At 38.4% G+C, this 576,716-nt stretch overlaps 5 protein-coding genes, 3 long non-coding RNA genes, 3 other non-coding genes and 2 pseudogenes across 20 annotated transcripts; 7 read left to right on the forward strand and 6 right to left on the reverse strand.

The window, feature by feature from the left end:
• The first annotated feature begins 44,506 nt into the window (after window positions 1-44,506).
• Window positions 44,507-53,241, forward strand: LOC101787612 (baculoviral IAP repeat-containing protein 1-like; annotated as a pseudogene).
• A 30,353-nt stretch (window positions 53,242-83,594) lies between these two features.
• Window positions 83,595-89,477, reverse strand: LOC111756962 (uncharacterized). Its single transcript, XR_002791351.2, has 3 exons — window positions 89,376-89,477; window positions 85,602-85,766; window positions 83,595-84,451 (listed from the first exon to the last, which is right to left on the reverse strand). It is a non-coding gene; the product is annotated as an uncharacterized LOC111756962 (long non-coding RNA).
• Window positions 89,478-96,511: 7,034 nt separating this feature from the next.
• LOC134478033 (putative POM121-like protein 1) lies at window positions 96,512-100,812 on the forward strand. The gene is made up of 4 exons (XM_063257884.1): window positions 96,512-97,445; window positions 98,712-98,986; window positions 100,067-100,225; window positions 100,702-100,812. The coding sequence occupies exons 1-4, from the start codon at window positions 96,512-96,514 to the stop codon at window positions 100,810-100,812; spliced, it is 1,479 nt and encodes a 492-aa protein (XP_063113954.1).
• An 11,092-nt stretch (window positions 100,813-111,904) lies between these two features.
• On the forward strand, window positions 111,905-114,809 carry LOC134478001 (uncharacterized). Its single transcript, XR_010050339.1, has 4 exons — window positions 111,905-112,084; window positions 112,206-112,269; window positions 113,121-113,233; window positions 114,305-114,809. It is a non-coding gene; the product is annotated as an uncharacterized LOC134478001 (long non-coding RNA).
• A 24,331-nt stretch (window positions 114,810-139,140) lies between these two features.
• LOC106025006 (general transcription factor IIH subunit 2-like) lies at window positions 139,141-156,928 on the forward strand. Its single transcript, XM_063257885.1, is given in 14 exon segments — window positions 139,141-139,196; window positions 140,322-140,399; window positions 142,382-142,433; window positions 142,750-142,804; window positions 144,399-144,504; window positions 145,903-145,993; window positions 146,744-146,831; window positions 147,281-147,388; window positions 148,247-148,310; window positions 149,411-149,514; window positions 150,263-150,322; window positions 150,325-150,364; window positions 153,181-153,220; window positions 155,272-156,928. Coding segments are annotated over 14 exon segments (1,062 nt in total). The 3' UTR covers window positions 155,392-156,928.
• Window positions 156,929-161,371: 4,443 nt separating this feature from the next.
• On the forward strand, window positions 161,372-161,568 carry LOC111754814 (small nucleolar RNA SNORA73 family). Its single transcript, XR_002789484.2, has one exon. It is a non-coding gene; the product is annotated as a small nucleolar RNA SNORA73 family (small nucleolar RNA).
• A 7,226-nt stretch (window positions 161,569-168,794) lies between these two features.
• Window positions 168,795-197,298, forward strand: LOC134478102 (uncharacterized). Of its 2 annotated transcripts, XR_010050496.1 has the most exons (4): window positions 168,795-169,130; window positions 171,600-173,404; window positions 178,546-178,626; window positions 183,037-197,298. It is a non-coding gene; the product is annotated as an uncharacterized LOC134478102 (long non-coding RNA). The 2 variants fall into 2 exon arrangements; XR_010050495.1 differs by having other exon boundaries at window positions 178,546-197,298.
• Ercc8 (ERCC excision repair 8, CSA ubiquitin ligase complex subunit) lies at window positions 190,182-244,242 on the reverse strand. Of its 4 annotated transcripts, none has more exons than XM_003462714.5 (12): window positions 244,088-244,242; window positions 238,488-238,583; window positions 229,992-230,093; window positions 227,754-227,877; window positions 214,628-214,709; window positions 213,550-213,618; window positions 212,248-212,314; window positions 209,251-209,351; window positions 207,725-207,849; window positions 204,100-204,297; window positions 199,090-199,170; window positions 190,182-193,130 (listed from the first exon to the last, which is right to left on the reverse strand). In XM_003462714.5, the coding sequence occupies exons 1-12, from the start codon at window positions 244,162-244,164 to the stop codon at window positions 193,062-193,064; spliced, it is 1,191 nt and encodes a 396-aa protein (XP_003462762.1). In that variant the 5' UTR covers window positions 244,165-244,242; the 3' UTR covers window positions 190,182-193,061. The 4 variants fall into 4 exon arrangements, with proteins under 4 accessions (XP_003462762.1, XP_063114281.1, XP_063114283.1 ...); XM_063258211.1 differs by lacking the exon at window positions 244,088-244,242 and adding an exon at window positions 231,056-231,180; XM_063258213.1 differs by lacking the exon at window positions 204,100-204,297.
• Window positions 244,243-244,331: 89 nt separating this feature from the next.
• On the forward strand, window positions 244,332-444,718 carry Ndufaf2 (NADH:ubiquinone oxidoreductase complex assembly factor 2). Of its 4 annotated transcripts, XM_063258214.1 has the most exons (5): window positions 244,332-244,523; window positions 354,493-354,582; window positions 389,393-389,433; window positions 422,048-422,161; window positions 444,393-444,718. In XM_063258214.1, the coding sequence occupies exons 1-5, from the start codon at window positions 244,397-244,399 to the stop codon at window positions 444,642-444,644; spliced, it is 624 nt and encodes a 207-aa protein (XP_063114284.1). In that variant the 5' UTR covers window positions 244,332-244,396; the 3' UTR covers window positions 444,645-444,718. The 4 variants fall into 4 exon arrangements, with proteins under 4 accessions (XP_063114284.1, XP_063114286.1, XP_063114285.1 ...); XM_063258216.1 differs by lacking the exon at window positions 422,048-422,161; XM_063258215.1 differs by lacking the exon at window positions 354,493-354,582.
• On the reverse strand, window positions 249,803-330,808 carry LOC111754811 (WD repeat domain phosphoinositide-interacting protein 3-like; annotated as a pseudogene).
• On the reverse strand, window positions 411,591-411,722 carry LOC111754815 (small nucleolar RNA SNORA63). Its single transcript, XR_002789485.1, has one exon. It is a non-coding gene; the product is annotated as a small nucleolar RNA SNORA63 (small nucleolar RNA).
• A 5,729-nt stretch (window positions 444,719-450,447) lies between the features above and the next one.
• Window positions 450,448-455,108, reverse strand: Smim15 (small integral membrane protein 15). Of its 3 annotated transcripts, none has more exons than XM_063258219.1 (3): window positions 454,400-455,040; window positions 453,109-453,219; window positions 450,448-452,206 (listed from the first exon to the last, which is right to left on the reverse strand). In XM_063258219.1, exon 3 carries the CDS (start codon window positions 452,182-452,184, stop codon window positions 451,960-451,962), a length of 225 nt encoding a protein of 74 aa, XP_063114289.1. In that variant the 5' UTR covers window positions 452,185-452,206; window positions 453,109-453,219; window positions 454,400-455,040; the 3' UTR covers window positions 450,448-451,959. The 3 variants fall into 3 exon arrangements, with proteins under 3 accessions (XP_063114289.1, XP_005000373.1, XP_063114288.1); XM_005000316.4 differs by lacking the exon at window positions 454,400-455,040 and adding an exon at window positions 454,064-454,381; XM_063258218.1 differs by lacking the exon at window positions 450,448-452,206 and having other exon boundaries at window positions 453,111-453,219; window positions 454,400-455,108.
• A 5,137-nt stretch (window positions 455,109-460,245) lies between these two features.
• Window positions 460,246-460,382, reverse strand: LOC111754816 (small nucleolar RNA SNORA2/SNORA34 family). Its single transcript, XR_002789486.1, has one exon. It is a non-coding gene; the product is annotated as a small nucleolar RNA SNORA2/SNORA34 family (small nucleolar RNA).
• Between the last annotated feature and the right edge of the window lie 116,334 nt (window positions 460,383-576,716).

A 576,716-nucleotide genomic window follows, 5' to 3' on the forward strand; every position in this document is an offset into this window, starting at 1 on the left:
ACAGAGATTCACCAGGCCAACTGAAATGTTACCTTACGATGTATTAACATCAGAGAAATTGCACTATTGTGCTCCCCTTCTACCAACAGATTCAAGGACTTACCTTGGCACAGAGTATGTTGTATTCAGGGGTTGCAAGATGGACAAGTACATACAGGACACATAATTTATAGTATGATTTATAAAGGTCACCCAAAAAGTCAAATGCAAAGAAAATGCAAGAATTCTGTCCAAAACATTAAACACCTGCAAATCCAGCTAAAAGTCTGGATCCCATGGCAATAATCTGCATGAGTCTCAGCTCTTAGAACTAACAATAATGACTCATGCAAATCTATTTCACGGGTCTGCCATGGGAAGGCCCAAAGGTCAGCAGTGGAAGCTAGAAAATCTATGCCAGTGGAGTAAAGGATCTGTACCAGCAGGCTGATGGTTCTGTACTGAAGCTAAGAAACAGTGCTCAAAATAAGGACCACAGGTCCCCTAAGAAGTACCACAGCCATCCTCAGTGACAATTACAGCCTGAGCTTCACCAACAAGAACAGTCCAGTATGTATCAGAAAGCCAGTGTGATAAACTTGTGAAAATTAAACAGCACACATCTTCCCCTCTGGAGGCAGGAAGTGATGTTCACAGTAAGGACCAGAGCTCCCCTAAAGTGAACTGCAGCCATTCTCAGCAACAAGGACCCAAACTCTTCTGATGATAACAACCAAGTTCCTATCCAGGGAGGCAGCATAATAAGCTCCTCCAGGAGAATCAATCACTCCAATCAAAAACACATAGGAGAGCCTATAATGCTACTCTTCCTCTCCAGGTCTCCTTTTTATGCTAGCAACAGTCCTCAGGTAGGCCATGCACACTCAGAACCATGCTAACTCAGTTAATCCAGTGTTTAACTTGATCACCAGCTACCAATCCAGTACAAGGTATAACTTCTGTCTGGAGAGAAATAGACAGACGGGCCTCAGTGCAAGGGGAGTGTCTCACAGACCAACAGGCCCCGGGGCCAGGGAAGAAAATCAAACCTGCACAGCATGGAAAGGAGCCTCTCACTCAGTAACACAGGGATGTTTTCTTCAGTTCAGCTCTTTTTTGTTTTTCCTATTTTGTATTTATTTATTTATTTATGTATTTATTATTTATTTGTGGCTTAGGGCTTCCTGGTACTTTCCTTTCTTTTCTTTCCCAGTATCTTTTTCTCCTCTAAGTTTTTTTCACTTCTTCCTTTTATTTCTTTTTTGCTGTTTATCCCATTTTGTATTTTTTGTATTCTTTCCAGAGACTGTTCTCTATTATTATTTATTTTATTTTACTCATTAATACTACCCCTTTATCATACTGCCTTACTCTTCCTATCACACTAATTTTTGAAATCTTCCTTTTTTCATCTTCTGCTACGTTCACTTTTAATAGAAAAATAGTAATCTGTATGACTCTCTAGATAAATGATTAACATTACAGTATTGGTGGTGTTCAGTAATAGGGTGCTATTGTTAGTAGATGTAGAGTTGTGCCATTTAGTTGATATTTACAGTAGTTTAGTTAGTAGGACAATATGTGTTTTAACTTAGTTTTCTTACTGGAATTATACTTCTCTTTCTTACAGACAAATCTGGTACTTTATTGCTCCTTAGATTTCATAATATTCATCCTGTAATTCATAGTATAATTGATATTGATTTGATTATGGGAGCCAAAGTGTCTTAACTGCAACTGTTTATTGATTAATATAGCCAAAGTGTCATAGCAGTAACTACTAATTAGCTATAAACTTTCTTGGGTTGCCAATACATAGTTTGCTGTGGGATCATAAATAATGTGTCGCGTTCTGGGAGAACTGGGTACTGTGCCAGTTCTCATGGCAGTGAAAGTGGTTAGACTCTGGAAAGAATGCTCGCATCAGGAAAGCAAATAATGACATGTACTGGAGAGGAATGGCCTCCCAGGGTCGGGTGTGGAAGAGTGCAGAGGGACTGTCTATGGGGACCCAGAGAACCCAGTGGGAGGCCTGAAGCCCTGTGCTGTGTACCATGTGAGTGCATATCAGGACTCCCAGGGTGTGTGCAACAGGCCGAAGGGTCAGGCAGGAACCTGAGGAGTTTATGCCAAAAACCAGGAGATAATGTGCAAGATGAAAGCAGAGACAAGACTGGAGCTCCTCCAAAGAAAGTAGAAGCTAGGTTTGGGTTTATTTTCCTTCCCACTTTCTATACTTGTTATTTTTTTCTCCATTGTGGTTGACGTGGATCAGACCTCCAGTAAATGTTGACCATTAAAAATGCTGATTATAGCTATGCAAGCCCTGTTTCCTATCTTAGGAAGAAAACTGTCTTAGTCACTTCCTCAAAGGTGTACATAATAGCCAACACTTAAAAGAGGACAGGTTAATAAAGTTTTCTTTTTAAATTTCCATTTTCTTAGTACGTGTTTTATGTACATCACAATTTCATTTCTCATGGGACATAGGTGCATGTACACACCGCTTCTTAATTCTTTTTTTCTCCCCCTCCTTCCACCCAATCATCATCTCTTGATTCCCTCTCCTTTTGTGAAAAATATATTTCCTAGTGTCTTATTATCTCTCTTTTGGTTTTGCTCTTTCATTAATTGATATTTTATGTTTCTCATAAGGTTAAACCACGTGAAGTATTAGCTTCTTTCACTTAATATGGTTTCAAGATGCATCCATTTTCCTACAAATGAATCAAGTTCATCATTTCTTATGATAGTGTTATTCCATCATGTGTAAATACTGTATTTTCTTTACCCAGTTATGTGATGAATGGAGGAGAAGTTTATCTTGGCTCATACTTTCAGTAGACTCAATCCATGGCGAGTTAGTTTCAAGGCAGAAAGGGCCTGTGGGGAAGAAAGCTCATTCCTGGGCAGCCAGGAAGCAGATTTTCAAGAAAAAGCCAGGTGTGCCTGCTCTTTTCCAAGTCAGTCCCCCAGTGACCCATCACTACACTGACCACACCTGGGATAATAAGAGCACATCCAGCTACTGAGCTCATGCATGAATGGATGAATCCACTGGAGAATACAGCCATTCAGTTCCAGAAATTTGGAGGACATTTTAGATCTAAGCCATAAGTTGTCAGTCTTCCAATGCTCCTCATTATTCCTGATTTGGAAATTTGTTTAATGCTTTCTCTTTTTTTGGTATGTATTAATATGAATGTATAGTGCAGTCATGATGAAGTTATGGCATGTGGTGACAGTGGGCTGACTGTATCACTGAAAATGCTGAAGTGTTCACCATCACTTGTAAATTGAATTTCACTGTCTAACTTACAAATTGATAGGCTCATATTGTAGTGCAATTATAGGATAAAAGAAAAATTGAATGGGAACTCCTACTCTGATTATTTCCTCTCCTGTCCTGAATCTTGTTTTAGCATGTTACCTCCTTTCCTACATTCTTAAATAATTACAAACACCCACTTAGAACTAACATGCTTACTTTATCTGAAAACTTTTTTGAGCTGTTAATCTTCTAGTGCACGCTGTAAATGCCCAAATTTGAGGAAGGATTAACTATGAACGTGCAAAAACACTGACTTTCAACACTGTGTTCAGTTCTTCACACCATACATTTAAAAGAGATGGACAAAAATGCAATGTTCACTTATGGAAGTTTTGATGATGAAAATGCCTTTAAATTTTATTTGTGATTATTTGTTGGGATCATTGAGGAAATATGCTCTACAAAGAGAAGGTTTAGGGGAAGCATAGTATTAGAAAACTTGTATAGGAAAGAATGAGACTGGAAAAGAGTTTGGATCAAAGCATAGATCTTTAGCTTTACAAGTGAAAGCCATTTTCAACCTTTCTGAGTGATACTAGAAAAAGAGGAGGGTGCTGTGGGTTTAGTGCTGTCAGAGAGAATTTCAGGAGATAGATGGCTGGAAGCATTTGATCAGCACTTTGAGAGAACAAGGACTTCAGAAAGAGTGACTGAAGAGAATTCTTGGTTAAGGCTGAAAGAGGACAGGACATCCAGAAGAATGGAAGGTAGTCCACAAGAATGAACAAGAGAACACTTTCGGAGGGAATAGATTAGATAATCTAAAGTCTTGAAAATTGTAAGCTTGAAGTTTATACTTAATTCTAAAAAAATAGCAGACAGTCATTGAAAAATTTTCAACCAAGAAAAGCTTCAGACATGATTAGAGGTATTAGAGAAATGACTGGAGGCCATATGGGAAGTGAGCTAGAGGACACAGGAAGGGAATCATACAGGACCTTGAACAAAAACAAAACTCATAATGAGTGTGTGACTGCACTATGTTATCTGTGTCTAACTGTGGCTAAAAATATTTCATGTAGTAAATATTTCAAGTAATCGAGGAGATTACTTGTTCTTTTTGCGTTAAAAGGTTCATAGAAGCTTTGTAGTAAGAGTAATAATGTTAATAGTAATGATCATTTGTATTTATCAAACACTACATTTTAAGCATGTTTCCTAGCATTTGTCAGGTGTCACTGTATTTGTGGAAGTTTAAGCAAAAATGAAGTAAAAGAATCTATCTAGCATGGTTTGTTAAGATCACTTGGTGTTGAAATCAGTTTTCATCACCACACTTGCTGTGACCACCTTGTGACGCCTGGTAACAATGCAAGTTCTGTTTGGCTGGGTTGCCAAGGAAGTGGGGTCATGTCTTAGGGTTCCATGCCCCAAGCCCACTCACCAGTCTTACCTCCCCCATGGCCCATCTTTCTCTTCATACTAAGTAAATCTGACTACTTATTCATGTTATTATTTTTACCTAAGTATCTAACAATCTTTTTATTTATCAATCATCTGTCTATTACATTCTTTCTTTTGCATTACTGGAGCTTGTACCATGTGTGTCCACAAGAAGCTGCAAGTATATCCTCAGACTATTTTTTTCAGATACACACTAAGCATTTTCCTAAGTCACAGAATTGTCAGGTTGGACTCTGCCTTGAGATCTGCTTGGCTCAGCTGTGCAGAGTGCTGGGGTGACAGTCACACACCATCTTACCTGATTCAGTGTGCTACTCAGAAACAGCACAGCTAAGAAAACTGTTGGCTGTATGAGGTCCTGATTTCACATTGAAATCAACCTGTATGCATTACCATTTTTGCCTGTGGTATACACAGTGCTGAGCAGTCTTTTCCCTTTAAAGGGCCACTTTCTCTGAAGATACTGTGCTGGGGGTTTACACTTAGTTGTGAATTTTAGTATGCTTTTCTTTCTGGCTTGATTATATCCTCATTTTCATTTAATTATGGAGTACCAAGAATTTCTAGAAAATTTTACAGTAATTTTACTGCAGAGATTGAAAGGTTTATTTCAAAGCCTAACTTCTGGGGTTAGATAGTAGATGCATAGCACCTTGTTGCTTTCAGGTACAAAGAAGTGATTACTTGTTCATCCTTTGTTAATGATTTTAGTATCTAAGCATAGTATTCAGTATGGTGACATACTCAGTGTGTTTAAAAATAAGACCTAACTGGAATGTGAACTAACTGAAACCAACCCTCTCTGGTCATTACCATGGTGATTGCCAGTGAGATGCAGAAGCTGATGCTTCACTATTCTGTAGCTTGATGACTATTCTGTAATGGTGGGTAAAGCAGGAATAAGGCTATTGGGACATTGTGTTTCTGTTTAGGTCTGATTTTCAGGATGACAAAGTAGAGTGAGTCAGTATAGCATGTGGTGACTGAGTGTTCGATATTGTTTGTAAAGCCTAGAAACCATCACCTTAATGGTGATAAAGAACACACACAGATAGCATTATAAAATTTCCTGTGGCCACTTGGAGTCCTTTCCTGTCCTCTTCTCTCAATCGTCCCATGTACTTTCTGTCCCATGTGAGTAGTTTCCGTTTTCTAGATGTGAGAATGATATAACCACTCAGTTCTTTGTTCTTATTTAATTGCTTATCCAACCAGTATAACAATGCTGATGAGGACAAAACTGACACAAAGTGGGTGTCTCAGTCCCCCAGTATGGGAAAGCAAGCTGTGCTGGATTACTGAATGTTTATTTTGAAACACCCAGCTGAACTGAGTCAACACGGTTCTTGGTGTACAAGACCCACCTGAGGACTGTTGCCAAGAGTATAAAAGGAGTACTAAAGGGAACAATAGTGTGCTGTTCATTCTCCTGGAGAAGCTTGCCATGCTGGTTTTTCTGATATGAACTCAGCTCTTCACTGTCAGAGGAGCTCTGGTCTCCCCTATTGCTGAGAATTACTGTGGTTCTCTTTGGGCTAGCTCTGGTCCTTAACTTGAGCTTTGTTTCCTGACTTTAGTGAAGATCCCTAGGCCTATGTACTAATCCTTCATCCTGATGCAAAGGACGTTTTTAGCTTCCCTGACTGCCCTTCTGGGCTTTCCTAATGCTGTTTTTTGATACAGACTTGTGTGGGACATTGCTGTGGCCTACGGGCTGCAAATGTATAGCGGGGGTTCATGATCACAGCATCTAGGTCTTCAGGTGGACTCAGACAGACATTGTCATAGGATCCAGGCTCTCATGGTTTTTTGACATTAATAGTGCATTGACTGACCTCTTGCACTCTCAGGAATTAGTTTTTTGGGTGAATTATAAAAGAGCCCTATAAATTTTGTGTCCTGTGTTAAAACACTACATTTGCAAAACCATGACTACAAGAAGACCTGTGCAGGAGGAGCAGAATCTCCCACACATGAAAAACCATTCTGTGATAGAGGAGCAGGGAAATGCCTGAAAGGATTTCAACATGAGGCAGCTCAGGCGAAGACTAATCAATAGACAGAGCTTGGCTGAAGGAAACACCTGGATGAGGAGGAAAAACTAGAACTCATGGATTCGGACAATAAATCCAAGCACGAATTGCACGCCTGCCTCACGATATACAGACATCAGAGAAGACAGGAGTTTTCTCCATCTACCAGCATGAGCAAAGACTTGCCTTGGCCTAGGTTAGAACTGCAGTCTAGGCAACAACAAACAGATGAGCCTCAAATGCAAGGGGAGCACCTCAGAGACCCATAGGCTATAATTCACACATATTTGTGTGAATTACTGATTAGAAAAATCCACATGGTTTGGGAGAAAAGAGTGAAATGGGATGTAGAAGGGATGAAAATACATTATCTCTATGCAGCAATTTGTCACAATGAATACTTGTCATTGTATTGCAAACCAGTACTAATAAAACATTTTTAAAAGTTATTAATTTACAAAACTATGTAGTATAGAGCTTATATGAAGAAAAAGTGACACTCAATTATTTCAGAAGAACAATTATCCCTTCAAATCACTTCAAAGAAGAAACTATAATAAATGGTTAAACTATAGTTTGGGAAACACTATTATCATCTTTTGGAAAAATGAAATGTCTCTTTATTCCCAAATGTTAATGAGTACTTAGCTTCAAAAAGAGCTACATAATCATAATCCAATTATCTACAAAAACAAAACACTTGATTTATGATTCTTACCAGGTGAATTTTTTATGGTTTATTATAATAATTTCTTGAGTAGGGGCTGGGGCTTTAGCTCAGCTCCATAAGCACCTGCCTTGAAAGCAGGCAGTCGTGAGTTCGATCCCCGGTATCGATAAAAAGGAAAAAGACAAAATAGTAATAATAATTTCTTGAGTACTAACTCATTACAATCTTGTGTACATTTAAATACCACCTGAAAAGTTTGAGGCAACAACATCTAGAGAAAAGCAGCTTTACAGTTACATGAAACTAGTGGAGGACACAGGATTTGAATGATAAGAAGTTGAGCTGTTCATGTTGAAAGGAGGGAATAAGGGTGTGTATCTTTAACAGAAGTTTGATCATGGCAATAAAACTAACTTTAAAAGGACACTGAAGAAGATAAGTTCACACCTGAGGCTTACCAGATGAGTTAAAAACACTAAACAAAGATATTGTTAATTCCAATAAGAATAATTTAGTTTTCAACAAATAATTTGATTCATTTATAAAAGTAAACTTCATTAGGTTTTAAAATTTTATAAAAACAACTTAAAATTTACTGTGGTTTTAAAAAATATTGTTTAGTTTTTGTTCTTATAATTCTATGTCCATTAACAACTCAATTCAGTGAACACCTGACTGCTTTTTCAAAACTTGCTGTGTACCCAAGTACACGTCTATGAAGCGCAATTAATTTTTCAGTAACAATTCTGTCACCATGTTTAAAATGGAGAAAATAACACTTAGAGGCATGGCTCATATTATCAAATGATTGGAACTGAGTGGTGACTATCATTAAATTAAGCATTACTAAAAAGACAGGAGGTTATAGGACATTGAGAATGAAAGGGAAGGAAAATGTATTTCTAATCTATATATAAATTTAATATATAAATTCTCACTAACATGTTTATCTTCTTTGTCTCTGCAAATCCTATTAATTTTATCAAAGAATAACAGAGAAGAATTATTGTAAATAATAGGAAACAGATAAAAGTTCCATATTAGAAGTCTGAAACCAGAGTGAGTACATATGAAACACATATAACAAATACGCTCCATAAATATCCATCATATGAGAAATTTAATGAAGGTACAGGACAAGATGAAATGCAAACTCAGCAGGGTTGACTGGCCTGTGAATCAGCTCAACTTGAATGAAAACAATCTTTATGGGATTTAAAAAAATTTTGAGAAAACCACAGATTTAGAACCACAGAGCTGAGAGCAAAAGACAAATGGCAAAAGTCAAGTCCATATAAGTTGGAGATGCCATCAGTGCTCCACAAAGAGTCGCTGTTATCAGTAACATGAACAGTTTGTAAGATGTCACACGCCAAATCAAGCTGCACATTGTGGAGAGTAACAGACTAAGTGTAATTTGAAACAAGCTACATTTAATTAGTCTTAATGTTATCTCTTATCCTCAGTGTTGCTGTTTTTTTTTTATCTATGCCAGTATCACTGCCCAATGGAATCTCTTTCAAGATCATGATTTAGAGCAACACTAGCTCATAATACTACATTTTGATTCCCTTCCTGTGTCCTCTAGCTCACCTCCCATATGGCCTCCAAAGTCATTTCTCTAATACCACTAATCATGTCTGAAGCTGTTCTTGGTTGAAAATTTTTCAATGACTGTCTGCTATTTTTTAGAATTAAGTATAAACTTCAAGCTCATAATTTTCAAGACTTTAGATTATCTAATCTATTCCCTCAGAAAGTGTTCTCTTGTTCATTCCTGTGGACTACCTTCCATTCTTCTGGATGTCCTGTCCTCTTTCAGCCTTAACCAAGAATTCTCTTCAGTCACTCTTTCTGAAGACCTTGTTCTCTCAAGGTGCTGATCAAATGCTTCCAGTCATCTATCTCCTGAAATTCTCTCTGACAGCACTAAACCCACAGCACCCTCCTCTTTTTCTAGTATAGCTCAGAAAGGTTGAAAATGGCTTTCACTTGTAAAGCTAAAGATCTATGCCTTGATCCAAATTGGTTTCAAGTCTCACTCTTTCCTATACAAGTTTTCCAATACAAAGCTTCTCCTAAACCTTCTCATTTTACAGCACATTTCCTCAGTGATTACAATGAATCAGGTAAAATTTAAAAGCATTTTCATCACCAAAACTTCCATAAATAGACGTTGCATTTTTGTCCATCTCTCTTAAATGTGTGGTGTGAAGAATGCAACACAGGACTGTACGTCAGTGTTTTTGCATGTTCAGAGTTCATCCTTCCTCAAATTTGGGCATTTACAGTGTGCACTAAAATATTAACAGCTCAAAACAGCTTTCAGCTAAAGTAAGCATTTTAGTTTTAAGTGGGTGTGTGTAATTACTTAATAAAGTGGGTAAGGAGGTAACATGATAAAACAAGATTCAAGACAGGAGAGGAAATATCAGAGTAAGAGTTTCTATTCTATTATTTTATAACTGCACTAAAACATGACCCTATCAAATTGTAAATTAGATCATAAAATTCAATTTACAAGTGATGGTGAACACCTCAGCATTTTCAGGGATACAATCAGCCCACTGTGTCATGCATGCCATAACATCATCAGGACTGCACTATACATTCATATTAATACATAAAAAAAAGAAAGCACTAAACAAATTTCAAAACCAGGAATAATGAGGGGTGTTGGAAGACTAACAACTTATGGCTTAGATTTAAAATGTCCTCCCAATTTTTGGAGCTGAATGGCTGTATTCCATCAATGGGTTTGTCCATTCATGAGCTCAGTAGCTGGATGTGCTCTTACGATCCCAGGCCTAGTCAGTGTGGTGAGTCACTGGGGGACTGACTTGGAAAAGAGTAGGCACACCTGCTTTTTTTTAAAATCTGCTTTCTGGAGCTGGGGAGTTAGTTCAGTGGCATAAGAGCCTGCTCAGCAAGCACTAGGTCGTGAGTACAATCCTTGATACAAAAAAAAAAAAAAAAAGTCTGCTTCCTGGATGCCAAGGAATGAGCTTTCTGCCTTGAAACTACCTGATCATGGATTGAGTCTACTGAAAGTATGAGCCAAGATAAACTTCTCCTCCATTCATCACATAACTGAATAAAGAAAATATAGTATTTACACATGATGGAATAACACTCTGTCATAAGAAAGGATAAATTTGATTCATTTGTAGGAAAATAGATGCATCTTGAGACCATATTAAATGAAAAAAACTAACACATCACATAGTTTAACCTATGAGAAACATAAAATATCAATTAATTAAAGAGCAAAACCAAAAGAGAGATAATAAGACACTAGGAAATAGATTTTTCACAAAAGGAGAGGGGATCAAAAGATGATGATTGGGTGGAAGGAGGGGGGAGAAAAAAAGAATTAAGAAGTGGTGTGTACATGCACCTATGTCCCATGAGAAATGAAATTGTGATGTACATGAAACACGTACTAAAAAAAAAAATAGCAGGATATAATATAGTAACCCACTTTGACTTTCTCTTATCTCGATTTGAAGCCCTGTATTACTCTCACCATCTTGTTTTTGACTGATGTTCCCCTATTCTGTATTGATGGATAGTATCAGGTTCGAAAGTTTAGGCATCAGCTGAGAAGATAATGAGATTCATTATAACGCCCATTCTCGTTGACTTTTATCTACTTTTAAAGACCTACAATGTCTCCAATGTTTTGGTTTTGTCGGTTTTGTTCTTTACTATTTTGTTCAATTGTATTATAACTAATGATATAGGCAATTCTATTAGAGATAGCGGGAGGCATTATGGTAACCATTGTTGATCACCTTGTATTATGTTTTGATATTATCTATTATGTCCACCCTTTTGACTTGACCGATTCTGTCCTGTTATGTCTCATTTGGTTTTACTCTCTTCCAAAAAAAGCAATAAGAACCGTGGGAGCAATGAAATGCAAAATGTGTAACAATCATTGTACAAAAGAGAGGAAAAGAAAGTGCTCTAAACTATATAACTGCATGTATATTTAAGTGTATAAGATAGAAAATGATATCACAGAGTTTTATTGGATCATTGAACAGAACTGTTTGCAGTATCATTGTTGGAATGTCCACTCTACAAGCTTTAATCTTGTGACTTGAACAATTATTTTTAAGATGGCAATATGCAATCCATTAACTAGTGATTTCCTACTGTTCATTTTTTTCTTCTGTAAATCTGTATAACTTGTAACCTTTCACTTTTTTTTCTCTTCTCCTTAAATAAAAAAAAATGTTGAAAAAAAAAAGAAAATGGAAATTTAAAAAGAAAACAATATAAACGTGTCCTCTTTTAAGTGTTGGCTATGGGTACACCTGAGGAAGTGACTAAGACAGCTTTCTTCCTAAGATAGGAAACAGGGCCTACATAGCTATCATCAACATTGTTAATGGTCAGCACTTACTAGAGGCCTGATTAAGGTCAACCACAATGGAGAAAAAAATAACACGTATAGAAGGTGGGAAGGAAAATAAACCCAAACCTAGCTTCTATTTTCGTTGGAAGAGGTCCTGTCTGTCTTTTCTTTCATTATGCATAACACCTTTTGGCTTTTGCCATAAACTCTTCAGGTTCCTGCCTGACCCTTTGGCCTGTGGCACACACCCTGGGAGTCCTGATATGCACTCACATGGTACACAGCACAGGGCTTCAGGCCTCCCACTGGGTTCTCTGGGTCCCCATAGACAGTCCCTCTGCACTCTTCCACACCCGACCCTGGGAGGCCATTCCTCTCCAGTACATGACATTATTTGCTTTCCTGATGCGAGCATTCTTTCCAGAGTCTAACCACTTTCACTGCCATGAGAAGTGGCACAGTACCCAGTTCTCCCAGAATGTGACACATTATTTATGAACCCATGGCAAACTATGTACTGACAACCCAAGAAAATTTATAGTTAATCAATAGTTACAGCTATGACACTTTGGCTATAATAATCAATTAACAGTTATCGCTATGAAGCTTTGGCTCCAATAATCAAATGAACATCAATTATAGCATGAATTACAGGATGAATATTATGAAATCTAAGGAGCAATAAAGTACCAGATTTGTCTGTAGGAAAGAGAAGTATAATTCCAGTAAGAACACTAAGTTAAAACACACATTGTCCTACTACTAAACTACTGTAAATATCAACTAAATGGCACAACTCTACATCTAATAACAATAGCACCCTATTACTGAACACCACCAGAACGGTAATGTTAATCATTTATCTAGAGAGTCACATAGCTTAATATTTTTCTAGTAAAAGTGAAGGAGGTAGAAAATGAAAAAAAGATTTCAGAAATCAATTCATGTGACAGGAAGAGTAAGACAGTATGATAAGGGGCTAGTATTAATGAGTAAAAATAAAATTAATAGTGATAGAAAACAGTCTCTGGAAAGAATACACAAATACAAAATGGGATAAACAGCAAGAAAGAGATAAAGGAAGAAGTGAACAAACTTGGGAGAGAAAAAAATAAAGGCAAAAGAACCAAAGGGAAAGTGCCAGGAAGCCCTAAGCCACAAATAAATAAATACAAAATAGGAAAAACAAAAAAGAGCTGAACTGAAGAAAACATCCCTGTGTTACTGAGTGAGAGGCTCCTTTCCATGCTGTGCAGGTTTGATTTTCTTACCTGGCCCCGGGGCCTATTGGTCTGTGAGACACTCCCCTTGCACTGAGGCCCATCTGTCTATTTCTCTCCAGACAGCAGTTATACCTTGTACTGGATTGGTAGCTGGTAATCAAGTTAAACACCGGATTAACTGAATTAGCATGGTTCTGAGTGTGCATGGCCCACCTGAGGACTGTTGCTAGCATAAAAACGAGACCTGGCGAGGAAGAGTAGCATTATAGGCTCTCCTATGTGTTCTTGATTGGAGCGACTGATTCTCCTGGAGGAGCTTGTTATGCTGGCTCCCTGGATAGGAACTTGGTTGTTATCATCAGAGGACTTTGGGACCTTGTTGCTGAGAATGGCTGCAGTTCACTTTAGCGGAGCTCTGGTCCTTACTGTGAACATCACTTCCTGGCTCCAGAGCAGAAGATGTGTGCTATTTAATCTCCAGAAGTTTATCACACTGGTTTTCTGATACATACTGGGCTGTTCACATTGGAGGAGCTCAGGGTCTCATAGTCACTGAGGATGGCTGTAGTACTTGTCAGGGGACCCATGGTCCCTGTTTTGAGCATTGTTTCTTAGTTTCAGTACAGAACCATCAGCCTGCTGGTACAGATCCTTTACCCCACTGCCATAGCTTCCACTGCTGACCTTTGGGCCTTCCCAGCACAGACCCATAAAATAGACTTGCATGAGTCATTGTTGTGAGTTCTAGGTTTCTAGCTGAACTCATGCAGGGTATTGCCATGGGATCAGGCCTTCAGCTGAATTTTGTAGATGTTTGGTGTTGTGGACATATTTCTTGCACTATCTGTTTGACTCTTTGGATGATCATTATAAATCACACTATAAATTATGTATCCTGTATGTAATTGTTCTCCTTGCAACCCCTGACTTGGCACAGCATACCTCATGACAAGACAAGGCCTCGCACCTGCTGGGAGACAGGGAACACCATAGTACTCTTTTCTCTGATGTTTGTACACCATAACATTTCAGTCGACGTAGTGAACTTCTGTCCACAGCCATAGGTTCTAGCTTTTCCTTCTCATCCAGGTGTCGTCTTCAGCCAAACTCTGTCTGACTCCCTGCTTAGTCTTTGCTTGTGCTTCCTCATGAAATAATTTTGGGGCAATTCACTGTTACTCCACCACAGAATGGCTCTCCCATGTGGGGAATGTGCTGCTCCTCCTACAAAGGTCTTGTAGTCAGGGTTTGCAAGGGAAGGGATGTAACACAGGACACATAATTTATAGAATTATTTTATAATTCATCCAGAAAAACAAATGCTGAAGAGTGCAAGAGATGGATCCATGAACTACCAACCCAGTGAATCCATGAGGGCCTGGATCCCATGGCAATGAACTATCCCAGCCCAGCTGAAGACCAAGGTCCCATGGCAATGTTCCCCTCATGCCCAGCTGGAGCTTCAAGGCCACAACAACGTCTCATGCAAGTCTGTATCAAAGATCAGCATTAGAAGGCTCAGAGGTCAGAGATGGAAGCTAGAAAGTCTTTCTTAGTGGGATAAAGATCAGTGTCAGTAGGTCTAGGAATCTGCACTGGAGCTGGGAAGCAATGCTCAAGATAAGGACCAGAGATCCCCTGAAAAATCCACTGCCATCCATGGTGACAGCAAGAACTTGAGCACCTCTGACAATGAAAACAGGTGAGTTCATGACAGGAAAGCTGCTCCGGGAGAATAAACAGCACACCATGTTTCGCTCTGATTCTTCTTTTACATTGTTGGCACAATCCTTATGTAAGAAGATTATGTAGACAGGTGGAAAAACATGGGAGAAGAGCTCAGGATCTTGGGTTTTCCATCAGTCTTACACTCTTGCAGCTGGCGCACTCTCAAGGAGGTGCAGGAGGGGCACAGAGCACAAACTCACTCACTTTCAGCCAGGGTATCCTGCAGGATGTCAGCAGTGCAAAAAGTTAAGAAACAAAGAAAGCTGAGGAGGCAAGGGAAGGGGAAGAGAGAGGAGAGAAAATAGTCTTTTTAAAATGACACATTACGGTCATTACAAAAGAGCAAATAGTGTCATAGTTAGTTTTTTCATAATTATTTAATACTAGCTTAGAACATGTTCTGGTTTTGTTAGTCTAATTGCATATACAGAGAAATATATGTAAATTTAAACAACTAGAACTTTCATTTTGAGTAATAAAATCTTTGGACACAAGTGATCATCACTGTAATGTGTCACCCAGCAAATTCCAAGAAAAATTTGTGCTTCACATTTTAACTCTGTAAAATAGTTTTCTTTCTTTTATTTAAAAAAAAACTACTCCACTATTAATGCATCATCATCATAAAACTGACAATTTTAGAGTGGCACTGTTTAACTGAATTTTTTCTTTACTTATTTACTTATTTATTGTCTTTTTGAGACAAGGTCTCACTATGAAGTTCAAGCTGGCCTTCAACTCACTTTGTAGTTCAGACTGGCCTCAAGCTCACAGCAATCCTTCTGCCTCAGCCTGACACTTCTGTAATTTAAGAAATGCCTAGTGTGTATCTGAAAAAATAGTCTGAAGATATACCTGCAGTTCATTGTGGAGACACATGGTACAAGCTCCAGGAATGCAAAAGTAGGAAAGTAAGATGTGGATGATTAATAGATAAAGAGATTCCTAGATACCTAGATAAAAAATAATAACATGAATAAGTAGCTGGATTTATTTAGCATGAAGAGAAAGATGGGTTTGGCAGGGGATGGGGTGACTAGCCAGGAGGCTCAGGTCATGGAACCTATGACATGACCTCACTTCCTTGGCACTCTGGCCAAAAGACCTGGGATCCTTGGTAACCAGCCATCACAATATAGTCAAGGCATTCTCCTGAGCTTACTGGGCCAGAGTCAGTCAACATCGAGCATGCTGAGCAGCTTCCCCACTTCCGAGGCTGCAGCCTAGAGCCCTAGGTAAGGAAAGTCTATGTGACTGAGAAGTTGCTTCACTCCATCCAAATGCTGCAGGCCACCATGTTGAAATGATGCCACCAGTGAAGGACACCTTAGAGAAATTGTTCCCAGTAGTGACCACGATTGATAAAGAAAATTCAACATACACATGTGAAGTCCCCCCTGGGCCAAATACCAACAGCACCACAAAGCAAAAGATCTCAGAGCATATTTCGTTGGGCCCAGAGACTCCCTGCAGCTCTGGACAGTACTCCCCAGAGCCAGCCACAAAAATCCTAGAAAATCAAATAAGTCTAGGAAAGTGCATGAAGGCACAGCCACCATGCCCTGAGAAACACTGAGAAACCTAGTATACATCCACACTGATGAGGTCTCCAATAGAAATCACTTCATAGGGAGCCATCCGGAACCATGGCCAGTGTGCACAGTACAGACAGGCCACACTCACTCCTAAACCCCTTCATGCCACTTTACCCAGAGAGCCTACCCTACTATGTCTTTTTCCTTTTTCCTTTTTATCGGTACTGGGGATCGAACTCACAACTGCCTGCTTGCAAGGCAGGCACTTATGCCGCTGAGCTAAACCTCCAGCCCCGAGCCTACCCTACTATGATCCCTTCCTCTCCAACATCTTCATGATCCACACTTCCATGTGACAAGCCCTGATGACTGGAAGCACTGTCATGACACCATGTTTGTGGACCTCCTTTGTGGGCCTCTGTGATGAAGTTCAAGATGTGTGGTCTTTGGACAATAAACAGCTTTTCACCAAAAAGTAGGGTGAAGAGGAAGGAGAACCATCTACTGTCACCTCAGCTGGAATCAGAAGAAGCCTTTGGGCTGTCTGAGCTGAAGAAGGAGTATGAACATTTCATCTGTGCATCATCTTGTGCATCAGAGAAGCCTAAATTGCCTGTTCTAGAAGATGCATCCATGCTGTGGCCCTCCAGGGGGAGAACCACCAGAAGCTCCTGAAATCCACGCCACGTTAGAACTTAGGACACTGGGACACCAAGCAAACAGCTCTCTACCCTTGTAAGTGGCTGTGGTGTGGCAGGATGAGGCCCCTCCAAGGAGAGTACCACCAGCATCTGCTGAGATTCACACCATGTTGGAACTTAGGATGCTGGGAAACCAAGCAACCAGCTCCCCTCCCTGGTAAGCAGCTGTGGTGTAGCATGCTAAGGCCCCTTCAGGGGGAGAACCACCAGCATCTCCTGAGATCCCCACCATGTTGGAACTTTGGGTGCTGGGAAACCAAACAACCAGCTTCCCTCCCAGGTAAGTGGCTGTGGTGTGGCAGGCTATGGCCCCTTAAGCATCTCCTGAGATCTGAGCCATGTTGCAACGTAGGGTGCTGGGAAACCAAGCAACCAGGTCCCCTCCCAGGTAATTGGCTATGGTGTAGCAGGCTGCGGCCCCTCTAGAGAGAGAACTACCAGCAGCTCCTGAAATCCACACCATGTTGGAACATAGGATGCTGGAAAACCAAGCAAGCAGCTCCGCTCCTTGGGGAGCAGCTGTGATGTGTCAGGCTGCTTCTCCTCCAGGGGAAGAACCACCAGTGTCTCCTGAGATCTGAGCCATATTAGATCTTAGAGCCCTGGGAAACCAAACAAGTAGCTCCCCTCCCTGGTAAGCGGCTGTGTAGTGGCAGGCTACAGCCCTTCCAGGGGAAGAACCACCAGTGTCTCCTGAGATTCACACCATGTTGGAATTTAGGGTGCTGGGGTACCAAGCAATCAGCTCCCATCCTTAGTAAGTGGCTGTGATGTGGCAGGATGAGGGCCCTACAAGGGAAGAACCCTCTCATCTCCTGAGACCCACACCATGTTGGAACTTAAGACACTGGGAAACCGAGCAAGCAGCTCCACTCCATGAACTGCTGTGTTGTGGCAGACTATGGCCCCTCCAGGGAGAGAACCACCAGAGGCTCCTGAATTCCACGCCCTGTTGGAACTTAGAACCCTGGGAACCAAACAACCAGCTTCGCTCCCTGGTAATCAGCTGTGGTGTGGCAGGTTATGGCCCCTCTAGGGGGAGAACCACTTGCATCTCCTGAGATACACACTGAGTTAGAACTTAGAACCCTGGGAACCAAACAACCAGCTTCGCTCCCTGGTAATCAGATGTGGTGTGGCAGGCTGTGGCCTCTCCAGGGGGAGAACCACCAGCGTCTCCTGAGATCTGTACCATGTTGGAACTTAGGGTGCGGGGAAACCAAGCAACCAGCTTGCCTCCCTGCTAAGTAATAGTGAGCCTACTGGTGCATGGGCTGAGTGTCAATCATCCCACTTCCCCTACGCCCCTTCTTCTGCCCCCTGTTAGCAAATGGGAACCAGAAATCTGAGCATCTCCTGGGAGGTTGACAATAGCAAATAAGGAGGATTTTCTTCTACCATCTCTTTGAAGACAAATATTGTTAATGCTGTTTTGCTGTATTCTGATTAATGGTACTGCTCTATTCAATATTCTGTTTTGATAAGTTCTATAATGTTCTGCATTTCATTTTATTTTTATATATGTGATTGAAAGAACAAGTATTGTGAAAATAAAGAGAAATATTGTGATTCCAATTACTGTTATCCCGGTCACTTGCTGTGAAGTTCTGAACCAATTTTACAACACTGTCTCAGTTGGCTTTATTCTGTCTTGGTCTGTTGTATTTTACTACCTTCAAAATAAAAATTAAGAAAAAAAAGAAGAAGATTCATCCAGGCATGCTGACCATGCATCTGCACAGCCTGTTTTGGGGAACTGGCACACCAGGAATACAAGTGCATAGACTGCAAATTCTTAGTGCATAAGAAGTGCCACATGCCTATCAACACTGAATGTGGGTTGCATTCTCAGCCATCAATACCCATGATACCAGTGACTGAACCACCACGGCTCCAGACCCTGCACTGATAGTAAACTCATCGAGTGCTTCAAGTCAACACAATGTGGAACAACTTGGTGAATACGAGGAGATAAAGAACCGGGGAAAGTGGGAAAGCATCACTTAGTTTAGGTCTTCAGGGTTTTAAATTGCTTTGGGTGATAGGGAGAATAAATTAAGCAAAAATATTATTGGTTCAACTACAAAACATTGAACTTTTGCAATGAAGGCTGTGACATAAGAGCACATCTACATATCTACTTTCATCAGGCATAGACAGACAGGCATGTTTTAGAGCAGGCATCAAACCCTCTTGTTCTTGTTGGACTGCACGCTTGCTTTGAGACAGAAGGCAGACTGATTTTTGTTCTGGACTATGTCAATGAAGGAGACCTAATATTTCATATGCAGGAACAAAAACTACTCCTGAACCACATGCCAGGTTCTACCCTGCAGAGATCAGTTTGGCATTCAGCTGTCTTCACCAGCAAGGGATCCTTTACAGAAACCTGAAGTTGGACAATTTGTTACTGGACTCAGATGGGCACATTAAACACATTGACTATTGCATTTGTAAGGTAGGGCTAGTTCCAGCAGATCTGACTGGCACTTTTTGTGGCACTGCTAATTACCTTGCACCAGAAATTATGAGAGGAGATTATGGCTTCAGTGTGGACTGGTGGACTCTTGGAATGTTACTTTTTGTGGCACTGCTAATTACCTTGCACCAGAAATTATGAGAGGAGATTATGGCTTCAGTGTGGACTGGTGGACTCTTGGAATGTTAATGTTCGAGATGATGGTGGGAGAGTCTCCATTTCCTGTTGTGGAGAACTCTGATACTCCAGATAAAAAATCAATCACATATCTCTTGCAACTTATCATGAAAAGCAAAGTCCACAAATGGCATTGTCTGTCTCTGGAAGCCACAAGTGTCCTGCAGAGTTTTCTGGGCAAAGAACCACAGGCACAACTGGGTTGTCATTGTCAAACAGGATTTGTGGATATTCAGGACCATCCATTCTTTCACAGTGTTGACTGGGACATGATGGAGCAAAAGCAGGTGGTGCCTCCCTTTAAACCAAATATTTCTGAGGAATTTCCACTCTCAGTTTACTAATGAGCCTGTCCAGCTCCCTCCAGATGACAAGGACATTGTGAGGAAAAGTGATGCATGTGCATTTGCCGGTTGAGTACATCAATCCTCTTTTGATATATGAAGAAGAAGGGGTCTGATCCTCATTTTCCAACTGTGTATTCTGTTTATGTTGCCATTTAATACACACAAAAGCTTATTAGCAAGCTAGATTCAACGAACAATTTCATAATTGTTTGGAAGCTAATTTTAATGTCTTTTTTGCACTTATATTTAGATGTAGTACTTGATTCTTACAGTCTGTAATACTATAAGTAATAGTAAATATTAGAATAGTAAATATTTTGTTGCTTTTGGTAGAGTTGTTGTTTATGATTTGACTTGAAGAATTTACTCTAATTGCTCATTAATCAAACTTGTAAGCACGTTCCAGTTGTTGAGTGGAGATAGAATGTATATGATGTTCCTTGTTGTTTACGATATGGAAAAATAAGTTGCCTTTTAAGTAGAATGTCTTCACTATGCTTGTCTCTCTCCAAACATTATTTCCTATATTTTTGGCATCCAGTTTGTATAGTCTGCAGGGAAATAAAAAAAAATAACAATTTTGAATACATCTATAGAAAACACATATATCATAGTTCTATCCCATTAGTTACATTTGCTTACTAGAATAATATATGAAATACATGGTAGGATTTGTTTCAGGAGCAGAGTTCTTCAAACTGTTTTTATTAAAATTAGTGGTTAGAATTTTATGAGAGCATCTTATACATGAGTACTTTTTATGCAAAAGACTTTAAAAGTAACCAAAATCCTCTACATATGTTACTATGGTACAAGCTTACTGTGATTTACCTGTAGGTGAGCCACCTAGTTTTAATCTTAGAATGACTTGAAATTTGTAGCATTTAATAAAATATATTTTATTTTTGGGAATATCACTCTCCCAAAGGTTATAGTCATATAATGCTTTCTCTTCTAATCATTAAGCTTGAAAGTAGTGAAAGTATCAAAGGAAAATGTTGAGATACAGCCACATTTTCATTTGCAAGTTACACGTGTTCCCTTTAATGCCTGAAATGCGCTTTAAAACAAAAAGCAGTATTCACAACATCAACCTACGGAGAATTCTGCCTTGCGAGTATTAAGCTTGTGTATTAAGCCTCTTTGACTGTTTCTTGTTCCTATAGAGCATTTTAGAATGTACAGTAATCACACAGGGAGCTTGTTTAAAATGTTTATGACTGATCCCACGCAGAATACTTTTCAGGCTTTGGCCTTCATCTTGACACACGCTTTCTTCAAGTTATTCTTTTGTCCCCTGGTTAAATAGTAGCATATCTATGGCACACAATTTTAAGATGGTACAAGCAGCAATGTACAACCTTATGAATATTTTTGGAACAAGTTTTAGATGAATAGGTTAGATAGTTTCCTTGTTTCCCCGCCCCCAAATCTTAACAGTTTTCTTACAATATACAAACAATGAGCATTTTTCTTTCATAAGGTTTTAACTTTCATTTAACTCTCGTGCTTTTAAATTTTCTAAATAGAAAGATTTATGGTGTATTTCAGACAAAATTGCACTATAAATTTGCTTTTTACTGTGTTCAAGTTTTAGTGGTTAAGAGTCATGCTAGTTCTTTTCATGCTCTAGAGAACTTGTCACAAAAGGAAATAAGGCAGTCTGCAGCCATAATGTGGGCATTTTCTTGTTCTACACAATAATTTACCTTGCAAAAGCCTGTAGTTAGATCATTTTATGTATATTCAACCTGGATTAAATTTCAAATACCTTGTTCAGTGCGGGTATATCTACTCTATAGATTTGTTTTGATTTTTGTCATGTGGAATACTACCTTGGTCATCACAATGCAATGCCTATTTCTGTACCTTCTTTTTCATGTTAAAATACCTTTAAATAAAAGATTTAACACATACACCAAAAAATTAAAACTGTCTTTATCAGCAGTTGACATAATTACCCGCACAGAAAGTTCAAGTCTGCAAAAGGCTGTAGCACTAGTGAGTAAAGTGGGTTACAGGACACATTGTGTGTATTTTAGAAATAAACTACATGGGATGCTGATGGAGGAAGACCTGCTGTGAGGTCAGCCAGAGCAAGTTAGAATCTATTTAAAGGAAGGAAGCAGGGAGGGAGGAAGAGAGAGAAGCAAAGAAGAAGGGAAGGAAAATAGGGAACGCAGGACAAAAGTTGGGCTGTAAATACTACCATCGCTTTGGCTGTTTGTTAGAAAGTGAAACATGCACCTACACGTTGACCCAGCCATTCCTCTTCCAGAGATTTCATCCAGAAAGATGAACATACGTCTCTCTAAGGACGTATACATGGGTGTTGCTCATTTCTTTGTGACAGCCTAAGTTAAGTGCTGGTACTACTTCACATGGCCATCTGCAGTGTCCTAGAGTTTCAGCTGTTCCACATCCTCATCCAGACTTGGGATGATCATTCAGTTTAATTTTAGCCATCTTGGCCATTGCATAGTGTTATCTCATTGTTTTCTTCAGTGTTATTGTTGCTATTAGTAAGGGGTCATTTTTAAGTTATTACTTTCAAATGAATTGCAGCAAAATTGACTGAAAGTATGGTAACAATCCAGATATATCTGAAAAGGTGAATAGAGAAACAAATTATGTTGTATGTATACACTGAAAAATCAGCAATAAAAAGGAAACTCTGGGCCACTCAACCACAGGGATAAAGTCCAAATGTCTATGTTGAGTGAAACTGGGGAGGAGGAGGGTGTGTACTATAAAGTTTCTTTTATATACAATTCCAGGAATTGCAAACTATTAATAGTGTCAAAAATCAGGTTAGTCGTTCCTGGGAATAAGGAACAGAAAACAGTATATTCCTTGCTCTAGTACTTTAAAAACTCATTAGCAAAATTAATGTATGCTATGAAAATGTTACAGAAAAAGGTCATGCAAAACACATTTGAAAAATCACAGTCTACAGATTCTGTATGAAGGAACTTGGTTTTGGAAAGGTCTTGGTGCTTTTCGAGACTACTGGTATAACAATATGGCTAATTTTCAAAGAAGATGCTGAGACAAGAGGAGGACCATTTCTCCTTTAGCCCTCAGCTTCTTAGATGTAAGTGATTTCAAAGGCCAGAATCATCTCTTAACTCCCCAACAACCTGTTCCACTAAATTTATGGCAGGAACCCTGCAGGGGAATAGCAGGTAGAGTCAAGTCTTCCACTGTTTCGGGTCTGTGGGATGCAGTTTCCTGGAAAGGGAAATGTGGAGCCCTGAGGATCAGAAGTGATCAGTGTGCATGGGCCTCCTCCTGACAGATCTGGGGTTTGAGGCTGTGATCCGGAGGTGTCTGTCGCAGCCACACGGCCAGTGAAGAAAGTGAATGCAGAGGTGCTGAAGAAAGGCCTCTCTCAGGACTCCAGTCGGCCTGACCACGAGCAGAGCACAGACCCAGGAAAGGCCCCCTGCATGCCCCTCCCGAGCGCCTCTGGGAATAGATCGCCAAGTCGCCCCCGGCTCAGTCACTTGAACAGCCTGCGACTGGGGAAGGAAGCGTGGACTCGTCCAGCACCGCCGCCTGGGCGAGGACTGTGCCATGTAAACCTCTTCTTTGCTCTTATTAGCAAAGAAAAATTTGTTTCTTTACTCCTTTTTTTTTTCATGCAATATATTACTTTTAAAGTTGTATTATATATTCTCTTAAGACTATTATAGTTAGCACTTCAGAGAACAAGAGATCTAAGTGTATGTGAATGATAAACTTTCAATAAATTTGAAGCATTAACATTTTACATTGCATGTAAGTGGCTCAGTCACTAATGACTTCGATAGGAGCAATATCAGAGGAACGATGAGAATAAAAATAAGATTTTAGTAAGATGAATAATACCAGAGTAAAGAAAGTAGGGATATCTGACAATAATGACTTCTTTAAGAAATTTACATGAATAGGAAGAAAAGACAGTACATTTTGCTTTTTGAAAAACTGATGGATATGACTCATTCTAAATCCCACAAGAAGAACTCAGCTATGCAATAATTATCAACATCTGAGTAACAAAGTAGAACAAATTCAGCTGCTTAAGACACTTAAGAGATTTATACTTTCAAGGGCAACATTGGTGATAAACTGTAGGTCTCTTACTGGGTCTTCTTTCTGGCTCATCAAACCAGACATATGAGGTGGGAGTGTAGACATCTCAAGACTTCATTGTGGGTAGATCCACTGCTGAGCTCACTGAGGTGATTTTAGACAGATTTAGACTGTCTCGGGACCTCCCTCAAATTCTTCTCTGTGGGGCAGAGCATAGCAAGAGAGCTGGCCTTCATCAATGCAAATGAGTACAAGATGAAAAGTAAACTCCTTGTAATCTAATCTCAGAAATGATATTAAATCACTTTCATAATTTTCTACTCATCAAAAGTAATCAGTAGGTCTGGCCTACACTCAAGGAGAGTGAACTAGTTCAGGTCATGAATACCAAGAGTTGGAGACCATTGGAAATGATTTTCTCAGTTTCTTATCAAAACAGAAAAAAAAATTGTCTTTTTTTATTTGTTTCATTGTTTATTTGTTTTTGAGACAGGATCTCACTATGCAGTTCAAACTGGCCTTGAACTCACTTTATAACCTAAGCTGATCTTAAACTCACAATGGTCCTCCTGCCTCAGCCTCTGAGTGCTGGGAAATTATCTTCATAGAGAGTAGTCATTTAACGGTTTTCAACAAGGAAATATGTAACATTCTGTGTACTAACATGTTGCATTATCTTCACATATTGTGTTACTTCTTTTAGAGTGGTAAATGTATCAAAATTTTGAGTGCAATTATAACTGAACAACATTAAATGATTTTTTAAAAATAATCATGTTTAGTGATTTTGAAGGTAGAAAAGAAAAAAAGAGGAGGGAAAAAGAAAAAAACAAGAAACAAAAATAATCACACAGAAGAAAAACAACAAATATATGGAAAGAAAAACAAAATGGCAAAATAACATAGAAAAAAGGGAAAACATACAAAGAAAAAGCAACAGCAATAAAAAACAAAATAAAATATCAAGAAAAACAGGCTAACTTAGTGGACTATTAAGAGGAAAACCCATCAGACAGACACACACAAAAAGTTATGAGATCCCTCTAGTGTCCACAGTTCTGTGGTAGCTCCAAGTCTGATCCCAGAATGTGTACTTAGCTGAGATTGCAAGTGGATTTGTGGTGGGTTTGGATCTGAGCTTTGTCTCTGGATTTGGGGGTTGGGATTAGTTTTCTGTGACTAGATTTCTTCTAGCCATTTAAAAAAGAAAAATGAAAAGAGAGAAGAAAATAGGAAAAAGAAAAGACAAGAAGCCAACACTACCTGCCCGCTTCCATTCTGCATGTCTTTGTGGCCATGAACAAAGCTAATTCACCAAACTTACCACCTGCTGGCTCTTACCGTTACTATTGCTTAAAAGTTTTCCAAGCCCTTAGTCCCTCCTGTCCTTCATGTGCACTATCGCCAGGGTCCTACTGTGTTGCTGGCTTTCTCGCTGGTCTGCCATCAGTTGCAGGAGATGGAACCAGTCTCAGACCTACTTCCTGCCAGTTGCCAGAGCTCCCAGTCAGCGGCCAAGAATTAAGTTTGAAGTGTGTAGAATATCAACAACAGTAGTGCAGATATTTTTATTCCTTTCAACCCTTTCCCCTTCACACTGGTTGAAGTAGTTTGAAAAATGTAAAATCTGAACATACTGCTTTAATGTGACTCCTGATACCACATTACCCTTACAAGCAAGTTTAGGAGCTAGGGTGCAGCTCAGTGGTCCAGCATATGCATACATAGCATAATCAGGGCCTAAGCTCAAATCCTAGGACCAAAAAGAAAGCACAACACTCTTCTTGTGGTCTATAGTTAGACATTATATAAAGTAACCAAGTCTGTCAAGTTATGGTAAGTTTAGCATTTGTCTCAGGATTTTTATGTTATAATGAATTATTATTATTCACAGCAAATCAGGGTAAATTTCATAAACCTTTAATTTTTACTCCCAGCTTCTACCATGCTCTCACTTAATAGTGCATAAGGAGAACCAGTGAACAACATTCTCACCTTAGCATCAATTAAATATAAAAGAAGACTAGCAATTATCTTCTTCTTGAAGTTTCAAGGCTCAACATAACACCTATTCAAAGACAGCTGTGGGGCTATTTGAAGAGAACTATCTAAAAGTTAAATTTTAATCAGTCCAACTGCAAAAAGTACAGTTTCATAATTACTGTGTTAAGTTTGAGTTTTCATGTACATGTCCCAATTTTTCTAAATTAATTTATTCATCTTTCCTATGAAGCATTACGGGTCATATAGGTTTTTAGAAGTTGGCTGAATCTAGAGTGTGTGGTTCATTGGTGATGCAGTGCTGGGATTAAGGGTGCTGGGACTACGGGTGGGTGACTGTTGGGTCAGTCCACTGATTGGATTGGCACTACTCTAATACCAGTAACCCAGATGGAGTGTAAAAGGGGTGGAATGACACTGTTAAGATTCAGGTGTTGATTTTGCTATCATGTGCCACCATGAATGGTTGCCCCTCTACCATGTGGCACCCTGCCTTGGAGCCAGCCAATTCTGACCTGAAACCTCTACAAACTGTAAGCAAAATAAACCTCTCCTCCTTTAACTTTGGTCATTGGGTATTTTGTTTCAGCAATGAGAAAAGTAACTAAGACAAAAATTGGTACCAGGGGAGTGATGTCATTGCTGTGACACTGGCTGGCCATTTGGTTTAAGAGCCTTGGGAATTAATTTGGAAAGGTTTCAAGAGCCTAGCCAAAGAGGCAGCCCCTGTATGCTGTGAACTATGTGGGAGACTCTAGTCAAAGCCTGGAAACTGATAGAAAAGGTGCCAGTTAGGATGAGGCTAATGAGGCGTCTGTCGAGCAGGATTATGTTGGCTGCTGGATCCCAGGTGTATATTTTGCTTTGGCAGGAAGTTGGTCTGCATTTTGTTTGTGTTTAGCGATACTCTCAGGTTGGCAGAAAAATTTCAGTGCAGTCTACTTTTGCGATGGTGGCATGGTTAACTGTTGAGAGCTTTTGGCCAGATCTAAGTTGAAATTTAAGAATGAAGACCCAGAAAGGTTAATTTGAAGCATTTGCCCAGAAGGTGGGGTGGAAAGCAGAGATCTACCTTGTGGATTATAAGGATGAAGCATACTAGAAGGTGGTTCTTTAGAAGTAACAGGACAATGGAAAAATAATGTGAGGCCACTCACCAGAAGAAAAGTGTGTGTTTAAAATGCAGCCGATCCCTTTTCTTAGTTTTCCCTGCTCTGTTGTTAAAAAGTTAATAGGAAGCCAGGATTCTGAGTGCAAATAGATAGATATTTTAACATGACTTTAATATAGTTTTTAGATACATGTTTATAATCAGGTTAGTCAAAATATTGTGGCTTTAATATTTGAATATTTTCTGTAGGTGTGGAAATGAATGCAATAAGAATTGTATATATGTAACTGCTATGTTAATGTAAACCTGCCACTAGAGACTACAGTTTAAGGAAATGGCTCTGATTATCAAGTTAATCAGGATTTAATTCTAGTGTATTAACTCATGGTCAAGATGTGACATCCAGCTAAATGCAATTAGTATGCTTCTGGGTGCGGATCACCCACCTGAGGATTGTTGCCAACAGCATCATGAGGGGAAGATGGGGTGCTCCTGATCGTCTTGGAGAAGCTTGTCATGATGGTTTTCCTGATATGAACTCAGCTGTTATCATCATCAGGTGGGTTCAGTCATTGCTGTCTCTGAGGATGGCTGCTCTTCTTTTCGGGGCAGCTCTGGTCCTTACCTTCACTGTCTCTTCCTGGCTCCAGTACAGATCCCGCAGCCTACTGACACAGATACTTCATCCAGTTGATGCAGACTTTCTAGATTACACCATGACCTTTGGGCACTCCTAATGCAGATCCTAAAAAGAGACTTGCACAAGACATTGTCATGAGCTTGGGCTTCTACCTGGACTCTTGTAGGACATTGCCATAGGAACCAGTTCCTCAGTTCCTCCCCTGAATTCACTGGGTTTCCAGTGCATGGACAACTCTTCCACACTTTTCAGCATTTGACTTTTTGTTATACAATATAATACTTTATACAGCACTACTGTGTTCCCCATGTACCATCAGGAGCAAGGACTCACCTTCGCATGAGTTATAACCACAATCTGGGAAGAACAGCCAGAAGGGCCTGCAATGCAAGGGGAGAACCACAGGCCCTAGAGCCAGGCAGAGAAAATTAAAAGTGCAGCGCATGGAAAGGAGCCCTCATTCAGTAACACAGGGATGTTTGCTTAGACTCAATTCGTTTTTCCTTTTTCCTATTTTGTATTATTATTTATTGTGCCCTTATTTCATGGTTTGGGGTTTTCTTTCCCACTCTCTTCTTTCCGTTGCATTTTATCATTTTCTCTTCTAGTTTTAGCTTGTCCTTCTTTTATCTCATTTTTGCTGGTTTTTTTCTTCTCTTCTGTGTTTACAGAGCATATTTCTTATCATTACAAATTTTCTTTTATTCCTTAATAGCACCCTTTGTCATCCTGTCTTTTCTCTTTCTGATAGCCCATGAATTAATTTTTCAAATCATGCTTTATTTTCATTTTCTACTGTATCTACTTTTACTGGAAATTGTACTGAGCTCTATGAATCTCTAGCTAAATAATTAACTTTACTACTGTGGAATTGTTAGTAGAACTAGAGTTGTTCCTCTGGTTGATGTTTAGTGTAGTTTAGTAATAGGACAGTGTAGTTTAGTAGTAGAACAATGTGTGGTTTAACTTAGTGTTCTTACTGGAATTATAATCACGTCCCTACAGTCAAATCTGGTACTTTAAGGGTCCTTAGATTTCATAATATTCACTCTGCAGTTCATACTACAATTGATGTTGATTTCATTATGATAGCCAAAGTATCACAACTAACTACTAACTGGTTTTCTTGTGTTGCCAATATGTAGTTTGCTGAGGGGTCATAAACGATACTGTGCCACATTCTGGGAGAACTGGGTACTGTGTCAGAATACTGGATCCTCCCATCTCATGTCAGTGGAGGTGGCTGCATTCCAGAAAGAATGGCCACCAGCAGGAAATCAACTAATCACATGAACTGGAGAGGAATGGTCACCTGCGGAGTCAGGCATGGAAGCATGCAGAAGGACTGTCTGAGCCCTTGGGATCCAAAGGAACTCCATGCAGTGTCCAGTTCAAGTCCATATCAGGATCCCAAGGGTCTGTGCCAGAAGGGTGCAGTGTGGGTGCCAGAAACTGAAGTTTATGTGCCAGAAACCAGGAGACAGCGTGCAAAGTGAAAGCAAAGAGAGACAGGAGCTCCTCCAAAGAAAACAGAAGTCAATACTGGGTTTTTTTTTCTTCCTTTCCAATTTCTATGCTTTTTATTTTCTTGTCTTCCCTGGTTGAACTGGATTAACCCTCCAGTAAACACACTACTGACAATGTGACAGTAGGTATATTTCCCATTTCTTAGCTTAGCCAGAAAGCTTAGTCACTTTTTCATTGGTAGATGCAATACCCAACTCTTAAAAGAGGAGTGGTTTGTCTTTTTTTAATTTTTATTTTATTAGGGCATCTTTGCAGTACATCATGATTCCATATATCACAGGGCATTGGTGTACATACGTAGCTCCTCTTCTTTTTTTCTTCCCATTTCCCCATCCTTCATCTTTTGGTCCCCTTTCCTTTTGCAAAGATCTTTCCTTGTTTCTTACTCTCTTTGATTTTGCTCTTTAATTAATTTATATTTTATGTGTCTCATAGACAAGCCATATATTTCAGCTTGTGTGTTTATTTCACTTCACATTATGGTCTCGAGTTTATTCTCTCTTATGATAGAGTAGACCCCAACATGTATAAATATCATATTTTCTTTATTCATCTGGTGAATGGAGGAGAGGTTTATCTTGGTTCATAGTTTCTTTAGGTTTAATCTATGGTCAATCCATTTCAAGACAGAAATGGTGTGGTGGAGGGGCTTGAGGGAAAGAAAGCTCATCTCTTGAGAGCCAGGAGGCAAAAGAAATAGGAAAGAGCCAGGTGTGCATACCCTGCTCCAAGTGAGCCCCCCAGTGACCTCCACTTCTGACCAGGCTTGGGATCATAACAGCACATCCAGCTGCTGAGCTCACGAAGGGAAGAATCCACTGATGGAAACAGCACCCTTGTGATGCAATCACCTTGCAGCGCTAGAACTTTGGGGGATATTTTAGATTGAAGCCATGACAAAAGCTGTTAGTCTTGCAAGGCTCCTTATTATTCATAGTTTGCTGGAAGATTTTCTCATATATTGATTTTTAAATGTATCAAATGCTTTCTTTTTTTTAATCTATTGAGATGACTACATAGTGCAGGGGTGGGGAACCTATGACACGCATGCCCCCAGGGTTGTTTATATCACTGAAAATGCTGAAATGATGCTGTCACTGGAAAACTGAATTACACTGACAAACTTTCCCAAGATAATGGGCTTTAATTTTTAGGACACATATTTTTATAGAAAAATTGAGGAGAAACTACTCCTATTCTGATATTCCCTTTCCTGTCTTGAATCTTATTTTGTCATTTCACCTCCTTTCCTTATTGATTAAATAATTGGACCCACCCACTTAAAACTGACAAGTGTATTTTAACTGAGAGCCTTTTTGAGATATTAACTTGCCAGTGCACACTATGAATGCCCAAATTTGCGGAAGGCTGAACTTTGTACATAACTTGCTAAAAATTGGCTTTCCGTATCATTCGATTATGCACACCACACATTTAAGAGACATGATTGAAAACTCAGTGTCTAGATAGGGAAGTTTTCATGATAAAGATGCTCATAAATTGTATATTCAATTGTTAGTTGACACTATTGTAGAAATTTGCCCTATAAAGAGAAGATTTAGAAAAGCTCAAATATTTGAAAACTTGTATAAAAAACAGTGAAAATTAAACTTAATTTGGATCAAGGCATAGAGTTAGCTGTTTAAAAAACCACTTTCAACCTGTTTGAGCTCTACTAGAAAAAGAGGAGGGTGCTCGGTGTTTCATGCTAACAGGGAGAATTTCAGGAGATAGATGGCTGGAAGCAGTCAGCACCTTGAGAGGTAACAGGACTTCAGAAAGAATGATAGGAGAGTTTTATTGGTTAAGACTGAAGGGATAAATACAAGATATAGGAAGAACAAGGGAAAACTTTCTGAAGGGATAGACAATGTCAGGTAATCAAAAGTCTCGAATATTATGATTTTGAAGTTCATACTTAATTCTATAAAATAGCAGACAGTCACTGAAAACTTTTCAACCAAGAAAAGCTTAAGACACAATCGGAGGTATTAGAGAAATGACTTTGGCCGTGTGGAAGATGACCTAGAGGACACAGAAAGGGAATTAAAGTGCAGTATCACGGGCTAGCATTGCTCTAAGTATCATGATCCTGAATGAGATCTCATTGGACTGAGATACTGGGATTGGAAAGAAAACTAATAACTTTCAAGAAACAAAATAACTATCAATAACTGAATGTAGCATCTTGTGAGTTGCACTTAGTCTGTTACTTTCCATAATGCGCAGCTTCAGTTGGTGTGTGACATCTTAAAAGCTGTTTGTGTCGCTGATAACAGCGACTTCCTGGCGGCATCTCCAGATTACACGGACTTGACCTTTGTAATGTATTCGTTGCTCTCAGCTCTGCGGCTCTAAAAAAACCAGATGAATTGTTTCCACATAGATTGTGCTGATTCACAGGCCAGTCAGCGCTACTGAGTTTGCTTTTTATCTCGTCCTGTTCCATTCAATAGTTGTCTCATATGATAAGTATTTCTTGAGCAGTAGTGTAATAAAACATACTTGTTCTATGTATTTCATATCTATTGGCCCTGGTTTCAGACTCTTTGATACTGAATTTTTACCAATTTTGTAGCATAGCTGTAGCCCTTCCCCTCTGATATTCTTTGATAGAGTTGAGAGGATAAAGAAGGTAAACATGTCTCAATGACTATTCTAATGGTAACTTTATATATTTAATTTACATGCAAATTAGAATCACCTTTTCCTTCCCTTTTATTCTCAACTGCATGTAACCTCCAGTTCATAATGCTCAATTTCATGATCGTTATCCTTTATCAAGTGCCAATCCTTTGACTACAAGAGCCATGTAGCTATGTGTTATTTTGCTCATGTTAAACATGATTTTGTTTCTGTATAATAAAATGTGCTTCATACATGTCTTGTATATACAATAGGTTTTGAAAAAACAGTTATGTGTTCAATGAATTATTTGTGGACCTAATATTGTAAGAATAAAATCTAGAAGAAATATTTTTTATAAAACTATAGGAAATGATTAAGAGGTTGCATAAGATTATAGACTATATCAGGTATACTTTGATAAATTACTCAAATTATTTGTGGAGGTCTAAATTATTCTTGTTAGAACTAAGAATATCTTTGCATAGCATTGTAACTCATATAGTATGGCTCAGGTTTGAACTTACCAATTTACCAAACAGTACAGAACTGTTTTATGACCCTTTATGTAGTACAGTACATAACTGTACTACTGTTTGGTAAATTACTCATTTTTTAGTCATTCAAAACCCACATCCTCCTCTGTCTGTTAGGGATCACATCACATAGTCATTACCCTTACTGGATATTATCACATTAACAGAATTTATTAAAGTATTTTATTATTTTAGCTAATGTTTTATATTTACTGATACCTAGAGAAGCTGAACTTACTTTAAAACATTTTGCTGAAGATAAAATATGTACAGTTTCTGTAAAGGCTATTGTTTCAGGGTTGTTTGAAGGCTAGATTTTAATTTTTCTGATCTTCATTGTAAAATTCCATTTCCTAATTGTATTTTTTTTATTTCCCTGTCACTTACTGAATTTCCTTAGTTTGTATGTGAATGTGTGCATGCACCTAACTTCTTTTTGTATTTTGGCGAAGAGGAAAAATCCCAGTAGCAGTCCATGCTTGCATTCCTGTCTCATACAGTGGAACCACAACTGGATTATATTTTCAACCAGAGAAAGACGGTGTTCACAGCCCTACAACTCAGTGCTTCATACAGGCTTGAACCTCAAATTCAGATTTTCATGTGAGGGAGATATTGGAAGCTGGATCAAAAATGGAAACTACTAGTGAATGTTTGACTGGACTTTTATGTTTCTAATTGTGGCTAAAAATATTTCAGATAGGAACAAAAGGCATTACTTATCCCGTTGTGCTGCATAAGTGCTTTACAGTAGGAATACTAATATTGACAATAATGATAATTTCTATTTATACTATACTGTATTTTAGGCATATTTCCTAGTATTTTTCCGGGTTCACTGCATTTGTGAAAGAATTATAACAAATGTGGAAAAAGAATATATCTAGTGTTGGTTTGTAAAGATAACTTAGTGATAAACTTAATTTCCATCACCACATTTGCAAAGAACCTAGTCAAATTTAAAGGAGCTTTTTTTTTCAGCAATGAGAATTTAATCTAGGGCCTGTTCTTAGCTACATGACCAGGCTTGGTTTGGGTTTGAGGTGGGGTTGGGTTTGATTTGGGTTAAGTTTGGTTTAGTTTAGTTTGGTCTTCCATACCTTGGGTTGGGGACTGGGTCTTGCTGTTATTGCTAGTTGCCCAGGCTGGGTTCAAATGTAATCCTGTTTCTCCAGCTTCTGCTCCCAGTTCTGTGATCACAGGTATGTGCCTCCATGTCCAACTGAAATGTTGTTTTCCTCTTTTTTCTGACTTTTCAAGCAACCAATCAAACTGAGGCATGAGCATCAGAAATTTGAGCCCATCCTGGACAAAGTACTGACTTAGTAAGACAGTGTCTCAGAATAAAAAATGATGTCAAAGGGCTGGTGATTTCCCACTCAAAACCCAGTGGGAAAGCTCTGGGTTCCATCCCAAGTGCTGTAAAAACTTAACAACACAGAACATTATTCAGCTCAGCAATTCATTTTTGCATCTTCTTGAAAGCTTCTAACCATGTTACTTTCTAAGATTTACAAAAATTAATTGAATTATGCTTTTCAGAGTTCACAATCAAATGGGATTTTGTAGAAAAGAAGTATCTTCAGCACTCCATTCCATGTTAGAATGTTTCCCTTTTTTAAAATGACATGGCATTTTGGATATATGATTCTTTTAAAATTTTTTTCTTTTTTTATTTAAAGAAAAAAAAAACAAAACAGAAAAAGGGTAGAAATAATAAATAATTTTTTAAAAAAAGAAATCACTAGTTGATAATTACATATTGTCCTCTTAGAGATAGTTGTTCAAATTACAAAAGTAAAGCATATAAAGTGTACATTCAAACAGTGAGACTGCACACAGTTCTGTTCAACTATCCAACAAAAACTTAGTAATATGGTTATCAATTTTAACCATAGAGGTTTTTCTTTACGTTTACCTCTATTGCTGAATAGTTGACTGATGCTACCATCTTGTGGTTCAAATAAGAATTGCACCTTTTCCCAGAGGTCCAATTAAGCATTACCCCCAGCAGAATATATCAGATAAAATTATTCACAATATTTTCTGCTTATGTAATTCTTGTTAAATAAACACCAGTTCAACCTCCATCTAGAGCCTTGCTCTCCAAATCACATTTCCCTATTCGCTATTTTCTTAAGGAAGCTCTGAATACAGACTTTTTCAAATAATCTGATTAAAAATAAAGTGTCACATATATAAGTAGGGAGAGAATTCTTATGGTGCTAGCGGATGTTACATAAAAAGAATTTTTCTTAGCTCTTTGTGTTAAAAAATGAAATCCAAAGTCTCCAGAAAAGTTTACTGTATAATGGCAACTAATATAGGCTAATTAATAGAACTAAGAATGAAGTGTCCATTTTCCCCAGCTTCACTAACTTTCCCTGACAAAATTCTATATATAGAAAGACAGACAATAGAAAGAAAGAGGTTATTATAATCCAGCTGCATTATACTTCTAAGTAGATGGTTACCATATGTAAAAGTGTATATTGCTTTTGTACAATAGTTTTCGTTTGCATGTGTTTTGGGAGTCTGTTAATTTGTATGTATGATAATTTACTTTATAAGGACATATGAGAAAAAATAAATGAATCTGATTCTGGCAGGAGAAAAAAGGGTCATATGTTATGTAAATGTATCATTTCTCATACAACAAATGTAATCATTATGTACTGCCAATGTGTAGTAATAAGTGTAAAAATGTTTTTAACTCGCACAATTTATAGCGCTCTATGTGATTTTCTTATGTGCATACATTGTAGAATGAGTCCATCTTGCTAATTAACATATCTATGATTTCACAGTTATCTTTTTCATGTGTGTGATGTATACGTATTGATTTTTTTAGACTTTCTTACAAAATGAGGATACAGTATAGCATCCTTCATTTCATGTTTGTATCTCAGTGAAATTATGGTTTATCCTTTTACAAAATGTGAGGGCATCATCAAACTTGTATGGGAATTTTTGTGAACCTTTGCTACTGTAGCCATTCTCTTTTGAATCACCTTAGGGTGATCCTTATGGGCTGATCTACACCTTTATCTCAAGGAGAAATAATTTCTTGTGGTTTTCTCCTTCCTATACTTTATGAAACTCTATCTTTTGCAAATTGCAGTTCCGCTTTGAATATATGTTCAAACTGCATATTCAAGTGCTCTTTGAATCACTTTCTTATGTCATATTGATCAACAGGAGAAATGGAGAGACTGGCATATCAAAGAAAAGAGTTCCTTGAAGACTACATAGGAATTGCAAGACTCATTAAAGGTGAAAATGGGACTGGATGAACACAATGAGTAACATAGTATTTTTCTACATATTAAGACTACTCATATCCTATGTATGCTAGGAATGTTAACTCCACTCAATGAATACGTTATCAGTGAAGAGCTTTTGGATTTGACTACTTCTGCAACTGTCCTACTTCTTACTAGAAGTTTTGATAATGCAGTGACATACTTACTTTCCCTTTCATCTAGAATTTACTATTCTCTAAATATTATGTATTTTTACCTCTACATTGGATTCTAAGTCATTCCTTGTATAGCTAATACTTTGTCTTCTGACGTCAGTAGTGTAGTAAGGATTCAGCAAAATTTATTCATCCTTTTGATTGATACTTGTTTTCTACTTATTTTATGGCAGGCACTGTTCTTGGCATGTGAAATATATAAAAAAAATAGAATACTCAAAACTCCACGTGACCACTGAGCTTACCTTATAGAAAAAGGAGTCAATTGTACAAAAAATGTAATAATCATACATAAAAAATAATTAAATTGCATTGGCTACAGTATGGTAAGTGCTAAAAGAAAATAAAGTACATCAGGATTAAGAGATCAAGAAAGTTATGGATAGGAAATGGATTGAAATTTTAAATGAGATGTTTGGGGTAGTGCTATTGAGAGATAATAATGGAATAAAGACTTTAAGGCAGTCAGGTCGCTATGTGGAAGCGCTTACCATTCATAAAATGGCAGATAGAGTAGCTTTTACTCTGCATGAAACAAGAATCAGTAGAAAATGTTAGGAAGAGGGATGCCATAAATTGATAAATGTGTTCCTTTCATGGAGTCCTTTACTTTATATTGGCATGTACTACAAGGGTTTAAGATTGAAGTAAGAAGATTATTTTTTTAAACCTTTGCTTTTTGCTGTTTTGAGTGTTTATTTTACCATAATTTTAGACATATAGAAAAGGTACAAGAGTAATACAAAGATTCTCACACTATTTCTCTAGATACATTGTTACTGTTTTACCATACTTGATTCCTCTTTTTCAATGAAGAATTTTATTAATTTGCATATATTTATGTTGTATAGTGTTTCGATACATGAGTAAATGCCTAAATCAAGTTAAGGTATATCATCTCACATAATTCTATGTTTTGTACTTCAAATCTCTTAGTGCTTTTGAACCACATTATTCATAACTGGAGTCAAACCATGTAGTACAATGAAACTCTGAAAAGGATACAATGTTTGTATCCTTCAGCTAACATCTCCATGGTCCCTCCATCCCCAAACATACTGCATACTAGCCACTAGTTATCAATATTCTTCTGTGAATTTATGAATTCATCATTTTTATATTCTACAAATGAATGAGATCAAATGGCATTGGCCCTTTTTACCTCACCCAGTTTTTATGCTTCACTTGAAATCCTCTAGATTTTTTAGGTAACAAATGACAGAATTCTCTTCTTTGTTAAGGCTGAATAGTATTGCACTGCATGCACTTTTACTTTTTACTTATTCAATATCTATTAATGAACACTTAATATGATGTTATGTCAATAATGCTGCCATAAATATGAGAGTGGGATATAATAAGTCAGCTCTGTGGTACTACAATGTAACACCTGACACAAGCTACTTAAGAACTACAGAGAGATTTATTTTGGTTTGTGGTTCATTGGACATTGTGTTAGGTATTTTTATCGCTGTGGAAACAAAATACCCAACAGCCATAAGCTGAAGGAGGAAAGGTTCATGTCAGATCACACCTTGTACAAGTTTCAGTCCATAGTCAGCTGATTCTGAGGCCAGATGGCCTGGCAAAGGACCGTGACAGCAGGAGTGGTTCATGGTGTGGCAGGCAGAAGGCAGGGAAGCAGCAAGCAACAGCAGCCTCCTCTGTCTCTTTATGTTCCATCCAAGATACAAGCCTATTTACTGGTGCCACCTATGTAAGATACTACATGTCCTTCAAATAAATAGAATCAGTTTTTATTGGCTTCTCAGAATCTTGAATTCTACAGATTTTCTTGCAGCGATAATAGTTTTAAATGAAATGAAGCTCTCATGTAGTGATCATGAGTAAAAGTTCATTCATATTTCAACTTTAAAGTTTAAAGTAGTACCAATGTTTCATTATTATCTTATTAAGTAGAATCTGTTACTCTCATTGACATTTAATAAATTTGATAGAAAATTGTTTATTGTTTAAAAGATAATAGTAAGTGTATCAACAATAAATACCCAAGGAGTATAAGCTACAATCAGAAAATAAAAATTTTATTAAATTTACTTTTTAAAATTATATTGTAAATTCCACTGATTGAATATGTTATTCTAACTCATTTTTTAAAGATGTTCACTGTATGCCCATTTTATACTGAGTAAAACAAGAGTGACCACAGAAAGCCTTTTTATTTATGTTATATACAAAAAAAGATTGCATTCTCTCATATGACATGGCATCAAGGATACATGAAAATAGTATTTTGCTGTATAATATATTAAAGTTACTGTTAGAATGTTAGGTAAGATGAGATAAAAATAAAGTAACTTACTGTGTTATACTTTGAAATTCAGATTCTGTGTGCATGAGGGTGGAAAGAGAGTGTAAGTGGCCTAAGTGCATTAAAAGCCAACTTCCAGAGTATTGAAGGTGATATTTTGTCCTAAACTAAGGATTCTTTTCTTTTTTTTTTTTTAGTACTGGGAATCAAACTCATGACCTTGCACTTGCCAGGCCGATATTTGGGCCACTGAGCTAAATCCTTAGCTATCCTAAGGTTTCTCTAGTTACTCCTGCTCTTCATTTGCATAGTGATTTTACAGTTCTGAGCATACTTGTGAAAATATTTAATTATCACAGAAGCCTTTTAAAAATGACAAGGCAAGTTTTCTCTTATTATATGTTTGTTCTTTGAAAGAATCTTTTTGGGCTGTTTTCTATTCCGCTTTAAAGAAAATGATGTACAGTGAATTAACTATTTTATTCTCTTATTATTTAGTTACAAAATTGTTTAATTTTTTCATTTAAAAAAAAAAACAAGGCATTGTATTTCAGACAAAAGAAGGACCAGTGCCAAGAAACACATGTAGCCTTCTTTGAGTAGATCCAGAGACCCAGTCAGAGAAGAAAGAATTAAGTACCATTATGAAAAAGCTAACATGAGATCACACACAGACTTTACAGTAAGCCAAAAAAGATTAGCGAAAAAGTTGTGACAACAGGGTTTTGGTGCTGTTGTTAAACTTAAGAATCTTTAGAGACAAAACTGTGTGTGTGTGTGTGTGTGTGTGTGTGTGTGTGTGTGGTGCAGGATTGTCTGTACATTTCTTATGTCTAGATCTGAATTGTTTTTTTCTATTAATATTAGTTGAAAAACCTAATGTGTGTTTATAATTCACTGAAGGACTCATTAATGATTCTTAATAATATTAAGTGGTACTAAAACCTAGTTACTGAGGTGTGCTATTTAGATATACAACAGCAGAGACATGATCCAAACCCTTAAAAATTGTTTTGAAAGTTGATACAAAGATTGTTTGGGAGAAGCCACGTGACTTTAAATAGAAATGTCTATACTTGAATTTTTTATTTCCAAGACCGCACCAAGGGATATCAATATAAATATATCATTTGATTAACTTGCTTGAGTCATTCAGATAATTGATATTCCATGTTTTGCATTATATGCAAAAATACATAGCTGTTTACAAATGTATGAATTATATTCTTCAGTATACACCTGTCAGTATAACACACTACTTTACATGTGTCATAAACTTGACTGCTGGAGTTGTTAAGGTTATAAGGTCCAAGTGCACCATCAATGTCACCTGATAACCTGCTGATAACGAAAAGTTCACATTAATTGATCACTTTATTACTTCACTTATTTATGATGATGTAAATTATGGAAAGTCAATCTTTAAACATCTAAATGTATTACAAGCATGTATTTCTTTCTTCTCTGACTGGGTCTTTGGATCTACTCGAAGAATGCAGAGTAAATTCCTACTGAAAAGGTCGACAATATGCATCAAAAAACTAAATTTCTTAAAATTCATAGACTAGGACTTCACCTTGTTTTAGTGTGAGATGGAGTGGGGTGGGGGCAGCAAGGAAGAGGGCACAAAAAACAATAAAAAGAGAAAAATGAAAATGCAGCTTTTGCCTACGGGAAGGGGAGCAAATAATGGGAAGAGCAGTGAGGGACAGGGAACAAATAAAAGAGTAACAAGTATTATGTACATGTTACCACCTCCCCGTGGTGACTGTACTCATCGCTTACCATAAACACGTATAAAAATATTTTTAAATGTGCCTAAACATTTTATAGCATAGAAAAATTCAAGCAGTGCCCCCTTAAAAAGTTATGTTCATGATTCCAAAGTGAACTGATAGTTTTTACTTAAGAAAGTAATGTCCTACACAGTTACTTCAGAGTTAATTATAGTTGTGCCCAAAAAAATGGAATCAGAGACCAGCTACTACGATAAAAGCTGTGCGACACTGCACTTTGCTTCACATTTAAAGGAAACATTTAAAGGAAAGGAGGGCCTTTTCACTTAAACCACCAAGTACCAGGGTCCTTCTACGTGCCTTCTTTACCCTTTTGTTCAGCTTCACTGGGCACCTAACAGCATGTAAGGCACTGCTAACACAGCTGTGGACAGGAGAGGACTGTCTAGAGTTCACAGTCCGCAGGGAAGACAAGTGGTACACGTAATCACACAAAACGCCAGTTACAGTCAAGATCACTGTGACGATAACTCGCTTTTAATTTCCTTGGATGTAATATTTAAGCTGGAATTGGAAGGAAGAATTTGGGTTGACAATCCAGGGTCATGATAGAAACTAAAAGAAGGAACAGGTCGCTGAAGAAGAATGGAAGATTGGGGAGAGATGAGAGACGGACAGGGCCACACCGCCCAGAGCCTTTCCCAGGACGGTAAAAGAGGGTGCTGAAAAATAAATGATACACTTGGTTTGGAAGAAAAAGGAAAATTTCTTTACTCTAAGCCTTGTCTATTGTATTGGTAGAATCTATCAAACTATTCTATTGAAAGAAATAAAAGTATATGCAATGCTTTTCTTGATGTTCTATGTGTTTCAAACTTAATTCTCAAAGATATACTTTTGCTTCTCACATGTTTTTTCATGGATGTCATGAGAGTAGTAGCTGATTTTTAAAAATAGCACCTGCAGACGTATTCTGGATCTTTCCAGTTCCTCTGCATCTAAACAAGTTCAGTATTTGTTGATTTAACAATGAAAAAATTTGGAAACAGTTTGCAGTTATGACGTTCTGTGCAACTGAAATCTTGAGTTGTAAAGATGAAGCTTGAAAAGTAGAAAAATAGCAAAAATAAATTCTTCCCCGATGTAGCATATAATATAAAAATCACACATAATGGTTAAGCTTTCCTCTATAAATTTATAAGTACTTATAGATTTATAAGGGTTGTAAAACTTTTTAAATGTTAACAATAGAGGCATAATTTTACATCTGAAGTATTACCTTAAATTTTATTGAAAACTTTTATTAAGTTTTTAAAAAGGTACTGAGAGACTGAAACTTTTCATATTTAATAAATTAAACCGAGGACACCTAGTGGACAAACTTTAAGTTACAGGATTGTTTTAAAAATTCCTTTTCTAAACTAGGTAGTGGGGCTGGTCCGAAGGTAGTGAGTTATCTCAATTGATTGTTCACAGTCAGTACAGATTGAACTCCTTGTTCTACTCTTTCCCCCCTTCTCACTACTGCACTTGACTAGTCTTAAAAAAAAATAAACTAGGTAATGAGAATTATTCAACAATTAAGCACATGTAAGATTCTCACCTTTCCCTTACAAGAATATTTATCTCCCCATGTAACTTTTCTTCTAAATTACTTCATCAATTGTTAATTTTGCCTGCTATTGAACTTTCTTTAAATGAAATTACACAATGTACTCATCAGTTAACAAAATGTAAGACATGTGGATGTTGACACGTATATACTAAGAAACTATTTTCTGCTGTTACACAGTATTACAGCATATAACTACATCAGTACTTTTCCATTCTCCTACTGAAACGTACTTAGGTTGTCTCCAGTGTAATCTATTATAGATAATGTTGCAAAGTCTGTTTCTCTACATGTCACTGTGTGGCAACAAACTGATTTTTCCCACTGTCAATACTGTGTATTAAATATTTTTAATGCCACAAAATTTTTGCAGTAAAACCACTGGCTTTCTCATTAGTAAGGGCCATAAAATGTGTTTATCAATTACTGCTTTTCTAAAATAAGTATCTATTACTGAAACCACCGTGATTAATGAATCCATTGGATTATGTCTTTCTATCTTAGATTTCCTCTTCAAATTTCACCATCTTCACTTAAGAATTAGGCAAATGCTTGAGGATGTACAGAAAGAACATTTCAATAATCCTCACCTGTAACAATAGTGAGTAAAGGGCTGACGGGTGTTTCACAGCTGATGGAAAAAACTGAGTTCCAAAGCTGAGTTCCAAAAACTCCTCCTTCAGATCTCTTCCCTACAGGGCATAATCTAGAAGAGCCTGTTATTTTTATTACTTTATTTTCCTTTCATTTTTAAAGGTCTTGCTACGTTGTTTAGGCTGGATCCAAATGATACTACTGTCTCCAGCCTCCCAGGTATCAGGAACTACAGGTGCACAGCACCACACCAATCAAAATCTATCCTTTTCATTTACAATGCGTTGGTTTCATAGTATTTCCCTAAAAGTTAAAATTTTGTCCAAAATACTCTATTTTCTAAATTCCAGATTTCTGTAATTCTGGAAATAAAGCAAAACTTCACAAGTTTAGGTTGATTATGGTAGAGGAATGACTGAATTCAGAGGCACAATGAATTACAGAATATTGAATTACAGAACCCCCTGGTGTGGGTTTCAATCATCTTCCTGGGTTATGGTTCCCAGTGGGAAAGGAAAGAAAGAGCAAACACAACAAAGATCTGGGTTGACCAGTTGCTTTCTAGGTAGAAAAGGCCAGAAGGCAACCAGACTCTTGGTATTTAGTCGCTACGTCTGAGGCAAGGACATTGGGGGAAAGCTGTAGGTGTTTCCTGCAGAAACAGTAATGGTGACTACCAGGAGCTGGGAAGATCAAAACCTTCTTGCAAGGACAAGGACAAGGAGGAGAGTCTTCCCAGGTGCCTTATCCTCTTTAGCAGGCTTTACCTTGCCCTGTGAGCTCCACAGCAGTCAGCCCTAGGGCTTCCAGCTGTGACCAGAAAAGACCAAGGAGATTCTGAGTTACAATCTAGCCCAAAAGAGCAAGATAATGACAACCTTGGTCATCCCTAGACTCAAGTTATAATATGTGCAATAGAAAATTTAAAGGAAAAAAATAAATTTACCATTTGCAATATAGTCTTCTAAAGAAAAACTTCATAAAACTGTTACAGTAGAAATTAATTATTGTTTAATAATTGTTTCTAACTGCAGCAATTCTAAATCCTTCTAGATACCACCACAGCTAAAGTATTGCCTTCCCTTCAAATAACTTGTTTTAAATAGGTTTCTTTCTTTTTTTTTTTTTTTAGACAAGGTCACTTGAATGCAGTCTGGCCTTGAATTCATTAATTACTCATAGCAGTTCCACCTCTCTGAAAAGAGTGTCTAGTTCCACATGAGTTGCACACTGCTCTCTATGAGCTGCCTACGGGTTAGGTATGGACAACAACTAGACTTGGAGGTCATTGTACAGCTCCATGATATTGAAGGTCAACTCTTCCTCATTTTGTAATTCCACAAATCCCGTTAACTCAGAGATGAGTGCTCTCTGTTTTACCCAAAGATGAAAGGCTAATGAGAAAAGGAAAGTTTCATATGTCTTCATATGTTTCATATGTCTTCTAATGGTTTAACTGTTTAAGCAGAGCCAAGATGAAAGCCAAGAAAAGCAGGCTGAGAGTCTGCACCCCTGAGATTACCAAAGTTCCAATTTATCATTAGCTTAATAATTCTTTTCTAGGAGTTCATTAGCAGTGAATAGAGAAAGAACAACATTGCATATGCATGCATACATACATATATAATAAGATAGAAATAGAGAGGAGGTTTTCCATCAACTACTACTAAGTCAGTGTTCTCTGCTTCTGTAGCATACACTAGGTGGTCCAGCACTTTCTCAGTATGTTTGAGGCCCTGAGTTCATCCATTATGGCAAACAAAACAAGACATACTGTAGCAGTCACTTTTCCATCATTAGGACAAAATTCTTGACCCCTACAGTTCAGACAAGGGGAGATTCATTTTCAGTCACAGTTTCAGTGGGTTCCGTGCATGTTCTGCTGGCTCCAAGGCAGAAGTGGCATGTCAGCAGGCATAGTGGGGCACACCTGTAATCCTAGCACTCAGGAACCTGAGGCAGGAGGATCACTGTGAGTTGAAGACCAGCCTGGGCTGCATAGTGAGTTCAAGGCCAGCCTGAACTACAGAGTGAGACCCTGTCTCATAATACAAAAAACAAACACAACAACAAAAGAATACACCTTTTGGGTATGTCACCAAGGAGCTGCCCCCCCAGCCAGGCCCACCTCTGAACATGAGACTGGTGGGAGGCATTTTAGATCCAAACCACAGCATACCAACAACTAATCTTTAAAAAGCGATATGGAGATTTTTAGTGGGTCCTAAGTGGAGGCTGGTTTTTATGACACTGTGAGATGTGCCTCTCTCAGCCCTCATCTTCTATGCCTGTGCATTACATATCCGACATAAAAAGGAGAAAAGGATGACATGGAAGAAGAAAGTGTGGCGCATGTAAACAGCTTAGTGTTTAAAGGAGAAAACACAAGTTTTCTGCATCCCAGGTGTGTGATAATAAGCATATGGCAGAAAACTAAGGACAGAGGGTACTTAACTCACAGTACTTCTTTGATGACCCAGAAAGTCTCCAGGTGCTGAGAAGTATCAGGTCTTTCTAATAGGCAGCAAGCAGAGATGCAGCCCAGACAGTGAAATCTTGGAAAGATGTTTTGACAGGTCCCAGATGCCAACAATAGATGAGGACTATGCTTCAGCCTTTGAGACTCTGGAGCAATGGGAGCGGGACTCGCGCTGAAAGAGGAGAACATTCGGAGTTAGCGGCGGCTCCACCTGCAGCCTCCGCTAGTTCTCTCCGGGTTACTGGCGGTTCTCCCCCAGGCCGCAGGAGCTCCCGCTGCTGCAGCTGCGTGCCGCCCAGCAGGGCGCCGCCAGTCCCGCAGTGCTCCAGGCGCTCACGGCCGCCTTCACCGCCGCCCAGCACGTTGAGCTCCGCGTGGAGGAGAGCAGCGGCTTCCTGGAGAGCATCTGGCCAGCGCTGGAGCCCAGCAGGGCCGCGGTCACCAAGGTCACCCTGCGCATGGACGAGCTGCTGAGCGCCGCGGAGCTGGAGCTGCTGCTCGCCCTGCCCGCACTGGAGTCCCTGGCCATCTCAGGCTCAGCCAAGTTCTCGGGTAGCCTGGCTACCTTCCGGAGCATGCTCCTGCTGGCCATCCTACTTTCTCAGGCTTAGCTTTGGGTGATGTGTGCCTCGAAAGCCATAAGCCCCTAAATACTCTTTGATAGCAGAGATACAAACTTTCACTCATTTGGGGGCTATCAGTATAATTGAATGACAGGCCCCTGAATAATAGAATGGTTTTCAAATAACTCAGATTATTTGAACATGAGCATCTTCTGGTTAATAAAATGAACAAAACATGGATGTCAATATTTAATTGAAAATATTTCATTAAGGACCCTTAGTAAGCAGATATAAATTACTTTTCTAAATTACTTGTTAGTAAATAATGACCTATTTGTAGATGATGCTTGAAAACTTCTCCTGTCCCAGCTGACTAATGAAAAAAGGGTGTGGCTTCCTCAAGAGACAGTGTGTCTCATTTATTGTTTTTTTTTATTTCTCTTTTGTTGTTATTATTTTTGAGAGGGTCATGTAACCCAGGCTGGCCTCGAATTCGCAATGATCCTCTTGCCTCAGCCTCCCAACTGCTTGGGTTACAGGCACGCACCTGTAATTTGATAGTTTTCAATATCAACTTTCCCTATCTTTTGTTTTTTTTTTTTTTTTTTTTGGTATCCAGGATGGAACTCACTACCACATCCTTGCTAGGCAGGCGCTCATGCCGTGAGCTAAATCCCTGGCCCAATATTCCCCTTCTTTCATTAAATTTATTCCTAGGTACCAGTGGGATTTTTAAAAACAATATTGTAAATGATATTTTATTTTAGTTTTATATTTTTTTATTTATCTTTTTGAGACAGAGTCTTGCTATGCAGTTCGGGCTGACCTTGAATTCACTTTGTAGCCAAAGCTGGTCTAGAACTCACAATGATCCTCCTGCCTCAGCCTCCCACTGCTGAGATTACAGGCATGCACCACCACGCCACACAGGATATTTAAATTTTTTTACCTTCTAATTGTTAATTAATTTTGATTTTCAGTAATTGTTTTGAGATGGGGTCTTGCTAAACTGCCTTGGCTAGGCTTGAATTTGGTGATCCTCCTGCCTCAGCCTCCCAGAATGATGGGATTACAGGCATGTACCACCAGGCCTGCCTCACTGTAGCTTTGTTTTGTTTTTGTACCGAGAATCAAACTTACAACCGCATGCTTGCTAGGCAGGTGCTTGTGCCCCTGAGCTATATCCCCAGCCCCTCACCATAGTTTTGATTTGTCTTTCCCTGCTGACTGAATGATGTAGAATATCTTTTCATGTATAAGTTGTTTTGGAGAAATGTCTATTCAAATGTCATTGTTAAGACATCTTTTGCTATTGACACTGTTATGTAGTATTTCTTTATATATTGTGGTTGTTAAACCCTTATCACACCTATGTTTGAAAAGTGTTTTTTCTCATTCTGTTACTCTCTTTCTCCCTCTGACTTCATACCTTCTTACCTTCCTCTGTCTCTTTTTCTTCTGCTTTTGTTTTTGGTACTGCGGTCACTCTATAGTGGCCTCTAAGGTGCAAGGTTTTTTCTTAACTTAATTAATTTATTTATTTAGAGGCAGGGTCTCACTATGCAGTTCAGGTTGGCCTTGAGCTCATTTTGTAGCCCAGGCTGGTCTTGAACTCATAGCAGTCTCCCTGCCTCAGCCTCCTGAGTGCTGCGATTACAGGCATATACCACCAGGCCAGGCCTTTTTTTTTTTTTTTTTTTTTGTCTTTTTGAGACAGGGTCTCACTATGGAGCCCAGGCTGGCCTGGAACTTGCAACAGTCCCCCTGCCTCAGCTTCTTGAGTGCTAGGATTACAGGCATGTGCCACCACACTTGGCAAGTTTTTAATTTTGATATGGTTTAATTTATCATTTTTTCTTTGCTAGTGCTTTTGATGTCATATGCAAGGTCATGAGGATTTGCCCCTGTGTTTTCTTCTAAGAGTTGAATGGTTTTAGCTCTTTTGATCACTGATGCATTTTAAGTTAGATATGAGTTAAGGTAGGAAGTCCAATTTGATTTTTTTTTTGCCATGGAAATCCTGTTGTTCCTACACTGTTGGTGGGGGAGATATCTTACTTATGTTTGTGAGTACAGAGAGTAACACAGGGCTTCCCAGATGGTACATACTTGGTGAGTGCTACAGACAATTCTTTGTATATATCCTTACTAAAATGAATGTTTTCCAGGGCATGTTAGCACACACCTATAATCTCAGCACTCAGGAGGCTGAGGCAGGAGGATCTCTGTGATTTCATAGCCAGTCTGGCTTTTATATAGTGAGTTCAAATCCAGCCTGAACTGTGCAACAAGATCTTGTCTCCAAAAATAAAAAACAAAAAAAAAGAGTTGCATGGTGTCTGGTGGTCTTCACCTGACACTGTGAAAGTAGTTGTCGGGTCAAAATGATAGTTTCAGATTTTCCACTTGGAAATTGTTAGGTCAATCATGGAAAACCATGTTTCTCTGCAGACCAAATCTTCACTAACCTGGACAAGTTCCCATGCCTGAGAGAACTGTCGGTGAATCTGGACAGCAGTCTGGATATTTTTTCTCTCTTTCCTGATGAATTCCCAAACCTCCATCATATGGAGAAATTACTAATCCAAGTTTCAGCTGGGTGTGATGCTTCCAAACTAGGTAAGGATGGCACTTGGATTTATTTGTTTTTGCATTAGTTGGAAAAGTTACATGACCAGTGATTTTTGTTTTTTATTTTTGAGATAGCATCTCTCTATGTGGTACCAAAAAAAAAAAAAAAAAAAAAGAAGAACTTGTGTGGGGTCTGAGGGTTTAGTCTGTCCCCATGGATACTGTGGGCACAGCACTCTCTCCTTACAAAGCAGAGGGCTAGTTGTAAATTTTGAGCTTTTACTATCTGCTAGGAACCATTCTAAGTGCTTCCCAAATCCTAACTTCCTCTCCACCTCAGATCATTGCCACTTCACAGGGATTGAAACACAAAGAAGGTAAGTAATTTACTCAATTCACCCAGCTAAGCAAACCTCAACCTGAGTCTGAGCGCTCAGCCTCTGGGGTCAGCTTCTGTGTGAGTGGCTGCTGCATGTGTCTCCCAGAGCTGTGAAGGGCAGCATGGAAGCTGCTGGCCAGGCTGGAGCTGCCATCGTGGGCAGGTGCCTGCTTGCAAAGTCCTTTGTTTAGCACAACCATTAGCACCTCACTCTCGGAAACCCTAAACACCAGACAGAAGTGGACCCTCAAGTTACAACTGGCTTCACATACAACAACTCGGGTTATGACCAGAATTTTGGTTTTAACTTAACAACCAGTCTTGAGTTAGGGTCCGAAGGCTGGATGCTTGTGCTTCCAGATACAGATTTAACCTTTAAGGCATTCTGGAAGGAACATCACAACATCCTTTCCTGTATGGGCTTTGACTGAGAAATCCTGGTTCAGCATCTTTCTAAGGACTGAAATCCACCTGTGTACAGGACAGAGACTTTGAAGGCTGTGCAGAGGAGCCTGAACCTTTGACTGACAGCCTGTGTTACAACCAGCCCTTGGAATGCTTTGAGTTCCTAAGTCATAGGTCCACTCTGTATCAAGCTTTATGAAATCACATGCAAAACATTTGCTGATGGTGATATATTGGAAGTGGTAATTTTCCTGTATTGGTTGGGGTTTGGGGGGGTTGTTTGTTTGTTTGTGAGATTTTTAGTTTTTTTGAGACAAAGTTTCACTATGGGCTTCAGGATGTCCCAGGCTGGCCTTGAACTCACAGCAATCCTCCTGCCTCAACCTCCTGAGTGCTGTGATTACAGATGTCAGTATTTTTACATCAAGCGAGGCTTTGCTTCAGTGCCATTCCTTGTGTGTTTGTGTAGTGTTTGTATTGTGTACATGCAGTACAGACATAGACATTAAAAGGTGATGGCTGAAGGGGACCCTCCTGAGCCCTTATCTTACAGATAGGAAAACTGATTCCTGGAGAGTCAGTAACCACATTGCCCCACCCCACCCCCGTCAGTGCAGATCCTACCTGAAACCCAAGTGGCCCAAGTCTTGGGTCTCTGTGTCAGGCTGCCTTGTTTGATGTCAGTATTGTTGGAACAGGAAGTCATAAAGAATGAGGCCAATTTGGATAGAAATTTACAGTTTTTTCTAATTTCTGAAAAATCTTTGATACTTTAGTCAAATTGATTCAGAATTCTCCAAACCTTTGTGTTTTCCATCTGAAGTACAATTTTTATCCGGGTTTTCAGTCTCTCATGACCACACTGGCTTCCTGGAAGAAACTCAGTGAAATTAGATTTTCTGGATCCTTTTTTGATGCTGGTATTTGGTAAGAATTATAACTTAATAATTTTGTACTTTTTTTGTGGGTAGTGAGGATTGAACTCTGGACCTCACGCAACCTCTCTGTGGACAAAATCATACTGAGCACAATGAACAAGAGCCAAAAAAAATTTTTTTTGAAACAAGGTCTGGCTATGTAGTTCAGACTGGCCTGGACGCACTGGGTAGCTCAAAGTGTCCTTGAATTCACAGTGATCCTCCAGCCTCAGCCTCCTGAGAGCTGGGATTACAGATATGTGCCAATACACCTCGCTGTTTATAATTTTAAACATTTCTAGCTTCTAGGATTATTTTCTGAGTAAAGATTTGGTTTATCTACTTAGTCAAATTAATTCAGTTTGAATTAGTATATTGTTTCGGGTTCTTTTTGTGTTTTTGAGACAGGGCTTCACTGTGCAATTCAGGCTGGCCTGAAACTCACTGTGTGGCCCAGACTTATCTTGAACTTGAGACCAGCCTCCCTCAGCCACAGCCACAGCTCCTGCCTCAGCCCCTGGAGTGCTGGAATGCCAGGCGTGCCACCTCTCCTGGCCTTAGTACTATATTTTAATTTTGATCATTTAAAAATACTACTTGTACTCATAAGAAATGTAATTGACATAACTAAATTTTTATTTCCTCTTTCGTAGTCATTATTCTGCCAAATTTTATTTTTTTTGAAGATGTTAAACCTGGAACAGCAGCGATTTCCTGATGAGACAGCTGGAAAATTTGGTATGTTTTCAAATCGGTGCTTCCTACTTTTTGTTTGCTTCCTTCCCCTTGTTTCCACGAAGTCCTTTGCCTGCCGCTTGACTTAGCCACAGTGAAGCGGATATGGGCAGGCCTCAAGCAGCGCCCATGGGTGCTGGTTCTGGGGCCCTTGACTGACCGCAGTAGGAGGGCACTCGGGTGCCCGGCGTGAAATCAGTTTAGTATTTGCGTGCTACCTGCGCGCATCTTCCTTTGTGTTTTATGTGGTTTCTGGACTCCTTGCATCACCTACTACAGTATGAATGCGATGCAAGCATTTGTCCTACTGTATCCTTCAGGAGACAGTGACAAGGCACACGGGCTGAGGGCTCATTGGGGATGCAGGCCTGTGCGGGGTCTGGCTCTGCAGTGCAGGCTGCAGCCTGCTGGGCTCCCAGCGCCTCTGCAGGAAGCAGTGGGTCTGCGGTTTCCACACAGTCATCGGGCTTGGTCCTAGGGTCCTCAGAGGGGGGTTTTGTTTTTGTTTTTTTGGTCTTTTTTGCGCCGGGGTCTTGCTATGCAGTTCAGGCTGGCCTTGAGCTCACTTTGTAGCCCAGGCTGGTCTCGAACTCGCAGTGATCCTCCCACCTCAGCCTCCCGAGTGCTGGGATTACAGGCGGGAGCCACCACGCCTAGACTCAGAGTGGGTTCTACAGCGACTTCTGCACACTGTGGACCCGGCTCACAGCCCTGTGCAGTTTGATTAAGTGTCGGTGAAGTCCTCCCTGTCTCCGGGAGTTCCAGAGTGCCAGTAGGCACGAGCCTGCCTCTGCGCGTCGGCCGGGAGGGGGCGCAGGCGGCCGCCGCCTTGGGTGGACAGTGGGGCGGGGGCTGGGCAGCAGCACCGGGAGAGAGCAGCGTGTGCCCCTCTCCACAGCTGGCGCCTTGGGTTCGCTCGCGAACCTGGAAGAGCTGGTCCTTCTGACCGGGGACGAGATTCATCAGGTGGCAAAACGGATCATCCAGCAGTGCCAGCGGCTTCCGTGCCTTCCAGCCCTCTCCTTTTTCAAGATTCTGAAGGATGACAGCTTGGCAGAAATCTGTAAGCTCCCTTAGTGCTCTGGCTGGCAGGAAGCCCGGCGCCTGGCCATCCCGGCTGCACCCAGCACGAGGAAGCCTGCCTTTAGGGGTCACTCAAGCCTGCAAGCCTCATGGGTGCACATGTGCTCACACTCAGGGCGGCCTGCAGCCAGCGCTCCTCACGTCTGTGTCAGACACGCCCACGGCTGAGCCTCTTCCAAGTGCCTTTTTCAGCTGGATATTAATATACTTACAGAAGAACAGAAGTCTTCAGTATGCCACTTAGTGAATTTTACTGAAGTCTTGAATATTTTGTGTGGGCAGGTTAGAATATGGGACGTCGCCAGCCTCCTTCTAGCTTCCAGTGTGACAGTGCCACCCGCTCCTTGCGGGAGATGGCCGAGGTCTTGCTTTCTTCCACTACACATTAGTTTTGCCTATTTAAAAATCCTACATAAAGGAATCCTACACAATATGTACGCTTTTGCATCTTGTTTTTGATCATTATGTTTGTGCTATTACAGAGCTCACTGATTTTTCATTACCAAAAATCATACTGTGACTATATACATGCTATAGCTTGTCCACCCAGTTTATTCTAGTACTTGGCTACTATGAGTAGTGCTTTTAGCTGGGCATGGTGGCATGTGCCTATAATCCCAGCACAGTAAGAGGCGGAGGCAGGAGTGTCAAAGTCTAGGAAACTTAGCAACTTAGTAAGACTCTGTCTCAAAATAAAAGTGAAGAATGAAAGAAAAATTTGGGACGTAGCTCAGTGTGATGCCCTGGGTTGAATTTGTTAATAGTAATAGTATTATACCCTGCAAGATGAATGTTCATGATCTTTGATGTACATATTTATTGTTTCTAGGGTAGGAGTTCCTGAGGAACTCGGATAAACTCTCAGTTTTCCACAGAGTTTACAGCAATTTACACGCTGACTAGCAGTCATTTCATACCCTGGCCCTATTTGGTACTTGTCAGTTCTTCAAATTTTATGACCATAGCTCCTTATAGATTTTCTGTTGGTATGTTCTTGTTGTGTGATAGGTACTGTTTGGCACATACGTTTTGCTAGAAAGTACTTTTATTTAAAGTTGTTAAGGCAGGAGGCATGATCTGAGGAGGCCTGGGCTACATAGTGAGACCTTGTCTCAAAAAAAACCCCACACAGACAAAAAAACTCTAAAGAAAGCTGAGTATGATGGTACACACCTGTAATCCCAGCACTGTTGGCTACATAGTGGGTTCAAGGCCAATCTGAACTACGTAGTGAGACTCTGTCTCAAAATAAATAAATTAATGAATAAATAAATTAAAATAGAACAGTATACTGAGCACCTCCTACTTTATTTATAATAGTGGTAGCAGAAGTTAGGTCAAATAACTTTGTCTACTGTTACTGAAATAAAAGTCCTCAGGATCATGTTTTCATGAATGTTTTGTTTCTATAGTCAACATAGCAATCAGTGGAGGTATCCAGAAACTCGAGGACCTAAATCTTTCAATGAATCACGAGATTACCCAGGATGGGTACAGGAATTTCTTTGAAGCCCTGGATAACCTGCCCAACTTGAGAGAGCTGAATATCTCCAGACACTTCACTGACTGTTTCGCAGTCCAGGCCAGCACGGTCAAGGGCCTTGGCCAGTGTGTGTCCTGCCTGCCCAGCCTGCTCCAGTTACACATACTGGGTTGGCTCCTGGATGCAGAAGATGTTGCATTGCTTGATGCTGTGAAAGAAAGATACCCTCAGTCCATGCGTTTGCAGATTTTCTGGAAATGGAGATTGCCATTCCCTCCAGTCATCCAGACATGAAACCTTCAGGTGGGGTGAGCTGGCGCATCCCTGTAACCCAGCACTCCAGACCTGAGGCAGAGGACTTTCAGTCCAAGGGGACCCTGGCACAGTGATAACTTGTCTCAGGTGAAATAAAGACTGTCTCTCAATAAATTTATTCTGTTCTAAAAAAAATAGCTTCTATGATGAATATGATCATTATATACATCTAAAGTGTACCAATAAACTTAATTTAAAGAGGGAAAGAAAAAAAGACAGTAAAAACTGCTGAATCAACAATTCTAGAAATGTAATTTATCAAACACATTTTAGTAACTACTGCGACAAAAGAGTATGTGATATACATAATGATCAAATTCACCATAGGGTATTTGTACTTGTATGTAATATATTTTGATTCTTGTTTTTTTTCTTGCAAACCCCTCTCCCTTCCCTTCTAGTAAGACTGAACCATAAAACTGCTAGAAGCAAACATAGGAAGAAAGCTCTCTCTCACTGGCTTTGGCAGTGATTTTTTGCATACGATACCAAAAGCACAGGTAACAAAAGCAAATGTGTACAGGTGGAACTGCATCAAATTAAAATGTTTATGCATCATAAAAGAAAATAAAGACAGCCTACACCATGAGAGAAAATATTTCAAACCATCTACCTAAGAAAGGGCTAACATCTGTAATGGTTGGTTGTGTTGACAGGAGAAGTTTAGAAGTTTAACTAAATGGGCTCAGCAATTCTATGCCCTGGGCTGTAGAAGATCTGCCTCAGGGTGACTCATTTACAGCACGGGTTGAGGGGACCCACCCCAGAGCTGCTCATGGCCTGGACAATACAGAGAGCACATGAAGAAGGCAGACTTGCTTCTGTTTCTTTGGAGGAGCTCCAGTCTCAGCCTTCAGAGCACACTGACTCCTGGATCCCAGTGCAGACTTACTCTTCAGCCTCCCATCGCAGACCCAGTGGCCTCCAGATCCTGGCTGGATCCTGCAGTCTCCAGCGTGCAGACACCCTCTGCACACTTCCTCATCCAGTCCTGTGGGTGACCATCATAAGCTTATCTTGTGATTTCCTATCCAATTGTATATCTTGTGTTATGTCTGTTTCTCTAGTAAAATAGATACAATATGCAAAATATGTAAGAAATTCATGCAAGTCAAAAAAATATGAAAGACATACAAAGATGTTCATTATCAGTAATCAGCAGATAAATTCTTCTTTTTATTTATTTTATTTTTTTGTACCAGGAATCAAACTCACTACCTCATGCTTGCCAGGCAGGCACTGTGCCACTGAGCTGTATCCCCAGCCCTACAGCAGGTAAATTCTAATCAAAACTGCATGAAGTATCACCTCACACCTGTTATCAGAAAGTCAACAAACAAAAATAGCATGTATTAGTGAGGGTGCAGAGAAATGGGAATTTTGCCTTTTATACTGTGGGCAAGGAGATAGTTTGGTACAGCCACGATGGGAAACAGCATGGTTTCCTGGCAGAAGCAGTACTGGGCCACAAGGCCCAGGGTCTCCAGAGGGTCTGCCCCACGGCTCAAGCCGCAGGGCCTCACTGTGCCAAGCAGGCCAAGGCTGCAAAAGCTTTTTAATAGGACGAGATCCCAGTATTGATTCTTTGTATTATTTTCTTGATAGCAGGGTTCTGTTTATGAAATCTTTGCCCACACCTATGTCTTCAAGTGTTCAGCCCATGTTTTTTTTTAAAGATTTAGTGTTTCTGTTTTAGTATTTAGAACTTTGCTCCATTTTGATTTCAGTTTAGTGCACGGTGATAGATATGGGTCTAGCTTTAGTCTTTGGCATGTGGAAAGCCAGTTTCTCCAGCACTATGCTACTAAAATAGCTTTCTGTTGTTTCACTGTTCTGGGGACTGACCCAGAGCCTTCTCATGAGCTACATTCTCATGAGCATCATTGTTCTGAGACAGGGTTGCCCAGGCCCCAAGCTCGGTCCCCCAAGCTTTCTTCTTTCCTCCTCCTCCAACTTTTTCTTCTTCTGCTTCTCCTTTTCTTCCTTCTCTTTCTCCTCCTTTTTCTTTTTTCTTTTTGTTTGAGACGGGCTCTCACCATGTAGCCCATTAAGTCTGAGTGATCTGTCTGCTTCAGCCCCCGGGTGCACCCGCCTAGCCTTGCCTCAGTGGTTTTCTAAGCGCCACTGTGACCTGCACACTGCTGTTTCTCTATCATCCTCCCGTCTTGTGGGGCCCAGTGAACAAGGGCTCCCACTGCTCGCACTCCCCCCTCCTCTCAGCTACTCACCTGCACAGGCCACCCAGCCTGTTGTCCTTGCACCTCCCCAAGTAGTGTCCCTTTGTGACCCCTAACAGCTGGGAGAATCCCGGGGCCCCCCTGACAGCTTCTTTTCAGTTAAGGTTATTGGTACAGTTTAGGCATACACAGTGATCCCGCTCACCATGGGGATTTAGCATCTGTCTATAATATACCTTGATTTCTCTTTTTTCCCTTCCCATTTCCCTCCCCTTCCTTTAACTTTGGTTCCCCCTCCTTATTTGCAAAATTGTTTCCATGTTATCCTTCTTTCCTCATTTTTACCTTTTCTTTTCTTTTTTTTTTTTTTTTTTTTTTTTTTTTTTTTTTTTTTTTTTTCTTTTTGCGACAGGATCTTGAGCTATGCAGTTCAGGCTGGCCGTGGGCTCACTTTGTAGCCCAGGCTGGTCTCGAATTTGCAAATGATTCTTCTGTCTCATCCTCCCTAGTGCTGGGATGACAGCCCAGTCCACTTGAGAGGTGCTAACTCCAGTCACCTTAGGGGCTCCACCATCGGGGTCCATCGTCCTCTGCAGCGGGTCCATCCTGACTCTGCGTTCCTCCTGGCTCCTGAGGACCATGGCTCCCGAGGGGAGCAGGGAACTGCTGCTTCCACTCCAGCTCCAGTGCGACCCCTCGCTCCGTCCCTTCAGTTGCTTGGCCAGGACTTTGAAGTCTCTCTTGGCTCTGTCTCCCCGCAGCACAGAGAACCTGGGGCAACCCCCACAGTGCTCCTTGCACAGTACTGCCACAGCGGCGACCTTAAGTCCCAGCCCACCAGCGCCTCCGCTAGGAGCCCCTGCTGCGGGCGGGCCTGGCGCACTGTGCCGCTCTAGATCCCTGCTCTGCAAGCTGCGGTGCTGCACACCGACTCTGTGATGCGATGGGTGTCACAGCACTACACCCTCAAATCTAGCCCCGCTCTGCAGTACTGACAGGCATGGAAGCAATCTGCTCAGGTGTTTAGAGCCACAGCATCTGGGGAATGACCAGGGTAGACATGGTCATTGGGTGGGGCTCCCATTAATTAATCCCAGTTCAGTCACAAGAGCTAGAGACCAAAAGACCCATGCTCACCCCCCTCTCCAGGAACGTGATGTCCTGCTCATTACCACTTCACAGGCAAGGAGACTTGTAGCTTGGCATAAGTGACGCCATCTTGAGCTCTGCATTTAACTAGTGCCCTGTATTTCATGCAAGAAAATGGAAAATTATCTAGAGTACTATCCCAAAGCAAAATGAGCCACACCTACCAGAGAAAAATGAACTTGCTCAACAAAGAAGCAGGATACAGGTGTCAACCAAAAATTAATGTAAGATTCTAGCTAGATTGTTTCCAACACAATGTCTTTTTGTGGTTCTCTGTTTTAAAAGCTTTGTAACTTTCCAGTTCAGGGCCACCTGGTAGGACTCTGAAACAGGGATCTCTACATGAGAGGTGGCTGAGCTCAGCTAATGAAATCCCAAATTTATCAGTTTGGCTGCTTAGATTCCTATATTGTTCACGAACCTACTTCAAGGACCATCATGGCGAGACTGGGACACTCAACCCTGTGCGCCTCCTGCACTGCCAGCTAGAACAAACCTCTTTCCTTTGTAGCTCACCTAGGCTGTTATTTCTTTTTTTTTTTTTTAATTTAAAGAGAAAAAAAGGAAGGACATTAAAAAACCAAAGCAGTAAAAGGGTACAAAGTAATACAGAATTTCAAGAAAAAAAAATATACAGTAAGAAATCACCAGTTAATAGGTTACATATTATCTTCCTAGAAACAGTTGTCCAAATTACAAAATTAAAGCATATAAAGTGGACATTCATACAGTGATATTGGAGACAGTTCTGTTCAATGATCCAACAAAAACTCAGTAATATGGTTTTCCATCCTACACACTCAAACATACCACCTGCGGTTATATCCCTTAGTCCACCTTCCTTTCCTCTCTTTTTTACAGTAACAATTAGACTTTTTGGGTTTTATTACTCCCACAGTTCTTATTACTTTTTTTTGAAGAGAATAAAACCAAATGTGACTAAGCAAAACAGAGTCAGTTAGAACAGAAGGGTGGGCATAGTACATGATGCAAAAATAGAATACCAGGTGATCAAAAGTGCCTTTTGCTATTTTTAAATTGAGTTGCCTATATCATCAGGTATAATAGAATTGATCAAAACAGTATAGAACAAGACCAATAAAACCTACAGTGGAGACCTTACAGGACTTCAAAAAAAGGATAATAGTCAAACCATATTGGGCATCATAGTATATCTTATTAGGCTGTTATTTCTTTGAGTCAGTCTCACTAGTTACCGAGGCTAGGCCTGAACTTGTGATCTTCCTGCTCAGCCTCTAAAATGTGGGAATTTCAGGCATGTGCCCCCCACCCCTCTCTGATGGATATTTTTACTGGCAACAGAAAATGGCTTAGTTTACCCTTCTATTTGCACCTAGAACAACAGCTAGCAAATAGACAAAGTTAAATATGTATTTCCTGGAATTAATGAGCTTCCTGAACCTATACTGCAGTTTGGATATATGAGACATTAAGGAAGGAAAATTCAAAATATCCCAGATGGCAAACTGGTCCTATTTATAATTAAATTTAACCTGCCACATACTTAAAACAATTAAAATGTGAGCACACAGAACATTGGCCAACAGTCATAAAAAAACAAAATGTATAAGAAAACTTAAATCATAAAACATCTCACTTTGCAAAGCTTACTTACTAAGCATTTAATATTCATTTACTTAACAACTATATACTGGACAGCTAACATGGTAGGCACATAGGGGGGCTTAATCAACTTCATTTACCTTAACTGGGCATGCTGGCACACACCTGGAATTCTAGCATTCTTGGATCCTGAGGCAGGAGAAACACAAGTTTGAGCCCAGCCTAGGCAACTTAGGGAGACACTGTCATACACACATACATATGGACTAGGGATGTAGCTCAATGTGAAGTAGCTCAAACAAAAAAAAAAAAAAATACCAACGTATGTGCGGTGATGCACACTTGTAACCCAGCACTCAGGAGGCCGAGACAGGAGGATTATCAAGAGTTTGAAGCTAGCCTGGGCTACATAGTGAGGAGATCTGTCTCAGAGAACAAACAACATTCAAGCAAAAACATCATTTTGCTTAGCAAAAACCTCACTAGAATAGCATTTATCACATTAAGCTCTTTGTAGATAGTGAATTGGACCAGGGAGAATGCTTGGGGCGCCAATTCTTAAACAAAACTCCAGCAATAACCATAGAAGATGGTACAGAACTGAGAGATCATCACAGTGCCCTAAGGGGGAAAAAAAGTGGCTTCAAAATTGTAAAATGCCCACAGACGATCAAAGTGCTAAAATCCACCTCTCCTAACTGGAAGGCCAGTTCAAGATCTTGAGCTGCCAATGCTGCCACAACTGCCCTCCATATACATTGCCTGTCTTGTGCCACCCACAGCCTGCTGGTACACCTGCCTGGACCAAAAAAGTGTTTTCTGCCTTTGGTTGGCTGCTGGCAGCCAGCCCTTCTTTGCCTGTAAATGGAAAGACCCCAGTTCTAGATGCAAAAGTCAACTGACCTGGGGTCAGTGTCCCAGAGGTTCAAAACCCTTTTACCCTCTGTGGAGAAGCCCTCACAGCTGACCTCACTAGTTTCCCAGCACAAACATCCCTGCACTTCTGGTTAATGACACCCGAGCTGTATGTTGGAAAGACACAAAAGCTCTGCTGCAGTATCTTGACAGACACCAGTTACAAGAAACTACACGAATTTCTCAGAGCTGCTGGCTTCTATAGAATCTGGATCCTTGAATTCACAGAGACAATGATGCTTACTCAGCTTGTGAGCCCCTGGGAGAGGCCAGCGGCCTACCTGTGCAAATACTTGGATCAGGCCACTAAGGGCTGCTTCTCTTTGCCTTTGAACCCTAATAGCCACTGTCCTTCTGGTCAAGAAAGCTGACAAGCTCATCTTAGGCTACGGCCTGACTGCCCAGGTGCCACACACTGTACTGAACCTCCTGCATAACTGTGGACCACTCAATCCTGCCATGTATCTGTCCGCCAAGCTGGGCCCACTGGTCCCAGACTGAAAATAAATCCCATGACAGATGCTGAATACATCCTGTTTACAGATAAAAGCAGCTGTTAGAAATGGAGTCCAACAGCCTAGATATGCTGTGGTCAACCTGGACAAAGTTATTTTAGCCAAAGCTCTCCGCTACTGCTTCCTGCTGCTGTTTGAAAACCTGCCACCATCACACTGACACTCCTAAGCCCCATCCAGGGATCTGACTGACTGAAACATCAACCCCAGGCAGAAAATCTTTACCCACCACTCCCAGAAGATCCATCTTAATTGGAGCTTTCCCTCTAAAGTCAAGAACAATGCCAGATGTGGTGGTGCACATCTATAATCCTAGCACTCAGGAGAACTGCCCTGAGTTTGGGGCCGGCCTGAGCTACACAACATGCAAGTGAGTCTCAAAAACAAACAAACAAAAAACCAACCCTCAATAAATGAAATCTTATCAAATTAATAGGCTTCTACATAGAGAACCACTGAGTGAAGATACAACCTACTTCTAAACACAAATTGGTAAGTCCTAAAGAGGCATTACTTCTACCAAAAGAATTAGGTAACAGAACACTAACTGGAATAGTAAAGAGAAAATGATCAGAAATGATCTGAACTTTCTTTTTTCTTTTTTTGTAGTGGTGGGCTATATTTAAACTTGCCATCAATTAACACATAGTCCTTACATAAGAACATCTGCCAAGCAGGGCATGGTGGTGCATGCTGGAAATCCCAGCACTCAGGAGGCTGAGGCAGGAGGATTGCTGCAAGGTCAAGGCCAGTGTGGGCTACAAAGTAAGCTGAAGGCCAGCCTGCATAGCAGAACTGCATAGCAAGAGCAAGACTGTGTATCAAAAACACAAAACAGTGAAAAACTTACAAAGGGAAGAAGACTCCCACGTGGCAGTTTCTAGTTTCTTTCACAATAAAAAGCTGAATCTACTAGTGTTTACCTAAAGCACAGTGTGCCTGGAATAGTCTTAACTCACTTTGTTCTCTGTGTAGATTTTCTGTTTATTCCTTCATATTTGGCTGAATAGCCAAGTAAAAAATTTAATTGAATAAAAATGACATCATTTGGGCTGGGGATTTAGCTCAGTGGCTTAAGTGCCTGCCTGGCAAGCGCAAGGTCATGAGTTTGATCCCCAGTACCCAAAAAAAAAAAAAAAAAAAAAAAAGACGTTAGTCCAATAAGGAAACATGGGTAATTACACTTACAAATTATTTTTAGTGAGGTGCTGAGGATATATTTTTAAATGTGATAAATTATGTTATTTTAAACACACTCTTCCTTTCCTAGAGAAGCCTCAACAGTAGTAATAAAGCTATCTACCATAAGAAACTCATACGTATCAACACAGAAAACAAACAAAATAAAAAAAAATTAAAATCTTCCTAGGACTACAGTTCTGTAAATGAAAAAATAAAACCTGATTTCCAAAAATTTAATTTCCAGCCAGGTATGTTGGTGCATGCCTATAATCTCAGCACCCAGGCGGCTGAGGCAGGGGTTGGTGAGTTTGAGCCAGCCTGGGCTACACAGCAAGAATGTTTCAAAAGTTTTTCAAAGAAACAGAAATATGCACAAAATGGGATCAATATGTATATAAAAATTGTACCAATAAACCTAATAAAAAACCACTCCATAAAGAAATATCCATAAAAAATCATAACATCTACAATCTTTCAACAAATGGTCACGGAAATTTCTCCTAAGACTCTGACAAAATAGAATCAAATTAGTACAAAGCTGAAGATCTGTAATGTTATTCAGAATGGCAAAAACTACTGTACTAAAGAAACAGCAGTCTATTCTATAAACAACTAATCTGATAGAAAAATATTAAAAACAAAACAAAACAAAAAATGACATTCCTGTGGGGATGTGTACTACATGCAAAATGTGATGATGGTGCCATTGCAGGACAGGAAGGGAGCCGGGCAAGGCGCAGACCAGGGCCCGGGCAAGGCCCATGGAGAGGCCCAGCTCACACACGCGGGGCCCTAGTCATCCCGCATCACAAAACACAACACGCTGACTGTAAAATAATATGCAAATCAGGAACTTAATGACTTATACATGGCTGCTTTTAATGGTTTTAAAAAATTAAAAATTTATTATGCATCTTTAAACACATACAAAAAATAGAAAAAACAGTACATTGAATATCCATGTAGACACCAGTTAGATTGGTTAACATCTTGCCATTACCCTTCACACATACACATACTTTGCTAAACAATTTCAATTTATTCAAGGACATGAATGTTTCACTCCTGAGTCCTCTAGGACACAAATTAAGACAACCTTCTATAAATGACAACAACTTTATCACAGCTCATAAAGTAAGGAATAATCGAATACTGAAAATCCAGCCTACAACTGTATCCAGATTCCTACAGCCCCCACCTCAAGGCTTTTACAGATGGCTGAGTCCAATCAAGGACTCCACGCTGGTAGCTGGAATGCTTGGGAGCTGGCATGTAGGTCACCGACAGAATGTGTGCTTAGGTAGAGCGTGCAAGGCCCTAGGTGGATCTCTGGCCCCACAAAAACAAAACAAACAAAAATAAATAAAATAAAGACACCATGTTGCACTGAACTATAATAGCTCTTTATTTTTAATTTAGAACAGTTACCCATATACCTCCTTTATCTTTTCCCAAAAACAGTATTTGCAAGAGGTTAAATCTTCTACACCACTTCAGTTTAGACCTGTCTAGGCCTTTCCTGAGCAGTGCCATTTGACTTGTTGCTCTGTCCTCAGTATTGTCCTGCAAAGGGAAATTCGCTCTTAAGGCTAGAGAATGGTCCAGCTAAAACTTTTTGACAAGAGCACTTCATTTGCAATGCAGCACACTTCAAATTGCATCAGAAATAAGTGTATCTGGTTGTTGCTTGTTGTTCACTGTCATCAGATCCTTTCCGTAAAAATTATGTTCTGGGGCCAGGGATATAGCTCAATGGACAGGGCCTCCCTGGCAAGCTCAAGGTTCTGAGTTCGATTCCCCGTACCAAAAAAAAAGTACATTTTCCCCTTGTCAGCAAATACTTGGTGAGACAATATTCTCTTGTCAAGACAATTCTAGTGAGGATATATATCAACTTTTTACCCAATATTTTGGCAACAAAAAGTCTTTAATAGGTTGTTTTTTTTGTTTTTTTCTGGGGGAAGGGAGGGTCTTGCTGTGCAGTTCAAACTGATCTTGAACTTACTTTGTAGCTATCTTCCTGCCTCAGCCTCCTATGGGCTGGGATTACAGGCAAGCACCACATCACATGGCTTTAAAGGGTTTTAAGTTAATTAAATTTTTTTTTTTAAATTTAGTTTTTAGTATTTCAATGTTTAGCCCAGGGATATAGCTCAGTTGCACAGGGCCTGCCTGGCAAGTACAAGATTATGAGTTTGATCCCTGGTACCACACACACACACACAAAAAAAAAAAAACCCTTGAATTTTAAACACTTGAAAACATTTGTTTTCTATGAACCATAGGTTTGTTTTTGCTTTTTTGGAGACAGGGTCCCAATATACATAGATTGCTCAGATATGAAACAATCTAGACCATTGAAAAATATGTATTATAAATATGCTCAAAGATAAAATAATAAAAGACAGATCTTGAGAATCAAAGCAGAAAGTACAAAGTGTAAAGAAGAACCAAATAGAAGGCCTAGATCTGAGAATCATGTCCTAAGAAATATGTATAATTTTAGAGAAAGGATATGGCCAAAGCTGTATGTGATGGCACATGTGTGTCATCCCAGCACTCTGGAGGTTCAGGCAGGAGGATTGCTGTGAGTTCAAGGCCAGCCTTGGGTACATGTGAGTTCAAGGCCAGTTTAAATTACAGAGCAAAACCCTGTCTCAGAAAAAACAAACAGAAAAGAAAGAATAAGCCAGAAGAAAAGATTAGTGAACTGATGAATAAAAATAACCAAAACGGAGATCCCACCTAACTGCCTAGAAAAATCACATCAGAGCTTCTCAGAGTCACTGAGCTGAAAATACTCTTACACCCCAAATCAGAAAAGGTGATTCCTATAGATCACACCTAACATGTGAATCACTAAGAGCAGGGAGCAGAGCCAGGCAGCAGATCCACATGATTTCTGCCATCCTTTTGGAGAGCAGCCAGTGTGAGAGCACATGTCAGATAGACCCAGTGCAGGACACACAGCGTGGTGGCTGGGCTCCTGGGACAGACTCTTGGTGTACCAGCCCTTCCCTCTATCACTCTTGCTCTAAACGCAGGGATGCTGCATTCCTGCAGCATTCTTGCCAGCTCACAGAGGGCAAGGGAAGCCAGCCCCATGCCAAGAGAGCACATAGCTAGCCTGTGCACGCCACCCAGGGATTCTGCAGATCCCCTCTGGAGAGTGACTGGCCCACCAATCTTGAGGCACCATGCCTGTGAGTAAAATCATCTGCCAGCCCCACAGATGTCCATTCAGCACACACACTGGTTCTGGGTTTTCCAAGGACTCCCACCCTACCTCTACCCCACCAGAGCGCCAACACCCCTGCTGATGCCATGGACCCCCATCAGCCATCGCACCTAAGGTGGGAAGAGGCCCCGAACTGAACCTGGGGACACTGTCCGATTCCATGTGCAAGCTGGAGCAGACATTACTGGCCACTGGGTAGGTCTGGGTTTTGAGTGCAAGGATAACATGGGGAAATTTGGTGTAGCTTCCTGCAATCAGAATGCACCTAAGACAGGAAAGAGCAAGATGAACACTCAGGCTTTTTGCCATGACGATCCCAGGTGGCCTGGGTCCCCTTCAGATTCCGTGACCTCTCCAAGACCAGCTCCCTGCTTATCCTAGGCCAGTTCCACCACCTCTCACCTGGATGACCCCAGAAGCCTCCTCTTAGGTCCCTGTGCATCCTGTCTTGCCCCTTGTGTTCAAAGTCACTTAGCAGCCTGCATTCTCATCTCCTGTCCCACGTCGTCTCTCAGAGCTGCCCTTATTCCCAGGACTCCATGTTCCAGTATCTCATGTAAACCATGTTTTTCTCCCTTCACCCCACCAGCCACACAGACGAACCATACATCACACTGGCCTCCCTCCTGTCTGTGCTGTTGCCATTCTCCTTCCTCTGGCTCTCCCCTCTCTGTCTCGGCCTAGAAAGCAAACTCTGTCAAGAATGTGGATCCAGCATTTAGTTCCTCCAGGGGCCTTCATTGGCCAAACCCCTCATCCTGCCTGGCTCAGGAGCCCCAATGTATGCAAACAACCCCCGTTTGGCGTGTATCACATCACTGACTACCTCCTGACCCCACCACCACAATACCTGACAAGCAGCTTACCTAGTGTATCTGCAAATGTGCAGCTACCCAGTTGCCATGTGCCCAGCACCCAGAAGGCATGGAAGGAACACAAGATGCCTTGCACAGGGGCCAAGGGGACTGCAGTTCACTTGCATAGATTCTCCTATGCAACCTCAGGCAGATCCCACCCTGAACTCTCCCAGCTCTGACTGCACAAGGAGAAAGGGTCAGCCTGGGATTGGTATGCTTGTGTGGCCAGCACCTTCTCAGCACTTGGTAATCTCCCTTTCAGGTGGTCAGGAAGGAGCCCAGGATTCACACATGCTATGCAAATGACCTGATGCACAGATGCTGTGTCCTGATGCATCCCTGGTCCTCCTAGGTTTGACCTAGAAGGTGCAGCTCTACACATTTACAGGCTGTTGGCAAGCTGTTGAAGTTGAAAATGGATCACATGTATAGGGCTGGGGCATGACCATCCCAAGAACAAAGAACACCTGGGGCAAGCCACAGGTTTTGGTTAAATGGGAGACAGAACCAGCATGGGGTCCAGTCTGTGTGAAGGGAAGACCATATAAGGGCATATGTGTGATTTAGTGGTGGAGGAATAGTAGAGGTGTAAAGTATAGTGAGGGAAGGGGCAGGGGTAAGCTAAAGGTGAGAATGTTAAAAATGAGTATCTTGTTTGGTTTTGGGATCATTTTTATATTCAAGTTAACTCCCAGGTCTGTTCCCATAATACAGAATCTGATCCTGGAGGTGTGGTCTGTCAGCCAAGATGATCGCCTGATCATTAAACTAATAGGGTTACAGGAACCTAGTGTGTTGCAGAACAAAGTGTCAAGAAAAGTTGATCCAAGGGTCCTGTTATTTCCAAACATTTCTAGGACTTGGGCCCCTGAACCTAACAGTCTTGCAGTCCCATGTGGAGCACTAAAATATTTTTGGTCAGAGCAGGAGGTTTTTAGTCAATGAGAGCTCCAGCCATGGTGAGGAATGTTCCTTTATCTCCAAGCACTGTTCTCAATAAGAGGGAGGCCATTTTGCATTAATCAAGAGTTTATATTTATAATACTCTTGTGAATTGGAAAATTGTCCCTAGTGGTTTAGAAAGGAAAGGGAAAGGTCCATGAGAAAGTCTGTGAAATTTGTGTAAAGATTAAGAAGGAGGGGAATATGAAGGCTAATCATGATAATTTTAGACAATTGAGAGGGTTATGCAAGAATCTAGCAAGGAACAGAAGGGTTATGGTCATCTTGGTGTCACTAGGGGAGACTGTCCAAAGTGCCTCAGCAAATATGAAGACCAGTGGTAGGAAAACAGCAAGGAGGGTATTGAGTCACAGAACACTGTGATTTAGATTCAAGTGAGCTGAAGATGGGTGGGAGACAGAAGGTGTGATGACCAGTCTAGGGATGGAGGTTTGGGGTTAGCACGGGCAAGGCAACATTAACATGGGAGATATGAATCCAAGATGAGAGATTGGCAGTCTTGACCACTGTTGGAAGACTGGCAAACTTACCCACTCTTGGTGTCATGAGGTTGACCAGGTAAAGTCACATACACTTTGGTTGAAGTCTTGTGGTTTTAGAGGATTTGAGATACACTAAGTCTCCAGGAGTTATAGAACATTCTGGTATTGGTTGCTCTTTTGGTAGAGGGAGACATAGATTGGCATATTGTCATAAAAGATGTCTAAAAAAGGAGAGGATTGGGGTACAATCAGCAAAACGGGGATGGTTCTGTGGGACAGGTAAGTTGTGAAGCAGGAAGAGGCTACCCATACATGAGCTCAAAAGGACTCAGCAAAGTGGACACTGAAGGAAGCGACCATTCTGAAGACCAATTAGGGCTAAGGGAAAAGGTTCAGGTCAAGATAGATGTAGTTCTAGTATGAGTTTTGCAAGTTGTGTCTTTAGAAGACTGTTTGCTTTTTCTGCTTTTCCTGAGGATTGTGGGTGGTATGGTATGTGTAGATTCTGAGTGATGTTTAGTTTCAAGGATAACTGTCAAGTAATCTGAATGAGAAAAGGTGATCTGTTGTCTGATTGGGTAGTTTGAGGTAAGCCAAATACTCTCTTGTATATGAATTTTAGAAACTATGTCTGCAGGCTCTCAGACATTGCGAAGGCTTCTATCCACCCCAAGAAAGTGCAGACAAAGGTAAGAAGATATTTGGACGTCATATGATGAGGCATGTGTGTAAAATCTATCTTCCAGTCTTTGCCTGGAGTGTGTCCATAAAGTTGGTGAATTTGGAAAGAGGGAGGAGGTAAATATCCCCGAGGAGAAGTCTTGGCACAGTGATGGCAATTGTGGGTGGCTTGGCACATGAGGGTTTTTTAAAGAGGGCTGGGTAGTCATCAGAGATAGAAGTTTATATATAGTCTGGGTACCTACACAAAAGCAGTTGTCTGGGCAGGTGATGATGTTTAAGGCCTGCTGGTCTGAAAGGAGAAGTTTTGGTCCTGGGAAAATCCATCCCTGAGTTTTTAGGCTATAGGTAGATTTATGGATTAATTGTAGCTGTGCAGGTGAATATTAAGGTGGTGGCAGGATATTTGGGATAAGGGAGAGAAGATGAGAAGGATATATGGCTATGGTGCATTGAACTTGGCCTGTATGCCAGCAAAGATATTACCCTGAGAAACAGGATCTGAGGATGTTTGGTGTCCCCTGCAGGGAATGACTGATACCTGTTTTGAGAGTTGTGCTGCCTCTAGTAGTTTGAGGATAAGGGATGCATTAGTGATGGGGTTTCCTTGAGTACTGATCAGGCCTCTTTTCTGCCAGATGGCAGCTTGGGAATGAAGAAAGCTGACTGTGTGTTTTGGCTTAAGAAAACTATTGGTTAAAAGGTAGGAGATCATAGGTTTGAGTCCCTGTGGATGTTTGGGGGCTATTGGATATTGGGGAATGCACAGAAAGTTTGAAGGGTCTCTGAGATGAATTAGCACAGGAGTGGCATCAATAACATGTAGCGGCATGGGCTGGTGGTATCCCAAAGTATAGGATTGATAAGGGAGGGGGAAGAAGTTGTGTGGTATTGACAGCACAGGGTGGTTGAGTCAAAAAAGTGAGAGCTCTGAGAAGGGAGGAAATGAAACAGAAGCTGAACTTTTGGAGGACATCTCTGCCTAATAGGGGTGCTGGTTAGTTTGGAATTATAAGTAAATTATGGGTGAAGAAGTGTTTGGAATCAGAGGGGATGGGTCCTCTTTGGAGGGGGTATGCAGGTTTTACCTTAACACCTACATTGGAGATCATAGACTGGGTACAGGAACCAAAAGAAAAAAAAAAGGATGAATACTGTAACCAGCCCCTGTGTCAATAAGGAAGGAGAGTGTCTTACCTAAGATATTCAGTGAAAGCTGGGGTTCTGAGAGATACCTTGATGGGTGCCATGCACCCATCAATCCCCATCAATCCTCTTCAGCGATGAGACTGAGTAGAACAGCTAAGGAAGAGTCCAGTGGTGGTGGTGATGAGATCTCCTGTGAGGGTGGGGAGTTTGGTGATTTATCTACTCTCTGGCAGACAGGGCAGTTGTAGTTCCAGTGACCCTCCTGGTTGCAGAGCAGAGAAAGTCTTGGTGGTGGCCATGGCTTGGGATGGGCTCATGGCCAGCATCCTTCTTTCCTGTGCATGAGCATGGTATAGAAGTTCCTTGGGTGGCACCATTTTGTTTTGATTTATCTTTCCCAGAAGCCTTGAGTGCTGCACCCAAAAGTGGGCATACAATATTAGTCTTCTCCAGATGATCTTGTTGTGGTTGCTCCTATCTATTATTGAAGACACAAAAGGTCAGATTGAGAAGATCTCTTTGCTGGCACTAGGGGGCCGAAATTTGTTTCCTTATAGTTTGAATGTGATGTGTAGGTTGGTAATAAAATGCGGGTTGAGGGTTATTCCCTCAGCAGATTAGGGGTTAAAATTAGTGCATTTGGTTAGAGTAACTGTAAGATAAGAGACAAATTTCACATGGTTTTCCTCAGTGTGTTGAGTGTGGTTTTGAATTATAAAATTATATAAGTTAGTTACTTTGTGAGAAATTTGGTTTAGGCCTACAATAATGCAGATGGTCATATGTTGTGAGCCATGTTCTCCTTGGTAATCCCAATTGGGGTCTACATTTGGTACTGCAGTGTCCCCAGCAGGATGGTTAAGATTAGTTGGTGTCTATAGTCAGCCTCATTTTGGGCCCCTTTCCATAGTTGAGGTGTTTTTTAAGGAGAAAGGGTAGCTGTAAGAAAAATGTAGATAACTTTATAATGTAAATCACAGGAATTAATCCCAAATTGGGGCTCTTTTATGTAGTTGTGGGGATGTGTGGAGAAGGAGCTTCACCTATGCGAGATCTGGCACAGCTTGGACAGAGTAAAAGGGACATGAACAAGGACTAGCCCTTTAGGGGTTTGAGGGGTGGCAGTCGGCCAGAAGACAGTGGTGGTTGGAGAGAAGATGGCTGGAGGTGTGGGAGTGAGATTTGGTGTGCTTTTCCGGAGGAAAAATGGCAATGGAGGAGTAGGGGAGGAGAAAGTGGTGGAGGCAGTGGACTGAAGAGATAGAGTATGTGTGTCTAGGGGAGAAAATGGTGATGGAGGACAGGAGGAGGAGGATGAAGTGGCGAGGCTCACAGAGTGAGAAGGAGACGGGGAGGTGAGGCTGATGGAGAGGTTCAGAGGGCAGAACCTGTGGGTGCAGTGAAAGGCAGGAGGGAAAGCAGAAATGGCATCATCAATGGGATTGTTAGGGTTATCAGGAGGGTTTAGTGGTGTAGGGTGAGTCAGAAGTGCTGGGGCCAACTCTCATGTCTGAATGAGAAGAATGTACCTAAAAGCAACACAGGCTGGCAGGTAAGGTGTCTCCAACCACTTGCTGTTGTGAAAGCAAATGCTGTCTAAGTTGCAGAGAATGCTAAAATTGGAAGTGCAGTGTTCTGGCCCAAAGCTGTTATTGTTCAGTTTATATTGGATCCAAGCTGTCGGGCAATAAGAGACTAGTCATTTTGGATTAGAGTTCTCTCTGAGACCAAGAGTGTTTAAGTTCTTTAAGAGACACCTGAGTAGAGTGTGTTTTTGTGGGTGGGAAGGAGTATTTCCCATAGTGATCAAATTAGAGATGATCTGAAGGCCAAAGCCACTCACAACCCCTAAGGAGTGTTGTCACCCTACTTGGGGGTGTGACAGAGAGAAAGAGGTGCCCCATACACCCCTTTGGTTGTCATCCAGAGGGTGGAGGGGTGTCCTGACATGGGACCCACAATTTTTGAGAGAGAGAGAGAGAGAGTAAAAGGAGAGACTCACCTGTGGGGAGCAGGTTGGATCAGTGTTGGATGGAGGCAGACAATGGCAAAGGCAGAGATGAGAGGAATAAAAAAGTTGGCTCATTGGCTGGGGAGAGCAAACTGGGGGAGCCCCCCGGAGCTGCAGGCCTCAAATCATCTGATCATCACAACCAAATGTTACCCTTTTGCACAGCTGAGAAACATAAATAGAGATAAAGAAACTATCGTCAGTGCAAAAGGACTGGTGGAGATTTAAAGGACCCTCAAAAATTCAGGGAGAGTTTGAGATAGGGATGGACACTACATGAGTGGACATGTCACTATGTTGGGAGAGGACTTGAGGACCTTTGGTACAGGGGTGGAGACTATCTGAGTGGACAGTGCCGTGAGTGGCTTGGAGGACCTTTAGCACATGCACAAAAGGGACACAGAAAGTTTATTGTCTTTGGACCAAAAGATGAACACGGGAGTTAGTGTAAGAGAGACTTGCTGTTGTTTTAGGTGTCAGTGCCGGGTTGGGCTGGCGGCATACTGAGCCTGGCAGACTCTCATATGAGCAGAACCTATCACTGTCTTTACATAAGATGTTACTCCTGGCTGAGTAGGTAATAGGATTTCGGTATAATTTTTGTAACTTCTTATGAGCTTACAATTATTTTAAAATACAATGTTTAAAGATATTCATTACATCTTCATTTTTTAATTTTTGCAGTGCTGGGGATTCACACAGGGTCTGGTACATGCTAGGCAAGTGTTCTCTCAATTAGCTATACACCCCCAGCCATGTCTTTCTGCTTTTTAAAATTCTAAAACATTTAAAATCTTGTGTGTGCCACCATAGTGCAGATAGCGTGCTGACTGTACTAGTGACACAGAAATCATACAACATAATAGAGGATCCAGAAGAGCACACACACATACACACACACACACACACACACACACACACACAGAGAGAGAGAGAGAGAGAGAGAGAGAGAGAGAGAGAGAGACAGAGACAGAGACAGAGACAGAGACAGAGACTGATTTTTAACAACAGTGCAAAGGCAACCCAGTGGAAGAATGCTACTGGCTTCAACATGGGGGACTGGAGTAACTGGACACTGCAGCCTAAAAATGAACCACAGTCTAAAGGATACACCATATACAAAAGTGAAATAACAATACCAGTGCAGAAAGGTCTGTGGTCATCGTTACATCACCTGCAATACCATTTGCAGTAACTGTTTAAAAAGAGTAAGGAGCAACGTAGATGTGTATTGTTCAGGAAAGATGTGGGTAAATTATGGACTATTTATATGTGGTGCAAGTTTCTAACATTCAATATCTTGTTTAGAAATCAGAGTGTGTCTATTCAATAGACATAAAAGATGGTTGCTTAAAATGCAAGTATGCATAATACAAACACATTTAAAAATAAGGGATATAGTAAGGAGCATATACATATTATTGAGGCATAGAATTATATTCTGCAGTAATACCTTACATAGATTTATCAACATATATTCTATGTAATTATTTCATAAGAGATCAGAAATAAGATAGATATCCAACTATAGATAACACATCTCTGTTGATGTAATATACACCTACACAGATACAAATCTATAAAATCTATAAACCTATGCTTACAACTATGTAGATTTGTGTCTAAAAATACAGATAACCTATACATCTTATCTATTATAGGTAGATAATAGGTAAGCTTAGCATAGTATAACTTATAGGTACACAGAAAAGCTATGACTATATATTAGATCTATACAGTACTCTATTGACAGCTACATATAAAACAGTATAAAATGAAAGACACAGTGCTGTAGATGAGGATATGAACTCTAAAGAACATTCCACATCAAGTGTGACTGACCATGCATGCATGAGACCATGACAATATTTTTTAGATTTAATATATCTGCATCTTTTGTACTGTGAACTGCTATGATAAGATAGCCTTACTTCTATAACTTAGAAAACAACCATTTTGGTGAGAAGAAAAATAATTCTTTTAGTCTGAGCTTGAGAGCCAATGTGTTTTCCTGCTGAGTCCCCTGGCAGCTTTCCACCCCCCAGTTATGCTCCCGGAGCAGCTGTCCACAGGCACGGGAGGCACCCCACCCAAGCTCGGCTTCTGCAGCACTGGCTGGAAGACCAAAGTCACTAGGGCCACCAATCCACCCAGGTGAAGGACACAGGGGTCTTCTCTAAAATCCTGCTCTTGGCCTAAACTACTCCCTCCAGAGGGAGTTCTGCCTTCCACAAGCCATAGGATGCATTTTTCCAGCAAAGGTTTCTGTGGTCAAACACATTTGAGAGAATGACTTACATCGGTGATGAACACATGTGGCAGGAGGCTGTTTGTGGCACTGAGAGCTCTGAAAGGTTCTCTTTCCCTGTCCTACACACTTCCTCCATACCCTTGATTTCTTGAGTGTGACCAGGATTTCAGTACAGCCAATGTTCTGGGAGGTTCCACTGAATAAAGAAAGCTAACCTTAAAGATCACCCCAACAACCCCAGCCTTTGGGGCACTGAATTGGTGTTTGAACCGAGCACCTTTGTACTGAGCTGCATCTCCAGGCCTCTTTTAAAGTTTCTCACTGTGAGATTGGGCCTCATTTAGTCACTATGATGCTCAGGCTCGGCTCAGTTGTGCTATCTCCCTGCCTCAGTCTCCCAGAGTGCTGGAATTTCAGGGGTGCAAACAAATAGAAAAGATACTAGTTTAATTAAACAGAACATACTGCTCTGATATCACTGAAGGAAAAGGAGGTACCTCTGAGAGGAGATGGATTGGAGGGATGAGAAAGAACGTAGAGTCAAGCCTAGCCCATGTCATCAAAGTGCCAAGGAGTGGAGCAAAGAAAGTCGGGAAGTGAAGGGGAAGGAGAAAATACAGAGGACCTGTGCTGTGGGCATGTTAACTGAAAATATCTCGTTCTCATTACAGCAAAACCGACTGAGGTGCAGAGATGTGCCCAATGTGATCAGATGGCAGGGCCCACCCCAAGTGTTCTGAGGCTGGAGCCTCAGACTTTCCTGATCTCAACTGCCAGCCCCAATCAGGAGATTATCTTGGTTTGGGATATGTTAGTCTTGGTCCTGTCTGGACCATCTTCAGCTTCCAAGGTGGTCAGCAAGCCCACAATGTGAGACCCAGGTAACTTCCCTGGGACTGTCCCATTCAAGGCACACAAGTCAGCTCGCTGAGGGACCTCAAGGGGACACTGGCCTGTGTGCAAAAGGAGGTGGCAGAGTGGGAGGGTAGGGGAAGCACAGCGGAGCATCTGCTGGAACCAGGAGCAGGAAGGGAGAATTCTTAAGGGAAGCAGTGCTGAAGCTGACAGGAAAGTGTCTCAGTAGGACTCCACTTGGAACTAAAAGGCTAAGCAGGTCTGCACCCCTTGCCACTTGTTAGCTAGGGGAGAGCGAGTGAGGTAACCGCTGGGAGTTTAGGAATCTGTGAAATAGGAGTTCTAACAACATCAACTCGTGAGGATTCAAAGTGCGGGTCAACAGCTCTTGGGTCATCCCAGCACTCGGGAGGCTGAAGCAGGAGGATCACTGCAAGTTTGAGACCCACCTGGGCTACAAAGTAATCTCAAGGCCAGCCTGAACTGCACAGCAAGACCCTGTCTCAAACTAAAAGACAAAACACAAAACAAAAACCCCTGAAAATAGAAATTCCATAAGATTCAACTATTCTTCTAGGTGTCCTCCCTCAAAAAACGTATCATAGCACAGTGATCTGTGCCGGCCTGAGGATTTAGCTCTTGGTTCAAGCACTTGTCTTCTAAGCACAAGGCTGTCAATTAGATCCCCACTGCCAGAATAAATAAATGATGAATTACTTAATGATATGTGCATATACATGTGTACAGCGGCACGTTTTATAATAGCTAATAGCTTCAGTGTGAGTGGCTCATGTTTCTCCTCCTCAAAATGTCCCTAGGAACAGCCTGGCTTCTTTGATCAGCTCTCTGGCCATGGCGCTGGTGCTAATGGAATGTGTCCCAGGATGGGCCCGTCACCTTTTGGCCAACATCAGCGCAGCTCAACAAACCATCGGTTTCAGTGACATCTTGGTCTCCTCAGTCTGACTCAACACCATGGTGGACATGCATTGCAGTGAGTTGGCAACAGACGGGCTGGCGGCCCCTTTAAGCCCCAGCTGGTGCAGGCACGTGTTCCCCTCACCTGTCCTTGTTGGGGTGACTTCACTTTATTGTGGTCCTGAGGGCAGGAGTAAGGCCGATTCAGGGGTGAGCAGTGTGTTGCAGACTTTGTAAGCTATCAGGCCCATTGGAAGTGGTACACAAAGCTGTGGCCCCTGCTTGGCCACCTCCTAGGCCTGGGAGCCCAGGGCACTGCCCTTTCCCTGTCCCTTGTGGTGGCCTGCCACTCTCTCCATGGGTTCTGGCCCCAGGGGCTTCCCATGGGCTTGTCTTATGGAGTGTTGCATTACTTCAGTGCTTATTTCTTGGTGAAATGGCTCTTCATTTTTTCCCAGTTTGTCATTGGGTTTTCTGGCCTCAAGAAATCTCCACTCCAAAATGCCCTTTCCCTTGAGTGCTTCCTCCACTATCTGCTACAGTAATTCAGGTATTTCAGTTTGTCTCAGTGTGGGATGCTTTCCCTGGACTTGTAAGAACCACTGTATGGGTGTGTTGACGGACACCTACGATCCCAGCACTCAGCAGGCTGAGGTAGGAGGATCACTGCACATACAAGACCAGTGTGGGCTACATAGTGAGTTCAAGGGCAGCCTGCACCGCATAGTGAGACCTTGCATTAAAACAGCAACAATTAGGGGCTGGGGGTTTAGCTCAGTGGCATAAGCGCCTGCCTTGCAAGCAGGCAGTCACGAGTTTGATCCCCGGTACTGATAAAAAAAGAAAAACACACACACACAAAAAAAAAAAACCACAGCAACAATTAAAACAACAGCAAAGCCCAAAATGTGTAATTGTCATTGTAAATAAGAGAGGAAAAGAAAGTGCTCTAAAGGATATAACTGTATGTATACTTAAGCATATAAAATAGATAACCATCCTACTGAGTTTTTGTTGGATCATTGAACAGAACTTTTTGCAGTCTCACTGTTTGAGTGTCTACTTTAGATGCTTTAATTTTGTAACTTGAACAACTATTTCTAAGATGGCAATATGTAATCTATTAACTAGTGATTTCCTACTGTTTATTTTTTTGAAATTCTGTATTACTTGTATCCTTTTTTTTTCTTTTTCTCCTTAAATAAAATTTAGAAAAAAACAATAGCAAAGCCCACAATCCAAAAACAGTGCAGCAGTGATTTAACACCCATTCTCTGGGGCTCTGCAGAGAGCTGAATCTTGTTCTCAAGGCAGAGACACACACATTATCGCTGGACTCCACCTATGGTATAGCATCTTTGAAAAAAACAACCCCCAAATCCAACCACAATGTAATGCAACCCTGTAGGAACTTAATTTTCTTTTTTCTTTCAGCTTTTTTTTTTTTTTTTTTTTTTTTTTTTGGTCTGTTTGAGACAATGTCTTGCTATGCAATACAGGCTGTTTTTGAACTTGCTTATCTAGCCCTGGCTGGCCTTGAACTCATGGAGATCCTCCTGCCTTGGCCTCCCAAGTCTGGGATTACAGGTGTGCACCACCACAGCTGGCAACAATGAGTGAGTTTAAAGATCAATCCAAAGCTATGGGAATGTATGCAGCTCGGAGCTCCCTGAGCTCAAGGGGACTGAGATGGAAGGGGAGAACATAAAAACGACTGAGATGTGCTATGTGCTGGTTCTGTCTGTGTGAAGCTCTGCCAGGCTCAGCAAGCAGCCTGGCCAATATGGCCCTGGACAGCGCCTCCCTTCAACACTGACTCCCACATTCTTCTTGCAAACCTGAAAATTGAACTCCCTGCTTTTCTTGCACAAGCCAACATCCCCCAGTCAGCTGTCTCAATGTCTCCCTGCCCACCCCTTCAACTACACCTGTCAAACTAAAGAAAAGCCCAGGGCTTCTCTGTTTGAGCAGAGGGGACGTTGCACTCTCCTGCAGCCCTCCCATACCTGCAATAAAGGCCTTTTCCTGTTTTCCTTTTTTTGCTCTTGTTTTGTGCCGTGAGAGGAAAAATCTATCATTTTTGGTGCCATAACTGAGACTGACAGGCAGGGTGGCTCCTGGGCACAAGTCCCCGTTGGAGCTCCCCATCAATGAGCCCCCTCTCTGCTTTTTCTCTTCCCTGGTTTTCCTCTTTCTCTCATCTCTGCGGCTGCCATTGCTAGCCTGCATCCAACACCAAACCACCTCGTTCTCACAGGGGAGGCACCTTATGCTTTGGGGTGCCTGTATTGTAACTCATGGGCTCATGTCAAGATTACACCCACATCCTTCTGGACCTGCACCCCTTTTTCCCTAAGTGACAACTGGCGGGTGCAGGTATTGGGGTCTACTGAGTATTTCTCTCTCCCACAAGACTGAGAATGGTGATGAGTCTAAGGGATTGTGGCTCAGTTTTTGGAGCCTCCATCCAGCTCACTTCTCATTTGGTCACAATGGGAAATACTTCTTCCCACTCCCCAAAACACACATTTCCTGCCAGACAGCTGGCCACTGTATCCATAATGGCCACCACTGTCCAGAGGGGTTGACATACACTAGCCACCCTCTGCAAACTGGATGACTTCTGCAATCACAGTGGCAACCCCAAGTAGGGGCCTGTTTTGCTCTCAGGGCGTGTCCCTCCCTCCTTCAGCATATGGGGTGGCCCCAGCTCTTTGGCCTGCTCCACACCATCGACCTCTGCCATATCCCCAAGAAACTTCCTGCTTTTCTCTGTTGCCATCTTCTCCGCCCCTCGCCATCGCCTTGTGTCTCCTCCTGCTCTGGCCATTTCCCCACCTGCCCATCACACCCCAACTCACTCCTCCAGCCTCCACTGCCTTCTGACCCCTCCCAGCCTCTGTGTCCCCTCCTGCTTGCCACCACCTGCCAGCTCTGCATGGCTGCTGCTATCTCCACCCCAGCCTGCTTCAAAGTGTCACTCAGCCAAACTCTCCCTCCTGTCTGTGAGGTGACAGGCACTGAGGACTTGGTCCACATTTAAGTCCTTTTTTCTCTCTCTGCCTTTTCCCGTATCTCACAGCACTGAGGTCCTTAGCTACCAACCCGTGTCATTCTGTCAAAGAGCTTGAATTCAGGGTAAACTCCTATGACTTCCTAATAGCTGTCTTTGCTTTGCTACTATCTTTTCTTTCACAGGTATAAAAGTTGTGCTCCTTTTGGTATTTCAAGAGATCTCTGTTAAATGGTTTGCAAAAATGTTCTCACTAGTCTACATTTACCATTGTACAACTTGTAAAAGTTATGAGAAATCAAATTGGCCAAATATATATATTTTTTTATTTAAGAGGAAAAAGAGAAAAACACAAAACAAAACAAAGCAGTGTAAGGTTACACATAATACAGAACTACAAAAAAAAAACATAACAGTAAGAAATCACCTGTTAATAGATTACATATTATCATCTTGGAAATAGTTGCTCAAATCACAGTATCAAAGAATACAAAGTAGACATTCAAACAGAGAGACTACAAACAGCTGTGTTCGATGATCCAAAAACATTAATATAGTCAGCTATTTAACACCCCTAAACACACTTGCTGTTATATCCGTTAGAGCTCTTTTTTTCCCCCCTCTCTTTTTTACAACAAAATTTACACATTTTGGATTTTATTACTCCTTAGTTCTTATTACTTTTTTTTGGGGGGGGGGAGAATAAAGTCAAATATGGCAAAACAAAGCTGTAAGTCAAATCCAAGGCTAGACATAGCACATGATGTAGAACAGAGTACAAGGTTATTAACAATGGTTATCAACGTTGTCTCTTGTTTCCTTAAAAGGAATTGTCTATCTCATTAGATATTATAAAGTTGGACAAAACAGTAGAGAACAAGACCAATAAAACTTAGGCATTGTGAACATTACAGGACTTCCAAAGGAGACAATAGTCAAACCAGAATGGGCATCTTTGTGAATCTTATTGCCTTCAAATTAGTTGCCTATACCCTCAGACTTGCTACTATCGCACAGAATGGAACAGAGTCTAATCAGTCAAAACAAGATCGTGGGAGTATTACAGGACTTCAAAACAAGTTAATAGGAGATCGAAAAGAGTTACTATTATATATCCTAATTTTTTAAATTTTCCCTTAATTAAAATAAACATAAGAAATAGCTAAATAATTTTTTTAAAGAATAGTAGTTACCATAGTGTCTGTCTTTTTCCTAAAAATATTTGGATAAAACTCCATATACTATAGCTTCAGATGGCCAAATATATTTGAGTGCACGCTGATTGTGTTTCTCTGTTAAACTGTGTATGTTCTGGACTGTGTATTTATCTCAGCAGCATAAATGCCTGCCTGGCAAGCACAAGGTCATGAGGTTATGAGTTCCAGTCCTGGTACTAAAAAACAAATACAGAGCAAAAAGATTGTGTATGTCTTTATGTCGTGTACAGATTGTCTATATCTATTTGTTTGTCATATCCATGAACAATTGTTTTTTTTACTTGAGCTCAACAATGTTTTCCTTTCCCGTATTTGGATCACTGGTTAAAAATTTAATATGGGTTATATGTCTAAAACCCTGCTTCCACCTGAGTTGCCAGGTCATCAAAATGATGCTATAATTGGTTATGTAAATTTGATAATACTTTCATTTATGTTTCGTGATGTAACAGTCTCTCACTGTTTAAAAACAGTATGCTAAATGTGGTGTCTGGATTTTGCATAAGTCGCTAAGAAATTGTTAAGATAATTAAAATCCTGTAGGGTGGGGGGCATTATTGGATAGGACTTCAGTGGAGTTGTTGATTCAGAAAGTGGCTACTTGGTAACATTTACCCAGTTCTTGTTCATTGATCAGAGGCTCCAATGACCTCCATAGCCTTATGGGACACATCCCAACTAAAATTCAAAAACACATTATTGTATTATGTTCACATTGGTCATTGTCAAACAAATCATACAATAATTTTTTTATTTAAATATGCTCTGATACAAAGGTTTCACATGAAACAATAGATTGTTAATAACCTTACAGTGTATTAATGTATTCATGCTTCCACATGTACAGGTCTTCCTTCCAAAAATGTAAAACAGAGATTGTTTAACAAAATTGTTTCAGATTAAGACCTCTGCCTGTAACACAAACTTACTACATGCTCATCCCGCTAAAGATAAACCAGTCAGGTGAAAGCTTATGTACTGGGATGATCGACTAAAAGGGGTATCTTAGGTCAAAATGCAAATTCAGATTGACACAGAGTGTCGTAATTGTCATGCTACAATAGTATGTATAGGTTTTATCTCAAATTTTCTGTGAAAACTATGTAACTGTTAACAGTTTCCATGGGCTTGAAGTATTAGGACATCGATGATTGGTAGAAATATTGGATGTTATTTTATGTTCTAAGGTGCTTGATATTCAGATAAGGTAATAATGTTAAACATGCTGCCTTTTTACACTGTAATATTACCAATCCTTACTTCTGGATGTTCAACAATAGATATTTAGAGACCAAAAATTAAAAAAGATGAATGGACTGGGAAGACAACCAATATTTTGGCTCCAGCCATCTGAGGTCACTGAAGACCCAGGATATAAGAGTACCTCTGCAGTGACATTCCTTATTTCCGTGGGTCTTGCGATCAAGGAGATTATGGAACTACAAAAAAGTATGACACAGTATATAGTGTGCCTAAGCAGAGTCAACCAGGAGAAAACTCCCCCAAGCTTTCACAGAAACCAACTTGGTCAAGCAATGGCTCATTGCTTGACCATCCTGATGGCTGACACTGTCAAGAACTGAGAGGCTCCACACATGGTTCCAAGACAAATCCTGAGGAGACTTACCTGACCTTGATAGATAGCAAGAGGTTAGTTTTAATTAACACAGGTCTCAATTTAACTTGGTCTTAAACATCCAGCAAAAAATATAATCAAAGGATATAAAAATGTTTCATAAGTTAAATATAGTAATGGCTCCAAGTTTAAACTCTTCAGGCAGTTTCCAACTATCCCAGTAATTAACAACTGTTATGGGCAATTAAAAATACATTACGATAATATCTGCAAAAAAGTCTAACTGCTGCTATTATAGAAAAGGGAACACTTTCCTCTGAGCTTCTTCCCCTGGCAGGACCTCTCATACTACTTGTTATTTTTTGATTATATCTCCTTGTCTGTTTAAACTTTTCTAAAAATTTCTTCAATCCAGGTTGTGGGTCTTTATAAGAAGATAATTCCTTGTCCTGAGGGGACCCCTGGTACCAGATTCTACCCGGGTCCAACCTGTCATCACAATGACTACTTCAATTCCTATCATGTCACTCCAGTCAGCAGGAAGCAGTTTAAGAGTGGCTGCCTCTAACACCCAAAAGATGGGAATAATGGATTCTGCTCCTGTGGAGCACTGCCAGGCTCAGCATGGTGCCTGCCCAACATGGCACTGGACCATACCTCACTTCGAAACTGACTTCCACGTTCTTCTTCCAAACCCAAAACTTATACTTCCCATTAGTTGTGCACATATCAACAATCCCTCAAACAACTGTCAAAATGTCACTCTGCCCACCCCTTCGAACTCCCCACCTCTCAAACTGAATAAAAGCTCCAGGTTTCTTTGTCTGCCCTGAAGGGATCTTGCACCCCCTGCAGCCCTCCCTTGCCAGCAATAAAGTCCTTTTTGGTTTTTCCTTTCTTTACTCTTGTTTTTCTACCATATTGAGGAAAACTCTATCATGCATATCCACCAACTGTCTCTGATAAATAGAATCATTCTGTACTGTGATCACATACCAATAAAAATAAAACCTAACCAAAACGTAGTCACAAAGCAGGCATAAGAAAGTGTTCAGTGAAACACAAAGTCCCGATCACATCCGAATGGACCATTTCAGGGAGCCTTCGAGGAGAGCACTGGCACTGACTCTGCTTCACAGAATTCCCAATGCAGGCTCCTTGCAGATGACTTTTCACAGGATGAGGATGGTAAATGCTTCTGAAGCAAAAGCAGAAATTCTGTCTTCACTTCCCACAGGTAGAGTCTGCCCCGAGACTGCTATCAGGTCACTCAATGATTCACCATCAGTGCTCAGTCTGTCCATCCTCATCTTCACTGTGTCTGCTTACAAGGCATGGGATGCGCCATCCACACCCACTGCTCCCTGGGTGGCAGAGCGCACACCAGGACCCACTAGGGCCTAGTGCATGCACCTGCCTGTTCCATTCCTAAACCCACACTCAGCTGTGTGCTTGGTGTGCCACCATCTTCCTTGGCCTCGCCCTTCCTCTGCTTGGCGAGTGATCCCATCCCCAGTGCTGGCCGGAAGCCAGGCCAGAGCACAGTGTGTGATGCAACAGGAGGTACCTAGTCCAGGCTGAGGTTTCTTGCTAAAAGATATTTTAATAAAATACTTGGATCTAACATGTAGGGTGCAGCAATTCAATAGTGAAATGAATCGCATAAACAATTAAGAAGAATTTGGGTAATTCAGAATAAATATTCCATTGCACAATCAGATTTTTCAATCCATTGTGAGGGAAACCTGAGGATTACTAGGTCCAGCCCCAGGATGCCTGGGCCCTTGTCAAGGCAAAAATGAGGGAGGCAGAACTGCCACCCCATGGTACCACCAAGGTTCACGGGTCCTTATGACAGTAAGAAGAGCAGGTAAACACACGTGGGCCCAACAGCATGACAGTCACAGTTCACAAAGCCACCCACAAAGTCAAGGTAGCGACAATCCCCTCTTCAAATCCCATGGAAAGCCCCTGAGCCCTTGAGAGAGGGCCATGCTGGTATTTCTTTGCCATCCCTCAAACAGAAGCCAGCTCCCACGGGGCTCGGTAACCTGTCTTTCAGGACACCTCATCCTATGGAAAAGCGCAGTGCAGCCGCCTCAGGGTCACTATTAAGCTACTTCATTCGATTACACTATTTTATCATGGCAAGAAAGCAAGCACAGTTAACATGTGAACATAGTGGCACGGCCTCGTGGTGGTAAAACTTCATATACTAAAACAGCCTGTGAGCCAGGTTGTCAGTCCCTGATACTGATGAGAAGAACTACTGAAGAACAAGACAATCTGAGTGTGGTGAAGCACACCTGTAACTCCAGCACGTGGGAGGTGGAGGCATGAGGATCCCTGTGATTTCTAGGCCAGTTACATTAGGAGACCCCTGCAACAGGAATAGGGAGGGAGTGAGAGAGAGAAAGAGCAAGAGAGAGAGAGAGAGAGAGAGAGAGAGAGAGAGAGCTCTTAAAGCTTGAAATACCACCAGGAGAGGCTGCGCTGTTGGCTTACTTCCTGGAGAGGAGTGTCTTTTGTGGATTGGTTATAAGCCAGACATTAGGTCTCAAGTGTATCCCAGGCTGGATTGATCTTCATGGCTGAAGCAGTCCTGCCCCAGCCTCCCAAGTCACTAGGACTGCCGGCACCTCCCTAGTCTTGGGTGTCTATTTCATGGAGCAAAGCTGACTAAGGTAGATCATGTCATTTGTAGTAAATTCCCATTTCCTTTTCCTGACTCTGAAATGCAGCATTCACTTGCTGGGAGAAAACCCAAGGCCTCTGTGATGTGGGGTTGGGGCTATGGCTGCCTTTTCCAAGCAGATTACATTCTGCTTGTGGAATGCACCTGACTTGATCTAAGGAGCCCCTGCCTTCTGCTGAGTGGCTGCTCCCCCAAGTGGAGTCCTAGAGTGGGCGGCTGAACCCCAAACCCACACAGAAGTAAATGTCATAAAACAGTGACCTGTGAGGTCTGTATTCAGCAACAGTTCAGGCAAAGCCTACGCACTTCCTCTCTCAGAACTGGGTAACAGGTAAGTCAAAGACCACTAAGGTCCCAGATAAACATATACCTGTTTTAGTATATGAAGGTACACTTTTTCAGGTGGTCCACAGGTTGAAATTTACTAATACAGTGTCAAGTGACTGTGGTAGTGCACTGCTGGAATGCCAGTTTTCTAGGGGGCTGAGGCAGGAGGATCAAGTTTCAGCCCAGCCTGAAAAACTCAGCAACTTGATGAGATCCTATCTCAAAATAACAAATTAAAAAAAATAAAGGGCTCAAGAAGAGCTTAGCACAATGGCCCTGGGTTCAATGCCCAGTACCACAACAAACAAACAGTTCCTGTGTGGATTATTGGAACAGAACAGCATTTTCCAAAGTAATAATTTGCATGCAAAAGGTAAGTTACTTTATAACAATTGATATAGACAACAAGAGGTCAGGTGTGGTGGTGCATGCCTGTAACCTTACTACTCAGGAGCCTGAGGCAGGAGGACTTGGAGGAAGTCCTAGGACAGCCTGGGCTACACAATGAGTTCAAGAATGCCCTGCAGGACACAGTGAGACTCTACCTCAAAACAATAACTGACAAAAAGAATAAAACTATGCATACATTATGATTGATCAAAGAAAACAGGGTATAAATATTTCAAAGAAAAGCCTACTATATGAGCTTAGGGAAATCTCTCTTTGTTATTAAAGAACAGATTTCATGAGCTATTATCCAATGAGCGCATCTTTTCAAGTTTCACTTTATTCCAATAAGAATACTGAAAACCTCACACTGTCCATTAATATGATCAATAGCTTCTAATTAATAAAGAGCTGTACTGGACATGGCAGTACATGCTTGTAATCCCAGTTGTTCAGGAGGGTTCCAAGTCTGAAGCCAGCCTTGGTAATTTGGCAAGACCTTGTCTCCAAACAGAACTGAAAATGGGCATGGATGTCACTGTACATCAGCATTGCCAGGGTGTAGCCAGCATCTTGTATGTGTGTGAGCAGAAGTATGTGTGAGGGGAGAAACAGACACAGAGAGAACAGAAGACAGTTACTCATAACCCCACTACGAATTTTACCAGCTGCTGACACTCTGGAGACTTGTCTGCATCCTCACTGACAAATGCAGAAATGCACACAAGTATTACAATCAAATGCTGGGACCTTGTGAATGTCCAAAACTACTCCTACTCCTCAGATATCAGACCAGGTAGCTTTTCTATGACTAAGACATTCCCCTTTTAAGAGTACACAGTCACTTTAGTGTTATTTAAAATGACTGATTCTATGTTAGAGTGTTAACTGAAGCTAAAAAGCAATTACAGATTAGGAGCGTTCCCCAAACATCGCAAATTCATTTCACTTGAAACTTGCTACTTAAATGATATATCAGAGACAAAAATCCAAAAACTGCAAGGTGCAAATCTTTGCTGGTCTTCAGCATGTGGCAATCCTCTTGTTTCAGCCTCCTGAGTGCTGAGATCAAAGGCACACATGGCAACACCGGGTCCAGTGGAATTCTTGTTAGATTGCGGTGAGAGCCTTTTCAAGCTGCAGAACAGTTTCCCTGAGTGCTGGATCTGCTGCCCAGTTGACTTTACACCCCAAAATGATGTTCTATAGTTTAAAACAAAAACAAAAAACAAGTGAAAATATAACAACTTTAAAATATAAGCACTTTAAAATTTTAACAAGATTTTTGTTAAATACTCCCTTCACTAATCTTATCTAATTTTTTAAACATTTACTAGAAAGCTACAGTAGCCCTGTTTTCACAGAAAAGAGTCATACAGAATTTTTTTTTCTGTCCCAAGAATTCAACTCAGGACCTCATGCTACCTGGCAGGTGCTGGGACACTTGCCTGTATTCCCAGTGCGTGATACACTTTTGTCTTTATTTCTCCTTACAAGAGGCTTCAGCAGGGTAAAGGTATGTTTATGATGTTTGCAAATACCTCATCAATTTCCAGGGACAGTTTTTGCTTCTTTCATCCCTAGGCCCAGGGGTGGAACCCATGGCCATCACACTGAGCTGCATCCCCAGCCCTTTGTGTGGACAAACACGGGCCTCCACAGCCAGCTCAGTCAGCCTTGTCTCTCTTTTTCTTTCTGTCTTTCTTCTTTGTTTCTTTCTTTCTTTCTTTCTTTCTTTCTTTCCTTCTTTCTTTCTTTCTTTCTTTCTTTTTCTTTCTTTCTTTCTCTCTTTCTTGCTTTCCATTAATGTCTCAGGGGAAAAATTTTATGGCAACATTTACTAGAGTTTACTTGGACCAGACATCATGCTGATATTTCCCTCTTTGTGATGGGATTGGGATCAACCTCATGTCCTTGAGCACCCACTTGAGCTAAATTCCCAGTGGCAGCAGTCACCTTCTTAGCTGCCACTCTCACCCAGGTCCACTCTGCCCTCAAACCTGGAGGCTAAATCTGTACTCCAACCTGCCTCTGGAGCTGTAGAAAACCTGTCAGTTCTAAATCCTAATGATTAACCACGATGAAAAATGAGCCCCTAAACACTGACTGTCCATGAATATTACATATGTAAGTACAGCAAATATCAGTAGACAATTATGATTTTTGCAATGCTGGGACTGAATTCGGGGCTTCACCAATGCTAGGCAAGTACTCTCCAGTGCGGCTACTGACTCATACCTTGTACTGAATTAGCTTATAACCACAGCCTAACATAAACTGTGGTGAGTTATTCATATCAGTGGTGCTTTTAAAAGGTCTTTATCCCTCCTTTCCTGATTTATACAAATGTTACCTGGACCACATGTTGAGTAACTGTAGCAAGCTCCATCTCTGTCTGTAGGCTTTGTTGCATGGGCTTTATCTTGTCTGAATTTTCCATACTGTCCAGCTCCTTTCTCAGGTTTTTAATGCTCAGTTTGTAGTTTTAGAAGCTTACTTTCTGAAGCATGTTTTAATTCTGTTAGGTTAAAATAAAACAATATATTATATATGAGAATTCTATAAAAAAGATCTTGAAAAAGCAAGCAGCAGAATATTTCCTAATTATTTCAGACAGCAGAAAATTTTGAGTTAATAGGTTGTACATTCTATTTTGACCTGAAAATGACTCCCCAGCCTTTTTGGCAGTGCAGATCAAATCCAGGAGTGCCTTTGCACTTCCCTTCTTCATGCCTACACCATCACTCCGTTTCATTTTTCTGCAGTGCTGAGGGCTTCACCTTGGGCCTTCAAAAGGGCCTACACTCTCAGCACTGTTGTATTTGGAGACAGGGTCTTCCCAAATTGCCTAGGGTGGGTTTGAAGTAGGGATCCTTCTGCCTCAGCTTTCCCGAGGGCTGGGATTACAGGTGTGTGCCACCGCAGCTGGCTCCAGCTTAATTTGTTCATTTTGAGACAGGCTCTGGCTACATTGCTGAGACTGGCCTCAAACTTTTTGATTTTTCACCTCTATCTTATAAACAGCTTGGATTAAAGGCATATGCCACTAATCCCACTTATATTATAATTCCCTCAGTGAAATGATCAGGACATTTATGTGTGATCATGACACCTGTCTGCAAGTGGTGCAAGTGGCATCATGTAAAACAGAACTTGCTCTAAGTTACCAGAAGAACCGGTAGGAGATATACATAAAAACAAGCTCTTGCCTGCTTTATTATAAATGGGGCAGCTAACCTGAATTTTAGTGAAAATACTGACAAACACTTTCAACCATTTTCAATTTTAAAGAATTTTAAAACCCATAAAAAATACAAAACTTCAAAACAAGATAGGAAATTAACAATGCTTATTATATTGCATATTGTGGTCTTCAAAACAGTTGCTGTGATTACCAGATGCAGGACTACTCAAATATAAGCAGTTAATGTTCCTTTCGATGACCTATGAGCATTAGTAGTAGAACTGTCTTAGGTATCTGTGTGTGTACACACATATGTATAGATGTAACTTTTTCCTTGCTTCTTTTCTCCTTTTCCCTGTCCCATTTCTTTCCTCTTCAGCAGTTTCATTCTCTTTCAGAATATGCGTTATACCTTTTGGATCTTATTTACTCTTTCAGTTTCTTACACTAGGGAGACAACATGCTGTTTACCCATATTGGTCTGTTTTATTTACTTGTAAGTATAAACTCTAGTTGCATCATTTACCTATATAAGCCTTGAACTGATCCATCTTTATAGCTGAGGAATACTATCTTGTATTAAAATACCATATCCTAGGGTCAGGTACTTGGCTCAGCAGCAAAACTGCCTGCTTGGCAAACATGAGGTCGTGAGCTTGATCCTCACTATGAAAAAGAAATACAAAATACATTACAACATTTTTATCCTTTTTGCGGTTGATGGACATTTGAGTGGTTTCAAAGATCTATTTCAAATTGTGCTGCTATAACATGGATGAACATATGTCATTGTGGTATGATGTTTTCAATTCTTCTGGGGAAATACCCAAGAAGGGCAACAACTTGGTTGAATGGGACCTCTAGTCCTTTTTTGAAGGAGCCTCCACACTGATTTCCACAGTGCTTGCACCTGTCTACATGCCCTATGAAGGTTGGCAAAGGATGTTTTCCCTCACAACCCCGTCAGTATTGATTATTCAATGATTTTTAAAGATAGCCATTGTTTCTGGGGAAAGGCAGAATCCCAGGACCTGATGTTTTTCAATTCTTTATATGTCCCAGGTACAAGTCCTTTGTCTGAGGAACAGTTGGCTAGTTTCTCCCCAATATGTGTGTTTTCTTTTCATTCTGTTGGTGACTTACTTTGTTGTGAATAAAAAAACTTTGTAATAAGATGAAATCCCAGTTGTTGATCCTTGAAGTACTTCCTATGTAGTTTGTTTTTTTAATGAAATCTTTGTCTTACTGCCATGTCTTCAAGATTTCCACCTAATTTCTCTTCTAGTCAATTTCATATTTCTCTTTTAATATTTAGATCTTTGACCCATTTCTGCTAGGGATTTAGCTCAGAGGCACAAGCACCTGCCTGTGAAGTGCAAGGCCATGAGTTGAATCTCTGGCACCGAAAAAAAAAATCTTTTTTGTACTTTAGCGCACGGTGATAGCCAGGGGTTTGTTTTTAGTTTTAGTATGCAGCATATGGAAAAAAGTTTTTCAGCACCATTTATTAAAGAGGATTTCTTTCACTGAACATCTTGGGCTCCTTTCTCAGTGAGAGTGTGGCTGAGTGTAGGTTGTGTCTGCATCTTTTCTGTTCCAATGATCCTCAAGTCTGTTTGCCAGTACCATGCTAATTTCGTCACTGTGTAGCTTTGTAGTTTAATTTCAAGTCAGGGATTATAATGTCTCTTGCTTTGCTTTGTTGCCCAGGATTTTAGGTCTCTTCTGGTTCCAGATGAATTTTAGGAATGTTTTCTCTAGACCTCTGAGGTACACTAGTGGTATTTTGATCAGGATTGTATTAAACCTATATAACAGTTTTGGGAATATGGACACTTACACAGTGTTGGTCCTTCCTATCCATAAGCAAGGGTATCATTCCATTTTCCAGTATCATCTTTGATCTCCTTTTTCAAAATCCTGTAACTTGTAATGTATAGGTCTTTTACTACCTTTGTTAGAACGGTTCCTGAAAATTTCAGTTTTTTGGATACTATTGTGTAAAGTGTTGTTTCCCTGGTTTCTCTCTCATTGAGTTTGTTATACGTGTACAAGAAGTCTACTGATTTTTGAGCGTTGACTTTGTATCCAGCTACACCTCAGAATTTGTTTACTAAATCTAGAAGTCTTTTGTGGAATTTTGGGGGACTTCTAAGTAGAGTATCTTGTGGTCTCCAAATAATAATTTCACTTTTTCCTTCTTTAGCCTTCTTCCTTTTATTTCTTTCTCTTGTATAATTGCTCTGGCTGTTTCCAGAACTATATGGAACAGGAGTAGTGATAGTGGATATCTTCACCTCATTCCTGACTTTAGGTTGAAAGCTTTCAGTTTTTTTTCCAATTAGTATGAGGTGGGCTGTTGGTCTGTCACAGAAGGCTTTTTATGTGATTGTGGTAAAGACCATCTACCCATTCCAATTTTCTGTAGGATTTTTTTAAATCATGAATGAGTGCTAGACTTTACCAAATGCTCTTTCTGCATCCACTGAGATAAGCATGTGGTGTCTGTCCTGAGTTCTGTGAACGTGCTCTAGTATATTTACTGCTTTGCCTATGCTGAACCATCCCTGCATTCATCCTGGGATGAATCAGAGTTGGTCATGGTGTGCAATTTCCATGATGATTTGCTGCATTCCATTGGCCCAGCTCCTGAGGGCAGCCTAGCCAGCAGACCATGAAGGCTGAGGTGCTGGCAGAGAAGCCCTGACCCCGGGGTCAGCAGGGAGCTAGCCACCTGCCGACATGCCTCGCCCCTGCAAAGCGCAAGGCGCTGCCCTACTGCCCAAGGCCACGGGCTTCATGTCCCATCTTCATACACGGCTATCCAGCAGCATGGGCAGTGTCACTGTGCATCCTGTGTCAAAGTCTCTCTGCCCTAAGCCTTTGCTATGGCTGCACCATCCCTACCGCCCCGCGTGCGGAAAAGCAGTGAAAGCGCTTTACCTGGACAATCCGGTGGCAGACGCCATCTTGCTGCCCATCATGACCCCAGGAAGGGGCAACTTCCCTGGGCCAGCACACAGCTTGGTATGGACAGTGGCTGACAGCTGTGGGCGGGGCTTCCGTGACGTCACAGAGGCAGGGAGCCGCCCGAGGTCACCGCCCACTCAGGGTGGGTCTGAAGGGCCCCGCCCTCTCCAGCCTGGGAACTGGATCTTGTGTTTCCTATTTTGTTTTGCACAGAGGAGTTCTGAGCCTGGCTCCACTGTATTTGGTTGAGCTTACCAGTTGACTAGGGCTAATTAGGTAGTCCCAGTCACCCAAGTATCCAATTTCAGTGTAGTTCAAATTTTAATCTGAAGCCAAATGCATAAAACAAGCTTCTGTGATCGTGGATGGCTGCAAAGTCAGAAAGAATGGCCACTTTGCTTTAGCAGGGGCCTCATGGTGTTCTCTTGCCGATTGGCATTGCTTGATTTCAGCCGATTTGCTCGCTGGTTTCCAAATCTTGTGAGCATCTTAGAAACATATTACTGACCCCCAAATACTGGCTGTCTGATTTAGTACGTATTTCTCTTAACTCGTTGTTCCAGATAACTGCTGCCTCCGCTTCAATTTGGAGAGAATTCAAAAGTTCAGAGATCACAAGGACTACTCTGATTCAGTATGTGTGTCTGTAGAGAACAGCACAAGCTTTCTAAGTTTTCAGAACTTCTCCATGCAGCATGTGTTCTAAAATTAGTCTGATACCATTATTACACAAGCAAAGCACATAAGCAATGTGCACAGAAAAAGTACAAACTTAAGATATTAAAAGACACTTAACCTGCATTACTCTAAGAGAAATGTAAACTATACATTAACACTTTTCACCTGCCAAACTGGCAAACACACAGATTCAGACAACACAGGGGAAACTATCTGTTGTGCTAACTTGGGGGGCTCTGATATATGTGACACTGGGTGATCAGTTCCATGTTAGCAGAATGGAAAAGCAAGGTGTGTTGGCCTTAGAAATACTAGCTCTTTGGGCCGGGCTTTTAGCTCAGAAGTGTAAGCACCCGCCTGACAAGCACATAGGTCCTGAGTTTGACCCCGGTATCAATGGAAAAAAAAAAAAAAAAGAAAGAAAGAATGTCTGGTTGCCAGGGTGCTGCTAAAGACATAAACTTGAGACAACTGGTCATTTTGCAGCCCAGATGTATAAGGAACTGGTGGCAGCCAAAAAGTCAGTGTTTGCAGACTTGCCCAGCTGATAGCTTCTAGACCCCAAAAGGTGAACAATGAGCATTCTTTCAGGTATCACTTTTATTTTAAGGCTATTGTAGGTTCACATCGAGTTGTAAGAAATATAAACTGCCGGATCCTTTTGCATGTGGCATACACTAAGTGGTGACATTTTCAACAACTACAGCATAATACCATAACCAGGATATTGGCACTGGGACAGTCAAAAGACAGAACCCTTCTGTCACTAAAATATTCCTCCTGAAGTCTTTTTAAATGATTGTTTAATTGATGGATTGAGGTACTGGGCGTTGAACTAAGGAGCTTCCTCCCACTGAACCACATCCCCGGCCTTTTTTTATTTTTGAGATTGAGACAGGTTTCCACTAAGTCATGAAGTCCCCCAGGCTGGCCTTGAACTTGTGATTCTCCTGTCATACCCTCCCATCATGTGTGGCTTCACCATTGGCCCAAAAGCACTGGGGTCAAGCAGTCACGGACTGTAACCTCCATAACAGTGAGCCAAAATAAGCCCTTTATATGAGATGTGCTGTGCACCTGTAATCCCAGCACTAAGGAAGCTAAGCCTCGAGGATCACAAGTTCAGGCTCCTCTGGGAAATTTAAATAAAGAGCAAAAGGAGTGGGGGACTTAGTTCAGTGGTAGACGCACCTGGGTGCAATCTTCTTCTGTACACAGGAAAGGAAGAACAAATGGCTGTTTGAACTGTTTATACACTTAACTTCCATCACCACCAGGGGCAGCAGCACCACCTGATTCTCCAGGATGAGAACTAGCACAACTGCTCAGGGTGGGACAGAACATACAGTAAGCTGTCAGGGAGGGGTGGGAGGCTGCGCCCCGTTCATAGCTTGAACTACCTTGAATGATTCATCCCTAGCTGAGCGCCCTTCTCTGCTCCTCCAGGGCAAAGCTTGAAGACTCAAAAATTCTTGGGATGGAGACCGGGTTTTTTTCTACAGCTTAACAGTGATAAGCAAAGGACAGAATAGGAGGAGACACATGTAAAACAATCTTAATGAGAGTTTTGGAGGTCTTACAAGGGCTCCCTGTGAAAGCAGCAGAACAAGAGTTAGAAACTGAACTCAGATTTGGCAGTGATGGCTTGGAAGATGTACTTACACTGAATTTCTATTTCTTTTCTTTCTTGCTTTTTATTGTATTTATTTTTGGTACTGGAGATGGAACTCACAGCCTCATGCTTGCCAGGCAGGCACTCATGCCACTGAGCTAAATCCCTGGCCCTTTCGTTTCTATTTCTATATCAAGAGGAGGGAGAGATACTATATTATGCACCATATTCTTCTGCCTTGCTCACACTCCTTAAGCACTAATGCTGTGCAATGAAAACAATGTTATTGACTGCACTCACCTGCACTGGATGAGACTTGTTATTTTTCCAGAACTGAGCATGTTAATTGTTGGGGCTTTTTTGGTTCAGTAGAGAAACAAAGGCAGAAAAGAAAAAAGGCCTTATCAGTGGGCATGGGAGAGCTGCCAAAGAGTGCAAGATCCCTCTGAGGCAAACAAAGAAGCCATGGCGCTTTGATTAGGTTTGACAGGGGATGGTGTTTGAAGAGGCTGGCAGAAAGACCTACTGACAGCTGATGGGGGAGATGCTGGCACATGCACGAAAAGCAAAAAGGTCAACTGGAGATCAGAAGAACACAGAAATCAATATTAGAGGGACACGCTGTCATGTTAGGGTCCAGCACCAGGTTGGGCAGGCACCACGTGAGGTCTGGCAGGCTCCCACATGAGTGAAACCTATCACTAATTCAAGCGGATTTCATACCAAGAGCGGGGGTGATCTGGGGCTGATGCTGACCTCGCAGGGACACCTCCTCCTGTACTTCCTTGTGGCCCCATCTGCCACCCAGTGTTCTTTCTTCTACTGTTCAGTTTCTTTAAGTCAAGGAATGAAACACCTAAAGGAAATAGCAAGGAAGGCTGCATCAAAAACCACGACTGTTTCCTGGTTTATTACCAATAATACCTCCACTCACAAAATTATAGAACAATAAAGAAAATTACAAACCAGGCGACTTTAGTTTTATAGGAAAGTTAGAACATCTCAATATACTAGGATTATAGTAAAATAGATATACACATCTCTCATGTGCACTTATATGCACACATTTTGTGAGATACTCATTAAATTCCTGTGTTGTGAAATAATTCGAGCTTTCATTTTTTGGAAATCGCCTGATTATAGACTTTGATATTTATTCAGTGAATCAATCCTTCAATTTTATAGCCTTAAATCTTTTGTTGTCAGTCAAAACTGCCTAACACTGCTTTTCATTATGATAGACAATGTGAAATCTGCACTTCTAAAAAATTTCTAAGCACATTATTACAGTTTTGTTGCCTATAGGCACACTGTTGTAAACAGAAGTACAGAATTCATACACCTTCGATACCAAATGCCCAGCAACTCACATTCCCCTCATTCTCAGACCCTGGAAATCACCATTCTACTGCCTGCTTGAAAGGTTGCTATATTTTAAGCATCTCATATAAAGAAAATTGTATAGTATTTGTCCTTCTGTGATTGGTCTACTTCACTAACCTTTCTGGGTTCTTCTCCAAAACAACAGAAAACAGGAGTGAATGGATCTGTGCTCCCATGTTCACAGCAACACTTTCCATAACAAACAAGATGTAGAAGCAATATAAACGTTACTGTTGCAATGGATAAAAACCAGGCCATACGATTCCTACAATCCCAAAGTATTCTGCCACTAAAAAGAAGGGGAACTCTGTCATAGGTAACAATGCAAATACATTTCTTTTCAATTAATTTAGTAGCCATAGAACTTTGTTAGGGAAATATGGGAAGCCCCGGATAACTTCTCTCCCACACAAATTACAACTGCAACCAGACACAGACAGAAAGCGCATACTGTACTTCAAAATGCTGCAAGCATGCAGTACCAGGCAAATGGGGACTGGAATCCAAAGGAGAACAACAGCCCACAATGGGCTGTTCCATGTTGCGTTTCTCCTTCTGTGTCTTCCAGCTTTGTTTAGGGAAAATAAATTCCAGTAATCACTGAACGAATAAATTCTGGACCCCAATCCTTGTTTGTATCCAGAGAAGTGTGGACTTCTGCTTGGGGCTGGGGGTGCATCTGAGGCTTAAAGAGTCATCCCCATCCCACTTTTGTGCGTTTTTTCCCTCACCGGTTGCAAAGTTGTCCAGCAGCCTCAAGAGAGGCAGAAGGACCTAAAGCCCCAACAAATGACCTGTGCCCACAAAGGAACAGGCAGTGACTTCTGCTGTATGAAGAGAATGAGGGAAATTGCCACTATGTTTGTACTCTATTGCTGTTGCTGATGGCCTGAGGGTTGACCTGCCCTGGGGAAGTTCTCTTCTTGTGGCAGGAAAATGTAAATGGCATTTTAAAGAGGAGAGAGCTGCAGAAAGAAATCACTGAAGTCTGTGTAAGAGCCAGCACAAGGTCTAGACTCACAGTGAGCGGCTTGCACAGAATAGTTCCAAAGAAGCAAGGCAAAGGTTTTAGGAAGCGACTGAGCTATCAACCACCAGGCATCCAGTAGACCACCGGGGCTGGGGGTGGGGCACTGTGGCCTGAGCACAACCTGGACCCTGCAAAGCAAATGCAGGATGCAGTCTGACCCTGCTGCCTTGACAGCTTTGCAGAACAACAGAACAAGAGAAACCATTGCTTGCCTGAGGATTTTAATAGGAACCAGAGTCTCCTAAATCAACCAGCAAACTGTCCAGGGCACTATCCAAAACTAAGCAATAGTACATATAGAAAATTGAGACCATCTGACCAATCCTCAAGGGAAAGGGCAATATCCAGCCCTGAAACAACCCACTTAAAGGAAGGATCATGGAAAACACCTACCATGAAAGCAGAAAGCCTGATCAAACTGTAGACACTCTGTTAAGCAAAGGTAAAGCCATTCTGTTCTCAGCCACGGAACTCAGCTAAATCATATGATTTCATCAACTGAAAGTGGTGACAACTTTGCTACACACAACTATGTTCACCACAAGATAGCCATTGTACCACAACCTTCAGCTAAAAGCTTGCAACTGTCCCCTGCAACCTGTGTTTGCCACTCTATAGAAAAGACAAGCTCTATGCAATCACCCCCTCAGACTTTGAGGATGACTCCCCTGGAGATCACTAAATTTCCTTTCTTCTCCTGAGCTCCTGGTTACTGTTGGCTCAGTTTCCCCTACAACACTAGAAACAACCATTCTCAGAGAGAGAGAGAGAGAGAGAGAGAGAGAGAGAGAGACAGACAGACAGACAGAGAGAGACAGAGAGAAAGAGAGAGAGAGAGAAGAGAGAGAGAAAGGCCAATACCCTTGACATGAATGGAATATGACATCACTGGAGTTCATTTAATGGAAATAAATAAGCTTCCATCAGAAAAAGAACAAGAGTCCAAGACTCTGTGGGGCATTAAAATGCCAATCTAAAAGCAAAGAGAAAGAAAAAAGAACAAAACAGTTAAGAGTCTCAGAGACATCTTATCATCCTCATGGGTAAAGGAGGAGTCGAGGAACAAGAGAGATACAGGATAAAGTAGGAGATAGGTCACAATTCATGGAAAACACATCTAAGATGCTGGGAAAAGTCTCACCCAAGACATGCTCAACTCAATACACAAGCATAAAGACAATTCTGCAAAATACTCAGAGAAAATAACAGGCCCAATACAAGGAAATGTCAATTTAAAACTTCCCATGCAAAACACACCAGCCACAAGAGACTGAGAGAACACCTTGCAGGGCCGAAAGAAAAGGTCCCCCCAGGCACTGTGTGCCTGTGATTTAAGTTCTGGGGCCCAAATGAATATAAACAGGAAGGTTAGAGAAGGGGAGAAAAACGCAAGAGAATCTGTTGCTAGAAGGCTTGCTACAGAAACACACGAAGGGATTTTCTTCAGGTTGAGGGTAAAAGGCAGGAACAGGCAGGGTGTAACTTCAGGAATCAAAGAGGAGGAAAGGAATGCTGCCTGTTTGGATACCAGAGGCTGGTTACTCTCCTCTTCAGTTCACACACAGGGCAAGAGCAGGAAGATGCAAAAGCCTGATGCCAAAGCTTTCAAGTGTCCCAGGCGGGGCTCAGGCAGGAACCCTGCTCCCCTAGTCCCTCCTCCTAGGATCAGGACCCACAGGTGACAGCCCCAGGGCTCTGCATCAGGGCCCTCAAGGGACTGCAGCAGCTCATTTCCCCTTAGCTGTCCCCCTCAGCCCGGGGAGGAGGGCGGGAAACCTGCAGCCTGTTTGCAAGCAGTGGCAATCCTCAGGGTCGCGGGCTCCTGTCCCCATCTTGCTGCAGAGAGGCAGAGGGACCGCCCTCCCGGGAAAGTTACAAAATGTTGCAAACGCGCCGCGCGCGCGGCTTTTGACCGTTTGTGCACGCGGGCACGCGGGCCTGAGCACCCGCCTGCGGGGCGGTTTTTGGTCTCGAGCTGCGAAGCCGCGTCCCAGCAACAAAGCATTGCGGTTCAGGCGGCAGAGCAGTTGGCTGCTCCAAGCAGTGCGCTCTGGCAAGGTCTGGGATAGAAGTACCCCCCCGTTCCCCAATAGTTCCGGGGAGCAGTGCGGCGGGGCTAGCTTTGCCCCGCAGCCCTGCTCCCTGCCCGCGGGGGCAGGAACTTGCCCCCAGGGCCCACCTTTGTGGGCCCCTCTCGGCACCTGCCCAGAGCCCTGGGTGGGCGCATCCCGCTTAGCCAGTGTGCCCGCGGATCCAGTCCTGACGTCTGGCATCAGGCATCAGGCATCCCGGGCTTGACCTCAGTGCTCTGGGCAAGAGTGCCCGGAGCACTGTTCCCCTACCTGCAGGCCCTTTTGGCCCTTTTGGCCCTTGAGGCCCTTGAGGCCCTTGCGGCCCTTGGGGCCCATGGGCCAACAGGTAGGCTCTCTTCTGGGGAAGCCAGTGCTTCCCGCAGACGATTTTCAGACACGCCGCAGCAGCAGCCGTAGGTCCTCCCGCAGGGACTGCTCGGGCATTTGGCTCTTGAGGCAGGAGGCTCAGCAGAGGAGGGCCGCCCAGGAGGCTGCGAGGCCCCCGTCCGCCTTCAGGCCCGTGGTAGGCCGGCGAGGCCAGGTGCCTTATGTCCCCAGGCCTGGGCCTCTGAGCACAGACCACCGCAGGCAGAGCGCCAGAGCTCCAGCTGCCCCCTCCCCCCAGCCCTCCTGTGTGAGCTCCACGAAGCGAGATGCCATCAGCAGCTCCTACAGCTCCACCGGGGGGCTGCCGGGACAGCGCAGGAGGGCTGCAGCCCCCTCGCACACCAGGCCGCCCCCGGGCTCCGCCAAAGATCTGAAGGCGGCCAGGCAGGACAGCCTCCAGCAACCGTGTTCGGCCCCCCAAGTTCCCCGTAAGACCAGGAACAAGGTGGTTGCAGACACACCATCCAGACACGAAGAAACCAGGAAGGAACAGATGACACCAGAGGGTGCTGGCCTAGGAAGAAGAAAGATCCCTCTCCTGAGGCCTCGCCAAGGGCCACCCCTCAGGCTGCCACCCCCTCCGGAACTAAGCTATAAGATCACCGCGGAGCACATAGATCAGGAGAAGAAGGCAGCATTCCAACTTCTGAATGCCAGGCTGATGGGTAAGTTGCAGGCCCTAGACATCAGCAGCACCACACAGCCTGTCTGCCCTCCTCCCCTGCCTGGCACAGGTACTGCTCCTGAACCCTTGATCTCTGCGGGGGAGAGTAACCACAGAAAGCAGCAGGACTCCACCCTCACCAGTAGCCCTCAGCCTTCCTGCCCTGCTTCCCAGCCTCTGCCAGGCACTGATCCACCCATGATCCCTGCAGGGAAAGGTAAGAACAGAAAGAGGGCCCTAAGACTAGAAAGGGCCCCTAAGATCTTTGATGCCGCAGAGCCTTCCTGCTCTGCTCCCTTGGCTGCCCCAGGGACAGCTCCTCCACACACCATTCCAACACAGAAGAGAAAGAACAAAAGGGAGAAGGCCCCTGAGGTCTTTGACCCCACATGGCTTTTCTGCTCTGCTCCCCTGGCTGCCCCAGGGACAGCTCGTCCAGACACCATTCCAACAAGGAAGGTTATGACAGGTAAGAAGAAAAGGGAGAAGGCCCCTGAGGTCTTTGACCCCACACAGCTTTTCTGCTCTGCTTCCCTGGCTGCCCCAGGGACAGCTCCTCCAGACACCATTCCAACAGGGAAGAGAAAGAACAAAAGGGAGAAGGCCCCTGAGGTCTTTGACCACACACAGCTTTTCTGCTCTGCTCCCCTGGCTGCCCCAGGGACTGCTCCTCCAGATACCATTCCAACACGGAAGAGTAAGAACCAAAGGGAGAAGGCCCCTGAGGTCTTTGACCCCACACAGCTTTCCTGCTCTGCTCCCCTGGCTGCCCCAGGGACTGCTCCTCCAGACACTATTCCAACACGGAAGAGTAAGAAACAAAGGGAGAAGGCCCCTGAGGTCTTGGACCCCACACAACTTTCCTGCTCTGCTCTCCTGGTTGCCCCAGGGACTGCTCCTCCAGATACCATTCCAACAGGGAAGGGTAAGAACAAAAGGGAGAAGGCCCCTGAGGTCTTTGACCCCACAGAGCCTTCCTGCTCTGCTCCCCTGGCTGCCCCAGGGACTGATGTTCCACACACCAATCCAGTGGGGAAGGTTAAGATCAAAAGGGACAAGTCCCCTGAGGTCTTTGACCTCTCAGGGCTTTTCTGCTGTGCTCCCCTGGCTTCCTCAGAGACTGATCTTCCAGACACCAATCCAGTGGGGAAGGTTAAGAACAAAAGGGACAAGTCCCCTGAGGTCTTTGACCTCTCAGGGCTTTTCTCTCCTGCTCCCCTGGCTGCCCCAGGGACTGCTCCTCCAGACACCATTCCAGCAGGGAAAGGTAAGAACAGAAAGAAGGCCCCCAAAGAGAAGACAAGCAGGGAGCCTTTAGGCTCTGCTCCCCTGGCTGCCCCAGGGACTGCTCCTCCAGACACCATTCCAGCAGGGAAAGGTAAGAACAGAAAGAAGGCCCCCAAAGATAACAAATGCATGGAGCCTTTGGGCTCTGCTCCCATGGCTGCCCCAGGGACTGGACCTCCATCCACTGTGCCTGCAGGGAAGAGTAAGAACAGAAAGGAGAAGCCCTTCCTGGGCTCTGGGAAGACACTGACATCTCCAGCCACAGCTACAGCCTCTGCTGTACACACAGACACTAACAGAGTAGAGCTTCCAATGGACGTCACACCTCCACCTGATCCTTTCCTTTCTGGGCCTCTAGCCCCTGACACCAGTGGCAGCTCCCTCCTCTCTGCACAGCCAACTGTGACACTGCCCCTTGGCAGCACAGCCATAGCCATGGGCTCCGGTCCCCAGTCAGGAACTGACACTGGTGTAGAACCAATGGATACCACACCTCCACCTGATCCTCTTCCCCAGGGTGCACCCACTGGCACCAGTGGGAACTCCTTCCCATCTACACAGATGACTGTGGCACCGCCCAGTGGCAGTACAGCCATAGCCATGGGATCTGGTCCCCAGGTGGTGCCCAGCTTTGGGCCGACCTCTACATATGTGACAGCCCCACACAATTCTCTTCTTCTGGCGCCTCCCAATGGCACCAGTGGGAACTCCTTTCCATCTGCACAGATGACTGTGGCACCGCCCAGTGGCAGTACAGTCATAGCCATGGGCTCTGGTCCCCAGGTGATGCCTAGCTTTGGGCCGTCCTCCATATACATCATACCTCCACACAATGCTCCTCTTCTGGGGCCTCCCACTAACACCGGTGGGAACTCCTTCCCATCTACACAGATGACTGTGGCACCGCCCAGTGGCAGTACAGCTATAGCCATGGGCTCTGGTCCCCAGGTGGTGCCCAGCTTTGGGCCGTCCTCTATATACGTCACACCCCCACACAATGCTCCTCCTCCGGGGCCTCCCACTGGCACCAGTGGGAACTTCTTCCCATCTCCACAGATGACTGTGGCACCGCCCAGTGGCAGTACAGCTATAGCCATGGGCTCTGGTCCCCAGGTGGTGCCCAGCTTTGGGCCGTCCTCTATATACGTCACACCCCCACACAATGCTGCTCCTCCGGGGCCTCCCACTGGCACCAGTGGGAACTCCTTCCCATCTACACAGATTAGTGTGGCACCGCCCAGTGGCAGTACAGCTATAGCCATGGGCTCTGGTCCCCAGGTGGTGCCCAGCTTTGGGCCGTCCTCTATATACGTCACACCCCCACACAATGCTCCTCCTCCGGGGCCTCCCACTGGCACCAGTGGGAACTCCTTCCCATCTACACAGATGACTGTGGCACCGCCCAGTGGCAGTACAGCTATAGCCATGGGCTCTGGGCCCCAGATGGGGCACAGCTTTGGGGCAACACCTATATATATCACACCCCCACACAATTCTCTTATTCCTGGGCCTCCCACTGGCACCAATGTGAACTACTTCCCCTCTGCACAGGTGACTGTGGCACCACCCAGTGGCAGCACAGCCACAGGCACATCCTCTGCTCCCCAGACAGGGATTGACACCGGAGTAGAACCTATGGATACCACACCTCCACCTGATCCTCTTCCCCAGGGGGCTCCTGCTGGCACCAGTGGGAACTCCTTTCCATCTGTACAGATGTCTATGGCACCACCCAGGGGCAGCACAGCCACAGGCACATCCTCTGCTCTGCAGACAGGGACTGACACTGGTGTAGAACCAATGGATACCACACCTCCACCTGATCCTCTTCCCCAGGGTGCACCCACTGGCACCAGTGGGAACTCCTTTTCATCTGCACAGATGACTATGGCACCACCGAGTGGCAGTACAGCCACAGGCACATCCTCTGCTCCCCAGTCAGGGACTGACACTGGTGTAGAGCCTATGGATACCACACCTCCACCTGATCCTCTTTCCCGGGGGGCTCCCGCTGGCACCAGTGGGAACTCCTTCCCATCTGCACAGATGACTGTGGCACCGCCCAGTGGCAGCACAGCCATAGCCATGGGATCTGGTCCCCAAGTGGGGCCCAGCTTTGGGCCGACCTCTGCATATGTGGCAGCCCCACACAATTCTCTTTTTCCGGCGCCTCCCCCTGGCACCAGTGGGATCTCCTTCCCATCTGCACAGCTGAATGTGGCACGGACCAGGGGCAGCAAGAGGGCAGCCTCTTCCTGGCTAGGACAGAGCTTGAGCGTTGGTGCGCCCCCACATAAACGGCGCTCTTAGTGTTCCTCTAGCACCCTGCCCACCCTGGGGGCCTCTGATGGGCAGCAGCACGGAGCAGCCACCTCTACCCATGGTCTCCCTTTCTGGGCCCTGGCAGCTCCAGCTCTAGGCCTGGCCCCACCTCCTGTTTCAGGTCAGCCAGCCTCCTGTAGCCCAGCACAGGCAGCCTTTGGCGATCCTGACTCACAAACACGACCTCAGGCATCTTGGACAGCTCCCAGGCAGCTTCTAATGTCACCCAGGCTCTTTTCCCTTCTGGAACTTCAATCGCAGCTGCCTCTGCCACAGCCACCTACATGCCCAGTGCTCTGACCCAAGTCTGGAACAGCAGATGGCCTTTCTCCAAGGTAAAGCTCAGCCCTTATCCAAGGTAAAGCCTGGCTAGAGCTCAGGCTTAGTGATGGTGACAGCTTCCGGTTCAACAAGGGGCCAAGCCAAGGGAAGCTATGGGTGCACCCAGAACTTATAGCCACAGTTAGGGTACTGAGCATGTCTTCAATGTGAGGAGACAGGGCCTTGGGGAACCCAGGGATGTGAGAAGCAAGGCTGCCTCAAACCACCCACCCAAGCCGGCCTCTAACCTTGGCCTTCCTGCTTCTCAAGGGGGCAAAGTTAGGAGGAAGCTGGCCTTCAAGGCCTCTGCACACAATGCTGCTCAGTGAGCCAACAAATCAATACCACAAAAACTCGTGAGTCCATATCGATATAATTAAAATTATTGAATAAATTGACAAAGTAGGGAAAAGAGATGTAAATATAAACAAGCTATGTACAAATATCTAAGTTTCCTCCAAATGCTAATGCCCAGACAAACCAGCACTGGCTGTCTCCATCCTCACCAGGGAAGGGCAGCTACTAGGATCCAGCCACCTCTGACTATGTGATTCAGCCCAGGGAACACTCCTCACCTCTGAGGCACAAGCCAAGAAAGCACAGTCTAGTGGTACAAGGGAACATGAAGACTTTCCTCTGCAGTGTAGACTTGCCAAGTACAAAGTCATGCCTGGGCTCCTGGGCTCCTGGGCTCCTGGGTTCCTGGGCTCCTAGGCTCCTGGGTTCCTGGGTTCCTGGGCTCCTGGGCTCCTGGGCTCCTGGGCTCCTGGGTTTCTGGGCTCCTGGGCTCCTGGGCTCCTGGGCTCCTACCATCACTGATGCTGACACTGACAGCCCAGGAGCCCAGGAGCCCAGGAGCCCGGGAGCCCGGGAGCCCGGGAGCCCAGGAGCCCGGGAGCCCAGGAGCCCAGGAGCCCAGGAGCCCAGGAGCCCAGGAGCCCAGGAGCCCAGCCTTTCTAGGTGTGTTACTAAGTTTCAGCAGAGTTCTTTTGTTTTTTTCTTGTTCCTTGGCTAGAAACGTCTCCTGTCATTCCACCTGCCTAGAGAAGATACTTCCTGTCAAGTCAAAGCTTTCCAACACTGTGGAACTTCTGGGTACTGCACCCCAGGTTCATCCCCTGTGGTCAGAGTAGCTACTTTGTATGACTTGGGATTTTCACAATATCCTGATCATGACCTCATATATGGGACTTAGGGAATGTTTCATGTAAAATTGGGACAAAAGCCCTGTGTTAGGGCTCCTGAATGGTGCACAGTAGATATCTCTGAGGTCTAACCACTTTAGAGTTTTATTCCAGTTTTTTTTATTGCTCTGCTTGCTGCTTAATATATTTATGACTGAATTTTTGGGATTGAATTCTCCTACTAGAATTGTTCAATGGCGTGTTCTTCAGTATTTTCTGTCCTTTCACTTTCCACTTATTCCTAGTTTAGACTCTAACCTGCACAGTGACAGCATAGAGCTGGATCCTACTTTGTTACCATTCTTCAGTGTCTGACTTGGACTTTCATATTTTATTCCATTGATTTTTGTTTACTGTGACCTTTGTTTCTCACATCTTATGTCTTTATTAGTTTTGTTCATTTCCTCCATTATTGTCCCTGTCTTTGTTTTTTTGTTTGTTTGTTTGTTTTGTTTTGTTTTGTGGTCTATCACTTTGGTTCCCTTCTCAATTCCTTTTCTGTTTAATTTTAGAAATGTGTATTTGGTTTCCCTATTAAGTTTTTTCTAATATAGCAAATGTGTAGGATACTGATGATGTTATACAGAAATGATATCCACTGGCTCAGTTTGCAAGGTTCCAGTCCAGGATTCATTACACTGTTGTTCTTACTGCTTTGGCCCCTGGAAAACAGCACAGCATGGTGGGCCTACGTGGCAGAGAGAAACCACCCCACACATGGAAAGAAGTCAAAATCTCTCACTAGGCCACACCTCTTCAAGGTTTACCCCTCCCCCTGGCACCGCCCTGGGGGTGACCTTTAGCCTTTAGCACGCGGGCCTTTAGCCTGCCAAGTTTAACAGTGAAGGTGAAGGTGCCAGTGAAATCTGAACTCTATTGTAACAAGGTAGTTTAAATTAATACAAAGTAAGGTCTGATGTTTGGCATAGAGAATTTGAATATAAGCGTTCTGTTTTGGTTGCCAGCTAGGAGACAAATGCGATGGCCTGCTTGTGTGGTGTATCTTTGCAACATGTGAGCAAGGAATGGGCATGCACTGGACAGCAGAAGGGCAGGCCCGGCCTGTGGTGGAAGCATCAGTAACTGAGGTGCCCACAGGACACGCAGTGACCTGGCGTGAGCAGAGGCGGGAGCTCAGGCTGAGCACTGTGTTACCTCGTGGTCTTCTTAGCTTGAGAGTTGAGGTTAGTGGCACAGACACTTCAGGACAGCCTCTCCCTTCCCTGTCTCATCCCAGGGGATGGGGCCTAAAAGTACCCTAAGTCTACACAAGGGTAACTGCTAACCCTGGCAGCTAGGCTCTGCAACTCCTGCAAAACATGATTTGGTTGATAAGCCTGCTCTTTCCTCAGGAGGACCAGCGAAAAGATCTTTAAGAATGAAAGCACAGGTGCCGCTCAGGTCCTGGACAGGTTGGAAGCAAAATACAGATACCTTTAAAAGAAGTAATGTGTGTTTTTGATACATAATGATTGCGTCCGTCATGGGTCGATGGTACCTGTGCGGGACACATCTTGATTCTCTTTGCCTCCCTGCTCCTCTCGCCTTCCCCTCCCTGCGTTTATTGGCCCTCTTCTCATTTGCAAAGGTCTCTATTCCTGTTTCCTGTCATGCATCTTTTGTTTTGCTCTTTAATTGATGTATACTTTGGGTTTCTTTCTTCTTCAGGGACGTGTCTATTCCTGTCAGTTGCCCAGATTTAATCTTTGATTTTGGGAGATCTAATTTCTTTCTTGGTTTACATATACCAGATATGGGTCATCTATTGGAAACATAGGTGACAGAATATTTTTGCCATCCTGTAGGCTATCTCAGCACTCTGTTGGTTGTTTGTTTGGGTGTGAAGAAGCTTTTTAATTTGATGTGATCCCATTTGTGAATTCTTGATGTTATTTCTCATGTCATTAGGTTCTGTTCAACAAGTCCTTGCCTACAACCCTGACCTCAAGAGTTGTACATATTTTGTCCTCCAGCATGTTAAGTGATTCTGCTTTAATATTTATGTACCTGATGTGTTTTGATTATAGTTTAGTGCTTAGTGACATACACAAGTCTATGCTCAATGTTCTGCACATGGACAGCCAGTTTTCCTAGAATCATTTGCTAAAGACTCTGTCTTCCTCCAGAATGTTTTTGGCCCCTTTGTCAAACATCGGATGGCTGAAGGTGTCTGGAGTTGTTTTTTATTTTTGTTTGTGTGTGTTTGTTTTTTTGAGACAGGCTCTCACTATGCAGTTCAGCCTGGCCTTGACCTGACTATGTAGGCCAGGCTGGCCTCAAAGTTGTGGGGATCCTCCTGCTTCCTGAGTGCCAAGGCCCTCTGGGGTCATTTCTACATTTTTTATTCTGTTCCAATGATTCACAGATCTGTTCTAATGCCACTACCATGCTCTTTCTATCCATGTAGCTTTGTAATATACCTTGAAATCTGGCATGCTGAGGTCTCTTGCTTTGGTCTTTGTTGCCCAGGATTTTCTATTCTAGGTGTCTTCTGATTCCACATGACTTTGAGGTTTGTTTTCTCTAGTGCTGTGAGGAGTTCTGTTGGTATTTTCATCGAGGTTGCATTAAATGGGTGTATGTACGGCCATTTTGATGACATCACCCCTGCTTACCTAGGAGTGGGATATCTGTCCATTTCCTGGTGTCCCCTTTGATGCCTTTTGTTCAGAGTACTATACTTTTCACTGTAGATATCTTTCATTTCCTTGGTTAGGTCAGTCCTAAGTATTTAGGTTTTCTTTATGTTATTGTGAATACAGGATTGTTTTCCTAATTCATTTCTCAATTGGTTCATTACCGGTCTACAAGAACACTACTGACTTTTTATATTTTCCTGCTATATTTTGACTTTGCTTGGAGACTTTTAGTGGAACTTTTCCTCATTGTTGCTCTCTATTTAGTATGATTCTGGCTGTTGGCTTGTCCTCATGGCTTTTATCGGATTGAGATAATGTCCTATTATAGCTATTTTCTTCAGCGTTTTTAATATGAATGGGTGGATTTTACCAAAGGTTTTTCCGCATCTATTGAGATGATTGTGTGATGTTTTTCCTGATATCTCTTTATGTAGTGTATTACATGTATTGATTTGCATAGGTCAAAACATGCTTCTATCCGTGGGATGCAAACTTGATTAAGGTATGTGATCATTTGGATAATTACACACCATGTTTCCTGGATCTTTCTGAGGAATTTTGTATCTATATTCATTAAAGAGATTGGCCTGTAGTTTTCATTTTGTAGTTGCTGTGTGGAGGTTTATCTTGTTTTGTATCAGAATAATGGCAGCTTCTAGGAATGAATGTTTAAAAATTTTTTAGAAATTTAAAGATGGTAAAATAAAACAGAACAAAGCAGATCAGAAGAAAACAATCTAAGTGGCACAGATTTCAAAGCAAAGCAACAGGACATCACCAGTGGGCTACCATAATGTCTGTAGCTTTCTTCTAAATAGTTTTCTATATTTCACACACAATGAATTCATACAAAATGAAATAGTATAAAACGGATCCCAACATAATAATGAAGGCCTTATAGGCCTTCAAACCAGACAATAGGAAAATCAACAATGGCTGCCATAATGTCTCTTGTTCTCTTCAAAATAGCTGTCATACCGTCATGTATGTTGAAGTTAAATAGTACAAAATGGACTAAAGCCACTCTGAACAAAGAATAAAAGCATTACTGGATTTCATAGCATAACGATCGGGAATCAGCAATGGAAACCATAATGTCTCTTTTTCTTCAATGTAGCTGTTTATTTCATCACACGTAATACAATCGATGCTCATGAACTGTGATGGAGAAGTTCTGGGCATGTATAAGCCTTTACATATACACCTATCTTTCTGCATGAAAGGGAAAAGCAAAACAACAAAATACTAGAAAACAAGAAACAAAAAAGACAACTAAACAATAGCAAAATACCTAAAACAATGACGATATAGTCCTTCAAAACAAGGTGGTAGGAACAGAACTATCTTACATAGTGATCTTCAAAAGAGTTCCTCAGATCACCAGACATAAACAACCAAAATTGATCCAGTCCTATGAATGTTAACTGTTTTGTCCCAAGAACTAATAGAACTTGCAGCACAATCATCTTAGTTATCTTAAGTGGGTTTATACAAATTTATGCATATTGTGTTTTTCTTTCCTTTTTTTTCTCGTTTTCCCTGAGATGATACAGTTTTCCTTTTTGAGCAGGTTCTTAACCTTTCACAGGATTTGTTGAGGATTTTGTACCTTACTGTTTCTCACACTAGGGAGACAAAATAGTATTTATATATGTGATTTTGATTTATTTCACTTATGAGTATGGTCTCCAGTTGCATCCATTTACCGATACAAATCTCAACGTGATTATTCTTTACAGCTGCGTAGGATTCTACTGTAAAAAGGTATCTCATCTTTTTATCTATTGCTCAGTTGATGGGCATTTTGGTTGTTTCCAAGATCTGGCTATTACAAATTGTGCTGCTATGAACATGGGTGCAAATATATCACTGTGATATCATGTTTTCAGTTCTTCTTCAATATGCCCAGAAGTGGAATAGCTGGTTCAAATGGGACTTCCAATCCCAGCTTTTGGAGAAACTTCCAATCTGGCCTCCACAGAGGTGCACCAATCTACACTCCCACCAACAGTGCAGGAGAGTTCCTTTTCCGCACAGCCTCTCCAGGATTTGTTGTTGGTAGTTTTCTTCATCCTTGCCATTTTTTCTGGAGCGAGATGGACTCTCAGTGTGGTTTTAATTTGCATTTCTCTAATGACCAATGATGCTGAGCATTTCTTCATGTCTGTATTTGCCATGTGTATTTCTTCATCTGAGAAGTGTGTATTCATCTCAGATGCCCATTTTTGGATTGGGCCTTTGTATTTTGGGGGTCTCTTATGCTCTAGACAGAAATCCTTTGTCTGAGGGACAGTTGACTAAGATTTTTTTTTAACATTCATGAGTTCTTTTATACTTTGAGATTTCTTTTGACATGCAAAAACCTTTTAATAAGACGAGATCTCAGTTATTGATTCTGGGAAGTACTTCCCATGCTGTTTGATTTTTGTTCATGAATTCTCTTCACTACCTTCAAGATTTCTACCTAGTCTGTCTTTTAGCAGATTTAGTGCTTGTTTTAATATTTAGATCTTTGATCCATTTTGACTGTAGTTTAGTACATGGTGATAGGTAAGGGTCTAGTTTTAGTTTACAGCATACGGAGAGCCAGTTTTTCTAGCATCAGTTATTAATGAGGCTGTCTTTGTTCCACTGAACGTGTTTGGTCCCCTTGTCAAAGGTAAGGTGGCTGATTGTGTTTGTAGTTGTAGATGTATCTTCTAATCTATTCCGTTGATCTTCAGGTCTATTTTTATTGAAGTACCATGCTGACTTTATGATAGCAGCTTTGTAATGTAACTTCAAGTCAGGGACTGTGACCCCTTCTGCCTTGCCTTTGTTACCCATAATTACCTTTGCTATTCTAGGTCTTTTCTGGTTCTACATGAATTTTAAGAATGATTTCTGTAGACCTGTGAGATGTGCTAGTAGCATTTTGAATGGGATTGCATTAAATCTGTATAACAATTTTGGGAGAACGGCCATTTTTACCGTGTTTGTTCTAGGTACCCATGAACAAGGAATGTCTTTCCAGTTTCTCAGATCCTTTTCAATTTCTTTTATCAGGGTATTATACTTTTCCCTGAATAAGTACTTTTCTTCTTTTCTTAGGTTGATTGCTAAGTATTTCATTTGTTTGGATGTTACTGTGAAGGTGTGGCTTCTTTTATTTCTCTCTCAGTGAGTTTATTGTTTGTGTATAGGAATGCTATTGATTTTGCATCTAGCTACATGACCGTATTTAGTTATTATAGCGAGGACTCTTGCAATGGAATTTTGGGGATCTTTATGGAGAGTATCATGTCGTCTGAAAGGAATGATGATTTAACTCCTTCTTTTCCTATCCTTCCTCTTTTTGTTTCTCTCTCTTGTCTAATTGCTCTGGGTAGTATTTTCAGCACTCTATTGAATAGGAGGAGTGATAGTGGACATCGTTGTCTTGTTCCTGATTTTAGAGTAAAAGCTTTCAGGTTTTGGCCATTTAATATGATGGTGGTTGTTGTTTTGTCATAGATGGCTTTTATCATCTGGAGGTAAAGACCATCCATTTTGATTTTTGTGTGGTTCTTATCAGGAATGAGTGTTGGACCTTATCAAAGCGTTTTCTGCATCTATAGAAATGATCAAGTGATTCTTAGTTTTGGGTCTATTACTACAGTGGGTTACATTTATTGATTTGCATATGTTGAACCACCCCTGTGTTCCCTGGATGAGCCCCACTTGGTTGTGGTATATAATCTTCTTGATGATTTGTTGCCTTTTGTTTGCCAGTATTTTATTGAGAATTTTTGCATCTGTGTTCATGAAGGAGATTGGTGTGAAGTTCTCTTTCGTGGATGGGTCTCTGTCTGGTTTTGGTACTAGAGTAATACTTGCTTCCAGGAATGAGTTAGGGAGAATTGCTTGTTTCTGAAGCACCTAGTTCCTGCTAAGCTATCTTGTGGGCAAGGTGATGTGAGGGATGGTGGGGAGGAACTTCAACTGTCTGCAGGGAGTTTATAATCCAAAATGGGAAGGGGAGATCAGGATCACCCTGCCGGGGGAGTCACAGAGAAGTCTGTAGAATAAAAATCTACCAAAAACCCACAAAGGAAGGATCTAGTTCTAGTGGGGTGCTCCATGAAGGAGGGACCCCAGATGTTGATTGATTTGGCAGGAGATGGCCCTGAAGAGGAGCAGTATCTCAAGTGGCTGGAGCAAGGCACAAGGGTCTACAGGGGAGTGGCTGCAGGAGCCAGCACTAGGGGTCCTGGAAGGATCATGCACAGTGAGCTGGGCTCAGGTCTGGTGCAGGAAGAGGGGCATGGCGCAACAAGGCCTCCCCCAAGGTGACCATCTATTCCAGCAGAGTCACAGGTATCAGAAAGCATTCGTGTCAGTCACAGGGGACAGCTGATGTAGGTAGGAGCAGAGTGACAGTGAGGGAGCTGCTTGTTCCAAGTGTAAGTGGTGAGGGCAACGTGAAAGCAAGTAAGAGACCAGATAGGTTGCCGGGGGAAGCAAAAACGCCAGATTCTGGATCATAAAAGGGCAGAGGACAGGAAGCCATCCCAGAGGGCAGTAAGGGAGGACAGGAGGAGGGCACAGTGTGGGCGAGGTGACATCCTTGTTTGTGCTTTGGAGGATGGCTCACCCTCTGGATCAGCTGTTCACCCTCCAGGTCAGCTGCTCCCCAAGAGTCACAGGAGGCATAGATGGGGTTTCCTGGTCATTACCATGACAACTGTACACAGCTGGGATGGCCAAGTTCAGATTGTTTTCTACTAATTCATTCCTGTTGCATTTGATAGAAGGGTAGGATGTGAGAAATTGTTTACTAACCAAAAGAGAGCTAGACCGGCCTGCCCCTGGTTGGAGAGGCATAGCCCCAACAAGGATGTGGTCTGGAGCTCAGGGACATCAGGAGCAAGGTTCTACACTGTGCCTAGGACAGGGCTGATTCTGGGCACGACAGGGTCGAATCAGAGGCGACACAGACCAAATTCTAGGAAGAAGGACCAGACAAGAGGACTGGGGTAGGAGATGCTCTGACCCGCCAGAAGCTCATTGTCCACGTGCAGCCTGAAGGATGTCCCTGACAAGCTCATTCTGATGGTTTTGGGAAGCCTACGCAAGATTTTCTTCAGACTGTGTGGAGGTACCGTGACACACACACGCCCCACACTACCCGACATGATCCTCCCATGCCTGATGCCAGTGACAGTAACCCCCATGCCCACAAAGGAAATCATTCATGTGCATCAGCATCCGATGGCCACACAGGCCATAAGAGATCTCGTCTTGGTCAGAGCTGCAGTTCTCAGTGATCTCAAACCTCTGAGGCTGGAACAGGTTAGACCAGAAGAAATACATTGTGGTGACAGAGCTGAGCCCACCCGACCCAGGCCTGTGGTCAGCTGGGGTGGCAGGGAGGGGACTGCAACAGTCAGGCCCTCTCTCTCAGGTCACATCCCCAGGCAAAGCCCTGGACCCACCATCCAAGTGGCAGAGCATAGCAGATGTGGACACAGGTAAGCACATGGATCCAGATGGGGAGGGGCTGGCTTCTGGGGAGCAGGGTCTGGGATGCCTGGCTTCGGAGGCTGCCAGGGGCTCTGCTCCCTTAGTCTCTGCAGAAAAGAGGCAGAAAACTGCTCCACTGTGGTGTGCCAGGCCCCTGCCATCTCCCACATCCACTGCAAGTACTGAACAAACAGAGGTTAGTGCCTCTAGAGCGCACAGAAGGAAGTTATTGTTTCCATCATAAGAGGAATATACTTTCATGGGATGCACTCTGAAACTGAGTAGAGTGTGAATTATGAAAGAACGCGCCCTCCTATCCGCACTTCCCATGGCTCAGCCACCTGAGTGTCTGCAGTGTTTTCTCCTGGCCTTGTATCCAGCCTTGGTTCTACTGATTCTAGTTCATGGTGCTGGCTGGTACAGGTATGGCAGGATGACATGGTCCCTGGGACAGTCTCCATGCTCCTGACAAGTCTTTGCCAATCCTGATAACTGCTTGTGGTTGAGGAGGGAGGTTGTTCCCTTGGTGCCTCTCAGTTGGTAAGGCAGATCTGGGGCTCTATCTAGACATCCCTGTAGGAGCCAATTTGAGCAGCTCCGTTTGAATGCAGAACAATTGCTTCAGCATTAGTTCAACCGAGTCTTGTTGCCATGCCCTGATATGTACAGAGTTGGCTATGGTATGTCCATCACCCTTCAACTGGCTCTAAGCGAGCAAATAAGGGCAGCCAAGATACTGATAGGTAATCTTTAAGGCCCAGTGACATTTTCCTCACACTGTGTTCCCTGTTAAACAGTTGAACACAGTGGGGTGGCAGAACCAGTCAGCTCCAGCAATGTCCACTGGGTATGAGCCTCTAAATAAAAGTCCCATGACCTCCCAGGGTAAAAAAGTTTACATAGCAGAGACCAAAGCAACGGCCTCCTCAAAGTGTTCAAATGCTACCCTGATTGGGTTATGCAGACTGGTCCTTCTGCATATCATTCTCCTCGCATATTGCAAAGATGCTTTTCTCCCCACCTGGCTAGCCAGCTCAAAGTACTCATGTAAAACAAAATTACTCATGTAGTTCATGCCATCCTCACTGTCAGTCATCCTTGGACCACTGCTTTCTTCATGAGATAATACACTGTGGGAGAGACCTTCCATCAAGGCCTTTGTCTGTGTATCCTCACTTGGATCAGACTTGGGATTCCTTGGCTGCCCATAACTTAGACTAGGGCTTAGTGTCTTTACTCTCACCAAGAGTTGCATTGGAGGTGGTAGATGGGTGTTAACTTGCTGAGATTCTAATTAGGTTTCAGTGGAACTAAAATATATCTTTCTGGATTGTGAGGAGGACTGCAAAAGGAATTACAATATTTGGATTCTAATATATAAAATTTGGATTACAGCATACAGAATTTGGATTATAATGTATAATATTTGGATTGCAATATAGCTCCTCTTTTTCTTCATCCTCATGAGCCCTGTCCAATGCTTGCACCCTACTAAGTGCAGTAATCCAGGAATCAAGGAAGACTGGCAGCTCCATGGCTCCACCACGCCCAGCATGTCCCCTTCTGTGTGGAGGCATGAGAGAACGCAGGTGGAACAGATGGGCGGCTTACAGGACACACAGGTACAGGCTAGAGGAAGGGGCTGCTGGCTCGCACAATCTGCAGGTTTTCCACATGCACGCCAGGAGGGAGCACCCGCTGTGTGAAGCGGTGCAAGCACCCATGCTTCTGTTGTTCCCACAGTGCTAACAGTCAGCCCCAAGGCCCCCAGACAAGCTGCGCTCCAGACACGTGGCACTGACAGATGGTAAGGAGCAAACAGCAGTGTGCATGGGAGGGAAAGAGGACATTTTAAACAAAGTGACCATGGAGGCCCTGGCAGGAAGATGATACTGGGAGACACCCGGGTGGGAGAGGTTCAGTCACCAGAGACAAGGTGCCAGGTGGTATAACTCAGGTAGGAGTAGCCCAGAAGGTCAGGGCCATGGGACTGAGTGTGGTGACAGTAGAAGAATCCAGGAGAGAGAGGGGTCCAAAGGTAGCATGCCAAGAGAGCTTGCAGGGCAATCAGGAATGGGGGCACCGTGGTGCAAGGCATGGGAGGGACCGGCTGTGCCCCAGGCTTCACACATGCTCTGACCGCAGGTGGGGAGGGCCAGGGGAGCAGGGGAGGAAGGTCACCCCAGAGACCAAGGCTGAGTTTCAGCTGGGGATATTGGGGAGGGGTTCCTTTGTTGAAGAGTGGTAGAGGATTCAGAGGTGGCCCTAAGGAGTTGGGTCTGAGAAGACAGAAGATGACAATGGCGTTGACCATACTGGGGGTGGGTAGCCTGGCCAGTGGCAGCTGGGGCTGAGTGTGGTATGTTTGTGCATGGTGCTGTTCAGCCAACCACTGGGGGCTTGTTTCACGGGCCAGAAGAAAGCATCTCAGCCAGGGCGTGAGGGCTGGGATAGGTGATGGTGGGGGCAAAACTGCACTGACAGACGAGAAGGGCCCGGGGACACCCGTGCTACTCAGAGGGATAAGAGGACACCAAAAATTACAAAGGTCGGGCGACCTTGGGGGAACAATCCAGGCCCCAGATGGGTGCTTTCAGGATCTGAAGCTCTGCAGGGCTTGGGAGCAGCTCTCCATCTAATTTTCCTCTCACCTCGCAGGCTCTGTTAGCTGAGGTCTGTGCTCCACCCTCTCTGCTTCACCTGCAAGCTCCTCCAACCCTCAGGACAGACAGCCTCAGAGGTTCAAGGGTATTCAGAGCCGAAGGGGCAAGGTGAGGCTTGATGGAGGGGGATGGCTGTCCTGACTGGTCTGGTGAGATGGGCTGGAGCTGTCCCCAGATGCAGGAGTTCTTTGTAATTCTCTCTCCTGCACTCCTCCACACCCATCTCTGAGGGGGCTGCCTGAGGCTCTGTGTTTTTATTAAACCCCTTCAAAGTCTTGGAAAACAAGACAACAGTGCTCCTCAATCATCAGTGTTTCTACAAATTGTAGCCCCTTCATATCTGGGGTTCAAAACATGTGGATGCAACTCTAACCAGACTGTAAATATTTGGGGAAAAAGTGTGCCTGAACTGACCATGACCACATTTCTTTTCCTTTTTATCCCCCTAAAATGTGGAATAACAACTACTTCCCTAGCACTTGCATTGGTTCAGGCATTATAATAATCTAGTGAGGATTGAAAGTGTATGGGGGCAGCACACAGTGCATCATTTTGTATAAGGGAAGAGAGCATCTGCAGTCAGATAGTTTTGGCAGGATGGATGTGTGTATACTGGAAACAGTCCTCCATGGACATTAATGGAGAAGTACACAGAAACTTTGAAGCAGGGGAGGAGAGGCAGTTCACGAGTAGAGCACTTGCCTACAGTGCTCAAGGCCCTAAATTTGATCCCCAGCCCTGACAAAGTCAAGTGGAAAAAACCCCAAACCAACAGGGCATGTTGGCATACACCTGTGGCACTTAGGGAGGCTGAATAATTAGCTTCCTTACATCTGTGTGTTACGGTTGATACACTGTGTCAGTTTAAGAAGTTTCGAAGAAGGTTACCTAAAAGACTCTGCAGGGAGCCAGCATATTTGTAAATATTCTGAGCCTGTATAAGAGCAGAGCATGGAGAGGGTGTGAGCCCTACACCCAACCTACAGTGGGGGTGATCTGTGTGCAGTATAGGGGAGAAAAAGAGTCTTGTTTCCTGGCTTTTTACTCTGGCTGCTTTAACTGACTGCTGCCTGGAAGCATACCCCTGGTGCCCTGCTCCCCTCCTTGCCCTGGAGTTAGCTGATTCTGGACTGAAACCTCCACAAACAGATAAATAAACCTTTCTTTCCTTCATTTCAGGGTGTTGGGTGTTTTGTCCCAGCAACAAGAAAAAAGTAACCAAGACACTGAGACACAGTACTGACCCCCACACAGTACTGACCCCCACAGATTAAGGAAGGAAATATTTCATTGGGAAGTCAGGTTCTGAGGACTCAGTCCATGACTGGCTGGCTCACAAACAAAACCATCATGGCAAAGGGATGCAACAGAGCAAAGGTGCTCGTTTCAAGGTGACTGGGAAGCAGAGCTGCGGAGAATCACAACAGAAGACAGGGCCGGGGCCACAGACCCCTAGACCAACCCACCAGGATCTACCCAGATATACCCAGAACTGTGTTCCTCCTTCTGGTAACCCCTTCCAGGAGTTCACCAAAGCAACCAAGTTCCCATTCTACCCTCAGTGTCACAGTAGCTGAGGTAGAGGATTGGAAGTTCATGCCTAGCCTTGCAACTTAGTGACTTCCTGAGACCTTTCTCAGAATCAAAAATTTAAAATGGGCTGCAGATGTGGCCCCTTGTGAAATCCTTGGGGGTAATTGGAAAGAAAATAAAGAGCAAAGAAGCAAGATTAAAGAGAGAGGAAAAGATTTCTCAGATACTGAAACAATCTAGACCATTGAAAAATATTTATTATAAATATGCTCAAAGATATAATAATAAAAGAAAGATCTTGAGAATCAAAGAAGAAAGGGCAAAGTGTAAAGAAGAACCAAACAGAAGTCCTAGATCTGAGAATCATGTCCTAAGAAATATGTATCATTTTAGAGAAAGGATATGGCCAAAGCTGTATGTGGTGGCACATGCATGTCATCCCAGCACTCTGGAGGTTCAGGCAGGAGGATTGCTGTGAATTCAAGGCCAGCCTTCAGTACATAGTGAGTTCAAGGCCAGTTTGAATTACAGAGCAAAACCCTGTCTCAAAAAACAAACAGAAAAGAAAGAATAAGCCAGAAGAAAAGATTAGTGAAGCCATGAATAAAAATAACCAAAATGGAGATTCCACCTAACTGCCTAGAAGAGTCACATCAGAGCTGGTCAGAGAAGAGTCACTGAGCTGCAGATACTCTTACATCACAAATCAGAAAAGGCGATCCCTGTAGATCACACCTAACATGTGAATCACTCAAAGCAGGGAGCAGAGCCATGCAGAGGATCCACAGGATTTCTGCTGTCCTTCTGGAGAACAGCCAGTGTGAGAGCACATGTCAAATCGACCCAGTGCAGGACACACAGCGTGATGGCTGGGCTCCTGGGACAGACTCTTGGTGTACCAGCCCTTCCCTCTATCACGTCTCCTCCAAACGCAGGGATGCTGGATTCCTGCAGCATTCTTGCCAGCTCACAGAGGGCAAGGGAAGCCAGCCCCATGCCAAGAGAGCAGATAGCCAGCCTGTGCACCCCACCCAGGGACTCTGCAGATCCCCTCTGGAGAGGGACTGGCCCACCAATCTTGAGGCACCATGCCTGTGAGTAAAATCATCTGCCAGCCCCACAGACGTCCATTCAGCACACACACTGGTTCTGGGTTTTCCAAGGACTCCCATCCTACCTCTACCCCACCAGAGCGCCAGCACCCCTGCCGATGCCACGGACCCCCACCGGCCATTGCACCTTAGGTGGGAAGAGGCCCTATACTGAACCTGGGGACACTGTCTGATTCCATGTGCAAGCTGGAGCAGACATTGCTGGCCACTGGGCTTGTCTGGGTTTTGAGTGCAAGGAAAAAGTGGGGAAATCTGGTGTAGCTTCCTGCAATCAGAATGCACCTAAGACAGGAAAGATGAAGGTGAACACTCAGGCTTTTTGCCATGAGGATCCCAGGTAGCCTGGGTCCCCATGAGATTCCTGGACCTCTCCAAGACCTGCCCCCCTGCTTATCTTAAGCCAGTTCCACCACCTGTTGCCTGGATGACCCCAGAAGCCTCCGCTTAAGTCCCTGTGCATCCTGTCTTGCCCTTGTATTCAAAGTCATTTAGCAGCCTGCATTCTCATCTCCTGTCCTGCGTCATCTCTCAGAGCAGCCCTTATTCCCAGGACTCTGTGTTCCAGTATCTCCTGTGCACCATGTCTTTCTCCCTTCACCCCACCAGCCACACAGACATGCACCACACGTCACACTGGCCTCCCTCCTGTCTGTGCTGTTGCCATCCTCCTTCCTCTGGGTCTCCCCTCTCCGTCTCTGCCTGGAAAGCAAACTCTCTCAAAGAATGTGGATCCAGCAGTTAGTTCCTCCAGGGGCCTTCCTTGGCCAACCCCTTGTCCTGCCTGGCTCAGGAGCCCCGATGTATGCTAAAAACCCCTGGTTGGCATGTATCACATCACTGACTACCTCCCGATCCCGCCACCACAATACCTGACCAGCAGCTTACTTAGTGCATCTGCAGATGTGCAGCTACCCAGTTGCCGTGTGCCCAGCACCCAGAAGGCATGGAAGGAACACGAGATGCTTTGCACTGGGGCCAAGGGGACTGCAGTTCACTTGCATAGATTCTCTTATGCAACCTCAGAATGATCCCACCCTGAACTCTCCCAGCCCTGACTGCATGAGGAGAAAGGCTCAGGCTGGGAATGGTATGGCTGTGTGGCCAGCACTTCACAGCACTTGGTAATCTCCCTTTCAGGTGGTCAGGAAGGAGCCCAGGATTCACACATGCTACGCAAATGACCTGGTGCACAGATGCTGTGTCCTGTTGCATCCCTGGTCCCTCCTAGGTTTGACCTAGCAGGGGCAGCTGTACACATTTACAGGGTGTTGGCAAGCTGTTGAAGTTGGAAATGGATCACATGTGTAGGGCTGTGGCATGGCCATCCCAAGAACAAAGAACCCCTGGGGCAAGCCACAGGTTTTGGTTGAGTGGGAGACAGAACCAGCATTGTGTCCAGTCTGTGTGAAGTGAAGACCATATAAGGGCATATGTGTGATTTAGTGATTGAGGAATAGTGGAGGTGTAAAGTATAGTGAGGGAAGGGGCAGGGGTAAGCTAAAGGTGAGAATGTTAAGAATGGGTGTCTTGTTTGGTTTGGGATCATTTTTATATTCAAGTTAACACCCAGGTCTGTCCCGTACTACAGAGTCTGATCCTCCAGGTGGGTCTGTCAGCCAAGAGGATTGCCTGAGCATTAAACTAATAGGGTTATAGGAATCTAGTGTGTTGCAGAACAAAGTGTCAAGAAAAATTGATCCAAGGGTCCTGTTATTTCCAAACATTTCTAGGACGTGGGCCCTTTCAGTCCCATGTGGAGCACTAAAAAAGTTTGGGGTCAGAGCAGGAGGTTTTTAGTCAGTGAGAAATCCAGCCATGGTGAGATATGTTCCTTTTTCTCATAGCACAGTTCACCATAAGAGGGAGGCCATTTTGCTTAAATCAAGAGTTTATATTTCTCATACTCTTGTGAATTGGAAAATTATCCCTAGTGGTTTGGAAAGAAAAGGGAAGGGTCCATGAGAAAGTCTGTGAAATTTGTATAAAAATTAGGAAGGAGAGGAATATGAAGGCTAATACCTTTGCCATCATGATAATTTTAGACAATTGAGAGTGGTTATGCAAGAATCTAGCAAGGAACAGAAAGGTTATGGTCATCTTGGTGTCGCTAGGGGAGACTGTCCAAAGTGCCTCAGCAAATATGAAGACCAGTGGTAGAAAAACAGCAAGGAGGGTATTGAGTCCCAGAACACTGTGGTTTAGATTCACGTGAGCTGAAGATGGGTGAGGAACAGAAGGTGCGATGACCAGTCTGGGGATGGAGGTTTGGGGTTAGCACTGTCAGGGCAACACTTAACATGGGTGATGTGAATCCAAGATGAGAGATTGGCAGTCTTGAGTACTGTTGGAAGACTGGCAACCTTACCCACTCTTGGTGTCATGAGGTTAACCAGGTAAGGTCCTATACACTTTGGTTGAAGTCTTGTGATTTTAGACGATTTGAGGTATATTAAGTCTCCAGGAGTTATAGAATATTCTGGTTTTGGTTTATCTTTTGGTAGAGGGAGACATAGATTGGCATACTGTCATAAAAGATGTCTAAACATGGAGAGGATTGGGCTACAATCAGCAAAACGGGGAAGGTTCCGTGGGACAGGTAAGTTGTGAAGCAGGAAGAGGATACCCATACATGAGCTCAAAAGGACTCAGGAAAGTGGACATTGAAGGAAGTGGCCACTCTGAAGACAATTAGGCCTAAGGGAAAAGGTTCAGGCCAAGGTAGATGTAGTTCTAGGATGAGTTTTGCGAGGTGTGTCTTTAGAAGACTGTTTGCTTTTTCTGCTTTTCCTGAGGATTGTGGGTGATTTGGTCTGTGTAGATTCCGAGTGATGTGTAGTTTCAAGGATAACTGTCAAGTAATCTGAATGAGGAAAGGTGATCTGTTGTCTGATTGGGTAGTTTGAGGTAAGCCAAATGGCAGATACTCTCTTGTATATCAATTCTAGAAACTATTTCTGCAGTCTGTCAGACATTGGGAAGGCTTCTATTCACCCCAAGAAAGTGCAGGCAAAGGTAAGAAGGTATTTGGAGGTCTTATGATGAGGCATGTGTGTAAAATCTATCTTCCAGTCTTTGTCTGGAGTGTGTCCACAAAGTTGGTGAATTGGGAAAGAAGGAGAAGGTAAATATCCCTGAGGAGGTGTCTTGGCACAGAGACAGCAATTGTGCATGGCTTGGCACATGAGGGTTTTTAAAGAGGGGTGGGTAGTGATCAGAGATGGAAGTTTATATAGAGTGTGGGTACCTACTCGAAAGCAGTTGTATGGGCAGGTGATGATGTTTAAGGCCTACAGGTCTGAAAGGAGAAGTTTTGGTCCTGGGAAAATCCATCCCTGAGTGTTTAGGATATAGGTAGATTTATGGATTAATTGTAGCTGTGCAGGTGAATATTGAGGTGGTGGCAGGGTATTTGGGATAAGGGAGAGAAGATGAGAAGGATGTATAGTTATGGTGCATTCAACTTGGCCTGTGTGCCAGCAAAGATATTACCCTGAGAAACAGGATCTGAGGATGTTTGGTGTCCCCTGCAGGGAATGACTGCTACCTGTTTTGAGAGTTGTGCTGCCTCTAGTAGTTTGAGGATAAAGGGTGCACTTGTGATAGGGATTCCTTGCGTACTGATCAGGCTTGTTTTCTGCCAGATGGCAGCTTGGGAATGAAGAATGCTAACTGTGTGTTTTGGTTTAAGAAAGCCACGGGTTGGGGCTGGGGATTTAGCTCAGAACATAAGCACCTGCCTTGCAAGCAGGAGGTCATGAGTTCAATCCCTGGTACCAGGGAAAGGGAAAAAGGAAAAAGAAATAAAGAAAAAAAAAAGCAAACTTGAAAGCCATGGGTTAATAGGTGTGAGATCATAGGTTTGAGTCCCTGTGGATTTTTGGGGGCTGTTGGATATTGGTGATTGCACAGAAAGTTTGAAGGGTCTCTGAGAGGAATTAGCAAAGGAGTGGCATCAATAGCATGTAGCGGCATGGGCTGGTGGTATCCCAAACTATAGGACTGATAAAGGAGGGGGAAGACAGCTTATGGTACCAACAGCACAGGTTGGTTGAGTCAAAAAAGTGAGAGCTGTGAGAAGGGAGGAAGTGAAACAGAAGCTGAACTTTGGGAGGATATCTCTGCCTAATAGGGGTTGTAGTCAGTTTGGAATTATAAGTAAATTATGGGTGAAGAAAGGTTTGGAATCAGGAGGGGATGGGTCTTGTCTGGAGGGGTTGTGCAGGTTTTCCCTCAACACCTACAGCGGACATCATGGATTGGGTACAGGAACCAAACGAACTCAGGAAGAATACTGTAAACAGCCCCTGTGTGAATAAGGAAGGAGAGTGTCTTACCTAAGATATTCAGTGAAAGTTGGGGTTCTGAGAGATACCTTGATGGACCCATCAATCCCATCAATCCTCTTCAGTGGTGAGACTGAGCAGAACAGCTAAGGAAGAGTCCAGTGGTGGTGGCAGTGAGATCTCCTGTGAGGGTGGGGAGTTTGATGACTTACCTGCTCTCTGGCAGACAGGGCAGTTGTAGTTCCAGTGACCCTCCTGGTTGCAGAGGAGACAAAGTCTTGGTGGTGGCCATGGTTTGGGACAGGCTCATGCCCAGCATCGTTCATTCCTGTGCATGAAGCATGGTGTAGAGGTTGCTCTGGTGGCACCATTTTGTTTGGATTTATCTTTCCCAGAAGCCTTGAGTGCTGCACCCAAAAGTGGGCATAGAATATTAGTCTTCTCAAGATTATCTTGTTGTGGTTGGTCCTATCTATTATTGAAGACATGAAAGGTCAGATTGAGAAGATCTCTTTGTGGGCATTAGGGGGCCAAAATTTGTTTTCTTGTAGTTTGGATGTCACGTGTAGGTTGGTAATAATTTGGGGGTTGAGGATTATTCCCTCAGCAGATTGGGGGTTAAAATTAGTGCATTTGGTTAGAGTAACTGTAAGATAAGAAAGAAATTCCACAGGGTTTCCCTCAGTGTGTTGAGTGTGGTTTTGAATTATAAAATTATATAAGCTAGTTACTTTGTGAGAAATTTGGTTTAGGCCTACAATAATGCAGATGGTCATATGTTGTGAGCCATGTTCTCCTTGCTAATCCCAATTGGGGTCTGCATTTGGTACTGCAGTGTCCCCAGCAGGATGATTAAGATTAGTTTGGTGTCTACACTCAGCCTCAACCTATAGGATAGCATCATTGAAAAAAGCAACCCCCAAATCCAACCACATTGTAAAGAAACCCTGCAGTAAGTTATTTTTTTTTTCTTTCAGGTGTTGTTTTTTGTTTGTTTGTTGTTTGAGACAATGTCTTGCTGTGTAATGCAGGCTGTCCTTGAACTTGCTTATCTAGCCCTGGCTGGCCTTGAACTCATGGAGATCCTCCTGCCTAGGCCTCCCAAGTCTGGGATTACAGGTGTGCACCACCACAGCTGGCAACAATGAGTGAATATAAAAATCAATCCAAAGCTATGGGAATGTAGGCAGCTCGGAGCTCCCTGAGCTCAAGGGGACTGAGATGGAAGGGGAGAACATAAAAATGACTGAGATGTGCTACATGATGGGTTCTGCCTGTGTGAAGCTCTGCCAGGCTCAGCAGGGAGCCTGCCCAATATGGCCCTGGACAGCGCCTCCCTTCAAGACTGACTCCCACATTCTTCTTGCAAACCTGAAAATTGAAATCCCTGCTTCTCTTGCACAAGCCAACATCCCCAAGTCAGCTGCCTCAACCTCTCTCTGCCCACCCCTTCAACTCCACCTGTCAAACTAGAGAAAAGCTCAGGGCTTCTCTGTTTGAGCAGAGGGGACATTGCACTCTACTGCAGCCCTCCCGTACCTGCAATAAAGGCCTTTTCCTGTTTTCCTTTTTTTGCTCTTGTTTTGTGCCGTGAGAGGAAAAATCTATCATTTTTGGTGCCATAACTCAGACTGACAGGCAGGGTGGCTCCTGGGCACAAGTCCCCGTTGGAGCTCCCCATCAATGAGCCCCCTCTCTGCTTTTTTCTTCCCTGGTTTTCCTCTTTCTCTCATCTCTGTGGCTGCCATGGCTAGCCTCCATCCAATACCAAACCAACTCCTTCTCACAGGGGAGGTGCCTCATGCTTTGGGGTGCCTGTCTTGTAACTCATGGGCTCATGTCAGGATTCTTCAGGACCTGCACCCCTTTTTCCCTAAGTGACAACTCGCGGGTGCAGGTGTTGGGGTCTACTGAGTATTTCTCTCTCCCACAAGACTGAGAAGGGTGATGACTCTAAGGGATTGTGGCTCAGGTTTGGAGCCTCCATCCAGCTCACCTCTCATTTGGTCACAATGGGAAATACTTCTTCCCATTCCCCAAAACACACATTTCCTGCCAGACAGCTGGCCACTGTATCCATAATGTCCACCACTGGCCAGAGGGGGCGACAAACACTAGGCCACCCTCTGCAAACTGGATGACTTCTGCAATCACAGTGGCAAGCCCAAGTAGGGGCCTGTTTTGTTCTCAGGGCATGTCCCTCCCTCCTTCAGCATATGGGGTGGCCCCAGCTCTTTGGCCTGCTCCACACCATCGACCTCTGCCATATCCCCAAGAAACTTCCTGCTTTTCTCTGTTACCATCTTCTCCGCCCCTCCCCATCACCTTGTGTCTCCTCCCTGCTCTGGCCATTTCCCCACCTGCCCATCACACCCCAACTCACTCCTCCAGCCTCCACTGCCTTCTGACCCCTCCCAGCCTCTGTGTCCCCTCCTGCTTGCCACCACCTGCCAGCTCTGCATGGCTGCTGCTATCTCCACCCCAGCCTGCTTCAAAGTGTCACTCAGCCAACCTCTCCCTCCTGTCTGTGAGGTGACAGGCACTGAGGACTTGGTCCATGTTTACGTCCTTTTTTCTCTCTCTGCCTTTTCCCGTATCTCACAGCACTGAGGGCCTTAGCTACCAACCCGTGTCATTCTGTCAAAGAGCTTCATTTCAGGGTAAACTCCTATGACTTCCTAATAGCTGTCTTTGCTTTACTACTATCTTTTCTTTCACAGGTATAAAAAGTTGTGCTCCTTTTGGTTGTTATTTCAAGAGATCTCTGTTAAATGGCTTGCAAAAAGGTTCTCCCTAGTCTACATTTACCATTGTATAACTTATAAAAGTTATGAGAAATCAAATTGGCCAAATATATTTGGGTGCACGCTGATTGTGTTTGTATGTTAAACTGTGTATGTTCTGGACTGTGGATTTATAGCTGCTTAAGTGCCTGCCTGTCAAGCACAAGGACATGAGGTTATGAGTTCCACCCCTGGTACTAAAAAACAAATACCAAAACAAAAAAAATTGTGTATGTTTCTATGTCTTGTACAGATTGTCTATATTTGTCATATCCTTGAAAAATTGTTTTTTAAGCTCAACAATTTTTTCTTTTCCCATATTTGGATCAATGGTTCAAAATTTAATATGGGTTATATGTCTAAAACCCTGCTTCCACCTGAGTTGCCAGGTCATCAAAATGATGCTATAATTGGTTATGTAAATTTGATAATACTGTCATTTATGTTTTGTGATGCAACAGTATCTCATTGTTTAAAAACAGTATGCTAAATGTGGTGTATGGATTTTTCATAAGTCGCTAAGAAATTATTAAGACAATTAAAATCCTGTACGGTGAGAGGCATTATCGGATAGGACTGCTGTGGAGTCGATGACTCAGAAAGTGGCTACTTGGCAACATTTTACCAGTTCTTGTTCATTGATCAGAGGCTCCAATGACCTCCACAGGCTTACGGGATATATCCCAACTAAAATACAAAAACACATTATTGTATTATGTTCACATCGGTCATTGTCAAAAGAATTCATACAATAATTTTTTTGATTTAAATATGCTCTGATACAAAGGTTTCACATGAAATGATAGACTGTTATTAACCTTACGGTGTATTAATGTATTCATGCTTCCACATGTACAGGTCTTCCTTCCAAAAATGTAAAACAGAAATTGTTTAACAAAATTGTTTCAGATTCAGACCTCTGCCTGTAACACAAACTTACTACATGCACATCCCGCTAAAGATAAACCAGTCAGGTAAAGCTTATGTACTAGATAGGGATGATCGACTAAAAGGGGTATCTTAGGTCAAAATGCAAATTCAGATTGACACAAAGTGTCATAATTGTCATGCTATAGCATGACATATATTATGTATAGGTTTTATTTCAAATTTTCTGTGAAAACTATGTAACTGTTAATATTTTCCATGGGTTTAAGTATTAGGACATCGATGATTGATAGAAATATTGGTTGCTATTTTATGTTCTAAGCTGCTTGATATTCAGATAAGGTAATAATGCTAAACATGCTGCCTTGTTACACTATAATATTACCAATCCTTACTTCTGGATGTTCAACAATAGATATTTGCAGACCAAAAATTAAAAAGATGAGTGGGCTGGGAAACAACCAATATTTTGGTTGCGGCCCTCTGAGGTCACTGAAGACCCAGAATATAAGAGAACCTCTGCAGTGACATTCCTTATCTCCATGGGTCTTGTGTTCAAGAATATGGGACTACAAAAAAGTATGACACAGTATATAGTGTGCCTAAGGAGAGTCAACCAGGAGAAAATTCTCCCAAGCTTTCACAGAAACCAACTTGGTCAAGCAATGGCTCATTGCTTGACCATCCTGATGGCTGACACTGTCAAGAACTGAGAGGCTCCACACATGGTTCCAAGACAAATCCTGAGGAGACTTACCTGACCTTGATAGATAGCAAGAGGTTAGTTTTAATTAATACAGGTCTCAATTTACCTTGGTCCTAAACATCCAGCAAAAAATATAATCAAAGGATATAAAAATGTGTATAAGTTAAATATAAAAAGGGCTCCAAGTTTAACCTCTTCAGTCAGTTTCCAAGTATTCCAGTAATTAACAACTGTTATGGGCAATTAAAAATACATTACGATAATATCTGCAAAAAAGTCTGACTGCTGCTCTTATAGAAAAGGGAACACTTTCCTCCTAGCTTCTTCCCCTGGCAGGACCTCTCATACTACTTGTTATTTTTTGATTATAGCTCCTTGGTCTGTTTAAACTTTTCTCAAGATTTCTTCAATCCAGGTTGTGGGCCTTTATAATAAGGTAATTCCTTGTCCTGAGGGGACCCCTGGTACCACATTCTACCCGGGTCCAACCTGTCATCACAATGACTGCTTCAATTCCCATCAGGTCACCCCAGTCATCAGGAAGCAGTTTAAGAGTTGCTGCCTCTAACACCCAAAAGATGGGAATAATGGATTCTGCTCCTGTGGAGCACTGCCAGGCTCAGCATGGTGCCTGCCAACATGGCACTGGACCGTACCTCACTTCAAAACTGACTTCCACATTCTTCTTGCAAACCCAAAAAGTGAATTTCCCACTTGCTGTGCACACATCAACAATCCCTCAAACAACTGTCAAAATGTCACTCTGCCCACCCCATCAAACTCCACCCCTCTCAAACTGAATAAAAGCTCCAGGTTTCTTTGTCTGCCCTGAAGGGATCTTGCACCCCACTGCAGCCCTCCCATGCCAGCAATAAAGGCCTTTTTGTTTTTTCCTTTCTTTACTCTTGTTTTTCAACCACATTGATGAAAAATCTGTCATGCATATCCACCAACTGTCTCTGATGAATATAAGCATTACATACTGTGATCACATACCAATAAAAATAAAAACTAATCAAAACACAGTCACACAGGAGGCATAAGAAAGTGTTCAGTGAAACACAAAGTCCCGATCACATCCGAATGGACCATTTCTGGGAGCCTGCCAGAAGAGCGCTGGCACTGACTCTGCTTCACAGAATTCCCAATGCAGGCTCCTTGCAGATGACTTTTCACAGGATGAAGATGGTAAATGCTTCTGAAGCCAAAACAGAAATTCTGTCTTCACTTTCCACAGGTAGAGTCTGCCCAGAGACCGTTATCAGGTCACTCAGTGATTCACCATTAGTGCTCAGTCTGTCAGTCCTCATCTTCACTGTGTCTGCTTACAAGGCATGGGATGCGCCATCCATACCCACTGCTCCCTGGGTGGCAGAGAGCACACCAGGACCGACTAGGCCCTAGTACACGCACCCGCCTGTTCCATTCCTACACTCACACTCGGCCTGTGTCACGGTGTGCCACCATCTTCCTTGGCCTCGCCCTTCCTCTGCTTGGCGAGTGATCCCATCCCCAGTGCTGGCTGGAAGCAATGCCAGAGCACAGTGTGTGATGCAACAGGAGGTACCTAGTCCAGGCTGAGGTTTCTTGATAAAAAACATTTTAATAAAATACTTGGATCTAACATGTAGGGTGTAGTAATTCAGTAGTGAAATGAATTCCATAAGAAGAATTTGGGTAATTCAGAATAAACATTCTACAGCACGATTAGATTTTTCAATCCATTCTGAGGGAAAACCTGAGGATTACTAGGGCCAGCCCCAGGATGCCTGGGCCCTTGTCAAGGCCAAAATGAGGGAGGCAGAACTGCCACCCCATGGTACCACCAAGGTTCACGGGTCCTTATGACAGTAAGAGGAGCAGATAAACACACGTTGGCCCAATGGCATGACAGTCAGAGTTCACAAAGCCACCCTGACTCAAGGTAGTGACAATTCCCTCTTCAAATCCCATGCAAAGCCCCTGAGCCCTTGAGAGAGGGCCATGCTGGTATTTCTTTGCCATCCCTCAAACAGGAGCCAGCTCTCATGGGGTTCGGTAACCTGTCTTTCACAACAACTCATCCTATGGAAAAGCACAGTGCAGCCACCTTAGGGTCACTATTAAGCTACTTCATTCGATTACACTATTTTATCATAGCAAGAAAGCAAGCACAGTTAACATGTGAACATAGTGGCACGGCCTTGTGGTGGTAAAACTTCATATACTAAAACAGCCTGTGAGCCAGGTTGTCAGTCCCTGATACTGATGAGAAGAACTACTGAAGAACAAGACGATCTGAGTGTGGTGAAGCACACCTGTAACTCCAGCACTTGGGAGGCGGAGGCATGAGGATCCCTGTCAGTTCTAGGCCAGTTACATAAGGAGACCCCCTGCAACAGGATTAGGGAGGGAGACAGAGAGAGAGAGAGAGAGAGAGAGAGACAGAGAGAGACAGAGCTCTTAAAGCTTGAAATAACACCCGGAGAGGCTGTGCTGTTGGCTTACTTCCTGGAGAGGAGTGTCTTTTGTGGATATGGTTATAAGCCAGACATTAGGTCTCAAGTATATCCCAGGCTGGATTTGATCTTGATAGCTGAAGCACTTCTTCCCCAGCCTCCCAAGTCACTAGGACTGCTGGCACCTCCCTATTCTTGGGTGTCTATTTCATGGAGCAAAGATGACTAAGGCAGATCATGTCCTTTTTAGTAAATTCCCATTTCCTTTTCCTGACTCTGAAATGCAGCATTCGCTTGCTGGGAGAAAAACCCAAGACCTCTGTGATGTGGGGTTGGGGCTATGGCTGCCTTTCCCAAGCAGATGATTACATTCTGCTTGTGGAATGCACTTGACTTGATCTAAGGAGCCCCTGCCTTCTGCAGAGTGGCTGCTCCCTCAAATGGAGTCCTAGAGTGGGCGGCTGAACCCCAAACCCACACAGAGGTAAATGTCATAAAACAGTGAGCTGTGACTTCCGTATTCAGCAACAGTTCAGGCAAAGCCTACCCACTTCCTCCCTCAGAGCTGGGTAAAAGGTAAGTCAAAGACCACGAAGGTCCCAGATAAACATATACCTGTTTTAGTATATGAAGATACACTTTTTCAGGTGGTCCACAGGTTGAAATTTACTAATACAGTGTCAAGTGACTGTGGTAGTGCACTGCTAGAATGCCAGCTTTCTAGGGGGCTGAGGCAGGAGGATCAAGTTTCAGACCAGCCTGGGCAACTCAGCACCTTGATGAGATCCTATCTCAAAATAACAAATTAAAAAAACAAATATAGGGCTCAAGAGAGCTTAGCACAATAGCCCTGGGTTCAATGCCCAGTACTAAAACAAACAGTTCCTGTGTGGATTACTGGAATGGAAAAGCATTTTCCAAAATAATAATTTGCACGCAAAAAGGAAATTACTTTATAACAATTGATATAGATAACAACAGATCAGGTGTGGTGGTGCATCCCTGTAACCTACTACTCAGGAGGCTGAGGCAGGAGGACTGCAGGAAGTTCTAGGACAGCCTGGGCTACTAGTGAGTTCAAGAATGCCCTGAAGGACACAGTGAGACTCTACCTCAAAACAATAACTGACAAAAAGAATAAATCTATACATACATTATGACTGATCAAAGAAAACAAGGTATAAATATTTCAAAGAAAAGCCTACTATATGAGCTTAGGGAAATCTCTCTTTGTTATTAAAGAACAGATTTCATGAGCTATTATCCAATGAGCGCATCTTTTCAAGTTTCACTTTATTCCAATAAGAATACTGAAAACATCATACTGTCCATTAATATGATCAATAGCTCCTAATTAATAAAGAGCTGTACTGGACATGGAAGTACATGCTTTAATCCCAGTTGTTCAGGAGGGTTCCAAGTCTGAAGCCAGCCTTGGTAACTTGGCAAGTGTTTGTGTCCAAACAGAACTGAAAATGGGCATGGATGTCACTGTACATCAGCATTGCCAGGGTGTAGCCAGCATCTTGTATGTGTGTGAGCAGAAGTATGTGTGAGGGGAGAAACAGACACAGAGAGAACAGAAGACAGTTACTCATAACCCCACTACGAATTATACCAGCTGCTGACACAATGGAGACCTCTCTGCATCCTGACTGACAAATGCAGAAATGCACACAAGTATTACAATCAAATGCTGGGACCTTGTGAATGTCCAAAACTGCGTCACCTGCTCCTCAGATATCAGGCCAGGTGTCTTTTCTATGACTAAGACATTCCCCTTTTAAGAGTACACAGTCACTTTAGTGTTATTTAAAATGACTGATTCTATGTTAGAGTGTTAACTGAAGCTAAAAAGCAATTACAGATTAAGAGAGTTCCCCAAACATCGCAAATTCATTTCACTTGAAACTTGCTATTTAAATGACATATCAGAGACAAAAATCCAAAAACTGCAAGGTGCAAATCTTTGCTGGTCTTCAGCATGTGGCAATCCTCTTGTTTCAGCCTCCTGAGTCCTGAGATCAAAGGCACACATGGCAACACCGGGTCCAGTGGAATTCTTGTTAGATTGCGGTGAGAGCCTTTTCAAGCTGCAGAACAGTTTCCCTGAGTGCTGGATCTGCTGCGCAATTGACTTTACACCCCAAAATGATGTTCTATAGTTTAAAATAAAAACAAAAAGCAACTCAAAATATAACAACTTTAAAATATAAGCACTTTAAAATTTTAACAAGATTTTTGTTAAATAATCCCTTCACTAACCTTATCTAATGTTTTAAACATTTACTAGGAAAGTACAGTATCTCTGTATTCACAGAAAAGAGTAATACACAATTTTTTTTCTGTCCCAAGAATTCAACTCAGGACCTCATGCTAGCCAGGCAGGTGCTGTGACACTTGCCTGTAGTCCCAGCGCATGATACACTGTTGCCTTCATTTCTACTTACAAGAGGCTTCAGCAGGGTAAAGGTATGTTTATGATGTTTGCAAATATCTCATCAATTTCCACAGACAGTTTTTGCTTCTTTCATCCCTAGGCCCAGGGGTTGAACCCATGGCCATCACACTGAGCTGCATCCCCAGCCCTTTGTGTGGACAAACACGGGCCTCCACAGGCAGATCAGTCAGCCTTGTCTCTCTTTTTCTTTCTGTGTTTCTTCTTTCTTTCTTTCCTTCTTTCTTTCTTTCTTTCTTTCTTGCCATTAATGTCTCAGGGGAAAAATTTTATGGCAACATTTACTAGAGTTTACTTGGACCAGTCATCATGCTGATATTTCTCTCTTTGTGATGGGGTTGGGGTCAACCCCATGTCCTTGAGCACCCACTTGAGCTAAATTCCCAGTGGTAGCAGTCACCTTCTTAGCTGCCACTCTCACCCAAGTCCACTCCGCCCTCAAACTTGGAGGCTAAAGCTGTACTCCAACCTGCCTCCAGAGCTGTAGAAAACATGCCAGTTCTAAATCCTAATGATTAACCACAATGAAAAATGGACCCCTGAATGCTGACTGTACGTGAATATTACATATGTAAGTACAGCAAATATCAGTAGACAATTATGATTTTTGCAATGCTGGGACTGAATTCGGGGCTTCACCAATGCTAGGCAAGTGCTCTCAAGTGCGGCTACATACTCAGTCCTTGTACTGAATTAGCTTACGACCACAGCCTGACATAAACCGTGGTAAGGTATTCATATCAGCGGTGTTTTTAAAAGGTCTTTATCCCTCCTTTCCTGATTTATACAAATGTTACCTATAACACATGTTGAGTAAATGTAGCAAGCACCATCTCTGTCTGTAGGCTTTGTTGCATGGGCTTTATCTTGTCTGAATTTTCCATACTGTCCAGCTCCTTTCTCGGGCTTTTTATTCTCGGTTTGTAGTTTGACAAGCTGACTTTCTGCAGCATCTTTTAATTCTGTTAGGTTAAAATTTAACAATATATTATATATGAGAATTCTATAAAAAAGATCTTGAAAAAGCAAGCAGCAGAATATTTCCTAATTATTTCAGACAGCAGAAAAATCTGAGTTAATAGCAGCTAGGTTGTACATTCTATTTTGACCTGAAAATGACTCCCCAGCCTTTTTGGCAGTGCAGATCAAATCCAGGAGTGCCTTTGCACTTCCCTTCTTCATGCCTACACCATCACTCCGTTTCATTTTTCTGCAGTGCTGGGGACTTCACCTTGGGCCTTCAAAGGGGGCTACACTCTTAGCACTGTTGTATTTGGAGACAGGGTCTTCCCAAATTGCCTAGGGTGGGTTTGAAGTAGGGATCCTTCTGCCTCAGCTTTCCCGAGCGCTGGGATTACAGGTGTGTGCCACCGCAGCTGGCTCCAGCTTAATTTGTTCATTTTGAGACAGGCTCTGGCTACATTGCTGAGACTGGCCTCAAACTTTTTGATTTTCCACCTCTACCTCCTAAACAGCTTGGATTAAGGCATATGCCACTAATCCCACTTATAATATTTTAATTCCTCAGTGAAATGATCAGGACATTTATGTGTGATCTTGACAGCTGTCTACAAGTGCTGCAAGTGGCATCATATAAAACAGAACTTGCTGTAAGTTACCAGAAGAACCGGTAGGAGATATACATAAAAACAAGCTCCTGCTTATGGCGCTCAGCTAAATCCCCAGCCCCTCCTGAACCTCAATTTTCTGTTATTTGTAAGAAATAGTATTTTACTGTGAAGGTAAGTGTGATAAATGCAATGATCTCATTGTGAAGGGAATGTATGAACAGTCCTTGTCCAAACATAGTATGTCCAGTTGGTCTTCCCCCCCCCCCCGGTACTGGGGACCGAATTCAGGACCGCTTGCTTGCAAGGCAGGTGCTTATCCCGCTGAGCTAAATCCCCAGCCCAGTTAGTCTTGCAAAGTGTGAAATTAATAAGCTCTACTGTTTTGTTTTTGAGACCAATATTGCTATATAGTCCAAAGTGGAGTGGAACGTACCATATATTCCAGGATGGCCTCAAAATTGGGGTGCCACAGCCTTCTTGCCACAGGGATTACAGGCATGTATCATCACACCCAATTGAAACTAACAGTTTTTAACAAATTGTGTTTTTAAAGCGGGGATTTTGCCTGCCTTACAAGTGGTTAGGTCATGAGTTTGATCCCTGGTACCAAAAACAAAAACATACTGTGTTTTTAAAAGTCTATGTTTAGCTGACTGTGTTGGTACCCTACACTACATAGCAGCACCCAGTCTCCAAAAAAAGTGTATGTTTAGCCAAGTGTGTAGTGCATCCCAGTAATCCCAGTACTTGGGAGGCTGAGGCAAAGAATTGCAAATTCAAGCCTAGTTCAGGCAATTCAGCAAGACCCTGTCTCAAAAAACATGGGTTGGAGATGTGGCTCAGTGCAGAGGATCTGGGTGTAATCCCCAGTACCACTAAAGGGAGGGAGGGGGGAGTATGTATATTCCTATCCCATAGCTTAGTCTTTGCTGGGTGCAGCTTTAAATCCTCTTAATGCCATATAGGTAAAACACTAGGCTGGGCATGTGACTATTCCTAGGTGGTGAACAAATGCCTCTAGGGATAGAACAAATAGAATTTACAAGTGAAGATCATGAACTGAGTGGTATATGTGCTTCTACTCCCAACTCTGAAAGCCTGAAGCAGGAGGATCCCAAATTCTATCCTAGTTTGAGCAATTTATTTTATGATCCCCAGACTAAAACTTTAAAAAAAAAAAAATAAAAGGCTGGGTATGTAGCTCAGTGTAACAGCTCTGAGTTCAGTCTCCAGTACCACAAAGTAAATAACATTTAAAAATTTTTTAAACTGCTGTAGCAAACTGTGGATCTGAGTTATTTTCTAGCACTCCAGGAGGCAAAGGCAGAAGAACTGTGTAAGTCTGAGGCCAGCCGGGGCTATAAGAATGAGTTCAAGGCCAGCCTAAACTACACAGTGAGACCTTGTCTCAAAGGAAAAAAAAAATTCTGTTTTTCCTGGTCTTTCAGGTCATATCCATTGTATATTTACTTAGATTGCACTGGCTGAGCTGCTGATGAATTTCCACATTCTGGATTATGTCCTTATGGTTAATACATTGTGTCAATTTGAGCAGTTTAGAAGTGTGAGAGACTCAGCAGGGAGGCAGGGTCCTTACTTTGTAAATATCCTCATCCTGAGCAAAGGAGGGCAGGGAGATGTCCTGAGCGCTACACCAGCCCTGGGTGTGGGCCTGGCCTGTGTACCATATAAACCAGGAGAAAAGGCTTGTTTTCTTCCTTTTTGTTCTGGCTGCTGCCTTGAAGTGTTGCCCCAGTGCCATGGCACCCTGCCTTGGACCCCGCTGAGTATGGACTGAAACCTCCAAAAACTAAGAAATAAACTTTTTTTTCCCCCTTCACATTGGGCATTAGGTATTCTGGTCTGAACAACAAGATAAAAAGTAACCAAGACACTAGCCATGGGCAAAGAATAGATTCATTCTTTATTGTAGTTCCTTAGTTTTACAAGTGGAGAAAAGCATTTGGCTAAATTGGATAGTTCCTTTATTCTACCACTTTGGATATGATTAGAATATTAGCTGTAATTACTCCGGGAGATTACCATGGATTTACACATGCTTTGCTCTCCTCTACTAACCCTTCCTTTATGCAGGTTACAGTTGGGAAAATTCTTAATGTGTCAGTCTTTCACAAAGATGCTTCATATTTGTTGGGAGAATCTTCTGACCTTTTCATGGTTTTTGATAAAAAAAAAAAAAAAAAGTCTTCCCAGAGTGGTGGCTAACAAACAGGGTTTGGAGTTACAGTTCTTTGTTGCATGGTCACGCCCCCTTCCTTGGACTAGGATGGCTGATTACAGGGCAAGGAAGAAAGGAAAAGGGGAAAGAATGAGAGTGGAGTGGGTAGGTAAGAGAAAAAGAGAAAGGAAAAGTGTAAGTTGCGTGTCCTGGACAAGGGTGAACGGTATGAGGGAGGCCAGGCTACAAGGCTCCGGGCACAAAGAAACAAGCAGCAGTGCTAGTATCTCTCCATTTCCCTCTTGCAGCCACCAAGCCCTGTGGAGGTGGAGCCCTCTGCTTTACAGATGGCCTCCCTGGTTTAGGCTGTGACTGCTTGAAGCCCACAGATGGCATCAGAGCCTGATCTAATGTACTTGTGTTTTTACGGTGTTAGGCCTTTTATTTTTTATTTGAAGTCAGAATCTCAGTTGCCTCAGATGAGTTTGATGTTGCAGGCCTGCCTCGGCCTCCTAAAGTGTGGAGATTATAAGCATGTGCTGAGCCACACCCTGATTTTAAATCCAGCTCTTTTATTTACAGTACAGTGTAGGAAACCTTTTGGCAACTTTTTTTTTTGGGGGGGGGGGGAACATTTTTGATTGAGGCCTGATGCAAATGGGGAAGATTTTGGTACCAACAAAACAAAATAAGCAATGGGTAGATATGCCGATGGGGAAGAAAGAAGTCCCAGTTTATGAAGCTCCTTTCTACTATCCCTCCTGGTCCTAAGGTCCTTTGCAGAGCCTCTGGAACTTCCCTGCCTCTCCACTTCCCAAGCCTGGAAATGTTAGTAACTCCACCGTGTTAGGCATATCAGCTTGCCCAAAGTAAACTGATGTGATGCCCCCACCAACCTCAAAGGTGCACTACACCCTTAAAGCTGCGCAGCTAAAACCTCTGGTTCTTCTTTCATAATACACAGCCACCCTATTCACAAGATTTAGAGTAAAACCACCTCACCATCTGCACTGCTTTCAGCTGCCACATGCTCGTCTTGGAGTCCCCCTATCCACACCGAGGTGCTTCTGCCTCAGGGCCTTTGCACTCCCAGCCCCTCTGTCTCCACAGCTCTTTCCCCAGGTAGGAGTGTGGTGAACATTTTACTTCACTGGACTATGGCTTGCCTGCTGTCCTGAAGACTTCCTCCAACCACCTTTATTTTGAACTGCAACCCTTTCCTTCTCCAATCTTAATTTCTCTCAGCAGCACCATCCTTACAGAGCATAGTGGGCACAGTGCGCTCTTCTGGATCACTGTCCCTAACGCGCAATTCCAAGTCCAAAGTGTTTTTCTGGTTAGATTTCATTGCTGTTTCCTCAGTGGCTCCAGAGGTTTCAAGCGCAAAGTCGGAGCTTAATAAATCCTGTGAGCTGAACAGGCGCAGTCAGCCTCTTTCGTTGAAATCTTTTAGAAATCAAATCAGTCTCCTCCAACCGGCCCCAGCGGAGCGCGCTACCACTGCACGGCCGACTCAGCTGGCCCCGCCGCTCCCCTGCCTGCACCCTGCTCTGGCAGCTGCTGTCCGCAGCAGCCGGAACGTTTCTGCCAGGCTGCAGCGCTCTGCGGAAGAGCTTCAGCGGCGCGCTTCTAGGCGGGCGGCGCTTCCGGCGGAGAGTCGTTCCCGTCGGGCCGGTGAGTCCGCTGGTGCAGCTGGGGTGTGCCCTGGCCCGGCGGCGGGAGGTTGGGCGAGACGCCTGGGAGGCTGTCGGGCGGAGGACCGGCCGACTTGGCCTGGCTGGCCCAGTAGGGAAGGACTGTGGCAGGGAGCGCGGAAGGTGGCGAAGGACGCGCAGGGCCGCGAACGCGGACGTGGTTCCGCCTGGGTCCAGCGCGAGGACTGGAATGGTGGTCGGGGTGCGAGCCCTCTTCTGGGCTGGCTCTGTGGCAGCGGTTGAGTTGCCCAACCCGGAGCCCTGAGTTCGCACTTGGCGGGCAGGCCCAGGGCTCACTTGCCTGTTTTATCAGCAAATGCCTCCATGAGGGCGGTGCTGGTTGCAGCTCAGGTTTCGATCTCGTCCAACAAAATAACTGAACACTATGTGTCCTTTTTTTTTGTTTTTGTTTTTGATGTGCAGGATAAATACTGAAAATAGAACAGTGTTTAGTCACTGTATATTATGTTACCATGTGCGGAATAGCACAGATGTTAAAATTATTGTCATTTGTAGTTTTTCAGGTTGTTACAGCAGATCACCAAATTTCCTGAAAGAAATTAATTTCTTACAAAGACAGTGTGTGGTTTGTTAGTTCAGTGGAAAATGTTCGGAATTTTAGCTAATAACATCTGGTTATAAGGTGTCACAAAAAATGATACCTTAGCAGTAGTCTCCAACTTATCAGTGGATTTTAATTACACAAGTGCATTTATAGGTCGCCTCTTTAAAGTATTTTCTATAAAAGCATGATAGAAATGGAGGGTAAAATATCGGTTATGATCCTTATCTATATATACAGAGTCTGCTAAAAGTACGTGTACACATGTAAGGAAGAGAAAAACTTGTAAGTTAGCTGTGGTGGCGCACACATCTTAATCCCAGCGTTCTGGAGGCTGAAGCAGGAGGATCATTGCAAGTTCCAGACCAACCTGGGCTACAAAGGGAGCTGGAGACTAGCCTGAACTGCATAGTGAGACCTTGTCTCAAAAAGACAAAGGCAAAACAACAACAAAAAGAACCCTTGGTGAGGTTCAAGCTAGCCTTGGAAACACTTTACAAAGTCTTTACAAAGTGCTACAGCCCAGGCTGGTCTCAGATTTGCAACCATCCGCCTACTTTAAGCTTTCCAAGTGCTGGGATTACAGAAGTGTGCTAGGGCGCCCAGCTCTAAGAGGCAGATTCTTTAAAAAAAAAAAAAAAAAGTGTTCCAAAAGCTGCACCTGGTGCCAACTAACTATGGTGCTTTGGAGGCTGAGGCAGGAAAACTATTTGATGGCAGGAGTTTGAGACCAGACTGGGAAACATAGCAGGTCCTTTTATGAAAAATAAAGCAAAACAAAACAAATAAAATAAGGCCACAAAAAAAAAAAAAACCCTCTTGGTTGAATATTTTATTAATAGTTAATTTATTGAGGCATCATAAGATTAATACGTTACCTTTGGTCTCTACAGTTGGAACAAGTACTCAAAGTGGTGCTTATTAGTTTCCTAACATTTGTTAGTACATTGAACTGCTGCTGCATGGGTCACCTTGGTCGCTAAGACTGCTGCCCATGCATTTTCAATTTCTTCTCTAAGGGCCCGCAGTGTAGTGGGTTAGTGTAGCATTGTAGTGTCCTGCGATACAGGACATCCTTTAGGGTCCTCCACAGATAAAGTATTAAAATACTGATACAAATTTTTCTAAAATTTGTGTACCTTTTTTTGGCAGATTTTCTCTGTATATATTTATTTCAAGGCTAATCATTACCGAGCAGGTAGAGGAAGATCTTAATTGATATACAATTACCTTAGGTAGGCAGACAGGGGCACTTAGAGAAAATCTTTTATTCTTGGTGAATTGATAAGTCTTCCTGGGTAATTAGGGAAGATTCTGGAGGAGCAGGGATAACACCCTTATATGTAAGAGTCATAGTCATTGAGACACAGAGGCAAAGAAGGATGAGACCAGGTGGGGTTCTATTGACTCAATTTAGGATCAGCCACTCCTCCAGCTCAGGGCTGGAGACAGCGATCAACATAGGTCAGTCCCAAAAGCCAAGTGTAGTAGTGCACCCCTGGAGTCCAAGCACTGGGGGGACTGAGGCAGGAGGATTGCCACAAGTTTGAGGCCAGCCTGGAGTGTATAGTGAATTCAAGGCCAGCCTGAACTATGTAGTGAGACTGTCTCAACACACATGCAAACATTGGTCGGTCACAGTATTTTCCTTAACAACTCCATATTTTTGGCAAATTTCTGTAAACTTATCCTTGAATTCTGAAACCACACTTAGTCCTTGATCAACTTCCTGTTGACATTCTTGAAATGAAAATCTAGTCAGTATAAACTGTGTCAAACGTACTAAATACATTTGTCATACTGAACAGTTTCAGTACATTTTCCATTTACAATTGTATGGAATTTAAAGGGTAAGGAAGATTTTGCCAAGGGATAGGTGTTTTCTTCTGTTTTTTCCTCTTAGTCAAAGGCCCCTAGGCTGCAATACAACTCTGGAATCTAACCTCATATACATATAGTGAAATTACAGTGGTCAGGCACTCCTCCTTATTGCCATGTTATCTAGCAAGTAAAGACCTAAGAAGGTAGAGTAGCCTGTGGAAAACAGTTCGTCCTGACTAAAAAGCTGTCTTTATCCATGCCAGGGACAGGGTATATGACTCTCATCTTGGGTTGGGCCAGGAGACACCCCTGGGGAGGGTGGAGGTTGGGTGTGGTAGAGATGTATATTATTTGGTTCATGGGCTTTTTCTACCACCAATTTTGGTATTTTTGTTTTTTGGTTTCTTGGTTTGGTTTGTTTTTTTATGTAGTTCAGACTGACTTTGGACTCTCTAAATAGCCCAGATTGGCCTCAAATTTGTGGTGATCTTCCTGCCTCAGCCCCTGGGATTACAGGTATACATCACCACACCTGGCTATTTATTTTTATTCTTTTGACTTATGATATTTAAGCATTTAGCCATTTATAAATGATGTTTCATTCTTTAAACCTTGATAATAAAATTCACACCTACAGTCAGGTGAGGTGGCACACACCTGTAATCCCAGCACTTGGGAGGCCAAGGCAGAAGGATCAGCATGAATTTAAGGCCAGCCTGGGCTACATAATGGGACCCTGCCTCAAAACAAAAAATTCCAGCCTACACAAAGGTGGAGAGAGAACATAAGAATCATCAGATACTTACCAATTGTGGTAACTGTCACTTGTGGATAACATTTCAGCTACACCTGTATGACTCCCATAATTCTGTATTCTTGTTTTGTGATGTCCATAAAGTATTTTTTGTTCTTTAATATTGTAAAAAGGTGTTTATTTGTATCGGAATCATGTTTGTTCATAAATATTCATATTTGTGTATTTTCACTAACAACAATTTGTTTTTTCTCTTTTTTTGGTGCTAGGGATCAAATTCATGACTTTGCGGGGTGTGGTAGCACACTCCCTCCGGTAATCCCAGCACTCAGGAGACTGAGGGAGGTGAATTGTTAAAAGTTCAAGACCAGCCTGGACTACAAAGTGAGCCCAAACAGCCTGAACCAAGTAGCGAGACCCTGTCTCCAAAAAAGACAGGACAGAAAAACAAAACAAAAAACTCATGACCTCGTACTTGCCCAAGCATGGGCTGTGCCAGTGAGCTGTATCTCTGGCCCTAACAAAATGATTGAGTAAACTACAAAGAATAAGATGTACTTACATTTGGGGCTGGGGATTTAGCTCAGTGGCATATGCGCCTGCCTTGCAAGTGTGTGATCGTGAGTTCGATTCCTGGTACCAATAAAAAAGAAAAAGACAAAAAAAAAAAAAAAGATGTGCTTACATTCTTATTTTTCTTCTTCTGGTTCTAGGGGTTAAATCCAGGGCCTTTTGCATGTTAGGCAAGTGCTTTTGAGCTATAGCCACAGCTGTTCTTTTGAATTTTATTTTGAGACAGTTTTGCTTAATTGCCCACCCTGGCTTTGAGCTTGAAAGCCTTCTACCTCATCCTCCAGAGTAGTTTGTGATACAGTATGCACTGCCATACCCATCAGTGGTTTTTTTGGTTGGTTGGTTGGTTGGTTTTGGTATTGGGGGTTGAACTCATGACCTTGCCCCTGCCAGGCAGGCACTTATGCCACTGAGCTGTATCCCCAGCCCATTTTTGGTTTTTGAGACATGCTCTGTCTTTGTAGTTCAGGCTGGCCTTGAACTCACTGCAGTCCTCCTGCCTCAGACTCCTGAGTGCTGGGTTTCCAGGTGTGTGCCACCATGGCTGCCCCCAACCCCCATTTAACTTTTAAATAAGTGGAAGCATTTTGTACAGACATGTTTAGAACATTCATAGTCTTATGGCTTTTAGAGTGCTGAATAATACATACTTTTTAAAATATGGATGAAGAACCAGAAAGAACTAAGCGATGGGAAGGAGGCTATGAGAGAACTTGGTAAGTAAGGCATTAAGCCCTCTTTTTTCTTTTAGATATTATCTCTTTTTAAAAAATTGCCCACTTCCAGTGTGTAGTTCAGTGACTGTTTTTAGAAAATTTACTCTCATAAGCCAGAAAATTTCCTATCATAAGCCATTGTCTTTTTGAGACAGGGTTTCACTATGCAGTTCAGGCTGACCTTGAGCTCCCTTTGGAGCCCAGGCTGATCGGGAACTCACAGTCCTGCCTCAGCCTCCTGAGACCTGGGATTACAGGCATGTGGCACCATAAATCAGTCTTTTTTTCCTCCTATAAACCAGTTTTAAGAACACTTTAACTACTCCAATGACCACTTATTTAATGGCTACTTACATTTAATTCCATTTTCACTGCTTGTAGACACCCACTAATTTATGTTGTTTATTATAGATTTTCCCTTTCTATTTCCCATAATCATATAATATGTGGTGCGTTGGGCTGGGGATTTGGCTCAGCAGCCTAAGTGTCTGTCTGACAAGCGCTAGGTTGTGAGTTCGATCCCTGGTACCAAAAAAAACTGGTGTGTTGTATCTGGCATTCACTTAATATACTACTTCAAGGCTCTTCTATGTTGTAGAGTATGTCAGTGCTTTGTTTCTTTTTTTCCCTTTTCTTTGAGATGGGATCTTACTGTGTGGTCAGGCTGATCTTGAGCTCACAGTCTTTCTGCCGCAGTAGCTCTTCAGTAGCTGAATTGGTTCCCTGCGAGATGACGGGGATGAGTACTGGGGATTATACCTGGGGATCTTTACCATTGAGCTATATTCACTGCACTTTTCATTTTTTTATTTTGAGTTAATGTGTAGGTTGCTCAGGCTGGCCTTGAACTTCTGATCCTCCTGCATCAGCCTCCCAAGTAGCTCGGATTATAAGCATGTGCCACCACACCAAGCTTGTTTTTTTTTTTTTTAATACTTTTTTTTTCTTTATATTGTTAGGACACATTTTTGTTTTATCAGTTCAGCAGCTGATGGACATTTAGGTTGTTTACAGTTTTCACAATTACATAGAATCATACTGTGAACACACATGTACAAATATCTATCCACCTCTTTATTTCTTGGGTTATTTTTAGCTTATATTTTAAACCGTTATTACTTACAGGGAAATTCTTAAAGAAGATGAATCTGGCTCAGTTAAAGCTATCATAGAAGACATTCTTTTCAAGGCAAAGAGAAAAAGGTCAGTAAATTCTTCCTAAGTTTGTCATGAAAGGAAATTGTGTCCCTGAACCTTTTTGCCCACCTGTAACTATCTTAGAACTTCATTTCCTTTTGTGTTTCAGAGAAAATGGCTCGTCCTTGTCTGAGTAGGCAGAAAGAACTGGTACTATCATACCTTACCTCAGTAGGGAAATGGGTTTCAGGAATTATATGCAATCTCTATAATTATGTGTATCCCAAAAGTTAATAATTGACTTCACTAAAAAAATGCATATTATTTAGCAAGTTGTATTGACTTTTTGGGTAGCATATGATATTCCATTAAAATGCTTGTATAATTTTAACAGTATTTGAACACCGTGGACAAGTTCGACTTGGAATGGTATGTTATCTTTTTTCTTTTACTGGTACAGAACTAGTTTGGATTACAGAAACATTCTGGCTCTACAGAATGAACAATAATAAAGCAACAAACTTTTTAAAAGAATATATTAAAAGCTATGTTCAGAACATGTGAATATTGAATGTGGTTTTACTTCTTGGTGAAAGATGTAACCGGAGATTATTCCCTTTCTTTTTGGTAGATGCGCCACCTTTATGTGGTGATAGACGGATCTTGGACAATGGAGGACCAAGATTTAAAGCCTAATAGACTGACATGTACATTAAAGGTACAGAAAGATCACTTAAAAGTCATTTACATGTGTCCCAAATGCAGGAGGGACAGTGGGCTCTGGAAAAAAGTGCAGGAAAACTTTTTTCTAGTTGATCTAAGTGACAGCTAAGAGATACGCTACGAGGAAATAGTACAAGGATATAATAAGCCTCACCTGCTAACTATGTAAGTCTGATTTCCGCCTTGCTGTCCCAAGTCAGGGTCTTGTTTTGTCACTTGTCCCTTTCCTTCACTGAATCTTCATTCTCCGTTCACTTCCTTGAATCTGTCTTCTCGGCTTACAGACATATCCATAGTCGTCCTAACTCATGAAGCCCAGTCCTCCATCTTCCTGTTCTCCCTTCCCTGTCCTCAGTGGGTCTTTCCTTCTTTCAATTATTTTTGTTTTGTTTTTCTCTTTGAGTTGGGACCTTGGCTGGCATTGAACTTCTGGCCACATAAGAGGGCCCCCTGCCTCAAATTTTTGTTTTTGTTTTTTTGTTCTTTATTGTACTGAGAATCAAATTTAGGACCTCATATTTACCAGGCAGCTGCTGTACCACACTAAGCTAAATCCCCAGCCCTTTTTCTTTCTTCTTCTACTTTTTTTTTGTTCTGTTTTTTTTTTTTTTTTTTTTTTGGTACTGGGAATTGGACTCATGACCTTGCACTTGCCACACACAGCTGCTGTGCTGCTGAGCTGTATCCCCAGCCCCTGCCTCAATTTGCTAAGCCGTTGGAATTGGAAGGTGTTTGCCATTGTGCTTACTTCTGATTCATTCAAGTTGGGCATGGTGGGAAATGCCTATAATCCCAGCTGGAGGCTGAAGCAGGAGGTACAAGTTTGAGCCCAGCCTGGACCACTCAGTGATTTAGCAAGTCCCTGTCTCAAAATAAATAAAAAGGGTATGGGATGTAGCTTGGTACCAAGGTCTTGGATTCAGTCTTCAATACCATAAAGCAAAATCAAATCTAAAAAAATCTGGGTCATTATTGTTTTATCACCTGCTATTTCAAATATAGTTTTTACTATTTAATATTTTTGCAACTAAACATTTTCTTGAAAATCTGTAAGTTTAAATATCTTATGGGAGTTTGAAGGAATGAAGCCTTCCTGTATGCTTTTTGGGTGAAATAACTTAATAATGACATTTGGCCTGGGATTGTAGCTTAATGGTAGGTACTTCCCTAGCTTGTGCAGAGCCCTGGGTCCCATCCTTAGCAGCCCAAAAAGAAAAAGAAAAAAGAATATCACAAGGGATCCTTGATAAACAGGTTATTAAAGCATAGTTGTATGTATGGTTTTTTGCCCTTGTGTAATATTTCTTTTTGTTCTCTTTAAACAGTTGTTGGGAGTACTTTGTAGAAGAGTATTTTGATCAAAATCCTATCAGTCAGGTATGTAGATAAATGATAGAATTCAGAATTGCATAACTATTTTGCTGCCAAATATACTGTAATTTGTTAAAAAATAGGATATACATTGTATCATTTGCTAAGTGATCTAGATTATATATTCTTTTTAGGTACATTTAGCAAAAAGCATAAAAGTTTAACAGTAGGTAAACTCAGCTAAATTTATTTGTTTAAAATACGAGGAAAAGTTTCTCGTGTGTTGCTTATTTCTTTTGTAGGCATACTAATTTATTTTACATAAATTTTATCAAGAGGAAGTAATTTGTCATATTAAATTAATGATCTTTTTTGTTTTGAGATTGGAATAATTGTAACTAAGAGTAAAAGAGCTGAGAAACTGACTGAACTCTCAGGTATGCGTTATATTACCTTTCCAGGACACAGGCACTTTGTCTTAATCACCCAGACATGTAACCCTGTTCTTAAGGGTGTTTCGTAAGTGAAATGAAGCCTTCCTGTATGCTTTTTAGGTGAAATAACTTAATAATGCCTGTTTTCCATTAAACTCTTGGAATTTAAGATTAACTGTTTTAAACTGAGTTCTGTACATGGTGAATAGTATTACTGTGAATGTGAATCTGTTTCTTTAAGATATGTACAGTCTTTAATATTTTCTGAAAATATTAAAATAATCTTATTGAAACCATTCATAAAATCCACTTAATCTTCAACTTGAGTTTTCAAAAAGTTAAACATTGAATTTAAAGAGCACATATATAAAACGGAATTGCAGCTTTTTTTTTTTTTTTTTTTTTTTGGACTGGGGATTGAACTCAGAACCTTGCAGGCAGGCACCTTGCCACTGACCTAAATCCCTGGCCTGAGTTATAGCTATTGTTAACTGAGTCCACTTTTCTATTCGCACAACATGAATTTTACCTCACATAACTGAATTTTACCTCATAAAAGATAATAATGGCTATTTTAATTTTCTTACCTATATATCCTGCTGCAAACTGACATCATTTAATTCCATTTTACTTTTTGTAAAATAGCTCTACCTTAAATCGATTTCTCCATCTTTGCAATGCATAAGTGAAGTGACACGCTGTGTTTATGAATAATTTTTCACTATGACTGTAAGGAATAAGAGGTTTATTTATATGGATTGATCCAAGAAACTCAGTTGCAAGAAAATATAACAGTTTCGGTTGGAAGTGTGGCTCTGGAAGGCCCCAGTTTGGGTTGGTCTCTAGCACTAGAGGTGGGGCCATAACTAGCTTTCAGCAGCTCACAATGACCTACCTCTATGCCCTCTGTGTTCGGTGCTGACACATGGGGTAGTTGTTTCTAAGCATCAGGCCTTGTCTGGCTTCAGCCTTTGGTCAGTTTCCTGTGAGATGAAAAGGTCTCTGATAGCAGCCTTATGCCTGCATGGCCCTTGTCCAGCTACACCCAGGTGCAGAGGGACTTTGGTTTTACCATCTGCCTACCCATGAGCCACCAGCACCACAGGATAGTGAGGATTTTGGGGATGTATTCCTGCACCCCGAGCAGAATGGAGGCAGGATGGCTGCTGGCTCAGCACAGTATGGGCCAAACAGGATAATTACATGATCGTGGCAGGAGCTGCCCCCTCCTGCCTTGACTTTTCCACTCCAAATGTAGAGGTCATATGTATGAAGATTAAAAATCCTCTGGAGCCAGATACGGTGGGCATGTCTATAATCATAGCTGCTTGGGAGGCTTAGGCAGGAGGATCTTGAGATCAAGACCAGCTTGGATTGCACAGAAAGGTCAAGACTGCATAGTGAGACAGTGAGACCTCAACACAAAATTGGCACTTTTTTTTTTTTTTAAATTAAGCATAGAAAAATTTATTGGGAAAATGGGTGGGGGGAATAGAAACAAGCGAGGTCCCAAATGGGTTGCCCAACATGTTCATATTGTATGTATGGTATTTTTTAATGGCATTTTATAAAAGCAAATTGCTCCATTTAATTTAAGGAAACCCAAGGACACACATAACATCTTTGAAGAAAGCTATTGATATGACCTGTCATGGAGAACCATCTCTTTATACTTCCTTAAGCATGGCCATGCAGACTCTAAAGTTAGTATTTTACATTTCTTACTGAAAGTTGGTTTAGAAGTTTTTAATAAATTAATTGAAATGAGAATATGTTAATTGAAGTTTCCATAAAGCCAGTTATAATAAAGTGGGTAAGTAGAGAACTAGCTGTGTGTGGCAGTGCGCATGTATACTTCCAGCACCCTGAGAGGCTGAGGCAGGAGGATTGCAAATTTGAGCCCAGGCTGGGCAGCTTAGCAAAGATCCTGTCTCACAGAAAGAGAGTCGGAGGTGGCGCTGAGGATATAGCTCAGTGTGAAGGGCCTGGGTTTATTTCTCAGGAGAGAGCTGCCAAAGGTTTAGGGATCACAAGTGGCATTTAGTGTAATATAATGAGTTGATTGTATCTTCACTGACATTTTTTAACCTGTTTGATAGTATATCTATAAATTAATAGTACACAGTTCCTGCAAGTCCAGCTGTGTGGGTTGTAGCAAACCCCAAAGAAAACTTTTACTTTTGAGATAGATAAGTACATAACAAAAATCATAAAAGCAAGCTCTTCAGTGTTATCTACAAATATTAAGTGGGGAGGATAATAATGAAACGTATAAATAACTGGTAAACTTGTTCCAAAAATGACAGAAATCCCTTTCTAGCATAGAAAGAGCTCACACAGCTTCACCCCTCATTGGGTCATCATTTAATTGTTACTGTTGTTAAACCACATGTACATACCTTAAAGCTGACCCTACTGTATAGTCCTGTTTCTCACTGTACACGTTCGACTTCATATGAAAGAAGCCTGTTGAACTATAAGCTTCGTAATGTCGGGGCTCAGTCAGTATCATTTATCATTCTTTCCCTAGAATTTGAGAGAACTTTCTGTGTATTTCCATGAATAAGTATGTAAAAAATACATAGCTCTTTTTTTTTCTGTTTTTTTGTACTGGGGATCAAATTTACGACCTTGTACTTGCAAGGCAGGTGCTTATGCCATGGAGCTAAATCCTCAGCCCCTCTTTCAGTCTTTTTGAGACAGGGTCTCTCTGTGCAGTTCAGGCTAGCCTTGGGCTCACTTTGTAGCCCAGACTGGCCCCGAATTCACAGCAGTCCTCCTGCCTCAGCCTTCCAAGTGCTGAGATGACAGGTGTGCACCAACACACCTGGCTTTATAGCTCATTTTTTGAAAAATGAACATAAGGAGCACTTGCCTGTCATGCACGAGTCCTGAACTCTGTCTTCAGCACTGAAAAAGAGAAAAAAAAAATGTACATTGAAGTATTTAAAACATTCTCAATTCATTTCCCAGCAATGTTGAGACAAATGAGATATTCTATGGTCTGAATGTATAAACCTTGTATATTGTTCCTTATAGATACATTTTTGTGGGTATAATTTGCTATAACTTAATGAGAGTATATTTTATCTCTTCTTTAGACACATGCCTGGACACACAAGTAGAGAAGTCCTCATCATCTTTAGCAGTCTTACAACTTGTGATCCATCGAATATATATGATCTGATTAAGGTAGGACCGGTGCATCAAAAGTGATGGGGGCTGGGGATTTAGCTCAGCGGCATAAGCACCTGCCTTGAAAACAGGCAGTCATGAGTTCGATCCCCATATCGATAAAAAGGAAAAAGACAAAAAAAAAAAGAGTGAAGCTATAGCAGAGTCTGTGGCACATACCTCTAATCCCAGCATTCTGGGAGGCTGAGGCAGGAGGATTGCAAGTCAAGCTCAGCCTGGGCAACCTACTGATTTAGTGAGACACTGTCTCACAATTTTTTTGGCAGCATGGTGGCACAAGCCCGTAATCCCAGCACTCTGGAGGCTGAGACAGGAGGATTACCTTGAGTTTAAGGCTAGCCTGGGCTACATAGTGAGGTTAAACCCAACCTAAACTGTACAATGGGACTCTTGTCTCAAAAAAAAAAAAAAGGAAAGGGAAAGTGAAAGGGGATGAAAAAAGGAATTAAAATGTCTTATGTACAAGTACACTACCTAAAAATACAAACATTTTGCACTGTATTCATGTACTGATAAAATGATTTTTAAAATGCTATAAAAAATAAAACTTTTAAAAGGGCGCTGGGAATGTGGCTCAGTGGAGAGACCCTAGATTGAATCCCTGGGGCCCCCAAAAAACAAAAAAACCCAAAGTTAAAACACTAAAGAGAATTCTGTACTGTGTCCAGAGCATTATTTTTTCAAGTATATTAATTCTTAATTAAATACTTTTCTTCTTAATTCTTCTTTTTCTTGGATTTGATAAAGATCCTGAAAGCAGCTAAAATCAGAGTGTCCGTCGTTGGGCTGTGGGCAGAGGTTCGGGTTTGCGCTGCACTTGCTCGGGAAACTGGAGGTGTGTGTCTAGTGTGTTCACTCTATTCATAATCATCATGTAAGGATTCACTGACTAAGCTAGGCTGTCGTAAGCCACTGAATCTAAATTATTTCATATCCATAGTCTAGCATATGAAGCCATCTTAAATATATTTTGCATTGAGAAATCACCTCAAAGGGGAAGGAAATTTCAGTAATGTTTGTGTTTAGAGAAAGCATAACTGTTGAAAGGCTAGAAATTTTACTGTGTATAATACTTTCTAAAGATTTCATAATATGGCTTTTAATCAAATTGTAATTACTGTTCTTAGAGATACCAATTTAGAAATAAAGTTCTTAAAAATGACAATTTAACTAAAATCTTAATTTTGAAGATGTACATTTGTAGATGTTAAAGCTTTTACAGGACTATATAGAAATTTTAATGTGTTCTTACATGTGTAAAGCTGTTTGTTTGTTTCTTGTTAGGCATGTACCATGTGATTTTAGATGAAAGCCACTACAAAGAATTGCTAATGCATCATGTTAGTCCTCCTCCTGCCAGCTCAAGTTCTGAATGCTCCCTTATTTGTATGGGTATGTGTTTATTTTGTTATTTTAAAAATACATATTTTTATTCATATGAGGCTTTCTGTTTTCATTTACTTAAGTTACTTTAAAATTTGAGTTGGATTTTTTGGGGGCCATGTTTTATGTCACACACTGACTTAGGTAATGCCAACACTCTGGAAGCCTAAGGCAGGGGAATCGCACATTGGAGCCCAGCCTGAGGCAGCTTAATGACTTAGCAAGACCCTGTCACAAAATTTATAAAAAGGGATGAGGTTGTAGCTTAGTGTGAAGGCCCTGGGTTCATTTCCTATTACAACACACACCCAAAAAGACAGTGTTGTTATTAAATTAGAAGATATAGATATGCTGCATGTGGTGGTACACACCTATAATCCCAGCACTTGGGGCTGAGGCAAGAGGATCACTACAAGTTCATGACCTGCCCTCTCTACAAAGCAAGAGACCTCGCCTTGGAAAAAACAAAGCAAAAAGAAAGCCCCCAAAAAGAAAATATAGGCGACTGGGGGTTTAGCTCAGTGGCACAACTGCCTGCCTGGCAGGTATGAAGTTGTGAGTTCGATCTCCAGTACCAAAAAGAAAAGAAAATATAGGTAAGAACTTCAGAATCTGAGGTCATGTGTAGACCTATTTTTCCCTCATTCCTCTATTTTTTCTTTACAGTAGCGGGGTTTACAGTTAGTCTCAGATAGGATAATAAGCATACACATATATCTCCTAAGAGATGGAAAAACAACTGTTTGTTTGAAAACAGCCTTTGTACAACTTTGTTGGCTCTCTGGTAGAAACATTTTTAGGTTCCTACCCCTAGAATTGTGCTTTTTGCTTGGTAAGAGAAATTAATACTTTATCTTTTCTGTGAAGAATTTCCTCAGCACACCATTGCTGCTTTGTCTGATCAAGATGCAAAACCTTCTTTCAGCATGGCATAAGTAAAGACCAGTAATATTTTAGCACTTACAATTCATTGCTGTAAGTTATAAATTAAAAGATGGGCTTGAAATGTGGCTTGTAATTAAAAATTACCTTTTGACCTGGGTGTGATGGTACACATGTGTAAATGTAGCACTCTAGAGGCTGAGGCAGGAAGATCACTGTGAATTCAAGGCCAGCCTGAATTACAGTGAGACCCTGTCTCAAAAAAAAAAAAATTTTTTTTTTAGATAGCCATAAAAAGGAATGACTATATACAGTATATTTCTGCAGTAAGATCTTCAGGAAATGTCAGTAGAAGGAAGAGAGAAGGTGTGTAATTTGATGCCGTCTATCTAAAAAGAAGGAAGTGATGTGAGATGATTCAGTTGTGCTCAGAATAAAAACAATAGTAATGGATATAGGGAGTGAAAACTAAAGAGTGTGTTGGTGTTTAAGGAAAGGCAAAGTGATAGAACCTGGACTTATACTAAGTATGCCTTGTTTGAACTTCCGCACTTAATATTTTATATAATTAAAAAACAAAAAGAAAGTGATTTTTTCCAAGTCACAGGCAAGACTTCTGCCTCCTTCCATTAAAGGTATAAAAAGGACTACATTTACTGTTCTAGAGGAAATATGTCACACAGCCACGTGTGGTGGCACATGCCCGTAATCCTAGTGGGGAGGCTGAGGTAGGAAGATCAAAGAGTTCAAGGCCAGGCTGGGCAAGACCCTGTCTCAATAAACATTTTTTAAAAAAGAGGAAGAGGGAGGTATGTTGTCAGTTAAATGACACACATATTTTCAAATAAAATTTAAAATTTTTGAAATCCAGAGTTTAAAGTCAAGGAAACGTATTTTCTTTTTCTTTCTTTTTTTTGTCTTTTTTGAGATAGGGTCTCACTATGCAGTTCAGGCTGGTCTTGGGCTCACTTTGTAAACCAGGCTGGTCTCAAACGTGCAACAATTGCCTGCCTCAGCCTCCCAAGTGCTGGGATTACAGGAGTGCAACATATTTTCTTCAGTTTTTAATTTTTAATTTTTTTTTTTTTTTTTTTTTTACTTTTTACATCTTTATATACATCATCTTTCAAGTAATTTTTTTCCCCGCAGGCACCTGGATAGCAGTTCTGAACCGGGACTTACATTAGGAGGCTATTTCTGCCCACAGTGTCAGGCAAAGTACTGTGAGCTTCCTGTTGAATGTAAAATATGTGGTAAGAACCTGTTATTCATTGTTTAGTAAATTAATTTCAAATAATTTATTATCTATCATATTGGTAAAAATAAATGTTAAAAAATGTAAATGTTGAATTCCACCTAGGTTTCTGGGTATTTATGTGTCTGTGTATGTATTTATGTGTGTGTGTATGTGTGTGTGTGTGGTACTGAGGCTTGATCCCAGTACCCACTCTCTGCTCTGAGCTGCATCCCCAGCCCTTTTTATACTCGTGAGACAACGTCTCACTAAGTTGCCCAGGCTGGGCTCAAACTTGCAAAGTTTTTGGCTGAGCCTCCTGCAGTGTCGAATTACAGGTGTGTGTCATCAGGCCTGGTGTGGCTTTACTTTTTGCAAAGAGAAATAGGTTACTTTTTAAATTGAATGTCCAGTACTACATTTCCAAGAATAAACATAATGTATAAAGTCTAATTCATTTAGAAGTAAGCAAATAGGCCCAGAGAGGTAATATGTGAGGTGACAGAGCTTACTCACCCCTGGACACGCCTGTGGTCCAAGGAAACTGAGAACCGAGCAGCAACAGATGCCGCTCACTCTCCAGGGAAGGAGTTCAGCAGTGGAAGGGCTGGCAAGCCTGCAGCATGGCCTGGCTTCAGCCTCCAGTGCTGCAAAAAACAAAACTCCACTAAAAACACTTGCAAGTGCTTAGGCTGGGTTACAGATTTGGCTTCTTAGCTGTTGTCTCTATGAGGTGTGGATTAAATATGCTTCTGTTTGTATGTTAGGTCTTTCTTTGGTCTCAGCTCCCCACTTGGCGCGGTCGTATCATCATTTATTTCCCTTGGATGCTTTCAAGAAATTCCCCTAGAAGAATATAAAGGGGAAAGGTATGAGTTTTGATTTATTTATATCTCTTCATAATGGCGAGCTAATGTTTGAGTAGATTGTCACTGCCTTTTGAAAAATAGTTATTAACTTGAGTATGATTATTTCTGATATAGAAAATGAGACACAGCTGGGCATAGTGGTGCATACCTGTAACACAGCTGTAGAGACTGCTGAGGCAGGTGGATTGCAAGTTCAAGGAAAGCCTGACCAACTTAGATCCTGTCTCAAAATTTAACAAAAGGGAAAAAAGGCCTGGGGATGTGATTTGCGGTAGAATACCGGTGGGTTCAATCAGGGAGGATCCTTGTTTTTGAATGAAATAACTCATTATTGAACACATCTGTGTCTCCAGAACTTGTTGATTTCCTTGCTTTCACCTCTTCGTAGTGAGAGTGATGTACTGAAGCCAGGTATGATAGTTCATGCCATAATCCTAGCAATTAGGAGACTGAGGCACAAGGATCTTGGGTTCCATCCAGGCCAGTCTGGGTTAAATAGAAAGTCCTGACCCAAAAAACAAGAACGGAAAAATCATTTGGAAATCGTTTCATATAAGCACACTTAGAGGATTATTTTTCGAAATTGTGTATGTAGATATTACCATGTTTTATATAATCAGTTCTTTTTTTTTAAATTGGTACCAGGGACCACATGCTTGCAAGGCAGGAGCTTGTGCCACTGAGCTAAATCCCCAGCCCCAATCAGTTGGTATTATCAAATAATGTTAATAACTTTAACTTTGTATATGTATAAATGCCTGATAGATTCTTAGAGGTAGAATTGTTGAATCAAAAGTTATGTGAATTTTAAGGCAGCCATGGTGGTAAAAACCCGTATAATCCCAGCACTTGGAAGGCTGATGCAGGAGGATCACCATGAGTTAGAGGCCAACCTGGGCTACCTAGTAAGCTCCAGAGCAGCCTGGTCTACATAATGAGACCCTGCCTCAAAAAGGAAAAACAACAAGTGATTTAATAGATGCTGTAAAGATATCCTTTAAGGAGGTTTCATTTGTTGTTTGCTTAAACTTGAACAGTATTAGGATTATGAAATTTTTTTATATTGGCCAACTTTTAAAAAATCTTACTGTTTTAACTTGCATTTATTTATTTACTTATGATTGAGGTAGACAGATTTAAAGATAGAGCTGAAGAAATATTCCAGGAAGTAGAATACTTGGCATAAAATGAAGAACCCAATAAAGGTAAAAAACCAAAAAAATCCAAACTGGTAGATTTTTCAAGAATGTCCAGTATAGGAATATGTGAGAAAGAAAGAAAAGAGAAAATATAGAATAGGAGATCATCAAATAAATAGTTTAAGGAAGTTTTCTACTTCCTTAAACTATTGTACAAACTATTCCTTCTACTATTGAAGAATAGTATTTTCTTGGTCAAAAAGGACTGTCAAGTGGTTAATTTATTGAAAAAAAACCAGACCCACACTAAAGTACATAGCTGTATAATTTCCAAATACGTAGTGAAATACGAACCCTAAACATTTCCAGAGGAGAAAAATTAGGTCATGTCAAGGATCTGGGATTAAAATTGCTCAGCTTCTCATCAACAATATTGAATGCTAACAGAGAATTTCAGTGTTCAGACAGAAATATTATATATATATACATATATAATCAGAGTGAAAATATTACAGTTCAGCCAGGTGTGGTGGTGCATGCCTGTAATGCAGCAGGAGAACTGCTGTGAGTTCAAGGCCAGCCTGAGCTAGAGTGAGACCCTGTCTCAAAAAAAAAAAAGACTTACAGAGATGGATGAGCATGACATTAGTTTACATGTATGCACTGTTAGTCCAAGAAGTCTGAAGGAATTAAGTTCTCATCTTCCATGGCTGGAGGCTCAGAGCCAGTATTCACAGAGCAGGAGTTAGCACTTATATAAGCATAAGTAAATATCACAGTTACAAGTTTAGTTTAGTTTCGTTTCGTTTTTTTTAATTCCATGTTTGTGGATTTTTGAGACAGGGTATCACTCTATAACTCAGGCTGACCTTAAACTCACTGGCCCAAACTCACGGCAGTCCTCCGGCCTCAGTGTTGGGATTATAGGCATGCACCACCCCACTTGGCACAAGGTTAAAAGTTTTGAAAGTACCTCTGGGGAGCTGGGAATGAAATGGGAAGGAGCCAGGGAATTGCTGTTTTCAGTAATAAACAGAGAACTTTGTTTTTTTGAGAGTTCTGGGGTAGAATCAAGCCAGGGCCTCATATAATCGGCTTGCACTGCACTGCACCCCGAGTCCCAGGTCTTTATACTGCTCCTTGAAAGTGAGACTGCCAGCCTTGGGGGTGCACACCTGTAATCCCAGCACTCAGGAGACTGAGGAAGGAAGGTTGCCGCAAGTTTAAGGCCACCCTGAACTACCTTTAAGGAGGAGACACCCTATCTCAAAAACCAGCCAGAAAACAAACAAAAATTTGAAAAGAAAGAAAATAAAACCATTAGGCCCCCATTCTGTGTAAGAAGTTAACGTGTCTTCTCTTCATCTAGGATTGTATCTACTAGGTATAGGAGAGTTGAAAAATAGTTATTTTCTGTAGGGCTTAATTCTCTTCTAGAACCCCAATTAGAAAATATATGCATATTTAACCTTAATGAAAACAAAAACTACATTTTGGGCTGTCTTGAGCTGGCCAACATACTGTAGAATTTTAAGAAACTGTTGGCATTCTTAACTCTTTCTGCCAAAGTTTGGTATAGAAGTAATTAGTAAGGGATTCTAGTTACTCCAACTTGGTTACATCATTTTAACTAGTGAATTCTTTTTTAAAAAATGATTCTCAAACTTTCTTTTTCAGATTTTGTTATGGATGTCAGGGGCAACTGAAGGACCAACATGTGAGTCTTGACTTTCTAATAATAAGCTATGCATAAGAAAATAATACTATAATAAGTTTTCTGGAGGTTGTTGAAGACCAGGCTTATATCAGCTTATTTTCTATAAATAGTTATATACTAATTAGTAGACATAAAATGGGGGAAAAATAATCTAAATAGTAGTTTTGTAATTCTGCATTCTGATTTTGGTATGAAGACACTTAGTGCTTTGTCTTCTGTTTTTAAGCTAACTGCTTTTGTTTATTTAAAGTGTTGTGTTTTGCTTTTGTTACCAGGGGTAGAACCAGGGCCTAACCCACGCTAGGCAAGCACTCTACTACTGAGCTACAGCCCTGGCCCCATTGTGACTCCTTTGGAAGTTATCATTTAAGGTGGCCACAAATAAAAATTGTTAGTATTTGGAAGCATTTTTAAAATTTTTTAATACAGAGCCAGGCTAGTGGTGCCTGCCTGTAGTCCCAGCCAGTCAGGGGCATGACTGAGTTCACTGGGCCTGAGCCACACAGCGAGGCTCCATGTCAAGCAACCATGGCAGAGTTTAAAAAGAAGTTTTTGAAAGTAGTCAGTGCGATTATATAAAGTCATATAAATGCGAATGTCATGTCTATTTTTAATATTTAGTGACATTTCCATATTTAAAAATACAAAGTCTATCAAGTGTTAATTAGCAGTATTACTTGTTTGAGGCTAGCAGTGTAGCTCCGTGGTAAAGCTCATGCCCAGTATGTATTTTAAGATCCTGGGTTCAGTCACCAGCACCCCACAAAACAAAACAAAAATTGCTTGTTTATTCCACTTGAATGTTTCATAAAATAATTTTATTAAATTTTACTTTCCTTGAGACGAGGGGTATAGCTCAGTGGTAGAGAGCCTACTTAATGTGTATGATCCAAGGTTCAATCTCTAGAACATTTCTCTTTGACATCTGTAGTTTATCCTCACTAAAATCACTTTTTCAATTGTTTTACAGTTTTTTTGTTTTTTTGTACTGGGAATGAAACTCATGCTTGCCAGGCAGGTACTGTGTTGCCTAGCCATATCCCTAGCCCTTGTTTTATAGTTTCTAAGAACATAATCTAGCTGAGTGTGGTGGCTCATTCCTATAATATTAGCACTTAGAAGGCTGAGGCAGGAGGATCACCCAGAGTCAAAGGCCAGCCTGAACTACATAGTGAGATCTTCTCTAAAACAAAGCAAAACAAAACATCATCTTTACTTGTGTGTTAAGATATAGTGAGTTTTATCTCTAGTCAGAGGTATCCGTATATGCAATGCTGATAGAATTGTGAGCTTTTATTCTCTATGTGTAAGTTGACCTACTGCCTAATGGCTTAGTTGAAAGAGGAATATAATTTTTGCAGTTGTGAGGTTGTTCTCTTAAAAATAACTAAACCCAGGGCTGGAGATATAGCTCAGCAGGGCAGCACCTGCCTAGCAAGTTTGAGACCTTGAGTTCAATTCCTGGTGCCAAAAAAAAAGCCTCTTAAGAACTAAACCCATGTTAAATTTTTGTGCTTCTGTTTTTACTCGGATCTGTCTGATGACCACCTGTAAACATTCATACCTAGCACTGATTTGTGCTCACATGACTCCTCTATGTTGTTACTTAAATGAAGTAGCTGAGAATATGTTATAATAAATTGACTTTGGGGGGCTGGGGATTTAGCTCAGCGGCATAAGAACCGCTGATATAAGTTTCTGATATAAGAAACTTTTTTGTGGCTGGGTGTGTTGGTACACATCTGCAAGCAGGCGGTCGTGAGTTCAATCCCCGGTACTGATAAAAAATAAATAAATAAATAAATAAATAAATAGACTTTGAGGACTCAAATCAGTCATTTCTCCATTTCTAAGGATAGTTGGGGGGGCATAAATCACATCAGATTTAAAAATATATATGCAAGGTGGGTAGGGAAGCTTGCTTGCAATATAAATAGCAAAGCAACATAAATGTCTTCTAGCTGTGATCACTTAACTGTTTATTTTTTATTTTTTTCACTTAACTTTTAGACACTATCTTGGTTGATTCCTTTTTCTTCTTTCTGTTGCAGGTCTATGTTTGCACTGTGTGCCAGAATGTATTTTGTGTGGACTGTGATGTTTTTGTTCATGACTCTCTCCACTGTTGTCCTGGCTGCATTCATAAGATTCCAATTCCTTCAGGTATTTGATTCCAGTATGAGTACACATAATGTGTCAAAAAGAAATTTGTGTTGGGCACACCCATTATCCCAGCACTCAGGAGGTTGAGGCAGCAGGATCCTTGAGTTTGAGGCCAGCCAGGGTTACATAGCAAGTTCAAGGCCACCATGAACTACATAACAAGACTCTGTCTCAAAAAAAAGAAAAGATTTGAAACTATAAGGTGATTCTTTAGAAAAAGCTCCAATTAAAACATGAAGAACAGTTTAAGAGAAAAATCTGATATAAGAAACTTTTTTGTGGCCTGGGTGTGTTGGTACACACCTGGATTCCCAGCACTTGGGAAGCTGAGGCAGGAAGATAGCTGTGAGTTTGAGGCCACCCTGAGCTGCATAGTGAACTCAAGGACAGCCTGAACTACACAGCAAGAAAAAAAAAAAAAACTTTTTTTCACAAGACTATTAAGTCTTTGTTTCTTGTCACAAAAGGCCTAGAATTCATTAGTATTTTATTCAACGAATTTTGTATTATTTAGAGTCATGTGTTCAAAGTCCTTGTGCATTAGTATGTGCAAATTATAATTGAAGTACATTAAATGTTTGTGATTTATTTTAATTCATTAATTTAGTGTAAGAAGACATTAAGAACACATTGTAAGAGGTGGGAGTTAAGCTCAGAGGTGTAGGTTTCTGCTCGGCAAGGGTAAGATGGTGAGTTTCATTCCTGGTACCAAAACAACTAAACAAACAAAAAACACATTGTAAGATGGAAGTTATATAATAATTATGAAATGTTAACACATACGAAATAATGCACTGCTGCATCCTCCAGAGTGTTCTGTTTGGACTTAAAATATTTGGAGTTCAATTATAAAATCTGAAGTAAGTTCTCTGGCTGTGACCAACAGGAGGCTTTTAGGTTTAACACACCAACTCACAAGCCCACACCACCCTTGGCACCAGTTCACAAGAAAGAGATGAAAGAGAACCACAGCCTGGAGCAGGGCCACATCGCATACCCGCCATGGGGTCTGGACACAGCTTTGCAGGCAGGGGTCTCTTAACTGCGAGGCTGGCATCTTCCCTCTATGAAGTCACAGGGCTTCCATGCTTAAACAACAGTGGAATTCCAATGCCGTGGGAAAAGGTTTTGGCCTCTTTTATGCACTACACTGATTGCTTTTAAAATACCATACAGAATGCAGGATGTTGGATGCCACCATTTTGGTTGGTTGTTACCTGAGTCTTGCTTGTGTAGTTCAGGCAAATGAAACCAAAGTTGAGATATCTTCCTCTTTGAACCTCACTGAGTGTTTAATTATTGTCTTCCATTATTCTGCGCTGGGTCACTAGGGAAATTTAGCTGAGAAGATCTGTTTTTTTGTTTTTGTTTTGGCACCGGAGCTCGAACCTCATGATCAGGCATTTGCAAAGCAGATGCCTATGCCGCTGAGCTAAATCCCTAGCTCCCAAAATCTGTTTTTAGGTCCAGTGCAGCTGTGTTGTTGGTAGAACTCTTCAAGATGTGCCCTGTTGAGAGTGAATAAAGCTTCCATTCTGTAACAAAGGTGTGTACTGTGTATTTTATATCTGTAGACTTTAATCACCCTAGGTAGAATTTTACCATGAAGTTTATGATCTTATAAATAAGAATTCTTAGTGAAGGACATTATCAGTAATGATGATGTAATTCCATGCTAGAGATTTTATTTTTTAAAATTATTATTTTAAAAATTGGGGCTGGGGATTTAGTTCAGCAGCATAAATGCCTGCCTGGCAAGTGTAAGATTGTGAGTTTAATCCCCAGGGGTTGGGGAAATCAAACTCAGGACCTTGTGCTTGCCAGGCAGGTGTGTTGCTACTGAGCTATATCCCTGGCTCTAGAGATTTTATTTAATAAACCTTGGCTGAGGCCTAGAAATTCATATTCTCTGTAAACACACACACACGCTGGTACGCAAGGTAACAAAAGTAATAGATGTTGCAGTTAGTATTCATATGGTAAAGGCAATTTTGAATGTAAAGGATATTTTAAAACTTAGATTTCTAATCCTATTCAAGGATGGTGTTAGGAAGTGCAAGCTGTTCCCATAATTAAAAAAAAAATACAAACTCAGCTAAGCCTTGACATCCCCCACGCCAGCTAAAACTTGTAGATAAATGTAACTCAACCAGACAGTGCATCTTGTTGAACGAGCTTGCTTTCAAATTCTTAAGGACAGACTAACTCAGTTATAGGCAATGAATGATTCTTCCTGTTCCCCACAATCCTGATCCCCAAATTATACAATAGTAACCGCAATTAGCTTACATAAAATAAGCCTGCCTGAGAGCATATGACTCAGTTTATGTAACCAATTATAAAAGATCCTGTTACCTGTCTTCAGACCTCCTACTGAAAACATACGTAAGTGACTGTTAGCTTCAAGTTAGGGCTGCTGTTGAAGATTCCATTCGGCCTGCTAGTGTAATAAAGCCCTATGTCTTCCAAAGTTCCTCTGGTGCTATGACTTCTGTCTGGTCTGGACCTGAACCTCGTAGCAGTATTTTCTGAGCTGAGACCCAGTGGTTTTTTGTTTGTTTGGTTGGTTTTTTTTTTTTTTTTTTTGAGACAAGATCTCACTGTGTAATTCAAACTTGCTTTGAACTCACTCTATAGCCTAGGCTGGCCTTGAACTCACAGCAATTCTTTTCCCTCAATCTCTGCATAGGTGTGCAGTACCATGCCTGGGGGCCCACTGGTTCCCTATGTGGAAACAAATTATAGTTACAGGTAACCTGGTACCTGCCATCTTCTCTCTTCTTTGACAAAAGAGGTAGCAATGATGTGCGTGCGATACCTTTAACACTGTCCAAGTGTTCTACTTCTTTCTCCCTGATGGCTTAGAGGCAAGACCTTGGGTCACCTCTTAAAGTTTCTGGAACTGTCCTAGAGACTCATCCTACAGATTTAACTTTCCCCAAGTATCATTTTCTTTCTTGATGAAGTTAGGGTAAATATTTTAATTATACTAAGGAGAAGCTTTGCTTTCCACAAGACAGAGGAAAATCTTGGATTGTTGAAGATTCCAGTAATGGGAGTTAGGATTGTAGCTTAGTGGTAAAGCGCTTGTCTAACAAGTGCGAGACCCTGTGTCCAGTCGCCAGCACTGGAAAATAATTGCAGAAATAGAAATGATGATTAAGGCAGTTCTGACCTTTAGTTTCCTTATTGAGATTCTTAGCATATTATCATATATTTTAAGTGCTTTCAAATAGGTAGTTTGTTACCTTACATTCTGTGTGTGTGTGTGTGTGTGTGTGTGCGTGTGTGACTAGGGACTGAACCCAGGGCATTTGCACTGAGCTATCATCCCAACGCTTTTTTATTTACTGTTTGAGTCAGGGTCTCACCAACTTGCTTATACTGGACTTGAACTTGCAATCCTTTCACCTCCTCAGCCTCCTGGAGTGCTCGGATTACAGGTGTGCATTATCACACTCAGTCTCGTGTTCTTTATTCAGACTCACAACCCTACCTCCTTCCATCACCCATGAATCATTGCTTGCAGTTTGCCCATGGGCTTGGTCATGCAGTCCTTGGGTGCCTGCTCAGGAAGCCAGATCTGCTCAGTGCTGTGGTATTCCGTCCAGCTCTAGATGGTGAAAGGGACAACTCAGATTAGACTAGTGTGCTAACTTCCTTTTCCAGTCTAGCCCAGTGCAAAGTAAGCGCCAGTAGAGTAGAAAGTAGGCAACATCTCAGGACAAAAAGGCAGCTAGAGGAATCTGAGGAAACATTGAAAGTTGTGCCTAGTGGATGCACGTGGGAGGCTGAGGCAGAAGGATCACTGCAAATTCAAGGCCAATTTGGGCTACATTGTGAGTTCAAGGCCAGCCAGCACTATATAAAAAGAACCTGGGTCAAAAAACAGTTTGGTTGACCAAAGGGGGAAGAAAAAAGACTAAAATTACTAATATCTGTAATGAAAAAGAAGACATTACTAAGAACCTTACAACTTACATAGTCACCCCAAAAAGAAACTTCTTACTTATTAACAGTCACTCCCCATTTATTCCATTTCATGGTATCTCCTACAGTTGTCTTTAGTTTGGTATGTTTTATGAGTTACAGCTCAAAAAAACTTTAAGAAACAAAACCTTAACATGTGGAAACAGGTTAGCAGGTCTCCTGCTGCCCAGAAGGGAAGTGGGAAGCGCGTGGGGACATGGTGAGATTTCTCAGTGCTTTGTAACACCCTCATCTCTGGCCATGGGTGACTTCCTCTCCTGCCTCCATTACGGTCAGCAAGTTCATAGCGTTAAGTGATTTCAGGCGTGTTGACATACAGCGGTGTAAGCAGTCTTGGGAAGGCAGTTGGTGAAACCCTAAGGGCTTCAGGAAATGCAGGAGTTAAAGAAAAGGGAAGAGGTGCAAGTCTCCAGAACGAGAGAGAGGCTGCCGCATTTCTGGGAAGTGCTGTGCTGACGCCCAGTGCCTCTCTGGCCTCCAGATTGTTAGTACTCATTTGATTCTGTTCTGGGAAAGGGATGACAGGGTGGGCTGAGGACTCTCCTGGGATGTTTACTCAGTTTCCCCTAACTGATTGCTGTCTGAGTCACACCTCAGGCCAGGACCCTGGAAGCAGTGCAGCCCTTCTCCACGAAGGTCTTAATCACTCAGCAAACCTGACACAGCAGCTATGTGTCTGCCTTGATCCTAGGCATCAGAGAAATGGACTCTGGGAAGGAGATACAGGGTCTAACTTTGTGGACATGGAAGCTTCTAGTCTGAAAAGGAGTGGCCTTACAAAGAGGTCCATGTGAGCAGGGCCTGGTGGCACCTACCTGTAATCCCAGCACTCCTAAGGCTGAAGCAGATGGATTGCAAGGATTGCAAGTTTGAACCCAGCCTGGGCAGTACAACAAGACTGTCTCAAAATAAAATTTAAAGAAGTGCTGGGGCCTTGGGTTCAGTCCCCAGCACTGGAAAAAACAAAAGTGCTAGCAGTATGTCAGGGTTAAAGGAGTGGGCAGGGGATCTATCAGATGAGCTTGGTTGCAACTCACGTATCTGAGATCAAGCAAAGAGCAGAAATCAATGGGGCGGGGGGAAGCTGACAGACAGGTAACCTCTAGAAAGCAGTTGCCCCATCTGAAGGAGGCTGCTTCTGGCATGTCGAGGGTTGGGATAGAAGGAGTTTTCACTTTATATCCTTTAGTACTTTTTCAGTTTTGGGGGAGGTGCTGGGACTCTAGGACCTTGTGTTTCACAGGCAGGTGCTTATGCCGCTGGGCTATATCCCCAGCTACTTTTTCAATTTTATTCATAATGTCTTACCTAGTCTGAAAAACAAAAAATAAGGGTCATAAAATAAAGTAACCATTATTCAACCCCAATTTTACTCTTTCCTTCAGGGAATATAGGCCCTTTGAGGCCATATATTTTGATACTTAAAGAGAAAACTTTAAAATTTGCATACTACAAAAATGAAGCATGATTCTTTGGAGGAAAAGGAGGGATTTTTTAAGTATCTCTGTAATCAGCTATTGTAAATATGTTGCTTGGACCAGTAGCATCAGACTCATCTAGCAGTGCATTAAAAATGCAAACTTAAGCTGAGCACAAGGGCACTTGCCTACAGTCCCAGCACTTGGGAGGCTGAGGCAGGAGGATCTCAGTGAGTTTGAGGCCAGCCTGATCTACATAGCAAGGTCTTGTCTTAAGAAACAAAAACAAAAAAAGAAATGCAAACTCTTGAGCCCACAGGAACCTGCTGAATTGAACTCTGGTGTGAGCTTGGCAATCTTCTTCAATAAATCCCCTCTGTCCCCTAAACTCTTGCCTCACCTTGACTTGTGAACCGCATGTAAAAAGTACAGCTGGGTTATGAACAGCTGGCTGCACAATGGAAAGTGTGTTAAATGAACACTGTTCATTTGTAGATTGTAGATATTGACAGAGAAGTTGTGAAAACCAGTGAAACCTAGAAGCCTTACTGCAGCAATTTGATACACTAGCAAAAAGATGTGGATACTCTGGAAGGTAACTCTCCCCTGGCTCTGTCCAGGTGGCACAGGGAAGCATAGCGCTTTGCCCTGTGATGTACAATTCCTTTCCACAAGGCTGGGGAAGAACTGGGCCTTGTGTCTGCGCCAGCATATTCCTACAGCTTCTCAGAGTCCTTTGGGCAATGACTGAGCGGATAAATCATGCAGGAAACAATGTCTAGTCAAGACTTTAAATATGAACTACAAACTTCAAGAATATAGTTTTGTGGCCAGGGATTTAGCTCAGCGGCTCAAGTGCTTGTGTCATGAGTTCGATCCTGGTTTAAAAAAAAGAAAAAATCTTGTGGGTTTTTTTTTTTTTTCCTTTCAATAAAATTAAATTTTAAAAAAAGTTTGAAGAAAGGGGGAGGAAACGATCTGGGGACCTGGGGTTTGCCTTGCTTTAAAATTTGTCCTCTTAAATTATAAAGAATAGAGCAGAAATTAACACACTGAAGACTACAAAAAAATACAAAGAATGAAAGACCTGCTTCTTTGAAAGACTGAATAAAATTGACAAACCCTTAGTCAACCATATCAAAAAAAAGAAAAGACTCAAACCCACACCATTAGGAATGAAAAAGATGAAATCACAACAGACCCAGATTTTTCTGTAGAAATCTAGAACATTATCTATACCTACTTTGAAAACTTATATTTAATAAAATGGGAAGTATAGAAGAAATGGACATATTCCTACATACATATAAATTACCAAAGCTGAATCAAGAAGCTATAAAAGTAAGTAACCCAATATCAATAAATGAAATCAAAGATATAAGTAAAAAACTATCAACAAAGAAAATCCCAGACCCTAATGGATTCACTGCTAAGTTCTACAAGAAATTTAGTGAAGACCTAACACCACTACTTCTCAAACTTTTTAATGAAATTGAAAGTGAAGCAATCCTAAATTTATTCTGGAAGCATGCATTACCCTAACACCAAAACTGGAGAAGGACCCAACTAACAAAGAGAATTATAGGGCAATCTCCCTAATGAACCCTGATGCAAAAATCCACAGTTAGATACTGACAGACAGACTGCAGCAAATTATCAAAAAGATTGTACATCATGATCAAGTAAGATTCATCCCAGGGATGCAAGGATGGTTCAACGTACATAAATCCATAAATACAATACATCATATTAACAGAGCTAAGGACAAAAATCATATGATCATCTCAATAGATTCAGAAAAAGCTTTTGACAAAGTCCAGCACCCATTCATGATAAACATCTTACAGAAAATTGGAATAGATGATCTTTAACTCAACCTTATAAAAGCCATCTATGACAAACCAACAGCCAGTATCATACTAAATGGACAAAAACTAAAAGATTTTTCTCTAGAATCAGGAAGAAGACAAAGATTCCACTGTCTCCTCTCTTATTCAACATAGTATTGGAAACTTTCACTGGAGCAATTAGACAAGAGGAGGAAATATAAAAGGAATAAAGATAGGAAAGGAAACATAAATTATCATTTGCAGATGACATGATATTCCACCAAAAGACTTATATTTATTAAGCAAATTCAATAACATAGCTGGATATGAAGTGAACTAAATATCTGTAGCCTTCCTGTACATGAATATCTAACTCACTGAGAGAGGAACCAGGGAAATAATACCATTTACAACAGTATCCAAAAAAGTGAAATACCTAGGAGTCAATCTAACGAGGATGTAAAACTATATTGAAAACTATAGCACTCTTGAAAAAGGAGATTGAAGAGGATATCCCATGCTCTTGATAGGAAGAGCCAATATAGTGAAAATGGCCATACTTCCAAAACTCTTATACAGATTCAGTGCAGTCCCAATCAAAATTCCAATAGCATAGCTCACAGAATTAGAGAAAGCAATCCAAAAGGTCATTTGGAACCAGAAGACACCTGGAATAGCAAAGGCAATCCTGAGAAACAAAGACAACACAGGAAGCATCACAATCCCTGACTTGAATTTATACTATGAAGCTACTGAGATAAAAACAGTGTGGTACTGGCCAAAAAACAAACAAAAAAATCATAGACCCAAAGATCAATAGAATACATTAGAACATGCAGAAACAACTCCAGATATACTAAAATTACCTTATTTTTAACAAGGTGCCAACCACACTCACTGGAAGAAAGATAGCTTTTTTAATAAATGGTGCTGGAAAAACTGCCTCTACACATGCCGAAGGTTAAAACTGGCCCATATCTTTCACCATCTACCAAGGTAAATTCAAAATGGACCAAAGATCTTAATATTAAAACATAAACATTAAATCTTTTGGAATAGAGAATAGATAAAACTCTGAACACATTGGTGTAGGCAAAGATTTGATGAACAAAACGTCTATTGGATAGGAATTATCACAAAAAATCAACCACTGGGATCTCACCCTTTGAAAAACTCTTGCACAGCAAGAGAAACCACAAAGAGTGAAGAGATAACCCACTATGGGGGAGAAAATGTTTGCCAGCTGTACCTCAGACATAGGAATACTATTGAGAACATATAAAGAATACAAAGAAATTAGTCCTCTCAGATTTAAAGGCCCAATCCAAAAATAGGCATCTGAGATGAATATCCATTTCTCAGATGAAGAAATACAAACAGCGAATAAGTATGTGAAGAAATGTTCAACAGCACTGACCATTCAAGAGTTGAAAATTAAAGCAACACAAATTCCATCTCATGCCAGAAAGAATGGCTAATATTAAGAAATCAAGCAATAACAAATGCTGGAGGGGCTGTGGGGAAAAAGGAACCCTTCTCCACTGTCGGTGGAAGTGTAGACTGGTGCAGCCACTGTGGAAATCAGTGTGGAGATTCCTCAGAAAACTAGGTTTAGATAAGGTTTTGTATGACCCAGCTATTTATCTTCTGGGCATCTTCCCAAATGAATTAAAAACATCATACCACAGTGATATATGTGCACCCATGTTTATAGCAGCACAATTTGTAATAGCTAGATCTTGGAACAACCCAAATGCCCACCAGCTGAGAAATGGATAAAAAACATGTGATATTTTATACAATGGAGTACTACTCAGCCATAAAAAGGATAAACTGGAGACTTTATAGGTATATGGCTGCAACTTGAGACCATACTCATTAGTGAAATAATAAGATACACATAGTATTGTCTCATTAGTGTGAGAAGCTGAAAGAAAAAACATGTGCATATGTATATGTTATACAAAAACAGTTCGTATAGTTACACTACAAATTTCTCTGAGTACACTAAAGAGAAAGATTTGTGCTGGTAATGTTTGGACAACTAAACACAAATGTGCTCTGGGTAAATAATTTGGGAATAACAATGTGCAATGTATGTACCATTACTACCCTCTGATTGACATGTTTTGAATTTTTGTTTTAGTTTTTTCTTCTTTTTCTCCTTGAAATAAAACGGATTTGGGGAAAAAAAAACCCTTAAAAACATTGTCCTCTTTCCTGGTTTGATGGTGTACACCTGTAATCCTAGCTGTTGGAAGGCTGAGACAGGAGGATTGCCACAAGTTAGAGACCACCCTGGACTACGTAGTGGACTCTGTCTTAAAAAGAAAAAAATCCCCTTTGCAGCACACTGTAACAACCAAATATGCAGACTCTGGTTAGGCTGCCTGGTAAATCTTGAGCCATGTACCTGAGTTACTTCACCTGGAAGATGAAGATAACACACTTGTTTAGACTGTCAGCGGTGTTAAACCAATATTCTTTGATTCAGGGTACCAATGCACACACTAGTTCTCCAGGTCTGCTAAAGCAGAATATTTAGTTTGAGAGTGGGAGTGGGGGATATTTTCTTAAGAATGTTTTGATCTCACGGTAACACCTGTATGTCACATATTCCGATGACAAGACAGACCCAGGCAACTGTCTCATGCATGGATTTTCTTTCTTTCTTTCTTTCTTTCTTTTTTATTGGCACCAGGGATCGAACTCACGACTGCCTGCTTACAAGGCAGGCGCTTATGCCACTGAGCTAAATCGCCAGCCACCCATGCATGGATTTTCAATTCACCTCTTATTTTTCTTTTTTTTTTTATTTAAAAAATAGAAAAGTCAAAAAAGAAAAACAAAATGCAAAAGGCATAAACAACAGCAAACTCAAAACAATAACAATATAGGTTTCAAAACAGAATGAAAGAAATTTAACTGGTTGTTATGTTGCATATTGTTCTCTTTTTTTCTCACAGAAAGAAAATAAAATAGAAAAACAGAAAAGAAGGGTAGGACAATGCTAAATTAAAACAATTATCATCTAGAATCACTACTATATACATTACTCATTGTCATCTTAAAAAACAGTCGCCAAAGTCACAAAATCAAAGCATAAACAGTGGCTAGACACTCAACATTGACAGTGCAAATCGTTCTGTTCAATGTTCCAGCAGAAATTCAATAATATGGTCATCTATCTTACCCAATGTACATTCCATTGTATGCTTTAGAGCACTTCCCTTCCCTTTCACTTTCACAGTATCTATTATACTTTTTGGATCCCCTTATTCTGTCAGTTTTTATTATTGTTTACACTAGAGAGACAATGTGATAGAGTAAATAGAAAAAATAGAATTTTTTGTTTCTTGGCTATCTCTTTGAATTTGTTTCATGAATTCTGCTTGTTTTCTACATTGTTCATTCAAAGTTTCAATCAGTTTCCCATGCTCCTGTATTTTTTTTCCTATTTATTCCCTAGCTATGTTGAGCAAATCCTTTACTAAGGCTGTTATTTCTGTCCTTACATAAGACATTACTTTTAATTTGATTTCCCCTATAGCCTCAGGGATTTGTTTCTTTACTTTGTTTGCTATCTTTCCAGAGATTTCTGGTGTATGACTTTTAAAGTCCTCCATTTCGCTGTCACCTGTTCTTGCACCTGATGGACTAGATGTTTGAGATTGCATTTTGGTTTTTCATTTTGTCATTTTCACCTTCTGGGCCAATATCTGGTTATTTAATCCCAATGGTCACAACTGTTGGCTGTGTATGTCCCAGGGTCTTACCGTGTGGTTGATATGTGCCCGATTGTTGGGTACATCGTGACCGGAACCTACCAGGGTCCTCTGTCTGAACAAGGGGTCACCAAGTCTTCTGTCAAACCAGCACTGCCAGTCCACTGCAGTTCAAGGGTCTGGGAGGGAGAGTGGGAACCAAATGTTCACAGCAGTGCTTGGTCTCAGAGATGGGGAGGGTAGCTGAGGGCAGCTGGTTGAGCCAGGGTGGGTGCGGGCGCCCTCTGGGTCAGCACACTGGAGGAGTATGCTGGGTCGCAGGCGTACTCAGTGGCTCAGTGGCCTGAGCCAGGGCAGGGCTCGGCGGTCTTCCTCCACAAAGCAGAGGCAGGGAGGCACTGAGGTGCGCAGGCACGCCTAATGGCCCGAGCAGGGACAGAGCTTGGGGCTCTTCCTCCGTGCATGGGCTTCCTCCCTCACCTCTTGTTTTCTGCTCTTCTTGCCATTGCTGCCTCCATACCTGGCAACCCAAGTTAGGCCACTGCAGGGCTCATGCAGGGTGTCCAGCCTCGCCCAGGCCTCTAGGTATTCATGCTGCAGTACAGGGCGCCTGCTAGATGTTCTGCAGTTTAATTCAATACTGCATTGCCTAGAGGGTCACAGCTCTGACAAGTTAAGGGCACAGCCTTTCCATGCCAAAGGACTGTCCCAAGTGAGCTTTCAGTTGCTATCTTTATCTTTCCAGATAACCTGAGATCATTTTCTGAGGTGCTTCTCTGACACCTAGTCTTCTTGAGGCTAAATCTTGGCTTCCTGATTTATTCTTTCTAAACTGAAAGGCCAACATTCACATCACATTTATGTAGTTCCTAATTTGGTGTTTTCCCTGATGCTGGGATCAAACCCAGGAGGCAAGTACTCTACCAGTAAGCTACTCCCCCTCATTTGACTCTTTTTTCTTTCTTTCTTTCTTTCTTTCTTTTTTTTTTTTTTTTTTTTTTTTTTTTTGGTGGTACTGGGGATTGAACTCAAGACCTTGCGCTTGCTAGGCAGGCGCTTATGCCACTGAGCTAAATCCCCAGCCCCTCCCTCGTTAGACTCTTAAACAATTATTATAACCAATTTGCTATTTTATTTTAGTTTTTCAGACAGGGTTTCACTGTTCAGTTCAGGCACTTTGTAGCCCAGACTGCCTTCAAACACACAGTCATCCTCCTGCCCCTGAGTGCTGGGATTACAGGCTTGTGCCATAATGCTCAGCCCCAGTCTGCTTTTAAATTTTCCACTTCTTAAACATGAATGGAAAATCAAGGATTTCTACACACTTGAAGAAGTCTGGTAATGGGAAAAATAAACATCAAGGTAAATTATACCAATCATGGAAGAAATAGATAATTCAGCAAACAAAGCAGCTAGTATCCATATGAAACATTCAAGAAGTTTGCATTGGATAAGAAATTTAGATGTGAAAAAATGGAACAGAAGATGAGAACTGTGGGAAATTGGTGAAATTTTAAAATATTAAAATATTGGAAAATAAAAGAGGAAATCCAGTAATTAGGGCAAAACCACTAAGAATATGTGTGAGGAAAAAAAGAACATAAGTGACTGACTAAATTCCCACCTAACAAGTGAGAATAATCCCCCAAAAAGACAGAAATTGGCAAAGAAATGATAGAAGATAACTTGAGAGACTGAGGCAGGAGGATCTCTATAAATTTTACCCCCCCCCCCACATGATGACTTCAAGGGTAGCCTAAACTACATAATAAGACCCTGATTCAAATAAAACAAAACAAAAACCCTATACCTAGACACAATATTTGGGAATTTTATAACCTCACAGTTAAAAAGAAAATCCTAAAAGATACCAGAGTAGAAACTTGTCACCATCAAAGAAAAAGACACTAACAACATAACAACCAGTCTTTACCAACTTCAGAACAAATAGAGTTCACCAAAAAAAAAATGTGTGTACATGAGGCTGGGGATTTAGCTCCGCGGCATAAGCACCTGCCTTGTAAGTGTGCAGTCGTGAGTTTGATCCCTGGTACTGATAGAAATGAAAAAGACAAAAAAAAAAAATGTGTGTACACTTTAGGAAAAGAAAAACTCATATAATTTTTTATACCAGGAATCAAACTCATGACCTTACTCTTGCCAGGCAGGAATTGTGCCACTGAGCTGTATCCCAAGCCCAAAACTTATATAAATATTTTAATACTAAATGTATTCAGACATCATGAGATTAGTACGTTACCTTTTTACCTTTGGCCTCTACAGTTACAAAAGGCGCTCTCAGTGGAGTCGACCACCTTCCTGACATTTATTACTACAGCAAACCCGTGTGTGGGTCACCTTAGCCACTGAGATTGCTGCACACACATTTTTGATTTCTCCTCTCAGGGCCGGCGGTGCAGTGGGTTTTCTGTGATGCGTGGCATCCTCTAGCGTCTCTCACATGAGGGTGACCCCATCTGTGGAGGAAACAGTGTGCCATTTTCTTGTCCTGGAGTGGGTATACATTTGTTTGGTGGACTCTACTTTTGGTGCAAGACTTGGTCGGTTTCGTGCTTCCTGTAGAGTCCAGACTGACCCTGCTTCCTCAAGACCGTACCAGTAAGCTCTCCAATGTGCCATTTGTTTTCACTTTCAGTTCCTCCCCTAAAACTCTGCTCCCGTTACCGGAGAAGCACAGGGCATCTTCCCTTGAGATGCACCCTCTCATTCCTTCTTCAGCCAGCGCTCTCCCTCCGGGAACCAGGACCTGGGGACCGTCCAATTGGTGAGTAGAAATGCTTCTTCCACATCTCCACTGGCTCTTCCCATTCCTGCTCTTTTTTTTATTCTTTAAAGGGGCAGCCATCTTTAATGTTGCTAGCACAGAGAAGGGCAGGTTAACTATTGCAGGCTCTGTTCACTGGCAGAAAGGCAAGCACACACAATGTAGTGTTCCCAGGTGGACGCCCGGCAGAGGAGCCACGTACATTTTCACAAAGGGTCGTGTGACACAAATATACAAATATTCTGACACTTAGTATTCTTTTTAATATTAAAGGTAAAAAAATAAAATTTCAAAACAAGAGAAGAGGGTAACAATGGTTAATACATTGCACATTGGTGTCTTTAAATCAGATAGTGATCCTGCTGCAGTTCATAACCCGCACAGAAATGCAGTCCAGGTTTCCAACACTTGATCCTTAAATGTTTGCAAGGCCCTGTCAAGGGTCTGCAGGAGCGAGACATTTCCACAGGAAACACGTGCTCGGAATGCACTTTAGCGCTGTTCACAACCCTGAGTGTAAACAAACCCGGTGTGGACAGGTAGGGAGATGAAATGTAACACAGCCACAGAACGGAGCAGGGTTTGACCATGAAAAGGAACGCTACCCTAGTACCTAATAGGTGCGACCCCAGGCTGACCCTTAACGTTAAACGAATGTGCCTAGACATCAATTGTTTAGGAAAAACAGCTTAAACATTACTGTTTAAGAGAAAAATGATAATTTCAAGACACAATAATAGGAGATTAAAAATGGTAAACATATTGTACGTTGTTGTCTTCAAAGCACTTGCTCAGATTACAAAGCCTTTTTTTTTTTTTCTCGTACCAGGAATCAAACTCAGCACCTTGTGCTTGCCAGGCAGGCGCTGTGCCATTGAGCTACATCCCCAGCCCTCAAAGACCACATGTTGTGTGATTAATATGAAATGTTGGCAATAAGTATATTTCTTGTTATTATTGAATTTTTCTTTCCTTTTTTTTTTTTTTTTTTTTGAGGTAGGGTCTCTCATGTCGGTCAGGCTTGTTTTGAACTCATTCGTTATGTAGACCACACTGGCCTTGAACTTGCAGTGATCCTTCTGCCTCAGCCCCTTCACTGCTGGGATTGCAAGTGTGTGCCTTCGCATCTGGCTCAAAATAAATATATAGAGAGTAGATTAGTCCTGGAATAGGGCTGGGTGGGTGTAGGAAACATAGGAAGCTACTGCTAATGAATACAGCATTTCTTTGGGGAGTGATAAGTTTAAAATTGATTGTGGTGATGACTGCACAAGTCTACGACTATGTTCAGCTCTATTAAGTAATAAATTTTAAATGGGTGATTTATGGTATGTTGATTATATCTCAATAAAGTTGTGATTTAAAAAGTAGGGAGTGACTCAAAGTGGGACATTCTAAGAGCAAACTTTATGTAAGTGTTGTGTCATCTTTCATTGACACATTGTTAGAATGAATACGATAATCTGAATTAACACATCCCTTGCCCAACCCTTTAAGAAAAGATTTCATGCAGAAAATCTGGTCTTCATCTGATTTTAATGAGTGATGTAAGATGGGAATCCTTTTTTTTTTTTTTTTTTTTTTGGCCTTTTTTGAGACAGGTTCTCACTATATAGTTAAGGCTGGCCTTGAACTCATGGCCTGGAACTCGAAGCAACTCTCCTGCCTCAGCCTTCTGAGTGTGGGAATTACAGGCATGTGCTAGCACACTCAGCTGAGAACCTTTAGAATTATCTAAGCCTACCCAACTATGTATTCAGTAGGTAACAGTACAAGATATTTAGGAAACAGCCAAGAGATTCAGCCCTAATTAAGGATATAGTAGATGCAGATGTTCTAGTATGATGAACTGTTTATTAAAAAATATGGTAGAAGCTGGGGGTGATAGTGAACATCTGTGATCCCAGCACTCTGGGAGGCTGAGGCAGGAGGATCACAGGTTCAAGGCTGGCCACTTAGCAAGACCCTATCTCAAAAGTAAAAAGATTTAAAAGCCTGGGATGTAGCTCAATGAAAAGCCCTGTGTTCAACCCCCAGTTCAACCAAAAAACTCCAGGAGTCCAAAAAGGATGTGACTGCCTCAGTCATTATTCTTTGGGAAATAAAGACTAAGAACAAAGACTCTGTTCTAAGCCTATTGAACTTTGTTGATGAAGAGAAAAATGGCAACAACCTAAGTGTCCTACCATGAAGCCATTCAAAAGTACAAAAAGCTATGTATTTATCAATATAATGATGTTTTATAATTTTTGATTAGGTAAGTAGTTTATAAAATGAAATGCATAGCATCTTATAGCCATAATTATGGGGCCTGTTGAGCTTGGGCACAGAGCACTACTGCTTGGAAAGTGGACACTGAGAACAATGTCGTTTTAAAAATGAGTAATTTCATCAAACCGTTGCTGTGGAGCACAAGCTTTCCCTGCGCTTGTGCCTCCTTGACAGGGACGCTAACTCCTCCTGTTTCAGAAAATGAGCACCCTGGACAAGGCTGAGGAGAGGATCTCCAGTTTGACTAGGCCTGGCCCCGGAAATGTGGGCGCTCCTGGGCGTGGACGCCGTGGCCTTCCTGAAGCTGCAGGAGGAGGAACACAGAGAGCGGGCGGAGGAGCAAGGGCTGCAACCCCGGACGCGCAGCGAGGCCGCCGGCCGAGGACCTTCGCCACCTGCCACTGTACAGCTCCTGGACGCCGCGGGACATGGCAGCAGCGGGCTTTTACTGCACCGGGTGAAGTCCAAGTCCGGGTTCAGTGCTTCTGCTGCAGCTTGATCCTCTCCGGCTGCGGCTGCGGGAAGGTCCCCGTGGAGCATCGCAGGGAGTTCCGCCTGGGCTGCCTGTGCCTGCTGGGCCGGGACGTGGGCAACATGGGCAAGTAAGACGTGCGCGGGTGAAGACCCCAGGCGAGGAGCCGAGCGGTGGCCGAGCAGGTACCGCGAGCAGGAGGCCAGGCTCGCGTCCTTGAGGACTGGCCCTTCTGCGTCCACGCAGTGTCCCCGCGGGGCCTCGCAGCTTCCGGCTTCGTCTTTATAAGTAAACTGAATTCATCTCCTACAGGGCTTCTCCCCAAGTTTTAACTTAAGGTTCCATGCTTTGGTTGCTGTTGAGCTGCTTTGTGAATCCTTCATTGCTTGTTTAATGTGTTGTATTAGACAAAAATCCATCTTGTTAAAATTCTGCTTCAAGCAGAGTGTGGTGGTACAGGCCTGTAATCCGGCACTTGCAAGGCTGAAACAGGAGGATTGCCCAGAGTTTTAAGCCAGTCTGGGCTACACAGTGAGTTAAAAGCCAGCCTGAACTACATAGCGTGACCCTGACTCAATAAATAAATTAAAACAAGCAACCTCCCCCCCCCATTCCACTTCAGTAATTTTTCTTGATGTTTTGTGCACCTTGTGTTAATTCGTCAAAGCTATATAAAACCAGAAGACGATTTTTCCATATATAAGGGCCTTAGGTGACACAGACTGTGTTCTTTAGGCCCTGATGCTGTTCAATCCCAGTCTCCTCACGAATGAGGAGCTCTTCACTGTTCTCACACAAGCTTTCTTTGATTTTTAAAATTCTTACAGTTTTTGAAGTTTTTTTAAATCAATTTCTTTCTCTCTGTCTCTCTCTCTCTCTCTCTCTCTCTCTCTCTCTCTCTCTCTCTCTCTCTCGGTACAGGGGATCGAACACAATGTCACACTTGCCAGGCAGGTGCATGTGCCGCTGAGCTCCGTCCCGGCGCCTGTGTGTTTATGTCTTGGCCTCACCATGGATGGTGACAGGAGACCGAGGCTTCCTAAGAGCAACTATGGCTTACTGAGCGGCTGCTTCATGCGAGGCGCGGATTAACTCCAATTCTTTGTCAACCCATTTGCCCCTTTTTTTCCCAAGTGACAGTTGTTTTCACCAAGACTCAGAGACCTTTGAGTTTTTGTTTTCACCAAGAATCAAAAAAAGGGTCTGCATTTTATAGAATCAGCGTGGAGAAACCAACAGTGAGGGTTAACTGTGGAGCTCAGTGGACTGGATGTGCACTGGCCGGGGCTCGCGGGGCGCAGCAGGGCTGACCAGGTGGCCGAGCGCTCCTGGAGGAACAGCACGTGGGGCAGCTGGGCCTGAGGAGAGTGTCACCTCCGGGAGCCCCTCAGGGCCACTGCTGGCCCCTGAGCCGCTGTCCTGTGTCCACAGGTCACAGGGACACCGTGCAGTGCTTCTCCTGTGGCGGATGCTTAGGAAACTGGGAAGAAGGAGACGACCCCTGGCAGGAACATGCCAGGTGGTTTCCCAAGTAAGTGCTTGCGTGTTTTTCTGCTAACACTGGTCAGGTCTGCTGTTGTATTGTGCTTTTTTCCTTTGTTTGTGTCATTTTGCTTTGTTGGTTTTATCTGGCAGTGCTGGGGACTGAACCCCGGGGATGCTCTACCACTGAGCCTTTCATTGTATATTTTAATTTTGAGATAGGGCCTTACTAAGTTGCTGAGGCCAGGATCAAACTTGGAGTCCTCTAGCTTCAGCCTCCTCAGTAGCTGTGATTACAGGTGTGTAGAAACACACCCCTCTACGTTTTTTAGTTTTTATAGAGACAAAGACAAAGAACCTTACTGAGTATCCACTTCAGGTTGAATTACTCCCTCTCCAAAATCGGACCACCCCACAATTATCCAGATAGAAGAGGCCTAGTTATACCATGAGAAGGTTGAAGTTTGTGACCCTAAACAGTTTTTGAACATTGTTTATTATGCCAAATACCAAGGTATGTTTTGCCAGGTAGAAGTTTCCATGATTCACCTTAATTAGGAAGATACTTTGCATAGGCCTAATGAACAGTGACTGAAAAGGAAGTTAGAAAGTAAGTGAAATGTGTAAGACACTACAGCTCGGCTGGACACGGTAGCACGTGTTAGGAAGCTGAGGCAGGAGGACTGCCAAAACTTTGAAGTCTGAGGCCAGTCTGGACTACATAGTGAGGTCAAGATCAGCCTGCACTATGTAGCAAGACCTGGTCTTAAGGAAAGAAAAAGAAAGAAGAGAGAGAGAGAGAGAGAGAGAGAGAGAGAGAGAGAGAGAGAGAGAAAGAGAGAGAAGAAAGAAAAAAAGACAGGAGGTTAAGAAAACACAAGACACCTAGAAAAGAGCTGGGACCTGGCTTCTCTGCCCCCACGAGGGGGCCAAAAGTGCAAAGTCTCAGTGTTTTGCTGAGAACACTGAAAGTGACACATTCTCAGAGCTGTGCTGTAGTTAACAGGGAGGAAACCAAGGCGGATACCTACTGATATGTCACTGAGCTAGAAGACACCTTGTTTCCACGGTCTGCCTCTGGCATTCCAGGTTCCTGGGACTGGCTTCGCTCTAGTCCCAAGGAGTTCCCCGACCTCCAGCTCAGCCACTCAGTACAGAATTCATGCTCATGATTCCAAAGCACGCAGCACCTTCCATCAGTTCTCTGTACTAAGAGTGGCTGCTCCACTGTTCATCCCCAAAGTCTGTCCCCTCTGCAAGGTCTCTGCCTGAAGGGAGCAGGGAGGGCATGGCATGCCTTCCTAAGTACCCTGCTGGTCCTTGTCAGACCAGGTGCACCCTGAGATACCACAAGCCCTCTGGTGGAGAAATCATGGAGGTAGCAGACACACCAGAACAGGTCTGGACTGGAAAGTGCAGCTCCTACTTTAACAGACATTTTTTTTTTTTTTTTTTTTTTTGTACTGGGAATTGAACTCAGGATCTTGTGCCACTGAGCTCTATCCCTGACCCTAACAAACATACTTGATTGGCCTACAAATCTTAATGGCTCACAATCTCCAGCCTTTGGAGAATGAGCACTCTGCCCTTGCTGCACGCGCTGGCTACTCTTTTTGTGCGTGGCAGGCTTTCTCCAGGCCCCTTTCCCGAGTGTTCATCCTCTCCCCACACAGTCTGTGTCTGACATCTTTAGGGTCCTGAATGCTCCAGGACCTCATAATTTTTGGCCAGACACAAAGTGGGGCTTTGCCCCAGCTGTTCAGAACTGCCAGCGTCCAAGTGTGGGAGGAAGATGATGGGTTCCAATTTGGGGTCTTGCAGAACCAAACACTGGCTTCCCTCCAAGAAATACAGTCCCACAAGGGGCTCAGTCCTGTGTCCAGGGAATAAATGCCGCAATGGTGTGGTAAGAGCAAGTGATTCTGCATGAAGTTGCTGATATGTGTTGCATTTGCTTATTATGTTTTTATTTCCCTGAGCTCCAGATCTGTTTTTTCTGATTTATTCATTAAATAATCCCAGGGTGGGGATATAGCTCAGTGGCATAAGCACCTGCCTGTCAAATGGAAGGTCCTGAGTTTGATTCCTGGTACACCAGAAAACAAAACAAAACAAAACAAAATAAAACAAAAAAACCCAACACAATACAGATTGCCAAAGAAATGCTAGGAACTCTCTTGGGCTCATGAGTTTTGTTAGAGTGAAGGATAGACAAAAATCTCTTCCCCATGGAGCGTCTCTTCTAGGTGCTGGCTGTAAATCTCTCCATTGCCTGGGTGGCAGGCAGGGAAAGAGTGTTTATTAAAACATACAGTATGGGACGCATTGGGTGACCATGCTGATGACACCATCCTGGACCAACAGCCTTACACAGCCCACTGTCCAATAAAGGCCTGGTGGTTGTGACCAGCATGTCATTCAGTGAAGGCACGGGCCCCAAATACTAATCAGCTCTCCTTCTGTGCAGGGATGGAGGATGAGGTACAGTGCTTTTCCTGTGGAGGATGCATGAAAAACTGGCAGGAAGGGGATGGCCCCTTGGCAGATCATACCAAATACTTCCCCAGGTGAACACGGTGGCTGTCTAGGGCCCGTGACTTCATGCGTCCGCAGTTTTGCTGTCACCCTGTTTTAGCTGTGAACCAAGTCTTACCCACTCCTGGGCTTCACTGTGCTGTGCTGTGAAGGGACCAAGGATGTTCCTGGACCCCATCTTATCCAGCTGCCTCTCATCATAGCTCTGTCTGGGTTTCAGTTAGATGGTTATTTTTCCTTTCATGTTAATGCTATTGTAACCACACCAGTGCTGTGAAGAGTTGAAGCTTGTAGTAAATGGTTACATGTCTTCCTGTCCATCTTTTATTTTGTAGGAAATACACTTCTTTATTAACTACTTTAAAGTGCACAGTTCATTGGTGTTCACATTCGCAATGTTGTGCCTTATCCATTTAAGTCCAAACATTTTCATCACTCCAAAACAATTAGCCAGCTACTTCTTACCCTTCCACACCTGTCCGGGCCTACCTAGCCTGTAGCAGACACTAATCTGCTTCATGTCTCTGGACTGTCCCATACTGGATATTTCACATGAATGCAAGCATACAATATGATATTATATGTCTGGCTTCTTTCACTTAGTATTTTGTTTTGAGGCTTATCTCTGTCATAGCATATATCAGCATTTCATTCTTTTTGGTTGAATAATATTCCATATGAATACACTATATTTTGTTTCTCCACTCATTCATGGACATTTGGTTATTTCTTCCTTTTGGATATTGTGAATAGTGCTGATTACAAGTATCTGCTTAGGTACTTGTATTCAATGCTTTTGAGTATACAGTAGTGGAATTGCTTGGTTATAATGTTAATTCTGAGTTTAATGTTTTATGAAACTTTTCCACCATTTCAAGTTTTCACTAGAAAAGTATGAAGGTTCTAAATTCTTTATATCCTCATCAACAACTATTTCCTCTTCTTAGGTCTTTTTGCACTTAGCACTAATCATCTTCAAATTCTCCCAGATGTTTCAATGTCCTCTCAAATAAATCAACCTTTTTTTTAAAAACAGTCTCATAATGCCATTCACGTCGGCCTTGAACTCACTGTGTAGCCCAGGCTGGCCTCCAATTCACAGTGATTCTCCTGCCTCAGCCCTGGAGTGCTGGGTTACAGGTGTGCGCCACCACCCCTGGCCAGTCAAACTAGTGACTAGCCCACCATTGTCATCTTCTTGAGGAGTCTTGAGCACTGCATGATGACCAGCCAGGCCCTTGTCATCCCTCCGGGTAGAGCCAGGTTTTTGTGTGACGTCCTCTTCCTTCTAACTGAAGCGCTTCCTTGAACATTACCGGTGGCACACTTCCTGTATGCTTCTGCTGGCAACTCACTTCATTGCTTTTGGGGGGATTGAACCCAGGGCTTTCGCACTGACCTACACCCCCAGCTCTTTTCATGTTTTACTTTGACACAAGGTCTTGCTAGGTCACCCTGGCTGGGCTTGCATTTGTGTTTCTCCTGCCTCAGCCACCCAGATTGCTGGAATTAGAGGTGTGCACCAACACACTTGCCTCTTTACTGGCTTTTATTTTTAGGAAAAGGTTTTTATTGTACTTTCTCTCATAGTCCTTTTACTTGATGGGACTTCACAGGGCTGACCGTGGACAGAAACATGAGGGGTCCTACTTTTTGCTTTCTGTACCTAAGGCTCTATTCCGGTATGCCTCTCCAGGGCCTGACTTTTCACGTGGCCGTTTTTAGATGTGGGAAATAGATTTCTCCAACAAAGCAAAGAAAACAGAAGGGAAGTGTACTCGTGCTTCAGCCCCTGCTCTGTGATTCTCCGGGTCGTTCCCTGTCACCATCCCTGCTCACCTCTGTACTCACCGTCTGCGTGAACAGTGACTTCTGGATCCTCATGCAGACCACACCCCTGAGTTTAGAGGGAACTTGTGTCCTGATTTTGTGGTGTCTGGCAAATAGTTTCAGGGAGTATGTTTGTAGCCATTCTTTGGTTTTGATATTGATGGAATTGTCAAAAATTAACTCTTAGTTTGAGCATAGCTTAGACTTACAGAAAAAGTACAATACTTTCTGTATATGACCTTGCCTAGTTTCCTCCAGGGCCAATATTATACTACCATGGTACATTTCTCTAAATTGACAGTTACTAGCTGGGTGTGGTGGCACATGCCTGTAATCCCAGCACTCGGGAGGCTGAGGCAGGAGGATCACTGTGAGTTCGTGGCCACCCTGGGCTACATAAATGAGTTGAAGGCCAACTACATAGTGAGACTCTGTCTTTTAAAGAAAAAAAAATCTATATTACTAATAATTAAATTCCTGACCTTGTGTTGTGCCAGTTTTTCCACTAATGTGCTGTTTTGTTCCAGGGTGCACAGATGGAGTCTTCTCTATTTTTGCTTCTTTAGTTCATTATGGCAGGCTTCCTGGATGAGAGTTACACACGCACTCCTTCATCAGCCCTGGGCAGCATCACCCCACATCACAGCCCCACACACTCCTGTTGCTCAGAGCCACATCTAAACACCCTGTGTGACAGTGACACTGACAGAATCACTGAAAATGCTGGCTTTAGACCTCCTGGTTGTCATGAAAACTCTAATAGTGTTGTATAGTGCAGGTGTTTAATTGCACACATTTTTATACTTTTTTAACTTCCATGTTTAGTTGTCCATCTCTCCAAAATATGAAGTCCTCTGCAGAAGTGATTCGCGACCTCAAGGGCTGTGGTGAACTCCTGAGATACTGGTATGTGACTGGGTGATTGAAAACTGCTTTGAACAGGAATCACTCGGTGTAAGTAAGTAAACACATAAATTCTCCAGATATCTACCAAGCACCTTCTGTGTACAAAGTGCAGCTGGCGTTACCATGAAGTATGGGGAAGATGTGATTCCTGGCTTCCTAAATGAGTGCTTGGGAATTTGGCATTGAGGCCTGAACATTTAGAATTGAACAGCATCAGGCTACATGGATCCCATCTTTGATGTTTATTTAGAGGCCAGTAAAGCTAAACTTCCTCTTTGGCCTTTTTCAGGGCTGGGAAGATGTATCTTTAATAAATTATGAATGATTTAGGGATGAGAGTGTGCAGTATATGTACTATTGTTGTCCCCTGATTGATGTTTTGAAATTTTGTTGTAGTTTTCCTCCTCTTTTCTTTCCTCTTCCTCCTCCTTCTTCTTCCTCTTCTCTTTCTTTTTATTCTCAAGCAAAATGGATTTAAAAAAATTAAAAAATAGTAAAAGGAAATGATCAGATACTAGACTGACCCCTTTAAACTGAGAAATCCTAACAGTTCTCTGAGATTTCAGCCACTATCAATTTGATAAACATATGCACGCCACCCTATTTTAAGGCTGTGTGGTAGATATGTTTGTCATCCAAAACAAGAGAACAAACACCATTCTCTTCACTTGGTGCATCTTTTATATTTGTGAATTTTAGAAATCCATTGGAGTTAGGTATGGCAGCAGACATGTAATTTCAGCTATTTAGGAGCTGAGTTGAGAGGATCAAGGGTTTGACAACACACTGGGCAATTGAGCAAGGCCCTGTTTCAAAGTGAGAGAAAAGGATAGGGCTGTATGCTGCCAATAATACATCCTTTAAGATTCCAAGCACCAACAAAATGAAGAAGGTAGAAGGAAAAGAAAACTGAAAATACCTTTTGAAGTATTAATGATTCAAAATGGCATGATTTTGTTTCTTGCAAAGAAAGATGCAACGTAGTATAGAAAGTTACTACTATTATCCATGTACAAACACAACTGTTATTTTATTTAATTGGTACATGTTTTCAGTTTATGCAGGTTACTATCATCTTAGGGAGTGTTTACTTTTACATACTACATCACATATATATAGAGAGAGGGGGGAGGAGAGAGAGACAGAGACACAGAGAGACACAGAGAGATACAGACAGAGAGACAGAGATGGGGTGGGGAGATACAGATACAGGAGGAATTGTTTTTAATCATCACAAAGTTTTTCACTGCTCCATTATTTCAAAATCTGGAATTTCACATCTAACAATTACAATAAATCCTCTTACATTTTAAATATTAAGCCATTTTGAAATGTTTATAAGTATGGAATTTTCCATGTGAGACAAAGTATGCATGACCCCAATTCTCCAATCTAAAAATCAACGAATAGCTTTCCCAAGTCAGTGCAAGATTAGCACCAAAGCCAAGAAATTCTTGGTCTGTGACCAAGGATTTAGACCTGCCTAAGAGAACCAAAGCAAAACTGGACTAAGAGGTCCACAAAAGATTACTAACGACACTCAGAGATCAATATCACCCTAGTTAGGTGGAAAAAAATCTTTTTGTTATACCTTGCTGGGTTTTCATAAAGTTGTAAGCCTCAATGTGTTAGTCACTGTTCTCCTGTTGCTGGTTAAAAAAAAAAAAAAGCTGACACTCAAAATTAAGGAAGCAAAGATTTATTTACCTCACAGTTTGTAGAAGTTTCAATCCATAATCAGCTAGCTCCAAGGCTGGGTAGAATGGCCCAGAGGCAACACTTCATGGCAGCAGAAACAGCAAAAGCAACAACAGAAATGAAAGAACACCTAGAGAAGGGTCTTTCTATCCCTTATATTGTATATAGGCCACTCCCACTTGGGTATGGCACTTGCTGCTTCTTATGATGTCCTCAGGTCATCTTTTCTATTGTCCTATTTCTTCTCAGCAGTAGAGATCTCCTCAGCTCTACCTTTGCAGTCCACAAATTTACTGATGCTTCCTTTGTGGCCAAACTCACAACACTTTAAATCATCATGCTGGGCTCTTTGCTTTTGATTCACAACGTAAATCTGGCTTAAAGCCCCTAATAATAGTCATGCCATCACCTCAACATTTGACTTCCTTGAAATTTCTTCTGCTAGATTAATTGGTATGCCTCCCTTAATCTTAATCTCAGGTAAAATCTTTGGACATGAGCAAAATGCAGACAAACTTTCTGCCAAATCATAATATAGTGTGGACTCCAGCACCCAATGCAGTCCTTCGAAGCAGAAACATCTGAAGCCTGATCCTTACTAGTTTTCTGGTCTTCTGAACTTCGACCAGACTCTTCCATAAAGAATAGCCTGACGCATTCCAGCTCTGCTCTTTCAGGCAAGATCTTTGAACCTTTCCATACTCTCCCCAAAAGCCATTCCGAAAGGGTGTTGAACCACATGGTCAGTAACAGTCACAACAACAGCCCCACATCTTTGATACCAAATTCTGTCTTGCTTTTCTCTCATTGCTGAGACAAAAAATGCCCAATGCAAAACATAAGGAAGGCAAAATTTATTTAGTTTATGGAGGCTTCAGTCCATAGTAAGCTGGCTCCCAGGCAGGTTGGCATAGCACAAAGGCATCCTTTCATGGCAGCAGAAAACAGCAAAAGCAACAAGAGCAAAAGGGGAGGAATACCTAGAGAAGACTCTTTCTGTCTATTATATTGTATGTAAGCCGATCTGCTGAGTATACAATTTATAATCCTAACATTGGACCATGAATCATTCACAAAGTCTAATAGCCTGCCCCCATAACCATATGGGGCTCTGGGGGGACATCCAGACACAAACCATAACAGTAAACATAAAGTCCTCCTGACCCTGCTAGGTCACAAAATTTAAAAATGTAAAGAAAACAAGTTTTTAAGTGATATGCTATATTAAAATATTTACAGATGAAATCCTCTGTCATCTGTGACAATCACCATTACTTCCCAGATTAACACAGTACATTCTGCATAATATCTAGTAGCTGGTAGGAGCGGGTCTCACTTTGTCTTACTGACAAAAAAACCCCCTGAGACTCATAGGCTATACATAACTTATTGAAGATTCCCTAGTTAGTCAAGGGCAGTAAAGGACCTTAAATGTAGCTCTTCTCCTTCCACACTGCCACGCCCTCTGTCTCCCCCAAGGTTAGTTACCATAACCTCAGATGTGCGGTGCTCCCTCTCTCTCCTTGCCTCTCTTCAGAGCACATCTTCACTGCCATATTTACCATGCTTTCCAGGACGCTCCTCTTAATCTTAACCACCTTACAGTGCTTATCATTCCTATCTTTGATCTAGGATTTTTCAGCTTTTCAATCAAGACATTCCTAATAAAAAGTAAAAAGTTAAACTGCGGTATTGCTTAGCAGCACAGTACCTGCCTGGCAAGCTCAAGGTCCTGAGTTAAATTTCTGGTACCAAAAAAAAGGAAAATTGGAAGAGGAATTCTGAAGTAGTACATGTTATGAAATTTTCTACTTCTGGGGAATGTTAACAATCACTGTCATCTAAGTCTATCTGGCTCTGAATGAAGACACTGATTATCTATATTGTTGGGTTTCTGCATTTGAGACAGGAAATAGAAAGATTTGGATTACAAGGGATCTGTTCTTCCAAATAGCTCTATTTTTAAAATTACACAAATCTGCTGGGCTCCCATGTTCAAACAGAGTTCAGTGAGCAAAACATATGTTTACTTTGAAAATCAGATTTAAACAGCACTATTTAAGCAACTAATAGATGAATATTTAAATGCTGAATTTATGAGGATTACTGTGAATCTTTACAGAAGTATGACCTTTAAAAAAATGTAAGGGGCTGAGGATATAGCTCAGAGGCATAGCACCTGCCTTGCAAGCGTGAGGGTGTGAATGCAATTCCCAGAACCAAAAAAAGAAAAAAGAAAGAAAGAAAGAAAGCAAAAAAGAAAGAAAAAATGTATATATTCACTTTATTGTAAGTTGAAAAATTCAGGAAAAAAAGATAACATCTAATTAATCACTTTCTTTCCCTACCAGGATAAAGATGATTTATGGGATGTTAGAAAAAGGTTACTAGCAATTATCAGCAGTGAAACTATGGGGACCTACCTTAGTGAAATAAAATTGGTCTTTAGCAATCTCCTGAGCAGGATGTCAACTTTGAAAGAGGCTGTCTTTGCAGAAATCATTGTAAACTGGAACATAATTTAACTGTTAGATATCAAGAGGTAGCATTTCTTTTCCTTAATTTGGTGGACATGAGATTATGATTGATGGAAAAGAAACAATCTAAAAGAGTGAAGATGGTGATGAGTATGTGTAACTCAAGAATATATGTTAACACCAAAATACTAATCATAACAAGAAAACATAGATTCTCATCTTTTCTTCCACCTAGGAATCATGGAAGGTTGCATCCCGAGTCTAAACTTCTTTACTGAAAAGTGAGATATTAGTTTCAATGATATCTGAGGTCCATGTAAGTTCTAAAACTGCTCTGATACCTATTTAAATAAAAGTTACCTCTGTTGTACATTTAAAACATTCTTAAACACACATTGGTTGTGGCTTTAGAAATATAGACTATCATAGATAAGTAAAATACTGAGAGTACAGCTGAATAATACAAGATGTGCTTAGCATTATACAAGGCCCTGGGTTTCAATTCCAGTACCCAAACAGAACAACAAACCAAAAAGCAAAACAATACACAGACACTTGAAACAAACAAACAAACAAGCCTAACCCTACCTCACAGAAATAACTGCTAACCTCCAGAGAAGAAATACATATAATGCTTTGTAATCTGCTTTCTTTTAGCATATTTTAAATTTCTTGCTATAGCACTAAATGTTTTTCTAAAACACTAATTTTTCAGTGGGCAAGGCAAGAAGGCAGGCATCGTAGAACCACTCTGGGCTGTTCCAGAAAAACACTCTGCTCTTTCTAATATCCCTCTGCAAGCTGAGGTTCTCCCAGTCAAGAATCACCATGAACAAAACTGGTTGGCAGTAACCCTAATTTCCCTTAAGAGCATTAAGACAAAAGCAAACCAAACAGCACTATCCTTGCAAAAGCACTTTTAAATGGTTACAAAGTTTGAATGCTCCATTACTTATTAACCAGTTTCCTTCACTGCATATTAGGCTATTTTCACTATATAAATATTCTATTGAACATCTGTGTAGTTCTATGTATGTATGTATCGGTAAGGCAACCACTGGCCTTTCCTCCATGGTAACTGGTAATGAGGGAGCTTGAAGTAACAACATTTCTCTTTCTGTTTCAATTAAATGGGAATTTGACACAAACAGAAAGAAAGATGAGCCTTGCTTAAGAAATTTGCTTCCTCCCCAGCATCTTTGATCTAGTTATCATAAAAACATATACTCCTCAATGTAAAATGACTGAAGGTCAAGGTCATTTTACACAAAATTTAGGGCTCTTCTAATGGTTTCTTTTGTAAAATAAAACAGAAAGGACCTTATAATCTGTAAATACAAAATAAAGTTAACTTTTTAGTAACATAATATTTAAAATGCTAAAAACTTCATAGGAAAAACCGGCAGAGCAAGAAACTTCTACTAAAAGTAAACACGTGAGTGAATCATATTAAAAATAGATGCTGTCACAAACTTTTCAGATTCTTCATCCTTGTAGGTACACTGCCAGCTTTGCCAAAATAAAAGATGACATTCTATACGCAAAATACAAAAGGATTAAATGATTCTAAGAATTTTGGGGGGAGTATCTCCCTGATATGGAGAAAACAGGTCAGGAATGCACTCCACCTACTATGGTGATGCTGAAAAAAACCCAGAGGAAAAGTCAAAGTTCAGAGAAGGTCACTGTTCCTGGACTCAGAGCTCCTCCTCAGGCCCACTAAGGCTTTCTGTGTACACAGAAAACAGAGGCAGAAAAACCACAACAACCCACAAGAGCCCAGTAGAAGGAAGCTGCTTAGTTTGTCTGGCCAGGTTGACAAGAATAACTCTTCTCTGAAAGATGACCAGTGAAGAGTGAACATTTTATATTCAAAGATGTTATAAATCTTAATTAATAAAACAGTACAGCATTAGCATGAGAAGAGGCAAATGAAGAGAAGAGAATACAGAAATATACCAATACACTTGAGAATTTTAAAAGGCATTTTAGTATTTAATATTTATGTTTTCTCACACTTTAACATTTCTGCAACCCGGGCGCACTGTACAAATAGATGGGATTTCAGACATGACCAGGGTATTTGACTTGAATCCATATAATGGGAAGATGAAAAAGTCCTAGAGATAAATGGTGGTAAAGACTGTACTACAATGTAAATGTACTTAATGCCACCAGATTTTGTGTTTAAAAAGGTTTCAAACAGTTTTAAGTGGGTACATTTTACATTATGTACATTTTACCACAATTTAAAAATCCAAGTTTGCGAAAGAAAAATTGGGACTCTCTCTAGCATTATAAAATAAAGCCAGTTTATTCACATAAGTAAATAAGCAAGACATATGATACATGCTAAAAGTGGCACCTTAATTGAACAAGCAATGAGTTATTGGTAATTATTCAGTCAACAATGTAGCACAATAACGAAAGATAAACTCGAGACTTTGATAGGTAAATGACTGGAACTAGAGACCACACTCATAAGCAAAATAAATCAGACCTGCATGTGAAAACATCGTATTGTCTCCCTAGTGAAAGAAGCTGAAAGAGTGAATAAGATCCACAATGCACAATAGATATTGTGAAAGGGAAAGAAGCTGCTCTAAAGAAAAAAAAAAAAACTGGGATGGGGGAAAGGAGAAAAAAGGAAGTGTGAAATATATATACGTGTGAGATATGAGATAGCTGAGATGATTGTACTATTGATACTAATAGTTCATGCAAAGGAACAGATAGTGCTTATATTGTTTGATCAGTTTTGCATGCCTGTATCTGCAATCTGAGCAACTATTTTGGAAATAACAATATGCAGCATAATAACTATTGTTAATTTCCTACCATCTTGTTTTGAAATCCTGTATCGTTTTTGTTGTTGTTGCTTTATTACTCCCTTTAAAGGAAAATGTAGCACAACTAGAAAGAGACCTGAAAAAAAATGTTGAGTGCAAATATTGCAAACCAAGGTGAACTCCAGATAGATCAACAATTTCAATTTAAAAAATAGGGAAATTAATAGGTGATAACATGCTAAAACACTTTTAAAATCTTGGTATGGGAAAAGCTCTTCCAACTATGACTCAAAATTTAGAAGAGAAAAGACGAGGTTAACCATAAGAACATCAAGAAGAAATGCAGAAAGTGTTGCTGGGACAGAGAGCAGAGCACTGGGGAGAACAAAAGGAAAAAGCAATCCATGGTGGCTCCGAGAAGACACCAGAGGCCAGCAGAGCCAAAATAAGGCGAGGGCCAGGTTAGGGAGATGGGAAGAGCCTTCCCAGCTCCGCTCCGGGGTAAAGGTGCTATCCTCTAGGGGTTCTGACTTTGGAAAATCAGAAGTCAGACAGTCTTAGTCCCCATTGTTGGGGAAGAAAAAAAATCTTGAGCTAAGAATCCAAGAGACTACTAAGCAAAGTTTGATCTCATTATGAATCTGTGGGCTTCCTGGTATCCACACGCCATCTACTTGGACCTGGGTTCCCTCCCACCCCACTCTGGCCATTTAAGCAGAAGCAAAATCTCAAAGAGCTGTGTGGCTAGGCAAAAATTTTGGTGTTTGATTCATTGTTTCCTAATGACTTACTAAGATCAGAAATTTTATATTAAAGTGTGAGTAAAATGAAGGAAGAATTTGTTTAAAATAGGATTTCTCCATCTTCATGGTACTGAAATTTTGAGCCTGGTAATTTTTATTTGTGCAGATCTGTCCTGAGTACTGCATGCTGTCTGGAACCAAACTTAACTTCTATTTACTAGATGCCAGGAATTCATCCACACACATTGAGACAAACAAAATTGTTTCCCCAAATTGTAGAACCCCTGAATGACAAAATTGTCCCAAATTGTGGACCATTGTTTAAAGAAAACTAGCAATATGTATTCATCCAAATAGAAGTAGTTTGCCTCAAAGGATTCACTTTAGCAACTGAATACTTATTCAGTAATGCTGTTGTTCAAAACAAATTTGCAGCCTTTTATTTTATAAATTACTTTCAGAGGTTTTTTTTAGAATTTCATTTAAATGACTTTATGGGAGGAAAACCTTTGTCAATTGTTTACAAAAGGTAAGTTCATGTAAACTAGTTAAACCTCTTTGGAAGCTAAAAATTTCATTTCACACAGTTATTCCTGTTAGGCATCTTTCTAAACAAGTTAAAGATATTTTATTACAGATATCCATGCATATCAGTTCATAATAGATATTTCCAACATCATGAAACCTACTCTGTCTCTGCTACATTAATTTGTATCATATTATATTTTACAAATATTTTTTAACCACTGGTGTAAGGTCTGAAGAAGTATGTCCTAAGTTGTTAATGATTTGTATGTGGAAAGCACTTGAAGATAACAGTCAAAACTGGTGTAAGGTAAGATAAATGAGGGGAGAAAGAAGAAATCTGGAGAAGAGTGGCAGTGCCTCCCAAGCAAAATTCAGACCTACAACACCTTACACGGGTTTTGGGAAGTGACTCCCACTTGGCCTGACTGTAGCTTCATCCAACCATCATGACGACATCTAGTGGGGGCGGAGGTTGATGAGTGCTATACATGACCCCACAAAGGCTGAAACAGAGATTTCACGTTCAGGTGCGGGTACATGACACAGAAATGGTGCACCTTGGTGACTAGGGTAATAGTGAGAGCCCTGACAGAAATAATCTTTTGCATGGACTTGGGGAGAGAGCAGGCCAAGTCCAAAGGAATAGCCTAATGTGCAGTGAGATGTTATACTAAAACTGATGGATGTGAGGAGCACTAAATCTAAAGCCAGAGAAATAAAGGTGAGTGAGGAAGCAAAATCCCCTAAAATCTATGTGTAAAAAAAAAAAAAAAAGAGTGAGGCTAGGGATGGTGCTCAAGCAAAGCGTGTGTTTAGTATACACACATCCTTGTTCTGGATCACCAGAGCTTCACCGACTGGAAAGGCACACAGAAGGAAAAAGGGACCAAAGGCCAAGAGCCTGGTCTATGATGCTTGAAACAGCGCAGCACTTCAGGAAAACAAGGACCAAGAAAATAACTCGGGGTGAGAGAGCTTAGCACGGAAAACAACAGCTTCTGCCCAAGAGCCAGAGCCCAGAGCAGAAACCCCTACTGGAATCTAGGTGTGGGTCCTCTGTGCCTCAGTTTCCTCATCGGCAAAATGACAATATCATCTATCTCACAGGATTGTGGAAGATTGCCATCATTAACACAAACATTTTAGATTAGTGCCTACCCAGCACACAAGCACTTGACAAATGTCTGCCATGAAAGAGCGCTGGATTTTACTTCTCAGTAACTTTGGGGAGATCAGGTTTCTTTGGAGTAGCAACAAGAATTAAGGCAATCAATGAGAGATGTAATCAAAGGCTTCCTTCTGCCTCTGGGACTAGACGCTGCTCTGCAAACCTAAGCCACTGTGCTCCAGTCCAAGAGCAGCACCCCAAGTTCACCCTGACCGCGAGAACCAAAAGCACACGGGGCAGGAGGCTGGCAAAAAGGGGCTCTGCTCATGGTGCACCGAGATGCTGGGGAGGCCCTTACTGAGCCCTGCCGCGACCTCAGCAGTCAAGGCCTCCCTTTCCTACACCACCAGGCGGCACCTCCGCCCTTCAAGCCTGGGCCCCATGCCTCGATCCATCCACAGTGCTTGGCTTGGATCTCTGGTGTAGCAGGGACGCAGCAGGGCAGGGTGTGGGCCCCGAACTTCCTCAGAGGGGCTGGTCCTGATGGACCCCGCAGGTGGTTCCTGAGCTGGAGCCCTAGGCTTACCTTCCTGCCCCCTCTGAAGAAGAAATGAAGGAGGAGGGAGCCTAGGGCACGTTTTGGAGATAGGAGTTGCAGTGGTACCATGGCTAGGAAAAGGCCCCAGCAAGAGGAGCCATTTGAGTGGCGATTTTAAAGAGATGAGGTGGGGAGCCCTTGTCTCTCCAGGTAATCACTGCCGACATGGCCCAGGAGTCAGTAGAAACCAGCCTGGCTAACATGTTACAATTCATAAAATAGCAGAAAGGTAAGAGTGACTGGATGGAGTGAGTAGGGATATTGTAAGAGTGAAGGAGGCCAAAATCTTAAGAAGCAGTTTAAAACTGACACCATCTGGCTGACATCTGAAAGTAAGATTCAGGCAACACTTTTTGAGCAGAGTATGGGGTGATGAGAGGAAGAGCTGGAGCACGAAAATCCTAGGACACTGTTTCACAATCCAGATAAGAGATAAAGGTGGCTTGGACAGGTTAGTAGGGAAGGTGTGACTTGCCACTTAATAAGAGGAAGACTGTGAGGGGAAAAGTTGGGACAGGAGTAGCAGGAATGGTTTGGGAAACTCTGGATTTGAGATTCCTATTAGAAATCCAAGGCGGGTCGGCAGTTTGTTCTTTCATCATCTGGAATTAAAGAAAGAGACCTGAGTGTACACATCATATTTAAAAGATGTGAGCGTCTAAGGGCACCAAGAGTGAGAAAAGAGACGAGGTCTGAAAATTGGTCCTGGGAGACTTTGGGTCATAAATTGTCAGGGGAGTGAGGAACAGTCAGTCAGGGAAGGATGTGTTTTGGAAGGGAGGTGTGCTGGGTAGGTATTGACACGATAATGCTTTATATCTTCACTTTGTATCACACTAGCTTATGGTCACGTATTTGTTTTCATGTGCATAGGTGTGTAAGTTGGTTGCATTGAGCTGTCCTAAGCTATGCTCTGAGTAGCTCTGCTGTGTGTTGTAGGTTGGGGTTGGATCTTCAATGTGTTTTTCCTGGAGCTCGGATAGTTTAGAGAACATTTTTTTTTTTTAATCACTGAGATGCAAAAGTCAATTCAAAACCCACTGAAGGCTTCACATCTGGTTGGCAAATAGTTCATGGGCTCATGTATGTCACATAGCCATATGCAAAGTACTATGGAGACATTCATTCCACACTGAGGAAAATGAATATTTACTGTACAGACTCAACACAGCAAAAGGAAAAAAATTTAAAAGGTATAGGAGGTGATTACTAGTTCAAAAGCTGAGAATTAGAAAGTCGCCACTGATTTAACAAGGTGGAACTCCTAAGTAGCTCCTCAGCTTTGGTTTGCACACTTTTGGAGAAATGAAAAGGATGGAAGAGAAATTAAAGAACAATTTCATAGACAGATGTTTCAAGAACTTTTTTTTTTCTGGTTCCAGGAATCGAAGTTAGGACCCTGTGCTTGCCGGGCAGGTGCTCTGCCAGTGAACTATATCCCTGGCCTTTTTTCAACAACTTTTGTGATGGGCTGGGGATACAGCTCAGCAGTGTAACTACCTGCCTGGCAAGTGCAAGGTCCTGAATTTGATTTCCAGTACTCAGAAAAGAGTAGTTTAAAAAAGAACTTTTTGTAGTATAAAGGAGCAAATAAATGAAGCAATGACAAAAAGAGCAAATAAAGTTGTTTTAGTCAGGATTGTGAGCAGAACAATTAGAATCAGAACATGGAATTTATAATATTATTAGATGATGGTCACCCAGAGTTAACCCAAGAAAATGTAGGAAATATATCCACAACACTAAAGACACAGAATATTTAGCCAAGGGCCTAAATTTCACAGCAATGTCCCACATGAGTCCAGATGAAGACCCAGAGCTCATGACAATGCCTATTAGTCCAACTGGAGGTCTAGAGCCTACAAGAAGGACTCACATCAGTCTCTTTTACGGATCCATGCTGAGAAGGCCCAAAGGTCAGTCGTCGAAGCCAGTAAGTCCATGACAAAGGGTGAAGGAACTGTGCAGGTAGGTTGAGGTTCTGTGTTGTAACTGAGAAGTCACGCTTATAATAAAGACCAGGGCTGTCCTAAAAAGCACCACAGCCATCCTCAGCAACATGGAGGCCCCCAGCTCCTCTAATGACAAGCACAGTCGAGTGCATGCCAGGAAGCCAGTGTGATGAGTTTCTCCTGGAGATTAAATGGCACATGTCCTTCCCTCCGGAAGCAGGAAGCGGTGCTCCATGTAAGGTCCAGAGCTCCTCCAAATTGAACCACAGCCACTCTCACCAGCAAGGTCCCAAGCTTCTCCTATGACAGTGGTCGAACTCAGACTGGGGAAGCTGATGAGCTCCTCCAGGAGAACCAAAGGCTCAAACAGCAACAAGAAGAACCCACAAGGCCTCCATGCCTCCACGCCTCCCGTCTCCTTCTCCACATCTCTATTTATGCTGGCAACCTTCCTTAGATGAAACATCTACATTCAACACCATGGTGATTTAATTCTGCTGGCATTAAGTTAACCACCAATTTTTAATCTATACAAAAGTCTAGAGTTTTTTCTAAAGATATGACATTTATGCTAGGTTTATTATATGTTGGAAAAACTATTGGAGAACGAAAAGGTTATGGCACTGGAAGAAAGACAACTGCAGCGATGCCCTGGAATAGGCTGGCAGGGGCTGGAAAGAGTGCATAGGGAGAGACTGTGGCTTAGATCTGCACATGCACATTCACATAGAGGTGAGTGGAGAGAAGAGTACAGGCATGGATGGGGATAATTGGGAGTTTTTGTTAGTACATTGTCTTCACTGAGGTTCCTGGAAACTGACTTGAGACAATTATGTTGGTGAAGTGAACTCTGGAGATCAACAAAGGCTCCAAGGGAATCTGGATAAAACAACGACATGGTCTACTCAAATATTAATATTGTATTAAATAATATAATTAAAAATAAGTGAATAAAGTTTTTTCATTTATAGTATTTTATTGTATAACTAAACCATGCATCTATACTGCTCATAATGAATAAAATGGCATTATTTCAATTTTTTTGAAACAATAAATATAAGAATAAATATTTTCTTGCATCCATGTAGAGAAAAATTTTTAGGGTTTGTTCTTAGAAATGGAGTTGCTAGTCATGAGATGTATTGTTCTGTTTCAAGGGCGTGTTTTGTGCCTCCCGTGTCTGACCCTTCGTCCTGTTTTTGAGGTGTTCTCATGAGTAAGACAGTCAGTGACCCAGCTCACCTCCCACGAGAAGAAGCTGCACATGCAGAACACCTCCTTTGCCAGCCCTTTGGGCCACTGGAGAACACAGCCACAGTCACAGACACTTGGCCAAGCAGATACAACCCTCATTGTCCCCACACAGGATTCTGAAGCTGAAACCAGGACACAAAGGAGCTGTGTCTGCCAGTGAGGGAGGTGGCTCCTCAGTCTGGTTTGTCAGCAGAAACTCTTGGCTCCTATTTTTACAGGGCTGCTGCCCAGCCTTTGTGGAGACTCTGGAATCTTCTTCATACTGTTAAAGCTCCTTTCCAGTTTGAATGACCCAGAGTTAGTTTGCACGGCTTGTGGCTGACTACCTTGACTGAGCTCAGTCTGCTATAACAAAACACCACATCGGGTGGCTTAAAAAACAGATAATTTTTTCTTACAGCTCTGGAGGCTAGAAGTCCAAGATCAGGGTGCCTATGTGGTAGGTTATAGTTAGGGTCTTCTTCTCAATGTGTGTTCTCATGGCTTTTCCTTCCCCTTCCTATGAGTGTGCATATGGTGGGGTGGGAGTGGGGTGTCCTTATGTTTGGAGACACAGATTCATACACGAATTTGAGGTCATTAACATTCAGACCACAGCACTATCTTACTTTCCTCAACAATAACAATTTACACCTCTACCACAATCTACATACAATAGTTATTTCTCTAAGTCCTTGCTGTTTTCAGACTATACGTGTATGTTCATTTTATTGTTTTATTATTACAAAAGTGATTGAAAAATGGGCCTTTCTTTGCTCATTTTCACCACAAAATGTTTAAATAAAAACAAACTTATTATGTTAAATGTCTTTGCCATCATGACAGGATAAGTGAATTAAGAGAAAGTATTTTGAGGGGAATTAATAGCAATGTTACTATAATAAATGTTTTCCATGGAAACATTCACCATATTCTTTGATCATCTCTTGCTGATCAACTGTTTACTACAATGTTTTGGCAAATAAAAACATTTTGGTGTGTCTTCCTGTACTTCACACTGGATCTGACACAGACTTTTGTAGCTATTGAGGTGTCACGTTTGAATTACTTTTTAACATCATTTGCTTATTTTTACAGTTGCTTTTCTTACTGATTTATGCTAATTGAGTAAATGACATGAGATTTTAGGAGTTCATAGAAATATTAACCTCATTTTAATACATTAGTAAAAAATATCACCCATATTTAATTTTTAGGAATAAAATGAACAGTTACAAAACCCTCCACATAAATAGCGCTGTTTAAAAAGTTTCATCCTGAGAGAAACAAAGGTCCTCAGGGCTGACAGTCATCCTTCCTCGTCACTGCTGCTCCAGGCATCTTCAAAGGCTGGATTTAACTGGGACTTGGTTTTAGTCTAAAAAGAAAAAAAAAAAAAAAAAAAAAAGGAAGTTCTTATTTTTCTGCTTTACAACTTCAGGCTCATAATATATTTATGAAATATGCCAGATGAACAACAATTTGAATATTGTAAGTAACACCCCCAATATATATGTAAGGCAATGTAACTTCATTTGAAATAGCTATATCAGACTGTATCCAAGTAACTTGTGTTTGCTTTAAAGTGTTCAGCTCACAAATGCATACATGTGATGCTGCTGTTGCTCAGGGTGTTACTATAACATTCTAGAATTAGCTGGAGAAGGTAGAACGTTGACATCCATGGAGTTAAGACTGGCTCCACGTCTAGAGTCTCACTGGGCACCTTTAACCATTTAACTTAATGCTGGAAACTTTTCATTGCTGGGTCAATTGAACTTGTATAACTAAACAAATACTGATACGTGAGAAATAAGTGCTCATTAAGCTGAGTAACGCCATTTCTAATGCAACAAAGTAAAGGGATTGATTATTAAAGCATGAACTTTTTGCTTATTATTATGTAGTTGGCAAAGTACTCCAGAAACACATGCAAAACATATCAGAAATGGTAACAAGATTATAATCGGCACATAGGTTTCCCTGGGAAATTTCTCTGAAGGACAATACGTATGAGACAGTGTTTATTTATACATGTCTTTTTTTGTCTTTTTCCTTTTTATTGGTAACAGGAATTGAACTCAGACTGCCTGCTTGCAAGGCAGGTGCTTATGCCACTGAGCTAAATCCCCAGCCCCTGAGATAGTGTTTATTTAAAACAAGAAATATCACAGTATACAATATTACAACATTATAGAAGTTATGAGCAATTCCTCTATAGCAGATTAATTAACTATGAATTATCAAATCAATTCACTTGTTTGGGAAACCTGAATGGCTACCCTCTTATTCTCTGCCCAGGACTAAACAGTTTTAAACATGGTGGCACTATTTGAAAGTATCTGGGCATATGAGTAAAGTTTGCTTCCTAGTTTGCAGCTTATGCATTCACCAATTTATTCAGATCCAAATTCCAATAATTTATCAGTACCAAAACTATTCTTAAATTATCTTCGATGCATTTCCTTTTATAACTTACAGAAATATCTTATGTTAAGGGGAACCCCTACTTTAGTGTATCTGAGCATGTTCATTTTCCTGTTGATGAACATGAAGACTCAGAATCTTCTAATTCAAACAATGAAAACAGTAGAAAAAGCCAGTATGCCCAGTAAATTTCCTGAGTATCAACTAGGAAAGATAGAAAACAAAATATTAATGTAGTTATTCTTTAGGGATGTTAAATAGAGTACATTACTGAGCCTAATGCTGGCTGACATCATTTAGGTGTACAACCAGAATTCCATTGTATCTGCTCCCAAATGTCTAGATATGCTCAAACCCCAGGTAGCCACCTACTCAATACTAGCAGTAGTCTTCTTTTATGTAAGAATAGTATACTCAAGTTGGTTCACTTATTTTTTTCATCTGAATATATTCTGAATTTCCTTTCTTTTTGGATAAACAACTTAACTACTAAGTTAGGTTATTCAGTGAGAATTTCCTCAGCAATGTATTGTACAGGGCATTAGGGGACTCTTCTTCCCCACTGTCTTTAGAGACTTTTAATGTTCATACACAAATTACTATGGGACACACCCTGAAAAGTTTAACCACCTCCTACTACTTTGGATTTCTCTCTGTCTCTTCCTTGCAGAAAGCCAATCTGCACTTGAACGTACTCATGTCTACCTCACTAGGTCGCTTGTTCTATGGACAGAGAGTTGAGTACTATGGGGGATGAAGAAGCAGGAGTTTAGAGGGGACCTAGTCTAGGTCCAAATGGAGGAGGGAAACCAAAATGAAACCTGTCAGGATAATCTTGGTAACTTCCAAATTTCTGATTGCTCATTTTTGGAAAGTTTCACAGGTTTCTGTGTCAGCAGGTGATTATACATCTACCAAGTGCCAAGAAAAACAGGCGTATATTGCATGACTATCAAACTAAAGTACTATTCCTGATGAGAAGTCATATTTAAACTGCACCCGCCCTGTAAATCTCAGGCAGGAAAAAAGGGATGAAATACAGATAAGCTGAACTTGATGATGACCACTTAGAAAGTGGAAGGGAGGAAAGGCAGAAGTCTCAGGATATTATAAAACAGCCTGAAAATGAAATAATGAAACATATGCTCTATGGCCATAAAACTTACTCCTACTATCTAACATTGTTCACTTTCTCTAGACACGATTAAATCCCTCCTCCTCCACTTTGGATACCGGGAGAAACATCTCGAACATCTCTAAGGGAGCATATCTCAGTTGATGGGGAAACTGAATTTAAAGTGAAACCTACAAACAACTTAGTTTTAACAGTTCTGATACACTGAAAATACCATAAACCTGTCCCAGGATAGTATCAGCAGAGCTGGGTAATAAATGGTAGAACCAGGATTCAAACCCAGGTTTACATACATGTATGTGTGTGTTTTGTTTTGTACTGTGTAATGTTGCTTCCCTGGGAAACTACAGTAGTCATTTACTCGACAGTTGAAACCATTTTCGAATAGGAGTAAAACTGTAAATATACACGTAAAAGAATAGGTACTTGTATAGACAGAATTCATTATTGGGATTTCTATCATGATAATCCGCATATTTTGCTTACATTTATAAGGATCTTTCAAACTATAGTTCTAAGAAAAATAGATTTAGCATGTAGTACTTCATATTAATATGAGTATGATTTCTTTGTTAAATTACATGAATAGTAAATTTTAAAAGAAAAGGCTATCGCTCTAAGACTTAAATATCAAGCTGAACTTTTTTTGTATATCTCTATTTTACTTTCTATTTCTTTTGCTTAATTTCTCCTATAAAAGTTCTTTCAGATGGAGAGTTCAAACTATCAATATGATTACATAACAAAGAAATAAACCATCAAAGTCACAAATTATTTTTATGAAAGGTAATGTAGTTTTCTCCTAATATTCTTTTCTATAAATAAGTCACAGATTTACTTTACAAAAAATCTTACTATTTTCAGTTAGTAAATAATTGTTATACTTCTTAACATGGCCCATAGTGCTATGACTTTGATTTAATATATACAGTAATTCTCAAAAAGCAGAATATGTAATCAAGAAATAAAGTAAAATAAATAGCTAAGCTAAACTATTTGACAATATTAAACTTTATACTGAAGAATACTTAGTCATCAAAAGCAGTTGTATGCTAAAACTAATGAAGCCATAATGAACCAAATTATACATGTGAAGAAACCTGGATATACTCATACTGCATTTGGCCAACTGCCTGAAAATGTTTTTTTTTTCTCTTTCATGTGAATTTGGGTCAAAAGAAAATAATTCACAGGCTTTTGACTGTAATGACCTATAATAGTTGCAAGTTAAAGTATGAAATATATTTTGTTAAACAGCTGCTGGATACTATCAATAGCTACTGCTAGATACCACTATCAGAGCAATTTTGTTTCATGTGTTTTTTGACAGTGCTATTCATAAAGGAACTAAATATGCGAAAAATGTTTTACAACAACAACTTGCTTTATCAATAACTTCCTTCCACCTCCATTTAAGATGCTTTGTTTAAAAAAAAAAAAAAAAGATGCTGCCCCGCCACGCTGGGACTTATGCAGCTGCACAAGAAGACAACTTGCCTGCCCTCTCGGTAAACACCCCGGGCGCCAGCAGGGAGGAGAACCAGTCAGCTGTTCCCGTGAGCCTACTGGCGCGATGGCTGAGAATCAAACATCTCTCCCCACCATCAGCAATGGGGACAGAATTCTGAGCATCTCTTGGGAGGATGCCCATATGCAATACAGCAAATATGGGGGATTTCCTTCTATGTTCTGTTTGAAGGCAAAGGTTATTTTCACTGTTATGTTTTATAATGATTGTTTGATCTATTCAGTATTCTCCTTTAATTGGTTTTACAATGGTCTGTTATTGATTTGATTTCACTATACCTAATTGACTGGACAAGTATTGTGAAGATAATGAGATATACTATAGTATCCATTACTACTATCCCAGTATCCTGCTTTGAAGTTCTGTACGAATGTCACTACATTGTCTTGATTGGCTTTGTTCTGTCTTGTTCTGTGATATTTTTATTACATTCAAAATAAAATTTTTTAAAAAAGATGCTTTGTTTTTAGTGACTTGGGTTAAGATTATCTTAAGGTGTTTTTAACTACATTATTTATACTTCCAACTTGAAAGTTGTATATAAACATGGCTTTAGAATTACTATGCTTTTTACACCTTAGAAATTTAAATGAATGGGGATTATTAATAGTGCTTAGTAGAATAATCCTGGGTAGGAGAGATATCATCTTCAGATAACCTGTTACTACTGCTTGGCATACTTTTTTTAGAATAGGCTAATATCTAATGCCAGAGATCATGTCTCATTCAACTTCCATTTCTGACTGCTCTTAATTCACACTGTCATATTTATACTAATTTATGCTCTCAGATACTTTAGTTTGCTAAAAGAAGTATAAATTGGTAAAATTTGGTGATGTGAATAAAAAATATTAAAAATGTCATACATGGTAGATAACTGGAGATAATTCCACTTTTAGAAATCTATCCAAAAAATCAGAAATATGAACAATTTGTGAACAGATATTTACATGTTTAAAACAATGAACAGAAATAAACTAATATTTCAGTTATAATACAGAAATAACAGTACTATATTATTAAAAATGTTTGTAAATAGTTATCTATGACTGGAAGAAGGCTAACTGTGCCATCAATAAGAAAAGTAAGGTATCAATTTGTATGTCCAACCATGATATTAACTATGATAAATAAATAAAATTTCTTATGATTTAAAATGTAATGCTGTCATTCTCTTAAATGGTTTTACATTGTTTTGATATACTTAATGCTACAGTATATGAAGTTGTTGTACTCAAAGACTTCAAGGAAAGAGTCAATATGGTAACTACTTTTAGGTCGGAATTATCTGGTGGTGAAACACTATTCTGCTTAAATGGTTATGTTTTGATCTGCGCTGTTTCACTGTTATGCCCTCTTTTATCTCAATCTCCACCCCATTATTTACTTTTTTATTTTTATCCTTTTAATTAAAGGAAAAAAATAGCAGGATATATTATAGTAACCCACTTTGACTTTCCATTATCTCGATTTAAAGCCCTGTATTACTCTCACCATCTTGTTTTTGACTGATGTCCCCCTATTCTGTTTTGCTGGATAGTATCAGGTTCGAAAGTTTAGGCATCAGCTGTGAAGATAATGAGATTCATTATAACACCCACTCTCGTTGACTTTTATCTACTTTTGAAGACCTACAATGTCTCCAATGTTTTGGTTTTGTCGGTTTTATTCTTTACTGTTTTGTTCAATTGTATTATAACTAATGATATAGGCAATTCTATTAGAGATAGCGGGAGGCATTATGGTAACCATAGATGATCACCTTGTATTATGTTTTTATATTATCTATTATGTCCACCCTTTTGACTTGACCGATTCTGTCCTGTTATGTCTCATTTGGTTTTACTCTCTTCCAAAAAAGCAATAAGAACCGTGGGAGCAATGAAACCCAAAATGTGTAATAGTCACTGTACAAAAGAGAGGAAAAGAAAGTGCTCTAAACTATATAACTGCATGTATATTTAAGTGTATAAGATAGAAAATGATATCACAGAGTTTTATTGGATCATTGAACAGAACTGTTTGCAGTATTATTGTTGGAATGTCCACTCTACAAGCTTTAATTTTGTGACTTGAACAATTATTTTTAAGATGGCAATATGTAATCCATTAACTAGTGATTTCCTACTGTTCATTTTTTTCTTCTGTAAATCTGTATAACTTGTACCCTCTCACTTTTTTTTTTCTTTTCTCCTTAAATAAAAAAAAAAAAAAAGTCATTGTACCACTTATACAAGTAATATTTACCTCATCTTCCTCAGGAAGTGGTTCATATAAAGATGGTACCCAGGCAAGAATATTGCAGTCTCTGCTTCCACTGTAAAGTTCCTATAGTGCAAAAAGCAGAGGTGAGATTGTGGATCACACTAAAGTTGGTACCAATCTCAAATGAGCTATATTAATACTTAAATTGATTCTTAGGTTAGATTAATGAGATTTACTCTATTTCTATTACCTAAAAAAAAACTAAGTTGAAAGTTTTTTCTTTTCTCTCTTCAAAGGTATAGTAAAAACTTTCTTTCTAATGGCATGAAAATTTCAGAATAGCATTCAACAACTTAGCAGTTTTACCAGTCATAGTACTCATATAGTTCAAGTGCACAAGAGAGGAAGGGTGGAATACAGAGTTTGCATTTCTATCAGTAATACAGCTTTACAGACAAACTCAAATAAAAAGCCGCATGTTTCTTCTAAAACAGCTAAAACTTGACAAAAAGTTTTATTTAGCATGCTGCTGCCTAATTTTCATCTGTTCAACACAAGATTGTGGAGACCTGCATCCTGCTGGTTGAGCTTCCTTTATAAATGAAGGCGTGGGCTGAGACACAGTGTGCCACTGTCTTTCACAGACATGCTGTTTGCTCATGGCTGACCAATACTCATTCCCATTTTCAAAAAAACTGAAGAAACAAAGTTTTACTGAAAACATTCTTATGAGGTGAAGAAACAGATACTCTCACATGCACAGGGTATAAGTTGGTAAAACTTTTTTCAAGAATAGAATCTTAGTATATAGCCAAATTTTTCTATGCACTTCTCAAAATTTATGATAAAATCATACACAAAATTCAAATTTTATATTCTGACAAAGTTTTTCATAAGAAAAGGTAATAACTGTCAAAAACCAGAAGTGATTATTACTAAATTACCATTGTACTTATATTATGAAGTATTATATAGTCATTAAAACTGTTTTCCCCCTCATGGTACTGGGGCTGGAACTCATAACCTTGCACTTGCCAGGCAGGCACTGTGCAGCTAAATTATATCCCAAGCTAAAACTGTTTCTGAAGAACACTTAATGATTTTTGAAATACTCAGAATATTGGAGAAAAGAACAGGTTAGAAACAAAATACTCAAAATGTTAAAAGGGAAAACAACACATGAAACAGTAGGTCAATAATTAAAGGAAGGCTAAAAGGAGACAAAGAGATAAAAGGGCAACCACATGTTAGGTGGCCAGGCGTGATGTGCATGGCTGTAATCCGAGATGGAAGTTTTAGGGAGGAAGATGGAAAGTTTGAGGACAGCCTTGGAAACTCAGTGAGACTATGTCTCATTATACAAAGTGAATGACAAAGACTGGGATGTACTCAGTGCAAAAGCCCTGATAGCACACACATATACACACACTCACGCACTCAAAGTTAGAAGGGCTAGATGACTAAGTGCCTTTTTTCTTCTCAAAAATACAATTGTCTATTTCTTCACAAGTATTTTTTAACTAGGCATTTCTTGCCTATTTTAGAAAGCAATTATTTATTTTTATTATTGTATACCTTGGAAACCACTTGACATACACTATAATCAGCATTTTTTTTTTTTTTTTTTTTTTTTTTTACTACAGTAAAGGTTTGGGTAAAGAAAAAAGATTAGGAGGTTTTTGTAGGACAGAAGTATAAAATTAAATTAGATATTTATCAAATTTCCAAAACAAAACAAAAATCTAGAATATGTGCTTACCCTAATTGTGCATAATGCAAAGACATGTTCAGGGGTTTAGTGTCCTCAGGCAATTGTGAAGGTAAGATACATATGCAGGGTAATGTGATCAGTAAGCTTACAGGATTATTCAGAAGTACTGACACACTGAGTAGACACAGCAGATATTCCATAGACGTTCAAGGAAAGAGCTGGCAAGAGGCAGCACTTAAGTTAGAATGGTTAACAAAGAACACCTAAAGGGATCTGAATTGGAACTCAAAGCTTTGGGACTAGATGTAGGGGTTCATATGGGAAACTGGACTTTAAAAACACCTCAAAATTTAAGTTACATTAAAAAAATTTTTTTTTGTTCTCATGAACAATAAAAAAGTTGTCAACATGAGTTCCTACTGCCCTTGATTAGGGCACTATATGTTACTTGTGAAAAAGGACACTTTCACATATAAAATAAAATCAAGTTGGATGTGGTGCAGCACTGCTATCATCCCAGCACCTGGGGGGCTCAGGCAGGAGGACTGTGAGTTAAGAGGCCAGCCTGGGCTACACAGCGAGTCAGCCTTGAGACCCTGTCTCAAAAAACCAGATTCCTGCTGATATATTAGTTTCTTTCCTTTTCTTCCTTACTTCCTTTCTTTCTATTTTTTCTTTCTTTCCTCCCTTCTTTCTTTTCTTTCTTTTCTTTCTTCTTTCCTTCCTTCCTTTCTTTTTCTTTCTTTCTTTCTCTTCCTTCCTTCCTTCCTTCCTTCCTTCCTTCCTTCCTTCCTTCCTTCCTTTCTTTTTCTTTCTTTCTTTCTCTTCCTTCCTTCCTTCCTTCCTTCCTTCCTTCCTTCCTTCCTTTCTTTCTTTCTTTTCTCTGCAGTGCTGGGAACTGAACATTTATACATTTAAGCAAGGAGCAAGCACCCTACCATACTCAGGCCCTTTTAATTTTTTTCCTGAGATTTTATTCACTAAATTGCCCAGGCTGATCAAGAACTTACAATTCTCCAGCCTCAGCCTCTGCAGCAGCTGGAATTAACAGGTATATACCACAACACTAAGCCAGTACTATCTAATTCTTAAACCTTTTTAAGATTTATCCAGTTGTCTCATAATGTTCTTGATAGCAAATGGGTCTGTTTAAAAATCACACATAATATTATAGTTGCCATGACTCGTGATTTCATTTGGGAACAGTTCTTTGTCTCTTTGGGGCTTTCCTATCCTTGAACATTTCAAAAATACTCACTAGTTATTTAGTGGAAGGTCCTTCGAATTTGGCTTATCTCATGTTTCTTCATGATTACAACTGGATGCTGTATGTTTGCAAGCAATATGATAGAAGTGGTATCTCATTACTGGGATAGCATAAAGTTACTTTAATCTTTGTCCTTATTTTATAGGGCCATTCTCTGAGGATATGCAAATCCAGGATCATATTCCTCAACAAATTTTAATACATTTATTTATACAAGCTTAGTTCATAGCTTGTATTTTAGTCAACAGGTTATAACCTACTACTATCATTATTTTCATATTAGATTTTAATATATATGATGGAGTTACAATAACTATATTATCAGATTGTAAATTTTGTATAATATGTAACTTGCAACGATAGTCTATTATTAAATGAATGAAAAAGTACTATACTCTTAAGATTTAGAGTTATTTTCAGAATCACAAAATGTGAAATGGAATAAGAATTAGGAACTTTCTGATGTAGCACACTGATTAAACTATGAGTTCACAGCACAAATAGAAATGGTATTTCACAGGAGGCAAGCTGCCCCAGGTCTCTTGCTGACCCATCTATTCCAAACAGAGAGGAATCGGTATCTTGCCACACTTTCAGTCCATTTTAAGCACATTTGAAAGGAAGCCCTGACTTAGTGGAGAGCAATAATTTTAGTCAGAATATCTTGGTTAAAATTTTGGCTGTATCTCTAAGTGAGGGATAATATTCTAAGAATGTCTTTGAATATAGAATCATGTTTTTTCAATAACCAATGAGTCATGTGTCCTCTCCGGTGCTTTCATATTTTTACCCAGAAACAACTAGCACATCAAGACACGGACTAATTAGAAGAGATACTCGTCACGGAGTTGGAACTGGGTCCTGGCGGTTCCCTTTTAGGTGGGATCTAAGAATTTTAGGCCAGAGGCTGGGGCTGGAGGTGCCTTGGGGGACACTTGTGCAACAGTACTTAGTATTCAGTAGAATATGTAAATATTTTGTAGCTAGTATACACTAGCATGACAATATTATTAAAATATTTATGTAAATATCAGGCCTATACATCTTATAGCAGTGTCTGGGACAAATTAGGTGAGTAATATTAATGAATGAATGGACAGGCATTTCCTCAAGTGATAAAGTCCCTAGTAAAGCTCTAATAACCCATAATTTTCATTCTATCAGTGTTTAACTTTCATGAACTTTTTTTCCTTTACCTATAAAATAGAAAAAATAATAACTATCTTGCTAAGACTCATTTAAAGGAGTAGATGAGGTAATATGTGCAAACATTCTTTCAAACAAACCTGTTTCAAAACCAAAACACAGAGAGAGGGAAGGGAAATGAGATTGAAGTGGCAGGGGTGGGTTGTGAAGTCCTGTGTACATGTGCCAAGTACCTACGAGGAATGTGATTATCATGTACTACAAACATGTATAAAATAATATACACTTACATATATACAGGTATACACACAAATACACATAGCCGCATAGCAGAAGGGAAGGGGTTAAGAATTGTCATAGATATAATTCCCCATGATGAATATAACCATTATATACTATAAACATGTACCAATAAAAAATAAGAAGTTATTACAAAAATATTCATTCCATTGGTAATACGAGATGGTTCAGAATAGTAAAGAAACAACAGCCATAGCAACTTGTGAGTTGCATTAATTCAGTGTCATACTTTTGTCAGCCACTGGCAGAAAAAAGGGAAAAAATTTCAGATACACATACACATAGAGCAAGATACACTACATTGAGAATAAAAACTGATACTTGATTTTTTTTTTACTCAAAAGACTGCAATAAATATTTCATTTCATCAGTGATTTTCAATGGCTAAATGGAGCCCATACACAAAAGACAGAAAATTTATTTCACAAAAGACAGAAAATTATCTTGAGACATGCATACATCCTATGCTATCTAAAATCAAGGCTTTAGCATTGTTTATTAAATAAACTCCAGTGAAATGTGCATTAAAAATATAACTCTTCAGAATGAAATCGTAACTTACTCTTTTACAACCAATCTGGCAAGCTAGCTACCTAACCACTTTAACTCCCTTAAGTATCATTCTTACCTGGAAATCAGACTGAAAAACACAGCAGTCAACACTTCTATAATGTCCCTTAAGCATAGTTATCTGTTCTCCTGAGTAAACTGTATAAACAGCAATGGTGCTACCATATGGCACAAAAACAAATTCTGAACTGCAGCCACAGGAAACAGTGAATTTCAATCCTTTTTTACTGTTGTTACAAACTTTTCCATAATTTACCTATGGGATAAAACCATAGTTACTCATTTCTTAAATCTAAATGAAAAAGACCAAGACTGAAAGAAATCATTCAAATATTACTCTTCTATAGAAAGGGCATTAAATTTAAATGAAATGTTCAATATTTGAACAGAAACAAGGTCCAAAGATAGGAATATACATTTCACAGAGAAAATACAAACAGTGGACAAAACACAAGAACAGATGTTCATATGTCAATCTTAAATAAAAATGTAAATTAAAGCAATCTTAATAAGTTTAGACTGTTTGGCAAAAAAAAAAAAAATGTCCTTTAGAGGTGCTGGGAATTGAAGCTACGTTAAGTGTTCTATCATTGAACTACATTCTCAGTTCCTGGTTTGACAAAGTTTTAGGAGACATAAGACATTAAATACAGGCACAAGTGAGGCAACAATGTGTGTAGTATTATATTTTAGTCCTTTCTCCTAAAAAGGGTAAACAGTTTATTATATAACAAAATGCAGGTATTCTCTTGGGGGACTGAGTATATTGTAAAAAACCTCTTACTCTTTGAATTAAAAATTTAATTGTTATAAAAACAAAAATTTTCAATCTTAACCATTTTTAGGAGTACAGTTCAGTAGCATTAGGTTCATTATACTGTTGAGTAATCATTACCACTGTCTATCTTTAGAACTGTTTTAATCTTGCAAAACTATGCATTGAACAACACAGGTATTATTATCCCTTGATGGAGTAATTGTTCATGAAGCTAATCTTCAGGATAGAACTGAACAGCATAAAGTCATATGCCCAGAGGAATTATCTAAAATGGGAAACAACTGAGAATGGATCTGAATTCCTAACATTAACTTTTTTGTTTTGCAGAAATCATGTTATGAAAACTGTGGAGGAAGTAAGGATAAAGGCTAAGTAATAAAAAAGCACAGAACATTGAGTGTGTACTATAATTTCAAATTTATGTAAACAATTATGTAATATTAAACATTAAAATTCGGCTCTTGTACATAACAAGGGTAGTCTACAAGCTCAGTGATGAGCATTGCCAGAGCAGTTAGACAAGCAGACTTTCAAGCCCCATCCCAATATTACTGAAGAATAACTTTTGTTTTTAAAAAATTCCCGGCAACCTGTATGTGGAGACTGAGAAGTTTAGAATTAAAGAAATGGACATGTTTACTTCTTGCTCATAATTAAAACCAGTAATTAATCAATATTAATGGATAATATTCCCAACTTAGAAATGACATCACAAAACATCTAAAAATTGCCCCAAATCCTCAGTTACTACAGGAGAACTGAAATTTGGTAGTACTACAATGTTTATAATTCTGACAATTCTAAGAAAACTTAAAAGATAGCATGCATCCTTTTAGAGAAACCCTTTCCAGGCACTTCCCCAGCCTTCACTCTAAGGAAGTGCCTTTTATAGGTAGTTTTTAGACTACCAGTCATCTTTGCATGATTGACTTTTAGTTGATTTAGCTGGTTGAAAAATGTATTCTCCATTGTAAATACACTATTACAGATATGGACTCATTGCCAAAAATCCCTAGGGTATTTTCCCTTTAAGGTATGCTTTCCCTTTAAGAAAAAAAAATCCTGTTAACAATTTACTATTTATATTATTTATATTTATCATTAAGCCTTGAAACATGCCAGGCTGCTTTTTCACTCAGCGTAAAGTGGTTTTCCGTGTGACCCAGAGGAAAGCTTAAGCCCTTACACAGAGCTGCACAGGGCCTCTGGCTCAGCAGCCTGCTCTTTCCGTGCCTTTCATCCTGTCACTCTCTACATCCCAACGCAAGGGCCTCCCACTGCTACTTGGGCGTCCCATGCATGGTACCACTTCGGGGTACTTTCCCCTTCCTCTATGGAGATGCCCCACCAATAATTGATGGGTCATTCCCTCATTTTTTTTTTTTAGGACAATGTCACTTTCTCAGCGAGGCTTACCCTAAGCATCCCATGAAATACCGCAGCTCCAACTTCCCAGTGTTTTCTATGCTTTTGTTGCTTTGCTTATCTTCACAGTGCTCATCCTATCTGACATAATGTATCCATCTACCCATCTGCGGATTAATTGATGTTTTTCATCCTCTCCTTAGAAGAGAGGATTGCTGAGGATAAGCTTTTTCTGTGTTTTGTCCAGGGCTATGGGCCTGGAAAATAAGTAAGTGCTCAATATATATTTACTTTAAAAAATGAGGGGGATGGACAATAGGACCCCTCAGGGACCTCATACAATAAAATGAATGAAATACTCTTAAGTTGTCAACCACAGTGCCTGAGTGTGTAATCTGAGATATAATGGAGAGTGGTCTCAAAATGATGAGAATGGGGTGGGGCTGAGGGCACAGCTCAGTGGTGGAGCATTTGTTTAAGAGGTGTGAGTCCACGGATTGCATCCCTAACAGAGAAAAGAGTATGCAGGCTTATAAAACTCTGTAATAACAAGAACATAAACAATATCCTGTTAGTATTAATAATCAAGATGAGATCCAGGATATTTTAAAGAGTTATTAATGAGAAAGGATGAATAGACGAGGGAATATGATCAATAGTAATACCTACATACATGCTTTAAGGAGGTCTGGGTAGAATCAGTGCTATGGTAAACATGGAAACTAGAGTCAAACTCTGTTGCTTTCTAGTTCTGTAAATGTAGGCAAGCTACATAAGCATTTTATGTCTCATTTTCCTCCTGTGTAAAATGAGAATTATAACAGAAACTACCATCATAGTATTGATGTGATGATTATGTAAGACAATACATGCTCTAGCACATATATTACATGCTAATTATTATCAGTATTGTATCTGCACGTAAACTGTCAATAAATAGTAGCTGCTATCATCAAATCATAATCTTTTGTTAGCTTATTCAGAAAGTTACTGAACCACAGGTATACCTGGGAGCACTAGAAGTGACTAGAAATTATCTGTCACTGGGGGAATCTAGCACTTTAGGCTTTGAGGTGTAACTCAGTGATACAGTTTTTGCTTAGAATGTTTGAGGTCCTAGGTTCATTCCCCAGCATTCCAAATAAATAAAAACAAAAGCTAGCACTTTCAAGACATATTTACTCCAGTATTCAATAAAGTGCTATATTTTGCTAGTATAATTGGTTTTGTTTATGTCATTTATACTATAGAATTAAACTCTTTGTAACTTATTTATAACAGTAGTTCTTAATATTTTGTTCTTTCCCCAAATACCTGAGCTTTATGTAATACTACCATTAGGATCGTGCCACAGTAAAGTGATTCATTATTAAGGGTAAAGAATGTGGAAGGGGTGGCTTGTTCAGACATAGTGAGAAAACAGGTATTTTCAAGAAAATAGCTATGATTTAAAAGCAATAAATGGAGTTAAATCATACACAAACGTATTACAGATCCATTTTTTATTGTATACCCAAAAAAGTACTTAAAAATCTCTTACTAGTGTATTTTCCCCATTGGAACTATTCCAGAGTCTCATCCGATTATCTGTACCAATAGTTAGGAGGTGAAGCCCATCACTTGTAAAACATAAACCGTTCACTTTCCCATTATGAGCAGTGCTTGCTGCAAAGAAAAATACAGTTTAGTTTATCTTTTCCTATATTCAGCAATTATTTAATACTTAATGATATCTTAATTTAAATATATTAAAGGGAACTTGGTAAGTTATGTAAAGCTATAAATTGGTTTTATTTTAAATTAACCAAACTTTCAGATTATTTGAATTTGAGAAATTATATAAATAAGAATCATAAAAATAAAGGAAAACCAACTGGAAAAATTCTTGTCAAATAAATTTTCCAGCAAATACGCTGTACTGTCAAATGCAAGTAAGTGCATAATACTAACACTATAAATTAAACACCTTTCATCTCTTTTACATTACTTTCATTTCTATATAAGCCATTAAAACCAATAGTATTATTTTAATAATTTTAGCAGAAAAAGGATAACAGTTTCAGCCTCCATCAAAATTTATATCCCTTTCAAAATGAGCTTGAAAAAGCACAATTTCTAATAGCCTGATTAATTTAAAAAGAATATAAAAAATGATCATGTTTTATGTAGCTAATCCTAATATATTTCTAGTCCACAATTAAGCCTAAGTGAAATTTTCTACTCAGGAATTAAATTCTATTATAAAATGCAATTCAGGCATAATGTTACAGGGATTGCAGACGACACATGAATTGCCATTTTTATGTTGGCACACTGGCTATATTATTAACAAATTCTGCAATTTATTGGGGCTTCCAAAATGGCCTTGAATTTGGATGGTTGACCTCATTGGGAGAAAAAAAAAATCAGTAAGCCGGTTAATCCGGAAAAGTTTCTATTTGAAAATGTGGAGGCAGAAGAAAACTGTCATACTTGCTTTTTTTTAAAGTACGTTTGCAACATATAATGATTACGTTCATTATACATAACGTATCATACACTTTCTACATCGCCTTCACCCTCCCTTTCTCCTTCTTCCATCTGCTACTTGTATCTTGGAGAAACACATCAGAATTTAACTTAAGCACCCTTTCTAGGGATACATGGTGTATGCTTGTTATGGTTCAAATCTAAAACATTCTCCACAAGTCTCATGTTCAGAGGTGGAATGTGGCTGGAAAGGGCACATCACTGGGGTGTGACTTGAGAGGGCATGTTCTCATCTAGGGGTTCTTTCCTTGTCACTGTGCTTCCTGGCTTCTATGTGGTGAACAGCTTTCTGCCATGTCATTTCTGCACTGTAGCTGCCTAGTTATGAACTGGAGCCACTGAAAATGTGAGCAAAATAAACTTCTCCTGCTTTTAGTGGTGCGGGTCAATTATTTTGTCTCAGTTACTAAAACATGTCTTCAAAGGTTCCTAATGTTTATAATTTGTCAGTATATATGTATTGTTTAGCTTCAATTAAAAAACCTCAACATAAAAATATTATCATTGTCATTGTTAGGATTTATATAATCTAATCACCTGATTCAGCAGCTTGTGACTTTTCTCCATTATGTTGATCAAGAGTAATCAAACATCCTGATGCTCTCCTCACATCCCATAATTTTACTCTACTGTCAGCACTGAGAGGAAATAAATGTTACAGTGACCATATGTCGCTTAGAGTAGCAACTGTTCCCCACACCCACTCTACCAGCATTGCAGCTCAGAGTTTACATTTCATTAGCACCAATGTAGTTTTACAGTGAGGTTGTTGTTCTTTTGCCTTTTCAGCAAATATTCAACACTCAAAAATCACATAAAAATGTAAAAAAACAGCAGAGATAGATAACCCTCTCTTTTTAAGATCATAAGGACAAACTTGTATTACTCTTTATGTTGTTTTTATTTAGATTAGCATCTATCCCACCAAGGTTCTAGCAAGTTTGTTATTTTATCATTTCTATTGTTATTTCTCAAATGCTGCCTACACAGTCAGTTAACTAATTTCACATTAAGAATATTTTTGGTTGGGTATATACCTCAGTGGCAAAGTACCTACTTATTATACACAAGGCCCAGAGATCAGTCATCAGCACTGCCAAATTAAAACAAAAATATTTGGCATGACCTTGGTATTTTAACTTTTTATATAAAAATCCAAGAAAGGTACAATATATTTGGAACACAATATATTTTAATTTTGTTCCTTGTGCTCAAGCCATTGTCTGCCAGTTAAATGAGAACTATATTTGATGTTTCTTAGAAATTATACAATGATGTCAATTTTCTTTTAAGTAAAAAGAAATATATCCATGATCACACATCAATTTCTAAGCCACTCCTAAAGAAAGAAATATCCGGAGATTCTATGTGCTCCTAATCAATTCAAGTCATAGCACCATGTCTTTACAAAGACATGTACAATATTCACTCATCGGGTTTTTCATGCTAATATAACAAGACAGCATTATATTACTTTCTCTTTACACACACAGAGCTTATACATTGCTGTAATTGTGGTTCTTTTCACAGATCATGATCAAAGCCAGCAAATGGGAATAGTCAGCAGAAAGCTAGTATGTCCGTATGTCCCATTCTTAGTTTTCTTTGTTCTTGGCTAAGGAAAGGCTACAATGAGAGGAGTGAGAACTTAAGTCTCTTCTGAAACAGCTTAGATTTGCACATATCCAACTATTAGTACTGTTTACTGAGTTTAAGTTGGTCCTGATTCAAATTCCTTTAAGAATTTCAAAAACTGACTCTCAGCTCCCCTCTGATCTGGGGAAAAATAGTGAAGCACAAACTAGAATACAAACCCACCCAAGCATGGTCCCACAATGAGCACCTTGCTCCTCAGCTTCATATCTCTCTGGTCAACCTTCATGTTGCTATATGCTGGACCTTGATGTCAGAAATCATGAATTTCAACATCACAGTCTGAAAACTATTGACAGAAGCATTTGGGCAAATAACCTGTGAAGAGGACTGGCACCTTAAAAATAGTCTAGAGCTTTATTAAAACGCTTGTATCACAATAAGGGTTGAGATGCAGCTCAGTGGTAGAGTGCATTGTAAACATGTATGAGGCCCTGGATTCAGTCTCCAGCACACACACACACACACACACACACACACACACACACACACACACACAATTATACCATAATCTTGGGTTATCACTTCCTATTTCTAGTTTTACATTTTTTTTATTCTGACAAGCATAATGTGTCTTACGGAGTCTTTGATTCCTCCTATAGGCCTTTTTGTGATTTCTTTCTTTCCTTATAATCATGACTTCAATAATTTTCAGGTATAGGTATATACTTTCCCTTCTATATTGAAAATTGTTATATCTATGTAATCTAATATTTTGCTTTCTGTAGCACAACAGAGTTCAGGTTTACATATTAAATTGAGCACAAATACTCAACAATCCTAGGTGTTCCTAGCCAGTTCCCACTCTTACTCAAACTTGTTAATCCAGGTATTTACTAGCTTCCCTCAAAATTGCATCTTCACTTTCACAGACAGTATTGAGTCACAGACAGTATTAAAAAACAATTGAGGTCATTCAGATTGCATTTCTTGAACTTCTCTGTCAAACCAAAAACCTTACCAGTATCCAACCCCAGCCTTTTCTCCTTCTGTTTACTCTTGCGGTGCCACCCTGTGTCATCCCCAGTGTCAACCTTGTGTCTAGACCTAAATCCTCTCCCTTACTGCCTACTTAGTGGATGCTGCATCCGTCATTCCTTCTTCTTCTTCTTCTCATCTTCACCTATTTTTCTCTTCTGCTACTTTCCTCTCTTGAAATAAGTTATGTAATATGCTTCTCCCCAACAAACAGTCCCTCAAAATTTTGATACTTCTTTTTCTATATTACAACTACCAAAAATGTATTTTTTCAGGATGCCCTCTAATCATTGATTTCCCCTGAATAAACTGGTAGGTTCCCAAAGTTAGAATACCTCTGTGGACCTAGTACAAAGGTTGGCACAGGGTAGGCAGCCAGTAGATATCAATAAATTGAAATCAGTAATGGACAACTGATGGATATTTTCAATCGGACTCAAAATAACTCTGGGTTAAAGAAAATGAATAGAAAATAACTTTTTGAAAATTACCACAGTGGTGTACTATTATATTCAAAAAAAGAAATGACAAAATGATTTACTAGTAGTCCTAGTTGATTTGTATAGTCTCATGTTTTCCAGTGATCTAAAGGTGAAAACCTTTAAGATAGGTAGTTAGGTAGTTGGGATTTTTTTTTTTTTTTTTTTTTGAAGAAGAGATCGAACTCACAACCTCACACTTGGCAGGCAGGCACTTATGCCACTGAGCTAAATCCCTGACCCTGGGATTTTAATGTAAAGGAAGATTTCTTCGGGTGAAATGAATGAAAATCTAACACCATTTCTTTTTTTAGCAACTAATTAATCATTAAATATGATAAAATATGTACTATGTAATATAATCTCTTTAATTAGTTAGTTACTAGTTAGTGTTAACTTAAAAACCAAATAAGCTACATTTTACCTTGCAGTTGCCAAGATATAGTCATATCGTGGTGACCAGGAAACTGCCAATATTTCCTGTCTGTGACCTGCAAATACAACTGCGTGAAAATTCTCAATAAAACACTTTAAAAAAGGGGGGGGGGCAAAGTTCTAAAAACAACTGCTAATTCTGAATAAAGTGATTATATATGTTCATCATTATTTCATGTTTATAATACTTCATGTTCAAATGCCAATGTGAATTCTGTCAGGATATTTTTAACACAATATAAGAGGATTGGTTTTGATTGGAAAGGTCAAGGGAGTGCTTTTTGAAAAAATTTAGATATTAGTCTGGGTAAGCCAATCCATGTAACTCAAGTTTATTTATTTCTGTAATACAGACCCATTGGAATAATACATAAACAGTTTAAAGAAATTTAAATATTATCCAATTTCTCGTAAGGTTATAACAGAAAAGAATTATTGATTGCAGCATTTGTGTAATTTCTTTTTCTAAAAAGCACAGTGGCAATTTCATAGGAGAAATGATTTCAGTATCTTAATTCAGCTTTACCTAACTGAACTATTCAAATCAGGAATGTTCACCTGTGTAGGTTATATCAATAGAAATTCATAACAATATTAAAAGTAGTACCTTTCTCATTAAATTTTCTTGATAACTTATATTTCATAGAGATGAATGATAATGTATAGTCCTGAATTATATGCAACCTTTTTATTGTTCAGAATTAAATTATTTAATATAAGAGGTAGCAAAAACAACTCAAATTAACATATGTTTTCCAAACTATCTCAACAGTTTTTCTAAAATATTTATACCAAGCAAAAATTCACTTGAATATTAAAAATATCAGAACAATATTAGACAGTGTTCATGGGACAAATGTACTGGCATAAGTTTCTGTAGTAAGTTATTCCTTTAAATTTTGAGATAATACACGGTTCTGAGTTTGATCTTCTATTTTTCGTTTCCTTTGAGGTTCCCCTACAGCCACTGTTCATACAAATGTCTCCTCACTGATCCAATTTTGTAAGAATAATATACAGAAGAATCTTCCTTTCCATGTTGATTTTTCTTCTTGGCAACAGCAACTGAACTCACAACCTCATGCTTGCAAGACAGGCACCATGCCACTGAGCTATATGCCCACCCACCCCCCACTCCCTCCCCCCCCCTCCCGTCCCTGTTGATTTTTAACAACTTGTATAAAATATATCAGTCATGTCTCTTACAAAGAATTCATTGTTAGTAATGATTTTTTCTATTGACTAGTTTATTCAAAGTAACAGTTCTTTTAAATTAAAAAAAAAAAAATACCCTGCAGAATATGAGAACACGATCCAGACTTTAAATCACACAGTTGTACCTTGGGTCCTCTGGTACCGACTATAAAAACAAACAGAAAAAGATTGAATATAATTTTACAATAAGTCCTCAGCAAAAGGAAACAATACATCACCTAGAAATCATAACATTTCATAGCATGCATTCAGAAATAGAAAAGTATATGACAAAAATATACTTCAAATAATTTTTAATGCTTATAATTAGAAAAATTATTTTAATTCTAACTGCACTTCAGTAGTAAGAGACCTCTACTGCTACATTATTTTTTATTTAAACTAGTTAGAGATTTGCAAGATGTTACAAAGCCAGTAGAGAGAGGCCTTACACCTCTCCCCTAGGATTCCCTCATGATCATGTCAGGTAACGGAACTAGGATATCAAAACCAGAGAATTTATATGGGAAGTTAAATGTCCTATATATCTATGTCATTTTACCACATCAAATCATTTAATTTTAATACTTTAGTTTTCCAAGTTAATGATATATTTCCAGTTTTAAGTTCAGTAATAAATTCAGAAAAACATTGGACAAGACTGAATGGACTTCAAAGACAAGTTAGTGACTTAATTCTTAACAGATAAAGCAGCTGCCTGATATTGAGGGGTGAAGAAATTCACACACAGTCACAAAAACAATGCAATCACAGTGACCAGACACTTGATAGTAGAAATATACTGTTTTTTCCTCCTATGAAAATATTTTTGTTGCAAATAATTTTATGTAAGTGGCTGTTTCATTTCAATCATAGTCTTAGAAATAACTTCCTTGTTTTACTGCATCAAATAGGAAAAGTTGCCAAATTTTGTTATGAGAAAAGTATGGAAATTTAGTGATTTAAAAGTAAATCTGTTCCTTAGGGAACAGAAGTTTTTTTCATCTTTTAATTTTAACCATTAGCATAACACCTAACTTGCAAACATCTATTAAGCTGAATGTTAATAATGAATGATATTTATATTTAAAAAATTCTGATCATCTCAGGTAAATAGATATGAAAAAAGAGAAAGCTTTTGATATGTTAAAAGATGTAGGAATACACGTACAAACCTGCTACCAAACAGTGCTTGGTGGCAACTGGAGACATGTGATGACTATAAACAGTTTCCTCAAAATTAAATACATCTGCAGTCTGAGAATCAAAAACATTTAAAGTGTTAAGTTCTAATGAAAAAAGCAAAGCAATAAAGTTTTTTCCCACATTTTTAGCAATTTCATAATCGAATGCTAGCAGTTTATTTGACTTAAACATAATACATCCTAGAAATTAAGAAAAGACAACTACCTGGCTCACTTGTCTTCGCTCTACTTCACACTAAGGAATTTCAGCACCAACATGGGTGATGTAGCCAGCAATCTGCCTGCTGCTCGGTTCCCCACAGCCTCAGCTACAGTGCGTAGGACAGTGTGTCCTCACCTAGAACTGTTCCTAGCTTTGAAATCAAGCATTTCAGTTATCTATGACAACCACAGTCTTACCACTTTGACTTCTCTCCCTAATTACTCTCAAGGCAATGGAATAAGCCACAAAACCCCCATCAGTTCCTTCTGTCCACATCTCCTCTCCAGCCTGAGTTCCAACTTCAACAGGCCAGTATCTTTCTTTACTATCATCTTTCCATTTGTCAAGGAAGACTTTGACCCTGAATGACTCTACAAATGTCTGCCTTTTCTGCAGCTGTTTCCAGGTTGATCTACATAGCGGTGGCAAACATTTTGCATAAAGGGTAAAACAGTATAAATGTTAGGTGTTGAGGACCAAATATTTATTTTTGGTGTTGGCCATCAAGGAAACGATAGACAACTAGTGAACACATTTGTGTTCCAATAAGTTTATTTTTAAAAAAAGATATTATTAAGGCTTGTCCACATGAAATACTTGCCCAAAGCCTTTTCTATGCAGATGGAGCAAATCTTACAGTTTGCCGACTGGTGTTACTATAAAAGACCATTCATCTCAGCTGGGCTTTCAGGAATGATTACTAGTCCTACTTTCTGCTCATTTAGAAGTATAGTATTCTCTGCGGTTTCCTGCAGCTATTTCAAATTTTCTCCATTCTCCACAAATATCCTTATTCAGGTATGTGATATGCTATTTTAGTTCAAAGAAAAATTACGGGCGACTCATTAGAATTCTTATTGTTAGAAACAAAACCACAAAAACTTTGGCTTCTACTATGTGTTATTCCCCTTCACTCCTGTTACAGGCAGAAAAAAATGATCCCTCCCCATTTCAAAAGTTAATCCCCTTCTACACTGTCAGAAATCTCAGATTAACTTTTGGGTAGCCGTAACGTTTCTCTTGCCTCAGTTCCAAGTTCACATCTCTTTCATCTTAACAGCACCCACATCCTCAAGATAAACGAATCAGAAGAACTTTCACTCTACACTTGCCTTCATCTTTTCTTCTGTTCAAATTCACATTTTGGCTATTTTTAGTCCTAATATACCATGTGATTGAAAACAATTTTACCTTACGTATTGACACATCTCATTATTGCGATAATCTCATCATTTTATCTATCATAATTTGCCAGTAACATGCAACACAGCTGGCTACTTCATTGCTCTTAATTTCTTTAACTGGTTTCAAATACTCATAAGCTCTCCATTTTCTTCTTATCTTTGGCTCCTCCTTATCATGGTTTTTTTTTTTTTTTTTTGAGGGGGGGTTGTTTGTTTTGCTTTTGTGGGTTTTATTTTTTTCTTTTTTGTCCTCTTTAACTTGGTATTCCTCAAGATTTTGTTGTATAAACTTTTCAGTTACCTCCTGCATGCTAGTGTTTCTAGTATACTGTCACAAAGGAGAAAAATAGGGATAACTACATGGGGAAGCTTTCAATATTTTACCTCCAGAAATAATATGTTCTTTATTGAATTAAGGAGTTCTTTATTTTCTATACACTTATTAAGAATTTTTTTAAAAACTTTTTATACTTTCATTAGTATCACTATTTAGCCTATGACTCTCAAGACAGCTAGTTAACTACACTATTTTTTAAAAACTCTACACAGCTATTGTTGAATATTTATGCTAATTTTAGTAGAGGTAAAATTATACTTAGTAGATATTTAGTGTAGGTCAATAGTAGATTTATATTTGGTTTGTTCTAATGTTCATATTGTAATTATCATGTCTTTTCTATAGGTAAGGGTGGTACATTACTATCTTTAAAGTTTTTCAATATTCAGTCTTTAATTGGTACTATAATTGGTTCTGATTTTATTACTATAGTCAAGGTGTCACAGCTATAGCTATTAACTGGGTGTCTTGGGGTGCCAATATCTGGACTACCTTGTAGTGATTAAAAATATGGTGGCCCATTCCTGGTACTAGAAGAGATACACTGCAACTTCCCATCCCAGGTAAATGGAGGTAGCTGGATCCTGGTAGAGAGACAAAGGCCTATTAGCCACACCCAGAAAACAACACTGAAATCAAGAAAGAAATAAGACAGTTTCTAGAACTAAATGACAATTTATGTACAACATACCAGAACTTATGTAACACAATGAAAATAGTCCAAACAATTGCAGAAGTCTCTGTACTAGAGACAATGCTTTCCATTACAACAACCCGAAAAGCTCAAAACAAAATGAGAAAAAAAAAAAAATAGAAACATAAGAAGACAAAGCAATAAAATGCCTCTTAAAAATCCCAAAGTCCCCAAAGCTGATCAATGGGGCACTAAAGAGATGAAGCAAAAAGTCACACACCTAAATTATTTGAATTGATACCAGGACAGAGTACAGAACAAATTACAAAGGTATTTGGCAAGTTCAGAGAAGATACAGTAAGTACCCATCTTATGAATGAGAGAACCTTCATAAGTTGGATTCATTTGTAAGTTCAACAAAGTGAGTCTGACACTTTGGACACAAATATACAATGTGAAGCATTAAGAAAATCAAACACACACATACAAATGCTGAAAATAAACTATTTTTCTTTTACATTAAGAGCACAGCAGCACAACTGTGACAATGTCTGATACACATGAGCTACTTCTGCAATTTTTTGGCATTTATGAATGCTTGTAATGTGAGGTCTGTGCATGTCTATGAATGTTCACAACTAGAATGTGCCTAAGTCAAGGACTTACTGTATAAGTAGATATTGAGCCAAATAAACAAAATGATCAAAGAGTCTACAAAAGACACAAATAAAAAGCTAGCAGAGCTAAACTGAACATGAATGACCAACATTGAAAAGAATTAGATTCCATTAAAAGGTCCAAGCAGAAATTGAAGCAATCACAGAAGTGACAAATGTGAGGATGGAGTGTCAGAACTAAAGTTCAGGGTTTTTATTTCTGACTAATTAATAAGAGGCACATTAAAATCAACAAGAGGTCATCAAAAATGGATCCAATAGCTCATATATGATGCAAAAAGACTAAGATTAACTGAAATTACTAAAAAATCAGAAGATAGCACAAACAACATAAAAACTTGTTTTGAAATAAGAGCAGAAAACTACAAATTAGAGGGAAAAATTTACAATACAGAAAAAGTAAGGCATATAGAATCCCATCTGCCAACAACAGAAAGAAACCTCTCTAACACATATTACAGTGCAAATTCCAGAAGTCCAATACAAAAACAAAACTTTAAAAGCATTTAGAGAGTAGCAAAAATCTCATATGTAGTGCTAACAACTTTAGAAGTAAGTAGATTTCTCAACATAAACCTTAAAAGTCAGGTGAGCTTGGAGTAAAGTGTATGAAGCCCTAAAAGGAAACAATTTCCAACTTGGGCTGATATAGCCTGCATAGGAATCTTTCAAAATTGATGGAAAAATAAGCTAAAGGCATGATAAAGAGCATCTATAGAAATTCATAACCAGTAAACCAGCATTTCAAAAAATTCTGACGGGCATCTAACGACGAAAAAGGTCTAGTACAATAAATATACCAGACAGAGTAAGTAGCTAAGTAGATGGGAAAGAAAGGGAATCAGAAACAGGGTAGTAAGGCAATGATGGCAACAAGTCAATACCTATCAAGGTGAATGGCCTCAATTCCCCAATTAACAAACACAAACTGGCAGCATGGGTATATATTATTTCTTGGAGATAAAATCCAAAAATATGCTGCATTAAAAAAAAAACAACCACATTTAACCCAAAAATAAACTCAAACTAAAAGTCAAAGAGTGGAACCCAAGAGAAACCCAAGAGAAAGCAAGCATAGCTACATATATTCAAGTCAAAACTAAACAAAAAAGGCAAAGGTCACTACATATTAGTGAAGGGAACAATCCAACAGGAAGAGATAACAATTAACATACATACACCAAACAATGGCTTCCCAATTTTATAAAACAAGTACTACTAGACATGAAAGGCCAGGGTAAACAAATACAACTATAGTATGGGAATTTAAATAGATAGATAAAAAATTGACAAAGAAATATCAGAGTTAAACAAAACCACCAAATAAATGGACTTAATAAATATCTACAGAGCATTCTACCCAACAAGAATAGAATATACATTATTTTCAGCAGTATATGTATCTTCTCCAAAATACACCACATAGTAGAAAATAAAATATGCTTAAATAAATGTAAAAGAATTGAAATTACTCCACACATATTACCAGATCATACTGCAATGAAATTAGAAATCAATACAAATAGAAAACACAGAAATTATGGAAACTACACAATCATTTAAATAAATTCTCTTAAATAAACAATTGCTTACAGAGAAGACAGCTTTTAGAACTAAATGACAATTCATGTACAACACACATAAATTATGGGACACAATGAAGCATTCCTAACAGCAAAGTTTATAGCTATGAATGCCCACATACAAAAACAGAGAAAGCACATATCAACAATGTAATGATGTACCTCAAGGTCCTAAAAAAAAAGAACAATCTAAATGAAAAGCTACTACAAGGAAGTTATAAGGATCAGAGCAAAAATCAATAAAAGTGAAATTAAAATACTTACAAAGAATTAATGAATTGAAGATTTGGTTCTTTGAAAGAATAAAAACAACAGAAAAACCCTTAAAAATCTAACAAAAAAAAAGGAGAAAAAAGACCCAAATCAATGTAATCACAAATGAAAAAGTCAAGTTTGCCAAAATAAAAAGAACATTAACAACTGTTTAATAAACATGTACACCAATAAATTAGAGAATACAGAAGAAATGGATAGATTCATAGATACACATGAATTACCAAATCTGAGAAGATTTAAAAACAATGAACAATCCAGTAATAGGCAATGAAATTAGAATAACAATGAAGAAATCTACCAGATCTAGATATATTCACTGCTGAATTCTAGAAAAACATCAAGGAAGATCCAACACTGATGGGGCATAAAGCTCTTTAGTGAAACTGAAAGGGAAGGAGTACTCACAAAGTCATTGCTAGAAGCCAGCATTATCCTGATTCCAAAATCAAAAATGCAACTTAAAAAGAAACAAGAACTATACCGAACTCTTAAATGAATATTGATACAAAAAGCCTCAATAAGACAGACAGACATAATGCTCTGCATCATCAAAAATATCATATAAAGATCATGATCATGTAGGTACCCTCACCTATATTCTAATAAGATAGAAATCTCAGAAGAAAGGGACAGATTCCTAGCTACCTATCAATTACCAAAGTTGAATCAAGAAGATAAAAAAATTCTAAATAACCAATATCAGTCAAACAGATGAAGAAGTAGTTTAAAAAACTACCAACAAAGAGAAGCCCAGGTCCTGATGGATTCATTGCTGAATTCTACAAGAACTTTAGAGATGATACAATGCCACTACCCCTCAAACTCTTTAATGAAACTGAAAGGTGAGCAATACTTCCAAACATATTCCTGGAAGTAAGCATTATCCTGATATCTAAAACAATAAAGGATCAAACCCAAAAAGAGAACTATGCGCCAGTTTCCTTAATGAACATAAATGCAAAAACCCTCAATAAGATCCTGGCAAACAGAATGCAGCAAGTCATCAAGAAGATTATACAGCACAACCAAATAGGATTTATCCCAGGAATATAGGGATGGTTTAACACATGCAAATCCATAAGTGTAATAAATCACATAAACACAACCAAGGACAAAATCCATATGATCCTCTCAAAAGATGCAGAAAATGCATTTGACAAGTTCAATAGGCCTAGATAATAAAAACCCCACAGAAAATGGGATTAAAACATCATCTCAATATGATAAAAGCCATCTATGATAAATCAACAGCCAGCATTATATTAAATAGCCAAAAACTGAAAGCTTTCACTGTAAAATTAGGAACAAGAACATTCCTGTTAAACACAGTTGTGAAAACATTCGCCAGAACAATTAAACAAGAAAAAGAAATAAAAGGAATAACAATAGGAAAGACAAAAAAATTGCCACTATTGGCTAGTGATATGATACTCTACATAGAAGGCCCCTAAACTATCACCAAAAGACCCTAGAATTAATACCAAATTCAGCAGTGTAGTAGGACAGAAACCCAATACTTAAAAATCAGTGACATTCCTCTACACAAATAAATGCACTGAAAGAGCAATTAGGGAAACTATCTTTCATAACAGCATCAATATAAATGAATTACCTAGGAATCATTGGTTTTTGGTTTTTTGTTTGTTTGTTTTGTTTCATTTTGGGGGGTGGTTTTTTTCCTTTTTTTTTTTTTTGTACCAAGGATTGAACACACCACCTTGCGCTTGCCAGGCAGGTGCTTATGCCACTGAGCTAAATTCCCAGCCCCAGGAACCATTCTTATCTTAGACAAAAATGCCAAACTCTTTCACTGAAAAAAGATAGTCTTTTCAATATATTGGAGCTGGGAAAAGTGATTTTCACAAATGCTGAAAATTGAACCTAGACCCGTATTTCTCACCAAGCACTAAACTAAAATTGAAGTGGATCAAAGACATAAATATAAAAACAGAAACACTTAACTTGCTGGAAAACAAAATAGGCAAAATTCTTGAGGTATAGGCAAAGACTTTATAAACTCACAGAATGGGAAAAAATTTTTTTACCAGCTACTCCTCAGATAAAGGCCTAACATCTAGAATAAAAAAGGAACTAAAAAACATCAACTTAAAGATCCCCCCAATTTAAAGATCCAATTCCAAAATAGGTATCTTTTTTTTTTTGTCTTTTTCGTTTTTATCGGTACCAGGGACCAAACTCATGACTGTCTGCTTGCAAGGCAGGCGCTTATGCTGCTGAGCTAAATCTCCAGCCTCTAAAATAGGTATCTTAAATGAACATTCTTCAGATGAAGAAGTACAAACAGAAAATATATCTATATTTTCATATATATGTGAAAAAATGCTCAACATCATTGAGAAATGCAAATTAAAATAACACTGAGATTCCAAAATTCACTCCAAAATAATCAACTATCAAGAAACCAACCAATAACAAATGATGGCAAGGCTGTGGGGAAACAGCAACCCTTCTCTGTTGCCTATGGGAGTGTAAACTGGTACAAACACAGTGGAAGTCATATGAAGATTCCTCAAAAAACTAAAACTGGAGTTTCCACCTGACCTTGCAGTTCCCCAAAGAGTGAAAAGCAGCGTACCACACTAATATATGCATATCCATGTTTGTAGCAGCACAATTTATTATAGCTAAACCTTGGAAACAGCACATATGCCTATTAAATGATAAACAGATAAAATGTGATATTGGCATACAATGGAATACTACTCTGCAATAAAGCATAAATCTGAGTCATTTGTAGGAAAATGAATACTTTTTGAGACTATAATCTCAAGTGAAGTTAAGCAGACACTCAAATTTAAATATTATATTGTTTCTCTTGTGTGAGGAACTCGAAGGTTAAATCAGGAGCATAATGGAGGAAAGTCATTGGGAAGTAGAAAGAACATGTAATGGGAAGAGGGAAGAGGAAGTGGGGAGAAGGAACGGAAGAAGGGAAAAAGGAAAAAAGAATAAAAGGGAAAATGGAAACAAAGCTTTTGTACATGGAAAGGGAAGAAGGGTTGAAGAGAGGAACAGTAAGGAAAAGAAGAATTAACATATGTAATGTACAGGTACAAATTCCCTACAATGCATGTGACTAATATGTACAACAAATAATGTACTAATATAAAGATTAAAAAGCAAAAGAAATAAGGTGGTATGTATAGGAAAGAAGTCAAATCATTATTATTTCCAATTGTCATGATCGTCAATACAGAAGATTCCCCAAAAATCTATCAAAAGATTCATAGAATTAATAACTGAATTTAGTAATGACTCAGGATACAAAATCAATAGTGTTTCTATATACTAATAAAGAATTCACTGAAGAAAAAATAATGGGAAAAAACCCATTTACAATAGCACCAAGAAAAATTAAGTACTTACGACCTCAGTAAAAAAGCTCCACAGTGAAAACTAAAGCATGCTAAAAAAGGAAACTAGAACACATTAGAAAGTGAAAAAATATCCCTTGTCTCTAAATAGTTAGAAGCAATATAGTCAAAGCTCCAAAACTGATACACAGATTTAACACAATCACGATTAAAATGTCAACAACATTCTTCACAGAACTAGAAAAAATAATTCTAAAGTTCATATGAAAGCAGATGAGATGGAGAAGAGCAAAAGCAATCTGGGGCAACAAAGGCAAACATGGAAGCATGACAATCGTCATATTACAGCAATACAAACAGCATGATATTGGCACAAAACGAGTCACGGGGACCAACGGGAGAGAACAGGATGAACAACCCCAAGCACATTCAGCTATTTGATTTTTGACAATGGGGCCAAAAACATACGAGAGGAAGGACAGCCTCGTGAATACATGGTGTTAGGGAAACTGGCCGTCCACATGCATAAGACTGAGTCTACACTCTTATCACATAGTAAGCAAAAATCAAAAAGGATCAAAGAACTGAAGGTTGAAACAAAAACAACCTCCTGGCAGATAAACTAGGCAAAAGTCTTGAAGTCATAAGAACAGAACCCCTGCTGTACAGGAAATAGGACTGAGAATCAATAAATAGGATTGTGTCAATTTCAAAAGCTTCTCTACAGCAAGAGAAACAACCAACAGAGTAAAAACACAACCCACAGAATGGGAAAGGAATTTTGCCAAGTATTCCTCAGGCAGAAGACTAGTATCTATGGTAGATAAAGAACTAAAAAAAAAAAAAAAAAAAAAAAAAATAGAATCACCAAAATCAAAGACCCAAATAAAAATGGGCACCTGAACTGAATACATGGATGAAGTACATATGGATAATAAATACATTTTAAAAAAGCTGAACACTGCTGACCATTAGAAAAATGCAAATTAAAACAACACCAAGAGTTCATCTAACCTCAGAAAGAATTGCCATTGTCAAAAAATAAAATAGTAACGAGTTCTGGCAAAGTTGTGGGAAAAAATGGACTTTTTTTTTTTTTCTTTTTTTTTGGGGGTATCAGGGCTTGAACTCATAACCTTGTACTTTTCGGGCAAACGCCTGAGCCACTGAGCTAAATCCTCAGCATGAACTCTTCTATATAGCTGGTTGGAATGTAAACTAGTACAACATGAAAATCAAGGTGGAGTTCCCTCAAACAAAACAAAACTACAAATCCTATTTGGTTCAGCTATTCTCCTTCTAGGTATCTTCCTGAAAGTGTTAAAAATATCATATTACAGTGATAATATGCATATCCATATAGTAGCACAACATGTGATGGCTAAATTTTGGAAGCAGCCCATACCATAGGCCCACCAACAGATAAACGGTAAAGAAAATGTGGTATTTACACAGAATGAAGTACTACTCTGCCACAATGAAAGATAAACTTGAGTGATTTGAAGGAAACTGATGAACCTTGAGACCATAATGCTTAACATAATAAATCAGATACACAAATTTAAATGGATTCTCTTATATAAGAAACAAGTTAAAAATAAAGAGCAAAATAAAAGACAAGAGAAAGTAGGGAGATAGATCTTGCTCAAATAGAAGGGGGATCAAGAGATGGAGGGAGAGGGAGGGAGGGGAGATAAAGGGATGAAGAAACAAATTAAGATGTGTTATGTACATGTAACAACGTGTACACATAACAATTTCACACCATGGATGCAAACATGATGTACTGTAAACATGTACTGGTAAAAAATACTTAAAAAATAAAGGAGTCTCAACAAAACAAAAAACAAGAAATTATTAATGGGTACTGACTTTCATTAAAAAGTTTTACATGTTTAGATGACCTATTACTCCTTCATTGTAGTAATATGATGAGTTGTGTTAACTGGCTGCTTAGATGTAAAAGCAACCTTATCTCCTAAAGTACCACTTAATTGTGATGCTGTTCCTATGTTACTAGATTCTGCTTATACGTAGTTTGTTTAGGATTTTAGCATCTCTAAGTCATAACAGCTTATAATCTTCCCTATATTCTTGAAAGTGTTGCACTCAAGGATATGCTGTCGTCAAAAAATGAGTGCAAGTGTTTTTTTTTCTCTTCTCTTGAAGTGTTTTGTACAGTATTGGCATTATCTATTTTTTAAATCTTTAGAATAATTTACTGATGATATCTTGGTTTGGAGATGTCAGTCTGTCTCCATCAGCAGTTTTTGATCAGAAATTCTATTAATGTTATCTCTCCCTATTGAGGAGTCAATCTATCTTTGGCAGGTAGGAGAGGGGCAGATCTTTTCAATTTGGGACTGAGCTGATATAAAGTTTATTTGGTACTTTTGCATAGGTCTGTCATAATTTTCTACTGCTGAGATAAGGACTTACTAAGAGCTCAGGAACTTGCAACAACGTATGTTTATTATAGACTGCTCTGTAGCCTCATTCATTCAGATTTCACTGGACTATAACCAAGGTGCTGACAAGGCTGCATTCTTTTCTGCACATTCCAGGAAAGAATCATTTCCTTGGCCTTTTCTAACTTGTAGAGGCTACCTATAATCTTTGGTTGGTGGTCTCTTCATTCATATTAATAACCCACATTTTACATTTCTGTCTATTCTTCCACATTCGCTAACCCTCCTCCTCTGCCTCCACTCTTTAGGACACTTGTCCTTAGACTCAGTCCACCAGGATAAATCAGGATCTCCATTCCTTGAGGTCAGATATTAACAAACTTAATTCCTCTCTAACGTGTAACCTAATATAATCAGAGTTCTGGGGATCAGGCCACAAGCATCTTGGGGTGGGTACTTCATTCTCCTACGGCAGTATTTATCTTCTCTTTGTACCAATTTTCAGGACACCCTCCCTCAGGTACCCTAACTAAGCACCTGGATTTTTATAGAGCCTCTTCTACTTAGCAAGTACTGTGTTTTGACTTGTCTCTCTAGTACCCTGTGACTGGGGAAATGGCTGTCCTTGAGCTGATTTCTGCTTTCTTAGTCAGTGATCTTTTGTAGCTTGAGTGGAAAATGCCTAACGGGGAAAACCACTTCTCAGTGTCAGGCTACTTCTCTGCATTTCTTTCTGTGCTCTTACTATTTCCTGACCCTCTCGAAAGCCTCACACTCTGGTTTGTCTCTCAGTCTTATGAAATTGATTAAAGTCTCACTTGCTTCTTTGGCAAATGGCAAAGAGGAAAGCATGTTTGGAAAGGTGAATTCAATTCTATGAGGTTTTCTTTTCTTTGGGGTCTGGCCTGTCAGGACCGAGCTTTCTGGGAGCTTTCCGAGTGGTTAGCTTTTCTAGTTTTTTTCTCAATGGGAATGCTGGTTCAATTGCAAGATTATAGTTAGAAACAGAAGTTTGTGATACTGATTTATTCTTAAAAATATATGCCCATTTGCAGTAATGAACAGTGAAGATAAATAATTAATTATACAAATAAACCTAAAATGATCTTTGGTATATTCTTTTTAGTATAGTAATGTCAAAAATGAGAATATCTTTTTAGGTGGAGTTATTATATTAGTTATTAATATATAGTTACTTAAATGATTAGTTATATTTAAAGTATTTAGCATTTCCATACAACATTGAATTTAGTAGCATAGAAAACAGTCATTTCCTTGGGCAAGAAACACTCTAGCAAACAGATGATAGTCAAGTATAAAAATAATGTAAAAGAATAATGGGTTGAATGTAGAAAACTGTGCCACAAAGTTAAAAGGTTGATTAAAATGAACTCTAGATGCTACAATCCCTGATTATATGATAGACCTAGAATGACCTTCATGGCATCATGTAGTCTGACACTTTAATTGTACACCTGAAGAGACCTTTGCTGATTAACTACTGACTTTATGTAGAGTTACATATCAAAGGAGCAGTAGAGTGGAACTAGAACTACAGTGTCCTGAATCTGGGATGGATGTACTTGTAAAAACAATGTGGACTTAGGAGGAGGGGAAAGGTGGGTAACGGCACCCGTCGGAGGCAATACAGCATAATCAAGATGTGACAAATGACGGATGATGGAATAGAGGGTAAAATCATGGAGAATTTAGAACTGAGGCTGAATGTGGACAGTGGGAATCAGGAAAGGGTATGGGTAGAGACAGGATAAATCCACTTTGTAGTAAGATTCATTCTAGGGAGAACTTACTGTGAAAACAGGAGGGAGGAAATCAAAATAAGGCAGGGAAACCAGTTAGAATTTTTCAGTAGCCTACATGCAAAAGAAAAGAGAGGTACGAGAGACTTTGAAGGAAGATTTGTCAAGCCTTCACAACTAAGTGGATGAGAAAAACATTCAGTTTGAAACAAGTCATGTTTGAAGGAATCACACTATTTTTAACAAGGAGATTCTGGAAACAGAGAAACATGAGAACAGAGCTCAGGGAAAACATTAGCACTAGGAAGTTCAGTTTAGCAACATATTATAGAAACTATTACACAATGTCTCTCTTTACTTTTTTTTTTAACTTTTTAGATCAATTGTAAGTCCAATGTTTTTCCTTAAATTGCCAGCCCAAAAATGTTTTTAATAATATAATACTTAGCGCTAGGCAGTGTTCTAGGTACTTTACATATTTCAGCTCCTTAACCCACAGCTCTTTAGGGAGATCCACTATTGTTGCACCATTTAGAGCTGAGAAAACTGAGATAAACAAGGAGGTTTGGACATTAGCAACAGGCTAGCTCTCATCAACTACTATGCCATCTCCCTATTCTGATAAATAATCACATGAAAGTGGTTTAGAATTACATTCTTCATTCTGCAAAGCAAACTAGAAAGGTGTTAATGTACGTACCTGCAAAGTATTGGTATCCCATACTTTCAGCGTTTTATCAAATGAACTTGATGTAAACATGCCTGTGTCGTGAGGATACCATTGAACAGTCTCCACACTGTATTTGTGAACATCAGGATGGCTTCTAAAAAAACAGTAATCAAAACTTAGCAATATTTGATTTCTAGGAGTTTCAAAACTGGTGTTATATTATGAACAAGTAGTAGTCAAAGTGTGATACAATTTGTATACCTAGGTCACGTTCTTGTGTCCTAGCTATTCATAAGACAGAGAAAATGTCCAGGCATCTCCAGATTCAAGCTTCTAGCATCATATGGTGGCAGGGCTACCTCCTAAGGCTTACAAAGTAGGCATCTCGCATTTATGTATTGTGTAGAGCTTGACAGCATCAGCCAGCTACACTTGACTTAGTCTATCATGGATATAGCACAGCTTTATATTTATTGCATTCCTCTTTATTTGCTTTTCTTAAGTATCATTTTTTTAGCACTACCATTATTAAAACTGTTGAAAGTCTCACTCACTTCCATGGTCCCCCACACAATATCACTTGTTTATAAGATGCTGATTGTGTAACAGAAGAATACACTTGGTGGATGTCCATAAGATTTACTGGTTCTGGGTAACTCATCACCCAGAGAAGCATGATCTGCTGATGACTACACTGTAATACCAGCTACATCAACTCAACAATGATTGTGCCGTCCTAAAGGATATAGTATATGTTCTTAACCAGTAATCAATATTAGACATGCTATTATATCATAATTTAAACAAACTGGCCATTTGTATGATACTTAAGAGACTATGAGAAAAATGTGACAACTGCTTGGATATTTAAAATCAGTCATTTTTGTGTATGTGAGATAGTGGTGCTGTGGTTATGCCGATAAATAACCTTTTTGCTTTAGAAATACAAACAAATAATTATAGATGAAATAATATGCTACACAGGATTTATTTCCAAAGAATTCTGAGTAAACAGGCACAGAGAAAAGATTGCTCAAGCCTATAGTTGATGAAGTTGTGTAATGGTTATCTAGTTCTTTTTGTGGGGGAGGGGGGTATATAGTTGTTATACTACTGGCTGCTTTAAAATTAATAGGATACTATAAATCTACATAGACAGAACCATCATGGGTTCTGATGTTTAAGGGTGAAGGTCTGTATCCCAATAGAGGGTAAAGAACCCTGAACACTTGTGGAGCTAACTCAAGGAATGAGAATGTGAAGGGAAGTCTTACATGCCAGCTCTAGCCTTAAGACTATGCTACAGAAATACACTACCTACTAGTATACCTTTTCTTCTTCTGTTGTGTATATATACTTACATATTTTCACAAAATAAAAAAAATGAGAAGTAAAATTATCTAAAAGAAACTTAACCTGAAACTCAAAGGGATTAACAATTTCTTCATATCTGTATTTCCAAAGAGAGCAGCCATAGCCATGAAACTCCATGTAGCTCTCTTTGAGTAGACCCATCTCCTGAAGGGAGGACTCTAGTGCTCTAGGAGCAGCTTGAATTTAGAGGGGTTGTTGATATTTATGTTTATGAAATTTCTTTTCTTGAATGCTTTCCTTAGCACCTATTCACTGTTCTTACAAAGTTCTGCTCAATGGCTGACCACAGTAAAGGGAGGAGACAGAATTAACTACCATTATAAAAAGCTACCATAAGGTCACACACTGGTAAGCCATGAAAAAATAGCAAGAGAAACTGAGACAACAGCTTTTTTTAAAATTTAGTTTTTTAAAAATTAAACATTTTTGAGGAAGCAGAGATACAACTGTGGGGGGGGGCATAAGGGTTTGCATATATATTTATTATATCTAACTCCAAATTGTTTTTATCCATAATAGTATCACTTGAAAAACCTAGTATGTGTTATAATTTGCCGAAAGACTCATAAATGAACCTTATACTAAGTGGAACTAAAAACTAATTAGTTATTGAGGTATGCTCTTGGATATAGAACAAAAAAGATATAGTTAAAAAACTTAAAGCTTCTTTTGAAAATTGATAAAAAAGATTTTTGTAGGGAAGTCAAATGACATTTAAGAAGGCTACACTTGAATTTCAGTTATTACCAAGAAAGCACCAACAGGGACAGATATAAATACATCATTTGAATAACTTGCTTCAGCCACTCAGATTATTGCTATTTTCATGTTTTGCATTATATGCAAAAATACTCACTGTTTACAAATTTATGAATTATATTTTTCAATACACACCTGCCAATGGAACACACAGCTTTACATGTGTAATAAGGTTGTCTACTGGAGTTCTCAAGGTCATAAAGTCCAATCGCACCATCTGAACCACCTGATAACATGCTGATAATAAAAAAGTTCACATAAGTTGATCATTTCATTACTTCATTTATTTATGATGATCTATATTATGAAAAGTTGCCGTTTAAACACTGAATTGAATTATGGAGTTATTTTTCATGAAGGAGGACCACAATAAACATTAATAAGCTAAAATTTCTTAACAATTATTAGAGTTAGATTTCATCCTTGTTTTCAACATGAGATGAAGTGGAGGAGGGAAAAAGGAGTAAAAAAAGAGTTGAAAAAGAAAAATTAAAATAGAGGTTTTGCAATTGGAAAGGGGACAAAGTAATGGAAGGAACAGGGAGAAATGCAAACAGTAGGGGACAAAAAAAATTAAGATATGTATGTGTTCTATACATGTTACCAACTCCCCATGAGAAATGTAATCATTTATGCAAACATGTACTAGTAAAAACTTTTTTAAAAAGTAAGCCTAAAAATTTTATAATAGAAAAACTCAGTGATCTTTTAGGTTTATCTTCATATTTCCAAAAAGAACAGATGGTACAAAGGACAAATGATAGTTCTTATCTAAGAAAGTAAGATGTTATAAAGCTGTTTTAAATGTTAATTATAATTGTGCTAATTGAAAATGCAATCAGAGAGACCAGCCACTACTGATAATAGCCCTGTGACATTGGGTACCTTATGGCCCATGTCTAAACATTTCAAGGTTTGCTGGAAAGGAGGGCCTTTTCACCTAAATCACAAAGCTGATATGATAATAAAAGTGCTAAGTTCCTTCCAAGTATCTTCCTTCTTTCTCTTATGAATGTATTGATTCCATTTGTTCAGCTTCACCTGAGTATCTAACAACATGTAAAGTACTGTGTTAATATGCCTATGGACAAGAGAGGCTCTGTTCCTGTCTAAAGCTTACAGCATATAGGAAAACCAAATAGTATATATAATCACACAAACTGTTAGTTATAATTGAGATCCCTGTGACAATAACTTACATTTATTCTAGTTTTGGGATTCAAGGTGAATTTCCTTGATTGTAATATTTAAATTGGAATTTGAAGGAAGAATTGGAGTTAACAATCCAGGTTCATTGTAGAAACCAAAAGAAGCAACACGTTGCCTAAGAAGTATAGAAGAGTGGGGAGAGATAAGAGGTCAACAGGGGCCAGAAAGCTCAAATTGTTACCTAAGAGCATAGAACAGGGTGCTAAAAAACAAATGAAATGGATTTTGGGGGAAAAAAAGGAAACATTTCCTTGCTCTGAAAGTTGCCTATTATATTGGTAGACCCCATCATTTTGTATTTAAAAGCTTAGCAAAACAATTTCAAACTTAAAAGTAACATATAAGCATATACATGAAACAAAAACCTTTCACATTGGTTAAACTTAGTTTGCACAATAGTATCTTGGGACTTCACATACTTCAATGAGCTTTTTTTTTAAAAAATCTGAATGTGTCACTTAAGACTTTGTTTCATTTATTCATTTATTTATTTATTTTTGTATTGTGTTTTAGTTCATTTTTCATGAAATAGTCTGAAATCATCTTTGAATTTGAAGTTGTTGCCTCTTTCACTAACTCCCTAAAGGTTCTAATATTTCATTTAGAAAATAACAATAGGTGGTGCAGGATATGGTAAGGTTAGTGAAAATTCTACAAAATGAAGAGCACTCTTGATTTTTCTTTTACTTTTCAAATGTTCAAGTAGTTTGGCAAAAAAATCTTTCCTTGTTTCCAGTTTTTATCTCCTTAGAGTAACTTTCTTTGGAAGTTTTTTGTTTGTTTTGTTTTGTTTTGTGATGATATAACTGTTTTCAAGCAAGTTTGCAGTTTTATACTTCTTTTGGATTGGATTTATATATTGTAATAATAATTTTGTTCTACTGTTAAACAAATTATAAATTTAGGAGTACCATCAAAAGATTTTTCATAAAGGTCCAAAAATGGGATCTTTCCACATAATAACTCATTGTCATGACTTTTATAGTAACCACTTTTTTTCTGTACAGTTCATTATTCATTACTCAAGAGCATACCCGAGAATATTAGGTATTACTCAAAAATATACTCATGGATACTAGCCATCATTCAAATGTATAGTCATGAATACTTGACTTGTTTTAAAATTTTTCAATTTTTAAATCTTTAGCAGCCCCTTATATCCATCTTTCATTCACTCTTTCTCCTCCTACATGGCCCCCATCCTTTTTTACAATTTATTTGTTGTAGAAACAAGATCATGTGTGCTGCAATTGCCAGGTAGACTCTAATACCTGAATTCATGGTCTGTCATTTAAAATGTAATGTGATTTACACAGCCAAATGAATAGCTATACCCACACATTTATATATTTATATAAAGTACTGCTATTTGCTAATATTAATGCCTAACATCAATGCTTATGTTGCTGTCCTAGTGATTCTGGTTGTCTGACTGCATTTTTGGTAGAATGCTATTAAAAAACAATAATTCCTGTGTTCTTATATGTTATAAGTAATTTCTTTGTTTTATGCTTGAAAATTGATTTAACTAGATATAAAATCCTTGAGCATCTTAGATTAAAAAAATTTCAAAGTTAAAGTCTGGTGATAAGATGACTTTCCCTTTTATATACAGTGTCAGACCCCATTTAAAAGTAAAAAGGTTTTCTCTTTTTAATACTTGTTTGTCTCTGTTTCTTTGATTTTCTTTTCTGCTAACTCCGATTAGATATACATGGGATTTCCTTGCCCATATTTGATATGTATAGATATCAACCTTATAAATGCATTTCTTTCTAATTTTTAAAATTATTCTCTTTCCATCTTCTATTTCTTTCTTTCTTTTTGTTTCTTTGAGACTGTGTCTCACTGAGCAGCTTAGCTCAAGCTGGCCTTCTGCAATCTTCTTGATTTATTTAACCTCCTGAATGCTGGGATCACAGGCATAGCCACCAAGCTTTCTCCAAATTCTAAAGCATTCCCTCTGTGTTTATTTGTTTGTGTTCTTTATGCTTTAATACTCAGTGCTGAAATACTTTTGCATTTCTAATGTACTCTTGAATTTGTCTGCCTCATTTCTGAGTTTTTCTAAGTCCAACATATAATTCTGTCATACATTATACATTTTAAAATAACTTTTGGTTAGTTTTGAAGTATTAGCTTTTCATCTGTTTGGCAGACCTAACTCTGTAGCGCTGTCTCTCATGGGATTCTTTTCTCTTTGCTCTTTATTTTTGTATGGATTTTGATCTTAATTCTACTCTTTTGCACATTTTTAATAAAATTAATTTTCCTAATTTTTACAATGGGGAGTTTTGGTTTAGAATAATGTTTAAACTTCCTATCTTTAGAACACCTCTTCTTTAAAGCCCTGTTTATTTTTGGTAGGATGTCCAAAATATCAGAGTTCACTTTCAGAGATTTCCTGCTGTTTACCTTTTTTTGGGGGCGGGGATCATCTTCTCCTTTTGTTTCTATTAATTATTCCTGTGCTGCTCAAGCTCAACTTGCATTCTATTCCAAGAAGCTTCTCCTCAGTGTAAGGTTGTGACCTGGCAGGAGCTCTGACTCATTCACTGTTTGGAGAGATTACCTGACCCATGGTTCCCATGTGCACGCCTTGAACTTGTCTGTGACTCTGGTCTTCCCTGCTTTCCCAATTTACTTGCTGTAATCACACTGGATCACTAAGCATTTCAACCAAAATGCTGGTTATTTTGGATTTATCAGATATGTCAGATGCCCCACTGCTTTTTAGTGAACTCAAACTCTGGAATAAATGCAGATGCTATACAGACCTTATAGTTAGCAAAGGTTTGTTTCCACTTATTCATGTTTGGAGTTTGTGGTGATGCTTCATTGAACTGGTTGTATTGTAAGTATTATATACTGTTTCTTTTTTATTTTGCCATTTTAATACACTATGCTGACACTGATATCTTTTGGGGCTCTCATCAATAAACACATTGATCAAAAGATTTTCACTTGATTTTCAATAAAAATAAACATAGAGCAGTGCTAATTTAATACGTCTCTCCCTGAAACAGACGTATGGATTTCTTCATAGAAAACATCTTGCTAAAAACAAGCAAGCAAGCAAACAAACAAAAACTCTAAAAAACAAGCATAGCTCCATTAAAGCAAGCGACTGTGATGCTATAAGTGTACACTCTGGTTAAGCTCCTTATCTTGTTCTGAATCAGTATCCAACAGTTCATAAACTACCAGCATATGCTGATTTACGGACATGCTTAAGAAATATTTAAAACCAATTTATGAAACAATTAGTTAATATAAAAGTAGTTCCTGGAGCTGTGGAGGTAGCTCAGCAGGAGAACATTTATCTAGCATGTATTAAGACTGTAGGTTAGAGCCTTGGCAGGGCAAAAAGGGAAGAGATAAAGAGAGGAGAAGGAAGGGGTGGGAAGGGAAGGAGAGGAGAAAAAAGAGGGAAGGGGAGCGGTGAAGGGAGGGGAGAGAAGAAAAAGTAATGTCTTAGAGACGATTCATTATGGGGAGCAGAAAAAGTCAAATACTGTCATGCTTAGTATTTAAAAAATATTCAACAATAATGACATACACAGAGAAATCCATGTAAGTTTCAACAACTAGAACCTTCATTTTGAGTGATAAAATGTTTGAACACAGGAGACAGTTACCATGATGTGTACCCCCAAAAATTCCAAAAATATTTCTGCTTCACAATTTAACTTAGTAAAATAGTTTTCTTTCTTAAAGTAGGACATTATAAACATCATTTTGAAATTCATGATTAATTTTAAAGTTGAACTGGTTAACTAAATTTAAATGGCATTTATAATGTCAGAACTTTTGCACTTATTAGAATGGATTCCAAAAGTTTGCCTTTGATTCTATTAAGTAGATTGAAAAAAAAATCAAAGCATTATTGAAATGAACCCATTATTGAATGCTATTTGAAGTACTGTGAGGTATTGATGGCACTAATATTACTGAACTGTGAGGTTACTATTTTGCCAGCAGAGTGACCATGGATAAGACTTCATAGGTTTTCTTTTTGTTTTTGTGAACTGTTTTTTATTTTTATTTTTTTTTTTTTTTGGTGGTACTGGGCATGGAGCCCAGAGCCTCTCAAATGCTAAAGCAAGTGTTCTATCCCCAGTGCTTTTAAAATTTTTATTTTAAGATGGTCTTGCTAATTTGCCCAAGTTGGAACCAAACTCAAAATGAGATTGTAGGCATGTGCCACTACACCCTGATGGCTTTATGTTTTTATATAGACAAGAAAAATGGGTATTAAGATTAATTAATTTAGAAGAATTTAGGAGATTTAAATGGAAACAACACAGTGATTATGAAAATATACTTTCTGGAGTTGAATCTATTAAAATACAACTTTTAGATAGTTTTCTTCCAACAATCACTTAACTTGGGGAATATCTTTCTCCTCCCTCCTCTTTCTTACCCTTTCTCCTTCCTCGTCCTCCTCCCTGCCTCCCTCTTTTCTGAGATGAGGTATTGTGAGACTGGGCTCGAGGTAAAGACTCTCTACCCTCAGCCTCCCTATTAGCTATGATTACAGAGAGGCACTGCTCGGATCAGCAACAGGTTTCTATTCTGGTTTTACAAAAATTTTTGATTTGTTAGTAGGTATGTAATACATAATGTTCACATTCCTTGTGGGGAGCTGGTATGCATACGCAGCACATGACAATTCATTTCTGGGTCTTCTTTCCCATGCTTTCCTCTGTCCTCCAAACATTTCTTGATCCTCTTTCTTTTTGGATTAATTTCACTGCATAATATTTTCAGTGATGTCATTTCAGGGCTCATGGTAGATGGCAAATACTAACAGATGTTTTATGTGAGTTGGACATACATTTATTTTCTTAAGGGAAGGAAAGTCAGTATTTAATTATGTACTTAAAATATACTTTCATATTTATTTCTTTAAAATGCAAAATACAAGGCTTAGCAAACAATAAAATAGCTGTAGGTTTTTACCATTTACTCAAAGAGAAAACCACTGTAACAAGTTTTCAGACTTTTCTATGTTCTATAAGAACATATCTAAACCTATTCCTCAAACATACTTCATACAGATATAATCTGTAAATTTCCACATTTCCCACTGACTCACCAATTACAACTGATCACTGGGCCAAAGAGCTGGTCAGAATGAAGTACCAAATACCTTTCCCACTAGAACATAAGGCCAAAAGGAGTCAAGTATCCCTAGATGCTCATGTCTGTGTATATTTTTTTTTTATTTAAAGAGAAAAAAAAAAAAAACAGTAAAAGGGTACAAGTAATACAGAATTTCAAAAAAAAATAAACAGTAAGAAATCACTAGTTAATAGATTATATATTGTCATCTTAGAAATAGTTGTTCAAATTACAAAATTAAAGCATACTAAAGTGGACATTCAAACAGTGAGACTGCAAACAGTTCTGTTCAATGATCCAACAAAAACTTAGTAATATCATTTTCTATCTTACACTCTTAAATATACATGCAGTTATATCCTTTAGAGCACTTTCTTTTCCTCTCTCTTTTACAATAACAATTACACATTTTGGGTTTTACTACTCCCACAGTTCTTAATACTTTTTTTTGAAGAGAATAAAACCAAATGTGACAAAACAAAACAGAGTTAGTTAGAACAGAAGGATGGACATAGTACATGATGTAAAAACAGAATGCCAGGTGATCAACAATGGTTACCATAATGCCTCTTGCTATCTGAAAAAGAGTTGCCTATATCATCAGGTATAATAGAATTGAACAAAACAGTACAGGACAAAACCAATAAAACCTAAACATTGGAGACCTTACAGGACTTCAAAAGAAGATAATAGTCAAACCAGAATGGGCATCATACTGAATCTTATTGCCTTCAAAGTAGTTGCCTATACCCTCAAATTTGATACTATCAAACAAAACAGAATAGAGTAAAATCAGTCAAAACAAGATGGTGAGAGCAATACAGGGGTTCAAATCAGGTTCACAGGAAAACAAAAAAGTTAGTATAATATATTCCACTATTTTTTAATTTATTTTCCCCTTAATTAAAAAAATAATAAAACATAAATTAATTTTTAAAAAAAAGGAAAAAAGGGGGAGATTGAGATACAAGAGAACATAACAAAACAACACAGGTCAGAACAGAACAATTTAAGAAACATAGTGTTTCACCACCAGATAACCTGACATAATAGTATTTACCATAGTGTCTCTTTCCTTGAAATATCTGAGTATAACTTCACATACTATAGCATCAAACATATCAAGACAGTGTGAAACCATTCAAGAGAATGAAAGTATTACAGGATATTTAGAACCAGCTAATAGAAAATGAACAACGGTTTCTATATTACCTCTTTGTCTACAAAAAATTTTGTTTATACTATCACATATATTAAAATCCAATAAGATACTACATGATAAAACCAATGGAGACAGAAGGACAACAGCTTGATGGGACTTCAAAACAAGATGATATTAAATCAGCACTAGCTATTATGATGTCTTGTTTTCTTCAAAATAGCTGTTCATACTATCACATGTTTGTGTATATTTTATAAGTAAGAACCCCACAGCTGTTCTTGAGTAGGTGTTTTTTCTTTTTCAGGAAAAAGAAGTAAGGAAAAAGAAAAAAATAAAAAAACCATACTGCCTGTGTTTTTTTAAATATAACTGCACGCTAAGTGAGAATTTTATTTACTGATTTTCCTTATGACTGCTATTTGAGACTATGGTAGAAGGTAGGATTAAAAAATGAAAGTTATTCTGATTTAATGGATAATAGCATATTACAAAATAAAAATCCTGAAACAAATACTAAGTATAACTTGACAGATAGTCTTAGTTACTTTTATACAATGTGCAACTATACAGCAGAGTGTTCAATGTTCCTTTTTGGTACTAGCATTTGAGCCTAGGCCTGGATTAGGCTAAACACGTCCATGGAGCTATGCCCCGGGGCCCTAAACCTTCTTGTATGGGTAATGTGGTGTCCGGAGCCGGAGCAAGGCAATCTATTCAGATTCACATGATTCAAACTATCCAGCCAGTGTGGAGTCAAAAAGATTGAAAGGAATAAAAGTATATGCAATAGTGATTTTCTTATTAATGTGCTTCAAACTGAATTCTCAAAAATATCCTTTTGCTTATTTGTTTTCTCCCTGGACACCATGTAAGTAGTAGCTGTTTTTTAAAATAGCACTTAAAGACATATCCCAGCCTTACAACTCCTCTGCATCTAAACAAACTCAGTATTTTTTAATTTAGCAGTGAATATATTTGGCAACAGTTTGCAGTTTTGACATTCTGTGTAATTGAAATCATGAGTTGAAAAATGTTATAATTCAGACTTTTTATGAAACTTCTACACGACTAATCTGAGAAAAGATTGTAGTACATTTCACAAGGAAAAAGTGGTAATACAAGTTGGAAAAACTTACTATCTCCCTTCAACAGGTTCAATGTCAAGTGTGTTAACTCCACTGTCATGGATTCTTTCAACATCTCTGTCTTTGTTTAACTCCAGTCCCAAGACCCTTTAAAAATTAAGAGAGAAAATAAAGATAAAATTTGGCAGTAAGAAAATAATTTAGAATAAATAAATTCTTCACCGAGATACCATATAGTGTGAAAATTACAGGTAATACTTAAAATTTCCAGTACACATTTACAAGTATTTATAGATTTGGCAGGGTAGTAAAATTTTTAAAATATTAACAGTTCTGTGCATAATTTCTCACCTGAAATATTATCTTGAATTTCATTTAAAATATTTGTTAAGTTTTTAAAAGGTTTTTAGAGACCAAAACTTCACAAAGTTTAATTCTAATAAATTAAACTGAGGACGCCTAGTGGACAAAGCTTAAATTACAAGATTTTTAAAAATTTCCTTTTTGTAAGTAGGTAGAATTAGAATTGTTTAATACATATTCAAATAAAGTTATGTCATCTCTTTATAGAGCTTGGATTCCAACAAGGTGGGAACAAAGCCCATTGCCTCTTGTCTGTCTTTTCACTTCTGAGCTGAAGTTGAGGCAAAAAAATGGTAACCAGAACATGGTAACCAGAGCCTAAAGCTTCTGAAAAGACAACGAATAAAGGCAGTTCTAGAGGATCTGGAAATACCAAGGAAAGCATAGAGATGAAGGAGCTCAGGACACTGATGCCAGAAAAATGTCTATAAACTTTTGGACTCCTTCCTGAGTAGAGTATTTGTGTATTTAATCCTGAATATCATACAAAAAATTTGAAAAAACAATTCGCCACTATCACTCAGGTCACAGTCTGAGTGGCTCACACCTGGACAGATCTGAAAAGGCCTTGGAAACTAGAATCAAATTGAATATACATATCCATCCTGAACCATTTTGTCAAGGACCTGTTAGAATGAAAATGTTGCCATTCTTCCTGAAACAAGACCTAGAGTTGCATAACGGAGTAATCAAACTGTGCAGAATGTAATCCAAAAGTACTCTACGTATGAAAAAAACAATGAAAATTTATTTGAACTTGCTCAGGAAAGGACAAGTAATAGAAGCCAAAGCTGATTTGACACAGCATTTGATATTACCTGCAAAGACTTCAAGGTAGCATTATAAAATGCATAAGTGACGTGGTCACATTTGAAACAAATGTTAAAATAGAAACTATCAGCAAGGAAACAGAAGACAGAAATAATAGCCAATTGGAAATTTCAAAACTTTTCAACATAAAAGTATTTTAATTTAATGGACTGACTGTAGATTGGAGCTGACAGAGGAACTTCAAGGTAGAGTTAATGGACTTACACAGTCCTGACACCAAAGGGGGAAACACTGGGGGAGGGCAGAGCAGAGCTTCAGAGACAAGAGGGATAATTAGCAAAAAACTAACATTTATGACCCTGGTGTCCCAGAAGGAGAGGGGAAAAATATGGTAGCAACAAATAACTGGAAAAATATTAGGTAAAAACTCCTCAAGCTGTGAAAGATATAAAATCACAAACTGAAAAAGTGGAACTACTCCTGACTTGGATAAACTCAAATAAATCCAAACTGCTGAAAACTAAAACAATATTTAAAGATGTTAGAGGAAAAGATCAAATTATCTACAGAGAAAACAGTATTTGAATAACTGCAGATTCCTTTTTGTAAAAATAGAGCCATCAGATCAACTCTAAAAGAAATGATAAGCAGCGCTCTTTAGACAGAAGGGAAATGATGTAAGAAGGAAACTTGGGACACCAAGAATGAAGAGAAAACAGCAGAAATAGTGACTATCTGGGTAAATGTGGTAGACTTTTTCCTCTTAAAATATATTTGATGATTGAAACCAAAAATAACAACATTGCCAATAATGTAAGTAAAATAATGTATATATATATGTGACAACAAAATGTAGGTGGTAAAGAGTGACAGAGTTTCTACGTATCAAATTAGGCAGTAAAATAATGATTCTAAGCAGAATATGAAAAGTTAAGTTTCTATTTTGTGATTCTTAGAGCCCATACTAAATCTATGTAAAAATACACATACATAAAGAGATATAGTGAAAATCACAAAGTCAATTAAAATGAAGTATTAAATAATGTTCAAATAACCCAGAAGAAAGCAGAAAAGGGGGGAAAACACATGGAACAAATTACTGACAGTCATTCCTAATTTTGGTAGTATAAAATACTTTTGGAAAATTTAGTTCTTAAATGAAACAGACATTTAGTGTTTGAGTATTCCAGGTATAAACCAATGAGAAATAAAAACATATATCTATACAAAAATGGTATATTAAATTTTTGTAACAGCTTTAAATGTAATAGCCAAAAATTTATATCCACATAATGGAATGCTCCTCACCAATGAAAAACAATTGATAGACAGAAGCTAGTACAACTTCAAAATAATTATGCTTGGCAAAGAGGTCAGACAAAAGTGATTACATTTACATACTATTGTGAATATGTAAAGTAACCTAAATTAGAATCTGTGGGGATATAATTTGGACATAAATTTTTTTTCCAAATACTCCAGGTGATATCAATATTCTGACAAAGTTTTATATTGTTGTAACTCTTTTATATTGTTATAACTCATCTTTTATAATAATCACCTCAGCTATGTCATTAAAAAGGAATTTTGTTTAAAGCCATTTGTTTTTATTAAGTATTTCATAAGTACTCTCATTTTTGTAAAGACAGAAATTCTTTGTATTCATATTTTATTAACTCACATGAAAATGAAATAAGAATAAGTGCAACTGGCATTAGTGGGCTTCTGGATAAATTCTGACTTTCTATAAACTACAAAACAATTCGTGGAAGAAATTTTCATCAGATCACTACAGCATTTGTTTATCAAAAAAATCAAGTCATATAGAAGTTTTATGGAGAAGTACTAAGAAGTACTTGGTTATGAACTCATTTAGTGATTTGGTTAGGATAGCTGTCATTGTTTCAAATTTTATTTCTTTTAATAAAGGAAGATATTTCTTTTAATAAAGGAAGAGATTTAGGTCACAGTATTTTACAAAGACTTATACTCAGTATAAAGATCTTTTAGAGTTAGAAGACTGGATTTTTAAGATGTTCAATGGCTCACTAATTTCAATTCCTACTGAAATTACAAGATTTGCTTTTTAAAAAAAATTAAAGTTCTTTTCACTAAAATTAAAGCAATTCACAAGTTCACTCATTTTTCACCACCTACTTTGCTGATCATAATGTATGAATTGCAGAACTACTTGTTGTGAACAAACCACATTACTGGAGGAGAGAGGCAAATTTTGATACATACAAAATTGACTCCTTGCAGTTAATGAAATAAAATTCTCTGGATGTATGCATATGTGGTAACTAATAGATGACTAAATTAAACAAAAATTCCTCTCATCTCTGCAATAACTGGGATTAGGAAGGGGAGATCAGTAGCAGGTGTAATGCCAATCATGTTTAAAAACTATACTGATTTAAAAAAATTTAACGTCAAGTTAGGTAAGATTACACTTAATATTTTGGAATCCTATTTCACTATCCTAAGAAAAAGTACACTATAAATATAACATTTTAGACACAAAATGTTACATAATTGCTTGTTGAAAACCATTAAACGATTATTATCTATTAAGACAATATATTGTTTTTTTCAGTTGTGGTAAAGAGCTGAGAAAATGGCTTCCAATGGTCACCAACTCCTGGTATTCATGATCTGAATTAGTTCTCTCTCCGTAAATGTGACTCATTTCTGATGAGTCGAATATGACAAAAGTAATGAGATGTCATTTCTGAGATTAGAGGACAACGCTTGTGGCTTCAATCTTGTACTCTTGTACTTTGATGAAAGCCAGCTGTTTTCCATTGCTCTGCCCTATGGAAAAGTCTATGGGGCAAGAAATTGAAAGAGGCATCCAGACAACACCTAGAGTATAAGTAAATCTGTCTATAGACACTTCAGTGACCTCAGAAGTGGATCTACCCCCAGTCAAGTCTTGAGATGACTACAATCCCATTCAATATCTTGATGGGAGCTTCATAAGGACTGAGCCAGAAAGAGGATCCAGTTAGGAGACACACAGATTATTGCCATGTCAGTCTGTGAAGCTATAAATCACTGAACTGTTTTACACTACTGAGTTTCTGCTACTTTGTTACAGAGAAAGTGAAAAGAACTACATTGCTGATACTTACTTTGGGATATCAGTTTGTCAATATGCAAAATGTACTGTTGCTTTTCTATCAATTTAAATTTCTTAAATAAGTCATTAATATTAGAACTGCCAACTGCCTTTACTGTTATTTTTCATCTTACTAAAATCTTTATTTTCATCATTCCTCTGATACTGCTCTTACCAAAGTCATTAGGGATTACTGTGCCATTTACTTCTAATTCCTACTTAATTCTTCAGATTACTGTGCCATTTACTTCTAATTCCTACTTAATTCTTCAGATTTGCTAAAAATGTGTCATTTACATAACACTTAGATCTCTTGTTCTCTGAAGTGCTAACAATAATAATCTTAAGAGAATATATAAAATACATTAATAATAATATATTGCATGAAAATAAATCAGAGTAAAAGAAGAACAGAAAAGAAATTAGAGTAAAGAGACAGGCAACTACTGAGAACAAAGAAGAGGGTCACAGGGCACACACCAAGACACATTTGATAGCTCCCTTCGCAATCACTGGCTTCTCTCAGCACCCAGGACATCTCATCTTCCTGGTTTTCCTGCTACCTCTCGGCTTACTCATGTCTGTCATCTGGAGATTCTTTTTCTGCCTAGCACTCCTCTCCCACCGCTGGAGGTCCAATCCAGGGCTTTGCCCATGGAAGGCAAACACACTACCTCTTACCTTGCTCCTTCTGCTTAATTTTAAGTGTTCAAGTTTCTCATTGAACTACTTCTCTTACTCTTAGTAATACTGTGTGGATGATCTTATCTCCTCTTCATAAGTTCGTGTCTCTTACAGTGAAAAAAATTTCCCGAGCGTAGAATTCACATATGCAACAAAGGTCTTTTCTCTACTTTCTAAATGACTATCTTCACAGGTACCTCAGAATCAGTTCAATCAAAATGAACAATAAGAATTCCTTGCTCTTTGGAAATTCTCATTTCAAAATACGTTCCCGCAATTGAACTTCCTACAGAAAGCACTTATGTAGGAATTACAATTGTTTCCTCTTTTTTTGCATTATTCACATATCTAGTCAATTTCCGCGGCAGTTGTTTCTATTTCTTAGACATTTTTCAAAACTCTACATTCCCTTTATCCCATCTGCCTCTTCTGAACTTCAGGCTTCATCAACTTTCTCCTGGACAATTCCAAATTATCTACTTTGGTACCCACACCTGTTATCAGATTCAGTCCATTCTCTAAGAAAAAGACAAAATCCAGAAGTTGTAACCCGATTCTCATCATTCTTTTAACCCAAGTACACGTAGCTTTTACTCATTCAGCTTCGATTTTAACTTAATCCTTCCCAATGGCCCCACGCCCCAACTCTGTCCTCTAGCAAGTGGTCTAGATTTTAATAAACTTGCAAGTGGAAAAGGCAAAATTTCTGTACCTTCGCGTGGCCTCCGCTCTCCGGAGGCGAAGAGGGTCCTCCAAACCCGCTTGTCGCGCGGACAAAAAGCCCAGCATCTTGCGTCCTTAGACCAGCTTGAGCACTGGACGGTGCCATGACAGTTTCGGTGGCGAGTTGTAACAACAGAGTCTTCTATTGGCCAAGCCTAATTCCAAGTGACCAATAGGAAGGGCCCTGATTTAGAAGGCTGGAGGACATAGGCGGGTTTTGGCCCCATGGGCGGAATCTAAATTCTCCTTAGACTGCTTGGGCTCCCAGGCTACTCGCGCTGGGAACGGAGAGGTCCGCATGGGTTTACCTCAGGGTTTATTTCGCACCCTGTGGAGGATGCTGTCAAAGGAGGTGAAAGAACATGTGGGAACGGACCACTTCGGAAACAAATACTACTATGTCCCGCAGTACACAAACTGGAGAGGTGAGATGACAGCGAGGGCAACAGTGGCTGAATGAGTGGAGGAGGAAAGTGAGCGCCTCTCGCCGCCGACTCGCAGCGCCACCGCTACGGTGTCCCGCGGAAGGCGAACCCGAGCTCGCGCGCTCTCCCTGTCCGCTCGCTCCGGAGCCCGAGTTCAGGCCGCCTTCCCGGGTCCCTTCTGGGGGCGCGCGTCCTCTCCCTACTCGGAGCGCGCGGGCGGCGGCGCAGGACGAGTGCACGCTGCCTTCCCCAGTCGCAGGCCGGTTACTGGTCTTTAGTCGACCGAGCCGGGGGCGACTTGGCGAGCTCTTCCCAGAAGCGCTCGGGAGGGGCGTGCTGGCGGCTTTTCCTGTGCCTGTGCTCTGCTTGAGATCAGGTCCAAGTAGTGTCGTGGGAGGGGCGTTTCTTTAGCGCCTCCGCGTCAGTCTCTCCTCGTTTACCTTCCTTCACTGGCCTAGTGGCTGGGGCGCTCTGACTTCGCGCGTCAGGAAGAGGCCCCTGCACACTGAATACTTCTGGTCTTCAGGGCTCCGCGTTTCCTTTCCCAGGAAACTGCATCCCACAGACTAGAAACATTGGAGGACATGGCTCTGGTCCTGGTGTTCCCCTGCAGGGTTCCTGCCAATTAGTGGAACAGGTTGTTGGGGAGTTAAGAGGTGGTTCTGGCCTTTGCAATCACCCGGGTAGTTGCCTGCATAACCTCTTCTGTGGCTCCATCACAGCGATGCAAGTCCCAGGCTTTGTTTGAATATAGAAAGTAGTTGGGTAAGAATTTCAATTCTTACACTAAAGAAGCTGAGAGCTAACGGACAAATTGTCCTCCTCATGTCTCAGCATCTTGCTTGAAAGTTAGAGATACTGTCATACCGGTAATCTCGAGAAGCTTTGAGATCGTTCCAAAACCATGTTCCATCCATTTCCTGCATACAGAATCCATCGTCTGTGATTCTTTGAATGTGTTTGGTCTTTTTTGTCACATATATTAATATCTTCCACTTGTTTCTCTAATGAACTTTCAAGGTATTAGAGCAGGGAATATACTGCTTTCTGCTTTCGATCCCCAGGCAACCACAAATCTGATTTATGACACTTGTGACAGTTTGCATTTCCTGGTATTGTATATAAACGAAGGAAGGAATATAGGCCCCTCCCCTGACCTCATACCACATAGTCATTTTGAGATTCATGCATGGGTTAGAATGGACCAAAATTTCTTCCTTTTTATTGCTGATGTTCTAGTGCATAGCTGAAATATAATTTGTTGCTGCATCCGTCTGATATCCGGATTGTTTCCACATTTTAAGTCAATTTTACTAAATTTTTGAAAATAAAAATTACTCACTAATAATAAAAATAACACTGAAGAAAACAATGGAGTAACACTATGTGGTGCCCAAGATGGCTAAAATTAGAGATGAGTGACCATTCTAACTGTGTGTTCTGAGACCAAAACTCTCAGACATTGTTGATGGGAATGTAAAACAGTGCCTATACTTCCTTGGGCTGTGTGCAAAGAAACGATCAACATCCATATACAAGTCCTTATGGAGACTTACTTTGATCTCTTGGTCAAATATCTAGAAATGGAATGGCGGGGTAAACTTGTAGGTGCATGTTTCACTTTTTAAGAAACTACCCAAGTAATGGTACTATTTACATCCCACCCCTTTTTCTTCCCTTCCTATTTTCTTTTCTTTCTTTTCCTTCCCTGCTTTCTTCCTTCGGATGAGCTCTCACTAAGCTGCCTAAGCTGATCACACATGGGATCCTCTTGCCTCAGCCTCCTATATAAGTGATTTCTAAAACACTCAGGTTGTATTCTGTAACGCACTTTACTCACTAGTGCTGTGGCCTTTTGTAGACTTGGACCTTCTGTGTAGGAAATTGTGTCAAGTACTGATAAAGACAGTTTTGATTTTTTTGGTGTATGTATTAACTTTTATTTGAAATTTTTTAAATATGAAAATGGAAAAGAAAGTACAGAAATAGCAATTACATTGTGATGAACAAGTCAGTATCTCACATGACAAAATCAAAACAAATCTATAGAGTAAATGTACCAGCACTGAACAATGTATTTGAAATTTAATCCAGGCTGCATATACATGAAATTATCTGACTATCGTTGTTTGCAAAGTAAATTATTGCTTAGAACACAAAAATGCCAGCCATTTTAGCTGTAAACTGCCATGTTGCCTTTTCTGAGAACTTCTCTGTAGTGTGAAAAGAACTGTCATGACACTTAAGAACTCTAAAAATACAGCACAGTTCAAAACATACTGCAATTTTGCATAAACTACACACAGTAAATCTGACTACTTAAAAAGCGTATGAAAAAGCATATGAAAGAATAATGCTCATCTTTGTATCACTGTGAGAAAACTGATGTTGTTGTTGTTTTTAGGAGGGCAAGAAGGATATCTAACATTCGTTCCTTTAAAAATTGTTCAAAAAATTCTCCTAAGGTTGTACATTGCTGCTTATACCATCTTAAAATTGTATACTATGGATGTTTGCTATTATTTTTACTGGAGGGCAAAAAAAATAACTTGAAGTATTTCTCAAAATGAGGGTCAAAGGTCCAAAAGAATTTTTGTGTAAGATCAGTAATAAACATTTTAAACAAGTTCCTTGTGTGATTATTGTATATTCTGAGTGCCTGTCTAAGAAAAAGGAACAGTTAAAAGCAAGATCACAAACACATTTTTGGCAAGGCAGAATTCTCTATAGTTTATGTTGTGAATGCTGCTCTGTGTTTCAAAACAAATTCCAGGCATTAACATGAATGTGTATACTTTGAAAATGAATGTGTGACTGTATCTAAAGATTTTCCTGTGATATTTTCATTACTTTCAAACTTACCTGTTGGAAGAAAAGGCAGTATATGACTATAACCTTTGGGAAAGTTATATTTCTAATGAAATGAGGTCTCCAAAAAGATAATAATATATAAATGCCTACAAATTTTAAATCACTCTAAGTTTAAAATCAGATAGCTTACCTACAATTAAATTATACTAAGATTGTACCATAGTAATTTATGATCACTAAGGATGATGGTCACTTTTAAAGTCCTTTGCATAAAAGAAGGGTACTATAACAATGTCTATAAAATGCTAACCACTCATTTTATAAAAATAATGTAAAGAGCTCAGTCCCTGAAATGAATCCTATATGTATTTCAAGGGTAGTTCTAGTAAAGAAAGTTAACTAAGGGGATAGAACTATGATACATGTTTTTTCTGCAGATTTGTTCAAAATTGTTATTGGATTTCTCCAAAGACTACAGAAACTAGGTGCCAAACATATAAGTAATATGGTTTGGAGCGAAACAAACATAATTAATGCATTATACTTAAAAGGCAAATTATTTTTTCCTATCTAAAATACCAAGAAAAATAATATACATTCTCTCTCCACTCAGTAAATGGAATGCATTTACAAGTTTGGGTAATAAGTAATTGCATCATATTATTTAAGTCAAATCACAACTCTATCAACAGCAGCAATAAACTATTCTCTATTATAGACTATAAGAATCAAGTACTACATCTAAATATAAGTACAAGACATAAAAATTAGCTTCCAAATAATTATGAAATGGTTCATTGAATCTAGATTGCTAACAACCTTTTGTGGGCATTAAATGGCAACATAAGCAGAACACATAGTTAGAAAATAAGGATCAGATCCATTCTTCATACATCGAAAGAGGATTGTTGTACTCAAAACTCATGTATCATGAGCAAATGCTCATGTATCATTCTTCCTCACAATGTCAATGTCATCCGGAGTGAGCTGGACAGGCTCATTAGTAAACTGGAGTCAAAAGTGTCCTAACCAAATTCTCCAGAAATATTTGGTTAAAGGGAAGTACCACCTGCTTTTGCTCCATCATGCCCCAGTCAACATTGTGAAAGAGTAGATGGTCCTGAATATCCACAAATCCTGTTTAAGGATAACCAGTCGTGCCCGTGGGTCCTTGTCCTGAAAACTCTGCAGGACACTTATGGCTTCTACAGACAGATGGTATATGGACTTTGCTTTCCATGATAAGTTGCAAGAGATAAGCCATTGACTTTTCATCTGGAGTATCAGAGTTCTCCACAACAGGAAATGGAGACTCTCCCACCGTCATCTCGAACATTAACACTCCAAGAGTCCACCAGTCCACACTGAAACCATAATAATCTCGTCTTATAATTTCTAGCACAAATTAATTAGCAGTGCCACAGAATGTGCCAGTCACATCTGCTGGACCTAGCCCTTACACATGCAGAAATTAATAAGTTTAATGTGCCCATCTGAGTCCAGTAACAAATTGTCCAATTTCAGGTTTCTGTAAAGGATCCCTTGCTGGTGAAGATAGCTGAATACCAAACTGATCTCTGCAGAGTAGAACCTGGCATGTGGTTCAGGAGTAGTTTTTGTTGTTGCATAAGAAATATTAGGTCTTCTTCATTGACTTAGTCCAGAACAAAAATCAGTCTGCCTTCTGTCTCAAAGCAAGTGTGTAGTCCAACAAGAACAAGATGCTTCGATACCTGCTCTAAAAAACATGCTTGTCTGTCTGTGCCTGATGGAATTAGATGCATAGATGGGCTCTTTTTTCACAGCTTTCATCGCAAAAATTTGATCTGTGTTTTGTAGTTGAACCAATAACACTTTTCTATAACTTCCTCTCCTGATCACTCAGAGCAAATTAAAGTCCTGAAGATACAAACTAGATGATGCTTTCCCCCTTTCCCTGGTTCTTTACCTTATCATCTTCAGCAAAGTGTTCCACCCTGGTGACTTGAAGGACGAGATGTGTTTGCTGTCAGTGCAGGGTCCGGAGCCCTGAGTGGTTCAGTCACTGGCATCATGGGTTCTGATGGCAGAGAATGCAGCCCACATTCAATAGTGAAAAGTGTATGGCACTTCTTATGCACCAAGAGTTTACAGTTGATGCACTTGTATGGTCTAGCATGCTAGTTCCCCCACATGGTCTGTGCAGATGGCCCAGTCAGCACAGCTGCTGAAACCATTGGCTTGAAACCTATGGCTGTCAGCACAATAAAACTTTCTACAAAGGCCTGTGGCACTGTGGGGGATGGATGCATCTTTAGGACAAGGCACTTTAGGCTGTTCTGATACACAAGGACATGGATTAAGAGTTTGTACTCTTTCAGCCCAGACAGCCCAAGCTGATTCCAGCTGAGGTGACAGTGAAAGGTTCTCTTTCCTCCTTGCCCCACTTTGTGGCAAAAAAACTGTATATTATCCAAAGACCGCACATCTCAAACTTCACTGCCCACAAAGAGGCTTGAAGTCCAGAACGTAGTGTCATGACAGCTCTTCCAAGCATCAGGGCTTGTCTCATGGGAGATGTGCGCCATGGAGATGCTGGAGAGAAAGGGACTGTAGTAGGGTTGGCTGCCCAGGAAAACTGGCACGAAGGGCTTGGGGAGCAAGTATGGCATGACTGCCTGCATTGAGCACACTGGTTGTGGTTCAGCAAGCTCCCTGTGAAGTGATTTCCATCGGCAACTGTGTCAGGGTGGATGTACGCTAGGTTTCTTCAGTGTTTCTTGGGGCCTGGTGGCTGTGACTTCATGTTTTTGTCCTGGACTTCTTTGGTTTTCTGGGATTTTTGTGTTGGTCTCCAGGGAGACCTGTCTAGAATTACTGGGAGTTTGTAGGCCTGGTGAAATCTGCTCTGGGATCTTTCACTTTGTAGTACTGTTGGTAATTGGCCATGGGGAAGCTTCACATGTGTATGTTGGATTTTCTTCATCAGTCGTGGTCACTCCTGGCGACACCTTCTCTAGGATATCTTTGATGGTCAAGTCCTCCTGCATGGTAGCCTGTGGCATCTGGATGGAGTAAAGGGACGCACTAGTCTTTAACATAGACTTTCCTTCCCTGGGACCCTTGGCTGCGACCTCAGGAGGTGGAGAGGCAGCTCAGCATGCTTACTGTTGACTACCTCTGGTCAAGTGAGCTTAGGAGACTGCTGTGATTACATTATAATGCCTGGTTACCTGGGATCCAAGGTCTTTTTGGCTGGGTTGCCAAATAAATGAGGTTATATCTTAGGTTCTGTGACTGGAATCTCCCCTCCACTTTTTTACACTTAGGAGCTGAGAATTTTAGAAGGCTTTTGTTTTTCCTTGCTTGAGTCCATACTCATGACCATTTAGTATTTAGACCTTGTAGAAAATTTCGGAACAATTTTCCTTAAGAGAGTTGAATAATTTTTTTTAGAGTATAACTTCTGGAATAATGGCAGTAGATTCATAGCAGATGGTAGGTTTGAGATGCACATAGTGGTTATTCATTCTTAGTTAATGAAAAACAATACCAAAGTATAGTATTCACTGTAGTGACGTACTTTGGTTGTCCGAAAATAATACCTAATTGGAATGACTTAATTGGAACTAGCCCTAGTTGATCCTTACTATGGTATTGCCCAGTGCCATGCAAAAGATTATACCTCACAATTCTCTACCTTGATTGCTATTTTATAATGGCAGGTAAAGCAGGAGTAGGTAAATTATGACTTATTTTTTCTGGTTGAGTCTGGTTTTCAGGGGAAAACATGGTAGAGTGAGGCAGAGCAGCATGCAGTGAGTGTGTGAAAGATATTGTTTGTAAAACCTAGAAACCATTACCCCAATGGTGATAATGAATGCATACCTATAGCATTTGAAACTTTCCTTCTGGTCACTTGGAGTCACTTCCTGTCCTATCCGTATCAGCCCTTGTGCTTTGTGTCTCCCATGGGTAGTTTGCATTTTCTAGATGCTTAGACGCTATTACCATTCAGCAGATAGTTGTTTTTGTTTTTGTTTTGTGAAGAACTTGTCAGTATTACCATGTTGAGGAGAGAGAACTTGCATAAAGTAATGCCACACACTTCCCACCACCACTATGAGAGAGCAGGCTTGTGGTAGATTTATTAATGTTCTACTGTAAACACATAGTTGAAGAGGGCTGGTTGTAGAGGGTTCACCTGAGGACTCTTCCCAACAGCATAAAATATGAACTGGAGGGGAAGATGATATGCCATTGGTTCTCCTAGAGAAGCTTGTCCCACTGTTTTTCCTGATTACCTTGAGTGTTGCTTCCTGGCTCCAGTGCCGATCCCTAGGCCTGCTGACACTGATCCTTCATCCCACTGGCAGAGACTTGCTAGCTTCCACCACTGACCTTTAAACCATTATAGTGCAGATCCTTGATAGAGACTGACATTGTCGTGGCCTCTAGTCCTCCAGTGAGCCTCATGGAGAACATTACCACGGGCTCTAGGTGTTCAGGTAGACTCATGCAGAGCATTGCCTTGGGATCTAGGCCCTCAGCTGCATTGTTTGCATCTCTAGTGCGTGAATAGGAATCTTGCACATTTGACTTTTTGGGTATTATGTAATAATCATATAAATTATGTGTTTACTATTAAAATCTATACCCTCATAAACTCTGAGTATAAAAAGGTCTTTGCAGGAAGATAGTACCTCCCCACCTCATCCCTGTCATGAGAGAGCCATTTTGTGATGAACTGCCCCTTAAGGATTTCTAAATGAGGCAACACAGGCAGAAACAGAGTCTGACTAAAGACAACTCCTGGATTAGAAGTAAAAACTAGAACCTGTGGATGGGGACAGTAACTCCAACTGGCCAACTGAATTCCCACCTTGCAGTGTTCAAACAGAGAAAAGAGGAGTAATGATGTTCCCTGTGTACCAGCGGGAGCCAGGACTTGCCTTGGCGTGAATTAGAACCACAGTCTGGGAAGGAACAGAGAGATGGGGAGTGCAAGGGGAGCCAGTGCAAGGGGAGCCCCTCAGAGGCTTATAGGCCTTAGAGCCAGGCATAAAAAACCACAAGTGCAGAGCATGGAGAGGAGCCCCTCTTCGATAACACACGGATGTGTTCTTCAACTCAGTTCTTTTTTCCTATTGTGTATTATTTTTATTTTTCCTTGTTTGAGGTTTTTCTCCCACTTTTACTTCTTCTCATTTGCATTTTATCTTTTTCTCTTTTTTTTCATATTTTTCCTAGAGTCTGTTTTGTCATTAAATTTGTTGTACTCCTTAATAGGACCTCTGTCTTGCCTCTCCTCATATTCCATCAATTAATTTTTCAAATCTTCCTTTTTTAAAATTTTCTACTAACTCCACTTGTAGTAGAAAAACTACTAAGCTCTATGAATCTCTAGATAGATAAACTTTATGCTATTGCTGTTGAATAATCTTCTAGGAATGGTTGATCCTAGCATTTAATTGATACTTTTTGTTACATGTAGTTAATATTTACTGTGGATCAGTAGTAGGACACTGGTTTAACTTAGTATTCATACTGTAATTATACATCTCTGTCCTACAAACAAAGCTGGTACTTCATTGGTCCTTACATTTCCCAATATTTACTGTGTATTTCATGGCATAATTGATGTTGATTTGATTATTATAGCCAAAGTATATCTGTTACTATTAATTGGTTTTCTGGTAGTATCAATGTGTAGTTTGCTGAGGAATCATAAATGATACAGTGTCCCATTCTGGGAGATATGGGTAGTGTGTTAAAATGCTGGACTCTCCCATCTCATGTCAGTGGAGGTGGTTGCACCCCAGAAAGAATGGTCACCATCAGGAAATCAAATAATCCCATGAACTAGAGAGAAATAGCCACCCGCCGAGTCTGGCGAGGGAGAGTATGGAAGAGCTGTCTTTGTACTGGGGATCTGAAGGATCCAATGGGAGACCTGGGTCTCTGCACTGTTCCATGTGAGCCCATATCAGGATTCCAAGGGCCTGCACCAGAAGGTGAAGTGTAGGTGCTGGAAACTGAAGAATCTGGACCAGAAACCAGGAGACGATGTGCAAGGTGAAAGCAAATACAGACAGGGGCTTCTCCAAAGAAAACTGAAGGTAGTTTTTGGGGTTTTTTTTTCCTTTCCAAATTCTGTGCCTTTTATTTTCTTGTCTTTCCTGGTTAACCTGAATCAGACCTCCAGTAAATAATTGAGTACTGAAAATGGTGATAATAGTTATATTTTTCTCTATTGCCCAATTTAGGAAGAAATCTGTCTTGGTTACTTTCTCATAAGAGGGCACAATACCCAACACTTAAAAAGATTATTTTGTTTTTGTTTTTTATTTTCTTAGTACATATTTGCAGTGCATCATGCTTACATTTATCAAGGGGCATTGATACATGTACATCTGAATTCTTTGTTTCTTCTCCCATCCTTCCCACCAACCTCCATCTTTGTCCCCTTCCCTTATATAACAGATCTATTTCCTTGTTTCTTATTATCCCTTTTTAATTTTGCTCCTTAATTAATTTATATTTTAGGTTTCTCATAAAAATATATGATATTTCAGCTTGTGTGTTTATTTCACTTAACATTATGGTCTCAAAGTGCATCCATTTTCCTACAAATGACTAAAAAGTATCCTTTCTTGTGATAAAGTAGCGTGTAAATATTATATTTTCTTTAGCCGTTCATCTGGTGAGTGGAGGAGAGGTTTATCTTGGCTCACAGTTTCAGTAGATTCAGTCCATGCTCAGTTAGTTTCACGGCAGAAGTAATGTGCTTGAAAGAGCTGCAGGGTGGGTGCCGGGTGGTGGAAGCTCACTCCTTGGGAGCCAGGAAGCAGAATGAAAAGCCAAGAGCCAAGCGCGGTGCCCTCTTCAAGTCAGGCCAAGTGGCCGGCCCCTTTGGCAGGCCTTGGATCCTAAGCGCACATCCAGCTGCTGAGGTCATGAAGGGATGAATCTGCTGACGGGTACAGTGCCCCTGTGATGCAGTCACCTTCCAGCTCCGGAACTTTGCGGGATGTTTTAGACTGAAGCCATAACAAAAGCCTTTAGTCTTTCAGTGCTCCTTATTATTTCTAGTTTGTTAAAAGCTTTTTTCACAGATTGATTTTTAAATTTGTCAAATGCTTTCTTTCTTGTGTTTTGAGACTATTAAGTGACTGTAAAGTGCAGTTGTGTTGAGTCTTTGGCATGCCTGCCACAGTGGGTAGTGTGAATTGTTGAAAACGCTAATGTTTGCCATCACTGGTAAAGTGAATTATATTGACTAATAGGCTTTAAAATCAATAGGCTTTATTTTTTAGTGCAGTTATGGATTTATAGAAATACTGCCTAGAAACTACTCCTACTCTGATATTTCCTCTCATCTCTTGAATCTTATTTCATTATTTCACCCCCTTTCCCACAATCATTTAAGAGTTACATGCACCCAGTTAAAACTAACAAGCCTATTTTAACTGAAATCCTTTTTGAGCTGTTAATTTGCCAGTGCACACTGTGAGGAAGTATGAATTCCTAATTTAGAAAAACACTGGCTTAGAATATTACACTTTTAAGAGAGATGGATGAAAACTCAGTGTCCAAATAAGGAAGTTTTAATGATGAAAATGCCTATAAGTTTGATCTAGTTATTAGTTGGGAACATTGTGGAAATGTGCCCTGTGAAGAGAAGTTTTAGGAGCAATAAAGTACTGGAAATCATTGTATAGAAAAGAGTGAGACTTACCTAATTTGGATCAAAGGACAGATCTTTAGCTGTTAGAAAAAGCCATTTTCAGCTTGTTCATGCTATACTAGAAAAAGAGGGGAGTGCTCTGTGTTTAATGTTAACTGGGAAAATTTCGGGAAATAGATGGCTGGAATCATTTGGTCACCACCTTGATAGATAATGAGGACTTCCGAAAGAGTAATAGAAGAGTTTTCTTGGTTAAGGCTAAAAGGGGATAGGAAATACAAGAGATTGGAAGGTAGTCCCCACAAGGAAGAACAAGAGAAAACTTTCTGAGGGAACCGAAAGATCAGATTGTCTAATATTTGAATAATACATGCTTAAAGTTCTGTAAAATAGTAGGTACCCATTGAAAACCCTTCAAAGAAAGAGCAGCTTGGGACATGATCAGAGATATTAGAGAAATGACCTTGGAGGCCATGTGGAAGATGACCTAGTGAGACAGGAAGGGAATTAAAATGCAGTATTTCTGAGCCAGCATTGCTGTATTTATGATGATCTTGAAAGAGATTCAGTTGGACTGTGATACTGGGATTTGAAAGAAAAATAATAACATTAAGGAAAAGATAACATAAAAAATTGAATGTAGCTTGTTGTGAATTTCATTTAATGTGTTACTTTTCATATAATGTGCAGCTTCAGTTGGTGTGTGACATCTTACAAGCTGTTCGTGTCAGTGACAGCCACAACTTCCTGTGGAAGCACTGGCAGCATCTCCAAGTTACACGGACTTGACATCTACCATTTGTCCTTTGCTCTCAGCTCTGCGGCTCTAACCTTAGGGTTTTCTCAGGACTGTTTTTTAAGCCTGTGTGTATCATGTCTATGTAGATTGTGCTGATTCATAGGTCACTGAGTACTGCTGAGTTTGCTTTTCATCTTGTTCTATTCCATTCATTAATTTTCTCATGAGATGGATATTTCTGGAGCAGTAGTGTAATCAAGCATATTTGTTTTATGTATTTCAGATCTATTGTCTCTGGTTTCAGAGTTTTGATATGGAACTTTTGTTTATTGTGTAACATAATTGTGGCCCTTCCCCTTTGATATTCTTTGATAAAGTCAATAGGATTTTCAGAGATAAAGGAAGTAAACATGTCTCAATGACTATTTTAATTGAAAGTTTGTATATTTAATTTATTTATAGATTAGAAACATACTTTCCTTCCATTTCATTCTCAACTGAGTTTAAACTCCAGTATTTTCAGTAAAGCTTAATCTCATGATAGTCAGCATTCAGAGTGCCAATTATTTGATCATAAGAGCTATACAGTTAGGCGTTATTTTCCTCATTTTAAACATGGCAGTTTTTTCTGAAAAATTAAAAATGCTTTATGCACATGTATTTAGGTATATGACTGGTTTTTAAAAAGCAGTTGGGTGTTCAGTGAATTATAAGAATGAAATCTAAATGATTTTTTTAAAAACCACAGGAAATGATTAAGTATTTCAGAACATATCAGGTGTGCTTTGATAAATGACTCAAATTTTCATTAAGGACTAAGTTGTTATTTGAATTCAGAATAGCTTTGCATTGTGCTATAACTCATCTGGTGTGGCTCAGGCTTGAACTTACTTCAGTTATCATCCTTCTAAATTTTTTAAAATTTTAAGTGTAATTTTTTAGGGGACTGAGATAAGGACCTTGCACTTATCAGGCAGGCACTCTGCCACTGAGGTATATCAGTGGCCCAGTCCTTCTAAGTCTAGTTTTATTACCTGCATCAGACTTCTGTTTGCTTTCAGGATGAACAGCTTATTTTCTAATCATTCAAACCCATGTCCTCCACTGTGTGTTGTAAGGCTAAAGATGCATTGCTATAGATGGTGTTACCTTATATTTTGCATTTGGTATTTAAATGTACATAAAATTATAATGAATTAGTACTCCAGAAATAGTTATAATGAATCAGAAATAATTCACTTGGTTAGAATAATAAATCAAGTGTTTTGTTTTTGTAGATAATTGGAAGACCATGATGTAGCGTTTTTTGAAGCTAAGCACCCCTTAACATTGGGCCATACTGGAGACATTTCACTCTTCCAGCAGATGGCAGCATTGTTTCCAAAATTATAGGCTGCCCATTTATATTTTTTCTTTGAACTGATTTGAAGGAGCAATTGTTTTTCTAAAATAATTCGCTACCAGTTTTTCTCCATATAAGGTCTGTACTCCTGTTTTGTAAAGTACTGACTTTTAAAAGAATTTTTAAATAGTACATCTTTGAATTACAATGACAAGTGTTCACTGTGGCAAATTGGTACATGTATATATCACCACTTGATCCTTTTTACTTCCCACCCCGCTTTCCTTCCTTCCAAATGATGTGAATTTTCCTAAACAGTAATGCACACTGATACGTATCAATTATACTTTGAAAAATTGACCAGAAATTGAAAAACATGCATATAATGTTTAAATGTAATATCTTATGCTGAGTTTGTTGGAGATCATATAGTGTAGTCATTATCTTGGATACCATTATCACACTGATAGACTATCTTAAAGTACTTTATTGTTTTGTGTAAAACATTTTATATTCAGTGACATCTATGAGAAGTGACATCTATGAATTTACTGAAGATTTTATCTTCATTGAAGATAGAATGATATGTAAAGTTTCTATAAAGGTTATTGTTTTGGGTTGTCTGAAGGTTGGACTTGTAATTCTTTCATCTTCACTGTAAAATTTCATTTCTTAGTTGTGCTTTGTTTTCTCTTTTTTTACTGAATTTCCTTAGTTTGTGGGTGAATGTACTTCCCTGTGTTTTGGTGAGGAGGGAGAAAAAACCCAGAATCCCTAGAAGTCCATGTTTGCATTCCTGTCTCATACAGTGGAACCACAACTGGATCATATTTTCAACCAGAGAAAGACGGTATTCACAGCCATACACCTCAGTGCTTCATACAGGTTTTAAAATGCATTAAAGGAATTTAGTCTCAAATTCAGATTTTCCTGTGAGGAAAATGTGGGATCTTTGAGCAGAAATGGAAACTAATGAACATTTGGCTGGAATGTGTTATCTGTTTCTAAGTATGGTGAAAACTGTTTCATGTGGAAGCAAAGGGGTACTTGTCCCTTTTTGGTTTAAAGGTTCATAACTGCCCTATAGTAAGAACAGTAATATTAATAGTAATGATAATCTGTATTTATTAAATAGTGTATTTGAGGCATATTTCCTAGTATTTGTCAGGATTCACTGTAGTTGTGGAAGAATTATAACAAATTTAGGAAAAATAATGTATCTAATGTTGGTTTGTCAAGGTCATTTAGTGACAAACACAATTTATATCACCACAATTTGCTTAGAGCCCAGTCAGGGGGAAAGGAACTTTTTCTCAGCATCAGGATTTGAACCTAGGGCCAGTGGTAAGCCATACAACCAGCCCTCTTTTGTTTTGTTTTATTTGATTTTGGTTTGTGACTGAGTCTTTTTGCATTGCTAAGTTGCCCAGGCTACGCTCAAATGTGATCTGCCCCCTTTAGTCTCCCATTTCTGCATTACAGATGTGTGCTTCCATGCCTCACTAAAATATTATTTTCCTTTTACATCTCACAAAGTTGAGCCCGACCTGGACAACTTTGTGACTTAGGGAGAACCTAACTTCTCAAATACAAAATAATGTCAAAGGACTGGTGATACAGTACAGTGCAAAGGTTCTGGGTTCATTCCCCAGTGCAGGGGAAAAAAATCCATGCCAGAGCAATATAAAACTCTACTCAGCTCAGCAGTTGATTTTTGATTCTTTTTGAAAGCTATCTGAACATGCTACTTTCTAAGAGTTATAAAAATTAATTGACACAGTTGCTTTTCAGAGTTCACAGTTGAATGGGATTTTGGAGGGAAACAGTATCTTCAGAACACTGTTCCATATGCCAGTATTAGATTGTTAGGATAAGTTTCTACTTTTCTAAAATAACATGAGATTATGTATGTTTTTTTTTTTTTTTAATTTTGAATTTTTTTTACTTTAAGGAGGCTGTTCTTTGTTTTTACCTCTATTGCTGTCCTGTTGACGGGTGTCTCCATCTTGTGGTCCGAATGAGGAATTGCACCTTTTCCCGACCATCCAATTAGATGGCACCACAGGCAGAATATAGTACATAAAATTATTTACAGTGATTTCTGTTTATGTAATTCTTGTTAAATACACATTGGTTCAACCTACATTCAGGACTTTTCTCTGAAAATAATTTCTGTCTTCTTGCTTCTGCCTTACCCCTCTGTCTCTCTTTCTCTTCGTCTCTATCTCTCTGTTCCTGTCTCTGTCTCTTTCCCTCTTCACTATCTGCTTGTCAAGGAACCTCTGAAAAGGAACTTTTTCAAATGACGTGATTAAGAATAAAGTGTCACGTGTATATAGAGAGAGTTACTGTGGTGCTGATTGATGTTACGTGGAGGGAAGTTTCTTTGGCCCTTGTGTTCAAAAATGAAATCCAAAATCTCCAGAAAAGTTTACTGTTTAATTTCAAGTATATAAGTTAATTATTAGAATTAGGGATGCATTAAATATTCATTTTCCCTAGGTTCATTACGTTTCATTGACAAAATTGTATACACTGAAGTACAGAAAATAGGAAGAGAGAAAAGTTATTGTAATCCAGTATTGACAATGGATCTAAAAGTGTACCTTGATTTTATATAATTTTTTGTCTTATTTTTTGGGGGGACCTGTTAATCTTTATGTATAATAACTTTATAAGAACTTATAAATAAAGGAATCTGATGCTGGAAAAAAAGGGATGGGACAGGAAAGGGGTACAAAAGGGGATGTGTTCTGTACATGTACCAGTTCCACCACAATGAATGTGATCATTATGTACAGAAAATATATAGTAAAAATGATTTTGAATTGTACATACTTATAGGGCTGAATATGGTTTTATTTGTGTACATTGTAGAATAAATATTTTATGCTAATTAACATGTCTATAACTTGACCTGTTTTCTGTGTGTATAATAAATAACAGATTTTTTATCTAGATGTTCTTAGAAAATTCTGACACTTCAGTATAACATCTTCATTTCACATTCATGTCTTTCAGTGAGATTAAGAATTGTCCTTTTTCAAAATGTGAGGGTGTCATCAAATTTTTATGAGAATTTTCAGAAATCTTTGATTGATACTCTGTTCATTATCTTGTGAATCACCTTTCATGTTTTGATCCTTATTGTAGTCAGGGGTTGTGAGGAGAACAATTAGAATCAGAACATGGAGTTTATAATATTATTTTTATGATGGTCACCCAGAGTTAATACAAGAAAATGCAGGAAATCTATCCACAACACCAAAGACATAGAATATTTAGCCAAGGGCCTGAATCCCACAGCAATGTCCTGCATGAGTCCAGATGAAGACCCAGAGCTCATGACAGTGCCTCCCACAAGTCCAACTGGAGGTCCAGAGCTCACAAGAAGGACTCAGGCCAGTCTCTTTATGGATCCATGCTGGGAAGGCCCAAGGGTCAGCGGTAGAAGCTAGAAAGTCTATGCCAGCAGGGTGAAGGAGCTGTGCTGGTGGGATGAGGGTTCTATGTTGTAGCCAAGAAGTCACACTCACACCAAAGACCAAGGCTGTCCTGAAAAGTGCCACAGCCATCCTCAGCGACACAGAGGCCCTGGACTCCTCCGACGATAAGCACAGTCGAGTACATGCCAGAAAGCCAGCGTGAAGAGTTCATCCTGGAGACCAAGCAGCACACATCCTCCCTCCTCTCTGGAGCCAGGAAGCAATGCTCACAGTATGGACCAGAGCTTCTCCAGGAGAACCAACAGCTCAAACAGCAACAGATAGGAAAACCCACAACGCCTCAATGCCTCAATGCCTCAATGCACAGCTTCTCCTCCATGTCTCTATTTATGCTGGCAACTTTCCTCAGGTGGGACATCTATGCTCAGCACCATGCTGATGTAATCCAGCTGGTGTTAAGTTGACCACCAGTTTTTAATCCATGTCAATTCTTATTGGCTGATCTTGATCTTCATTAAGGAGAAATTAATATTTCTTTGTGATTCTCTATTTCTTTCCTATACTTTATGAAACTTTATCTTTTTTTTTTTTTTTTTTTTTCTTTTTCTCGGTACCAGGGATCGAACTCACGACCGCCTGCTTGCAAGGCAGGTGTTTATGCCGCTGAGCTAAATCCCCAGGCCCCCCCCTCCTTTTTTTTTCTTTCAAAACTTTATCTTTTGAATAAGCGTTTTCAACTGCACTTTGAATCGCTTTCTTTTGCCATGTTTATCAACAATAGAAATGGAGAGATTGCATATCAGCAGGAAGTTTCTTAAAGTGTAGGTAGGGACTGTGACATTGTGTAGATTCAAAGGTGGACTGGACTAACATTGTGAGTATCACTGTATTTTTCTTTATGTTAAGACTATTGATATCCTACATATTCTAGGAACATTAATTCCACTGTTAATGAATACATTGTCACAAAAGAGGTTTTAGATTTAGCTACCTCTGCAACTTGTCTTCCTCTTCCTAGAAGGATTTTTGATAATATAATCGACCCACTTATTTTATCTTTCATCTAGAATTTATTATTACCTAAGTGTTGCATGGTGTACTTTACTTCTACACTGGATTATAAATGATTGATTGTATGGCTAAGTCTCTATCTCTTGGTGTCAGGAGTATGCCAGGTATTTAGCAAAATCTGTTCATTCTTTTGAATAATACTTGTTTTCCACCTATTTTATGCCAGACACTGTTCTAGGCATATGAAATACATCAAAAAATAGATACTAAAATATCATGCCACCTCTGAGCTTACCTTATACTAAAAGGAGTCATATAGTACCAACCGTACATGAAAAATAAGTAAATTGCTTTTGTTATAGTGTGGTAAGTGCTGGCAGAAAATAAATTCGATCAGAGTCAAGGGTTCAGGGATGTTGGCGATAAGAAATGAGTTAAAATTTTAAATGAGATGGTTAGGGTAGCTTTATTGAGAGGTAATAATTGAGTTAAAACTTGAAGAAAATCAGCGAGATATGTGGAACATGAGCTTTCCTCCAGAAAATGGCAATAAAGCATCTTTTACTCTGAATAAAATGGAGCTGTTAGAAGACGTTGGAAAAACGAATGGTATAATTTGAGTAATGGTTTCATTGAATGGATTCCTTTAGTTTATTGGCATAAACTACATGGATTTGAAATTGAAGTAAGATGATCATTTAGGATGATTTGCTTTTGATGTTTTTATTTTAATATAATTCTGGACTTATAGAAAAGTTACAAACAATTACAAAGAATTCTCATATCCTTTCTCTAGATGTATTGTTCTACCATGAATGTAGAACTGTTCTACCATGAACCAATTCTACCATGTTCTACCATGAACCAATTTTGAATTTTATTGAAAACTTTTTCTTCATCTATTGAGATAATCATATGGTTTTTGTCCTTTATTCTGTTGGTGTGATTTACTGTATTTAATGATCGATACCTATTATACTACTTTGTATCTCTGGGAGAAATCTCTCTGATCTTGGTGTATATTGATATCCTGTTGAATTCTGCTTGCTAATATTTTGATGAGAAATTTTGCATCTGTTTCTTAAGGAATATTAGTCATATTTCTTTATTTGTTGTGTTCTTATTTGATTTGATATCAGGGTGATACTGGCTTTGTGCAATTAGTTTAGAAGGGTTCCCTTCCTTCCAATTATTTGAATAGTTTGAGATTTGGTGGTCATTGCTCTGTAAAGATATGGCAAAATTAAGTAATGAAGTTGTGCAGTCCTGGGCTTTTCTTTTTTGAGAGACTTTTTACTGATTCAGTCTCTGCTTGTTATTAGTCTTTTCAGTCTCTCTGTGTCCTCATGGTCAATTTGGTAAGTCATATGTATCCAAAATTTTATCAGTTTCTTCTAGATTTTCCAAGTTGTTAACAGAGTTGTTTATAATAGTCCATAATGATCCTAGTATCAATGTGTCCTTTTTCTCCTCTGCTTTTATGTATTTGGAATTTTCTCTCTCTTTTTTTTTCTCTTTAGCTGAAGTTATCGATTTTTTTTAACTTTTAAAAAGACTAAGGCTTTGATCTTTGCATTTTTTAAAATCTTTTTTTCTTTTATTTTTACCTACTTTTGTTGATTCATTCTTTTTTGTAATTTGGGGTTTGGTTTGTTCTTGCCTGTCTGGTTCCCTGTGTTGTACTTTTAGGTTTTTTGATTGAAATCTTTTATATATATACTTAATATATATAATACATATAAATAAATACGTATGTGTGCTTTTTGCTAAACTTTTCCTTCTTAGTGCTGCTTTTGTTATATCCCATAGTTTGAGATGTGTTTCCATTTTCATTTGCTTTGAGAAATTTTACGTTTCCTTTTTTGATTTCTTCATTGAACCATCAGTTTTTCAAGAATATGTTAATTTCTACTCAATGTGTTAAAATTTGTTTTGTGATCTGTCTTGGAGACTGTTTCATATCTGATAGGGAGAACGTGTTCTGTAGTTTTTGAAATAGTCTATAAAGGTCTGTAGTTTCCTTTGCTCTTGGTTAGTTTTCTTTCCTCATGCATGGTTTAACTCCAGTATTTTGCTATTGACTTTTTTTTTTAATTTTATTTTAAAAGTAGTAAAATACAACAGAACAAGACAGAATGAAGCCAACTAAGATCGTACAGTGAAATTGGTACAGAACGTCACAGCAGGTTACTGGGATAACAGTAATATGTATCATAGTATACTTCGTTATCTTTACAATAGTTGTTCTTTCAATCACGTATATCAAAATAAAATGAAACATAGAACATTATAGAACTTATCAAAACAGAATATTGAATAGAGCAATCCCATTAATCAGAATAGAGCAAAACAGTAATAAAAATATTTGCCTTCAAAGAGATGGTAGAAGGAAGTCCCCCTTATTTGCTATGGTCAACCTCCCAGGAGATGCTCAGATTTCTGGTTCCCATTTGCTAATGGGGGGGACAGGGGAAAGGGGGAGGGGAAGTGGAATGTTTGATTCTAGAGGGTGCACCAGTAGGTTCACTATTGCTTAGCAGGAGGCAGGCTGGTTGCTTGGTTTCCCAGCTTTATAAGTTCCTACACGGCGAGGATCTCAGGAGCTGCTGCTGGTTTTACCCCTTGAAGGGCCGCAGTCTCTTGCTGTTGACTTTTGCTGGATGCTCTGTCCACTGATGAAAAAGGGAGGTTGAAAGCTCCTCACCAATTATTGTATCATTATCTCTTTCTCTTTCTAGATCTACTAATATTTTACTTCATATAACTGGGTACTCAACAGAGAGTATATATATTTATAATTTTTATATTTTCTTGTTCAATTATTCCCTTTATTGTTATTAGTAACATTTTTGTTTCTTTTTTTTAAACAGGTTTTGATTTAAAATCAACTCCTGTTTCTTCTTGCCTCCCTCTTGTCTTCTTTTTTTTTTCCTTCATTCTTTCTTTTTCAAATTTGGGATTCAAGCCAGGACCTTTGCCCTGATCTACATCCTCAACCCTGATTTATTGCCAAGGCTGAGGTCAGTTCTTCCTCATCCTCCCAGAGTGCTGGGATTGTGGGGTCGTGCCACCACAGCCCGTTGAAGTGGCAACTACCTCCCATTCGTTCCTCTTCATTGTCTTCCTCTTCCTCCTCCTCTCTCTCTCTCTCTCACTCCCCCTTGTTTTCTTCCTTCTCTTGTTCTTCTGTAGATAAAACTATTCATGAAACATACATCCTATTGTTTGCTGTATTTTAAAATTGCCCACAGTACTGAAGATTTGTTGTTGCATATTTACTTCTATATTTGTGCCTTTTTAAATACCCTTAGTTGCTGTTTCCTTATTTTACTATTTCATTTGTCAGTTTTTAGTAGTACTCTTTTTCTTTCATTTATTGGTTTAAAAATAGCCAATGAGCTTACCCACTTTCCTCTTTCCATTTTATTTCTAATGTAGTTACATTTTTGCTTAGTTTTTTACAGTGTATATAACGTGACACGTTTGGATTTTCTTTGTTTTCCACTTGTTCTCAATTAAGATTTTTAATTAGATTTATTAAATGTTTATTATTGATTTTTTTTGTTGAAGTTTCCCATTATGCACTTGTTGGTCAAAATTTTTTCCAGTAGATTTTCCTGGGTGTGCATATAGGCTGGTATTTTGTTTTGTTTTGTTTTTTCTCTTTTCTTGCATAGCTTGTCCTTATTTTTCACCATTAGTGCCTTTTCTCTTCAAGTAGGGATCCAAGTATACGACTTCCTGAGCTGATGCATGTCTATACACTTGAATCCTGATGGCTGTTGTATATACAATTCTGTTAGACTTATTTTCTCCTTTAGTTTTTTTTAAAAGATGCTTATTATTGTTTTGCTTTGTATACCATCATGCTTTTTTTCTCATTAAGTTATATATTTTTTTTCTTGGAGACCTTGCACACTATTTTTTGAAGTCTTAATTTTAGTGGAGTATGTCTTAGAAATGATCATCCTGATCACATTGAGATACTTATAAGTAAATGGACGCAACTTAAGACCATACTCATAAGTGAAATAAATCAAACTCACATGTATAAATACCATATAGTCTCCCTAGTGTAAGAAATGGTAAGAATACATAAGATTTTATAGTAATCATGATTCCCCATTACATTGCTTTGAAGCCTTATAATGTTTTCATTCACTAGTTGGAATGGTTTTATTCTGGTTTGTTTGATTTTATTATGTGTGATGGTATGAACAGCTATTTTGAAGAAAACAAGACATTATGGCAGCCATTGCTGATTTAATATCATCTTGCTTTGAAGTCCTACCATGCTTTTGTACTTCTGTTTCCATTGGTTCTAACATGTTGTATCTTATTGGATATTAATATATGTGTGATAGTATAAACACATTTTCTATGGAAAATGAGGTAATATAATAGCCAATGTTCATTTTCTGTTATTTGGTTCTGAATGCTGTAATACTTTTATTCTGTTGAATGGTTTTATGCTATTTTGTTGTTTTTGATACTATTGTATGTGAAGATATGCTCAACTATTTCAAAGAAAGAGACATTATGGTAGCTACTGTTAATATCTGGTTGTCTTGTTGGAAGTGCTGTGTTGCTTACATTGTTCTGTTCTGATCTGCTTTGTTCTGTCCTCTTTTGTCTTAATCTCTTTAAAATTAAATAATAATAATAATAAAGAAATGATCATTCTAAATCATTTCCTCCACAAATATGGTTGTAAAACTTCCCAATATGTAGATACATATCTTCTTTATTTCCAGACAATTTTCTTGGACTATAGCTTTGAATATTAGTTCTATTGATTCATATATGTTCTTTTTTTTTTTTTTTTTTTGTGGTACCAGGGATAATTCACAACCTTGCACTTGCCTGGCAGGTGCTTATGCCACTGAGCTAAATCCCCAGCCCCTCATATTTGTTCTTATATACATATATTGTTTCTTCTTTTCATGTTTTTTATTTCTTTGTGACCCTTTCTTAAATGTATGCCTCTTCAGTTTTTAATTTTTTTTTTTTTTTTGCTTGTTTGGTTGGTTTTGGTTTTTGAAACAAGGTCTCAGTAGATAATTTGAGCTGTTCTTAAACTTACTATATAACCCAAGCTGGCTTTGAACTTGTGGTGATCCACCTGCCTTAGCCTCCTGAGGTCTGGGATTGCAGGTATATGTCACCATGCCTGGCTCAAGTGTCTCTTAAATAGATTTGTTTTGAAATCTGCTACGCCTCCAGTTCCTAATAATTTTATATTCATTTGTAAGATAATTTTCTTGCTTTTTTCCCTGAATTCAGACAACTTTTTTTTGTTGGTTTGTTTTTGTTTCTTTTTTTTTTTTTTTTACTTTTTGATTCAAGGTGGATTTTCTTTTTTTCCTTCTTCTTTTTTTTTTTTTTTTTTTTTTTTGTACTGCGAATTGAACTCATGACTTTGTGCTTGCCAGGCAGGCATTGTGCTACTGAGCTATATTCCTGGCCAAAGGAGATTCTCATATCACAAAACACTTGAGAATAATTAACTCACTTTAGAATATTTTGTTGTGGTTTTCTTCTATTGCATTTCTTTTTGGAGAACGGTTCATCAGATAAGGTGCAATTTCTTTCTAATTTTTATTTTTAAAATAGTGTTTTCTTGATATAGTCTGCTTTGACTTACTCATGTTTTGGGGTGGTTTGTATCTTTTCTACTTTGAGTTTGTACATTTCTGTTAGTATATTGAGGTATGGTTTCTGAAATTGTAGCCTTTTTTCATGTGATAGGTGCTGGGACTGTGTGTTGGCTGATTTCTCTTTTCCTGTATAATTTCCTTTTCCCTCATATAGTGCCTTTTCTGTTCGTCATCGCTTGCACTATGGGTATCCTTTCATTTATGCCTTTCACCCACTAGAACTCATGGCTCTGAAGTCTGTCATCTCGAATCATACATGCTTTTAAGTGCCTTCCTTTCATCAAGTGCTTCAGTTTGCCAGCATCCCTAAAGAGTGGATTTTTCCCCCAGTGGTGAATTCAGATCAGCCTTTAGCCTTATGCCACCCTGCTTCTTTTTTCTGGGAAGTTTTTTCAGTTTTTCTTGAAATGTTTGGGGTTTTTTTTGTAAAGGATTTTTGCATGAACACAAGCTTACTGGGATTCTTGTCCATTTTTCTATTTGCAGATAATTTGAAAGCTGTTTTCTAGTAATGTTGAGGAGATGGGTTTTATTAGTTTTTCTTGCATGTGCATATGTGCAACTTGTTTTTTGGATGATGTATTTTTGGAAGATTCCAATTTATATGGATACCATTATCTAGGTTTGCTGTTTTTGTTTTGAAGTTGGAGCTAAGTAAAGAAGACTTAGTGATGATTCTAAGGGCTTTTTTAAAAAACCTAAGCAATTGCAAGGATAAAACTATATTAGTTAAAATAAAGAAGGAAAAGAAATATTAGGTGAAATCAAAATTTCAGTCTTAGGTTATATTAGAAACACCTATGAATCATCTACATAGTGAAATACTTAAGAATTAACCTAACCAAGGAAGCAAAAGATTTCTAGAGTAAAAACTACTATTCTGAAAAAAGTGATCAAATAGGATTTCAGAAAATGGAAAGATATTCCTTTTTCCTGGATAGGCAGAGCCAATATAGTTAAAAGCTACTTCTAAAGCTACTTTGCAGCAATGCCAGTCAAAATACCAGTGGCATTCCTCAAGAACTAGAGAAAATATCCATACAGAAAGTTTACGTGGAACCAAAAGAGACCTATAATAGCAAAAAACAAACAAAAAAAAGTTCTGGACAATAAGGGCGAGGCAGGAAGCATCACAATTCCAGACTTCAAATTATACTACAAAAGTACAATGATAAAAAGAGCACAATGTTGGGGGAATAAAAAGAAAACCAACCCAGATTTGTGGGTCAGCAAAACAGAAGAGACAATGCAAAAATAAATCTAGGGACACTAACATATCTTATCTTTGATAGGGTCTGAATACTTTCACTGGAGTAAAGATGGCCTTTTTAACAAATGGTGCTGGGAAAACTGGCTATCCATATGCTAAAGATTTAACCTAAAACCATATCTATCACCATGTACTAAAATAAAATAAGAATGCACCAAAAACCTAAATATTAAAACAGAAATAATTGATGGGGGACAAAACAAGTGAAACTCTTGAAGACATAGGCATAGGTCAAGACTTTCAGTACAAAACACCAGATGCACAAGAAATAATCCAACAACAAATAGGATTATATCAAATTTAAAAGCTTGTATACAGAAAAAAAGACACTAAGAGATATAAAGGAGAACTCAATTTAATAAGAAATGGTCATCTGAAATGAATAGAGACTTCTCAGATGCAGAAGTACAAATGGCTAATACATATAAGAAAAAATGTTCATCAACGTTGGCCATTCAAGAAATGCAAATTAAAACAATTCTTCTAAGCTCATGTTCATATATTCTTAGCATTTACAGTAGTGCTTAACATAGTAGATGTTTAATTAGCATGTTAAATTGGAAGAATGTTTCTGCTGTCTTCTCTGCAGCATAGAAATAAAGAATGTATTAAATGTATAAAAGCCCTTGAGATGGTTTCGCTTTCAGCTTAAAGAAAGATTTCATCAGTTTACCCATAATATCTCACTTGCTTTTTCTCCTTAAGATTTTTTCAGAGCTTTCCATTTATGCATTCAAAATGAACCTACATTTAGTGACTGCACCCAGCAATTTTTTTTCAAATAGTCAGATATGTTGATATATGTCTGTGTGGTATTTAGGGAAACAGATGATATAAAAGAAGTGAAGAATCTATCAAAATTAAGACCAGGTCTTATCATTTTCATTCATTTTCTTAATAAATAGTTACTGATATCTTTATTTGCCAGGTATATAGTAGAAGTATATGTGTACGTCTGTATTTTAATAAATAAATTTTGTATTTTAGGAATGCCATTTTCACAAATTATTTTTCTTTATATACTGACATCTAATTTGTTTGCTATGTAGCTTGAGGCAATGTTGTTTATTGTGTAAAAGCATAAAATAAATTTAACAATATAATAATACAGGCATTCTAAAAATTGAAAATACTCTCACAAACATTGGAGATTAATATAAGGTATAATTGAAGATCAAAAGTAATATAATGAGCCAGTGACAAGCTGTTAAATGTAAAAGTAGGTTATTTAAATTTTATGTATATTTTTAGATAACCATCTTTTATCAAAGCTAAAACACATGCAAAATACTTCACATCTATGGTAAAACTATGCAGATGCAAAAAATATACTTTATTGAACAGAATTTCTCATGTAATTTTATTAATGACATGAATTATGGAATAAAAGAATACAAATAATGTTTGGGACATATCATTAGTAGGAGTTCATTTTACATGTATTCCCTGAAGTTCTCTTTGGATGACTCAGCCATCTGGACCAGGGACAAGTAGTTGCTGATCAGGTGAGCACACTCATCTCCAAATCCATTTTTAATGTACTGCTTGTTTTTCATTTATAACTCTCACACAGATATTCACCTCTCTCCCAAATCTTAGATTCACCTACTTTAATTTTTCTACATAAGGACATTGATTTTGCATTTGTAGTTTTATAAGGAAAAACAGACTTTAAATCTAGGATAATTTATATGAAAAATTATTTATTACCTGGATGTTTTTACTCTGACCCAGAAGCCAGTTCACCACATAGCTATAATGGCATTTGAATCATTGTGCTTGTAACTGACATCTGTGTAACAACAATTAACTGTGTATGTCCGAGTAGCTAGTAGAAAGAGTTTTGAATGTTCCCACACAAAGCTGTGCACATAGTTGAGGGGATGGATGTTCTGTTTGGTTTTTACGTGATGTCTTTATGTGAGAGACACAGGAAAGAGAACAGAGAAAGAAAGAGGTCTTTATTGTGGTCACAGGAGGGCTGCCGAAGAGATGCAAACACCGTGTGAAGAGAACAAAGGAAAACCGAAGGCTTTATTTGGAATTGACAGGGGTGAATTTAAAGGGCGGGCAGAATGATGTATTGACAGCTGATTGGGGAGCGTTGGTGCTCGCTCACAAAGCGGCAGGTTCAATTTTTCCGGCTTTGTGAGAAGAACGTTGCTGAAGGTGCTACCCAGCGCTATGTTGACTAACACGTGGGAAAAACCTGTAATATATTAATCACCTCGCTCTGATTACACATTATGTTATATGCGTTGAAGTGTCACACCATAGCTCCATAATATGCACAATTATTGTTGTCAATTGGAAATTTTTTAAATACTTAAAAAGAAATCATAGCTTGAAGAAGAAAATTCAGTTATTTAAATTTTAAACACTGTAAGTCTGTGTATATAACTTTGAGACACTGATATTTCTTCTCAGATGTGCATTACCTTTTTGAAGGAGTACTTTAATTCATTATCGATGAAACAACTGAGCTCTAGAATGATTGTGACTGACTCAAAGTTCCCAAAAATTAAGGATGTAGTAGTTTAAAAAAAATTGAAACTCAAAAGCTTAAAGTGATTTTGTAGTTTTTATTAGTGAATGCCATAAAATACTTATTTTCCCTTGACAGAAATTGAAACTTTCTTTAATGCCATTACTTTTTCTGTGCACACAACTTTTCCTTTACCACACATCTGCAATACTTACAATTTTTATTTTGAAAATAGTCTTTATCAAGTCAAAGCTCTTTATGGCTATTTCAAAAAACAGTAAAAACAGCAAGCTTTATTTATTTTGTCTTTATCAGTCAGCGTTTCACGGTGAAGTTCAGGCTGGCCTTGAACTCACAACAGTCTTCCTGTCTTGGCTCCCCTTGTAACAGAATTAAAGCCATGCATCACCATCCCGGCTTGTGCAATATTCTTATAGCTATTTATAGTTTTGTTGAAATTTTTTCCTTAGGATATTCAAATAAGAAAAATAACTGAAACAATTAGAAATACTATAAAAACAATTAAGTTAGAAAAAGGGAAAATGGTGCCAAGACAGAATCTAGTCACCCATGTAATGATTATCTAGTTCAATTTAGGTATGATGAAAAACAAAGGAACAAACAAAAAGCAAATTAGGTACAATAAAGAGCCTGCTACCATTAGAATTAAAATTTTTAATTTAGTTCTACTTACTTAACGTATCTTTGATTCATAAACTGTGGAAAATAAAATTAAGATGTTAATTTTTTTCTGTTTTGTAGTACTAAAGGTCAGAACCAAAGTTTCACCTGTTTGTTTTGTTTTGGTTTATTTTGAGACAGGGTCTCACCATGTAACCTAGGCTGCCTTGAACTCACCATGATCCTCCTGCCTCAGCCTCCAGAGTACTAGTATTACAGCTGTGCCATGCCTGACAAGATTTCACCTTTCCTACCACTGAGCTACACTCACAGCCTTGACATTAGTTTTAATTAGAAACTAAAGGAATTAAGTACAACTATTTACAATCAATACAGTTTTAATTTTTAAAATTATTTTAACTACCCCTTTCTCATACCCCATTAACACATAAAATCTTTGCAAGATCTCCTTTTCTATTTTTATTTTAGATTTCTTTTTAGTCTTTATTTTTATGTTTATGTAGAAATAAAACTATTAAAGTATATATAAAACCTACTTGCAAATGAGATAGTATTTTGGAGAAAGTCTTATCCTAAATTTTGGTTCTCTGGCTGCCTCTCTTATGTCCTATTAAATCTCTGGTGACCAGGTAGTTAATTGGCCTTTCAGCTAGCAAGTAGCACCAAACTGTGTCTTCTTTTTGGAGAACAAAATACAGTTTAAAAAAAATTAGACTCTAGGAGTTTCCAAACAGGAGTCTGGATTGGATTTGAAAAATTTCATTTTTTATTTTATTCAGTTTTTACTTTTTTTCTCAATTTTTACTTTTATTAGTTCATGTTGCAGTCTATAGATTCCATTGATTCCATTCCTCTTGGGCAGTTGGTCCACGTGCATAACACATGCCTGCCTCACCCACTTCCCTACATTGACCCTCCTACTCAAGGCTTCTCCAATCTCTTTTTCAGCTAAGAAAAGAAAATGTGCCAAGGATTATATCTTCCAAAACAGGGTAGTGGAATAAATCAAATTTCCTTTCATATGATCCTCCTCACTTCTTTCTTTAGTTTTTTTGTTTGTTTGTTTCTATAATTTTTATTATTCTATGTTTGTTGTACATAATATTTATGTGGAATTGGTATATCTATATAATACCTGTCTTACTATCACTTGATAATTTTTTTAATCACTCTGATCTCATAAATCTTCTTACATGGAATTATTAGATCCTGGGACACTCTGGGGTAGAATTTGTACATCAAAATATTCTCCTGGTGCCTAGTGATGAGGTTTAGAGTAGTGTTTGAAATAGACAGTTTCTAATCAGAGAACAGTTCCTCTGTTTTAAGTATTGTACTTCTCTGGCTGAAATGGGAAAAGGACACTTTCATATCTCATGAGTAAAGTTCAAGCAGTATCTAATTCTAATGGCATCTTTGGCAGCAAATAGGCTACTCTCTCCCTCCTAAAAGTATAAATGGTGAATATTTCCATATTATACCACAACTATAAAACTTAAGACCTTCTGCCTCCCTCTTTGTGTTACTATGAATTGTAAATAAGGCCATTAATGGTGTTCAGTGTTGAGAACAGGAACTTTATGGGCTTGGTAGAGCATGCTTAACTGAGTTATGATTTTAGTTAGTAGACGATTAATGAGAATAGACTTAAAACGGTAAAATAGTAATTTCCTATACTTATAAATTTGTAATACAAGGATAGAAATAAATATAGAGATACATGGGTTGTCGAACAGCTCTGAACTTAACTTACCACTACTAGGGCAGTAATGTTTGGAAAAAAAAAAATCTGCTTGGTGTTGGTACCTTTGCTCCATGGTCAAACCAAAAATCTGACTTGCAAAAAGCTTGTACGTGCTGAGAGTGAGTCACGCTGCACGAGAAGTGATACTTCATCTCAGCACTGTTCTCACCCAGACTGCACAGTGTTGTGTGTCGTGTTACACCATTGTGTTTGCTTTTTGGTGCTTTATTTGTGTAAGATGTCATAACCAGCAGTAAGGCTGAGAGCAAACCTGTGAGAACCATGATGGAGTTAATGAAAGGAATCATTGTGAAATTTGTTGAAGTTCTGTAAAAATGAATTTATAAGTGTTATTTTGGGACCTCAAAACCAATTATTTTGTTTTCTGTTTTTTCTTATGGGAAAATACATTTAGTTCTTGAAAATTTGGGTGTTCAAACACAAATTTGGAATGAATTAAGTTTGACAACCTAGGTATCACTGTAATTCCTATTTGCTCTTATCATTTTTCTACCTTAAAATTACCTAAACATACTATTCTTAGAGGTAATTTCAGAAAATATCCTTGGAACAACCTAAAGTAGTATTATACCCCTTCATTTCTTTTGTCTATTTCCATGTACTAGTTCTTAAATTCTTATTTCCAGTGAACATGAGTGTCATTTGTACCAAACATGCACACAACTTACAATAAAAACTTGGAAACAAAGACCTAAAAAGATGAGAGCTTCTGTTATATGGACTGAATATTAGTGGATGTGAGTCTACTAGTAATGATTACTAGGGCCTGTAGTGATGTGATAAATTGGCTTGACAAATTGGCTGAAGTTGATGGGATATTGTTTAAAATGGATTGGATCTTCTGAAAATAGAAATGTGTGCTGTGCCTTTTTTCTCATCACGTTTCACATATAACATCACCCTCCTCCTACCAAAGATAGAAAAGAAAGTTTAGTGGTGCTGTCTTGTTGTGTAAAGAAGAATGTGCCACATAGATATGTGAGAATCTAAGAGATTTACATTTTCATAACAGCTCCAGAAGAAGGTTCTTAAAATCAGTGCCAGCTCAAAGTATCATCCTTACTGAAGGTTTAGCTCAGCTTACAGTTACTGTTGCTATTGAGAAAGCATATCACCAGTCTAGTGGAAGAATTTAGATCAAACTAATGACCTCAGTAGTAGTATTTTTTATCCAAGTTTTTAAGACATGCTATAAAAAATACACAGTTTAAATAAATAATCATAGACTATGGGATAGAGCTGATTAATTCAGAAATCTTTGGCCAATTGATTTCAGCAAGGTTGCCAACATTATTCTGTGGGAGAAGGAATCATCTCTTTAGCAAATGGTGCTGAGACAATTAGACATCCAGTTGCAAAAGAGGAAAGCTGCAAAACTTCACATATTTAAAAATGAGCTGAAAATTGTTCATCCACCTAAATATAGGAGTTAAAATTATAAAACACCCAGAACTAAACATAAGGATAACTTTGTAACTTTGGATTTGGAAATGCATTCTTAGATATGATACCCAAAGCACAAGCAATAAAAGAAAAATAGATAAATTGGACTAGAATAAAATTTAAAACTTTCGTTCATAAAAAGACATTGTCAAGAAAATGAAAAGACTCCACAGAATGGGAGAGAAATATTTGCAAATTACATGAGAAATGTGTAGAAACCAAAATATATAAAGAGCTTCTGTAACCTAATAATGAAGACTAACAACCAAATTTTAAAATGGCCAGCAGACTTGAATAGACATTTCTTTTATAAATTACAAGTGCATGAAAAGCTACTCAAAATCATTAGTTACTAGAGAAGTGTAAATCAAAACGACAGTAAGGTATCCGTTATGATTTTACCAAGTGTTGGCAAGGGTTTGGTTGTTCCTCAAAAAGTTAAAAGGAATTACCATATGAATTAGCAATCCCCTGGTTAGATGTATACCTAAAAGAAATGAGTACTCAAGCAAATGCCTATATAAATGTCCTTGCCACAGTAGCCAAAGATAGAAAAAACCCAACTCTCCATTGACGGGTCATACATACATGTGTACACACACACACACACACACACACACACACACACACACACATACACACACACACACAAGAATATTACTCAGAAACTAAAAGGAATTAGGTACTGATTTATGTCTGCACAAAGTGGATGGACCTGTGAACACAGGCCATTGAAAGGAGCCAAACATAAGCGGTCACATTTTATATGTCTCTATTTATTAAAAAATATCCGGGCTTCATAATCCACTGGGACAGAGAGTGTATTGCTCCGGAGAGGCAGGAAAGCACAGAAACTGGCTACTTAATGGTTACGGAGTTTTCTTTTCAGATAATGAAAGTATTTTGGAACAAAATAGAGGAAGTGATTATAAACATTGTGAATGTACTAAATACCAGGGAATTACATACTATGAAGTAGTAAACATGTTACATGAATTTCACCTTAAATTTTCAAAAAGAATAATTTATTATAGGATAATAGTATATAGGGATAATGCTATCAACATTAATGTCTTCAAATGTATTTTTTAAAATGTTGGTAAGTTTGAGTCTAGTATTGTTTTGTAGAACTATTTAGAAAGAGTTCTTAAAAATTGAATGTCATATTGTATTTTGCTTTACTACATAGCTGGCTTTTGTTTTCTTTTTTCTCTTTTATAAATTAGAAAAGCTAACAGTGTTTAGAGTTCCAGATAGAAGTTTCTTTTTTGTTTAGAACTCATATAATATCTTTTGGCAAGCAGAATAAATGTTTTGTTTAGAACTCATATAATGTTTTTTAGCAAGCAGAATAAATGTTAGAAGACAATATGATAGAGAAAAATTAAAAGTTATAGTTGATGGCTAAGGAGTACAATAAAATATGAATAGTGTGGAAGGATCAATGTAACAAAGCATGTAATTGTTTAGTATTAAAAATGTACCAATCATCTGTACTCCCTCAAAATAAAAAGAGTAAGAGAAAGAGAAATCTTTTTTCTCTGTGTCCTTTTCAATGGGAAATGAATAGATTTCATGTTCAATCATTTGGCACACGTGGTTTCATTAATAGCTCTTAAGCTTTTTGTTTTCCACTTGAGACATTGCTCTTAGAAAGAAAGGTAAATCCAGTTGCTTCTCTGACTTACTAGACTTGAATTTATAGAGTTTGAGTTTGTACTGTTCATTTAGATATAATCTTTCAATACTAAGATATGTTATTCATGTTAAGTGCTTTATTCATAAACTAGCTTATTTCATGTTTAATGTTAATAAGTGTCATGTTATGTTTAATACAAAAAACATAGAAATATCAAAATAAAAATCTTAAGTATCTGTCTCTAACAAAAAGAAGTAAGAGTTGAATTTAACCTGAAGTGAAAAACACACTATTTCCTTCCAGTTAACATTTTCTGCCCTTCTGCTCTCATTAAGGAGGCCTTGGACCCCTACATACTCTTTTGCCTTATCAAGTACAAATTGTCACCTGACTCCTTCTTGGATCATCCATCAGCCTTCTTTGTTAGTCCCCTGACCAGTGACCACTAGAAATGAAGCACCTGGAATACATAGCATGTTTTGTGAAATATTAATAAGATGTCCACTCATATTAATGTATGGTGTATTTCAGGATGACAGTGGGGGATACCATTAAAGAATTGGGTAACAGAAATCATGGAGCTGAAGTTTAAATAAGAGAGTGAGCTTTGAGATGAGTCAGAGGGGCAAAATATGATTTCTGGTCCATTTCCTATTCTTATTCTTCTCTGGATCATTACCATATCATACCATGGCCTTTTTCTAGCAACCGACTCTCTTTGGGCATCCAGCCACCACATGATACTATTCCTGAAGGTTCTATTCTTATTCTCCTTCCTTGGCAGAAACACCCCAGGGAGAGAGCCAACTTGAATTCACCATTCCCAATTACCTTCTAACTGTTTCTCCCATCTCACATCCCCCGCTAATCCCCTCAAGGCTTTTTTGTGTCTAATAAGTCCAGATGGACCCAACCTCCTTATGCATTTACTTTTAGGTTGTATTTGCTTTTCTGTCTCTTCAGTGAGCTTTTCCTATTTCACATTTGCCTGTGTGTAAAAATGATTGGAAGAATGCAGAGAATAACTTCCCTGTGTAACTTTTATTTCTAAAGGGAATATCCTTGTGAAGGCTGTGTACTAACACATATAGACTTGTAACTCGTTGCACTCATGTGCTATCCTTTCTTCATTAATATTTTGTAGGGTTACACTGAACATATTTTCCTTACTGTGCTGTTCTAATAGTTTTGTAAGACATAATTCAGTTGGTACTCAAGGTTGTGTATGCTTTGTAAGGATAGTTTTGTTGGAAGTTGTATATGAGAAAATATTTTATCACTTCACATATTTAGTAAAAGCTTATTGCAGTGTGATGAATGACAAAATAAAAAGAAATCAAATATTATTTAACTACCACATCTTTTTATATTAGAGACATTTTTCCACTTGTGTCTCTTTTATGTACTAACCTCAGGAATTGGCAACTCAGGCATCATTTACATCCACTGGTCAGGCCTTCTTATAAAGTTCTCCATTGTATAACACAGGAGTATTGTTGGCCCAGCACTGAACAAGATTATGCTTTAAAAACAACATAAAAGACAAACATTGCTTGCTTTATCTGGCCTCTAAAATTAGTGTCTTAATACTTCTTTTTCAGCTGGACTAATTAAAGCCTTGGAAGAGACTGGGAAAGACTGATAGGATGAGAGAGTGAGCATGGAGGTGGTACCACTGCCTGTGTGGGTCAGCTCAGCATATGCAGGAGCGGCAGAGAAGGCATGCGAAAGCCAGGACAGCGCTGTCAGAACGTGCAGGTGGACCACAGAGTCACAAGTGGTTCATCTCAACTCTATTTCCTGAGTTTATAACCCTCAAGGCCTTTGTTAACTTTAAATCACCAAGCAGTGATTTTTTAGTTATCTATTCTTTTTGTAGTTATCTGTTCTGTGAGCCATCTCTAATAGTTACGTAAGATAAGGAGTGTGGTTTTAGTTTAATAGATCATTCACTTATCTGTCAGATCGAGTAGGGAGGGTAGTCAGTCATAACTCCTTTAGGGTCTTAAGCGGTCATATATTTTCATATTCATTCTGATTTAAGATTATGAAAATCCTGAAAATGTGGTTTTATATTTCGAAATATACCACATTTAAATCAATGGATAAGTTCAAGGGCATTGGAATTGGTATAATTTATAGTTCCCTTTTCCTCTCAGCATGAATAACTTCAAATTCAGTGAAGTGTTGCTTTGGTTTTTCTTATCCGAATGGTATACTTATGTGATTCACTTCAGTAGTTGCCTATTTTCCCTTTCAGAAATGTCTGTTCTCTCACCAGGAGACTAAAACATTGTGCAGATGTACAGTTGGATACAATGATGCCAATATAATATATGCACTGTTCAATAATTTATTTTGTATCTGCAGTGATGCATCTGTTTCCTTCTTGTGAGAGGGGGTTTGAACTTCATTTCAATGTCATTTTAGGTACTGGTCCAATTCTTCCATCCAGTTAACCAAAAATGAAAATTTCCATCTGTTCAATTGCCATTCAGAGGAATGTTTTATCTCTGAAGCACATTATGACAACTAAAATTGACAGCATAATCTGTCTGAGTTTTCTTCTCTTTTATTTCCTCTCTAGATTTTCTTGAGGTTTAACAAGAAAGGGTTCTTTTTTTAATAGCTGCTTAAGATTAGAGGACTCCCCCCTCTCCTTCTCTAGCAACTGTAGATCAATAGACCATGAATGGCTGTCCACTGTTCACTGCTTTATTTTATATTTTTTCTTCCATTACTAACTCTACAGGACATGTACTTGTTAGCATGGTATTAACAAAACAATGCAAACATAGCATTCTCTTTCTATAAGAGTAAATGTCTGCCAGTGCTATTTGGCATTCCATTGAATGCCCAGATTCTCTCCAGTTGGAAGGTACAGTTACAGAATGATTTTTATTGATCAGTATGTACTTTTAAAAACTGGCTAAGGAGGATTTTGGAATATACTGCCTCTAAAGTTTTTTCTTTTTTAACTGAAAAAAGAGACCTATGAATATTATCTCATAAGTTTTTTACTGAAATGGCACAAAATTTCTTTTTTATACTATTAATGTTCCAATTTAAATTTACCAGTTATTGAGCTATGTAAAAATTTTAGGTGCAGTGAAAAACACATGGTCCTATACACCAAATGAAGTATTATAGCATTGGAGTAGAATGATCAGAATAAAGCAACTAATTTTTGTGACAGTCTCCTATAAACAGTATAAGCAATACAAATAGTAGGATAAAATCAGATATGTTGAATCCTAGGAAACAGTTAACCCTGGGTAACAGTGTGTCTTTCAAATGTCTACAATTTAAATAAGCATCTTTGATATCTGTATACTTTCTTTTGTTCTCAAAGAGATTATATAATAGTTTATACCAGAACAATGACCACCACTTACTTTTCTACTCTTTAAAATAGTTGTGCCTTCATAGGCCGTTGAAGTATATTTGGCTGTTTGTACCTATGTTACTTATCCTACGTGGCTGTGCATGCTGTTTTTTTGTCCTTATTTTTTATTTTCTGTTTTCCAGTGCTATTGACTTATAGATGTCCCTTTTATCTTCCTGTGTTTCAGTGGTATTACCTTCCTTACTGGACCGAATGCATTTGAAGACAGATTTAATGTCATAGTCTATTTTGTATCCCCAGCACCCATCGTAGTAACAAGTACTCGTACAAGAAAATAAATAGTGCCTGAGAAGAACATAGGATCTGAGTATTCGAAATCCTTAGTCGTGAAGAGAGACATAGAAGCTGTTTCAGATCAAAGATTCAAATAAGAAGTTAAAATTATTTTTGAGATAGTAACTTTCCATAGCCCTGAATCCAAAATAGTCTTTAGGTCACCATTATTCTAGACACTGAAATACTAAATTCTATATGGTTATTAAGTATACTTTCATTTCAGTAAGAAATGCACATGTGTTCTTTTAACTAGAAAGCTATATTTAAAACATTCTTCAGAGACGTGTATAGAGAATATGCTAAAGTATGAGTAATACATCAGATTAATTAATATTGTAGTAGAAACTCGAGTTCCTGTTCACATTGGGGAAGGCATTTGACTCACCAGAGCTTCCAAAATTGCTACCAATATGATCTCTGGTTTTGAAACAATACAGTAAATTTGAAAAAGCTGATAATCCATAATATTTAAGAAATTGATATTCACATCGTAAGCCTTGATAATTGGCATTAGTAAGAGCAGTCTTGTAGGAAGATAAGGAGCAAATGTGTATAGTAAGCAAAGGTATTCATACATATCCTTAGTTAATAGAACCTAAAATTTGTATGAAACTTTACAGCTTTCAGAATAGCCCATTCACACCTTATTCCCTGATGTTCAAAACACTTAAGTCTTAAAAGTTGTTTGAATCCAGTGAGCTTCCATTTGACTGCCCATAAATTAATGGTAATTCCACCTGTCTTTTTTTGAAAAGGGGATCGAACTCACGACCTTGCATTTAGGCAGGCACTTATGCCACTGAGCTAAATTCCCATCCCCAATTCCACCTGTCTTGAAGCACTGTGCGTAGTAAATGAGCATGTGAAGTGCTTGGTATGTAGTAAATGATTCGTAAATTGTAGTCAATAAGTCTTACCCATTTCACTCGTTATTTTCATCCGCCATTTGAGGTATATGTTGACTGCTTAATTAGCTAGTATATGACAGGATCAGGATGTTAACATTAGTCCTTTTCCTCCAAAGCTCATGTACATTTTTTCTGCATTTGTCTCATCCTTATAAAGATTATATATTAAACTGTATGAAAATAATCTTCAATGGGGCTTTGAAAGATGAGTTATGTTTCTAGGGTTCAAAGCTTTTATGAACTGCCTTTCTTGTCTCTCATTGCTTCTCCTGTTTGATTATTTATCTCCTTAAGTATGTCTTCTATTGCATTTCTTCACTCTTGCTGTTCGTGCCATTGTATATCACCATTCCTAGGAGCATTCACAACTTTTACTGTCATCTTTACTACTTACTAATCTGTGTCTGTTATCACTATGGTTTGCAGTGATTCCTTATGTTTTGTTCAAAACCTCTATCATTGTTTTCAGATGGGTTTTAGGTATTGTGAGTTAAAAGTATTCAGAAGCCAAATAAGTTTGGGGTACAATTTGTTCAATAGAATTAAATAGGTTATCTAGCAAAATACTTTTTAGAACTTTTAATTTGTTCACATGTGCTGGGAATCTCCAGAAGGGAAATCTGGGGAATATTGGGCAGAATAAAGAAAGTAATGTCTCCAAAATTAATTTAACCATGGAACTTTGATTTGTTTTCTCTCCCTAGAGAGTCACAGATTGATAGCAGTGATAAACAGAAAATTCTAAACCTGTTATATCATAATTGGTTAGTGTCCTTAATTTTCAAAATTTCTAGGCCCCAGCCCACTCCTACTACAAAAGAATCTTGGAGAAGATTAATGGCTCTTAATTGTTCTTTTCCCATCTCTTAAGTGATTAGGCTAACTTAAACTCTGTTCTCACCTATTTTCTAATGCACATTTTCAGCCTGTAGAATTCACCGTTATGGATGCCTACAGTGTTGATTGCACTTGAAGCATCAGAACCGTCACACACACACACACACACACACACACACACACACACACACACACACTTTTTTTTCCCACATGCTTATAGACAAGAGCTGGTATTTAAAAATGTAAGCCTCTGCTTCTCTTCTAGTGTTCTGTATCTTGATAAATGATGTCCTACATATAATTAGAACCTGAGAATCGGACTTGAGCTTTCTGTCTTCCTGCTCCCTTCTATCACTGGAATGAGTATGTATTCTCAGTTGTTTCTGAATCTCTCCATCACTTTAAATGAGTGGTGGCAAACCCATGGCACACATGCCTCAGCAGACAATTTGTATCACTGAATGCTCTAAAAGGTTCACCACCACTGCTTTATATCCTCAGTATCTCTATCTCTTTTCTCCTGACCTATAACTGCATTTTACTTGAGTTTTTTTTTTTTTCCCAGCCCTCTTCTCCTTCATATTGTGGTCTTAGTGAGATTTCTAAATTTCAAATGAGATTATATGTCTGTGTTGCTTTAATTTAGTAACTTCATATCATCCTTAGGATTAAATTCAAGCTGATAAATTTCAGAAGTATGACACAGAATTGGGTCCCTGCCTACCTGGTCAATATTATGTTATTCCCAGAATTCCTGTGTTCTTTAGCCTTCACCCCACCTGACTCACTCTCTTGCGCTCTCTCTCTCTCTCTCTCTCTAATATATAAATATATATTCCCCCCACCATGGATGTATTTCTATCTTTAGTGGCTTTCCTCTTTTCTTCTCCTATCTACTTCAATCCAAGAGCTAACTGTTCATCTTTTACCTCCATTTAAACATACCCTCCTCAGAGAGGCATTTTTCACTTTTTAGATCTGCCTAGATCCTGTGCTGTGTGTCCTCAAAGACATTTTTTTTTTTTATGGTTACCTGATGAAGCTTGAGTGTTATTACATATCTTATTGTGGTATTTGCTTTACATTGTTGGCTTGCCAGGGTTTCTTTTTCTAATGGGACTTTCTTTCCATTAGGTATCCATCCCTACTTTCTCAGTAATAACAAGCGCCTATATTTACCTGACACATTGCCACGTAGCGAATGACTGCTTTACTTTTCTCTAACTACTAAGTTTGGCCTTATGCAATGAGATATAAGTTGATTGTGACTTCTGAAATATACATTAAAGGGAAAGGGCCTTCTCTTCTTTGCTCTTTCCACTGAATGTGAGTCTGCTGGCGGCCTTTGAATAGTCATCCTGTGTCATGAGATGGTGCTTTAAGGGCAATAGAACAGCCAGAGAGAAAGAATCTCAATCTCTTATAAGTATCCACTGCCTTTAAATTCAGGACTGTTTACTTCCATAACTATTTCTATAAGAAAAAAATAAGCAACTATCTTGTTTAAGCTAGAGTTACTTATATACCTTATTATGTATTGTTACTTTCTAATAAAAGCTGCTCTTCATGTGAGCCTTCCTGTGTTTGGATAATTTTGTACCTTGTGAGTTTTAGTAGAAGGTAGAGCCCTCCTCTTAGAGTTGTCAAAAAACTAAAAAGTCTCTTAAATAAAAATCATAAATTAAAATTGTTCAAATGTAATTAAAATAATTCCTCAAAACAGAAAACACAAACCCAAATGTACTCTGTAATTTAGTTCTATTCAATATGTAATAATAATTCAATATTATTACTACTTGTGTCTATATGCCTTGCTGCTAAACACAATTTTGGAAATTATGAGCAGTGCTAATAAAACATCATCTACAAGGAGAAGAAAATATGTGTGTATATATTTAATATTTATTCAATATTCATGAAATAAGTATTAACTAAAAATACAAATTCTTTTATTTTCCTCAAATACCTTGTTTATTATCTCTTGATAACAACTATAAGCAAAAAAGCAGTCACAAGCAGGGTTAGCTTTTGGGACACTGGCTTGATTCTGAAGAATACATTTTTACTACAAATTTCTATTAACTCTGTGAAAGTATGTCATATCTCTTGGTATAATTTTTTAAAACTTTGCCCAAATGACTAAAACAATATATACTTATCTGACTTAACTGTTTAACTGCTTAAAATGTTACCAAATGTTATAATAGCTCAATCTTGGAAGCAGCCCATGGGTCCATTAACAGATGAATGGGTAAAGAAAATGTGGTATTCATACATGACAGAATATTACTCTACATGTGAGAAAATGAATGCATCTTGAGGCCATAGTGTTAAGTGAAATAAGTCAGACACAAAAATTTAAATATCACATGGTTTCTCTTATGAGAAACCCAAAATATAAGTAAAGAGTAGGAAAGAGGGAGATAGATCTTTTGCAACTGGGGAGGGGACCCAGAGATGGAGGAAGGAGAAGGAAATGGGATTAAAAAAAGAACTGAGATATGTTATATACATGTACCAACTTCCGATGAAGAATATAATCATTATGTACTACAAATGCACTAATAAAAGTAAAAATTTTAAAAAGTTACTAAATATTATATCTAGCTTTTCTTTTAAACATTTCTTTGCCTTCTGTAGTACTCAAAAATCTTTCCACATTAGTGCACAAAAACTTTAACACGTCAGAAATCAGTCAGGTCTGTGAATTTCCCAGCTTCTATGTAAAGATCAGTTTAAACAGATGGTTGCACCCATCTGTAATCCTAGCACTCAGGAGGCTGAAGCAGGAGGATCACTTGAGTTAAGGACTTGAGCCCAGGCGGGCTGCACAAGTATGTTTGAGGCCAGCCTGCACTACATAGTAAGACCCTGTCTCCAAACAAACATGTCTGAAAGGAAAAGGTTTAAAAAATAATACTAATTATGGATTATATTTTAATAATTATATTTATGAGTTATAGATTTTTAAAAATTTATGGAGGTAAAATAATTTGCCTTGTGATAGAAAAACTTTTTATTTAAAACTACAAAAAGACCAAGAGACATCAGAAATAGGGACTGAGATGTTATATATATGATTAAGCTGAAGAAGTACAAGACTGAAATGACATAACTATTTAAAGATTTTCTCTTGGATGATGGCTGTGATTGGATGCAGGTTGAAATTATAATGGATTTCTGGTAGGTTCATAAAACTGATACTGAATAACGATGTTAGGAGAACCGTAGGACAACTGTCAGGAGGGAATATGAAGCTTTGTTTTTGACTAACTTTGCATTCTAATCTGTTTTGATGTGATGTATTTCTTAAAGTGAAGATTAACTCTGGGCAAGTACCATGGTTTTTCTGGCTATCATAGTATGAATCACTAGAACAGTCATCCTCCAAACCCTGAGAATCCAGGATACAATGCTACTTTGATTTTAATCATATGAATGTCACCAACATAATTTTTTTAAAAATTTTATATAAAAGGAAAAAGAGAAAAAACAAAACCAAACAAAGCGGTGTAAGGGTACAAGTAATACAGACCTACAAAAAAAAAAAAAACAGTAAGAAATCACCAGTTAATAGATTACACATTATCATCTTATAGATAGTTGCTCAAGTCACAGTATACAAAGTGGACATTCAAACAGTGAGACTGTAAACAGTTCAATGATCCAACCAAAGACATTAATATGGTCATCTATTTAACACCCCTAAACACACTTGCAGTTGTATCCTTTAGAGCACATTTTTTCCCTCTCTTTTTTACAACACAATTTCCACATTTTGGGTTTTATTACTCCTTAGTTCTTATTACTTTTTTTTTTGAAGAGAATAAAGTCAAATATAGCAAAACAAAGCTGTCAGTCAAAACCAAGGATAGACATAGCACATGATGTAAAACAGAGTACAAGGTTATCAACGATGGTTACCATAATGCCTCTTGCTTCCTTAAAAAGGATTGTCTATCTCATTAGGTATTATAAAGTTGAACAAAACAGTAGAGAACAAGACCAATAAAACCTAAAACTTGTAAACATTACAGGACTTCCAAAGAAGATATTAGTCAAACCAGAATGGGCATCATAGTGAATCTTATTGCCTTCAAAGTAGATGCCTATACTCTTAAACTTGATACTATCATACAGAATGGAACAGAGTCTAATAAGTCAAAACAAGATAGTGGGAGTATCACAGGACTTGAAATCAAGTTAATAGGAAATCAAAAAAGTTACTATAATATATCCTGCTATTTTTTTTAATTTTTCCCCTTAATTAACAAATCATAAAAGGGGCTGGGGATTTAGCTCAGCGGCATAAGTGCCTGCCTTGCAAGCAGGCAGTCGTGAGTTTGATCACTGGTACCGATAACGAAAAAGACAAAAAAGAAAATGAAAAAAAAATCATAAAAAATAACTAATTTTTTTAATGAATAAGGGAGAGATTGAGATAAAAGAGGACATAACAACATAACAACACAGGTCAAAGCATGACAGTTTCAGCAACCTAGTGCTTCACCACCAAATAACCCGATTTAATAGTAGTTACCATAGTGTCTTTTTCCTTGAAATATTTGAATATAACTTCATATACTATAGCTTCAAATATATCAAGTCAGTGTAAAACCATTCAAGTGGATGAAAGCATTGTAGGGTATCACCCAACATAATTGAGGCATATAGTTTTAGGTATGAGTCTGGCTTATGAATCTTTATTACACTAAGGCAGTTTGTGATTAGGGGCCAGTGCTCTGTTGGAAAGGTAGAATGGCATTGGCTTTTGGTGGTATATTTTTTTTTAAAGAATTGTTAGGTGTGTTGTTTATATGTAGCCTACACCTCTCACTACACCCTTGATAAACATGGGCCATCGGTATTCTAAGGGGCCTTGTCACTCTTGGTCAGATTAGGACTATTCCAAAGAAAGTACTCACTGTCTTTTCTCTGTTTTATAACTCAGCATTTACCTCAGATCATTTATACTTTTTATCTACTTTTAAATCATGCTTTTTAAATTAACTTTTTAAATTCCTTCTTTAATGACAAGAATCTGTATGAAACAGCTGACAACAGATAGTGGGGTCCATAAAAATTGATTATATCCTAGTAACATTATTTTGGAATAGCATATATTCATACTAACATATGTTGTGAACAGTGTATATTGGAGCAAACAAACAGGTCAAACTTGGAGAGCTGAGCATAAGAGTCCTCTGTTTGAATGTGTAAGTTAAACACAATATCTTTGTAGAAACTTTTAACTAAAAGTGTATCAAATCGGTTAATAATATGAGTTTTCTTTGGGCCTTCTGCTAACTTGTTGTGAATTGACTTTTGCTAAGTCAAATAACTGGAGTTTTTTTAAAGACTAAAATAGGTATGTGATTTTATGTGAAATTAAAAAAAAAAAAAACGATAGTAAGTATAGGTTTCTCAGTAGTATACACTGGAGCCAGCATGTCACTTGGTAAGAGTCAATTGTTAAATTTTCATGAATTTTGTACAATAGCATAAACAGACATTATTAAAAATTGAATCATATAAACCTAAAATTAGAATTTCCATTTGTTTGTTCTATATGAATTAAATATTATACAAAACAAGATTCTAAGTATTTAAAATTCATTACTTCCTAATTAATTTACTACATCTTACTATTATCTGTGCTCTTAAATCTTAATGTCTTCTACAGTCTCCATATTAGAAATTCTCTCAGTGAACTGATCAAAATAATGGAAACCATAAATGATGACAACAGAACTGAATTGTATCCCAGAGATTCTGGTTCCACAGCTTTATTTACTTCCTAAGACCCTACATTTTCTAAATTTCCCTTAGTTGTACCAATCATCAGCAATGCTTATGAATCACTGTGTAATATGATTTCTAATGCCATTTTGAGTACCTGGAGACATTTTCTCAGAATGAATTAAAATATAAAAGAAAGTTTAGTAAATTCTGTACTGTTTCATCTCTCAGGTTTGAAATTATTATATATGTTTTGAGTGCTATTAGATTACCATGAGCCGTTACTGTGATGAACTTTTAAATTCATCATTAAGAACATTTTGCTCAAATAAAATATGTGCACAAAAAAATGTTAAGCCTTTCTTTCTTGTACTGACTGTCATTTTTAGGTTTACTATTTGTATGGGTAAATATTTGCAGGAAAAGCTTGATTTCTTTGTCTCTAAATTAAAGGTATTATAATAGATAACGTTTAACATAGAAAACATGACTGATAAATACCTCCGTATGTGGTGCTGGGAATTAAACCCAGGATCTTGTGTGTGTGATACAAAGCACATGCTCTACCACTGAGGTCCACCTTCAGCTGCGATTCACGTTTAGTGTGGCTTCTGAGTATTTTATCTCACTAAGAAAACTGGAATGATTGTAACTTCTTTCTTTCACTTGTTTCTTTATCCATAGAATGGACATAATAACAATACCTGTTCTCATGGTGTTATTGTGGAGATTAGGTAAGAAAATATGTTAATGTTACCCATATGGCAAGTGCTATGTAATTGTTAACTACTATTCTGTCTTTTCCTGTTTCTTCTCCATCTCGTTACCCTCCCTTATTTCTCTATTGTCTTTTTTTATTCTTTATTTTCTGTCCCTTTCTTTGCCATGGAAAGTTTATATTAAGCTATAACCATGTTCTTTCTTCACAAGTAGAACATTAATGTTTTTAACAATTCTGAATATAACTAGGTGTAATAGTAGACACGCCTATAATTCTAGCACTCTGGGAACCTGGGATCACAAGTTGGAACCCAGCCTAGTTTAAGGTAAGATGCTACCTCAAAATAAAAAGTAAGAAAAGGGCTGAAGGTTTAGGTCAGTGCAAAGGGCCTGGTTTCAGCTTCCGGTGTGCCACACACACACACACACACACACACACACACAAGTACACTTCACACTTCAGCAAGTGTCCACGCCCCAATCATAAAAGTTTAAGGTCTCTGAGAAAGACTGTGTCCAACAAGACAGATTAAAACACCTTAAAAACTTTGCTGACATAAAACATTGTTTTCTTTTTAACAACCAGCTGAGCCTTCAAGATTGTAAGGAAACTATCAGGTCTTTCCCCTTCTCACCCCTCCTCCTCACTTTTCTTCTCCTAGGCTTTGCTCTCCCCTCCTTTGTTGTACAGTGCTGAGAATTAAAACCCAGGTCCTCACACATGCTTGGGACACGCTCTGCTACTGAGCTACATACAAGGCCTGATTTTTTTGCCAAGTAGGTGTCACGTATATTATTTCTTTTCCTGTACTGCCTCTTCCAAATTTGGCATCAGGTTATGCTAGCCTCTTCAAAGAACTGTGACATTGTCTGTCTTTTTTTATTCTTTGCAAAAAAGGCAGGAGTTAGTTGTTCCTGTATGTCCTAAAATTTTATTGGTAGACTTTCTTGACTTAGTAGTACTTTTTACAGAAAGAGTTTTGACTACAAATGCAATTTCTTTAATAATTGCTGGTTTGATTTAGATTTTCCCATTCTTCTTTGACCCTTCATAATTTATGTAGCTTAGAAAATTATACAACTTAAGTTTTCAAGTTTGTTTGCGCCAAAAGTATTTGTAGTATTATTTCATACTTTAAAATTCCTCACATCATTTATTTATACCTTTTAAAACTTTGCCAATTGATAATAAACTTTTCTAGTCCAATAAATGTTATTTTCAAAGAACCAGCTTATGGCTTCAATGTTTATTTTCTATTTCATTAAATATCTTTCTCCTTGTATTATTTCATACACTCTACATTCCTTCTTTCTCCATCAAGTCCCACTGCTATCATTTTTCTAGTTTCTTGAATTAAATTTTAGATCACTAGCTTTCATCCTTTTTGTTTTCCAAGATAACACTTTCCTATAAATAATTTAGGTCCATCCCTTAATCTTTGATGCATTGTATTTGCTTGTCTGATAAGTTTTATTATCTTGTAATTTCTCTTATAATGAGCTCTTGTTTTACTCATAATTTATTTTGACTGTAAAATTGATTTGGTTTTGTTTTTTATGTTTCCACATACAGTAGAAAATTTGATTTGGTGCTATTACTAATCTCTCATTTGTAACTTTCTGGCATAGTATTAGTTTCTTACTACTCTTGTAACAAATGACTATAATTTTAGTAGTTTAAAACAGAACAGGTTTACTATCTTACAGTTTTGGAGGACAAAATTTCAAAATCAGCCGGTCTAACAGTGTTGAGAAAGCAGCATTCTTGAGGTTCTAGAGAGACTGTTTCTAGCTTCTAAAGACCTCCTTCATTCCTTGTCTCCTGTACCTCTTTGTCTGTCCTCAGCTGTGACTTTTAGAACTTGTCTGTCTTCTCTCTCTCTAACCCCTCTACCTGTCTTAGGATTCCTGTGATTGGGTTCACCCAAGGACTCTATTTCATTCTTTGAGTGTTGATGTTCTTGACTTAGTCACATCTTTAAAGTTTGTTTATATATACATAAAATAGCTAGGATGATGATACTACTAATTCTATTACTTCTTGAAGACTAGATCAGTTTTGCATGTCTATATCTGGTAATCTAAGCAACTCTTTTGAAGATAACAAAATTCAATGTTATAGCCATTGTTAAGTTCCTATCATATTGCTTTGAAAGCCTCTAATGCTATTGTTTTAGGGTTTTTGTTGTTCTTGTAGTTCTTGTGTGTGTGTCTCTTATTTTTTGTTTTTCCTTTCTGTGGTTTTTTTTTTCTCTTTAAAATAAAAAGAATTTCATTTTGCTATACAAGGTGACATTCAAAGGTTTCAAGGATTAGTATAGGGACAAATTTAAGAGGGTATGAGGCTGTCTATTATGCCACTATGATTAAAGTTTGTTCATGTGACGTGAGGTTTGGTATTTGCTGAGACTGACTTTGTAGCCTACTGTATGGTTTTTACTAGGATTCCATAAGTAGTGAAAAGAAATCTAGTTGCACGTGTGTAATTCTCTGTAATATCATGTTTACAAAATCAAACTTGTTATTTACTCAGCTCTTGCAAGTCTGTACTGATTTTTTTGTTTCTTTAGTAGATTGAGAATAGTACCTTATGATTTCCCAATTTGATTTAATATTAGTTTAATTTCTACTTGTAATTCTGTCAATTTTTGTTTTGTATATTTTGAGGCTATGCTATTAGGTATGTTTATCTTCAAGATTGTTTTATTTTCTAGTAAAATTTTCCATGTTTTCTCATTAAAGTAGTAGCCTTTCCAAAAATCTATTAAGTGTATTATTAAAAATCTGTATTACTCAGGGTTCTCTGGAGAAACAGAATCAACAGTAAGACTAAGGTTTATTCTAAGGAGTTGGCCTATATATTTGTGAGGCCAAAATCTAGAGTAGAATGATAGGCTAGAGAAATAGGATCAACAGGGCTTTCAAAGGCTCTCTGCTTTTGGAATTCATTTTTATTCAAGACAGGTCTGCCTTTCTTTGACAATGACCTTCATATGACTGGAAGAGTACCACCTACAGTACCAGGGTACTCTGCCTTACTCAAAGTTCACTAATACCAGTCTCATGGGTTTTTTTTGTTTTTGTTTTTGTTTTTGTTTTTTAAACATCTTTACAGAAACATCCAGAGTATTATTTGATATGTGGGCATTGTTGCCTATAAATTGACACATAAACTTAGTAAGTTCCAAGTTTTACTAATCTTATCTTTTCTCATAATTTATGCTTTCATTCCACTTTCCTTTTTCTGTTCAATTTTCTTAAACAGATCTTTTCAGTGATTATTACTAATTTCTCTTCCCTTTAATCCTTTAAAAAATTTTAATAATTTTTCATTGTGGATTTTCTCTCTCCTTTAAAAATCATTCTAAATAGTCTTGTTGTTTTAGTTACATTCATATTGGAGATGTTTTTGACGTACCGTGAAATTATATTGTCATAAACTAAATTGAAAGTGTCATAAGTTGAAAATATACTTAATTAACCAAAGCTACTGAACCTCATAGCTTAGTTAGTTTACCTTAAATGTGCATAGGACAGTTACATTAGCCTACAATTGGGAAAAATCATCTAGCACAAAGCTTGTTTTACAATAAAGTGTTAAATATCTCATATGATTTATTGAATACAATACTGAAAGTCAAATGCTGAATAGTGGCGTGGGTACATTTTACGTTATCACAAAGTTGAAAACTTGTAGTCAAACAATCATAGATCACAATTAGTTTAATATTTGACAGTTAATTTGGCTAATTGTTATAGTGGTTAAAACTTTTTTTCTGGTGGTTTCTTTAAGATATAGACAGAGAGATGTAAATATAGGTCTATCTGTGTATCCATCTGTCACGAACTCATCTTTACTAAAGATTATTTTGTCCTTTGGAAATCCAGTGTAAGATTTGAATGTCTCTATGGGACTTTTTATTTTTGTGAGTTTGGATTTTAAAATATTTCAGTAATCCAGCTAGGGTTTTTTGTCATTTTTAAAAATATATATTTATACCATGCAGTTGTATAAATTTGAAATCCTTACATCAATACACTTCTCGGAATTTTTTTATTTCTTGTTAGTGACTTTTCCCTTTCTCCTTCATTAAAGCTCTCGAACTAGTGACTACTTTGTTCCTTCTCACAGTTCATGCTTCTTCTGGTTAGATTTTATGGATATCACAGTTCTTTGGTAGTGTGAGCTTTATGCACATGCTCCATGCTTCCTCTTTCTCACACTAGCTGAAGATAAATTGTCTCTTTTGGCAAGCTATTCAAAAAAGCTGCAATTCCAAGCTATTTAGGCTTCAGAGCTACAGTTTGATCTGAAAGCCGGTGGATTGTCCCAGACCAAGCTTAGGTCTCTCTGCCTTTGATGTATATTTTCCATGCTTGAGGAATTTTTTTTCTTTTGAGATTTCCAACAGCATATTACTCTTTAAAATGTCTTATTCAGCATTTCTGTGTACTTGTCCAGGAGGGATACCTCTGCATGTCAGCTTGGACTGTCATAGTTTAAGAATTTTCAGTATATTTAACATTAATGAAATCTGACAGACTCTTAATGCCATAATATTTCAAGCATTATTAATTTATTCTCTATATTAACAGTTTTGTGTGTACGTGTGGGAATTGAACTCAGGACTTTGTGCTTGCTAGGCAGGTGCTTGCGCCACTGAGTTATATCCCCAGGCATTAGTTTTTTTTGTTTGGTTTAGTTTGTTTTGATTTAACAAACCTTTTTCTTCTCATAGTAGGTTTTATTTAATAAACTTTTGGAGGGGGGATGCTACATGCCTCTGGTACATAATAAGCATTGAAGAAATTTTTAAAGTGAAAACAAATGAAATGTTTAATGTATCCCAGAGTGTTCCAGGTAATTTTTAATTAATTATTCATCTTAGGACTCATGTTAGACCTGTAGACCTTGCCATCATCATCATCATCATCATTATCATCATATTTAATTTGCGCATTATCCCCGGATTATTATCACTATTTTGGTGATGAGCTACCTGAGATGTAAAGAAGCTAACTTGCCTAGAATCATGTATAGTAGCTGCACATGGCAGAACTGGATTTGACCCAAGTCTGGCTCCTGAGGTCTATATTCTTAACCATTATACTACAGCTTTTATGTCCTTTTGAGAGTTAGCATTCATGATTTTTATATTCCTGCTTTAAATCCTTGCCCACTGCCTTCAGGATAATGTTTGAATAAATATTTTATTATTTAAAAAAATAAATGTTTAAATAAATATTTAATGACTAGAGCCTACCTATTCTATGACACTGCATATCAGCCCTGTTCTCTATCTCCAGTCACTAATAGTTTTCTACAAGCGTTATGTTATTTCATGCTTCTTTGTGTTTAATTGTATTCCCTCCTGCCTGGAATGCTTTTTCCTCTACTTCTTCCCTGGTTAACTCCTACATGACCTTAGAAACTGTCTACTGAAAGCTTCCGTGACTGCTCCTCAACAGAAGTTTCCCTGTCTTTTGTACTCTCTTAAAAATATTTTATCAGTTTGTACCATTTATTTCACTATATTTTAACTAACAGTTTTTGGAGGATAGTCTTTTACCTGCCTTTTCTGAGATCAAGTGCTGTGTTCTGCCCATTTCTGTGTCCTCTTGGCCTGGTGAACATTACCTGACACACAGTAGGTGTTCCTGTAAGTGTTTGTTAAATGAATGAATAATTGTCATTTCTTTACTTGTACTATAGATGATCCATAAATTTTGCTTTCTGTAGTGTCTTATTGAAAATTTAAATAGGGCTATGAATCATTTTGTTAGTAACTTTAATGAAAGACATTTATAAAAGCAATTGCTGTTTGGGAGTACAGGTTACTTAATGAGCTTCTTAGGACATCTTTTTTAAGACACATTTTTGCTCATTTCATTGTAAAACAATATTGCTTCTGTAATAGTGTGTTATTTAAAAGCAATTCTATTTAGCTATTCTGTTGAAAATGACTCTGGTGAAATATTAACTCAACCGTAAGTATACATTAAGAAAAATACATACTCTAGCTGTTTTAATTATTCGTTTTAATATTTTTCTCTTGGCAATATTAAATTAAAATGTGTTTCACTAAAGTTACAAGTCATTATTTTGTGACTTCATATATGTTCCATCTGAACAAAATATATAGTAGATATTATTTTATCAGATTAGTTGCATTATTTGCTACCAAATACAGTAGTGTACTAAAGATGACCACATAGAGTAAGTACATCCCTTAGGAAAACATTTCTGTTTAAAACATATATCAGTGGTTTTTTATAGTCTTATTTTTATACTGGTATAGAAAATGTAATTATCTGAATTGAGAAGGAAATGTTTAGTGCCATGACTTTTTTAAAAAATTAACTCTTTAAATGGTGGAAAAGAATAAGAAGAGAAAATTAGTTGTTTCAGCCAAGCAGACAGCGTATCTGGGCTAGCATTATTTTGCTACAGCTGAAATTCAAACATGAGGAAATTGCAGAAATTTACAATTCAATGTGTGTTTCATCAGGGAGAAATCCACAGATTGTTTTGACACTCAGTTAGAAATTCAGCATGAAGATGGACGTCTCATGAAATTTGCAGCTGCTGATTGAATTTATATTTCCATAAAGGCCATCAACAGTAGCAGCCTGCAGGGGAAGAGGGAGGAGAAATGACAAAAATCGTGAGGCTGGCATTTTTCCTTAGTGTTATAGTCGCAAATTACTGGTAATAAGGCTTTACACTGACCAGGATTAAAGAGAAATATGGACAGCCAGAAGCGAAGGACTTCTCAATTTAATTGATTTTAACTAAATATATCCACATTTGATATCTAAATATGTGTTTAGTCATCTATAGAAAAATCTAATATGCACTTAAAATCAGTTTATCTATCTTTAGTATTTAAATGAGAAAAATAAGATAGTTCTTAAAGTTATGGAAGGTTCTATTATGTAAAGCATTTTCTTAATACCTTTTTAAGATAGTAAATTAGTATTGCAGGAAAAAATATAAGCTTGTATTTATATGGGATTGAAATAATCATTTCATGTTCTTGCAAGTAACCTTATAACTTACTTTTATAAGGATACCAATTCGTTATTTTAAAATATTAAAAAAATTAATGGATATTCAACCAACAGAGAAAACAAGTTGCCTTTTCATGGAAACTATTCCCTTCTCATTTTAAAGTGTTTCTTTAAAGCAAAATAGGCAAAAATTATTCCTGTTGTTTGATGCATTTCTTATAGAGATTTTATATTATACCCAGCTTTAAAATATTCATGGATTATAGAAAACTAAAAGACTTGGAGGTGTGTTCATTGTTCCTGCAAAGCTCTTTGTTTCTGTAGACACTGTGTGTTTCAGCTCTAACAGCATGCCCTCAGATAGCGTTATGTGAAAATTATAACTTAGACAACTATAAATAAAAATATTACTCATACTGAAAAAATTCATATTTAATGTAACATTATATGGTCTAAATAGATTACCTAGAAAATACATTTGTTCTTACTGGTTTTTATTTTTTAGCATACTAAATTACAAGTTCAAGAGCATAGAACCTGATTGCAGTGGTTTTGTTATATGTAGTTATATTTGAGAATATCTAATTTATGTAAAAAGTATCCTAATTTTAAAAAGCAGTATTTATTAAATATAAACGTGGGCTTTCGATGTTGAGTAAGCATTTTCAGGTTAAATGACATGAGTGTGCCTATTCTGCTGAGTGTCTGAATGCTTATTTTTTCAGTATCACTTTCTATTGTTTTATACTTTATGTGTTGATACCAAAATCTTCTAGTTAAATGTATTTTAATTTCATGTATATTAGTTTACAAACCAAAGCAAAATTATTTTGAGAGATGTATCACTGTGTTCAACGGATAAAATGTGCAAGTGTTTGGAAAGAGTGTCCTCTCATTTATTTGAGTTTGTTCTTGGTGGCATTCCTCACGCATATATATTTTGTGTTATTTATTCAATTTACACTTTCTTTTTTGCTTCTCCTTCCTTGCCTATCCATTTGAAGCTTTACTAAGTGCAATATCCTAAAAAATAATAAGTTTAACTAATTTAACTTACTGCTTATTAGAACTCACCATTTTCTCTAAGTCATTGCCAATTCTATCATTCAGTCATTTCAGTATCTTAATGTGCAATGTTAACTTGTTATTTTGCCCATGTGTACTTTTAGTTTTTATACATGATATATAGTTCATCATTATTTATTGATTCTTATCTGTGTATTAGAGACTATTTTAGAATCTAGGAAGTTGTTGAGAGACAGACAATAAATAAATGAACTATAGTACAATGTCAAGCAGAAATATGAAAAACTGTAAAGCAAGGTACGGGGCTAGCATATGAGTGAATGGGGGTGTGGTAACCACATAGGAAGTTCTAGAGGATTTCTCTCAGGATGTGACATTTGATTGTTTTTTGTTTGTTTGTTTGTTTTTTGTCTTTTTTTTTTCTTTATATCGGTACCAGGGATCGAACTCACGACTGCCTGCTTGCAAGGCAGGCGCTTATGCCGCTGAGCTAAATCCCCAGCCCCCAGGATGTGACATTTGAAAAGAACCTGAGTGAGTGAAATGAGAGAGTGATCATACTATATAATTCTAAATGTTTTCCTTTTACTTTGTAGCATGAATACTCTCCTTGCCCCAGTTTTGTTGTGCTGTGTGTGTTTCCTACTTCTGTCCATCCTCTTGTCACACTGTAATCTGAAGTTATGCTTCTGCAGCTCCCATAGCTTTTCTGTGCTCATGCTGCTTGTATATTCATCATCAAATATACACAAATAAGATTTTTTTTTTGTATTGGGGATTAAACTCACAACTTGGACTTTCCAGGTAGGCACTGTGCCACTGAACTATATTCCTGAGCCACAGATAAGATTTTTTGAAGGGAATTTTTTTATAGTAATTATTTCTTTCCTGTCACTTGTATTTTTCTTAATCATAGGTAAATCATGAGTACCACTTAGGTCAAAAGATATAGAAATAAAATATTCTTTTAATAGCTGTACGTATTTCTATAACATGATATATTACAGTTTATTTAACCTTTGGTTACTATATTGATGAACATTTGTTTGCAGGATTTTAACTACTAAAAATACTCCAAATATGTCCTATACAAATACATACATTCCTACTTATGCTTTTGCTTTTTAGACTTAATTCCCAGGAGTGAAGTTGCTATGTCAAATAAAACATACAATTTTATTTAATTATTTATTTATTTATTTTTGGTACTGGGAATCGAACTCATAACCTTGTGCTTGCAGGCAGGCACTTATGCCACTGAGCTAAATCCCCAGCCCCTGCAGTTTTATTAATAAATATTACCAAAATACTTTCCAAAAAGGCCTTAGCAATTCCTATTCTCACCAGCAATGTACATGAGTGTCCTTTTCCAATGTACATGAGTGTCCTTTACCAGCAATAGGTAACTTTTGTGTGTGTGTATGTGTGTATAACGAGGAAAATATTGACTTTTATTTATATCTTTTTAAAATATAGAGGTGTTTTATTTAACAAAGTGATTTTCAGGATATTCATAAAATGTTCTTTATAAGTTTGTACTACATTGAATTCAAATATATATGCATATATGTATATAATGTATACAGTATACATATTGTACACAAGACACAAGATTTAAAGATTATGTTCTGTGAGTAGGGAGTGCTTAAAATATAGATAATTGGACTTCAATACATATGAGTTCTGTATGTATGGATTCAACCAAAGATGAAAATATTTTTAGAAGATGAGCTGTGTGAAACAAGTACATACTTTGTATCTTTATCATTGTTCCCAAGATAATATAGTTTATCAACTGTTTATATGGTTTTTTGTAAGCTTTTTTTCCTCCTTTTGGTTTTTTTGAGACAGGGTCTCCCTATTTAGTTCAGGCTGGTCTTGAACTCACTATTAGCCCAAGCTGGCCTCAAACTCACAGGAATCCTCCTGCTTCTATCTCCTGAGTGCTAGTGTTACACTCCCATCTGTGTTTTGTGTGTTATCTGAATGTTTTCAACTCATCTGTCATCTCTTCCTGACGCTCAGTGTGTGAGTACTGTAAGATTGCACTCTGCAGCCCTAGGGAATTCTGTGCAGTTATTAAACTGTATAGATAACTTTTCAGCAATTCCACCACGCTGTCTTTTAATTACATGTTTAAATATATGTCTTTATCCACTCTGATGCCCAATACCTAAATAACACAAAGCCTGCAACACAGTAGGGAAATGTTTGAGGAAATGCTCCAAAATCTATTATCATCTGACAGAGAATGTTGGTAGTGCGAGCGTCTATGCAGGAGTGGGAATAAAACAATAGATGAGAAATTTCTGTATTTTTTTCAACTTGACTATGAACCTGTGACTGTTTTAAAAAGATACTCTTTTAAAGTAAAACAAAACAAATAACAAATATGCAAGATTGTCAGGAAATGTTGAACTGTCTGTGGCATTGACTTCTCTTTGTCAATGCAAATAAGCAAGCATTCACTATATTTTAAAGTTCATGACTGAAAAGTCAGATATAGTCTTTTTTTTTTTTTTTGACACTATTTCCCTTTACAGTTTAAGAAAGCATTCATCTTAACTTGTGCATTACTATGACCAGGACATGGTTATTTTACTTGTCAGATTGTTTCCAGCTACAATGCATTTTTGTTCCTAGCTTTAAAATCGAATGCACATTCAAGGATGAGCTCTGAAATTTTTTCAACTATTACTGTTGACACTTAAAGTACTCTCCTTTGCAAGTGTCTTCACCCCAGTATGTGATATGCACCGGTGAACAGAGGGCAGCCTAGGTTATGAGCTGTTTGTCATCTGCCAAGCTGTTTGTTGCATCCAGATAAAAGTACATTTCTGTTTTTAGATTTCAAGTATAAACAGAGTACATCACTGTTTTTAACCAGTCTCTTCATTTTAGTATCTTTATCTTGAAATGTTCCTTTGCCGTTAGGTAGGCCAGTCTTTTCACAATCATCCATTTCAAAAGGTTATATTTATAGCTAGAACTGGTATATTTTGGCTTCTCCCTGTCTTTATTTTTTAGGAGAATTTCAAACTATCGTGATCAAGCAGGAAACTGGGGTGACCATGGAAGTAATATGTGTTAGCATCGGGACTCTAGAGAAAAGTGAAAACGTGATCCTGATTAAGCCCTAGTTAACAGAGGTCATGTCATTAAATGGCGATTCTCAAAGATTATTCAGTCTTCATGAGATCAAAGAGCCAGCTAGTAGCTCAAAGTATGAATGTTTTTGGAGTTACATTCAGTAATGTGGTTTAAAAAAATTTTAGGGAATATGTCATAATGTTTTTGACAGATAGCTAGGGAGAACATATTGGTTAATCCCAGGCACTTCTAACACATGGTTTTGCGAGTATAGGCAGAATGGATACGACAAGGAGAAAGCCTTACCACCTCTTCTGATGAAGCCCAGATGTGGCATCTGATAGAGCAGCCAATTCTGGTTTGCTGTCCTACTTCCGTTTCTCCCTTTGCTAGTTTACTTGTCCATACCATGTTAATGTGATCAGAGTGTAAACTACTATTCTGCTCTTTTTTAGAGGGTCATTGTCTGGTTTAGGAACCGAGACTGAGTAAAACTCTTTCAAGTATTACTATCAACAACACACCTTAGCTTTTGGAACCATTTTACTTTTTGAGATATAAGCTACTTAATTTAGATGCTTTATGTGTAAAATCATTGATTTTGTTTTCTGGTTATTATTTCTATTTTTCTGTCTCAGCTGTCTTCTTAGCATTTTAAAAATTCAAATATTTTAATCCATTTTATTAAAAGTGTAATAATCCTAAATTTACAGGGGAGAGATATTACATGATATCTGAATAATTTAATAATTATTTATTTCTGTTTTCCTCTTCCCTTTTTTATTACTAATAATCATATAAAATCTTATATTTTAAGATTGCTCTTCATTCCTCAGATAACTGATGGAATCTCTTACAAAAAAGGCTAATTCATTTACATAATATATTCTTTTTTATTTTAAACAGAATATTAATAGTCCCAGAACGTACTTCTACGAACATTGGTTTGTTCCATAGTTACCATTATTCTTTGCTTTAGGTGTACTATCTCTCTGTCTCCTTAAACATCTGTTGTTTATGGCTTAATTCTGATGAGCAGGGAGAAAATGATTGGTAAAGTAGAAACCAGAGAGGTCAGTATATAACTTCAGAGTTTATTATAGCCCAGGAAGACAAAGGAGATGATTTCTAACCTAGACGTCAAAGAAGAGCCTTCAGGAAGCTCTTCAGAAAGATAGTGAAGTCTTTTTAACATAACAAGAAATGAGAAGATCAAAGAAAAGAAAGAAAAAGTTAGAAATGTAGGTTTTAATGTTCCTGATGAAGAAGAAATAGAAAATTGCCTAAAGGAAGTATTCTAGTTTTTTTAAAAGACAAGGACACAGAAAAAATCTAGTTAAGTGTTGCCACAGAAATACTTTAGCAAGATAGGGGGCCTAATAAGCTCCTACATAATCATTGAAAACACCATCTATTTTTGATACACTATAAATATAGATTAATTATGTAAGTATTTAAAAACAACACTTAGCAAAACAGATGTTCAACCAGGAAAGCAACACAAAGTCAAGGACAATTGCTCAGATCAGTAAAACATGATACCAGAAAGATTAAATCTTAGAAAGACAAGATTTAAAACACTTTCAAAAGACACAAAATGGCCAGAGGACTTTTATGTGTGAATTTATGTATGTATATACATTTGGATTTTTAATTTTTATCTTTAGTTTTGTGTATTTGGATTTCATGTGTGCAGATAACAAATATATTCTCCTTTGACAATATTCCACTATCTAATCCACAAAGAGCTAAAACATTAGGAAACATTAACATTTCGACACAACTGTTTGCAGTCTCACTGTTTGAATGTCCACTTCGTATGCTTAATTTTGTAACTTCATCAACTATTTCTAAGATGACAATATGTAATTTATTAGCTAGTGATTTCTTACTGTTTATTTTTTTTAAACTCTGTATTACTTGTACCCATTTACTGTTTTGTTTTGGGGTTTTTTTTCTCTTTAAATAAAAAAATTTTTTAAAAAAGTTTAACTTCTTTAGGTGATAGTGTGTTTTTAATGACAGAGCACAAGATAACTTTTTGTCTTTGTTTTCCTCTTGTTTTTTGAGGAAAAGCACATTTAAACTGAATAGAAAGCAAATATAGGAAGAGAGGACTAAAACATAAAGAAAATTCCTAGTGCATCTAAATCTGGTCCCAAGTCCTGGAAATACTGCCTTGTACATCCTGTTTGTTCAGCCACCTTCTCTCCCTCTGTCTCACTACACCTAGAGGAGCAAGGTGGGTTCCTCTGCCTGGGCTCTCAGTCTTGATACAGAACTTCACAGGACATCCTCACTTCATTGCATGGGCGTTGTTTTCTTTGGCTTACTGCTAAGCAAGTAAAAACAATACTTTTAGGATTTTTTTTTTCTCATTTGTCTGTCAATAATAAATTAAGCAAATATATAATTTTCATTCATTGTTTAATACATAGCATCTGGTTAGTCTTTATCTTGAAATAAAATTTTTCATGAGAAATCCATAATATTTAAATAAAATCAAACTCCTTTTAACCCTTTAAAATTGAACATTGTTGTACATTGAGTTTTCATGGACTTGGAATTAAGTAACAAAAAAACCATAAAACTCAGCGTTTTATCACAAACATTTGTTTTTTTAAGCAGAAACTTCCCTTTCACCTTATACTATGTTAATATCACTTAGAAAAAAGCTGACAAGGGAAGACAAGAGTTGGGATCAGTTGAGATAGTGCTAAGAGCAGACCTGAAAGAGACATCACATCCATCTGTGTTTCATTGGCCAGGACCTAACAATTGACCCCTACCTTCTGCCTCTATGATGAGCATTTTCTCTGCAGTAGACCATTAAGTTATGTGAATGTTTATTTCAAGCTATGGGCAAGGAAATTTTCTATGCACAAGACTAAATACAAAGATGAATAAGGCATGATTTGTTCCCTCAACTGGTTCGTAATCAGCAGTCACTGTATGTGTTTAGGTTTTTATTTATTTATTTATTTATTTATTTTTAGTACAGAGGATTGAACTCATGATCTCATACTTGCCAGGCAGGTGCTGTGTCACTGAGCTATATCCCCAGCTCCACATGTATTTAGTTTTGATTCTCAAAACAATTCTATTGCCTAGTCTTAGTATTATGAGACTAATAACTATCTTTTAAAGTAACCAAGTGATTTACATTAACGTCTGTGTCAGTTTGGAATTCAACCAAAAAACAGATGGCCCATTCGAGTTCTGTAATTTGAGGGTAGTTTAATAAAAGAACTATTCAAAGGTATATGCATGGTCTAGGAGGAAAACTACAGGTTGTAGGAAACTCTAAGTACTAAAGGGCAACACCAGGATGTCTTTTTCATTGCCAAGACTGAAAGGATGGGAAGAAGTGATTTTTGTGACCTTGAGCCAAGAGAAACAGCCAGCCCACTTAGGAAGGAAGCCAGCAAAATAAATTTTCTGACTTCATTTTTCCTCCTTTCCTCCAGTTGATGTTCCCTATTAACTGAATTTCACTGGAAGCCAGAGAGCAAGGGAATCTGTTGATATGATCCATGAAGTTGAGCTTTTTGGGACAGGAGGCATAGAAGTAGAGACTCAATCAAACAGAATACTATAATAATTTTCCCCCATCTATTTGGTACATATCTTCAAAGGCCTGTTATTTGCAAATTGTAGAAATATTAGGCATTTAGGAAGGTACACTTCTTTCTTCAGAGATTTTGTTTTCTAATAAGGGAGAAGAGACCACCAACCAAAACTAAATTAACAAATAAATCTCCAGTAAATCTGTATACAGGCAGAGATTCAGCGCCACACGAAGCATTGGGTGAGGTATAAGGGGTTGCTGTTCAGAAAAGGAAATGGTTAGTGTGCACTTGAACTGTTAGGAAAGATTTTGTGAAGAAAATAGGATTTGACCTTGGAAATTGACAGGTTTTTGTAGAAAGGAAAGAAGACAACGTTATGCACACATAGCTTGCTCAGAATACAGTGAGTTAGGGTTTAGTTAAAGGTGGAAATTCACAGAGAGAAGTTTAGAAATAATTTGAAAAATGGACTTTAGAGAGTCCTAAAAAGCAAACTCGAGTTTGTGCTTTTACAAAATGTCATGGTAAAAGGGGTCTGTAATGAAATAAATTCGTGAAACATACTTTCTCATCCTTGGATTTAAGTAATGTGTATTTGGCTTACTAAAAACTCTGAAAAACCTTGCTGTAAAGAAACTACTTTTTCTGTTAGCCACTTGGTAACAGAATCTACCCTGTTTTCCCTAACCCTTGTTTAAAACTTAAACATGTTAAGATCTTGTAAAACTCTGGTATTCTTTAAAATGTGTTTTGAGAAATGCTTCTATCGATAATAGGAAGCCTTTGAATGGATTTGAAGGAGTTATAATATGATCAAAGTGGTATTTTAAGGAGGTTATTTTGGCAAGATTGATTGAAATGCAGATGGTCATTTGGGAGGCGATTGTTATAGTAGTTCAGGCATATAGTGTAGTTTGAAGTGAAGAGTCTTAGTAGAGCTATAAAAATGTAGACTTGTGAAGGCATTAGGAAAGAATGCCATAATGCTTTGGCGATTGATTGAATATGGGCAATAACATGAAAGGAAAGGAGAACAGAAATATACACAGGTAGAGGTCAGTGATGATACCAACTGACTTTCAAGCCCAAATTTTGCAGATCTGTGTGAGTTTGTTGAAGTGCAGTATAAAATACATGTCAATCATCAAGAATAAGAGATTTGTTTTGGTACCAGGAGTCAAACTCAGGACCTTGCATTTGCCAGACAGATGCTTATGCCATTGAACTATATCCCAAGAGTAAGAGATTTTCAGAAAAACATTTGAGAAGATTGAACAAGTGTACATAAAAAGCAATGTAATACAAAGTCTGAAAATGGTTTTAAAAGAGTGTGTCCTGGAAATATTTCCACATCATTGTCCAGGTGTCAAAATCGACTGTGATTCAGAGACTAGAAGAACAGTGTACTGACCAAACAAGGTTGATCCCCCATTGATATATACACAGCCAACCCCAACTGCGCATTTACCTGTCGTGCCTTTAAGCACAAGCCTTTTACTATCTACCCCCTACCTGAAGAACTTCAGCACAGGCCAATTTGGCATAAAACCAATTGTATCTTTTTTATTTTGGGTATTTTTTAAAGTAATATACTAAAAACGTTGTTAATATGTATAGCACTTTTTTAACACCAAAATTAATTTAGGAATCAACTAATTGCTTATTGTTTAGAGCCATATAGTAAAAGAAACTGGATTTAAATAGACTTGAATGTTCTGTAAATCTTTTTAGTATTATTTGTTATTGAATCACAATTATTCAAAAAGGGTAGAAGCTCTGTAATGTCATTAAGTTCGTATTAATTGATACTCTTTGCAGATGTAACTTTTTCATTTCATATTATATGCTTATGGCCATTTGCTCATTTCTTTTCCTTGTATAAATCCTTTTTTTTAAATCTTGTGTTTTTATTTATAGAAGACAAAGTATAATGTGATGCTTCCTTATTATTTGCTAAATTCCTTATTAAAATGCTAAATCTATTTTAATGTAGTTTTGAGATAAATTTTCTGAAAATATTCAGTGCTTATATTTTCAGTTTTGAATTTATTCATATTGTGACAGTAATTGGTAGAAAACTGTTTCTCACAGCTGACAGCCGCCCCCCCCACCCAAGGCTTAGGACAAAGTTAGCACATGCCAGAGTGCTGAGGACCCATTAGGTATTTAGGGAAGTGGCATTTGTCCTTGCATTATTTAGACTGCTATTGAAAAAAGAAATAGGAAGAGGCCATATTTGTACTAAGCATATTATAGAATTTATGTTCTAAAGACTCATGTATTTTAAAAAGGCATAATATCTCAGACATTTTATAAAGAGCAAAAACCAGATAGCAGTTATTTTCAAAAGCAGCAGGAAATCATTACATTTTTTTAATCCAAAAACTCAAGTGAACATTTTTACCTTCTAGAAAATAGTTACTAAGGCCAAATTTCAAATTGATTCTTAATAATTTTATCATTTTTTATCACAGAAATACTACTTAATAAATGGTATGACAATATGGCCTCTGTTTTACCAGTTAGTTTAAATCATTTGCTGTCTAACTAATTTGGGGGCCACCCATGTCTAAGAATCCCCCAGGTTATGAGATAGCCAATTTTTGTTTTAATGATTGTGGCTATACAGTATTTTTGTTCTTTCTAGAATGAATAATCATAATTAATGAAAACTACAGCATTTCATTGATGTCTCATCAAAGAGAAAGTCATTTTTTCATAATTCTCATGAGATTTTTTTGGACAAGCAGAAATAAAACATTATTTGTTTTGTTATATTTAATAGTCCAATGGGCTGAACTTTAAAGGGGCACTGATACGGATTAACTCTTGGGAACTCTGAGGATATTCTACTAAATTATCTCTGGCCCTTGTTGAAGATGTGTAAAACCCCTAGATACATACTTGATGAAGTTTTTAGAAGTTGCTAAATTGTGGAACTTGCTTAGTTGTAGAACATTTAATTTATACATTCTGACAAGTATTTTTTGCTTTTCCTTCTCGTACATGTTCAGTGTAGTGGGCTCAGTAGTATCCCTCAAATTCATGTCTGCCTGAAACCTTAAGAGATGATCTTATTTGACTTCAGAGGTGCCTTTGCAGACACAGTTAAGATCATAATGGATTAGGAAACAATTTAAATGTGCATCAACAGAAATATCGTTTGCAAGAAAATGGAACATAATGTTAGTGAAATAAGTCAAACACAGAAAATTAAGTATTACATCATTTCTCTTATATGTGAAACCCAGAATACAAATTATAGAGTAAAATAAAAGAGAAGTTATAGGAAACAAGGAGGCTACCCTTTTAGACAAAGGGAAGAGGTGAGGGGAAGAGTAGGAAGGGGGAGAAAGAGATAAAAATGATCAAGAAATGATACATGTGCCAGGTCCCCCAAACAAAGTAACTACTATTTATTGCAAACATATACCAATTTAAAAAAAAAAAAAAAAAAAAAGAGGAGAGGTCACACAGAGACGTATAGAAGGCCACGTGAAAAGGAAGCAGAGATTGGTGTGATAACAGCTACAAGCCAAGGAATACCAACAAAAGTTGGAAAGCCACCAGAAAAGGGAAAATGGATTCTTGCCTAGCACCTTTGAAGAGAGCATGACCCTGCTTGCTTCTTCATTTTGGAGTTCTGTTCACAATAATAAAAAGTATTTTTGTTATGTTAAGACCACCTGATTATTAGTCCTTTGTTATGGTAACTTTAGTCAGTATTCCTTAACATTCTCCCTAAACTGTTATTTTCCTGGTATTTTTACATATTTGTCCCATTCATGAAACTGCAAAGTCCCTGAAGGCAGAACCAAGCCATACTTGTTCTGTATAGTGAGCACATAATTCAGTATCCTCTTATTACTATATAACTGTAGGCATTCTTATTTTTTAAGAATTACAGATGTTTTCCTTATTAACAAATATGCCAATGTTTATTAAATCTGCATACTTGAAGACTGGAGTTTAAATAACTATAGGATATTCTATATGGAAAAAGTTGTAGTTAATTACCAAGTATGCCAGATAATTACTAGGCATGAATTTCTATAGTTAGTGAAGGTATGTTGTTGTTCTCACTTTTAGATCTCATTTTTATGAAAGAAAAGATCCAAAGTGGAATTTAAAATAAATGAAATTCCTAAAGTTCTTTCAATCTGAATTTCCAGAGAATACTGAATTTATCCCAATTCTGTTATAATTTTATAGAGCAAAACTAAAAATAACTGCTAAGCTATCAAAATTCTCTCCAAAGCATAGATCATTTATAAAGATTAACATTTTAGTAAAAATTTCAAATTGTGTAATTAAAAGTTCAGTAAAAAAGACTAAAAATGTAATTTAAAGCACATGGTATTTTATAAGTACCTGATATTCAAAAGTAACATCTAAATAGATGTATAAAAATTATTTTTAATCTTAAAGAATTAGCTTTGTAAATGATTGTCTATATTTCTAAGAATAAAAGTTATTAAATAATGTTTTGTTTCCTTATAAACACTTTGAATTTATTAGTATTATTTTTGTTTCTTTTTAATTTGAAGTAAGTTTTTAAAATGTTATTTTGAGTATTTCTTGTCCTTCACTTGAAATAATATCAGTGGAGACATTAATTACTTTTTGAGATGACTGTTGTTTTCATTTGTGTCACATTTTTTTCATGAATTTTAATATGTAAAGATTTCCAGTATTTGTATTAAATTCTTACTCTTTTTAGAAAGACTATGTAAGAGATATTGTTTTCCTTCATATAGGAAATAGGCCAGTACTGGAATAAAACAATGACAAATTTGAGACTTGGTGGACTTAACATTTGCAATTTCTTAGTTACAGAATATAATAAATTATGAATTATAGGCAGAATTGTAATTAATTATGAATTATAAGAAGAATTTAGTTCATCCAACTGAGTGTGTAAACATCACTTATAATTTATATATGTATATAGACAGATACTCAAATCATTTTCTAATAAGTGAAAAAAAGTCATTGTTTTGAGTTGTTAGTTATTATTCTTTCCAAGCATTTATTCACCATGTTTTCTAGAGGAAGGTGAAGATTTGAAGAGTCTCATGATAATTATTTTCTTTCTATTTTCCAATAATACTCTCACATGCTATGAATCAAAATAAAAATCCCTATGGTAGCCCTGGGCAAACCAGGTATGCATCTTGAAGCCTGACAAGTTCTCTGACATATGTGAGTGAATGATATGGGTAAGATTACCTGATAAATTCAATTAAAAATCCATGTGTGACCAAGTAGATTTGTCACTAATCTGTTGGAGTCTTCTTTAGAAATATATTTCTACTTTTGGATTTATAGCTGTTATTCTAAGTGATAAAGGTAGCACATTAATTTTGATAGCACTGTTTCAGTCATACAATATTATTTAACATTTGTTTAAATCTTTTGATCCTTTATAACCTAATAATTTCATAATTTTAATTTCATTGTTTTCTAAACCCAAGTGCTCATTATTAGACCAGCTACATATGTCATGCTACATATACATATATATATATATGCAAGCTATAAAAAATAAGGCTGTTCTTTGTGTATTAATATGAAAAATATCTTTTATACATATGATGTAAGAAGGTAAAACAACAGAACAGTTTTCAGAAACAAGATGAGAGGAAGAATAAAAGAGAACATTATATGTGTGTGATAAAAATAGAGTATTGTTGTCTTTTTGTCAAAATCAGTAGACTTGTCAACCTAGACTCCATACTACTGTGACTCATTAATCCTAATAGTTGTGCCTCAGTTTCCCTGTTATTTTATCAATTCATCTACTTATGGAACTAGCCATAAGAACATATGTCATCTTTTGCACTACAATCTCTTTTACTATTTCATAGCAGATATCCTTTGCTGCATGCAGGCTCAGCTTTTCACCAATAGTAAAGGGCTTCTTAGCTTTAGCAATCCAGGTAGCCAGTAAGAATGAATGATGCTGTTGATGCACACACATTTAGTGAAGTAGTATCAATTATTGTTTCTGTCTTTTGTGTTTACTCTTTTTCTTTTGAAATTCAGGGCACTTCATCTCCATGTGGTGAAGCAGTATGGAAGGCTCCATGGCTTCATTGGGTAGCTCACCATCACATATTATTCAAAGAAGGCTTAGAGAATGTGAGTCATCTTTTGCAATGAACTCACAATTTCAGTAGGACTCTTGGTATTTTCTTTTACGTGCAGCTTGCTTTTTGTTCCCAGGCTTACAGTATTCTGCTGTCTCATCAATGGGTCTTTTCTTCTTTTCAACAAAGCTCTTCAGTGGCATTTGTTTTTTACTCATTTTGGCTAGGGTTAGCTTGTGGACTTAAGAGCTATGCCTGAGACAAGTGTGGAGTGACAGAAAGACCTGCAGGTGAAAGTGATAAGTAAAACAATAGGCAGACCACTTTCAGACTAAAATAAGTTTTGAATTTTGACTTAGAACCTGCCACCAGATACAACTGTACAAATGAAATATATCAACTTGGGGGCTGGGGATTTAGCTCCCTGGTACCGGTAAAAAGGAAAAAGACAAAAAAAAAAAAAAAAAAAGAAATATATCAATTCAGTTGCCACTATAAAGCCTATAACCAGATGCAGCTTGTCATTTGTCTTTCATTGACAAAGTTGTGATATGAGCCTGCAAATAATTGATTTATTATGCTTGTGTGCATTCAAACCTTGCTTCTAATGTTAATCTCTTATTTACAGCACATCCACTACCACCACCCTCACTGTCTCAGCTTCATTTCAGGTCATCAGGCATTCGATTCTTATAAAGCGATCCTTCACATGCCCAGTTCATGGTAGTTTTACATGTCTATGAAAATCTACTGCCACCACTGATGTGACAGGAGGTAGAGCTTAGGTGCTAATGTAAGCAGTGGGGAGTGACTGTAAATGCAGAAGTAGCTTTGCTTGCTTACCCACATCTTACCACCTGCTGTGCCCGCTAGTTCCTAACAAGGACCAAGGACCTCTACTGGCCCATGACCCAGTAGTTGTAGAACTCTGTTAAAAACAGTCCCTTGTCTGTTCCTCTCTAAAAGTCTTCTCCTACTCTGCAGTTCAGCCACCATAAACTAAACACCTTGGTTCCACCACTCCTTTTTGCTATGTCTCTCCCTTGCAGGCAGCTGATCATAGACCAAAACCATTAGTAAGTAAACTCTCTTCTCCTTTAAGATGTGAGTGTTAGGTATTGTATCTCAATGACAAGAGATTGACTGATACAGTAAGGATGAATTAAGCAGGGAACTTACGAGTCTTAGTGCAGTGAAGCCTACTCTGGTACTGTAATGGGGAGATCGTGTCATTATAAATTTTTCCAAATAAATAGAATGTAAAACCTTAAAAGTTAACCCCCAGTATGAACTAAACTATAAACTCTGGGTGCTAACGATGTATCATTATAAATCTCCACTTTGTGAAGGCATGTTGATAAAAGGGAGAGGGAATGTATATGCTATGTATCTACTCAATATTGCTGTTAACCTAAAGCTTCTCTAATAAACTACCCAAAGATTACATTTGCATATTAATATGAATTAGCTATGAAAATATGTAATACAACTTATATATAGGTCATCACACTAGATATCATTGACGTTAACACAAATATAAAAACGTGCAATGTTTACATCACAAATACAATCTTCATTTCACAGAAGGATTCTGTATCCTATATCTTTGAAGCATAGTGTGATTCTGTTCCCCTCCAAAGTCTCTTAAGCAATACATTAACTTTGTGGTTCTTCCAACTCTCCTCTTGATATAATTTCTAACTGTTATATTGTTTTGGTTAATTTCCTCTGGTTGTACTCCACTGTATTATACAGTATGCTTGAAAAAAATAACCTAGGATCCAACATGAAACTGAGTGCTCTAGCTTGGTGTAGCTAAATATAGTGACTATTTTTACAATTATGTTAGCTTTTGGGATAACTTTGTCCAACTACTGATAATTAATGGCTGTTGAACTGGTGCTCTGTCACTGATAAACAGGATATATTCTAAATAGATCTCTGCTATTTAAGATAGAAGCATAACAATCATGCAGTTTTATTCTACAAGATTTTATTTTTTTTTCTCTAAGACTGTCTTTCTGTAGTAGCATCTGTCTGTTATTGAGAACTTGTTAAAATAGGTTTCTTATATAAACCTCTTCCTGTCTGAAACAGAACCTTCTAACAATCACCACCAGTTACCCAACTCTATCTTACCAATATTTGTTGTTTAGTTTAACTCTGGATTACTGCAGTATGAAGCTTCTACCTCTGCCTCTAAAGCAGAGGAATTAGGCTATAAAATTTACACACTCCTTATTATGGAAAAGTAGTTGGGTAGACTTATATTAAAAGAGATCGACTCTTTAGGAAATATCACTCCACTGAGAACAGAAGCTTGGACATAATTATGTATCATGTAGTGTGCCTATTTGACCTTTCACGATGCAGTCTGCTTTGTAGTGATTAGGGTCCTTTCCTAGATTGCAACCACTTGCTGTTAAAAAGGCAGACACCTTATTGAAACTTTTTTCCTTGGCTTTAATAGTCGACATCTGCATCTTCTTACAATTATGATTTTAGAGACAGATTTTCTTTTATTTCCAGTTATTTCTTCAGATAAAAGAAATGGCATGAACAGTACAAAAAAAAAAAAAAAACCCTAAAAACAGCTCTTTTAACTGAAATGAGGGGTTTACTGGAAGAAAGAGAGGATTTCCCTGAAACCTTACCGTCTATTCTCCTAAGTCCTTACTAAGCAGCCCTTAAAATATTGTCATGGAATCTTTGTCGGTTTAATTTCACTGTTATTATTCTGTCAAGAAAAATCAAATTTAGAAGTTTGGTTATCTTTATCTTTAATAATAATAAAAGGACTATTGTAGAATTTTTTGCTTCACAGGATAGTAATTCACCAAAAGTTTGGATATTTTTTAAAAATGAACTTATTTACCTTATCAAGCTATTTACTTTTATAATGAAACATGAATTTTTTGATCATTTAATATCATTTTGTGTACCCCCCATTCTGATGTGTTTTCTGTGGAAATGATTATCTTTGTGACCTGAATTTTGGTGAGAAATTGAATGTGGCTGTACCAGAAGCTATTTATGAAAAGGAGATTGATTGCCTTACCTATGGGCTCTTCTTTTAGATATGCATTTTAACCTAAATGAGCAATATTTTTCCCAAAGTAGAAGTGTGAAATAATTGTTACTTTGGATACCTGCATTTTAGTTTTAGATTTTAACCTTTTTTATTAATTAGAAAAATATACAAAAATAGAACTGTTTTAAATAGCAAAAATCTTCCTCTGTCCTTTTGCAGCCCTCTGAAATAACCTTTTTGCAATCTGTACTATATTAACTAGGATAGGGGGCAATGATATATCAGCAGTTTCTTGTTTGGAGTACAGGTAGGGTTATCTTGGCTCAGAAACCCAGGCTGATGAAGAGATTCCCTTGTAGTTAATCTAGAGAATTAGATACTGTATTAGTGAACGAGAGCTCTGAAGAATCTTTTCACCAGCAATTAAACATTTTGGGGTAGGAATGTCTTGGTTACTTTTCTCTCTTTACTGAGACAAAATGCCTGTCACCCAAAATTAAGGAAGGAAAGGTTTATTAAACTGTTTGTGTAGATTTCGGTCCATAATCAGCTGGCTCCAAAACAGGGTGGCATGACATGGGGACAACAGTTCAAAGCAGAGGCCAGAGCAAATAAAGGGTAGAGAACAGGCCTCTTCTCCTTCCTTATATTGTAAAGCACGCATGCGTCATTGACCGGAGATCTGTCTTCACTGGATAAGAAATGGAGAGAAGGCTTTATATGGATAAGCAATCGAAACTTTAGAGCTCATTTGGAGGTTCTAGCAGGGTAGCGCAGGTACTAATATATCCTTGACCAAGGAACAGACCTCCTCTATGGGGCTTGGTCTTCCTCTTCCACGGAGCGTGCTGCTTTGGAAAGGATGCACATGGATCATTGAGGGAGGAAAGGAACACGTAAGCCAGCCAGATCAGCCGCATCAATCCTGCAATCAATGGGGTGACAGATGTCGTAGCCAGATGGCCCTCACATCCAGCAATAGAAATTTTGGCACAGTATTATTACTTATTTTTCTTTATACGATTGGATATAGTTTTATCTATGTTAAGCGTATTTACCTAATTTATATTTAATTAATGAAGCTATACATTTTAGAGTAAGTTATTCCTTTGACTTTCAGTTAAACATAATTTTTTGTATTTCTTGTTTGGTGTTTTCATTTTATTTATCTGCATCTGGAAATTTTATTTTTAGTTTCCTGAAACAAAGCATATAACTTTGTTTAAGATTTCTGAGTTTCCCGTCCTGTATAGAAGACCTTTCTCAGTATAAGATTTTTTTTTCTAAAAATCCACTCATTTTATTTCATGTCTCAAATATTAAACTTGTAATAAGACAGTCAATTCAAGAATGTAAAAACTTATGCTAGCCCCATAGACTGTTTTGTAGATACTTTTGACCCTTTACTACTATGTTTAAAAATATTTTTAGCTGAGAAGTTAAAATACATATATCTACAGGGTACAATATGATGTTTTGGTAAATGAACACTGAAATTGCTACATCAAGCTGATTAACATATGTATAAGTTCATCTTATTTTTGGTGTCAAGGACACTTAAAATCTGCTCTTAGCAATTTTCAGACATAGAATATGTTACTGACTGCACTATAATATGTAATAGGTATTCTGTGTATAGCTTCTTGTACTTAGCACTGTGACTCCTCATTCATCCAAATTATTGCAAATGACAAGATTTCATCATTTTTATGACTGAATACTATTGTGTACATATACCACATTTTCTTTATTCATCATTGAACGTGGGAGTGCAGGTTTTTTTTCACCGTTCCAATTTCATTTCTACTGACTATATACCCATTAGTGGCATTACTGGATTTTCTGGGTTTTTTATTTGTTTTTTGTTTTTTTTTTTTCAAAAACCTCAATACTATTTTCCATAATGATTATACAAATATATTTTCTCTTAACAGCACACTGGGGTTTTCTTTTTTATACCTCCTTACCATCACATTTTGCCTGTTTATTTTTGTGAGTTTTTTTCTTTTTTTGAGGTACCACAGATTAAACCCAGGATCTAAAACATGCTAAACAAGTGCTCTACCACTGAGCTACATCCCCAGCCTTCTGTCATTTTAATGTTACCTATTCTAATAGGTATAAGATGCCAAATAGATCATTTTTCCATATAACTTTTGCTGTATTTCTTCTGTGAAATGCTTAAGTCTTGTCTTATTGCATTTTTTACTGCAATAACAAAACACCTGAGACCAAAAAATTTATATAAAAAAATAGAGGTTTATTTACTTCATGAGGTTGAAGTCCGGAAAATCAAAAAGCACAGTGCTGGCTTTGGGTTTAAGGTCTTCTTGCTTCATCATAAGATAAAAAGTATCTCATGATGAGACAGAGCAAGTGTACTTGCTTATTCGTATTGATTTTTTATTACTACATGTCTGTTTGCAGGACATAATGTTTACATTCCTTTTGTGGGGTTGGTACCTGTACATAATATACCCAGTTCCTTTTTGTCCCCTCTCCCTCCCTTCCCTGCCCCCTCTGTCCATCTCTTAAAAGATCTGTTTCCATTTCCTACTATCCTTCATTTTGCTCTTCATATTGTTAGTTTCTTGCGTAAAGAAACTCTATGATATTTAAGTTTGTATGACTGATTTATTTCACTTAATGTTATGGTCTCAAGTTGCATCTATTTTTCTACAAATGACTCAAGTTTATTCTTCTTTAGAACAGAGCAATACTCCATTGCTTATAAATACCAAATTTCTTTGTTCATTCATCTGATGATGGACATATAAACAATTTCAAAGATTTAGCTGTTATTAGTTATAATACTATAAACATGAAGATTCGTATATCACTGTAATATGACATCTTTAATTCTTTTAGGAAGATTGCTAGAAAGGAAATAGCTGGATTGAGTGGGATTTCTGTTTTTAGTTTTTTGAGACATTTCTATACTGATCTCCATAGTGGTTATACTACTTGATATTCCCACCAACAATGTAGAAGCATTCCTTTTTCCCAATAGCCTCGCCAGCATTTGTTTTTATCTGATTTCTTGATATACCATTGTTCCTGGAGTAAGATGGAATCTCAGTGTTGTTTTAAATTTGCATATCTCAAGTAAGCAGTGATGTTCAACACTTTTTCATATACTTATTGCCCATTTGTATTTCTTTGGACAAGTTTCTGTTCATTTCAGCTGCTTATTTTTTGATTGGGTCTTTTATTTGAGAGAGATCTAATTTTTTTTTAGTTCTTTACATATTCAGGATATTAGTTCTTCATTTGAAGAATGGCTAGCAAAACTGTTTTCCCATTCTATAAGTTGTCTTTTCACTCTGTTGATTGTTTCTTTTGCTGTATAAAAGCTTTTAAAATTCGATATGATCCCATTTGTTGAGTCTTGGTACACTATTATTTCTTATGCAGTTGGGGTTCTGTTTAGAAAATCTATGTCTTTGTCTTCAAGAGTTTTATATATTTTTTTTTCTTTAAGCAAGTTAAATGTTTCTGTTTTAACATTCACTTCTTCAATCTGTTTTGATTTTAGCTTTGTAACATGGAGAGATGAGTCTACATTGAATCTTCTGCATGTGAATAGCCAGTTTCCCTAGTACAGTACAGCACAGTACATTTATTGATGAAGTTATCTTTCCTTCAGTGTATGATTTTGGCCCCTTTATCAGAGGTCAAATATGCTTGCATTTGCTTTTGCATCCTGTTCTACTGATCTTTGTGTCTGGTTTTATGCCATACTGTGTTTTTTTTTTTTAATTACTATAGCTTTGTAATGTAACTTACATGTCCAGGATGGTAATACCTCCTACTTTGTTCTTGTTACGCAGGATTGCTTTTGCTATTGTAGGTTTCTTCTGCTTCCATATGAATTTTATGATTGTTTTATCCAGTTCTGTGAAGAATGCTGTTGGAATTTTGATTGGGATTGCATCTGAATATCAGTTTTGGAAGTGTGACCATTTAAACAATATTGATTCTGCCTCTCCAGAAACAGGAGATATCTGTCTATTTTCTGGTGTCCTCTTTGATTGCCTTTTTCAAGGGGTGTAGTTTCATTGTTTGCTTAGTTATGTTAATTCCTAAGTATTTAATTTTTCTTGATGCTATTTTGAGTGGTATTATTTTCCTAATGTCTTAGTAATTTGTTATTGGTTCACAGGAATATTGTTGATTTTTGTGTGTTGAATTTTTATCCTGTTATACAACTGAATTTAATTAATTCTTTTGGTAGACTTTATTTTGTATCTTTATTGAAGATTGATTGATTGACTGATTTGTGGTACTGAGGATTGAATCCAGGGCCTCATGCATGTTAGGCCAGCATATTACCAGTGGTCATCTATGTAGAGAACGTGTCCTGCAAATAATAATTTGACTTCTTTCCTTACTATGTATACTCCTTTAATCTGTTTCTCTTGCCTGATTGCTCTTGCTAATGTTTTGAGTATTATATGGAACAAGAATGGTGATAGTGAACATTTTTCTGTTCCTGATTCTAGAGGAAACTTTCAGCTTCTCCCCCATTTTAATATGATGTTACGAGTAGGTTTGTTATAAGTAACTTTTATCAGAATTAGATAAAGTCCTTTTATGCCTACTGCAGAAGAATTAAAGTTGTTAAAACACTCATACTAAATAGTGTAGAGATTTAGTGCAATCCCTATTAATGTCCTGTTAGCATTTTTATAGAAATTTTAAAAATACACTTGGGTATGGTATTAAACCCCTGTAATCTCAGCTCTTGGGAGGCTGAGGCTATCCTGGACTACACAGTCAGTGCAAGGACAGCCTTGACTCTGTCTCAGAAAAGAAAGAAAGAAAGAAAGAAAGAAAGAAAGAAAGAAAGAAAGAAGAAATAAAAAACAAAACCAAACTTACACTAAAAAGTAATGAAAAATTCACATAGGACCACAAAAAACTGAGTAGCCATAGCAGTCTTTAGCAAAAAGACATCATGCTACATGATTTTAAAGTTAACTTCAAAGTTATAATAATCAAAGCAGCAAGGTTGTGGCTTTTAAAAAGAGACATATGTAACATTCAACTGAAAATGAATTAAAGATTTAAATATAAATCCTGAAACTATAAAACTGGAAGGAAATAGGGAAACATTAGTGGTTTTGGCAATGATTTTTTTGGGTATTACACTAAAAGCACAAGTGACATAAACACTATAGAAAAATGGGATTTCATCAAACTAAAAAGCTTCTGTATATTAAAAGAAACAATAGAGTAAAAAGATAGCCTATACTATCAAAGCAAATGTTTTCAAGTTATGTTAGTTAACTGCACTAGTATAACAAAATACCTGGCATAAATATGTCACATATAGGTGGGAAAGTTTATTTTAGTTCACAATTTCAGAGATTTCAGTTCATGGTCAGTTGGCTGTGTTACACTTGTGCTTGTGGTAGGGAACATGAGATAAAACAAAGCAGTTCACTTCGTAGTGGCCGGGAAGCAAAAGGTAGGGGCCAGGATGCCAAAATCCTCATCAAAGGTATTCCTGCGGTGACTTAACTTCCTTCCACTAGGTCCACCTCTTTATATTTCTTGTAGTGCATGTTAGTAATACAGATTGGGGAGGCTTGTTTGGGGGAATTAATACATGCACTTTACATCTTGATCTTTTTTAATGCCATTACCTCTTCCCTCCCTTTCTTATCCTTCATCCAGTCCTCTTCTCCATCTCTAAAAGTCTACTTCTAGTTTCTTATCATTATCCTTTAGATGATTTATTTATTCATCCATCCATTTATTTATTGGTTTCTCATATAAAATAAAATCTATGATACCTAATTCAATCTGGCTTATTTAATTTACCAGGGTGGTTTCTAGTTCATCCATGTTTCTGTAAGTAACATGATTTCATTCTCATTTGTGACTGAGTAATATTCCATTATGTAGTTATGCCATATTTTCTTTATTCATTCATCTATTGACGGCCATTTAAGCTGTTTCTAATTATGCCACTATAAACATATGTATCTATATATCAATATAATTTTATTTCTTTTAATTATTTTGGGAATATACCCAGCAGTAGTGTAACTGGATATAGTGATATTTTTAGTTTTAGTTTTTTGAGGAATCTTCACATTGATTTCTAGTTATATTCCTACCAGATATATACTAAGGTTCCTTTCCCCACATCCTTGCCTGCTTTCAGGTTTTTGTTTCTGTTTTTTATTTGGTTTTGTTTTTTGTATTTTTGATGCTAACCATTCTGACTAGAATGAGATGGAATCTCAATTTGGTTTTAATTTGAATTTCCCTAATGGCTAAATATGTTGAATATTTTTTCATATACTTGTTGAAGTCTCCACTTCTTAAAGGTTCTACCACGTCCCGTAGTGACTTGGACTATGCACCAAGCCTTTAATATATGGGCCTTTGGGGAAACATTTTTATCCTAACTCATTATAATAGCACTCATATGTCTGATAAGGGGTCAGTATTCTAAATTCTATATGAAAGAAACCAATATTGTCATATAAAACTGGGCATATATCTTGATTATTTTTTTCTGAGACAAAATACTCAATGCCCAAAATTAAAGTAAAAAGGTTTTTTAGCTCACAGTTCGTGATTTCATTCCCTAATCAGCTGGCTCCAAAGTGAGGTGGCATGGCAGAGGCAACATTTCAAGGCAGCAGAAGACAGCAAAAGTAGCAAGAGTGAGAAGAGGGGAGAGCAAGGCCTTTTTACTCCTGTATGTTATATGCAGGCTGTTTGTCCTGGGTTGGGTCCTTTACACCCACACTATCTCCTTCCTCTTGCACAGGCTCAGGATGTTTACAGAGTGAGGTCCTTGGCCCCCTGCTAAGTCACTTAAACTTCTAAATTTCCCAAGTTGACACAACCATTATAGCAGAGGACCTGCTATCATTTGAATGTATCCCCTCAAAAGCTCTTACTTTGAAGAGTCAATCCCCAAATTCATGTGATAGTATTTCAGAGTGTGATCTTTGGGAAATGATTAGGATTAGATGACACTGTGAAGTTTGGGAGTTCCCTCATAGTATTAGTAGCCTTATAAGAAAAGAAAGAGTTTTATGGTTTACAGGTAAAATGTCTTTGAAAAATCTCGTGTGTCCAGAGATGGACCTTTTGATGGATGATTGGGTCATGGATGTATTATACACATTGCTGGATTCACCCATTGTTGAGTTCAGTACTTTCATGTTCTGTGAAGATACAGGACCTAGTTAGAAAAAGCTATGTCACTCTAGAAGTGACCTGGAAGGGTGTATTTTGCCCCTACCTTCTGCCTTCTGACTCTACTTTCTGGCTGCTATGGTTCAAGTGTATTCTCTTTGCCATGCCCTTTCACATGCTGTTTTGTTTTATTTTGTTTACCTTAGAGCCAGTCAGTCATGGACTTCATCTACTGGACACTGTGAGCACATAAACCTCTCTACATTTAGATTGCAGGTGTTAGATATCTTTTCCTAGAAATGGGAAAGGGACTACAAGAAGAGACCCAAGCTACCATGTTTTTTTCTTTTTATATGATTCCCACTTCCATGTTATGATACAGCAAGAAAGCTTTCACCAGATGCAGGCATCATGCTCTTGAACTCTGTAGTCTCCTAAAGCATATGATTTTTTCCTTTACTCTGTTTGTACAATGTGTTAAATTTACTGATTTCATACGTTGAACCACTCTTGTACCCTAGAGATAAATCTTACTTGATTATGGTAAATGTTGTTTTTTGGGTGTTTTGTTTTGTTTTGTTTTGTTTGTTGTTTTTTGTCTTTTTGTCCTTTTGTCTGTTTTCCTTTTTATCGGTACCGGGGATCAAACTCACGACTGCCTGCTTGCAAGGCAGGTGCTTATGCCGCTGAGTTAAATCCCCAGCCCCGTAAATGTTGTTTTTAATATGTTGTTTAATGTAAGCTAAAACCAATCTCTATTCTTTATAAATGACCCAGTTTCCAATATTCTCCTAGGGCAACAGAAAATAGCTAAGACACACGACCTTTATTATGTTTCAGTTCCTTTTTTCTCTAATTTGTGCATTTTTTTTTTTCATGAAAGTATGTTAAACTTTACTGGATACCTTCCCTTTACTCGTTGTGATGATCATCTGATTTTTGTCCTTTACTCTGTTTGTACAATGTGTTAAATTTACTGATCTCATATGTTGAACCACTCTTGTATACCCTAGAGATAAATCATACTTGATCATAGTAAATGATGTTTTTAATATGTTGTTTGTTTTGCAAGTGTTTTTAAAGAATTTTTGAATCAATATTTATCAAGGATGTTGACCTATAATTTTCTGTTCTTCTAGTGTGTTTGTCTGTTTTTGGTACCAGGTAATGCTTGCATTGTAAAATGAGCTTGAAAGTTTTCTTTGCTCTTAATTTTTTTGAAAGAGTTTTAGAAAGATGAGTGTTAGATCTTCAAATGTTTGATAAAATTTGTCCATGAGTCCATGAGCTCTTGGGATTTTCTTTGACAAGGTATTTCTTATTAGCAAAATTCAGTCTTCTTACACGTTATAGACTGTTTATATTTTCTATTTCTTTGCGATTTCATCTTGGTAGGTTGTATGTATCTCTTACAGTTATGTTTAACCATAGTCTCTATTATCCATTTTGCTATATACTTTCTTATACATCATAACATCTCTTCTGAGGAGGTTAGATAGTGACAGCATATATGAGAAAAAGTTAATAATTTGGATGAGTGTTTCAGGAAGGAACCAAAATTTATCAAATTCATGATGACATTGGAACTGAGTATTTCATAAAATTGTAATGAAGTAAATGTAGTTCTAGCATTCCTGGGAACTTACCCATCCATACTAATGCAATGCTTTGTGGATCAAAGGTAAGCCATGTAATAGTCTTCTCTATTTTGTGCTTTAATTGGATCCCAGATAAGGAAGGAATACCAACTTGCCCCCCACTCCCATTCTTGGGATGGTAATAGTGCTGCCTCAAATGCTCAGTCCTAGTTCATGTCTGTACACACACACACACACGCACGCACGCACGCACAAACGCATGCACGCACATTAATTTCTCCTTTGACCTCTCTCTACCAACTTTTCTGGATTTGTTTATTGTGAAGTCATTAGAACTTTCCATGCAGAAGTATGCCTGCTAGACAGGACACTAAAATAACTGGACTTAACAACACCAGGGCTTGCTCTTGTCCTCTACTCCTTTCAACAATAGAAAGACTAGGTCTTAAACATAATCTTACACAATAAAGTCAATCCTTGACTTCTGACCCTGCTATTCTCCCAGGGAGATCATTAAAACAGTTAATACTATATAGCTAATCTGTATCATGCTCACTGAGTCGGCACCACTCACAATAATTTACCACAGTAGAAGTGTCTTATGATCATATTTTGCCTTATTCCTATTTTATAAATTTCTAGGAAACTGGGTTACAGGAAGGTTAAGTAATACTTTCAGATGATCATTGTCCAGAGTCCTGCTCTTAACCAATTTCCTATATAGTTAAAAATAAAAAGCTCAGACTCAGGATTTAGCTCAGTGACATAAGCGCCTGCCTGGCAAGCATGAGGTCATGAGTTTGATCCCTGGTACCAAAAAAAAAAAAAAAAAATTCATTTAGCATTTGTTTTTCATCTTCCTAATGTCAAGGCACTCCAAGATTATCTTAGATATTTGTAGACACTTTCAAAACATTTGAGATAAGTTGACCTGAATGATTTTTTTTAAACCAGCCCCTGATTGTTTGTTCTGAGTGCACACTGGTCCCTAGACTGTAGTGTTGGAAAAACTATTTTCTCATCTCTGATGTTTCATGTTGTTTAAACTGCAAAAAGAATCTTCTTTGTAAGATAGGATTACAACCTGCCACAGAGCCCACAAGGAAAAGGAATTAATTCAACCATTTCTAGGATGGTATCATACCTTAAGGGTTTCTTACTGAGAGATTAAGATCAATAAAAGTAAAACGGAGTGTTGTGTTTTGACCTCTGTGACTATAGTTAGCTTAAGCATCCATCTCTGTAAGGGTAGATACTGTCCTATGGTGAAAGAAAAGTCTTCTTAAACATTTGCCAATAACTTACTTTATAGACCTTTGATAGTGATAGTCATGGCTGATGGAATGAAAAACAAAGAAAATTTACCTGCAAACCAATTATAAAACATGAAATGAAAAACACCAAAATGAAAGTGTTTCTTTCACACTTTCTCTTTCAAAACTGCCTTATTACTGTTGAATGAATGTATTTCTGTTCCGTAGCACGTATTTAAGTGTGTCTCTGAATGAGATCCAGGAACTAATATTTTGTCAAGTTCTAAATTGTGCCGGAACTGAATTTAAAAATTCATTTCCTTGGCTGTTTCTTCTCTTTATAATTTGGCGAGTTTTGAAATTATATTTAGATTGCTTAATGTTTGCTTGTTTATATGTCTTAAACCAAGAAAAAACATGCAATCATATCATTTCTTGCCAAACAACTTTGCACTGAAATTATTTTTATATTCCAGGATTAGTGTTTACTCAGATTAAACTTTTTCTAAAGGATCTTGAGTAAAAAATGTGGCTGCTCTTAAATCAGGATATTTAGAACTATTTTAAAGCATTTTTAGTTTAACATGAAATGAACAATAAGACAAGCATCCTATTAATAAGATTCTTGTTGAATACATGAATTTGCCTATAGATATGGATCATGAAAATGTTTAAAGATTTGCAGTGAGAAATTATTATTGTCAGAAGCTACATCCTATTTCATCAAGACATTACACCTGGTCTAATGATCATAGGAGTTTCTCTTGTAAGATTTATTGAGTTTTTTTTTTTATTTTTTAGACATGTTAGGGAAGAACTGTCTTGCTTCTCTATCACTGAGATGTTATATATCTACTGATAGAGGCAATCAGGGTAAATTGTCATCTTTGAGACCATAGGACTTGCAGAGTTCTGAGTAATTTGAGAGAGGTGTGGTGGCAGAAGACTATAATATAAGGGAGTCCACTTTTTCAAGGTTTGTGCTTGTGTCTCAAATGGTTTTGACACAAATGTGCAAAGTAAAACTATCTATTTTCATCATCTTTCTGTTGGAACCAAAGTTCATTTTTAAAAATCAACATATATTAGTATCTAAAATTAAGTATTTAGATTTATTCAGAATTTTGTATTCTTGTAATGTATTGGGAGAATTTTAATTTGGCAATTTAAAAATCAAATACATGTATGAACGATAGCCTCTAATTGTATAGTACCTGAGTCAACATATTCATGTAACCTTTTATTAAAAATGTCATAAATGCTCACATGAGGATATAGTAATTTTAGCCTCGTCTTACTTAGTACAAAGAGTTACCTTATTAAGGAAAATTTAAAAGAATTATTTTCAGATTGAGGTGGTTTTTAGATCATATAATTTAAAAATCTCATCACATATGAAAAAACTGTTTAAAGAATAAAACCTCAATTTTATCCTCCATCAAAGCTAGAACTGCAATTAATAAGAAGTTCTCTTTAAAATCAAATCTATATTAAAATTCCAGTTTCCTTTCAACTAATTGTAAGACATGGTCCCAAGTTTACCCAAGTCTCAGTGTTCTTATCTATAAAATAAAAATAATACTACTTAAAAGTAAGAATTAAAAGGAATAAATTAAGGAAAGGACCTGCTAACCATGTCTCAAAGCCTGTATTCAGCTCTTTCCAGGTCTCAAACCTTTTATCCAGTTGACCTCAAATTTAACTATTATATTTTTAAAATTTCTCACTTGAGTATTACAGTATTACAGTCTTGTTCTCTAATCCTGTCTATTCCCATCCATTGTTGACATTACCACCCAATATACCATTGAGTCTCTTACTCTCTTGCTTTATTAAATTTGTCAGTGATTTTCTGTTGTCTCAAGGGAATAGTCTGTAGTTGGGCATAGTTGGGCCTTCTAGGATGAGCCCACTATCTCTTTAGTCCCACGACCAGTAGAAAACCTACTCTCATATGCCCTACACTTAGGACCATTGTGAATGCTTTCAGATCTCAAAGCAAGTTTTGCTTTGAGGACAGGAATAGGTTCAATAACAACTATGAATTAACTGCTTAAAATCAGACATAGTTATTTCAGCTTGATTCTCTTTAGAAACAGCTAAGAAGTGTTACAATGGATATGCACAAAATGAACCTTCCAAGAACGGACTTGACTCTCTGAGATTCACTTTGTCGGTACAGATTCCTGGAGTGCAGTTAATTATGTAGACCTCATAAACTGAGGAATTTGCTACATCAGAGGAATCTAGAAAGCTTGTTGTGTTTTAAACAACAAAATTAGTCACTTTTATTTAAAAGAAACAGTACAAGTAACTGCAAAATTAAATTTCATGATTCAATACATATAAAAGCCCTACAAAATGTTAAATACATATACATACATCCTTATATACATACATACATACATATATACATACATCCTTAACACCAAAACTCACATATGAAGTTAGTCAGTTACGTGACAGTAAGGAAATGGCTGGAGCCAGAGCTTGCTGTGTGATGTACACTGTAAATGTTTGCAGCCTGAAATCAAAACCATGAAATTAAGATTCTTCAAGGGAATTTAAGAAAATTAAGTATGGGATTGGGGATTTGGCTCAGCAGCTTAAGTGCTTGCTTGGTAAGTGCAAGGTTATAAGTTTGATGCCAGGTACAAAAAAAAAAATTAAATATGTACTTCAAGGAGCCGTGACAATGTGAAGCCCATAACCTGTTTTAGTTATGAAATTTTAAAAAATAATATGTTCCTTTTATTCCCAAAATGTTGGCATGCAGATACTCTGACAGTGAGTAAGGTTAAGTTTTGTGACAAGGAGTGTAAGGTGGATAAAACAGCTGTATTTATTTTTTAGGAGTATTTCTATCAATTATTTAACTTTATAAATTTTATTATTTTATAAAATATTTACTTAGGAACATTTCCAAGTTTTTTTTTACAAAATCTAAAAAGAAATAACAATTCCTATATGAACTGAGATGAAAATAAAATTCTACAACAAAAATAATCTTTACTTTAGTTATGACTCCTACTTCACATGTAAAAACAGCATGTTGCATACATAAGTATCATTTACAGTTATAGCACATATGTTTTGTTTTCCTGTATTTTTTTTGTAGGATGTACATGGCATCTCACTAGCCTTTCTGTTTTGTTAGGAGGTTCTTGTGCTGTTTGACTTGTCTGTTCATCGGTCTGCTCCACAATTCTTTTGTGAGATTTTGGGCAGATACATATTGTTTTTCCTCTGTTGTAACTGTAGATTATCTGTTCCAGTCCCAATTCTGTAAGAAAATCTCTCCATGATATATTGCACTTGTTATTTTCTTTGTAAACTGACACTTTATACCTGGCATGCTTGAGATTGAATAAAACACAGCCATTAGCCAACACTTTTTTTGAGAGACATCATACTTGCTACATAATTTGTCCAACATCTCTACCTTTCATTTTGTTATAAAAGGTAATAATTTCTGGGCTTAACGGTGTTCAGGATTCACTACCAATCTTATCATTGTAGTATAATACTGACATTATCAATACTACTTTTTTTCTTTACCATGTACAAGGCCAATATTATATCTTTATGAAATTCAAAGATTATACTATGCATTTCTCTACTGTGAACTTGGAACATTTTGGGGATAATCTCCACTTTGTTCTTGAGAATAGTTCTTGTGCTGGTCAACTGGTATTCTTTTAGCAAATATAACATCTGTGGGTAACTAGTGAACCAATTGTCAAATGTGACATTTTGGTAACTATTTGAAATAGTTGCAGCAAGTCTGTTCTTAGTGTCATACACTTTATTATTGCATGAATAAAGACCTGATGATTGAGTTCCAGAATAAATTTCTAAATTCAAGTGGTAAACATCTTCTCATCTATTAGGGCATATATTTTATACCATATTTAGAAGATTTATTTGACATATATTCTAAAAGCTACAATGACCAAAAAATGATGCAAGTTGTTTGTAAATTGTCATGTTTTCAGATAGTGCATAAATTGCTTGACAGTTCAAAACAAAGCTTTCAAAAAATGAGTGAACAGCAGCTAAATTGTTGGATTTTTTGTTTCTTAGCAGGTGTTTTTCTCATAAAAATGTAGGTGATTTTGAAGGAAACAAAATCTCTTGAGTATCATTGTTCTAAAATTTCAGTGCTATGTTCATCACTTCATAAATCCTTTAGGTTCTAATGATTTGAATGAAAAAGTCCTGCTTTTGGTTCATATAGTAAGATGTCACAATGTACATATTCCTGAATATTACTATTGGCACATGTGAAACATTTTACTTGTGTTTCATTATTAGTGTATTTCAGAGCATTTTGTAGCATATAATCCATTACAAACAATTTGCAATGTTGAATTGCAGTGCCAGTATGCTATCTAGTAGGTTTAACCCATGGCAAGAACCTAACGTTTTCTGACCTCATTTGAACATTGGATCATTCATATATATATATATATATATATATATATATATATATTCATTTTGTAGCATTTCAACTGAGCAAACATTTATTTACATTATTGGGGTTTTTTTCATCTGAATCAAGGTCTTCATTCTCTACTTCTCTGTCATATCTTGCTTCATCTTTCTGTTGCAACTTCTTTGACTTATATAATTCATATCATCATCTGTAGTCATCAACTGATGAATCACTCCCAAAGTTGTAAAATCAGATTTTCTTTTTATTTATTTACTTATTTATTTGATACCGAGGATCAAACTCACAACCATGCACCTACAAGGCAGGTGCTTATGCTGCTGAGCTAAATTCCCAGTCCCTGTAAAATCAGATTTTCATGTGATATTGTACTGAGTTGGGCTAATTCTATAAGAAAATCTAAACATGAATAAAATGAATTACAAATGCATAAAAATGTAACATGTAGCATAAGATGGGTAAAACTCACACACTGATACTTTGTCACATGTGCATACACCTTGCTGTTCATTGACTACGTGAGCAAAGACAAAGATGCTTCCTATATTCCCCCTGCACAGTTATTGTGATGCACAGCCAGCTAAAATAATGCAAAAGTAAGTTTTTTCATTATGAAACTATGATCTTGTTGTGGTTTGTGTCTAGGTGGCCCCCCCAAACCTCATGCAATCATGGAGGTGGCTAAATTTAGCCTTTGTGATTGGTTCATTGTCTAGCACTGGGATTAGTGGCGTGACTGCAGCATCCACCCAGGGTTGGAGCCAGCGTATAATATAAGGGTGGGGAAAAAGAGTGTTTTTTGCCTCTCTTTTACCCTGTTTGCTTTTTCTGTTTGTGGCCGCTATGAACAGTTGCCCCTCAGCTATGACAACCTGCTTTGGAACCAGGTAAGTAGCTTCCAAAATTGTAAGATAAATAAACCTGTCCTTCCCTAGTTTTGGGCATCAGATATTTTGTCTCAGCAATAAGAGAAAAGTAACCAAGACAAGATTTCAATGTATTTCACCCTACCTTACTCAATACTTATAAATGTTGGAGAAATGGTGAAAAGAGAATGGACCAGTAGCTAAGACATTTTCTCCTATACCACAGAGGGCCCAGAAGACACTCCTTGTGCAACTCTGTGGAGAAGTCCTTTAAAGTAAGTGACAATGTCTTCTTTAACCGATTTTTAAAGTCTGCACATTACATTTTGCCATACATATAATGGGCAAACAGCCTTAACCCAAATCCAACTGGGAGCCCCAGCCGTTCCTATCTCCTGGAGCTTGAGGATGGGGATATCTGCTTACTGAGGCTTTCACTATTTGCCTCATCTTAATGGCTCCCATAGAGTCAGGAACATAAGATGTCTCCATGGTGAAGGCTGCTGGTACTTTTAGCCTGAAGAATCAGCCTGGGATATGTGATGCCAAGATATACCTGCACAGTCCCGCCTGCACAGCTCAGGAAAAACAATGGGATCTACCATAGAAACAAACTTCACTGTGTGCATTCTTTTTCCAGCACAGTCTCAAGATTTCTGAGGCACTTTTGTTTGTGTGAGGTTGCTGTAGAGCCCCTAAGGTTAATGTCACAGTTGAACTAAAGGCAGTGGCCAGTAGGTAGGCACGAGCTGCCTGAGTCACTAAGTGCCTGTGGTGTCTTGATGATTATTTTCTTTAACATAGAGCCCAGGAGGCTTTCTCAGGGAGACAGACAGCCACTGATGGCTTCAAGGTCAAAGTTTTGAGTAGTCCCTCAGTCCCTTTCTCCCCTAAGGCCCCCCCCCCCAGTCACTGGCATCAGCCCCAGAAGTCTGTGGGGCACTGAGAGATAGGCACCCATGACACTCACAACCTGAGGTCCCAGGTTGACTTTAGGCATCTTCAGGAACTGTGTGTACATGTCCTGGATGTACTCTACCTTGGAGTTGAACAAAACTTGTAGAAGCTGCTGTCAGCATAGGTCTGGGTGACTGCATTTAATTCTGTCCCAAAGACACAAATGCAAGAGTGCCCAAGGGGACTTGAAACTTGGAGAAACTCCATTTGGAACAGAAGTGTTTTAGAAAGAAACTCTGACACCAAACTATACCGCTTATTAGATCCATGGTTGTAAAAATGTGCACTGTGCCATGATCACTGTAAAAACAGAAGAGGAAATTGTGGATTAAAGATAAATTGTATAACCATTGTTGATCACCTTGTATTATGCTTTTACATTATCTATTATGTCCACCCTTTTGATTTGATTGACTCTGTTCTGTTATGTCACATTTGGTTCTACTCCCTTCCAAAAAAGTAATAAGAACTGTGGGAGCAACAAAACCCAAAATGGGTAATTGTCATTGTACAAAAGAGAGGAAAAGAAAGTGCTCTAAACGATATAACTGCATGTATATATAAGTGTATAAGATAGATAATGATATCACTGAGTTTTGTTGGATCATTGAACAGAACTGTTTGCAGTCTCACTGTTGGAATGTCCACTTTACAAGCTTTAATTTTGTGACTTGAACAATTATTTCTAAGATGACAATATGTAATCCATTAACTAGTGATTTCCTACTGTTTATTTTTTTCTGTAAATCTGTATAACTTGTACCCTTTCTCTGCTTTTTTTTTTCTTTCTCCTTAAATAAAATTAAAAAAAAAAAAGATAAATTGTAAGGGGCTGGGGATTTAGCTCAGCGGCATAAGTGCCTGTCTTGCAAGCAGGCAGTCGTGAGTTTGATCCCCGGTACCAATAAAAAGGAAAAAGAAAAAAAAAAAAAGATAAATTGTAACACCCAGCTGAATTGAATCAGCAAAGTGCTGGGTGTGGAAGGGCCACTTGAGGATTGTTGCCAACAGTATAAAATGAGAACTGAGGGGAAGATGGTGTGCTGTTGATTCTCCTGGAGAAGCTCGTCACCCTGGCTTACTATGTGAATTTGGCAGTTATCATTGGAGGAACTTGGGACCTCATTGTCACTGAGGATGGCTGTGTCTCTTTTTCGGGGAGCTCTGGTTCTTATCTTGAGCATTGCTTCCTTGCTCCAGTGCAGATTCCTGAGCTTGCTGGCATGGATCCTTCACCCTGCTGGCACGGATTTTTCACCCTGCTGCCACAGACTTTCTAGCTTTCACCACTGACCTTTGGCCTCTCCTGTGCAGATCCTTGATACAGACTTGCATGAGACATTGTCTTGGGCTCTAGGCTTCCACTTGTACTTGGGGAAGACATTGCGAAAGTCTCTAGGTCTTCAGCTGGACCCATGTAGAACATTACTGTGTGATCCAGGCCCTCAATTGTGTATTTTAAGTCTCTAGTGTGTGGACAGATTGCCTGCACTCTTTTGCATTTGACTCTTTCGGTAAATATTATAAAGTAATCCTATAAATTATGTCCTGTATTAAAGCTATTCCTTGTAAACCCTGACTACAAAGGAAGCATGCTGATTGAAGTTGATACAGTAGATATTAGCTGTTTGAGAGCCTCTTTGTAGCAATTATGCCTTGAGGAAGTACCAAATTCTTATAAGGGTTTCCTTTTCAGAGGTAGTTGTAATTCTTGTTCCTTGCAGATTGAAGTGATGCAGCTCAGGAAACCATCCTGAGCAATGTCCACAAGTGGCTTCTAGATACTGGTCAGGACCTACCTACACATGGCCTGTGTGAGTCCCCAGGAAGACAAGGAGGAATGTGTACTTCTGGGTCATAGACACAAAGGCCTTTAGGTTTATGACAAGTTTCAAAGATGAGCAGCTGGTGGAAAATGTGTGTGAATGTGAACACCTTAATCATGAGTCCAAAACAATCACTATTTCTATCATGTTGTAACTTGACTGCCTAGACCTCCATAGAGAACCCTGCCTTTGTAATAGTCTTCTTCAGCTCTTCCAAATCATCACTTTATTAGGAGGACATTTGAGCTTTTTCCCACCTCCAATGAAATCTGAATATTTACAATGAAATAATATTTCTATACAGCCAACTCCTCTTTCCCAAAATTCTTGTTTCTTTTTCTTTGAGTGGATCAGTCTCATAGATTCAAAATCTGTTTTCCAACCAACATGCAAAGCATCTGTGGTCCTGGGTGAAGTTCATGTACAGCAACCCATTATACAGATTACAAGGCAAAAAGTTCCTGGTGCCTCCTGGTATCCAGTGTTTCCCAAGTCGGTACACCTTTTGAAGGGCGAGGGGACTAGAAAGGGTGTGGGGGAACAGAACTCCCATAGGTACTTATTGCCTTTTGTGTTTAATTTTAATCATTGCTGGTGCTAATAAGATATATCAGCTCGCATGAGCTCATGGCACCTTGTTACCCTGAAATGCTTTTCTTGCAGCCAGTTGTATGAAGTTTCGCTGCATTGTTTCTAGCCATAATCATCCATAACTCTTCATGCTTTTAGCATTTGTCCTCCTCAGCTGCTGAGGACAAATTCAGATAACATAAAATTAACTATTTTAAAAGTACCATATGGTGGCATTCAGTACATTTATGCTGTTGTGCAGCTATCATCTTTAGCTACACAAAATTTTATGAGGACATTTTTTAACCTAATGCATGATGTTTTTGAATAAATGACTAGAATATGTAAGAGCTTTAAGAAACAGCTTGAGCCTTATGAGGTGGTGCATGGTTGTAATTCCAGCTACTTAGAAAGCTAAAGCAGGAGGATTGCAAAGCTAGTCTGGAAAATGTAGAGACATTTGTTTCAAAATAAAGAGATGGGAATTTTGCTTAGTGTTGGAGCATTTGCCTAGCATGTACAAAATCACAGATTCAATACCCAGCTCTAGTACCCGCAAAGCCAATCTCATTAAGACTTACTTATGCTAGAGTATGCACCATGCCTTGTTAATAATTAGATGAGGTCCAAAGTGAGAACATAAAAGGTATTTGGTTTACTAAAGAATGAATTTTTAAAAACCTAAAATTTTTTTTAAAAATCATTAAAATGATCAAATTGGGAATACTTACTGTTCAGAGGAATTGGGTTCATTTATTTAAAAGGTCCTATCCTATGAATTAGCTGATTTTCTAGTGACACAGAGAGGATCACATATGATGCAAAGTAGCTTATATTCAAGTCCCCCAAAATATTGTCACCATCTTTCTCATGTAAAATCTGTCATCTTAATTTTCCATTTTCTGAAATGATCCGTCCAATCACCATTATTCTTCTCCTTTTTCTATCTTATTCTTTATTTGGTAGGTGTCTCTTACAGAAAGTTTCCCTTTTCTCTTTACCTCACAATTCTGGGTTGCTTATTTTTTCCTGTCTGGTGCCAAAAGCATACAGAGCTTTCTCTCTTGTACTTACCTATCTATATTCTAGTCACCTGTTCTTAACCATCTGGCCCCTGAGACCACCAGTATGTCCCAGAACAATTATAGCCCAAGTGACAAATGTATTACTATCATGTTGAAATTGTATATACCATACATCTTGGTATGCTTCCAAGAATGTGAGGCCATTAGGCAGTCACATATGAGTCAGAGTGAAAAAATATTGGAATCATTCAATCAGAATATAAGCAATTTAGCCTTCTTTCTCTTTTCCCCCATATTAGTACAGTGTTTGACTTAACCACTCAATGCGTATACAAACACCAAAATGAGTAATTTAGATTTTTACTATCTGAAAATTTTTACTATACACATTACAGAATTTTGAGTCTTAGAGGAGGGTGATAGAATTGTGGTGCAATAAAACTGTTACTAGATTTAGCTTGTATGAAGCCCTGCGTTGAGTCCCCAACATCAAAATGAAATAAAATAAAAAATGTGTGTCTTCCAGAAGGGACATGAGGTTGAGAATTCAAAGATAGAGGCATAAAATGACAATGAAAGGAGAAAGTAAAATAAGGGTGGGAAAAATTAGAGTCGAATATAAAGTTCTGGTCAACTCTAATTCCTGCACATTTTCTAAGATCAGGCCCAAATACAGTGCTGAGCTTAGTTGCAGGCAGCTCAAAAAGGGAAAACCTTTAGACTGAGCTATGGATTAATCATCTAAAGAGCTGTGTGAAGGACTATAACTGGTTTTTATTTTCCAGAAATAAAAGTAGCCTAATTTTGCTTTTATTCTAAGAAAAATACTTTCTAAAAAAACAATCTACCTTAAACAAATTACAAAAATTCAATATAAATACCCCATTACAGATAACTGTGACCACATCCCTAATCTTCTATGTAGTTAGTCTAGAAAAGGAAACAGTTGGTCACACAAGTATACTAGCTAATTTATATTTCATGCAGTCTAAGAACTTGTTACTTTTCCTACATCCTCATCTATACCGTGTCAGTGTTACTAATTCTTCATAGACCTATTTAAAAAAAAGGATAATTATTTTTTACTATCTTTAGTACTGATATCCGATGTGACATTCTCCCATGGTTTGTAATGTCTTTGATTAGATCTGATAAGGGCTTTTTCTACACTGTTTCCTCCCACCCCCCAATACTAGAGATTAAACCCCAGGACATCATATATAATTAAACAGGTGCTCTGTACCTTAACTACAGCCTCAGCCTTCTGTTTTGTACCAGAGTCTTGCTAAATTGCCTAGGTTAGCCTTGAACAACTTGTAATACTTCTGCTTCAGCTTCCCAAGTAGCTGTGGATTACAGATATGTACCACCATGCCTCCCTAGACTTTTCTTATAGTATCCCTGAATTATGAGTAATAGTATCCTACTAGGTTTTTAATTCAATATAAACAGATTTTCTGGGGGCCAATATAATATAGTCTGATAACCAGCTTCTTATATCTAAGACTATATTTGTGGCAGAGACCACTAGATTCCTACCAAGACTTACTCTTTTTTTTTTTTCTGGACACAATTAGACTACATTTACCAGCTTCATTTGAAATTGTGTGACTGTATGTCTTAAGATTTCTCCAGTACATTGTTAAGTAGGAGTGATCTGAGTCGCTTCCTGGCCAAGCCCATAAAAATCTTCATAATGTGCTTCTCAGTAATCCTCCCTCCCTCCAGCTGAATGAAATAGCAATGCTCAGGAAAACCCTGTTTAATAAGCCTTCATCCTGGTTCTTGGGTCCTTGACTGTGTGGATAGAGTTGCATGGGATATCTAACATTCACCCAGATCTGTTCACATAAGAATTACTATATTCATTATTGTTTAAGCTACTTAGTTTTTAGAGTCTATTTGTTACTATAGTTTAGCCGAACCTAAATAATATATTTTGTAGCAAATATAACTGAACAAAAATTAAGTTATACTCAAATGCTCAGTATCATCAGGATATATTCTCTGCCCATGACATCGTTCTAAAATGGTTTTATTCGTAGTTAGCTTTTCTCCATATCACAGGATACTGATCACAGCAGTTCGAGGTCTATGTAGTTTTGGTTTTTGTGGTAAAAGGATTGGAATACTCTGGCAAACTTTGTTTACATTCTTATGTCTAGGTGGAGTGATAGTTACCCCCTAAACCCCATGAACAAAGCAAGATTACATGTAATGGAACAGTGAGTCTCTAAAGAAAGAGTTTCTGAACAATAAATAATAAATATCAGAGTACAGTGTGGTTAAGTGAAAACCTAAAAATTAATGTAGGTATGAAACATGGGTGCCCTGGATGAAGGTATGGTATAAATATAAAATAAAAGGAATAAATTGGAGGAACGTTGGGAGAAAATATGTCTTGTTTGAAAGTTTATGTTGTTGGGGGGAGAAAAACAATAGGAAAACAGTCAAATGAACTTTTTTTAAATTAAAAAAAAATCAAGTTGTGGTAAATAACATAAAATTTGCCATGTGAACCAAATAATTTCAAGAATGCTATAGTAGTAAGTATATTTACATTTTTTTAAAATGGTGTCTTTTTCAGTTAGGAAATAGTAAAATAATAGTACTGTCAAAAGATTGGAGAGATTTGAAAGAGAAGGCAGTTGAAGCCTAGTAAGAGCACGTGTCTTAACCACTGATTACACAAGCCAGACCATAAATTTCTTTTCAGCCTATGAAATAGTTCTGAGCAGGTGACATGTGAGGCAGTAAGAGCTAACAGCGGGAAAGCTTTACAGCTAGGTATTCAATACCAGCATTTGTCACAGACAAATCTGATTAGACTATGTAATCAGTGTCACCAAATTGGGTCTGTCTAGTTAGATGAGAATACTTACGGTTATGGGATATTTGGGAATGTGACATTTTTCTCCTACCTATAAGAATCAGACTGACACCAGGATTTCAAAAGCAGTTTCTACCTCTTATCAATTGATTGTTATCAGCAACAAAAATGACTTTGTATTGACCAGTTGGCTTGACATATCTTAAATATTTCCCTTGCTTCAATGCAAAATAGTCACAGATGGAAACTTAAAAGGCCTTACCATAAAGACAGAACAACTTGAACGCCTGGTTGCTAACAGCAACATAACAATAAAATACGGGAACTCTGTGTTACAAAAGTGTAAAGACATCTAGGGAGAGCACTGATTTAAACAAGTTCATACTGGAGTGCCTCGAGTGGGTACAGTTACAGAAATAATCCCAGAAGTGTTCATCATAAAGATAAATGTTGAAATAATGGAAACTGATCCCTATCGTATCTTTGGTAAAACTTTTAAGGAATCGCTGCAAAATGGCAGGAAGCTCAAACTACTGTCAACAAATATTTGAGTGTTCTGCTCTTTGTATTTTAAGATCCGAATTCCACGGGACAAATTAAATGTGCAACTCTGTAGCAAGACAAAATGTTTGCAATATTTCTGTGTTTTAGTATTATTTCTTTTTACCTTGGATACTAGGCCCAAAGACCCACTGTTTTTATATGTTTTAATAGTATAGCAAGTTTCTAATCTACAAATTAGTTGCATTCCAAAAGTTGCATATAGGCAACTTATTTAAATTCAACACATTTTACCATACAAATTACGTTATGTTGTAGTTCAGAATAATTCACAAAGCCCATTTAGTGTATAATTTATTTGAATAGCACATTCACAAAATGTATTGATTAACAATGAAAGTAGAAATGCAATAACTGTCTCCATTTTTAAAAGAAGAAAAATATATATGAGAAAAAAATTTTTCAACTGGGATTGATTCAGTTAAAATCAAAAGCAGAAGCAAGAGAGATTTCAAATTATGCATTATTTTTTTCTGACAGCTAAACGAGCAGATGCTCAGATTTTGATTTTTCTAGTTCTTTTGCTAGCTAACACACACTGCTCTTGCCCCAGAACAGAAAGTTGTTCTATAGTGCAAAGCGGGAAGATGTGGAAAGTATACACAAAATGATTTTAAAATGAATTTGAAAAAAAAAGCAGAAAAAGAAAGGAAGCACTACTAACCTGATTACTTAGAGATTTTTTTTGTAGCAAAGAGAGGGATTATATCAACATACTTCTTTAATGTCCATATGAAAATTAAAAACACACTTTTCCTTGCCCCTAAAATGTTCACTGAGTGTCATCTCCCTCAATTATAAAAATGAAGATTGTTGTGGGAATTAAAGAAAATAAAAACAGCACCTGTTATAACAATATACATAATTATTGCTCAAATGTAATCCTGCTCATCCCTTAAATGTATCACATAAACATTAATAATCCACATTCACATAAAATTATGATATGTTGCTAAATTAGACTGAATTGCATATCTGAAGCTGAAAGCTTACGAAGAAGTAGCAAAGGTAGGAAAAATTATTAAGCTTAATTATTAATTAAAAATAAAGAATTTTTAATTTTTGAAATGTATACAGCTTTATGGGGTACATTATGGTAATTCAATACATATATATGATGTGTTTTAATCAAGTCAAGATTTTCCAGTTTTTGTGTTTGGGAAATTTTGTGCATTTCCAGTCATAATAAAGAATGTTTATCTTTTGTGAGTAATAATTCTGTTTTGCATTGCCAGTACCCCTTTCCATAGAAGCAGTTGCCACTTTCAGTATGCACTTTAAGAGATTCCCCATTGTTGTAATCAGGGTTTCCAAGGGAAACAATGTAATACAGAACGCATAATTTATAAAATTATTTTATAATAGTCATCCAAAGAGTCGAACACAAAAAAAGTGCAGAAAATCTGTCCAAACAGTAAAGACCCCAAAGAATCCAGCTGAGGGCCTGGATCCCATGGCAATGTCTCTCACGAGTCCAGCTAAAGATAGAGGCCATGACAATGTCTTCCCCGAGTCCTACTGGAGGCCTAGAACCCATGACAATGACTCATGTAAATCTGTACCAATTACTTAGGAATTTATGACAGATTGCTTGATGAAGGATGGTACAGTGAAAGAAGCAAATATATGATCGTCTGTCAATCACAATATCTTGATTTTTGTTTAGGGAGCCAATATATGTTTGTGTATAGAATTTCAAATCTCAAAAATACAAAATGTCAACTCAATCAGTTATTCTCACAAGGTTGAAAGTCCTAAGAATGTGAGGAGGTGTCTTTATAGAAAGGAAGGAGATAACATTTGGGTGATACTCTGGACCAGAGAAGCCTGGCTTCAATGTTTTTTGTTTTGTTTTGTTTTGTTTTGGTCTTTTTCCTTTTTATCGGTACTGGGGATCGAACTCACAACTGCCTGCTTCCAAGGCAGGCACTTATGCCACTGAGCTAAATCCCCAGGGCCATGGCTTCAATGTTTTACTAAGTTGAAACTCTATTGAAGATATTTTAAGGAAATGAGTTTGAAAATTATTAGTATCTCAGCCTCTTACTCACTGAACCCAATTTTTGTGCTCAAAGAGTTGGCTCTCAAATACTACTATACTTCCTGTTACGCTAATAACTGTCACATTTCATTAAATGATTATGTGATTTTTCTGTATCAGAATGAATCTGTTTATTAATGATAAATAGTGCCTGGTGGTTAACTAAATTAAGTAAATTAATGAAGAGTATTCATAACTTCATGGGTTAATAAATAAATACAATTTTTTAAAAATTAAGACTAATGTACCACTAAACATGCTGTATTTTCATAAGCTGTCCATTTTTTAAAATGCTCAGATAGTGTTGTGATTCAGTAACAGTAGCTCAGAGAACAGTCCTTAACTCTTATGGTCTGTGATAAATGACCAAGATTTGATTTCTATGAAAGCTTTTGGTCTAGAAATCTATTTCTGTGGGTCTAGAAATAAATCAGCTGCCATATCTGCACATTTCAAATCCAAACTAAAGTTTGGGCTAGGCCTAAGCTTTACAGGTATCATAACTTTATAATTCCCTGGAAATTCTAATAATATTTGCTAGTTTATTAAATCTTTCATTTTTATCTCTACAGCATAAAATGTTCAACTTAGACTTTCAAAATGAAAATCTAATATTTAATTATACTGATTTATACCTCACTATGAATGTTTGCTAATTGTGAGAAGAAAAATACTCCCCTTCCTATTGGGAATGTACTAGATTGTAATTTGTATGCTTAAGTTAAGCAAGTATCATTATATAAAATGAAGATTTTCAATCATAGTGATAAATGTCCTCTTATTTTAAGATAGTCTTTTTAAAAACTAGGGTTTCTATATGTCTTAATATCTACTTAACTGGCCTAAGAAATTCATCCTCCTTCCTTTCTTTCATTTTTAATGTGAATTTAAGATGTTTTAACATACACTATAATTCATATGCATTCATTGCAGGATGACTAAGTTAATTTCTTGTGATATTTTGGTAAGTGTTCAAATTTTTCAATTATAAATATACTTTACACATTGGAGATGACTTACCTTAAGAAAGAAGTATATAGTAAGTGAATAATGTATTTTCAGAAATTGATGCCTGCACCTCAATAAAAAACCTGAAGTGGCTGCTTCTTTAGTTCTTTAAGTAAACACTTTATTATACCTATTAAATTGTCATGAATTCATGGTTTAGATTTTTCTTGATGGTTTTCTCCAGGGGAAGGAGGTAGTATACTTATAGTTCTACTTTTTCAGGGGATCAAATATTCCTTGCACTTTGGAAAATAAATATCAAATATTTTTCTTTACTTTGAAAAACATACTGTCTTCAATGTTTGATTTCCACAGTGATAAGAGAAAACTAAATGAAGTAAAATAATCATCACTTCTAGGACATCCATGCTTGACTTGTGAATATAATTAGAAAATGTTTAATTTTTTTTGTAAATCTTCCTGTATAACTACAATAGATTATACATTTATTGGTTGAGTAATAGATTTTTTGGAGTTTAAATTCTTGTTTGAGTGTAGTATTATCATGAAACTTTTTGTTTGTCTTTTTGTTTCTTTGAGACAGTCTTGCTATGTAGTTCAGGCTGGCCTTAAACTCATTATGTAGCCTAGGCTGGCCTCAGACTCATAGCAAGCCTGCTGCTTCAGCTCTCCAGTACTGGGATTACAGCTGTGCCACTACATCTGGCTATTTTGGAGCATTTTTATTAATAGTAAATAAGAAAATTTGTATGTGTAAAGTACAAACAAATTTACAATAGGTTCATCTTTTTTTCTTAAACGGTAATATTCTTCATACAAGGTTTTAGGCCTAAATTTTATAAATTTAATTTAATGGCTTTTTAAAAATTAATGGTCAGGTTTAAAGAACACCAGTATGCTATTAACTCACCACAAAACATTTGCACTGATACAATAAATGGGTACCTTGAATTCTTTGTTTTGTTTTGTTTAGTTTTTGCTGTCTTTCTGGGTATAGTTTAAGACTTTTGGGCTTTGGAATCTTGAAAGGCTAACCCATATTATATAACTTTCAGAATAACTGAACATTTTGATACAATATCTGATTTTCTACCATGAAACATGCTGGGATTCCTTCTGAGAAACCTATAACTATAGGGAATCTAGGAATAACTATAGGGAATAAGATTTTATGTAATCTTTTGAATTAGTTGACAGTTATAAAGATTAAGCTTATCTATAAGGCTTCTTTAATTATTCTTTTAAAAAAACTTTTATCTGTTAAGATGATCTTCCACAAATATATAAATATATGTAGAATAAGACAAATTATAGAATCATCACATTTTTCAAGCAGGAGTGCCCCATTTAATTATCATGGAAAAATAATAGTTTATGACAGTTATTAATAAAGTTTTTAATTGGATATCTATAATAATACCAACTTTGCAAATGCTTATTTTAAAACCTTAAATGGAAAGAGCTTATAGTTGAAGTTGGAGAAACACTTCAACTCAAATGCCAGCTTTAATACTGCTTCACTTAGCTGTGTATATTTGGGTAAGTTAATCATTCTGGGCCTCTTTTTGCTCACCTGTAAAAGAGTTTTTTATTGATGAGAGATAAACTAAACATTGCCTGGTACATAGCAGTTTCTTAATAAATAGATGCTGCATCTGAGTTTTATCAAATTATGCTTTAAATCATATGTAAAAATGATTTTCAGTGTAACAGTTCCTATTTTAGTACTCATAATTGATGTTCATTTTACTTACAATGCTTCAGTATAACCAAGTTTGAAAACGCACATCTAATATATGTGGTTGTGCTTCTGGCTTTCAATCACTCTCACTTTCTTATGTTATGCACTAATACTTCCCAGCCCCCTTTCCAATGCAGAATTCAGTCTTTTGTACTTAGAATTATCACCTCTCCACACTGCTTGCTGCCAGTGTGATAAAAGGCAAAGTCACTCAGTTAAGAGTCTTATTTTGGCCCCTTACCTTCTTCATCACCATCCCTCTAAGCCTGAAGTCCCTGTCAAACATCAAAAGCCTGAAATTTGCTTATTTACATGGGTACAGCTATCTCAGATCTATGTAACCTCTCTCAGCGCCACCTCTTTTTCCTGCCCAAAGTCACCTCCAGCTTCCCACTCATCTCACACTGCTGCACAAATGGGAAATACTGGGCTGGGAGTAGGTATGTGGTTAAAAATCCTTACCAGGGGTCACATATGCTTCTGGATCACAGCCAAAACAGGCTTCTGCCTTTGATTTGATACTGGCTGGAAGAAAATCTCTCTCCCACTGTTTTAGATATCTTCTGATTTCTGAAACACTGGAATCTAAAGATTAAGGACTACCCAAATATCTGTCCTAGCTTGTGTATAGTTAGTAGTCCTGGGCAAGTGACGCCTATGTCAGCTGTCTCATTCTTTAGGAGTATTGATGTCTCCTCATACACCTGTCAGTGATCTAACTAACTCATTTACAGTGTTGCTAAGACCCTAGGAAGATAGTATTTGTAGGTAGCATAATCTGTAATAATCCTTTTGTCTTGTTCAACTTTTTAATACTTATTTTTTAAAATGTTTTCACACTGGAGATGAACCCAAGGCCTTTCTGCTCAGCTACGTCCACAGTAATACATTTATTTATTTTGTTTGCTTATTCAATTTTGAGGCAAGATCTTGCTAAACTTCCCAGACTGAGCTCCAGCTCACCATCCGCTTGGGTCAACCTACCAGAGTGCTGAAATTATAGCCACACCCTGCTGTAAGTTTTATCTTATTGTTGTTGTGAGGTGTTGAGCCTAGGGTCTTATCTAACTTCTAAATGTGTAAGAACACCTTATATGTAGAGGAAAGGGAAATTATTTATAAATAATACCCCTTTATTAATAAATCACTCTCCACCCTTGCTGAGGAGCAAACCCAGAGCTTTGCACTAAGTATATGTTAGGCAAACACTGGACCACTGAGATACATTCCTATCCCCATTCATAATTGTTGTCAGAACCTATCTTTACTACAATGGTTACAAAATTTTAATTTTTTCAAGCCTGGGACCTGTGCTATATTTGCCATTCAACATTGTGGTAAGCAAGAGTTCTTTTCTCCTCTAACTTTCGTATCCATTTATTATTTAGCACTATGACTTTTGAATTTCTGATTTTTTTTATTTTTTAGTAGTACATATATGTCTTAGCATTTTATTTTCAAAGTCACTTTAAATTCATCATGGCTGTTGAGTTTTTTATGGAATATTTATTGATATTTATCATATTAAAACTCAAAATGAGAACTTTAAAGTATTTATTAATTTTAAAAGAACATTAATAAATTGGATACATATAAATGTAAAAAATATTTAGTTATCCCACAGTATCCATGGAAAATTTGTCTTGAGACCTTTTTCAGACACCAAAATTTGTAAATCCTCAAGTCCCTTATATAAAATGGCATTTTATTTGCATGCTACGTGCAGCATACAACATAGTTTGAACTATCTAAATTACTTACAATACCTAATAGAATGTAAATATTATGTTATCAATTGTTATACTGTGTTATTTAGGTAATAATGACAAGAAAAAATCTCCACATGTTCAATACGGTTGCAGTTTTTTTGAATATTTTGCTTTAAAAAATGAAAACCTAAGAATTTTGTATTGAATATTCGGTTCTGTCTGTGGTTATAGAACCTACAGGTACAGGAAGGGCCAAGTGTATATTTGATCAGAGATAACTTTATTTTATAAAATAAAAAAGAGAAAAGTTTACCATCACTTTATCTTATAAAATGTATGTAATGTCTGGCTTAAAAAGCTGGACTTTTGTAATTGTTTTTCTGATCACCACTTGTCAAAGAGGGTGTCTTTCCTCCAGCGCATATTTTGCCACTTTGTGAAAGAGCAGATGCCTGAATGTGCCTGTAGGTGTTTCTGCATTTTCTGTGATTTTTTTCCACTAGTGTGTGTGTGTGTGTGTGTGTGTGTGTGTGTGTGTGTCCCCATCCATATGTGTTTACTAGTACCATGCTGTTTTTATCACTGTAGTTTGTGATATAACTTGAAATTCAAGACTGAAATGCTTCCTGTTTTGTTCTTATTTGCAGGATTACTTTTGCTATTTTAGGTCTTCTCTGGTTTCATATAAATTTTAGGGGTTTTTTTTTCTAGTTTGATAAGGAATCCTGCTGGCACTTTGATTGGGATTGCATTATGTGTACCAGTTTTGGCAGTCTGGCCATGTTGACAAAACTGGTTTTGCCTATCCAGATACATGGAGTATCGTCCATTTTCTACTGTCTTCTATCTCCTTTTTCACAGTACTGTAGTTTTCATTTGTAGAGATTGCTATGATTTATATCTGGATGCCCCCAAGGATCTCATGTGTTTATATATGTAAAGCTTTTGGAAGATGGTTGGATTACGGAAGTTTATTGCTGATTCTGCATTAGGTGGTAGGATCTGATTGGAAATACCATGTCACTGGGAGTGTGTCCTGAAAGTTTATCTCCACCTTCTCTGTCTCTGTCTCTGTCTCTCTCTGTCTCTGTCTCTCTGTCTCTCTGTCTCTCTCTCTCTCTCTCTCTCTCTCTCTGTCTCTCTGTCTCTCTCTCTCTCTCTCTCTGTCTCTCTCTCTCTCTCTCTCTGTCTCTCTCTCTCTCTGTCTCTCGGCTTCCTGTCCACCATGTGTTGAACAGATCTCCACCACTCTGCCCTTGTGCCATGCCATCCTACCTTAGAGCTAGCTGACTGTGGACTAAAATGTGAGCCAAAATAAACCTCTTCTTCCTTAAGTTGTGAATATTGGGTATTTTGTCCCAGCAAACAGCAAAGTGACTAAGACAGAGAAGTATTTCATTTCCTTGGTTAGTTTAATCTTATTTTAGTTTTTCTTGAGGCTATTGTGAATGGTGCTATTTTCCCCCTCAATGAATTCATTATTAGTATACAAGAATGTTATTGATTTTGTGTGCTGATTTTTGTTTCTGCTACATTGATGAATTTGTTTATAATTCCTAGGATTTGGTGGAATTCTTTGGATCTTCTATGTAAAGGATCATGCTGTTTATGAATAAATATAGCTTTGCTTCTTTCCTTTTTTTTTTTTTTTTTTTTTTTTTTTTGTCTTTTTCGCTTTTATCGGTACCGGGGATCGAATGCACAACTGCCTGCTTGCAAGGCAGGCGCTTATGCCGCTGAGCTAAATCCCCAGCCCCCGCTTCTTTCCTTTTTATACATACATCTTTTATTTCTTTCTCTTGCCTAAGTACTCTGACTAAAGTTTTGAGCACTATAATGAACAAGAGTGGTGATACTGGATAACCTTATCTTGTTCCTGATTCTTTTATTAAAAGCTTTAATTTTTGCCCTGTTTAATGGGTTGTTGACAGTAGATTTGTCATAAGTGGGTCTTATCGGATTGAGATGAAGACCTTCTGCACCTATTTTCTTCAGAATTTTATCATGAGTGGATGTTGGATTTTATCAAAAGCTTTTTCTTTGTCCATTGAGATGATCTGAGATTTTTGTCCTCGCTTCTTTTATGTAATGTGTTACATTTATTAACCTGCGAATGTTGAACCATGCTTGCATCCCTGGGATGGAGCCTGCTTGTTCATGATGTATGATGTTTTTGATGATTTGTTGCATTCTGTTTGCCAATATCCTGCTGAGTTTTTTTTTTTTTTTTTTTTTTTTTGTCTATGTTCATCAAAGAGTTTGACCTGCAATTCCCTTTTTTGTTGGCTTCTTATCTAATTTTGGAGTCAAGTTAATGCTAGTATCCTAAAATGAATTTGAAAGTACTCCTGCCCTTTCAATTTTATTATGGTTTCAGAAGTACTGACATTATAAAATTCAGTGGTAAATCCATCAGGCCTTTATTAACTGATAGTGTTGTTTTTGTTTTTGTTTGTGTGTTTTGGGGGGTAACTACTTCAATCTCATTGCCTGTTATTATATTAGTCAGGATTTTTATGTCTTGATTCATCTTTTGGTAATTCATATGTGTCTAGGAATCTGTCCATGTATTCTAGATTCTTCAGTTTCTTAGCGTACAGTTTTTCATAGTAGTCAATGATGATCTCTAGATTTCAGCAATATGTGTTCTGATTTTACCTTTTCATTTCTAAACACATTGATATAGATCTTTTCTTTCCTTCTTTTGGCAAGTTTGGCCAAGGATTTATTTTGTGTATTCTTTTATAGAATAAACTCTTCAATTCATTTGTATTGTGTCTTTACTCTCAATGTCATTAATTTCTACAGTAATCTTTATAATTTATATCCTTTTTTTGTTATCATTTCTTTTATTTCGTGAAACTGCCCATATTGCAGGTTTTCATTAATGAAATATGGAAGCGAACAGATTCTTTTTTCAACAACATTCTAGTATAAACTTGCTCAATTTAGTATTTTATTGCTAATAAACCTTACAGATGCACAGCTTGTAAAATAAACCCCTTAAATGCTGAATGTGTAGTGCATGCTCCAAGGTATAAGAAGTAACTAAAAATGAACATATAAAAGTACATCTGGACTAACACAGTAGTGAGTATTGGCACACATTTATTATAACACGGGAAAAAATAATAAAAAGAGATACAATTCAGTCTTGAAAAGGTTAGAAATGCTAATATATTATTGTTTCTAACTATCTGTACCACATTATAATGCTTGGAAACCAGATCATAAGTCTGGCATAGAAAATTACACAAATTTATTCAGTATTCACAACTGCTTTTAAAATCACAGTAAATTAACTTAGTTAATAATGGAATAGCATTTTGTTTCTGAAAGGAATGCCTCCCTCCATGGATTTTCTCATTAATTTGACTAGTTAAGTTAGTTGTCAAAAATGGCATTGGAATTTTCTGTGAGCCTACAGATGAGTATTACTAAAAACAAAGAGACAAGAATTTAACAGTTATGATAGCAAATGAGTCTGTGCAGTAAGAGTGACAAATATTTCACTAGTAAATTCTACATGAGGATGCCTTTAGTTGCCACAGATTAAAGTTAGCAGCAAGTTAAATACTGTTCTAGTGTTCAACTAAAATCATTCATACTACAAAGAAGATTCCATTTAGCATCTTTAGCTTACCTTCCCAATTTATGTAATAAATGCAGCAAAATTAGTGAAAATGTGTTGGGTCATAAGTTCAGCTTCCATGCTTATGTTGAGAAACTGTATAGAATTGTAAGAGAATACTTATAAAACAGAATTTTAAAAATTCAAAGATACAATAAATGATCATTCTCCATTCCAGAGAATCTTTGTAAGAGTAAATGGCCAACATGTCTAATAATGCTATCATCAGGGGAGGGGCATACTCTGTTCCTAACCATACTATAAAAGCAGGGCAAGACTCTCAGAAGTTATACACTGAAATATAAAATGATTCACAAATTCATAAAAAAATTTTCCAAGGCCACTGACAAAATAATACTAATGAGCAATAAGCTATAATATCATTTCACTTTTTGATCTGTGGTATAAGAATGGCATAAAATAGATGAGGAAAATGTGGTACATTCCTGAAAATTCAAAATAAAACAGGAAAAGTGTTTACATTCTAATGTTTCAATTATCCTATTAAAAGAAATAAAATTTAAGAAAATAAGATGTAAACATTTAAAAAGACTAAAGTTTATTTTAATAAAGCCATGAACTTGAAAATTTATTTTGACCTCAAAGCTGAGTAAGGAATAATTTGTTCTTTAAAAAGCATCTCATTTGTTATTGGTTAATTTAGTATGATTTCCTAAGTACCAAATTAAGAAATGTAGGAAATGTGTGACCCACCTAAAAAACAAAACAAAAACACAAAACCAAGCAGTACTAAAAAGATATTTACACTAAACAAAAAGCAGTGTGTAATGACTACTTCCATGAGTTAGTAGAGATAATAAATACTTCCTGATATTAGGTGTAGTTATGGAAGGTTTATTGCACTTCTAGGACTTTGAACTACATCATTAGGTTATTTAAGTTCATTCTGCTTTTCTAATGTGGACACTCACAGCAATAAGCTTCCCACTTAGGAGTCCTTTTAATGTGTGACAGGTTCTGGTATGTTGTACTCTTGTTTATTTTTTCTGTGACCTATTTTATTTATTTATTCATTTCTGTGAACCCAAATATACAAGCGTATGTTACTTATTATCTAGGTGTTTGTAAAATTTCTGAAGATTGTTTTGCAATTAATTTATAGTTTCAGTGTGCTATGATTTGATAGTATTATTGGGATAATTTTAATTATTTTGTATTTAAGCAGGGTTTATGGGCTAACATGTGGTCTATTTCAGAGAAAATTTTGTGTGAAGTTGAAAAGAATTCATTTTCTGTTGTTTAGGAGTAGAAAGAAGACCATAGATGTCTACTAAATGCATTTTTTGAAGGTGTGTTTGAGCTCTGGTATTTCTTTGTTGAGTTTTTGTTTGGTTGATTTATTTGTGAAATTGGAATATTAAGGTTCCCCAATATAATTGTGCTGATGTTTATCTGATTTTTTTATGCCTAGATGTGTTTGTTTTATGAAATTGGTATTTAATGCACTGGTAGAGGATGCATAAGCATTTAAAGTTGCTATCTCTTCATGTTGATTTGCTCCTTTAACTAATATGCAGTGACCTTCTTTGATTCTTCTGATCAGTTTTGGCTTAACATTCAGCTAGTCAGAAAACAGGACAGCTACTCCTGTTTTCTTACTTTTTTTTTTTTTTTTTTTTTTTTTGGTACCAGGGATTGAACTCATGCCCTGGCACAGGCACTTGTACTGCTGAGGTATACCCCCAGCCCTTTCAAACTTTATTGCATGGAATGTTGTTTTCCATTCTTACCTTTCTCTCTTTCTTTCTTTCTTTCTTTCTTTCTTTCTTTCTTTCTTTCTTTCTTTCTTTCTAGACAGGATCTCCCTGTGTAATTCTGACTGGTCTTGGACAATGTAGCCCAGGTTAGCCTTGAACATGGGGCAATCCTCCCACCTAAGGGATTCTAGGCATGTGCCACCATGTTCAGATGGCTATGAGTCATATTTCTCATTCCAGTGTGTGTGTTACTGATTCCTTTATTTTTTCCATTTATTTCTCACTCTGCTTTCTGTTTTGTTCCATCCAGCCAAGTCATCATTTGCCCCACGAACTCTGTCTGGGATATTTTTGATAGTTTTTTGTAGTGCTAGTTTGGTGGTTATAATTTTCTTAAGGTGTTCTTTGTCATAGAAATCGCTTTTTCACCATCAATTTGGAAAGACAGCTTTGCTGGATATATTAGTCTATGTTAAAATTTTTTTTCTAAGTTAATAGTGCCTCACTCCAAGTTCTGTTGGCCTTTAGGTTTGTGTGTTGAGAAGCTTGCTATAATTCAAATTGCTTACCTTTATAAGTCATTTGTTGTTTTTGTTTAAGAGCTTTAAGATTCTGTTCTTCTGTTGGTCTCTTGGAAGTTTGCCTATGATGTATCATAGAGAAGTTCTTTCTGGTCATGGCTATTTGTGTTCTATATGACTTGCTTGCCTGCATATAAATTCTTTCCACTTACTTGAAAAGGTTTCTGCTATTATTTTTGTATATGTATATGCTATTGTTTTTGTATTTATATACTTTTCTCTACTCCTGATTAATCTTATGTTGGTTTTCTTTGTGTCATATTGTAGCTGTTGAGTCTGTTTCCTCTTTCTTGTTTTTAAGGTATCTCTGAGTCATGTGCTTCAGATCAGTCCTTGCCATTGTTTTGCAAGAAAATCTGTATTGGTTATCAGAATGTCAACATATCCAACTGTATGTCAATCATAAACATAAACACTTGTTTTAACAATTTCGCCATTCTGTCAGTGCCCCTCAGAGTCTGTACTATATACTGCTACTAACAGACTGATACAGAAGGAGAAGAAAGAAGAAAAGGAAGAGGACTAAGATGTCAATAAGAAGAGAGTAAGAGAAGGAAAAATATCAATAAATGGAATATTGACACTAGATAAGGCTCTGAATTATTTTTATAGCTTGAGTAATGAAACAGTGTTAAGGGATTTTGAGAGAGATTTTGTTGGAGCAGGAGGAGGGAAAATTGAGGAAAGTTGTATATCAGAAGCTGTTCATTTGTTGGTAGTTTATATTTGGATCGTCTATGCACAATTTTGATGAGCGTTACCCTAACATCCCCACGAAAGATACTGCTTAATTTCAAACACTGGTTAATTCTTACTCTTTGTTACATGAAAATAGACACTTCATATGCCAAATGAAAGGAAGAAGAAAAGGAAGGGAAAGTAAGAGAATGAGAAAGGAAGAGAGAAGAAAAAAGAAACAAGGATAAAGAAAGGGAAGGAAAAAATGAATACAGAGCTCTGTGATTTGCTTAATTGCCTGCCTATGAGCAAGGTGACCGGGTGTGCAGGGCTGTGCAAGTGGCTAACTAAGCTTTTGTCTCTGTCCTGCAGCCTACCACTGGAGTTACATCAGAGAGGGAGAGAATGGTATACTTTGCACAACACCTGATTCTCTGCAGGGCAACTCTTAAGGTTGCCTCTGTGTTTTCCCTCCAGGAACCTGCTGCTTATTGCATCCCTAAATGGCCTCTAACCCAGGAACTGCTGTCTGTCGCTCAGCTCCCAATCCTTTTTTTTTTTCTCATCCCTTTTCCCAAAGCATCACTCTAATACATGAACTTGGTAAAGCCCCAGGGCTCCCTTCTTTTAGCAGTTCTGGCAGGGAATGTTGCGTTTTTGGTTTGGGTTTTTAGTTTTGATTTTTGTGGATGCCTGCCAGCAGCCATGGAAAACATACAGGATGTTTCATAAGCACAAGACTCCCAGTGTATGGGGAAAAAATATCCAAGTAATTCTTTCTGAGTAGGTCTGGCCTCTTCTTTCCCCAGTCTTGCCACTCCCAGAGACTGCTCGCTTATGAGACCTGCATGCTGCAGTTTACTCATTACTCAAATTCTCATCCGTAACTGAAGTGGCACAGTTGTTTTCAAGTTCCCAAAGGCCTGCCAGTATCCTCTCATTCACTACTCCCTGGCTTTTACTTTCTCTGATGCTATAGTTTGCAAAAACAGTGTCTCCCTTGCTGTGTTTCTCTGCCTGGTGGAGAGGCTAGGCTGATAGGGAGCTTAGTCCATTGGCCTGGCTGCCTCTGAAATGCCTGTTCTCTCCCTCAGGGAGTGCAGTCCTGTACTCAGGTGGATGTGTGCCATACGTGGTGTGCCAGCGCTGCTGCAATACAGGAATCCTCTGGCTTCCTTTTTAAACTCACTAATGCTGGGTTTTGGTCCAGTGAGTTTCTCCTGATTACTGTGCTGAATCTGTCTTTCTCTATTATGCCTGCCTCAGTGTGCCTGCTTTTCTCCATGTACTTGTCAAAGTCTCCATCCCTCACTGCCACGATCTCCAAGATGTGTACTTTTTAAAAGTATCTTTCATGTCACAGATTTTTATGAGCAAATGTTTACTCAGCGATTATCAAGAAATTAAGCTAATTCATGAATTAGTCTTCCAGTTTTTCCATTTATACACAAAAATAGACATTACTTTTGATTTTTATGGTTCTTAGTAGTGCTTCTAAGATAATTTATAGACCTAAGAATGGAAATGTTCATTTCCACTTCACAAATATGCCTGTGTCCTTTAGAGTTGTACTACTAGGAACTATAGACCTCTTAGTCTTCTTTTCATGTGCTAAACTTTATTAAGGTATACTTAAAAGTTTACAGATCACACATGTACTTTCAAAATTCTATGTACCACAATTATGTGTTTTAGGTGATTTTCTTTTTTTTTCTTTTTTTTTAATTTTAAAGAAGGTAAAATTAAACACAACAAAACAGAATAAAACAGAACATAAGAAAGCAATATAAGAGACATAAATTTCAAAGCAAGGCAACCAGAGGTCTTTACTATCTGTCATATTGTCTCTTGTTTTCTTCCAAATAGTTGTCCATATTTTTGCATACAGTGAATTCACACAAAACAACATAGTATAAAACTGATCTGAACAGGATGATGAAGGAGGTCAACAATGGCTGTCATGATGTCTCTCATTCTCTTCAGAGTAATTGCCCATACCTTCATGTATGTTGAAATTAAACAAAATAGACTAAAATCACTCTGAACAAAGAATAATAGTATTGCTGGATTTCACATCATGATGCTACGGAATCACCACTGGGTACTGTAGTGTCTCTTTTTGTTCAAAGTAGTTATTCATTTCATCGTGCATTATATAATCAGTTCTCATAAACTGTTTATAAGTTCTATGCATGAATGAGTCTCTCTACCTGTACATCTATACGTTCTGTATTAGCAGGAAAAACAAAACAAAGCAAAACAAAACAACAAATTCCTAGAAAAACCTGAAATGGGAAAGTCGTATAAAACTGCAATATAAGGTGATCTACAGTGGTTACTATGATGTCTCTTGTTATCTTCAATAGAATTATCTATATCATCAGGCATAGTACATAACAATATTAATAAAAATGAAACATTGGAGACATTATAAGACTTCAGAAGCAGAGTGGGTATCCTAGTGAATCTTGTCGTCTTCAGTGTCGTTGCCTATAGTCTCAGATTTGATACTATCAATCATAACAGATTCAAATAAAATCAGTCAATACAAAACAGCAGTCTAACAAACCAGATTCAAATAAGATCAGTCATAATAAGACAGTGTAAGTTATACAGGGCTTCAGATTAAGTTAATAGGAAATTAGGGATGATTACTGTACTATTTTCGGGACAGCTATTTTTGGGATAGCTGTCTATGCCCTCAAATCTAGTACAAGTAGACAAACTGGAACAGAATATAATCCATCTAAACAGAGCAGTGAGAGTAATATAGATTTTAAATCGTGATACACTATTAACAATATCCTCTGCATTCCTTTTTTTAGACAGTTCCTCTCTTTTTCACTCCCACAGGGTGCACTGCACATTTTGGGTCCCACCAACTCCCTCAGTTTTAGATTGTAGGGGGCAACCTGCTATTTACCTAAGTGGGTCCAAACCTTCTCACTCATGGACCTCATCTCAAGTTGTATTCCTTTACCTACGAAAGCCTCAAGGTTTTCCTTCATTATAACTGAATAGTTCTCTACTGCACAAAAGTATTATGTCTTTCCATCCTATCTGCAGGTGCTGGTCAGGTTGCCCCTATTTCTCTGAGCCTCTCATAGATCATTGTTTTCTCATATTCTATTTTTGGTCCATAAACCCTCTTTCAGATTAATTATATTTTCTGTACAGACTATCTTGATGGACTCTACCTCCTGATCTACTCTGCCTGTGTTTCTTTTTGTTAGTGTATCAAGGCCATCTATGTTACAGATTATAGCCAACTTTCTCTGCCTCATTTCTGCTATGCTATTTTTTTCCCCCATTGGTTGTCTATTTTTCTCCTTCATTACATTGTCTGCCCTATTCATTGAGGCCTCTCGGCTGCTGTTTCTGAAATCCTGGTATTTTTTTCTCTCTCTCTCTCTCTAAAATGTCCTTCAGTATTTTTTGTAGAGTTGGATTGGTGGTCCCAAATTCCCCCAGTTCCTCTTTGTCATGGAAGCATGTTATTTTTCCATTAATTTTGAGTTTTTCAGGGTACATCAATCTGGGCTGGAGGTTATTTTCTTTCAGGGCTTGGAATACTTCACTCCAAGCTCCTCTTGATTTGATGGTTTGTGTCGAGAGGTCTGCCATGATTTTGATGGGGTTTCCTTTATAGGTGATTGTTTCTTTTCTCCGACAGCTTTTAATATTCTGTTCTTGTTATGAATTTCTGGGATCCTGATTATTATATGTCTTGGTGTAGCTCTGTTTTGGTTGTAATGGTTGGAGTTCTGTATGCCTCATACATCTGAATATCATTTCCTTTTCCTATGCTTGGGAAGTTTTCCATAATTATTTCTGTGAATAGCCTTTGTATTTCCTTTGTGTTTATCCTTCTTCACTCACATTTTTTATTCTTAAGTTATAGATCCTCTTGTCGTCTTCTAGCCTTTGTATTGTTACTGCCTGTTTCCTTGTTATTTTTAAGAGCTCCTTCCATTCACAATCAGACATTTCAAACCTATCTTCAAGTTTTGTTAATCTATCTCTAGTTTCTGTCAGACAATTTTTCCAGCTTTTGATGGAGTTTTTAATTTCCTGGTGACCTCTTTGAATTTCTTTCATGTATTCTAGATTTTTTTTTAACATTCTTCATCAAAGGTTTCCCTCCTTTTTCTATGCTCCTCCATTCTTACATCTGTATCTTCTTGAGAGATGCTTAGCATGCCCGTTTCCTTGTTGGTTATGGTTCTTCTGAAGCACACTGGCTAGGGATTTCTACCCTCTCTAGTTTGCTGTTGGTCACTGAGGTGCAAGCAGGGGGAGGGGCGTATGCTGGCCCCTCCCCTTCGAGCCAGTCAACCAGCTGGGGCCTTCACCACAGTAGAGTGTGCCCCACATAGGGAATCGGTTTGGGGCAGCTTATTGGGTCATGGCCAGGGGCATGACCCAGGCCAAGAAGATCCCACCAATCTGTTCTGGGTAGGGAGCAACCAACTGAAATCACACCATTGCTAGTTCATGCCCATTCTGCCCAATTGTATCATGTCACCCAGTTGGCCGTCCTTTCCCATGGAAGGGTCTTATTCTAAGCACTAACCTCAGGGTAATGCAGGTTTCTATTGGGCTTACGGACCCCCAACTTCAGCATGATCACAGCTCCAGGAGCGAGTGTACCTTGATCACGAGTTTGGACAGTTCCAATGAGAGTGCTGTGGCCATGAATCTGAGCTGCTTTGATGGTGGCACCGAGACTTTTCATTTGACCAGCTCTTTTCCCTTTAGTTTCTTCATGGGTCAAGAGGGTCCATCTCCCTCTGTCTGGTCCTCTCCAGAAGTTTTATTCTGAGTTGTTTCAGGGAGCCTCTGTATTTTGCTGCTTACTGACCTGCCATCATTGGCTCCACATTTTCTTTCTTTAACCATTATTATTAAAAGGACATCCTGCATCTCTTTATCTAGATAAGGACTATTATATATGAAGACAGGTATTTTGACTCAAATATTTCGGAATTGATGTTATAAACATACTTAATAATAACTGTTATGATATATCTTGTTTATGAATGTAAACAGCATTCTGATGAAAAGCTGTGTATGTGCACTGAGCCCCTGCTATGAGATAAATGTCATATTTGGCATAATATAAGGTTGGCCTAGAAGTGGTAAGAGAAAGGACGAATAGGCCCAGGTTTCTCTCTCTGAGTAATTTAATTGCTGTTAAGTAATGCTGCTCCCTTTATCATTGTTCATCAATGTCTTCTATCTGAGCTCAATCTCCCTCACGTACACAAGTATTTATGATAGTCATTGAGAAGTAGAAAACCTACCTAGGGAGCTCAAAGATTAAATGACAGGCAAATATTTTGAAGCCACTATTTTGAGAAAAATGCTTTAAAAGAATGAATGAAGACTTGTGGAACTAGAAGTAAATAGTTTTATGTCTTCTATAAACTGTAAATGGTCAGTAATCCACTTTTTATTTTTGAGAAATTTATACTACTCTTCAGTACCTTTCTGTTCATGTGTGCTACCATAGTAATCCAGATGCTGATCTCTCTCACCTGAAGTACCAAACTTGAGGCACATCAGTTCTTGTCCCTGTTCCTTCAAATTCCTTTCAGAAGCAACAGCTCAGATGGACTGCAGAATCAACCCGTGCCTTGACTTGCTTGTAATTTCCAGTGTACAGTAGGGATCAAGTAGCATCAAGGTCTCATGGTCTGTCACATACTCAGAAAGGACTATAAATATTGATTCCCTTGAGCAGTCATAGCAGCTGTTGGCACCTTTAATAGATATATGAGTTTGAAGGAGTCAAACACTATTGGTTTGTTTGTCATTTGTGCCCTCCAGCATTAGTTAATTCCTCTTTTTCTTTACATAGAATCTAAATTTATCCTACCAAAATTAATTTTACATACTATGGTGGTAGACATTTTGTGTAGCCAAGGATTTAGCTCAGCAGCATGAGCACTTGCCTCGTGAGTACGAGGTTGTGAGTTCAATCCCCAGTACCAAAAAAAAAAAGGTAATGTACTATGTTATGAGGCAATTTTCCATAGTTCTAAATGGAATATATTGTTTTTCCTAATTAATTATTTTTCTGTTATGAAAGGATTGCATTATCAAAGAAAAGAAAGTATTGCTTATAATAACTACCATCTCATAGGTTCATTTAGAAATGCATTAACCACTTTTCTCTTACAGGACAAATTATTCGAGATAAAAGGATAATAGAAGCAGCAAAGAAAAATGAAATCAGCTATGAAGTAGGTGATATCCCAATAGAATGGGAAGGTAAGTTTCTGCTTTTACTAGAATGTCCTAGGAGACATACTGTTTCATGATACACAAAATTAGCGAACATATATAATGACATACTTCTCTTTGCAGAACACAGTGCAAATCCATCAATCTTTCTTAACATTTAATTTTGCAGAAATTTGTAAAGGTGACAAATTTTATTAAGGGAGCTCATATGCCTTGTATCTAGTTGCCTCATGCAGTCATAGCTTTTCAGAGGTGCCTCGATCTAGAAGGTGTATTTCTGGGATCAAGGATGTGATCCTGGAATTGATTCATAATGGGATGCTAAGGGTGCCTGCCCTGGGTGTGAGTGCCGTCTGCTCTAAGGGCAGGTATACTGGATGAAATGAAAGGGACAGAAAGAAATCATCTATGGTCACTGCCTGCTGCTTGCTGCCTTACTGCTCTTGCTGGCTTTTGCTTGCCATGAGCTGTGTCTCCTCTGCTCTGCCCCTCTGCCACGCCAGCCTGCCTTGGAGCCAGCAGGCGGAGCCTAAATACACTTTCCTTCCTTTAACTTTGAGTGTTGGGTATTTTGTCTCAGGCACAGCAAAGGTAACTAGGAACACACATCCAGCAAAAAGAACTACAAAGCATTTGGCAGACTTCGGAACTACAGTGAGCAAGTAAATCTGTTAGGATGCAAAATGGAAGGAGGCCCCGTTCTCCTGGACTACTCCTGCACTTACACAGCTCCAGGGTGTGAATCCTGTCTCTGGCACTCACTACTGCCAACGCATAGTTGAGAAGCTGACATGCCTTTCAGTCTTTCCTTTTTATAAATTTTGGAGAATACTTGCTGTACTTACCATTTAAAATATTTGTTCAACTCACAATGAGCCTTAGTTGACTTCCTGTTTAGACAAGGATGGATAGTTAATCCCTATCTTAAAATTTTGAAATTAAGATAAAATATCTGGGGGTTGGAGATTTAGCTCAGCAGCATAAGCACCTGCCTTGCAAGCAGGCGGTCGTGAGTTCAATCCCCGGTACCGATAAAAAACTAAAAAGACAAAAAAAAAAAAAAAAAAAAGATAAAATATCTGTCCCCTTTTTTGGCTGGAACAGTAACATGTATACTTGATAGTTGCTGAGTAACCATCTTCAACCCGCCATCAAAAAAAATTTTTTTTTCAGAAAAAGCTGATCTACAGCAAAGGAAAATTAAACCAGCTTACAAATTGGAATACATAAAGAGACAGAATATTTTCTAGATTCCAAGTGCATTCCAGTTCCCAATTCAATTTTTTTCTGAATGAAATTCAGTTGCAAGTCTGAGTTCTAAGTGACACCTCACATCTTGTTATGAATATCTCTTTTTTGTTTATCCTTTCTTAGCATAGTGCCTAGCAAGCACATAGCAAGGTACATAATAAGTTTTCAATAAAATTATTGAACAAGTGAAATCTAGCTTAAGTTTGCCCTTGTTATTTGCATCTAAAAGAACCTTAACACAAATACTAACACCTATTTTAAATATCACTGAATACTTACCAAGTGTTTACCTGAATGCCAGGTATTATACCATTGCTTTACAGTCATTATTGTGTTTAATCGTTGCAATAATCCTTTATGGTAGTCACCATAATCATACACATTTAGTAGATAGAGCATCTAAGGTTCAGAAACATCAGATAAGTTACCTGGGTAATTCAACTACATATATATAGATCCCTTGCTTCTTGGTGAGCATAAGATGCTACATTAAATGCAAGAGCTATGGGCATTATGTTAACATATGCATAAGCATGTGAGTGAAAATATCTTTTCCATTTCTTCTTGTTAGCTATGAAAATACTAGCACTAAGGAAAAAGCTTAAATATCATATATAATAGAGATTGTCTTTTCTAAGAAAAGCAAAATATAAATTGGCAACTCTTGGAAGGAATAATTGAGCTTTCTTATTTTAACAGGCTTTCCAGTGTCATAAGCTACAATTGCAATTTCCAAATAATCCTTGAGCCTTCTTATAATGAGCCTATTTTGTCATTTTTCCAATAATAATATAGAATTAAAAGTGTTTATAGAAATAAATTAAGTTATAAATAAACAAATAGGTAATAACTCATTTTCTGGCATTTGAAACATTCAGAGAATTAGAATGAAGTTTTAATGCTTCTTATGAATCTGTCCTGATCTAGTAATTCAGCATAACTATCTCAAGGGGCATATTAACCAAACACTGAATGAAAAAAAAAATTTAACAGTAGTACACATCAATTAAGTATACAAATAAGAACTTTATGAAAAAATAGCATTAAACACTAACTCTATAAACAGAGAAGCAAAGAGAAAATTTTAAAGTAAATGATGTCAACACCATATGAACCTAAAATATTTTCTGGCTCAGGTAAATACATATTGTCATTTATTAACAGCAGAACATAGGTAGCCACAAGACTCATATTCTCTTACACTGAGGATTAAGCAACATGCTTTTTCATGCATTTATTGAGCAAGTGTCTGTTGAGGACCTCTACATTCATAAATTCACATTCTGGGTTGGAGAATGGGTGACAGAAAGAGAAACTAGATAAACAACTAAACTATATACTAGTATGTTAATGGCTGCAGAAAATAAGACCAAGAAAGTATTCATAATATTCAAGAGGATTCTGCAGTTTTAAATAGTGTTCAGAAAAGGCCTTGCTGAAAAGGTGATTTTTGAATAAAGACAAAAGAAGGAGCTGGCTGTGCAGATAACTAGCAGAGGAGCATTTCTGGAGCAGGTATGAGAGCCTTGAAACAGAAACTGTGCTAAAGCTTAGGTAGTCATGGAACAGCAAGGAAATTAATGTGACAGGGATAGAGCTAGAGAGAAAATAGGAATACATTTAGAAAGTTTACAGGACACCCAATCTTTTGCTTTGGGTGGTTTTGGAAAGAACTAGGCCCATGCTGAGTTTTATTTAATGGCATCACTACGGCTGCTATCTTGCAAAGAGACTCAGGGTGACATAGTCAAAATGTAGAAACAATAGGTTTTTGTAAAACTTTAGGCAGGAGATAATTGTGACATGAACCAGTAGGAACACCGGGAATGGAAAGATGGAGTTGCATTCTGGATCTATTGTAAAAGTAGAGCCGACTGGATTTACTGACCTACTGAATGTAGAGTGTGAGAGAATGCAAGAAGTCATTACGGACTTTTAAACTTTTTGGCCTCAATTGGGAAAAAACAAAGTTGCCAATAACTGTAAACAATTAAGACTATGAAAGTAGCAAATTACAGGGGGAAATGATATCAGACTGGGAAAGATAAGTTTGAGGTGCTTATTCAGCATTGAAATAAAGAAGTTAAATTGTTCATGAGCAAAGAATTTAATGGAAATGTCTGAGTTGGAAATAAAATATGGGAGTTGCAAGAAGTAAATGGTATATAAACCCATGAGATTGCTTGAAATGACAAAAAGAATGGATGTAAGTAGAAAATAAGTAAAGGCTGACCTCTATATTCCTGTAGGGTTTAGAACCAGTGTAGATAAAAGAGAAACCATGAAAAAAGTTGGAGAAAAAAAGAAACGTGTTCCAATATTGAAAGCTAATTCTCAAGGAGAAAGGTGATCAACAGTGTCATTTGAGAACTGAAAATTACAGTATTTATTTTACAAACAGAGATCATTTGTAATCCTAATAAAAATAATCCTATAGAATGATGAAAACAAAAGCTTAATTTAAAAAAAAAAGTAGTATCTTAGTTCATTTTTTTCATTGTTGAGGCAAAATACCCAACACTCAGAGTTAGGGAAGAAAGGTTTATTTGGTTCATAAATCATGCAGATTTCAGTTCATAGGTGGCATCCCAGAGGAGAAACAGTCCATGGAAAACCAGGGCAGGCAGAAGCCAGCAAATAACAAGTGACAGCTCTCTTTCTGTTACTTATATTTTATACAGGCTACCTTCCCTTAGGGTAGTCAGTGCTCACACGCTGCATCAGGCATTGCATCCTTCTATCAAACATCATGCACTCTCCAAAACCCACCACCAAAAACCAGCCACCTTCAAAAACCACTAGCTATGACTGCATGTGGCTTTGGGGAAACATCCCGATACAAGCCATTATAGATAGCAAAACCAAATTTGGAGAGGAAGACTATAGACCAGTTGTGGTGAAGCTATGTCATACATGCCACTGCAGGCTGTTTGTTATCATTAAAAACTCTAAAAGGCTCGCCATCACTGATGTGGATAATATTTATGAAGGTATCTACAAAGAGGAGAGTATGAGGCAATGCCTAGAGATGAAAGTGGAGTCAAGAAAGGAACTTTATTTTGTTTAATTTAAAGACAGAAGTAAAAGAATTTTATAACAGCTATTGGAAAGGGCGAAACCAAAAGCAAATATTTATAACACAGGGGAAAAAAGTTCTTGAGAAGTGAAGTGAAACAGGATCTAGTACACAGGTGGAAGACCTAGTCATCAAAAGAAACAATGGAAAACTCATCAACAGTGTTATCAGAAAAACCCTGTACATGGGCATAGACACAGGTAGATTTAGTTGTCAGAATGCCTATAATCGTCCTTCTGGTTTTTTTTCTAATGAAGCAAAGTGATTTCAGAGTGATTTTAGAACTTCTTAAATATAAACAGTGGCTAGAAACAAAATTTTGAACCCACATTATCTGTAGGCTGAACTTCTGGCTTTGTGCATACTAAGGCAAGTTCCATGCCAGAAAACTCCAGTTGGGTTTTTTTTGTTTTTTTTGTTTTTTTTGTTTTTTTTTTTTACCATTCTGTTATACTGCCAACTTTCCTAATAACTTGGCTAGTTCCTACTAATCCTTAAAGTTTTGGAGTACACATTGGTTCTTTTTTTGAAATCTTTTCTGACCCTACCCGTAAGCGTTAGATGAGGTATTCCTTTAGTTTTTTTCCTCCTACTTACTTTGCATCTCCCCTAGTCATACACAGTGTAGAGGATCCCTGTTTACTTTCTTCCCTCCTCTTCCTGGGCTTGAAAATTCTTTAAGATAAGGCATCATTATATTTTTAACACTTAATAAAATAAGTACAAGTTCAATCATTTATCTGTTAAATGAATCCATCTGAAATTTAAAATACTGTATATATGGGGGTGATATTGTGAGGACTTTGCAAACTTGCCAAAAAGAGTATATATTAAGAAAAAAGATATGGAACTGTGAACTGGGTCAGTTGTTTCAAAAATATAGAAAACGCTTGAATTTATTTGTGTAATATAGTATAGCACTAGCTACCGGATAATCTTATAAAGTTTCATTGAAATCATTAAATTTAATCCACAATATAATACATATATAGTTCTCATATAGAATCTCTCAAAAATTGTATGAATACTTTTTCTTTATTAAATTCAATATTTATTATAATTTTTAAAACACAGAGCTTTATAAGCTATGAGTCGTCATCACCTTTAACAAAATTTTCAGCAAGAGAGCTACTGAAGATTGTAGCATCAAAAATTTTAAAATGAGACTGAGATTTATGCTATCAATACCACTCCACATTTTTCTGGAAGTTCTGCTCAGTAAAATAAAATAAGAGGTTAAAATACTGAAAAGAGAGGGAAAAAACAGTTGCTGTTTGACTATGAATATTGAAATAACAAAATCAAATGAATTAGTAAATGATAATAAAATCATTCAAGATATATGCATATAAAGTCAATATGTAAAAAATGATTTTATTTAACCTTAGTTTTTATGAGAATGTTTATTTTATTCAAAATAGACCTCATAGCAAAATAAAGACCTTAACATAGGCAAAAATTGGAAATCCTATAAAATAAAATAGAAACTGACAACAGAAACATACTTGGAATACAATACCTCTCTCTCTCTCTCTCTCTCCCTCTCCCTCTCCCTCTCCCTCTCCCTCCCTTCCTCCCTTTCTGTCTCCTATTTTTCATATAAGGGAAACCATATCATATTCAGACTTATATGTCTGATTTATTTCACTTAACATTATGGTCTAACAGTGCCTTCATTTTTCTATAAATGCCTCAAGATTATTTATTTATTTTTGTTTTAAAAAGAACAAAACAAAACAGAACAGAACAAAGCAAATCAAAACAGAACAATACAAGACTTCAAAACAAGACAACAGGAAACCATAATGTCGTGTTTTCTTCAAAATGTTTATCCATACCTTCACATACAATAAAATCAAACAAAACAAAATAGTATAAAATAAATCAAAACAAAAGAATGAAAGCATTACAGGATTTCAAAACAAGACAAAGGAAATCATCAATGGCTACCATAGTGTCTCTTGTTTTCTTCAAAAGAAACCATACCTTCACACATAATGAAATCAAATATAGTAAACAGACTAAGACCAGTGAAAACAAAAGAATGAAAGTATCACAAGACTTTGAAACCAGAAAACAGGAAATGAACAATGGTTACTGTAATGTCTCCTTTTTTCCAAAACAGTCAACAATACTATCACATATAATAAAACACAACAGAATAAAACTAATCAAAACAAAAGAATAAAACATTATAGGACTTCAAGATGATAAGAAATCAGCAATGGCTACCATAATGTCTCATTTTCTTCAAAATAGCTATTCATACACACATAATAAAATCAAACAAAATAAAACAGGTTAAAACTAATTAAAAGAATGAAAGTATTATAGGACTTTAAAACAAGATAATAGGCAACCAACCATGATTCCCATATGCATCCCATTGTGTTCAAAATAGCTGCCCATACCATCAGATGCAGTAAAATCTAATAAGTTAAAACAAAACAAAACCTAACAAAATTGTGAAAACAATTCAAGTGTTCAAGACAAGACAATAAGAAATTAACAGTGATTACCACTTTTCTCCTTCTCACTGTTTTCCTCCCTATCACTTTTATAATATCTATTGTGCTTTTCAGATCCCACTAACTCCTTCTGTTTTTTATGCTAAGGTTTACCTGTATGAGTTCAAACCACTTTGCTTGAATCCACTTACCATTTTGCTCATGCAACCTCCAGTTGTATCCATTTACATACAAGAGCCACAATATTGTCCTACTCTAGCTGGGTAGCTTTCCAGTGTATGGAAATCTTTCCAGTGTATGAAAATCTTTCTTATCCACTCTTCAGCTGACAGGCAAGTTAGCCTTGCTTTTTTCCCATCTCCTGTCACATGAAACAATTGTTTTCTCTCCTTTGATTTTGAGTGTGTGAATTTCCTTTTGAGTTAAATGTGTTCCTTGTATACAGTATATTGAAGGATCTTGTTCTTGATCCATTCTCCCTGTGTTTCTTTTTATTTGCTGAATTGAGGCCGTCTACGTTAAACATTACAACCGGCATACACTGGTTCGTCTGTGCCATGCTGTCATCCTGCTGTTGGCCCTGGACTTTTCCCCTTCACTCAGTTGCCTGTCCTGTATGGCGATTCTCCTCTGGTTCTATTCCTGGAATCATGATCATCTTTCTCTCTCTCTAGAATATCCTTCAGCACTCTCCATGAGGTTGGTTTGGTGATCATTAATTCCTTCAGTTATTCTTTATCATGGAAGTGTCTTATTTTTCCACCAATTTTGAAAGATAGTTTTTCAGGATGCATCAATCTGGGTTGGAAGTTGTTTTCTTTCAGAATTTTAAAGAAACTTCAAACTTTTCTTGACTTGATGGTTTGTATTGATAAGTCTGCTGGGTTCTGATTGGTTTTCCTTTATAGGTGGTCTATTTCTTTTCTCTAACAGCTTTTAATATTCTGGATGTCTGGGATCTTGATTATTATATGTCGGTATAGGTTTACTTTGGTTATAACTACCTATAGTTCTATATGCCTCACTTCATGTGTATGCCAGATCCTTTTCCAATGTTTGGGAAGTTTTCTGCTATTACTTCTGTCAGTAGCCTTTTTATTTCATTTGCATTGACCCCTGCTCCTTCACTGATACCTGTCACTCTTAAATTATGTTTTGTTGCATCATCTTGCAGGCATTGAATTGTTATTTCCTGATTCCATGTTATTTTTAAGAGATTTTTCCTTTTATGATCACTAGCTTCAATCCTGTCTTCAGTGTCTGAAAGTCTGTCTTCAGTCTTTTTCAAGCATTTTTCAATCGACTTTTTAATTTCCTGGATATCTCTTTGCATCTGTTTCATGCCTTGTAATTCCTTTCCATATTGGTCATTCAAGGTTTCCATCATTTTGCTGTTTCTTTTTTATCTATGACTTCTTCGTATATGCTGAGCAATTCTTTCACTATGTTTGTGATTTCTTCTTTTACCTGAGACATTATTTCTGATTTGATTACTTTTACAATCTCATGGAGTTGTTTCTTTACTTCAGTTGCTATCCTCTAGGAGATTTCAGGTGTGTGACTTTCATTTTCTTCCATGCCTGTATCTCCCAGACTTGTTCTGTGTGGGCTGGAGGTCTGAGATTGCCTTTTGCTTCTTAGTCTTGACATTTTCCTGGGTTCCTCCCAAAGCTGGTTGTGGGGTCCCAGGTACTTCCCATGTTGGCTACTCCTCTGTACTGTGAGGGAATGGGACAGGCACCTGGGTTCCTGTGGCCCCAGGTTTACATGGAGGAGGGCATGGAATGGACTTCTCCAGACCTGTGCAGTTACACTGGGTGTTGCCAGTGGTGTGCGGTTGTTACTCTCACCTGTGTGTCTATACCGGGACTCCCACAATGGTGGCAGGCACACAGGGATGTGTTTGTCTGTTTCTTGTAGTGAGTGATGGTTGCCTGAAGGAAGCAAGGGCCTCAAATGGTGGCCTACAGGCATGGGGCTTACACGGCTGTGTGTCCCTGCTCCCACTGGCTGCCTGCAGGAAGCAAGCTCTCTAATGGCTGCAGCCAGCAGGCGGACACCTATTTATTGTTTTATTTGGGGGGATAGAGTCTCATTGTATAATAATACAGGTTTGCCTCAAACTCACTTTGGTAGCCCAGGCTGGCCTTAAATTCTCAGCAATCCTCCCTCCTCAGACTCCCAAGGCTGGGATTATAGGTGTGCATCACCATACCTAACAGGTTTACCTTTTTTTATATATATAATGGTTTATTACTCCATTGTACATAAATACCACATTTTCTTTATCCATTCATCTGTTTTGGGCATATACAATGTTCTCAAGCTTTAGCGGTTATAAATTATGCTACTACAAACATGGAAACATATATGTCATTATGATATTATGTTTTTAACTCTTTCAATAAACAAAAGGGAAGTATCTGGATCAAATGGGAATGTATTTTTAAGCTTTTGAGGAATCTCCCTACTGATTTCTATAATAGTTATATGAGTTTACTCTCACCAACAATGTAACCTTCTTCAGTGTTCTTTTCTCCAGATAGCTTTTCTAGCAATTTGTTATTTGTTGATTTCTGGTAGTAACTATTTCTTGTGGGATGAGATGAAATCTTACTATTGTTTTCATTTGCATTTCTTGAGTGGCCAGTGATATTGGACATTATTTCATGTACTTATTGACTCTTCTGAGAAGAGTCTATTCATTTCAGATGACCATTTTTGATTCAGTTTTTAATTTGGGGTGAGAGCTACTTTTTTAATCCATTATATATTTTAGATGTTAATCCTTTGAGGAATAGCTAGCAAAATTTTTTTCCCATTCTATAGGTTGTCTCTTCACTTTGTTGGTGATTTTCCTGGGTGCACGAAAAGCTTTTTTAATTTAATGTGATTCCATATAAGTTTTTGCACAATGAGGATTTTATTTAGAAAGTCTTAGTTTACACCTATTTTAAGAGTTTTATGTATTTGGTCTTCCAGTAGATTCTTTCTGCTCTAATGTTTAGATCTTTGACCCATTTTTTATTTTAATTTATTATATCATGAGAGATATGGGTCCAAGTTCAACCACTGGCATGTATATAGCCAGTTTTTCCAGCACTATTTGTTAAAAAGGCTACCTTCCCTTAAGATAAGAGATTTGACCCCTTTGTAAAATAATCACATAACTGAGTTTCCCTGGAGTTGTTTCTGTGTCTTCTGTTCCATTGAGCCAAAAGTCTGCTTTTCTTTGCCAATACCATGCTGTTTTTAGGACTGTAGCTTTGTATTATAACTTGAGGTCCAAGATTGTGATACCCCCTGCCTTGCCATTGTTTCTCAGAATTGATTTTGATATTCTAGATCTCTTCTGGTTCCATATGAATTTTAGGATTATTTTCTCCAGTTCTGTAAGAAATTCTGATGGCATAGTCATTGGGATTGCATTAAGTCTATATAACAGTTTTGCAAGTATGGCCATTTTAATTACATTTGTTTTGCCTGTCCTGAAACAGAGGGTATCAATCTATTTTCTGGTATCCCTTCTGATCTGCCTTTTCAGAGTCTTCAGTTTTCAGTCTACAGTTATCAGCGTAGAGGTCTTTCACTTTCGTGGTTAGTTTAATTCCTATGTATAGTCAAACCTTGAGTTGGAAATAACTTGGTCTACGAGTATTCCACAAGAAAACATTTCAAAGAAATTTTAAATTGATAAATGATCAATGTCTTGTAGTACAAGTAGTACCTCATACCAAATATCACATGAGCACAATTAATCTCTCTCTCTCCCTCTCCCTCTCTCTCTCTCTCTCTCTCTCTCTCTGCTTCCCTTCTTTCCTTCCCTTCCTTCCCCACTTCTCTCTCCCTCTGCTTTGATATACAACTTGATGTACAAGTGCTTTTAGATTACAAAAACAAATTATTCTCACAAACCAAAGTTTTACTATAATTTGTTTTTTTTTTTGATGCTATTGTTAAAGATATTTTCCCTCTCAGTGAGTCTATGGTTGCTCTACAGGAACATTATTGATTTTGAGTGTTGACTTTATATCCTGCTACACTACTGACTTTGGTTATTAATTCTAGGAGTCTCTCAGTTGATTTTTGAATGTTTTCTATATGGAGGATCATGTCATCTGCAAATAATGTATTTTACACCCTTTGTATTTTTTCCTTCAATTGCTATACCTTGTGTTTTAAGACCTATATTGAATAAAAGTGGTGATAGTATAAATCCTAGTCTTGCAAACGTTTGTGTCTACAGTCATCTTAAGCCTCTGCTCAAGCATGATGCACTTTGCAGCTCAACCATGTAGCTGTTATCACACCACAGGAGATCTTCCAAGCTCATTTAACTGACTGCTGCTTGACTTCAGGTCCCCTTTGACTAAGGACCTCAGTTTCTTGATAACTATATCTTTTTAAGTCTTGATATCAGTGACTATTAGTTTTCCAACATTGTTTTCATGATTCTAGGTGGCGTTTGTTAAATCCATATGAATTTGAGGATCAGTTTGTTATTTTCTATGAAATCCCTCTTAGAATTTTAATTGTTTTGTAAATAATTGATATTTTAATAATAAGAATCTTTAGATTCCTGAGTATTATGTATCTCTTTATTTTCTAGACTTTTAATTCTCTCAGCAAAGTTACTAGTTTTTGTTGTACATATATTACACATCTTTTGTTATATTTATACTTTATAGTCTGTTTATATTTTGTTATATATATATCCCTAAATACTTTATATTCTCATTGCTATTATAATTAATATTTGCTTTTCAATTTCACTTTTCTGATTGTTGTTTTGTATAAATGTACAGTACATTTGTGGTTATTGGTCTTATAGTTTATGGTTTTGCTTCATTCACTCATAATTTTTTGTTAGTTTAATCAGATTTTTTACACAGAACATTATATTTCCTGTGAATAAAGAAATTTTTGTTTCTTTCCAACTGGATGCCATTTTCCCTTTTTCTTTTTACACTAGCCAAAACCTCCAGCACACTATTAAAAAAGAGAAAGGCCTGAAAATTCTTTTTGACCATAATGAGAAAGGATTCAATCTTTAACCATTAAATATTATGTATTCTGCATGATTTTCTCATAGATGCTTTCCATCATGTTAAGGAACTTCCTTCTTGTATACTAAGTTTATTCCTACAATTTAGATATACATAATGATCACATTCATCATAGGGAACACAATGTACCTGTACATGATATGTTTCTGTTCCTCTTTTTTTTCCCTCCCATTCCCTTCCCCTTGTTTACAAAGCTTTTTTTTTCATTTTATCCTTTTTTTTATTTTTTTCTTTTCATTGATTTCCCCCCAATTTCTTTCCTTTCAAATAACTTCTTCCTATTTCACCATATCTATTATATATTTTTGTTCTTATTTATACTTTTAGTTTCTTACACCAGAGAAACAACTTGATATTTACACATGTGTGTCTGATTTATTTCACTTAATGGTATAGTCTCAAGGTGCATCCATTTACCCAGAAATCTCTTCAGTTTATCCTTCTCGATGGCTGAGTAGTACTCCATTGTACCAAAAAAAAACACAACAACAACAAGAACTCACACACATCTTTTTTATCTATTCTTCAGTGGATGAGCAATTGGGTTGTTTCCAAGCTATTACAAACAGTGCTGATATAAACATGGGTGTGCACATATCACTGTGGTATGATGTTTTTAATTCTTCTTAGAAAACACCCAAAAGGGGAATGGTTGCATCAAATGGAATCTCTAGTTTTACTTTCTTGAGGCATCTCCACACTTATTCCCACTACTGGTTACACCAGTCTTATTCCCACCAGCAGTAAAAACAGTTGCTTTTTACTCCACAACCTCGCCAGCATTTGTTATTGGTTGATTTCTTTTTTTTTTTTTTTTTTTTTTTATTCAAGAGGAAAAAGAGAAAAACACAAAACAAAACAAAGCAGTGTAAGGTTACACATAATACAGAACTACAAAAAAAAAAATAACAGTAAGAAATCACCTGTTAATAGATTACATAATATCATCTTGGAAATAGTTGCTCAAATCACAGTATCAAAGAATACAAAGTAGACATTCAAACGGAGAGACTGCAAACAGCTGTGTTCAATGATCCAAAAACATTAATATGGTCAGCTATTTAACATCCCTAAACACACTTGTTGTTATATCCGTTAGAGCTCTTTTTTTTTTCCCCTCCCTCTCTTTTTTATAACAAAATTTACACATTTTGGATTTTATTACTCCTTAGTTCTTATTACTTTTTTGGGGGGGAGAGAATAAAGTCAAATATGGCAAAACAAAGCTGTAAGTCAAAACCAAGGATAGACATAGCACATGATGTAGAACAGAGTACAAGGTCATCAACAATGGTTATCAACATTGTCTCTTGTTTCCTTAAAAGGAATTGTCCATCTCATTAGATATTACAAAGCCGGACAAAACAGTGGAGAACAAGACCAACAAAACCTAGGCATTGTGAACATTACAGGACTTCCAAAGGAGACAATAGTCAAACCAGAATGGGCATCTTTGTGAATCTTATTGCCTTCAAATTAGTTGCCTATACCTTCAAACTTGCTACTATCGCACAGAATGGAACAGAGTCTAATCAGTCAAAACAAGATCTTGGGAGTATTACAGGACTTCAAAACAAGTTAATAGGAGATCAAAAAGAGTTACTACTATATATCCTAATTTTTTAAGTTTTTCCCTTAATTAAAATAAACATAAGAAATAGCTAATTAATTTTTTTAAAGAATAGTAGTTACCATAGTGTCTGTCTTTTTCCTTAAAATATTTGGATAAAACTTCATATACTATAGCTTCAAATATTTCCATATCAAAAAGCCCAGAGTAAAGCCTTTCTAATTAATAAGTGAAAATTTTATAAGGCTTCAAGGCCACATAATGGGGAATCATGATTATCACATATTTTTATATATTTGAATCATTACTTACATTAGGGAAACTATTCGGTATTCATACATGCGAGATTGATTTATTTCGCTTATGAGTATGGTCTCAAGCTGCGCCCATTTATTGATAAATATCTCAATGCGATCCTTCTTTATAGCTGAATAATACTCCATTGTATAGAAATACCACAACTTTTTTATCCATTCCTCAGTTGATGGACACTTGGGTTGTTTCCAAGATCTGGCGATTACAAATTGTGCTGCTATAAACATAGGTGCACATATATCCCTGTGGTATGATGCTTTCAGTTCTTCTGGGAATATGCCTAGAAGTGGAATAGCTGGAATAAATGGGATTTCCAATCCCAACTTTTTGAGAAACCTCCAGACAGACCTCCACAAAGGCTGTACCAGTCTACACTCCCACCAACAGTGCAGGAGAGTTCCTTTTTCCCCACAGCCTCTCCAGCATTTGTTGTTGTTGGTTTACTTGATCCTGGCCATTCTTTCAGGAGTGAGATGGTATCTCAGTGTGGTTTTAATTTGCATTTCTCTAATGACCAATGATGATGAGCATTTTTTCATGTATTTATTTGCCATTTGCATTTCTTCATCTGAGAATTGCATATTCATCTCAGATGCCCATTTTTGGATTGGATCTTTGAATTTTGAAGGTCTGAGTTTTTTTAATTCTTTATATGTTTTAGACAAGAGTCCCTTGTCTGAGAGAGAGTTCACTAAAATCTTTTCCCAGTTTGTGGGTTTTCTTTTCACTATGCTGGAGATTTCTTTTGACATGCAAAAACTTTTTAATAAGAAGTGGTCCCAATTATTGATTCTGGGAAGTATTTCCCGTGCAGTTTGAGTCCTATTCATGAATTCTCTACCTACTCCTATGTCTCCTAGGTTTCTACCCAATTTGTCTTCCAATAGATTTAGCGTTTCTGTTTTAATATTCAGATCTTTGACCCATTTAGATTTTAATTTAGTACATGGTGATAGACATTGGTTGATTTCTTGATGATGGCCATTTTTTCTAGAATGAGATGGAACCTTAAAGTTGTTTTAATTTCCATCTCTTAAATGATTGTGATATTGAAAATTTCTTCATATATTAGTTTTCTGTTTATACTTCTTCCGAAAAGTGTCTCTTCATTTCAGATGCCCATCTTTTTGGTTTTAGTCTTTAAATTTGGGGGAATCTGATTTTTTCAATTCTTTATATGTTCTAGATGTCACTCCTTTATCAGAGCAACACCTGGCTGAGATTTTTTCCCACTCGATGGGTTGTCTTTTCATACTGTTGGTGATTTCTTTTACAGAGCAAAAGCTTTTTAATAAGATGAGATTCCAGTTGTTTTTTATTTCTTTGTAGTATTTCCTGTGCTACTGGGGTTTTATTCACAAAATCTTTGCCTACAGCCATGTCTTCAAGAGTTCTAGCCATTCTGTCTTTTAGCAGGTTTAGCGTTTTTGTTTTAATATTTAGATGTTTGATTCATTTTGAAGGTTTTTTTGTTTGTTTGTTTTGTTTTTTAGTGCATGGTGATAACAAAGATCTAGTTCTAGTACTCAGTATGTAGAAAGCTAGCTTTTCCTATACCATTTATTAAAGCAATTACCTTTCTTCCAGTGAAGGTGTTTGGCCCCTTTATCAAAGATAAGGTAGCTGAGTGTGTTTGAAGTTTTTTCTGCATCTTCTAATCTGTTCCACTGATCCTTAAGTCTGTTTTTTTTTTCCAGTGCCATTCTGTTTTGTCACAGTATCTCTAGTATAATTTCAAGTCAATGAATGTGATACCACCTGCCTTGCCTTTGTTGACCCAAATTGTTTTTGGTATTCTAAGTGTCTGCTGGTTCCAAATGAACTTTATCTAGTTCTATGAAGTATATTAATGGTATTTTCTTTAGAATTGCATTAAATCTATATAACAATTTTGGGAGCATGGGCGTTTTTGCTAGGTGTTACTTCTTCCTACCTAATAGCAAGGAATATCTTTATATTTTCTGATATCCCCTTCAATCTCCTTTTTCAGAGTTCTGTAGTTTTCAAAGTACAGATTTTTTTTTCTTCCTTGTTATATTGCTTTCTAAGAATGTCTTTTCTTTCTTTCTTTCTTTCTTTTTTTTTTTTGGAGGGGGCGCTACTGTGAAAGGCATGGTTTCCTTAGTTTGTCTCTCAATGGATTTGTTATTCATATATAGGCATCCTATTGGTTTTTGAGTGTCAACTTTGTATCCAGCTACACTACTGAATTTAGTTATTAAATCTAGAAGCCTTTTGGTGGAGCTTTTGAGGTCTTCTATGTAGAATATCATGTCATCCCCATATAATGATAATTCAACTTCTTCCTTTTGTATCCTTACTCCTATTTTTTTCTCATCGCATTCCTTTGGCTAATGTTTTGAAAACTACAATGAATAGGAGTAATCACAGTGAATTCATATTCTTGTCTTGTTCCTTATTTTATAGTGAAAGCGTTCAGTTAGTAATATATTGGTTGTTGATTTGATCTGATGGCTTTTATTAGACTGAGGTACAGATGAGGTACAGACTGTCTATTCCAAACTTCTGTAGGGTTTTTATCATTAATGGGTGTTGAACTCTGTCAGATACTTTTGTATGCATCTATTGAGATGATCATAAGGTTTTTGCCCTTGACCCTGTTAATGTAGTGCACTACATTTATTGATTTGCATATATTGAACTATTCCTCCATCTCTGGCATGGGTCTTTCTTGGTCATGGTATATAATCTTCTTGATGATTTGCTGCATTCTGTTTGCCAGTATCTTATTGAAGATTTTTATGTCAATGTTCATTAGGAAATTGGCCTGCAGTTCTCTTTTTTGCTTGAGTCCTTCTCTGGTTTTGGTATAAAGGTAATATTTACTTCCAGGAATGATTTTGGGAATATTGCTTCCCTTTCAATTTTGTTAAAGAGTTTGATGAGTAATAGGATTAGATCTTCTCTAAATTTTTGTAGACTTTGTCAGTGAATCCATCAGGACCTGAGCTTTTCTTTGTTGATTGTTTTTAATTATATTTCGAATTCATTAACTAATACTGGGTTATTTGGAATTTTTGTATCTTCTTGATTTAGTTTTGCTAATTTGTATGCTAATTTTTGTATGCTGTAATTTGTATGCTAGTTTTACTAATATGTATCTAAGAATCTGTCCATTTTTTCTGTGTTTTCCATCTTATTAAAGATTCTGCAAGTAGGTATTGATTATCTTCTGGCTTTCCAAAGGATCCATTGTGATTTCAGCCTTTTTATTCCTGATTGCATGAATTTGAGTCTTTATTTTCCTTTTCTTGATAACATGGGCTAAGGATTTGTCAACTTTATTTATTCCTTCAGAGAACCAACTTTACTGATTCATTTTTATATTGTTTGTTAGTCTCAGTTGCATTAGTTTCTACTCTAATCTTCATAATTTCCTCCCTCGTTCTAGCTTTGAGTTTCACTTGCTTGTCTTTTTCCCAAAATTTGAGGTTCAAAATTAGGTTATTTATTTCACCTCATTCTGTTTTCTTGATGTGAGAATTCACTGCTATGAATTTCCCTCTTAAGACTGCTTTCATTGTGTTAGACAGGTTCCAGTATATTGTATCTGCATTTTCATTTAACTGTAAATATTGTTTAATTTCTTCTTTAATTTCCTCTCTGACCCATTGGTTGTTCAGGAGGGTGCTATTTAATTTCTATGTGGTTATTGAATGTTTGTGGTTTCTTTTGCCATTAATTTCCAATTTCATTACAATCTAGTCAGATAATATGCATGGGATAATTTCAATTCTTTTATATTTGCTTAAGCATGTTCTTTGGGCTAGTTGGAGAATGTTCATATGCTATTGAGAAACATGTATATTCTGATATGGAATGGAGCATTCTATAGACATCTAGTAAGTTCATTTTTCACAGGTTTGGTCAGTTCTGATATTTCTATGTTAATTTTTTAGTTTAATTGACCTATCTATTTGTGACAATGGATTATTAGGGTCCCCAATTATAATTGTTAGTGCTTATTTGATTTTTTATGATCATTAATTGTTTCATATAGTTAAACGTACCTGTATTTGGTGCATATGTATTTATGATTGTTATCTTTTCTTGGAGTGTTCCCTTAACAACTACATAGTGACTTCTTTATCTCTTTTGATCAGTCTTGGCTTGAAGTTCACATTGTCTGCAAATAGAATAGCTGCTCCTGCTTTTTTGGATTCCTGTGGCATGGAATATTGTTTTCTGTCCTTTGAAATTCAGTCTGTGATTCTTTTTTTAAGTTATATGTATTTCTTGAGTGCAGCATGTTGTTAGACCTTATTTCTTGACCTATTCTTTTGATTGGTGAATTGAGACTATTTACATTGATGGCTATAACTGATACATATTGGTTTGTCCTTGTGATGTTACTTTCCTGCTTGTGATTCCCTATCTTTCCCCTATGTGTAATTGCTTGCCCTGCTGATGGCTTCTTTGCCTTAGTACTATTGTACTCTTTATATCTCTCAAATATCTTTCAAAATCCCTTGTAGAACTAGTTTGGTTGTCATGAACTTCTTTAGTTGTTCTTTCTATTTTATGTCTTATGTTTTCTATTTTATGTCTCTGTTAATTCTGAAAGATAATTTGGAGAATACATCAATCTGGGTTGGATATTCTTTTCCTTCAGGACTTCAAACACTGTTACAAGCTCTACTTGATTTAAGAGTTTGTGTTGAGAAATCTATAGTGATTCTGATTGACTTTCCCTTATAGTTTACTTGTTTCTTCTCTCTAAAGCTTTTAATATTCTGTTCTTGTACTGAATTTCTGGAAGCTTATTATATGCCTTGTAGATTTATTTTTGGTCATAACTAATTGGAGTTATGTATGCCTCACTTATCTGTGTGTATGTCAAATTCTTATTCCATATTTGGGAAGTTTTCTTCTATTACTTTTGTGAACATGTTTTTTATGTCACTTATGCTGACTCTTGCTTTTTTCATCAACACTAAACTATCTTATGTTGCCTTCTTTGCATTATCTTGCAGCTGTTTGCTTTTTGTGGTCCCTTCCTATTTTTAATCTTTCTTTTTGTGATCTCTAACTAGATTCATGTCTTTGTGGTCTGATACTCACTTTTTTCATATGGTTTTTCAAGCTTTCAGTAAAATTTTAAATTTCCTGGTTGTTTAAATCTATTTCATGGATTTCAATTCTTTCCTGTGTTGGGGACTCATGGTTTCCATCATTTTTCTGTGCTCCTCTCTCTTATTTTTTTTCATCTATGTCTACTCTAGATTTGCTGAACAAGTTTTTCATATGTTTAACATCTGTTTTTTAACCTGTGAAGTTATTTCTGTTCTGCTTTCTTGTGCACTTGAGGTGTTTACATTTTTTATTTCTACTGCTGTTATTCCAAAAGACTCAAGTGGATGAATTCCGATTTCCTTTATCTCATTGGGCCCTGAACTTGTCTTATGTGGACTGGAAGCCAGATTGTATTATGCTTCTGTGTTGTGTCATTTGTTATTTTTTAAATTTTTAATTTGTTTTCTGTGTTGTTGTTTGCATTTTTCTTTTTTTAGGTAGCTTTATCTTTGGTATCAAGGATTTTCTAGGAAATGTCTATTCCTCTGAGGTTTCTTCTAGGTGTAGCTAGCTGTTGATCTTGTTGTCTGTTCCAAGATCTTATCTTCCCACTTTATTAAGAATGAGTAATTGCTATCTATGTGGCTTAGCACCCCGTCATTTTGTACTCAGTTATAGGGATGATCATGACCCCAGATTATCATGGTGTTGTCATAAAAGAGTAAACGACTGATTTTATATACATATATGTGTGTGTGTGTGTATCTATATATATACACATACATATATATGTATTCACATCCTAGCTAAAGTAGTACAATTAACATTAACAATATCATCAATCAGAGCCTAGAAACTGACAACTTGTCATACCTGCTAATTTAGTATCTCTAACCTTAGGAGAGTTCTGTAATTATATAGTAACATCCAACATAAATCAGGAACTTGTACTCAGTGAGTTTCCCCTTGGTAGAGGATTTTATCCTGTTGGAAAGGCTACTTAGAAGGAATATGAGACAAACTGATCAATCAATAACTGAAGAGGAAATCCAATTTCTATTCAACATATTAAAGGAAAATAACATTGTTAATTTCAGTTGGTATACAAAACAATTGACAAAATTCAATACATTTATAACTAAAAACTATTTAAGAGGAAAAAGAAGTTCCTCAACCTGATTATGAATATAAACCAAGAAAACAGTTAAACTCACAGATAATAATGAAAAAGAAAATGCTTGTCCCTTATGAATGAGAACTAGGGGAAAATATCCTGTATTACTTTTCTATTTCTATTTCTTATCATTTTGAAAAATTCTAGACAATATTATAGACAATAGAAATGAGATAAATACCAAGAAAACTGTATTCACAGATGACATGATAACATATAGTATACACTGTCTCCAGTGTACAAAAGTAATGATTGAATGACAAAATGAATAACAAAACTTAGTAAGTGGTACATTTTCAAAGTATTAAGGCAATCAATATGCTAAAAGCAGTTGAGTATCTACATTTTAATGCAAAATATTGCTAACTGTAGCTTTAAATTATAGAATTAAAATACACTTCAAATGTGAAGTATTCAGTAAATACACAAAACTGTATCTAAGATCTAAACACTGAAAAATAAAACACATTGCTGAAAAAAATTAAAGTTAAATGAGAGACATAATTTTTACTTATTTAACAAATATTTGAAGTTTTATTTCTCATCAGATTGATTTGTAGATTTATTCTATTCCTAATCAAAGTATTCTAGGTTTTTAAAAATATTTTGTTCTAAACTGATTTACATCTATGTGCAAAGAACCTAGAATACCTGTAACTTAAAAAAAAAAATTTGAAGGATTTCCCTTAATATAAACCTATTCTATTTATACAGTTTGCTACTGAGAAAGATTAGAATTTAAAAATAGACAAAAGATTTGAATAGATACTTTACCAATATAAAGTACCTTAAATTTTCATAAATTTCAGTTATCTGACAACCTAGAAATTTAGGTAGGTATTTACCCAAAACATAAAGGTACAAGTCCACCCAGATATTTGTACTCAAATCTCTCATAACAGTTTTATTCATAATAACCCCAAACTGAAAACTACCTAAATAATCATCTAATTAGTGAATGAATAAGCAAATGTCATATTTTGATAAATTGGGAACTGCTGATAAGCTTATAGTATATATTTTTCACTTTTGTTTGTCAATATTACCACAAAATTAGCATTTTAAAACAACACATCTCATAATGTCTATGGGTTAGGAGGCAAGGCACAGATTAGATGGGTTCTCTAAATAGGCTCTTGTAAGACTGTGAGCAAAGCATTAGCTAGGTTGAGTTTTCATAAGGAGGTAAAGATTCACCTTCTCGCTTAGGTGGGTGTTGACAGCATTCAGTTCCTTGCAGTTGTACAGCTGAGACCTTCAGTTGCTAACCAGATGTTGTTCCAAGACAACCTAAATCCTAAAGGTTACCACAGTCTCTTCTTGCCATATAGAGTTTCTCGACTGCTTTCTTATAATCAGTAAGGGAGCAAAATTCTGTAGCAAGATGGGTTATGTACTCTTTTTCCTAATAAAACCATGTAACCCCAAATATGTGATCACTTGTGCTCACAAATGTTAGTACTAAATCAAGGTCCTGCCCTCACTTCCTAGGAAGAGGCATGCATATCAGTAGGCAGGAGGTGTGGAGACTACCTTAAGAGATTCTTCAATGAAACATGGATGACTTTCAGGGACATTCTGCTGAGGGAAATATGACAGATGTTTAAAAGATGCATACTGCCAAAGATTCCATTATAGAAATCAGGAAGAAAACAAAGCTGAGCTACAATGACAGAAGTATAACCCTTATTCCCTGGGAGCTTGCACAGGGAGAGGTGGGTGTTTTTATGTAAACAGACAACAGGGAGCTTTGCAGGGGGATTAATGAAAATGTTCTCTGTACTGATAATGATGCTGGTCACAGGCAGAATATATTTGTCAGCCTTTGTAAAATTGTATATTTAAACTACCTCACTGTTTTGTATATAACAGATATTTCAATAAATTTGATAAAGAAAAGAAAAATGCTAACAACTATAAGCATCATAAAATGTGTAACTTAATGTGCCAATCTAGTAACATCCATAAGATACACTTGAAGGTCAGTGACCAGCTGGGCATGGTGGTGCATGCCTGTAATCCTAGCACTCTGGGAGACTGTGGCAGAAGGATAGCAAATTCGAGCCAACTTTGAGCAACTTAGTGACTTAGTTAAATCCTGATTTAAATTATAGAAAAGGACTAGGAATATAGCTTAATGAAGAGACCCTGAATCCAATCCTTGGGACCAAAATGAAAATAAATAAATAAATAAAAATAGACAATTTTCAGAAAATGCCTTATCTCATAATATATTCTTGGAAGAATTTTTCCCAGTTGAAAAATGTAGAATTTTTTTTTTTATTTAAGAGGAAAAAGAGAAAAACACAAAACAAACCAAAGTGGTGTAAGGGTACACATAATACAGAACTACAAAAAAAAAACCAAAAAACAAACAAACAAACAAAAAAACATAACAGTAAGAAATCACCTGTTAGTAGATTACATATTATCATCTTGAAAATAGTTCCTCAAATCACAGTATCAAAGAATACAAGGTGGACATTCAAACAGGGAGACTGCAAACAGCTGTGTTCAATGATCCAAAAACATTGATATAGTCAGCTATTTAACACCCCTAAACACACTTGCTGTTATATTCGTTAGAGCTCTTTTTCTTTTTTTTTTCCCTCTCTTTTTTACAACAAAATTTACACATTTTGGATTTTATTACTCCTTAGTGCTTATTACTTTTTTTTTGGGGGGGGGGAAGAATACAGTCAAATATGGCAAAACAAAGCTGTCAGTCAATACCAAGGATAGACATAGCACATGGTGTAGAACAGAGTACAAGTTTATCAACAATGGTTATCAACGTTGTCCCTTGTTTCCTTAAAAAGAATTGTCTATCTCATTAGATATTATAAAGTTGGACAAAACAGTAGAGAACAAGACCAATAAAACTTAGGCATTGTAAACATTACAGGACTTCCAAAGAAGACAATAGTCAAACCAGAATGGGTATCTTAGTAAATCTTACTGTCTTCAAAGTAGTTGCCTATGTCTTCAAACTTGATACTATCATATAGAATGGAACAGAGTCTAATCAGTCAAAACAAGATCATGGGAGTACTACAGGACTTCAAAACAAGTTAATAGGAAATCAAAAAGAGTTACTATTTATATATCCTAATTTTTTGAATTTTTTCTTTAATTAAGACAAACATAAGAAATGACTAAATAATTTTTTAAAACAATAAGGGGGAGATTGAGATAAAACAGGACATAACAATATAACAATAGAGGTCACAGCATGACCGTTTCAACAACCTAGTACTTCACCACCATATAACCCGACTTAATAGTAATTACCATAGTGTCTTTTTCCTTGAAATATTTGGATAAAACTTCATATACTCTAGCTTCAAATATTTTCATATCAAGAAGCCCAGAATAAAGCCTTTCTAATTAATGAGTAAAAACTTTATAAGGCTTCAAGGCCACCTAATGGGGAATCATGATTACTACATATTTTTATATATTTGAATCATTACTTACATTAGGGAAACTATTCGGTATTCACACATGCGAGATTGATTTATTTCACTTATGAGTATGGTCTCAAGCTGCGCCCATTTATTGATAAATATCTCAATGTGATCCTTTTTTATAGCTGAATAATACTCCATTGTATAGAAATACCACAACTTTTTTATCCATTCCTCAGTTGATGGACACTTGGGTTGTTTCCAAGATCTGGCGATTACAAATTGTGCTGCTATAAACATAGGTGCACATATATCACTGTGGTATGATGCTTTCAGTTCTTCTGGGAATATGCCTAGAAGTGGAATAGCTGGAATAAATGGGATTTCCAGTCCCAACTTTTTGAGAAATCAACAGACAGATCTCCACAAAGGCTGTACCAGTCTACACTCCCACCAGCAGTGCAGGAGAGTTCCTTTTTCCCCACAGCCTCTCCAGCATTTGTTGTCGGTTTTCTTGATCCTGGCCATTCTTTCAGGAGTGAGATGGTATCTCAGTGTGGTTTTAATTTGCATTTCTCTAATGACCAATGATGATGAGCATTTTTTCATGTATTTGTTTGCCATTTGCATTTCTTCATCTGAGAATTGCGTATTCATCTCAGATGCCCATTTTTGGATTGGATCTTTGAATTTTGGAGGTCTGAGTTTCTTTAATTCTTTATATGTTTTAGACAAGAGGCCCTTGTCTGAGAGAGAGTTCACTAAAATCTTTTCCCAGTTTGTGGGTTTTCTTTTCACTATGCTGGAGATTTCTTTTGACATGCAGAAACTTTTTAATAAGAAGTGGTCCCAGTTATTGATTCTGGGAAGTATTTCCCATGCGGTTTGAGTCCTGTTCATGAATTCTTTACCTACTCTTATGTCTCCAAGGTTTCTACCTAATTTGTCTTCCAATAGATTTAGTGTTTCTGTTTTAATATTCAGATCTTTGACCCATTTAGATTTTAATTTAGTACATGGTGATAGACATGGGTCTAGCTTTAGTTTTCGGCAAATGGAGAGCCAGTTTTTCCAGCACCATTTATTAAAGAGACTGTCGTTCTTCCAGTGAACCTGCTTGGCTCCTTTATCAAAGATAAGGTGGTTGAGTGTGTTCGTAGTTGTGGTTGTATCTTCTAATCTATTCCACTGATCTTCGGCTCTGTTTTGATTCCAATACCATGTTGATTTTACTACTGTTGCTTTGTAGTATAACTTCAAGTCAGGGATTGTGATGCCTCCTGCTTTGTCTTTGCTGCTTAGAATTGCCTTTGCGATTCTAGGTCTCTTCTGGTTCCAGATGAAATTTAGGAGTGATTTCTCTAGATCTATAAGGTATGTTGATGGTATTTCTATTGGGATTGCATTGAATCTGTATAACAGTTTTGGGAGAATGGCCATTTTCACAATGTTTGTTCTTCCTATCCATGAGCAAGGGATGTCTTTCCATTTTCTGAGATCATCTTCAATTTCCTTTTTCAGTGTATTATAATTTTCACTGTATAAGTCTTTCACTTCTTTCGTAAGAGTAATTCCTAAATATTTCATTTTTTTGCTTGCTAATGTGAATAGTCCAGTTTCTCTTATTTCCCTCTCTGTAATTTTGTTGTTCGTGTATAGGAATGCTATTGATTTCTGAGTATTGATTTTGTATCCAGCCACATTACTGAATTTATTTATTGTATCTAAGAGTATTTCAATGGAGTTTAGGGGGTCTTCTATGTAGAGTATCATGTCATCTGCAAACAATGATAATTTAACTTCTTCTTTTCCTATCTTTACCCCTTTTATTTCTCTTTCTTGCCTAATTGCTCTGGCTAGTACTTCCAGTACTATATTAAATAGGAGTGGTGATAAAGGACATCCTTGTCTTGTGCCCGATTTTAAAGTAAAGGCTTTCAATTTTTGGCCATTTAGTATGATGCTGGCTGTTGGTTTGTCATAAATGGCCTTTATTATATTGAGGTAAAGACCATTTATTCCAATTTTCTGTAAAGTTCCTATCATGAATAAGTGTTGGACCTTATCAAAGGCTTTTTCTGCATCTATAGAAATGATCATGTGATTCTTATTTTTGGCTTTATTGATATGGTGGATTACATTTATTGATTTGTGTATGTTGAACCATCCTTGCATTCCTGGGATGAATCCCACTTGGTCATGGTGTATAATCTTCTTGATGATTTGCTGGATCCTATTTGCCAATATTTTATTGAGGATTTTTGCATCTGTGTTCATTAGGGAGATCGGTCTATAGTTCTCTTTTATAGTTGGGTCTTTCTCAGGTTTTGGTACTAGAGTAATATTTGCTTCCAGGAATGACTTAGGAAGGATTGCTTCCCTTTCAATTTCATTGAATAGTTTGAGGAGTGTCGGCATTAGGTCTTCTTTATATTTCTTGTAGAATTCTGCAGTGAATCCATCTGGGCCTGGGCTCTTCTTGGTGGGTAAGGACTTAATTACATTTTCAATTTCATTAGCAGAGATTGGGTTATTCAACAGTTTTATATCCTCTTGATCTAGCTTTGGTACTTCATATGCTTCTAAGAATCTGTCTATTTCTTCTGTGTTATCAAACTTTTGAGAGTAGAGGTTTTCGAAATAGGTGTTGATGATCCTCTGTATTTCTATTGGGTCTGTAGTGATTTCTCCTTTTTCATTTCTTATTGCATGAATTTGAGCTTTTTCTTCCCTTTTTTAAATAAGGTTGGCTAGGGGCTTAACGATTTTATTTATTCTTTCAAAGAACCAACTCTTTGATTCGTTGATTCTTTGGATTGTTTTCTTAGTCTCTATTGCATTGATTTCTGCTCTGATTTTTGTAATTTCCTCTCTTCTTTTGGCTTTGGGCTTGACTTGCTCTTCTTTTTCTAGCTGTTTGAGGTGTAGCATCAAGTTATTTATTTGTATTCGTTCTGTTTTCCTGATGTGGGAACTCAGTGCAATAAATTTTCCTCTCAGAACGGCTTTCATTGCATCCCACAGATTCCGGTAAGTTGTATCTGCATTTTCATTTTCTTTTAGGTATTGTTTAATTTCTTCTTTAATTTCTTCTGTGACCCACTGATTACTCAAGAGTGTGTTATTTAGTTTCCATGTGTTTGCAGAATTTTTGCAGTATCTTTTGTCATTAATTTCTAATTTCAGAGCGCTATGATCCGATAATATGCAAGGGATGATTTCAACTCTTTTGCATTTGCTTAAATATGTTCTGTGAGCTAATATATGGTCTATTTTAGAAAATGATCCATGTACTGCTGAGAAGAATGTGTATTCTGATGTTGTTGGGTGGAACATTCTGTATATGTCTATCAAACCCATTTGTTCACAGGTGTGATTCAGTTCTGTTATTTCTTTGCTTATTTTCTGTCTGGTTGATCTGTCCCTTGGTGTCAGTGGTGTATTAAGGTCTCCTGTTACAATTGTGTTACTGATAATTTGAGTTTTCATTTCTGTTAATAATTGTTTTATATAACTGGGTGCTCTGGAGTTTGGTGCATATATATTTAAGATAGTTATCTCTTCCTCTTGGAGTTTTCCCCTTACGAGTATGTAGTGACTTTCTTTGTCCTTTATGGTCATTGTTGGTTTAAAGTTCACGTTGTCTGCAAACAGAATGGCTACTCCTGCCTTTTTTTTGATTCCTGCTGCATGAAGAATTGTTTTCCATCCTTTGACTTTCAGTCTGTGAGTATCCTTCTGGGTTAGATGGGTTTCCTGTAAACAGCATATGGTTGGATTTTGTTTCTTGATCCATTCTGCTAGTCTGTTTCTTTTGATTGGTGCATTGAGACCATTTACATTAATTGTTATTACTGTTAAATGCTGGTTAATTGTAGGAATGTTATCTCTCTGCTGTTGCATCTTTATCTTTCTGTTCTGTTTAATTATTTGCTTTGCTTAGTGGTTTTTTCCTTTGTGTATCTAAACTGTCTTTCAATATTTTTTGCAGGGTTGGTTTGGTGTTCATGAAGTTCTTCAGCTGTTCTTTGTCATGGAAGTATCGTATTGCACCATCTATTTTGAATGATAGTTTTGCAGGATATATCAGTCTTGGTTGGAAATCATTTTGCTTTAGGATCTGGAATACTTCACTCCATGCTCTTCTTGACTTTATCGTTTGTGCTGCGAAGTCTGCTGTGATTCTGATAGGTTTTCCTTTATAAGTGATCTGTCTTTTCTCTCTGACAGCTTTTAATAATCTATTCTTGTGTTGGATTTCTGGGATGGTGATTATTATATGTCTGGGTGTAGTTTTATTTTGGTTATGACTGTTTGGAGTTCTATATGCTTCACTGATCCTGATGTCAGTTTCTGATCTCATGCTTGGGAAATTTTCAGCTATTACTTCTCTAAATATCCTCCTGACATCCTTCATGTTGTCTCCCTCTCTTTTATTAATCCCTATCATTCTTATGTTATTCTTTGCATCGTCTTGCAGTTGTTGAATTGTTGTTTCCTGATTCCTTGTTATTTTCAAAAGATCTTTCCTTTCCTGTTCACTAGCTGCAATCCTGTCTTCAAGGTCTGAAATTCTATCTTCACTTTCATTAAGGCGGTTTTTACAACTTTCAGTGGAGTTTTTTATTTCCTGTATATCTCTGTGCATCTGCATTATGTATTCTGTTTGTTTCTTATATTGCTCGTCTAGGGATTCTATCTTTTTGTTTAGTTCCTCCAATTTTTTATCTGTGTTTTCTTTAGATATATTTAGAATCTCTTTCATTTCTTTTATCATTTCTTCTTTTATCTGGGAGATTATTTCGAGTTTGAATTTCTTTAAAGCTTCCTGGAGTTGCTTGTCAATTTCAGTGGCTATTGTGTCCGATATATGAGGTGGATGGGATATATTTTCTTCTATATACATCGCTCCTAGGGTTTCTTGAGATGGGCTGGAGGTTTGAGGTTGTAATTTGGTCTTTCGTTTTGTCATTTTCCTCTATTTCTGTGTTTCAAGTGTTATTTGAAAGCTTCCTTAGGATCTGTTGAAAATCCCCTTCTATGTTTGGAGCTACTGAGACTCTGGCACCGCACTACCCCAAGCCATTGGGCCTACAGAACCAGTGGCCCTCCTCTGCCTGCTCAGAACTCCGCAGTTCCAGACAAGCTGGGCCTCAGGGACACTGTGCGCCCACCTGCCCCTTGGAAGCTCCACAGTTCTTCAATCGCAGCTGGGTTAGGGTACTCACCACAGGCCGCAGTGCCTCAGGAACCTGTGGACCCTCCCTGGTTGCAGAGATATCCACAGTCCTCCAGACACATGGAGAGGCCGATGCAGGCACCCCAAATCTGCCCAACTCCTCTTCTGCAGACCTATGGCCAGGCGCGGCAGCTAAACAGGCTGGGCTAGGCTGATAGTGTGGGCCCGCCCACCCGTCGGTAGCTCAGCAATTCTCCAAGTGTAACTGGAATGGGGAGGCTGATGTGGAAGCCTCAAACCCACCTCTCCCCTTCACTGCACCTGGAAGCCTGGGGGAACTCCAGCAGTCTGGGCGGAGATATCCAGAGTCCTCCAGACACGCAGAGAGGCTGGTGAGGGCACCCCAGATCTGCCCAGCTCCTCCTCTGCAGACCTATGGCCAGGTGCGGCAGCTAAACAGGCTGGGCTAGGCTGATAGTGTGGGCCAGCCCACCTATCGGGAGCTCAGCAGTTCTCCAAGTGAAGCCGGAATGGGGAGGCTGATTTGGAAGCCTCAAACCCACCTCTCCCCTTCACTGCACCTGGAAGCCTGGGGGAACTCCAGCAGTCTGGGTGGAGATATCCAGAGTCCTCCAGACACGCAGAGAGGCCGGTGAGGGCACCCCAGATCTGCCCAGCTCCTCCTCTGCAGACCTATGGCCAGGCGCGGCAGCTAAACAGATAGAATTTTTATATTTATTATTCTTTATGAAGTTTTAAAACTCAAAGCTGGCCAAGATCATTTTTTAAAAGATGAGGCTTTATTATAGTCTCATCCTTAAGTAAATGACATGTATCTCTAATGTAATATCTCTATTGATAAATTTCCCATACTTTTGGCTCTGAATGGTCACCTGCTAAATCTGGTGATGAATATCTTATTTAAGCACAGCCTATTGGCAAGGTTCCTAAGTGTACAGGGTATTTTTAGTATTTATGAATATTTGAAGAATATATGCTTCAAGAAGTGTTTTACTGCCTGCTTCTTCCTGTCTCTCATAGTGATTAATGAGTGATTAATTTGCATGCTCACTTTACATTCATTATAGATTGTTAAATTCCAATAGAAGTAGTAAAGTTCAATGAAAACCTCATGCATACTGATGAGAACGAAAATAAGTATTGGTGAAAAATATTAGGATCTTAAGGCATGAACTGTCCCGTTATCTTGCTAAATTCTCTTCAACTAATGATTATATTACATTATAATATGAACTGGTATAGAATCCACTTTGATGTAATTAGTAATGGTACAATCAGTATGTAGTTTATTAGTGGATAGAGGTTCTCTTTTAGATTGTTTTGAGGTTTAAAAGGTAATGATTTAACAGTAAAGCCTTATTTTATTCCTTCTTCTGCCTAATCTTTACCAGCCTTCAGCAGGACATTTCTTGTGTTGCTTGTAGAGGTTGGAAAAGTGGATCTGATTACATAAATGAGTGATTACTTCAAAGATTGCCCGTTGTAACATTTAATAGTTATGTAAGAGACAGTAGTCACGTCAGCTATCATTTCAAGATATTTTAAATGTGTGCATATTGCAAAATCATAAACACATTTTTTTCAGCAATTGCATTTATATAGCTATATAAAACAAAGATCTTTTCTATGATCCCTTAAAATGAAGCTAAAGGAAGACCTTATATCTTTCCTTAGGAAATAGCACCCTTTGGCAGGTATTTGATACATTCAGTGTTTGAGCTCTCTCACATTCCTGCATTTATGAAAGAACTTTATAAACTTAAAATCAGTAAACTTTAGAAAACATATATCAGTTTCCCCACCATTTTTATACACTTGGATTTTTTTTAATGATTTGGTTCAGCTAAAGCATTTTTCTTTTTCTAACATTCCGAGAGAACTGTAAATGCCATGTTACAGACTTACATGTAAGATAAATTGTTATGTTGCAGTGCTTTTTTCATGATGATAGTGTGCATTATGTCACTGCACTTTTTCATCAGATCTTATGCCCACTGCTATGTTTATGGACTAGAGTACTCAATAATCATTAGTAAAAAGTATGTAAGTTCCTTTTCTTGTTGCTGAGACAAAATACTCAAAACCCAAAGTGAAAGTAGTGAAAGTTTACTTGGCCCACAGTTTGTAGAGGTTGGGTACAACTTCTCTAGTTGGCTGGCTCCAAGGCATGGCTCCAGGCATAGCAGAGAGACATTGCAGAGGCAAAATAATTCATGGCAAACAGATAACCACAAGGCAGCAAGCGACAAACAGCAATCCTCTTTCTGTCCCTTATATTTTATCAAGCCTACCCAATCTTAGGGTAAGTAGTACTCACACCCAGGGTCGAATGCCTTTAGTCTTACCCAGAACTATGCCAAACCAGTCAGTGGACTGATTTGCTAATCATACACTCTGATTCTAGCATTGCACACTCCAGATCTAGCATCCTCCAAAAAGCCCATCTATGACTGCACAATGCTTTGGGGGACATCTGAACACAAAGCATAATGGCATATTAATTCATAATGACTTTTAGACAATATGAAATTTTTTTGCATAAAGATATATGACTCTTGGTAATGGATATCTTAGCACAAGGGTTAACAAACTTTTCTGCATGTGTGCTTGTGTGTGTGTGTGTGTGTGTGTGTGTGTGTGTGTGTGTGTGTCTGTGCACACACTAGGGTCTAAACTCAGGGACTTGCACCTGCTAGCAAACACTCCAGCACTGAGTCACATTCTTAGCCCAAACGTTTTCTTATAAGAATCAGATGGTAGTAAGCAGTTTAGACTTTGTAGGTCACTTCCACTGTTACAACTACTTGACACTGCTTTTGGAGCACATAGCAGCCATAGACACAAATGAATGTGACTGTGTTTCAATGAAACCTTATTTAAAGACACTGAAACTATGGATTCTGTGCAGTTTTCATGTATTGTGAAAATTGTGCTTTAGATTTCTTTTTTCAGTTATTTAAATATATAAAAACAAGCGGTGGACTGAATTTGGTTTGCAAGCTAAATTTTGCTGAGTCCCGCAATAGATGTTGATTGTTCTAAATTAACTTCCTACTCTAAATTAAAACTGAAGATTTATTGCTTAAAACCTCTTAGAAATATGACTCATAGTGAATTATTTTAATAAATAAAGTAATTTCTTCTTTCCTAGAAAAAAATCCACAAGTATAATAAAGTACCTTATTTTAACTATACAGAAGCAATTGAAAGAATTTAAAAATCACTTATTTCTTTGACTACATAAGGAATTTTGGTATTGATATGCTAAATTTTCTAATAAAGGTCAGAATTTTACTACAATGAATATTTTTAATAGCAGAAGTATTTGGATGTTAGAAAAATAAATGTCCCATGTATATATTCTGCCCTTGACAACCTCCCAGTTTAACAAGGAATATAAAATTAATACAAATTTTGGGAGAAATGGGCCAAATAAGACTGAAAAGTAGTGAAAAAGAGAATGCGGGAAAGAGTAACAGGGACAGAAGTTCAGAAACAGAATGGAAAGCATTGAAACAATATTAGAGATACACATATATGGAATCAGTGCAAGAGAACAGAGGGGTATGATCAGAGGCCTGCAGTAAAATGTCGCTGTTTCCACACCCACAACAACTTAGTGCTGGGCTTTTCACAAGGATAGGTCCCACTGCCCCTAGTATTTGGATGATAAAAGGCAGGCTAGGGGAAGCTGGGAAGTTGGCAGATCAATAAGCAGCAAAGTAAAGAACCTCTCTAAGGGAAACAACTCAGATGCTGGAACATAGCATCCTAAAGAAGACCAGATGGAAAGAGATGGATCCTCTCGACCCAGGAAGAAACTAAAGTGAAAAAAAGAAAAGAAAAACATGGACGGAAGGCTGTAGCCAGACACACTCTCACCAGAGCCGGTCTCACTGTGTACAATGCCCCTGGAATCCAAAGACACACGGTCATGGTGAAGTCGGGGGTTGGCGAGCCCAGTGGTAGGAGGATGTGATCACAGAGAGGAGCAGTGGACCGGTGATCTGTACCAGCTCGCAGGGAGTATGGGGAACTCAGTCCTCCCAGGAGAGTGAGTGATTATCCGGGCGACATTTTGGAGTCAGGCAGGATAAGCCTGGAAGCAGAACTACAGCGACTTCACTCAGCCACTCCTAGTGCAGACAGATTGGTGAGAATTGCTTGGACTGAGTCCCACCCCTGTACACCATCCAATAGCCAAGGATGAGATTTCCCTGAAGCTATCCGTAACCTGCCAGTCCACCACTAAAGGGATAAAGACTCCCAGTGGTTGGCAAGTTCAGAAGGAAGGGACCAGTATGCCCTGCTCCTGCTTGTACTTCAGAGGTTACCAGCAGTCTGGCGATGGCAGCAATCCTTAGCCAGCACACTTCAGAGTAATCTTAACCATACAGGAAGTGCTGGGGACCCCCATATCCACTTGTCTGGAAGAAGCCAGAAACATGACAAGAGGAAGAAACAAAAGGAAGTCTCCAGCCTCTAGCCCAAATAGTACTCACACCCAGGGTAAGTAGTAGGCCCAGGAGAAGTAAACACTGAAGAGATGGGGGGGTTGTACACCTGCAGTTTCTGGAGAAGCAGCATCTGACATAAAGAAATATCTTCATGACATTATAAAAGAACTCAAAACAGAAATACTAATACAAGTAAAGGAAGATATAAGAAAAATAATAAAAGAAATGCTAAGCACCTCTTAAGAAGACAGAAATCAAAGAATGGAGGAGCATAGAAAAAGGAGGGAAACCTTTGATGAAGAATGTTTAAAAAAATCTAGAATACATGAAAGAGATTCAAAGAGATTACCAGGAAATTAAAAACTCCATTGAAACCTGGCAAAAATGCTTGAAAGAAACTAAAGATAGACTATCAAACCTTGAAGACAGGTTTGCAACAGGCGAGTAAAGCTGATCTGAAGAAAAGGTGGCTGGTAAATGGTTAGAGCTCAGACTTCTACAACTACTTCAACCAGATTTTGGTTCCCAGTCTGCTACTAAATTATATGCATAGGCAAGTTACTTAATCTGTCTGAGCCTTAGTTTCCCAATCTGTAAAGTGGAGTCTATAATTCTTATTTTGTGACGTAAAATTAAGGTCTCGCCAATTCCTTTCCTGGTTTTGTGTTCTTTGCATTCTTCTAAATGACTGCTCAGTAGAGCATGGATGGTTTTTACAGCCAGAGATGGGGTCAGATCTACTCAAATCCCACCATTACAATTTATTGTATAAACTTGGAGAAGTTATGTAATTCCCCAATAAAATAAGCATACTTCAAATTTTGTAAAGAAAATTTAGTCAAATACAATAATAAAACTGTGATTTTTATGCCCTCTAAAGACCATGTTATCTACAGTGTTCTTTATTATATTCTGATATGTCAAGCAGATATTACTGATCTTTGCTTGAGTCTTTTATGTTTATTTTGTGCCAGGCTAGATAAGTGTGTGTGTGTGTGTGTGTGTGTGTGTGTGTGTGTGGTTTAGTGTACTGTAATACCATTAGAATTCTCATTTTTCAGATTAGAAATCTCATGCTTAAAAAATTAAATAACTTGCCCTAGGTGACAGAGTTAGTAAGTGATGTGTTTGGAATTTGAACCCAGAAAATATGGCTCTAGAACGTGTTCTCCTAAGCACTGTGTTCTACTGTTTCTTCCATGTAGTTCTGACACCTCCCCGCTCCCTTCTCTTTTCTCTGAAGCATCTAGCACAGTGCCCAGTACAACAGACACTAATACATGTGCTGCTCTCTATCTCAGCACCTACCTCCCAACTGTTAGACTAAAACTTGATGATGCTTCAGCCATAGGAGGTAGCTGCTTGCTGGAAAAGAGAAATACTATAATAAAAACTTTTCTGTGTCCCTTCTTGCTAAATTGAATAATAAGTAATTCAAGTTTCCAAAATAATACAATTTTTTATTACCTTGAAGTTTACTATAGTGTGATTTGGCTTTATACAATAAATACACTAAATTGAATCAAATGATTGTGAGTTGTGATTTTAAAGATATGAAACTGCTTCCTGCTTGTCTTTCCTCCACTGCTGTATTTTTTCATATCACAAATCACCACATGATAGGGTAAGTTTCTGTGCTGATCTTCTGAGCCCCTTCAGCAGAGGAAGGACCTTGAGCTGTTCAATCCCTTCTGCATCTCCAGTGTGCAAAATAATATGTTGTAGTAGGTGCTCAAAAATATTTTATGCATAAATGAATAAAATGTTTTCATAAACTTCAGAGAACTGACACTTAAATATTATTTATTTTTCTTTCCAGCTTGGATTAGAAGAAAAAGAAATACTCCACCTACTATGGAGGTATGAATACACAAAGAAAGCATTCAAGTAACCTATGTTTATAATACTGTACTTCTCACTTGAGAGTTTGTATTCCAATTTGTATATAAAGCCTCAAGGAGGCTTTCGTTCATCTACACAAAGTGTTAATTTTAGTTCATAGGAAATAATTGTAAGTATTTAGTAATAATCTATTGCTATAGTATACTAATATATTGATAAAATACTGTAAGATAAAGTAAGTCATGATTTTGTGGAATATAACAAAATTTCTATAAATTATTAAGTAAAATAGTAAAAAGTTTAAAAGTATATTTTTTAGAAAATCTGGACTTAACATCACTTTCGGCTTTTAGCCAGGATTTCTTTTTACTGTTACCAACATTTTGGTTCAAAAGTTTGAGAAACACTGAATCTCAGTCTTATCCAAACATGTCCTTAGATTGCTCTTAGTTTTATATATTTAACTCTAGAAAATATGTAAAGAAACTAAAATGCACAATTAGCAAGAAACATGTAGTGGTCAGTATTTAATAGTTAAGTTTAATTTTCATTTAAAGCTTTAAAAATGTTGCTTTGGTGATAGAATAAAATGATATGTGATTGTTTCATAATTTTTAGTTTAAAGCAATATCATAAAGAGTTCTAAAGTTATTTGGTAGGAAATGAATGTGTTTCATAAAATGAGTTCCCTAGTTTACTAGTATACTGCGTTTGTACTTTCTACTTACAGACATTCCTGTCTTTCTGTCATCTGGGACTCCCCTCCCCTGTCTCTTCACAATGCTAAACCCTGGTGACGACATAAATGGTTCCTAGCACTCAGCCTCCCTGTTGAGAGTGATGCCCACGATTTTTACTTTTTCCTTTCCTCTTACACTAATTTCAGAAGTATTCATTTGGGCAAAGTCTGAGTGAAAACATCTTTAGTCCCATTTCTAGCTTTGTAAGTTGCTTCTACATTTGCGTCCTTTTCTGAGACCCTTCTTTTCATCATCCATAATCTTTAGAATAATTTTTTAAATGCAATCTGAGAATCAGAAATAGCTGTTAAGAGTTTACAGCAGTCTTGTGGATGGAGGAGACCTTCTAATTCCCCTTTCTCTTGGCCATAATAAAAGTTACTGTTCTCAGAGGGAGAGGTACTTTCCCCTATCCCAGAATTTTGAAACCTTCTTCCATCAGGCCTCAGGCACTACTCCTGAAAATTTTAGGTAATTCTTGTACCTCAAAGAAGCGCCAATCAGAGCAAAGGGACCAAGTCATTCCTCATCCCTGACACTCAATTCTTATCATCCTTGATTGTCCAAAAGGAGACATCTCATGTTGCCTTTTTTTTTGTACAACTATTAATCACAGTGGTTTTTTTTTCTTCTCTCTGCTCTCCCTAGTCCACACACACACATACATATGCTCGCTCACACACTTCGCTTTCCTCCTGATTCTTTATTAGAAATCAGCAATTTGTATTTCTTTGTTAGCAAATTACCATTCATCACTGATGTTTTCTTAGAAACTTTTCTTGGTATTGTTATAGTTTATATCTAGACGTGTCCCCAAGGCCTCATATACTAATAGATGGGGATTTAGAGAAATGACTGGGTTCTGGGGACGATGTTAGGAGGTGAAGCCTGCTGGGAAGAGGTTGGTCACTGTGGAGGTGGCCTGGGATGGTCTATAGACCCTCGGTTCTTCCCTGATCCTTTCTACTTCCTGCCTGCCATGCCATCGATTGTTTTTCCTCTACTATGCCATGCTGCCTTGGAACCAACCAACTATAGACTGAAACCATTTGAAATCTATGAACCCAAAATAAATCGCTCTTCCTTTAACTTGTGATTGTCTCCTCTTTAACTTGCATTTTGTGCCAGCAATGGGAAAGTAATTAAGACAGTTCTCAACTGTAGTCTCCTGTGGCTGAAAGATAGTGACTCCTTTCTTCGGAGTGAGTTGTGCTTACTTGCCAACTCTCCACTGAATGTAGACTCAACTTCTTTTTTTCCCCACGCGGTACCAAAATATTCTCCTAGAATATTTTGTGAGCCTAGAAAATTGGAGGAGCTTTGTAATTAAATGTATTTATTTATATCTGGTCAACATCTTTATCTTTGATAATACCCAGGCCACTCTCACACACTGATGGTAGAGATTAGAACCTGGCTAACAAGTCTTCTCCCTTCAGGGTCTTCCCGAATCTCAGCTGCTCAGTTCTTCATCCGAACTAGCATCCCTGCCTCAAGTGAACTGCTACTTCTATTAAAACACCACCTTACTTCTTACCATCACCAACACTGTTCTACTGCTGTCACTGTTAAATTCTCCAGTCTCCGATTCTAGATACACCATATTAAAAAAGAACAAACCATTTCAAAAATGTATACAAATAACAGAAAAATAAAATGAAACATTTAATGAATTATTATGAGGCAAGTTCTTCTCAGTTGCTGGCCCCATAGCTATTCTTTTGTTTTACTCTTTCATACCTTTTCTCTAACCTATAATGTGTCAATCTTGTAGATTAGCATTCAGCGAAGAATCTTATTTCTGAATTCCTGAGGCTCATTTCAATGTTGTCTCCAAGTAAGTGACATTGAGTTCTCTGTGCTCGGTATTATTAGGCTTGTTTTAGAAGTTACATAATTGAAATGTCTTGAGACTGACAGTCTGAATATATAATCTTACTTTTCTACTGACTTAAATTGCAAGGATGGAATGTAGGTTCTTCTCGAAAAATAGATCCCCTATTTCCACCTCAAACCTTAGCATATTATTTTTAGGAACATAGTAGAAACTGATTTTTAAAAATTGCAGCATAGGATATAACATCACTATATGTAACAATGAGCTATAACATCATTTCTTTTAAAATGAATGAATTAGAGTTTTGTATACCAACATGGATAAATTTCAGAAACATGATATTGAGCAAAAAGAGAAAATTCCAAAAGATTTCATATAGTGCATCATTTCTATAAAATTTGAAAGCAGGATAAGAATAGTGGGCATTCAGGTAAAGATGGAAGATAGAACACATGAGTTCACTTTCTCGAGTCTAATGAAAATAACAATGTATTTTTAAAGACGGAAATCTGTAAAGTCAAAGGAAATTGAGGCAAAGCCCAACCATGTTTGAAAGATGGACAAATGGTAAGAACCTTAGCAAAAGTGAGTACAATGAATCTTAGTCTGTAATAGAGAAGTCCAAAAGTAACCCAATTTGAAACAGAGCCCCAAAATGTTCACTAACTGGTAGTCCAGGACACTTTGAAGGAGTTGAGCTGATGTTATAAACCATGACCTGGTTGAAAATTTTTTTAAGAGCAGTTAGATATCAATGAATAAATATGAAATAATGGATTGGAAAATCAACATCTTTTTTAACTGCCAAAGTTATAATTGATTCCAGGGAAAAAATCATTGATATGTACTCAAACCATTAGTTTCATGTTCTTTTGGGTAACAAACTAGGTATCCAGGTGTCCAGGTATCTCCTTATGGATTACTTATTAGTTACAAAATTAGTTACAAAGGGGGAAAAGAAAAAGAAAATCTAGCGCCATCACCTGAACCAGATGATCAAAAGTTTTACTAAGTATAACAAACCTTTATATGTGCCTCTTTGTTTGAGGAACTGAGAATTTTATACAGTATTCTTCCAAAAAATGCAAATCCTTATAGAATCGTGAGAAAACAACCAGAAAATCTAATTTGTAAGACTTTTTCATAAAATACAAGACTAGTTATGTCAGTATCATGAACAACTAAGACTAATAAGCATGATAACTAAATGTAATATGTGATTCCAAAATGGGGCAAAAAACTTTGGTATAAGAGACATCTTGAGATTTGAAGAAAAATAATGTATTAAATGATGAAATTTAAAGAAAATAGTATATTAAATGAAAGCCTTCTGTCAGTGTTAAATCTGATTTAAAAAAAGAAAAAGACGCTGTTAAATTTCCTTTGTGATAGTGTACAACCAGGCAATTTCTTCTCTATCCAGTTGAAAACTGGATGTTTATACTTGGGAAAGAGAAAACAGTTCAGACTTTTCCAGACAAATTTAAGGGAAGAAGTACCATTTGAAAAATAGAGGGATTAAATGAACACATGCATACTGAAAATAAGACCTCCAGATTTATTTTATCCCTACTAGGATCCAGGAACAAAGAAAAATAGTCCTTTATGCTCCAGGCAGGATATGAGATGATATTTCTCTAGGGATTCTGACCAGCCAAAAAGAGGGACATAAAGTCCCAATTAGATTACTGTTCAGTGAAACTGAGTTGACAAGTCTCATCTGTGGCACCAGAGCTGCCAGATTTATCTAGCAATATCCAAGATTGGAGGAGAGTATAAAAACAGAGAGCTACATGCACAAACAAGCAAAGGCAGCTCAGATAAAACTACTTAAAGACTTAAGATAACTGCTATTTTCAGAGAATAAGAGAAGATGTTGCAATCATGAAACAAGAACATAAGACTACATAAGAGAAGAAAATTCAACAAATAAAAAGCTTTTGGAAAACGACATATAATAGAAATGAAATATTTACCTGAAGTGTTAGGCTTTGTACTGAAGCAATTTCTTATAAAGTAGTGCAAAAAATAGATGAAAAACAGGAAAGAAAATTAGAGGACCAGCAACACTGGAAGCTAAATACTCAATTCCTTCAATATTTGGATGAGTAGTAAGTGCCAGCCTAGAATTCTATACACATTGGTATCCTCCAAATTTGAATGTGGAATAAACTCTTTTAGACAAACAAATTCCTGTAGATTTATCCCCTAAAAACTTTTAGGAAGTTACTAAAGCAAAGAAAAAGGGAGGAGTAAGATCAAGAAAAAATTACAGCGTAGGCTAAGTGTACTAGAATATGAAAGTAACCAGATCCATGTAAGGAGGATCCATGAACAGTTTTTTTTCCAAAATTATGAGATAGTACTCTAATACATCAGAATATATCAAGTGGACTTGTTAAGTAAGCACATGGAAAACAAAATTCATTCATTAACTCAAAAAAAAAAATAAAACTTGGATAGGAGATTTAAAATAACCCTAGTGTACTACATGACTCCCTTGTTTATAGTATTTACTCATAAAATAATGTGCATTTTGAATATTGACCTTTTTGAGAGTATTAGTAGATAAGAAAAATGTGATAAAGCCCTCATTTCCAGTAGTTAAAAGTTAATATATAATTCTTAGAACTGAAAAATGAAGGAGCAGAATAAGAATATAATAAATATTATAGAATATTTAAAGCAGAGCCTACTTGTAACTGATGTACGGTGTTTGGCTCTTGGTTTGGCCTATGACCATAAACATAAGGAAGGGTTGGGGATGTAGTTGAATGGTAGAGTGCTTGCCTAGCATGCGTGAAGTCCTGAGTTTGAGCCACAGCACTGCAAAGTAGACAACGAAACATCATGTAAAAGAATGGATGGATGCTACTTTTTTGACATGTTTTTGTACCTTGGGTGTGTGAATCTGTGTGTGTCTGTGTGTGTTTTGACAGGTGCTAACCATGTGCCCAAGCTAGCCTTGATCTCACAGTGCTCCTTCTCCCTCAACCCCCTGAATGCTGACATTACAGCCATGTGCCACCATGTCTGGCTTCAACATATCTTTTTGAATGATGGGGCCCTAAAAACTGTATGAATATATAACTTTGGTTGGAATTTTTAAGAATTTTTAAATGCATAAACAATACTGTAGGTGAAGGGAGCAAAATTTTCTCATAGAATCCCTGATAGCGAATATTTTAGGCTTTGTGAGCCAAACGGTCTGTGCAGCAGCTAGTCAACTTTGCTATTGTTGCATGAAAGCAGTTATAGGCAGTATATAAATGAATGTAGCTGCATCCAATAAACTTTATTTATGAAAACAGTGAGCAGACACATCCTGGTTTGCCAATCCTGCCCCTGATCAGTGGTTTTCAAATAGGGCGCCTATATCACTGGCTATACAAAGACTTCCTATGGAATAGACACGTATAAATGGCTTTTTAAGATTAATTTTCACTTTCTTTCTTTCCATATTCACCCTTCCCAAAAAAGAAAAAAAAAGATCTGCCTGAGAACTCTTTCTGGTCTGCCAGGTTTTCATTTCTGACTTCCTTCAAAATCATCTCTCTCTCACCTTTCAAAAGAAAACCTTACCCCTTATCTATCCTGAATGTTACACTGGCCCCTTGCCTTAGAGTTTTAAAATCTCCAGGTCACCAAAGAGGTGATTTGAAAGTGAATCTCACCTGAGTGAGAGTCCCTAGAGAGCAAAGCAGAGGCAGCTTCAATAAAAATGATTGGAGGGGCAGCACGTGATTTCATCCAGGCCACCGATTCATGGCAAGAATCCATGAATTAGAGCAGTGGCAGCGAACCTATGGCAAGGGTGCCACGGCGACTGCTTGTTACCACTGAAAGCTCTTAAAGGCTCCCCATCAGTGATCTAGAGCTTCTTTGTCTGCCTAGGTAGCTAGCTCTCCATTTATTATCTGAAAATTAAAATTCACAAGTGAGAAAGTTGCATAATAATGCATTTATTTGAATTTTAAAACTAAGACTTTTCTGACAGAATAAGTCAGATTTGGCTGATTGAGTTTGACAGTGAGAACTAGCTCTGCCAATTACATTTATAGGGGATTTTTTTTTTTTTTGGTTTTTCTTTTTTTTTTCTTACCTTTCTTTTGTGTGTGTGTGTGTGTGTGTGTGTGTGTGTGTGTGTGTGTGTGTGAAATGAATAAGCTCAACTACAGCTCCAAGGCTTTGACCAAAAAAAAAAAAAAAATAAAAGCATGCATTCAATATACAATAAGCTAGAAATGCATCTTTACCATTATTTGTGTCAGCTGAAATGTACAAAGTGGTACAGTTTTTCAAAAGTCTTATGAAATAAGAGTACAACAATTAAGCAACTGACTGCTACGACTTTTTATGGAGTAAAAGTATTAAAAATGCATGAAAATACAATTTAAACATTTCGGGCAGTTGTTAATCTCCGAGGAAAGAGAATGGTGAAGGAGTTTAAGTTGGATGGTGAGATAGTTGGAATTAACTGAAAAAAGAGATATGTGAAATCAGTGTGACTTAGTTTGGGGGATTCCTTTTAAAAGCCTTAATCCTTAAATGGATTTATTATTCATTCAGTTACTTACCATGAAGCACCTTGTATGTATTTAACAACATGATTTCTTTGTAGACTTCTTTTGCATATACCACCTTTTCCTAGACATATTTGACATAAGGCTATTAAATTATATTTAGTTTCTGGTTTGTTTTTTTTCCCCTTTGCAAAACTGAGATAATCTTATACTTTCAAGTCACAAAGAAAATACATTTGTATATTATCCTCAGAAATCAGATTTTATTTCCTGTTTACACAAGTTCATCCTATGTGCTATGATCATCATTGTGGGATCTTTGACTTCCAAGGATAGTAAGATTATATCCTAAACTTGCTCAATATCCCATTGTTTATTTAGCTATAGGCATTTCCACCTCCCCAAATGGAAGGAAAAAAAATAGTTGAAAGAGTTTATCACTTGCTCAAAGGAAGGTCCCTGCTGGTCAGCTTAATGCCTGTCGTTTGACCTCCCTCATGCTTAACTCATATGCACATGTCTTGGCTCAGGCAGACTGTTTCCAACCAGAAGCAGCTGGTGATCCACAGCACACACCTGCAGTTTAACTGAGAGCCTTTCACCACTGTCTGCCTCAGCCACTGCCATGGTGTCCCTTGATTTTCTTCCTTTGTTTTATTAAATTACTCCAAATCCTATAGCTCTTAATTTTAACAAGTTAATTTACTCATGCATATTTTAGTACATAGGTGTACTTGCACTTCTATGTTTTGTTTTCACTTAACTTTCAAGAAATAAATAAAAAGTGCTTGACTCATAAAATTTAGAAGAGTGGTTTTTTGTGTATCTTCTTCAGTCTTGAAGATAATGAAGCTCTAGCTCTGTGAAAATTGTGAGAATATAAAATTTATCATGCTTCTTTAGAAAAAATTTGGTAAGAAATGAAATTGAATCCTTTTACTATTTTGAGTATATTCTTGAGTGTATCCTCAAAATATATTCTTATTTTGCCTAATATAGGTATTTTTATCAATTGTATAATTATTGTTTATGCTAGTTTATTAAAAATTGTTTCAGTTTCAGCAAAACTGGTTTTGGATGGGTCTTACTAAGAAATAGTATGTCAAACTCCAAAGATCACACCTTTCTTAGTCTAGTAGAGTAGCTTCTTACATACATGTACACAAAGCTAAGATCTGCTTGAGCTTCGTTTATTTCTAGCACATTTTCTCCTCAATTTGACCTTTATATGACTTTTAAGGTCCAGAATATAAATTTTTAAAAGGTTGTATATAAATGAGATGTTATTATTTATTATTTTTAGAATTCTTCCTGTTTAGGTTAAGATGAATCAAAACTTTTAGGTGCTTATTTAAAAATATAATGAATTAATTCTGAATACTTCAGTTAACCTACTGAGTCACATCATCTCTTGCTAATGACAAGTCTTATTAGGGTTTTAAAACTAGACTCAGAGTAAAAATAGTTAAGATACTTAATATAGGATTAGGGTTTTTAATCCAAGCTTTTCTCTTTTCCTCTTCATGATGGAGAAGTAATGATTTTATAGAATCTGAATTATTAAAAAATTACTATATTCACTTTGCATGTGACTTAATTTTTAATGGGGGGAAATAATGGTGTTTTAAAAAAATCTTATTGGTTGGTATTGATGACATACCCTGTAGGACACCATGCCACAGTTGATTGTCTCAGATTTTATTATATCTTTAGATTATATCCAGATATGTCTGTTTGTTTTTTGTTGTTATTGCTGTTGTTGATGTTTGGTTGATTAGTTTGGTTTTTTTAAGATAGGTTCACTCTACAATCCAGGTTGGCATTGAACTCACTATGTAAACAAGCTTCAAAACTCCTCTCGCCTCAGCCTCCCAAGTGCTAGGATTACAAGTCTGTGCCAGCACAAAAAGTTTAGGCATGCCTGATTTTATTCTCAAACATGTATTATGATGGTAATAAAATGCTATATCCATTTGCTAAGTAAGTAGTTCCTACAGTGATAAGAAAACTAGGCATTTTATATATTCTGATATACATATGTTCATTATTGTGTTGGTTACTTTTTTCTTTTTCTTGGGACAAAATACCCAACACCCAAAATTAAGGAAGGAAAGGTCTGTTTAGCTCACAGTTTGTGAAGGTTTCAGTCCATAATCAGCTAGCTCCAAGGCAGGGGGCATGGCAGCAAGTACAAAAGCAAAAAGAGCAAAAATGGGAAGGTCATGCCTCCTTCCTCTCTTATATTGTATGACAGTATCCACCCCTGGGTGAGTGCAGCCTTACGATACCATCCCAGCACTTGACAACACAGCAATCACAAATGCTAGATTCAGCCACCTTTGAAAGGCCCACCCTCCCCCTATAACTGCATGAAATTTGGGGGGAACATTTAAACAAACCATAACATTCCTCCCCTGCCCCCCAAAGACATATGTGCATCTTTTATGTAAAAGACCTTTAGTCCATCTCCAAGAGTTGCCAAGTACTAACTGTTTCAACATTGCTGAAAAGTCCAAATCCTAAGTCTCCTCTGAGATCTAAGGTGAATTCTTAGCAGTAATCCTCTGTACAAATGAAAACAAAGTTCAACACTTCCAACTTTCAATGGCACAACATAAACATTACCATTCCAAAGGGTACAACCAGGAGGATACAAAGGAATGGGAAAAGGAAGTCCAAAATCCAGCAGAGCAAACTTACACATTCAGAATATGAATCTAGAATTTCACATTCAGCATCTGAAGCAATGTGATTGTAAACTCCAAAAGGCCTGAATGACTACATGGCACTTCTGGTAGTTGTAGCTCCCACGGCTTCTCTCTTGGGCTGGCTTTGCTCCATCCTTACAGGTTTCCTTAGACAATCCATGCCCCAGGCTTTTCCAAACTTCTAGGCTCTCTATAATACTCTTGGCTTAATGCTCACAGCTCCACACACTGCCCTCTTGGGCACAGTGCCTGGCCTTGTAGGCCTTCTGAAATTGGGGCAAAAGTCCAATTAACCTCAGAACTGTTGCATTCTGTATGCACCGAAAACCAGCACCACATGGGTAATGTTGCCAGCTCTAGCAGTAGCCAGACTTTCCTCTCTACTGGCCGTAGGCAAGTGCATAGATTGCTAAGTACTCTGAACCTGATTGCAAGGAACAAATTCTCCATACAGCACTATTCTGGTACCTGGTGTTTCCACTGCCATTTTGGAATTTCTTGTGGCCTCTGCTGCCATTCTGGAACATGGTACTCTGTGACTTTCTCCTCAAAGCAAAGTCTTTTACTTTTGCAGTTTTGAGGCTGCAAAGGGTGGACACATGCTGCTTCCTGTGATAACCCCAGGCCATCTTTCCTATTCTTCTGTTCCTTCTCAGCAATCGAGATCTCAACTCTTAACTTTATAGTCCACAGCTTTACTGGAGCTTCCTTTCTAGCCAAATTTACAATGTTTTTGTTTGGTTTTGTTTTTTTAATTTAAAGAGAAAAAACAGCAAAACAAAAAAGGGTAGAAATAATACAGAATTTCAAAAAAATTAATGCTAAGAAATCACTAGTTGATAAATCAAAATTACATTAAATCAAAATTAAATCATCCTGCTGGAGTCTTTGCCCTTGATTCACAACATAAATCTGGTTAAAAGACCTACCAATAACCATACCACCACTTCAACATTCAACTGCCTTGAAATTTCTTCTGCTAGATCAATTAATCTGTTACCTTTAATCTCAGTCTCAGGCAAAATCTTTGGACAGGAGCAAAGTGCAGACAAACTTATGCCAAGCCATAACACACATTGACTGGAGTCCAAAAACTAATGCAGTCCTTCCCAGCAGAAACCCTCCACGCCTGGTCTTTCATGCTTGTCTGGTCTTCTGACCTCTGATCAGCATCTCCCATACAGAACAGCCTAAAGTATTCCAGGCCTACTCTTTCAGGTGAGATCTCTGAACCTTTCCATACTCTTCCCACAAGCCATTTCCAAAGGCTCTGGAACCACCTGCTCAGGTATATTGACAGCAACAACCCCACTCCACTAATAACAAATTCTGTCTTAGTTACTTTTCTCTTGATACTGAGACAAAAATGCACAACCCCCCAAATTAGGGAAGGAGACATTTATTTAGCTTACAGTTTTTGGAGGTTTCAGTCCATACACAGCTGGATCCAAGACAGGGTGTCATGGCTGAGGGTCAGTGGTTCATGGCAGTTGTGGCAGATGCCAGGAACAATCAGAGCAAAAGGAAGGAGCAAGCCTCTTTCTTCTCCTTATATTGTATGCTAGCTACCCACCTCTGGATGGATGCAACATTCATACTACCAATCCCAGAGCTAGACAGCAAACCAATCACAAATGCTAGAATCAGCCACCTTCAAAAGGCCCACTGCCCATGACTGCATGAGGCTTTGTGGGGGATATCCAGATACCAACCATAACAATTATGTTCATATTTTCATACACACTTACTTTTCTAATAGTACACTCAAGTATTTCTGTGATGCATTTCTTTACCAGCATTACAAAATATAAGTAAATAAATGTGTTATCAAGGACAGAGTTTTTAATCAATGTGATATGCTAGTGGGTTGTGAAATCAAAATAGTGGATTATAGGTGTTTTATCTCTTTCTAATGAAGTTTTAAGAAACCACATAACAGAAAATGTCTTCCTACAAAAACTTACTGAGAACATGGCACAGTGGCATTTGCCCACAATCCCAAGTACTTGGAATGCTGAGGCAGGAGAATCACAAACTCAAGACCAGCCTAGACAACTTAGGGAGACTTCACCTCAAAAAAAAGAAAAAATTCAGCTGGGGTTGGAGTTCATTGCTCCCTGGGCTTACTCCCTAGTACCACAGAAAAAAATAATATTATTCTAAGATTATTAATTATTATATGTATATATTGCACATATGTTTGTGTATCAGCTTATATAAAATGTACTTACTCAATTCAACCAGATCATGGTACCCAAATGCTGCAAAGATATTTTAAAGATGCGATTAACATTTAAATCAGTGAGCAGGTTACCCTGTACTGTATGAGTGGGCCTCATCTAATCAGTGAGAAGCTTCAAGGGAAGAGCACTGATAATACATGAGGAAGGCAGAATTCTAACTGCAGACTGCTTACAGATTCAACCTGCAACGTCAACTCTTCCCTCTGCCTCGTCCACTCTTTTATCTGGAAAAACCCTGAAAAGCTCACAGTTGGAACGTTTGAAAAATCACTCACCTACTGAACTGATAAAAAGTGCTTGGAGTACTACTCTGCCATAAAGAAGGATAAGATGACTTGAGTCAATTGGAGGAAAATGAGTACACTTTGAGACTGTAATGCTAAGTTAAGTAAATCAGACACAAGATTAAAATGGTTTAAATCAGACACAAGATCAGATGGTTTCTTTTCTGTGTGAAACCTGAAATGTAAACGAAGAGCAAAATACAATACAGGAAATAGGGAGATAAATCTTTTGCAAATGGGAAGAAGACCAAAAGGTGAAGGGCGAGTTGAAGGAGAAAAAGAGAAGAGATGAAGAAAGAATTAAGACGTGTTATGCACGTGTGCTAACTTCCCACATGGAATGTAATAATTATGTATTTTAAACAGGTACTAATAAAAAATATTTTTTAAAAATGCTTACCCAAGCTGGGCGTGCTATCACACAGTTTAATCCCAACTGCTCGGGAGGCTGAGACAGAGGATCATAATTTCAAGGCCAGCTTAGTTAACTTAGCAAAAGCTTGTCTTAAAACAAAAAGGGCTGGGGGTGTAGTGCATGGTAGGAAATTTGTTTAGCATATGTGAGGCCCTGGGTTTAAACTCCAGAACCAAAAAACAGAACAAACTTTTTTAAAAATAGTGCTTATTCAGTGCCTGCTTCAAAATAAGCACTTAAAAAGTCATATCTGCTATTGTTTTACTAGTTATTAAAATCTACAAGAATCCTGACTTGATACAAAGTACAGATATAATTCTGAGCTCCACATTCAAAAATGATATTAAAATATCATTTTTAGAAGGTTTATACATTCATGATGGGGCTATAACTTGTATGTTTCAGTGCCAGGTCACCAATGGTACATGTGTGACTGTCCTATCAGGTGGCATGACACAAACCTGTCAGGTCGTGCACGTCGCCCAATGGAACAGTCATGCATGCACCACCAGTTGTTGAAGCCAGTGGGGACATGTTAATCTACATTTGACAATAACTCTGTAGTACTTTGAATGTTTGCTTTGCAGAAGATGTGTAGTGTCTTTCTGTTTTTGTCTTCCATTTTGTATGCCCTAAGGCCTTCCTGTTTTCTCATCATGATAGAACCATCTACTTTAACTTGAACTTCAAAAATGTAATATATTTGAATTTTTTTAAATATAGTTATTTTTTTTGTAGTTGAAGATGATTTTAAATCTTCCTCCCAGTGGAAAAAGAAACACTTGTGGAAGAGCCCCGTGCAGGATGCTTCTTGTACCTTACATCCTCCCCTTCTAGCTTTACACAGCTTTGTGGTACAGCCAGCTGCTCGTGAGTGTAATCCCACCCCAGCTCCACTGAGCATGCTTTATCCTGTGACACCACAGCAGGGCATGTGAGAGGGTTAACAGACAGGTAACCCTTGACAGCAATGGTTAGCCGCTAATAGGAGAAAGCTCCCTCTCTGTCCGTTGGGCATACAGGTCAAGCACATTCAGACAAGCATGTTCAACATGGCTGTTCAAAAGATCCCAGTGCCCACAGCACTGGGATCAGTGATCAGCTACAGGGAACACCTTTATTTTGACTTTCTTTCCATATTTTATTCTCTCCAATATCATATTCACACGTTTATAAATATTAAACACATAAATATGTTATTAACCTGGAAACAGACTACACCCACTTGCTAATTAGATTCACATATATATCTTCATTTTGTGAGAACTTGTGCTAATTTCATGAGAACTTGTTTGAAATAAGGTCTCTGGGATCACTTATTTAACATCAGCTGTATAAAAACCAGAATTGGTCTTAGTATACAAGAGCTCAAGATGTAAACAGTTAGTACTAGATAATTAAACTCAGTGAGCCAACTTATTTTGCAATCTGAGTATACCTTGGCTCTGTTGTACAAAACAACATGTTCCTTTGTAGCACTGCTGAAATTGTTTGTGTGTCAGATATGCTTGGAAATTTTGCAGCCAAAATTGTCTTAGTAGAATGAAAATATAGGCTGTCATTCATTATTTGACCAGGTACTTCAGAGACCATGAAGTTAATTCTTCAGGAACAAGAATGGCTTAGCCTACAAGTGTACATGCAGTTTACTGCTTGCAGGAGCAGAGGTTTTCTTTCCCAGTAACTGTAATACCACAGCCTAGCCACGCTGACATGTAAAAGTCCATCACAGATGATAATTAACCTTTGCTTATATTTCTTGTTTTAAAGGCAGTTGGATTTTGAATGCTCAGGAATTTTGAGTCTTCAAATCCTATTCAGAAAAGTAAGAGTATGACCGAGGTAAAAGAATTTCTACTTGAAAAACTATGATTAATTTTAGTACCATGCTAGACTTTGGGTCATAAGTTGAGTCATTCTTTTATTCAGATTTTCTTTTCATCATTAGCATATTTTAAAATTTGGTAACAACAATTAGCACATTAATTGTTGTTTTATTTGTACCTCTAATTTGTAATAAGTTATATTTATTCAGTGTTATAATACCAGGGTCAAACCCAAGACCTTATGCATACTAAGCATGTGCTCTACCACCAAGCTACATACCCCTAGCCCCTAATTATTTCTGAATTTAATGAGATGAATATAACTACTGATATGAGAAAATTTTGCTGGACTTTACATTCCTATTGGGAGATGAAAGACTTGTAAATTGTCATATATTGTAAAATCTAAGTACATTATCTCTTATTGATAAATGTTGCTAGCTATTTAACCCCTAGAGACCTTAGTTCAAACAAGTTCTTACAAAATTAGCAATGAAGGTATAAATGTGATCTAATTAGCAAGTGGGTTTAGCCACTTACAGGTTAACGTCATGTTTACATGTTTAACCTTTATAAACACATTATGTGAGAATGAATTTTAAAAGGAAGAAAATTATCTGCCTATGCTCTTGATTTTTATTTTTTAAGCTATTTTTAAAGTAAGGGAGTCTGTGTATTTATTAAAAACATAAAAGAGGACATAAATACAGTACAAATTAATAGTGATCCTTGGCTGTTGAGTTGATTTTATTTTCTCTTTATGGTGCTATATATTTTATGAATTTGCTATATAAAGGCTATACTTTTCTATTTTACCCAAAAAAATTAAGCTTGAGAAAATTAAGAGTGCTACCTCAGCGGTGCCCTTCTTCTAGTAAGGGTTCTAACAGATTGTGCAAAGGACCTAGTGAGGGAGAGATAACTAGGGTGTCCACCTCATTGCAGCTCAACCAGTATTGATAAGGTGCTGCAGTGTTCTTTGAGCAGATAATTGGCACTTTTCCTGTTATGTAAATTAATTTTTCCTCTTTCTTTTTCTTGGTTGAGCTTGCTTTAGCTTCATGGTATTATTACTTTATCCTTTACATTACTTATTTTTTATGGCTTCACTTTTGAATGGTTATTTCCAACTTCTAAAGATTTCTACTTAAAATTATGAAAAAAATTATTTTGAACATACTTACGACAGAAGCAGTTATATCATTGTTGAGCTTATTAGTCCCTCATCTTAAAAGTTCTTGTCATAATATACTAGTATTTCCAATCATGATCATTATTAGTAGAGTAACCACTAGCCACATGTTGCTATTCTGACTTGAATTAATGAAAATTAAATAAAATTAAATTTAAGTCGCCCTACCACATTTGAAATGCTCTGCAGCCACACACTGCACAGCACAAACGAGACTGTCGCCGCTAATCCGTGTTTTCTTAGACAGTACCCTTCAGTTTTGTGGGACTTTTCACTTTAAACTTCCTCACGTTGTTTCTCTATATCTATTTCTCTTTCCCTTTCACACCCTATTAGGATTTTTAAACAGAAAATTTTTGTACATAGAGTCACATATTTCATACTTGTTCACAGTACTAGATGAGATGACAGTAGGTAGACTTTTTTTAAGAGAAAAAAATAACATTTCAAAACAAGATGAGATGGTAACAGTTAATACATTACATTTTGTTATCTTTAGTTACTCAGAGTATAAGACATTAGCATTTAATTGTCCAAAAATATTAGCACAAACCCCTCTTTTCAATGAACTAAGATAAATTGGTAGTATAACTATATATAGTAGTATAACTATTAGTAATATATACATATATATATATATTTTTTTTTTTTTACTTTGCCCTTCCTTCTCCATTCCCCCATCCCAGTTTCTCTTATGAAACTTCTTCCCAGTTTACAATATCTATTCTACATTTTGCGTCGTATTACTCTTTCAGCTTCTCACACTAGGGAAATAATATAATGTTTTCACATGTACATCTGGTTTATCTTCCTTATGAGTATGGTCTTGAGTTCCATCCATTTACCTAGAAATGTCTCCGATTTATCCTTCTCCGTGGCTGAGTAGTACTCCATTGTATAAAAATACCACATCTTTTTTATCCATTCCTCAGTTGATGGTCATTTGGGTTGTTTCCAAGATCTAGCTATTGAAAATTGTGCTGCTATAAACATGAGTGTACAAGTTTCTCTGTGTTTTTAATGTTTTTAATTCTAGGAAGATACCCAGAAGGGAAATAGCTGGGTCAGTTGGGACCTCCAACCCTAGTTTTTTGAGGAATCTCCACATTGATTTCCATAGTGATTGCACCGATCTGTATTCCCATCAACAGTGGAGAAGGGTTCCTTTTTCCCCATCCCCCCTCCAGCATTTGTTATCAGTTGATTTCTTGATCACCCACTCTTTCCAGGGTGAGGTGGAATCTCACTGTTATTTTAATTCATTTCTCTCTATATGACCAGTGATGCTGAACATTTTTTTCATATATTTATTTGCTGTTTGTATTTCTTCATCTGAGCAGAATGTGTTCATCTCAGATGCCTATTTTTGGATTGGATCTTTAAATTTGAGAGGTCTGACTTTTTTTGAGTTGTTTATATGTTCTCAGTAGTAATCCTTTATCTGAGGAATGATTACAGGCTTTTGTTGACATGTGTTTTGAATGATGATTTTCTCCTAACTCCTACACCCCTGCTGATGCTTTTAAATTTTCATCACTGAATATTGTCAACTTTCTTCTTATGCTTATTGCTCTATATATGACCAATACAAGTATACATTTGGAGAGTAGACTAATTTTTCATTATCTAAAATCCTCACATGGTAAGTTGGGAGTCTAAACTTCATTATTTATTATTATGATTATTATTATAGTGAAGAAAATGTGGAATTATGGGCCTGGTAGCATCTATAGGAGAATACAGTAGCTGCCTCTGGAATAAAAAGTAGGTAGTTGGGCATATGTGAGGGGAAATGCTACTTTTTCAACTCTAAATCTTTCTACATCATTTAAAGTTGAGGCCATATGCCTGTATTTTTTATTTTAAGAGTAATAATTTTTTTTTAGTTTTTATTAGAGTCAAAATGCATGTCAGTAATATGGACTTAGTATTTAATTAGAAAATTACTTAAATAGAATATAATCTATGTTTTAAAATGTCTCTATTGATGAAGTAAAATGTTTACTTAAAGAATTAGAGACCTTCAGATAAAGTGCTTAGATTCATTCCCCAGTATGGAACATAAGTTTAGCTTGGTATTAACTATGATGCTCATATTTTCAATATTAGAGATGACTGTTTTCATTTGTTATGAATCAAACATTTTGATTTTAATTCCCACGGTAATCTTAGATAACTTTTAAAGCATGACCACCATATTGTAAAATAATAACATAGCTCAATATATTCTATATTAAGTGTATCCTCAATCCTTTGTATCCAATCATATCATTATCTGAGTAAATTGATTTTACTAAAAGACAGTGCATTAGTACCAAAGGAAAGATCCATTTTTAATGGATGATATTATATAGAAGAACTTTTTGCTTCAAATAAATGCCATAAGTTATATATTTATTTATTTTTCATTAAAATTATGCATTTGTGCACTTATACATTTAAGAATGACATTTAGGTTAAAAACATACTGTTTTTCATCTTTAATATATGAAGTTCTTGATATACATTAATAAAATTAAATATTTTCTGACTTGCACAATTGGACATAAGGTAAAATGTTAGAAAGAAGTTTTTATGATATGATATGATCTTATTTTCTTTCAAACTTTTTATAGCTTTTTTTTAATCATCTGTTTTGACAGTCTCTCTTTAAGACAAGGAAAAAAGTGTATTTTAGTGAGGACTAATAATCCTAAAACTCAGTACTTGTTGCTCCCATAAAATTAGTCTAATTGTATTATTGATGATCACTAAATTACATGGAAGTTTATCTTAAAGACATTTCATAGGACTGGGGATTTGGCTTAGCGGTATAGCACTTGCCTGACAAGCATGAGGTCATGAGTTTGATCCTTGGTACCAAAAATCAAAACAAACAAAAAAAAACTGAAAGACATTTCATTTGTTTGTGTTTGTTGAAAATAACTTCACTAATAAGATTTTCTGCAGAATGATTTCTATATTTTTGTATCTGAGTGGCTGTTTTTTCTGATAAATTTATACTACATATAAATTCAATAAAATTTAAAAGCCAGGACATGTTACCATGCTAGAGTAATACTTAGTAATAAAATTTATCTATAAAAATAAGTAAAATTCATTCATGTAGTGCAAAATAATTACAAGCAATAGTTCAGCGATGTGTTCAGTGAATACATTTCATCCATTCACCTAAGAAAGCATCAAATTGTCTCTTAATTTAAGAAACAAGCTGGGCATGATGCCACTTGAGTCCAAAATTTCAAGCTGGCCTAGGCAACATAGTGAGACTCCCCCCCCCGTCCTTAAAAAACCGAAAGCAAAATATTTACAAGTAACTGATAATAAAATGTAAATATTGAACCCAACTTCTGTTCATTCTAATCATGTTAAGCTCATGTTATGATCTTTGCATTTTATGTTCAGGTATTCTTGAAAAAAAATTCCAGATAGCTTTCTTAATGTCTTCTACCTTTATAAAACCCCTTATTATATAAAGGAGACATTATAAGAATTATTTTCAAAAATATCCATCTATCATATGTTTGAAATGAGCTCTTTGACCCAGCAAGTAGCAAACCATAATATCTTGGCCTTCAGCTTGTATTCCTAAGACTTTCAAGGAACTGGCCAGTGTTGTTGCTAAAGATTATACTTAAATACCTGAAGCAAATGTCACTTTCTTTGAAATAAGTGATTAATCAACATCACAGAAGATTCCAAAGGGAATTATTTCAAGTTCCTAAATTTTGGGGTGCTCTGACATCACAAAATTCCTCCTTTTATATTAAGTTTGTGTATTCATTTTCAAAACGAAATTAACAATAGATTTTGAAAGCATCCAAATTCTTGAAATACAGATCTTAGATATATCTTATATCATGAAAGTAGCATTACAAGTTCTTGAACCAGAAGAATTTTTTTAAAAATCATATATAACTTACCAGACTCAGTTGCCCTCTGGTAGTGTTCATTCATGCCTGGTGTGAGAGTTTTCTCTTGGTTTTCACTTTTTTTTTTTCCTGAATGAGATTTATTTCTTCTCGCTAAATAACTTTTTTAAACAAGGGCTATTTCAACTGCCTTTATTATTCAGTAACTTACTAGAAAGAATACTGATCAAGAGAAAACAAGTAGACCCTAGGAAGGAAGGAAGGAACTAAAATTTGTTCAACAAATAACTGCTGAGTAGCAGCTTTATACTAGAGGTTAATGAACAGAGCTAATACCAGGATGGCCTGGGAAACATAGTTGTCCTCATGGGGTTTTATACTGTAGTGAGAGAAACAGACAAGAAATACTTACTGAAAATGGATCATTAAAAATGAAGCACTCTGCAGGAAAAAGCAAAAATCTAAGAAACTAATAGGCACAACCTTCCGTCTGTGTGTGTGTGTGTGTGTGTGTGTGTGTGTGTGTGTTTGAGACAGGGTCTCACCATGCAATTCAGGCTGGCCTTGAGCTCACTTTTTAGCCCTGGCTGATCTCAAACTCTCAATGATCTTCCTGCCTCAGCCTCCTGAGTGCTGGGATTACAGATATGTGCCACACCCGGCACAGTCTTCTTTATTAGGGGTAAAGTGTAGGAGAGCTGATTTGTGGAGGTGATATCCAGATAGAGAAGCGAAGGATGAAAAGGAGCACCCAAGATGAAAGGTGAGCGATGTGACACCAAAGCCAATAATATCGTGATGAAAAGATTGGCAAATCTGATCACACAAGAAATTTCCATTTTTGTGTAGTTAAAATCAAACTCCTAGACAAAATTAATAAGTAAGCCAAAGATGAGTGTGGAAGAATTTTAAATTACTGGACAAACAGGGATTTATTTTTTTCTATTGACAAAGTTTCAGAGAAACAGGTATTATAAGTCACCATATAGTAAAAGTACATAAGTACAGATGAAAGTGTTATTAACTCTTTACTAGGTAATAATTTTCCCAATATGAGAAACTTTTGATGTAGCAGCTCTCATTTATAGACGACACCTGTAGATGAATGATAAATTCATAAAAATTTTATACAGGGTATTATAAAATATGAAGCATTCTAAATGTCCATCTATAGGGGATTGGTGAATAAAATTTATTCCTCTGTAATGGATTATTAGTTACTTGCTAGTCGTTAAGAAGGGTAATGTGTATCCATATATTGACACAAAAAGATTATAAAAAATATTAAGTGAACATAACCATCATACACAATGAATACTGTTTTATAAACTTTTTCAGTTAGTATTTACAAATATATTTGTAAATGAGATACATTATGTTTATATTATGTATATGTCAATGTATGTATAGGGAAAAAACTACTATACAGTCCAGACTTTTTAGTGGATATAAAAGACAAGAATGTTTTAAATTTCAATATTTGTTTTACATGTTTTTATTAGTACATATATGTAATATATAATGATTAAATTCATTGTGGGGATTTGGTAGGTATTAATTCTTTTTTATCCCATTCCACTTCCCTTCTTCCACCGTCCTCCTTCTCTTGATCCCCTTCCTGTTTACAAAAGTTCCAGCTCACTGTTTCCTGTTATGTATCTTTTATTTCCTTCTTTACTTTATGTTGGGCTTCTGATGTGATGTTTATGCTTGTATGTGTAACAGATTTCACTTAACATTATGGTCTCAAGGTACATCCATTTGTCTGCAAATGACTCGAATTTATCCTTCTTTTTGGCAGATTGGTACTTCAATGTGTATATGTATCACATTTTCTTTTTTTAAATATGATCTAATTTGTATGTCTTTAATGGCCAAGGGTTTAGCTCAGTGGCATAAATGCCTGCTTGGCAAACGTGAAATTGTGAGTTCAATCCCCAGTACCAAAAGACAAAAAAAAAAATTAATTCTTAATTTGTATGTCTTTAAACATAAAAGATTGAGTATCTTTACAAGTATATTTCCACTTAATTTTTAATTAATTTCATTGGTACATCTTTGACATACATCTTGGGGAATTTTACATATTATATCTTAATTCTTTTTTTCCCCATCCCTGTCCCTTCCATTCAATCCTTCACTTCTCCCTTTATAAAAATTTGATTCTATGTTTTCTTTCCATTCTTTGTTTCTTATCCTTACTGCCTCTATTATCCCTCTGACTTCCTTTGTTCCTTTTCCCATTTAATCATTTTCTTCACACTCCCAGTGTCTGTCATCCATTTTGGTCCTTACTTACCCTTTGTGTTTCTCATACAAGGGAAACAATGTTACATTTAAACATGTGTCTGATTTATTTCATTTTTTAAATGTCTTACATGTATCCTTCTTTATGACATAGTAGTATTCTTTGCTGTAAAACCCACATCTTCTTTGTTCATCTGTCCATTGATGGGCATCTAGGCTGTTTCCAAGATTTAGCTATTACAACCTGTGCTTCTTTTTTTCTTTTCTTTTTTTTTTTTTTTTTTCACCATGTATGAGACCAAGTGTCCCTGGCTGCTATACAGGCATGGCAGACAGGTATAGTTAAGAAACAACTTTATTTTGAGCAGGGGTAACGACAGCATAGCACTTTACAGCCATGTTGTAGTCTGAATCCTGCTTACAACCTGTGCTCCTATAAAATTGAGTGCGCATATAACACTGTGGTATGATTATTTTTAACTCTTTCAGGAAACTACCTCGGAGGTATTTTGATGGCTGATTCATGCTTCAATGTATGTATGCAGCTCATTTTCTTTATCATTCATCTGTTGGAGGACATAAAGACTGTTTCCAAGATTTAGCTGTTATGAAATGTGCTGCTGTAAATACGGGTTTGTTTCACCATGATATGGTGTCTTTACCTCTTTGAGGAAGATATCTACAAAATGAAATGGAATTTATTTTTTAGTTTATTGAGAAATATCCATACTGATTTCCATAGTGATTATATTAGTTTACATTTCCACCAAAATTATAAAAGTGTTCCTTTATCCCCTGCAGCCTTGCTGGCATTTGCTACTGATTTTTTTATAACACTCATTCTTTCTGGAATAAGATGAAATCTAAGTGTTGTTTTAATTTGGTTTTTGTTTGTTTGGGGGTTTTTTGTTTGTTTATTTTTTTGTGGTACCAGAGATTGAACTCACGACCTTGTGCTTGCCAGGCAGATGCTTATGCCACTGAGCTAAATCCCCAGCCCATAGTTTGTGTCCTCTAACAGCCAGAGGTGCTGAGGATTTTTTCTTGCATTTGTTCACCATTCTTACTTCTTCAATTGCTTGACAGGTTTTTCCTCATGTAAGAGCTCCTTTAGGTGCTAGACAAGAGCCCTTTGTGGTCTTTTCCCAGACCCACAAGTCAAACCTCTGGCTTTTCATACATGCAAAAAGGCTCCTCCTATCAGCTTCAATAAGTCATTCCACCTCCTCTTTATCTCTGCCCCTGGTAAGTTCCAACCAAAGAGTCCAGATTTTTCCTGAAGCTTCTGAAAGGTGCTGTGTCTCTTCAGCAGCTCTCCCAGCCCCTCAAAAAAGGCCTGTTTTCCTTCCTGTTATCTCTCTTCTCTCTTACCCCGTGGGAAAGCAAATATTGCTTATTTACTGATTTGGTCTCTTATTTTGGAGACTAACTTTTTTTAGTTCTTAATATGCATTCTAGAAATTAGCCATCTGTTCAATAAGTATCTAGCAAAAATGCTTTCCCTTTTTTAAATTCTCTCTTCCGCAGTGGGTTGTTTCATTTGCTGTGCAGATACTTTTAAGTTTGATTTAATCTCATTTATTGATTCTTGATATGATTTCTTGTGCAACTGATGTTTGTTTCATAAATTGCTTGCCTATGGTTATGCCGTGAACAGTTTTACCTATTTTATCTTCAAGTAGTGTGTCTGCTTTAATATTTAGGTCTTGGATCCATTTTGATTTTAGTTTAATACATGATAAGAGGTGTGGCTCTATATTGAATCTTCTGCCAGTGGATTGCCAATTTTCCCAACATCATTTACTAAAGAATTTATCTTCCCTCCATGTATTTCACCCTTTGTCAAAGATCAACTAGTTTAACATGCCTCAAATTTTTCTGCATCTTCTATTCTTTTCACTGGTCTCCATGTCTGTTTCTGTGACAGTACCATGCTATTTTTATCACTGTAGCTTTGTAATGTAAAGTGAAATCTTTGTTATGTTTCCTGCTTTGCTCTTGATACATAGGATTACTTTTGGTCTCTTCTGAATCTCTTCTAGTTCCATGTAAATTTTAGGATTGATTTTTCTAGTTCAAGTAGGAATGCTGTTGGTATTCTGATTATAAATGTATTAAAATGTATATCAGTTTTGGGCCACTTGACAGTATTGCTTCTGCCTATATAGATACATGAGATATCTTTTCATTTTATGATATCCTTTTCAATCTTTTTCAGAATAGTATAGTTTTCCTTGTAGGTGTATTTCACTTCCTTGGTTAGGTTAATTCCTAAGCATTAAAATTTTCTTGACATTATTGTGAATGGTATTGTTTCCCTGATTCTCTCTGTATGATTTATACATTAGGTTAACCTGAGAAGTCTAAAAACTTAACTAATTCAGCAGCTCTACATTCTGGGGTGTAGAGGACAAACCATTACCATTCTAGGACATTGTTCATTGTGTCAATTTGAGAAGGTCATAAATTTAACCAAGTGATGAGGGGCCAGGGTCTCTAGTTTGTAATATCCTCAGCCTGTGCAAGAAGAGGGCACACAGATGGTATGAGTGCTGTACCCAGGCCAGGGGAGTAGCATGCATACAATAAAAGACACATGAGGGGTTTTGCACCTGCCATGAACTGTGGCCCTACCATGCCATCCTGCCTGGGAGCCAACTGAGTATGGACTGAAACTTCCAAAAGCTCACACAGCTGAGGCTTACCGAGCTACCCAAAAGCCTGCCTCCGCTTCAGCTCATGGGAGATGCACTCGCACTGAGGACAGGAGTCGGTGAACCAAACAGAGAGCTGAGCTGGTGGGGAACCTGCATCGACCTGTGGTGGGAATAAAACCCTTCCATAGAAAAAGGGGCTCCAACATATGACATTCTAGGACCAGGCAGATTAGCGAGAACAAGGAGCTGCAGTGACTTCAGTAACTGCTCCCATCTCAAGCGGGATTGGTGAGGAACACTTGACTTGGGTCACACCCTGGACTGAGACCCAATAGACTAGCCCAAACCAAGTCCCTACACCTGGCAGCACACCCTAATGCAGTGAAGCCCTCAGCAGATTGACTGACCCAGAGGGGAGGGCCCAGCATAGGCTGCCCCAGTCTGTACCTCTGTAGTACACTGCAGTGGGTGGGAGCACCTAGTCAATGCACTTCAGATGAACTGTAACCAACAAAGAAAGAAACTGGGGCTTCCTATATACACCTGTATGGAAGGAACAAAAAATATGAGAAGAAGCAACAAGAAATGGTCCCTAGCCACCAACCCGGAGAACATTGATCCAGGAAAGGTAAATGCAAAGGAGATTGAGGATGGAAAACATGCAATATCAGACATGGCACCAGTGGACACAAAGCAATATCTTCGGGACCTCATAGATAAGTTCAAAAGTGAAGTATTTAACCAAGTAAAGCAAGATACAAATAGAATAATAAAAGAAATGCTAAGCACCTCTCAAGAAAAAACAGATGGAAGAATGGAGGAACATTAAAAAGGGGGGGGGATTGTTTGATAAAGAAAATAGAAAAAACATAGAATACATGAAGCAGGTTCAAAGAGATTACCAGGAAATTAAAAACTCAATTGAAAGCTGGCAAAACTGCTTGAAAGAAACACTAAGGATAGATTATCTGAACTGGAGGACAGGTTTGCAATGTGGAATCATGAAAGGAAAAATTTCTTAAAAATAACAAGGAAACAAGCAGTAACAATACAAAGGCTAGAAGATGACAAGAGGATCTATAATTTGAGAATAAAGAATGTGAATGAAGAGGCTGGGGATTTAGCTTAGCGGCATAAGCTCCTGCCTTGCAAGCAGGCAGTCATTAGTTCGATCCCCGGTACCGATAAAAAAAAGAAAAAGAATGTGAATGAAAAAGCAGGGGTACAAACAAAGGAACTACAAAGGCTATTCACAGAAATAATTAAGGAAAACTTTGTAAACATAGGAAAAGGAAAAGATATTCAGATGTATGAGGCATATAGAACTCCAGCCACCTACAACCAAAATAGAACTCCACCCAGAAATCCAGTATAAGAACAGAATATTAAAAGCTGTCAGAGACAAGAAACAGATTACTTACAAGGGAAAGCCCATCAGAACTACGGCAGACTTCTCAGCACAAACCATCAAAATGAGGAGAACATGGAGCGAAGTATTCCAAGCCCTGAAAAAAAATAACCTCCAGCCCAGATTGATGTACCCTGAAAATTTATCCCTGGAAATTAATGAAGAAACAAGATGCTTCCAAGATAAAGAGGAACTGGAGGAATTCACAACCACCAATCCAACTCTACAGAGAATACTACAGTACATTCTAAAGAGAGAGAATCAGGATTTCAGGAACAGTGGCAGAGAGGCCCCAATGAATGGAACAAAAGCAAAATGAAGAAGACAGACAGCTAATGATGGAAAAAGAGCACAACAGAAATGAGGCAGAGAAGATTGGATATAATTTCTAATATAGATGGCCTAGATACACTAAATTAAGGGAAAAAACAGAGAGTCGCAGGCAGAGTGGATCAAGAGGTGGGGTCCACCAAGATGCTCTTTATAGGAAATATAATTAACCTGAAGAAGGGTATATGGACCAAAATCAAATATGAGAAAACAGAACGCTATGTGATAGGGAACCAGAGAGTAATAGGGCCAACTAGATCAGTATTTATGGATAGGTTGCAAAGATTGTCTTTAATAGGTAAAGAAATACAGCTAGAGATCAAGCCCAGGAGTGAGAAAGTTCAGAAATGCTTAGGTAAATAGCAGGTAAATAGCAGGAACCTGCTATTTACCCCCCCCCCCAATATAAAACCAAGCGTGTTGAAGAGACCCAAAAATGCACAGTACACCCTGGGGGAGTGACAGGGGAGGAATAGTCTTTAAAAAGACAGCAGTAGATTTTGCTAATAGTGTATCAGGAATTAAAACCCATATTACTTGCACCACTCTGCTTAGATAGAACTTATTCCATCCCAGTTTGTATACAAACACTAGATCTGAGGACACAGACAGTTATCCCAAAAATATCAGACTATCACATAGTAATCATCTTTAATTTCCTGTTAACTTAATCTGGATCCCTGTATAACTTATACTGTTATATCATGACTGATCTTAGTTAAATATGATTTTTTTGATTGCTGTTATTGACAGATTTTATTCAAAACTGTTAAGATTGATAGTATCAAGTCAGAGAATATAGACAACTATACTGAAAATGACAATGATTCGATACCCATTCTGGTTTGATTACTACATATTTTTATAGTTCTACACTATCTACAAAGTTATATTTCTATTAATACTGTTATGTACTGATATATTCAATTATACTATATCTGATAATATAGCCAATTCGATTGATGATAACAAGATACAACACAGTAACCATGGTAGAACTCCTTGTACAGCAGTTTTATATGTCTTTTTAGTTTTATGTGTCTATAGGAATATGTTTCATTCTGTCCTGCTTGTTCTGTTTCTCCCTCTAATATAGAAAGGATAGAAATACATGTTAAGACTGATTCTTGCATAAAACCTATAAACAATTTACAAGAACTGATCTTATGATACATGATGACATGAACAAACACTTTAAAGGAAAAAAAGGCACTACAATACTCAAGGCTGGTTCCGGAGTGTCATGCTGTGAAATCCAGCAATATTATTATTCTTTGTTCAGAGTTATTTTAGTCTGCTTTGGCTTGTTTAATCTCAACATAAATGAAGATATGGATATATGTGTGTATGTTTAAATGTATAGGGTTGATGACCATATTACTAAGTTTTTATTAGATAGTTGAACAGAACTATTTGCAGTCTCCCTGTTTGAATTCCCATTTATATGTTCCACTTTTGTATCTTGAACAATTATTTGTAAGAGGAAAATATGTAAACGTCAACTAGTGATTTACTACTGTTCATTTTTTCCTTTGAAAGTATGTACTATTTCTACCTGTTTTCTGTTTTGTTTTGTCTTTCTTTAAATAAAAAGTTTTTTTAAAAAGATACATGGGGAGAAACTGATTGCTGGTTCTTCAGAGGAGCTCAAGTCTTCACCTTCAGCTTGGATGTCATCTCCTGGCATAGACTGTTTGGCTTCTGCCTGGGACTCTTTAACCTTCATCTTAGACTCTTCAGCCTTCATTGTAGACTCTTAAGTTTTACATCATAGAATTCAGGGTTCTGTCACAGACTGATCTGCCTCCTGATATAGACTTGCATGGTACAGTATAGTAAACTCCAGCCATGGCCTGGACCCTCAACCTCCAGCATGCAAACACCCTCTGCAAACTCCGTTATCTGACTGTGGCTGACCATTGTAGGCCAATCTTGTATTTTCTTATGCATTTGTAGTCTTATGTTACATCTGTTTCTCTAGTAAACTCTCCCTGATACACTCTAATTATTGAAACATTATTCATTTTTGTGTGTGTATATTGAGTTCAATTCTGTTGTACTACTGAATGCGAGTATTCATTCTAGAAATCTATTGATGTAATTGTTTAGGTCTTCTATGTAGAGCATCATGTCATCACTAAATACTATCAATTTGACTTCTTTCTTCCCATGCATATCCCTTTTGTTTCTTTCTCTTGCCTGATTGATTGCTCTCACTAAAGTTTTGGGTATTATACTAAACAGGAGTGGTGATAGTAGACATCCTTGTCTTGTTCATGATTTTAGAGGGAAATCTTTCCATTTTTTCCCACTTAATATGATGTTGGCAGTAGATTTTGTCATAAATGGCTTTGATCAGAGGGCAATAAAAGATACTATCTTTAAGGATTTTTATCGGGAAAGGATGTTGAATTTTGTTGAGCTTTTTCTACATTTTTTGAGATGATCGTTTGTTTTTTGTCCTTGCTTCTGTCTATGTGATTTATTCCATTTATTGATTTGTGTATATTGAATCATCCTTGCATCCCTGGGGTGAAGCCTACTTGGTCATAATGTGTGATCTTTTTGATGATCCTTTGCTTTCTATTTGCCAATATCTTGTTGAGGATTTTTGTGTCTATATTCACTAAAAAGATTGGTCTTCTTCTAAACCCTTAAGGGGAAGCCTTCCTGAAGCAACAGCTTTTGCATTCTGCATGTACCTAAAACCTGTGCCATGTAAATGATACCAAGGTCTGCCACCAGCTGGAGCAGTAGCCAGGCTTCATTGTCTCTGGGTTATATGGGTGGAGTGCCTGGATTACTGATTGCTGTGACTCCAATCCTAAAGAAAAAGTTCCCTAGGCCACCATCATTCTAGAACATAGTGCCCTGGGGCTTGTTTCCCAAAGAGAAGTCTTTCACCTATGTAATTTTGAGCCTTGAAAGGCAGTTTTGAGCCTACTATTTCTTGTAATACCCTTAGGCCATCTTTTGTATTATCCTGTTCCAAAGTACTTGGTTTGGTTTGGTTTGGTTTGGTTTGGTTTGGTTTGGTTTGGTTTGGTTTGAGATAGAGTCTCACTGTGTAGTTCAGGCTGGCCTTGAACTTATTTATGTAACCAAGATTGACCTCAAACTCTCAGTGATCCTTCTGCCTCAACCTCCCAAGTGCTGAGACTACAGGCATGTGCCACCATATCCATCATTTAATACTTGACTTTTTTAATGCTAATCTTTTCAGCAGCCAAGTTCTCTGTTCCATCTTTGCAAGCTATGACTTTACCAGAGCTTTCTTTCTGGTGAAACTCAAAACATTTTAAATCATTTTGCTAGATCCTTTGCTCTCGAGACTCCAAGTAGATATGGCTAAAAGCATACAACAGTAGTCATGCCACTGCTTCAGCACTAGATGGCTTTGAAATTTCTTCCACCAGATGAATTAGTCCAGTGCCCATAGTCTAGTTCTCAAGACATAAGCAAAATGCAGACACATTTTCTGCTGAAGTGTAATATACATGGCCAGGAGTCCAACAGCCAATAGATTCCTTTCCAGTTTAAACCTCCTGAGGCCTAGTCATTACTAACTACATTTCTATCAGCTTTCTGGTCTTCTGATTTCCAACCAGAATGTTCCACCAGACATGGCTCAGAGCATTCTAGGGCTGTTTCTCCAGCTAATATTTCCAAACCTTTCCAAACTCCTCCCACAGATCAGTTCCAGAGGCTTCTCAACCACATAATCAGGTAATGTCCCAGCAGCATCCCCAGGTGTCTGGTACTGAAACCTGTTCTAGTTATTTTCTTGTTGCTGGGACAAAACACTTGACACCCATAAGTTAAAAGAGTAGTGAGCTAATCTAAGGCAGGATGACATGGCAGAGGAGAATCAGTTCATGGCGTGGCATGGCAAAAATCAGCAAGTGCCCAAGACAGAATATCTATGTCTCTGTCCCTGTCTCTGTCTCTGTATCACTAGGCCATGCCCACAGTGCCCCACCTCCTCTCATCAGGTTTCACTTCCAAGCATCACACCCAGGGATAAACCCATCAGCAGACTAATTCAGTATCACACACCCATGATCCAGTATCACACACTCTCAAACCCATCATGTCCCAAAAGCCCCATCTATGAATGCACGAGGCTTTGGGGGTTATCTAGATACAAGCCATAACATGGGTATTTACAACTTTAAACTTCCCTAATAGGATTGCTTTCATCGTGCCCCTTGGGTTCTGGTGTGTTGTACTGGTATTATCATTTGATTCTAGGAACTGTCTAATTTCTCCCTTTATTTCTTCTGTAACCCACTGACTATTGAAGAATGGATTGATTTCTATATGTTTCATAATTTCTTCATTTTATTTTGCCACTTATTTCTAGTTTCATTGCACTGTCATCTGATAAATATACATGGGATAATTTCACTTCTTTCCCTTTATTCATGCATACTTTATAGGCAAGCTTGTAGTCTGTTTTTCAAAAAGTTGCATGTGCTGCTGAAAAGAATTTATATTCTGTTGTTCTTGAGTGGAACACTCCATAGATATATATTGAGCCCATTTTTTCAAAGGTGTAATTCAACTCTGATATTTCTTTGTTAATTTTTTTGTCTGGTTGATCTACTTGTGATAATGTGGTACTGAGTTCCCCTGTGATAATTGTATTGATTGATATAATAGTTACTTCTGGTTGCTTTTGGATTCCAATGCATGGAATATTGTATCCCATCTTTAAACTTTTTAGTCTGTGAATTTCTTTTTGGAATAAATGTGTTTCTTATATAAGGCATGTTACTTGGTTTTTTAAAAATCCAATCTGCTAATCTATGTCTTTTGATTGAGGAGTTAAGACTATCTCCATTGAGATTTATTATTGAAAGCTATTTACTTATTCCTGTCATTGCATTGCATTAATTTTTTTTGTCAGAGATTTCATAGATGTCATTGTTTTTTTTATTTAAGGAGAAAAAGGAAAAAAACAAAAAGGGTGCAAGTAATACAAAATTGAAAAAATAAACAGTAAGAAATCACTAGTTAATAGATTACATATTCTCATCTTAGAAATAGTTGTTCAAGTTACAAACTTGAAGCATATAAAGTGGACCTTCAAACAGTGAGAGTGCAAACAGTTTTGTTCAGTGATCCAAAAAACACTCAGTAATATGGTTATCTATCTTATACACTTAAACATATATGCAGTTACAAGCTTTAGAGCACTTTCTTTTCTTTTCTTTTGTACAATGACAGTTACATATTTTGGGTTTTATTACTCCCACAGTTCTTATTACTTTTTTTGAAGAGAGTAAAACCAAATGTGACATATCAGAGTCAGTCAAATCAAAAGGATGGACATAATAGATAATGGGATGTAGGTGGCTGGAGTCCTGTATGCCTCATATATTTGAGTATCTTTACCATTTGCTAAATTAGGGAAATTCTCTTGGATTATTTCTGTGAATAGCTTTTGTAGTCGATTTGTTTGTGTCCCCACTTCTTCTCTTACGTTCTTAATTCTTAAGTTATAGATCCTCTTATCATCTTCTAGTTTTTTGTATTGTTGCTGTTTGTTTTTTTGTTATTTTTAAGAAGTTTTTCATTTCATGCTCCCATATTACAAATCTGCCCTCCAGTTCAGATAATCTGTCCTTAGTTTCTTTCAAGCTGTTATGCCAGTTTAGTTTCCTGGTAATCTCTTTGAACCTGCTTTACGTATTCTATGTTTTCTCTATCTTCTCCATCAAACAATTCTCCCCTTTTTTTCTGTTCTTCCATTCCACCATCTGTTTTTTCTTGGGCGGTACTTAGCATTTCTCTAACTATTCTGCTTATGTCTTGTTTCAGGTCATTAATGACTTTATTCCTGAACTCGTCTATGAGGCTCTGGAGATAGCGCTTTTGTCTATTGGTGCCGTGTCTGCTATTGCATGTTTCTCAAGATTGGGGGCCGAGGACCCCTTCTTGTTGCTCCCTCTTCCCATATTCTTTGTTCCTTATATTTAAGCATTTATAGGAGGCCCAGCTTCCTTCCCTGTCAGCCACAGTCTGTTTGAATTGTGCTGGCTAGGTGTTCCCACCCAACACAGCGCACCAGGGAGACCCAGACCTGGGAAGTCTATGCCAGGCCCGCCCCTCCAGGTCAACCTCCCGAAGGCTTCACTGCTAGGGTGCACCTCCAGGCACTGGGACCTGAGTTGGGCTAGCCTATTGGGTCTCAGCTAGCAGCACTCCCCACCAATCCCGCTTGAGAGGGGGATATGTGACTAAAGTCACTGTAGCATCTCATTCTGGGAAGTCTGCCCGGTCCGAGTATGTCCTCCGCTGAAGCCTCCTTCTCTATGGGAGGGTCTCAATTTGCCCACTCACCACAGGTTGTTGCGGCACCTGGCCAGTCCCGGCTCCCAACTCCTTCCAACGCTCCCCACTCTCCGAGCTTTCACGCCTCTCTCCCTGCTGTGCTGACCAGGACACAACAGTGGCTGCAGGTAATTCAAATCACAGTTTCCAGTAGCACGGGGTCCGGCTTCCGTGCTGAGACCTTATCTGTTCCTGCTGTATCACCGGGATTGTGTTTCCAGTTGGTTTCTCTTAATTTAGTTCGTTCCTGGGTTGGCAAAGAATATCCTCCCTTACCTAGGACTTCCTGCCCAGCACCATTCCTGGATTTCAAGTGCAGTTTCTCAGAGAGCCTCCGAGGGTGCTGCTATCTATCCGCCATGTTCTTCCAAACTCCCGCATTGCATTACTTTTGCTGGTTCCCTTTCTTCCCCTTCTGCTTAATTGCTCACCCATCTCAGTCTGTTTATTTCATTAGAGTTTTTGGCATTGTTGGCTTCATTGTCTCTTTGGAGGATATACTTGTGAACTTTTTCAAACATTTGATGTTCATGAATTTCTTAAGGGTTGTTTCTTATGGAAAGACTATTTCTCCATCAGCTTCAGATAGTTTTATACTATATGTCTGAATTTGAAGTTATTTTTTTTTAGAGGTCATAAACACTTCAATCTAAACTCTCCTGGCCTTTAAGGTATGTGTTAGGAAGTCTTCTGTAATTCTCATGGGTTTACCTAAATGATTTGTTATTTTTCTCTAACAGCTTTTAAGATTTTGTCCTTGTGTTGATCTTCTGGATTTTGACTATGATGTGTCAGGAAGAAGTCCTCTGATGTTGGTAATTTTGGTTTTTATATGCCTTCCTTACTTTTTAAGTCCCCATATTCAGAAAATTTTCTATTGTTATTTCTGTAAACAAGTTTTTATGCCATTTGTGTCACTTTCAAGTTTTCACTACTTACAGTTAATTTTAGAGTAATCTTCTTTGCATCATCTAGCAGCTCTTAAATCTATTTTTCATATTCTTTCTTAAGATTTCTCTGAGTATATGGTCACTTGTATTAACCCTGTCTCTGGTTCTGACTCTGTCCTCACGTTGATCACCTTTGTTTCCCACTGTTCTTCTAGAAGATTTCATTTACTAATTTCTGTTTGGTACCTTTTCATGGACTCTTATTGTTTGCTCATTAGTCATTCATGTTTCGTGTCATTTTAACTCAGCTAGTTTTTATTAGTGTTTTCTGTATTATCATTGATCATTTTGTTTATTATGCCCATTGTTAATGTTTATATCATTTTTGAGCTCACTGAGTATCTTATTGATCTGTTTATTTATTTGTTTGCCCCACCTCCTCTTTAAGCATTCAGTATAATTCAGTTGTTTGGCTTTTGACTTCCTCTTCATTGATGCTGCATGGATCAGTTTTGGGGGAGTTGGAAGTTTTTGGAGACATTTTATTGCCTCGTCTTCTCTTGTTCCTATTTTGCTAGCAACTTTTTTGCTAGTGTGGAGCCCTCTTTGTTAATGTCTGCTTTTGAGTGATACTCTCTGGATATGCCTAACTATAGGCCTTTGTCTCTCTCCCAAGATCCAACCACCATTGTTAATTTGGGAGAGTGTAGGGTACAGTGTACTGAGCCCACTGCTCAGTTCTCTGGAAGTGGACTGCAGTTTTGATGACACAAAGGCAAACCACATATTGACATATAGTAAATCTCATTAATAGCCACAACTATGTCACCATAGCAGTCAGTAACAATAATAGAGTCAAAGACAGACTGAACATTGACATACTGTAAGAATCAATAGAATTCAGGTGTGGTGGCACACAACTATAATCCCAGCACTGAGGAGCTGAGACTGGAGGACCATTGCCCGTTTGAGGAAATCTTGGATCATGTAGAGTTCAAGGGTGGCCTGAACTACATAGCAAGAAAAAAAAAAATAGAAGCTACCAGTGTACCTTGCTTAACCCCATAGGAAGAATTACAGTTATTAACATACAGTAAATATCTTTAAATGCTATAATAATGCCACCATTTAATGATAGAAAAGATTTCAATGATAGCATAGTTAGCTAAATTTTCAGTTGTTTCTTTTTGTTTTGTTTTTTGGTTTTTTTGTTTTTTAGTTTTTTTGTACTGGGACTCAAACTCACAAACTCGTATTTGCCAGAAAGCCACTAAGCTGTAGCCCCAGGCCCAATTTTCAAAGATTAGTAAAGCTTTACTAGTAACACCAGTAAAGATGGAGTGGACATGGAATGGGAGAATGAACTTAGAAAAATATAGAAAAATAGGAGAGAAAAGTGATATAAAGGATCCTATTAAGGAATACAAGAAAACTAATAGAATTAGAAAAAATTAACAGAAAAGAACAAACATGAAAAGGAATTCATAGAGTAAAATAAAGTTGAAAAAGAAAAAACTCACCCCCCACCAAAAAAAAAAAAAAATGAAGAAAGAAAAAATGAGTCCAAAAAAATCCTCTGTTTTTGAATCAGTATTTTTTCCATAGTCAGCAGCATTAAAATCCATTAGATGGGGAGAGGGTGGGTGAGTCACTGCTAAGTCCTATTTTGTTTCCAGGCTTCTGTTTTTGTGTGTGAATGCTGGATCCTGCCTGCCTTTCCTCTTGGGTATGTCAGTCAGCGATTTCCACCCTAGACCTGAAGTCACTGTGCACATCCAGCGTTTATGTTTATCTGTGCACAACAAGTCATATTTTTCTCTGCCTAGCTTTATGGCCTGCAGTTTATGAGGCACACCCCCTGCTCCAGAAGTCCCTCTGCCTGTACATTCCCAGCTGTGGCAGCCATGCAGATCAAGTTGTATCCCTGCCCACACTGGTAGATGGGGACACCAAACAGACTACAGAATTCTGTCCTAGATACAGGCCACAGGGCGGGGACTTATGCCAGTACGTTCAGCCCTTTCAGGATTGTGCTGCATTTCTCCAGCTTTCCTATCAGTGCCTTCCCAGTTATTAAAGGTTAACTTTTTTTTTCCTTCTCCAAATTGTTATGCAGGTGTCTTGATTCTAGGTCCTATATTCTAGCCACTGTGTTTTGTTACCAGTCTCTACTCTGGTATTTTTCTGGCTTCTGTGTTTGTTTTAAAATATATTACTTTTAAAGGGGAAAAAGATTTTCATTTTGAAAAAAAATTCTAAATTTTCAGAAAGGTTATTTACCTTTTTGCAAATATTGCAAAACTATTTCAGTTTTCCTGTTTTTAGCTGACAAAAAGGGTAGGCTAATTAATAAGGAAGGCTAGAGAAACAGCAGTCAACAGGTCACCTGACTTATGTTCACTTGCTGTGTTATTCATTTGCCCTTTTTATAATTTGTCTTCTTCTACTAAAAATTTAAACTATATGATATAATGGCTATAGTTTGACCCTAGCTGCCCCTGCAGGATCTAAACAATGCTTGCCTCAGTGCAGATTCTCAGCACTACTGAAAGATTGGTCTCCTGGTAAATTTCTTCTTTGCTTTGTTTTCCCTTTTCCTTTGTTCTTATTTTCTGGTGATGAATTTGATGCTGTCTCCTTACCCCATGAAAAGTTTCATCTGACCTCTTTTGTTCATCTTCTCTCCATCACTGAGATATTAAAAAAAATCCCTGACTTTTTTTTTCTCCTGGTAGGCTTTAATGGAAGCCTGGCTTCTGAGCTACCCCTGATAGTCATCTGAATTTATACTTGATTGTCTGGGCTTTAGAACTCACTCTGTAATCCTAATTAATATTCTAGCCTATTCAATCTTCTTAAGAGGAAAGATGTTCCATGATTTCTCCATTTACCTTTCCTTCTTTCCACAATTTCATTTCAGTAAGTTTCATCAGCTGCTATTCTTCAGGGGATTTCCCTCCTCTCCCATGTAGTTACTACAAGTAGCCCCAGCTGCCTATCTGACAGTGCTGGTCACACTGTCTAAAGCGACACTGTTATTGGTGCTGTAGGTGTTCATCTGACTGCTGCACTGCTGACAGGTCACTTTCCTCCACCCTCTACCACTGTCTCACCCTTTGGTCTAACCTGTCATCTTACTCTTGCCGTCTCCAGCTCCAAGGCAATGCTTGCCCTCTCTTGGAGAGAAAGACATTAGACACCTGCGTTACATTTTCAGTGACTGAGAGTTACTCTCACCTACCTGCCTTTCAACAGTACCCCTGCTACTTTTGGAAAACACCACCAGGAGTCCCTTTGAAATTTCAGCAGCCTGTTTTCAAATTTTAATCAATCATAGGTTCTCTCAATCACATTTTTATTTCTTATTGCAGATGTGGTACACTGTGGGTAAACTGCTTAATGTGTACTAGGCAGACAATGTAACCATCAATAAAATACTTTCCCTGAAAAGATGTTTTGGGTCCAGAACTGTAGGTCTATTATTAAACTTTCTTAATCTCTCCCTCAAGAAATCTCTATTTAAAGGAGTGTACGTTTTAAGCTAAATACTGATGGATAAATGAAGGATGCAAAAAGAAAAAAGAGAAAAAAGAATAGTTTTCTCTTAATTTTCAAAAGTATTTCAATTGAGTCATTCTATCACATTGATTTTTTAAAAACTAGTATAAATTCTCAAGAACATAAATAAATATATACCTATCTTTTCTCAATTTTTAAGACCTTAATGCATTTTCAACATTATGACACCTTTAAGTAATTTAAAATCAGAATTTATTTTATTAATGATAGAGAATATTACTTATCCTTGATTAGTAGCTATTTAGATTTTGACTTGTAATACAAGTCCAACATTCAAAGTTAATCTGCTCAGGAGTGAGTAAAATTAAACTGCAGAGCCCATTTCATTCATTGAACACATATATATTGTACACGTGTAGTGTCCTAAGCACTGTTTCAGGCACTGAGTGTAGGGCTTAGACAGGAAGAGGACGGAAAGGGTTGGTAGAAACCCATTTCTTTATGACCTGCAAAAAACATTCACATTTTCTATCTGACTCAGCAATTTAACTTTCTAGAAGTCTTCTCAAAATTATCATGCAAACATATGCAGTTGGTATTTGACAATAAAGCCAAACCACAGCCACACGGTGGGATCCCAGGAGGTTAAAAAGGAATTCCAAAGATATGCTGTGACACTGTAGAATGAAACAGTAAGAAGAAAAACCGTGGATAATACCTTTTGTATACGGATGGAGACAGAAACTGTTGCTTTCTTATTTTGTAAAAGAAACAATGAGAAAATAAAATTAATTAAAATAGTAGGAGGGAGAACACTAGATGGAATAATAAGGATGGAAGCTAGACTTCTTGATCATCCCTAGAGTTTGACTTTGGAACAAAGTAAATGTGTGGATAGTTTAACCAAAGAAACTCTCATTAAGTTGTTGATCTTCTCTTAAGATAAAGGTCATGTAGCCATGTAAACAACTGGAGGCAAAGCCTCTCCGGCAGAGGGCAGAAAGAGGCCAGGTGAAGTGCAGGGTATCCGAAGATCAGAAAAGCCAGTCAGACTAGAGCGTGATAAGCAAAGGGGAAGGTGACATGGAACGAGATCAGAGAAGAAGGCAGCAATTCAGTCAGCTGTGACCTTGTCTAGATTGGCTTTTTGAGGAGCAGATTTAGGATGGAATTGTGGCAGAAGACATTCACTAGGAACCCTGGTGAGAGGAAGAAGAAAGAAACAGCAGTGGATCAAGGACAACATCAAACTATGATGCTGCTCCATCAAAGCTTCAGCAGACTCAGTGGGGAGCTCTCAGTCAAGTGCTGCCCATCAGGGTCCTTTTACATCTGGTTGAAGTGACCAGTCCTTTATGCCCTGCCTGTCTCACTCAGCCTCTGGGTGTGGGCTGCCCAGGGGAGCTGTTACCAAGGCAGCTCTACAGCTCGAGCACAAGCTAAAATTCTTGGCGACTTCAAACTGTCTGGTCGTAGTATTCCCCACTTTCCTCAGCCTTTCTCCCTTCTTTCTTACCTGCCATTCCTTCTCTCCATCTCTTTCCTCTTGCTCCTGTACCTTCTTTTCTCCTCCCCAAGTGATGTGCATTTGGTATGTTAAAGAGACTGCTTTACAGGTATGATAATTAACTTTTCGGGCTGCTAGTTAGTTAGCTGGAAGGCCCTTGTCTGTGTTAGTGAAGTGGAACTTGTCTTAGCTCGTGAAGAAAGGCACCAGCTGAAGCACAGTAAAGCTGCTAGGAGTCAAAGAAAAACCAGAACCGGGTAACCATGCTGGTTCAGCTGTATTCTGAGCCATGTATGTGGCTTGCTGAAAACTATACAAGAGAATGATGAGTAGTACAAAATACAGTGGAGGTAGAAACCAGTTTGAGGTTGAAGTGAATTGTGTAAACTTAAGCTAGGATTATGAGTCTCTGTGGTCTTTGGTCATATTTAATAAAAATGTATATTAGACATCTGAGTCTAATCCATTCAATAAGATTTTGTTTTGTTTTGTTTTTGGTTTGTCTTTTTGGTTTTTTGAGACAGGATCTTGTTATACAGTTTAGGCTGGCCTCGAACTCAGTGATCCTCCTGCTTCAGCCTCCTGAGTGCTGGGATTACAGTGGTATGCCATCACGCCCAACAGTAGTTTTATTTTTGATTCTGAAATTTAGGGATTAGTCAGACCTGAAAGTATGAATCTGAGATTCTTCAGCATATGGAGACAGTACTTAAACTTTAGAATAGAAACAATTACTCAGAGGGAGCGCATAGAAAAAAAAAATAACAAGGCCTAAAATTGAATCCAGAAGCACTTCTTGGGTACTCAAATGTTGAGAGATTTGGCCTAGAAGAACGAGTTAACAGTTTGATACAAATACTTGGATGTTTTACAGGGACCAGATTTGGTACGTTTAGAAGGAACTCCTGTTTTGCTGTTTCTGTCATCACTCAGTAGAAATGGAGTTTGTCCTAATCTCCGTTACCTCCACTCACTTGGTGACCAGGACCTTTCTTCTTTTGAAAATCTTAACATTTCTTCGTCTTTTCCTTTCCGCCTCTCTATCATTGCTCTGGTTCCTGCCCTAATGACTTCTCACTTGCATTTCTATAGTGCCATCCTGACTGGTGTCTCTATTCTAGTCTTGCCTCCTTCCAATCCAGTTTTTACATTTGCCACATTAAAAATAAGATGCAAGGGGCTGGGGATTTAGCTCAACAGCATAAGCACTTGCAAGCAGGCGGTCGTGAGTTCGATCCCCGGTACGGACAAAAATGAAAAAGCAAAAAAAAAAAAAAAAAAATAAGATGCAAACATGTCAAGTATCCTGTTGATGATTGCCAGATTAAGCAAATAGAGATACAGTGCCCCCCATTAAATTTTAATTTTAGAAATTATTCATTTTGAGTGTATATCTTATGTAATATTTAGGACATAAATACTATTTATGAAATAGTATTTATCTGAAATTCAAATTTAACTGAATATCTTATGTTTTTATCGAGAAGTGCTGATGTTACTTCAATGTCCATAATGTTTCACCATTGCTTTTGGAATAAAATCTGAATACTCTAAAAGTTTGTACATTCTGACTCCTGCCTGCTACATGAGCCACTCATAGTGTACTGAATTTATTGTGCTGCCCTGGTCCTCCAGCTCTCTGTATTCACCCTTACATCTTCTTTCATGCCCTCTATTTTCTTATTCTCTGCTTAATTCCTGTAGATTATGTAAGAATCAAGCATCATGTACTTTTAGGAAGTCATCTCTAAGCCCTCCCACTCTCTGGATAATAATCAGAATTCTGGCTTTTCTTCCATATTTTCATAACACCTTTTGCTTAATATTATCACAGGTCTTATCCTATTATAGTAATTACTTTTTATCCCTCATATGTAAATTGTGACTCCATTGAGCACAATGGAAAAGTTATGTCTTATGCTCTATCTCTAGCACATAGGGGCTTTCAATCAATATATGTGTGCACCAGTGAATGAGTGAATAAGAAAACAGAAAGGACTCGTGCGCTGGCTACATGACAGTCACTTTCCCTATCTTGACTCCTTGCTAAGTCTACATTACAGCAAGTTATCTCCTTTGCTTACTTTCCTCTTTTCCCTCAAGAAATCTCCCTAAAAACAGAAACAGTGAAATGTGGGTGGTCAGTATATATTTATTGAATGAATGAAAGAATAAAATGTATGAATAAGTGAGGGTGACAACCCTGTTGTCCCTGCATCAGGTCCTGAGGATGCCACTTCCAACTATTCCCAAACCTTCTTCCTTCTTTTTTTTTTTTTTTATTTTTTTTTTATTTTTTTTTTCATTTTTTTGTGAATATTTATTAAGATCCATGGCTTTTATTGCTCTAGCTTGTATCTCAGGCAAGAAAGGCAATAGAATAGGTGCTGTGCACACGGTCTCTGCCCGAGCCTGGGCCTCCTGCCTTGGCTGCCCCCCCCATCGGTGCCCCCGAGGCCCATCACAGATGCAGCCTGCTCTGCCCAGCACTGCCAGGCATAGGTCCCATGGGGTTGGGGGAGATGGAGCTCTGTCTAGGGTGTGATGGTTTTATTGAGATATAATTCACATCTCATAAAATTCAGCCATTTGGAAGGTACCATCCAGTGCTTTCCAGCATGTTCACCGAGCTGGGAAGCACCAGCACTATCTAATCCGAGATCTGTTTCCTCCTCTTGGCAGGAAGCGGAGTGCTATTCCCTGCATGGTCCTTTGGCTTCGCTTCCCCACAGAGCACTGTTTTCGGGCTCATTCACATCACGGAACTGAATAACATTTCCGTCTTCTGCGTTGCCAAGTGATATCCTGCAGTACGTGGGCAACACGTTCTCTTTATTCATTTGTTGATGGACATTGATGTCTTTCCTTTTGTCTCTTCCGAATAATGTTCCCCTTCAGGTTTTTAATGTGAAAGCATGTTTCTGGTTGTCCTGGATACCCAAGATCGCAACAGGCTGGGTTCTGTCAGCGTAGAACATTTCACACCCGTCCCGCTCTGCCCCATCAGGTCTGTGGTTCTAATCTCTCCACATCCTTGCTGGTGCTTTTCTGTTACCTGGCTTTGTGATGACAGCCATCCTCGAGGGTTTACTAATCCTGGAGGATTTTCTTTTTTTTTTTTTTTTTAATTTTATTTAAGGAGAAAAGAAAAAAAAAGCAGGGAAAGGGTACAAGTTATACAGATTTATAGAAAAAAAATGAACAGTAGGAAATCACTAGTTAATGGATTACATATTGTCATCTTAGAAATAATTGTTCAAGTCACAAAATTAAAGCTTGTAAAGTGGACATTCCATCAATGATACTGCAAACAGTTCTGTTCATTGATCCAATAAAACTCTGTGATATCATTTTCTATTTTATACACTTAAATATACATGCAGTTATATAGTTTGGAGCACTTTCTTTTCCTCTCTTTTGTACCATGACTATTACACATTTTGGGTTTCATTGCTCCCACGGTTCTTATTACTTTTTTGGAAGAGAGTAAAACCAAATGTGACATAACAGAACAGAATTGGTCAAGTCAAAAGGGTGGACATAATAGATAATGTAAAAACATAATACAAGGTGATCAACAATGGTTACTATAATGCCTCCCGCTATCTCTAATAGAATTGCCTATATCGTTAGTTATAATACAATTGAACAAAACAGTAAAGAATAAAACCGACAAAACCAAAACATTGGAGACATTGTAGGTCTTCAAAAGTAGATAAAAGTCAACAAAAATGGGCGTCATAATGAATCTCATTATCTTCACAGCTGATGCTTAAACTTTCGAACCTGATACTATCCAGCAAAACAGAATAGGGGAACATCAGTTAAAAACCAGATGGTGAGAGTAATGCAGGGCTTTAAATCAAGGTAATGAAAAGTCAAAGTGGGTTACTATAATATATCCTGCTATTTTTTTCCTTTAATTAAAAGGATAAAGATAAAAAAGTAAATAATGGAGTGGAGATTGAGATAAAAGAGGGCATAACAACGAAACAGCGCAGATCAAAACATAACCATTTAAGCAGAATAGTGTTTCACCACCAGATAATCCTAACCTAAAAGTAGTTACCATATTGTCTCTTTCTTTGAAATCCTTGAGTACAACTTCGTATACTGTAGCATTAAGTATATCAAAACAATGTAAAACCATTCAAGAGAATGACAGCATTACAGAGTATTTAGAATCGACTAACAGAAAATGAATAATGGTTTCTGTATAATCTCCTTGTCTTTACAAGGTTTTTGCTTATACTATCGTACATAATAAAATCCAGTAAGATACCACCTATTTAGACCATTGGAGACAGAGGACAAAAGCTAGATGAGACTTCAAAACAAGATGATACTAAATCAGTATTACCTATTAAGATGTCATTTTCTCCAAAATAGCTGTTCCTATCATCCAATCTTCTCTGCCTCATTTCTGTTGAGCTCTTTTTCTGTCAGTAGCTGTCAGTTTGTCTTCTTCATTTTGTTCTCTGCTCCATTCGTTGTGGCCTCTCTGCCATTATTTCTGGATTCTTTATATTTTTCTTTTTTTAGAATATCCTGCAATACTCTCTGTAGAGTTGAATTGGTGGTTGCAAATTCCCCCAGTTCCTCTTTATCCTGGAAGCACCTTGTTTTTCCATCAATTTCCAGGGACAGTTGTGCAGGATATCTCAATCTTGGCTGGAGATTATTATCTTTCAAAGCTTGAATTATTTCCCCCCATGCTCTTCGTGATTTGATGGTTTGTGCCGAGAAATCTGCTGTAATTCTGATGGGTGTTCCCTTGTAAGTGGTCTGTTTCTTGTCTCTTACAGCTTTTAATATTCTGTTCTTGTATTGAATTTCTGGAATTTTTATTATTATATGCCTGGGTGTTGCTCTGTTTGGGTTGTAGGTAGCTGGGGTCCTGTATGCCTCATACATCTGAGTATCTTTACCTTTTGCTAAATTAGGAAAATTCTCCTGGATTATTTCTGTGAGTAGGTTTTGTAGTTCACTTGTTTGTGTCCCTACTTCTTCTTTTATGTTCTTAATCCTTAAGTTATGGATCCTCTTATCATCTTCTTGTCTTTGTATTATTGCTGTTTGTTTCTTTGTTATTTTTAAGAAGTTTTTCATTTCATTCTCCCATATTACAAGTCTGCCCTCCAGTTCAGATAGTCTGTCCTTAGTTTCTTTCAAGCTGTTATGCCAGTCTTCTATAGACTTCTTAGTATCTTGGTAGTCCCTTTGAACCTGCTTCACGTATTCTATGCTTTCTCTGTTTTCTCCATCAAACAATTCTCCCCTTTTTTTCTGTTCTTCCATTCCACCGCCTGTTTTTTCTTGGGTGGTACTTAGCATTTCTCTAACTATTCTGCATACTTCTAGCTTCAGGTCGTTGATAACTTCATTCCTGAATTGGTCTATGAGGCTCTCTATATGGTGCCTTATGTATATTGGTGCGGTGTCTGCTATTGCCTGTTTCTCAGAATTGGGGGCCAAGGAGCCTTTCTTGTTGCTGCCTCTTCCCATGCTGCCTCTTCTTCTCTGTTCCTTATATATGCAAGCTTATATAAGAGGCCCAGCTTCTCTCCCAGTCAGCCACAGCCTGATCGAATTGCGCCAGTTAGGTGTTTCCGCTCACCGCTGCGCACCAGGGAGTTACGGACCAGGCAGCCTACGCGTCTCCCCTCCCGGCCACCGTCAGGCTCTGGGATCTGGGTTGGGACAGCCTACCAGGTCCGCCGGCAGCGTCACGCAGGCCAGGCACTTTTCACCAATCTCGCCCGAGAGGGGGATGTGTGGCTGGAGTCGCCACCGCGCCCTGCTCCCGCAGGACTGCTCGGACCCAGAAAGTCCTCCGCTGGAGTCAAACTGTGGTAGAGTGTCAGCTTCTCTCACTCACCTCACCACAAGTCAGTGCACGCTTCCCTGCCGTTCGCAGATTGCCGTTCTCAGAGCTTCTGCGCGTCTCTCTCCTTGCCGAGCCACTGTAGAGGCAGCCAGCCGCCGCGCGGCGGGAAACCCAAATGGCGGCTTCCAATGGCACAGGGTCCAGCCTCCACACCGAGGCTTTTCTGTTCCTGTTTTAGCACCAGGAATGCATTCCAAGTTGGTTTCTCTCAGCCCAGTTCGTTCCTGAGTCAGCGGAGCATATCTCCACCTGCTTATGTCTCCTTAGTCCGCACCATTCCTGGCTTCTGAGCCGAGTCTTTCAGAGAGCCTCCGGTAGTTGCTGTTATCTGTCCGCCATGGAGAGAACTCTCTTCTCCCAGGGTTAGTTGGCATGTAACAGCTCAATAATTGTTAGCAATCATTCTTTCTACCAAGGTTCTTGGCACTGTCATTTCTTTCCTTCTCTCAGAGAAAAAGCCCCAGTATTTTTTTCTCTCAAACATTATGTTCTTTCCCTTTCTCGTGTAAGGGAGCAAGGTTTTCTTTGTCTCCCACCAGGATAGTTCAATTAAATAAGACTAAAGTTAAGTGACTTTAATTATTTTTATTAATGTTTAACTGCTAAATTCTTTTTCAATTAAATAATTGTGTCTTATGCTCGGAGGTCCTTTTTTCATATATGTGAAAGAACATTTATTTTATTAAAGGAAATACCACCTGCAAAACTAATGACTTGAGCTCTGTGATTAGTTCATTTTAGTGACATTTAGAGATTTAATAATTAATCTGGCTCAAGTTCAAGGGGAAAAAAAAAACTCAATGCCAGGCTCCAGCCCCCAAAGAATATAAACAAACCTTACAATTGTCTTCTTAAATAACAAGAACTACTGAGATCAATTTCTTGCAATTAGAAATGTTTTGAAAAAGATGCAGGCAGAAAGTTCAAGAAGTATGTCAAAACAACAAAACTCAGTGTACATTTTCATTATTGTAATTGATCAAAGGATGTTTGCAATAGATTTCAATGAGAATAAATTAAATGTGACATTGATTTGGCAGAGGCGCACTAGTGATTGGCAAGAACACATAGCAGGAGCAGCGTCTGCTAAAGCATAACTCGCTTGGCTGTGGTTTCATCCTAATGGATTTCTTAGCAACCCCGTGCTAACATACGAACCTAAGTGCTGTCAATTATTTACCCTTTGGGTTCCTACTCCCATCTGGGCCAGGTTAAATCCATTTTTGATTACTAATCTAGCCGGCCTTCCCCTGAGTTTGCACACAAAATACCCTTTGGGGATCTATGCAATTCCCTCCTTTTTTCTATTTTTGATACTGCAAAAGGGTGATTTAATAACTTACTATTTCATCCTGACAGTTCCACTTTTAGAGCTATAAAATGCAATTTAATTTAAAAAATTGACAATATTTTCAAGTTTAGATATTACTGTAGCAATTGCTAGGTCTGAATTGTTTCTCAACATGTTTTAAAATTGTCTGTAAGGAAAGAAAAATATTCCAGAAGAGTGGGTATAGCTTAGTGCCAGTATGGATCTTGCATGCATAAGGCCCTGAGTTTAATCTCCCAAAAAGCAGAATTGAACTGAATTGAATTCAACTTAGAAAAAAGAAATTGAGGGTAAGGGAGGGTACCAGGGATTGAACTCACAACCTTGTGCTTGCCAGGCAGGCGCTTACACCACTCAGCTAAATGCTTGGCCCCTTACTTAGAACATTTTAAAACATCACATTTCCATTATAATTTAATGTTGAAGTTTAGGAGCCATTAGGTTTATTCTGGTACAAAGATAGGTCACATCTTTCTGGATATCTAGGATATGGGGTTTAGAAGCATACTTCATGCCAAATTTCATTTCTATTTATTAAATCCTTTTGTGGTCTTAAAAAACTTAATTGACTCAAAGACAAATACTCATACTTTAAAATGTTTTATATTCATGAAAATAATCATTCAATAGAATGTATAAATTATGGAAATAAATTAATGAAAGTGTGGAACTCTAATTTATCATACATAAAAAATTTGTCTGGTAAGAGGTAAGACTGTATGAATTTGAGAAAATGTATTTAGAAATTTAAATATTTCAGAAAATCAATCTGTTTCTCTAAGACCATAGTTTCGTTGTATCTTTATCATATATGGGTTTTAAAATCATATAACTAGCTCCTATATATAAAAGATATTTTAAATTATAACATTTTATAAATTCAGGTTCCCTTTCCTATGTAATATAATTTGAATTTTATAAAATGAACCACACTTTTGTTCCCATAGAAGGTCCAGTGACATTAGCCTAAGACTAACTCCTTAGTTTTACTTGCTCTTTAATGTAGTAAACTTTTTAACAATGAAGCACTATTGAACTCATTTTAAATCATATTTACATTTCTGGCATGTGTTTTTATTATTTATTACAGAAATTTTAAAACAAAAATAAAGAAGTATGTGTTTTGAACTTAAATTTAAATATAGTTATTGATGATATACTTAAAACTTTCAAGTACTTGAAGCTAAATGAAGACTTGATAAGTACTGAACTACAGAGAACCCAAGTATCAAAGAAGAATCAAAATATGATGTGTGTGTGTGTGTATATATATATATATATATATATTAAGTCTGCATATCTTTGAATTTTTCTCTAAATTCTTAGCACCTTCAAAGCAAACTTTATAATTCCCTAATATAGGGCTGACCATTATTAGCTGTACTCCATTTCTATGTCTATCAATATAAAAATTATATAGTTGAGTATATAGCTCAGTGATAGTGAGCATGTGCTTAACTTGTATGCAACTTTGGGTTCAGTCCCCAACATTGAAAGGTAATAATAATTTTTAAGTGTATTACCATAGAATTTTACATTTGAGATGAATATCATATCGTTATTGTCATAGGTATGTGTATATTCAGCATTACTGAAACATTCCTTGATAGGATAATTCTCAATTGGCTAGGTTGAGTTTTTGTTCATTTGTTTGTTTTTGTTGTTGAAACAGAGGTAGGTACTTCAGGCTGGCCTTGAACTTACTGTGTAGCCCACACTGGCCTCCAACCACATAATGATCTTTCTGCCTCAACCTCCCAAGTGCTGGGATTACAGGTATGCACCACCACACCTGGCATTTGAGTCTTTTTAAAATAAAAATTTGATTAGCAAATTGAGACCTTGAATAACATCATGAAAACAGTTACTCAGTTTTATTCAGACATCCCTCACACACAAACACACAAAATATTAATGACATTTACATAAATTAGTAATAGTGGATAATTTGTAATTCTCACAATTTTTATTTTGCTTGTTTCATATGTGTACATATAATAATGAATATTCCCAAATTTATGTATACGTAGACCTACATCTTAGTATTCAATTCTACTTAATAATAGTTCATTCCCACAACCTTTGTTCAAATATAGCCTGAAAGACACAGAACAACTTGGATACTTGAGGTAGAAAGCTCTTAGGACAACCTTTCTCAGCCTTTGTCTTTTCCCAGAACTCATGAAGTAATCTGAACTTTCATCCAGGCATGATAATTTTGTCAGAGAGCAAGTCCGCTCTCTCCCTGTACTCAGATTTTGGAGTGCAGTTTCTAGACCCAGGTTTGTATTGTTTTGGTATCCTTTCTCCCAGTGCGTTATTACAGAGACCTATGATTCTGTTCTACCATTTGTTTTACTTCCTTTTTGTAGTCCAAATACCCATTTCTGTTGTCTCATATCTCCTAAACCCCTTACTGCATATGAGAGTGGAATTTATTACCACACAGAAAATTCAGATGTACTAGAAATTCAAAGAACTATATGATAGGAATGGGATAGCTGTGATAAGTATAATACGCCTAATGTGTGTGAGTGAGCTGAAGATCAGCATATTAGATTACACATTTAAGTTTTTTGTCATACATAGAAGCTTGCAACAGTAGTACATTGACCAAAAGAACTCTTACACAAAAGTCTTAGCAAAGTAATGGCATTGGGAAAGAGATGAAGTACAATCATTGAGGGCTTTAGTTCATGTCGATGAACAATGAATAGTACACGTATTAGTCACCTTTTTGTTGCTGGCAAAATGTATCTGACATCCACAACTTAAAGGAGGAAAGGTTCACAATTCCAGAGAATTGTGGTATGTTGGTTCCATTGCTGTGGACATGAGAACATCATGGTGGAAAGGCATGGTGGAGGAAAACTGTTCACCTAATGGCAGTGAGGAAGCAGAGAAAGACAAAGAAAAAGATTAAAAAAAAAAATACACCCTGGAAAGGCACACACCCCTAATGACCTACTTCCTTCAAGTAGGCCCTAGCTCCTAAGATTCCATTACCTCCCACAATGCCATCAGATTATGATCCACTGATGAATTTAGAGACCTCATTATTCAATCACCTCTCAAAAGGCCATTAGCAGTCAAGCCTTTAATACAAGGAGACTTGTAGGGGGACATTTTATATCTTATCCATAACAGCACACAATAAATAGCCAGTAACTCATCTGTGTTACAAAAGTAGTGAGTTTGTTAAAATCAATCAGAGCTTCCCCTTTCAAAAAAAAACCTCCCTTTTCAGCCCTTCATAGTGATTATTAATGTTATAATTTTGACATAGAAAAATGTATAAATTCTAACATGTCATACATCCTGATGAATCTGTCTGGTTCCCAGTATCAAGGCTCTGTAAATAACTCAGAGCTAAATGGATTGGCTCCAACCAAACACCTGTACTGCCTATTGAAATGAGAAGTATCATAAAACCCTAGTCATTCATGACACTTAGAGAACGTTTTGACATAAAAGGTTTTGATCAGATCATGCTTTTTCCCTTGTCAGTATGGTTTCTTTCTCTTCTACCCTGAGATACTTCACTCCAGGGGACTCTTATGTGACGTTTCTAAAATGAAGATTACCTATGTTACTTTATGTCAACTTCAGAAGGACAAGAAAGGCCACTGTTCACATACTATTTGAAATCCCTAGTCAGGGGAGACAGGACAACAATGGTGTGAGTCTACATAGGGACGGTTTGGTGAAAAGAACCTCTTTTTAGATGGGAGTAGGGACAGAATGAGGCGGAGTGCTATTCATCTGTCTGTAGAAATAACTGTCCTCTTGCCTTTCAAGCTGTATTTCTCGTGAAATGGGTTTGCAGAGCTCAAGAACTCCTCTGGGGAAGAGTACAGTCATGATAAGCTTCCAAATCCATGGCAGTAGTTCACAAGTGTGGTGATGGCCCATATAGGTCCGGGGAGCTTGGAATGATGGACAGAGTTCTAGGGCATCCATTATATAGCAGAGTATCCAAAGATCTGGGGTGATCAAGCTTTGTTTTGATTATTTTCAGTGCTGTCTTTCTACTGAGTAAACTCAAATTTCCACCTGTATAATCTTTCATGAACTGAAGTACTTCTTTTTTTTTTTTTTCCTCTTTTTTTTTTTTTTTTTTTTTTTTTTTGTCTTTTTCCTTTTTATCGGTACCTGGGATCGAACTCACGACTGCCTGCTTACAAGGCAGGCACTTATGCCACTGAGCTAAATCCCCAGCCCCTAACTGAAGTACTTCTTTAACATTTCTTGTAGCAGAGGTTTGCTTATAACAAATTCAGCTTTTGTTTCTCTGAAAGTTTTCTTTATTATGCCATAACTTTTGAAAGGTGTTTTCACTGAATATGTGGTTGTAAATTGGCAGGTTTCTCCTCTTTAAGCACTTTAAAGTGATGCCATTGTCTTATAGTTTACATTATTTCTAATGAAAACTCAGTGCCATTTCTTATCTTTGACTCTTACATAAATGTGCAGAGTTTTTCTATGGTTATCTTAACATTTTCTCTCTATCAATAGTTCTTTATCAGTTTGATTTTGATGTAATTTGGTTTTATGATTATCCTGATTAGTTTCCATTGAGCTTATGAGATATATAGATTCATATTTTTAACTGTTTGGCTATTTTTTAGTCATCATTTATTCTTGTTTTGTTTTTTTTGTCTTTTTGAGACAAAAACAGTTCCGTTCAGGCTGGCCGTGAGCTCACTTTTTAGTCCAGGCTGCTCTTGAACTTGCAAGGGTCCTCCTGCCTCAGCCTCCCAAGTGCTGGGGTTACAGGCATGAGCCACCACCATGCCTGGCTCGTTATTTATTCTTTTGTGATTCCAGTTACATGTATATTAGACTACTATATATTGTGCCACAGCTCACTGGGACTCTTTTTAAGCTTAAAAAAAACCCAGTTCTTGCTTCAGTTTGTATGCTTTCCATTGCCTTGTTTCAGACTCATTATTCTTTTCTTCTGAGTGTCTAATCTGCTGTTAAGCACACCATTAAATTTTTTTAACTTTCGCTCTGAAATTCCATTTGGTTCTTTTGAATTTCATTTATTTCTTCCGCATGGTCATTTTTCCTTTAGATCTTTGCACATTTTATAATAGCTCTGTTAAAGTTCCTATCTGTTAATTCACTCATTTCTGAGTATTTATATTGATTGAGTTTTGATCTAGAGGATCACTAATTGACAGGTGAATCTACTCAAACTTAGAAACTTACTTTTTAACTGATAGGGCAGATCTAAAATAGTCCAGTCCACTAGAAGTTTCTAGAGTGATAGAAAGTGCTGTTTCTGTGTCTTACAAGTGCTGTTTCTGTGCCCTTAGTCATGTTTGGCTATTAAATACTTCAAATTTGGCTAATGCAATACAGGAACTGCATGTTTCAATTTCATTTTAAATAAGTTAAATAATATCTAGCTTGTGACTGCAATATGGGAACAACGTAGGCCTACAGTGACCTCTCTTACCCAGTTTAACCCTTCTCTTGCAGAATGACCTGAGGTCTGTATAGTGAATGTCTCTGATATTCAGTGAGGTCTCCAGCTGATTAGAATTTGAATGTCTCAGCCCAATGCAAACTCCAGAGCTGTTCAGCTTATAGCTCGCCAGGATTCTTTAGCCAGTTGTCCCTCTTGGTCTTGTGAAATCTTACCCAACACACATACAGCTTGATGTTTAGCTAGAATACTCAAGCAGAGTGTATACAGATTTCTAGAACTCTTTCTGGGTACATTCTGGCATTTCCACCCAACATATTCCATGTTTCTCAACCTGTCTAAACAACCATCTCTATCACTGAGACCCCACCCTCCGCTTGGTTTCCCCTGCGCTGTGCAGCAGCCCATGATGTATCTCACACACAGAGCTGGGGTGGCCTAGCGCCTATCCTATTTATTTCCTTTCCTCTCAGAGGTCACATTCCTGCCCCATCTATTGAAAAGTTTAATATGTTTTGCCCCATTTTCTAGCTATTTTATGAAAAAAGTACTAGTTTGGTACTGGTTATTCCATCCTGGCGTGAAACCAGTAGGTTATATTTTACAGACACATCTACCCATTTCAAAGCAGGATGAGTTTGGTACGCTTATCTTAATGGAATGGAATAATGCATTGCTACTTTGAAATATACCTATAGCTTCTTCTTTTGTACTTATACTTACAGAAGACCATCAAGAAGACATATGTTACTTCCAATTTACACTTCTGTAAACTGAGACACAAAGAGGTTAAGTAATATTCCCTGGGTCACACAGCTTGTGAATGGCAAAACTGGGATTTATAAGTTATTCACCTGGCTTCACTCTCCATGTTCTTAACAACATTGAGAAGGTTTCAGAGGATCTAACAATCTTAAGGGAATACATATGAGTAATTGAAGTGTTTATATTTTCGCAGTCACAAATTTTAAAAGATTCATATTTTAAGCCAGTGGTAATGTTTAGCTTACATTAGAAGATTAAAAAATCTGTAATATGTATTAATCTTCCAACCTAGGGAACAAAAAGAAGACACTTCATTTGGTACCACAGTTTTATAAAAGCATAATCATCTTGGACTACATAATCAACAATCTTAAGAAATGTAATACTACTAATGAATTAACTTTATTTCCCTTTTCATATAAAGAAACTAAGACTGAAAACATGAAGTGGCTTCTTTGATGACACACACCTAGAAAAAAGATGGATTTGATATTGTAACACTGCCTAAGAATTATCCATCGGGATGATGATTACAATGTTAGGTTTTACATAAAGAAGTGAAATATTAGAAATGGTAGGGGTAGTTGTTAATAAATCATGGTACAAGTGATAAAATAACATAGAACCATCTTTTTAAAGCTAAAGAAAAATAGTATGTAAGATAGTAAGTGTGTGTTTTCAGTATATAAACTGTGAAGAAACACTATCCTTTTGGTTTGTCCCTACACAAACACTGGAACATATTGTTAATTGATGGTCATATCAAGACAAAAAAATCATTGCTTTTAGTAATTTCCACACTAAAATACTTTAGGACATAGTTTGTCTTTAAGTCTGCAATTCTTACTTTAATTTCAAGTGTTTACAAAACTAGATGTGTGTTGTGTATAATTTCCCTGTTGTTAGCAGGGGTCTGGCTGGTAACAATTAGTTAAAAATATAAATAAAATGATTCTTCTAGGAAAAATTACAGTCTCTATGTTGCTCAACTCAGCAATTTTTAATCCATCATTATGTCAAAATAATTAACTTATTCAGACTGGCTTTTAATTTGCCTAAATAGTTGTTATAAGGGAATGACTTGAAAGAGTAATGTTGAGTAAAAATTATGTGAAGGCAAAAGAACATATCACTGCTTTTTTTTTCCTTTCTTTTTTTTTGTAGTAAACGCAGGGCCTTGCGTGTAACAAGCAGTGCTCCATCACTAAGCTATATACCCCAGTTCTCTATTTCCTGTCACTCCTAAGGCATAAATGTATACTAACTGTATGACCACAAGAGCAGAGGCAAAGTAAATTAGGCAAGCATTGGTACAACTTTGGGTCATGTGACTGATACTAGTTTAAAAAGCAAGCAAGCTCTTTATCAACTTGAGAGTAGCTTTTTGCTACTTCAGACCAGGTAATAGGACAAATTTAACCCGGTGCTGAACCTTAACATTCTTCTCCAAAGATTATGTTCTCATAAAGACCCAGAAACTTGAAGACCATAGAAATACAAAAAACTGGTTTTGTTTACTTCCATTATTTCCATTATTATAATGAAGGATTTCCTTTGTATAAAATAGCTTCCTGTAAGAATTCTATAGAGTGTATGGGAAAGGCAAAGTCTGATTTCTCTACTTTCACCCTCACCTGTAGCTGCTGCCCCAGACATATAACTTCTGAGGTTATTAAGTAAATTACCCAGGGAGAGTTGCTCTGTGTTGTAAAAATTCCAAGAAAAGACATATTTAGGGGGAAATTTCAGTAGATAGGCCACACTTCACATTTAAAACTCAATGTCTGTAACACTATAACCAAAAGAACTTTTCTCCTTTTAACTTCAAATCATTATTTTATGTTATCTTAAATATCAGTACTTACCTTCCTAAGAGACTACACTGTTTGAAATCCACTTTAGAAACAAAAGTTGCATCACCCATTTAGATAGCGAGGTGTTGCCATTTAAGGATCATTTTTTTGACAGCTGAAGCTTAAAAATTATGTGACAAATTGCTTTTCTCAACATTTTAGGATATTAGTTACATTAACATGTTAATTTTCTCAGTCTTTAAGAAAAATCAGGAAATATAGATAAGCAAAAACACACTAAAATGTTTCATTCATTTAAAAATAATCATTAATACAGAACCATTAATAAAGAACATAATTACTATATTTTGATTTTAAGATGCATATCTTTTCAAACATTACTAAAATCAAGAATATGCATGAAGTTTACAGCTTTTTTTAGTGATCTATATGATGATTCTTAAATGTGATCATCTTATATTCATTGAAATCAGTAATAAAAGATTTATTATAATTTTTGGTTTAGCTCTTTCTAGACAGAATAGCTAATCTGAGGAATAGAAGTTGCTTTTAATGAGTTGAGGAAGCATTTCCAACAGCAGTTTCTCTCTGGAACTAGTGTGTAGGGTGTGCTGAACTCGCACTGGAGAGAATAGCCTGATAGTCAGGCTTTAGTTCCTATGAGAACTAAAGAGGGGTGGCAGGCATACCTTTCTAAAATGATTCCAATGTCTCTTTCTTTGCAGTAGAAAAGCAGTCTCGGATGATGGCTTTTAAGGCAGAAAATAGCTGTTAAGCTTAAAAAATCTTTGATGGAGTGACTTAGGCTCTTGTGCTCATGTTAAATAGTTTGTTTTACTTTTTAGGTGGCAAATATTTCTATTCTGTGGTCCTTCAGGCTTTTCTATTTTGTAACATAAAATAGGCATTTTTACAGTAATATAACTTTTTCAAACTTACATACATGTCTATACATTTAAATGCAAAACAAGTAACAAGTATATACTGTGTGTGTGCATGTGCGCATGCGTATTTTGAAATAGGATCTCCTTAAGCAGTTCAGGCTGTCCTTGAACTCATGGTCCTCCTCCTGTCTCAGCCTCCTGAGTGCTGGGATTACATGTGTGCACCACCACGCCCGGCCCTGCCATTTTATTTTTATTGGCTTATTTTCAAAACTTTTAGATTTTTCAATTAGAAATTTAATAATTTTTCCATGTATATCTATTTGCAGGAAATACTAAAGAATGAAGAGTACAGACAACAAATGAAGATAAAAAGCAAAGATTTTTATGAAAAAGAAAAGCTCCTTAGTCAAGAGACCAATGAGGAACTCTTGCCTCCACCAGTTCAGACTCAAATTAAAGGGCACGCCTCTGCTCCATACTTTGGAAAAGAAGAACCCTCCGCAACACCTACCAGCACTGGGAAGACCTTCCAGCCAGGGTCCTGGGTGCCACAAGATGGCAAGAGCCACAATCAGTGAATTGCATTATGGTAAAAACCATTTCATTTGTATAGATAAGACTTTTAACAAATAAAAAGGTGTTTAAAAATGAATTATAGTTATCAAACTTGTAATAGCCCTGTATTGCGTTAAGCTTTAGAGCTCATTTTACTTTGCATAAGAAACATAAGGTTATGAACTACAAAATTCTATATGCATCAGGGCTGGGGATTTAGCTCAGTGGCATAAGCACCTGCCTGGCAAACGCTAGTCTGTGAGTTCAACCTCTGGTACCAAAAAAAAAAAAAAAAAAAAAAAATTATATATGTGTTGACTTAAATTCTACACTTGATTCAGTAGTCACCACTCTGCATATGAATTTGTCTAAAATTGATTTTCCCTCCTTAGTTTACTACTCTGAGAAATGTCATCTAGTTGTGAATGCTTAGTACATGTAGGATAATTAGGATCCTTTAGGAACCACCCATAGATCGAATAAGGGCAATGAGCTTTCCCAAATGGCATATATAAAATAAATAAACAAATAAGACTTTTATTTCCGGAGAACTAGCCATAAAATCCCAGAGAACCAACCAACATATAAATTTGGGCCAGACATGGTGGCATACGCCGATAATCCCAGCACCTAAGAGGCTGAGGCAGATGCAAATTCAAGGCCAGCCTGAACTCCATACCAAGACTGTTTAAAAAAAAAAAAAAGCTTCGATAAGACATGCAAAAAAACTTCACTAATAAAAGTAACTATAAACACTTTGAGGATAATATAGGACAATGTCTAATCGGGTAAAACTATGACTGAAGTTTGAAGAGAGAAATTAAGATTTAGGAGACAATCCGTCTGAAAATCTTAAAGGATGGTAAAGAGAAAAGGAGTAACTGGAGAGTTCCATCAGAATGGAAGTTACTTTGAAGTAGAAAACAATTCTCAAAGAAGAATACAATTCCACCAATAGGCAAGACGCAGGGGTTTGAATACTGTTATAGTCAGAGGTTGTACACAGAGAACAACTAGAATTAGGACATGGAGTTTATTTATTTAAATTTTTTTTTTTTTTGGTCTTTTTCCTTTTACCGGTGCCAGGGACGAATTCACAACTGCCTGCTTGCAAAGCAGGCGCTTATGTCGCTGAGCTAAATCCCCAGCCCCTGTTTATAATATTTTTATAATGGTCAGTGGGAGTTAACACAGGAAAGTGCAAGAAATCTATCCGCAACACCAAAGACATAGATTATTTAGTCAAGAGCCTAAACCCCACAGCAGTGTCCCACATGAGTCCAGATAAAAACCCAGAGCTCAGGAAAATGCTTCCACGAGTCCAACTGGAAATCCAGAGCCCACAAGAAGGACTCACGGATCTTTTACGGATCCGTGCCGGGAAGACCCAAGGGTCAGCGGCGGAAGCCAGAAAGTCTATGCCAGCAGGATAAAGGAGCTGTGCTAGTGGGATGAGGGTTCTATGCTGGAGCCGAGAAGTCACACTCACAACAAAGACCAGGGCTATCCTGAAAGGCACCACAGCTGTCCTCAGCGACACGGAGGGCCCGAGCTCCTCCAATGACAAGCACAGTCAGGTACTTGCCAGGAAGCAGCGTGACAAGTTCATCTTGGAGACCAACAGCACATGTCTTCCCCTCCGGAGCCAGGAAGCAATGCTCGATGTGAGGACCAAAGGTTCTCCAGAAGAACCAACAGCTCAACAGCAACTTGTAGGAGACCCCACAATGCCTCCTTAATGCCTCAACCCTCAACATCTCCCTTCTTCTCCACCTATTTATCCTGGCAACTTTGCTCAGGTGGAGCATCTTCACTCAATGCCATGCTGATATAATCCAGCTGGTGTTAAGTTGACCACCAGTTCTTAATCCATAACAAATACTGAAGAAAACTTCGGACAGATGTCATTGGTTACATACAAAAGTTCTTGTAAAGTGTCTTAATTTTCTGGAAAACACAAGTAAGCTTTTGATGTTACTTTAATATAAAATGTTTGGCATATAATGGTGGTTGACACACAATAGGCATTCAGTATTCCCTAAGTGAGTAAATATTTACCAAATTTTTATGCTCCAATTAAAATGAAATCCTTGCATAAGTATTAACAATGGGTTCTTAAAACATTTGGGTTATAAAAAAAAACATTTGGGTTAGAATTTTTACTTAATATCAGGTAAAAATTATAATTGCATAAGAAATAACTACAGAAAAATAATTGTTTTATATAGCACTTATACTAAAACTAGTAATTGAATGATAAAGTCACAATGATATACTTACTGAATAACAAAAAGGCCCCTAAGTGATAATTCAAGTATTCCAGCAGCCCTGTTAATATCAGGTTAAAAATCTTGTATTGCTACCTCGTTTCAAGGTAATACTGCATTTTACCATAGGGGCAAAAAAGGAACTAGTCACTAAGTAATATAAAAGGAGGTATAATTTGTAGTATAATTGAATTGTGAATTGAGAGTAAGATGTTCTGAAATCCTGAACTGCAAGGAAAATTTGTGAATGTTTTAATACATTGGTGTTTCTACTGCCAAATTCCTATTAGCCTATTAATTACATTCTCACATCTTTCACAAATGTTTGCTATGTAGTTTGCTTTTAAGCATTAGCATAAGGCAAAATTTAATTTTAATTTTTAGTTTTCATTTTAAAATACCTGTTTTATATAAGCAGCAAAAGAAATTCAGCTCACAGTCTTTGTGAGAAATGCTAACAGTAGAATGATGTTATCGGCTCACCATTCAGTAGAGCATGTACTATTTTGAGAGGTGGGAATGAGGTTTGTAATAATCCATCTACTCTTTCCTCCAGACCAGTGCACGTAGTATGACTGATGATGCTGTGACATGGTATTGGAACAGACTTAAATGTCCTGCATAAAAAATTAACTAAAATCTTGGTCTAATTAAGATTTGCCTTTCTAAACAACTTTGTAAAACAGCTTTGAGGTCAGGTACATGCTAAGTAGAATTAAAATATTAAATGTTAGCTTTTCCAACATATGTACTTCATCTGAAAAATAGCTGTCTGCACATTCAAGTTTTCTTATTATGAAGTTAGTTGCCTTTTCAAGACAGATTTCAAACATGTTTAAATTTTTTAGTCTAAAAGTAAAAATATTCATGTTAACTTAATTAAAGAATATCAATGGCTAAGAATGTAGCCCAGTGATAAGCACTGCCCAGCCTACGCAAAAAGCCCCGGCTTCAATCCCCAGCATACAAAGAAAAAGGAGGGGGAAGGAAGAGGGAAGAAAATAAAAACATGCATGTCAAATACTTTCTAGAGCTAAATCCATCTTGGAGTTCTCTGACCGTCATTTATGCATAAAGCATAGTTTTGATTTTTACAATAGCTTGACCACTACACAAACTCTAATGTAATGTAATGTAAAAAATGTTGCTGGCTCCTGGGTTTAATTTAGCCGACTAGCTAGGCTGCAGACATCTGAAGTTAAAAACCAACAAAAATGGAATCATTCTTTCATTCCAACTTTTACTAAAAGATTGTCATTTATGTCTTGATGTAATTAACCCTGAATCAATACAACTACATTAATTTTTTAAAAGTACTATCTCAGTAACTAATATGAATTTATTTAGACCAGGCTTTTTCAAACTGTTTATGTTCTTTGTGTGTGTGGGGGGGGGGGGAGGGACAAAGGAGTCTATGGTAGTCAATTAGTTAAGACTGAGAAATCATGCAGGAAAGAAACATATCCTAGTTCTACTTGTATTTCCAAAAATTTTGGTATCTGAGCATGGAATCTTTTATGTTTGAAGAATGTAGAACTTGTCCTTAAATATTTATTTCACATATAAAGTTGGAGCAATCCTATAATTCAATGCAAACATAAAAGCAACCATTCCTAAATAGGACCAATTTCCTGAGTTAGAACTAGTTAAGATGTAAAGAGCCCCTTGCCACTTTCCTTTACTTCATGTGTAAGGAAGGAAGAGTCGAGGCACTTATTTCAACACTGCGTTTCCAGCTCATAGCTTCCTATTTCCAGTTAGCTTGTGATTGTAAAGAAACTTAAGTTAAAAAAATGCCTTTATAGCATGCCCAGTAGTGTTAATACCATGATGAAGTTTAATACATGGACACTACGGGTCAAAATGTGACACATGTATCTCTCTTCTGGAAATTGTTACAGGGAGCTTAGGATAGCTGTTTCTTTTCTGAATCCAAAATCAGTCATAAAAATGTAACTAGTTTTCAAAATTTAAGATATAACATACATAAGTAGGTAGGCAATTTTTTGATAAAGTATTCTGGATAATAAAAGGGTCTCTTTCAGCAATAGTATTATACAGGGTTACAGTGAGAGATGATGGATTTTTGAAGAATTCCAAACCTCACAGCATTCTATACTTTATATACTCCCACACATACACACAACATAAACATTAGAAAACTTGTGTTATCTCACATGAATAAGCTCAAAAAATGTTGAGAAAAGCTGGATAATAGCTTATGTCAAGCAAATACAAAATTGGCATGTTATGATTGTTACCACAAATACCCTTTTATCATAACCAATTTTTATTGGTTCTGCTTTAGTAACTAAATTATAACTTGTGATTCAATTTATCCTAAAATATAAGCAAACATGTAAATTTTTCCATGAATAGCTTAATCATAACACCCACACGTATTTTACATCGTAATCTGGGTTTTTTTGTTTTTGTGGTACCAGGGATCGAACTCACAACGGCACACTAACCAGACAAGTACTTGAGCCACAGCTACATTCCTGGCCAATAATCCTATTTTTCTTAAAATGGGACCTACAGACCTATGGGGGCTGGTAATTCTACATAAGCAAGTTTTACTTTATAGTTGAATAGTACTCCATGAATATAAAACTACATCTTTTTTATCCATTCCTCAGTTGATGGGCATTTGGGTTGTTTCCAAGATTTGGCTATTACAAATTGTGCTGCTGTAAACATAAGTGCACATATATCACTGTGGTATGTTTTTAATTCTTCTGGGAAAATGCCCAGAAGTGGAACAGCTGGGTAAACTCAACCTCTAAACCTATCTTTTTGAGGATCCTCCACACTGATTTCCACAGTGGTTGCACCAGTCTACACTACCACCAACAGTGGAGAAGAGTTCCTCCCCCCACCCTCAACCTCTCCAGCATTTGTTATTGGCTGATTTCTTGATCTTGGTCATTCTTTCGGAAGTGAGATGGAATCTGTGTTGTTTTAATTTGCATTTTTCTAAATAATCAATAATGCTGAACATTTTTTCACATATTTATTTGCCATTTGTATTTCTTTATCTAAGAAGTATTCATCTTAGATGCCCATTTTTGGATTGGGTCTTTGAATTTTGGGGGTCTGATTTTTTTAATTCTTTATATGTTCTAGATAGGAGTCCTCTGTCTGAGGAACAGTTGGCTATTTCCCAATTCATGGGTTTTCTTTTCACTCTGCTGGAGATTTCTTCTGACATGCAAAAACTTGGCAAGTTTTAATTTAAACAATAATACAAAAGCATATTCTACATCACCTGAATAACCAACTCGCAACTAAAAGTTCAATTATTTGAGTCTAGAGTTGCAATGTTAACCACACTGGCATCAGGTAGGAACTCAAAACCTAAAAATAGCAGAAAGTATTGTTCAAACTGATCTGTAAACATTCCCAGGAGTCCTTAAGTTCACAAGTTTAAGAAACACTTTCCCAGACTTCTAGAATCAAGTTTAGCTATAACTGAAATTCATCTTTTTTCATAACCTTTTGAAAAGTCTAATTTACACAACGTATCTATTTTCCCCTCAAAAAGACAAAAACTCAGACCTCTTCTAAAAAGTATCAAATTTATTTGTTTCATTCTTAGAGCTGTTGGATAATCACTGTAACTTAAAATTCATCATGAGAGGTGCAGAAAACAAACTATTAAATGCTATAGTAAATAAAATTACTAGATCATGCATTTAGAAAAGCTATGTTTAATAGTCAAAAGTTCTAGTTATACTATTTAGTCAAAAGATTTTATAGTTTGGACCTAACTAGAGCACATCCTTATTTTGAAATAATTTACCCTACAATTACTATTATCTCCAACCAAATGTTCCTAATTTTAAGCCTTTACCATTTATGAAGTATGACTTAAGTGTTAGCTCTTTAAAAGCTCCTTAAAAAAATAGTTAATCTTCATCTGAACCTATTTGACCAATAATACATCATTATAAGTAAAACAAAGAATGGAATAAAAAGTGTTACCTATATAATGAGCAAATTATCTGATAAAACATTTTAACTATTTCACAGTTTTAGCACAAGAAAAAACTGCTTCCAAGGTATTACAGTATTTGGCATTTTTACTGCAAGGTTTAAATCATAGCATTACTCAACAACTCATCTCTAAGAAAGTGGCAGTGTTTGTAAGTACAAAAATTATTACATCCAGTAGGTGATACTGTACATAATCAAAATAAGACAGTTTTTTTAAAAAATTAGGTTTTAAAAAATGCAGAATGTCTTAATAATTACCAGTTTTCTCAAAGGCTAAAATCAGAAAAATACAGAATAGATGTATTTGTTGATTAGTATTACTTTGCTTTGGAAAAGCCAGAAGTAATTCAAAAAAATAAGCAATGATTTTAAAAAATGTGATTAATATACTGTCTCTTTTAAGCCTAAGCAAACTTTCACTTCAAAAACAAGTTTGACTTTAACATTTTAAAAAGTACAGGATTGTTTTAAACCACTATTTGAATAGAGTTCATAATGTAAAGCCATTAGTTTCCACAGGATATTTATATTGCAGAACATAGGTAAAAAAATGGCAAATGATTAAATCAACAATAAAAAATTTATACAAGTTGAATATTCCTTTTCTGAAATGCCTGGAACTAGAAATGTTTTAGTTGTTTTCAGATTTTGGAATATTTGCATATACACGGTGCAACATCTTGAAGAAATTCATGTTCCTATAATCTGGAAGAAAGTGTATTATGTTACATTTGTATTTTGACTGAGACCCATCAGAGGTTAGCTATGGAATTTTCCACTTGTGGCATCACATCTGTGCATACAAGTTTTGGATTTTAGAGTATCCTGGGATAGGCATCAGTGATATGTTCAAACAGTATAATCATTACAAATCTGTAATAATTACAATGGTCACCAACAAACATCTATGCCCAAGCCTAAAAGTCACTACAGTATTCAGGTCAGATTCCAGAATAATTCTTCTATATGGATAGTAATAACTTCCATGAAATCCAAAGAAACCTTATAGGGTCTTTCCAAAGCTGCAAAATTTCCCAAATGACCTTTTTTCTGCTGGCAGGGCCTGTTCATCTGTTCAGTCTTTTTTCAGTCGTTTAGCTTTTGCAATATTTTCTTGACGTTTTTGTTTCTTCTTTTGCTCCTTCTCCCGGGCTTCAATCATCTTGGCCAATTTCCAGGACAAGATGGCGCTTGCTAGGAACAGTGGAGTCAGGGCCAAAATGACTGTTGTGAGGAAACCATATGGGTCCTTTGCAGCCCATTCCACAACATATTCAGCCCAAGCCTTTACATCAAACATCTCTGTAGCAGTCTTACGAAAACTGGGTTGGGAAAGGGAAAAAAAAAAAAAATTATATGGATAATCAAATTATGAAAAAGTTTTGTCATATACCAGTTAACTCAGGATTACATTATCACTCAGTGGCTTTTAATTAATTAGTACTATTTTAATAAAGGCTAGTATCTCCATTAAGGAAAAAAATAATTCAACTAAGACAACAGAATAGTGACTTAAAAGATGTTAATTTACAGAAGATAAAAGTAAAATCCATTTAGATTCTATCATAAGGATTATGCAGGTTTTCTACAGACAAGACCTCAAAGAACCTTGGGTTTCACACAATCCTGTTGTGTCATTTGTTGCTTTATCCTATTACTGAATACTAATTAACAAAAGTAAAAGATTCAAGTTTCAAAAAGATAAGCTACAGATCATGAGAAATGCTCTCAGAGAAGTGGGAGAGAATACTAATTAACAAAAGTAAAAATCAGATTTCAAGTTTCAAAAGGATAAGCTACAGATCATGAGAAATGCTCTCAGAGAAGCGGGAGAAGATACGTGGCCTATTTCCAGTAATGAAAGTGTGGGGAAGTGACCTATGAGGATGTCTGTCTTTACACACCAGAGGTATAAATAAAAAGTAATGTTACTGTATGCCCTTTAAGTTTTGAGGACCATATTGAAATGTAATTTTAATAAACAAAAAGAATCAGCCATTACAAGTACCATGAATTTTGCTCTTTGAGCTACAAGAAGGCCATCTTGAAAATAAGAATCTTGTAGACTTCAGTGACATTTCCTTTTGGCCAAAAGGCTTCCTTACCTTTCATGTTTGTGCCAACCTCCATTCAAAAGATTAAGAATTCTTGGGTAAGGAGTGCATGTCGATACAACCCCTTAAAATTTCAGCTGGGGTTTAAAAACAAACAAACAAACATCTACCTTATGCTTGACCAGCAATCTCTTTGTCCTGGGAGCCAGTCAACTTCAGATGACCCCTGGTTGTCAGTCGTCCTCTTTGGTTTTAATGGACTCTCTTGAGAAGATTAAATTCTATGTAGTGAATGAGTGGAAAAGGATAAAAAGATAATTCACAACTTTGAGGATAACAAATTCTAAATAGGAAATTTCTAAATTCTGTATGTGGAATCTATAAATGACATGGAAAATTGCCTGTCAATTATAAGCTTCTAATTCCTATTTCCTTCTAATTTGAGTTTACTCCAGTTGCAAGTGCCCTGTAAGAAAATATTAATTATTGAAAGGTATTTTACTAAATTACCTATTTCAATAATAAATTTTTGAGATTCACTGACATAAAAAAGACGTGGTGACTCAACCCATAAATTCCTAGAGCATGTAATTTTCTATACTAAAAAAAGCTGGCATTCATTCATGTATTTATTGGATTAGGTACGTCTTTGTAAAATCAAATACTTTATGAAGGTTTGTCCATTTAAAAATTCCTATCCTTGTTAGGAAAATCAGAAGGGATAACCAAAACAAATCATAAATTATCTACAATCTCATCACCGCAAGAAAACTATCACTGGTTTTTAACTCCATTTTTTCAGGTCCTTCACATTTTAAAAAAAAAAGCTCAGCTTTCAACTGAAGGCAGACACATCTAAATGTCTAAGACGCTAAACAACTTAGGCTGGGACTGCAGAACGCTTCCGTGTTCTGGAACCTGGTAACGCTGAGATTGATCCCTCTTCTCCTGCTCAGTATGAACTAATGCAATTTTTAGAAACAAGCAAAACAACTGTACAAAAAAAAAAAAAAAAAGCGGGAGCGAAGGACCTGGTTTATTCCAAAGTTTCAACCACTGCTACAAAGAATTACAGTCTACACTCCCCACGTCCGTTTTGAACCCAGACTCCCTTGCCTCCCATACTTTAGCGAATAAATACTGCTCTTTCGCCCCAAAATGTCGCCAGCCCTCCGAGAAGGCTAAAGCAGCCGGAGATAGCACTGGACGGGCAACTGCTTGGTCCTTGATCTTCCCTACTTTCTACATTCCCATCCCACCCCACGCCACATCCCTTGCCCAAACAGAGCAACCAGCGCAGAAGCCACATTCGCCCTTGCTCCTCGGGCCCGCAAGCTCAGCCCTGGCCGCCACGAGCGGGGCAGAACTCCCAGAGTAGTGACGGCCCACCACAGCTGCGCCTCACGCCCGGCAGCCCCCCGACATCGCGCCCACGGGCTCCCACTCCCAGTCCTAACTCACCGCCACGCCGGAAGCAGGAAGCCGGAAGTCGCAGTCCTCTCGCCCCGCCTACAAGCCGGCCAGCTGCGACCCCGGCGTGAGGAAGTCGCGGGGCCAGTTTCCGGCTGCGCTGCTGCCGGGTGGGTCCCGGCACCTCGGCCCCGGGGGAACAGGGCAGTGGGGCGGGCGGCGCAGAGGCTTCCGGGGAGCGGCAGGTGACCGCGCGGAGCGGGCGGCTGCGCGGGCTCTGGGCTGGAGTCCGCGGCCCGCGCCTCCTTTGCGGACTGAGGGGTGGCGAGGGGGCTGGGGCGGCTGAAGCTGCTCGGAGCTCCGTCCTCGCCCGGAGTGAGGGGAGCTGCACCCCCTGCCCCGCTGGCTGAAGCCGGGCGTCGGCGGAGGTCTGGCGGGCTTTGGGCAGGGTAATGGCCCCACAGTGTTCCACCCGAAGTGAGGGTGAGGGTGGCAGAAGGACTCCTGAGCATTCTGGCAAGCTCACCCTGGTTCCCACCCCACCTCATTTGTCTCCGGTAATTGGATCATAGTTAAATCCTGCGTGGAAGGGCGAGACAACGGCTGAACCGGATGGATCCACTGAACCTAGTTACTAAGGGAAAATTATGCCGTTCTGTGGGGAAGGTTTTTTTTGTTGTTTATTTTTAATTTAAGAACCTAATTCATTTCACAAAAGAATGATCGATACTTGTCCAAAGTAAACTTGATAAATAATTAAACTGGCAGGCAATGGAGTTCCCACAGAGGTACTTGTTCTTTCAGTACACAAAGGGACGCAAAAGTCAACAAACAGGGTGAGTGAATAGTGTTTTATAGTCTGTAAGAACTGAAAGATTAGTTCTAGTTTGGTTGGTGCTCAAATTTTGTGATTGCTTACACTGAACTGCTTGCTCTGTTTGACAGCCTCTGACACATGTTGCAAAACTTCTTCACTGTTGTGTGCCAAATAAAGCTGGTTTTTAATTCTGAAAGACTGTAGAGTGTTCTCTTTGTGGAGCAAGCTGCAACATGTATGGCTAGGTATAACAACTGTAACTATTATTTACAAAGGAACAGTCTTTGGCAGGTATCAAACTATCATTGGACATATGTTAATGTTTGTTGTATTACCAACAGTTGTTTTCTTACCCATTCTTGTTTGAAGATCCAGGTGATGGTTTAGCCCTACCCAGTATCCATAATAGCCGGAAAGGCAGAACCAGTCACTAGACCGCGTCGCTGAAAATTTTACTTGGTAGAGTAAACTGATTTCTTAAAACTTGCCCAAACTAGAGCCTGGGATTTTGCTCAGCGGGATAAGCGCCTGCCTTACAAGTGTGTGGTCGTGAGTTTGATCCCTGGTACCTAAAATAAAATAAAAATGAAGGAAATTAAAAAAAAAAAAAAAACCTGCCCAAACTGACTCCAGGATTGGGTCAGAATCTTATTATTTTTATGTCCTTCCCTTCAGAGGCCAGTGTGTAGACTTTTTCTTTGACTCTTGAATAGACTTGCTCCCTCCTAATAGGTAGTTTCTCTGCAGTATCTCTGATTAAAGGCATAAAGGAAGAATACTTACCTAGCTCATTGGCTAGAATCTAATAGACCATGTCTTAATGGTCTAATTCTACTGATCTTTTCAGGGTAGGTGGCAAGCTCAGGAGTAGTTTACCAGTTGTCATGGCCTAGCTCCCTATTGCAGTTTAGACTGCCTTAACGGTGTTAAGATCGGTTGTGGAACTGCGGACCCCATTCTACACTGAGGAGCCTGAGCTTGTGAGTCTCAATACTAATCACTGTATACAGCACTGATAATATTAGGAGCCTGTTCCCTCTTCTCTATGTAAAAAGGAGGCTAGGTGACATCTCTGTTGTCCTTTCATCATTAAAAATCTGTAAAGTAGACTAATTGAACCGTTTTTCTGACTGAAACTTCATAAGCAGCAGTATAGTAAGGTTCGTTTAGTAGGAACATCATTGGCAGATTTCTTAAAGTCTTAGTTATTCGAGGATTGGGGATTTAACTCAGCGGTGTAAGCGCCTGCCTGGCAGGCCTGAGATTGTGAGTTTGATCCCTGATACTAAAAAAAAAAAAAAAGTTACTTATTCAAAAAGATCCTTAACCTAGTTTTTATTCTCTCAAATGTCTTTCAGAATACCATTTTTAAATAACAAGTTATGCTTTATTTTTAAATGTTATGCAAATTTGATCAAATTAATTAAATCTTACACTATTAAATGAGTTCTGCCTTTGCAGAAGAGTAACCTGAGTATCGGCAACCACTTTGAAGGCAATAAGATTCACTATGAAGCCCATTATGGTTTGACTATTACCTTCTTTTGAAGTCCTGTAAGGTCTCCAATGTTTAGGTTTTATTGGTTTTGTTCTATACTGTTTTGTTCAATTATGTTATACCTGATGATACAGGCAACTCTTTTTAAGATAGCAAGAGGCATAATGGGGGGCTGGGGATTTAGCTCAGCGGCATAAGCGCCTGCCTTGCAAGCAGGCAGTCATGAGTTCGATCCCTGGTACCGAAAAAAGACCAGAAAAAAAAAAAAAAAGAGGCATAATGATAACCACTGTTGATCACCTGATACTCTGTTTTTACATCAAGTACTATGTCCTTCCTTCTGCTCTGACTCCGTTTTGTCACATTCTCTTTAAAAAAAAAAAAGTAATAAGAACTGTGGGAGTAATAAAATTCAAAATGTGTAATTGTTATTGTAAAAAAGGGGAAAAGAAAGTGATCTAAAGGATATAACTGCATGTATATTTAAGTGTGTAAGATAAAAAACCATATGACTAAGTTTTTTGAATCACTGAACAGAACTGTTTGCAATCTCACTGTTTGAATGTCCACTTTATATGCTTTAATCTTGCATTTTGAGCAACTCTAAGATGACAGTATGTAATCTATTAACTAGTGTTTTCTTACTGTATATTTTTTTCTTGAAATTCTGTATTACTTGTACCCTTTTACTGTTTTGTTTTCTCTTAAAAAAAAAGTATAGTTTATCACACTGCCAGTCTGATTAGCACACATGTACTGAATTGCAATTATGTTTTATAAATGGAGCCTTATAAATTCTGAGTTTTTTGCACTTGAGGTAAAGCCTGGCAATTTTTTTTTCTTTTTGTATTGGGTATCGAACTCACCACCTCATGCTTGTTGGGCAAGTACTGTGCTGCTGAGCTATTATCCCTGGCCCCAAGTCTGGCAACCTTGAACCATTTGTTTTAAAATTCTCTTTCATTGGTAGATACAGATACAGATAGATTCTTCTTGAATCCATATCAGAGTTGTGTATAAGTGAAATCTGAATAAATTACTATTATAATAATTATTACTTTAGATTGAAAGATCTTTCACCTGTACATCTGTCTCTTTCCCTGCAGTAACTCGCGTATTTGACTTATTTTGATGAAATTGGTTTCTTGCCTTAGTTTTAGTTCATGAATTTTTTCTCCCATTCAAACACAATAGAAGAACATTTATTAGTAAGCATATTTATATAACTTTAAGAAGTAATCAGGTTTTAATGATATTTGAAAAGCCATATAAAGAATTTTATAAATGCAATTTATTGAGTCCTTACTATGTACAACTTACTGTACTGGGTGCTTCTCATTTATTATCATTAACCCTGATGCTATACAACCTTACAGAATTACATTCTTAGACCCATTTTACAGATAAGGAACTAGAGACTTAAAAAGTACATCAAGATTCTAAAGAAATTTCACTAAAAACCCTGCTTTTAATGTTCAAAGACCTGGCAAACATCAATTTTGTAAAATGAAAATACTTTTTTGACTCATATATAGTTACCTCAGTACAAATCCCTCTGTACTTCAAAATTGCCTATTGCCCAGGTGGTGGCAGTATGCCTCAAAGAGCTAGTCTGCCGGGAGGGTTTCCCAGCCATGCTAACTGTTTTGTGTCTCTGTCCCACATATGTGACCTATCCACTTCTCCACTGGCCCTTTTCCTATTACAGTGGTGCATCCTGTTATTCTTGTCTTCTGAGAGGGTCACACTGCCTTCAGCCAGTTTCACTGTGAAGTGTTTACCAGACTCTTCTAGAAAACTCAGTCCTATCCAATAAGAAAATGATTTTTTATTTATTATTTGTAACCATTATTAAATTTTATTTGTTAGAAACACCTAAACTCTTTCAGGATGTACTAGGAAATACTTGTCTGAATTAGAAGGTGTACTTTATATTTCTATGTATTAATGGATACATTAAATTTATAATTAAGGGAGTAATGAAAAGCTTTTAAAAGAATTTCAAAATGAAAAGAGGACTTAGTAGGAAATAGTACAAAGTTATATAATTCAGAAGAACTGTATATCAGAATAACTGTATATAGCAGAATAACTTGTTAAACCTTTGGTCAAAAATCGGTTGGGCTGGGGATTTAGCTCAGCAGCATAAGCACCTGCCCTGCAAGTAGGGGGTCGTGAGTTCGATCCCCGGTACCAGAAAAAAAAAAGAAAAAAAATTGTTTGGCATATTCTTTTCATGTCTTTGTAAGGCTGCTGCCTTTCTAAAGGTTTCAGATTAAGTGCTGGTCTTCTCACTAGACTTCCCAACCCTATCACTATTTTTCCCTCAGCAATTACTTGTTTACTGGCTTATTGTCTTTTTTTCCACTAGAATTTAAGATTGGTTATCTCAATAAGTGGAACATTGTTTTAGATAATTCACCTCAAGATAGCACACTGTTCATTACCAATGAAACTGTTCTTGTTTGAAAAGTCATGAAATAACTTAGATCCTGGATATTTGCAAAACTCATATTAAAGTACAAACTCTTGTAAGATATTTTGAAAGGGCTCAGAAATATCCCAGAGGAAAAAAGTCCGAAATTCAATTAGATGTTAGGTGAAATCTTTAAATAGGTTATCTTGTTAATGAAAGAAGTCTAGTTACTTTCCAAGTATGTAAAATTACTTAGAGGAAAATAGTGATTCACCAGCCTCATTGATAAGATAAAAGGAATTAGTCCTAGACTGTAGGTGCTAAGATTTAAGATAAGATAAGAGCAAGCAGGACTAAAGATCTAAATAGAGATCTTTGAAAATGGGATAGGACTGTATGTGTAGATTAGATGTGCATGAAGGTATTTTCTAGCCTTTGATTCCCAGTGCAGATTGCAGGGGAACTACTTGAATTAGAAAGCAGGTGCCTTTTGGTAATGAGTCCTTGTTGCCCAAGTCTCTTTCTATATATTTTAATGCAAATTCCATGGGGTTTTTTTAAGCTCAATTATTACATAATTTCATAATATTGCAAGTTGGGCGTCTGCTTTTTTCAACACTGAAACTATTTACAGTGCTTCATCTCCAGAATGCACTGTTCTGTACTGTATTATTTTCCCTTTTTTGTCTGTTTTTTTTTTATTTTAAAGGGGTTAAAATTAAACACAACAAAACAGAACAAAATAGGACATAAGAAAGCAATGTAAGAGATACAAATTTCAAAGCTAGACGACCTGAGATCTTCACTGTCTGTCTATATTGCCTCATATTTTCTTCCATATAGTTGTCCATGTCTTCACATACAGAGAATTCATACAAAACAACACAGTGTAAAACTGATCCGAACAGAATGAGGAAGGCATTACCAGACAACAGGGAAGACACCAATGGCTGTTGTAGAGTCTCTCATTCGCTTCAAAATAGTTGTCCATACTTTCATGTATATTGAAGTTCAACAAAACAGGCAGGAGGAAAGGGTTGTCTGGTTTCTCAGTGCTCCAGGTTCCAGCATGGCTCAAGTCCCATTAAGCACTAGTGGCTCCCGCCCTGGGCCGCCAGAGCCTTCCATACTCACAGCCACTCATGGTGGAGGCAGAGGCTGCTTTAAGCTGTTTCTTTCTAGTGAATTGACCATTCCACTGCCCAAGTTCTGAAATGGCCAACAGACCATAGAAAGACATCTCTTTAGGCTACTGCTTGAAACCAACAGTGTCAGGAAGCTGCCAGCCTTGATTCAGGGCCAGCTTATTTTCCATAATAGTTTTTTTTTTTAAGTAGGGCTGCAACAAACAGATTCCCTTTGGGTAGAGGGTACCCTTTTGGGTAAATAAAATGGTCTGATTCTCTGAAGCTGTGGATTGCTGTCCTGTGAAAGTCATAATAGATGCTAAAACTATATTTATTTGATATTACCAAGTCATCATCTTCTGTGTCATCCAATGCCGTCTACACAGATTCTCATGTAAGACGTTTTAGAATGTGATACTACTGAAAATTTGACTACTGCTTTTATCTTTGATTGACTGTCAAGAAGCTCAGGAGCCAAATTGGAAATGCTTGTGTAGTATCCATTCTCACCTGCATAATTTTTTAATGAGGCTCAAACCCAGATTTCACATATGCTATGCTGAGCTATACCCTATACCCTGAATTTATTTTTAAATATATTTTTCCTAGAACAGATAGCCTATATTATTATTGTGTTTTGTCCATGTAGGAAGACACTTAAGTCCTTTGTGAAATAAGGTATAGGCTTGCCTATAGAATTAGAAATGTAGAATTTTACAGAATCTCTTGATATCTAAAAGTTATTATTGACTAGTAAAGTTCCTCCACTGATCCTAATTTTTATTTTAAAATCTCTTAACCATCCAGAACCATTGGTTCTCATTCAAAACTAGGGAATATACTATCATTTGGAACAACATCCGATTGTCTGATTCTAAAATCTAATTTGTTTTCTAATATCCCACAAAATATAATGTGGATATTTGTAATCTAGTTCAAAAAGTGAACAAAAATTTGCTAGTGCCAGGCTATAAATATAGTTCCCTAAACCATCACTTACAGACATATCCTTATCCCTGATTCTTTTTGCTGAATTCACAATTTGTGTCTTTAGGTTTCGTGACTTAGGAAGTGAAACAATCTGAAATTCAAAATCTCTATTCTGTTTCACATATGTCCTTAAGAAGAATAGCCAGAGTAGTAAGTATGATGAGCTTTTGGAGGCTGAGAGTTTGAGTTCCCTTAAATTTTTGTCTTGATCAGCTAATTTTCCAGCTATAACAAGTAGGTGATAGTTGCTTTCAGACAAAAAGATGTTCTTTTTTTTTTTTTTTTCTTTTATCGGTACCGGGGATCAAACTCACGACTACCTGCCTACAAGGCAGGCGCTTAAGCCGCGGAGCTAAATCCCCAGCCCTGACCAATGTTCTCTTGATTTTTCTCATCTCTGTTTTAATACTCTTTTATTACAGTTGTCAATTTGTACTTTTGTGTGTGTGTGTGTGTGTGTGTGTGTGTGTGTGTTTTCCTTTTTATCGGTACCGGGGATCGAACTCACAACTGCCTGCTTGCAAGGCAGGCGCTTATGCCGCTGAGCTAAATCTCCAGCCCCGTCAATTTGTACTTTTAATGAACATAAATGTACAAGAATATGGTTTAATCTTATCCCTGGTTTGTATTTGATCTCAAGTGGACGGAAGAAATCATTTAATATTTCTATGCCTGAATTGTTATATTATAAAATAATATTAATGCCTTTTTTCTTGTAATACTAATCAATTAATGAAAAAATATGTTCCTTTTATTAACAACAAGGTGGTAATCTGTAGAATTTATAAGTTGATTGTTGGGAGCTTACACAGAATTAATGTCTCAGTAGTAGTCTCAGCTTCCTCATTCAGCCTGTAAATGCATATTTAATATATAAGCTTAGTAGCAAGAGTGCCTTTGCATAAAAATGAGGGAAAAATACTAGTAAAAAATAGCAATAATTAAGTGAACTTTTATTTCCTTATACCACCATAAAACTGTATAAAATGTAATGAAAAATGAGTTTGTCTGAACACTTTTTTCTTTCAAATTTTTATACCATAATATGAATGCTTTGTCAACATTTCTGACCATCTTACCATATATGCAGTCCAGGAATCACTTTTTGTTGCATCTGTCTTCAAATCTGCTAAACCATTTCATATCATAGGAAGCTACATATGGGTCTATAAATTATTCATGTGTGTATATAATCCATATAGAATATATTCATATATATTAATGTGTGATGTGCCTCTTCTTTTGCCACTTTATTTTCTTTAGACTGAATTGAAGACTTCTTAGAGGAACTTAATGTCTGTTGCTAGCCTGGCCTCCCCTGTATGTACATCAGCAAGATAAAGGACATTTTATTTCAGATCTCCATAGTTCTAAGAACTGGCTTCTATGGATTCTGGAACCAAACGGATATGACTCCCTCTCTGCTGCTTTTAGACTGATGAGGCTACTGTGAGAATACACTCAGAGCTCCCTCTCCCAATACTGGACCTTTAATTGACCAGTGACCCCAGCTACTGTACTCTGAAATGTCACTATATTTATACCATGACTGATTGTTTTATAGCTCAATAACTAAACATGACAGAGATAGATACCATGCAGGCCTGTTTCTGGAAGACTTGGGATATTCCTCTGATAGCCAACTTCAGGCTCAGAAATCCCTCCATCACTTTCCCAGGCCTTCTTATCTGCATGCCAGTGTAGGACACTGCACACAGCTTTTTTCCCCATCTTACACTTGGGGTCAGATTTGCATTGTTATGTGATAATGGCCTAGTCTTTCCTGGCTGCATCCCTATGTCTCATAAAAAATTGTATATTTAATCCCATACCCCTAGGGTGATAAAATTGGGTCAGGTCAGTCCATTGCCTGACAGATCAAGGAAATGCCTCACTGTTGGTAAATGGGGCACTCATTGTTTCAGGCATAAAGTGCATCTTAATTTCACCAGTGCTAACCTGAGACAATGTCCTAGTGAAAGGACATGGTTGATATGATGATATAGATACAGTATCTGAAGACTGTGAGAATAATTTTTGTGAAGACCAGGAGTTGACTGTTGCCATTAACTTGCTACAAAATGAAAGCGAAAAACAGGGTTAAGCATTTAATTGTTAAGTATGAGAGATTCTGTGATAACTTTTTAAGGTCTTTATCATTTGTAGTGGAATGACAGATCCAACTGAACTGTGGCCTATAAGGCAATTGTTAAATGGTACACAAGGGACATTTGGATATTGAATATTTAACCTAAATATGTCTGTTAATGTGAGAGTGGAGAAATCTAGGATCCTGAATGTGGAGTAGGATCATCTGGATGGATACACTGTGACTCACTTGGACTCTCTGGCCTAATTAACATGTCTGCTGTGCTGGTAGTCAGAAGAAGCCTCTTGCCACAGGCAATGGTCCTTTCTCCCTTCTCTCTAAACACCGTATTTCCTTTGCTCTCTGCCAAGCCAATAACTAGGACTAAATCCCAGCATGGCCCAATTGAGACATGCTGACATGTACTGGCAGGAACCACAGGAGTGCTCCTGAGACTGAATTTTAAGGGTGCTTAGGTCTGTGGATTAAAATCATTCCTAGTGGAGAGAGCCAAATGGAACACTGAAATACCTCTCACTCCTGCCAAGATACTACATCAAACACAAAATTGTATCTTAGAAGAGAGACAGAAATTAGTCCCACCATTTAAGACCTGAAAGATGAAGGAAGAAGAGTTCCAGGCCTATCTCCTTAATTTGCCAAACTGGTTCACAAAGAAATGGAACCAGGAGAATGACTGTAGACTCCTGCTGACTTACCCAAGTAATAATGCTTATCTCAGCCTTTGTGCTGAACTCATGCTAGAGCAGACTAAAGCCTCAGATAAAAAGTGTGCAATCACTGATGTGGCAAATATATTTTATTCTATTTGAAAAGTGGATCAGAGACAGTCTACCGTCAAATATACCGTCAAAATTTGACACAGGGCTACATAAATCCCAACCTTCAATCAGAATTTGATGAAATCTGAATCTCAATATATCTTACAGCACCATACATCATACTGACTGGGCAGAATAAGCAAAAGATGGCTACTATGTTGATAGTAAGAAGCAAGTACCTCAGATGAAATCAGATAAACAGTGAAGATTCAGACTCTCCATGAAAGTTTTTAGAGGTCCATTCCTCAGGGAAATGTCAAGTATTGGGTAGATCCCTTTTGTTTCTGAAGGCAGTGCATTCTACAACTAAGTGTAATGCTCCAGCTAGCATACAAGTGACATAGAAAGCTGCCAGCTTTGGGGCCCAGATTAGAAAAGAGCTCTGCGACAGTTCCAGGCTTCAGTGCAAGCAGCACTGATTTTTGAACCATATGACTCCACGAACTCCAGAGTACCTGTGGTGGGGAGGGATGTGCAGAATTCATGGCAAGGTCCATGGAAGAGTCACAACATAGGCCTCTGCAATTCTGCAGCTAGATGATGCCATCTACAGCAAGGAATTGCGCCTCACTTGAGACAGCTGTTGGCACATGCTTGAGGCAGAACGCTTGGCCATGGGACATGTGAACCTGCTCCTTTTCCCAGTTCCCAAGTGAGTGATTTTCTAAGTCCATTATTCCAGCAATAATTATTGACATTCTTCTAAAAGAAAGCATTTTCCTTTCTCATTTGTTGCTACACTTATAACAGAAGAGACTCACGGATTTTTTTTTTTTTTTTTTGTACTGAGAATTGAACTCACGACCTCGTGTTTGCCAAGCAGGCACTAATGTTACTGAATTAAACCCCCAAACCTTACTCATGGATTCTTAGAAAACAATTACAATGTGTTATGATTATTCATTTTGATATTCTAATTGGCCTAGATTTCAACAATGGGAGCCCCAGAATGTCTGTTTCCTTTTGTTCTTATAACTCTTTAAGCCCTACCTTAGTTTTTGGTACAAGAAATTAGATCCTCATCTTATGGTTTCTCTGACCCAGCCCTAGAATCAACCACTTCTCCGAGGAGCACTTTTTCCTTTCTGTGAAGAATGGTGTTCAGAAACCACGACCTGACTGCCAGGGTTGCTCATTGCTACTAGTGTATCATCGCCATGTAATCCCTTTCAGCAGAAGATGCACACACAAATACCTACACTTCAATCTATTAAGAACTGACATTTGTACTGCTATCAGTTGTGCTCTAATGTAACTTTCTAGTCTTCTCTTTGCCCTACTTGTACCTCCCTCAAGAGAAAGCAACCTGGCTGCCCTTAGCTTCAGTATATATATTCATTTGCTCAAGGCTAAAACGTACAGTAATGTTATAAATGCCAACACATGTCGATGTCGCTCCCGGCCGGCAGGAAGGACACACGACAAAGTCTGGGAGTGGACAACCTTTTCTTTTATTTTCCTTCTCCGTACAGCCTGCCCTGGGATCGCTCCCAGCCGAAGCCTCCTTTGGTCCGCTCCCCGCGGCTCCTTCTGGGCTTCTACTTCTGGGCTTCTTCTTCCCCCCCAGGGGTGGCACCAGTATATATACGGATACAGTGTCCAATCATGTTAAAGTAAGCAAGACAAGCTGATTGGCTAACATCATCAGTTGCCAGGCAGACTATATTGTTGAGCGGGTTGTTTACGCGGTAAGCAGGAAACTAACGTGCTCGATGGGAGGGGTAATCTACCTCAGGCTTTACTCTTTACTACAGGCCTCACGTCCGCCAAGTGAGGCGACCGGGCTCGGGGCTGCGGCTCCCAACATCTCCCCCTTTTTTATTTTTTATGAATGTGCGCATCGTAGCCCTTCCTGGACTGGGTGCAGAGGCTTATGCCCTATGCGTAGGCCCACCGTAGGTCCTTGGCTTAGACCCTGGTCGGCCGTCCCATGGTCTGCCAAGGCCCTGAGGCCCTCGTCCTTTTTTTTAGGGCCAGGCACAAACTGGACGGAACCTGGATGCACACAAGCTTGCACTCATTTTCTCTCCATAAAGAAATCCCCTCGGAGAGAAATTTAGACCTGGGCAGCGTCTAACAGTCCAGCGGCTTACGTGCAGGATGGGGTAGGGCCTGGCTTAGGTTGAGTCGCACCGGGGGAGTACGCTCTTACCCGTCATTGACTCTCCTACCCAGCTATGTCATAATTTTTTTAGAGGAGGAGTGTGGGAAGCTCACCGTCTCTAGACTCGGTCGTAGGCTAGGCGAGCGAGCCATGCATATGCCTGAGGATCTTCTTGTCCATTTCGGGCTACCGCTATTTCTATTCATCTTGTTGGTTGGTCTGTGATGGATCTCCGGTAGGGCAGGTCTGATCTTCAGTCGAGGGCTTTGTCGCCCGTGTCAGTCTCTCCGGTACCCACAGTGGTTCTCGTCCCGATTCCTGTGGGAAAACACAAACCGCGCCTCGGTTCCAGCTGACCACTGGATCCGGGCCCATCCATTGTCCTGTCAGGACATCTTTCCACTTCACCCACCCTTTATGGTTGGGGGAAGGGTTGCAGTGCTCCACGGCTGGGGAGCAATTATCATTATTTAAATTTAAAAAATTGTGTGTGAATAGTGCCATGGATAATCGTGCCTTTGGGGCCAGGCCTTGGCCTACTCCCCCTTTTTGTTTTTGTAAAATTTTTTTGAGGCTTCTATGAGCCCTCTCAATGATTTCTTGACCTTGGGGATTGTATGGGATACCATGTTTTAATTGAACCTCTATCATTTTGCAGAACTCATTGAAGGCTTTGCCTATATAGGCTGGTCCATTATCAGTTTTTAATATTTTTGGTTTGCCCCATGCGGCCCAAGCCGCCAGGCAATGATTGATCACATTAGACACTTTTTTACCTGTTTCTGCTGTTGCGAATATGACGTGAGAACAGGTGTCTGTGGAAACATGAACATATTTAAGAGTCCCAAACTCCTGTATATGTGTGATGTCCATCTGCCAAACATCACCAGGGATCAAACCTCGAGGGTTTACTCCCATCGGTATGGCAGGTTTGTATGTGGCACAGGAGTCACATAGTCGCACGATATCTCGTGCATCTGCTCTGGAAACATGGAAATGGTTTGCTAGTGTCCTGGCATTGACATGAAACTTATCATGGAAGGCACGGGCTCGCTCGATTGGTGTTAGTAAGGTAAAAATCCATAACGGGCGAGTGGCAGTATCAGCAGCTGCATTCCCCTGTGCCATGGGCCCCGGCAGGGATGTATGTGCTCTTATGTGGGTGGTGAAGACCTTATGGTGTCTGTTCTGAAGCAATGTCTGGATAGACAGGAACAGCCCAGCCACTGTGGAAGTGGATCTAATTAAACCGGCAGTCTCAAGCACTTGCATAGCATTGACCACATACCTAGAATCGGAGACAATATTAATGGCTTCTGAGAACCGTTCAAGAATCATTTTAACGATCTGCAGTTCCACCACCTGAGGCTGATCAGATTCAAATTGTATGGTAACCGGGGGCTTGCCTAGGATCACATAGGCGCCTATCCCCGTCTTGGAGCCATCTGTGTATATTGTAGTTGCTGGGACTAATGGCTCAGAGGCAGTAACCTTTGGAAAAATTATAGGGTGCTGAGTGACAAATGACAAGATAGGGTCTTTAGGGTATTGATTGTTTATATCCCCATGGAAAACACATCTCAGAATGGCCCACGTATCTATGCAGGCAGCCAGGGTCTTGATCTGGCTGGCGGTATAGGGTACTCGGATGGCTTGTGGTCCTGAGCCAAAATGTTGGACAGCTCTATCATGCGCTTCAAGGGCCAATGAAGCGACTGCCTCCGGGTAATGCTCTATGACTTTTGCAGGTGAGACCTTAGGGTGTATCCACAGTAATGGTCCTTTCTGCCAAATCACCGCTGTGGGCTGTAGACTAGTCTGTAACAAACAGATATCAAAGGGTCGCCCTGGTTCAATTCTGTGTAAGGTAGCCCCACCTAAGGCTTTTTCCACTCTCTGTAAGGCAGCTCTTGCCTCAGGAGTGAGCCTCCTGTGGGAGGCTATATCTGGGTCTCCCTTCAGAAGGTCGAACGGGTTTGAGATCTGAATTTGGTATATGTAAATATGGCCTAATCCAATTAATGTCTCCCAATAGCTTTTGCATGTCATTTAGGGTCTTAACGCCATCCGTCCTAATGGTGACCTTCTGTGGAGAGACTAGCATAGGGGAGATTTTCGCGCCTAAGTAGGTCACCATTTCTCCTCCCTGAATCTTGTCGGGGGCAACATGCAGATTAGCTTGTCTCAGGGCCTCGACCAACTGGCCGAGCATATTATTTAGCATGTCTGGGTCCCTGCCGCTGAGTAAAAGGTCGTCCATGTAATGCACACATCTTATCTTGGGAAAGGATTTCCGTAGGGGGGCCAGTAGGGAATCAAGGTAAATCTGACACATAGTGGGACTGTTGGCCATACCTTGGGGCAGCGTTATCCACTCGTATCTGAGATCAGGGCTTTCTTGGTTAATGGTGGGTAAAGTAAAGGCGAACCTATGAGTGTCCTCTGGATGCAGGGGGATTGAGAAGAAACAGTCTCTAAGATCTATAACATAAACTGGCCAGGACTGAGGGATGGCTGAGAGAGCTGGCAGTCCCCTCTGGACCGCCCCCAGGGACTGCATCTGCGCGTTGACCGCCCTTAGATCATGGAGCAGCCTCCACTTGCCAGACTTTTTCTTAATTATAAAAATGGGGGTGTTCCATGGGGAGGTTGACGGCTTAATGTGTCCTAATCTAAGTTGTGTACTGACTATTTCTGACAAGGCTAATAGCTTCTCCTTAGGCAGGGGCCACTGAGGTACCCAAACCGGATCATTTGACCTCCAGGTGATTTTGATCGAAGTGGGTAGGAGAGCTTCTTCAGCGGCCCCTAAGAAAAACCCAGCCCTTGCCTACCTTTTTTGTTCTCTACTGGTATTGGGGATGTCCGACCCTGTAGGGCATTGCCCAAGCCTTTGCCGGGGGTATATCCCTGGTTCCTGAGTATATCCTTAGCCTGGGGGGAGCAGTTTGACATAAGCGTGACATCCATCTGAGTGAGGATGTCCCTTCCCCATAGAGACACTGGCAACTGCAACACAAATGGTTGGAAATGGCCCTGATGACCCTCCTCATCACACCAGAGCAGGGTTGAAGCACTAACCTGAGGAGCTGACACCATCCCCAGGCCCTGCAGTGTGTTATCTGCAGTGTTGGTGGGCCAGTTGGAGGGCCAATCCTTTCTAGAGATAATGGAACGGTCAGCTCCTGTGTCTAGGAGCCCTGTTATATTCTTGCCATTGACCTTAAGTGAGAGCATGGGCCTTTTATCAAGTATTATATGGAGTCCCTCGAAGACTTCCCCTGAGGAACCGAAACCTTGACTTTCTCTAATTTTCTGCTTTGAGGGGAATCTCTTGTGGAGACTGGGGAGCAGCAAGAGCTGCGCTATCTTGTCTCCTTTATTGATTACCATAGTACCCACAAGAGATTGAACCATAATTTTAATGTGTCCTGTGTAGTCTGAGTCTATGACCCCCGGGACTACTATGAGACCCCGAAGGGCCGTGGAGGATCTCCCGATCACCAGACCCACGGAATTTTCGGGTAACGGTCCCTTAAAGGTGGTTTCAACCACTTGAACACCCATATCAGGCACTAATATAAGTCTGGAGGCGACACTGAGGTCCACACCTGCTGACCCAGGGGTGGCCCTTGTTGAAGGCTGCCATCCTGAGCTGTCCTGTCTCTGGGGCGGGGGCCCGCCTGTGAAGGGGGCCCCCTCTGGCCGTTTTTTGGCCCTCTAGCATCTCGTCCACAAATACGGTTGCCCTGAGCATCAAAGACCGACCTACACTCCTCAGCTTTGTGTGATCCCCTCTTGCATCGCCCACAAACATATGGTTCTTCATTCCTAGGGCGAGGCCTAGCATCTGCATTGTTTGGGCAATGACGTTTAATGTGTCCTGGCTCCCCGCAGGCAAAACACCCTTTAGCCTTACATTCCCCTTCTAACCCGCGAGGTCCCCTCTGCTGTACAGCCGCGGCCAGGAGAGCAGCCACTCCCGAGTTGGAGAGCGGCCCCCCTATCTCTCTACATATCCTAATCCAGGCGTTGAGGTCCTTGTTCTTATGAGGAGCTATCGCTGCCTTGCACTCCTTTGTACATTGCTCAAAAATCAGCTGCCTTACCAGCGGTCGAGCCACTCCCGGATCAGAAAATATCTTATCGGCAGCATCTTGCATTCGGGCCACAAAGTCAACAAATGGCTCTGTGGTACCCTGAATTATTTTTGAAAGACACAAGGAGGCTGTTCCGGCACCACTTACCTGCTTCCAGGCGCGGAGCCCTATGGCATTGATTTGTTCATAGACAGCGCCGGGGAACTGAGTCTGATCATCAGCGTGCCGACCTTCTCCCATAAGCATTTCCTTGTTCCACCCCCGGTTTCCCCGACTGGCGTTTCTCTCAGCCTGCTCTGCAGAGAACTCTGCGTACCAGGCTCGCCAATCCAGGTAACTACCCGAGGGCAGACACGCCTTTGCCAGCTGAATCCAGTCCGCGGGGGTGAGGGGCCCAGAAGACAGGTTCTCCAGCATGGCAATGGTGTAAGGCGCAGTCGGCCCAAAGGTTGTAACTGCATTTTTAAGTTCTCTAATCTGCTTTATCTCAAAAGGCTCCCATGCATTACGTCCCTGGCCCATAGCTACTTGTACAGGAAATATCCCGTAGGGGCCACTATCTATCCCAGGTGGTGGATGTACCTCATGAGACAAACGTCCCCCCTGCCATAGCCGCCTGTAAAAATACCGACCCGCCGGCGGCGGAGCATAAGACGGCGGCCATGATTGGGCGGAAAATGGGGGCCCGTGCATCACTTCCTGTTCTGGCGAAGGGGAAGGGAGCTCCCGGGCGGCCGCCTCGTGGCGAGGGATCGCCTCCCTCTCGCGCCGGGGAGCGCTCAGGAGCTCTCTACTCCTCCGCAGACCAAGTTGAGCGGAGCGCAATTCGCGGCGCAACGCTGGGAAAGAACCCTGCGACTCCTTATCGAGCGACTTAGGCTCCTGACAGCTGGTCTCTTTGGCCTCCTTGCCATTCAACTTTCCCTCGTCCTCGGAGTCAGACGACTCCGAGGCTAGAGCCCCGTCCTTCTCCTTAGCATCTTTGTTCCCCTTGATGGGCCCCTCTCGGGAGCTCCCTGACTGGGCCTGCTCAAATACCCTGCGTACTTTTGTAAGCTCTTGAGAGCTTTCTTCACAACCACCCTCGCTCTTAGTGTTGCTACCTAGCATGTTTCCCATCTTTTAATATGTTACTCACCGCGTGAGGCCCAAGGAATCCGCCACTTACGCGTGAGCCTGAGGGGAGTCTAAAAGCCCTGTAGGTGCGCGCCACCCAGAGCCCAGGCTTATCCCCAACTCACCTGTCTCGCAGCTCTGTACTGGAGCGTTGTCCGCTGTCACGTCTCGGGGGTGATCAGTCCCCGTGCGGGCCTCCAAATGTCGATGTCGCTCCCGGCCGGCAGGAAGGACACACGACAAAGTCTGGCAGTGGACAACCTTTTCTTTTATTTTCCTTCTCCGTACAGCCTGCCCTGGGATCGCTCCCAGCCGAAGCCTCCTTTGGTCCGCTCCCCGCGGCTCCTTCTGGGCTTCTACTTCTGGGCTTCTTCTTCCCCCCCAGGGGTGGCACCAGTATATATACGGATACAGTGTCCAATCATGTTAAAGTAAGCAAGACAAGCTGATTGGCTAACATCATCAGTTGCCAGGCAGACTATATTGTTGAGCGGGTTGTTTACGCGGTAAGCAGGAAACTAACGTGCTCGATGGGAGGGGTAATCTACCTCAGGCTTTACTCTTTACTACAGGCCTCACGTCCGCCAAGTGAGGCGACCGGGCTCGGGGCTGCGGCTCCCAACAAACACATTTAACTGTAAAAGGAAAACCTTAAAGATTTTTAGGTGACTCATCTGTTTCTGGTCATCTTTCAGTTTAGCAGCTAAAATGCCATATGTTAAAGTTAATAAATTCATACTTAACCCCCAAATAACCATGGGTAGGTAGTCCATGAACAGTGGAGCCCAGGGGCTCAAAAAGGACCACAGAGTTCAGCATTCTCATGTCTATGTTAACTAGCAATGTCTGACATAGAATTGTTTATATTGGGTAACAGTAGTGGATCATAGTTGTTTTTTTCTTTCATGTCTTAGTGATTATAATCATGTCATTAAGAACTGGCACCTGAGCTGAAGGAAAGGGCATTGCTGTTTAATCTTTTTAAAAACAAACTAATAAATTGTTTATAAGTCATTTCTACTCATGCATAAAGTACCTAAAACACTAGTCTCAGTTACATCTTCTTATAATCTTATATTATGGTTTGGTTTGGTTTTTTGGTATCAGGGATCAAACTCACGACCGTGCACTTGCATAGCAGGCGCTTATGCCACTGAGCTAAATCCCCAGCCCCATAACCTTATATTACAAACAAATTCTTTTAAAAGTCCTATCAGGTTTTACAGCTACAAATATTTTTGAAAAAAAATTAGGAAATGATCCAAGGAAAAGGGTAATTAAAAATAGTACTCATGAATCTAGGAGGCTGGGCTGTTTCCTCTGCACCAAAAATGAATTGATTTTTAGATGACATTTTGTATTTGGAATAGAAGTTCAGAGTTTTGGATTTTATGTAATGTGCTGTCAAAATCAGGCTTCCAAAGTTCAAGTCATTTCAGCATCTCTTTATTAGGGTTTCTTTTCCCCTTTAATACTTTGTGTAGTTTTGCTAAATACTAAGCAATTTTAACTTGCCATCCGAGTAGTAAATGGTAAGCAATCCAATTAATCCTGGTGGCTTAAATTTTGGTTGTTAATATCGATATTCAGCATTGTCCAATACATTAGCCTTCATTTGTAATGAGGTAAATTTATAACTGATCATTTTTTCAGCTTAATAACAAGCAATATGTTAGCCTTCCTATTTGCTTGATATTTTATCATTAGATTTACTATTACCTGCTCTTTAAACAAATTTTGTACCAAGTCAAAGTGGGCTACTTTCTATCTGTAACTAAGAAAATGTTAGAGAAATTAAAGACAATCACTTTTAATCTTTGAAAAGCACATTGATTTAACTCGTAAGGCCATGTGAAGGCTACAAGCTGACCTGCCTTGATACTATGTGATCTAAACCTCCTTAATTCAATGCATCTATAGTTATAAGACAAGAACATTAACTTACTATCAGTAATAACAGTACACTTTCAGTTCATCTCTATCAGAGCTCATTGCATCAGCTTTATAAGGAAAACATGGATGTGCCTATTCCTGATGCTAAGACAGTCCAGTAGTTTTTGAGCCTACTTATCGTTAAATATCTGCTGCTGATGGTAGGCTGCTTCCATCATGGTTCCCAATGATACCTTCTTCCTGGTGTTTGTGCCTTTGTGCTACCCTCACCACAAGTGTGGACTAGTCCTAATAACGTGTTTTTGATGAAAGGAATGTGGCAAAAGTGATAGGCTCCCATTTCCAAGATTAAATTACAGAAAAATTCTACATGCAATCTTGCTCAGGCTTGTTTACCTTTCATCTTATGAAATGCTCACTTTTTTAGAAGCCAGTGGCCAGACTATGAGCCGACTTCATGAAAGAAATTATTTGAAGGGCTGAGGATTTAGCTCAGTGGTGTAAGCGCCTCCCTGGCAAGCGCGAGGTTGTGAGTTTGATCCCCAGTACCAAAAAAAAAAAAAAAAAAAAAAAAAAAGAAAAGAAAAAAGAAATTATTTGAGAAAGGCTTTAGGCCAGTAGACAGTGAACTGAATTCTGCCACAAACCACAGGAGTGAGCTAAGTTGGTCTAACATAAAGTTCTGCAGGTAATTACAGTGGATACTGTAGATGAAGAATCTTACATTTAGCCTGAGGTCCTTAGTGCTACATATAGGTTGTATAGCAGTGAACAGGATAAGAGCTTGCCGTATGCTCACACTTGAGAGAAGACCAACGTGTTTTGTTTTTGTGTTTTTAATGTGCTAAATGCTCAAATACAAGGTGATATGAGCACAAAAGAGGAACTCTTTCCCCAAGGCAACCTGATAAAAATCAATGCTAGGCCATGTCTTAAACTAAATATAAAAGCTAGTCAACCACTATACCTATAATCACAGCTACTTGGGAGGCTAAATTCATTTTTAGACAATGTAGTTTGGTCTTAAAGAATTTATAAAGGGATGGGGATGTAGTTTAGCAATACAGCACTTGGATAACATGAGTTCAATCCCAAGTACTGGGGGGGGAATAACATGAAACAAACATTCCAAGTGAAGGAATAACAAGTTCTGGTACATAGTTGTTAGAGAATAAGAAAGAGGTCAGATATCCTTACTTGAGCAGTAGGACAGGGAAAACCTCCACAGGTTAGGGGGAGTGTTAACAGAACACAAAATTAGGCACATGGGCCAAGTAGGTGATGACTGCAGAAGTCTAGGCTGACAGATGAGGACGCGATTTAGAGTGGTGGCAGGGGGGTGAGGTTGATGCACTGTTCAGGACTCACAAGGATAGAACAAGAAGAAACTGCTGCTGCCTCTCAGCCGCTGGCTTGGTGATTACATACTTAGAAGCCTATAACTGGCAGCAAGTGGGAGGGAAGCAGAAGACAGACAACATGTTGATTCCAACTTAAGTTGATAGCCTCAGAATAAACAACTAGTTGTCATTGGCACTCCCAGTGAAAACCAGATTGCCATGTTACTTGCCAAAAAGTACATCTTTGCAGATGCTTTCATGTAGTATTTGGAAATAATTAAAAATATGGCTTTTGATTTGTATATTTTGATGATGCATAGATGGCTTTCAGTAGGACAAGAAGATCTTGAGAGCTGTATTGACTTTTTGAATATTCACAGTTTCATAAAATCAAAGAAACCTTTAAAGTTTAACCACATGATGCTTTTTGCTATTTTTGTCTACTGGCTGCACACAGTTCACTCACACCACACTCTCCCTTAGGCACCTTTGCCCCATTTAGTCTAACGATTGGTAGAATTTTGAATTGACATCAGATTACACTGTCATGAAGTGGGAAGGGGCTTTGGTGATGACATCCACCTATCTTCGTTATGACCTGGTGGTTTTAATTTCAAATGAACAGTACATTCAGGACAGTATGAAGGTTGTTTAAGAGACATTAAGTCCATGTGCTAAAGTTGCATGTTTATAATTGTGAGTCCCTGACGTGGAAATGTATGCATCCCTGTTTCATTCTGCTCACCTGTTGTGGATGAGGCTTTTCTTTTTTAAGAGGCAAAGACATGTAGAATTCCTGTTATTTGCTTTTGAGAAAATAACACTTTTGGCCTTTTAATCTGTATAACTCCTTTAATCTGGATAACTCATATACCGCACAAGAGAAGGAGACGGCAAAAACGAACAACTGGATCTCACCGTGAAAAGAAGGATTACAAGATCTCAACATGAAGCCTTGAGGCAAGTGTAAAAAAATGCTGATGTGCATATTACTTGTATCTTTTAGGTAAATCAAACCTGTAATTCAACTTTGGCTACCTGTAAGTCATTTTCATGACTGCCAACAAGAACATAAATGAAACCCCACAGATTTACTCATGCATAGCACCAAACTCTGTTCCTCCTTCAGCGACTGTCTGGTCCCACCTGATGAGGCAGGAAGCTACACTAGGTATACAAACCCAGATTACTTAAACCTAGGCGGGTAGTCAGTATTCTCTAATTCCTCTGTCGGGGTTAAGGTAACATGGCTTTGAAAATGAAGATCCACACATTAATAATTCTTGCTATGAAGAAACCTTGTGAAATTAAGCCTCTTCCTCCCTTTATTACTGCTTTTATTGTCCTTTTGATGATGATAAATAATTCAGTTATCTTGTAGTTTTGCTTTTGGATCTTGGTTTACCTCCATGGATTTACACTTATAGAAATATTGCATGACAAATAATCCCTCCTTAGATTTCCTACAATGGCATGTAATTGATGTAAGATGTGTGCTAAACTTGATATGAGCCAAATTTGTAAAAAAAAAATAGAAACAGTGTAAGCCTGTTGTCCCAGACTTGTATATGTATTAGAATCGACTAAGCCTCTAAAATGCCAAATCCCAGACCCTCCATCAGACAGATTAAATCACTATTTCTGGGGCTGGATAACAAGTATCAGGAGTGTCATAACTCCCAGGTGATCCCAGCATGTCACTTGTGTGCAGACTACTGATCTAGAAGGCTGTTGCTTCTCGATTGCCAGCCCTGTCCTTGGTGGGATGTTTCCAGCTGTCCAACTTCTCCATCATCTTTCATTCCCTGATTAGCAGGGTGGGTATGAGCCTAAGCAGGATCACAGAATGAGAAGGAAATAACACCTCAAAGACTGGAGATGGATATAAAAGAGATGGCTACAAAGTTTTATTTTTTATACTTTTTCGATAGCAAAAAGTTTGATATTTAAGAGTTTTCTACTGCAATTTTAGACACCAAGAGCTTCTTACACAGTTTTGTGAAGCTGTGATCTAGCAGAATGGCATATTTTTTTCATGCTTCAGTGATTGCTGCAGAATTCCCCGTTTGAGTTATTCAAGTCCAACTTTAAAATATATATTGCAGGATGGGGGTCACGTGTGAAATAATTACCCATTTGCCTTTCTAAAACACTGTTTGACAAAAGATAAGTCTTTAAATTTTTATTTTCTGTGTGTATACAGTATATTACTTTTTAATATATCACCACTGGCTGCCCATATACTGAAGGAAGTGTAATTTCAAATATAGTAATAATTGTTTATTCATAGGTGGGGAATTTACATAGTTTATCAGAACTTTATCAGTATTCAAATATGCAAATATCCATAAAATTTTTAAGTTAATAATGTAGCCCAATAAAGTAATGATTCTGTGATACGTATCTTGAGAGAAATAAAAGAAATAAAATTGTAGTGGAAGCTGCTGGATGGTTGTAATTATCTGAATTGTTGTGATCTTGACTTTAATGAATTAATGACTAGCTTCTTATCATAAGGATTTCACTAATTTTGAACCGTATTTGACTTAGAAGGCACTTAATTTCTGCCCTGGTGTTCAGTTAAAATCATTGATACTGATATGTGTAATATCTACATTAGTTTTGTGTCTTGGTTCTTTCTTTGTGGTCACTATCACTGAGGAGTAGAAAAAGAACATACACAGCGTAACGTAATCCCTCATAGTATTCATCAGGGAAGGCCTACAGGGAAAAGGTTTAGTTGAAAAAAATGCTTGGTTGATTTTCATGTCTATGACTGGACTGATTTTACTCAGATTTTATTCTATAAATAATAGTTGGAGACTGAGGAGTCATATTAGCTTTTCTTCACTATAATGAACTTCCTGACACAGGATGCTTGAAGAGGCTTATTTAGCTCATAGTTGTGGACACTGAATGTCCAGAGGGCACAGTGCAGGTCCATGCCATGGCTGCACTGCCTCATGACAACGTGGGCGGAGTGATGGCGAGAATGCTGGGGGAAAACAGCAGTGCATCTTGAACTAGAGAAGAGAGGGTGGGAAAGGCTCCTTTTTATAACAACTACCTGGAACTCAAGAGTTCCAAGAACTACCCTCTGTAACCTGCCACCAGGTCCCAACCTCTTCAAGTTTCTACCATCTTCTCTTAGCTCTGCCCTGGGGACCAAGGTTCCTTTAGGTGGACTCAAAGTATATTCAAACCATAGCAGAATAGAAACAAATAAGAATTTACATCTATCTTACTGAAAATCTAACTTTTCAATTAGTGTGTGTCTGTGATAGATGCTAAATACATTCTTAACAGGGAATTTGTATATAAGCATCTTGATCCTTTTTGCTTCCCAGGGTTTTTTTCTAAGATGTAGTTACTAACTAAAATCATTTTTTCCTATGAAGATTTTGTGCAAGTCATTATCAAGGAGACTAACAACAGCTGTGGTGTGTTGCAAGCACACCAGACATAGGACAGCCTGGGTTTGCCAGTCACTGACAGTCATAAGATGGTATTATTTTTACTCCATTTTTGGGTTAAGTACACTTTTTTAAACATAGGAAGTTTACATTTTTGTTTTGGACTACATTTGTTTGTGCTCCATATAAAACGTTAACATTTTATTTCAGTTTTTACTTTTATTGTAAGACAGAGAAGCCATACAATACAGAAACCTAACAGTAATTATTCCCAACATAATTTGAGTTTGAAATGAGCATTGGAATTTATATCTGGATGCAGGAAATAGTTTTGAAAACCAATTCAGTAACACTTCAACTTATGACAGTGGTGTTGAGAAACAGGTTATCAATTATGGTTTTTATTATTGCCATATCCCATCTCATAGTTTCTAGTTATATTTGGGGAAATATATTTTGACATGTAGTATTTTTGAGCCAAGTAATAGAATAAATAACAGTTTATCTATTTTTTTTATCTTACACCCTTACAGAATTTATTCTTATTCACCTTACTAAAACATAACACACAACAAATTAGAACTGAGGCTTAAGTAAGGCACTGGCCTAAAAAGAGATGCCCATTTTTATTCAGTGTTTAACTGTGCCAGAAAAAGAAGAGAAAATACTTTGTTTCTAAGGCTTTGGTTCTGGGTATTAGATTAACTAGACTGAGTGTTGACCACATATAACTTAAATAATATTGTTGCTTATTTCACCAAGCTTTGGTCAAGGTATGCTTAAAGTAACTGCATTGTCAGTAAGACTTTTGGATAATCAAGGGTGAACTGTACTTACCTGTACAATGTTTGCATCAAAGCATTATCTGGTAGTATAAATTTTGAAAGACAAACTTAACTTTCTAAGAGCATAGATCAGGTGCAGGTATTTTTAAATGTTAAGTCAGTTTTAACTTGACCAGCAGCTGTAGAATAACAGTGATCACAGAAGAACCAATAAAGTTGCTGTGCAGATCTTGTGTGCTTCTTTAGAAAGAGGCAGACAGTTGGTCCACTCAGTCTCTCATGTCAGAGTTTGATATCGTCAAGCTGATAACCAAGATTTACATTGGTTGAGATCATTGCCAAAAGAAGCTTTAAGGATATTGTATTGCCAGTAATTAGCTATTGTTATAAGTTTCATCCAGGACAGATAGAAGGGAGATAATTTGATGAGATGATAATCCAGTACTCAATTTAATTCAGAAACATGAAGAAAAAATAGCTCCAGTAAGGCTTAACTCAGGGAAAGTTGTAAGTGGATGCGGCTGAGTTAGTTCAGGTGTGCTTGTTTGTTTTTTGTTTCAAAGAAGCAGGTTTTCTAAAATTAAAATCAACATTATGAAAGCAAGAAATTTAGAAGCAGGCCATTAGGTATAAGATCAAAGCAGAGGGCCGGGAATTTAGCTCAGCGTTAAACGTTTAAGCACTTACTTGGTAAGCGCAAGGTCGTGAGTTCAATCCCTGGTACCAAAAACAAAACAAAAACCAGAAAAAATCAAAGCAGAACTGCTACTAAGTGGCAGCTGTAAGGACACAAGATACTGGCTTGTCTCAAAGTACTGTTTCTGCATTATTATATCAGCAAGAGAAAAGCAATAGACCAAAAAGAGAATATATGGTTCCACCACCAGCCAAAACACCATGTCTTTGAGACTCAAATAAAATGCACCACACAGAATAGTCCTTTTGATGCACTCATAAGCCTTTGTCTCTTTAGCTTTTAAATACATTTCAGCAATTAATATATGCCCAAGGAGGAGAACAAGAGAAGCCTAATATAGAATCATCATTCTTTATTTCTCTTGGAAACCAATTTGACTTGTACATGTGCATACTATACACATATGTGTGGGCATATGTTATACATGTAAGTATATAGATGTGAAATATTTAATGTAGTAACGTTAGTTTTTAAAGGTGGTTTACTGTGAAGTATAACACACAATTAAGTGATAACATGGTATATGCAGTCCACAATGGTTGCAGCAAGCATCCCTTATAACTGCACTCATGCTAAGAAGAGGAAGAGAAGATGGAGGAGGAAGAAAAAGAGGGGAAAGGAGAGGAACCAGAAGAGTTTGACCAGTGTGTCGAGTCCTGAGGATCTCTTCCCAACTACGATCTTCATACGTGTCTCCTATTACCTGAATAACCTCTAATTTTTTAAAGTAATCTTTGTTTTTCTTTACTGTTTTACCGCTTGAGTGTGCATGTGTATGTAGCTTACATAGTACATCCATATAGTTTACTATTCTGTGCCTTGAGCCTTTAGTTAAATGGAACCTATATTTTATGTCTCACTACGTAGTTCAGGCTGCCCTTGAACTCACTACGTTAGTACCTCCAGGCTGTTGCATTTATGTTGGGCATTGTTAATAACATTAAAGATATAACAGAGGTCAATTATACTGTCCTTTTCTAGATGAAAATTTAGTGAGCCAGTACCCTAATGACGAGAACAACAGTTCTTTTGGAAGTTCTAAAATGACAGGTGCTGTCATGGAGATAGCCATTTCCATCCATGTAAATAAAAGGGTATCCAAAATTTACCTTTGCCTAAATTTCATGAGTATAAGTATGTATCCTCAAGAGTATAAAATACATTTTTAGTCTAAACCACTTCTACTGTTAGTTATAGAATTTTACAATTAATAGAAAGAAAAGTCCTTAGAGGACAGGGACATCTCTTACATTGCTTTTCAGTACTTCATGTGAACATGGTAATGTTTGGCAGATGATAAGTCCCAACTAAATGCTTTCTTTTGATATTTTGAAGGAAACTTATTTTTACAAAGGCGTATAATTTCTGAGATATGCAGAACTTTTATTCCTTTGTTTTAAAGTAGTATCAGGGGTGATTTAGTTTAAGTTAAAATTTGCTCTGTTTGGTTTTTTTTTGTTTGTTTGTTTGTTTGTTTGTTTTTTTATCGGTACCGGGGATCGAACTCATGACCGCCTGCTTGCAAGGCAGGTGCTTATGCCATTGAGCTAAATCCCTAGCCCCAAATTTGCTCTGTTTGGAAAGCCGCTTTCCTGAAAGGTAGAAGTTAATAGTTTAGATGATGTATATTGATAAGTCTCTCTTTTCTCCTCAATTTTTTTTTTTTTTTTTACTGTATCATACCTCTCTTCACATCCTGGGAAAAGGTAACACTAGTGTGTTTATGAGGCCTACTTACATGATAATTTAACCGTTTCATTTCCCTTTTGAACATGGAAGACAGAGGCAAAGTTTATCATTTCTCACAGAGCTGTGTGTACTTCACAGCGTATGAATTTTAAGGAGTGGCTGACTTGTTAGGTAAAGCCAGATCATGTAAATTGATGTCAGTTTCTTCCTGTTTTTATGGGCTTTGTTCTAAGCTTCCCAGGAAGAATCAAGATAATGTTTGTCATACTTTTCTGGGTTAGATGTCTTGTTCCTGTTTACATGAAATGACTATGGGCCTCATGCAGTTAACTTGAGTACTTTACAACTCATCTAAGAACTCTTTCAAGTGTTGAAGAAAAGGCACTTTAATTAAAGAATTATTTATACAGGAGCAGGCTGGGAGACAACACTACTCTTGTGAATCCATCCTATTAGCCACACAATTTATTTGTGCTTTTCTTATAAGAAATATGTTTGAATTCTTTTTTGCAGTGCAAAGATTCTTATGGTTTATCTTCCTTAAAGATGGTAACTTTCAAAAGGTGCTCTTAAGTGTATTACCACCTTATTTAAACTATGCACTTCCCAGCTGTGCAGTGTTTGTACAAAGCCTAGGTCCCTAATGCCCTGTGGCCAACGAAAGAGAATGCACTTCTAGATTTCCCTTTTATTTTGTTTTCTGTAGTAGCTTTATGACCCTGTGCCCAGCTTCTTTATAGACTCGCCTCTCATAGGACACAATTCTATTTGATATGTTTTCCATGCTTAGGGAAAGACACACTGTTATCCAACACGAGAAGAAATCTCCTTTCTGCCACATAACTTTCTCTTGTTATATGGAGAGAACTCTCTAAATGTGTTTCACAGTTTGGTCTCTTTTTTGGCTGATGTATTGCATGGTTTTAGAATATTTTCCTGACAATTTTTTTAAAAATCTAGAATAAACACTGTCGATTTCTTTTATGATCTTAGAAGACATTAAAATCAAAGAATTAAAAAAAATACCTTTAAAAAGTTGCCAGTGTCCATGGTGGAAAGAGAAGTTACTCAGGCAGAAGAGTCTCATCATCATAAAAGTGATGTTTAAGGAAAATCACACTGACATCAGACGAGAGCCAGGGACATTTGCACTTCATGATGCTTTGCCATTCTGCCCTTGCCATGCTATTTTCCAGGCTCTAACACATACTATAAATATGTAAGCAGAAATAAATGAGTAAGTCAAAATAAACTGCTTTGAGAACCAAGTATAGAATAGTTTGCCCTGACAAGCCTGTAATGATTGAAACTCACATGAAAGAAAAAATCTTGCATGTGGTTTTTTCCTTGAGTTACAAGTCTTTCTATGATATTATGCATCTTGAGGTTCCACGAAGGGCCTTATATTTTTTAAAGGGATGGAGCAGAATCTCAACTGGATTTTGTCAAAGGCCTTTTCTGCATGTTTGTAAGATGTTGTTAAGATTTTTCTCTTTTCATTTGTTAGCATGGTGGATTCCATTATTCAATTTTCTGATGCTAAGCCAACTCTGCATTTCTGAGATAAATGCTGCTTGATTCTGATATGGTATGTATTTAAAATACTTGATTTGATAAGGTGAATTTCTGTTTACAATGTTGCACCTATGATCATGAGCAATATTGGCTCTTGTTTTCTCTTTGTTTCAATATATTTGTTTGATTTTTGGTGTCATCTTAATATTGACTTCAGAGAATGATTTGGGAAGTATTTCCTCTTCTATTTTTTCCAGAGTTGAATAGAGTTGTTATTAATTTTTGCTAAATTTACCCTGAAGCCATCTGGCTAGGAATATACTTTCTGGGACAGTTACATACTGTGTCCATTTTTTGAATGATACATAGTTCATATCAAACCCTCAATTCCAATCTAATACCAAAACAGGGATTTCGGTTTTTATCCTTTTTGTATTTAAAACGCTGAAAATGAGAGCCCCATCTCCCATTATCTTTTGTGCATTTCTACATTTGATGAGTTTCCCTTAGGTAACTATGTGCCTTTGCCACTACTGTCCCCTTGCCTGCTTAAATGCTCTCTTAGTCCTGCCTGGCTCTGTTGCAACTACTCCCTCCTGCCTTGTGCCTCACCTGTGCCAGCCTGCACCATTGCAAGGATGCCTTCGCCCCCTTTCTCTTCTCATCCATTTGTAAAACTGTTTCTGCCAACTTAGTATGTTTGACTCAATGTGTACTCCATGTTATCCATTGGCAACTAGTAAATATTTAATCAATAAGATTTTTAAAATGTTACATGTGCTATATTGACACCCTAAAAATACTGTTATCAGAATTGTCTGAGGTTACATTCTGCCTGTGCTATCGAGTAACTAGTGTCCAGCCATGGACAAAGTAAAATAACTTCTTTAAACCTCTATTTCCTCACATTTTAAGTGGGATGATAATTAAAATGGTGACAATACAATAATGAATGTAGATGAGACAGGATACTTACTGTGTACTGGGTGCTGTCCTAAGAACTTGACCGATACTACTTGACTGTTTTTTATTATCTTCAAAATGATCTTTTTGGGGCTGGGGATTTAGCTCAGTGGCGTAAGCGCCTGCTTTGCAAGCAGGCAGTCCTGAGTTTGATCCCTGGTACCGATAAAAACGAAAAAGACAAAAAAAAAAAAAAAGATCTTTTTGAGGTCATGCTATTATAACTTCGTCTTACAGAAGAAAAAGCTGTCATTTGAGTTAGCTGGTATTTTTTTTCTGGTTTTTGTTTGTTTGTTTGTTTGTTGTTGTTGTTGTTGTTGTTGTCTTTTTGAGACAGGGTCTCTCTATGCAGTTCAGGTTGGCTTAGAACTCACTTTGTAGTCCAGGCAGGCCTTGAACTTGCAGTAATTCTTTTGCTTCAGCCCCAAATGCTGGAATTACAGGCGTGCACCACCAGGCGCAACTCAAGATGGCTTTTCTTATTCGTTTTACAGATAAGGAAACAAGCACAAAGAGATAGTTCATCTGAGGTCAGAGCTAATAACTGGTGGGACTGCAATCCAGACACTTGCCTGCAGAAAGCAACATGTAATATGAAAATTCCCAGTACAGTGCTTGCTATGTAGAGGACTCCAGTAAATTATAACCAATGACTCTGAATCACTGTTGTCAGGTCTGTGACCTAAGAAGGTTCACAGCACTTCCCTGTCAAACTGGGGAGGACGATGCATCATTAGCTTGAACACAAACTGACTATAATTTTTCTTACTGGATGGAGTACAAAGTCTTGTCTACTTCAGGCTGGTGAAGGAGACACTTTTATGTAGAAATAGACAAAGACCCCGAAACAGATTATGTACTTTTATATATGAAATTAAAAGAAATTTCTAGTTAATTAAAAAAGCGATACCATGGAGATAAAATAATAATAATAACTACTTTGTTCATTGGGACTGAAGAAAGTAGCCCAGTGTTTGCGAGAACAATGGGAGTCTGAGATGTGTCTGTCATTCCTGTTCAGCATTTCAAAATAGCCAAAAGTCCACAGAACCATTAGTGCCGGGGCGAGTCAGTGAACTTGGCACATACCAGTTGTTCAATACTTGCTTATGAATTGATCTGACAGTCTTTGAAAGAGCTTAATTTGAATTGCAGTTGGAAGCACAAATGTAAAGCAAAATGGAGAAGAGGAGAGACAATAACAGCTTAAAACTGTGGATGCTGGAAGCCATGTGGATATTGACAGCAGACTAGAGAGAGCAGAATTCAGCATGGGCAGTGAAGGAAACTGAATGGAAACTCAGTTTACATCACAGAATCCCCAAGACCCAGGTATCTCTGGGAAGTGAGGGTGAAGATGAGGTTAAGGTTAGTGAAGCAATTATTCTTGTATCCCTTTTCCACTCTGCACAGCAACTACCCTGACACTCTCAGCTCCCAGACTGCTGGCTGTCAAACCAATGTACTCCTGGCAGAAAAATAGAAATCTTCTTTGGGGGAGAAGGAAATAGTAAGATGCCAACATTAGGAACTCCCAAGGGCCAGAACTAAGATCTTGACATTGGAAATGCCCAAGGGATGGGCCAAGCCTGATTGCCCTAGAATGGAGGACACAGCAGTCTACATGCACACATGCAGTTTCCAGTCTGCATTATAGTAGACAACTGTTGAATTGAATGAAACAACCAGGTATTCGTCAGAAGAACACAGAAAGTCTCTGATATGACTGAGACCCAAGCACACTGGAGGAAACAGATGCTTCAGGGAGATGCCACCCACCATTAGTATGTTCAAAATTCTTATGTTTCTTAACAGAAAAACATGGTGCTACGACAGTAACTATGAAGGAGACTTAGGTAAAGTGGAAGACAGATACAGAAGATAAAATTTAGCAGACAACTGAAAAACCAATGTATAAGAAAAATTAGAAGACCAACCTAAAAGATTTAATACCTAAATAATAAGTATTCCAGAAGGCAAAAAGACAGAGAAAATAATGAGGAATAAACTATAAAGTCATTAAAGGAGATGTTTCCAAAGTAAAAGATATTTTTGTCTAGCACGGTGGTCTACGATAGACCTATGTGGTATCATAAAAGGACATTTGAAAGCAGCAGGACAAAGAGATGAACCTGTGATATCCAGAGAGGTAGGGAAATGAGTTTTGTGAAAGCATCAAGAATAAGACTAGCTGGGACTGGGGTTTTAGGTCAGCAGCGTTAAGTGCCTGTTTGGCAAATGTGAGGTCATGAGTTTGATCCCCAGTATACACACATGCACACACACACACGCACACACACGCACACACACAAAGAATAAGATTAGCAACAAATTTCTTAATAAAGTAACCATAGAAGCTCTATGACAACTCAACAGTGCTTTTAAATTCCTGAAGAGAAATCACTTTGGATTTCAATTCCATATCCATCCAAAGCTATGAGGACAGAATACAAAACTCTATCTTCCTTGCACCTTTCTCCAGAAGCTAGAGGAAGATACACTCTGCTGGAACAAGAAAATAAAGCAAGAAAGAAGAAGATCTAGTGTTACAGTTTGTGTCTAGATGTCCCCCCAAAGCCTCATGTGGTCATAGTTTTTTCAAAGGTGGCTGAACTAGAATGTGTGATTGATTCCTAGTGCAATTCTGGAATTCAGGGTGGGTGATTGCTACCACACTAATCCCACTAGACTGGATCTTATATAATGGACTGAAAAAGGCTTGTCTTTTTTTTTTATTTTCTCTCTCATTGCTTTGGCCGTTCTCCACCACTATGTATTGTTGTCCCTCTGTGTGTACCAGCCTGCCTTTGAGCCAGCTGATGATGGACTGAAACATCTATAAACTGTGAGCTAAATAAAACTTTTCCCCCTTAACTTTGGGTATTGGATATTTGTCTCAACAATGAGAGAAAAGTAGCTAAGGTACTAGGATCCAACACACAGAAAGTCAAGAGAAATCTCCAGTAAGTGTGGAAAAAAGACTTTCAGATGATAGCGATGCCTAGAGACAATGGACAGGAGAGTACAAGTCAGTGGCTCCAGATGAATTTCTTCAGGGAAATGAAATTGATCAAACAACTATTTTGACTGTCTCAAGGGGAAATTTTGACTTCTTGGGAAGGATTTGGATTAATAAACAATGAATCCACTAAAAAGTAATCAAATTGATAAGATCATTGACACCAGAGAAATCTAAAAAGTTGAGCATGGCTTATTAATATTAAGAACTTGTATTTGTCAAAAACATTTTAAAGCATTAAAGCATTTTAAAACATTAAAAAGACAAATTACAAACTTGAAGGAGATTTTGAGAATACACAAATGACAGATATATCAATATATGATGAACTCTAGTCTTTAATAAAAAGACTACAAATGACTCAATTAAAAAATAGGTAAGAGACATGAAGAGGTATTTCACAGAAGAGAGTATAGGTCAGTGGCAAAGTATTTGATGGGGTTTAACTCACAGCACCTTCTCCCACCAAAAAAAAAGAAACAGAAAATGAGATGTTTCACAGAGGAGGAAATTGCACATACCAATAAGCATGAAAAGAGATTTTCCAACTGCAAGAGAGAAGAACAAGAAGTTAACAAGAAGCTAAGATCTCCTGCAAATTGCTACCTTGTGCAGGCTGACTGGGGGAGAGCCAGACACCAGCCTCTCCCTGCACGTGAGGAGAGAGACAAGGAGAGCCAACCTCCTCTCCCTACCCTGCCCCCCGGCTAATCTGGAGAAACACAGGCTGTGATGATAGCTAATGAGGTAAAATACAACTTAATGCTTCTAGTATTTAGTATTTCATTGACTATGCAGATCTAAAGCCAGTAGTCTGATCCTCTATTCAGAGCACAACAATACATAATGTAGCATATATGGGGGAATCTCCTTCTGAAGGTGATGGCCATTGTTGAGTCCCTATTATATTGTTTTGAAATCTTGTTCTCATTGTTTTATTTGGCTGGGCTTCATTCGGTTTTATCTTGATTGATTTTGCTGTATCTGATGGCATGCACAGCTATTTTGAAGGATAATAAGGTATCGTAGATATCATAGGATAATAAATCCTATGATAATCATTTTGGATTTACTATTATCTTGTTTTGAAGTCCTGTGTTGCATTCATTGTTTTGTTTTTATTGGTTCTATTCTGTTTCTGTTTTGTTTGATTTTACTATGTCTGAATGTATGGGCAGCTATTTTGAAGACATCAAGAGGCATTATGGTAACCATTGTTGATTTCCTATTATCTTGTTTTGAAATTCTTATACTATCTTATTTTGATTAGCTTTATTCTGTCTTATTTTGCTTGATTTTATTCTCTCTAAAGTAAAATTTAAAAAATAAAAAAGATATTTTCCTAGTTCATTTTCTGTTGACATAACAAAATACCTGAGGCTATGCATTTGATAAGAAAAAAGGTTTACTTAGCTAAATTTTGGAGGCTAAACGTCCAAGGTAAAGAAGTCCTATCTGTTCAGCCTCTGGTGAGGTCCTCATGTGTAGATGGCGTTACAGTGAGAAATAGAGCATGCTGAGACAGGAAACCAGTGAGATGCAGAAATCAGGCTCACTCTTTTTTTGTTTTGTTTTGTTTTGTTGTTACTGCTGTTGTTGTTGTTATGTGGTGCTTGAGACTGAACCTAGGGTCTTGCACATTCTTAACAAGTGTTCCACTGATGAGTTATACTCCTGTCCTAAGCTTGCCCTTTATAATAACACATTCTTCCTATGGGAGCTAAGCATGGTCTCATGAGAACTGCATTCCTTCCAAGGTATCAGTGATCTAATCATCTACTACGACTCATCTTTCAAGTATTCCATCACTTCTTAATATCATCACACAGAGGACCATGCTTCCACAATGTGAACCACTGGAGGATAAGTCAAGGCATAATGCATATGCTCAACTCTCTGATGATCAGGAAAATGCAAATCAAGACCGCAATGATGTAGCCATTTCACTGGTAAAAGTTTTAAAGACTAATAAAATCAAATATTGGATAGAATGTAGGTTCATAAAATCTCATATGTTCCTAAAAGGATTTTACATTTTAAGTGTTTTGTTGTTATGTTGCACAGAAGAAAAATAGACTTTATAATGCTACAATCCTGTTTTATGTAAAAATAGAAAGTTTCAAATATGGATAATGAGAAACATAGAAGAGGATTTTGAACAAATCTGTTCAGGAAAAAAAATCCAAAGGTTGGCCATCAATGGACAGTGGATAAATAAACTGGAATCATTTGTAGCAGTCAAAAGTACGCATAGATGAATCTTAGCAATTTTATCATAATAGATAAAAGTAAATTGAAAATACTATATAGCATGAAAATACTATATAGCAATACTTTATTTAAAACTTTAAAAAATTTTTGAAATCCTTTCACTTTATTATGTATTCCTTTACTTTGCTTACTGTAGTTATCCTAGAGATTATAGCTTGCATCCTTGAAGTATAAAGTCTAACGCAAGTTAAACAGTTTTGTTTGGCTTTATGACTGTTTTCTTTTTTTCTTTCTTTCTATTTTTTCTTTTTCCTAAGACAAGTGCCTCAAAACTCTAGCCCATAGACTGGAGCTCCTGGGCTCCATTGGTCCTCCTGCCTCAGATTCTCAAGTGGCTGAGATTATAGGCAAACACCACTGTGACCAGCTGTAAACAAATATTTTTATCTATGATCACAACTCAGTTCCCCTTGTCACTCCTCTTACTTATTTACTATTGTTGTCATATATTTTAATTTTCTCCTATTTTAATTCTATAAAACATTATTTCCTTTGTTGTCTGAAATTGTTGACTTCTTTTACCTATGTATCCAGCTCCTCTCTCTCTCTCTCTGTCTCTCTCTCTCTCTCTCTGTTTCTGTCTCTCTCTCTCTCTCTCTCTCTCTCTCTGTCTCTCTGTCTCTGTTTCTGTCTCTCTCTCTCTCTCTGTCTCTCTCTCTCTCTCTCTCTGTCTCTCTCTCTCTCTCTCTCTCTCTCTCTCTCTCTGTCTCTGTCTCTCTGAGTTCCTTTCTGTATTTGTGAATTTCCATCTGGAATAATTTTCCTTCCACTTGTTGAACATCCTTTAGCTCAGTCATTGTTTTAAGATTAATATTCAAGCTTTTTAACGTATTATTTAGCATTGTCTTTGCTGGGACTAGAATTCTGGATTGAAATTTATTGTATTTTTGCACTTTGAAATACTGGGTTTGTTTTTGTTTTTGTTTTGTTTGTTTTTTGTCTCACAGATTGTGTTGCTGTCATTTTACTGGATGTTCCTTTGAATGCATTTTGCCTTTTTTCTGTTTTTCTGTCTTTCCCTTTCATAGTTCACACTTTAATACTTATACTACAACTAGTTTAGTAGTTATACTATAACGTACGTGTATAGGTCTACATGAGTGTGTGTATGAGTGAGTGTGTGTGTGCATGCATTTATCCCATTTGTAATGCATCTTACTTTATAGTGCATAGTTCTACAATTTTGAAAAAAGATTAAACTTTTATTTGGGAATCATGAACTGAAAAGACAGCCAAGGTATTGTTTGGATTGAAGAGAAAATTCCATAAAACTAATTGAAAATTTATCCTTACATAAGCCAAATTATTGTCCAAATGATGTAAAACTGTTAAACACTTAAGAAAAACAATGAGGATTTTTGCAAAATTGCAAAAACAAATCTTGTTCTATACTTCTGATAGAAAATACCCTTTCTGTTCAAGCTGAACGAGTAGTTTTCTAGGCTACAGTTTTGGCACTGTGTTCGTTAGCCACCAGAAGTATGTTTTATCATGTACTTGTGTATCAACCTTTCTGTCCATGTCCTGTGTGAGGATGGGACATGGTTCAGGTGCTGTCCATTTCAACCACTGATCTTTCATGCAGTGAAGCAAAAATGTATACAACTGTAAAATCTGAGTTTTCAGAGACCAGTTAAACTTTATATTTTTTAGAGGTTTTTTGTTTGTTTGTGTGATGCTGGGGGTTGAACCTAAGACCTTTGCAATGAACTATATCCCCAGTACCCCCTCCCTATACCCACAGGGTCTCCCTAAATTGCTAATTTTCCCAGGCTGGGCTCAGACTTTTTGATCTACCTGCCTCAGGCTCCTAGAGTGGTGGGATTATACTTTAGTTCTGCCAACTCTAAAATAGGAAGAATCACTCTGGTTTACCTATTATAGTATCTTCAAAAAGCAATGATTATCAAAGATAGCCACTTAAAAATTTTTAAAAGCCAGGCATGGTAGGCATGCCTGTAATCCCAGCACTCTGGGAGGCTGAGGCAGAAGGACTGCAAATTCAAGCCCAGCCTGGACAATTTAGCAAGCTAGCAAGATCCTGTCTCAAAATTTTAAAAAGGCTAATGATGTAGCTCAGTGTAAAGGCCCTGGTTTCATCTCCTGTACAGCACACACACACACACACACACACACACACACACACACACACACACAAATTTAAAAAGACTGTTTTGTAGTTAGATAGTACAATAAGCCCAAACAAAGAGTGAAATTGGGTTTCATGTCAAAGTAGGAACAAGGTTGTCACAGCTTTTCAGAGTACCTGCAGAGAAAGTATCATTTAGCTAAAAGAATGAGCCATATATAAATAAGTACAGACATGTTTTAAAATATTATGATACTTACTAAGTACTTGTTATCTACTAGATCCTTGTAAAATACCAAAATATATGTATATTTTTGTATTAACATACCCACAAAACCCTAGTTCAGGAGTTAGGTATAGTCAGTGAACCAACTAAATCTGCTTCTGTCACAGTAAATAAAATAGAACATAGTTTGTTAGTGCCATAAGCAAATGATTTGACAGGCCCTGTAGCATTTTTGTTTATATGTTTTGAGTGACCACATTTTGAGTTACAGGGATTACAGATCTCATGGTCATAAAAAGTTATAACACACCCACCCCATTAGATACCACATTTATATCTAGCTTATTCAATTCTCTGAAACAATTAGGTCACTAGTCAGTGTTGTACTTAAAAATTTTGCAACTTAAGCTTATGATTTGGGAAGCTTACATTTATTTAATAAGTACACTCATAGAATTTTAATTTTTCTGAGTCTTTGGTAAAAAAAATAATGGCATTGTTGAAAGAAATATATATATAAGGGATGATAAAAATATAGTGGATGACTAAAAACAAAACTTATTACAGTAAAAGACATTGCCAAAAACAATTAGTGTGTTCAAAGCAAGGTAGAGTATCTTGAGGGGAATTAATGGCAATGTGTCTTTTACTATAATAATTTTTAAATTAAAAATTCACTGTATTTTTGTCATACCCATTGATCAAATTTTTGAAGCAATTTGTGTCAAATAATGTGTCCTCACGTATATTATTCACTGCATCTGGCATTGTGCAACTTCTGGCTCTTCCCCAAAGTCAAAATGACTATGAAAAGTTAACATTTTAAATCAGTTCAGGACATGGAGGCAGCCAGGATAGTGCAACTAAAGGTACTCATGTAAGAGAGTCTGCAGAATTGCCTCAGAAAGTAACAAGAATTATAGTGTGTTCAAAACGAGAAGGAGTACCCTCAGGGCAATATGGCAATATGCTTTTTATAGTGATATACTTTTAAAATTTAAAATTCACCATATTTTTAGATCACACCATGTGTATTCTAAGATGTACTATTTCTGTCTCTAAAAAAAGCATGTGTGCATTTGCAGCAAGATTTTGTTTGTTCAGTATTTACTTATTTATTTTGGGTGCTGGGGATTGCATTCAGGGCCTCGCTCACACAAAGCATGTCATCTACCACTGAGCAACATGTGCAGCCTCAACAGGTTTTTGATGTGCAGTGACAACACTGAGTCAATTTCTGTGAACCACATTCAGTGTTCCCCCTTGGGCCACACTCCCTTGAGGACTCGTCCTTCACCTGGCCTTCACTACCACCCGGTTTTTGTTCTGAAAGCCTAGCTCCCTAGCTTCTCTTCTTCATCATCATCCCTCCAGTTCCATCAAATTGGTAGCAGTGAGTTTTTAGAAATAAACAATGCCCGCATGTAAGTCACCTACCTCCAAAATGGGACAGAAATTAGCCATTGTTCCACCAAGGTAAGTAAATAGGCACTTAGCAGTCTTAGTAGTCACGGTACAGTGTGTTCGTATCCTTAGTTTCCAGCATCATTTCACTCCAGCTCTTTCCTCAAACTGCTGTGCCTTGCACTGCTCTCCCTCAACTCTGACCTGACCATAGAATTCATTGTAAACATGGAAGCAACCATATATTGATTCCATTATTTTCTGGCCATCTAAATAATCAAACCTACCCACGTCCATACCTGTTTGCATCCTGCCTTCCCTTCAGTTCTACATAGGAAAGGTCCCTGTTCTGGTCAAAAGCCAACCTTATACTCTGGTTCAAGTTGTGACCCCTCCCACTCTTCTTGTGCTCCGCATGTTGCATGAATTTCTCCCTTTCTGCTGGACACTCATCATTCCCATAGTTTACGACCCCTTGGCCTTACAAAGCCTTTCCTTGACCACACATACCATTTTGCTATTAGCTTTTCTTCTCCCCAGTCCCTGGAAAATGTGGTATATTTTTAAAAGGAGATTAAACAAGGGTCAAGGGTGCATGGAATTTGAATCCTTGTAAGACCATTCAGTTTTCTGCCTCCATGCTCTGATCTTCTGTTCTCTGCAGCCTCTGACTGAGCTTCTGTCATCACTCCACTGAAACTGCTCTTGTCACGGTCCCCAGTAATCCCATGTAACCAGGTCCTGTGGGCCTGGACCTTCTTTCCAACATTCAACATAATTGTGTCCTCTTTTCTTGAAACGCTTCTTCCCTCAAAAGAAGAGCCTGACCCCAAGAACTGTGTGCAGATGATTTATTTGGAGAAAGCTTTCAGGGAACCAAAGCATGCCATCACAGAGAAGGACAGAAAGTGAACACATGGCTCTATTATGGAGTTGGCCACAGCCACAGGTGACTGGGGCAACCTGTGCTTCATTCATGATACCTTGAAGAGTCTTGTCAAATGCGCCTTAGAAACTATCTCCCCTGGGGGATAAAGCATGTACCTAATGATCTCTTCCTGGTTTGTGCAGAAGTGTCAGTAGATTCCTGAACACTGCAGCTGCATGAGTCAGAGAGGACTGAGGGCAGGCAGTGGGAGGTACCTGGTTTCTCCCTGGGTTTCATCCAGGGTCCAGCTGCACTTTATTGCAGCTACTGGGACCTGGTATTGGAGCTGTGGCTGGGATAAAATTTGGGGCTGAGATGAATTTTAAAGGGCTTAGAAGCTTCCTGTTACACTTGTGAAGCTCCCAGAGGTCCTTTTTGCTGACTGATCTGCTTTCCAGTGATTGTCTTAGAACCACTGCTCTTTTTAAAATACAGTCAGTCTGGTAGGAGACCTCATTAACCCCATTGGATGTAAATATCAACTATGTAACTCCCAAATCTAGCCTCTACCCTTTTATAGAGCTCCAGCTTTGCATGTCTAATGGTCTGCTTAACAAATGTCCAGCTAAAGTCTAAGACATATTTCAAGCTGGATAGAGCCAAAATAGGACTCCTTATTCCCTGACCATCATATCTGCCAGCTATCACCCAAAACTTTCTCTACCCCCAGTACTTAGGAAGGACCATCATCCATCCGTTATCTACACAAATTTGTAATCAGCCTTTATTGTTCTTTTGCCATCTTTTACATGATGCAAGCCCATGGATGTGTCCTACAAGCCACGTCCTCCTGTTCTCCCCAGCTCCGTTACCACTGCCCAGCCCAAGCTAGCAGTTTTCACTTAACACTGTGATACTTTCTTGTTTTCTTGTCCTCTTGCCTCCACTTTTCCTACAAAGCATCCGGGGTTATTAAATGAGGGGTTAGCATCACTTGGACTCTTTTGGTTTCTAAACTCCTTACTCATCTAACCAAGCTCAATCTGATGCCCCACTAGGCCTGTCCAGTGACAACTCCCTGACCCTTCACCTTGCCAAACTTAGAGATAACAGCTGCCTAGAATGTCTTTTCCATATTCGTGTGTGTGTGCGTACTTTTTTTTTTTTTTTTTTTGTAGGAATAATCAAGCTTGGGACCCTATGCTTTCCAGGCAGGCACTGTAGTCCTAGCCTTTCCCCGTATTTTTGCAAGGCCACCTTCTTATAATTAAAATCTGAACTAGAGTGTTCTACTTGAAGAGTACTTCACTGAACAAACAAATGAAAATAGTCACCCAGACTCTATCATGCCATCTATATTATTTCTTAACACTTATCACTGCCTGACACTTTTCTTGTTTACTGATTCCATTCAACCAAAATTTAAACTCCATGAAAGTAAAAAATGTGCTTTTTTTTAGTCAGGTTGTTGCTGGTACCTAGTTGGTCTCCATAAATATATTGAATAAAATGTGGAAAATTTTAAAAATGTTAAACAAACATGGAGATTTATTCCTATCATTCCTATTAAAAAGAGGTACAAAAAAGAAAATTGAAATTAAAGTTTTGAAATATATCCAATAATTTATTGTTCTTGTATAATCAAATACCCCCAAGGGCAAGTAAATGATATAATACAGATAAAATACTGAGCACAGTGCCTGATGCGTGATTAATGCTCAGTATATGCTAATTGTTGTTGCCAGCATTATCATCATCTGCATACCCAATCCTTTCTCTGCATTTACTAAAGTACAGTAGTATAGCTATGCTTCTGTCAACTACTTATTTTATTTCCTTTCATGGCCTTTCCTTATCCTCAATGTATTGGTATTCCAGATTCATCCAAATCTCAGTCTCTAGTGTACTCTCATCTCATAGGTTATGAAATTATTGTAAAGCAGATACCCTTGTAATCATCATCAGGTCAAGATATAACCCTAAAACTCCATCATGTGCTCCTTCCACCTCACTGTACCCCCAGAATTAAGTACTCCTAATGCCTTTATGATGTTGTCACCCAAGTGTGCATCCTTAGACTCTATAATTTAGTTTTGCTCAATTTTTCAATGTCTTTCAATTTGCTCCATCATTAACCTAGACAAATTTGCAGTGTTCCCAGAAGTCTAGATTTTCCTTTGTGGCTTAGTTCAGTGTGTTCCTTCATCTTCTGCATTTCCAGACATGTGATGAAATCCAGGTTACCTTCCTTCAGTAAGATGGGAGGTGATTGGTTCATCTGTCTTCTATGATATCATCATTGCCTAGATGTATTAATTCATGGGGTTGAAAAACGCTGAAATGCTGAAATATTTTAGTCGTTTCTTTTTATTTATTAGTTGGAATAATTTTCAAAAGAGACCCTTTTTTCACCTATGACTTGATAACTCAGTAGTACAGTTTATGTGGGTAAGGCAAAATTAATCCTTGATTTTTCTTTATTAGTTTTCCAGATGATGAATTGGTCCCTGTCATCTTCTGCAGTATATAATTTTTTAAAAATTATTATTATAGACAGGTAACTTGGCACATATTTGGTAAGTTTTTGACTCGTTGCAATTCTTTTCTTTATTGAGACTTAAAATGTTTCATTTGGTCAGTGGAAGTCTTTTTATTTGCCTCCTAAATCTTTTAAACATGATCTTAGCAACTTTTGTTAGTATACTTACCCTCTGATATGACAACATGTTCCTAGTTTATCTTAACTATTGCTTGCCCCAGACTTGGAGTCAACCATTTCTCCTAGAAAATTTAGCTTCCCTTGGTGGGGAATGATATTCCAAGGCCACAATCTGAGGAATTGTTTTGTTATCGTTGGTTGGTGTGTGTGTGTGTGTGTGTGTGTGTGTGTGTGTGTGCGTGTAAGCAGAAAAAAGACATATTTATTCAAAGATAAAATATTTCTTGAATTCATACTGCTACATTCAATTCAGATGCATGACTATAGGGCTTTCACTTAGCTTCTTCTGTATTCTATCCATATCTCTTTTTTTCTATACCATGAATCTTGGTTCTCAGTGATACGTGAGGAAGCCACACTGGGTGGCACATACCTCTATTCCTAGCACTTGGGAAGCTGAGGAAGGAGACTCACAAGTCCAAGTCCCACCTGACCAACTTAGTGAGGGAGGCCCTGTCTCAAAGTAAAGGGCTGAGGATATAATGGTGTGAAGCCTCTGGGTTTAATCCTCAGTGTCATGAAAGAAAAGACGAAAGATGCAAAGAGTGACAGTATCCCATAATAAATCATTTGTTTTATCTCAGTTGCACAGGCAGTAGTCTCAGAATAACAATTCTGATACTACCACCAGCAATTACTATTACTAAAAGTTCAAATTTGTTTTGGTTTTTGCATTTGCTTTCCCTATTTGTATTCCCCCATTTTATGCTGTACCAGATGGACATTGTCACGGCATATAATTCTTACTTTTGAATCATTAGTCTCAGTTCTACAAGTAATTATATATTTAATTGTCAACTACTAATCTTATGGAAATGTCTCTCAGTTAATTTGTTGTGCGAAGCTTTTTCTCTAGAAGGTTCCTGAAGAAATACTCATAGAAATGATGTTTCTCAGGCCTGGGATTTTGCTCAGTGGCATAAGTGCCTGCCTTGCAATCAGGCAGTCGTGAGTTCGATCCCCAGTACCGATAAAAAGGAAAAAGACAAAAAAAAAAAAAAAAAAAAGAAATGATGTTCCTCAGTTCTGGGTAAAGAGTTGTTTTATTAGATGCAGTTTTTTTCCAGTGCTAGGGATTAAACACAAAGATTACTTGTGCTAGACACGCACTCTACCACTGAGCTACATCTTGTCCTATATTTTCCTTTCTTGAGTTCCTTAAATATGTTACTCTATTTTCCCTTACCATAAAGCAGTGCTCTCAAAATGTCTGATGCAATCTTTTTGGTGTTGTTAAATTTTTTTTTCTTTAAAGACTATTGTTTTAGGGGGCTGGAGGTTTAGCTCAGCGGCATAAGCACCTGCCTTGCAAGCAGGCAATCGTGAGTTCAATCCCTGGTACCGATAAAAAGGAAAAAGACAAAAAAAAAAAACCTATTGTTTTAAATGTAGTTTCAAATAATTCTTTATTTTAGGAAATTCTTTCCTAAATTATAGTTTGTAAAGTTTTCTTTCTTTGTTTTTGTTTTACTTCTTCAAGAACTTTTATTAGCCAGATCTTGAATTGTCTTTGCTTATTTTCAATATTGTCTCAAATACATTTTTCTTTTTTATGTCAAAGCATTTTAAAATCATTTTTATTAGTAAATATTTGCTGTGTGTAATGATCACATTCATTGTAGGGACTTGTGCCTGTACATATTAATACTCTTCCCCATTCCCCTCCCCTCCCTTCTACCCTTGTTCCACTCCCCATTTACAAAAGCTTTCTTTTCAGTTTTCTTTTCCATTCTTATTTAAATCTCTTTCCTTTCCCCCATTCCCTTCCTTCTTTCCCTTCCTGTTTAGACCTGTTTTTCCAACTTCCTGATAATGATCCTCTATTTTGCTACTTATCTACTCTTTGTATTTTTCACGTAGGAGAAGCAATACAGTATTCAAAGTAGTGTGTCTAATTTATTTCACTTAACATTATGATCTTGAGGTGCCCCGTTTACCTAAAAATGACTCAAGTTTATCCTTCTTGGCAGTGCAGTATTCTATCATATATAAGCACCACAGTTTCCTTATCCGTTCATCTTTTGATGGGCATTGGACTATTTCCAAATTTAGCTATTATAAACTATTCTTTTATAATCATAAGCATGTGTTTATCAAAGTGGTATGATGCTTTTAACTCTTTCAAAAAGATACCTCAGGGGAATAACTGGGTCAAATGGAACCTCTAGTTTTAATGTTTTGAGGAATTTCTATACTGATTTCCATAGTAGTTGTACCAATTTATACTTTCACTAACAATGGAGAAGGTTCCCCAGCCCCCAACCTCACTAGCACTTGTTATTGGTTGATTTCTTGATGACAGCCATTCTTTCTGGAGTGAGATGGAATCTGTGTTGTTTTAATTTGCATTTATTGAATGACCAGTGATGTTGAACATTCTGTGAAATTAACTTTATTGGTACATTTTATATATACATAATGATATCATTCATCAGAGTGAATTTGTACCTGTACATGATGTATATTGATTCTTATTTTCTCCATTCACCTCCTTTTATTTACAAAAGTTTCATTTCCATTTTTTCTATTTTCTTTTTTTCCTCCTTTTCTTTTTCTTCTTTTCTCCCTCCCATGCCTTGTCCACTCGCACTTCCCATTTGAGTACTTTCTCCCTATTTTACAAGATCATTATATATTTTGGTCCTTGTTTATACTTTTAGTTTCTCATACTAGAGAAACCAAGCAATTTTCAAACATATGTGCTCAATTTATTTTACTTAAGAGTATGATCTCAAGGTGCTTTCATTTACATAGAAATGTTTCAGATTTATCCTTCTTTTTGGCAGACTAGTGATCCATTGTATTAAAAAAGACACATCTTCTTTATCCATTCATTGGTTGATGAGCATTTGGGCTGTATCCAACATTTAACTATTACGGACTGTGCTTCTGTAAACATGGGTGTGAATATATTGCTGTGGCCTGATGCTTTTAATTCTGTTCAGAAGATAACTAGAAAGAGAATAGCTGTGTCAAATGGAACTTCTAGTTTTATTTTTTTGAGGAATCTCCACACTGATTTCCACAGTGGTTGCACCAGTTCCATCACCAGGGCAGAAGGATTCCTTTTTTCCCACAGCCCCACCCTCATTTGTTATTGATTGATTTCTTGGTAACCATTGTTTTTTTTTTTTTTTTCTTTTTTTTGGAGTGAAATGGAATCTCAGTGTTTTTAATTTGCATTTCTTGAATGACCAGTGGTGCTGAAATTGTTTTCATGTATTTATTTGCTGTTTCTATGTCTTTCTTCTCAGAAATGCCTATTCATTTCAGATGCCCATTTTTGGATTGAGTCTTTAAATTTAGGAGATGGGTTTGAGTTTGGTTTTTTCTTAACTTTTTTTTTTTTTTTTTTTTGTACCAGGGATTAAACTCATGACCTCATGCTTGCCAGACAGGCACTTACACTGCTGAGCTAAACTCCAGGCCCCAGTTTTTTTTTTTTTTAACTTTTTTTTTGTGTGTGTGTGAGAGAGTTCTTTATATATTATATATATTAGTCCTTTGTCTGAAGAACACCTGGCAAAATTATTTTCCCCACTGTATTGGTTCACTCTTCACTCTGTTGGTGATAGGAACCCATTTGTTGATTCTTTGTGATATTTCCTGTGCAATCAGAGTTTTGTTCATAAAGTCCTTGCCTATACCTGTGTCTTCAAGAATCTTACCTATTCTCTTTTCCAGCAGAGTTAGTGTTTCTGTTTTAATAATTTAGATTTCTGATACATTTTGACTTATTTTAGTGCATGGTAATAGGCATGGAAATAGTTTTAGTCTTTGGCATGTGGAGAGCCAATTTTGCCAGCACCATTTATCACAGACTATCATTCTTCTGGTGACCGTGTTTGGCTCCTTTGTCAAAGATAAGGTGTCTGAGTATTTTTGGAGTTGTTTTTGAATTTTCTAGTCTGTTCCATTGATACTTGGGTCTATGTTTTTGTTTTTGTTTTTGTTTTTGTTTTGTTTTTTTACCACTAACATGCTGGGCTTTCTATTTGTTTTTTAATCATAGTAGCCTTTATTTCTGGAATATTTTCCTTTCATTACTAATTCTTTCTTGAATTCTATCATCTCCTTTTTCTAATTTTGATTTATATTGTTCTGTTTAATTTTATTAACCTCTCTTAACATCTTTTAGATCATTCTGAAACAGTAAGCCAAGGCTTTCTCATTCCCTGATGATATTATTCTGTTCCTTCTTATGTCCTTTTTTAAAGCAATAAGCTGGTATTGTGTCTGACTTCAGTACTTTTTTGTTGCTTATTTAGATGTGAAATTAATTTTCCTTCACTTTTAGAAGGAGGCTTGACTTGCACAACATGTCTCACTTCCCTGGGCCCACTCTCATTTTCATATAATGTTAACATAATAGTTCTTCTTTCTTGATTTTTCTTTTTTTTCTCTCTCCCACTTTTATCTGGACCATCTCCTTCGGTGGTTTCTAGTATCCACATGTTTCAAATTTGATTTGCTGTTGCTCATTTTGCCTTAGCTTAGGGCCCTTACCCAGAAAGGAGTCCTGGTAGATTACTTTAAAAGATCACAAAATTTAACCTCTGTAGATTGTACTGTGTATCTGACATTTACCCACTATGAAAGTAGATAAAATCCTACCAGGCCCAGCTGCTGGCTTCCAATCGGGCTGCTCTGCATTCAGTGAATTCCCATAGACAATTTTGTGGTCCATTTCCTGTTCTCCCGTCAGGTAGATGTTTATTACTTCCCTTAGCATCATCCTACACAGAAACTTATTCTACGCAGATCTTGTAGTTGTTGATGGATCACCTCTACTCACTTGTTTCTGCAATTCATAGTGATACCTCATCGCCAAGTTTGTTAGTAAATGTAGTGCATGACTTTTGAGTTTGACTATCTATCTACCCTATCCATTTTTATGCAGGGATTTGGTTTTTATTACCATTTCATCCTTGCACAATATTCTCAACAAACTAGATGCTTCAGATAATAAATAGACCAGAAAATCTTTATTTGTATCAATTCTCTGTTAAAATGATGAAACTACTATGTCTATACCAATATGATCAAATTTTACTTTTATGAGAGTAAAACAAAATATTTGCTTTCTGCTAGACCAAACTTCGGTGTCTCTTTTCTTAGAGTCCTATCAAAAATAGCTTCACAGAAAAAAAAATAGCTTCACAGAATGGAGTAGTATATTATTTCTAGCTCCAGACTTTTTGAGTGATTAGTTCAAAATATTAAAAAGGTGGTTGAGATCTTTTTAAATTGTTGCATTTCTTTCAAAACCAAGCGAGACTCCCGTTTCAATTTATGTTTATTAGCCTGTTAAAGGGAGTGCAGCAATGCACAGAGCAATGCCTGTATTTTTGGTCTTGACTATGCCAACTTAATTAGAATTCCCTGTATCTAAAAAGTGCTTGATTTTCCTTACTTAAAGGTATTTTAGTGTGATGTATGTATAATACCAAATAAAGAATATTTAACATTTTTCATATATATATATGGTTCTAATTAGTGCATCACTATTATAACTGAAGTTCAGTTTCTGACTTTATGTTCGTGTTAATGAATAGACATATTTAGCTTCTGATTAAGTAAAAATAGCTCCCCACATTGATCGCTGAATGGACCAGGGATTTAGAGACATTACCTAAACCTTTTCCTAGCACTGTTCTTAATTTTCCATGTGATTTAATTCATGACTGCTTGACGCATTGCATTACAACAATACTCATCCTAGTTCTGGATGGGTCATGTTTTTTAAAGCTAGCTGAAGGTTCCTTTACCAGCCCATTCTGTCAAGACTGTAATAGATTATGCCTCCAATATTTTTATTGTTAAAGGAATAATATACAGTAGAATTTATTTTCACTTGGACTTCCAAAATATGATAGAATCCTATATTTCAAATATTGGATCAAATTAAAAGGTATCTTTTAAAAGCTCATTATAAGACGATTATTGGTAGGTAGATAAGTAGACATTTAGGTATATGATAAAGCAAGCACAGTACAGTGTTAATCATAGAATCTAAATAATGGGTATTGAGTTGTTTGCTGGAAAATTTCTTAAATCTTGTTCTGCTTGAAAATGGCTATAATAAAATACTAGACAAAATACCACTGTGAGTTTTAAATCTCTATGAAAGAGAAATGAAAATCACCTTAGATTTCATTCTAGAAGTTTCTTATTTAAAATAAAAAACTTTGTAATCTACAGAAGAATTAAGTTTGAAAGTTTCATCATGTGTAGCTAAGCATATTTTAATAACTTTCATGAAATGAGAGTTTCTCAAAAACAGGTTGTATCTGTTCTTCTTTACGGAAGTTCTCTATCTGAAATAGTTTCAGGAAGAAGGTTTCCTTGATATAGGCTTAAAATAAAAGCCAAATTAAAAAAAAAAACAAAAGTCTGGCTGGCTGAGCAGAGTGCCAGAAGATGCTGGCATACACAATACTTCCTGCCCATGCAGCCTTGCACTCTTCAGGCCCATGGGTTTCATCTGGCACAGGAGGGACACACTGGCTGGGGGCATTTGTAGAAGAGGATTTTAAAAGGATAATGTCAGTTTGACCATTTGTCCCTAAAAATGGGCTCAGTCCCTGAATATTAGAGAAATAAAGGCCAGAAAGCAGATCTCCAGAAATTTTGGCCCAAGCATGTTGCAAAGCCAGTGTGTCCAACTGTCCAGAAAATGAAAGGAGCCGAGCTTCCAACTGCACAGAACTGAGGTCATCAAGTGTGGCATCTCGAAGACTGACAGTTTGAGGAGCATCCAAAAAGCAGCATCCTTGGCATGAGCACGACTGTTTTATAGAATAGGAGCCTTCAGCAGACACAGTGGTGGATTCATTTGATCAAATTCCAGGGCAATGGCAAGGACATCAGAATAGAAGAGGAAAAGTGGTGGATTCTCCATGAGGCTGCCTGATGGATGGGTAACAGGTTCATATAAGATCCCTTTAGTGGCTTATAGAAACAAACTAGGGAATCTTTAAGTAAGCGTATTGTTTACAGATGCAAAGAGCAGAGCGTAAAATGGAAATTCCTACTCAAGTGATTGATTTGAGGTCTGTTCTGAGGAGAAGGTTATGAGGGAAGCAAGAGAGGAGATGCATGAAAGCCAGCCAAGAATGAAGTCTCAGCAGGAACTTAGCTTCTGTTGGATCCCGCACAGAATGTTCTAGAGGGTGAACTATATCACAGAATTGGTCCTACATCACAGCAAGAAGGTTGATCGTCTGTACTCCATGTGTCAGTCAGTTTTCCCTAAGCATGGGTGGCCACAATAGCATCCTAATAAAAGAGCCTTCTCAGTGCAATTCTTTGGAGAAAAAGGAAGCTATGCCTTATTAAAATCCAAGCCATAGTGGTGAGTGTATGGCCTATAAAAGGGATCTGGGCAGAGCACCAACAGACATGAACCACTGCTGTATTTCTGTTTGATGAGTGGAAGTTCAGAGCTATTGTAATTTAAATATAAATGCACATGTGGCCTTCATCTCCTCGTCACAGGCTTGTGAGACCAGATATATCCACCAAATGTTTATCTTACATTAGCTTAAAGCATTTCAATTAATCAAAATGTTCCTGAGATAAGGGCCAAAAATGGGTTCTTTTGGGAACTATGCTTGATTTACATAACACTGATATACCTGATATCTATAACATTTGTAAGTTCCATGTTTATTATTAGAAAAAAATGTACAAACACTTTACAATATCAAGAGGTAACGATGTTATAAAAAGAAAAAACAGGATTCAATTCAGAGTTAGCTCCCAAGGAAATCAGTTCTGTGTCTACCTTTTCTGTGGACACCCAAGTCTTCTAACCTTTCAGGTCCTCAGTTCTATGAAGCACAATTGACATTTGCCACAATCTTATTACCATTCTGTTTATTATGTCTGTGGGATATTAAGGAGCTATTGAAAGTCCTCAAACAGAGGCAAATTTCTTCAGATTAAAAAGTATATTTGGGTGGGCTGGGGATATGGCTCAGAGACACAGCACCTGCCTGGAAAGCATGAGGTCATGAGTTCAATCCCTGGTACCAAAAAGAAAAGGTGCATTTGGGAGAGATGAACCCAATAGCTCTGTGCCTGAAAGGACGAGAAGCCAAGAGACAAACTAGAATACTGGCACAATAGCTCACGCTTAAAGAGGTAGGGCCTTCCTTGTCTCCCTCCCACTCAGAAAGATTAGACTCCCTTAGGAGACACCTTTCAACTGCATGCTCAATGTTTATCTATTAAACTTTACTCTTCACAAGGACAGGAATCATTCTGACCTCATTCATCGTTGCATACCCAGAGTAGACACAGTGTCCTGCACATCTTTGCTGAATAAATGAAGGATTTGAATAAAATGGAATAACATAATTGACACCAGTAGATATTGTTTGAAAACAATTGACAAATCTTGGTATCTGAAGAAGAGAATGAGCCACAGGTAACTTTAAAATATTGAGCTAAGTTGGATAATAATTAAGAAGTTGGAAGAGTAAGTACTCTATTGTTGCAAAACAAATGACCATCACATGTTAAACAGCACATGCTTTCTGTAGGTCAGGAGGCCAGGGACAGCCAAGCTACATCTGCTACTCAGTCTCCTTCAGCCTGCAAGGAAGACTCATTCACGGCTGATCCTCTCCTCTGGAGTTGGGGTCTTCTATGCCCATCGAGATTTTTGGCAGAGCTCAGTTTGATTATAGGACTGAAACCCTCAGCTCCTAGAGGGATATCTTTTCCATACAACAGATCATTTGCTTCTTCAAGATCAATAGGAGAGTATCTTTCTTGCTTTAAGCCTCTTCTGTTAGGAAAGGCCTGTACCCAGTTTAAAAAGACTTCTCTAAGTAGGTCAGACCCACCCAGGTGAGTCTCCTTTTGATTAACTCATAGTCGAATGCTAAGGTACCTTAATTATATCTGCTAAATGTCTTTGCTTTTGCTGCGTTTTGTTGGTTAGAGGTAAGTCATAGGTTCTGTTCATACTTGAGGAAGAGAATTACTCAAAACAGTAGACACCAGTGGGAGACAATACAGGGTGCCACTTTAGGATTCTGCATACCTCAGTAAGCCAGCTAGTTTTTGTAACATTCAAGTGTTAGTGAAGATAATAAGCTAAGTCAGGTGAAAAGTCACAGTTGGACTTGTGGTTTTGACAGATTTTGTTAGGAGAGAGGAACCCAGAGAGGAACACAAAGGGCAAAAGACATTCATGGTTTGGGGGAGATATTTAGTATTAGGAAAGTCAAAGGGCCTATGAAAGTAGAAAGAGATCAGCAGAATGTAAGACAGAATCTAATAATGCACATCATATAAGCAGGAAAGAATTTTAAGCACAGGGAGTTAACAGTCAGATGTGATAGCACTCAGGTGGGTGTTGGCAAGGCCCACTCAGTTGACTAGGCAGTGGTTTTCAGCAACGCTATTTGGTAGAGTGGTGATGTCATAGTGGAAGACACTGGAAATGAGTGGGGCAGGGAGGTTAAGAAGTGGTGAGAGGCCTCCAAAAGCCCCAGTTAGTCAGGGGGAGGGCCAGCTAGGTGCCTCACTGCTTCTCCAAGACACTGCTCCCCCCATTTTCTTTTTTTTTAATCTTAAAGAGGATAAAACTAAACATAACAAACAGAACAAAGTAGATCTGAAAAAAGCAATGTAAGTGACCCATATTTCAAAGCAAGTCAATAGGATATCTACCATGGCTATTGTGATATCTTTCGTTTTCTTCCAAATAGTTGTCTATGTCTTCACACACAATGAATTCATACAAAACAAAATAGTATTAAACTGACCAGAACACAGTGATGAAGGCATTATAGGCCTTCAAAACCAGACAATAGGAAAATAAAAAATGGCTGCCATAATATCTCTTGTTCTCATTCAAATTAGCTATCCATACCTTCATGTATGTTGAAATTAAGCAATACAAAACAAACCAAAACCGCTCTGAACAGAGAATAACAACATTACTAGATTTCACAGCATGATGATACGGTATCAGCAATGGATACCATATTGTCTCTTTTTTTTCAAAGTAGCTGTTCATTTCATCACACATAATATAATCGATTCTCATAAACTGTTTAGGGGAAGTTCTATGCATGTATGCCTATCCTTTCTGTATTAGAGAGAAAAACAAACCAAAACAAAACAAGTTACTAGAAAAACACATTACAAAAAAAAAAAAAAAAACAAATAAATAACAGTGGCAAAGAGCCCAAAACAATGACAAAATAAACCTTCAAAACAAGGTGGTAGGAGCATAACTAGGATTGTTGTTGTGGTTTTTTTTTTTTTTTTTAATTGGTACCAGGGATCGAACTCACGACCACCTGCTTGCAAGGCCGGTGCTTATGCCGCTGAGCTAAATCCCCAGCCCCTAGAGTTGTTATTTTACATAATGTTCTTCAAGAGTTCCTCAGATCACCAGACACTAACATGCAAAATTGTTCCAACCCTATGAATGTTAGCTGTATTGTTCCAAGAACTCAGAGAATTTGTAGCACAATCATCTTAGCTATCCAAAGTGTTTATATAATTTTACTTTATGTAATTCTTTATATAAATTTAGTTTATATAATTCTTTTCCCTTCCTTTTTCTTTTTCCTCATTTTCCCTGAGATATTATTTTTTCCTCTTTAAGCAAGTTCTTATCCTTTCATTGTATTTTTTGAGGATTTTGTCTCTTATGTACTCTTACCATTTCTTACACTAGGGAGACAATACAGTATATGCACATGTGAGTTTGGTTTATTTCACTTATGAGTTTGGTTTCAAGTTACATCCATTTATTTATAAATATCTCAATGTGATCATTCTTTACAGATGAGTAGTACTCTATTGTATAAAAATACCACTTTTTTTTAATCCATTCCTCAGTTGATGGGCACTTAAATTGTTTGCAAGATCTGGCTAATACAAATTGTGCTGCTATAAACATGGGTGCACATATATCACTGTGGTATGATGTTTTCAGTTCTTCTAGGAATATGCCCAGAAGTGGAATATCTAGATCAAAAGGGATCGCCAATCTCAGCTTTTTGAGGAACCTCCAGAATGACCTCCATAGTAGTTGTACCAGTTTGCACTCTCACCAACAGTGCAGAAGAGTTTCTTTTTCCCCTGCAGCCTCTCCAACATTTGTTTTCTTTATCCTGGTAGTTTTCTTTATCCTGGCTAATCTTTCTGGAAAGAGATGGTATCTCAATGTGCTTTTAATTTGCATTTCTTTAATGACTAATGATGCTGAACATTTTTCCATGTATTATTTGCCTTTTGTATGTCTTCATCTGAAAGCTGTGTATTCATCTCAGGTGCCCATTTTTGGACTGGGTCTTTGAATTTTGGGGTCTCATTTTTTTAAATTCTTCATATGTTCTAGACAGAAGTCCTTTGTCTGAAGAACATTTGACTAAGATTTTTTCCTAATTTGTGGATTTTCTTTTTGCTAGGCTGGAGATTTCTTTTGACATACAAAAACTCTTTAATAAGATGTGATCCCAGTTATTGATTCTAGAAAGTATTTCCTGTGCAGTTTGATTTTTGTTCATGAATTCTCTACCTACCCCTATGTCTTCAAGATTTCTACCCACTTTGTTTTTGAACAGATTTAGTATTTCTGTTTCAATATTTAGATATTTGGTCCATTTAGATTTTAGTTTAGTATGTGGTGATAGGCATGGGTCTAGTTTTCATTTTTGGCATATGGAGAGCCAATTTTTCCAGCACCACTTATTAAAGAGACTGTCGTTCTTCCAGTGAATGTGTTTGGCCCTTTATCAAAGATAAGGTGGGGCCTCGGGATTTAGTTCAGTGGCATAAGTACTTGATCAGCAAGTGCAAGTTTGCTCCCTGGTACCACAAAAAAAGATAAGGTGGTTGAGTGTGTTCATGGTTGTAGTTGTATCTTCTAATTTATTCTGTTGATCTTCAGGTCTGTTTTTATTCCAGTATCATGCTGATTTTATTACAGTAGCTTTGTAGTATAACTTCAAGTCAGGGGTTGTGATGCCTTCTGCCTTGCCTTTGTAGCTTAGAATTGCCTTTGCTATTCTAGGTATCTTCTGGTTCCAGATGAATTTTAGAAATGCTTTCTCTAGATCTGTGAGGTATGCAGGTGGCATTTTGATTGGAATTGCATTAAATCTGTATAACAATTTTGGGAGAATGGCCATTTTCACAATAGTTGTTCTTCCTACCCATGAACAAGAGATGTCTTTCCATTTTCTCAGATTCTCTTTGATTTCTTTTTCATGGTATTATAATTTTCCCTCAATAGCATGACCCACTTTGATACTTCATGTGTTTCTAGAAATCTGTCCATTTCTTCTGTGTTATTGAGCCTATGAAAATAGAGGTTTTCGAAATAGGTGCTGATGATCTTCTGTATTTTAACAGAGTCTGTAGTGATTTCACCCTTTTCATTCCTTATTGCATGAATTTGAGTTTTTTCTTTCCTTTTTTAAATAAGGTTTGCTAGGGGATTATCAATTTTATTTATTCTTTCAAAGAACAAACTCTTTTGATTCATTGATTCTTTGTATTGTTTTCTTAGTCCTTATTGCATTGATTTCTGCTCTAATATTTATAATTTCCTCCCTTATTTTGGCTTTGGGCTTGACTTGTTCTTTCTCGAGATGTTTGAGGTATAACATCAAGTTGTTAATTTGTGTTCGTCCTGTTTTCCTGATGTGGGAATTCACCGCAATAAATTTTCCTCTGAGGACTGCTTTCATTGCATCCCACAGGTTCCAGTAAGTTGTATTTGTATTTTCCTTTGCTTGTAGATATTGTTTAATTTCTTCTTTAATTTCCTTGTGACCCACTGATTTTTCAGGAGTGTGTTATTCAGTTTCACCCTGGCTTTACCTTCAAGGGTACAGACACCTTAGTGTCATCCATCCTGGGAAATGTGATTCCCACAGTTTGCATTGGACTACTGTGGGCTCTTCAAGGCTAGGCAAAATGAGACTTTTAGCACAATGCATGGGCAGTTTCTCAGCATGGTGGAAATCTGAGGTAGGGACCTTTTTACTTTCTGAATAATTAAAAATGCACCTATCTAGCTGTGAGTATGCAGTTTTTTAGTGGTTAGTACAAATCTTTACTTGGTTTCTTTCTGGCTAGATCTCATTTCTGTCAAACTAGGAGACCAACTGCCCCATTTTGCAAAGATCAAGTAAAATTCTGAGAAAAAGAAATAATATAAAGGACTGAAAAATTGTTGGGCCCAAGACAGACATTATGGGGCTCTTAAAATAAAAATCACTGAAAGAGGCTATCATTAATCAAATGTGATATTGCCATAGAGTTAAATTTAATTCTGTAGTAAATCCATAAAATTAGATGGTTTGCTTTTATCCTACCTTTCTCACCCAAAAAAACAACTTGAATTTGTTTTATTATGAGACTTACGTAGCTAACAAAAGTAACAAAAGGATTAGAAGGTATCTAATTCTGTCAATATGGCAACAAAACTGTTCAGCATTTTGTCTTCTATTTTTATTACTGGCTTATAAATATTACTTTCTGTCACAGAACAATTAATCACATAATTTCACCATCTTTTTTTCTTTATACTTAATCTCATGTTAAAAGTTCCTGGATATAAATACTATGTGAAGAAAAAAATGAGATTAAAACCTATAGCTCTAAGAGTTTATAGTCATCTCTGGAGTCTGACATCTTAAAAGGATTTTTCCCTCATTCCAAACCAGTCAGGAAAGTGCTACACACATTGTTGTAAAGTATATTTCATGGCTCACCAGGTTTTTCTGTCTTTAACTTTTCAATATATGTAATTTGATTAAATTTCTGGCTGGTCAGGATAAGGAAAGAGATGGAAATTGCTCTTCGTGGAATCTCCAGTGTGCCTCAGATTATAATTGAAGCAGAAATGAACATCTTTCTCTATAGGAAGTTAGAGCAGGGCTTTGTTCCCTTTTTACACAGGAGATCATCTGGCATTGTAACCTAGACACCCAAGCCCACTCCAGATTCAAAGTGTGCCTTTTATAAACATGCATGCCAAGTTTCAAATGCCCTCTTTGAGTGTTTGCATATAATTTGAAGCTTGCAACACCAAAGTAAAATACAGTTTCCATTGTATTGTATTACCCACCCTGTCTGTGCAGTGCCTCTTTTCTCTGACACTGCCTGAATAGACGAAGCCGAGTTTGACTTTGTTCAAAAGAGGCATGTTTCTTGGCTCCACTGAAATGATTGCTAGGTGTACACTGCCAACTTCATTTTCCCCCTGCAGAAATGTACATTTTTCCCTATTATAAAATGTACTCATAATAGAAATGAGACAGTTCCCAGGAGTGTGGTTATCCAAAGGTAATCTCAACCCAATCTGATTAGAGGCAAGTGGCTCATGCCTCAAAATGCTCCAGGGTATGATTATTTTATGATAACCATACTCTGTATCATGTCTTATTGATTAACTAATAAAGCGTCAGCATTGCTATTTAGAAGAAAAGCTGAGAAACCAAGGGGGACAACTGATTCTTAAGGGAAAGTGATTCTTTCAGAAAACGCAAGCTATCTCTTTGTTTACAATTTTGGTGAAGCGTGAAAGTCATCACATACTTCCGTTTAATATTTCTTTGATAATTAATTTGTTAAATCTGATGCAGTACATTATATTGAAAAGTATCTTAAATTTTTACCTCTCTCTGTTTGCTGATTATAGGAGCAAAGTAATGTTCCTTTAAAGAATGCTGTGCTTTATTCTTGTCATCCAAATAACTTAATCACACAAGCCCAGAGAAAATTAAGATAAAATCTAACGAAATATAGTACCCAGCCAACCTATAGAAGCCATAAGCTGCTTGCCTCACCTAGCATTGGAGTGAAAATACGTGGCTAGTGGGATAGCATTTTACAGCTAGCATAGCCTAGACTGGACTACAAATGTGTTCCCTGGGCCAACACCCAGGCACGCACAGCCTCCCTGCCATTCCTAAAGGCTATGAGTACACATCATAGGAAAAGGTGGGGTGAGGCATTGAAGCAATTACCTTAGGTGGTTCAATTTAACAACCTATTTTGTCACAATTACTTTATGTTTTCATTATAAATACAAGCTTATTGCCTAAATGACTAAGTCATTGCTTCAGTATTCCATTTCCTCTTACTATGGGGCAGACAATATATTCCAAATGAAAAATGTTCCACGTGGAATCATAGGCCAGATCTTGCCCATGTATCTTTTTGATTAAATTTGACTCTCTGAGTAGAATTCAGTCAGTTCTATTACAATTGGTCAAGAATTCTCAGAAGCTGGAGTCAAGAGATCTTTTTTCCTCCTTAATCCATCTATTTGGCTACATGGGATTGACGTGTCTGAACGGAATAACACTTGGAAAAGATATACTTGGGGTTAGCTTAATTTATACATGTCTGCTATAAGTCTTCCACCATTCACAGAGCCAGTGGTATTTTTATCTTTAAAATCCAAACCTGCTGGAATGGAATTTCTGTCAGTTTCTCAAAGAACATTCCACCAGAATCACCATCTTTAGGATCTAAGATTAGTGCTTACCCCAGAATCCATCTGAAGCCTATTCAAAAGGATCTTAGAACTGATCCAAATGACCACTCAACATAATCTTCCTCTTAACCTTGTGCTGCTTCTCTCCCCTTTAAAATCAGCCTTTTATTGCTCATCTATGCTACTGTCTCCTATGACAGTATTTTATTTTTCATCAGAACTCTTGTTTGTGTTGTCTGTCTTTGCTAGAAGACACTTGTCTTTCAATGGTCTCAGCTGACAGATGAAGACTCTGCCCTCTAGGCTCTTACAGTGAGAGTATGAGAATCCCAAAGACTATAATAGCATTTGTTCTGAGAAGAGTTGTCTGTGAGCAGATTCCTCTATCTTTTCCGAGGAAACCTAGAGCTGACCACTCCTCTGATCCTAACCTTCTCAAACTGAGTGGCTCCTGGGATTGGCATGCTTTTCACTGTAGACAAGTGATGGTTGACATGCTCATGTTTTCCTGCGTACACTCACTTGAGGTTTTGGTGTGTTTGTTTTTCACAATGAGTGAAAATAACTTAGGCATATGAGAACATGGAAGATGTCCTATGTCCTTCTACCTTCTTCTCATTTCTGTGGCTCTGGCTGTGCTTAGCTTATAAGTTGTGTGGCACAGTAACCCACCCATTTAAATCAACCTGATCCAAGTTAGGCCACAAAAACCAGCAACCATAAAAATTAAAGTGCATGAAAATAACAGATTTATTTTTTAGTCACATTAATGATCCATCACAAGTCAGAAGACAGGACTCACCATACATACCTGCTCCTTAGGAGCCAGCCAGGCTGTCAAGAACATTGCTGTGCATCATAGCAGAGGGAACGAGAGCTCTTTGCTTCCGGTGCATTAACGACACGGTATGTATGCTGCATCTAGTGAGGGCCTTACTAAAACAGATAGTGCAGGGCTATTGTGAGGAAGAACTACTTGGTGACCAGCGTGAATCCTGGCTCCATCCCCTCGACTGAAGTAAGAGACACTTTCCAATTATAAAGAAGCCCATAAGCTTCTTCTGCCATATTATATAAGAAGTCTTCACTACATCTCAAAACCTCAGAGTAGGAATATTTATCAAACTTCAAAGCTGAAAGACAGATTTATTAGTTTCTATTGCTACATTTACAAAGTCTCATAAACTTAATGGCTTAAAACAGCATTACTTATTATCACACGGTTTCTCTGGATCACTACTCTGGATAGGAGTGTGCTGGTCTTCTGCTCGGGTCTCAGCAGGCTGAAGTCAAGCTGTTGTCCAGGGCTGTTGTCCCATCTGACACTGGGGCTCCTCTCCCAAACTCATTGGCTGTTGGCAGAATCTAGTCCCTTGTGGTTGTTGAAATGAAGTTCCCAGCTCCTTGCTGGCTGTTTGGTGGGTACCAGTCTTGGTTCCCAGAAACTGCTGACAGGTTGTTGGCACATGTCCTCCTCTGTGAGCAACTCACAACAAGTTGCTTGCTTCTGCAACACGAGCAAGAGAAATCTCATTTTATATCTCTTCCTCCTATAAGGGCTTCCCTTATTAGGTCAGGCCCACCCTAGATAATCTATCTTTTGATTAACTAAAAGTCAGCTAATTAGAATTCTCAATTACATCTATAAACCCTTTCTCCATATGACGTGTTTATACAAATGGCACTCCATTATATTCACAGGTTCCTCTCACACTCAAGAGGAAGAGGTTCTTAATGGTTAGGGGAAAGGATCGTGAGGGCCATCACAAGATGTTGCCAACACAGAAACAGAGTGGCCACATCTGCAATTGGAAGTCAGTCTTGAAAACCAGGGAGTTTAACCCTCCAAGTATAATAAAGGGTGCCACATACACACCCCATACTTTTCTACTGCAGGTTTTTACTTTAGCATAATAGTAGTGAGTTGTGCATCTCAGTACCTTTCCTTGAGGGATACAGAAAATAATCTTTGTGTTTACCAACTTGGTATGATGAAAAACATAGTGCATGAATCTTTGTAAAATTGTCAAACCAGGATTTACACCCACATGATCCTCTGTGGAACAGTTTTTCCGTATGCTTATCTGAGCATTGCAGGGGGGTCTAGTTGACCCATACCCATTCCAGGATTTGTTAAAAAAAAAGGGGGGGGGCTTCTTTCAATTTTTCTGATAGAAGAAGCTCAGTTCAATACAATGGCACATAAAAAACCAGATTTGCAAGTTTTGTAGGAAGTAAAAACTGAATCATTAGATTATTCATGCATGGATGATAAAGATGATCCATTATGGTAAAATACATGTTTTCATAATAGAAGAGAGGTATTGGTAAATGATGATGATGATTTTGATATTGGTCATATGAGCCAAAGTTCCTAGGACAGTGAAATGGAGCAACAATTGACTGACACAGTCAAGGGAATGTAGACCTTGATTCAAATGATGACAAAAATGGCAGGGTATATATATATTTCACTCGTTGAAATGTTGCAAAATGGCCATGCAGCCTAATGAAATGATCCAATGTTAGAATGAGGTCCAAATATAGTAATGATCTGAGCAAAGGTGAAAGGTATTGAACAGAATATCACCACTATCATTCAAGTTTGGAAATTGTGACAGACAAAATTCTACAAGATGCTGTGAAAAACACAAAGACTGAAATCAAATAAAGCATTCTGTATGCATCAATAGCCATAGTCAAAAATGTATTTATTATGACACTTCATTAGCTACACTGAAAGCATTCACAGTTCTGCTGAACTTAGCAGAGATTTCTAATATGATCACAGGATTGTAAAAGACTTATGGAAAAGTGGTGGATCAAAATATGGTATAAAAATGTATGCTGTGGATTCAAAGAATTATTATGCTTTTATTTTGGACATTTATCCAAGAACTCAGATATCAGGTCCTTATTTATATAGTAATAAACTGAAGGATGTTGTGAACAGACTTGTTGCTCCTTTCTCCCAAACTAATCAGAATGTGACATTTGACAATTGGTTTACCAGTTCCCAGTTGATGTTACATTTGCTAAAAGCACACAAGTTGACCAGCAAAGAAACTACATAGGAACAAAGCAGAAATTCCAATGAAATGTTGCAATTTTACAAGAGTTGTGTTGTATAATCTTTGGATTTACACTGGCCTCACATATGGTAAAGAAAACCAAATTGGCACTGCTGATGTAAACATTGCACCATGATGAAACTATTGATAGGGAAATCTTGACAAAAGGAAGCCTGAGATGGAAATTTTCTAAAACAAAACCAAAGGCATACTACATGTTATGAGTTATGTCACTCAAAACACAAATCATTGATCAATGGTTGTGTTTTACTTGATTCTAAACATGTGTAACATAAATAGTTTGACAGTTTACTCCTGCCACAATAACAAGTGCAAGATACCGCAGAGAAATCTTAGTGGGCTGGGACTGAAACTCTTAAGAGATCATTTACAGCAGAGGAAGACCCACATGAAAAAACTGCTCACTACATTGGTGAACTAGCAGGTGAATAGGCAGGTGCAGCATCCCAAAGACCTACAACAACAGCAAGAAAACTGAAAAGATGTCAACCATGCTTACACGAAAGGACAGGAAAACAAAACACACATGCTACCAGGGTAAGTGATACTTATGTATGAACATGCAACTTTCGTGTGTGAAAACTACCTTTGGTGTGATAATTGAAGCAATTATTTTTGTTGTAGAGTTCTATTAGTGTTTTCATTGTAGTTCACACAGTTTTATTTCTGATGGTATCTTAGTTTTGTAAGCAAGTAAACAGAAAATGTAAAATGCTGATGTCTATTCAAAGCACTCATTATACATTTGATATTTGATTTTATTGATGTCATATTTCCCTGCCAAGTGCACTTTGTACAACATAGTAGGGGGCTCCTGACAAAATAAGAAGAGGGGTGACAAGAATGGTCTGCCAAGGGGGCTGGGGATTTAGCTCAGTGGCATAAGCGCCTGCCTTGCAAGCAGGCAGTTGTGAGTTCGATCCCCGGTACCGATAAAAGGACAAAAAAATAAATAAATAAAATAAAAAAAAAAGAATGGTCTGCCACATAGGAAAGGAATGCTAAGCTATGAGCTATCAGTGTAAGCAAGATGTGGACATGGAACACGCAGTTGTCATGTATGAAGATTGCCTTGGGTGTGACAGTTGAAACAAAGATTCTTTCTGTTGTAGGACTTTTGTTTGTGTTTACACTGAATTTCACATAGGTGTTTTTTTGTTTGTTTGTTTGTTTTTTTGTCTTTTTCCTTTTTATCAGTACCGGGGATCGAACTCACGACTGCCTGCTTGCGCTTATGCCGCTGAGCTAAATCCCCAGCCCCTTCACATAGGTTTTTATTTCTTATGTTATCTTTTAGATTGTGTAAGAAAGCACACTGCTAATGTGAAAATGCTGATGTCTATTCTGAGCACGCATTACACATTTGATATTTTACTTTATTGACATCTTATTTCTTGATTATTTCGGTGTGATAGTTGAAGTAATAATTTTTTGTTGAGTGTTACTGGTATTCTCTTTGTAGTGCATATAGAAATTTATTTCTGAAGTTATCTTTTAGTTTTGTAAGCAAGTATACCACTGATGCGATAATGTTGATGTTTATTCTAAATGTGTGATACATATTAAGAATTTAAAACTTCATTTTGTTCATATTTTATGTTTCTGTTAACTAAACAGTGCATAATATATTAAGAACCTCTCTAGGGGCTGGGGATTTAGCTCAGTGGCATAAGTGCCTGCCTTGCAAGCAGGCAGTTGTGAGTTCGATCCCTGGTACCGATAAAAAAAAAGAACCTCCTGAAAAAATAACAAAATCAACCACATGTCAAGTATGTCTTATAAAAAAGCTAGGAAAGCAAAAGACACGTGCTATCAGTGTAAGCGATGCATGTATTTGGAATATGCTGTTGTCATGTTTGCTTTAGGCGTGATAAGTGAAGATTAATTTTTATTTTTGTAGAGTAATATTGATATTTTCATTGTAATTCATGTGTAAAGTTATTTCTGATGTTCTTTTTGTAGACTTTCTACACCAAAAACCAGTCCATGTTGAAAATTTTGATGCTTTTTTTTACAAGCAATAAATATTAAAAATGTAATACTTTATTTCTGTAATATTTTTCCTGTTAAGTGCTCTTGTTTAATATAATAAAACAAATAAAGCTAAAATTAATAGCTCATCAATAGAAATACCCTAAAGAATAAACATGGATATGACACTCCTATGGTTATGCTGCAAAATGACAAAAAGTATGTTAGGCTCCAAATGGTGTTTGGGATCAACCTAATAGCTGGCTTCATGAGATAATTTGCAGGATTGTTCAATGGATTATTCAACTGTGTGTGAGAGAGAGAAGAAAGAAAGCTGATATGAAATGACTTGATTTGGTGCTGTAAATAGAGACGGTCACAGGGCAGTGAGGAAGCCCAGTGAAAGTCAGGTCAGCATCCCACGTGCTGAGCTCCGGAGTGCCGCTCTGTCTCCCGCTTCATGCTGCGTGACTGGTCATGATGGTGCATCTCACGTGCCTCCCTCCGGTTTCTCTGTAAGATTCACTTCTGGCAACAGTGTGACTGCATTACCCTTTTCTGGAGAGAACATTTGTTGTTCTGCTTCTTGTTCAACTGCCTAAGATGCTTCATTATTCTATAATACATGCAGAATTGCCCGGGAGTAATTTTCCTTTTATTTTTGCCCACAAGGTGGAAAATTAAGGATGAAATACAACTTTATTTTTGCTTTTCTCAGAAGAGGTGACAGAGTAGTTCCTTTTGCCTGTTTTTCTACTGGCAGTGAAATATTATTTTGGCTATAACTGCTGATTTGTTCATTCTATTCTGGCAAAAGTTTTGTGTATAGAATCTCCTACCTTGTTTATTCCCAGAGCCCCATCTCAGAGTCTTGCAAGGTGGAAAGATACCTCTCTTCCAGAGCTTTGAGGATCCAGGCTTCCTGTCTGTCACCGTGCTCAAATATGCTTTTTTGTATATGCTGCTTCTTTCTCTAACTGGACAGAATCCTTCCCAACCTGCCTATATTGTGTCTACTTAGGAAATACCACTTTTTTTGATACTGGGGTACCAAACCTAGGGCTTTCACACTAAGCTACATACCCAATTATTTTTTTTTAATATTTTTAAGACAGCATATACCCTAGGCTTAACATTTTGTTTTGTTTTTCCTAAGAAAGTTTTAAATAATCTTAAATAATTTTAAATAAATAATAACGGTCTTGAAGCTTATAGTAAGTATGCACTTATTTCAACACAGATTCTTAAATGGGCATTATGAATGTCTCACCTCTCTGGGCATTTGAGAGTTGTTCTCTGCTCTCAAGAATGGTTGATGGGAAGGGCACAAGTTTGCAATCAAATAGACCAGCTTTGAATCCTTATCCTGCCACTGCTATGTATAAACCTTACCTATATTCTATATTTTCCTGACTGTAAAGTGGGTGCACTAAATCCTATTTCCTTATGTTATGACTATTAGTAACATAAAAACATATATTGCATCATGATCAATTTATGATTACTGTATATAAGGAATGAGTCACTTGATATTTTTAAAATTCATATAAATTAAACCTACATACTAACCAGTTATTAGAGAAAAATCATATATGTCAGGCAGCCTTCTATTCTATCACTGTGATAAAATACTTGACAATACAGAACTTACAAGAGAAAAGATTTACTTTATCTCATGATTTTAGAGTTTCGGTCCATGATTGGTTCACCCCATGGCTTCTTAATCTGTGGTAAAGAATATATCGTGGCATAAGGGTGTGGCAGAACAAAACTGGTCACATCCTGGTAACTGGAGAGACAGAAAGACAGAGAGAGAGAGAGAGAGAGAGAGAGAGAGAGAGAGAGAGAGAGAGAGGAACAACAAGAAGAAGAACAAGAACAAGAAGAACAAAAGAACAAAAGCAAGAAGAACAAGTAGAAGAAGGGCCTTAAAGGCGTTCCCCCAGTGAGCTACTTCCTCCATAATCCAGTCCCCTCTCTAGGACCCCCCTCTGCACATTGCTGCAACATATGCGCCTTTGGGGTTCAGTCTAGATCCAAACAATAACACCTCATGTCAGCAATCTGAGCAGGTACAGAAAATGTACTTCAGTATTTAATCAGGAGTAAATACTGATGCATATAATCAGTATTTGCTCAACACACAGAGTCTTGAATGGGCTCTATAAATGTCTCTTAGCCAACTTTTATGAACTTCCTTTATTTGATAGTGTGCCTACCAAAAATCTAGAGTTAACATTTGTATTAAAGATGATATGTTAGAAGCAGTCTTCAGATGATAGTAGTCATTTGCCACCTCTTTTGTAGTTAGCACTACACTGAAATTACTAGCCAATATGGCAAGGCATGAAAAAGAAAGAAAAACATCAGAATTTAAAATCAAGAGAAATGGCTAATGATGTTTATGGAGAGTATGAACCTTCACAAGAGTACCCCAAATGATCTATATTGAAAATATTGATATTGGGGCTGGGGATTTAGCTCAGCGGCATAAGCACCTGCCTTGCAAGCAGGCAGTCGTGAGTTCAATCCCTGGTACCGATAAAAAGGAAAAAGACAAAAAAAAAAAAAAAAAAAAAAAAGAAAATATTGATATCAATGAGAGGTTTTTTGGAGCCTGGTTTCATATATGGTTGATTTATAAAACCAATTTTATTTGTACACTTTAACACATGATTGGAAAGCATATGTTAGTAGATTTTCATTTATAAAGAAACTAGAAATTAATTTAACAAAGTATTTTCCAAGCCAATATAGAAAAATTTATAAAATGTGTTAGAAGTCCTTACCCAGCTTGTAATCCATAGGCAATAACTGTAATCATTCAGAATTATATGCACATCCCAAGCTCATTTGCATTTTCTAGTTTAATACACTAACCTGGCTAAACCAAAATCATATCTAACAGTTCCTCTAACCTATGCCTGCACCTGTACAACTGAATATAGCTGGAAAAAATAACAAGCACATTTACTGGTTTTATTTTGAATTCAAGATTGCTAGTCTCAGCTGAGCTCTACTAATCCCTGCAATTACATTGTGTTCTCAGGTCTATTCTTGTTCCCATGCTCTTAGACCAGTATCTACCAAATGCATACATGAACACAGAATCCCTATACGATCCAGCAATTCCACTTCTGAGTGCAGTATATGCCATAAAATTAAAAGTAGGGATTCAAATATATATTTCTACACTCATACTCATAGCAGCAGTAATTCACAATTGCCAAAAATTGGGAACAACTCAAATGTCTACCAACAGATGAATGGATAAACAAAATGTGGTGTGTGTGTGTGTGTGTGTGTGTGTGTGTGTGTGTGTGTGTGTATGCATGCATATGTGTGTGACTTGTTCAGTGTCTTTTTTTCTTTTTCTTTTTGAGACAGGGTCTTGCTATGTGGTTCAGGCTGGCCTTGAGCTCACTTTGTAGCCCAAGCTGGTCTCAAATTTGCAACGATCCTCCTACCTCAGCTTCCTGAACGCTAGGATTACAGGAATGAGCCACCATGTCCGGCTTCAGTTTCTTTCTGTAAAAGTAAAATTTTGATACGTATGTTAGCATTGATAAACCTAGAGAACTTCATGCTAAGTGAAATAAGCGAGTTGCCAAGAACCAACACTACATGATTCCACTTACATGAGGTACCAGAACGTAGTCAAATTCACAGAGACAAAAGTGAAAGGGTAGTTTCTAGTAGCTGAGGAAGGAGAAATGAGTTACCATTTAACATGTACAGAGTTTCAGTTTGAGATAATGAAAAAGTCGTGGTGACGATGGTTATACAACAATGTAAGTATACTCAATGTTACTAAACCATACACTAAAAAATGGCTAAACTGTTAAGCTGTATGTCACCTGTGTTTCACTGTTTTTTACAGGGCCGCAGTTTGTTGCTTTACCCAGCCTGGCCTTGAACCCCTGGTCTCAGGGATCCTCCCGCCACAGCATCCTGAGTATCCGGGACTGTAGGCGTGCACTACTGCAGCAGCTGGGCAATTCGCATGCGGGGAGATTTGTTTTGTTTTGAGCAGTGCTGAGGATTCAATCCAGGGATTGGCACATGCTAAGTTTCTTAATGCAATTTTAAAAAATGAATACATAAAGATGTCTAAAGAGACACATTGAAAAGGCTACTTTTAAAGGAGAAAATTTATAGATAACTTTTCCAAAAGTGCCAGAGAATCCCTGGAACTCAAGAATCTCTCACGATTGTCCTCTTCATTATAAAAAAAGGTCAAAAAAAGTTACTTATCTCATCTACTATGAATCTTAGTATGTTTCATAACCCCACAGGAAATCACCTAAAGAAACAACTCGAAACATTGAGAAAACGAGTGACTCATTATCAGTTGATATATAAACTATTGTAGTTTGGATTTCAGTTCTTTGTTTCCAAGGTGATTAAGGACTAAATAAGTTGTTGGCTAGATTTTGGGGGGCAGTAGTGGTGATCAAACTCAGACTCCAGGGCATGGCGCATACTAGGCAGGCACTCTAACCATTGCACTACAACCACAAATTCATTTGTGAATTTTTAAATAAATGCCTCAGAAAAATTTTTAAAATTTCACAACTTTGTTTTAGCAAAACTTTCCCCCAACCAGTCAAATAAATGAAATTCCATTCTTTATAATGGTTTAAAGTTATAATGAAAAAAATTTAGATATTCTCATATGAGATGTCATCTTTCATAATTATTTTGTTAAATAAGTATGCAAGCAAAAAAATTGTGGATTGCTGAGTTAGTTGAGGGCTTCATATTTTTTCCTTATCTTCTCCATCAACAATTTCTTATAGATTCCTTCCATCAGCAGAGACCTAGTGTCTATTATGCTGCCGTAATTAAAGTAGTGAAGAGAGAGACCCAGATGCACACGCATCTGTCCACCTGCTAGCACCGGCACCCTCATGCTGACCAGCCCTCTGTCCCTGGAGATGGCCCCCACACTCTAACCAAGCCCCTCCTCTAGCACCAGCACTCTTCCTTCTTGCTTGCTCCAGGACATTACTTGACACTTGGCCTCTCCTGCTTCATCCATTTCCTCCCTGTCTACTGCACTGGGCCATCCCTATCAGTACCCAAACATGTACTGATCTTAAAAACAACACTCTGCAAATTGATCTACTTTTCCTTTCAGTGACTACACATTTCCCTCCATCCCTTTGTGTAGAATGTGTAGCAAGATTCCTTGAAAGTCAAGCCCATCTCAACTCTGTCTGTCACACCTACTTCAGGGCAGTCCCCCTGCACTGCCATTGCTCTCATGGTTGGCAGCTGGGACCTGTGCTTTGCTACGGCTCTTGTCAGTGGGGAGGCTGCAGCCTAGCCGAGCTGCCCACAGCAGCTGGTGTGTTTAACAACCACTCTGTAGAACCTTTCCTTCACCCCGCCTCTCACAACACACCTCGGGGAGCCTTCCTGGTGGCTTCTTCTCAGCCTCCTCTGTTCACTCTACCTCAGCTATCCGTCCTCCAGGAACAAAAATGTTCCAGAGCTCAGTCCTGGACCTCCTGTGATCTCTCTGCATCCATTCCCATGCCACCTCACCCACCCATGACTCTAACTACCATCCCATCTGCTTGTTCCTGGTACCTTCTTTTTCCTTCCAAAGCTATTCTCCGCTTTTCTCCACCTAGTTTCTACCTAGGAAGTTGGGTTCTGTATGCTTTATCAACAGGCTTGTGTGCTCATTTGTTGTGTCCAGCGGTATATGGTGGTAAAAATACTTACGGAGAAAAGAAGGATGTCATTGGGCTTTTGTTTCCTCAGATCCTTCTGTGTGAGACCTTAACGGATGGTGATTTTTCCCAAGGCCTCCTTCTTCACCGAATTCTCCACTTCCAAGTTTCTCTAACACTTCTCTTCCCTATATTTTGATATTTAAGGCAGAATTCCAGGATTCTATAGTCTCTTGTGTCTTCCTATACCTTCCATCTCTAAAAATAGTCTTTTTGTAAATAATTCCACTTTAAATGTTCCTAATTTGAATATTCCATTGCTTTCTGTTGAGTTCCTGAATGCCACAATGCAGATAATTTTCAAACATGCAGCTTCACTGGGAGTCTCACTTCTAACCCAAGACTTTATCCAGCTACTTACAGTACACAGAACTTTACCTTTGAGATATTTAACAGAAAGCTCACCATTGTCCCCAGTACATGATCCCTGCAGCAGTTCATCCCTCGTCCTTCCCATCTTGGTAAATGGCAGCAGCATCTTCCTGTTGGCAAGGCAAACCTTCCAACTTTGCTTTCTAAGCAGCCTTTACCTTCTTTTTAACTTAAACTAAGTGTGCCAGAAAATCCTGTTGGTGTTGCTTTGCATTGGCCACTACTCACCGACCTGTTTTTACTACTCTGGTGCAAACCATTGTCAGTCTCATCTGGATCATTATAGGGGTCTCATGGGAGGCCTCTCTGCCTTCTCCCATACCTCCATGGTCAGTTTAAAACAGAGTCACAGGGCTACCACGTTACACAGTCAGAACCCATCACTCCTAAACTGAGCAGAGCCCTCCCTGTGACTCGTGAATGGGGACTTGTCTCCCTTGTGACTGAATCTACACATCTTGCCTTTGTTATTTCCCCTCTGGAAAGCTGGGGCTGAAAGATCACAAGTTCAAGCCTATGCAACTTAGTCAGACCTTCTCTCAAACTTTAAATGTTAAAAGAAAAATTGGGTGCAGATGTAGCATAGTTAAAGGCTTTGGATCCAATCCTCAATACCAAAAAACAAAAACAAAAAAAACCTAACTGGTAAACAGTAGTAAAGCAGACCAACTGATTTGTAAATCAGGCTCAGAGTCTCTCACCAGACCCAACATGCTCCCTGGTATGAACAGATAAGGAAATGATAGCTGGTGGTAGATAAAACTAGGAAGCAGAGGTAGGGGCTGCTCTGAATGGCAAAGCAAAACCTTGTTGCCCAAGTGCAAGGACCTCGCCTAAGTAAACGAGCTGAGGTCACAGGGCTCATGAAGGCTGCTGGCCTCTAATGAAAGGGCCTGGCATCCTCAGAGGTCCCTCCCTAATGAGGTGGTGTGTGCTTGATCTTATGAGCACAGCAGAAGGTTTTGTTCTCCGGTAACCAGGACGTGGAGCAAGGCTTGCCATCCAACTGGATCAGATGTCTGGCAGCAGGGCTTTTCGGTAGCATTTCCAGCTTGCCTTCTGCTCAAGCCAGCCACTTACTGGATGCACTGAGATGGCACTTCAGTGCTCATGCACCAGGGCCCTAGGGCTCGCCCATTTGCCCCTGTTTAACAGATTTGTCTAGTGTTAGTGTCTCATATCCCCCTGGTGATGACTCATTTACAGCTCCTGTGTCAGAAAGAGCAGGAAACTCAGAGAAACACAAATTGTTTCTGACTTACCGTCAAAATCCTAAGATCTGACCAATGTATTTCAGGACCAAAACTGGCCCTCAGTTCAGTCTTCACTCCAGAGTGACCACAGGCAGTTGTGTACTTGCACATTATGCAAAGGCTCTGGCTGGGGGGTGGGACTAAATCCAATTTGTACTCTGCTCACCAAGCCTGGGGGTGGAGCTGCATCCTGCATCTGCCTGGAGGAAGAGTCTCTTTTCGTGGAGGCATCTACAGCTTGACAACTTGGTGTGTGCCTAGGTAGAACAGTTCTTTCACCTAACTGGCATAGAAGTGCAGTATTCCCCTCCCATCCAGTATCTAGGATAGACCCAAAGACCTTGGGCTGATCTGAGAACAGGAAGTGCACCCGAGGCTTTCTTGCTGGCAATGAGACCATGAGAGATGCTTGTCCTCCTTGATCCAGTTCCTGCAGAAGGGCTGAGATCTTGACCTATCTTCCTGGACCGTCTTCCAAGCCTTGCTCATGACTATTTACATCTTCCTGGTTGCTGTCTGTCTGCAGAGCATCCTCTGACCCCCTGATCTCTCTGTTTACTGAGGGCCATGGCTGCTCAGCCTGCTCGCCATCTGCCCTCTGGCTCTTTGCCTAGCTGTTTCCTGGCTAACAGTTTAGCCCTGAACTTCCAATTGTTTGTACCTAGGTTCTTGCCTGGATGCTGAGACCATCACTGAATGCTGCTGGTCCCAGTGTTCAGTCTTGAGACTTGGCTTTAAAATTTGAATGCTTAGTACAGACAGCAACCTCCAATCTGGGTAATAAGAATAGCTTTCCATGGGGTGAGCACCCCTAGCCAGCTCAAAAGACATCTTTGGGCAGCCAGATCTGATCCCCTTGGCGTGTGGTATACACCCTTTCTTATAGGTGACCTCTTGTGCCCTGCTGGAAACCTGATCTTGGACTTTCCAGACTTCAAAACTGTAAGAAAACAAATGTCTGCCATTTAAGTCACCAGTCTAGGGTATTTTGTTATGACAAGCCAAGGTGACTAAGACACCAGGAGAGATTACCCTATCAAAAGCCTGGGAGAAAAGATTTAGACTTTATGAAATGTATTCAGGATCCAGTATGCCTCCTGTTCCTTTCCATCCAGCTCCACTTCTTCCAGAAACTTTGAAGACACCAGTCACTTCCCTTTCCCCCAGTAATTCATTCTGGCCACCAACACACATCTTGATCTGATTCCCGTAGCTTAGCCTCAAGTGCTTGCCTCAGTTGCCTTGGCTGAACTTCCTACTCGTCTTTTCGTTTTGCTCCTACCTGAAGGCGACCCTGCATCCATCCTGCACTCTCCAGCCCCTCGCTCCAAGGGGCATGAACCTTACCAGGATAAAGGTCTTTTTGCTTCCCTCTGCACTCCATTGCAACTGATACTGATTCTGAGCACTGTTACACAGTCAGTCAGTGTTGGTTAATTGAAGGATTGACTAATTGAAAGCACATTTTATAAAACAATGTTTTGCAAAGAGTGCTGTAATCACTTTTACACCAGAATTTTATTGGTCGTCTTCTAAAAATGCAGATCCTGGAGACTACCACACACTTAATACTTCAGGGCTTCTGGCAGTAGAACTCTGGCATTTGCACTGTGGTGTATGAAAGATGGTCACAAAGTTTTTATCCTCTTCCATTGAGAGGTGGGTTCTTTTCTCTGCCTCTTGAAACACTTTACAGCTGCTCTGATTACTGAATGATGCTCTATCCAGTTCTAGCCTTAGCCTTGGTCTCCAAGACCCTCACATCACCAGGGCAATGGAGAGAGACCCTAAAGGAAGCCCAGCTGAGCCAACTTTATACTCACTCCTCCAATTTTCCAGGTATGTGGGCAAAGGTGTCTTCAACCCCACCAGCCACCAGCTGTTTACAGTGGGTGACCTCAGTCAATCATATGAAGCAGAAGAATCACTCAGCAGAGCCCTGCCAGAATACCTGATCCACACGGTCAGGAAATACAATAAAAGGGCTACTTTTAAGACCCTAAATTTCAGATCAATTTGTTACATAATAACAAAAAAGAATATGCTGATACCACAAACTCTCCAGATTATACTTATGTGTCCTACAGTGTAAGAGTTATTGTAAATAGATCTGACATTTAATAAGTAAAATTTTATTTTAAAATATAGAAAGCATGATTTGTTTCCTGCAGTGTTGTCTACATGTTCTTGAGGAAGGAAGATATGGTAAAACAAAATCTCATCATTTATTGGTACTTATTTTATTGGACAGCAGTTTTCTTCCATTCATAGCATAAACAAGAGAAAGCCTCCAGTTCTCTTGAACTTTTTAAGGCAACCCGAGTACCACAGACAGTGTTAATAAACAGTGTCACCCCAGTGGAATAAAATTCAGCTTTGGCTTTAAAATGTAGTGAGCCCTGACAACATTTGGTTTGGACTGTTTCCTCAGTCTGTGTTTCCAAGACCAAAACTCAGATTTTTTTTTAACATTTTTTTCTTCTGGTTTGTCTCTTGGGAGTATATTTTAAGACTAAGCTTGTGAGTTTCTTTCAGGTTTCAAAATGAAACCTTTAGGCTTTTAAATCACATGACTGACCACTGCTTTTGTCATAGTTTTGGACAGAAACCACAGGACCCTCAAACCCCTGCTAGGATTAGTGATTTTTGTTTTGATTCCTCAACAAGGCAGTTTGGACAACTCTGCGAAATTTTTACAGACTCAGCAGAGATCTGTGTGAAACTCAGCATCTTCGTTGGATGCTGCAGCTCAGCCTTGGTGGGTTTGGATGGACCCAGTGCTTAAAAATGGAACTCTAAAAGCATGAAACCACACAAGCCAAAAATATTTTCCAAAAAATGAGTATAACTAAGCTGAAGCTGCTGGGATTCGTGCCCTCTCTTTACAGACAAGTAAATGTACACCTTCCAGCTCCATCCCCAACCCGCACGTGGCAGCTGCAGCCGCACCCGCACATGCTGAGCAGGGCTGCACTGCAGGGCCCCAGCCTCTCCAGACGCCTGTCGGAGGTGTCTCCAGAAGTTCAGCAGTCCAAGTCTGCAAAGCAATTGTTCTCACCATTTATTTTTATTTTGTTCATCTGGAAAACAAGATGTCCCTATGTTGATATCACTTGAGGACAGTTGACAAATAAACAGAATCATCCTGTAAGCCAAATAGCAGGTCAGTCTGTGATAGGGCTGTATATTTTATTCACGGCTCTCGTTAAAAATACAGATTCCCAGACAACCCTGCCGAATCAGAATTTCTGGATTTCTGGGTGGGAGCCCAGGAATCTTTATTTTTAATGAGGTTTTTTTTTTTAAATGAGTTTATCAAATGATTATACACATCCAAGTTTAGAAAACACTTTGGTGTTTAAAAAATATGACACTTCTGCTTCTGGCTGAGATGGGGAAGCAGGAAGTGGATTTGTCTTTCCGCGGGAAGCAACTGCAAAATTGTTCGAGTTTGAAGCTTCCACCTCTCAGGGAGATCAGGCAACACAGGGCCTTACCCTTGCCAGGGATCAAGTGAGGTGAACCAGGACACTGCAGCTGTGATGCAGGGAGAGGGGCGCTGTTGAGCCTGGCGGTCTCCCTGAGAATGGGGAATGGAACTCAGATTCTGCAAGGCCAACATGGAAAACACTCAGTGTATAACAAAATCAATTTATAAACAGAGACTATTGAAGGGTATTTTATTCCACAAAGGATTTATGTTCATTCATTGAAAAGTCATCACACAAAAAGGGCCTGGCTGAATAAGCCAAGGCTGACTTTGTTCCCAGCGCAACGCTGGGCTACACAGGGAAGGGTGAGAGAGAGAAGGGTGCAGATGCTGCTGCTATGGATTGACACCAACCAGAGAATGGGTTTGCTACATGCTCCTTTCATGTTTTCAAATAAAGATACTGGTGTGTTACAATATGCAAAATGTTTCAGTAGGAAAAATCAGAAATTTCTGTGGCATATTAGTTATCATGGAAGAACAAGACTAAAAAGCTAAGATGGAGGGAGGATTATTCCTACTGAATACTTTTTGTACTGCTAAAAATTTTCTGTGGTTCCTGGTACCTGCCTATAATCTCTGGAGGCTGAGGCCAAAAAATCAAAAGTACCAAGCAAGCCTAGACAACTTAGCAGTTTAATAAGGCCTGTCTCAAAAAATAAATAAATAAACAAGTAAATAAATAGACAAACAAATGCACTGGGGATATAGCTCAGTGGGTAGTGCACTTGCCTAGCATGCTTGAGAACCTAGGTTCCACCTTAGTTCCCCCCAAAAGAGAAAGAGAATAAAAAGGAAGAAGAAAACAGGAAGAAAGAAAACTTACAATATTAAAAAATGTATTTCCAGAGCTGAGGATTTAGCTCAGCGGCATAAGCACCTGCCTTGCAAGCAGGCAGTCCTGAGTTCGATCCCTGGTACCAATAAACAGGAAAAAGACCAAAAAAAAAAAATGTATTTCCCTTTTAATAAAAAGTTAGTTAAAATATCATATTAAATAAGTGAGTCACCTTAGGGATTTCTTTAAATATTTAATCAAATTTTATTTGATTTTCACAAGCTCACGTATAATATAATGCTCTAGGAAGGCATTTACAATGTAAAACAATTGTTATAATATATACTCATGTAATAGTTTATTCTGTGTCATTTAAATTTTAATTCATCTTTTATTCACGTCATGGAATACTACACCAAAAAATGACAATAAATTGCATTGCTATTGAGTTTCAGCTCATATTGAAATATGAGTTTTTAAGTTATTTCATTGTTTTTGGGTTCTGGCATAGTCCCACACAATCCTCAGCATCACCTGGCTGCCTGCATCAAGTCCTGCAGTTTCTGAGAGTCCTGATTGTCAGAAGAGTAAGACACAGTCATGCCATGCATCCATTTATGAGACTATAATGGTGCGAAAAATTTTTATCTCCTGTTGACATTCATCACAGCACTAGTAATACCTTAACAGAGTCCATTACTCATGGTGCTGTATGCATTTCAATGACATTACCTTTGTGGTGGTGCTGATGGAAACAAAGATCTGAGCTACCATTTGTGCTTTTGTACAACACAGACAATTATGTACACTGTGTAATATTGTTACTGGGTTATATGTTCACTACATTATGCCTTCATTTTTATTTTAGATCTATGATAAGAAAACAAGTTGACTATAAAACACTATCATCTCACGTTGACCACATCTCTCATTACGTTATTTTTCTTGTGCTTAAGCTGGTGATGATTTGTCCCATATGGCCTGAGGAGCACCATGCTATACTATACATGCACAGCATAGAGCCTGGTCGTGTCACTGGCGATTCCGTCTAGGTTTGTGTGAGTTCCCTCTATGATATCTGCACAAGGACAAATTGTCTATCCATGCATTTTTCAGCCACTGCTCCAACAGGTAGCAATGCATGACTGTATTCTTCAGCCTCCTTTTTCTCTATTTGTAGCCCAGATGAAAACTAGTAAGAGAGAAGACTATTAATGGAATGTCTTCTCCTTGCCAATGAAGACCAGCACACAGGCTGTGTTCATTAATGCTTGGACCCTGGCTGAATGACACTCTGACAGGGGCACCTGCACCACACTATTGCTGTTTTGTTTTTTCTAAAATGTTGAGTACAGGTATTTCTGTTGGTAGGCAAAGAAGATGATTAGGTTATCTAAAACTTTGCTTATGGAGACAACAAAGACTTCAGAAGTTTAAAGAATGAAGAGGCTCACTAAAAAAATGTCAGCAAAGGCAGAAGTACTGTATTATGTGACCTTTTCAGATTTCTGTGGACATTCTTATTTTCTGTATTAAAATACAAAAAAGTAAAAAAAAAAAAAAAAAAAAAAAAAAGAATGAAGAGGCTCAAGAACAAATTTAACCAAGGAACAAAACTCAAAGAAACTGGATGTCCTACTCAAGTAACTAAGAAATCACATCCATTCTTACAAGCTGTGGAGAAGCTGGGGTGTTTCCTCCGCTCACATACCCTCCATAAGAACTAAATCCCTGGCCCCTAAATTCTTTTTCAAAGACAGTGGTGTGAGAATGTGTATTTTCACTTGGATCAGCACAAACGTAGGAAGATACACAGGAAACTATCAACATGTTCACCTGTGGGGGGTGGCCAGAAAATGGGGTTGATGGGCACGAGTGTTTCAACACACAATTTCAAATTTTTATATTATATTATGTGAAAGCGTTGCCTAGAAAATTAAAGAGATTCCTCAAAATTTCTTCCTATGACACCTTTAAGTAACGTGCCTAGGCCTGGGTTGACTGGATCAAAAAGGAATTACATGAGCCAAATAAAAACAAGAGGAGGTTGAACTCCAGCTCTTATTTGCTTCTCTAGTTATCAATTTAGATGAAAAGAGATCTCCAGAAATTGTCTAGTTGATCTCTTTCCTGCTGCTGTTTTCCATGGCCTATATTAGATGAAGCTAGGGGTTTCTAGAAATTTTCAAAAAAAAGGAAGAAAGAAAGAAATGTGATTTTACGTTATGTAGATTTTCTTTTTGGAGACATGTTGGGCATCTCAGGGCAGAATTACCTGTGTATGTATTAAGAGAAAAGGGGTGAGCTTGACAAACAGGAATGTGGGAAGTGTGTGTGTGTGTGTGTGTGTCCGTGTGTGTGTGTCCCTGTGTGAGGGACCAGGAGGTCTGGGAGATGGTGGAGAAGGACTGATGGTATTTCCCAGTATAAACATTAGAGGTTTAATTTTTGCAAAGCAGCTTTTCTGGTGAAATATTGCTGACTGTATTTGGATGTTGATAATATAATTCAGTCTCCTTTGGGCATTGTGGGTACGCAATGATTTTCTTGGTTGAAATGCCTCTTCTCTACCTCTAAATAGTAGAAAGACTGAATAATTTAATATTGGATACTTTCCCTTTTGGGGAATAATTTAAGCGCTACCATATGTCTTCTTATTTTGTCCTTCTACCGTCTCTCACAAACCGCTGGGCTTTGGAAATACAGAAACAAAACAAACACAAAGAGACTCATTTGAGGTGTGTGTGTGTGTGTGTGTGTGTGTGTGTGTGTGTGTGTTTAAAGTCACTCTGCTGTGATTCCCCAATCACTGAGCCATGGTAATTATCCAGGTAAGTGTTTGAAGATCTGCTCTGCTGAAGGGGAGTGATAACAACCTTCAGAAACTGCTTAATGCCAGGAACTAAAGTCTGCATGATGGCCGCTGCACAAGGTGGGAAGAAATAATCACTGAAATGAGACCCCAGGAAGAGCCCATGAAGCCTGCTTGCTCATTCCCGGGGTCTGAGCAGTGACAGTCTAAGCCTCAGCAGCGGGAACAAGTGGAGTGCCCTTCCTCAGCACTGCTGGCCCCTCTGCACTGGGTGACAAGGGGTCTCTTCTGGAAAGGAGGGTCTCTTCCCCACCAAAGTTTGCCACGCACTGTTCTGTGTTTACAGGCGCTGTCAGCTTCCTAGCAACAGAATCCTATTTCTAAATTTTCAAATCAGCCTGGAAACCAGTCTGGTTATCTGATTGTTTTACAGCTCTTTAACTTTTCCCTGCACTGAGGAATTATGTAGCTAACTTTATTCACTTCAAACAGCTGCAGAGGTTAAAGTTATCTCCGATGTGGAGCCATATAATTTACTTGAAAGTGCAGTGACTCTTTAAGTACACTTACCTCCGAAGGACTCGGCAAACCAGATTATTCAGGGAGCCTCTTGTCTAAGGAGCTGATTAAATTATATACATTATCAAGACATTTATTTCAAAGATACTGAGGAAACCAGAGTGCTCTCGGAAGGTGCCTGGGGCACTTTTAAATCATGGCCTCAACATTCTCCAAGATCGTCCCATCAAGATAAGGGACCTCTCCTAATCTCCTGGCTGGGCTGGTGACAACAAAGACTGGTGGAAGTGTAGCTTCTGACCTCAGAGCTGGGTCAGAAAAGGCCATGCAGCTTCTGCAGGTTCCCTTGGGACATTTGCTCCAGGCGGGCGAGGCCAGCCACTTCTTCGAGCCTGGCTCTGTCCTGGAGAGTCCTGTAGGGCCAGACTTCCGGTCTGAGCCTGCAGCAACAGCCACATGCCTGGCAGCCTGGGGAGGGGGCACTCCTGGGCACACTGCGCATCCGGACTTCGGAGGGCCTAGGTCCCCACCCTGACTTCCCTGTGACCTCGGTGAAACCCAGAGATCACGAGTAGTCAAGTCCTTCCTGAGATCGTGGCCACAAAATCATTTCTAAAAACATTAGCAAATAATTTTCTTTGGTTTATGCATCTAAGCTTTGGGATAATCTGTTACATAGAGTCAGTAGACAAGATCTTTCTCTCCTGAACCTCCCCCCATTCCAGGGGCTCACTCAGTTTTGGACCTGAATGCTGTGTGTGGCTGCTCAAAGCATCCATTCTTTTTGGAATTATCCTTTCAAACCACACACACACACACACACACACACACACACACACACACACACAAGTGTACAGTCCCTCTCCCAAACAGGTCACTTAGTTTGGTTTTACTCCCTAGATCACTTTATTCAACCATCATTGATCTGCTGGAAATACTGGGGTCTAGAGGAATCAAGTCACCAGAGCAAGGTCACGAGGTTAAGTAGCAGCTGCCTGAAGTAAACCCACTTCTTCTGATGCATGGTCCAGTCCTTTTCCCACTTCATTATTTTAATTACCAGCTGACCTCATAAAAGGAGATGGCTTGATCCTTTTCTAGTTAGAGGCCATAAACTCCGAAAGTGCCAAACAGGCCCCTGGGTGTATGGAAGAGGGTGCCCAGGGGACTTGATCCTGCTGGCAGCCAGGGGCAAGGGCTGATGAGAGAGGAAAGGAAAAAGGGAAAGCAAGGAGGGGGCCTGACCTGCACCCGCCTCCCTCCTCCTGGGCCAGTCCCGCATTCTGAAGGCAACATGCTAATTATGGTCAGCGTGCAGGCAGGGATTCCCGAATGTACTGGCCAGGCGCCAGGCTCTTCCTTCAGGCTTCTATGGTGGCCACATACTTCTTACAAACAAAGAAAAGTATTTTAGACTGGCATGTCGCACATTCAGAATTGGGCTCAAAAAAGATGAGCAACTGGGACAAAAGACTGAGAAATTCTGTTAGACAGGACTGGGCTGGTTCGGTGTGGAGAGTGAGGATCTGTGTGCTTTATCTGCCACTCAAAGGCCCAGGCAGGCTGTCATTAATACATTCTCCGCCGCCCACTGCCCCAGAGTTGCCCCAATTTTTCTAAGCCCTACAGCATTGTCATTTCATGTGTCTGGCAAGGGAATTAGAGCCAATGAATAAGAAAGCTACCCCCCCCCACACACACACCCCATAATGCTGTATTTCCATTCCCTTCAGCTATCTTGCCAACAATCAAGTCTGCCTCCTCCACCCCCACCTACCACAGTACAGGGTGATTACAAGTCTCTTCCACGAGGTGTGGCTTGGTTCAATATGTACTGTTGGTTCTGCAAATATGCTGGTGGGAGGTTGACCATGCATGTTATGTGCCATATGCCACTCTGCCGGGTGGCATGCACAAGAAGCCTGAAAACCAAGGGAAGGGAAATGGAAGTTCCTTCTGCTTTTGAAGCAGACTTGAAAATGACTTTTTAAAAGCAAGACATTTAGAAGGAGTAAAGTCTCATATTTACAGTTGTGTTAATTGTTCACAATCTTTTACACTGTGTAAAATGTGCCTCTCAGCGATAAACAGCAACAGATTAGATTGACCCCCTCAGATTCATAAAATCAAGTCCTACTGGATATGTCTTACTCTGTGCGCTTAATATATTCTGGAAAAGTCATGTTGTGAGTTCAATTTTTGCAAATCTGGCTGTATTTCAAATATTGTCAATGTGTTTTCAATTTAAATTGGTACCATTTTGGAAAGCAAATAGTTATTTTGTAATGCAAATAGTTACTCCCTAACTTATTTGTTTTGTAAGCTTGGGCTTTTGTGTTTACATATTTTTTCTAAACTCAAGGTATGTATACAGATAAAGCAGGCAGTAAGACTTTATTACTAATAAAATATAAAACTATAAAATATAAACTAAAATATTTTAACAATTTATTCTAAGAATTTAGATTTTTTTAAAAAAATAACTTTTCTCCAAGGTAAGATTTTGCACTTTTTGCAAAGTTGAACTTTGTAGCACCATAGGTCAGTACACAAGAGTAGCATTTTTCTAAGGCAGTTTAGTTACCTATCGCAAAATTTAAATTTAATTTTGTAAACAGGTATGCAAAAAGTTTATTGCAGCATTGTTTACAAGAACAAAAACCTGGAAGAAACATAAAACACTATGAATAGTAAATTTATTTAAATAAAAATTACTCTCATGGAAAAAATAATGCACTGCTGTTAAATAGGATAAAATAGTACCTAAAGAAGCACAGTGAGATACCATTTTTGGCCTATGACATTAGCGATAGTTTGCAAGTCTGATAGTCTCTTACCAAAGAACAGGGAATAATGAGATGAGAAGTATCAATGAGGGTTATAAAACATTTGCCCTGTAGTTTTTGCACAAATATTCAAGAAATTAGGATATTATACTCAATGTGACATGAACTTGAATTATTTATTTACAAAAAAGTCATTTTATGTATTTAAGAGATTAAAAAGATATTTTAAAGCATTTTCAATGAATGAAAATTTTTTTAGTACTGAAGATTGAACCAGAGGCTTTGTACCACACTACACCCCCAGTCCTATTTATTTGTTTGTTTCTGTGTTTGTTGAGACAGAATTTTGCTAAGTTGTTAAACTGCCCAGGCTGGCCTTGAATTTGTAAACTTCTTGCTTCGTTCTCCTTGTGTTTAGGATTACAGGCATGTGCCACCACCTTGGGCTTAATGACCAAATATTAAAGTTTGATTTTTTTTCTTAGCTGTTTTTACTAGAACTATCATTGAGGTTTTATTGCTTTGCTTTTGCATTGGTGACACTGAATCCAAGGTCTCAGTTATGCTGTATCCCTAAGTCCTTGCTTACTGATTTTTAGGAAGAAAACATATATTGAGGTCTTTTAGAGCAAGTTTTGGATAAGATCATCTTATATACCACACGGTTAGATAGCTGCTTGCTATGTTTAGTAATACTTGGTGTTACCCACTTCTAGGGTCTCGAGGGGGAAAATTTCCTCTCAATCTAAATTCACTTGATTGAAGCTTATGCAGCAGTTCCATTTATGGAAATGAACTGTTATGGAAAATATGACCCTAAAAACTCATTTGATTAACTGTCAACTTTAAAGGTTTTCCTTCACAATACAGAAAAATTAGGGTAAAAAACATTCACCAGTAACCCAATCATTCTAATTTAACACATTAATAGACAGGGCATCTATTTTCTTCCAGGGGTTTTTCTTAAAAGTATTATTCTCTTTATTATGAAATACTTCAAATATACAAAAATATAATAAATTGGGTTGGGAACTAATACAGTGCTCAGTAATACAGTGCTTGCCTAGCATGTGCAAGGCCCCGAGTTCCATCCCCAGCACAATCAATAGACTTCTATTTGCTTCAGTGGGGCAAATTAGGCAATCTGATGAATCTTCCATTGAAAACAACTAACAACGCTAAATAAAATATCACAATTAAAAATTATTTTATAATGCATTGTTGCATTGAAAGGAAAGTGTAAGACTTCAGTGTCAAACAATATGAAAGCGAGAATTGCGAAGGGTAAGAATGTGTGAACATAGCATTCTTGATGGAAGCATGGGTAGAAATCTCTGCTGGTATTGATCTTAGCTATTTTGTTTTGCTTTGTTTTATTTTTGTTTTTTTGAGACAGGATTTTATCTGTAGTTCAGGGTAGCCTTGTACTCACTATGAAGCCCAGGTTAGCCTCTACCTGTGGTGATCCTCTTGTCTCAGCCTCCCTAGAGCTGTGATTACAGATGTAGATCACCGTGCCTAACTGCTCTTGGCTTTTGATGGCTGCATGGGGTTGCAAGTTGTCAGGATACCAAACTCAGAGCTAACCAGGATAAGATCTAATAGGAGAGTCCCATGAAAAATGGTACGACCTTGAGGGGGACCCTTCAGGATAAGGGTGAACCAGACACAAGCCCACCTACAGGTAGAGACAGCAAGGAAACTTACTTATCTTGACCATTCTTCTAGGAGGAAGGGTGAAGCATGCCCCTGAGAATTTATAACCATAAGTAAACCTGTGTTTATGATCCAAAATTTGACTATCTGTGAAGACAAAAAAATTCTCAAGCTAAAAATTGTTTTAAACAGATTTTAAGCTTTAGTTACTTCAACAAATCTGATCATCTCTGAGAGAAATGCCTTCAAAGGAGACCTCAGAAAATTTCCACAAGAGCACCAAAGAATATGGCCTAAGCATCAAAACTCACACAATGCACAAGCAGTCAAGACACCATGGAGGGTGTCCAGGAAACAAAGTAGAAGAATCACAACTTGAAAGGACATTATGAATGATTACTCATCAAACACAAAATAGGCTAGAAAAAGTATTAATACAAGGGATTAAAATTATATAAAGAAAAAGGAATAAAAGTAATAATCTCCCTAACTTGCAAAACAAATACAATTACAAAAAATAAAAAATGTTGCAATTAATATAATGGATTGGTTAGGCAGATTAGGCATAGTCTAAAACCTGGATGAAATTATTCAAATGATGTAATGGAGAGACAAAGAGATAAAAAATAAGAAAAGAAAGCCAACATACTTAGAATTGATAAGATCGTACATGGGTCTGAAAGGTATTTCAGAGAAAAGACTCAATCTCAACAGTAATCAGAAAGATTTCTTTCTTAAAATATGAGTAAATCAGGGCTGGGGATTTAGCTCAGCAGCATAAGCACCTGCCTTGCAAGCAGGCAGTCGTGAGTTTGATTCCTAGTACTGATAAAAAGTTTTTTAAAAAATGAGTAAATTATAAATGACTGGATGACTTAAGGAAAAAATCAGAAATTGGTTTAAACTTTATTTTTCTTTGTGATGTTATTTCACATGTGCCTGGAACTCACAGAGATATATATTACCAAAGTGTGTTACACTCCAAGCAGCCAAAGCTGGAGTGAAGGAATTGGGCAGCACCTTGTCCAATAGCTATAAAATTTGATATTTATCCTCTTTATGAGCCTGCATAATTAGCTGCACAATAAGATAACAGTGTCTCCTGAATGTACATTTGCAAACACTGGAAAACACTTTTCAATATGTCCTTTCAAAGCAATTGGGACACCTTCATTTTCCAGTTTCAGATCTCGTTTGTAATGAAGGCTTAAATTCCACCCTCCCCTGCATCTCCATGGGAGGATTAAACCAGGCTGCATGGCCTCTGCCAGGGCCCTTGAAGTCTCAGGGATTCTGAATGACAAGATGCACAAGGCTGGAGCGGTGAGTAGCCAATCGGAAACCGGAAGCCCCAGCTCCCTTCCCAGGGGCACTGAGGTCATGGAGGCGCACAGGTCATGGAAAACAGCATTGTCCCCACACCTGTCTTCTTTTTCCAGCATTTGGCTTCATGAAAATTCAAACCCGGAAGCTCGTGGCATGCGCAACCTGTTTTGAGCAAAGCTATTTCTTTCTTAACACTGGACTATACAGAGGGTACAAGAATAGAGCTTGGCACCGGTCGGTGCCAGGGAAAATCCGAGCAAGATAGCCACTGCAAGTTCACCGGTGAGAGAGACTGCCCTCGTGCCCAGCCTGGAGGTCTGTGGGAAAGCAAGGTCATGGGTCTTGTCCATCTGAGTTCCCACTAATAAGCTGAAAAATATGCAAACCAGCGAGTTCACAGAGCGGTGCAGACATTCTTGAGGCATTACTGAGAATTATTTTGAAAGCATACAATAAGATTATTGAGGGTCTGGTTTGTCAGTGAGCCATGGCAAGGGTTCTGGGAAAGCGAGAATCTTTCCTGAAGCTACGTGCTGGCCAGAGTCACAGAGAGACACTTGCCTCCTTGTGATGGGGGTTGTCTGCATCTGCTCCACCCAACCTGCTCAGTGGCTCACGACAGTCTTCATTTCCTCTGTGAATGCTACTGCTAAGGTCTTGTCCAGTAGCTCTCCAAGGCCACAGAAGGTCTCTGCTTCTTCCAGAAGCTGGAAAACAGCAAGGAGAATACACAAATCCCCAAAGACTGATCTGGGAGTGACAGAGACCAAGACAAAGTCATTAAATGGTACCATGGGATAATCGATATGGAAGTTATTTTAAAATTCCAAACACTACATAAATAAAAGCCATGGCTTCCTGGATCTACACACTATAGCACTGAGCCATGGGTAAGCTGGTCTTTAAAAGCAGAGCCAGTAACCACATCTTTTTTCGATGCCCCTAATCCATAATTCAGCCTCATGCAAACTCCACTAGACCTTGCAAAGGACCACAGATGGCAGTGTGCAAGTAGAATCAGAGCCTTTATTTTTTTAACATCAATTATGGTCAGACTAGCAACAAAAGGATGGTCCAGGGTTTAGTTCAGCCGTGTAAGTGCCTACTTGACAAGTGCAAAGTCGTGAATTGATCCCTGGTACCAAAATAAAAGAAACAAGAGGATATAGTGTAGCATCAAACAGCTAATACTAACTTTAATATGAACAATTTCAAAGCACTTTTGCTTCAGCACCTCAGAACTGTGTGAGATAGGTAAGGAGTTATCATCTCCATTTTCCAGGCAAGGCATGGAGGCTCAGGGAGGTGGATTCTTCATCTCATGTCACACAGCTGGCAAGGGGCGCCTCTGAGACTCGGCAGTTACATAAGAAGACTTTAGACCCATGGCAGAGTCTCATTCTATACCCAGGAGCTCAAACAGTTGCATTGCAGCACCAGAGCGGCTGCTATCCTTGCTTGCCGTTTGTGGCTCTCTACACAGCTGAAAAGCAGTCTGGATAGTAGTGCCTGTGGATGGGGTGTGTTTGGCTTTCTCACCAGCTGTCCTTTCTCTTTCAGAAATGTGTGGGTTTTAAGAAGCTGGACAAAGGAGCGCTGGCTCCAGCATCATGGTAATTGCAACCTGCTAATAGCTTGCTCAGCATTTGCAGTCTAGATGTTATCTCATTAACCTTCCCAGTGTCTGGTGAGGCATGTGTTCCTTACGATGCAGCTCCAGGAACAGGTACTCCTTCCTTCTGTGCACCCCATGAAGAGCGCCTTCAATTGTGCTGTGTCCTAGGTCCTTGTAAAGGAAATGACTTGAGTACAGATAGCAAATGTTACCTCTGGCTGTAAGTACAGACATTCCAAGTACAGACATTTAGAAGTTCCTATTACTACAGGGATAGTTGCTTCTTTTTAATAACATTGAGTGATTTATTAATGCCAGCACCATGTTTGACTTCATGGGCTGGAGGGAGATCCAGGACCCAAACAACACAGCCTGGGCGGAATGAATTCCCTTTATAGACTTCCTTCAATACTGCAAGCATTGGTAGATAGCAGGGAAGGCCGGAAGGGAAAGAAAGACCACAGTGGCCCCAGATGAGCTCCTCCATCAACCATGTGACTCCTCACGAAAGAGGTGTTGTTGGGGTCGCCAGGCAGGCTGTGCATGCTTCCTGTGGCAGAGACTAAGCAAGGTATGAAGGGATTGAGATGAAAGCAGAAAGGAGAAGAAGACTTAGAGAATCTGTGGAGAGGAGCAGGGAGCTGGGAGGCAACTCAGCTGCCAGCCTCTGTGTCTACCCTGCTGTTTCAGTAAAAGCCTGTCATGAACGGAAAAAGTTTATGTTGATTTGTGAAAACATGCTGCCAGCCCATATGCAGAATCTGCACTCTAAGACTTGTCCCACAGTTAGGCACAGGGGCTCCTGCCTAAAATCCCAGCTAATCAGGAGGCCAACGCAGGAGTATCACCAGTTCAGTCCAGTCTAGGCAATTTAGAAAACTTTTGTCTAAGAATCAGAAATAAAAAGGACTGCAGATATAGCTCCTTGGTGAGCATCCCTGGTCTCAATTTCCAGTGTCACAAAAAAAAAAAAAAACAAAAAAAACTATTTTATAAATTTTAGAAGTAAGAAGTCATTTGTTATGGTGTGTACATGATCAAATCAGCAAGAATGGACCTTTTACAACAGTTTTAGTACTCTTTTATTGTATTTACATTAGTCTCTGAGATGATGCAAAGACTAGCTAACAAAAACTTTTATATAAAATTGGTTGTGAGAGGAGTAGTTATTATCTCAGGTTAATTATGATCCAGTTCCTTATTTCACACCCAGTAAATCAACCTGTAATACCATTTGTATAAGTAGTTTCTTTAGTCCAAGTCTTGGACTCAGGAACTGGGGGCCCCTAGCAAAAGTCAGTCATATCAGGATGCCTACTGAACTGCATGATATGTACATTGTAGAGTTTTGACATGGGCAGAAGGGCTGACTGAATTCAATACTCATTTCCACATTCTTCCATGGAAAAGTAGACTCCGATTACCATCAGTCCTACTAATAAGCACCCCGAAAATAATCAGCCACCATCCCTGAGGCTACATTTTTCATTCATTGTCCTTGTTCTTGGCATGTGCCTAATCACAAAGCTCTGATAAAGTGTGTGTTCAGTAAATTACAAACTGGATGGCAGGCTGACTCTGTGGCCTGATAATACTGAAACAGGTATTTCTAGCTTTAGAAAGATCAAACTTACTGCCTAATGAGTACTCTTGGAGGTCTGTGGCTGATTCCCCATGTAAATTCCAGCAGCTTCTCTTTTCCAGTTTAGCACACAACTGAAAACATCAAGTAGTCATTTATTTATTCCCATTGCATTTCCATAAGTGAATAATAAACTCTTTCAAGGACTCATTTATGCCCATTCCTGTCCTTTCCAAAAGGACAGACTCTTACCCTCAAGGCCAGTTCTCCCTTAAAGCCATTCACAGCTCTTCATACTTGAATTCCATTTCTTTTCTCAATTAGGTCTTCAGAAGTCACGAGAAGTAATGTGTGACATCTGTAAAACCCTTCGTGAACTTGCAAACAGTAATGAAAAAGAAAAAAAGAAAGGAAGGAAGGAAGAAGAAAAGAAAGCAGGCTGGGGATGAAACAGTGTGAAGGTCCTGGGTTCAATCTGTAGTACAAATAAAGAGCAAACAAATGAAACAGCCCCTTGGATTGGACGCTCCCGCAGAATTGCACTCCATCTGTCTGCTGAGCTAAAGGTCCCTTCTCTCCCTGCCTATGGGACACTGTGACTTTATTTTCACCCATAGGCTTCTCTCCACGCTACAGTTAAACCTCTGATTCTTTCTGACTTTCTATTTTGACTCATTTCCCCCCAAGCAGTGAATTCTTGACACCCTCCTGCTGCCTCCCCATCTTCTTTGCTAAGTATAGTGTGCTGACACAGTGTTAGGGGCCATCGAGGTTTCTTTGTCTCTCACAGTTGCAGGCAGCTGGTTTCAGGATGACGGTACCACTGGGATCTCCACAGGGCCCGGCACATTGCACACTGGTAGACTGAGCCCAGCATGCACAAAGCCCTAGATTCAATTCCCAGCCCTGAGAAAAACGAAGCTCCAAGATACCTGCTTGTGCTGTTCAACAGGTCCCCCTCATCTCGTGAGATGCCTGCAGTAATGCTGAACATCCTGTGCCTACAGTGATACCTATCTCTTCCCATGGGTCTCTCTGTGCTATAAGAAAAGCCTCTGCTGAAGCCACCCTGATGGCTTCTGGACCGCTTACATGTCATGTTCCACCCTGGTGCGGTGAGGAGAGTCACCCGCTGAACACATGGCCTTCAAACAAAGGCGAGAGTCTACTGGGGAGGCCAGAGGGGCAGGGGTGCTGAGGGCAGTCAGGTCGGCAGCCAGCTGAGCTGACAAGTGGGCAAACATGGGAACAGAATGACTCCTCTACATAGTTCAAAATATTCAACAATAACACAAGATAGGTACTTCCTGAGAACCGTAAAGGACTGCACTGCCAGAGCTGGCAACTGCGTGACCATGAGCAAAATGTGGTCCTTGCACCGCGGAGCTAGCAGTCGAGTGTCAGAGAAGACACAGCCCCTAAAGCATCAGCACTGCACTGTGCGTGAGCAGAGGAGGAAATCACAATGTCCCGCACACAGGGAGAGAAGGAACCCTTAGCTCAGCAGACAGCAGGGTGCAATTCCGTGGGAGCATCCAACTGAAGGAGCTGTGTTTTCTTTGATTGCTTGTACTACATATTGACCTCAGGACCTTCACACTGTGTGCCATCACCAGCCCTTTTTTTATTTTTTATTTTGAAAAAGAGTCTCTCTAAATTGCTCATGCTAGGCTCTAGTTTAAGATCCTCCTGCCTCAGCCTCCCGGGCTGCTGAGATTAGAGGCATGTGCCACAACACTCAGCTAAGGGCTGCAAATTCTGAGAATGAGTTAGGTTAAGAAAACAAGAGTTGGGAGGAACTCTTGAGACATGCTTCTCCTGTGTTTGAATCTTTGTGCGGTGCTTTATGTATTATTATTGTGGCTCATCTAAAGTTGATGAAATAGAAAATCCTTTTCAGCCTTGAGGGTGGTGTGGATTTCAAGGGTCATTTCCCGTGAGTTCATTTTTTCGCATTTCGTGTCTGGATGAAATCCATTTTATGATCAGTAAATTCCACATTTAAACAAGGAGGCTACTCATCCAGTAGGAAAATGTCTCAGAGAGAAATTGAATGTGGTTATGATTGTTGTGATGTCATTGACTCTGGAAACAGGCTTGTTTTTAAGCACCATAAGAAAACTATAGTAATTTGGGTGAGGAGAAATCAGACTGAATGAGTGAAAGGCTGACACATAACAGATGCAGTTTTTATTACTTTTACTTATGTGTGCTAAGAAGATAGTAGAGAGCTGTTTATAAGGACTAGGTGTTGAATGGATAAGATTGATTTTCTTGCTACATTTTCTCCCTAAAAGTGTTCTTTGGATGGCAAGAGACATGGAAGACTAGCCGTTCTTTTCTCCCACATCTTTCACCTTTTATATGATTTACAGAACCCTCCTCCTTACCTAAGGAGGGTATGTCCTAAGGCACCCAGTGGCTGCCTGAAATTCGCAGTACCAACAGTACAGTACCAACCATACATGCTATGCTCTTTCCTATATATACTTGCCTACAACAAACCTCTTAAACTAGAAACACTAAGACATTAACAAGAATTTACTAGAGATCTTAGCAAATGGCATATAAATTATTCTTATGAAGTTGAGAACTTTTATCTTTTCCCTTAAAGGGAGCACTTTACAGCTTCTCACATTCAAATCACCAGCATCAGCCCCCTTGCACTTTGGGCCATTACTGAGCAAAGTAGGGTTCACTGGACTGCAAGCAGTACCACACCATGACAGTGGTTCTGATAACAGAAAGCGCACAGTTAACAGCTGGAGTCTTAAGTATCCTCCAAATCTCACGTGCTGGAGGCTGGGTCCTCAGTGCTGCAGTGTTCAAAAACACGGCCTTTGGTCAGCGATTGAATCATGACTCTCATTTCATGCCTGGATTCATTCACCTAAAGATCACAGCTTAGTGGGATGTTGGGGGGGGGTGGAAATTTTAGAAAGTGGGGCCTAGTTAGCGGATGCATGTCCTGGGAGAGGGCAAAGCACAATGCCTTCTATCCATCCACACCTTTTCTTGACCAGCATGCAGTGAACAGATTTACTCTACCACACGTTCCCCAGCATGATTTTCTTCTTTATCACAGACCTAGAAAATAATGAGGCCAAGTGATCATGATTTGAAACCTCAGAAACAGTGAGCTAAAAGAAATCTTTATTTGTTTTAAATGGTTTATCTCACATATTTTGTCACAGTGAGGCAAAACCCTCTAACAGCTTCTGGATGACTAACAGGAGGGTATCAAATATAGGATGGATACACTGGATGAAGTAATGATTCAGGATGAATATAGGATGGTGTGATGTTTGGCATGCAATTTGGAAATTATAAATTATTTCTGCAATTTTCTATTTAATATTTTCAGACCTCCACTGACTGATGTTAACTGAAACTGGAAAAAAATCAGGGATAAAGATGACCACTGTACTCTCACTAGGAAAATTTTCTGTGACAAATGTAAACTTTAGCTTGTTCCCTATGGAGTTTATTATAGAATTACAAAAATATAGAAAAATGGTTTTAAAGCTCTTCTCAGAGCCACCACTCAGGTTCTGTGTTTCCACATAAGAATGCAATCTTTCCCTTATAAACCAATAAAAAAGATAAACATTCCAAGACACACCCAGGTCAAAGTCATGAACAGGCAATTCAGGACAACAAATGATATAAAATAGATTCCTTAATAATTAAATAAATGAAAGTTATAAAAACAAGGTGTCACCTGTCAAATCAGCAAAGATTTATACAAAAAGGAGACTGAATGAAATACTTATTCCAGGGCAAGGGATTTAGCTCAGTGGCATAAGCACCTGCCTGGTTCAATCTCAGTACCAAAACACAAAACAAAACCAAAAATATTATTCCATGGCTGATAAAAATGTAGAGAAATAAACCTTAATGTTTTATCCTGACTTGGAGATACATATATAGGAATGGGTATTGACTCTAGAGCTGTTCTAGCACACAATGTTAAAGTAATTTAAATGTCCATTAACAGAGAACAGATTAAGTAATGGCGTAGTCATGTAAAGGAATCTACACATCCACTTAAAAGAATGGTGTATATCTGTCAATAATGAATCCTTAGAGTCTTGAGATGCATTACACAGTGAGGTACAGAGCAGGGTAAAAGTTCTGTACATATTCATACATGGAGATATAAGAATCATGTTTTCTGGATGAGTATCTGAGAAACTATTACAGCAGTAGTTACTTTTGGAGAAAATAATAGAAGAATGGAAATTTCTACTTTTTCCTTTTCTGTATAATTTGATGCTGTGCAAAAAAAAAAAAAAAAAATCGCTCCACATCCCCAGCCTTTTTTAATTTTTACATTGAGATAGGGTCTTGTTAAGTTCCTAGGCTGCACTTGAATTCACAATATTCAGCCTCTACAATAGCTGTGATTCCAAGTGTATAGCATTGTGTCCAGTTTAAAACATACCTTTTTCAATAAAAAAAAACAAGAGCTGGGGATTTAGCTCAGCGGCAAATCACCAGCATCAGCCCCTGCTTTGCAAGCACCTGCCTTGCAAGCAGGGGGTTGTGAGTTCAATCCCTGGTACCCATAAAAAAAAAATATCTTTTTATGTTGTCGTTAAAACGACCTGTTACTTCCTCATGGTTTTACATGAAAAAGTATCTGCTATATAAAATGATAGAGTTGATAAAGAATGACATTCCAGGGGCTGGGGACTTAGCTCAGCGGCATAAGCGTCTGCCTTGCAAGCAGGCAGTCGTGAGTTCGATCCCTGGTACCAATAATAAGGAAAAAGACAAAAAAACAAAAAAGAATGACATTCCATTATGCTAATGACTCCATTTATACAGAACCAGAGATGCAGATCAATACAGTGTGTGTAATATGGAGCTTGAAAGCAGCTGATACAGTAGTGCATATATGCAATCCCAGCTACTAGGGAGGCTGAGGCACAAAGATCACAGGTTCAAGGCCAATCTGGAGGCAGGAAAATGGCTGGGAAGTGCCCTTTGGGTTCAACCTCCTATACCTGGCAAGAGTTACCTGAACTATCAGTGTTACTGTCCCCTAAACAGAAGTGATGTGTTGAGATTGCAGAAATCTCCGCTTTGTCAGTACTGTTTAATTTTGTGCAGCAGTAGTGAATTATCAAACAGAAAAACATTACTTTTTGGAAGGAAAAGTGAGAAAAAGGAAGACTGTCTGGCTCTCCCACTCCCTTTTGCATGAAGCTTCCTGTCTGCTTTGCAAAAGCAAGGGATTGGCTCCATTTCTCACCTGGCTCTTCTAAGCTTACTGGCTCCTATTTCCCTTTTAAATCCCACCTGCAGGGAACTGGAGCCTTTGTAGTCAGAAGAGGGTAGGTGAGAAATCTCACCTTGGATCCAACTTATCTACCTCACTCTTACCCAACTAGAAAAACTGGAAATAAAAATCCAAAACAGAATGTTCAAACAAGACTCTCAAAACTAGCCTAACCTGTAAATGAAATCAATGTGTTTTAGTGGCTGGTTGAGTTGTGCTAAGAGCCAGCAGCCAGCTGAACTAAGAGGAGTACAGGCCAGAGCCCAGGTCTGCTCCCAGAGACCACTTGTCCCTCCATTCTTGGGCCCTCCTTGTTTCTCTCCTCCACTCATCCTAGCTATTTCTCCAAACTTGGAGGCTGCTGTGAGAATCTGGGAGTGCAGGAAGGCTTTGGAGGAACAGGTGATTAATCCATGTGTGAGCTCTGGAGGTAAGTATGGCTTATAGTGTGGGTTTTGTTATCAGTACTGCCTAGACAATGAGAAACCAAGATGTTCATTAATCCTAGCATGCTCTGATATTATGTAAAAGATGCTATAACTACTCAATTCCAACAATTGCTCTTTTCAATTACTTTTCATCTCAGGACTTCAAAAATATTTAAATATCTCTTTAAGTCTTAGGACCATTATAAAATAGTGGGTATGATTTCTCTTGGGCAACCAACATTACTTGTGCTGATATATTTTCCAGCGCCTCTCCCAGCAATAATAATAATAAGGGTCATATTGGTAAGGAGTGTAGTTCAGTGATTGAGTGCTTACTTAGAATGTGCAAGACCCTAAGCAGGTGCCCAGCACTGCCAATAAATAAATGAACGAACAAACAGACGAATGAAAAGAACAAATGAACAAAAAGTGTTTTATTACTAGTGAGAGACACTGGCAGTAAGACAAGCCTTCTTGGATGTGTCCCAGTGTTAGAGGAGAGCTTTGGAACAAGAAACCTCAGTTTAAAGTACAAATCGATTCCTACTTCATCGGGGAAACCGAAGGCGATCTGCGCAGACGCACACGCGGAGGACAGCGCCAAGCAGAAGTGCCGAAGTGCAGGCTGCCACTTCATCCGCCCTATGTATGGCGCAGTGGAGCAGTTCTCTTTCACCATTTGTTTGATTCTTATTATTACTCTAGTTACAGAATATTCCACATGATGACCCACAAAACAAGGGAAATAGATTCTCCTGAAAGTTGAAATAATATTCAAATGACAAAGTAGACCACAGAATCGTCCCTCTGTACATCTTATTCTTAACCTTTATGTCTCAGATATGATTTTACCTGGAAATAGGGTTTTTTGCAGAATTAACCAATATAAAATAAGATCATTCGCTTGGGCCCTGATCCAGGATGACTGGTGAGCTTGCAAAACAGGAAATGTGGCTGCAGAGCCAGACACACACAAAGGGAAGACAAGGTGAAGACACAGAAGCAGGGACTTGCAAAGATGAGTCTCCAAGTGAGGGAGCCTGAAGGCTTCAGAGGGAGCAAGGCTCTGGACAGACCCTAACTTCACATTTCTAAGAAACAGTGAGACAATACATTTCTATGCAGTAAGTAGATGCCCAGCTTGGGATACTTTGTCAGGGAAGCTTTAGGAAATTAACATATCACAGAAGTCACATCCATCATTACCAATGATCAGAGAGCACAGGAAGAGTACAGTCGTAGCTGATTCCGGCATGAAGGTTTGTGTGACAAAATAAGAAACAGGAGTACATGGTTTCTCCATCAAGATAGTGGATTTGTCTAAGAACACCAGACCAGCAGGTAGTTCCTTCCTGTGGGCTGCAGAAAGCTGGTCAAACTGCCCTGTCACAGGCAGAGTAGAGGGCCCTGCTGCGGTGGTTCGAGGACGTTGTCTCAAGCTGGCCCATTGCTGGGCTCTGTGCCAGAGCTATCACACTGTGTACATGGCTGCCCCAAACTGGAGACAAAAACAGCAGCACTAGGCCTCCGGAGTCCAGAGACCAAGTGAACTAGAAATTGGAAGCAAGAGGTTCACAGACAAGCAGAACCTGAAACACACACATTAACCAAAGGTTTTTTTATTGTTATTGTTCTTTTCTCTTTTAAAATAATAAAAACTTAAATTTTATGCTAAGCTTTCCATGGAAGAAAACATGAACACAAACTAGAGCCCCCCCCCATAACTTTCATATACACACTTGTGAGCCTATGATCGATTCCTACCTAATTCTGTGAGTGTGTATTGTTCTATTGCAGAGTCAGGTCATAGCTCTTCTTTCATTAGCTTTTGGAAGCCAGGAATGAAAGGCAAAAGTCTGTACATGTACAAAAAGAGAAGTTTGGGGCTGGGGATTTAGCTCAGCGGCATAAGCGCCTGCCTTGCAAGCAGGCAGTCATGAGTTCCATCCCGGGTACCGATAAAAAGGAAAAAGGAAAAAGACAAAAAAAAAAAGAGAGAGAGGTTCCTAGACCAATAAGTCCCCGCGCTGGTGGCCCTGCTTGGCGGCCCAGGTTGAAAGCTGTCTTCCCAGGAAGGAAGGACCTCTGGTTGGGGGTGGGGGACAGGACACATGACTCCTGCCCAGCTCAGCCTCAACCTCCCTTGTCCTGGGCAGACAAGGCCTGTGGAGGCCTGCATCTTTGTTGTTGCTCACAGGCAGGTCTTGAGACTCAGCCCTGCATCTTTTGTCTGAGGATCAGGCCCGGTGGGAGAGAGTGAACTGATGTCAGAGCTGAGCCCAGAAAACAGTGTGGCCCACCTGGGGTCATCTCTTTGGAGGTTTATTCCACCTCCAAAAAGGGATTTCTTTTGTCTAACTAGAATGATGTGAGAAGTGCAGGCTAGTTGTTTGGAGGATTTCGAACTGCTAGGTCTTTCCTCTGGGCCTTGGTTTCAAAGTCAACAAACCCACATCTGCCTGAAAAAGGGAAAATGGAATCAGCTCTGTCATCACTCTTCCTCAGCAACAGGCCAAGTGACAGGAAAGGCTCTTTGGTCCCTGCTGTCCTCAAATAGTGACTGCAGGATGCTTCAGAGGCTGCTGGGCTTACAGTCTGCCCTGGAATGGGTGGGGTGGAAAGGCCCACTTCTTTGGTCATTTTTCTAAGATCAGGCTAGTAAAATTGTTTTCTGAGCGCTTCTTGTTCCTCTGACTTTTGAATACTTATTACGCTGCCTCCCCCACCCCCAGAGGAAAGCAAAGTGTCCACAGGGTTGGCCGTCAGGATTTCTCCCCCCAGTACAATTAGAGCAGCAAAAAGGTGGTTCTAAAAAGCACGATTCATTTATGAATATATCTGGAAATGCTTTAAAAATAAAAAATGCAAAAGGGAGGCTGGGTCACTGCCCAGTGGTGAGAAGCGGGGTGTTTAGGAGAGGGGGCCTGGCAGCCCCAGAGAGCTGCAGAGTGATCTGGGGTCAAGGGGAGCCCCTCTGCTGCCCCACCGGCCACCGGCCGGCCGCTTCCATTCCAGGGGTCCGGCAGGCTGCACCCAGCTGGAGCCGGCCTCAGTGGTGCTGTGCTGTAAACGTGAGCCTGGAGTGCGCTTCTGAGACAAACGCTGCCGGGGTGGTAATTAAAGAACGGCTTCCTCACCTTCATTTCCTCCTCCTTCCTTCCCTTTGTGTCGCCTCTCTCCCTTGGCGGGACGCAGGCCCAACAGGGATGGGAAGTCCCTTGCACGACCCGGATCCGCCCGGGCTCTCCTGCCCGGTCCAGGGAGGAGCCTTGCTTCAGTCGCCCAAGCAGGGTGCGGAGAGGATGTTTGGTCAAAGGGCATCGAGATGGGAACAGGAGAATCCAGGAGAGGAAACGAGGGGCCAGAGATAAAGAAATAAGAGCTAGGAGGAGGGAAATAAATAGAAACCCAGATGATGAATAATGCCGGGTACGGAGCAGACAGGGAGTAACATGAAAAGGGAGCGAGACGGAGATTTTCTTGCAAAAAGAAACAATTTGAAAATAGAAAAATGTGAGAAACCTGAAAACAAACAAGTGCAGAAGCCCTTACAGGAAAGCAAAGAACCAAATGGAAGTGAGAAATAGAACCCCAAACAGGAAGGACGTCTGAATGAGAAACGGAGCGAGCGAGGGAAGAGGGAACAGAGAGGCCTTTGTGGTGTGTTTGTAGATTAGAGGGAAAACCACAGAACAGAGAGAATCCTAGAGTGTTTATTCCCTGCACCTGGCAAACAAAAAAATCATTATTTTTTAATCATGGAGGAAATATCTCTAGGAGCACGGGGCCTTTCCTGCCACCAGCCTGTCTCTCACTCATCTGGATCCCTTAGGACACGTTTTTTTTAAAAAAGCACAAGGAAATCCACTACCAGGAGAACCGAATTTCCACCCAGATGATTTTTATATAAACTTTACTTTATAAAGAGGTCTCACACTCCTTGTAGTTTAAGCTGGGTTCCCCCTCCCCGGTGGCTAACAGTCTCAAGCTGACTAGGCCTTTCGAAGCCCAGGACATCTCACTTGAGATATCTTGCTTTGTCTTTTAAAAACACGGATTAAAAAAAAGAAAAAAATAATTATTTGTATGTGTCCCATTTCAGAAAACCTGCCTTACCATTAATAAGTTCGAGGTTGCCTTGTAAGTTTAAATAATTTAACAAATAGAGCAATAAGAAAAATGTAAGTAAAGCATAAACTGATAAGTATAATGCACACCCAGGAGAAGTAAAGATTAGTTATTTCATTATTGCAAATTGCTGGAACCAAACATTATGACAAATTACCAAAAAGATGCCTCTCTACCCCTTTCTATAATTTCAGGTTATTAATTTTACTCACACGCAAGAATTTCTTTCCTTGTCTGCCTCTCTGGCTCTTTTGCTGTAATGAGGAAACAGAAAAAAAAAAAAAATACAAAGCAGATAAAATGCTCAAACCAGGGCTGAAGCAAATGAAAAAAGATATCAGAAACAAATAACATTATCAGCTTTTAGCTCCATAATAAGCTCTTATTTATTTAGACCTATTAATTTGGAATTTATAATAACTTGACTGGGATCTGGGCACAAATTTTCCTTCATTTAGCAAGCCCTGCCTGGCCAAGTAGTGTAGAAGAATAATGTAAATGAGATTATAAGGGGAACGCTTGAAATACATCTTGGAGCACTTCAGGCAATTCCTTATATATGAATAATTAATATAAGAATACATAGTATTCTTATCCAATAATTATCTGGTAATTCAGGAGGAATTTGTTAGGTGACCCTGCAGAGTAGGGTAGTATGGGTTTGTCACTAAATAGTTCTATGACCATAGGCAAATCATTTAACTTTGCAGCCCTAATTTTTCCTACCTGTAAAATCAGACCGACAATGCCAACTCTGCCTAATTCAAGGGGCTGTTATGAGCATGAAATGAAAGAGTGGGTGGGAATCCATTTTGAAATGCCCACAAAAGGTAGTAGGGAAACCCATTTTCTATAAAATGAGTTTGAATTTCATACTTTCCACTGATTCTGTGTCACCCTTCTTCCATGAGTCTACATCAGTAAGATTTTATGCTTTACACAATTTCAGCAGAAGGATAGACAGCTCCTAATGAATTGTACATATGTGTGACAACCCCAGTAGATCTTTTGAGCCTTTTGTTTTTGGCAGGTTCCAATATATCTATAATGGCACAACTGCAGAAAATTATTGTGTGTAGCTGAAAGAGTCTAAGCATTGGAATCTGAAGGCTTGAGTTCAAATTCACAATCTTATATACAAATGATTTACCTAGAACAATGATCTCAGTCAGAGTCCATTTCTCTACCACAAAAATGAGGCCACCCCATTTGGGACTGCTCTTGGAAGTCCAGGAGCTGTTCTGTCCCCCTGCTTCCCAATAAAACTTTCCTAATGTCAAAAAAATTATAAATGGGCTAAACTTTTATCCATCTTATAAAAATTTTTAATAAAGACTAAAAGAAATATTGTGCATAGCTCTGTGCCCAGCACAGCATGATAATAACATGAAAGATATATTATTTGAAATTGTATTTGCACTGGAGAAATATCAAGACTCCTCACTTATGTCTAGGCCCTATTACAACTTGTCTCCCAAAATATGAATTTAATAGAAAGTTATAAATACAACCTCCAGTTCCTTTTCACATAGCCAATCTATATAAGTATGGTTAAAATGTTTGTTGCAAAGTATTATAACAAGGTTTCCTCCGTTTTAAGACAGCTGCTTTTCACATTTGAATGTTTTGAAAATCAGAAGGAGCTTTACAATCACTGCCAAAATAAACATGCCGATTGTTAGGTGGTGGAGTTGCTAAGAGGATCGTCATTTACCACAGCCAGTGAATTCAGCCAAAGCTTTGGAATAAAGGATTTTCAAAGCCAGGAGATGCTGGTGTTTATTCTTCACTCAGATGTAAAAACACTGTCTGTCAGTCTCCTTGGGGTGGAGAGGGGAAGCTCAAACTTCCTGTAAGGGGTAATCAATTAAGGACAAAAAATGTTAAGATTTTGTTTGAGAGATGTTAAAGAGATCAAACTCAGAGGCGCTGTTGGGAAAGTGTCCCCTCTGCTTTGCAAAAAATGCCAATGTCCGTGATTGCATAGACTTTTTACAATGTGAATAAGGATGGGCAATTACATGAATAACATACATGATGCTTGTGCCAGAAGTTGTGCATATTTAAGGTTTCATTTCATTTTATTCTCAATAAACAAAACTGTTTTAATTAACTAATCTCCCTTCTTTTGACACATTTCACTAGAGAAATGTCTTTCTTTTTCAGTCACCCAAAAACAGAGTAAACTATAATTTAATTTATACTTACGGTGCTTTATTTTGTTGCATATGATATTCAAGTAGAGTGTTGTGTATCTGTGTGTTTAGCTTGGACATTTGAAACTTTGTCAAAATATAGTTAAGTTCTAGTTTTCAAACTATTGAGTGGAACTGTTTATACCTTATCTAACCATACCTTCTTCATAGGTTCTGGGCACTTTGCACATGTTATTTAATAACAATAACAGGGACATTTATTAAGCAATTACTATGTTCTAGTTACTTGCAAGGGGTATACTGACTGGCTCCTTTAATCTCTCAAAGACTAAAAAGGCCAGATGTGGTAGTGAATGACTATAATTTCAGCTACTTGGGAGGGTGAGGCAGGGGGATTTTAAGTTCAGGGTCAGCAGGAACAATTTAGAGAAACCCAGTCTCAAATTTTTTAAAAAGTAGGGACTGGGGATGTAGCTCAGTGTCGGAGCACTTGCCTACCACACATTTAAGCCCCTAGATTCAATGTCTGGCATCAGCAAAAACAAATTTAAAAAAACAACAACTAAATGAGGTATTGTTACTTGTAAAAAAGGAAGATACTTATATGATGCACATATAAATTAGTTACATGAAAACATATACTGAAAAATAGTGAAGGGAAAATGGGCACTCTGGAAATCAGAGAGGTTAAGCAGCTGACAGTATCCTATGGTTTATATAATAGGGTGGGAGAACCAGAATTCACAGGTGGGCCTGTCTCCAAGCAGACAAGGAAATGGCTTTTCCTTAGAGACATGGTCTTCTGAACATTACCTGACAGGACAGACCAAGAGGAAGAATCCGATGGGGCGCGCAGACTGGGAGGGGGAACTGTGGGAGCAACTCCTGGATCCTCCAGGGGCTCCTCACTGATGTAGAAACTGGCCTTCTAAAATTGCAATTTTCCTCTTAGAGTGACCTTTAGCTCCATGGGTACAGTCAATGAAGTTTAATTCACATTCACTGAGATATTATGTCCCCGATTTTCTCTAGCTTTAAGTATATTTTTCTCTCTGTCTATTCCCTTTCTGGTTAGCTCCTATGCACCCAGCTCCTTCAAAGAAAACCAAAAGCAAGTGTGTGCATGTGCGCACACGTGCGTGCACACACACACACACACACACACACACACACACACACTCCCCACCCCCAGCTCTGGCTTTAGGGCGAGTATTTCTCAGACCCAAGAACTCCACTTGAGTAGTCACTGTTGATGTCTTGCTCAGTGGGAACTGACAGGATGGTAGTGGGGGGGCCAGTTGTGTCCCTTGGGCCAATCTGGAAGGCTGGGCCAGCTTTAGCTCCTCTGTGCCTTGCCATTCATCCATTAATTAATGTAACCTTTTGTAGATTCCAACTATACAGAGAAAAAAAGTGTTGGTTTCAGCAGTAATTAATTTTAGGCTATCAATTGGTTGTACTTTTCTTTATTAAGAACCAAAAATTATTATGATTGGCTCTACTCCCTGTTAAAGAAAGACTTTATTCCTACAGATCTCCCTGCAACAACCCAGGTAAGGACTAGGGAACGCTGAGGGGAACAAAGGTGCTGCGAGACAAAGTACTGTTTGGCATTTTGGACTTTAGAAGACTTGTGCCAGTGTAGCTTAAGACAATCTGTGAGATTTCTCTAGAAGTTGGAATTTACAGTCCAAGAGAAAAGAGATATTGGAACAATTTGACAAAATTGTTGATTTTTGTGGGGTCTTAACTTACTACAACAATTTTTAACTCTAAGGATGTTCCAGTTTCCACATGGTTCATTTTTGATAAATGTCCCAGATATAAGTGTAGATTATAAAGAAAGGCAGAACTTGGAGGTCAGCATTAGCCTAAACACAAAAATGTAAAATTTTTTAAAAATTTCAATGAGGGCCTAGGATTTAGCTCCGTGGCTTAAGTGCCTGCTTGGCAAGCGTGAGGTTATAAGTTCGAACTCTAGTACAAAAAAAAATTTAATGAGGCCTCTCAATAATAGACTTTAAGAAGTAAAAAGTTCAGTGAATAATTCTCACCATCCATTTTCCCTCTGAGTAGTTTGTCCTTTTTAGTGGCTTTATTTTATTTATTTATTAATTTATTTTGCATTCAATTTCCTTTTCAGCTGTTACATAGTGACATGCTTGCCACCTTCCGCCATTAAGAGGTTTGAAAGAGAAAATAATCTACCTTTGGGAATTTTAATTATGGATCTGCATCACAACACCTCATAAAGCCAAACCTCCTGAAGTCACAAATGAGGGAGTTAGGTAGGAAATGAAGGCAAAAAATTATCTTTAAAGTGGAATCTAAAAGTAATGGCTATGAACTTTTAGCTAGAAAGCACTAGAATATCAAAGTTTAGACCCTGAATGCATTTTAACTTGAATGCATTTGAGCACCAGGGTTGTAGCACTTTTAATGAGTATAATAATTATGATGCTAGAGTAAGCAATCATCAACCCACACTGAAAGTCCTTCATCTGATCACTAAACAAAGAGAACCTTACCTGGGACTCAGGAAGTCCCTGTCTAATAAGAAAGGTGGGGCGGCTTTGGGTAGCTTTTGATAGGTGTTAAGTATTCTGGGCTTAAATGCCTGGGCAGGCCTCTCTGGCAGGGAAAGAGGAATCAGCAGGACACTGAGCAACAGGAAGATTTGCAAGCATGCAAGAGCCTCTCTGGTCAGCCCTTACTCCACTGGTGGGGTGGAGTAAACAGGGGTATTTGGAGTGGTGTGAAGTGCTTTGTGCACACACTGCAGCGCCAGACAGTGCTGGGTTTGCATACTCACCTTGCCACATAGCAACTGAGTTAGAGAAAATGACTTCACTGGCCCAAGCGTGACTTCTGTCATCGCACTGGAGAAAACATGTGGGGTGAGGTAGAGGTAACAATGGTCACCATCTTCAAGGGCTGTTCTAAGAACCAGGTGATACAAAGTCTTTCAGTTCAGTACCTGGCATATCAAAGGTGCTAAAAAAAAAAAATGCTTACTATATCTTGCTTTCTTTCTTTTTTTGTACCGGGGATTGAACTCATGACTGTGTGCTTGCAAGGAAGGCGCTTATGCCACTGAGCTAAATCCACAGCCCCAGTATATGTTTATTTCTTAAGTCATTTTTAGCACTACAGTTTGCATGTTGTGATAAACTACTCACATCTCTTTCAGGTTTCATGGGTAACAGGAAGCTCTGAGTTCTGTCCTGAGAAAAGTTACTCTCTTGGTTTCCCATTGTGGATTCAAGGCATGCTGTGGCTCTAGGCCTCCTCTGTGGCACTGGGACAATAGAATTTGAGCCAGCACCTACTGAGGACAGGACACCCCAGTGCACTCTGCATCCTCAGCCTCCTCCCCCTCTTCATCTGTGGTCCTTTAGCCCAGGGCTGTATGTGGACAAGGCGGGCAGCTGGCAGGGTAGGTCCTGGGGTGACAGCCTGTGTGTGCAGGTGCCCAGCAGGGAGACACATCACAGGACAGAAGCATGGGGTGTGGTGGACTAGATGGGTAGTTCACGCTAGAGGTCACTCCATTCAGGTCAAGTAGGAGAACTGGTACCTATGAGTAAATAAGGGCCAGCAAAGAGACCCCCAAATCTTCCCCCTAGCACAGTCAGATGTTGGGCTGCAACCCTACTCAGGGACTCAGCTGCCTCCCTCAATGCCAGGGACTCTTTCTATTCAGCCACCTGCTCCACAGGCTGGTGTCCCCTCCCCAGGCTGACAATGGGAGCACAAAGAATAGGAGTTTCTGTCCTCCCTAGCTGTTCCGTGGGCCTGTTGGTCAGCAGTGGCTTAAAGAAAGTAGAAAACCTCTTGGAGAAAAAAGTCATAGGCCAGGGCTGCAGGACACAACTCACTTATGCTTTTCCACAGAGGAGAAGGTCACTGTTAGGGCCTGTAAACTGCTGCAGGTTCATTCCTCGCTTCCCCCTCTCTACGAGGTTGGCTTCAAACACTTCCTACTCTTCAAAAGCAATAGGAAAGACCAGCCAGGTATAACAGTGCAGGCCTGTGATCTCAACTGCTCCCAAGGCTGAGGCAGGAGGATTATATGTTCACAGCCAGCCCGGCAACTTAGTGAGATCCTGTCTTGAAATAAAATAAAAGGGATAGAAAAATTAGACTGGGGCAGATATGGACAGTTCACCAGAAAGGAGACTAAATTAATTTTTAATATTGAAATGTTTCTCTTTTCCACAATTAAAAAAAAAAATCCAAAGCAAAATGACAGTCCTTTTTTCACCTATCAAATTGGCTAAGATAAAAATACATACTAAGAAATACTATTGTCCACAACCAGGAGGGTATAATTTTACACAATACCTCATCAGGGGGCAACTCCAGAACTACAAAAGTTCTCTAGAGCTACACTCACTTGTGAGCTGAGATGTGTGCACAAGCAATGAGAAGGACATGAAAGAAGGATGGTTCATGATGGGGTAGATTTAATAGTGCTAATGGGGTGCTGTCTCCCAGGCACAGCATTAATTGAATGAGCCTGATTCAGAGTAAGACGTAGAATATCTCCAAAGGATGACATGAGAAACAGGCCACTTTGGTCACTTCCAAAAGACTGGAAGCCAGGCTGCTGTGGTGGAATGCACATTACACATTGTGCACTCTTTTTTCCCAAAGCCATAGATATGCATTTCCTTTATTAAAAAATAAAAGTACTATTATTCTTTAAAATTTTTTCTACCCTCCTGTTCTATAAACTTTCCCCTCATTTGCTGTTGTTGTTCTCTTTGTTTTTGAGACTCTAGGTATCAAGCCCAGGGCCTCATGCATACTAAACAATTGCCCTACTACTGAGTTACATCTCTGTCCTCTTTCCGTTCATTCTTAACAGATTCTCTTGCTTTCCACTAACTGAGAGATAGCATCCTCCCTGGGATCATCTTCAACTCATGCTGGCAGAGAGCTATACTCCTACCTGGACCACGCCCAACCTTTCTAGTTTTCATTTGCTGGTCCCTCCTGGATACCATCGCCAGCCTTCCTGAGGACCTTGACTCCAGGAGATGATTTATATCATCTATATTTAAATCTACCAACATCTCCAAGATCTTAAATCCTAAATCATCTCAGCAGCTGCCCCTGCCATTTGTCCCTTTTGTCGTTACTTTCTTTCCCCTAGTGCTGAGGATGGAACCCAAGGCTGCAAGCATGGTAGGCAAGTGCTCAACCACTGAGCCACGTCCCTAGCCCTTACCCTGTTTTCACCTACTACCCGCTACACACTCCCCACTCCTTTCTCTGTGCTTAGCTTGCAAACTGTGTTTCATCTTCAAGAACTTTTATCTCCCAAATGCTTCTCCAAAATCACAAATGACCTCTATGTCACAAAAATTGCTGGATGACTCTTCCTGTGCAGTCTGTTCTAATCCTTTAGCAAGTGTCAGTTACCATGTCTGTGTATCTGCTGAGACTCCCTGACTAGCTGTATACTGATCATCTGCTTTGGGCTTTCCACAGTCATTCAACCTTATCAGGCAAAAGTATGTCTTTCCTGTTTTCTCTCTCTCTCTCTCTCTCTCTCTCTCTCTCTCTATATATATATATATATATATATATATATGCCTCTGCAATTCACCTCCTTAATCAAGCCAGAGACTGGGAGTTGTCCTCTCATCTGCTACTTTTGGAAGTAATTAAAGTGGCCTATTTCTCATGTCACCCTTTGGAGATATTCTATGCCTTGTTCTGAACCATGCTTATTCAATTAATGCTTACCTCCTGTCCGCTTTTGCCTTCTGAAGCTGCTCCTATAATACTATCCTGGCTCTGGCCAGCATTCTCTCCATGTGTTTCCTCCAGCTGTCCAGCTGACTGCTCTGCTTCCAACCTTCCCTCTCAACCAGTCTTCCACACACCCTCCCTGACCCTTCCAATGCTCCCCTGCCATCAGAATAAGCCCCAAATTCCTTAGAATGGTTACAAGATCTGCAAAACCTGGTCTTATTCACCAACCATCCTTTTTGCATCCTAAGATCCAACCTACTGAGCTTCTTTCAACTTGTGAATACTGTAGATCATATTCTCTCGCATCTGCATCTCTGAACATGCTGCTCCCATATCTACAAGTACCTCATCTCTTCTTCTTCTTCTGGATAGCTTCTCCTCACCTTCTCTTAAGCCTCTCTTTCACCAGAGTCACTGGCTTGATCCCAGGGATGCTTCCCCTATATCCATCATGGAACCCTACTGCCCTAATGAATTGCTTCTTCAGTTCTGATTTCCCCTGAAATTGAGGATGGAACATATACCCTCCGGAAACATCACTGTGCCACAGCGATGGTCTCTAGCACATAGGAAAAGCTACATAATGGCAGTTTGAATCGATTCCTCCCATTTTACAATGCATTTTAACAAAGGTAACAAAGCTAAAATTGTAGTTCTGACTAAATATGTTAGGACTTTCCTAATATACTTGATATATTTTAGAATTTTGAAAAAGTTTGCAATAATGCATGTCTTCATCTTCCTCTTATTATTTCTTTGCAAGTGGGGATGGGGGCTGGGGGAAGTCCTGTTCACACCGAGTCACATCTTCCATCCTTTTTTCTGTTTTTGTTTTTGAGACAAGATCTTGCTAAGTTGCTAAATTGCCCAATCCGGGCTTGAATTTATCATACTTCTGCCTCAGACCCCCAGAGTGCTGGATTATTTATCAGTTTTAGAGACAAGATCTTACTCTGTTGCCCAGATTGGCCTCAACCCTCTGTACTAAAGATATTCTCTTGCCTCAGCCTCCTGAGTAGCTGAGACTACACACAAATGCCACTGCACATGGGTAACAGATGTGTGTGTGTGTGCAAGTACACAGGTGTGCTAGGGATTGAGCCCAGGGTCTTACACATGCTAATTATGTGTCTTTCCATTTAATTATAGTCCCATCTCTCATCTTCCTGTTACTGTGTGTGTCTGCACATTTACATAAGTGTTTCAGAAATGACCCTACCAACCTGAGCTTGGTAATCTAGTAGTTTGAACTAGAAATCTGTTAGAAGATGGTTCTTTAGCAAGCTTTCCAAAGAATTATCTTGAAATAAAAATAGAGAATAACTTTTTAAATACAGTAAGTGCCTGATCTACAAATGAGTTCCAGGGGGCTGGGGATTTAGCTCAGCGGCATAAGCACCTGCCTTGCAAGCAGGCAGTCGTGAGTTGGATTCTCGGTACCGAGAAAAAGAAAAAAAAAAAAAAATCTAAAAAAACAAAACAAATGAGTTCCATTCCAGGAGAGTTTTTCATAAATTGAATTCATTCATAAGCTAACAAAGTAAGTCTTATACAGTACACCTCTGAAAATTCCCAACTCGAAAGTTCCTAAGTTGAGGATTTCCTGTGTAAGTGTAACTATTTTTAGTGGCAGCTATAGCAAGTAAATTGCATACTGCTTAAGAAATTTTAATACATAGATCCCTAAAGTGCATCGTAGAAACACAGTGATGCATACATTTCAAAGGTCAAGGCTGACCAGTGTCAGAATTAAGAATGTCAGCTGGAAGAAGAGGAAGTGTGTGGGAGCCCCCACAATAAGGTTATCTGCTCACACAGCTCAGAAAGCAGTCTTTAGCCAGAATTCTTAAGAATGCAGTCACCCTGCATGCAAAACTTTTAAAAACAAATGAACACAAACATTTCAAATACAAAGCTGAATAAATGCAGAAAGCAGGGATAGAAATGGCAGAGGTCTGGTTTTTAAAGGAAGAAAACTACAGTAAGCCAGGCTCAGCAGAGCATGGACTTCCCAGTAATAGAAAGCATAGCGCAGTGTAAGAGCAAGTGCCTACTGCTCATGAAGCATGGGCTTGACCCTCACACTGCCACAAAAGAGAGAGGAAAGAGGGCGAATCTGCTTCCTAGCTCTTAGCTCTGGAGCGGTGGGGAAACGCCCACATCTTGGGTATCCCCCACCTTGGAGCTGGTCCTGGGTTCTCTCAAACCTTCCTCTCACACACAGAACCCCAGACTTCCCACACCTCCACCACTGGGCTGAGTTCTGTCAATTCTTCCATTTAATAGCTCCTAGATCTTTCCACTGCCACCAGCCTACAGTTCACCTTGTGCAGAAAGAAACATCTTCAAGATGGTGACAAAGCAGCCTGGCATCACAGCCTGGTTCTAGCACTCACCAGCAAACTGGTGTCGCCCCACCTTGTTGTGTCTCAGTCTGCTTTGGAGTACCTGGTCCACAGCACTATGTGAGGATTGAGTAGGATAATGTGTGCAAAGTTCATAAATCAATCCTGGGTTCACCATGACAATGCCACAAACATTAGCTGTTACCTCTGTTCCTTTTTTCTATAGTGTGTGGATAGAACCCAGGGAACACTTAACTACCTCTACAACCTCTTATATTTTGAAACCAGATTTCACTAAATTGCCCAGTCTGACCTCAAACTTGTGATCCTCCTGCCCCAGCCTCCCAAGTAGCTAGGATTTTTAAGTGTGATTTATTTCTTTATTCCACATTTGGAACCATTTCCCTGGAGTGATCATCTTTAAAGCAACTTCATTCATAACATCTTCTTGCTGAAAATATTTGCAAAATGTTGCCTCTGGCAACTCTTCCCTTTTTAGGGAAGTCCTTAAAAAGATGTCCAATACTCGTCTTGTCCTGGGCCTAGCCTCCTTCTCCAGCACCACCTCTCGCCCTCTCCTCTGTTCTCAAGGTTCCAGATTCTCTGACTTTCGGTTCTCCAAATTCAGGGAGCTTCCCTCCACCTTAGGGCTTTCACACAAGCTGCTTCCTCTGCCCGGAACTCGCCAACTCATCCTTCCCGTCTGGGCTGGAGCCTCATTGCTTCCCCAGGAGACTTAACCCAGCCGCCCTAACTAGGCCAAGCCTCACTGGTGCCAAGTACTTCTGCACACCTCAGAGTTGTGATCTGACACATGTTGGTATGATTTAGACTGTTATCTCACTGTCACAGCAGAAGCTCATGAAGACAGGGACTTTGTCTATTTGGGGCTCATTCTAACCCTTAGAACCTAGCAGCATTCCTAATAGATATAACACAGTAGGTGCTCAGTTAATACCTCTGAAATAAGAAAGGCAGACAGGGAGAGAAGAGAAATGCACACCCAGTGTCTTTGCTACTCTGGAGGCCACACTGCTGGGAGGATGGGTGATAGGTAAAGAGAACCACCTCATTCCAGAAATTCACTTCCTGATGCCTTTGATTCATTAAGTCATTTAATTCCCAATTCAGTTCCCAAGTTTATTCTTAGGAAAAATGGCCCTGCATTCTACAATGACCTTGCAATTCAACTATGGCTTTTTTCCCCCCTTAAACACACATTTTATGATCCTAAGAAGTGACAAGTTGGTAAGTGTAAAGTTGCAGGGGGAAAGTTATCCACTCTGTCAAAACCCAAAAGGGATTCCTAGGCCAGCAGACCAACTTGCTCCCTGACGTTTCTTCCCCAGATTGAGGAGAGAGCCCCACTAGGAGCTCCAGGTCAAGAGGAAGGCAGAGAAGAGAATTGACAGAGGAGAAACCTTATCATAGCCACCATTTTCAATCCCCAGGATAAAGCACTATAAATGATAGTAGGTATATGAAAGAATATGAGAAAGGCCCATTTCTCTGGAAGACTAAAACTTCTTGCTGTGTGTGAGTGAACATGCCAGAACCAGAGATTAAAGGAGGCCTGTTGGGAGGAATCTTTGCCCTTAACTCCATTCTTGCACGCATGAGGTATCTGAATGCCACGGAAAGGGGAGGGTTTGCTGATGTCCCACAGAGCGGAGAATTTGCACTAGGGAACTAGGGTTTACCCAGTGACTTCCGCTCTGAGCTCCTCCCTGTAATATATGGACTTTGCCCCATTTCATCCTTCCAGAGTTATAGGACATAGATCTCACCACCACCATTTTAAACACAGACTCAGAGGGGCATGGTCCCAAGATGAAAGCTGTAGTTGTGGGGCATCTTGGCCCCACCATTCCTTTGGTCTTGTGCAAGCTGGCACCCTGCACCCAAGTGCCCTTATCTGTGTAGGGTGACTGCATGTTCTTCTTGCCAGAGTCAGGCCAGTGTCACAGTAATAGAACCTGATTCATTTCTCAAAAAGTCCCAACTGGGACAATAAATTTATTGTATGGAAACTCACCTGTCTATAAAATGGAGATTTTACTATTACTAAGGTCATGAAGTGGGCCCAAGGAACACCGGGGCCTCGTGTAACGTGCACAGCATCTGGCGTATAGAAAGGCATTCAGAGCGGGGGCAGCAGGGAGGGAAATCAGCCTTTCTTGCTGAAGTTCTCACCTGGCTTTCTGTGAGCATTGCTCCCTGGAGATGGGCAGTGCCAGCCTTGGTGGCCTCAGCCTGAGCCACCAGAGATAGCACTAGCCATTTTTAAATAAAGACCCCTATGGGGACAAAGCTCATAGCACCCACCTTTGTGTCACTCAGATCCATCACTGCTCCTTCTTGGGCCACATGGTTAAGACTGAATTATTTTTTTTTCTTTTACTAAATGGTCTAAGGGCCCAAATTTCTTAGGCAGGAAGAATGTCAAGCAGGGAATCCTGCAGAGGCCTCTGGCCACAGCCCACTCCAATTAAGTGAGTGACTTAAGGGAGCAACCTCCTACTGGAGATGAAGAGATGGGTGTGGATATTTTCTTCAGGCCCCCTTAAATGTTCTCAATTACAGTCATAAAAATGCTAAGCTCTATTGCCTCTTAGTGGAGGGAAGGCTGCTGAAAATTCCTCATTCCCTGAAGAACCTAATTGTTGATTCTAGTGCATCTAAACAGGTGTTCTTCAGATTGCTTTTTCTAATGCCTTTCTAGTAGAAAGATCAATTTAAATGTTGCTTTGAGCTAATCAGTGACTGCTTCTGTATTCATCCAAATTTATATATTTCATCCCTTGTGCTGCATGAGACATTACCTTGAAAGTCTATACATTAAAGGAACATGTTTTTAATATTTTTTGTCCTTTTCTATGACTCCATATTTTACATAAAATATGTATTTTATTATTTAAAGTGCATAGTTTAAATCCATACGAGAATGTACAGCATCCTTGAATGTTCAGTATCACCAAGCACAGTGTTTTGTGCAGAATAGATATTCAGTGAATATTTATGAAATAGATAAATTAATCCCCTAATCTAGGCTACAGAAAAATTAGATTTGTTATCTCTAGGTGTTTTGGTTCAGGAATTCCTTAAACTTCTAAAAAATTTTTTCTTTGTTCTTTTGGTTTTTTTTTTTTTATTATTTATTTATTTATTTATTTATTTATTTTGAGACAAGGTTTTACTATGCAGTTCAACCTGGACTTGAATTGAATTCACTTTGTAGCCCAGTTCGGTCTCAAACTCACTGTAATCCTCCTACCTCAGCCTCCTGAGTCCTGAGACTCAGCTTGTCTAGTTTTTGTGCCTACATATCTGCTTATTCTGTTCTCTCTGCAAAGAATTTCCTCCATTTCATCTCTGTCTTTGGAAATCTCACCATTCATTCAGGGTATTATCAAATATCTATTTCTCTGAAACTCAGATTGCTGTGTCCATCCAGACAGGACAGAGCTGAAGTCTCAGAACAAAGGAGTTAGAAAGGGCTGTGTAGTGCTCCAAAATCCACATTACTCGGTCTCAACAACTCACCCAATGTGTATTTGTACCCTGACCACTCACTCACTTTGAGAATGTGAACTTCAGGCCTAACAGAGGCTGTGTTCTGGTGAGCCAAGCATGTTGCCTGACAGTAAGTACTTACTGAGCTAGAAGTTAGTAGTTTTGTTTACTTGTTTGCTTTGTAGGGCTTCATGCATGCTAGTAAGTGCTCTACCACTAAGTTACATCCCAACCCTTTTTATTTTATTTTGAGACAAGCTCTCACTAAGTTTTCCAGGTTAGCCTTAAACTTGCAAGCCTCCTGCATTAGCTTGCCTCAGTCTCCCGAGTGAGATTTCAGCTGTGCACAACATGCTGGTTAAGTTAAAAGTTGTGAAGATGGGTTTTAAAACTGGATCATTTTTAAGAAAAAAATGATCCAAGTGGGTCTTCAACCAAGTCTTCAGAACATGGAGCTTCAGAACTGGAAGTTGTCTGATTGATCCTCTTCTACAGGTGAAGTCTTAGGATCCCGAGAGTCTTAGGCTGCTGTTTAAGGTCACCTGATTTTGGATAAGCAGAGTTCAGTCAACAAATCTCCTGGAGCGCTATTCCAGACATTGCTTTTGGCATAATTTAACATGTATCAGTTTATTCTCGCGTGTAAAGCACACCTCCTAACTGGCTCACTGTTCACACTTACCCACCCCATCTCTATCCCTGTTACTAAGCAGCAAAGTTGTGGTTCAGTGACTTCTGTCTGGATGATATGAAAACAGGGCTCCCGGCCAATTCCGATGAGCTATTTCCCTAAATTGCCATGCCGAAGCAAAGGGCCCTAAACCCTCTGTTCAACACATTCCATCGTATCTGGGGGATGGGCCACACATGGGCATATCAGCAAATAGCTAGAATTTTATATTTCAGACTGTCATCCTTAGAAGTGACTGACAACTTCCCTGCCTCGTTTCTACTACATTGAGTGAAAAAAAAAAATATCAACTTCAGTCTTTTTACAGATTTCTCTCTGAAAACACATGTGACAGGACTATACATTTTCACTAAAAATTGACAGGAAAGCAAGTACTTCAAAAGGCCTGGACGTCTTTGCAAAAGTTCCCAATTAATAGAATGCAGCTACCACCTCAAAAAATAGACTAAAGTAAGGTACAGTGAGAAAGAATCTTGCTCAGAGTGCTGGGATCTTGGCTGATTGCCTGAGGAGAGTGGTAGCCAGGGCTTGCCAGCTGGCTGATCTGCATGCCTATAAAGGATGCGGTCAGCTTACACCTTGGCAAACTATGATTTTGATGGAAATCTTAGAGGTCAGCAGACGTTCTCCTTAGTAAAATATGTTGGCTCAGGTCATTGCTTTTATTTGAGTGGAGAAAGTATCTCAGTAGGGCTAGCAGGACTGTGTCAGTACTCTGCTCAAAACCTAGTCCATTACTGAATCTGAATAGATATATGCCCTAGAGGAGACACAGAAAGTAATCGAAGGTGGCACATTCATTTAATCCCCAAGTTAAACCAGTCATGCTGCCGCAGCGAACCACCCAGCTCACCAACAGACACATATCTGCCCACAGGTCCCACTCAGCAACCACGTTCTGAAACTTCCCACATGCCTGTTCCCCAACACTCACTCTCATGCAACCGTGCACAGTTGTTTTGTTTGTGTTTCACAGGCCTGGATGCAGTAACCCACGATGGTTAACTTAGTGGTTTCCAACGACTCAAAGAACTTCAGAGACTGTCTACATTCCAGAGTCCATATTAAAATTATAGCCATTTTAAAATGGCTATAATGGTTATTAAAAACTGACAAAACATCCCTCAGTCTCCCAAATGAATTTGTTTTTGTAATTTGTTAAGACGAATTCTAATGTTTATTTTTTTAAGCATGCAAAAATACCCAGAAAATCCGAGTGTGGTGGCACATACATGCCTGTAATCTCAGCACTCAGAAAGCTAAAGCACAAACAGCATGAGTATGAGCCCTGCCTGGGCTACATAGAAAGTCCAAAGACAGAATTTCACAATGTAGTCCAGACTAGCCTCAAACTCATGATCCTCCTACTTCAACTTCCTAAGTGCTGGGGTTATAGGTATATACAACCATGCTCAGCTCTGTGAACAAACACGGATTTGGAAAACCATTTGTGATAGTGTACATGTAACAAATACATTATTACTATATATAGTAAAAGTGGACAAAGGAGATAACCTGGTAATTTACAAAAGAAAAAATGGTACACATACAAAGGCATTTTCACCTTGCAAAAATACAAGTGGCAGTGAAATATCTCTTTTCATCTGTTAGACAAGAAAAACCAGAGTAGTCTGAGTAGTTATTTGATAGTGTTATCCATTGTCCACGGCAATGCAGAAGGGTATCACCTTTCTTAAGACCAAACTGTGTATGTATGAGGTTAAGACTTAAAAGCAAGATTTGTAGGGGGCTGGGGATTTAGCTCAGCAGCATAAGTGCCTGCCTTGGAAGCAGGCAGTCGTAAGTTCAATCCCCAGTACCGATAAAAAGACAAAAAAAAAAAAAAAAAAAAAAAAAGCAAGATTTGCAGCACCTCATCCTGAGGACACAATCCAAAGATGTGTGCACAGCAAACAGAATAGAATCCTAACCCTGAACAACAAGATATTAACAAAATAAAATGAGCTACATACACCATGCTATGCAGATATTAAAATGGTTAATGCATGATCATTTTTTGGAAAAATGTTTGTACCTTGTGTGTGTGTGTGTGTGTGTTTGTATGCATGCATGTGTGTGAATGCATATTTGGTTTTTGTCTTTCTGAGGTTGTTTTCATGTGAAAGCAGTGATGGAACTTAGCTTTCTTTTACTAAAAATGAATGTTTTTTTCAAATCATACTTATAAAGTTTTAAAAAGCAACAACTTAATGGAGCAGACAGATTTGGACATGTAGAAAAATAAGCCAAAGGATTTGAAAAGAACTTTTACTGACAATTGCCTGAATAATGATGAGTGCATTGTTTTTTTTTTTTTTGTTTGTTTGTTTGTTTGTTTTCTTGCCTGAAATTAGCCTGGGTCTTACGAGGCTTTGGACATAAACATTAGTGCATTTGAAATATTGATATGCCTATACTCACATACTAATGGGAAGGTTGGATCAGGTGAAATCCAACGAGTCTCTACTTTAGACTGCATTACAAGTCTGTATTCTCCTATATAGGTTACCCTCACTTACGCTTTAATTGGATACTGAGAGAACATTATAAATCTAGAGTTGATGGTGCAATATCAAATATATGGAGGAGGAGAAACTGATGGAGAAGTAAGGGATAGTGAGAGACTAGAAAACTACAAAGAAGTAAAAAGATTTTTCTTAATGCTATAGAAAATTCGTTGAAGTATTGTCTAAAATTACTGAAGTCGAATATAGTAAATCAAATTAGCATTAATATTTTGCGTATATGTGATTGTGAAAAGATACACTAAATGACTAGCTGTCTCTTTAATAAGACCACTGGTAATAGAATCAATTATGGTTCATTATTAACTATATTAACAGAAAATTAGACTTTACTAACTCCTAAAAATATGAAGTTGTTTTAATAGACTGTGGTCCCTTATCAACATATGTAAAACTTAAAGGTTTATTAGCCAGCTCTTTCCCCAGAACTAAACTAGATTAGATGATCAATTAATGGCTAAAATGTTATTATATCTCTTTTTAATATTTCTTGTCAAAAACCTAAATATTCCTGATTCAACTTGTGCTTCTATTTGTGTAATGTAATTTGGACATAATTGGTTTCATTTTGATTGTCTTTACATTTAGGGTACTTATTATCTTTTCTCTTATCCACTGGGAATGCCAACTACCAATTTTTGCTGTTTAGCAAGTCATTGAGGAGCTTCCCACTGAGTGCCTTAATTATTGTTAATTGAATATTGTAAATGGTTTTCAGGATCACCATCTTGGCAAGCCTCATTGTATTCTTCTCAGCAAAAGTTAAAGCATCAGGAATCCTTTCTACCACTTTGCATAGCATCATCATATTGTGTATCAGCAGTCACTGGTTTCTGTACAAATGACCATTATTCTTTCTGAAAGTCATGGGACATATATGTTTTACATGGCACTTAGAACACAGTGGCTTTTTGTGGCTATTAAACGACAGCTGTCCTTTTAGTAGAATGATCCCCAGTTCCAGTCTAGGCAGGAACATCTCATTTCATTTTCTAGTGCAGGTAGCATATTGGCTACTCGCAGGCACAGCTCCCCACTGTCATGCACCAGGGGCAGCTTTCTAGGGCTTTGTGCTACTCTATCATCAAAAGCAAAATAAAGTAAATAAAGAGCCTAGAAGATTTGATGATATCAGAAATGCTACAGGCAAAAAATAAAAAATAAAAACAGAGAGCAGAAAAATCAGGGTTTTTTCTGTACCTCTTAATAAAAAAGAAATGAGAAGTTATGTCTGCCTTTTCAACTTCTATCCTGTGTCTGCAGTTTTAGAGAGGACTGGGGCTAAGGCTTCTATGGAATGAAGCTGTGCCATAAGTTGGTTTTAGTTACATAAATTCTTGCCTTTTTAATGGTTTGTTTTCTAATCTACTCAATAAAGTCTCAGTCATACAACTGAAATCAGGATAGGAAGCAGTCCTGACATGTAGTCTAGTCTCCTTCCCTGTCAAGGTGGCCTACAGCACAACAGAAAAAAAAGACCATCTGTCTCTTCGGAATCATGGGCTTCCAGAGGCTTAGCTAGTGACCTCTTCCATTTGCTGCCAGGACTTTTCCATCATATGTGGTCATTTGCCATTAAATTTATTGGGTTTCAGATTTAGAGACAAATTCAAGGCCTGCTGTCTTAGTTCATCCCCACTGCTACAGCAAAATAGTTTATACTGGGTAATTTACAAACAGCATAGACTTACTGATCACAATTGATCACAATTACAGAGGGTGCTGCCTCAGTTATTTTTCTCACTACTAAGACAAAATACTTGACACCCACAAGTTAAAGGAGGAAAGGTTTGTTTTGGCTCACAATGTGTAGAGGTTTCAGTCCATAATCCACTAGTTCCAAGGAAGTACGGCTTGGCAGACCGGCAAGCCAGAGGAGAAACAGTCCAAGCATGGCAGAGGGACTGTGCCAGCAGATTCAGTGTCAGGTGACGACTCCCTCCACCCTTCAGAATGCAGCTTCTTGCTGTGTCCTCAAGTGGTAGAAGGGACAAACAAGTTCCCTCAGGACTCTTTTACAATGGCATCAATCCCATGGACTAATCACCTTTCCACTTCTTAATGTGCTTGTGTACTGGGAATAAGATTTCACCATACGAATTGGGAGATGCAGTACAAACATCATTCAGACCATAGCACTCACCTTAAGCAATTTTCCAACTTTCCAGTGTTGAATATTAATGTACTTTTTGCCTCTGGTTTCTCTCTCTCTGTCTCTCTCTGTCTCTCTCTGTCTCTCTGTCTCTCTCTCTCTCTCTCTCTCTCTCTGTCTTTCTCTCTCTCTCTCTCTCTCTCTCTCTCTTTTTCTCTCTCTCTGTCTCTCTCCGTCTGTCTGTCTCTCTCTTTCCATTTACTAATATTTTGCCAACTATTTGATCCATACCTATTGTACACGAAGTTTTGTTTTGTTTTGAGACAGGATCTTGCTACAGTTCAGGCTGGCTTTGAACTCACAGTATAGTCCAGACTGGCCTCAAACTTACAGTAATCCTCCTGCTGCAGTCTCCCGTATATATGGATTTATAAGTTGCCTCAAATCTTCTGTGATAGGAGGTAGGCAGGAATGAATAAATGATTGCATAAATAAAGTAATAAAACATGCCCTTAACCTGTACTTTAGTAGTACTTTTGCTAGTTATCATCCCAGTTTAATAGATGTGATAATCAGAGCCTGCCACACTCCCTGCCCTCTCTGATGAGAAGTGCCCTGGCAATACCATCTTACTTCCCACTCTTTTTTACTCTGACAAACTGAATCATTCCAGGCAACTGACCTGAAAGCAGTCATTGCAATCATTGGTTGCACACAGATCTCTGTATTTGTGACTTAGCCTCAACAGATGAACGGAAAAAACCAATGCTGAAGAATTTAAAATACAGCAAGAACTACTTGTGAGTGGGAGGGAGCTGAAAAGAAGAGAGGTTGAAGTGGCTGTAAGGCCATGAGCAAGCTAAGTATAACATAACAAAACCTAGTCACAAGAGAGAGGATGATGGGTTCAAGAGCCCAACAGGGCAAGAAGGGGGAATGGCTGCACCCAGAGCCCTGCTCCCGAGGCTGACATACCGCTTCCAGGTCACACCAACTCCTTGGCTCATCTCCCAGTTTTCCAGTCTTCCTTGTGTGCAGTCAAGATTCCCAACATATACCAAAAGCTTTTTTTTTCTTCCTAGTTTCACTCAAGTGTAGAGTTTTTACTTGATCACTCTGGGTATTTCCATTTTTCCAATATGACATAAAATTTTTTTATCTTAGGGAATCAGGGATATAACTCAGTAGCACAAGTACCTGCCTGGCAAGTTCAAGGTCCTAAATTCAATTCCTGATACTAAAAAAAACTTTTTATCTCATAGAAAGATACTTGGGAGCAAAAGTTTAGTACACACCAAGTATAGAGGGATAATTATTTCCATCTATTTGTTTCTAGGTAAATACTCTATTAAAAATCACTGAGTTTGTGGATGTAGCTTTCTGATAGACCACTTGCCTGACATGTACACCTCTGGGTTCAATATCCAGAATCAAATTTTTTTAAATCTCTAAATATTTGGGGAAGGAGATTCCTTACCTTTCTTTCATAGCTTGCTTAATTTTCTCATTGATAGCAGAACCCATCTGTGATAAGATTCTCTGTCTGATATTTGCACATATGGACATTTTTTCTTCTTTTTTTCTACTTGCTTTGGTGGACTATCTGGCATTTTATTCCACCAGAGACTCTCTACTTGGCTCCCTCGATGTAATTCTTGGGCAAGTGGCTTCCTTCTCTGGGACCAGCCCTTTAAAGACCTACTTGATGGGCGAAGGGAGAGAAAAGAAATAGCAGGCTCTTTCCAAATGTGAGGGGGCCCAATCTTTTCAAACTTTGCTCATGCTCAGACTGACACATTATGCTAGAGAGATCCAGAACTTTTGGTCATTCCACATCTTACAATAGAAAACTGGTGATTAACTTGGTGAAAATCATGGGGTTCTGCCACAGTGACATGTCTTATGCCACCATGTCAGTCACTGTCCATCATTTATCAGAGCTGCCTCTCAATTTAGAAATATTCAAGCATATAAACCTCTAAAAATATCTAATTCTTCCTCATTTTTATTAATGTGTCCTTTAAGCCAACAAATCTGCTATGTAGACTCCATAACTTTAAATCTTGAATTTATCAATGTCTAGTTTCTTTTGTGGTCATCTGAATGACCAAATCAACCAAATGACCAAACAAACCAAATCAGTTAAGCATAATCCAATCTGGGTCAAGAGCTGAAAATATCAGAAGGATTTTTTCTCTGAGTATATCAGGATGCTGATTTACCAAGAAATATAATTTCTGAATCACAGTCCGATATGGATTGACTATGGTTAATTCCCAGGTAATGATGGCTCAGTTTGCCAAATTATCATCTATGGCAGGGCCAGCTTATTCTTATGAGCAGTTAACATCTTTTCTACTAAGGAGCTTGTTCTCTTCCCATCTCTCATGTTCTCTGGGAGAACCCAAGCTACTTAGTGATACTCAGGCATAGAAATGCTCTGTGCATCCCACAATACTCTCATTCTGTTTAGTTTAAACCTGTTCCTTTTTTTGTGCACTTTTCAAGGCCCTCTTTTCTGGATTTCCTCACTTTTCCAGGCCTCCCTTGTCTTTAGTTCTCCTGGACTTTTACAGCCTTATCCATCCATACCAGCTTACCTCTTTGTTATTAACTGCAAAGGTTTGTTTCCTGCTGATTAGCAGGACAGCCTCTTAACCAAATCATGTACTTTGTAATTTAATTGGGCCATGCACCTTACCAGGACTTAATGCTTTTCACATCTTGTATGAAAACATTCATCTTTATACCAAAAAACATGCATCCGTTGATTCATTTCAATTTTATGTTTTTGCAGGATGTAGCCCAGCCACTGTCACTTCTATAGGAAAAGTGTAAGAGGGCACAAACCATTCGATTTTTCTGGAGAAGGAGTCTGGATTACATTACAGCAGGGTGACCTGAGCAGAGCAGACAGCCTCTCCTATACTAGTTTCCTTAAACTGTCCTAAGAGAATGCTCAGTTTCTCTGGCAGGGTCACATTCAGACATAAGGATAAAAACCTATGCCAAAACAATACCTACATGATTTGTCTCATACCTTTGTGAGAGCAGCCAATGAAGCGCTGACCACAGTAGAATTAGCTCTGATTAATGCTGTGGTGCCACCTTCACTTCCCTCTTCCTCACAGGAAGAAATAGCAGTCACAGTTTCAAAATGCTCCATGATGATGTGAGATGCAGTGCTACTAGAAAGATTCTTATTCTCATTTTTTTTTTGGCATACTCTGGATGTCAAAGATGCAAAATTACCATTGCTGTTCAATGACTCCATGATTTTGACAATTAAAGTTCCTGTGGCATTGACTCACAACCAAGTTGGTCTGAGCTCATAAGGCAAGCTCTATTAAGACCGGCTAATTTCCCTTAAGCCCCAGGACTGCAAATTAGATTGCTGTCACCAGGGTTTTCCTATGACTCAACTGTTCTATAAGTGCTCTCTTCTGAGGCAAAACAGCACACAATCCAGTCAGTACCTTCAAATGAGATAATGCATGTGAATGGGTCTGGTGAGTGTCCCCCTCACTGCAGGAAGCCCAATGTGACTACAGTGATCAGAGAATACAAAGACTGTTTCAGTCCTGAGCCAGCCAAAAGGACAGCAGGACAGAGAAAGATTGTGCAAGGCCTCAGTTTCTCTGGATAAAGGGAAATGGTACCATACCATCTCTATTCTTACTTCCTGTAGGGGCACAGGCAGCAGAGCAGAGGGTGTAGATAAGTCACCTAAATAAGCTGTGGGATGAACAGAGCAGAGCACAGGCAGGAAGGCCAGGAAGGAACACTGTAAATGCTAAAGTCAAAGATGCAATCCTGCTAAGAGTGGGCAGCCCTAAAGGCACCTGGAGAAATGAAGAGTCTGACCGGGCATCTCCAGCTCCAGCAAGGCCTGGCTTCACTGGTGGCTGCGGTCGCTAGAGCACAATTCAGAGCCACCTGTCTGCCGCCCAGCACTGAGGCACACACAAGGGAAGCACTGACGAAAGGGAGGCAGGAGTTGGGATCAACGCTCCAGCTCCACAGTCAGGGATGTCAGGTTGGTACCTGAAATCAGGCACCATTGGAATAGTTACACCACAGAAACTGATTCACAGCAGGAGTCATTGTGGTGAGGTTTTTCCCTAGAAAGCCACACCTACACATTGGTCAAGACAGCTGTTTGAGCTTGGATGAATTATAAAGTCTGTACGAGGAATAGATTGTATTAGTTGAAGTAAAATGGTTTTTTTCCTCCCTTTTTTGGGAAGGGGGAGGAATCGAATTCACGATTTCACACTTGCCAGGCAGGTGCCATGATGCTGAGGTATATTCCTGGCCTAAAATGTTAAATATATAAAGTTTTATTACCTATTAAAATTAAAACACATTATCACCTTAGTTACAATCATAAGATATGATGTAGGACAAGATTTTGGAAAGCACCATACTTAGGAAATCTTGTATCTGTAAAAGTTAAAACTGTTAGGTGCAAGTTACAAAGCTCCTAACTTCAAGTGGCTTGAACAGTGAAATGAGTTCACTGTCACTTAAATTAAAAAGTCAAAAGAATGCTAGCTAAATCCAGCTAACTTCATCCAGAGACAAGCCTTACTCCAGCAGATGCCATTGGAAAACAAGATGCCTATCTCTGCTTACCCAGAACATTCCTGTTCATGCCTACTGCTCCAGCAACCTATCTGGTTTAGCATTTGTCTCAAAATAGTCCTGGTTTAAAAGAAAAATGATATGTTTACTTGACCCATGTTTGCCCTCTGCCCTGTTGTTCTGTCGGCAGGTTTCACCCCAGTATCGCATGATACACTTTCTCCACACACTCCCCTGTAGCCCAGCCTCCTCTCATGTGGGTAGAAAACTATCTGTAGCAGCTGTATACTTCATCACTTGACACCACGCAATGTAGTGGGACAACTTCTCCTATTCGCATGCTGGGAGTCATTGTCTTACTCTGGTCCAATTACAGGCACAGTCAGTCTATTTGGGAAAATAGACTGGATAATGCAATTGGTCAATCACGCTTGCCCCAAGACTGTTGTATGAAACTCCACTGAAATCATGCACTGAGAAGGAGGAAGGGGGTGAATGTCCCCAATGAGCAATGTGTACCTGTTGGCAATGGAAGAGGTGAATGGATGCTGGAAGGTAACTAGAATGGCCCAAGGCAGGGCAGGGTAGAAGAAATGCTGGGGTAGGAATCAGCCAGCCAGGTGGGAGCTTTTGGTTCCTAGTGTTGCAGACGTAGACAAGCCCTTGCCTCTCTTCAGCCTCAGTTTCCTGTAGAAGGTAGAGCTGGAGGATTTCAAAGGTTCCCTTTCACTATGAATCTTTGATGTACAAATATACTATCTCAATAGTTTTCAGGGTTATTCATTCCAAGTTTTTTTTTTTTTTAATTGTTTTAGTTTTCTCTCTAGGCCAAAAAGAACTCATCATGGTGTTGTTTCTAATGCTGAAACTCTTTCCACTCCACTGGAGCTTTGAAAAACTTCATTGCTCCTATTAAGTCATATTCTTTAACTAACCAACTCTCCCCACAGTTTACAACTTGTGTCAGACCTGGGAAGATTTGCTTTTAGTTTTTTTTTTTTTTTTTCCTGTGAACAAAACAAGTCATAAAAAAAGATTTATATTGTAGTTTCCTTACAGTTGCATTTCATCCTTAAGCTTCGTAAATCAAGAAATTGACTAACGTAATGGCTGAATGAATAAAACACAGCAGCAGTGAATGACTGCCTTTAGCAAACTAAGAGGGAGCCTTATTATTTAAATATTCCTGGTTATTTTAAGTGAAGCAAAAGGCTTGGAAATCAAAAGTAAAATAGACGGCCCAGTCAAAAACACCACCAAACCGTAAATAAAATATGAAACTAGCTTAGAAAGGAAGCATTACTTGGAAGTCAAACACTGATATACAGCCCATAATTGTAGGACACTTGTAAAAAGTGACATGCCACCTGTCTATTATCCACAGCAACCAGGAAATGCAGATTATATGAATAATTCACCAATCTACTGCTTTTTGTTGCCAAGCCATCTAAGCTCAGATCCATAAAATAGCTGCTGATAAAAAAGACAAAAAAAGATGTTGTAATTGCAAGAGCTTTGTGTTACATGTAGATATGTTTGAAGGCAGATCCTTCATATAAATATGTTCCAGTTAACACCAGTGGCAAAATAAATAACATTGAAACTTTTATTAGATGTAATGAAGGCCTGGGCTCCGGAACATTGTATGTCCAGGAAGTGAGGGCTCTGTTTATGAAAATCTTCAGAATCAGAAATATACCATTATATAGCTCATCATTTTTTTACCCTCTCAAAAAAACATACAACTTTTTAAAAATAATTTTTAATTGTATACATTTATGGGGTAGAGTGTGATAATTCAATATGTGTATACAGTGTGTAATAATCACACATACTCATTTAAAAAATCCAAGTGTGAGCTTTTGTTTTGGAATTATGGGAATTGTAGAATAATACATTTGGAAGGTCATTTAACAATGGTATAGTCTAGGGACTTTTCGATGTCTCCAAAACCTTGAAGAAATCGTAAATGAAAATACAGAACATAAGACACGTACAAGTGGGGCTGTTTATGTTGGCTTTGGAGTGGTGATGAGGATTATAAAACATGGTCAGAACATGCCTACCCCATTTCCCTCTCCTCCACAAGGACCTCAAGATCCAACTGTCCCATTTCACAGAAGAGAAACTTGAGACTCCTATGAGACAAAAGGACTCCCTGAATGCCCAAAGCTAGGCAGTGGCGGAACTGGGACTGGAAGCCAGGTTGCAACTCCTGTGAGATACACATACACATGTACAGATCTTTGGTACAGCTTGTCTACACGGCCACATGAGCAGGCAGGATTTGGAGAAATACCAGTTCTGCAGCTCCCAGGATCTTACAAGAGAGCCTGAGGAATGGAAACAACTGGTTCTTTCATTTGTGACTGGCCCTGTCAGCCTGATACCTACC

Source organism: Cavia porcellus, unplaced genomic scaffold, assembly GCF_034190915.1.
Source record: "Cavia porcellus strain 051 isolate PalLab524CR breed Dunkin Hartley unplaced genomic scaffold, mCavPor4.1 scaffold_11, whole genome shotgun sequence".
Lineage (NCBI taxonomy): Eukaryota > Metazoa > Chordata > Mammalia > Rodentia > Caviidae > Cavia > Cavia porcellus.

What these genes read in the sequence shown, in the direction of transcription:
- LOC134478033 (XM_063257884.1), top strand. Translation starts at nt 96,512, where the DNA reads ATGGGCCAACAGGTAGGCTCTCTTCTGGGGAAGCCAGTGCTTCCCGCA. An exon ending in CATGATCCCTGCAGGGAAAG is followed by an intron (nt 97,446 to 98,711) that starts GTAAGAACAGAA and finishes CTGTGCCTGCAG; the next exon opens with GGAAGAGTAAGAACAGAAAG. An exon ending in AGTCAGGAACTGACACTGGT is followed by an intron (nt 98,987 to 100,066) that starts GTAGAACCAATG and finishes CCCTCTGCACAG; the next exon opens with GTGACTGTGGCACCACCCAG.
- Ercc8 (XM_003462714.5), bottom strand. Translation starts at nt 244,164, where the DNA reads ATGCTGGGCTTTTTGTCCGCGCGACAAGCGGGTTTGGAGGACCCTCTT. An exon ending in GTGTTCTCATATTCTGCAGG is followed by an intron (nt 212,315 to 213,549) that starts GTATTTTTTTTT and finishes TTGTATTTGCAG; the next exon opens with GTCACAGACAGGAAATATTG. An exon ending in CACTTCCTGAGGAAGATGAG is followed by an intron (nt 193,131 to 199,089) that starts GTAAATATTACT and finishes TTTTCTTTTTAG; the next exon opens with ACTAAAACCAAGTCCCAGTT.
- Ndufaf2 (XM_063258214.1), top strand. Translation starts at nt 244,397, where the DNA reads ATGGGTTTACCTCAGGGTTTATTTCGCACCCTGTGGAGGATGCTGTCA. An exon ending in TATCCCAATAGAATGGGAAG is followed by an intron (nt 354,583 to 389,392) that starts GTAAGTTTCTGC and finishes TTTTCTTTCCAG; the next exon opens with CTTGGATTAGAAGAAAAAGA. An exon ending in GGACACAACAGTGGCTGCAG is followed by an intron (nt 422,162 to 444,392) that starts GTAATTCAAATC and finishes ATCTATTTGCAG; the next exon opens with GAAATACTAAAGAATGAAGA.
- Smim15 (XM_063258218.1), bottom strand. Translation starts at nt 454,896, where the DNA reads ATGAGGTGGGGTGGGAACCAGGGTGAGCTTGCCAGAATGCTCAGGAGT.